Source organism: Rhyacophila brunnea, unplaced genomic scaffold (assembly GCF_057557595.1).
Source record: "Rhyacophila brunnea isolate RB1 unplaced genomic scaffold, BYU_Rbru_1.0 scaffold_14, whole genome shotgun sequence".
Lineage (NCBI taxonomy): Eukaryota > Metazoa > Arthropoda > Insecta > Trichoptera > Rhyacophilidae > Rhyacophila > Rhyacophila brunnea.
Window position 1 is genome coordinate 37,588,237 of NW_028232796.1, and position 576,716 is coordinate 38,164,952.

A 576,716-nucleotide genomic window follows, 5' to 3' on the forward strand; every position below is an offset into this window, starting at 1 on the left:
AAGGTGACTTTGGTCTGTGATCTAATTTATAGGAATGCTATTTGGGAAATACTGTAGGTAGGTAGTAACGTGAAATAATAAAATATAAGTAGGTAGGTATCTACCTATAACAGGAAAATAAAATAATATTACGTCAGTTTTTTTTAAGAAGGTATACTTGATCAAGAAAAATATAAAAATGTTGCCAATTTGTGATGACGGGTTGAGTGTTCTCAGTGCAATGACTAAAAACTGACGCATGCGCATTGCACAGACGCCATCTAAACTTCTGTACCTGTCCGCCGTCAAGTGAAAATCGGACTATCGAATTGTTTTCCTTTCGATGATGGAGTTTTATTTCGCAACCGGATGCGTAATAAAGTGTTTCATTTAGTGGTCTCGTAAGTACCCGCATCCTTATTCGTGCCGCATTCGATTTTTGTCAACGCAGTTTGCGAAGTTTATTTCGTACGTCCGAGAGCATTATCGCTCGCGGCAGCTAGCTGGCCGTCGCGCAGAGGACGCGACATTTCGCATTCTCGGATGTCACTTTCGCGCGGCCCCCTCGCCGGCGCGATCGCCTGAGGCTCGCCCGGCGCTCCCGCGGCCCCCGGTCGCCGAGGCCCGGCCCTCCGCTTTCGATCCGGGAATGTTTTTTTTCGTTATGGAGGGAAAGCGTTCCGAGCGATAGTCTTGTTTACGTTCGCCGTCCTCGTTTGTGACTGTTTACCTTTTTATTTTTAGATATCTCCCGCGATAGCCGTCCCGATCCGAGTCAGCGGAGGCCGACCGAGAGATGAGTTCGGCACTGAAGCCGGCGCTACCCCAGGGGGCGGGGGGCCAGCCGCCCCAGCAGAACAGTTCGCCGAAAGGCGGCGCGGCGGGTCAGCCCCTCGGCCACCACCCCTCGAATGCCTCCCCCGCGGGGCAGAACGCGGCGCACGTTCCTCAAAATATGGCACATATGCCCCAAAACATGAGCATTGCGGGCGGGATGCCCCAAAATATGAGTCACGTCGGCGGTAACTCTGCACATTTACCGGGAGGATTCTCCTTAAACCAGGCCAACAAGGGCGCGAATCGCTCGACTCCGCTGAGTCTTGTCCAGGAGAAACCGACCGGACAGGCGAATTCCTCCGCCCGGCCCCTCTCCCTCGCCAGAACTCCCGAAAAGAAAGAGAGCGAAGGCGCTCAACCTCACTCAAACGGCACCGGAGATTCTCCCAAAGCCGCCGTTTTGAACTCTATTGACGCGGGAAAGAGTCCGCAGCGGACCCCCACGCCTTCCGAATCCCCCGCGAAACCGGCCGCTGCTTCCGCAGCGTTGCCTGTTCCCGATGACAAACCCGCGTCGAGTGAACCCGAGGCGAAAGTTCCGCAGGTCGCTGATGCTCCTCCAGCGGCAGTCTTCGATGCCGCCGTGTCCAGAGAACCTGCAGCATCTGCCGCCCCAGATACGAGTCCGCCCCCCGCCGATCCCTCCGCTGCTGAACCGAGTAAAGTGCCGGAGACCCCCGAAAAATCTAATGACATTTCCGAATCAAACAAAATTGACATCCGGACTCCTGACAGAGCCGAGCCCAATTTAGATAAAAAAATTGAAATGACAACCGAATCGAAATCCTCAGACTGCCCCGTTCCTGCTCCTGTCTCACCCGCCGTGGGAGTGCCCAAAGACTCCGAAAACAAAGTCGACGAAGTCAAAACTGAAAAAGACAGCGAAGTTAAGGTGACAGCGGGGATTATCAATACTGAAAATAAACCTGATGAAGTTAAACCAGATAAACCGGCGGCGGAAGCGAGCACCCCTGAGCCGGCCGCCGCTAAACCCGCAACCGAAGTCCCCGTGGCCGATTCTCCCGCGAAAGTTACGCCGAGTGTTCCAAGCCCCATTGTGCCAGTTCAGAAAAAGACAGAAGTGAGACCCAAGTCCACGTTGAAGCTGGCCACCGTCACTCCCACTCTCTCCAGGAAGAGGAAGAAGGAAGTGAAGACTCCTTTAAAGTTGGTCGGAGATGGGGTCAGTCCTCCGAAGAAGCCCCGAGAGAAGCTGACTCCCTCCTATGCCGATTCGCTGGCTAAGGATGACGCTTCAGACGCCTCCGGGACCGCTGATGGTCGATTGAGCAAAAGGAATAGAACGAAGGTAAGGCTATTCTTTTATAATTCAGACTGCTTTCTTTTGAACTGTCGAACTAAACGAGGCCATTAGTTTCAAAGTTAGTAACCTCGATTTTTTAAAACTTTATATTTGTCGCGAATCTGATTCTGTAAGCTATTTTCCATTGTATGTAGGTATATTCAAAAAATATTAAATCCAGCTCCGATTGGCAGTTAAATAGAATTAAACCGGAGGTTGGTTGGAACGTCTTTTATTCATTCACCAGTCTCCATTTTTTTTATAGTACGACTAACTTTAAACATGATTCTTTATTAATTTCAATAACATTGAACATTTTTATTTTGCTATTCACTTTTTTTTTTTTTAATTGTTTTCAAAAAAAAGGTATTGGTGCCTAAGATGCCCGCATGAGCTTTTATAACTTTCTTTTTAGACCGGACCCAACCTAACCTAACCTAACCTACCTCAATCTAATATAACCTAACATAATCTTAGTGTGTGATAATCATGGCCCCCACAAGGGGGGGGGCTGACAGGGCTCTAATCTGGGGGCCCGGGCTCAGGAGGGGCCCGGCGAGGCGAGTCGACCAGATAAGTGAGATAAACACACATTACAAAGTTATGTGGTTGTACGATTCAATTTTTAATTGTGTATCAATACTCGACATCTCCATAATTCAAATGGATGTATTAAAATATACAATAAAACACTAAACATATGACGGCTAATGACGGCGGCCGGTGTTAGCATTTTTCGGTCGTAAGAGGTGTTATAATTAAGCAGGGCATCAAAATTTCTCGAATTCTCCGTTATGTTTATGTGACAAACAAAAAACTTTCATTTTCTACACGTCCTATAATTTTTGCCGAAATACTATAATGGCTTGGACCGCGTGCTATAATTCGATGACAAAAAGATAGCTAAAATTCAAAATGGCGACTGACAGATTATGATGACGGAGAACCAGTAAAAAGCACCCAAAACTGTTGATGAGGGTTCAAATCCTGTATCCGGTAAAAAGTCATGTTTATTTTTCATCTAATAGTAGTAATGGTAATTCTTCGTAAATAAAAAGTCTGTCGGTATAACCCCCAGCCAAAAACTGTAAATTTATTGGAATATATGGCGACTACATAAGTTACATCGTAGAGTGTGGTACGACCAAAGAATTGGGACTACTATTACGAAGCGATTGTGCATTGTTTTTAATGTGGTTGGATTGGTAGCCAATCTAAAATTAATACATGAAAGTGAAGCTGACAAAAAAAATATCAAAGTTAAAATTTATTCACTGTTATTTTTTGGTGGAACAATGTCAGGATGGTTAAAAAGAAAATAACACAATTTATGTGCCGTGAAAGTTAGAAAATAAAAAAAATAATGTTATGTCTTTTCAACCAGTTACTAATAGGGTGTTCATCCAAAATTTTCGAATGCGATTTTACGCCAGATATATAATACGCCCGTATAATTGCGTTCATCCAAATTTAGTACATAAGCATCTCGCCGAACCCGAACACCTAATGCCCCTCTACCATAAGTTTAGCGAACCGATTGCTAAATTCGGCATAGTCCATTTTTGACAGATCGCAACTGACAGTCCGCGTTTGTTGATAATTGTCATAGGTACTTGTTTTCTTCCGTATTTCATTATGATTCAGTGTATTATTTTGATTATTGTCTAATGGTACTATCTATTTTACAATTGATTCTATAATTGGTGCTTCATTTTATTCAATCATGAATGCTTTATTTATAGGTAGTAAACTTTGCTTTCGTAGATAAAGCTAATCTACAAATTTAAGAGTCTCGTTAGTAAATACACATCAGACGCAGATTCATGAAATCAAATAAATACAAGTAATATAATATTTTGAACAACTCAATTGACATGATTATGCTGGAATCGATTTATGCATAATAATTATATGGTAGGTAGGTATACTAGGTAACCATTTACTTTCATTTGTTTATATTGTAATGATTATTTAATTCAATAACGTTTATTCGGCATTCGGATTATCCGGCCATAATGTAGTATTAATCGAAAAATAAAAGAAATAATATGAAAGTAAATGTAATAGCGAGTTCAAAATATATGGACCACTAGGGATATCTAGCGGCAAAATGTGAGAAATTGTCATTTATTTGACAGTTAAGTGCCCATAGACATCAAAAACTGACCATAGAGAAAAAATATTTTTCTGTTTTAATATAAGGAATACTTGTTTCAAATAGACGCGCATGTACAAACACCGTTATTTGAATGGAGCATAATGGAACACGGCGGCGCTCGTATATACAAATCCGAAGATAAGTGGGTGAACACTCGACAAGTTTTATTACGGCAATAAACGGTTTCGGCGTAAGGTGAGACCGTCATAAACCATTCGGTTCGGCTTATTTCCATGGAAACCCTATAAAACTTGTGATTATATTATTAGCTGCAAGTCATTTCAAATTGTAGATTCATTTGTTCCCTTTATACTGCTATCGTATGTATTTGTTGAAAACCACAGGCATTTCAGCACAATTTTAGATTAATGTTGCTTTGGTAACCTGTGAAATTTGAATTTAGCTTGGATTGTATTGCCACATATTAAATTACTACATGCATTGATCATTTGGAGCCCTAAACATTGTCGACTTGTACTGTAACTAAAACATTCACACTATCCTGCAAATAGTAGTTGTATAATGCTTGAGACTTTCATGGCTTGTTAGGATTAGATATAGATTTTAGGGTACCCACCGCGTGTACTTCATTATTTAAAATATTTAGGTGACCAACTCAAAATTCTAGTTAAAATGAAAATGCTTCTGTCGTAGTCCATGTTTGCTCGTTAGTCGGGCTCTACGTGGCCTTTCCAAAAAATCCTGTGCTCGCCTTCTTGCATCTTCCCAGGTCATGTTAGCATCATGTAGCTCAACCCCATACACCCTGTGGATGGTATTTAGTGTCATTCCAGAATGCCGGAATCCGGTTCGCTCAAAGAAAATTGTACAATGTACGAAAATTGTACCAGTGTATGATGGTTCTGAACCTTCGTAAGGTTCTTTGACTCCACTGTAAACCAGCACTGTCAGAATGCAAGCTTAGAACAGGCGGTATTTGTTTTTATCCGAGAACAGCGGAAATAGAAAATTCTTCTATAACCATGTCCATCCCTTAGTTGGAGCATATGGACATGGTGCCTTGCAGAATCCTTGTCACTCGTCAGTCTTCTTGCATCTTCCCAGGTCACGCCATCATCCCGTTGCTCCACCGTATACACTCTTTAGATAGTACTTAGCAGCCTTCCAGGACGCCAGCATCCGGTTGGCTTGGTGAAATTCTCTTCAGGCGTCTGCAGCATGTGACCGAGCCAGGTCCAACGTCGTATCCACACTCAGTGAGATGAGAGGCAGCTTAGTCCGCTCTTTTATCTCTTTTAATTTTTTTCATTAATGATTTCTTCGAATGTCATACCACTGCACACTCAGTATCCATCACAAACATCTGTCTATAAGGTGCCATGTCTCACTATCTTAAAGCACCACCGTTAGAACAAAAGCGTCGATTGGAAGCGTTGAATAGGCAGCAAATCGAAAATTAAGTCAGATTTTATTTTTTTAGATTTACGAGGCTTACAAGATTAATACTGATGAATTAGTAAATCAATGATTATATCTTAGATTAGTAGAGATATAGAAATTATAATACTCTGGTCAATGGTTACAGCACTTATTATTATTTTTGTTGCTTTAATGATATTTGCATAATGTATTTAGAATCTATAAACATTTACCTACCTAATCTGTATATATTCGAGTTGTTATCTATTAATAGTGTAAAAAATGTGTGATCTGTATGCAACGATAAATGAATTATTGTATGATTGTTTCCAGGTCCAACCGTATCAAAGCCCGACCCCCGAGCTGGCCATCCTCACAAAGATGTCGGTGAATCAATCCACGCCGCCACCCTCCAAACAAAACGAAGACAAATTGATAGTATTTTATAAGTGAGTCACTTTGCTTCATAATGAAACCAAAAAAATCACTCTTGCTCATCTGGTGTCAAGCCAATTAACTAAGAGAACTTTTAGCTACTTAGTAGGCGCAGAAAAACTGCATCCTTCAGCCACGTTTTCCACAATGAAAAGTATGATTTACTTCATAATGCATGAGTGTAGGTAGTAGATTCTCCCGGCTACGAACGTTTAAGTGTCTTAACGTCCAAGACACATTGGGGATTTTATATCTCTGACTCAGGGTAGGGAGGCATACTGTAATTAGATCGCCAACCTACCAATCGATAGAAGACAGCACCAAAAGGAGAAGGGATACAGTGTTGTAGTAGTAGTGAAACTATTAGCAGTGATACAATCACAGAAATACCCAGCCTTTGAGTAAATCACCTCGATAGATATGTATTGTAATTTGTGAAGGCTCTGGGAATTGATAAGAAGCTAGCGCGTTATGCATTCATTATGCCGGGTCCACATTGGCAACATGTCGCGCGATAACCTCGTTAAATTTTACGGTAAGTATGATAATTATCGTAAAATTTAACGAGGTTGTCGCGCGACATGTTGCCAGTGTGGACCCGGCATTAGAGTTTAGAGACTATATTTTGTGTACTACCATATTAAAATTACTCATGTTTATTAATTTATTAGTAAGTTGACGCCTGCAATGTCTGCTTGTAAAATCTCGGGTTCAAAAACCGGGTTTGGCAGATGATTCCCATACTGTGTATCTGTTTGGACCCAGAACATCAGCAGGCGGTTAACATCCATTTCTCGTTAAAAAAAAACGCTGTTGGGTGATCCTTTCGTGAGACAGCCAAGATCCACATCGGATTGTCCGATAAAATGAGTATTGTAACGGAATAATGTGGCATCAAAGTCAATTTGGGTTTTCCTTGTTGGATTTATTATATTATGTAATCATTGAACAGTGAAATTAGGTTATACGGCAGAACCTCGATATAATGGATTAATGCCGTTAAAACTGAAAGTTAATTATATAAAAATACAAACCAAATCCTGTTTATTCATCTTCCCCCACTGTGAAGTAACATTAATGTTCGAAGTCAATGCGCCTGGTTTCGGCAATCCTGCTTTGAAGTTTTGTTTGCGCTTATGAAGTCTGCTGTTATTTTATAATCAGCTCTCTAAAATTTCAAGAATGCATGTAGTATAGTTGAATTTCGTTATCTGTTAAATATTATTAGATCGTCGAGATGCGATCTTATCACTGATAACTTTGTTTTTGGGCGTGATGTTTCTTCTTCCTCGCTATCTGCACTTCCATCCTCATTTTCCAAAATCATAACTTTATCTGCTATTTCACTTTCAGTTATGATACCCAGGGTCACCATCATTTACTTCTAATCATTGTAAACTTATTGAATTGAGTAATATATTCATTCACTCACTTCGGTAAGACAAATAGAACTGCCGTGCAGCTGTGTGAATTAGCGGCCAGTGTTGTAAACGTCAGTGTTATGTTCAGGACGGCATTATGACTTGAATTCGAGTGCGAGATGTGATAACCATTTACAAACGGTGGCACTTGGATTTAAACATGGATAACACTAACAGGATGTTATTAACAATCTTCACATTTGACCGGATATTATGTCCGTTATATCGAGGTTCTACTGTATTATTTTTTCTGTCATCTACTAACTAATTCACATAAAAAACTGTGGATTTAATGTCAGTATCTATGGTACTAATGTACCAACTGGTATAGGTAATAATAAACAATTTTGTCTTCAGAAATGAATTCCTGGCTGTGCGTAACGCGGAAGGAGGCTTCTACGTGTGTCAGACAATGCAGAACGTGTACAGAGCATCACGGAAGATAAAAATTCGTTGGCTCTCTCAGGACACCACAGCAGACCCCAAGGGCGAGATCTACAAACCGGATTTCTATGATACCACAGGTACACAAAGCTTACTTAGATGCTGAGGGGCGAAACATGTATGGGTTTTCTTTATTCGTATCCGCTTTAAGTGGAGAGATTGCTCACTAATCATCATGCACCTTCTCTAGTCGTGCCGGCATCGTGCAGCAAATTTAATAAGCCAAATGCCAGAATTTGGAAGCATGACTCTTACATGGTCCGCTCTCTTAACTCCTCGTTTCTGAAGAAAGTCATACCTGCAACCATTTTTTCAGGAACGTCGTCGTAATGAGTCATCGTAGGGTGATATAATTCGACGCATACTGTAAGCCGGCTCACACCCCTAAACTTGTTTCGTCTGCAACATGTCGAATACGTCGATGTGATATAGTTATTACACACATTACCTCCCTCCGCACATTAGTGGAATGCAGTGGCGAAGGGTGGAGGTAGGCTGTTAAGATCCGCCATAAATAGTGCACATTAAACTTTTTCATACATACATATTTGTTTTCATTGAAATAAGACTACAATTTACAGAAAGTGTTGGTTAGTTTTTAAAATTCAATTAAACCCTAAGAAACCAAGCCATAATAGATAATAGTCAAAAAATACATGTCTATCTATAAAATATCTAAAATTATGCAATTAAATCATACATAACTTTGAATATTTTATAGATAGAATAATATTTTTCATTTATTATAGTTTGGTTTAGGCAGGGCTTAATGCAATAAAAAAATGAACCAACAATATGTGTAATATGTACTTTTAATCCAACGAAAACAAATAACTATGAATGAAAAAGTGTGCACAATTTTGTCGTATCGCCCAAATTAGACCAAAACTATTATGGTTTCGTTTAGGCAGGGTTTAATTGATTTTTAAAAACTAACTAACACCATCTGTAAATTGTAGTCTTAGTTCAATAAAAACAAATACATATGACTAACAAAGTTTAGTGTGCACTATTTATAGCGAATCTTAACAGCCTACCTCCACCCTTCGCCACTGGTGGAATGCGACATTTTAGTTTGAAAAAAAAGCATGGTGTCCCTAGCAACAAATTTCACACGACTTGCTTTGCAGGTCGCTCGTCGTCCGTGTTGCAGTCGCGTATGTGCAAACTACTACGAGTCAGGCAATTTAATTCAAACGACACCGGTCGCCGCTCCGCTTCTACAAAAAGACAGATGAGCGCACCAATTACTTCATACAAGTGATTGAAATATATACATGCATATATGATTATACAAAGAGAGACCACCTTTTGCAAATTTCTGCGCTCAATACATATTAATCGCTATTTCGGCGTCTGATCATTTAATTTTTTTGATGACTGACATCTCGAGAGGTTGCGTTCGTCACTGTCGCTAAGCTCATATGTGCGCAGCTGGCTAATGCAATATGAATCTGACATTCTTACAAGATTTGATTTATGGCTGTGTCACAGACGGGACGAGTTTAGATGTGTGAGCCGGCTAAAGCAGCATCCTCAGAATGCAAGGCGGCATTCGGTTTTGATTGAGTTCAAATCAACAGCTCTGTTGCTCCGTGGATTATGACAAGGCCTTCTATGGATCGCACCGCCCTTCCTTCTGGAGGATGCTGCATGCATATGAGACCCCTTCCATGATTGTCACCATAGTGTATGATAGATGTTTTCTCTTCCATTATTATTAATTCACTACATTTGGGAAGATGGAATTGAATGTTTTACTTACTACGTCATGTTGTCAGTAAAAATTCACTTCTATTCGATATATCACTCGATATATCCAAACAATTCAATTAATAGCGTAGTCCGATTACCCAATTTTATTGCTTATAGCAGTAGTATTCAAATTGTGTGCCGCTGTGCTCCATGTCGCCGCAACCTGTTTAAAAATTTTAACAATTCCAGATAATCTTAAAACAGCGAATGCCGATGCACAGTTACACAAAGACACAATGATAAATCCCATCGCTGCATCTGACTTAAAGACCACTTTCTCTTCCCAGCAACTGGTTTTGAAAATACTTTCACGAAGTTCACATTGATTCAAGAAATGAGAGTAGTATTTAGACAAAAAAGGCGCTGTTAAATGAAAAATTTTGATAACTACTGGCTTATAACATAAAGCACAGTGCCTGAGTTGTAATGGAAGTGGATTCAGGTTTCATTAGGTATAAATAATTTTCTAAAAAATAAATTAATTTGTACCTATGTTTTTTTTATCATTTATGGCACTACAAACCCTTGACGGGTCTTGGTTTCCTTCAAAAATTTCCTACATCCTGGACGATCCAGTGCTCACTCTCCAGTTGCTTCAACCGGGTCGTCTCTTGCCCTCGGGGGTTGCGTACATAGCCCGTCTTGCTGGTATCTCCTCCGGCATTATAATATAATCGTAATATAATCAGTCTCTGTATTTTCATATGCCACGTGTCCTTTTCACCCCAATAGTGTATACAGCTCCTCATTATACCTTGACCTCTAAATATTATCTTGAACAGCTCCAAAGATTCCTCTCAATACCCTCCTCTCTAAGATATCCATATTCCTCTCATCCTGAGTTCTCAGCTTTTTGATCCATACATTAATATTGGAGGTGCAGGAGAGTTTAATGTATGTTTCTTTGCTATTCCAAATTATGTATGTTTATAGTAACATGCTGTGTGAATTTCAGATATGGAATGTGTGTTGACGACACTGTCGCTGCAGCGCGTGGGCGGGGCTGGTCTGCGGCTGGGTGCAGCGGAGCTGTCCCGCACGGAGTCTATCCTGGGAAGGGCACTGGCCCGAGACAGAGGAGAGACTCCACAACAGGCTGAAGGGTTCACAGAGGAGCACCCAGATGGGCGTGAGTTCTCAATTTCTCTATTCAGATGTCCATGTCGTAAGAAACTCACACTGCAGGCAGGGAACACATTTATATTTGTGCGCGTTTATGCAGTATTAGAATTGTATGTTCCCAGCTATCTTTGAATGGTTGATGTATGTAATAAATTATTGAATCTTTTGAACAAACAATTGTGTTGTGCTGAATCCGTCGTAAGCATAGCCTGTTTCTCATTTTCACTCATTGCTGAGTATCGTATTATGTGCCATTTTAAAACTATCAAGTTTCGGTAACTTCAATAGAAATCTGCAAATTTTACAACACTCTTAATTCTGAAAAATTCGAACAAGTTTTTGCTCATAAAAGTCAGTTATTACGTTTTTCTTAGCTCGTATTCTTATTTGTCCGGTGGTTCTTTGTCCGGTACAAATCTTGCAATCAATTTTTAACTATCTTCCCGACTAGGCTAGACATTTGAAACTTTTAGAATATATCAGAATACGATGCCAATGCATTTTTTTAATTCTTTTAGCCATCTTTAAGTAGCATTGAATTCATTTTCAGTTAATTCTGTTTTGAATGAAAAGTTATTTCGACACCATTATCAGTTGCTAGGGGTCTGGGGTCCTAGCAACTAAATTATCAATATATACGTGCGTTACTATGGAAATCAATATGACATGTCAAGTACAAATTTTTTTGATCGTTTAAGCTAGTCAAGTCAAGTTTATATGGTTCAACAGAAAATTTAAAAATGAATATAAAAAGTTCTTTTTATCTTTTAATTATTTTTGGATCAACCTACATGACAAACATTTTCAATAATTATGAATATCAATAAAAACTCTTTATGATCAAGCAATGAATATTTACAAGCAGTTCTCAACTGCTCAACAAGAATCTCAACTACAAAATTAACTTTACAAAATCTTGAAATATGTAAAACAGTTTCATTCTTCTCATTAAATTGTTGGCTATTAGAGAATCATTAATTTTTTTTATGTTGAAATTACCTTTTCATGATAATAAATAATGTATGTCTAAAAATAGTATTTTACTTGCGGCCCGCCGTTCATTTTATATTCCTAATGTGGCCCTTCATCCAAATAGTTTGACCAGAGTTCATTTCTTCAGCTTTATTTTCATATATTTAAGATCTGTCTCATAGAGAAGGTTTTCTTTGGATATAAGTGCTCAGATTTTGAATGTTTCATTTCAGTCGATCTCTCCCTGTACAAGGACGAATCGCAGCTTGACAAGAAGGCAAAGAAGAGTCCGTCTGGGACCCCCTCGCGGAAGAGAGCACACTCCAAATCCTCCCCCGCCTCGGCCAAATCGCAAAATCGGACGGACGAATCCGATGATGATGATGACGACGACGAAGAAGAGGAGGAGACGGAGAGTCCGAAACCGTCAGCCAGGAAGCGCCCCGCCCCCACCCCCAAGAGGGCGAAAGCCAAGCCGCCGCCCAAGGCCACGACGCCCGCCAAGGGAAAGACCCCCAAGGCTAAGACCCCCAAGCAAAGTAGTTCAAGTAGTCTGCCACCTATTAGTGCGCCAACCACTAACAAGGTAGGCATGATCCAACGGATTTATAGGAATGTACGTATCAAATCATTTTTCATATCATTTTCACTGCTGCTGCTTTAATGTTTTTTTTGCAATTTTGCGAACCTCATGGGGACGGATGCTAACTTGATAGATACCTAACTACAGTCGAACTTGGTTATTCGATCACGGACATAGCGAGATCTACGATGTAATGAGGAAACATTGACATTTTAGTTTATGATTTTCTCATACATTTATTCACTTTTATAACGAGCTACTTATCGGATATACCAAGCAAAAATATCATAAAAAAATTTCTTAAAACTATTAATGTGTCGATTGTTTAAAAACATTTTCGACCCTAAGCTAAGTTTTCGTCGACAATATTGATAAAGTATCCACGCATATGGTTGAAATTTCATGTAAAAAATCCAAGCTGAAGTCAGTAGGTACCTACCAGTGTAATTGTACCAATAAAATCTTATGTTGTAGTTTATGAATGCCGTGCTTGTTTCGGGGAAAGATTCTAATTGTGTATTTTTGTTTGAATTGTGACTTTTTGTGTTATGTGACCGCTCATTTAAAAATACCTATTCTCTGATATAATGAGTAATGCTTATAACGAGCAAATTCAGTCGGTCCCATCTTCCTCGTAATAACCAAGTTCGACTGTATATTGATGATAATCTTCCAATTTAAGAATTTCATGAGAGTCCGAAAGATTCTTGTATCCGTAGAGGCGTCACTGTTAAATTGACCTATCAGTCATAAGTAATGCCAACATTGAATAGTGGCAGACATGCGAGATTAATTTGGTTTTTAAAAATTGTCAAGCATATTGTACACTGAATTCTATTTTCCTTATTCATGTGCCTGCGATGGCTTAGTGGTAACGTGTCAGCTTATAAAGCCAATTCAGTGTCAGTTTTGAGCATGTAATTGTATGTAGAGTAAATGGCTTAGGCTAAGGCCACATGGGTAGGTGCTAGGTGTCATATCCTAGCAACCGGACGCACACTATACTATCGCAATGGCCAAACTGCACGCTACGCGCCTCGCTACGTGATTATTAGTGAGTCTCCCGACGAACAAATGTGTTGGTTAATTTTATTGTGTCACCTAGTGATTTTGCAAGATGGAGGATGTTCTTACACGTAAAATATATTTAATGTCATATAAGGGGTTATTATAGAGAATTTATGTCACTTTAAAGAAAATAACTGTAGAAAGTAGAGTTGTTAGAATATTTCTTCAGTATGACAAATGTTAAACACCGTATATTTTGTGGTTTTGAATAATGACGCATGGGCCGTAGTGTGCCCATAGATGAAAAAATATTGCGAGGCAGAGAGATGCTTTCGAAATTTTAAACTTAAATTCTCTTTGAGAAGTAGTTTTCTGGTTAGTTTTGAGAGTGACATCGTTGTTGACTTGGACGCTCCCAAATGTCAAATGAATTTGTACCTAAGCACGTAGCGTGCAATGTGGCAGTAGTGTTTTTAGTAGACAAGCATAGCATCTAGATAAGCACTAGCGAAGCACCTACCTATATGCCCGAAGCCCAACATCCATTTCTCATCAAAAAAATCTTTTGGCACACCTCTTCATATGGCAGCCAAGATTCACATCGAATTGTAGAGCCAAATTAAAGATAAAAAGTATATCACTTCATTTACCTGAACCATGTGTATGATATTCTTGATTATATTACAAGTGTCATCAATCCTGCCTCTATTTAATGGCAGTTAAGTACGACTGAGCATATGCCCCCAAAAACGTTTGTTGAGTCTGAACAGATTTGGGATTAATATAGCTGTCAGAAGTTCTAAACATATCCAAATCCAACAATGGCAACCTTGCACACTCTACCTCTCGCTATGCTAATGCGCGGAGGAGGTTGTATATTTACAATCATAGATAAGTGCCATGGTCGAATAATACTTGGAAAACTGTTAATATGAACAGACTTAATTTTCTAATATGTTCAAATAATTCATAATTCGTAATTCTTTTTATTTCCTTAATTAACTGCCAGCAGACGAATTCTGAGTTGCGTCAACTGTGCTATGCTCGCAGGACGAGTATTAAATGTAAATTGGAAGTAAAATTACGAATTATTCAATGCGTACCGTCCCCATTAGGATTTATTGTGTGCTTAATAAATACTCTTTCAGAATACAAATTATTGCAATCAAAATAACAATAATTTAAATGTCTAAATATAATATATCAATCATATACCGGAATGTTTTTTTAGTTATTCCTTTGATTGCAGTATTATTCTGAGTTTCTTTAGTAGAGATAATTTTTTTTTGTTATCCAGTTTTTGAATTGATATAAATGATTGGCTTTGATGATATCACATAGTATTGAAATACGATAATATGTTATTTTTCCAACAAGCACGAACTGTTCTAAATGAACTAAAAATTATTTTATATAATCAAAATTTGATGTTTGTTAGCGTAGAAACTTAAACGTGCAACCCACTTATTAATGTAATGTAGTGTTGAATAGTCAGTGATAATAAGTACTTATCCATTTATAGTTATGACTAAATTATTAATGTCATTAGTTTATATTTTAATAATTTTGGTCTGTCAATGTACAATGCATCATTAACTAATTCTTCTAGCTAAAAAATTAATTTAGTCCCGTACTTGTAGCTTATATAATAAAATAATTAATTGTTGTGGTAGTTCATTGGTATGTGTATATCAAGAGGATGAATGCAATCGTGTCCGGAAACTTGTACATATGCAGTTCGCCGTATTACACTTTACCGTGAAATGTTGATTCGGAAATATATGGCCGTATATTAAAGACAGACAACTTCTTTGAGTCGTATAGTACTGACATAAAATTCATCTATAAATAAGAAACGAATTTTTGCACACTTTACGGAAAGCCAGCAGCAAACAAATTTTGGAAATAGCTGATATACTAGATTATTTGTTAGGTTAGGTTTTTATTCTTGAATTCATGAATTTTGCCAAAATCAGCTATGAAAATTGAATTAATTTTCATATTGAATCTAATAAAATTGGAGACCGTATAGTATACGGTCATCTCTTTCCGATACGAAAGCTCACAGCGAATTGTGCCACGGTGAAATGTTTTACGTACAATTTACATGTAACCGAATGCAATATGAAGTACCGGACAAGATGTACGCATCTTAATCTGTATGTCGTGGGTTCGAATCCCGCTGGTCGATGATAACCAGTGTATTTGAATCTGAAGAATGAAATGAATGTCTGGACACTAGATTGTATAGTCAGTAAATCGAAAAGACACCTCTTGTAATTATGTCATGGTGTAGAAAAATGCATGAAATTAAGGCATAAAGCCCACCAAAAAAGCGCTTGGTGCGCTCACTACTGAGTAGGCTCCCTCCCACCCGCGCATTACCCTTCACCTATGTAATAAGGGGCTCAAGGAGCACAAAATAATTATTATTATCAGCGTCTCTCATAACAAAGCAATAAAAATATTATTAAATTTCTCGGGGCTTGTAATTAATATCGGACACACAATAACTAAACAAAGAGTTCACTGTTCTTAAATAATGGCTTCTCGCCCGTCTATCGACGACGCTTCGAGGAGCGTGATTTTGCTTGCCGTGTTCAATGAACGGACTACGTTGTATTTTCGTTAATTCGTATCGCTGAGAAGCCAAAAAACGGTGACTCATGGGGCAGGCGGGCACAATGTGTCGTCAAATCCAGTGTGCGCTGGTGTATTTTATTACGTTGTATTTTCGATGATTCACATAGAAAATTCGCGAGCGCCCTGCAAGCCTGCTTTAGTAGACTTTATGCCTAAAAGTCATTTCTTTACAATAAACAAATAATAATTGTAGTTTTATAATGATATCGAAGAGTAATGATTTGATTCTGGTGACCAGCATATTATTACAATACCCTCTAAGTCACTGTGAATTATAACCGTTTAATTCTCACCTTGTCCTATTAAAAAAAAACCACTGAACAGTATAGACAGGGACATGGCTGTCATTTGTGTATTCTATAGCGATAATTTTGCTATCATCGAGTCTTACTTGTCCTGACTACGACCGGCTGCCTGAAATAATACAAAATTTGTCTCTGACACTGTGACACGTGAGGTTCAGATTCTGCCTGATTGAGGACTCCGTATTGGTTTGCGATGTATCCACAGGTTTGGCTGTCAATTACTAAAACGCTTCTCGCTCTGTCTGGAGTGAATTTGTGCACTGTGTGTTGTCCCGCTTGATGTTATATTGTTTTGCAATTCGCTATCATTATCCACTCGCCGCATCGATCATATTTCGCTCCACCAGTTTTACATCACACCACAGCCAATTTTCGTGTATTGTTTTATATTACACTACATTCGATATCATGATATATCTACTTTTAGGTATAAATTACAACATCCGACGAGTTAAATGTTTATACTCCGTTTAGTGGGTTGTTATTATGTTTATTTGGATACTTGAATAAAATAAATATATAATCTTTTACAAGCTCTCATGTTCACGTTACCGATACTGTCAGTAGAATAACTCGAGCGAGTGTTGCTACAGTACCCCCCCCCCCCCCCCCGTAGTGAAGTGCTTTCACGATTAATATTTTTTTTTGCTGATAATGCTGTAGTATATTATACTGAGTTTGTTATTGTTTAGACAGTTGAAAACAATAATATTGTGTTCTGGCCCAATAGCAGTCGCCTCTTGATTTACCACAGTAGATGTCGACATCTATTTGCTGGATAATTGATATCTTGGCTTAATCCAAGGCATCAATAAAAATATTCAAAATTACGCATTATTATGGGTTGCAGACCTGAACTGCTCGTCTCCTGCTAACTGTTCGGTTTGATTTTGAAGTGTTACTTTGCTACGACAAAAATATCTGAATAATGCGATATGTCCCAACTTAATAAAAATATGCATATAGAAAATAAAAATTTGCTCCGCTCTTTAGTCGGAGCATATGGGCATCACGCGGCGCCTCCAAGAATCCCTGACGCTCACTAGTGTTATCAGTCTTCTTTCATCATCCAATATAAAATATAATCAAAAACTTGTTACTTATCTAAACACAATCTCCGTTAGTTTGCGGTGATAGTTGAAGTAAAAACACCTGTTATGAACGAATTACAACAAACGTGCCGTTGCGTGTACTTACTATTATTGCTACAATTGCTCATGACGATCAGCGTGAAATGAGTGTATTTAGAGCGTTATCTAATTTTACTGGACATATTGAATGTTTACAGATTATAATTGTGCTGGCAGGAAACGGGTCCATCTATACTATAATATGATGATAATAATAATGATTCACTTCGCATTTTTTTTCACTAGGCTACCACAGACACGAAATGTAATTATTATGCTTGTCAAGTATTTTTTCCATTATATAATGTGAACTTAATTGATTGAAGTGTGAATACAATGAGTACGTATGACCCCGGAAAATCGAGACTGTACTTAGTTTATTCCGGTTAGCGTTGTGGTTGGCTTGCTAACATGGCATACGTCCAATACTCATTTCCGAATATTTGCAGCAATTAAACTCTGTTCCCACAGCACCAAATGCTGACTAAAGGCTTGACTTCTAACTGAGGTGTGATTTATTTTTCTTAATGGTTCAATGTCAAATCAATGCATGTTTCTGGTAAAATTCTACCCTTCCGTAAATTAGATTTCCATATGGTATTTTTATCAACCACGAAAAACCCATTTTGGATTCGCACATGCGTACAATTAAATTGTAAACTCTCTAAATTTTTTTGGTTGCTTCATTAAAAGGCGTTCATTGCTTGATGTGAGACATTGAAATAATCTGAGTTTTAATTTATTGTGGGTGAGAAACAATCTTTGGTTAATTCTATGAGTTTTGAGTTATGGATGTTGACAGCTGTTCCTGACTATTACTGAATATTAATTATTGGTTATTATTGTTTTGTTTTGGTATTTCTTATTCGGAAAAATTGTTTTTGTTATGTATGTATGATGTGCAAAAATCAGTTGCGTGTTATATGAATTTGTCATTTGATTTAGATCATCTTATGTCAATACTTTCCATTGAAGTTATTATGTCAATCTCCTACCTCAGCTGCATAAGACAAGCTCCGCGATATTGACATGTGAGTTATAGCATTGCTTGCAGGGTTGAGACGTAGTCAGTACAGTAAAACTCCGTTAATTCGAAATTTTCCATAAATCGAATTATTCACTATAATTCATAAAATCTATTTATAGAGAGATTTCCAACTAATTCGATGTATGAACCATAATATTGATATTATTAATCTGAAAGACAAACAGAGCCAATGTTACAAAACATGAGTCTTATCGTCAAATAAAAGACTTCATTGACTGTCAGTATAACCAATATCACCTTTGTTGGTCTGAATGTAGCTTCATCTGACACTCAATCGATTGTTGCACAACTTCATACAGTTACATGATAATTTGTTATTTCTGACTGTTCTTATTTCTGTGGTGTGACCAAACAGGCCGCAACGGCTCCAGCGAAGTCAGTAGCAAGTCCCAAGGCGACGAAGAAAGCCACGCCTTCCAAGGCCGCCAAGAACGGCAGCTCAACGCCTGCCACTCCCAAGGGAAAGGTCACTCCCAAGACTACACCAGCTAAAGGTATTATCTCACACACTGAAATATAAGGAACAAAAATATTTGTATCCGGAAAATTGTACGTATAGTTGTCTAAATAAAATTAAAGAAATTTTAGAATTAAAAGGGAAACAAAAGGAAATAGGTAGGTAATTAAATTCATAAAAATAATGTCGTGGGTCCCAGGTTCGAATCCTGGGTCTGGCAAATATACCTATTGATTTTCAATTTGTATTTGAAGAGTATGGACCTAATAGGTTGAGCAAGCGGCTAACATGCATTTCTCGTAAAAACAAAAATCTGTCAATATAAACCTCTACTCTGTGGAGGGTCATATGATATTATCGGTATCGGACATGGTCAAAAAAAAGAAGAAAAAATTAGAAATACTATCATATTGTATATATTTATATGAAATTGATTTAATGTTGTGCCCCCCAAGATGGCCGAGCGGTTGCGGCATCGGCCTATAATATTGAGGATTCCGGGGCAAATTGTGTTTGGACTGGGAACATGGACCTAATAAGGTTGAGCAAGTGGCTAACATACATTTATGAATAATACACACAATGAAATCAATATAAGTCCTGTATTTTGTACTATTTATTTATAAAATTTATTGGATTGTTGTATGTGTAATTTTGTTAATGGGTGACTAATCTGAGTGACATCTTTTAAAGGTTATGAAACCCTGCTATAATATAAAGTCTGTATCATTCAACCTGAATCAAACAAACGAAATGGGACCGTTTGGTTTGGGACCGTTTGGTAAATGTCCACGGAAACGCTTTTCTGACGACTAATTAGTGTTGCCAGTACTTATAATTAATTCATAACATATTAGTCTCTAAAACAGAAACATATTTATTGAAACGTCAACTTGTTATGAAATTCTAACCTCCTATCGTTGTCTACAATAATACAAATTCGTATTCATTCATTTTAAATGTACAAAATATAAAGAATGCTTCGTGAATAGGTAGCCATTTAGTTAATTTATAAGATTTATAGGTATAAGTTTTTAAAAATTACTTTTGATGAGAACTTTTTATAATTGACCACTTGTTCATGTCGACAGTATGATTTTGTGACTTAGATGACAATCGAACATATTAAATTGATAAAATTCGTTAGGTAGGTAATATAATGATCATTCCGGGTTGATTTAACACAGTTTGTAGTTTAGAATCTCCGTTACAAAATATAAATAAAATGAAAATAAATTCTTGGTCTGACATAATAATTATAGTAATGATATTAACCCTTTTACTCCCACGGGGCCGATATTTCGGCCCACCATACCTATGCGAAAACTCCATCTGGGCCGATCCATCGGCCGAAAGTTTGAAACCAAATTTACGATTTATTCCAAATTTTTTCCCGTCATATTTCGTTCATGTAGATGAAGCATTATATTCACTGTGTGTGGGTGATGACTAACATTTATTTTAGTGTCGGCATTGTTTATAATTATGCCATACCCTAATAACTCACAAGTCATAATTGCTCTGCTGTCGAACTTGAGACCAAAGAGGGTCATAAAAATAATAAAACATTATTTTTATGACACATTTTAAATTCTGATATTTCTTTTAGTTGTTTTATGATTCATATATCACATTACAAAATGAAATTTGTAATTTTTGAACTAACAATGGATGCCACTGTATTTTTGGTAAGATGGTGAAAAAATACATGAATATAAATAATATTATAAATGATTTAGTGCTTTGAGACTTATTTTTTGAAATTACTTCATTCCATATCAGTTAGTCATCGATACTGTATCGAATTCTCTTGCGATTTCGTGAATTGAATAATATTCTTGAATACCTTGACACTATACGATTTTTTTTGATTACTTTATAAAAATTCTATTTCATAGAGAAATAATAATATGTTTATTTTTTTTTCTGTTACTACATAAGGATAGATTATATTATAAAATTTGATATATCAATTATAAATAAAAAAATGATGTCACACTTGTTTTGTTGTTCAAACATAGTTTTATCCGTTCATTTCTAAATAAATATTGATACATTATTTTTTTCTTTTGTTTTATTGATGTAAACTATCAATATTATTACTTATTATTGCTTTATACACCATTGAGAACACACAAAAAAAGTTTCAAATTTTTAAAACATGTGTAGAATTAGTGATTTAAAAAAAACTAAATCGACGATTTGTTGTCAAAAAACGCTTGGGAGTTTTCGCATATGCTAGGCTAAATCAGCTGGGAGTAAAAGAGTTAAATCAAACTCTTTGCATAGAAAATATGGCTGGATTTTGAGATAATAAGACCAAAAGCGGCGTCTTGTTCGCGTATGGTTACTTATGAATAATAGGTATTGATTATTAATCTATAATATACATAATTCTAGTAAACTTCTATGGTGTAAATGTCTAACATATTAATATGAACACCTCACGATATATAAATGCCGAATAATGCTTATCAACACTTTGACAGATTGCCATTAGTCTATGGATTGTCCGAATCGGTTTGACGTTTCATGTCAAACCATTTCTGATGATCCGAGAACGGTTTACCCGGATCCGGATACACTGAACCAAACGTCAAATCTCAAACCATTTCCGGTCAACTTTCTACTCATACAATTTGTACGTATATTTTCTATGGTTTAATTTGATTTGTTTCGTTCAGGTTGAAAGATACGAACCTATAGTTCAAAATTCTCAATTTATGTTGTGATTGTTTTCCAGCTGCGGCGGCAGCCAAGGCGGCTCAGCTAGCATCAACCCCCTCCACTTCCACGGGCAAGGCGACCAGAAGTCCCCGGAAACCTCCTTCCAAGAAGTAAAAGCACCCACGCTCACCGTACTTCCATCGCAGTGTCTCACGAGCCCCCCCTCCCCCTTGCGTTGTGGACAAGGGCACCCATCCATTTCTCCGGCAGTGCTGCGTCCTTTCCAAAAAATGATACTATAGCCGCTGACACAAAATCGAGCAAGCACAAAAAGTATCATTTCATTCGAAGCCCAGTTTCTTATAAAATGTCGCTGTTTGCGCTTGCTCGATTTTTTGCTGGTGTCTTCACAACACAATATAGTTAAAATCGTTCATGTTTCAATGAGATGTGAGTTGAAGAAAGATTTGTCAAGACATTTCAAACACTTCTTAAACTCCGGCTTTTATGTAATTTAAATTATTTCAATTCACAATAATTCTTCAATTTGTGTATTTGTTTATAAATTACTTAATTCACGTAATTTTAAAACAGTTGAGTATTATATACGAGACAGCCTTTGCTAGATTTCTTACAGATTTTACACCTTTACAGTTTTTTATATTTGTGAGTGAAGTTTCACATAAAAATCAAGGCAAACCAACCCGAAATAAACTGCAACGGTTAGACCGCATTAACGTACAGGCAGATTAGATCGATCTCCGTGTCAGCAGTGCGCATTTATTATCTGAGATGTCCAACGCATTGCCGATGCAAAGATCAATCTTGTCTGCTTCTTCATCAGAAGCGGTGTGACCATCAACCAGTTTGCCGCATGTTGTGCCTTGGGCTCTAAGATAATCGGGCTTATTGGTAGGAAACTATATCTGACAAACTGACAATGGTTTTAATAAGCATAGGGTGCTCGCAGATGATGCAATTAATGTATGAATTTGGTGCATAATCGTGTCGCCAGTAGCACTGATGTCGACCTAGTAAGTTTGACATTTTGTCACTGCCATTTATGGATAAATCCGTATTTGCAAAGGTCTGTTTTGACTACCATAAATGATATAATAAAATATACCTATGTACGGTCTTGTTTGCCTTCTGTGAAATTTCAAAATCATTACGAAGTATCAAAAATTATGAATGAATCCTATGGAAAATTAGTTGAAAGCGTATACTGTGTATTATATCACTGGTGTTTACTGTTCTAAAAAACTTAACCGCATTAAATATCATATATTGTTTTTCTTTTAAATTCAATTAGCATTAGTTTCATTTGGATTCTTTTGTGTTATATCTTACGACATTTCACGATTCTCTCTCATCCTATTGTAACTGAATTTGACAGTTGTGCTGTATCATTTTCCCGATTCGACGGATTCGGTTCCACTGCTTGGGAATCTTTCATACTACTGTCAATGTTTCCAGCGACAAAAAGAAAAAAACAAAAACAAAAAAAACACTTCACGTGTCCCCGCCGGAATGGCGCCGGGACGACAATCCAAGACTCTCGTTCCAACAAGCTGGGGACAAATTTAAAACAGTTTCGGTACAAATCATTAGAAAGGTGTAGATATAAGAAATACAGGTTCTTTATTAGTATGGCAATTTATTTTTGAAAGGTAAAAAAAATAATAGGATTCTATAATATTATTATTATTACAATAAGACGCTCATTGAAATGTTGCCGCATGTTGTTTGACGATCGATTGTCCGGGTACGTGAACTGTGTTTTAATAATCTATTAAAGGTGGACCAAGAATGAGGGACACCTGACTAGATATATTCTTTGAGGAATAATATGTATTCGCATCGTAAAACACTTTCTAGAAGTTTCAATCATGTCATTATTATTTCAACCATCGATAATTTAAATATGCTCCCACTATTACTAAAATATAATAAATTTAATCTACTAATGAATTCCCTGTTTTCTTTTTTTATTCTACCTCTGGCAGATTTGTTGCAGAGTCAATTGTAAAAACCGTGGATTCGAATCTCATTAGACTAAGTCAGCTCGCACATTTAAACTCATCTCATCTGCGACAGCCATAACGCGTACATATGAGCCGAACAATAGTGACGATAGCATCCTCTCGAAACGACGTCAAAAAATATGGAATGTCATTACACAAAAATGCTATCGGACGCCGACAGCGATTATTATGTATTGAGTACAGAAATGTTCTGAAGTGGTCTCCTTGTGCATGGATATTTTTCAATCTCTTGGTCGAAGTAAATATTGGTGTGCTCCTCTCGGAGATACGGCGACCGGTGAGTTTGACTTGACGTTTGAATTAAAATGGTCGACTCATAGCAGTTTGCGTATGCATAACTGCAATACAGACGATGAGCGACATAGGGTGTCAGTCACATGAAATTTGTTGCTAGTGACACAAGATGTTTTTTTATACTAAAATGTCGCATTCCAGTAGTGATTTGGTTACGTTTGTTTTGTGAATAACAACTATGTCACATTAACGTATTCAACATGTTGCAGACGAGATGTGTTTACATGTGCCAGCCTTACAATAATAATACAACACCCGTTGATCCATGACAATGGAAACAGTTAATATCAATAAATATATAACCGGTCAAAGTTTTGTAGTGACATAATTAAAATTAAATAATTTAGACAGACCAGCATTCTCCGTTGATTTTTTCCTATCTATAATCATTTACTATCTATCTCACAATAATTTTGTGTGAAAAGAAGAAGATAAGAATGGAGTCCTGCTACAAATTAGCCGGTAATATTAAATGCCTTATTTATTATATTTTAGTGATGGTAATCTTTTACTGCTAATAATAATTGTGAAATTAAATAGGGTAAAGAAAGGTAATTGGTACTTGTTAATTAAGCAGGCACCACCGGTTTGGTATCGTATTGTGTGGTCATTTGACGCGTATAAACAAACCAACACCTAATACAACTACTGACTTGATACTTATTATTCATAGGTTAGGTTGTGTTGAGTTATGGTTTGTTTTATGTTTCCTAATGACAAAATCGTTTTGGGTCGGTAAACCGGTGATACATGTTTTGATAAAATCTAATTTGAAAGATTCAAAATCAACATAAAGTTATGTATGTGTAGTAACTGAATTATTGTAAAAACTGGACATATGATATCTGTGCACTACAGTGGCGAAGGTAGGAGGTAGGCATTTAAGATCTGGAATAAATAGTGCACACTAAACTTTATCGGTAAAACGTATTTGTTTTCATTGAACTAAGACCAAAATGTGTAGGTAGTGTTGGTTTGTTTTTAAAATTCAATTAAACCCTGCCTAATCCAAGCCATAGTAGATAATATTCAAAAAATATTCGTTTATCTATAAAATATCTAAAAGTATGCCATTAAATCATACATAGTTTTAGATATTTTGTAGATAGAAAGATATTGTTTATCGATTATGGTTTGGCTTAGGCAGATCTTAACGAGTTTTTAAAAACTAACCATCTGTGTGAAATATGTTTCCTTACTTCAACGAAAACAAATAAGTGTGACTGAAACAATATGCACTATTTTTGTCGGATCGCCCATAGCATACCTAAACTATTATGGTTTGGTTTAGGCACGGTTTAATTGAATTTTAAAAACTAACCTTCATCATCTGCAAATTGTATCCTTAGTTCAATGAAAACAAATAAGTATGACTGACAAAAGTTTAGTGTGCACTATTTATGTCGAATCTTAACAGCCTACCTCCACCCTTCGCCACTGGTGCACTAATAAATGGACATAGAATCCAATGGAGTATAACATTTTAGATATTAAATTTCAAGACAAACGTCAACAGCACTTTGCTCCTATATCTCATTTTAAAGATTTAAATCTTGATAATAGAAATCAGTCAAGGATTCACTCAAGTTAATAAAATTTATCATTTATTATACTGTTTTTCGCTATGCATATTGTTCCTCCCATGTTGTTTGTTTGACATATCGAAAACACTCCGTTCACTGAAGGATTTGAAAAGCTCTGCGCGTTGATGCGACAGTGGTCTCTTGTAAGCATATGCCTTATGTTATATTTACGTAATCCTACGTGTTATTTGACAGGGAAAACATTTTTTTTGAAAAAAAATTTTTTTACCGTGTAACGATTATGGTTTTGACAATTTCTCACTCGAAAGTAAGGTATAATCATTGTTATTTTCAATTATAGATAGCCCATTAAGGTGTACAGGTGTCAAATAATCATGCATATGATTCCTTTCAAAGTTACAAGTCTAAAATAATAATTAAGATGATAAATTTAGACGGCCAAAACAAAAGTAATCGAACTCCAGTAATGTGAGACAATATTGATTAATATATAACATAACCTAACCTGCCCTAACATAACCAATATATGTAATGAAACAATGGTTTGTGTTTATGACTCTGAATATCATAATAGCTGTATGCAAGGTTAGGTTAGGTTATGTAATTGTCAACTTACAGTCTTATATGTGTAATGAGTCGTTTTGTCAATGCGTTAGGACCCTTGAGCTTTTAACTGACATTGACTGCAGACGAAATAGACAAGGAGGCGGAAACGGGAAGCCTATTTTACTTTCGATTATAAATACAGCCTCCAGAGATATTATATTCTGATAGAGTATAACTTATTGCTAGACAATCTGAAAGGCTCTGCTCGTGGACTTCTGGTTTAAAGCCGCGCCCATACAAACCAATATGTTAAGTATATTGAATGAGGTACGTTGCTTATTTGCATTCATTCTTCACATAATAATGTATATACCGACTTTAAAGTGTTTCCTTTGAATTGTCATCAGCCAGTGTGTTCAGATTCGTTGAGCTACGAGCACATTGAAACATGACATGACTATATCTATAATTATAAACTTGACACTTGTACACTTTGAGTGTGACGGACAATTATGATTTCTTTTTCGTATGTATATCACTATAGCGTGAATGAGGTCTGTATGATTTATAATACTATAAATAGACGTGTGAAGTTGTTATATTCAGATAACATTAAATTTAAACAAAAAAAAAACTTATTTAATAAGAATTTTACAAAACATGATGCACTCGTCAATAAAACAAGAGTTTATTTTAACAGTGCTGTGTTTAGTGACAGAAGTTAGTTCTTAGTACAGCCAGAACCAATATTAAATGCAAATAATTTTAAGAATATTTCTTATTAGATATTGAAAATCTCAAGCAGCTATTGTATTGATTTGGTAATTCAAGCGCTGCGTGGCGCATCTCTCCTGATTCCATTCCGTCGTAACTTGGTAATGATTGATTCCCGCCGTAAAACAATACGGAATTTTAACTCCCAAATGATTTTATGGCAATAATTACATAATACCCCATTTAAATGTGCATGGATTTACTGCTGACAGTACGTATTATCGCAGCCATAACAAGAAAATGTTCATATAAACATGTATTATCCTGCAGTAGAATGTTAGTGGCGAACCTGCCGGCAAAAAAATGAGACTCATTTTAAGGTTAACCGGTTTTTATGACCTGTCAAATATTACTATAAAATGACAACATCGCGTCTTGTTTACTCTTGAAGAATGAGATTGGAGAGACAGTCAGCACTTTTACGTGTAAACAGTTATTGTCACGATAGTTTAAAATACATTATTGCTGCCAGTAAATCTAGGCACGTGTACAGACGCTATAATGTTCAGTATTACTGTCCGACAAAATAATACACTAAACAACGGCATAAAACTAATGTGTATAATTATTTTAATAATACACTAATCAGATATATTATAATATATTGTCTCTCCAAATGTATTTAAAGTGCACAATGATAAAATTTTTTAAATATATCATAAACAACAAACACGCTGTGGCGTGTTGTCAAAAGCAAAATGTATATTGACAATGTTGTTTTAAAATTGATGAGGTCCGCAGCAAGTTAAAAAAAATACTGAATATAGTTGATGCCATAACCTCACTTCGGTGGTATAATTTCAACGTTGCTTCAGCACTTGTCGAACCTGTCAATAATATACATCAGTGACATTGCAGCTTGTAAGTGTTAGAATTGTTCCTCATTAATAACGATGACAATTTCTAAATCACTGAGAAAAATATCTAAACATTTTTATTTATGTGTTTCGAACAGTTGTCATTTAGTATTTATTGTGGAATCAATTGGTCCATTTATGTTGCTGTGACAATTAATTATTAATTTGTTATCTGCCGAAAGCGAACATATTCGCCGTAATTACACCAATTCTTACACGTTAATTAATACCAATTAACTAATTGCGGCATGTTAATAATGCTCTGGTGTGTACCTTGCCAAAGCGACAGGTTAAAGTCAATCATTGCCAGTTTTCTGCGGGACATTTCCACGAAACATGTAAAATATTGATAATTGTTTTTAGATTTATAAACGAACGGGGTTTGACATGTATAAGCATTTCAAAAAAAAAATAAACGAACATTTTAACAAATTATCAAAAAGTAATTAAGAGCACTAGTAATAAATGAATACAGAAAGGAAGATAAAGAAGTTGTGGTTGACATATTTTAGATCGTAATCAATTGAGTTAGGGTTAAGTAAATAAAATGAACGAGGTTAATTTAAAATGGTGTCGTTGATTTGATAGTAAATGAAAAATAAACTTGATACTGAATTTGCTTATTTTAAACGTTTATTCTTTCTACGATACACCTTCAATTTGGTCTTGATTATTGATTATTTTGACTCTAGGTAAATAAAGACTAGGATTTAATTATTAGCTCACTTAAAAAAAATATTTCATGACTGTGTGTTGAAGAATTGGTAATTAAAAAGAAAGAATTATACAAGTGAATCAAACATCCACAACCGAGTCGAAACGATGTAGTAATTATTGTGTAATTGTCATGTGTTGTTTTTTTCTAGTATCGTAAGAGGCATAAGGTATAATATATATTAGCGTTAGGTTCACACACTCTTCAGTTCACCGTTTTTTTTATAAAACGATTAAGTTCTGTACGTTTTGTTTCGTTTAAGCTAAATTTGCGGCATGCAAGTGATTAAAAGCAATGGATCGCACACGTTTAGAATGTTATTTTGGATTTTTATTGTGTAATTTGTATCAATTATTAATCCGGCTTCAGACCGTCGGGACTCATCAGTTTTTAATGCATTTAACATGACGTGAGTGCCTTCTGTGTATTGTCACACGCATCACAATCCGACGGGCGTCGAGGAATCGTCTGAAGCCGGTTTAAACATATCCCTAATATGTATAAACATGATGATGGTAATATCTTGAATTAAACATAATATTTACAAAATCAATACAGAAATGAGAGATGTACAATGCTGGAATCGGAATTGACTGCTTCGTCACAAAATACTGTTATTTACGAAGTAAGTGTAGATGCAGTATATCCATACAACGAAATCCAGATTTAATTGAGTTGCCGGGGATTTAGTGATATACAGTGAAACCCCGTTAATTTTAACAGGACCGAAAATCAAAAAAAAAATCTAAATGTATTCATTCTGATTAATATCAAAGGTGACTATTTTTTGATTCAGTCATCGAATTAGTAAAAATCGCTATAAATTTTATAAAATTTCAGCGAATATTTCAATTTACACCGAATTTCGAATTAGCTGTGTTCGTATTAACGGGGTTTTATTATATTATTAAAAGATTTCAAATATGCATTACTCATTTCTGTGTTGTATGTTGGTGAAGAATTGTTTTTTTCTTGCGTAATACGTTTATGTTGTAAAATTTTGCAGCTGTCCACGAAATTATAAATGTGTTCTTTATTCAATATGTCCAATAAAATGATTATTTTCAATGTGTGAATAGTTGATCGATCACCGATAAATATTTTATTATATGATTTCTTTATTTTATTTTTGTTTCGTATTAATGTTTGGAATAAATTTTTTTTATCATTTAATTTTTACGTACTGTACTCAGCGTTTATTTCGTATTTTTTAGTTGGTCTCACTGAAACATTAATTTGATTAATTAATTATTAGCAAAATAATATTGTGTATTGATAGAAATTATATTGTTTTATATGGCAACATTGATTTTCGCTTTTTTAATTAATTACATAATACAATTATTATAGTTGTTAACATTATTTTTTTTTGTTTCGATATAATATACCTTCTCTTCAATTATATTGATAATATTAATTTAAAGAGGGATGTACCTTTAGCTAATATGAAAGAGATGCATCGCAAAAAAAAAGTAAAACTGCATCAGTGAAACGGTGCAAAATTTACTCCTATTGTGGATTTAAGTTGATGTAGATCTCTTTATTTTACATAAAATGTTATTTTATAAGGAAACATGCACACTAAAATGGCAATTCCGAATATTTCCAGACTTATTTATATAAACACTGCAATGAATATTAATAGTTGATTTTTGTTAACTGGCAATTTTTTTTTTAAATAGGTGTGTTTGTTATTCAATACGTTGAGAGAAAATAATGTATCAATAGGATGCTGAAAACATACATAACCTAACTTAAAATTTCCAATGTTAGTGTTGTCACGAATAAAATTTTTTAATTATTGCCGTTGTATAATAAACATGACTTTAAAATATTCTCAATTCAAGAATTATGCTCATTTCATATTATACAGTTTTGACCGTACGGTAAAATCTGAATCGCCAACAAGTTTTCCCTTTTTTCTTACTATACGGTTTTTGCACAGTTTTTTCCGTCACAAGTTCAGTTTGTAGTGCTGTTTAGTTATAATGAATCGACTGACCGTACGATTTAAAACCGTCTAATATCGTACACCACTGAGTCATCGGTGACCGTTCAGCTGCCGTGCATATACAGTGGCGATGGACGGCTGCTATACGGCGCCATTTCTGTTTTTAACCGTCACCGTGTAATGTGAAATGGGCCATGCTCTTCTTCACGCCACTAAAAGAATGTCGCCGTTCGATTTTTTGGCGTACAGTCAAAACTGTGTAATGTGAAAGAAGCGTAACACAGCTTACATTCATATTTGCAATAATTATTATAATACATATCGCCACCGTTCAGGCAAAAGTCACCAACCCTAAAAACATAGTTTTGAGATATCGCAATTTGAAAGTTTGAAAATGCAGGAAAAATCAGATTTAAATGTTTTTAAGGTTTTATCTACATTACATTATTTTCTCATGTGTTCTTAATAATTTCTTTAAGGTAATTTTACTTTTTGATGCTAATTAAAACATCTAGAAGGTTTTGAAGGAGGTAAGGTAGCTCAATTATGGTTTGGTGACTTTTGCTTGTTAATAATCTGACCAAAGCGATCTTATTATAACAAGCTAAGGTCATCTATTCCTGTTTGGTTATTTTTGCGTATTTCAGACAAGTGTTAGAAGTTTTCAAATGACAAATTAGTAAAACTCACCATCCATAGTATAGTGACTTTTGCTTGTATATTTATAACGAAGGATTTATTTTTTTAGAGTCAATAATTTCTATTCACCTATAATGACTTTTGCTTGTTAAGATTTTATCGAAAGTCATTTAGTGGAAAACAAATAATTCGGATTTAAACAACATTTTACTAACTAATGTACCGTGGTGACTTTTGCATCTTAAAGAACATAATTTTACGCTTCGTGTGACATACTCAACTCAAAACTGCCATTTTCAGGGTTGGTGACTTTTGCCTGAACGGTGACGATATAAGAGTTTATCTTTATTTTTAAATTGATTTATTTTCATTGGTGAATGTAAATGCACCCTTATTTATAACAAACAGTTTTGCAATATGTATTTATAGTGCCTGCCTGTATTAATATTATATAATTGAATTTCAACAATACATCCCGTAATCTCAAAATAATTGTACCAAAATATATCCTCTTATTGTGTTCACTTCAATTAGTACTGTGACGATTTAATAATTTTTATACTATCCATAATTCATAGTTTTTTTTTTGTATTGTAAACTTGATCCATTCTGTACGTTGTTGTGTTTTTAGAGGTATCTTTTCTTCAGTACATATCACCATTATTGTATTTACATATTACTGAGGCTTGAAAGCAGTTTGATTGAAGAGAGATGTAATAAATAAAATTTTAAATCGTTTGGTTTATGATTTTCGTGCTCATTGATTTGATTGTGGGTTTATATTATAATATTACGATACAATATTGTGTTCAGTTGACATTTCTCAATGCTGTCACGGATCATTTCAGTATCTTAAAGATTTATTGGTCCATCAGGCTTTCTCAAGATACTATCTGTTGTGTTGTACACCGTGCCATGTTTCTTAATAAAAATACATTAAAAACAGATGCAATCTTTTATTCCTTGTTAACGCACTCCAAACTAATATATTATGGACCAATGGCGAAGAGTGGAGGTAGGTTGTGGTTCGAAAGTATCACTACAATAAGCCACTGTTTGGTAGTATTAACATTTTCTTAATTCGTTTCTTGAATGAAGACAAGCAGTCTTCGGCACTGGTATAGGCAGGTATGCATAACTCACAAATAGGGGAAAAAATTAAAGACCTTAGTTACATTGACAGTTTATTTTTTTTAGTCTTGTTGAATACAGATAGCTTACATTGTTTTAGGCTTGTATACATTTTTTTGATAAAACTGAATATTAATATTCGTTTCAGTACATTATTATAATCTACACAAATACAGTGATATCTATTTTTTTTAATATAATATAATAATTAATTATTTAACTTAAAATCAGTAGTGTTTGACTAAGAAAACTATTAAGATGTTACAATATGTATATTATTTAAATGTGGAGTTTGAACAAGGTTTTCAGTTGAGTAAAACCATAACCAATTTAATATTGTTTATCCTGATTGTCTTTGAAATTTCATTATGTTCCTTTTTTAAAAATTGGCATTTCTATAATACGGAATTAATAGAGCATAAAACTTTTGTTTTCCTCTGATATGTTACTTGATATAACTTAGGCGCGTTATAGGCCTTGTAAATATGTTCTTTTACAATGAAAAATAAAATAAAGACGTGAAATTGAATTTACTATATAATATTTTTATTGAAATATTTATAAATATATTTCATATTTAGTTTCAATTGAGCTTGTTGAAAAATATTAAAATGAAAACCTTCTAAATCCGTTTTCGGCCTATGTCCTTTCGCAATCGATAGAGACTCATGGCCAAACACCATCTACCCTTGATGTCGCTTGTTGTGATTATTGGCCTTTTCCCAACCTTAAAATCCCGCTAAAAAGGACTAGATTCGGGTCACAAGAAGGCATTATGCGGAATGCAACGGCTCAGCTGTACTCCATTCTCAATAAGGCATTCCAGGAATACCTCCAAAAATAGTGGGACCGCTATACGAAGTGTGCGCAAACCCAAGGACTATTTTGGAAGGGATTAGGGTTTCAGGCCTTCCTGCCTAATGGCCAGATACTTTTTAAACGGATTTCATAATATAAAGGAATTCAATCATACCAGATACAGTAGTTGACACTCGCTCTCTGGAAAGTTCAGTTATTTGGACATAGAAGGTTTAGAAAGTTCACTGATAATTTAAGAATATTTGGTGTATATGTATTTAGATAGATACTTAATATTTGAAAAGTAATCTGAAAACCAATGAATGTAGAACAATACAACTTTTAATAACAAAGTGTTCCCTTAAACATTTAATATCAGCTTTTTATATGATTAATGAAAAAAAACGACATTTTAAATGTCTATGCGTTTAATTTTATTGTAATTTTACTTGTACACAATATATTTTGGTCTCCTATAACAAGAAATTGACACTTGTAAGGTTACTACGTCACATTAAATCGCTAGCTATCAGATCAGTGTTTCTCAAAGCGTTGTCTCGATAAAGTTATCCCCGTGGGAGGCAGTTGAACAAGCTCTGGCAATTATAATGTTACTTGTCACCCTGAATGTATTTGCTTATATTGCGTTGATTATTTCTAAGAAACACTGTTTCAAATGACTTAGCAAAATTAATCTAGGCTCTAGTCCCGTGTATGTGCCTGATTATTAATTTCATACTTACTAAAATGAATGAAAAATGTATTTTGATGGAGGTAATAGGATACAATACTATTGTCAAAATGCTATTTAATGACAGATCAAACATTTGGACAAAGAATAGTTGGCAGGGTCTTGTAGTGATGAGTGGATGCTTTGTAGTTGCCGGTCGACATCTTGGAATCTGTTAACAAGGACAGACCATGTGATAAAGAATGATTACAGACGTGTATTAATTGAATTATTCGTTTAACTACAGATCGATCTATCGAAAGGGACACAAAACAAAACTTAAATGAAGCAACGTGTCTAATGGTAAAATGAATTGACCTCAGAGATAAATCATAAATATCATATTAATATATGATGGCCGAGCTGCTAACGTCGGCTTATAATGTCGTGGGCCCCAGGTTCGAATCTTGCGTCTGGCAAATACAAATAATTGTTTTTCAATGTGTGTACTAAAAAGTATAGACCTAACAGGTTGAGCAAGTGGCTGACATCTATTTCTCGTAAAAACAAAAATTTGTTAATAAAAACCTCTATTCTGTCGAGGCCCATATGATTTCTTAGGATTTGATAAGGTGAAAAAAATAAGTAGGTTTCATACAATTAGTCATCAGGAGATTATTATAACAGGAATTTTTGGTCTAAAACCGTTGATTTTATCAGAATTATAGTGTAGGTAGGTGAAATAAACTTATTTCAGTAGTTTTTTCACAAACCCCTAATTTGCAAAAATTCCCAAGGATTAAACGTGGCCACTCCAATACATGAATGAAATTTACTTTGGGTAAATTTTGATAAAAAAATCATTAATTTGAAAAAAGAGCATATCTGAATAAAAATTTTGCCTTTTGTACTTGAAATTGATACTTTAGAACAGTACAATTTGAAAAAAGAACATAAAAATAGAACATCTTGCCGAACAAAATTGAACAATTTTGACTTTCTGTTTGAAATTCAACATTTAAGAACAGCAAATTTTGGTATCGTTTCTCGATAATCATTAAATTTGTCACCTGTATAAAACAATTACTAGTATAAATTGAATATTAGGAAACAATAGAAATGACATACGAATAGACGGTGAAAAATGTTTGATGTTATGTTATGACGAATTGTGATGATTACATTAGCGAAGTGCAGTATTGTGCAAGTGCATTTAGTGTTGCCGTTATTTTAACATGTAGTATATAAATACATTTTCAGACCTACTAGTCCTCTACACACTTTTTTATATTGAAAAATTATACATTTTCTAAAATAATTTCTTAATTTTAATTCAATATAATAAATTTAAATTTCATTCTCGTATCATTTGATAACACTCCATATTTCAATTGTTATTAAATAAAATTTCTCTGATAAATTACTCTTTTCATAAATCTATAAGTTGTAATATTAAAATTAATTTACAGATATATTCCTTAATTTTTAAACATTTTTTTTCTTTTACAGAGGTGAGGTTTCAGGGAAGACAATAATTATATTTTACAAGGTACATACGTATTAACGTTGATAGTATCATATTCCTAAAATGAGCTGTATTCTTTCAAACTCAAAAATTATTATTTGTATACAGTTTTGGAGTTTTTACAATTCGGTGAATGTAATATTTGACCACATACTATCATAATTTTTACCCATATCTTTTCCAAGCGGAGCAAAACTGTGTATTTTTTCTTCTCCTACTTTCCGCAACGTTTCAGACATCTTGCAGATGTCATTCTCAAGAGATATTATCATTATAAAGTGTCCCCATTAATTGTGTTAAAGCGAACACTCCAAGATATAAGAAATATTATGTGTATTGAAAACTGTTAGTTATAAGCAAACGTTGCTCAGTATACCTAAGGGTGATTGGTGTCAGATCGAACATTAGATTTTGCTAGAAAACCCTGAATCCATGACGTTTTCAAAGACAAGCCATCTTACTACTACTATTGGTCTTCCAGTATATTTCATTCCTTTCCTTTATTTACCAAGCATCCTGTCCAGTATCTGTAGTGGTGTCTTGAGGAGGTACCCATAATATATCCGTCACAATGTGGAGATACCTATCAAAACGGACTTTGCAAGGATTAGTTGTTACCTGCTCATAATAATTCTCATAAGATGGGCTCGTGAAATTTAGAGAGAATTATGAGTAGGTATATTAGTTTCAAAGTTGGTTACTTCAATTTTTTTTTATATATTTGTCTTGATTCTGGTTCTCTAAGCTCTTTTCGTTGTATGTGTATTCAAATCCAGCTTCATTTGCAGGCAAATTAGTATTAAACCGGAGGAGGTTATACTCATCCGGTCATCATTTAGCTATTTCTAATCATTTTACAAAAAAATAAATATTCTATTTAAGTCTTAAATGTGCTGAACGGTTTTTTGCGATTATTTCAAAATTGCGGAATATGTAGTTAACTGATTTTTAAACTATTAACCCCAAAAGTATTTACATATTTGCTTCCGGAGAGTAATAATTGTTATGTTATTGTTCTCCTTTCACGTTGCATCCTCAGAATACAGCAAACAACCAATCTTGTAAGACGATTTGGTTAAGCTTAGGACGTTCGTATAGGGTGGTAAAATAAATGTTGTAAAACTTCCAAAACTTATACGCCAATATCTCATTGCCATCATAATGTTCACAATCAACCAATCATTTGGAGTAGAATGTTCTAAAATTCCATCTCGTTAAATCTATCAATAGAAAATTCAATGAAAAAGTGCAAAAATGTAGAAACGTTTTATGTAGGTATCCGGCTACCATATTTATCCACAGGACGGTAAATACGTTAAGGTTTATTCACACGGGCTTAGTACTAATCATTAGTAATCATCACTCGTACTTAGCCCGTGTAAAAAAGCCTTTAGGCAAATATCAAATTAATCAAAACGAACCTTGCTCTAAATTGTGGTCATTATAAACTGATATGCCTTGAGCTATAAAATTTTACTAATATAAACATCTTGGATTAGGTATATAGTAATTGATATATTGGTAATAGTTAACATTTAACGGTTATCAGACATTTATAATTTTTACTACACAGTCATGAGAAATTTCCTTGACATAAAATTACACAGTGTAATTAATATAAACCATAATTAATATGCGGCCTTTATACATATCAGCAATAGATTTCACTATAGTAGATTTTGTAGAAGAAAATACTTTATACTAAATTATCTTGCTTCAAACAAATACTGAAAATGAAAAATTATTGGATTCAGTAACTAGGTACAGAAAGTATTGTTTTTTGTACCATTAAAATTAAATATATTATGAACTCATGATAATATTTACACTAATTCGAAATCGAGAAAAATACGAATTATGTAATACAAAATGTATGTAACATTGTGTCCATTTTCGATACAATTTAATTCAGATTAATATCAGTTGTAATATGTACTAATATGGTTCATAATTAACTATTTCTTTTATTCAACGAATAATTCACAAGATTTTAAGAATGTATCATTCTAATTATTGAAAATACATAATTTTGAAAAACACTTTCTGAGAGAGTATATTATAACCAATAGAAAAAATATTTTTTGAAAAAGTAAGCCACCCCGACGGGGAATCGAACCCCGTATCTCTTGGGTATACGCCCCATCCATCGCAAACAAGAAAAAAAATTGTGTCCACACAAGAAAAAATCTGTACCGGACAAACAAGAATACGAGCTAATAAAAAGGTGGTAAAATACAATAGGCACAAACAAATTAATATTATATTTACAGTTGTAAAATTAATGTTTTTGTGCCACCCATAATTTTTTTATAATGTATATTTTCAGTATTTGTTTGACCAGTGTATTATAAATTTCTACTTTATCATCATTTAAATATTAAGCTATAGTATTTTCTAGACAATTTATTTTCTTATTCAGTTGGGTAATTTTTTTTGTTGTTATAAATACATGTAAAATAAAATCGATCACTCTAAAAATACTAATCACAATATTTTCAATAATAAATAAAAGTGTGTTACAATATTGTTGAAATATTACGAATATTAGCTATAATAAAAAAATCTACTGCCAAACTTCCCTAAAAAGTTAAAATTAAGACTATTATATTATTAAAACAAACAAAGTCAATGAAATCTCCATTTTCGTAAGTGTCAATGATAATAATTCATAATTCATAAAATTTGTCAATAATCGGTTTCAAATAATAATTATATCCACAGTAGAACCATGATTTTTTTTACAATATTTATAAGTATGACAATCTCTTTAATTCATAATAATATTATTTCATAATATAATTGTAGGTATGGCAAAATCTGCCTATATTTCTAAAAAATCTCAAAATAAATGCAAAATATTTTTAATTAGAAGCACCATTAATAATAATTACTACAATATTCTATTCGTTTTTTTTTATATAATATTATTAAAATATAATAGAAATATTAACTGAACTGCTCCATAATAATTTTTCAATCATGATTTTGATATATTTGTCAAGAAATTATTAATTTTGTTAATAATTTAATAAAAATGTTGAGATGTCAATGAATCAAAAAAAAATATTTAAAATAAATTCATTTAGCATCTGGGGCACCGGACAATATAAATGTCGTATTCAATCATTTAGTTTAAAGCTTATTCTATTTTTTTTTTCTATTTTTCCTTTCCATGCACTTTACTTAATCTTCTAATGATAAAGTGACAACAGTATTTAAAACCAAAAACCCAAAAAAATCATTAAGCAATTAATTGTCGATTATTATCTACAGTTGCGATATAAGACAGTTTGATGACTAAGGTCTATACTAATTTTGAGACCGGACAACACAAACACAGACCCCTCCAAACCGACCCGCCTAGCACTACACTTGATCATAATCGAGGGTATCACTAGGCGATATGTTTAGTTGTGAAGCATCAGCAGTTTGCCGCACTGGTAATGTCTCAAGTGAGCTTTGACTGAGTTTTCTGATTTTACTCTAATGCAAAGTGCCGTGGAAGAGAAAGGCACGGAGAATTAACAAAAAAGAAAAGGAATTTAATATATATGTACTTACTTATATATAATAAAAAAAACTTGAGATCAAACAATTATAATGGGCCATAAGTAGACAATATAATAATATATAGTGCAACTTTATATATAGATATGTTTTAAAATGTATGGCCGCCATTGTAGTTGGATTTTGGCTTACGTAGATGCTTACTTTTTGACCTAATTTACAATAAAATAGCATGTATTTTGACTTACATATCAGAAAGCACGAAATCAATCCATATTTTACTGATAAAAGAGTAGGTATATGTCAGCAGGATTTATCAAAATTTAATTTGAATGTTTCTGGTATGTTTGTCAAAGTACACATTCTTCATAATATATTACGTTATAGATGGCAAGCAACTACATAAATGAGGCTACCCATGTCGTTAAGGCTATAATACTTCAGTTGAGGCATAGTCTATAACGATCGTGACTACGCGACACGCAGTCATAAAAATTCAAAATGCGTCCATTTAACGTTATGTTTATTGTTATTTAAGTAATATATATTCATTGACATGTTTTGTTTTTCGAGTAAATACGTAACGTTTTTTAGTCATCTTTACATGATTTAAGAATTACGCTATCACAAAACAAATTGACGTGCGCACAGGTAGACTATCGCTCTCCGAATGGCAACGCGGGCGAAATTACGTCCCACCTATTGCTGAAATTATTTGCCGTTTCACTGAAGTATGCTCTTAACAATTATTATACCCGGCAACCGCAGGAAGCCACATTTTTGTGGTTGCTTGCGGTCCACGTGTGCTGAGTTAATTAAAACTACGACATTAACCTATTAATATATGTATATTTTTTATGAATCCTATATACTTTTTTACGTAATTTTCCGGTGCCAAATCAAGTGAAGTTATTGTAAGGTCGGCATATAAATACATTGGCCACTTTATCAGTAGAACATTATATGTATCACCTTACAATAAAAACTACAATACCAATCATAGTTCCACTCTAGATATATAAATTTACAGAATAGCCTTTTTGGTCGTCAATGATATTTTTATGTGGGGGCATCCCCGCGAATGTTTAGTGCACCCTGATGTCCCTCGCGTGCACGGGGGTAGTGTCCTCGGGGCTGGGGCTGTCATCCCTGTGCGGCTTGACCCTGACGACGGAGCGGCGGGTGGACGACGTCGGGTCATCGCACTGCGCCGCGAACTGTCCGGGGATGCTCAGGGATCCGACGGTGTACTGAGGACCTATCATGGCGCCGTCGCTCAGCCTCATCTTCTCCGGATCGTAGCTGGACGGCATCGACTGCTCGGCGAAGACCACTCCGACGTTCAGTTGGGGGATGTCGTAGAACACGGTCAGGGTCAGCATCATGAACGTCAGGCCCACCAACAGGTAGACTGGGAAATTCGAAAAAAAAATGTAATTTACGGATATTTTGACGCGGAATAAAATGTCATCCTTTCCATTTTTATTGTAAAATTATTACTTGCAATGTTGTGTATTGCATTGCCACCAATAATAGTCATCGATTGCCACATACTTCTGCAAAACTGATTTCACAATACACACACTCTCTACTGAAAATTTGAGGATCTCCTCGAAATCTACACTCAAATAGTAGTGATTTTAGTTACGTGAAAGTCTGTGGCACTGACTGGTTTGGAGGCACCCTTCTGACCCCTTCCTCTGTGATCTTTGTAGATATTAAAATATAACAATAATTACGTTGTTAAAAATTTTCGACCGAATTAGAAAAGTTGTAATATTTATATTCGTTTCTCCATTCGTCACTCTTTATTACGTGCCGCCCCTATGCAACGCACGGCCTGCTTACCCATACGGGACGTCCAGTGATGTCCCTAGGCAAAATGCCGCCCCTGGGCAGGGCCATAATGCCGCCCCATTTTTGTTTACAATATTTTTTATCAACCGTGTTCGTGTCGTTTCTGGTCACCAAGGACGTCGAAGGGCAACGGAAGTAAACTAGACATCGCGAACCCGACAAAAAAAAACAGTTAAACCTTTTATGTTAATTAATGCATTTTGTTTCTAACCAGTGACCTGATTTATTTAAAGGAAAGATATTTTCGTTATTAAGTACTCAGTTTAGGTAGATATTTCTATATATTCCAAATAATTCTCCTCGATTTGCCGCCCTTGGAGTAACTGCCGCCCCCATGCGACGCTCAATGTGCCTACCCCCACAGGACGTCACTGGGGACGTCACCGATAACAGTACATGTCGTAATCAATTGATCATACTCACAAGTGGTGGCCACTTTGTATAACGGGCGCAGGGGCTGGTCAGGAGTGTCTCCAGGGATATAGTCTCCCAGGCCGATGGTCGTCAGCGAGATGAAGCAATAGTACAAGGAGTCCAGATAGTCCCACTCCGGTTCTAGGACGCTGAACACGGACGCCGGTATTGCAACGAAGAATATCGCCAATATTGATACTGAGAAAATATATTATATTTAATTAGAAAAAGAATATTACGGCATTACAGCGATTGGCCAATGCGCCATAATACATAATAAATACAAAATTATAAAAATATCTTAATTACAAATAACAACTAATATAACAAGAACGTAGAAAAGACAGCATGTGTATATATATGTAAATATTAAAGAAACATGATAATACATACAATTATACATTTAACCTATTTAACACGTCCACAAATATTATATAGTTAATAAAAAATAAATCAACCTTTATGGTGCCATCAAATAAGTTAATTGCACGATACACAGCATCATGAAACATAACATAACATCTTCAGGAACGAGAGGCTCGTCACATGCGCTGACCACCGTGCAACCAATGTTAGATGGCACCAAATCAAGCGTCCGACCGAGACTATTTTTCACAGAAGAAAAATTGTACCAGCGGAATACAAATTAAAATCTCCCAAAATAATAAGTTTTTTGTTGGGCAGAACCAAATTTTCTATTATGTGAAAAAAGTCACTGTATGTAGTCGCTGAACTGCCGGGAGGGAAGTATACAGCGGCCAAGTAGTGAACAAAAATTAAAATTTACTTTCAGACGTTAAACATTCAATTTGAGTATGTTGTACCAAATGTTAAAGATATTCAGCATTTATTTCACTTGGTTGGAATTATTCACAGTAATTTATAAAACGAGTTGATCACTAGGTATCCACGATATATATAATGCATATCAGTGGCGAAGGGTGGAGGTAGGCTGTTAAGATCCGACATAAATAGTGCATATTAAACTTTGTCAGTCATTTTCATTGAACTACGACTACAGTTTATAGATGGTGTTGGTTAGTTTATAAAAATCAATTAAACCATGCCTAAACTAAACCATAATAGTTTTAGTATGTTATGGGCGATTCGAAAAAATAGTGCACACTTTTTCATTCATACTTATTTGTTTCCGTTGAATTAAGAATATATGTCAGGTATACGTCATGTTGTTGGTTAGTTTTTTAAAATTCATTAAGCCCTGCCGACCCAAACCGTAGTAGATAAAATATATTGTTATACCTATCTATCAAATGTCCAAAATTATATATGGTTTAATGGCATAATTTATAGATTATTTTTTCACTATTATCAATTATTATGGCTTGCTTTTCGCAGTGTTTAATTGAATTAAAAAAAAAACCAACCAGCATCATCTGTAAATTGTTGACTTATGAAAACAAATACGTATGACTGACAAAGTTTATTGTGGACTATTTATGTCGGATCTTAACAGCCTACCTCCACTTTCGCCACTGATACAATGATACATATAGTATATGGAGATAGGCTGTTAAGATCCTACATAAAAAGTGCACACTAAACTTCGTCAATCAAACTTATTTGTTTTCATTGAACTAAAACCACAATGTGTAAATAGTGTTTATTCGTTTTTAAAATTCAATTAAACCCTGCCTAATCCAAGCCATAGTAGATACACAATAGACAAAATATATTCGTTTATATATAAAACATCTAAAATTATGCCATTAACCTATAAGTATAAGGCGGCTCTCGTGGTGCAGTGGGTAAGGCGCTCGCCTTCCACCCGAGAGTTCCTGGGTTCGATTCCCGGTCATGACAAAAACATTTATGTGTTTTTCTCAAAGCCTGGGTGTTTGTGATTGTTCAAAATTACTAACAACCACCTTGTACGAAAAAGCAAGGACATGGTTATTAATAATTCTATAAAAAAAAAAAAAAAACCTATAAGTATATCATTATAGTTATTTTATGGAGGAAGAATATTTGAAGAATTGATTATAGTTTGGTTTGGGTAAGGCTTAATATTATGTATACTTAATTCAAAGAAAACAACTAAGTATGACTGAAAAAGTTTGCAGTATTGTTGTCTGATCACCCTTGGCACACTTAAACTATTAATTAGTATGGTTTGGCTTGGCAGAGTTTAATTGAATTTTAAAAATAACCAGCACTATCTGCATATTATGGTATTAGTTCAATGAAAACAAATAAGTATGACTGACAAATTATTGTTTATGTCGAATTCTAACAGCCTTTCTCCACCCCTCACCACTAGGGATTCCAATCCCGGGATCCCGAGCTATTTTCGATACCTATGAATCCCGGCATTGATAAACATAATCCCGAAACTTTCGGCATTGATTTTTTTTATCAATTTTTATGTAAAATAAAATAAAAACGAAAATATAATAGAAAGAATGCTTTTAATAACAAATAACTACATTATAAATAAACTGAATTTAATAAAGTTTGATTTATACCCATGTGTAAGTTGCCGATTAATTTTATTTTTTCACATAAATTAATAAAAATGAGAAAGATTGGAAAAAAACAATGCTTTAACAAAGTAATTCCACCATGATCTCATACGTTTTACGACAGTTTCATATTTGGCTGACTAATTAGATTAAAGCGGATAATTCACATTATTATTTATATTACAATATTATTTACTTACTCCATTAAATTTATGTATTTCCAAGATTGAACGTATACAATATCAACAATAAATGTCTTAAATAGTATAAATTATACTAGATTTATTTTTGACCGATTTTATCAATGTTATTTGTAAATATAAATTTTTTATATTAACAATGGAAAAAATATGCAAATCCCGGGATTGTCAAATTGTAATCCCAAAATCCCGGGATCAGAATTTTGGCTCGGGATTGGATTCCCTACTCACCACAGAAATATATATTAGTATCAAAGTACTTTTTTCTTCCGTATCTGTAAAAACCGCAATCAAAGACGTTTGCTATGGTACAAGCTGGCGTCATTTTCATGTGATTATGACTAATGGTATGTCGGGATCATTGACTTAAACAATATGACTAAAATGATTGATACCAGAATGATCGTTAAATGAATAATTTTAAATATATCAATATTATCTCATTGATATACACACATACCAATAATAAAGAGATGCAGGAGCCTGATGGTAAACGGCTGATAGAGATGGCCAAGTCTCGCGTTCAGAGACCGAAGAAGCGCCGTCGCAGGAGTGAGGAGCCTCTCCACCAGCGCCGCCAGAAGCACGAGGGTCAGAGGAATCCCTGCCGCGGCATACACCATACAGAAGATCTTGCCGGCGCGAGACAGTGGGGTCACGTGGCCATAACCTGAGAAAACAGATTTTATAATAAATATGTGGTGCATTGCCGACAGGTAGGTATATTGTCAAGGATTTGGCAACTATTAAACCATTTTAACCATTATTATAACCATGTAGGTATCTTTTTTTAATTTTGACTCTATGTGTTCCTTTCTCACATAGACACTTTTAATTTAAAGTCATGTAAATTCAGTCAAAGCACTACTGAGTGCAATCTTGGGTAACTGCTCCCAGTCAAAAAAATACTGATGCTTTACATACAAACGTAGGGTATCGCGATAGCCCGATTAAGACCGGGTATGGTTTGCGTGGGGCCTTTAATTTCAAAATAATCATTTAATTCTAAAAGTCTCACAATAATTACAATAAAATAATATATTCAGTAACACTACTTGGAGGTCGTAATTGAAGAAAATATTTATATACATAGTAGAACATTTTTTAAGCCTTATGCGCAGATGTGATTTCTTCTAGTGCGCAACAATTAGATAGGGTAAACGTGATTATATTATTATCCTCGCCTGGCACCAATAATTGTATGCAGCATATTGCATAGCGCTCTCTCTCTCAGCGCCGCTCCGAGAATGTCTTATTTTCTGCCAAAATTATGAAACCTCACGTTGCGATAGCACGGGTTCGAATCCCGAGTCTGAAAAATCACGTGTTGTTTTTTCAATGTCTGTTTGCATGGAGCTAATCGGCTGAGCAAGTGGATAACACCCGTTTCTCGTAAAACAAAAAACTGTTACGAAATCTCTTTGTGAGGTGGCCAAGATCAATTTAAAATAAATATGATTCCATAGTTCAATTCCTCCCCACAGTAATTTGATATAATAAATACTCAACAACAAAAACATTTGTTTTATTAGCGGTAGTTATTTATAATATTATGTAATTCATATTAATATTAAAATTCCATTACATATTTGTCTTCATTTATCTATCTGTCTGTAATGCTATGCATGAGATAAAACATATTATGTAAATGAATAGGTGAGAGCAAGACAGAACAAGACTTATTTATATAAGTAAACGCAAATTCCAAATTAACACTTACAAAAGTATTAAATGACATTGTAATTTCAAATAATGGTATCTTATAGGAAACACTGAAAACACTTGAAAATGTAATATCTTTGAAAATGTCAATTTCTATTAGCATATACTCGATTAAGATTTCGGTAGTGGACAAATCGAAGTGAAAGAGTTAAAAAATCAACAAATTGGCGTTTAGATAAGAAATCAGTGTGTTATCCAACACACAATCAATCAAAAAGCGAAACATTATGGATGAGGAAGAACCATCATCCAAGAGTCACTTGACATTCAGCGATGGCGTGCTCGGCACTAATCAATAGACTACAAAACCTACGCCAGGCTAATGCAGTAGCTCACAGATAAATAATTGAAAAAATAATGTTGGCAACTGGTATTTTTTTCTAACTAATAAGAACCTACATTCTTTTTATCTTTTTCATTGTATGTTAATAGAATTTAAGAACTATAAATTGAGGTTTCCTCAGTGGGATACAACTTGGTAGAATTAATTCAAATTATACTGCAATATTCAGATCTCAATGTTTGAGTCTCATTAAAAACATTCGCGCCAATTTCGTATAGTTGATGAAAAAAACAACGACCCGAGTATTCCAAGCGGGCAATGTGCAAAGTGAAAAAAAACCTCCCTCTTAATTTGCCTGGCCTGTAGCCTCGTAAAGAAAGTACTTATGGGGGCTGTTTATATTAGCGGGTGTGTATTTACTGCGAGGGGGTGGAAAAGTTCTCTCGACGGGGTGCAGTGGCAACCCAGATGGAAGTTGTAAGATATAATGGCGCGAATTGCGCATTTCCAAAAGTGCCTATGAAAAAATGTTATTAATGTGAGAACCAACATTTCACGAAAACATTGCAACATATTATTTTGTTTCTTTTTAACTAAGTAAGATCTATTTTTAAAAGTTCCCGAATAACAATAAAATACTAGTCGCCATTTTTGATGAGAAATTAAAACCCAACATAACTAGATAATATTATATAACTGTTAATTTAGGCAATATAATCTATTGGAAAACATATATAAAAGGGTAGCTACCTACCAGAAGTAAAACCACAGAACAGATAATAAATAGAATTCCGATAGATAAATAATTGAAAACAATACGCTACATTTTGATACAGGGTTTTGAATGTGTGTGTCCTACGAAAATGAACCAGGCATTATATACGTGAAATAGTGTGTGTAATACACCAAATATTAAATGAGCGTCAATACATAAATAGAGAATAGTTGTCACTGTTGTCAGTATTCGACGTATGACGTATTCTAGGCACGTGGTTCTTCCGCCGGATTCTTCCTTACTCGAGATCGGTTACCTGCTACTTCGTATCCGTTAGATATTTCAGTTCACATTATTACTTTAATAATAGGTAAATTGATGATTATGGAAGGTAAATATAGGTTAATAACAATGCACGTGAACAGTGGCGTCCATAGACAAAGTGCCGCCCTTAGGAAAGCTTAGAGTTCACCTCTTTTTCATATTTGGTCTCAAATTCTATGTAAATTTGTTAGATACCAACCAGGGAATTCAGAAATAATGGGAACAGAAATACCTAATGGGTGTGGAGAAGCAGGCAACCGATCTCGAGTGCGGAAGAATACGGGATAAACTTAAACACGTGTCAAGAATACGTCATACGTCGAATACTGACAAATGCTCTCAGTTTATGCAATGACGCTCATTCTGGTGTATTGAAGGTTGCAACACACACTATTGCACGTCTATAATGCGTGGTTTATTTTCGTAGGACACTCACACATTCAAAACCTTGCGTGAAAAGTGGCAAAAATTCTCGCATTTGTCAAATTCAGATGTTCATGACGTGTGGACATGACCTTGTGGACCGACTGTGCTGAAAGAAAGCCTCTTAAGATACCTCTTCGCGCACCAGATTGTCGAGTCAATGATGATGACAATGCTTTAATTAAAAAAGAAAAATACGCCATTGTTTTACTGGGAGACGAAATTTCAATGGATTTTACAGTAAAAATGCATATTTACATTAACATGTTGCATTGTAGCCATTTTAAATGCATAGAAGACAGTGCGAAAGGAGTGCCTAGAAATATGGTTTGACAGGCTTTTTTAAAGTTTCAACTTACGGGATTTTTACACACCACAATTTTATTATTGATTTTTAAATTATCTTAAAAAAACTTTTGTTCTAGGTTCAAATTTCGTTTAGAACGATCTAGTTTAATTAATTTTGATTACCTACCTATATTTATTGGGTTTTAGAGCGTCTTCAGAAAAGAAATTCTTCAACAACTTTATTTTAATGTATATAATTATTATACTTTTGACAGTTTCTCAAACGAGTATTTTCCGACTATCTTTCTTCAAGGTATCCTCCCCTTTCATATTTCTTATGCACCCGTCAATTACATGCGTGGTCGCATGACCTATTTTGGGTGAAAGCTGTTTCTTTTATTTTGTTAACTGTCAATTCATGGTGGAACTGCATTGGATTGTTGTTTTTATTTAATAAAACGCATTTTTTTTGTAGTACTTATTCCACTTTTATATAATAGATTAGGACCGGTTTCGTCCGCCTCAGAGGGACATTTTCAACCGGTCTAATCTATTATATAAAAGTGGAATAAGTACTACAAAAAATTGCTTTTTATTAAATAAAAACAACAATGAAAGCTGTTTCCTCGTGTCAGGCTCATCAGGCACCAATAGCGAGGGCTGTGCGGCTGGTCAATGCATTCCCTAGAGATGGAAACATTTTTAGCGATGCATTATGTATTCTGTTTTTAAAATTCTATTTTATTGTTTAATTTGTATTTTTTTTAAATACTGTTTTTTTTTTGTTTTATTTCTTTTCTATAAAATATTTTTTTCTTGTTTTTTCTCTTGTTGATTTACTTGTACCTTTTATTCTAAATGTCATGCTGTGCACGTCTTGAATTAATAATTTGTTATGTGTTTTTGTCAATGTGTCTTTTTTTAAATAAATAAATTACTTATCTAAAATGTGTGATTATTATGTGACTATTAATTTCATCCGATTGTCATAAACCTGCAATATTTTTTCATTTACTAGTAACCTTATCTTAGTTACTTACCATGTCAAAAGCGACAATTAACATATTTTAATATCTCCATGGCTACGACCCTTTTCACGCCGTCCGCCATTTTCTTATTGAAAATGCAAATGGCCACTGCAACGGCGGCGGTAAAACTGCATCTCGAATAATGTATGTATACCATAAAAGTAGATATCTACATTACCGACCCATCCATTGCAAACTTTCCTCATACAAAGTTATTTTAAGAAGTTTCCAAAGGCTTGCAAAATTCAGAGCGCCATACTTTTGTTACCGGAGTTTGTGCTGTAAGAAAATCAACACAACGATACTTTTGCGCCAAAAGTTCTTTGCCAAGAAATAAAGATAATGATTTTGGAAATGGCGTGGACGACTACGCCATAACGGAAAGTTGAACAATATTCTGAGATTGTCTAATTAGCTCTGCATTCAGGTTATGTGATGGATATAAGGACCCACATGCCCAACCAAGGTCAAAATGGAGCTTTTATGGTATTTTCAAAGCATTAGCCTGAATATTCCTTAAACGTTGTAAATAATCTATTTATATACTCGTAATTTTGAAGCCTTATTATCCTTTATATTTATTTTAAACATTTGATGACTGCATTAAGTATTTTTATTACATAAAATAGTATTCTTTTAAACCTCTCGATCTAATGTTTTAGAATATAGTCAGTACATCCATGTGCAGTGGTGTTACAATTTTTTAGGTTTATTAATTTTTAAACGCATTTATAAAACCATTAGTAAAATTTATGTTGACATTACTTACTGTAGTGAAATATTTACGATAAAAAATTATATTTATAATCTCTATGATCCCAAATTTGACAAGAATTAGGCATTTTATTATTAAGGATAATAAGGCTTCAAAATTATATAAATATATTATCTACAACGTTTAAGTAATGTCCAGGGTTATGTTCTGAAAATACCATAAAATCTCCATTTAGACTTTGGGCATGTGGGCCGTTAAGATTGGTCCCATTTCTCATTGACCCATGTTCCTAAATTTAATATTTATAGTGAGTCACACGTTCAATTGGTTTTCTGTTATTATGTACATATATATTACCTAAATACATTGATATTATCTCTAGTTCTATCGAGTAGGTACCATACTTAATTATGACCTACGTCCTAAGGCTTTTCTGCTAGTATAAAATGTAATTTCTACGTGAATAGAACTTACCGATCGTTGTGACAACGGTACTGGAGAAGAATAACGACTGTCCGAAGCTCCAATTTGGTTCTCCTGATGCATTCCTCGAAGCTGATACGCCTCGGTTACCAGCTCGTACCACCTCTTCGATCAAAGTCTCTAGAGATTCCTCTGTAAATAAAGAAACAATTGGTTGATTATTACGAAATTCATCGTCAATTTAGTGATAATTTTATATAAGGTTTACATATTTACAGGTCATTAATCTGTTCCATTTTTTTAACACGTGAAATATATATTTAATGAATTTAAATATGATAAGATATTGAAGCATTATTATGATATTTTAGCCCCGATGTGACACGGGCGAGTTAGAATAGTTCTGCATTCAGCTGTCGAATTATTATGGCAACTTTGAAGTCATTTCATTTTTCATCAGAATACCATAACAATCGTACTCAAAATAAAACAACAACAATATAATACACCAAGCGAAAGGTTAACAAGCAATTCTCGTCTCTTCTGGATGCTGCAGAGATACACGTCAGATGGTAGAGGCAACGTAAACAAAAACAATTACAAAACAACCGTTACCACTTAACTCTCCAAATTATGTACATAATAATATGTACTCCAAATAAAATGCCCTCTTTAAATTGTTTAAATTTTTTTTTAAACAAGACACTTGATTTATTATCATAAAAAAATCTGTGTGTGTACTTATGTACGCGCGTTAGAATTTATACTTCTTTGGCGTAACAAAACAAAAACAAAACTTGTGATAAACTAGATTCTTTGACTAGCTCTTAATTATCTTGTTAAATTACACACTCAAGAAAAAGGACCGCTTATTGGAACGCCGTTAATTTTCTATACACTTTAACTTATATTATCTACTAAATTATATAATGGTTTCTCGTTGTTCTTATTTTTAAAGTACCAACTGTCACTCTGACGTTTAATCGTTTGTTTACGCAAAGAAAAGCAAATGGCCGACAATAATAAATTCACTGCCTTGGCAACGGAACAATTCTAAACTATAATATTATACTGTTTAATCGTCATGATTGCAGTATCATACTGTGGCGTAAAGGTAGTGCGAATCGACCCCTGCAGCTCCTGGGATAAAAAATATTGGAGAAATCCACGACGTTGGTTAGTAATTAATAGGTATCTACTTTGATTTAATAAAACAAAAACCGATTGCCGAAGTAGCTTGATTTAGAAGAACGCTGATGAGTAGGTATTAAAAAGGCCAATAGTTAAAATGTGTCGCAATTATATTATGTATGTTCACTAATCTGTAAATGGTCAAAATCACGTTTTTGTATGTTTCCCGCATTACTCTTTAGAGCAATGCCCATGTTATATATATATATTTAGATTCATCATGGAAAATGCTATGTTACTTTGTAAAAAAAACTCATTTTACAAAAAGAAAATCGTGAAAAACTTGAGTTGTGACACTTTTATATAGAAGTTTTGGGAATATTTCAACAAAAAATATTCAATTCGAATTATGACAATATAGTCACTTTCCACTTTATGACTATAATAAATAATATAGTATCCCAAATTTTGAGATACTAAATACAATACGTGCACACACCGAGGCGGCGTAAAGTCAAAAATGACACTGTGAAAATGAACACGTTCAAATTAGTCTCAATTTATTACCGTCACAATTCACTATTTTTTAGCAGATAGAGTTATTTTTGTGAATATTTCTGTATACTTAACTCAAAATCGTGTTTTTTGACGTAGACTCTATTTTAACGGATGTGCGAATTGCATATTATTATTTTCGGTCTGATCATGTAATATATTGTCAAAACAGTATTTATGATTTTAGTGTGAAAATATTCACAAAAAATTCGAGAAACATATTATTGTTGAATTAATAAATTAGGGACAAATATTCATAAATTTATGCGTATTTTATTGAAACAATTTAAAGTACTTATTCCAAAAATATAATACCTAGAAAATTTTCTTGGCAATGAAAAGATTAATATTAAAACACCTGATGGAATTTATGAAAAGTTTTCAGTATTGTAGATTTGGCAACTAGAGTGGAATTGAAACATGGATGCGTATTCATCTAAATATCACGACACTGCTGAATCCGTAAACTTTCATAATACGTGAATAATTAACAATTAATTCTATATTGAGAAGCCATTTCACGATTCATCGTGTACCCAATCAGAATAGGATATCCTGTTTATCATTTTCAGTAATTGTCGTATAATGACATTTAAACTATGTATATTCGGCAACTTCATTAAGTACCTACGTGTAATAGTAATAAGCTATGTGATAGTGTATTATGACAACATGGATTTAGATGTAAAGAAACCTACCGAAATCTATTAGAAACTCGGTTTAAAAGAATTACAAGATAAAAAGAACTTTTTATATACTTACCACGTTTTTAAATTTTCTGTTGAATCATATAAACTTGACAATTCTATGTATTAATAAAAACTTTTTATTGTACTTGATAGAAATACTGAATAAATAGAGAATACTGAAATGTCATTTTGACATTTCATATTGATTTCCATAGTAACGCACGCATATATCTTAATAATTTAGTTGTTAGGACCCCCTTAGAAACTAGCAATAATAACATTTTCATACAAAACAGAATTAACTGAAAATGAATTCAATTCTGCTTAAAAATGGATAAAAGTATTAAAAGAATGCATTGTCGTCGTGTTCTGATATATTCTAAAAGTTTCAAATGTTTAGCTAGTCGGGAAGTTAGTTAAAAATCTTCAATCGTTTAATACAAATCTTGGACAAACAAGAAAAAAAATTAAAATCGTACCGGACAAACAAGAATACGAGCTAATAAAAACGTGGCAAAAAGATTGAGCTCGATTTAAAATGAAGTAATTTAGGGCCTATAGCGTCGTGGGTTCCAGGTTCGAATCATGGGTCTGGCAAGTACACATAATATTGTTTTTCAATTTCTGTTTGAGTCAGAGTATGGACCTATAAAGTTGAGCAAGTGGCTAAAATCCATTTCTCGTAAAAACAAAAATCGGTTAATACAAACCTCCATTCTGTGGAGTCCCATATCTTATTAGGATTGGACATGGTATACATATACAAGGGTTTGCGATGTAAAAGAGTTCGCTAAAAACCTCAAATGGAAATGGGCTGGACACATAGCTCGAAGAAAGGACAATCGTTGGTCAAATCTAGTCATCCAGTGGTACCTGAGAGATACAAAACGTCCGCAAAGTAGACCTAGAGCCGGCTGGATCGATGAAATGATAAAGTTCTGCGGAAGTACGTGGCAACGCAACGCACAGGACCGAGAGAAGTGGGAGAGGCCTTCATCCAGCGGTGGATATATTCAGGCCGATGATGATGATGATATATAATTTAGGGACTGCAAAAATCGAAGTGACAAAGCTATAAAATAAATCAACAGGCGTTTAAATAAGAAATTAGTGTTTTATCCAACATCGAATTAAATAAGGAATGCCAAATTTTTAAATATTGCGTATTATTCAATTGAAGTGTTTCAATCAATACAGCCCCATAGAATTGACACATTTTGTAGCACTGTTCGTCTGGAATAATTAAATGTTTGTGTAATGTATGATTGCTACAATATTGTGATGGCTACTTTACCTTAAAATTGCATAATGTTCTTAAATTCAGAGCTATTAGTAATTTTCAAACTATATTTATTCAGTACCTATCTATATAAATTTAATTTATTTTCCGGTGACACAAATACGGCTGCCATGGAAACAATTCGGCACCGTCTATATTTGTCTTTCTAGCAAGAATCAACACTTCGATTTTCCAAATAATATTTCTTTTGCACTCATGAAAAAATTCAAACGTTTAAATATGCAGATATTCTAAATGTTTGTGCGTATTTTTCTCTTTGTGGAAGATCTGTAGAAAGGTTTTCTGTTTCATTGAATATGTAAATTTTTCAAAATAATCAGCACGGTTCTTTACTTAAAGATGAAATATGATGACGGGGCATAATATAACAAACCGCCTTATAACAATTTACTATGTGCGTAGTACGTAGAAGGTTAATACTATGGAATTTGAATTAAAATTATAATTGATTTAAATTTTGTACTATGCGCACACCTAGGGAATCCAATCCCGAGCCAAAATATTGATCCTGGGATTTCGGGATTACAAATTGACGATCCCGGGATTGGCGTTTTTTTCGTAAGTTAATATTTTTTTTATTTATACAAATAGCACTGATAAAATCGGTTAAAAATGTCTAGTATAATTTATACTATTTATGTCATTATTTAATGTTAATATTGTGTACGTTCAATCTCGGAAATACATGGGTTTAATGGAGTAAATAATATTGTAATATAGATAATAATGTGAAAGTAAAAAAGTTATGTATAGTTAGTATTGTTTCATTTATTTATTAAAAGATAACATTGATTAAATTCGGCGTAGAAACAAGTGCCTGCCTGCACGTCTGTGGCACTGACGGTTAGATGCCGTTCGCGTGCCAGAACGTCAGTGGCGTCTAGCTGGTAAAATGAATGAATTTATTATTTTTCTGATGTTTTTACGATTGCGTATGACAACAAAAAATGGTTATTTATTATCCGTGAGCATCCGGCGATTACCCTTGTGACATATGCAGGTACATACAGGTACATACTAATTGATTATGATTGATAAAAAATCAATCCCGAAGGTTTCAGGATTATGTTTACCAATTCCGGGATTCATAGGTATCGAAAACTGTCCGGGATCCCGGGATTGGGTTCCCTAGCAATCACTAATGCAAACGGTCATCACTTAGGTGCATGTGCTTCGATTCCTTGATAAATCAAACAAAAAAAATATCTATGACAATAAAGATACTTCAATAAAAAAATTCTCATGAGATCGACGCTGTTTTATGGGAATAATTGTACGTATGCAGTAGACCGTATCACATTTCATCGTGAGCTGTTGTATCAGAAATAAATGGCCGTATAGCATTGAGATCAAATTCGTGATATTTAAAAAAAAGTAGTAAATGTGGAACGGTGTCAGATTCTTGTGGCAGTGCAGGCGACTCATTTAATCTTTCTTAGATCTTTTTAGATCATGCCTCAGCTGAGGTATAGTCTTAAGGGCCCACATGCGCAGCGTAGATCAAAATGGAGTTTTTATTGTATTTTTAGAGCATAACCCTGGACATTCCTCAAACGTTGTAGATAATCTATTTATATAATTTTCAAGCCTTATTTAGTATTTTTATTACATAAAATAGTATTCTTTTAAACCTCTCGCTCTGAACGTACTGAACTATGACTATATTCTAAAACATTAGAGCGAGAGGTTAAAAAAAGAATACTATTTTATGTAATAAAAATACTTTTTGCAGTCATCAAATATTTAAAATAAATATAAAGGATAATAAGGCTTCAAAATTATATAAATAGATTATCTACAACGTTTAAGGAATGTCCAGGGTTGTGCTCTGAAAATGCCATAAAAGCTTCATTTTGACCAGTGCTGAGCATGTGGGCCGTTTTAGGGCTTGCGCAGACAGAGAGCGGTCGGAGTTCTGCGTTCAACCGACCGTTGACCGCTAACGTTCAGGGACAGCAGACAGGTGGCGGTCAACAATAAGCGTTCCATTTGTTTACAAACGTTGTACTGACACAAGCGCTGCATAATGCGAGACCGCTATATTCCGACTGCGAGTGGAAGTGAGAAAGCACCGCTGTTGCGTACTCACTCCCCCGTGTGGTTTCGCTCTATGTTGTGTGACTGCTCAAATTCCTATGACGGGACTGGACGGGAGGTACGGCGTTCTTTGTAATTCCGGGCATAGAACTCCAGAACTCTAGCGTTCCAATTGACCGGCGCGGTCTGACCGCCGGCTGTGTACCCATACAGTATGAAGTCCATACAGTACAAAGAACGCCGAACTCCGAACGCGGAACGCAGACCGCCTGACCGCTCTCTGTCTGCGCAAGCCCTTAACGCAGTCAATGATTGCGATTATTATGTAAATATACCCCTTTATCCCCCACGTAGGCATACCGTACCGATTGGCTTCTACATTTTCGTGGTTCTAGTCGACACATACGTTATACACGGCAATGTACCTCTGAATAATAACAGTGTTAAAACTAAAGCGGCATATTAAAAAAGTAAAATATAATACGACCACTGGTGTTCTGCCACCGGCATAGTTCCACATACACTGAAGAAACAGCTGGATAAGCCAATGATTGCTCACCTCTATCGCGAGAAATGTTACAGTTGTGAAAAAAACAAAAAAATATATTGCCATCCCCTAACGGAGGTAGGTCACCATCGGGGTGATCTTTACTTCATAATCTGTTATCCTAAACAGCTCGGTAGAGCTGCACTCGTACTTAAGCCATGAAATGTGACGTCTTCCTCTGCTACGCTTACCGTTGATCTTTTCTTTGATGCGAAGTTTGATAATTGTGTGCTTTTGTCTTCTCATAACTGGGCCGAAGCACTTTAGTTTTCTGGTTTGATACTACGCAGAACATCTTGGATATCCCCCGGTCATTCCAAGGATTTTTGTGATATTTCATTTCAAGTGATAATAAAAAATAATACTTCGTAATACATAATTATAATTATATTGTTTTTAAAATTCAATTTTATCGTTTAATTTGTATTTTTCTTGATTTTTTGTTGTTTATATTTTATTTTATTTCTTTTGCTATAAAATTATTTTTTGGTTTGTTTTTTATCTCTACTAATTTGATTTACTTGTATTTTTTATTCTAAATGTCATGTTGTGAACGTCTTGAATAAATAATTTGCTATATTCTCAATGTATCTTTTTAAATAAATAAATAAAATATTCATCTTTTTTGTAGCGTCCTGACTCAAGACAGTACTTGGCAGTCCTCGGCACTATTAACAATACAATCACAAGTTGTCCCACGTTACGATGAGAATATTCGTAAATTTACAGTATAATAATTATATATTGTAATCAATCAAATAAACAAATATAAAAATTGTTCACACGTTGTTCAATAGTCATCCACACAAATCAATCCCACATTTTCTTCGGTCGCGAAACCAAAGTTATCACACTAATCTTGATCGGGGCTCAAAACAATTAAGAATCCCTGTTATATAATATATATATATATATATATATATATCTACATATAATATATATACGTACTTATGTGTAAATCCTTTAGCTTATCGTAGTCAAACACTCGTCTTGAGTGTGGTTATAAGACGAGCTCTTTTGTTCATCTACTTCATATTTGCATAATTGATTATGAGAGGAATTTCATAAATCGTAATAGTCATAGACAAGCGGAGAACTACGTTGTGTGTACGCTCTAATGACGTCTCGTTTTAGTTATCTATGGATGTGTGTTTAATGTGGAAGGGGTGTACCTACATACAAATGAATCAATAAATAAGTTGCTAATTACTTCAATGTTGTTCACTGTCTGCCTAGTTGTACAATAACGTGTCGGGAGTTTTGTACATTTGCAGTTGGACGTATCACAGTTCATCGTGAGCTGTTGTATCTGAAATAGATGGCCGTATAGTATTGAGATTAAATTATTGTCAAAGTAAAACATCTAAAAAATACTTTAATAAAACCACCGGAATATAAAAAAGAAATATGTATCTAAGTAAATTAGAAACACAGTCATATTGGATATATTTAAGTATAGCTTATATACACATAGCTCAAAGAAAGGGCAATCGTTGGAAAAGTTTAGTCATCCAGTGGTATCCAAGAGGTACAAAACGTCCGCAAGGTAGACCTACAGGCCGCTGGATCGATAAAATTATAAAGTTCTGCGGAAGTACATAGCAACGTACAGAAGAAGTGGAATCAGCTTGGAGATACCTTCATCCAGCAGTGGATAGATTTAGGCTGATGATGATATAAAATTAATTGTGAGGGATTCTAAAGTAGATTAGCAAGTATAGCAAGCAAATATCAAATCGTACTTATTAAATGCTCTTATTGTATCTCATAAAATCTTCCTGCAATGCTCCAAAAACAAAGCATATTTTTTTAATCAGCATGCCATACAATAATGTCTTTTCGGTACGACAGCTGACGATTAACTGTAATATGATGAAATGATGAAATGTAATATGACGTATAATTTACATGTAACCGTATAATATTAAAATAAACAAAAACGATTTCACGGAGACTGCTTGATTTATGACAGTTTCACAGAGTTAGCAGGGTCTTTATATGAATTCTCTTATATCTAACAGTTTAGTTGTTCTTCTGCATGACGCTACCTTACGCATTTTTCTAATATTCTTCGACTTGGTTCTTCTTTGTGTCATGTACATGAATGTAATTTCGGGAGACCATCAGATGGAGGTGCCTGGAGACCGTCATTCTACCATCAATGATGTGTCGCTCTTTGGTTTCGTCAGCACTTTCATCAAGTAAGTACCTTCTTGGTGTCTGACGACATGAATGAGCCTTTTTCGACACACTTAGACTGGCGTTTGCATTCATACACCTTAAGCGCGAAATACATTATGCTGCATGTCGCGTACTATCACGTGCCGTCACAGTAAGCTGCCGCTGCGGGAAAAAGTGTGTTATATCGTTTTTCTTGGTGTTTAGAATGTTATCAGACTGATGCTCCCATCCCGTAGCACATTTTGAACCTTTAAACGAACATTGTCAATAAAATCACCAGAGCAAGAATGAGGTCACCTCACGTTGTACTGCGCTGCATCGACACTTGCATAACTCAATTAACGTTTTTTTTACCATTTTCTACATGCCTACACATTTTCGAATCATGTCAAAATTGCGTGTTTTATTATTTTTTGCGCTATGTATTTGTATGTGTATTTTCTATAAGAATGTTGTCTATTATCTATGGTCTGCGGGTTAGGCTCTGTTCAAAATATTATTGAATTTACAGAGACCTATTACTAGGTTACTCAATCATTGATCGTGCTTGTTGTCGCCGTGACAGCGTAAAAGTACGCGACATGCATCTCAATATAATCACAACTTTACAGTACACTTTAATATATTATTATTATCTTCTGAGAATGGTCTGTACAAAAACCCTAAAACGTCGAGTAAAGAAAGAGGAAGAATAGGTACGCGATGACAACTCGAACATCTATTACGACATCAAACAACCATGAAAGTTTCAAACGGAAAACATACATGTATTTTCCATCAACTCATGCGGGCTTCAACTAAAAGTAGTGCTGAGAGAGTCCTATCACCAACGTACCAAGACATTTGCTGAAGTGCACTGGAGTGCGAGTGATCGATCTAATATATCATATATTACAGTCAATTTTCAACGAGACAAGACTTTCTTACTTGGCGTAAAATGCTGCAAACTTTTTGAAACCTGAGAATTTTCTCCTAATAGATATCAAGTCGCAATGGTTGTGACGCTTTCTTTGTTTCTTTCAACTGACTTATGAAGAAAGGAATAAAGAGTGCATTGGGATTTAAATTAATAATTAATGTAGACACTGAGATAATATGATTATTGATTAATTTAATAAAAACAAAAAAAAAAATTGTATTTATTTTACTTTTTTACTTGAAAACCGGTTCAAACAATAATACAATGCAGTTCACACATTGACTGCTGACTAGATAATTACTAATTAATTACCACATGTAAATAGCATGCTAATTATATCTAATGGTCACTTAATCGTTACGCGCTAGATGCGTCTTTAGCGTCCAATGTACACAATAAAAGAAAGAAAAAACACAATATGTTATTTTATGAGACAGCATATTATACATGGTTGCTTTTTTCAATGATTTTTTGACTGTATCTATAACCTTCTATATTATATTATATTTGTATACAAGAAATGAATGGTTAAAAATTAAACGGAACCTACAACAGGTATTCAAATTATAATGGATTTAAATTTTGTACTATTCCACTTGAGTCAAAGTTCAAAGTTCAAGTCAAAGTTCAAAACTTCAATTCATTAGAATTTAAATTCAAATTCCATCAAGTACCTTCGGTCGATTGTATTAATATTATTACAGGTATATTAACATTAGTTAGTTCACAACGATAATTATACATGAGTATATACCCCTTATATTATGTTTTTGTGTGGATCAAAGAGCTTAATTTTCATATTTCACAAATAAATTTCCATAAAAAAATAGTGAGTATTTTTATCATTCTACCCTGGCGCTATCGAACGTTTTTATTTATAGTTGTGTGTCATGGTAAAAGTTTGTCGTATGAAAAATCAGGTTGACAAGCTTTATAGAGAGCGAAAATAAAGCTCTTTCATAATGGCATTTTTTTATGCGCTAATTAAGTCTTCAACCAAATAAACACTAATGGAGCAGCAGTGAAGTGAATTAATTAATGTTGAAAAATGGTTCAATAGATTGTGCATGAATATTCATAGCTTATAAAATTAATGGAGAACTGACAGTAATTATTCTCGGGTGTATATTAATAAAAAATTAAAATAATTTTGATATAATATCACACTATGGCTGTGCGGCTTAAGCGTCGGCCTATAATGTCGTGGGTCCCATGTTCGAATTCTGGGTCTGGCAAGTAAACTTTTCAGACTTGTGGTCGCCTGGTCTTGCGATAATAATTGGGGATTGAGGTATGTGGGAAAAGCGACCATAATATGGCCCAGCCAATATATATTGTAGTGACGTGAGGATGAGTTTAGGTGGACGTTATTTTATAAATACATAAAATAGGGTTTACTTAGCTCATTCGGCATACTTCTGTATACTTTATTATTTTGTATTTAATATTTTACTAATATACCTTCTATTTCTTTGTTTTTTAAATACTGTTTTTATACAATTAGTTTATTTTTCATATCATGTTTCGTTATGAATGTTTTGAATTTGTAATTTGTAAAATTCACTAAATATTAATAAATAAATTTTAATTTAAATAAGAATACCTCCTTACACGATTCTAATGTGACTGCACATTTACTTGTCCAGGCGATTTTAGACTATATCTACCAAAGAAGTCTTAATAAATAACCAAATAAAACAAAAGCACTCATTAAAAAATGTTCCAAGAAATCGCTTTATGGCAAAAAATAAACTCGGATAGTTTACAGTTAACATAACTTACGTAGGTATATAAATAACATATAACTTTGTGAGTCGGTCCTTTTAAGAGATTTTTTTGAGGTCTCGTAGACCTCTACGCCGTAGAGGCCTAATTCTCGAGTCGTAAAAAGAATTCAGTATTTTGTCACTTTACGAGCGCAACGTGGATGATAAAAAGTGATTGCTTTTCGAGATAGATGATGAGATATTCGCAAAGAGGCTTGCCATATTACTCGATACTTGTTTGGCGAATGTTATCTCATATATAATTCAAAGTCCGTACATGTCAAGATATTCAGATTCGAAACGGCGTGGAAAACTGGAATTGGCATATTTGATGGATTTCACAATACACAAACGAATAAAAAATAAAAATACGAAATTATGTCTTTCTAGACTTCTCTGTGGCGAAGGGTGGAGGAAGGCTGTTCGACATAATTAGTGCACACTAAACTTTGTCAGTCATACTTATTCGTTTTCGTTGAACTAAGAATGCAATTTGCAGATGGTGCTGGTAAGTTTTTTATATTCAATTATATCCTGCCTAAAACAAACTATAATAGTTTAGGTATGTTACGGGCGATCCGACAAAGATAGTACATACTTTTCGTTGAATTAAGAATACATGGTACATATTGTGTCGATTAATTATTTTAAATTCATTAAGCCCTGGTCACTCCAAGCCGTAATTGATAACAAAATATTCTTCTATCTATAAAATATGTAAAATTATGTATGGTTTAATGGTATAATTTTACATATTTTAGATAGCTAGGTCACCGCACATAACATAATATATTTATAGATAATATACGCGAAGGTGTAATCTTTAGAAGCACGATTCATTTTTATAGTGATCCAGACAGTACAAAAATCTCAAGGACAAATCGTGTCAAACTACATAAAAAAACTTTGAATTATCCCAAGCCTTTGTTTGCGTGTGTAGTAGTTTTTTGTAGTAAAAAAGTTGATAGACTCAGATATAGTATATATTATGTGTATGTTGATTCTAAATTCAAATAAGTCATAATATTCTGATGGCTCTGTCGATATTTTTTTACTTTACTTTAAATACAGAATAATAATATGGAGTATTTTCTACTGATATTAGGTCAGGTTAGGTTAGGTTAAGTGGAATTAAAAGACAAGGAGTGTTAACATCGTTATAAAATGCAAATATGCAATGTTGAAACGAACTAGACGATTCAACACCTTTTCGGGATTTTAATATTTCTGTATTAATATTATCGCAATTGTGATCTACTACTAGCTAAGAACATGTTGGTTAAATCTTAAACCAATGAAAAAAATATTCATCAGACTGTATTTTACAAGTAATGCTCTTCAATTTGAAATACGACAGCACTTAAAAGTTTGGATTCTTTCACTGCAATAAAACGAACAAGTAATATAAAATCCATTGGAAGTTTGAAAACTTCTACGTAGAGATAAAATAGAGATGTCTATTAAAATATAACAAAATCGATTAAAGGAATTGACAGGTTATTTAATCGACTAGACGGTGGAGATATTTTTTTAGTTTTATCTTCATTTTATAAAAATAATATTGCCAGCATGACATACACTAAAAATAATAAAATAAAAGTGACTGCAATTTGAGGCGATCTGTAGTAGTCGTATGATAAACGAGTTTAGACTATACCCAGAGGAATTGCAGATTAATTATTAAATGTTGATCGATTAATCTTATATAATAATATGGTATCAGGTGTAATCAAAATGAGTTTTGACGCCTATGCGATTGGTGATAATTATTTGTATTCGAGGCTGAAGATACGGCTCTCGTAATTCAATACATAAGCAAAGTATTGGCTTCTCATCCGGGGATTCTGGATTCAATTCTCGATGAGGACACAATACGTTTATGTAATGTTATCAAAGCCTGCTTGTTATATGATTGCTACACTACTGCCATCGAGCCTCATGACCTGTTACATTGTTAATAAGGAAAAAATAAGAATATCATCATCAGCCTGAATCTATCCACTGCTGGATGAAGGCCTCTTTAAGCTGTTTCCACTTCTATCGGTCCTGTGCATTGCGTTGCCACATACTTCCACAGAACTTTATCATTTCATCGATCCAGCGGTCTCTAGGTCTACCTTGCGGATGTTTTGTACTTCTTGGATACCACTGGATGACTAGATTTGTCCAACGATTGTCTCTTCTTTGTGTCCAGCCCATCTTCATTTAAGACTTTTAATTAACTCTATTACATCGCAAACCCTTGTCTGCTTCCTTATCCACTCGTTCAATAAGAATTTAGTTTATTGAAAATACGTTAAACAAATATATTCTAACATGATACTTTTTTGATATATCTCATTAGTCATTAGTTAACTCCATTAAATTACCAGTATTGACGATTGATACCTCTTGAATGTAGTATTTATTAATTGTTATCTAATGATCTATTATTAGGGGGCTTGACGTTGTATACGCCTATTGATTGTATTATTAAGGGTAGGGGTTTTTTTACAAACACTTCAACTATTTCTTTTATTTTGTTAACTGTCAATTCATGGTAGAACTGCATTGTATTGTTGTTTTAATTTAATTAAACGTATTTTTTTTGTAGTACTTATAACAATACGTACATAAATGTTATATTATTTCGGTCGCTTTGGATCTTGTTTGATAAATATTGTTTTATAAAAAAAATGTATTCAGTTGAAAATATCCCTCTGAGGCGGACGAAACCGGTCCTAATTTATTGACTAAAAGTGGAATAAGTACTAACTGTAACTGTAAGTACTAAGTGTAACCATGCGGTATTCTGCGGTCAAATCGATGAAAAGCTATTAGTATTAGGTAGTTAGTGATACCTGCTAGATTGTGTTAGCCCTGCCCACTCTCGCCGCATTAAAATCAATAAAAATATATTATGAATAATTATAATTGAATATGAATATTAGGAGCTGTATTAACAATTATTGAAAGTGTCCCTTGAAAAGGGGTCTATATGAAGCAACCAAAATTTGACAGGAGAGGAAACACACTTCAATAAAATATAAATAACAAGAATTTCGGTGATGTATGATTTAATTTTTAATCATTGACATTAATTGCCTTTAAAATCATAGGGAGGTACTTAACTATAAATCACTGAAATTCTTGATATTTATTTTGTTTTAATTTCTCCTGTTAAATTAAAACAACAATACTTCAACTATTCATAATTTGTTGGTTATATTTTTATTGTGATCTTTGACTTAATAGGTAGGTGATAAAGTTTTTACCTACTTTATTATATTAATTTATTATATAAGTTATAATTAATTGTATTTGTTGTCAGTGCATATTTACCTTTTGGTGAGTGCACATAGTGCCTGAAGATGATGAAAGGCGAAACCCGGCTCGCAAAAAAATGACTCAAATGGAATAGTACAAAACTTAAATCCATTCGAATTTAAATTCATATTCCATCAAGTACGTTCGGTCGATTATAAAAAAATATTAGTTTGAATTTTGATTAAGGGTTTGTTGTGTTACAAATTACTCAGTAATTTTGTTACACGATGTACAGCACACTATATTATAAGCTCCATTAGTTTGTCATTTAAATCGATTTGCAGTACCAGCAAAATAACGATCGTCGATAACAGAGTTTCAATTATCACGGTCGTAAAAGCCTCGCTGCAAATGAGCTTTGAGTATTAGGTACCGACGACATAGTCTGCTGGCGGACGCCATGACTGTTTGTAGCGAGTTCACACAGTATAATTATTTCTTTAACAACACGTCAAATACGGTCTCATATTAAATTGATACAAAGTCGAAGCTAATTAAGTTAATTGGCAACATTTGTTGTGAAAAAAATGTGTGTGGCCTTCACGTGCAGTAGAAAGAAAGCTCAATAATAATGCGCCGAATGAGTGGTGGCGTAGATCTCGGTTGTAAGCTAGAGTCTAGTCTAGCAATTTACAAATTACTTGTCAATATCAGCAGCGAAGGGCGGAGGTAGGCTGTTAAGGCTATACCTCAGTTGAGGCTCGGTCTAAAAAGATCGTGACTAGGCGATGCGCGGATTGTGCAAATGACGCGTGCCGAACGAAATATAATTTGTCATATAAATCCAACATGCGTCCATTTAATGTTCTATTAGTAACAATAATAATATATTCATTGACATGTTTTTTTCTTTTTCAAGTAAATGGGTAACGTTTTTTAGTAATCTTTACACGATTTAAGAATTAATACCCCCGTCGCCATCATAAAACAAATTTACGTGTTCACAGCTCGACGTTCGCTCTCCGATTGCCAGCGAGTCCAAAATTTCGTCGCACCTATAGTTGAAAATTATTTTCCGTTTCACTGAAGTACCGTCTTAAGATTCGACATAAATAGTGCACACTAAACATTGGCAGGCATTTATGTATTATTTGTTTTCATTGAACTCTGAATACAAATTGCGAATAGTTTTGGTTATTTTATTAACTTCAATTAAGTCTTAATAGAAAATAGTCAAAAAAAAATAATCGTCAAATATCTAAAACTATGCCGTTAAAGTATACACGATTGTATATATTTTGTAGATAGAAAGATATATTTTAACTATTATGGTTTGACATTCGCAGGGTTTAATGAATTAAAAAAAACAACCAACACTATCACGTATTCTTAATTCAACGAAAACAAATAAGTATGACTGCAAAAGTGTGCCCTATTTCTATCGGATCGCCCATATCATACCGAAACTATTATGGTTTGGTTTAGGCAGGGTTAAATTGATTTTGAAAGCTAACCAGCACCATTTGCAATTTGTAGTCTTAGTTCAATGAAAACAAATAACTTACTATGTCTGACAAAATTCAGTGTGCATTATTTATGTCAGATCTTAACAGCATACCTCCACCCTTCGCCACTAGTCAATATGTGTAACTAGAACATGGACTTAAAGATCTTACCGACGTCTAGTGGGTATATATCTGAGGTGTTTTCAAGTTATGTATTTTCTATATATGGAATGTTATATTCTCAAAATCTTGTGAATTATTCATTGAATAAAAGAAATGGATTATTAAAAATTGTTAGCAAGTTCAAGTGGACATTATAACTAAAATATTTGGCGAGAGCCGGGTGTCGGTTAGTAATTAAGGTAATTAATATTCCTTGATTTAATACACAGAAACCTATAGTCAATAATCACGCAATTTGATAAGTATTTTCATGTATGATCTACTAGTTTAAATTGTTGTAATTAGATAGGAAGCTCATAGCACAATTGGTTAATGCACAGATTAGCGCAACACCAATGGTTATACGGTATCAAATCCCGTTAAGTTTCGTATTTTTTTCAAAAACTTTTTTTTCTTGTGGGTATATCTGAGGTGTTTTCTGGTTATGCATGTTCAATATTATGGAATGTCACATTCTCAATCTCTGTGAATTATTCATTGAATAAAAGAAATTGGTTATTTGAATAATTAATTAAAATAAGGACGTGTAAACTAAATTACTTGTATTTATTAATCACGGTTTATCTTATAGTGAACAATACAATCGTCGCCCCAAAAGCAAAACGGCACTTGTGCATAAATTGAGTTTTGAGAAAAACGCATTTTAAGTGTTTTTGGAGTGAAAAAAAATCGTGGAGAGGTAATTACTTAATATTTTGAAATGAAATTTGGAACACATGACCTAATTACTCAAAATTGAAATGCAATTTTTATTTTTTTTATAATTTGTCAATTTTTGATTTTTAAGAGGTTTTAAGTCACATGTTACCTTTTTCCTATATGCATTTATGAATAGCTATATCTTCATCTTTTGATTTGCGAGCGTCCACTTTACGTTTATTGTGATCTTCCAAAATATTTATTTGGGCCTCTTTGTCCGCTGCATTTTTTCACAAATTTCACAAGTGCCCTTTTTCTGCAACGAAATTATTTTTTTTTGTACAAAAGCCCTTACTCACTTTAAATAATTACACTTGTTACCTTTATCCTATAATATTTTTGTAAACATTTCACATAGTTAATAAAATCGTGTACATGTTACCTTTTTCCTATACATTAAATGAAGATCAGTTTACAAATACACAAGTAACCTTTATTTTCTTTGCTATTTTCATGGGTTTTGCTTCAGAAATGCCGTTTTGCCCATAATGTAGAGAAAAAAATTACCAATAAAACTGCATTCATAACTCAAAACCGTAAAAATTACACATGTGCCCTTTTGTTTTTGGGGCGACGACATATTGCTATTCCTAACACTGTCCGGAAAAGAGTACAAACAAGAAATCTCATTTCGCTACGGTACCGTAGAATCGTAGACCCAATACGTAGAGCGCTACGTTTGCCATATTTAACCGGAAACGGAAATGTAGGTCGCAGCGTGTAAATGTGAAGCCGGTTGCAAGTGCATTTCCGGTGCATCTAGTGACCTTATTGATTCTCGTGCAACCAGGATGAGTGACCCTCCACAGATGCTGTTTGACCCCATTTACCGATTACTCCATTGTTTTCTGTTTAGCACAATATTATTTTTTTTATGTAGAAGAATGCTGCAAAACACACAACGAATATTTAATGTATTAACATCAGATTTTATTTACTAGAGCTCGTATAATAGTCTTTCTGAAAGCGATTCCAAAACGATTTTAGTACGTTTGCATTGGTAATTATAAGAAAGTTTACATTGTTTGCATTGCAGCAATGTAAATGAAAATGACGGCGTCGTATTTTGACGTTTTGTTTTGGTTACTTACTTACGTAGGTACTATGATTTCTTAGTGTACTTGTCATTCGCGATTTTATGTAATTATTCATCTAATTAACGTTTGTTAATTCGATAAATATATTTTTTTTAAATTAACATAACTCATAATTTACAAATTAAACCAATTAAAAATGATCTTTATATTTCGCCAAAGTGAGCCGCTATTAACTCACATCTATACGAATGTTAGTTACGGTATCAAACGCAATAATTTCATAGTATATAAAAACGTCACTAGTATAAATCATGCTGTAATTTGATTACATGGAATAATAATATTAACTACTTCTCCTTGTAACTGATTGCCCTGTAGTTGACTCACGCGCATTCCAGGTACATGTGACCTCATTGAGCCGTCCACATGTAATCGGCGCATGTCACGTTTCGCGTGTGGTCGAGGTACATGTGACCCCATTTGGCTGTTCACATGCACTCGCGGCGTATCGCGGCGAGACACTCGTCATCTGGACAATCGCTCAGTATTATAATTAACTATTTTTTTATTCAACGAATAATTAACATGATTTGAGAATGTAACATTTTAATTATTGAACATACATAATTTTGAAAACAGTTCTGAAAACATATATTATAACCAGCATATATATATACACATATATATATAATTAGCAAGTTCAAGTAAGTTACAACAAAAAATCTTGTAGTGATCCGTGACATCGGTTAGTAATTAAAGTAATACCAACTTTTATTTAACATACAAAAACCGATCGCCAATAGTAGCTCAATTTGGAAAGCGCTTCAGTGAGTATCAAAAGCCATTAGTTAAAATTTGTCGCAATTAAGTATGACTCCTTTAACATAGTAGTCTATGTGCATGGGCGCGATACCCGAGAGAAGCAGGTTCGATTCCTGCGGGGTGGGTCTTACTTTTCTCAAAAAGAATTTTTCTATTGGTTATAATATATTTTCTCAGAAGTGTTTTCAAAATTATGTAAGTATGTTCTAAGTATTATATTTGGAAAATTCTCACTCGAATCTTCACCATCGATGTACTACGGATGCTTCACGCCCTTCTCACAAGAGCGATCTACGAGCTGTATGTTTTACATGGCGCAACGTTTTGCTTGTCTGCTGCTGAAGCGTTACAGAGTGAAGTAAGTAAGCTAGTAAATCTAATAGTAATATACGACGTACGTAATGTTGTTTTTGAAAGTAAATCGATTTCGAAAGTCGTGCAATATTTTAATAATAATAATAGGTCGCCCAAAAAAGCTATCGTACACCGAGTACGCTGCGAACTTTTTTCACTCGTCCAAAATGCGAAAGTTTCGCCAAACTTTTGTTCGATATTGTTTTTTAAACGATTTTCTTCGCACGGCGCCATACTGAAAGCATCTAGCTACACATATTACAATATATAATGTTATACAACAGTGTTATAGGTCAGTGCTTTTCTATCTTTTTCGTGTCACTGCACACTATTCGAATTATTCGTAACACACTGAAGAATATTTTAGTACATCCATAATAAACACTAGTTGGGCCAAACATGCTAGCCCTCGTTTTTTTCTTCCCACTTACTTCTAAATCCCTTATTTATTATTGTCACAAGACCAGACGATGGGTAATTACGAGTCATCAGACGACCGTGATTGTTCGTAGGGTGTTCATCCAAAATTTTCGAATGCGATTTTACGCCAGATATATAATACGCCCATATAATTGCGTTCATCCAAATTTAGTACATAAGCATCTCGCCGAACCCAAACACCTAATGCCCCTCTACCATAAGTTTAGCGAACCGATTGCTAAATTCGGCAGAGTCCATTTTTGACAGATCGCAACTGACAGCCCGCGTTTGTTGATAATTGTCATAGGTACTTGTTTTCTTCCGTATTTCATTATGATTCAGTGTATTATTTTGATTATTGTCTAATGGTACTATCTATTTTACAATTGATTCTATAATTGGTGCTTCATTTTATTCAATCATGAATGCTTTATTTATAGGTACTAAACTTTGCTTTCGTAGATAAAGCTAATCTACAATGCCGCAAATTTCGTAAAAGCGGCGACGCTTTCAAATTTAAGAGTCTCGTTAGTAAATACACATCAGACGCAGATTCATGAAATCAAATAAATACAAGTAATATAATATTTTGAACAACTCAATTCACATGATTATGCTGGAATCGATTTATGCATAATAATTATATGGTAGGTAGGTATACTATCACGATAACCATTTACTTTCATTTGTTTATATTGCAATGATTATTTATTCAATAACGTTTATTCGGCATTCGGATTATCCGGCCATAATGTAGTATTAATCGAAAAATAAAAGAAATAATATGAAAGTAAATGTAATAACGAGTTCAAAATATATGGACCACTAGGGATATCTAGCGGCAAAATGTGAAAAATTGTCATTTATTTGACAGTTAAGTGCCCATAGACATCAAAAACTGACCATAGAGAAAAAAATATTTTTCTGTTTTAATATAAGGAATACTTGTTTCAAATAGACGCGCATGTACAAACACCGTTATTTGAATGGAGCATAATGGAACACGGCGGCACCCGTATATACAAATCCGCAGATAAGTGGGTGAACACTCGACAAGTTTTATTACGGCAATAATCGGTTTCGGCGTAAGGTGAGACCGTCATAAACCATTCGGTTCGGCTTATTTCCATGGATACCTTGTAAATAACATTCAGTTATCTCAAGTGATATACAGCGTGACTCATACAAAACGTATCTGTTCTACCTTCGTTACACTAAATCTGTTACTGTTTGAGTCGCGTCTATATTATCCATCTTGAACTTATCACCATTATTCATCAACCTCATATAATATCATCCATCAAAAGATTACCGCCCGTTTACCAATGTGCGAGTGCATGGACACCGAGCCGGTCCCAGTGAGCACGCCAGCCCTCTCAACATAAAGGTCAGTGTCTGACATCCTGTGTAAATACCCCCCCCCCCCCTATATCCAAAATCCACCAATCCAGCGCTTCAAAGTTTTAGTCCACTGCTAAAAAGCGCAACCATACACTATGATCAGCATAGTAATGCAAGAGTGTATTATCATGACTTAATTAATTTCACAAAAAATATATTAGTTTAAAAATTTCATATTTTATCAAAAAACAAACTGGGCCCCTCAGATGATATCTCAGATGCGCGTCTATAGTTATTCTACGTCTATTTTTCGTAACGCTTTTGCGTCGGAGATCATGAGTAAAACATGTTACATGTTAAAAATTGTCTATTTCAGTGTTTCTTTCATAATATAAAATGGCTCCACCTTATTTTTTTTACATATGAGTAAAATAATAATTATTGATATGTACTAGTAAATTATATGACATACAAGCTTAAGGGGGGACATGCTCGTCGAAGGTCAAAATTGACTTTTTATTGTATTTTCAAACCATGATCCTGGACACTCCTTAAACGTTGTAGATAATCTATTTATATAATTTTGAAGCCTTATTATCCTTTATAGTTATTTTAAACATTTGATGACTGCATAAAGTATTTTTGTTACATAAAATAGTATTCTTTTAAACCTCTCGCTCTAATGTTTTAGAATATAGTCATATTTCGGTACATAACTGTGCAGTGGTGTTAAGATTTTTTACATTTATTAATTTTTAAACGCATTTATAAAACCATTAGCATAATTTATTACGAGATAATTTTTGTAAAATATTCACGATAAAAAATTATATTGATAATCTCTGTGATCCCAAATTTGACAAGAATTAGGCATTTTATTATTCAAAAAATCGGCAAGATTAACACATTTAAAGATGATTCTAAAGATACTTATTATAAGCTATGTATTTGACCATTCAAGTGTGATAAACATCTTATGAATAATGATTGCTTTATAATAATTATTGACCTAAGAATAAGGTAGTGTTTTTTTGAAATTCGCCATTTCTTTTGTCATTCCCCAGTGGTTAAGCTACAACATACGGCCGTAGCCATAAAATGACAAACTATAATTAAAGTAGGGAGTAAAATTATGTTAACGCGCGTGTTTGAACATGTACCTAACCGATTTTTTTTTAATTTTACCCTACCCTTCCCTACTTTAATTATAGTTTGTCATTTTATGGCTACGGCCGTATGTTGTAGCTTAACCACTAGGGAATGACAAAAGAAATGGCGTATTTCAAAAAAACACTACCTTATTCTTAGGTCAATAATTATTATAAAGCAATCATTATTCATAAGATTTTTATCACACTTGAATGGTCAATGACATAACTTATGATAAGTATCTTTAGAATCATCTTCAAATGTGTTAATCTTGCCGATTTTTTGAATAATAAAATGCCTAATTCTTGTCAAATTTGGGATCACAGAGATTATCAAAATAATTTTTTATCGTGAATATTTTACAAAAATTATCTCGTAATAAATTATACTCATGGTTTTATAAATGCGTTTAAAAATTAATAAATGTAAAAAATCTTAACACCACTGCACAGTTCTGTACCGAAATATGACTATATTCTAAAACATTAGAGCGAGAGGTTTAAAAGAATACTATTTTATGTAACAAAAATACTTTATGCAGTCATCAAATGTATAAAATAACTATAAGGGATAATAAGGCTCCAAATATATATAAATAGATTATCTACAACGTTTAAGGAGTGTCCAGGATCATGGTTTGAAAATACAATAAAAACTCAATTTTGACCTTCGACGAGCATGTCCCCCCTTAATAGCGATCGATACAACGTTGAAAGCTTTTTGATTGAATTATTTATTGGCACTAAACTAAACATTCACGAGCTTTTGCGGCGTTCATTGGGAATTTCAAGGTTTACAAACATTTTAAATGAGATACTTGTATGAACATAGTTTATATGAGTCATTTAATTACTTTGTATATTGAAAATTAGTTATAAAATACTGTCAAACGTATAGGGATGTCGTATTGTTACTGACATAATATGGTCTAATATCGCCTGTACACGTGCATGGATATACTTGCACCAATAGTGTGTATTTTAAACTATCGCGATAATAACTGTTTACACTTAAAAGTGCTGACTGTCTCTCCAATCTCATTCTTCAAGGTTAAGCGACACGCGTTGTTGTCATTTTATGGTGCTATTTGACTGGTTGTAACAAAATTTAAACATCAAAATGCTTTATGTGGTGTAGTTCATAAATATAATTTCCAACTGTCACGTGAAAATACAGAAGCTTCGAAACTTTTTCATCTATGTATGGAATCTTTCAACTTGCACTATAATACGTGTTTACATGTGCATTTTCTAGTTTTGACCGCGATAGTACGTACTGTCAGCATTAAATCCGTGCACGTGTAAACGAGAGATATCATTTTATAAAATAACCTCAAAATATTTTATTTGATTTTCGATGACAAGTAACGTTTCACGTTTATATTTTTAATATATAATAAAATAAAATATATTTTCGTACCATAAATTTCGAATTCGATAGATTCAGTTTTTGCAGTTGGTAATGTTTTGGATAGCTGACAACGTTGCCAACTCGTTGCTCGTCAATTCAATATTAGTCCTAACTAAGTCATGTCAGTTACGTTCGCAAATGGTATAGGTATTCAAACAAAATCCTTCCAATATACAAATACAAAGATTATCAATATGCATACTCTATCGAAAGAAAGGTTTCGAGAAAATATTGGTCAAGAAGTATTGATAATTATTATATTATTATTCAAGTATTCATACAATTCGATATCCACATGCCAGTAGAACCGCTCAGATGAACTGGTCAAAATGTTTATTTTAAAGAGATCTGTCTATATATTTCGAAAAAACATCGGCAATAATCTAACCCGATCTTCTGATTACTTTGGATCTTCTGCTAACCATGCTCGACATCACTTTCCTATGTACATTCCTAATGCACAAACACTCCGCGCTTTGATTCTAGCCAGCACTCGAAATGGACTGGAACGCACCGGAGCGCAGCTCCTGTTCGTGAAATCCTAGAGATTATCGCTCCGTCTCGTGGAAAAATGAAAAGTTGCACTACAATTCGTGAATTATTAAAAAGTAATATAATTATTTACATATAATTCTTAAAGTTTATATGAAACTTATCGGAATCATATAAAAAAATAATGTTTATGACGTGACGTAAACCTCAATAATTGTCATCTAGCTTGCCGATTATGCCCAAATCTCGCATGCCACAAAACTGGCCCATTAAACCGTATTATCTTGGTAGGTACCTATACAACAAAAAATCGAATACACACCTACACTATTTTTATATAATAATTTAATTATTACATAAATATGTTAATATTTTCGGAAAATTATCGAGTGCTCCGTTTCGTAAAATTGTCCATTTCGAACACTGATTCTAGCTATGAAAACCCGGCCTAAAACTATAAACGGTACCTGTGAGTCTGTTTACTGGAAGCCAGGCGGGAACAGCGGAAATTCAAGAATGATAATCTAACCTGACCAAATCTAACCTAAAAAATAGTTCAGTATATCGACTATTTTCAAAATTTGTTTGCCGCTGGTTTCCACTAATCAGACAAAAACTCTATAAACACTAAAATGATACTTGGTAAGCATTGCTTACATGTGGCTATGATGTCCATTTATGTCATACGCACCGCGTTTTTTAGATATGTCACATGACATTATTAAAAGTAAACATTTGTACTATTGAATTAAATTAATTTTAAAAACCTTGATCCTTGATTGATAACCCGATTATCCCCTGGATTTCCTGGATACTGGGTTGAAATAAAGCAAAAGCTTTCATTGTGATGTTCAAAATATTTAATTTTACCCTCACCTTTATGCTTTCATATTTCAAAGAGCTTTTACGTTGTAGAGTAGAAATTCTTCTCGCTCAAGATTTTTTATTATCATTTCATAAATATCAAATTTGCAAAGCTTTTAGATACGGCCGCGCCTTTTGCTTTTGCGCTAAATTAACGTTTGACACAAAATTGATGCAATCAATTTAAGTACAAAAAAATGGTTACACAATGAGAATTTTCATATAGATCTTTTTTCTCTGTTCTACCGTCTGACATTTTTAAGTCTTAATCAGATATTTTTGTATGTTTATTAAAAGATAAAAGGCTTATAAAACAACAACAAATTTGTAACGGTACTTTAACATCAATTGAAAAAAAGCTTTTGTCCTGATTGATCGTAATAATAATAATAATCGTTATAGAGGGAAATGAAAGAAAATTCGATTCTAAGCGAAGCATATGGGCATCCATTAAGTGTTAATGTTATAAAATCGATTTACTCAGCGGCGAGTTTATTTGACGCAGACGACGCAATCTATTGATTCATCAGAGGATTTTAAAAGAGGAATCAAAACACTTCAAACCACTAACACAATAATTATTGAATTACTAGATCTTGACGATGCGCTCAATCAACGCCATCTTTCGATTAATAAAGCTTGAGCATATCTTTTTGCACAAGCAACGAGTGGTCCACTGTTCAGTGTCAAAATCAGATCCCAGATTGCTTGACATATTGATTCGCCCTTTCTCATTTGAAATTGTTTTTTAAAAAATTCTCAAATCAAATATATTAGTAAATTATAAATAATATACATTCCTGTTATTCATCAGCTGTCAAAGTCAGACTAGTCCTTCACACAAAAACCGGTGGTAAATATAGATTTCCAAAAAATATGTAGCATTGATCTATGCATTGCATTTGTGGAAGGTGTGTTAATGCTAGTGTATTATTTATCATGTAAATTATCCCTGTGTGAACACGACAGACGCGTCAGTATGAGCACTTTATAGAAAAATGACAGGCAATGACAGGTCATCCTTGAATAACAATGGGAGGGGCGGAAAAAGTAGGACCAGTCGTTGTGAATGTATCGGCTTTCTACTTGAGTCGGAATGGCTCAATACATTCAATGTGTTCAATGAGCCAGACAGAGAGTGAAAGAGAGTTGTGCTGTCTTGCTCTGCATTACAGACAGATAAATCAAGACAAATATATAATGTAACATCAAAATGTAATTTTTATGCAATCCGGCAGTGCGTTGGGCCTTCTACGTCTCTGAATGCGCCATTATATTATTTACTTATACAAAAGATTGACGAAATATGGTATATACCAGCGGTGTACGGTCCATCGGTACTGTAGATGCAGAGCACCCCTATAAATAATCGATAAAGTAGTAATAACATTATGTAGGTATATATTCTGCAATTGGCTGGTAAATTTCACTGACTTTTACTTCTTCCAAAGGTTCTACATAATTAAAATAATGTAAATATTTTTACAACATATGGTAGCTACCAGCTATCAGTAGCGAATGGTGGAGGTAGGTTGTTAAGATCCACCATAAAAAGTGCACACTAAACTTTGTCAGTCATAGTCATATGTTTTCATTGAAATAAGACTATAATTTACATATTATGGTGTTGGTTAATTTTTAAAATTCAATTAAACCCTACGAAACCAAGCCATAATAGATAATAGTCAAAAAATACTCGTCTATTTATAAAATATCTAAAATTATTCAATTAAATCATACATAACTTTGAATATTTTATAAAAACTGAGAATAATATTTTTTAACTATTATACTTTGGTTTAGGCAGTGCTTAATGAATTTAAACATATGAACCAACAATAGGTGTAATACGTATTCTTAATCCAACGAAAACAAATAAGTATGAATGAAAAAGCATGCACAATTTTGTCGTATCGCCCAAAATATACCAAAACCACTATGGTTTGGTTAAGGTAGGGCTTAATTGATTTTTAAAAACTAACCAATACCATCTATAAATTATAGTCTTAGTTCAATAAAAATAAATACGTATGACTAACAATGTTTAATATGCACTATTTATGGCGGATCTTAATAGCCTACCTCCACATTTCGCTACTGCCGCCTATCAACAACTATGTGCAACACTACAGATTATATTACTTTATTGGTCACCATTGTCATCAATATTCAATTAGTCAAGGCCATACCTCAGTTGAGACACGGCCTAAAAAGATCGTCGCTGGGCTATGCGCGGATTGCGGGTCGCGGGTGCAAATGAGGCATGTCAAACCAAATATAATTTGTCTTATAAATCCAACATGTGTCGATTTAATGTTCTGTTTATTGTTTTATCAGTAACAATAATAATATTTTCATTGACATGTTTTCTTTTTAAAGTAAATGGGTAACGTTTTAAGTCATCTTTACACGATTTAAGAATTATTACGGCCGTCGCCATCACGAAGCAAAATGACGTGTTTCCAGCTCTACATTCTCTCTCCGAACGGGAGCGAGTGCAAAATTTCGTCGCGCCTATGGTTGAAAATTATTTGCTGTTTCACTGATGAATCACCTTAAGTACGGCCTCTAAGTAAATAGATAATATGTAGCAAATGTCTACAAGTAAAAGTCACCACACGCCACTGGTAAGAACTATAATTATATCTCAATACACTTATATGCATTTGATTCATATATTATGGACAACGAATGTTTAAGTAAATTTCCAGCAATTCGTAGCAGAAATAGCTGACATTTAATGGGTAAGAATTTACTGGATTGAAATCAGCTCCGACATAATATAAACAAGGGTAGTGTATAGCAAATAACGCTCTATTTTAGGAACCCGCCCGAGTATATTCGAGGGGGTTGATTGGGGGACCCAGACCCCTCGTTTACCTTATATAGGATAAGCCGCACATTATTGTGAAGGTTTGTTTTGCTTAGACTAATGTTGGTGTTCACCTACGTAAGAATTCTAAATTTATAACCCATAACAAGTGGATGAAATTTATTGAGTAGGCACCCATTTACAAATTTATTTTTTGCTAATATTCTAGTCTAAGCATTATTTGTAATAATTTATGTTTTATAGATCCACAAGTACAAGTTGTCCGCTGAGTGAGGGCGCCACATGCTAAAATCTGACATATCATTCAATATTTTTTTATACTGTGGGTCACTAGGTTCTAAATTCAAACACAGGACAATTTTATTTATGATGGTATATAATATATATTTAAATTTAAATTTATTTTTTAACATATTTTAGACATTACAAACTATACGTTTAAGACGTCACAATATGACATGAAACATTATTATAAAGAAAAAAACTAATAAAAACGATAAAAATGAAAATATAAAAAGAGAACATAATATAAACACACAAATGCAGTGAACATACAATTATACGTCTATAGAAATAGTGTTCTAATTTCAAAGTTAATAAAAAAACAAAATGTATTATCAATAGTTACATATTATTATGATACTCTAGAAACTGATTTGGTTTCAGCACTCCATCTCTGTTTATAGTAGCAAATGACAGGAAAAATAATTACAAGATAAAAAGAACTTTTTTATATGCAACGTTTTTAAATTTTCTGTTGAATCATATAAACTTGACTTGACTAGCTTAAACGATCAAAAAAAATTGTACTTGATAGAAATAATACTGAAATTTCATTTTGACACTCATATTGATTTCCATAGTAATGCACGTATATATTAATAATTTAGTTGTTAGGGCCCTAGCAACCAATAATAGTGGATTGAATTACGGATTTCTTCCGAAATAACTTTTCATACAAAACAGAATTAACTGAAAATGAATTAAATTCTACTTAAAGATGACTAAAAGTATTAAAAAATGCATTGGAATCGCGTTCTGATATATTCTAAAAGTTTCAAATGTCTAGCTAGTCGGGAAGCTATTTAAAAATCGATTGCAAGATTTGTACCGGACAAATAAGAATACGGCCTAATAAAAACGTTGTAAAATAGCGAAAATTATCTCTGACTTATATTTACTATGGATACAGTGTTGTTACTATGGATACAGAAAGTAGTACTGAAAAATAATTAAACTAAATTACATACCTAGGTGGTTCATGTGTAGTTTCGCATTTATATTCGTATCAAGTGATCATTTAAGTTATATTATGTTTTCGAGATATTTTAATCCCAATTCTTTAAGCTAGTGTTACTTTCCAGCTAGATAAAAGGTCAAGTCAAGCCTCTCTATTCTTGAATGCTGCAACCCTCCACTGTAGACCTGTCACATACAGCCTTTTTACTCGTAGAGTTAAAGCCTCTTATCTTTGCAACGTTAATAGGTTCCGTAAAAAGCTTCACGTTTTAAAACATCTGTTTCAGACACCAAAAGCTCGTGAGTATCTGATGGTATTAAAACGTTTGTTGGAACTTCACTCTATTATCGAGAAGGTAAACTCATTTATAATGCCAAGCACAGCATGTCGCAAAGAAAGTTTGCTGTCCCAATTGGAATGGAGGAAGCAGCATTCATCACGATGCGAAATATCTGTGACTCCCATTATTACGCGATTTGAACCATAATAATATGTTGACTGTTTATCACTTGCATTCTGTCGTGGTTTTATTATGGTAATAATTTGCAACCCCTTACTGAGATTAAAAAGCAGACATATTTATATGCTCAGGTTCGAGAATTGAGCGCCACACAGATGAATAAAATACACATTGTTATAATTTGAACCATAGACGAGTCTCTACTAAAGTATCTATCTCATAAAGCGAGGTCTGTGAATGTTGTAAATATGTGTGCTTTCACATTTCAATATTACAGTAAATCAATAATATTGCAATCTATATCAACAAACTTTCCATCGGAATAATATCGTCACCTCAAAACTTAGAAAAATTAAATTTAAACTTTTCCTGGTTAACATAAATCTAAGTTATAATTATTATTTAAAATAAAAATGGAAAATTGTGCTTGTCTAACTGGGAACAATTAAATAATGTTCAATTAAATGAATGCATTTATGGTTTTTAAATTATCTAATATTTTCAAACACAAAATTAACATAGTTCCCATTTACTTCTGTCTTATCTAGTTATATCATTTAGTGGAGAAGGAAAGGCATAATCATATTCAATAGTTATCTCAAAAATAGTGATAATGAAGTTATATAGTTGTAGTATTGAGGTGACGATATACAGTAGGTACCATAATACTACCATAATAATAATCTTTTAACCATAATAGCGCCTGTACAAGTGCATGGTTTTACTGGCACCAATAGTGTGTAAATTAAACAATCACGATAATAACCGGTTATACACAAAAGTGCTGACTGTTTCGCCAATCTCATTCTTCAAGCATAAGCGAGATACATTGTTGTCATTGTATGGTGATATTTGACAGGTTGTGCAAAATGGTAAACGTCAAAATGCTCTCCACGGTGTAGGCCGTATTTTTTTACAACAATTTTGGTTCTATCGTTCTAATGCAAGTGCGCATACGTCATGTACGTTGCAACTATCGCGTGAAAGTTCAGAAGCTACTAAACATTTTTGACCCATGCATGCAGTCTTGCAACATGCACGATAATACGTATTTACATTTTTTGCACTCTATCATTATAGCGCCTGTACACGTGCATGGATTTATTTGCACCAATAATGTATATTTTAAATTATCGTGATAATAACTGTTCACACGTTAAAGTGCTGACTGTCTCTCCAATCTCATATCTCAAGCGTAAGCGAGACCCTATGTTGTCATCGCATGGTGCTGTTTGACAATTTCGGACAAGTTTTTATATAATCGGTAAACGTCAAAATATTCTGTGCGGTGTAGTTCGTATTTCTTCCGGCAGGTTTACCACTATCGTTCTACTGCGCATGCGCACCACCATGTAAGTACAAATTATTGCGTGAAAATTCAGAAGCTTTTGAACTTTTTGATTCATGCATGCAATTTTGCAACTTGCATGATAATACGTGTTTGCGCGTGAATTTTCTTGTTATGGCCGCGTAATACGTACTGTCGGTAGTAAATACATGCAAGTGTAAACGGGGTATTACGGTCGTGACAATACTTACTGCCGCCAGTAAACCAACGCACGTGTAAATAGGTTATAAAATACGGTATAATACAATACAGAGAAAATCAGTCGTATAGAGTCTTGGATAATTCTTGGAGGCGCCGCGTGGTGTCCATATGCTCCAACTAAGGGGCGGATATGGCCGAAGAAGAAGAATAACAACAATGCAGCTTCAACTAACTGGCCCGAGAAGTAGATGATAAAGTGACTATCGGCTGCATCAGATGAGTGACCTTCGATAGGCTAGGTATAGTTCATCAACAAGAAGAAATAATCTTTTAGTTAAATCCAAAGAAACGATGTTATAATCTTTTTAAAATGCTTTAAAAGGCAAATTAATTATATTATGTACTAATAAAAACTACTAAGTTATTACATTATTATCCTTCCATTACAAGAATATTATGTATATGGAGCAGATTTAATGGGTGAACTATAGAGTTTATTTCACATGAAACCTCTCAAGGGGTATGAATTTGTTTTCGAAATGAAATTAGTTTTCAAATGAAATGAAATCCGACGTAGATAGTTAGTTGAGCAACTAATTTTATTGTCTCTGGGATTACGTTGAATTCTACTACGACGCATAGCTCGTTAATAGAGCGTTTTATAGTGATAATAATTTGTTGCATTTTAGTCAGAATAAAATTGCAACATTTTAATGGTGACTTATTTTCAACAACATAGTATTATTATTATATAAAATATATTATTCTAATCCGTTTCAAAGAAAAACGTTGAAGGAAACCGCAGACGAACATCAAATAATAATGTAAGATGGATGTTTAGTTAAAAATGGCATTTTGGATTGCAGATTCATTAGGTACACGTGCATGGTTTTTCTGGCAGCAATATTGCGTATTTTAAACTATCGTGAAAATAACTGTTTACTCGTAAAAGTGCTGACTGTATCTCCAATCTCATTTTTCAAGATTAAGCAAGACGCGATGTTGTCATTTTATGGTAGGTACTATTTGACAGGTACTAAAAATCGGTTAACCTCAAAATGAGTATAGTTCGTTTTTTTGCCGGCAGGTTTGCCACTATCGTTTTACTACGCAGGCGTAGATTGAATTGAGTTCTTGAGTTCTTTGCGACTTATTTGCAGGGTTTAATTGAATTTTAAAAACTAACCAATACCATCTGCAAATTGTATTCTTAGTTATATGAAAACAAATAAGTATGACTGACAAAGTTTAGTGTGCAATATGTATGTCAGATCTCTACAGCCTACCTTCACGTTACTATATTATTGTATATTGTAAACAAACCCATGAAAACATAAATAAAATAATTTATAAAATAGCCTCTCTAAGCATGTTTAGATGTTTATTTTATTTAGGGATCACCAATTTGTAGTTTTTTGGTTATTAAATTTATGTTTATAAAATAATGGAGTGAGAATTAATTAATTAATTCATACCTACACTGTTTAAATGGATGTTTATTGATTGACTTCTGTGACATGACTAACGTTACAATGTGATCTAACTTAGATCATCTAAGTAAGAGGCCATCCATGGACTGAAACCGTATGCGGTTTGGATACGTGTGCCATAGTAAACTTATTATTTTTGTTCACGAAAATATATTTTCACGTATGGTATAAACGGATACGATCAGATACCTATAATAATATACTTTGTGAAAATATATTTCCATGAACAGAAAAGATAAGCTTAGTATGGCACACGGTTCGCAACCGCATACGGTTTCAGTGCATGGATGGCCTATAAGTCTTTTCTGAGGAGTGCTGCATTATCGATTGAGAGCGTTGATTAGAGTTTTTGTTGATAGATGTCACTATGTAATATGTAGGCAAAGGCTAATAAATAAATTAATAATATAGTCCAGAAGAAACCCGATAGAAGTCGACGTGCTTTTTCAGGTAACAAATCTAGTGTTTGTATAACTTATATTGATTTCCTGTAGAATTCAATGTGTTATTTAATATTCTACGTTTTAAATTTTAGATACGCAATAAGCATTAATTCTCTAAACCAAAATGGCGACCAATTAAATTTGTAGGCTTCCCATATGCCATCCGATATCATATTATTGGCTTTGAATTACTAAAAGAGCTATTCCACTACCTGGAGATTATGTAATTTTAAATATATCCTGTTAACGATTTCATTCCGTGTTTATATATGTGATAGAAAATTTATATATGCTATGGATATAGACCAACGTTTCCCAATTAAATTTAGTAACGGTACCCTTTTTACTTCTTACAACGGAACCCTTAAAAATGGTGTAACTTATTGATGTATTACCTCATCGAAGCTATCGAAAAATTGACTTCGTTAAAATTATTCAAGTAAATACAGACATTCAAAATGACATAAGATACAATGGGAGGTCACTTTTGAAGATAATATTCATCACTGAAGATACTAATTTTATATTTAGCCCTTCACCAGGCCGCGTTAAACTGGAAATAGTAAAGCTATTCAAAATAGTGATTTGTACTTATGAAAGGCTTGGAAATAAAACATAGAACAAGTTTTTCAAAAATTTTATTGTTTTTATTGTAAAAAATGTGTGGAAAATATATGTCCCTATGCCCACATAGGTGCATATTCATGTGGGACGTAACAATCCCTATGCCTTTTTAGAACAAAAATACGGCATTAACAAAAATAAGTATAAAAACAAATAAACTTAAAAATGGTCAATTAAGAAATAAAACATAAAAGAAATAATAACATCAATTCACAAATTTATGGTTTGTGAAAATTTTCCATTATGTGTATAAATCTAGAGGTGGCACGTTATATGAAAATATGGTGAAGCAGGCAGGTTATATAAAAAAAAGTATGGTGAGGCAGGCTGGTAATATATTTGCCGCAAAATTAACGTTAACATTATTAATTATGGGTACGATATAATGACCAAAGTAAATCTTTCGTGATGGCCTGCATTTTTTTTATCGTGTCGCTATTATCTTATTCTAATTGTTGGCCTACTTCATTCAGTTGTATTAGAAAGCCAATTCCTTGCCCCTCTTTATATTTAATACCTCTATGATATAAACGTTGGAAATATTACAAAATACGTCAACAGGCTTAGGGAATATAATATCCCGCAGTTCAATAACACCATGTTATTGTCAAACAGGGGGTTATATATTTCCCACACATTTCGAATAATATTTTTGCTAAACTAGCACACTTATGATTCCGTTTAATGATAATCGTAAAAGACAAACTCAAAATCTACACGTCATAAATAATGCAAAACATTGTACTTAACGGACTCTTTGAAGGCATTATTAGCAGTTTTATGCAGCTGATATGGAATAACCCGTTGCCCTGAACACTCGCAAACTTCTGACGTGTGTCAAATAAAATCTTTTTGTTAAGTAGCGACATCTGTGTGCCAAAATGATTGACAATAATATATCATTGTATCAAAATGACAATAAGCGGGATTTTAAAAACCCATGGCCTGGTAGAAATCTAACAAAAGTCGCTTGGCAAGTATATATCCTCCAGCATGGTTAAGGGTTAAGTCGGTAATGTTTTTTTCGATAACTACGAAACTTTGTTAATCGAAATCTATGTTACAGGATAAATGCAAAATAAGTCAAATGCAAAAATGCAAAACCTAGTGTTGATTACACATATCTTCACAAATAATTTTAAACAACACAATAATATTAAACTATCAATATAGTTATCAAGTTTTTGATTCAGTTACTCTTATAGATACATTCTAAACACTTCCCATTTTCGTCAATGACACTAATTAATGGAGCACGGATGCATACTATTAATACCCACATAAAAACTTCGTTCGTTTAATTGTAATTATACCTAAGTGGAAAATTACAAAGACATGACTTAAAAACTATATAATTAACTATTTCTTTTATTCAACGAATAATTCACCAGATTTAAGAATGTACCATTCTAATTATTGAACACACATAATTTTGAAAAACACTTTCTGAGAAAATATATTTATAGAATTTCGAATTAACCATATTCGTATTAACGTGTTTTTCAAAATTATGTATGTTTAAAAACTATATGCTTGCAAATAAAAAAGAAAATATGTCAACTAATATTTTTTCTAGTACGAAAACAATAAAAAAAATAGCGATAATTTTTAATTTAGCATGCGAATAATTGAAATTATTGAGAAACCATAATATTATATTGTGCATTAGATGACTATATACGTTTTGGTCGTCGGCGGATTACAGAACATTTTGTAACTTGTGTATTTTTTTCCGACAATGTCCGATCCTAATATGATCATATGGGCCTCCACAGAGTAGAAGGTTTGTATTAAGAGATTTTGTTTTTACGAGAAATGGATGTCAGCCACTTGTTCAGCATATTAGGTCCATACTCTGTCTCATACACAAATTGAAAAAACAATGTGTGTACTTGCCAGACCCAGGATACGAACCTGGAACCTACGACGCTATAGGCCAACGCTTAAGAGCATACTTCAGTGAAACGGTAAATAATTTTCAACTATAGGTGCGACGAAATTTCGGACTGGCTGCCAATCGGAGAGCGAAAGTCTAGCTGTGAACACGTCAATTTGTTTTAGAATGGCGTCGGGGGAATTAATTCTTAAATCGTGTAAAGATGACTAAAAAACGTTATTCATTTACTTGAAAAAGAAAACATGACAATGAATATATTATTATTATTACAAATAGAACAATAAACATAACACTAAATGGACGCATGTTGAATTTTTATGACAAATTATGGTACTGTTCGGTTATGAGGAATACAGCGGAAAACACATTTTGAAAATACCCGATATACTGGATTATTTGCTAGTTTGAGTTAGTTTAGATTAGGTTAGGTTGGGTTAGGTTAGGTTAGGTTTAGTTAGGTTAACCTAACAAATAATCCAGTATATCGGCTAATTTAAAAATGTGTTTTCCTCTGTATTCCTCATAACCGAACAGTACCACATTATGTTTGTTCTGCACGCGTCGTTTGCACATTCTTCGCGTCGCATAGTCACGATCGTTTTAGACCGTGCCCCAGCTGAAGTATAGCCTTAAGCCGCGCTGTCATCACTAAATATGAATAAGTAAAATTGAATTTAAATTTAATGTAATACCTCCTGAATTGATGCCTTGCTTAAGGTGATTCATCAGTGAAACGGCAAATAATTTTCAACCATAAGCGCGACGAAATTTTGCACTCGCTCCCATTCGGAGAGAGAATGTAGAGCTGGAAACACGTCATTTTGCTTCGTGATGGCGACGGCCGTAATAATTCTTAAATCGTGTAAAGATGACTTAAAACGTTACCCATTTACCTTAAAAAGAAAACATGTCAATGAATATATTATTATTGTTACTGATAAAACAATAAACAGAACATTAAATCGACACATGTTGGATTTATAAGACAAATTATATTTGGTTTGACATGCCTCATTTGCACCCGCGACCCGCAATCCGCGCATCGCCCAGCGACGATCTTTTTAGACCGTGTCTCAACTGAGGTATGACCTTAAGCGCAAACAGGTAATTTATTAAAATATGAAAATTATATTCATTTTATTTTTGTATTAGTGACGCGTAAAAGATTGGGAATACTTGGTGAGGACCCAAAATAAATAGCCTAAACCCAGGAATGATGTTGTCCCACTGACGATTCTGGCGTATGTATTGATAAATAAACCTCCATCTATGTAAACCCCACGTTACTGAGATGTTGATCAAAAGCTCCGCTTAAAACAATATTAGGTAGAGAAATGTTTGCGATGAGCAAGTGTCTTTGATTTAGATTAAACCTCGATTGGACGACCAAAGAAGGGACTTGGTTCAGTTTCTCATACTCCAAAGCCAGCGCAGTGGCGAGGAAAAGGTAAACAGCAAAGAAAACCCTTGTTTCATCGCAATCTAAAAATATGTATGAAAGTTAAGCTGAAAATAAGGTCAAAGCATAACTAATAATTAAATTAGCAGCAAGAAATTCCTGATTTTACGAGTAGATTTAATTTTGAGAGCTACGCATCTATTTTATACACAAGGCTGCTATCGAGAGTAGTTTATCATATTTATGTATCGAGGCGGTTAATTGTTGCAATAAGTTAACTGTCAAAAAGTGGTATCTTTTAACAGCACCCCAATGACATTAATATGGACGAAGCATCTGGAAAAAAATGATATTCACTTTTTTGTCGGGTCTGCCGAATGGCATAATCTGATCTAACGTCATTACAATAAATGTGATATTGCTATAAATTTCCGATGATTTTTGTCGGGTCTGCCGATTGGTTCGGTTCGAACGGGTTCGCTCAAATGAACATTGACACTAGAAACACTGTTTTAAGGCCATTACGATAAAAGTCATATTGCTATAAATTCTCGATGTGTGATATCGCATAATCGAAATTGCGCGACGTCTACCTATACAAGTGCGAATGTCGCTATGCGCGAATTTACTTGCTAGCTACTGTATTGAGTGCGTTGTCCATTAATAATGCCATTGCAGCACCCTTAATGGCTGTATTAACTTATAGAGCGAGATAGACAGTTTTGACAGCTTAGACGGCTAAACTTATTGTAACAATTATAATACGAGGGTGGGTCAATAATTCCTTAGAAAAAAGCATTAAAACAGTTTTTATTTTTGTATTTTTTTTTTATTTCTCAACATAATCTCCTTGGAGCTCAATACACTTGGTTAGACGTTTCTCAATTTTTTTTAAACCGTCAGAAAAATAAGTTTTCGGAAGGTCCTCAAAATAAGCATTTGTCCGATCGATGACTTCTTCATTTGAAAAAAAACGTTGTCCACTTAGCCATTTTTTTAAGTTTGGGAAAAGGAAAAAGTCACTGGGGGCTAAATCTGGCGAATACGGTGGGTGGTCGACCAATTCGAACTTCAATTCTTCAATTTTAGCCATTGATCGTAAACATGTGTGAACACGGGCATTGTCCTGATGAAAGAGGATTTTTTTCCTGTTTAAATGAGGCCGTTTTTCTTCAATTTCGTTTTTTAGCTGGTCCAATAAAGATGCATAATAATCCCCTGTTATTGTTTTTCCTTTTTCCAAAAAGTCAACGAAAATAATTCCACGTGCATCCCAAAATACAGTAGCCATAACCTTACCAGCTGATTTTACGGTTTTCGCCTTCTTTGGACATGGTTCGCCTTTCGCAATCCACTGCTTTGACTGTTCTTTCGTCTCGGGAGTATAGTGGTGTATCCATGTTTCATCTACAGTCACAAAGCGACGAAAAAATTCATCCGGATTGCGTTGCATGAGCGACAACAGGGCTTTAGAGGCCACCACCCTATTGCGTTTATTGTCGACTGTGAGCAAACGCGGCACCCATCTTGCAGAAACTTTTTTCATGCCCAATTTGTCATGTAAAATAGAAATGACGCTACCTTTTGAGATCCCTGTAACCTCAATTATCTCACTCAACTTTAATCTTCGGTCACTTAACACCATATCGTGGATTTTATTGATCATTTCTGGTGTAGTCACCTCTACAGGACGTCCTGAGCGTGGTTCATCCTTTGTTGATGTACGACCACGTTTAAATTCATTTAACCAGTTATAAATAGTTGCAAGTGAAGGAGCAGATATGCCGTGAACTAAATCCAACTCATTTTTTATTTCCTTTGCTGTTAACCCTTTTATATTAAAATGTTTAATAACAGCTCTAAACTCAATTTTCTCCATTTTTGTAAACAAGAAATTTTTTTTTTTAAATGTACGAAAATAAAAAACAACAACCCGACCAATCTGATTGAAACTTCGCAGCATACTGAATCGGTAGTGCCGCTGAATGAAAACAAACCGCTTACAGTACTAGTCGCGCCACCTGTCGGCTTTTCTAAGGACTTATTGACCCACCCTCGTACCTTAATAAATAAATATGATAAACTTCTCTCGATAACCGCCTATAGCCGCCTTGTGTATAGAATAGACACACTGGATTGAAATAAAAACACCTTACATTAGTATGACAAACAAGGCGCTGGCTTTTCGTCTGAGGGTTTCGAATTCGATCCCGGTTGGATCACATTATACATACATAATTTTCTTGCTTGTGATTGTTTCACTTATATTTCTAGACTACTCTCATTGGGTCTCATGACCAATGCAGCAGGTCATGAGACTAAAAAATAAATGTGTATATAATATATGACGGGATTTGAACCCGTATAACCACTGTATGACCTACTAGTTTAAATTGTCGTAATTAGATGGAAGGCTCGTAGCATAATTGATTAATGCACAGTTGGCACGATACCAGTGGTTATACGGGTTCAAATCCCGTCGAGCATCGTACTTTTTTCAAATATGATTTTTTCCAGTGGGTATATACCTATCTGAGGTGTTTTCAAGTTATGTATGTTCAATATATAAAGCGCCTAGTTTCAAAAGCCCCTAAAACGATTTTAGGTAGTTCTGAGAAAAATGAGAAAAACGATTTTAGGTAGTTTTGAGAAAAATGAGAAAAAATCTTATCTATTAAATCTGTGAACTTTATTTATTTATTTTTTAATTCGTTACATTCTAAAAAGTATTTTGGCTTTCTATTTTAGCGGTATTTGAAAAGCACACCCAACCATTTTAGCGGGTTTTTAAATTTACCATAATTTTTGATTAGTTGTATTGGCTAATTCTGGCGTTTTTTAAAGTTCAATTTTTGGCCATCATACAGGTCACAAAAATATCCATCTAATTACATAAATTTAAGTTAAAAATTTTCAAAAACCGTTTTAGGGGCTTTTAAAACTAGGCGCTTCATATGGAATGTTACATTCTCAAAATCTAGTGAATTATCGTTGTATATAATATGGTTTATTATAAATCTTACAGTGTTGTTTAGACTGTTTAGAGTAACAGATTTCAAAGACAAAGTTAATTATCGAAGATATGGGCAATAATTAAATACAAATTTTTAACAAATTCTTCCATAAACAATAAATGAATGAAAGTAACCTAACTTTTAAGAAAATATTAGTGTAATGAAATTAATATTAATTATTTACAAATGCAAGGATTATAAAAGATTCGACCAAGCATCATGAATTATAATATAATAATAATTAAGGCAGATATCGTGGTGTAGTGCGTAAGGTGCTTGCCTTCCACCCAAGAGTTCCTGGGTTCGATCCCGGTCAGTAAACACAATATTTATGTGTTTTTATCAAAGCCTGGGTGTTTGTGATTTTTCAAAATTACTAACAAACCACCTTGTACGAAAAAGCAAGGACATGGTTATTAATAATAATTCATCCTTTCAATTGACAAATTAAACTAAGTAGGTTTATGCCGTTTTGGTAAAACTACTGTAATTATGTACTATACTATAATGTGTTTTATTTAATATAAATAATGCGAAAAACGAGATACTTATAGCAGTTCGTGACCAAATTAACATTGTATACAAAGTGTTTGATCATTTCTATCCGAACATTTGCCTACAGTAACGAATATTTAATATATTATTTTCATAAAAAATGTTCATGTATTTTATGCTTACAAATAAACGAGGCAAAAACTACATACATGCCTGTCTATGTCACACCACGAGAAGGCGCACCAAAGTTCGATATTGGTGCATACAAGTTTGATACGGTCGACAGTTTCATATACATTGGTTCTCTTGTAACTCGACATAATGATATTACAGAATAAATCAACAAGAGAATCATGTGTGCGAATAAATGCTACTTTGGCCTGTTAAGACTTTTAAGTCCCGCATACTATCTCGCCGAACTAAAAGCACTCTTTACAGCACACTTGTAAAGCTAGTGCTCACCTACGCATCGGAAACCTGGACATTAACTCTGCGAAATGAACGAGCCCTGAACATTTTTGAAAGAAAAATTCTCCGCCGTATATATGGACCGATCAGGGACGGCACCAATTGGAGAAGATATAATGCTGAGCGCTACGGGCTGTACGAAGATTGCAGCGCAGTTCAATCGATTAAGATTAGGAGACTGCGATTGCTAGGTCATGTGCACCATATGAATGACAATGAATCGGCAAAGAGAGTGATGTCCAGCAATCGAATAGGGCGTAGAAGAAGAGGCAGGCTAAAGATTCGCTGGTTGGATGGAGCTGCCAGTGACTGCCGTATTCTGGGGGTACCGAATTGGAAAGCGGCCACACTGGATAGGGATAAGTGGAGGGACCTGTTGGAGGAGGCCAAGACCCACACCGGGTTGTTGCGCCCCTGATGATGACGTATTTTATGCATCATTATTCATTTACGTCTTGACCAGACTTGAGTCATGCCACTGTTGTTTTATGGGACATTTTAACGTATAATATACGTAGAATATAAACACAAACATGTTTGATAAAAGGATCGGTTTAGTTGAAATTCTCCAACTGTTTTATACTTCTTTGTTTATTTGTTTGCTCTTTGATGTTATTCTAAACATTAAATTAGAGGTGGACATCCAAAAATAGTACACTCACACAATAGAATACACCCACATTGTAAACATCATGTACCTTCTATAAAATTGAATTTGCCAACTAAGGGTACGGGGAATTTAATAATGTGCCATGCTCGTAGGGGTTGCAATACCGAATGAAAATACCAATACCGGTATTTCCTATTGAATACCGGTATTCGTGAAATTTATTATGGAAAAAACAGAAATATCTACCATTAAATATAGATATAAAAATCTCTTTAAAATATGAATATTTTTTATTTTCAAAAATATTACTTATTACTTACTAAAAATATTACTTACATATTATTATTAGTACATAATATTATTAGGTAAAGGAAAGATATGCTAGAGATGCTGATGTTTGTCCTGTTAAACCTTTTATGTCAATTAACACATTTTGTTTCCACTTTCAATACAGAATATTGAAGCGCCTAGTTTCAAAAGCCCCTAAAACGATTATACGTAGTTCTGAGAAAAATGAGAAAAACAATTTTAGGTAGTTTTGAAAAAAATGAGAAAAAATCAAATCTATTAAATCTGTGAACTTTATGTATTTATTTTTTAATTCGTTACATTCTAAAGAGTATCTTGGCTTTCCATTTTAGGGGTATTTGAAAAGCACACCCGACCATTTTAGCGGGTTTTGAAATTTAACCTAATTTTTGATCATACGTATTGCCGGTTTTTGGCGCTTTTTAAAGTTCAATCTTCGGCCTTCATATAGGCAACAAAAATATCCATCTAAATACATAATATCTAACTCAAAAATTTTCAAAAACCGTTTTAGGGGCTTTTGAAACTAGGCGCTTCAATATCGGTATTATCTGATTTTTAAAACCGGTAGTTTGGTCTCGAAAAATACTGGGATACCGGTTTTAAAATACCGATATTACAATCCCTAACTCATGCTTAATATACGACATAAAATCAACTTAACTATTTATAATCATAAAGTATTAAAAATACCGGATTCGACATTATAGTGTTATAATAATTATTACGTGATAGGGTTTAGCTCATTATTGGTTATGGAAATCTTAAATATTAATTAAAACATCTTAAAAACATACGCGAGACATTCTAGAATCGAGATAATTATTTTTGCAATAATATATACAATGGTTGTATATAGGCGCAAGCCCCTCTACCCGTACCTCACCTCACAACACTACTCCAACGTTGCTATCGGACTACATTACCCAGTGCGTTTTATACTATAACTTCGGAATCTATTGAGATATACAGTGACGTTCCTAGTCCACGGTTTCAGATGCATTTAAAAATACATATAATTCAAATAAAATTCGTAAATCTGCACGTGTCATTACTGGTCATCAAGGACATGACCTCCAAGGACAACGGAAGTAAATTAGACATCGCGAACCCGACAAAAAGATACAGTCCTGTTAAACCTTTTATGTTAATTAATACATTTCCTTGCTTCCAACCAGTGAACTGATTTTTGTAATGGAAAGATATTTCCGATTTGACTAAGTTTAGGTAGCTATTTCTACATATACCTAACGATTCTCCTTGATTTGCCGCCCCCAAGCGAGGCTCAATCTGCCTACCCCCACGGGACGTCACTGGAGATATAAATATGAATTAAATGCTAATTATTAGTAACAACCGCGTCAAGATACATTACTCGTGTAAATTGGTGTCTGTGATTTTATTTCTGGGCGTGTTTCTCTCTGCACCTTGCCGCCATACGAAAAGATGGAAAAGGAGAAGATACATTCATACATATAATATTAATTATGATTTATGAAAGTATAAAATAGTTTCAATTAATTACTTATAATTAGTATTAGTAATTGACCGACATTGTTTTCTTGCTGTAACGTAAATATTCGATCCATTCAATACCCAATGGGACTTGGACAATATAATACAATACTAATAACTTCGGAAGCGAATATCCATTAGCAATAATAATAAATTCCTAGTTCATTTATTTTACGGAATAATGTTTTTTTGTTTCTTCGATAAATACTTCGATTTCCGATGCCAAGGGTACGTTTTATATACATTATGAAATTACTTATTTGCTTTCAGCCAAATTGGTTTCATCATAATGCTTTACGGTCGAGGAAAAATGTAATGAACAAATAATTACAGTTTTATTTACTTTTTTCATCGTGAAATTAGTGTATAAAACGTTTCGATATAATTCTTCAATTAATTTTATATTATTTATTTTCATTCTGTAACTATGTCTACAATCTACAACTCCACGTGATCGTAATTTTAGTGAGACAATATTGAAGCTAACCTCAAAAATGATTACAAGATAAAAATAACTTTTCATATACAACGTTTTTAAATTTTCTGTTCAATTATTATGCTCAATATGCTCAAACTTGTACTTGATATGAAGTAAATAAAAAAACAAACAAACAAACAAAATATAGAATACTGAAATGTCATTTTGATTTCCATAGTAACGCACGTATATATTAATAATTTAGTTGCTAGGACCCCAGATATTGGATTGGATTACGGATTTCTTCCGAAATAACTTTTCATACAAAACAGAATTAACTGAAAATGAATTCAATTCTGTTTAAAGATGGCCAAAAGTATTAAAAGAATGCATTGGCATCGTGTTCTGATATATTCTAAAAATTTCAAATGTCTAGCTAGTCGGGAAGTTAATTAAAAATAGATTGCAAGATTTGTACTGGACAAACAACCACCGGACAAACAAGAATACGAGCTAATAAAAACGTTGTAAAATGATTAAGCATTACTATCGTTTTTTGTCAGCGGATTTATTAAAGTCAGTATCCTAGCAACAATAAAATACTGTCTAAACATCGTCCCGTAGCCGCTGTTAAAAATTGCTCAATTTAATATTCTTATACACGTTATAAATTATTCATTTAAAACTTTTATAGCAGAAGATTTAGATTTTATTCAATTAAAAAGAAATAACAGACATATAATATAAAATATATTACTTTAATTTAAATGCTTTTTCAATAATATGTTTATCATAATCTCATGTTTGAGGCTTCCTCTGTTATTTATTATCGTAATAGATTTTTGGGTTGTCATCTTGTGTTCTTCCTCTTTTTTTTCTTGCCGCTTCAGGCTCATTGCAAAGCCTCCAGAGAACCTCCTCCTTCAAGTGCAGACACATGAATTTGTTTGTTTCCAAATATAAAGTGGCACATGGAGATTGACTCCAGACCATTGGACTTCTCAGTTCTTAACCGGACACAGTGGTTTTGCCTTCAAGCTCTGTCAGCTTGGTCTAATAGAATGCCGTCTTGCTTATGTGGTAATGTGAATTGCAGGGTGCCAACCACATCCTTTGGGATTACCCCCATATGTCGGTTGAAAGGGAAAATCTTCTGAGGTCGATCCGACCCTCAGTTGTATCGGTCGGCCATTGCGACTTGGTATCTACGGGGAAAAATTTCTCAGCTTTCAAAAAGTTTACTGCATTTTACGGCGAGTGAGACTGTCGTTTCTCATCGGGAATGGACCGTAATATGAATCATTTACACTCTAATGCACGCCAACCAAGGTCTTGGGAAAGTTGCTCCTGGGACACTCTCAGCGCAACTTTGAAGGGAGTCTAACGTTCGTTTAGCCACGGTATACACCTGCATAACGGGTGGTGGAGAAAAAAGCAAGTATAAAGAAAAGTTATGTCCGAAGAATCAATGTGAGCGTTTCATAAGCTTTCATATTACTAGAGGGATGTATATTTGATGAAACTATTCGCAGAGCAAAGCTGGCTGGAGTGCTTTTGGTTTTGAGTTGTCTTTGAGTGCCTGAGTAATGTCTTCAAAAGTGACCTCCCACTGTACCTGAAGCGCAAAGTGTTCAACCAGTGTGTGCTTCCCGTAATCACATATGCGTGTGAAACATGGACCCTACGTAAAAAAAGATATCTAGAAACTAGAAGAGAGGTAGCTAACTAGAAGAGTAGGTAAATAGAAGATCTAGAAAAATCACAACGTGGTATGGAGAGGTGCATGCTGGGCATAACGCGAAAGGACAAAAAGCGGAACGAGTGGATAAGGAAACAGACAAGGGTTTGCGATGTAATAGAGCTTGCTAAAAACCCAAAATGGAAATGGCCTGGACACATAGATCGAAGAATGGACAATCGCTGGACAAATCTAGTCATCCAGTGGTACCTGAGAGATACAAAACGTCCGCAAGGTAGACATAGAGGCCGCTGAATTGATGAAATGGTCAAGTTCTGCGGAAGTACGTGCAAACGCAACGCACAAGACCGAGAAAAGTGAAGTCAGCTTGGAGAGGCCTTCATCCAGCAGTGGACAGATTCAGACTAATGCTGATGATGATGAAATGCATTAAATAAATAAAATAATATATCTACAATATTTTTTTTTCATTCGATTGAACATTATTTAATTGTTCCCAATTAGACAAGCACAATTTTACATTTTTATTTTAAATAATAATTATAGCTTAGATTTATGTTAATCAAGTATAGTTTAAATTTCATTTTCCTGACAATGACCAAAATCAGAGGGAGACTACATAATAAAGACGCAATGAATTAATTATATTTCTTCGAATAACAAGTATGGCGGATTTGTGGGATAAGTATAGTTAGAATGGTGGGAGCAGATAAATCTCGGAAATCTATAAATATTAAATACTTATAATATTTGTGGTTAATCATATAAAATTCTCAGTAACATGAGCCAAGTACTTGTAAACAATTTTCGATCAGCAATGGCTTCGTTTAGTTATTTGGATTTCCAACACGTACTTACACAATATTCCATTGAAAATGCTGCGAATTGAATGTCGAAAAAAATATTTAATAACAAGGCCTCACATTTATATATATTTTATATTTTGGACACGTGTCTATGATACAAGAAAACACTTTTTTTTTAATATCACTTTCAACAACAAAAAAACAACTTCTGGTCGGGCCGTATTCATCGAATCGTTCAATTGAACTGAGAAAGTTCTTTCAGAAGAAAATATAATAAGATAGGTAGACTCATATTTCGTTATATAATTTACATCAGTGTACTAAACTTGCAATGGGCTGGTACACTTTTTTAGACACCTATAGATTTTTTTGTCGAATCACAGTCTTTTTTATATACCTATTTTGAGCAGTCAATTGAAAAGTTACCCTTCAAGTCTTCTGCCCTGCCAATCGAAAATTTTCCGTTTATCGTCTCGACGGATTAAATCGTGTTGACGTTTATTGTGTTTAGCTCATAATACAATATGTACTTACTACGAAATTGATTTTCAAAAAATCTTACAAATAAACACAAGAGCAAGCACTACATAAAATATCACAATAACACCGGCTAAAAACTAAAGAAATGGTTTAAGAATCAATTATTAATTAATTACAATTAATCTATACATGGAATACGCCGATAACGCTGTCCTGTTCGACAATTTAATCGATGGCATACAAGAGACAATCGACAGGTTGCATTACTACTGGTCTCGCGTTGGTTTAAAAATCAACGTAAAGAAAATCAACGTTTTGTACAATAGCACCTGTCCTGATTCAGATTTCCCTCTGATTAGCAACGGGAAAAACATCGAGAGCGTCGACAGCTTCAAATAGCTAGGGAGTGATCACGGGAGATGGCATTTTGCAGAGAGAGCCTGCTATCCGAATGGGAATGGCTCGAGTAACATTTAACTCGATGCAGAGAGTCTGGGACTCACGATTGTACTCGGTCAAAACCAAATGTCACCTATTCGACTGTGCTGCTTCTTTCTTTCTTTTTTTCGACCATGTCCGATCCTAATAGGATCATATGGGGCTCCACAGAGTAGAGGTTCGTATTGACAGATTTTGTTTTTTACGATTTTTAAGGCCGCTAAATACTATTACAGAGTGTATATGGGATGTTGGTATGACCTGGAACGATGCAAGAAGACTGATAGCGACATGCATTTTTGAAGACGTCCATATTTATCAACTAAGGAGAAGAAGAAGAAGAAGAATCGTTAAGAATGCAATTATATTCAATTTTGAATTTATCGAAAGCATAAATGCGTTGAATGTAATCATCTCGCAGGGAACTTTAGTTTTTGTCACACGCCGAAAGGAAGACAGCGTTGAGTCGCGACAACGCCGTATTGCTTTCGACCATTGGCTCTGTTCACACCAGTTCGAGTTAAACGTCATCGAGTCATCGCTATTTGCTGTTCCCGCTTTTAGGCTGTCAAACGTTAAAGTTGGTTATTGTTCTATCTACAGTTCATTTTTGATAGTAATAATATACTTATTACTATGTCTCGTGAAAGAATCGAATTAATCATGAGGCGTGCGAAGGAAATGTCTCAAAATAATACAGGTAAGTAAACGTCATAACATAACCTCGATATTATTGCAATCATTAAAGTGATGATAATTCTTTAAACCAACAATTTCAACGAATATTCCAATTTACTCAACAGTGCTGCACATATTATCATTAGCATTATTTTATAGTTTCAAATTACATTATCATCTTCCATTAGTACAGTCATAATGAATTGATTTTTGAAGTGATAGTATTACAAGGAAGGTTATTTTAGGTACCTATATTTATCTTTGTTTACTATTGATTATGTTTGTGTTATTGCAGTTACTAAATTGGCTACTAATTATAATATACTGAATGCTTCTCGGACCAGTAGTCTTACTGAAGAACAGTTGAAAGTAGCCCAAGAAATAGAAGCTACGATGCCATTTTCTGATTCAGGAGATAATAATTTAGCATTATTATATTGTTTTAAATTACAATATTATATTCCATTAGTAGTAAATGACATGCAATGGGTGAAAGGAATTGATTTTTTAAGTACCTGTGTAATAGTATTTCGAGGAAGAATGCTTTATATATCTTTATTTACATTGATTGTAAATTGCAGGTACAAAATTGGGTACTAATTATGATATTATAATGAATGCTTCTCGGAGAGAAGAACAGTGGAAAATAGCCCAAGAAATAGAAGCCATGATGCCATTTTCTGATTCAAAAGATAATAATGAAGGTAAATTTAATGGTATTAAACAACTATGCTATTTTAGAGAAATATCAAGACTACTCGAGGATTATTCAATTGTTTAAGTTGCGGAGATTTGTATTCACTATCAATAGATAAATGATTTCTTAGTACATCGACCAAAATACAAGCATTTCTACTTAATGAAAGTTTGAGAGACCGAGAGACTAGTACAATCTAGTTAAAAATTGTACGAAAAAAGATAATAATTTTGTAGTTAAAGTAATGTACAACGACATGTTTTTAGATTTTGCCTGCCTCTTGAAGGGTCCATCCAGCAGGTGAAGTGGTTTCAATTTTTTTTAAAAAAGTGCCGAGGCTAATAACATCCTCTTTAAAAATAGCCTGGATGATTTGCAACAATTCCAGTCAATATCTTTTAGTCGCCGAGGAAGGCATGTTATCATTGAACCTCCTAAATGTTACAGTGCTCCAGTGCAAATTAATAAGGAGAAGAAAAAAGATCTCAGTATTCTACATATTTAATCGATAAAGACTCATGAGTTTTGCTTGTCAATCCCAGATAAATGTACCATATATAAATCCGGATAATTTTCATGAAAGACTTGACAAGTAGTAGGTATTATGTTTAACTGTGTCAAATACGTAACTATAATTTACAATATAAAGTAAAAAATAATATAAAATCATATGTCCTAGTTATTATTTCTAACTGCTGTCAAATATGTAATGCCGCAAAAGAGTGCGACACTTCGTACCCTTGTGGCACAGCCTCAAGAGTTCCGTCGTCGTGGCCGGTCCTCCCTCACCCTGCAGCGGTGCTAGAACAGCGATCTACGCGCTGCAGGTCTGGAATGGCGGGAGGCGCAAGAGTTGGCGATGGATCGAGGGAAGTGGCGCGATCTTGTGCTTGCCTTATTCCCCAACGCTGGGTCGTGACAGGTTGAAAGAAGAAGAAGAAGATTTACTATGTAAATGTATTAAAATAAAATGATATGTCCTTTGGTTTTATTTTTAACTATCTATCAAATTTATACATATTGTTTCAAATATAAATGTATTAAAATAAAACTATTTTTTTATTAAATAATAACTTTAATCCAGCTACGTATATTCTATGAAAGTACTAAACTAGTACATCTTACACCTGCAATAATAAATGCCAGATTACATTATTGACATTATAATAATCCATATGCTCCGTCTGGAGGGGAAAAATAATTTAAATTGTCACTAAATGATAAAAAAATAATAAAATCACACCTTTTGTTCCTACATGTCAAAAGAGATAAGTTGTCAATTTATATTCTTTGTTAAAAAATACGAAAGGAAGAAAGGGATATGTCAAAAAAATATAGTAAAATCCATAACTATTGAAAATCTGATAAATTTATGCCATAGTATATCAATTTTAATAGACAAGTGCAAAAAAAAATTCCAAAAAAATTAATATTTTCGGTTTAATTACAATTTTAAGAATATTCTCAAAGACGCAAATTTTGTTTTGCCTCTCCTGAAAAGTACCGATTTTCGACTCATCGCCCTCTTCCTTTCGCACACAGATATAACCTTCAAGTGTAAATTTTAATATCAAATATATAAAGCTAAATTGTAATATTATATACCTAGTAGCGCAACGTGGCATAGAAAAATGCATGTTGGGCATAACGATCATAAAAGAAACCAATGGATATGGAAGCAGATAAGAGTAGGTAAGCGATGTGACAGATTTCGCTAAGCAGATTAAATGACAAAGGGCCGGACATGTCGCTAAACGGCCGCAGGGATGCCATAAAACCCGCTGGATAGACGAGCTCATAAAGTTCGGTGGATGTACGTGGCAGCAAAGAACTAGGGGATGCCTTCATCCAGCAGTGGATCGACTTCGGCTGATGATGATGATGAGTATCAATTACAAATAATAATATGTATTTACAAAATGTAATAACAGTGTAAATAAATCTCAACTGAGACTTCATAGCAGTAAAAAAAGAAGAAATAATTACAAGATAAAAAGAACTTTTTATATACCACGTTTTTAAATTTTCTGTTGAATCATATAAACTTGACAATTCTTTGTATTAATAAATACTTTATTTGTACTTGACAGAAATACTGAATAAATATAGAATATCTACTGAAATGTCATTTTGACATTTCATATTGATTTCCATAGTAACGCACGTATATAGGTAGTAATAATTTAGTTGCTAGGACTGGCCACACAAAAAAATGTGTACTGGAAAATAATAATACGAGCTAATAAAAACGTGGTAAAAAACATTATGTCATTCAATTACATATGAGATCGCCTTTTAGGTAGAGCTTTATTATTAAAATTCATAAATTCATTCCGGAAGGTAAAGGTCAGTACGGCTTGAACTTTTTGTAAAGGTTAAGTTTTTGTAAATAGAATTGTGCACTTCGCTAAAAAAGGATTTGGCAATAATTAAAAAAAAAAAAAAAATCCTCGCACGGCCAAGCGTATTAATTAAAACTTCCGTGAGATTATGCGTTTTCAGAGAAGTTATTTATTACCCCCTTTTTAATATGAAGGGTTGAAATTATGCGGAAACAATTGAGGAGCTGAAAATTTAACAGAAACAAGTGCAAAGGTAATAAATTAATAAATCCGCATCAAAGACAAATAATATGACGTGATTATAATCTTTATATAACTGTTTTCTACACTGTATTTATGATTTCTTAACTATTTTAAAAAAATATTTATATTTTTTTAATGTTTTAAACCCCCTTCACACATTCCACAAAAAACGCAGCCATTTAGTTTTAACGTATCTACTTACAATATTAATACTATCGACCGATGGTTCTTGATGGAATTTGAATTTAAATTCTAATAGATTTAAGTTTTGTACTATTCCATTTGAGTCGTTTTTGGCGACCCGGATTTCAGTTTTTTACTAACACTTCAACTATTCATAATTTGTTTGTTATTTTTTATTGTGACCCTTCACTTGATAGGTAGGTAATTGAGTTTTTATCTACTTTATTGTATTGATTGGTTATATAAGTTAGAGTTAATAGTATTCGTGGTCAGTATTTATGTGCCTTTTGGCGAGTGTACACAGTGCCCGAAGATGCCGAAAGTCGAAACCCAGATCGCCAAAAACGAATCAAATGGAATAGTACAAAACTTAAATTCATTAGAATGTATCTACATATACTTTTATTCGTGGTATAAATGTGTGTTCAATAGAGAATATTATTATATTATTCTCAAATCTTGTAAATTATTTGTTGAATAATAAGTTTAAAACTATACGTATACCGATTAGTTACCTAATGCAAAATACCTCTACGGAAGGAGATCGATTGCGAGCAATTTAAGCATCTTTACAGTATGTACATATTATACGTTATACGCATTAGCCTTGCACATGCGAGTATTACACTTAGCTAAGCAAACACGGGCGCTTTGCAAAAGCTCCTTTGGCTAAAACGCAATTCACGTCTGGAAGGTTTACGATAAATCAAGTCAGTTGCCGAGCGAGCTTTTTACGCGCAACGAAAGCTTAATCTGTCTATATCGCATTGGATAACGTATTTTGTAAATAAATAAATATATATATATATTGTAAGTTTAAGATAAACGTCTTAAAGACAAAAGTAATGGTAAACTGCTTTATGAACCAAAATAGATCCTCAACAATAGTACTCAAATCAAGCGTATCAACAACAATGTCTATAAATTCTAATGGATTTAAATTCAAATTCCATCAAGTACATTCGATCGATAGTATTAATAACTGTCTATGTCGGTTAACAAATGCTATTTGACTGTAATATGTATGATGAAATTACTAATAGTCTGTCTTTAATAGTAACCTTCCACTGTGACACAATCGAAAAGTGTTAAAGTATGGATCTTTAATGTAAGAGAAATCCAAAAAAAAATAGTATGTAGCAGCTTTAAAAATTGTGCAACGTTGCATGGGAACGTGCATGTTGGTCAAACGCGGAAAGACCACAAGAAAAACCAATGTATTTGGAGGCAGACAAGAGTACGTGGTGTGATAGAGGTCGTTAAATATATGCTCATGTGGACATGTCGTTCGGCGAGTGGACAACCATTGGATAAATTTCATCATATAGTGGTATCCCGACCATGTCCGATCCTAATAAGATCATATATAGGGCTCCACAGAGTGGAGGTTTGTATCAACAGATTTTGTTTTTAAGAGAAATGAATGTCAGCCACTTGCTCAATTGAATACACACATTGAAAAACAATATGTGTACTTGTCAGACCCACGATTCGAACCTGGGTTCCACTATGCTATTATAGGCCGACGCTTAAGCCACGCGGCCATCGTAGGTGGTAACACTCAAACATAGAATAAAAATAATAAATCACTAATATGATCATGTAATTTATACCATTTAAGACATTAAGCGTTAGACTATCATGCTGTGGGTCTCAGGTTAGAATCCTGGGTCTAGCAAGTACACATATTGTTTTTCAATTTGTGTGTGAGTCAGGGTATGGACCTAATAGGTTGAGCAAGTGGCTGACATCCATTTCTCGTAAAAAACAAAATCTGTTAATACAAACCTCTACTCTGTGGAGGCCCATATGATCCTATTAGGATCGGACATGGTCGAAAAAAAAGACATTTATAAGATGTTAATGTTTTGTACGTTCAATCTTGGAAATACATGGGTTTAATGCTGTAAATAATATTGTAATATAGATAATAATGTGAAAGTAAAACAGTTTTTGTCAGTGGCGTTTAGCTGGTTAAATGAACGAATTTATTATTTTTCTGATGTTCTAACGATTGCGTAATAATGACAATAAAAAATGGTTATTTATTATCCGTGAGCATCCGGTGATTTCCCCCTATAACATTTGCAGGTACACTTCACTAGCATAATTTTGTACACATACTAATTGATTGTGATTGATAAAAAAATCCATCCCGAAGGTTTCGGGATCATGTTAACTAATCCCGGGATTCATAAGTATCGAAAATTGTTCGGGATCCCTGGATTGGATTCCCTAATGGCCACCGTATAGCATGCTAATGAGTTCAGAAAATTGTAGTGACCGAATACCTACTTGGAAAGTGAAAAGTAGGAAGATCATAATATCATTACTGGACAATGACATTATTAATGGACAACGCACTCAGTACAGTAGCTAGCAAGTAAATTCGCGCATAGCGACATTCGCACATGTATAGATAGACGTCACGCAATTTCCATTATGCGATATCACGCATCGGGAATTTATAGCAATATCATCTTTATTATAATGGCGTTAGAACAGTTTTTCTAGTGTCAATGTTCATTTGAGCGAGCGATATTGATATTAAAATATGAATTATGCCATTCGGAAGACCCAACAAAAAGCATCGGGAATTTATAGCAATATCACCTTTATTGTAATTGCGTTAGAACAGATTATGCCATTCGGCAGACCCGACAAAAAAGTGAGTGTCATTTTTTCCTGATGCTTCATCTATATTAATGTCATTGTTACTGGAAGACGAGTAGGAGACTGCTGCAAAAAAATAAAAAAAGGAGAACAATCGAATAAATAAATGAACAATTTACTTTTGTGTTTCAAATCAAGCATCTTAAGAGCCATTTATAATCCCTGGTTATTCGAATTTTCTACCCCTAAATAATGGTTCCAAGAAATGTTTACTGTACTTCTCATTGCCGACTCAAGTAGGAAGCCGATACATTCACAACGACAGGTCCTACTTCTTCCGCCCCTCCCATTAAGGATGACCTGTCATTGCCTGTCATTTTTCTACAGAGTGCTCATACTGACGCCTCTGTCGTGTTCACACAGGGAATGGTTTGATTTGAATAGATAAGTTACATGATAAATAATACACTAGCATTAACACACATTCTATAAATGTAATGCATAGATCAATAATACATATTTTTTGGAAATCGATATTACCACTGGTGTTTGTGTGAAGGACTAGTCTGACTTTGACAGCTGGTGAATAACAGGAATGTATATTATTTATAATTTATTAATATATTTGATTTGAGAATTTTTTATAATTCAATTTGAAACGAGAAACGGCGAATCAATATGTCAAGCAATCTGGGATCTAATTTTGACAGCTGAACAGTGGACCACACGTTGCTTGTGCAAAAAGATATGCTCAGGTTTTATTAATCTAACGATGGCGCTGACTTCTATAAACAAAAAGACACCAGGCATAACGAGAACGTAGAATTAGAGTAGAAGTGGTTGATTAATTTTTTTTTAAATAAAAATCAAGATAATAGAAGATCAAGGAAATAATAATTATGAATGTAGATTGTTGTTGTTTTAAAAAATTACAAATCTTCCATCTCAAGATTAACATTCCAAATTTAAAAAGTATAAAAATAATTTTTCTCAGTATTTTAAAATCAAGGAATCATATCAAACGAAAAAATACTTGTCGAACAATCTCTTTCTAGTGAAAAAAACTCCGCTTAATTATTTCTCGAGAAAGTTTTTAAAAATACAATCAAAAACTAGATCTGCGGCTAATTTTCTTTGTAAACAACGACCACCTCCATTTTGTATATTTAACTAATTGGAATTTAAATTTTTAATTTAAAAATAGGCATTTATTTATTATTTTTACTTTTACCTTGGCCATGCATTTGAATCATTATTCATTTAAGATGCGTAAAGTTTATTTAACTAATCTAATCTTTGGTATTTTTTGTTAAATATATAAGAATATATTTTTGTTAAATATATTAAATATATAAGAATATAAAGAATAAATTATTATTTCATTAGGAAAACGCCAATAAAGTACCCCACGTTTAATGACTTAGACGCTAAATATGAAAGCAGCTGAAATGGTGGACGGCTTTAAGAGAATGATCGTGAGGCGGATATACGGACCCATGAATGATGGTGGGGAGTGGAGAATTAGGTACAACACGGCACTATACCGCTTATACCAAGATTCAAAACTCTCCACCTTCATAAAACTCCAGAGGCTAAACTGGGTAGGCCATGTCCAGCGCATGCCTGAGTCACGGATACCGAAGGAGATCCTCGAAGGAAATCCAGGGGGGAAAAATGGGGTTATAACATTATAAAAGATGCCAACCAGCTGCTAAAAATCAGGAACTGGAAAAGACGTGCGGAGGACCGTTCCGGCTGGAGGACGGCGGTGGAGGAGGCCAGGGCTCAACTTGAGCTGTAGCGCCATCGAAGAAGAAGAATATTTATACGAGTTTTGAACCTTGCCAAAGATCTTTAGCCCAATATTCATGGGTGGCATCTGGCGTCGTTGTTATAATCAAGAGCTCAACAAACTCGTTGATGAGCCTGACGTCGTTGGATTTATCAGAACTTAACGTCTGCGATAGTCGGATACGTGATACATATGGTTGAATAAGCACCAATAAAGTACCCCACGATTAATTTCTTAGAATTAAAAAAACGTACTACAGTGAAACAACGATGAATGGCAGGAAATCGCTCGTTTTGAAGGCCCTTAATCTACATTTTAATAAGTAAAATCGTTTTTTATAAATTTTTGTCAATCTACTGAATTTTTAAAAAAACACTCTACCACAAGCACATACTAATCTTAAATTAAAAGTAATGCCATGGCATTCCTTTTTTATATGGTCACGATGGCCAAGCGGTTACCGTGTTGGCTTCTACTGTCGTGAATCCCGGGCTTAAATCTCGAGCCTGGCAAAATTCACACGCTGTTTTTCAATGTATATTTTTTGGATCCATATTATAGATCTAATAGGTTGAGCCAATGTATGACATCAATTTCTCATAAAAAAAATAACCTCTGTGGTTGCCCATACCATCTTCTTAAGAGCATACATCAGTGAAACGGAAAATAATTTTCAACAGTAGGTGCGACGAAATTTCGCACTCGTCGCCAATCGGAGACCGATAGTCAATTTAATTTCAATTTCAATTTTAATTTATTTTACATATTGTGGACATTACAAATTATAAGTTTAAGACGTTCACAACATGACATTTAGAAACAAATAAATATTATTAAAAAAGTATTATGTAATATTGTAATTATGCAATATTAAGTTATTCTATAGTATAAATGTGTAAATACAAAAAATATGAAGTATATAGGTACAAGGAAGTACACCGGATGAGTTAAGCAGACCCTATTTTAAGAATTTATAAAATAACGTCCACCTATACTCATTCTCACGTAGATGGAATATATCAACATCCGAAGCAATTTGGTTGAACAGAGTTATTGCTCTACCAATTGGCATCACCAATGGCAGGTTAGTTCTGCTCCTCGGGAGAACAAACAACTGATACTCCCGATTTCTAAGATAGTTATCAGGGACACACAAGTCAATATTACCAAGAATGGCAGAGTTCTCATTCACACCACGTATTAGTCGAAAAAAATACGTGGCCAAATATTGATATCTTCTAGCACTTAAACTACAGTATGTAAGCATACCTAAGAGAAAGTCAGTTGGATAAAGCCACGGATAGTATCCATATAACCTCAAATAAAGGAGTCTCAAAAATTTCTTTTGAACTCGCTCCACCATAAGGTCATATTTCAACTGATGCGGGGCCCAAACAATCGACCCACTCTCAAGCCGGCTTCTCACTAAGGAATTATAAAGAATTTTTAATACAGTAACATCCGAAAAGACCCGGGAAGTACGCAAGACGAAGCCCAACATTTGTAGCGCCTTTTTACAAATGATAGCTATATGACCACTAAATGACAGCTTACTGTCAAACGTAATGCCAAGATCCCTTACAGATGGTATTCGCGAAAGAACTCTGCCATTCATCGAATATTGGAAAAATAATACTCGCGAGGCTCTGGTAAATGATAAAATATTGCATTTTTCAATATTGAAGTCCAGTTTGTTACGCCTGCCCCAATCTAATATATTGTCTATATCAAGTTGGAGTTGACGACAAGTCGAGGTGTGAGCACGTCAATTTGTTTTGTCATGGCGTCGAAGGAATATATTCTTAAATCGTCTTAAGATGACTAAAAAACTTTACGTATGCACTTGAAAAAGAAAACATGTCAATGAATATACTATTATTATTACTATTATAACAATAAACATAGCATTAAATGGACGCATGTTGAATTTTTATGACAAATTATATTTCGTTCGGCTCGCGTCATTTGTACAATCCGCGCATCGCCTAGTCACGATATTTTTAGACCATGCCTCAACTGAAGTATGGCTTTAAGGTTGAACATGGTAAAAATATACGTATTTTATAAAATATAGACTGAAAACATTTTATAAAATATTTTTCATAAAAAATGTTTGTCAAAGATTTTTAATAGCTATAGTTAACGGTCTTATATTGTTCGCGAATATACTAAAAATCTCAAAATTACTGCATACTAAAATTTTAACACGTTTTTTTAGATTTAGCACAATAATAAAAATATAAAAGATATCACCACTGACTGATATGACTAAACTTGGTAATTGCTGATTTTGTATTAAGAATATTATTATTATCATCAATAGTGAAATTATAAGTAAGTAATACATACAATTTTGTTAATTATTTTTGTCTCTTATCATCATTTTAAGAAAGTTGACCCAAATATTATTGTTGTTTTGATAACCTACGTTTTTTTTTATATTCATATTATCTCAAAACTAAACGAATGATAAAATATTAAAAATAAAACTACTTAAGTATATTTTTTTATTATTCTAGTCAAATTTGTAAGGCGGAAGATAATAAAAATATCCCCTTTGAAATGTTGAAGCCTTAACAAGAATGGACAATAAGAGGGTAATTTTTCCGGATTTTCCTTATAGGTTGTTTTACTTCGTTGTTTTTCTATTTTATTAAATATAATAGATGTTTTTTATCCTTTGATCAATTTATTTTAATTCGGATAAATCAGATCAACGCGAAAATAAGTACCTACATATTCTAAGCGAAGGTAAATAATAATTGTTTTCTTGACTTAAATTCTGGAATAGTTACCTATTACTATCTTTTGCTGTTTTTTTCAGATTTAATTCTTGTAAGGTACTAATTTGTTTGTAATATATATATATATGTTTTTGGGCTATTTCCAAATTATGTATATTCGATAAAGAATGTTACATTCCTAAACCTTGTAAATTATTTGCTGAATAAACAAAAATGGCAATTTTCTTTCATTTTGCCTGTAAAATGGCATCTGGCATGTGGCGTAAAATCTATCGTTTTGTCATATCGTGACAATCGTATAAGCTAGTTTTTTTGATAAATAAATTTGGTACAGTTCGGTTATGGGAAATACAGCGGAAAACACATTTTTAAAATACCCAATATACTGGATTATTTATTAGTTTGGGTTAGTTTAGGTTAGGTTAGATTAGGTTTGGTTAGTTTAACCTAACAAATTTAATAATCCAGTATATTGGCTATTTTCAAAATGTGTTTGCCGCTGTATTTCTCATAACCGAACTGTACCATAAATTTTTCTGTTATGCGTTTTCACTAATATTATAAACGTTTATAGTTAATTCAACTTACTGATTTTTTTAAAGTAAAATTTTGGAATTCACCGCAAAATTTCTCTCGAGAACATCTGAAACGGGGTCTCACCTTTTTTTACCTAGACGACAAACGATAACTGTTACATTTCTTTAGATTATCAGAAAATCTAGTCGTGCTTATTCCATATAGCAGGGATGGCGAACCTATGGCACGTGAGATGATTTTGCATGGCACGCGAATTTTTAATTTTGAAAAACGAGAACTATTTATATACCTATTTAAAAAAATGTTTTTTTTTATAAAAAAGTTTTACAAATAAATATATACTTACTTAAGTTGGTTCTTACTTATATATAATATTAAAAAATAATGACTACTTAGCCGTGCGTATTTTCTTAGGTTTTTTATATTATATTTACCTCAGGACAGATAATAAATAGAATACTGATAGGCCATATTCAATGCGCCGCATGGTGAAGCAGGATTTTGAATGTGTGAGTGTCCTACAAAAATGAAGCACGCACTATGCACGCGCAATGGTGTGTGTAATACACCAAAATTAAATGAGCGTAGATGCATAAACCGACAGCAGTTTTCAGTATTCGACGTAACATGTATTATTGACACGTGTGTAAGTTTAACCCGGATTCTTCCTTACTCGAGTCGGTTACCTGCTATCGCTTTACCCGTATGTATTTCAGTTCCCATTATTTCTGAGTTCGCTGATATTTACCAATCGATGCTCGAAAGAAAACGACGAAATTCATGCATAAATGGCAATAATCATTACGTTTAATGTAACTATACAATTGCACAGGTCGGTCCTTAGGATCGGACAATTGAAAATAAAAATATTCAATCAACAAACTTTATGAAATTAATTATCGGCAGTCATTCAAATAATAATAATAACTGCTTGTTATTTTGACTAAAACATAATCTCTAAAAATGGAAAACCGTTCAGTGATCGATTATATAATGTGAAAGAAGGGGTGGTTCAAATACTTACACGATCTCTTTGAGAATTTTGAAAACAAGACAAAAATATTCAAAAAATAAAGTATATGCCTTCGGCTAGAAATACGGTGAAAGATAGAATATCAAGAACTCAATTGTAATTTTTAAACTTTTTTAATGGAATTCTTAAAAACGTTTTTTTTAGAAAACTTTAAAAACTTTTTTTTTCGCCATGAAAAACTGCTTGGCACGTCAGACAGTCGAAAAATATTATTTGGGATATTTTGGCACGCGTTCGTAAAAAGGTTCGCTATCCCTGCCGTATAGTATATTGTGTAGGGTACCGCCTGATTCAGTCAGTTTCGGGACTCCGGACACAGCATATGCGCATTACACACTCACGCACACAAGTCAAAATTAGATCTTAATTTAATGAAAATCTCACGTGTGTTCTCACTGGCCACTCACCTACAACCATTCCCACGTTTATGTCGACGAGAGTTGACAAAACTACATTGGTCTTCCTAATGATAATGAGAATTAAATGAATTTTCCGACTAGACTAGACCCGAAGAGTGATTGTTCTTTTAAAGCATTTATTTTTACTTCTTCGTGGGTTCATTTATAATCCGTACCTATATATTGGCAAATATTAATTTTCTTATTCCCACCAATATCACTCGTAACTCTAAGTGGGCTCGCACATCAGAACTCTTACGACGAATTCGTCGATGTGACTTCATCGTAAACCAAGAAACAAACGTTATCAAATGGAGCTTCGCAGATTGGCCGATGCAACTGCGACTTTGCGACGCTGCGACATGCCTCGAGTTGCATTGGCCAAAGCCTGCATGTCGATGTCCGGCCAATATCGACTCCGCGCATGCACACAGCTGCAGAATCGGCCATTTCTCTCCAGACTGTCGCCGCGTTTGGCAGAGCTAGAGCTAGCAGCGCTGGGCAGATGTGCGAGGTTGTGATCATGCAACATTCGCCGGCAGTCTCGGAGGTTTTGATTTATGGCCGTCAGGCACACAAGGCGAGTTGTGATGTGCGAGCTGGCTAAGGTCTTCAAGATACCCCGTCGCAGGACGGATGTGATGTTTCATGATGCAGTGTATTGTGCGATTAACTTATTTGATGGCACCATAAAGGTTGATTTATTTTTTATTAACTATATCATATTTGTAGACGTGTTAAATAGGTTAAATTTATAATTGTTTATTATTTTACTTTAATATCTACATAAGCACATACTTTCTTGTTATATTGGTTATTATTTGTAATTAAGACATTTTTACAACTAGTATTTATTATGCATTATGGCGCATTGGCCAATCACTGTAATGCAATAATACTATTTTCTAAATAAATAAATAAGTTTGATTTACATAATTGAAGAGTTATATTAAAATTTATAGGTTGATAAGCAGTACTTATATCAAACGCTTAAATATAACATGCATATTAACCTTAGCTTGCAATATTCTTACAAGGTAGGTATTACTTCGGTAGCATGTTGCAGTATCTTCATTTTAATCAGCATACATACTGTTTGTGTTTAGTGACAACGTTAAGATTATAATATCAAACAGTCAAACTCATTAGATACGTATCGGAAAATCTTGGTTGTTAGAAACGGCTTAAAATTTAAATCGACTTAGTTTCCCACCTATTTCTTGTTGCAGTGTTTATGGTTTCGCTTTTAACTGGTATTGCCATTATTATAGGTACGTAAGTAAAAGAAATTTGTCTCATGTATTACTTGATTCATTTTGTTTTTAAAAAGCGTTAATCAAATATAATACGCTGAAACAAGAGATGTCACGGAGAGTTGACGCTTTTGAGGTCGGTTGTATAGACAGAGGCATCCTCGAAATTTCTTGTACTTACCCGGTGACAAATGGTGATAAATGAACTTATGACTGTGTTCTTGACAGTGGCCGAGGCCTGCCTGATATGGACTGGCCGGATGTTAACGTTGTCAATCAAATGGGAAAGGACCATGGAGTTATGTGTAGTATCCAAACCAGAAAACTACAGTACCTCGGCCATATTATGAGAGGACAAAAATACAGCATTCCCCACCTTGTCATCCAAGGAAAGACGACGGCGCATTTCGTGGATGAAGAACCTCCGCGATTGGTAGCAGATAATAAGGCAAAGATCACCCTTATGATGACCGACCTCCACTAGGGGTAGTACGATAAGGAGAAAAATCAATTATCCGAAAATCAAATTTTCCAATTTTTTTCACTTAATTATCGTGGGTTACATTTAATTTATTTATTATACATTTTAATGTACTAGAGATCAACATGTTGATTTAAAAATAAAATTATTATAATATTTTAATTATTTTTTTGAGCGATTGTAAGCTGTTTGCGGTGTCAAAAAATGTTAGATCTAATGCCATTCGCCGGATGTGTATTTTGCAAGCTTTGTGTATTTTCATCACAGAACAGATAATAAATAGAATTCCGATAGGCTATATACCAATACAGTAATTTGAATGTGTGAGTGTCCTACGATAATGAACCACGCATTATAGAAGTGCAATAGTGTGTGCAATACACCAATATTAAATGAGCGTCAATGCATAAACCGAGAGCAGCTCTCAGCATTCAACGCAAGGCCTGAATAAAAACGAACCATAAGTGCGAGTGAGTAAGCATTCGGCACGTTTATATAATATATTAGAGTAAGATAGAATTTCTACGGCTGAATTTAAAAAAATTGAAAACGTCACCGGAAAAAAATGATTTGGCTGATTACATGCATTTAAAAACTGCGAGCACGTATTGCTGAAAATTATTGTTTTTGTGTTAAAAAAGTTGGTGGTAATTATTTTTAGTTATTTTAATAGAACGTATGGTTAACTTACTATGTTGTGTTTAAATTTTGTAGACATACTGAGAAGCAACACGATGGTATAACGTTTCTTAGTTAAGTTTATAATAATAAAATCGTTGTTCTACTGTGCGTTATACGATAGAAACACGGCTTCATTTTGATGCAAAATAGGCCCTCTCTAATTCTCTATATATTATCATTACTCTGAGAGTGAGACGCTATATTGGCAACGTTACAATCTGTATTTGGTTCCAAGGAATTACTATGCTCCAGCCTTCTTGTCACACTAATAATTAATAGTTGTTATGGATACTCGATACAAAAGCTATTGTTTTCTGAAATATCCAATTAGATTAATCTATAATTAGGCTGTTCGATCGCCTATTAATTTCATATATCGGATTATCTGTCAACGAAAGCTATACAACGTAAGCTAGCTTAAATAATAATATAATAATTTAAATATAAAAAATAATATTACGTATTTTAAAAGTACATAATCAATATAATTCACGAACGCCTATTTATTTTCGAATTTCATTCGATTGCGTGGTGCCCAATTGTCCCGGCGCCGAATCGTCCTAGCCTCATAATATGTTACCAATAATGAGTAACATTTATCGTCATTTTATATTTAGCCACTGATAGGAATAATTAGCTACCCACTTAACTGATATCAAATAATATAAAAATATCATAACTCTCTATTCATAATGGATAAACGAATAAACATCAACATAAATAATAAAAATCAGCATAAAAATTGATCGTATTTTGATTCTCAATAACTTCCAGAGTATCATTTTTACATTAGCGCTAAGTGATGATAAGAATTGCGATAGCAATAAGTGATACCGTCAAGACCGATGCGTGATGATGACTGATGAGATAACACTGCATGCTGTAATGACTGTAATGCATGATAGGAAGTTGTTCACCATCTGGGGTTGATTCACTGCTGAATGAAGTTTTTATCTAACTCCTGCCACTTTTCTATCACTTTTAATCAGTATTACCAGTGGCGTCACGTGAGGGAAGGAAGATCATGCGTTGCATAGAACAGGCCTATTATAAAGAGTGACAAATTCCACCACAATGTTCCAGCTACGCGAGGATGAGTATAGGTGAGCATTGTTTTATAAATTCATAAAATTGGGTCTATTTTGTAGCCCACTCGGTGAATTTCAATCAGGGCTTCGAACCGAAAAAACGGTTATTTTTGTTTGAACGAAAACCGGAACCGATCCGGAAAAAAATATATCGGGTTTTTCGATTCGGTACATGTTCAAACACGCGAGTTAACATGATCTGATTCCACACTTCAGTTATCGTCAATATTATGCTGTTGCTTTTCACTATAAATAATAAATGTGTGTCAATTTCAATTTCAAAGAAATCATTTACGATCGTGTGACGCATATCGACATAATTTTTATAATATACTAGCTGAAGTACCCGGCTTCGCACAGGGTCGCTTCGTGATTATATTTATCTTAGATATTTAAAAAATAATAAGAGGTAATTATTTTTTTAATATTAAAATATCTGTGTTATATAATATGGCAATATGACAATAATTCTAATAGGAGTAAAGGTCAAACAAAAGACCACTAAATTAAAATCGAATCCAAAATATGCAAACGTTATTAATGTTATTCATATGTAGTAAAAAAAATCAAAATTGCATGGAACAAACAAACAGTAAACGTTGCATTTTATATAATACTAATTTAGAAACCTTCGCAGGTGTGCGCACAACAACTGACAAAAGTTTCATCGCAATCGGATGAATGTTATAGGAACGCATACGAATAGAAGAAGAAGATGATTTTCTAATTCAAAAATCTTCGTGGGCATGCGCACGACAACTCACCAAAGTTTCATTGCGAATAGAAGAAGATAAAATAGAAGAAGAAGGAGATGGTTATTCTAATTCAGAAACCTTTGCGGGTTTTGGCACAATTATTGACGAAGGTTTTATTGCAATCGGAAGGATTGGAATAGAAATGCATACGAATAGAAGAATATAAAATAAAAGAAGAAGATGGTTGTACTAATTCAGAAATCTTTGCGGGTGTTACCACAACAACTGACGAAGGTTTCATCGCAATCGGATGAATAGCGTGGGAACCATACGAATAAAAGAAGATATAATGAAGAATAAGAAGAAGAAGATGGTTGTACTAATTCAGAAACCTTCGCAGGTGTTGGCACAATCACTAACGAAAGTTTCATCGCAATCGTATGAATGGTATATGGATCATACAAATAAAAGAAGATAGAATGATGAAGAAGAAGAAGAAGAAGAAGAAGAAGATGGTTGTACTTATTCAGATTTCACGGAGATTCACGGAAGACATATTCTTTTTAAAAAATATGTCTTCCGTGTGGTACAGTATAATCGTTGGTTTCAGAGCGTATTGGAAAATGTACTAAATTATAGTAGAAAATAAATTTTGAATACAAATAAAAACATTTAAAAATTAATCAGTCGGAGCTAGAGTTGGGTATTTCCCGAGAAAATCTCAATCTCGAGATTCGGGATTTCCAGAACTCTTTCCTGGAAATCCCGAGATTCTCGAGAATTCTCGAGATATCAGGAAATTAAAAAAAAAACCTGTAAACATCCTAAAACCAGTGTTAATGCAGACAAATTCCAGATTGATTTTTTTATTTATGTAAGAAGACAAACAAAAAAAAGTAGGAAAATAAAAAAAAATCAAAAGATTACTTATTAAAATAGAATTTCAAAAAACACAGACCGTCAATCGCTGCGTCTGACAATCGCGTACGCTGTTGCGACACAAAATTCTCGACATTGGCTTGATTCTGTTAAATGCCCCGATTAGCCTTTGAACGTTTTATGTTTTCTGTTTACTTTTTTCATATAGAAAATCGTTTTTTCAATTAATATTTGAGAATAAAGAAATCCCGAATCCCGAGAAAAAATTCTCGAGATCCGGGATTTCCAGAAATGTTAAAAATTTCAATTCTCGAGATTCGGGATGGAAAATCTCGAAAATTTCTCGAGAATTCCCGTCGGGAGATTCCCGAAACTCAACTCTAGTCGGAGCTGAACCAAAAACCGCAAGCCGGAAAAATCGTTATTTTTTTCGGAACGAAAACCGAACCAATATAAATTATATACTTACATATTTTTTACTTAAACTGATAGATCCATCGTTCTACGAAAAAAATCATTTGATGAAGTGATGAAGCTAATTTTTGGTTAAATGGTTTCGCAAATAAGCACAATTGTCGCATTTCAAATAATGAACACCTACATGCTATTCTTGAAACAACTGCGCATCCACAAAATGTAACAGTTTAATATGGTTTATGGTCTGGAGGCGTAATTGGACCGTATTAAAAAAGAAATGGTAATGCAGTTACTATCAATGGAGAACGCTAGAGAATCATTATTAGTGATTTCTCTGGCATGAATTAAATGATTTTGATCTGGACGATATGTGGTACCAACAATATGCTACAACATATCATGCAGTTAGTAACACAATCAACTTATTGAGCGAAAAGCTCAGTGTATATATCTCTTATTTGATAACCCTATATTATGTCATGAAAAATACATTTTTTTTATAAATCCTACTGCTGGCTAAATGAATTATATGTATATGAAATTTGTTTTGTCAATCAGTGTTTAATACAAGTTTATGAACGTACTTGATTGACAGATAATAAATAAAATAAAACATTTTGCTGTACCTGATAAGATAACATAAACGTGCAAAGTCGCATGGAATATTATAATTATTATCTATTGCTCGTGCAGAAAAATAATTGTTTTATTAATAGTAGCCAATCAATTCGGATATACTGAGTGGTTTATTTTTTATTGAAAGATATCGATTCATTACCTTATGTACACATATAGTATTTACTGAAGTTATCATTTTTTTTACTCTAATGAAAAATTAACTGGGTCAGTTTGTTAACACATAATTATAAAATTAATATGTTTACCACTTGAGTATTTACCATCATGGCCCCCATAAGGGGGGGCTGACAGGGCTCTATCTTGGGGCCCGGTCTCAGGAAGAGCCCGGCGTGACGAGTCGACAGATAAGTGAGATAAACACAGATCACAAATTTGCTCTAATAGTAAAAAAGGCGCTATTTTACTTCAGTGATATTAATAATTCAGTATATTTGGTTGTACGATACAAATTTAATTATTTGCTGATACTCGACAACTCCATAATTCCAATGGATGTAGGTACATATTAAAAATACTAAAAAACGCTAAAAATACACCTTGGAAAACGCTAATGCCTCTCGCTAATTTTCTCATCGTACATGGGTATTGAGGGCAATGAAACGGTGGATGGTCCGGCAAAGGAAGCTGGCCAATTAGGGATGCCATTTTATCAGTGGGTACCAGAATGCCTAGATTAGAATGAGGCCATAAAGAAAATGGACTAAAGCTTGTGGATTGATTTTCACCACAGGGCATCCTTAGAAAAGGGGAAATGGAGTAAGTCCATTCTACCTTTCCCACGTTCGGTGCCCTGGTTCTTGGAGTTACCTTTGAAGATAAATGATCTTAAGATGATACCGAGGCTAAGAACAGGACACACAATGGGTGAACGATTTGATGTTCTCATGGGAAGAATGTGGTGTATTGGAGAAGTACATAATTATAGTGCAGTGCCCTAAATACAAACGACACAGAGTACCTACAGCTGCGAATTTCGGATATCTTCAAGAATGACGATGAATTGAAATGTGCTCTGGCGTTGGGTATAACAGAAGAGTTTGGTAGAATTGTAAAGTTCTTTAACAGAATTGGAGTGAGGGCCGAATCAGCGGATCTTCTTCCAGATGAGAAGATGCGATATGACAGCGAATAGCAGTCAAAGCCTTGGCAAAATCATAAAAAAGACATATTTTTCGGGTATTTAACGATTTATGAATACTATCACCCGTATGCTATGCACCATCAACACCCCCGTTTGGCGCGGTTATATTATATAATTCAGTGGCGTAGGGTAGAGGTCGGCTGTTAAGATCCGCCATAAATAGTGCACACTAAACTTTGTCATTCATACTTATTTGTTTTCACTGAAATAATATGGTGTTGGTTAGTTTTTAAAATTCGATTAAACGCTGCGAAACCCAAATAGAAAAGAGTCAAAAGATACTCGTCTGTCTATAAAATAACAAAAATTATGGCATTAAATCATACATAACTTTGGATATTTTATTGATAGTATAATATTATAGTTTGGTTTAAGCAGGGCTTATGAATTTAAAAAATGAACCAACAATATGTGTAGGTAATATGTATTCTTAATCCAACGAAAACAAATAAGTATAGATGAAAAAGTGTGCACAATTTTGCCGTATCGTCCAAAATATACCAAAACTATTATGGTTTGATTTAGGCTGGGTTTAAAAATGTATTAAAAACTAACTGACACCATCGATAAAAATAATGTAGTCTTAGTTCAATAAAGACAAAAACATATGAATAACAAAGTTTTATATGCACTATTTATGGGGGATCCTAACCGCCTACCTCCACCCTTCTCTACTGATCTATATATTATGTATGTATTATTTTCTGAATAAAGTTGTGGAATACTGATAGATATTATTGAACATTGCGTATTCTATACCTTCATATCGAAGGATAGCCATCCATTTAGGCGATTCAAATTTTTGTCAGGTCCCCGCCAAAAGACAACAGACATCATTTAAGAAAAAATGCCTTTTCGAGATTTAAGCATTTTTCCGACGACCGTTTGTGTGTGGGCGAGCCAGAACTCGCACGTGACATAACTCGGAAATTAAGTGGAAAACTTTGCGCCGTTTTTGGACTATCAAACACGACTGTGAACTGTGACTGAATCGCAATTCAAAAAGAGGCATATCTGCGCCATTTTGTTTTACCTGCGGCATCTAGGTCTTCGCAGTAAAAGGGGATGAGGAATTCTTATCAAAAATGTAGATGTTACTGTTTTATGATTATTTAATATTTTCACTTCTTACAAGAATTATAATATAATCTAACTATTTTATTTTGTATAAATATTATAAATTTTTTATTTTATAGAAATTATATTTTCAGTTTTGCACTGTGTTTTTTTTGGCTCTAAAATCCGATGTGGATCATGGCCGCCACCAAAAAAAAGTATATCCGAGTGAATCCGGTTGCTTTGGATACAAACACACATTGGAAAATAATATGTAAATTGGCCATATGCCGATTCAAATTAAATTTCAAAATGAATATCGAATTTATTTATTTACGTATGGCGATCTTTACAAACTATAAATTTAGGAGGTTCACAACAAAGAAATAGTTTTAAAACGGTATAAAAATTTATTAAAAAAAAAAAAAATGGAAGTATGTACACCGAATGAGCTAAGTAGCCTCTTTTTATGAATTTATAAAACAACGCCCACCTTTATGTAATACTCACCCTTATGTTGGTGGAATAATATCAACATCCGAGCGATTGGAAGCCGAAGGGATTCGAAACCGTGACCCATACCTTCAGAAACTGATACTCTACCACTCGCCCAACCTAGGCCCACTGACTCTCTGGCCTGCTTAAAATATTATCTATGGATGTCATGTCGCAAGTAATTTGAACACATGCAGACGTAGAAACTGTTAAAATTAATTGCATTAGCATGAATAATTATTAATAATTCAAATTACTAATACATTATTGTTGGCACTCTTCATCAGTGTCATTCTTCAGTGAATTTACAGAGATGGTGATCGTTCAAAATATTCTGCAAAATGAGGAAACCATAGACTGAAATTGTCGCCGCGACAGCACCTCAATTTATTTTGATTTGCGCTTAAGGGGGGACATGCTCGTCGAAGGTCAAAATTGAGTTTTTATTGTATTTTCAAACCATGATCCTGGACACTCCTAAAACGTTGTAGATAATCTATTTATATAATTTTGAAGCCTTATTATCCTTTATATTTATTTTAAACATTTGATGACTGCATAAAGTATTTTTGTTACATTAAATAGTATTCTTTTAAACCTCTCGCTCTAATGTTTTAGAATATAGTCATATTTCGGTACATAACTGTGCAGTGGTGTTAAGATTTTTTACATTTATTAATTTTTAAACGCATTTATAAAACCATTAGCATAATTTTTGTAAAATATTCACGATAAAAAATTATATTGATAGTCTCTGTGATCCCAAATTTTTAATTTTTAGTTTAAAAAAAAAATAAAAAAAATTCGGTTAGGTACATGTTCAAACACGCGCGTTAACATAATTTTACTCCCTACTTTAATTATAGTTTGTCAATTTATGGCTACGGCCGTATGTTTTAGCTTAACTACTAGGGAATGACAAAAGAAATGGCGTATTTCAAAAAAACATTACCTTATTCTTAGGTCAATAATTATTATAAAGCAATCATTATTCATAAGATGTTTATCACACTTGAATGGTCAATGACATAACTTATAATAAGTATCTTTAGAATCATCTTCAAATGTGTTAATCTTGCCGATTTTTTGAATAATAAAATGCCTAATTCTTGTCAAATTTGGGATCACAGAGATTATCAATATAATTTTTTATCGTGAATATTTTACAAAAATTATGCTAATGGTTTTATAAATGCGTTTAAAAATTAATAAATGTAAAAAATCTTAACACCACTGCACAGTTATGTACCGAAATATGACTATATTCTAAAACATTAGAGCGAGAGGTTTAAAAGAATACTATTTGATGTAACAAAAATACTTTATGCAGTCATCAAATGTTTAAAATAACTATAAAGGATAATAAGGCTTCAAAATTATATAAATAGATTATCTACAACGTTTAAGGAGTGTCCAGGATCATGGTTTGAAAATACAATAAAAACTCAATTTTGACCTTCGACGAGCATGTCCCCCCTTAACAGAAACACATTTTAGTTTTTAAAAAGTTATCATGTATATGAACTCAAGTTCAAAATGTAATCAGATTAAAAGCAAAGCACCACGTAATTACAAGTATAATGTTTATAACTTTTAGAATTTATAACTTCACGAAAGTACTTTACAGTCTTGAAGTTTTTTATTAAAGGTTCAAATAGACTATATGACGATCGGGCACATATATGCTAAGAGCGTTTTAGTGTCTATGATCAAATCTATGCCATTCCGAAATTTATACATACATATTGTATGACAGCTATGACATCGTATTTACACTCTGTGACACCCTGTGACGCAGGACGCCAACATAGGAAACGGGTTTTTCGACATATATATGACCGATCGTCATATAGTGTATTTGAAGCATTAGTACCTAATTCGAAAATAACATTGATATATTTTTTTACCGTCAACGTTTGGAAAGTTCTGCAGGAAATTAGCTTTCGCTCTCAGCATTCCTTGTCGAATTTCGTTTTCTTTTGGAGATTCAAGGGCGGCAAACACCAGTCCTCCAGTCACCAAATATAGTACATAAAATGCTACATATACCGTCAATAAACATGCACACCTGTTAACACCAAACAAACGTTTAATGCTGTCGTTTGATACTGTCAATGTTGAATGATTATTGTTTTCAGATTCCAACAATAGTTTTGTTGTATAAGAAGTCATCTGACTATGTATTCTCATGTTATCCTCACAACAGGAAGGCGAAGAAATGCTTCCGTATTGCGACGGCCATTTCGTTGCATTTTCGGATGCCGGTTTTACCGCGCTTTTTTCTGTCATTTTGATAGATTTAAAATAGATCAAGGCGATGATAATTATTATTTTTTATGTTCTTTTTTCAAATTTAAACCAAAGACAATTATTAAGTTTAATAGTCAATACTATAGACTAGTCAGTGTTATATAATAATTATTTATTAATAAGTGTTGATAAGATTAAAATGATTTATTATTATTTATGTGTCAGACAGTTTTAGATCAATGATAAATTTAATGACGTAGGTACATTTTATAAGCATTTACGTGTTTGTCATTGTAAATTAATAAGGTCTTATATTGATAGGTATATTTTATTAATTTGAAAATTAGCAGTTTTAAATGAAATAGTTTTTAAAAATTACGTATAAAAGTAGGTATTATTATTATGACATTGAACTTTTGTTTCTCAATTTTATTTCTTTAATATAAATAGTCCTTTAAACTTTTAATAATTGGCATGTAATTAACCATATTATTATTATTGTTATTATTATGTTATTTATTGTTATGTAAGTATATAGACAGTTAATATTACAATAAACCACACATACTTTAAAAGCACACTGAATTTAAGAACTATTATATTTATAATTCAATTATTTTATTGGTTAAATTAATATGTCAATAATTAAAAAAATATTCGTCAGCTCAGTTTAAAACACCACTTCAAATGTTCACTAACCACAAAATCGACTGCGACATTTGCCATATTATTGTTTTTAGAGCGATTGTTATTATTGAGCGCCAAACTCATTTTGATGCATTTTAAAGTGACGTTTTCGAAATCTTGTTATTGTTCTAAATTTGAACCGAAACGTCTTGCAATAAAAATGGCAGACGATTTGACAAGGAGATATAACACAGCCAACGGTCAACAGGACACTGACACCACCCAGCGGACTTATTATCGATGTATGTATGTATGCAGGTCTTCTATCATTACTATCTTCATTTTCGTAATGATATTATCATTTGTTTACGCATAAACACACTTTAATGCATATCTCATTGATACTGATAACGTGCGATAAGTGCATAATTCTCAGAAAGATAAATAAATATTACTATTTTATAGTTTAGTTAGGAGTAGCTAACTGAACTCGGCCCCCGTTTTGTTATATTGCAGAGATAGCAATAGATAATATGTTATATTTTTGAAATCAAGAATACTGCCCGTTTTGTATAAGTATATTATTATGATACAAATCGAGCTGTTAAAACATTCGATGTGACAATTTTGTCACATCGTTATCACAAGTTGTCTGTGCGGATAGGTTATTTCTTTTATATCATATATTCATTTATAATTTACTGGATAGATTAGATTGTTTAGAACAACTTCAATGTTTTATCTACGACTAACGCACTCCGGAGCTTGTACAAACACTCAATAATAACGAGCTCCTGCTGCCAGTTATTTAGATCAAATAATTCAGACTACCTTTGTGGAGGTTTAGTTTTACGATAATACGATAGCTACATAAATAAATCGGCCCTCGTAATCCAGTGTGTAAGGTGCTGGCCATTCATCCGAGAGCTTCGGATTCGATTCTCGGTAGGGTCACAATAATATATTTATGTGATTTTCTCAAAGCTTGTGCGTATGTGACTGTTTTTCTTCTATCACTAATTTAACTACTGTTTCACTACACTACTGTTATTAGGTCGCATTGCCTGTTGTACTGTTAAAAAGAATAATTAACGTTGACAACACGGCGCCAGTAGGGTCTTTTCCAGTATCCGAACTAGACTTGTTGAGAACATCGTGATATCCCCCCACCAATAAATCTCAACATAATATTATGATGGCAACAGTAGCAAAAGTTCCATGTCAGGGCCAATGAAACAGATTAACTAATATAAATGACACCTGCGTGAGTTTAATATATCATTGTAGTCACAAGCCATATACCGTCAACCAATTCTCTGATTCGGTAGCTCTACAGTTTTTTTTGTAGTGGTCATAATAACAGTTGAACTTGGTTATTACGAGAAAGATGGGACCGACTAAATTTCCTCGTTATAAGCGTTACTCATTATATCAGAGAATATGTATTTTTAAATGAGCGGTCATATAACACAAAAAGTCACAATTTGTATGTTACTTTGTTGTATGCAATATTATACTAAAAACTGTTTATTATTATTTTAATATTTTAATGGATTGCGCTCTTCTTGGAGGTAATGCAAGATATATTTTTCAATATTGTATAAATGTAGCAATCATAACATGTCAGCATTACTACAGGTGTGACCCACGCCGGTGTTTATGTTGTATTATCAAAACAAATCGAAGTTGCGATGGGCAGTTGTCAGCAGTTTTCTAAATCATAACCTAAATCAACAATGACTATTATGATTAATTAAATTGCAACGTAGATAAACAATGACTCTTATAGTGTATTGAATATTCAGTTGTATATAATTATAGCAAAGGATCATGATGGAAACAGTCAATCTTCACTCGTCACTCAGCACTCAATCATAAGCCGGCTCGCACATCGCAACTCGCCTTGTGTGCCTAGTGCGTCCATGCCTCCTGCATGCGACGAATTGCGTTTGCTAAAGCCTGCATGTCGATTTCGAAAAATGTCGACTCCGCGCATGCGCACCGCCGCACAATCGGCCATTTCTTTCTCTGTCTCTGTCTACACTGTCATTGCTCGCTCATCGCTGGTCACCGCGTTTGACGTTTGTTCATACAATCAACACAATAAAAATGGCAGACGAGAGACTTCTCCTTTTACGCGTTTGACGTTTGCCGCTAGGCAGGTGTGCGAGGTTGTAGCATGCAACATTCGGCGGCGGTCTCGGAAGTTTTGATTTATGGCCGTCAGGCACACAAGGCGAGTTGTGATGTGCGAGCCGGCTTAGCAAACGCAATTCGTCGCATGCAAGAGCGTCGCAGTGTCGCAGTTGCATCGGCCAATCTGTGAAGCTCCATTTAATAACGTTTGTTTCTTGGTTTACGATGACGTCACATCGACGAATTCGTCGTAAGACGCATGCGGCGAGTTCTGATGTGCGAGCTCTCAAACGTCTCGGTACATCGCAGTCCTTTCAATATAGTCAGTAATACCAGTATACCAGTCAGTATACCAGTAACCTCCATTATAACTTCGTCCTTGTCATTTTAACAATTGTATTATTTTATTATTGTGTCAGTAAATAAACTCTCTTCTCGATTTATCCCCTCACATATTAGGTACACTTGCTTTAATTTAACACGAAATATTTTTACATACATTGAAATTTATTGTATCTCAGTAGGTAAACCTGCATATAATTGTTACATTTTATAAAAGCATAATATAACTAGTTGTATGCACTTAAAAGCGCATTTGTTGAAGATATCAAATATCCACAACCCGCAGAGGAAACAGCAATGCTTACATACATATCCCTAATCAAGTGAAGCCATAAACAACTGACACGTTTTCAGTATCGCCAACATTAGATAATTAAATTCGTGGCCCACATAAAGCCGACAAAATTTTTTGAAGAATACACGACATTTAAAAATAATCGATTGATTTAACATTCTGAAATAAGTAAATATACTGCAAACAATATTTTCTAAAATGCACTTCAGTTTTTCAAATAAAACCAAAATAAAGCCTCAATGACATTGAGCTACTTTACAAGCTGCTTGTTGGCGAATTTAAAAGCGGGCGTGTCAGCTAGTGCGATTGTAATGATGACACACAAAACTTTCCACTCGCTCAGAAGCCAATAAGCTAGCGTGTTGAAACCGTCGCTTTTGGTACTATTTTGACATGACGTATTGAGTAGTTCGTTTTTTACCGGGAGGTCGCTCCTATTTATTAGTTCTACTGCGCAGACACAGTAGGCCCAGACCACACGCCAGCGTGTAGCGTGTAAAGTTGACCGGCTTTCAACTTTTCTCGGTATATTGTTTATAATCTGCTTGTTTGATGATGTCACTGGGCGAATTTACAAGCAGATTGTAAATTCGCCAACAAGCAGCTTTGTAAAGTAGCTCAATGTCATTGAGGCTTTACCTATGGATGGAATTATGTACATTATAAAAAATAAACGAGAAGATATTAAATGTTTTTTAAATTAACAAACATTGTAAAACGTGTGTCACTCTATTTGGTATAATATTATGTGACTCTAGTCTACTGGGTAGTCATGTCTCAAGAGTGAATGACGCATACATAACCACCAAAAAGATTTCTTTTAAATGAAATTTTTTGAAAACCTCCTTATATAGAGATAAAGTTTAAATGTATTAAATTGAAGCTAAAAAGGACCACTAGTCCACATATGAAATTAGCTACAAGTGACGTCGCATTGCTGGTTCATTTGCAGAGAACTTCACACTACTGCTAAGACATTTGTTTGCCAATTTGCAGGGCGTATAAAAAACAATCCCCCACGATTAGTATAATTATAAGCACTAAGCAGCCAGTAATACCTACTACACTTCAGCTTTATTATTTTGTTGAAAAATCGTATAAAATTTAGACTATACCTATATGAAGTATAAGGCTCTTCTATTTATAGTTAAATTCTTCAGCATATTATATAGTTAAAAAATCATGTATTGTTTGTGTAAAGCCGTTTATAACTTCACACGAGTAAGTAAGTAATTACAAAAATTTAAATTTCCGCCGTTGCGTAAGTACAAAAATCGGGACGGCAACTGAGCGATCTTAATATTTGTGGAGTATACCAACTTAACCATACTTCACACGCTTGCTAAATAATTTCAAATGGCTGTGGTTATAAATAGAATTCCGATAGGCTATATACCAAACGAACTAAGACCCGGCTCTATAAAACCGTCATACGCACAGTCGTTGCATACGGGTACGAGTCATGGACACTAAATATGAAAGCAGCTGAAATGGTGGACTGCTTTGAGAGAAAGATCCTGAGGCGGATATACGGACCCATGAATGATGGTGGGGAGTGGAGAATTAGGCACAACACGGAACTATACCGCTTATACCAAGATTCAAAACTCTCCACCTTCATAAAACTCCAGAGGCTAAACTTAGCAGGCCATGTCCAGCGCATGCCTGAGTCACGGATACCAAAGGAAACCTAGGGGGAAAAGGCCAGTGGGAAAGCCACACACACGATGGGGTGACAACATTACAAAAGATGCCAACCAGCTGCTAAAAATCATGAACTGGAAAGACGTGCGGAGGACCGTTCCGGCTGGAGAACGGAGGTAGAGGAGGCCAGCGCTTGACTTGAACTGTAGCGTCATCGAAGAAGACTATAACAATACAGTAAATTTTGACGCAGGGTTTTGAATGTGTGTGTTTCCTACGATAATGAACCACGCATTATATATGTGCAAAAGTGTGTGTAATACACCAATATTAAATGAGCGTCAATGCATAAACCGAGAGCAGTTGTCAGTATTCTACGTATGACGTATTATTGACACGTGTTTAAATTTATCCCGTATTCCTCCTTACTCGAGATCGGTTGCCTGCTTCTCCTTACCCGTTAGGTATTTCAGTTCCCATTATTTCTGGTCATAACAATAACATATAAGGCACCTTATATGTATAGTAAAAAATCTTTGATATTAACCTATAGATCGAGTTTTGGACCTTGATGACGTTAAAAGGTCTAAAATTAACACCTATTGTAACCCGGTCGTCTCATACGTGAAAATTAATGCGAATCTATTGAACAGACTATGTCTCAAAAATGGAAGATACATATCCACCAAAGAGACTACTCTACGATAGATTAAAAGGAAAAACACTATGTTGAAAGTTGCATACCTACTTATAATATAAGTTCATAATATTTAGTTTATACAATGACATTATCAATGGACGACGCACTCAATACAGAAGCTAGCAAGTAAATTCGCGCATTCGCATGTATAGGTAGACGTCACGCAATTTCCATTATGCGATATCACGCATCGGGAATTTATAGCAATATGACCTTTATTGTAATGGCGTTAGATCAGTGTTTCTAATGGCAATGTTCATTTGAGCGAACCCGTTCGAACCGAACCATTCAGCAGATCCAACAAAAAGCATCAGGAATTTATAGCAATATCACCTTTATTGTAATGGCGTTAGAACAGATTATGCCATTCGGCAGACCCGACAATAAAGTGAGTGTAATTTTCTTTTCCAGGTGATTCCTCCATATTAATGTCATTGAGTTTATATTATTTTCGATTTAGTTTACATTTTTATTCACCGTGTAGACAAAACTTATCGAGTATTATTTAACATTGGGAAATATTTGCCTAATAATTGTAGTTGTATTTTAATTGCACTGGATATCACAGGAAGTGACAATCGCCTAAAGTGCCCTGCCCTCTTAAGATAATGATAGGCGTGTGCTGAATTTCAAGTAAACTTTCAGATATTGTCTGCTTCTTGTTCATCAGGGTGGTATGGTTAAAACTCTCAAACGCAACCAAGGTTATCGATGGTACTAACATAAATTAAAAATTCAGTGATTTTACATGTAGGTATAATAATATTATTCATGGCTTTTAATATGCCCACGTTTATTTCAAGATATGCGTTATAAGGTATAAATGAAAAAATAACATTTCATATATTACAATGTCACTTGTTCTTTGTCTATGCTCAGCATGGCCCCACAAGAGGGGGGGGCTGATAGGGCCCTAGCCTAGGGGCCCGGGCTCAGGAAGGGCCCGGCGAGGCGAGTCGACCAGATAAGTTAGCTAAACACACTTCACAACTTTGCTTCACTAGTAAAAAAGTCGCCTGCGGCGCTATTTTCCTGCAATAATATTATTATTAAAATTTATGTGGTTATACGATACAATTTTTAATTGTGTATTCAATACTTGACAACCCCATTATTCTAATGGATGTATTAAACTATACAAAAAAACACTAAATATACACATTAATTTTACCGCGTACACCGTTTGGAAAACGCTACTGTAGAGCATCACAATCCCTTTATCCTTAGCGATAGGTAGGGGGCCCGCCAAAGATTCTAGCGTGGGGGCCCGCTTCAGGATGTGGGGGCCATGATGCTCAGCATGCATTTCTCCATACCACGCTGTGCTAGTCTAAATTTATCTGTTTGTATTTTACAGTAACTACTAATGGTCCATGTTTTGCATGCATATAACACTGCATTTTATACATAATCCGTGTACATTTTTGAAGACATTGCTTAGGCGCCCGTTAAATGACATCGTAAATAAGCACAATTGTCGCATTTAGAGTAATAACAACCCATATGCTATTCTTGATATACCTTTCCGACCATGTCCAATCCTAATAGGGTCATAATATGGGCTTCCACAGATTGGAGGTTTGTATTAACGGATTTTTTTTTTTACGAGAAATAGATGTTTGCCATATGCTCCACCTATTAGGTCCATAATCTGAGTCATACACAAATTGAAAAACAATATGTGTACTTGCCAGACCCAGGATTCTAACCTGGGAACCACGACCAGGGAAGGCGGATGCTTAAGCCGCGCTTTCTATCCATAAAAATGAACAGTTTGATGTGGTTTCAGGTCTGAAAATAGCAATGCAGCCCAACGGAGAACGTTACAGAAAAGTGATTACACTGATTACTAATTTTATCTGGCATGAATTAGATGATTTTGATCTGGACGATATGTGGTTTCATCAACATGGTGCAACATACTATACAGCTCGTGACACAAACTTATTGAAAAAAAAGTTCAGTGAATATATCTCTTATTAGATAACTCTCTATATAAAGGTTAATAGCTAATTAAAGAAACAGCTGCAATTAAGAGCATTGCGATAATAAATTGATACTAATAAATTATGTATTGTTATTTTATTCATTTCAAAACTACTTTGCTAATAAATAATTTTAAATCGTCCATAATGAACTAATGATATGTCAATTAATTATGATGACACCATTAGTATTTTTATTAGTTATAGATATTTAAATTTAAATAACAATATACCTACATCTGTTGTAATACAGTAGAAACATATACATATTATATTATAATATGTTATAATGTTACCATTAGTTATCTTTTAATAAGTTACAGACACACTCACTGAATGATATAACTAGACAATATCAGCATGACGTTTTTGAAGTTCGGGTAGGTTCGCAAGTTTTTGGTCAGTTACGAAAACGGCAGCCCGTATTACACGTAGGAAATCGTTATAATCACTTTCAATATATTTTATTAAATTACTAACAATATAAAACGTGCATTAATATGACATCTCATCTGATTCACTGTTCTGTTCTGAAAATAATAATCATGGCAGTCATCCGACTACGCACCAATGTTTATTATCAAGTTTGTCATAATGTGTGTATATTCCTAAATCACTTGCCCTATAAGAATCTTCGATTTTTGTATTGTGCTAACATTCCATTTATTCGGAGTGTAATTGAGGAATAACCGATCAAAAATTTTATGTTACGTCATATCTATCGACTTTTTTCCTTCCCGTATTACTCTCTGAATGGTGGTAAAAGGTACGCTAGTTGCTTCGTTTGCCAATTTAACAATATTATTTCAATGTATTATTTTTTTACGATATTGTGAAGAATATAAACAAAGAAATATAAAACAGTATTACATAAAAAAGACATAGATCAGTATATAAATTAGATAGGTACAAAGAAGTACACCGGATGAGTTAAACAGACCCTATTTTAAGAATTTATAAAACAACGTCCACCTAAACTCATTCTCACGTAGGTGGAATATATCAACACCCGAAGCAATTTCGTTGAACATAGTTATCGCCCTCCCAATTGGCATTACCAGTGGCAGGTTGGTTTTGCACCTTGGGAGGTTTATATTTCAAGTTGTACTGTTTTTTCACCACTTTTAAATATTCGGTCACATTAAAAACAATAATTTCTCGTGCTTGTCTTAGTAAAGGTTTGTGTAATACCCCGATTGAGATGGGGTATCCATTGTAAAACTGTAAAAATACTTTTGTATCGTGTAAAACAGACTATTCACACACTGAAGCAGCGTTTACACACCTACTCTATGCGCACGAAAGTAAGTGTGCTTCTGCGCAGGCCCGTGCTTAAGTTGTTTAGTTATAGCACAACAATTTCCAAAGAATATGCATCTTATATGTTATTTCAAAATTCGATAATATCGGCGACCATCTTTCGTTATTTATAATCGAGTCATAAAACTGAAAAATATTTAATTAAATCTCTACCATCAAAGACGTATGTATATATATATATTATCAATCCAATATAGCCCAACCTGACCTGTTCAATTTACAATAAATAGGCATCGAATGTAAATTGCACGTACAAATAACGAATATTTTATAGTGAAATATAAAAAATTGCAGGGTTTAGAGACACTTTTTGAATAACAAACTTCTACTGAATAAATCGACGAATAAACCTTTTGAGTTATATAAATATTTCTATAAGTATAAGTATACAAATCCCAATTTAATATACTAGACTAAACTCTAATATTTTAGGAATTGGAAGAAATAAAAGCCAGAATAACTGCTGCAAATAAATCGTACTTCTCATTGCTGCCCATATTCAAATGTCCACAGAAAAACTAAGACCCGGGTCTATAAAACCGTCATACGCACGGTCATTGCATACGGGTGCGAGTCATGGACACCAAATATGAAAGCAGCTGAAATGGTGGACTGCTTTGAGTGAAAGATCCTGAGGCGGATATACTGACCCATGAATGATGGTGGGGAGTGGAGAATTAGGTACAACACGGAACTATACCGCTTATACCAAGATTCAAAACTCTCCAGAGGCTAAACTGGGCAGGCCATGTCCAGCGCATGCCTGAGTCACGGATACCGAAGAAGATCCTCGAAGGAAACTCAGAGGGGGAAAGGCCAGTGGGAAAGCCACGCACACGATGGGGTGACAACATTACAAAAGATGCCAACCAACTGCTAAAAATCATGAACTGGAAAAGACTTGCGGAGGACCGTTCCGGCTGGAGGACAGCGGTGGAGGAGGCCACGGCTCGACTTGAGCTGTAGCGCCATCGAAGAAGAAGAAGAAACTCTAAAATTAATGTTATCCTGTTGCAAAAATGATGAACCTGTCAAACTTGTCTACATTATTAATGCATTAAAAATAAGTCGTAAATTGTATTGTGATAAAATAAGAAAGTACTTAAGTTAAAATGACAGGTGTGTTATTTTGAATCCTATCAGATTTATTTTTAAGTCAAGTTAATCCGTTAAGTTTATGACTGTCGCATCCTGCTAGAGATAATTTTCAGTGATTGCAAACAATATACAGTTAAACTTCGCCTGAAAATTGGCTATATATCAAAATGTCGTAACGTAATGTTACAAATCATTTATTTCATTAAAATTTTATTCAATATCCATAGAATCGGTTTCAATCTTAGACTATAGATATATCTAGACGCCACCCGTTGCATTGCTAAATAAAGCTGCATGCCGTGCGTTTGGTTTGTGGGCGAGCGAATGCATTCGTACACAAATATTTGAGACCATAGACCATTTCGCTAGTGCTCGCACTAGACGCTCAGAATTAAAATATAATTTTCTATTTTTGTACGTTATATAGTATTTTTAAGCGGTCAAAATGCAACCATTAAGTAAAGATATCCATAATTTAAGTTATTTTAAAGAAACACTAGGTCACTGATATTATAATATATAATAATATACAAATAAATTATCACGAACATGTATCAACTACCTATGAAACATAATACCATCTTCTTGCTTATCAGTACGGTTAGCCACATTTTAATACAACACACAGAAACATCTGTTCTACTTAATTAAGTAAAAATATTTACCACTGACTTTATGTTTAACACAAAAAATATAAATTTTAGCAACACGCGCTCGCAGATTATCGACGCTTAGTTAAGCAACAAACTAAGATTTGGCGGCGACACCACAGCAAATCATCTCACAAATCTGTAAACCTTTTATCTTACTCTAGCGCGTGTCGCAGAGATTATAAGGGTGCCGAATACTTTCTCACTCGCACTTATGCGTCGTTTTTGTTCAGGCCTTGGTTTCAATATATTATAATATAATATATCTCATAGTCAAAATTGCATTATATTTAAATAGGTAAGTATTTCAAATTTCTATATTTCCTTTAAGCGTCAATTACATTGAGATTCTTTACGAGCCGTTTGTTGGCAAATTTACAATCTGCCTGTAAAGTCGCCCAGTGTAATCATCGAACAAGCTAATAAGCAGGTTGTAAACACTCTACCGAGAAAAGTTGAAAGCCGGTCAACTTTACACGCTACACGCCGGCGTGTGGGCCTACTGCGTCTGCGCAGTAGAGCGCAGCAGCAACATCCCGGTAAAAAAAAACGAACTACGTTCTGTCAAAATAGTTGCTGGCTTGTGGCTTCTCAGCGAATGAAAAGTTTTGTGTGTAATCATCAAATCGCAGTAGCTGAATCGCCCGCTTTTAAATTCGCCAACAAACAGCTCGTAAAGAAGCTCAATGTAATTGACGCTTTAGAGAAATAAATGAGTTCTTTGTCGGAATTAATTTGAAGTAGGTATGATATTCATTTTGTTCAGTCCTTGTTCTAGATAAACGACAAGTTTTGATAAATCCTTCAACGTTAACAGGTGTCAGCAGAGTAATTATTGTCATGAGTCATTTGTCGAATTTTATGATGCACATATCATGAACTACACATTCGATCCAAATAGTTGTTATGTGTGTTGGTCTATAATTTGTATCATTTTTTTATACCTACAGGTATTATCTATATATGCCCGTATAGTGAGGAAGAAATGTATTTATAATATAAAACTTTAAAATAGTACAAGCCCTTTCGCAGTATAATGTGATATTATATATAGCAAAATGTCATCCCACATACCTAGGTACTAAGTTTTTCAGTCGATATTTATAATTTTAAAACATCTCATGCATATACACACTAGAAAAAATCATTTTGTAGAAAAAAATACGACACCCGATGGGACTTGAACCTGTATCCGCTGGATTCGCGCCAGTATGCTTTTCCAATTGAGCTACATAAATCTTATTAAATTACGACAATTTTAACTAGTACTTGTTACATGACATGCTTATCGAATTGTGTTATAATGTTGGTTATCGTTTTTAGTAGGTATATTAAATTAAGGTAGGTATCAATTAATCCCTAAATACTAACCGACGTCGCGGATCACTCCATTATTTAGTTTTTATAACGTACCTACTTATAATAAAATTGATAATAATTTTAATAAACTATTTCTTTTATTCAACGAATAAGATAAAAGATTTCAGAATGTAACATTATATATACTGAATATACTTAATTTGAAAACATCTCGTGCATTACACGCAATAAAAAATCATTTTGTAGAAATTTTCCACCTTGAAAATTGTATTATTAAGGAAAAAAAATGATTTTAATAATTGACATTAATTTTCATCAACACCATCCACAATAATCATTATTACTGGTTTATATGCCACTCATATTGTAAAATGTGAAGATAAATAAATAAAATGATTGTTAATTAACTTCTTACATTTGTTTTTCATTAGAATTGTCTACTTAGGTTATAATAGTAAAGTTATAAGTTTCAATGCTCTACACAAAAGGTTGATTTCCACTTTTATAGCAGTTCAATTAGCGACAAGATTAAAACGGATCCTGCCATTTCCGGCCCAGTTTCACTTAAGCTACTCCTCATTTCCGGCAATGGCCGCAGAGGTCCGGAAATACCCAGACCCGTGAAAACATGTGCTTTAAACTAATGCCGGCGTAAATTTCTCATGCAAAGCATAACCCTTAAATAATAATTATAACCACTATTGTGTTTACGATTTCTGACATGTGTTATTTTTATTGGACTATTTGTATTCCCTGTATCACCAACGATAGAGAAATGTCAAAGTTTCTATACCTGGTGCGTGTCCGGAAACTTGTACGTATGAAGTTCCCCGTATCACACTTTACAGCGAAATGTTGTATGGGAAATATATGGCCGTATATGAAAGACCGTCCAACCTCTTTAAGTCGTATAGTACTGATATCAAATTCATGTCTAAAGAAAACACGGTTCTTGTTGGTTTACACTTTAAAAGAAGCCAGCAGCAAACATATTTTTAAATAACCAATATACTGGATTATTTGTTAGGTTAGGTTAGGTTTTCATTCTTGAATTTTGCCAAAATCGGCTATGGAAATTGAATTAATGTTCATATTGAATCTAATAAAATTGGAGACTGTATAGTAAACGGTCATCTCTTTCCGATAAGAAAGCTCATGGCGAAATGTGCCACAGTGAAAAGTTGTACGTATAATTTACATGTAACCGTGTATTTGGGTACAGAGCGTGGACAACTGTTAAAACAACATCCACTCTGTGGAGACCCATATTCTTTACATAAAACCTAACATGGTAATATACTATTTTTATAATAAGTAGGTAATATAACAATGCATCTAGTAATAGTTATATTATTCCAATAAACCACATAATATAACATATAAATAAGGAAGACAATGAAGAAACACTTGCAATGCTCCCATGGAAATAAAACTTGGATCCGACTCATTGTGATACACGATAGGCCCGCTAGATACCAACCCCGGCAAACCTAATAAAAGATGGAAGCAACTTTACAAAATTTGAATAAAAACAATACTAACAATATATATATAATAATAATAAAAACGTAGAGATATAAACTTACAAATTAAATATGTATTTTCCATGGTGTCAAATTATAGCAAACTCGGTAATGAGCTGACCGCAATGATAAATAATATCCGATTTTCACTTAGTCAGTTATCCATTGACGCAAACGCCAGATAATAGCTGACTCGATTATTTCAATAAAAGAATATTATTTTGACTGTATAAATAGCGAATAATGTTTCATCAAAAATGTCATTCGAATATAAGTTCCCGGGCTATTAGAATCTCATTTTCCGTATAGTCCCGCACAACATCCCATTGTACCGAGATGCGGACTTCGGACCCGTATCGTAAGTATTGTAACATAACTACTGTAACATACTCTTGTACCGACTGTTTACGCCGCAAATAAAACAATAAAACTCGCTCCTGCATCCATCTTCGACTTCTTCATCATCATCCTCAACACCATAACCTGCGACACATCGACGACACCCCCAGTGGTAACTCACAATCAAACCCCACAAAACTATAATATGAAGCTACTACAAGTAAATTCGTCGAATGTACGCATCAGCGGCGGTTTTAGGCAGTTTTTTTTGTGTTTTCTATGTCTATTCCATATTTTAGAAGGAATGAGACATAACTTCATCTAAAGATGAAAACGTAATTTAAAAATAAGCTACATTGAAATTGCTGTAAGTCCCGGAGTATTGGTTTCAAAGTCTACAGTCGAACGCAAAGCCAGCAATCATTTCATAAAACGATAAAATCAGTGAGTAAAAAAGTTGATAATTTCACGTAGAAGTTGTTAATAATATTTTTTACGTTAGAAAAATACTAAGAAAAATAGAGAGTTTCTGGGAAGTAGTAAGGTGGGATATTTGCATGTAATAGTTCTAGCGAGAAAGACTAATGTAAGAAACTCTGTTGGGTGCATGCTGGGTATAAAGCGTATTAACAAAGAACGTAATAATTGGATAAGGCAATAAACAGGAGTATGTAAAGTAATAAAGTTTGCTAAAATGCAAACTCCCACGATGGCTGCGCGGTTTCATCGTCATATAGCGTCGTGGGTATCTGGTTTGAATCCTGGTTCTGGCTAGTACACATATTGTTTTTTTAATTTTTGTATGAGTCAGAGTATGGACCTAATAGGTTGAGCAAGTAGACAACGTCAATTTTTCGTAAACACAAAATCTGCTAATACGAACCTCTTATTAGGATTGGACATGGTTGAAAAAAATGCTAATGCCATATTACTTGAAAAAAAAATACACTCTATGCATAAATCTGTACCGAAGATTTAAAAAACGAGATATCTTCTCTATCTAAACCATCGATTTCCAAACTGGGAGGCGCGGAAAGTTTAACACAAATGTAGCCACAGATTTTCAGTTTGAAAATGCATAGTTTACAAAACGGCCGCTAGTTATAAACTGCTTAAAAAGTCCTATAACATGTTATTTGCAAACCTGTCTGAAGATACGGAGACTAATTTTATAATACCTCAGTTCTATACTATTGTGAAGCGCGCTGGATATCTCGTGAAAAAATGAAATAAAAAGGTCAAATAATAATATTGAAATTTGAGGCAATTTTGTTTAGGAACGATAACATTTAATATAAATAGTAAAATCTTGTTTATTTTTATATTTTTTTTTCTTTTTATATTAGTACATTTTTGACTATTTAAAAAGGTGTCTGTATTACTGGGTGTGCAGTGGTATGACTTTAGGAGCAACGAGGAGATAAGAGAACACACCAAGCAGCCTCTCATCACGCTGAAAGTGAAGAGGCGACGTTGGACCTGGCTCGGCCACGTGCTGCGGATGCCAGAAGAGAACTTTAACCTGGCTTGCCTGTTCTTCAAGCCGACCGGATTCCGGCGTTCTGGAAGGCCGCTAAATACAATCTACAGAGTGTATACGGCAGAACTACGGGATGCTGGTTAGAGCTGGAACGAAGCAAGAAGACTGGCGAGCGACAGGGATTCTTGGAGGCGCCGCGTGGTGTCCATTTGCTCCAGTTAAGGGGCGGATATGGCAAAAGAAGAAAAGAAGATTATTAGTTCATGAAATAAAGGGGGGGAGTCGCCAGGATTAGATTTTTTTAAAGGGAGGCGTAGAACATAACGTTTGGAAACCACTGATCTAAGCCATATCCTATATTGGATGTAAAATTTCGGCGATATTTTTCACTTAAACCAGTTTCTACGATTCTTAAACATGAATATTCTTCTTCTGATAGAGGGTTTGTCCCCGTCTCGATTTGAACTAGAGGTCGCTGCATCAATGAACTAGGTATATGTAAATACATAGGAAAGCAACGCATATTATCGAGTGAAATGAAACCAGCTTATAAAAACTACTTTAAACATATTATAGTACTACTATTAGGGTTTCCAACAGTCCCGGATTTACCAGGAAATCCTGTAATGCATTTCCTTGTATATGATTTTTGTTGGATTGCAGACGGGATACCAAATGTCACAGATTTTTAGAGGAAGCCACTGACCATTATCACCACATGCTATAAAAGAGTTATGTCTATTTGACACAAGTCTTCAGATCCTGCCATATTTAAATGGAGGAAGAATTGATGTCAAGTCAGATTAAATATTATTGTCCCACGAACAGAATATACATTTTTTTTAAAATATAGATTCATTTGGAAATTTGAGCTCAGCAAAAAGCTAGAAGAAAAATTATAATAATCACCTTCTAAAAATATATTATGCTCCTTTAAAAATATTTTCCAAATGTACGGAAACGAGTGTTTGTTTTCAAATTTATATATACGTTGTGTTGTTTACCCCTAGGATATACAGATACTAGAGGATCAGTTATTTTTGAGAGACTTTATGCCCCGGAGTTGTGGTAATATTGTCATTTGTGAGAGTGGATCCATTTTGTTCTCTTGCCTCTTTCAAGTTAAGTTGCTCCAAAATTCACGACTGTATCTTGCCAGTCTTTTCTAGATGTATGTTTTTCTGTATTTTTTTTTCTATTTTCCTTATGGTTACAACTAATGTATTTTTTTGCCTTTTTAACCATTTTTAATAACTCTCCAATTATATTCTTTACAGCTGTATCTAATATTTGATATAATTTAATTTGATTTATTATCCTTTTTGTGTCAGCCCGATATTGGGTTGATTGGTCCAATTGGCTGACCTAAATAATAATAATAATAATAATGAAAAAATAGTCTTGGCAACCCTAATACTTAATGAAAATAAGGCTTGACTTAGGCAAATTTATTCAAACTCGCAATAATAATATAATGAAATATGAGATAGTTGTAAATATGCAAGAATTAGCACAAGCAATTTAAGACAAAATAGATTATTAAGGGAATAATTGCTCCTGAAATAACATTCCGAGGTAGAGTCGTCTGGAAAAACCAATTTAACTTAACGCAGGGGTATCCAAATCGCAATCTGCGGGCTTAACAAGACCCCCGACAAGTTTGAGTGGTCTCCGGGGCATTGCGTACTGCCTGAGGCAACATAAGATATTATACGAATTCTGTAATACAGTCGAAACTAGAATTTTAGAAATTTTAACTACCTACTAACTAACTTTGTATTTTGACTCTTTCAAAATTAAAATCATAAAATATTTTATCAAAAACGTATTTTTTATATTTTTCCCTACCTTTTCTTTTAACTGAGACCTTGTGAGGTTTGAGAGGCAGACCTCGATTTCCTGATTTATTATATTATTTTCTAGGGCTGAGTCTTGTGAGTATATTAGTGTCCTTTCCCATAATATGTAATCTAGCTAAGTATTGAGCTGTTGAATTTACATTTACCTTAACTTTTCATACAATTCTTTCAAGGGAATATTGCCTTATGGGTCCAACTATCAAAAAAATCATCCTTTAACGGGATATTCATCTTGAAGTTATGATCTTATATGAATCATTTTATAGCACCAAAGATATCCACCCAGTTCTAAGGGGGTACGCCCCGTTTCCTAGTTTCTACAAGTTTAACTCTTACCTAGGCTCTGAGTCTCATTCTGATGTACATTCTAAAGTTACCTAGTTTAACTCTTAGAGCTTCCAAAAATTCTTTTACTTTCATCTCTAAACCCTGTAATGAATCCTGCAAGGTCAGTGTACTTCCGGCCGCATCCGTTGTGGAAGAAGTACCTGTAACTGTGTGGGGAGGGGGTGGATCATCATCGTAGTATATTCTTGGGGTTTCACCGTGTCTCCTTCTTCCTTCTTTACTCGACGTTTCGGACTCGTTACAGAGGCCATTATCAAGAGATATGTTTTATGATGAAATGTAGTGTAGGTGTGTGAATGTAAACGTTGCTCTAAGAATGTCAAAAGGAATCCGATTATCTAAGAGCAAACGTTGCGCAGAGTAATCTGTCAATCATTACGACCGGGGATACCGGCTCGAAAACCCAAGAATATACTACGATAAAAAACAACCGTGAAAGCCTCAAACATTATGTGGATCATCATGATTTAGAGAGTCGTGGGATATCATCTTGTGACGGAGCCTACGCTTGTAATGTAAAGTGTTGTATTTTGTAGACTGAAATATCCGTTATAAATGTACGCCAGTGTAGAGATAATATCTTCATAGAGTTTACGTAGGTTTCTTTTTAGTCATTTATTAGAAATTCTCCGTAAAATTCTCCTGCATCAAATATTTCCTAATGTATAGATCGAAATGCTGGATACAGCAAACAGGATGATAGAATGATGGTTTGAATATAGATATATAATGAAGAGTAATAATTATTTACTTATGTGTCTGAAAACTTTTACGTATACAGTTCGCTGTATCACACTTCATCGTGAATTTTTTCATCGGGAATATATGGCCGTTTATCAACAAAGGCCATCCAACCTATTTGCGTCATTCATGTCTAAATAGAACACGGTCCTTGTCGATTTACACTATATATGAAGCCAGCTGCAAACATTTTTTTTTTAAAAAGCCGATACACCTAATCGATTATTTGTTAGGCAAGGTTCGGATAGGTTAGGTTAGGTTAGGGTTTCATTATTGAATTCATGAATTTTGCCAAAATCACCTATGAAAATTGAATTAATGTTCATATTGAATCTAATAAAATTGGAGACCGTATAATATACGGTCATCTCTTTCCAATAAGAAAGCTCAAGGCGAACTGTGCCACGGTGAATTTTTTTACGTACAATTTACATGTAATCATTTACTTACGGTGAAAAAAATATCACGTGTTATATAAAATTCAAATGCCGGAACTTTGCTGAATCCAACTATATCACTATATAGTATATAATAAAAGAAAATAACTATAAAACAAATCTGACAGCCCCAAATAAAATCTCTTGAACGAAGCTGTTTTAAATCAGCAAAAAGGCCGTGGCCCACAATAAATAAAACATCCTCTCTGCCTTATTGCTGCTCTGCTCTAAGCCAGAAAGCAATTCTCGCTCTCTCTGCCTTCCTCAAAAATATTTGTTTGATAAATTTATTGTTTTTCAAAATTACAAAGCGCTTGATTTTCTAAGTGGCAGGAGAAATAATTTTTAAAATTGTGTAAAATTCTAAAATAGTAAAGCAGCTAAATATGATTATGTTTTTTTAATTGTTTTTAACTTATAACGAATCATTGGAGACGCTTTTATTTCTCTATATTTAATTAGACTCAGAAAAGAATCTTTCCAATTCAGCTAAGGTTAATAGACATCAGTGGTAAAAAGTGGAGGTAGGCTGTTAAGATTCGATATAAATAGTGCACACTTAACTTTATCACTCATGCTAATTTGTGTTCACTGAATTAAGAATACAATTTGCAAATGGTGCTGGTTAGTTTTTCAAATTCAATTAAACCATAACTAAATCAAACCAAAATAGTGTAGTTGCGCTATGGGCAATCCAACAAAAAATTGCACACTTTTTCAGTCATACTTATTTGTTTGTGTTTATTGGGTTCACTTAGGTGTTTATTGGTTTATTTTTTTAATTTATTAACCCCTGCCTAAACCAAACCATAATCGATAAAAATATTCTTCTATGTATAAAATACCTAAAATTATGTAAGTTTTAATGGCATAATTTTAGGTATTTTTACTATTATTTAATATATCTTGGATTAGGCAGGGTTTAATTGAATTTTAAAAACTAACAAACACCATCTACACATTGTAATCTTAGTTCAATGGAAACAAATACGTTTGACTGACAAAGTTTAGTATTAACTATTTACGTCAGATCTTAACAGCCTACCTCCACCTTTCGCCACTGATAGACATGCTCTTAACCAACTATCTGTAATTAAAAAGTGTGCCGGTTCCTATGACTGTCAGTGTAAACGTTGAATTGATTGTATGCATCAGTTGGAGTACGGCTTTATGGTGGAAAGGATTCAGAACAATTATAATTGTTTGAGATTGCATTGCTTTATTTTAGACTGTATGGATATTGGATACTATCCATGGGTCTATCCGACTGACTTTTTCTCAAGTTTGTGACAGTTATGAAATCAAATTTGGAACATTAAGTAATCAATGTAAATTGCCAGTGTCAAATATTTTTAGTAACTTACCCAATTAAAAATTAATGAAACAATTTATGAACAGGCATTTAGAAATATTGTTTAAATACTCAAATTTAGAATATTATGTAGTCTATGGAAACAGGTGTTATCTAGTATGCATAGGTACATAATATTGTAGTTTAAAGCGCGAATCAAATTGAAGTGCATGTCGCTTACTGTCACGCTGTCGCAGTCACAAATTTAGTCTATGGTTTCGTCATATTTGCAGAATATTTTGAACGATTACCATCTCTGTAAATTCACTGAAGAATGACACTGATGAAGAGTGCCTACTATAATGTATTAGTAATTTAAATTATTATTAATTATTCATGCTAATTTTAATCAATTTTAACAGTTTCTATGTGTCTGTACGTTAAAATACTTGCGGCATGACATCCATAGATAATATTTTGAACAGAACCCAACTTGCAGACCATATATAATAGACAATATTCTACAATACATAGTGACAACCGCTAAAAACAAAAAAACCTGATTTTGACATGACATTCGAAAAGTGTAGGCATGTGGAATATGATAAAAACGTTCAAAACGTCATGCAGGTGTCAATGCAGTGCAGTTCAACGTGAGGTGACCTCATTGTTTTTTTAGTGATTTCGGCAGATTTTGCCAACTGACAATGTTCGTTTAGCGGTTCAAAATGTGCTACGGGAATGGAGCATCAGTCTGATAACATTTTAAACGCCAGAAACAACGATATTACACACTTTTTTTTTCCCATAGCGGCAGCTTACTGTGACGTCACATGATAGTCCGCGACATGCACCTCAATTTGGGTAGCGCTTTACCCAATCAAAAATGATCAAAACAATGTGTGAACAGCCATATAGAAATATTTTTTTAAATAATCAAATTTGGAATGTTATGTAGTCTATGGAAGCCGGCGTTATCTAGTATACTTCGGTGTATAATAGTGTAGTTTAACGGGTTATAAAAATCTATGTTTAGGGAAAATTTTCTTTCTGCTTGTACATAATATAAATTATTCAAATTCTATCATTCGTCGTTGTATTGATTCGCGTGTTCCTGATAATTATCTTAGACATCGGAACCATTCGTTGTTTGTTCTCCCAAGACGCAGAACAAATCTGCCATTGATAATGACATTGGGAGGAAAATAAAATATGTTCAATCAAATTGCTCCGGATGTTGATATATTTTATATTGAGATTGAGTTTATATGAACATTAATTTAAATGTTTTTAAGATAGGGTCTACTTAATTGTTCACTCGGTGTGCTTTCATGTAGTACTTTGTTACTCATATTACCGTATATTTTATTTAAATATTGTTATCACTAATCTTCTTTGTTTTTTATGTCATGTTGTAAACGCGTTCAATTTTTTATTTGTAGTTTTTAAAACGAAGAAGAGAAAAAAGAACAAAGATGCTGGACTGATCAATTCAATACTGCGTGAAGATCTCCATTGGTGTTTTTTGCCAAATCGCTGAGGAATAACTGAAGAAGAATCGTTTTCCGAATAATAACTACTCACAAATACTTAACCATCTCATCTTCATCATGTATATCTTTATAATTCTTTGCGGGTTTGACCTACTCAAAAAAAAATCCATCCTGGACAATCCAGTGCCAACGCTGTCCAGTTGCTTTGGCCGAGAATTCTTAAACCTCCCGGTATTGCAGTAGTATTCAGTTGACAAAGTACCGACCGCCAGAACAAAAGTAATGACTCGTAGCCCTTCGCATCTTCTCTACCCTTTCGACCACTCCATCAGGTTAGGTTTGGTTTAAGCAGGGTTTAATTGAATTTTAAAAATAATCAGCACCATCTGCAAATTGTATTATTAGTTCAATGAAAACAAATACGTGCTTAAGTATGACAGACAAAGAGTATGCACTATGTATGTCGAATCTTAACAGCCTACCTCCACCACTCGCCACTGCCATCAACCTCCACTTACGCATCCGACCTACTATCTGCTACCCATTGTCGATGTAGGGCAGACCAATTCCTCCACAATTAAATATAAGAACATAATATTATATAACATACATAATTTTGAAAACACTTCTGAGAAAATATATTATAACCAAAACAAAAAATCTTTTCGCACCTCCATCTCTCGGGTATCGCGCCCACGCACATAGTCCATTATGCTAAAGGAGTCATACTTAATTACGACACATTTTAACTATTGGCCTTTTAATACTCACTGAAGTGCTTCCCAAATTGAGCTACTATTTAGCGATCGGCTTTTGTATTTTAAATCAAAGTAGGTATTACTTTAATTACTAACCGACGCCAAAATTATGTATGTTCAATAATTACAATGTTACATTCTTAAATCGTTAAATAGTTTATTATATTATATAGTTTTAAAGTGTTTGGAAATTTATAAGTGTTTTAATAAGCCCTCAGTCCTGGGATTAAAAGCAATGTCATCGTTTTACATTTCATCAATACATCGATATTTCCAGTCGATGAATCCAAAGCAATGAATGAATATTTCTCATTTGCGCAACATTCAAACTAATGCCCCGCCACCAGCAACATTCCATACAAAATAATTACACCAAGATAAAATAAATAAATAAATAAAATATGTATAGGTTTATTTGTATCATATAGGTATACATTAAATAAAATAAATCTGGTATTAGTGTCCGTTGCCAATAAAACGAGGTCACCTTCACCGCGTCCGCAAATAAAATAAAATAGATTGGTACCAAAAATAATTATGAATGTTTTTTACAAATTTATAATATTAAATGTTTAATAAAAACATACATAAAATTAAATATCAAAAACAGGTACAAGGTAGATAACCTCTTACAATACTCGATGCGACCGCGTTACAAACACTCGAGTTCGAGAGTGGACATAATAGCACTCGGTGATTGAGGTCATGGCCCCCTACAGGGGGGGGTGACAGGGCTCTAGACTGGGGGCCCGGGCTCATGGAGGGCCCGGCGTGGCGAGTCGACTAAATAAGTGAGGTAAACACACAACACACAAATTTGCTCTAATAGTAAAAAAATCGAATTGTGTCATTACGTGATATTAACTCCATAATTCAAGTGGATGTAAGTATTAAAAATACTCTAAATACCCTAGATTTTACCGTGAACGCCATTTGGAAAACGCTACTGTAGAGCGTCACACTGCTTTTAATATTGGCGATAGGTTTGGGATGCTTCAGGATGTGTGGGCCATGATTGAGGTAATCACGAAGAGACGCTTCATGTGACTGGGACATGTGCCTCAAGGGTTCCGTCACCGTTTCCAGCATATAAATGACAATACATAGAATTCTGATAGGCTATATTCAATACGTTAAATATTGATACAGGGTTTTGAATGTGTGAGTGCCCTACGAAAATGAAACACGCATTATGCACGTGCAATAGTGTGTGTAATACGCCAATATTAAATGAGCGTCAATGCATAAACCGAGAGCAGTTGTCAGTATTCGACGTATGACGTATTCTTGACACGTGTTTAAGTTTATCCCGGTTTCTTCCTTACTCGAGATCGGTTACCTGCTACTACTTACCCGTTAGGTATTTAAGTTTTGAGAGCTCAAAAGGCCAGCCTTCCCCCACCCTGCAGCGGTACTACAAAAGTGATTTTGCTGCAGTTCTGGCATAACGGGAGGCGCGAGAGTTGGCGATGGACCGAGGGAAGTGGCGCAACCTTGTGCTTGCCATATGCTTCAATGCTGGGGCGTGACAGGGTGAAAGAAGAAAACCATGAAGTTGCATGGGTAAAAGTACGGTTGCATATGCTCCCTTGCCGTAGCACATTTTGAACCTTTAAACGAACATTGTCAGCACTGCATCAACATACACATGACTCAATTAACGTTTTTTATCATTTTATACATGCCTACACATTTTCGACTCATGTCAAAATCGTGCGTTTTTTGTTTTTAGCGATTGGCACAATTTATTTTCTATGAGAATGTAGTCTATTATCTATGGTCTACAGGTTGGGTTCTGTTAATTATCTGTTATCTATAAATGCAATACCGCAAGTAATTTTAACGTACGCACAAGTAGAAACTGTTAAAATTAATTTAAATTAGCATTTATAATGAATAATAATTCTAAATACTGATACATTAGAGTTGGCACTCTCCTCAAAATATTCTGCAAAATGACGAAACCATATACTAAACTTGTCGCCATGACAGCGTGACAGTACGCGACGTGCATCATAATGTAATTGAGCATGATTAGTCTCGGATTCGTTAGGTTGAGTTTCAAATTATATTTTAACCCATACCATTAACTTAATACGTTGAATAAATGAATAACATCAATTTCTCTTAAAAAATCTTCTAATATACTTCTTCGTGAGGTAGTCCACACAGGATTGTAGAAGCAATGAAAAAATATTGTTATTATTTGAAGGTTTTTATTTTGTATCATCATCCGCCTGAATCTATCAACTGTTGGATGAAGGCCTCTTCAAGCTGCTTCCACTTCTCTCGGTCCTGTGCGTTGCGTTGCCACTAGTGAATCCGATCCCGAGCCAAAGTCTTGATCCCGGGATTTCGTGATTACGATTTGACGATCCCGGGATTGGCATTTTTTTCAATAGTTAATATAAAATTTCTATATATACATATAACGTTGATAAAATCGCTCAAAAATAAATTTAGTATTGTTTATACTATTTAAGACATTTATTGTGAATATTGTGTACGTTCAATCTTGGAAATACATAAGTTTAATGGAGTAAATAATATTGTTATATGTATAAATAGCAATGTGAAAGTAAAACAGTTTTATTTATTTATAAAAAGATAACAAGTTCAATAAAAATTAAAAATAAATGACAAATGCATTAAAAAACATGGTGGAATCACTTTGTTATAAGTGCGAAGCATTGTTTTTCCAATCTTTCTCATTTTTATTAATTTATGTGAAAAAATAAAATGAATTGGCAACACATGAGTAATAAAACAAACTTCATTCAAACTCACTTTATTTCTAATGTATTTGTATGTTATCAAAAGTATTTTTTCTGTTATATTTTCGTTTTTATTTTATTTTCCATAAAAATTGATGAAAAAACTCAATCCCGAAAGTTTCGGGATTCTGTTTACCAATCCCGGGATTCGTAGGTATCGAAAATAGTTCGGGAGGGTCTAGGACGATTTGGCACCGCGAACTGGCCTCCGCCGATTGGCCTCCGGTTATTGGCCGCCGGTACAATCGGACACCGACCCAATTGGCCTCCGGGACGATCGGACGCCGGTACAATCGGGCGCCGGCCCAATTTGACACCGGCCCAACTGGCCGCCGGGAGATTGGACGCCGCACCGCTGAATAAAATGCGCAAAGGAAAAGACCTACGTAACGACTTCGTAGAGAAAGTAGACACAACACTTTAATAAATTCTTCTATCTACTTAGTGGTTGTACCTAATACATTTTGCGCTTAATATATTTTTATTATGATAGATAATAATTATTATTCATGCTTTATGCTGTTTATAAAAGAAAAGAATTCTTTTCTCGCCAGAACTTGAAGATGTGCATAATTAAGTAATTTTTGTGTATACCTAACTATTCATATTAAAAACATCAAATATTAATAATGAATTAATTAGTTAAAATATTGTCTTTCGGCGTTTTCTCGATTTCATGTTATTATTATTGAACTTTATATGTGCACCTATATCACCCGTAAATAATTATTTTGAAGATTATGAAATTACAAACAATATAAGTAGGTAAACTACTTGAAAGGTATATACATATTACATTAGATATTATGTTGACAAAGCGAATTTGTAACTTTATTGGAAGTTTTAGTCATTTTTATTTAAGTATAGTATACATATGATGTTTATAAAAATAATGGAATTCTTTCCTCGTCTTTTAAAGATGTGCACAATTAAATTTACGTATTTTTATTTATATTTACAAATCTGTAGGTGTCCCTATAAAGGGGATAATTAAGTATATGTTATGCGAAACTCAAAGCGAGGAAAAACACCAAATAAAAACAGTAACCAAAATATATGTATTCGTATATGGTATTTTTTTTTAGTTTATTAAATGTATATGATTTAAAATACAACCATAAAACACTAAAGCTATTGTTATTTATTTCGTCGTGTGTTTTTTATTTTTTTGCCTGTTTCTAGTTTATTAGTTAAATTGAGCCAGTTTGAATGAAAATAATATTCTTTCAGACTTTTCTTAAATTAAAATAATACATTTTAAAGTGTGTTTTAGGGTAAATAAAAATATCTTTAAATATTTAAGAAAATAATCTGCTGTAAATATTTCAGTAGGTTGATGGGTAAATATGTAAAGTAACCTTATAGTAATTAATAATATTCACTAAGTCATATTTTTATAATAATACTTACATATGAATTTCTTTAACGGTATTAACTCACAGTAAAGCCTTGATGAAAAGACAGTACCTATATTAAATAATAAAATAAAATAAAACACAATATTATGCAGTGCTAAGCAAAATTGATAAATAAAACGACAATTATATTAATACATTTATTTTCAATGACAACCTATTTTAGACAATACATTTTAATAATATAAAAACAAAATGCAGTTCATAAATACACGTCGTATGGGTATTTTATAATCCTACTTATGATATTTAAATAACATAATATACGTACATATTCATCTCAAAAAACCTCATAACAAAATAACATACGAAAACTACACAAAATATTTATTACTTTCCATAAAAATAAAGGAATAAATGGAGGAACCTAATAATACAATATTAGGTACCTTCCTACCTATCTACCTAAAACTTGTAATGTAAATACACTTTTAATATATTCTACCTAACCGAATATTTTACTACTTTTTTTAATAACCTCTCAAAAATTCAACATACCTATATATTTGAATGTAAGTAAACTAAACGAATAAATTTTAATGGATTGAAGTTTTGTACTTTTCCATTTGAGTCGTTTTTTGCGACCCGAGTTTCGCCTTTCGGCACCTTCGGGCACTATGTGCATTTACCAAAAGGTAAATACACACTGTCGATGAATACAGTTAATAATTCTAACTTATATAATAAAGTAATACAATAAATTAGGTGAAACTTTATCACCTACCATTAAGTTCACAATAAAAATATAACAAACAAATTATGAATAGTTGAGGTGTTTGTAAAAAAAACCCTACCTTCTCACTAATAATACATTCGATATGAGTATTAATCGTCAAAACATAATAATAGATCATTGGTAAATGTATCAATAAAAATACTTACTACACTCAAGAGGTGTAAAATGGTCAATTCTGGGAACATAGCAACGTATTGGGAATTTAACGGAGGTTACTGATGAGATACCTATAGCAATGATATCAATCTTGTGAAACAAATATTCGATATTATTCTTACATGCTACTTTTTTCCACTTCACTTCAAATACTTCAACTAATCATAATTTATTTGTTAATTTTTTATTATTATTTATTGTTATATTTTTTATTGTGATCATTGACTTAATAGGTAGGTGATAAAGTTTTTACCTACTTTATTGTATGAATTTGTTATATAAGTTAAAATTGACTGCATTCGTTGTCAGTGTGTGTGTCACACTCTAACTTTCCATGCCCGCGTTCGCTCATAATCTGCCCTTCCATTGCGAATATGGTATTTGTCACTAATTATTGTCACTTGAGTTTATTTTGAAATTTTGGCCCACGTACGTAAAAAGGTTTGCCAACCCTGATCGAAATAATACTATTAAACCTATTTTTTCTCAAAAAAAGGGGTTTTCAAACTGTGTTCACTCGTATAATTCTGTTTAATATAATATTTCTTTTATTAATTAAGTTAACTGTAAATTCATGGTGGAAATGAATTCTATTATTGATTTAATTTAATAAAACGTAATTTTTATCGTACTTACTAGACTAGCCTCTGGGTGGACGAAACCGGTTGCAGTTAAAAACGTTCATGTGATTGGGTCATCGATATATTTAATAATATGTTTACTGTTCAATTCTACTTATTAAGTCATAATTTGTGTTATACTAATTATTTAATTTATAAATACGTACTGCAATATAATCAGTCAATGTCGATTTAATGATTTATTTTCTTCCAAACTCAATAATTACCCAGTATTATTAAATTTAACCTAACTAAAAAAATACGACATCCAACAGGATTCGCGCCCAGATGCGTGCTCTGGCCACTAAGCTATACGAGTTCTATCTACTTGTATCGAAGTGAGCTAATGCTTTTATAATTCTCTCTGAAGCACTTTCTAAATTGCGTTACTTATTGGCAATCGGCTTTTGTATTTTAAATCAAAGTAGGTATTGAATTATCGATTTCAGCATCACTCCAATGTTTTATATTATATTTTGCTGATATTTTTGGACGAATTCACTGGACAGCCGGCTCTTAGACTGTTAGCCGATGAGTTAGACATTTTTCGAAATTCTTGTCCTATTAAAAATATTTTTAACGCTATTATAATATTTTGTATAATTCTCATGACAAAAGCCAATCATTTTTTAACCCCTGATCGAGCTAATGAGGTAGTTAGATCAGATTATTTTTAAATATCTGGGGCTTTCCCACGTACCCAGGTATTTCCACAGATAAATTAAAAATAATTCCCTATTACAAACATCGGCTTCCTAGTGATTAATATAATAGGTATTATATATTTCGACGTAGTTACACAAAACAATACAACTCATAAAATATAAATCCATGCTTGGTGAAATGTTTCACCAGTCAATATAATTTTTTTTCCTAGATTATTTATTTTCTTATTATCTTCCCAAGTCATGTCACCATTCTGTATCCACCATATTATATATAATGTGTGGATGGTTTTTAGTAGCCTTGGTCAGGTGACAGGTGGTGGTATTGACTTTTGTTGTCAAAGAGGATATATAATTATTAAGTTTACACTGCTACTTATTACTATTTTGTTTTACTGTTTTTGTTATATTATACGTATTCATATTCCAACAGTGAATTTTCCATTTGTGAGATTTTCTTCAGAAATAAATATTTATCTTCTTCTTCTTATTGTGCCATCCCCTAGTGGAGGTTGGACACCATCAAGGCAATATTAGCTTTGTCGTCTGCTACCTGGAATAGTTCAGTGGAGATGCACTCGTACTAATCACGGAGGTTTTTAAGCCACGATATGCGGCGCCGTCCTCTGCTACGCTTACCTTTGATCTTTCCTTGAATGATAAGTTGGGGAATACTGTACTTTTGTCCTCTCATAATGTAGCCGAGGTACTGTAGTTTCCTGGTTTTAATACTACGTAGAACTTATTGGTCCTTTCCCATTCGATTGAGAATTTCAACATTTGTCACTCTGTCAGTTCAAGAAATTTTGAGGATGCATCTATACAGCCACATCTCGAAAGCTTCAAGTCTCCGTAACATCTCTTGGTTTAGCGTCCATAATAATGTTTATAATAATGTATTAATGTTAGCCATACTATTTATCTTTCAACAAAAATATGTGTACACATTTTAAATTAAAGGTGAAATTTTTAACATATGAACATTTCGACTTTTAAATTAATATCTAGTACACTCTACTCCAGTTATTTTAAAAATATTGTAAAAAAATATACCACACTATGAAAAAATATTCATTTACCTATGCACCGTGCTGAATTTTTTGAGTCAACTTTTCTTGAAATTTATCTAATGTGAGTTAGCGCGTTTTTTATAAAATGCGTTTAGTAATAAAAATAGAATAAGCAATTTTAGGCCAAAGATACCTAACACCTATTTCAAACGATAGTCTATTGACAATAATATGCACCTACATACAAATTCGCTTTGTCAACATAATATATAATAATGTAGGTACAGAATACATGTAGGTACTGAATACGGTATAGTTTGTTAATTATTATAGACTTATTTTATTTATTACGTAAACGCCTTGATTAATATAAATTGTACCTAATTATTAAAGATCGATTGACCAACACATTTCAAACAATAATATAATATATAATGTAATATGTAGGTACCTTTCAAGTATTTTACCTACTTATATTGTTTGTTATTTCATAAACTTCAAAATACTTATTTACGGATGATGAATAAATATAAAGTTCAATTATAATAACATGAAATCGAGAAAACGCCGAAAAATATTATTTTCACTATTAATATATATATTTCATTATTAATATATATATTTTTTTAATATGAATAGGTAGGTATACACAATAAATTACTTACTTAATTATGCACATCTTCAAGTTCTGACGAGGAAAGAATTCTTCTCTTTTTATAAACAGCATAAAGCATAAGTAATAATTATTATCAATCATAAGCGAAAAATGTATAAGGTACAATCACTAAGTAGATAGAAGCATATTAAAGTGTCGTGTCTACTTTCTCTACCAAGTCGTTACGTAGGTCTTTTCCTTTGCGCGTTTAATTCAGCCGTGCGGCGTCCAATCTCCCGTCGGCCAGTTGGGCCGGTGTCCAATTGGGTCGGCGCCCGACTGTACCGGCGTCCGATCGTCCCGGAGGCCAATTGGGTCGGTGTCCGATTGTACCGGCGGCCAATAACCGGAGGCCAATCGGCGGAGGCCAGTTCGCGGTGTCAAATCGTCCCATTCCCCCCCAGCCTAGCTTTACTCTGCGAACAATTTCATAAAATATACATCCATCTATAGACACACAAGGACACATAAATCCAATTTATAATACCGCATTCTTTATTCAAAAATGTATTCCATCGATAAATTTCATTCCTCAGTATAATAATTCTCAAACATTTTTTTATTCTATACGTAGATATTTTATAAATTTTATTAAGGTTACTATAATTAGATTACAGAAAAACGCCAACACACAAAATATTCCGCGAGCTGTAATAATATTATTGTTTTTCCCTTTGTGTAAAGAAAAAAAAATTTCTGATTACGAATTATTTCAGTTGTCTAAGAAAATAGCGAAAAAGTTTTCATTCATTTTTCTGTGAATTTTTATTATGTAAAACAAACATTTTTTCTGAAGAACAAGAAAAATAATTTGCCTAAAAATATACTAAAATGTTTATTGATGATTGAAACGTATACAATGAGTGGGAGAGATAAATCATTACATTTGTCTTGATTTATCTGCCTTTCTGTCTATCTATATTACAGCACACACATACACTATGCTTACATACTGTAGCTTAAGGTTTAGAAGGGATCTTTATTTAGCTAGGTACATATTATATTTTCCGACGGCATAAATGGAAACTATGCCATTCTTGGTGGTATTGGCTTGTGTGTCTAATAATCTAGGAATCAAGGACATCCGTTGTTTGTTCTTCCAAGGTGCAGAACTAATCTGCCATTAGTAATGCCAATTGGGAGGGCAATAACTATGTTTATTCAAATCACTTCAGATGTTAATGTATTCGACTTATAACATTTAGGTGGATGTTGTTTTATAAACGTTGTAATATAAATTTCGTGAAAGCTTTGAATTTATAATTATTTGTCATGTTCATTATATGTAAAATAAATATATTTGAATTTTAATTTTCACTATCTCGGTCTGCCAAAGGCAACAATAAACTGTCTCTCTTTGACACATACATACATTTGCATGCGAAAGAGTTGGCGTCTTTGTTGCACGATCGAATAAATGGAACACACACATATCATCTTTCCCATGCGCGCTGCACTTCTTTGCTTAGTCACGTATATGCATTTTTGACACTTCTTAAACAATTCACTGTATTGTGTTAAAGTTTCGTTATTTTTATAAATAAAAAAAAATGTTTTAAGACAGTAAAATGACACTCACTTCAAAGACACTGGCCTTATCGAAATAGATACCTATCAATATCTGTTGGTATTCAAATCGACGCGTTCTTTAGCTATGATTATTGTTACTCTATACTGTTTTGCTTATCATATGAAAATAGTATTATTGGGCATATCGACGAGAATGATGACAGGTGACACTGCTACCTGGCTATTTTTCTAGTATTTTCATAGTATGCTATGTTGTTAATATTATTCTGATATTCAAATACTAGCTTTGTCTGTTGAATAAAAATAGTTTCAACAAAAAATGAAGCATATAAATCATTGGTATTACAACGTTTGATAGAGATTCTAAAAAACGGCCTAGTGTTGAATTATGTTCACTGTGTCACATGTGTACTGTTTTTATCTTAATGTTCGGGGTTTGATTCCCGGTGAGGTCACAACACATTTATGTGATTTTCGCAACGTACACCTTAAATATATATAAAACCACTTACCAGATACACATGGATTCTTCATCAGGAAGGTGTGCCTGGCTCTGCGAACATCTAAGACCAACTGCTCCTCTTGAGGACCTTCAATGGCTGAAAACACCGACGCTCCAAGCACCATGTAGCAGATGTAGAAGCCAATATAGGCCACCATGCGCACGGATGGATTGCTGAAGATATTTACCCCGTACATCTGAAGACAAAGAGACATATTAATTAGATCATCTTTAAAGCTTTTGAAGGAACAGAGAAAGAATTATAAGCGTTTTTTTGTTTCGTTGAGTTGGTAGGCATACATAAACAAATTAATATTATGTTGGTACATTGCAACATCGCGGCAATTTTGAAGTTCGGGTATGCTGCATGTTTGACCAACTGCAGATGCTACAAAACTTAATTGTCATACCATGAAAATAATGTAAAAACTTCACAATTTAAATTAAATAATAATAAATTAATAGTATAGACTTCAAATAATTTAATAGTTAATTCATCAGTATTGCAATTGTAAATGTATTGATAGTAATTAAAGTAGTCAACTATTTCAAATATAATTGCTTTTCATTTTAGAAGTGGCATAAAATTGTGTTCGATTAATCTATATAATATCATTTTTCAAATCCACCAACCACCAATAATTATTGCAAATATTGTTGTTGTTGTAATAACTGGTATGTAAAGCGTCAATGACATTGAGCTACTTTACGAGCTGCTTGTTGGCGAATTTACAATCTGTCTGTAAAGTCGCCCAGAGTCATCATCGAACAAGCTAACAAGCAGATTGTAAATAATCTAAAATAAGTAATAATCGAAAAGTTGAAAGCCGGTCAACTTTACACGCTACACGCCGGGGTGTGGGCATACTGCGTCTGCGCAGTAGAGCGTAGTAGGGGAGGTCTCTAGGTCGGAAGGTAAAAAACGAACTACGTTCTGTCAAAATAGTCGCTAGCTTGTTGGCTTCTCAGCGAATGGAAAGTTTTGTGTGTATCATCACAATCGCAGTAGCTGAATCGCCCGCTTTTAAATTCGCCAACAAACAGCTTGTATAGTGGCTCAGTGTCATTGACGCTTAAGCAATAATAAAGGTATTTATTACTGGTAATAGTCTAACGCAGGGGTACCCAACCTTTTTGTACCCTAGAGTACATTGAAAAATATCGGTATAGCGGCGGGCATCACCAATTTTTTCAAATCAAATTTATAATTAGACATAGGTAATATAATATTAAAATATACAAAATATTGTTTATATTCTGTAAAATGAATACGCCACATTTTTATTATATATTATTATATTTTAGTATACGTTATATAAGAATTTTAATATCAATCTCAAAGCCAGTTCGATCTTTGGCATTACATCTAATTGGCCAGTGCCTCATAATAATCAGGAGAGTATCATGATATTCCTGTTAGTAAACAATCATAGAGATGCTCATCGATGAGTCGAGATCTATATTTTGATTCTATTTAAGTCATGTTTGAAAACAATGATTTGCAAAGGTATGTCGAATACATGCGCCTGTCAATTACCTACGTGGTCGCAGCCATGATTTATTCTGGATCGGAACCGTTTCCTCGTGTCAAGCCTATCAGGCACCATTAGCGAGAGGTGCAAGACTATTCAATGCGCTCCCCAAAGACGACGTAGATATTTTCGATGACGTGCTATGCATTTTGTATTCAACATTTTATTTTTCTGTATAAAATTGTACTTGAGTATATTTTTATCTTACAACGTTTTTCTTATCTCGAATTCTTATTTGTCCGGTGGTTCTTTGTCCGGTACAAATCTCGCAATCGATCTTTAACTAACTTCCCGACTAACTAGACATTTGAAATTTATAGAATATATCAGAACACGATGCCAATGCATTTTTTAATACTTTTAGCCATCTTTAAGTAGAATTGAATTCATTTTCAGTTAATACTGTTTTGTATGAAAAGTTATTTCGACACTATTATTGGTTGCTAGGGGTCTAAGGTCCTAGCAACTAAATTATTAATATATACGTGCGTTAATATGGAGATCAATATGACACGTCAATTACAATTTTTTTTGATCGTTTAAGCTAGCCAAGTCAAGTTTATATGGTTCAACAGAATTTAAAAACGTTGTATATAAAAAGTTCTTTTTATCTTGTAATTATTTATTATTACATATTATTATTTTATATATTCTCTTCTTCTCTCTTGTGAGGATAATATTTTACGTACGTTTTGAATTTCGATTTGTTATGTCCACAACGTTTTGTTCCTTAAATAAATAAATGAATTTATCTTAGAATGGAAAAAAAATCTGCCCACTGTATTCCAGAAGTCCTCATCTGATATTGAAGATTTTAGCATAATATCATTCCGAAAGACCAAAAATTCTAGCTCTAATTCTTCAAGCGAGTTTGATTTTATATCATCATCATCATTACCATCAGCCGGGGTCAATCCACTGCTGAATGAAGGCCTCCCCAAGCTTTCTCCAACTCTCTCGGTCCTGTGTCGTTCGCTGCCACGTATTTCCGCCGAACTTTACCAGTTCGTCAATCCAGCGGCTTTTAGGGCGACCCTGTGGCCGTTTCGTACCCCTTGGGTACCATTGGATGACGGAATTTGTCCAGCGGCCGTCCTTTCGGCAAGCAATGTGCCCCGCTCATCTCCATTTCAGCTGTTTGGCAACGTCTATTACATCGCGTACTCTTGTCTGCTTCCTAACCCATTCGTTTCTCTTACGGTCCTTTCGCTTGATGCCCAACACGCACCTCTCCATGCCTCGCTGTGTGACTCTTAGCCTTTGGACATCTCTCGTGTTGAGGGTCCACGTTTCGCAGCCATACGTGAGCACGGGTAGCACACATTGGTTGAAAACCCTACGCTTAAGACATAATGGTAGGTCACTCTTGAAGATACTATTCAGACGTCCGAAAGCACTCCATCCCAACTTTGTTCTTCGAGCAATTTCATCGTGCATGCTTCCGTCTATGGACACCTGCTGTCCGAGATAGACGTAGCTGCTGACTTGGTCGAGTTGGGTGCCAGAAATACAGATAATCGCAGGGTCCGAAAAACAGTTCCTCATCACTTTTGTCTTTGAGACATTTATCTTTAGACCGACCGTTTGACTGACATCCGCGAGTTCTTGCATTCTACCTTGGAGGTCTTTCGGGTCTTGTGAATTTTATATATTTATTAAATAATTATTTATGAAACTCGTCAAAATAAAATTGAACTTTAATAAAATTTGTCGCCGTCGAACAGAGGCGGGCACGCACGGATCCCAGATCTCACGCATATTGCAGAGAATATACGTGTGCTGAACGCTTTCTCAATCGCACGTATAGTGTTACAGGCCATCCATAGACTGAGACCGAATATGGGTTTGACCCGTGTGCCATACTAAACTTATGATTTCTGTTCATGAAAATATATTTTCACTAAGTATATTATAAGCATCTCATCGTATCCTTTTATACCAAACACTTACACTTAGTGAAAATATATTTTCATGAACAGAAATCATAAGTTTAGTGTGGCACACGTAAACCGCATACGGTTTCAGTCTATGGATGGCCTCAGGCTTTGAATTAAGCCGACTTATTTAAATGAGTTCTATTGTGCATACGCCCCCTATCCATAGCTTATACAATTGAGGCCCAAGATATAATAACAGACAAGATAATAAGCATCGGTTAAACTAAAGCTCACTTCTAAAACAATGTATTTGATGAATAATATATGACCTCTGGATAAACCTTCGATTGCTCATTTCCTCTCAATCATTATTCATTTCTTCCCCAAAGTTTTGCTCGGGTCCCTCTCTAGGGAAAACGCATTTATTTCGCCTTGTATTTACTCCATTTTAAGGAAAAATAAACAAATTTCGAAATAAAACATCGATTTTCGCAGCACACAAACATTGTGAATAATTATATTATATTTTTCTCATTAGTTAATGTAATCGAGCCCAAAATGTCGTTTTTAAAACAAACGCCTTCCAAAATAAAGCCAATTGAGACGTAATTTACATAAAATGTGGATTTACGAATAACTCTATGTATTTCGATTGTACTTTGTAAATACATTGGATTCTATATGAAGCGTCTTATAATGTATTTTTAGTGCGTATGGATAAGATTTAAAAAAGCTTATAGACTTTGCATATGCGGTAACACTTAGAACAGGTTGCCAGCTCTGATGTGTGACAGTACCTACCATATTTTAGTCAAACTTTCACTTTGTTTTCTCCAATCCCGAATCTAGGATTCTACGATTCAAAAGTATTGATATGTTTTTAATTGGAGCATGAATGTGAAGTGGAAAGTATTTGATTTTCTTAATGATATTTGTTCATTTTTCGCCTTTAAATTTAATAGCTATAATATCAAATTTTGTAAATAATATGTCGATCAATAAATAAACCGTTTTATAATTAATAATTTTACGGTTGTTTTTGTCGATATGTCAAAAACATACAAACCTCAAAGTGTGATCAACAAAACAACTTTTCATAATGCATAAAGAAATAATAATATTATTTCTTTATGCATTATGAAAAGCTAGGAATCTGCAAAAGCTTGTTTTTTCAGACGATAGAGCGTGACATAATTTACCAAATTGCATTATTAGGTCAAAACGGTCAATTTTCGACATAAAGTCATTTGCCAGTATACGGACGATATATACAGCGGAATAGGGTGGAGTTGAACCAATGTCATTGACAAAACTTTTGTGTCAAATTAATATCTTAAATTCTAATGGATTTAAGTCTTGCACTCTTCCATTTGAGTCGTTTCTGCGACCTTTTTCCTTTCGGCATCTTCAGGCACTCTGCGCACTCACCATTTGTAAATACATACTGACAACGACTACAGTGAATTGAATTCTAACTTATATGATAAATTAAAACAATAAATTAGGTAAAAACTTTATCAACTACCTATTAAGTCAAAGATCACAATAAAAATATAACAAACGAATTATGAATTGTTGAAGTGTTCGTAAAACACCCTACCTAATAGATTATTGGATACCTACTAGTAATACATTAAATAGGCGTATAAATAGTCAAAACCCTACATAATAGATCATTAGATAACCAATCACTAATAATAGATTCAATGGGCGTACAAATCGTCCATTACTGGGAAAACAATTAATAACACTGAGTAACGTATTGGGAATTTAATAGAGTTAAAAACGACTTAACCCTTTACTGCATGATTTTTTTTTTTTGAAAAATTTTATTTTTTCTTGGTGTCAAAATGCCTTGTGAATGAAGGAAAAATAATAAAAAAAATATTTTTTTAAAATTTCATTAAATTTTGTATGTTACTGCGTGGTGTCGCAGATTTACGACATTTTGAAAACTTACATTTTAGTATGACAAAATACAAAACCAAATGAAAACAATTATAAAAAACTAATGTACACACCTTATTTGATGTGTAGATATTTTTATTCAACCAATTTCGATCTTCCGTATATTTTTTTTTATTTATTTACAAATGCGGATTTTCGCGTACATACGAATTCGTCAACTGTCAAAGCAGAAATGCAGAGACTATAATGCAGAAATGCTTTATTTCTTGAAATGTCCAAACAAAATCGGTAAAGTAGTATGTTTATGGTAAAACAGTTTTCTAGGCATCGAAAAAGGATATTATTTGATAATTTACACAGATGGCATTGGCTATATCAAAATAGTTTGAAATGTCGCAAATTTGCGACACTATGCAGTAAAGGGTTAAATGGAATAATACAAAACTTAAATCCATTAGAATTTAAATTACAATTCCATCCTCGTTTATCCTCGTTCGATAGTATTAATAATATTTTAAAATTTTTAAAAATGTTCAATAACCATCTTACATGATTAAATAAATTTAGTTTTATACTATGATTATTGTATTAGGTAAAAAAAATTTATTCCTACCCTTTTTCTAGCATATCAGACTCGTTGCAATGGCCATTCTCAAAATAGATAATGTATTGAAGTACCTACGTTGAATGAATGAGATTGACCGCCGTGCTGATAAAGGGTCTGTGTAACTGACAGCAAATGTTGCTCAGAGTAAAAAAAAGTGGGTGCTAGCCAATGACATTATTAATGGACAACGCATTCAATACAGTAGCTAGTAAGTAAATTCACGCACAGTAACATTCGCACATGTATAGGTAGACGTCACGCAATTTCCATTATGCGATATCACGCATCGGGAATTTATAGCAATATCACCTTTATTGAAATGGCGTTAGAACAGTGTTTCGAGTGTCAATGTTCATTTGAACGAACCCGTTCAAACCGAACCGTTCGGCAGACCCAACAAAAAGCATCGGGAATTTATAGCAATATCACCTTTATTTTAATGGCGTTAGAACAGATTATGCCATTCGGCAGACCCGACAAAAAAGTGAGTGTCATTTTTATTCCCAGATGCTTCGTCCATATTAATGTCATTGGTGCTAGCGTACAAAACATAATTACATTTTTAAAAAATAAGCTACGACGTTTCAGCTGAGGCTTATTTAAATGTATATCTATACATAGTTGTGACATTCTATTTATACAGAATTATTAATGATTATACCATATTAAATATATATATATATATATTAAAATGGTAGGTACATGATATTGTATATTTTCTTCACTCATGTGGCGTTATAATTTAAACATAAAGGATTCTTTCTCTCACAAATATTTGGATACACAAAAACGCTTTGATGTTTGGCTGAGTTATAAACATTTCAAGATTAAAAGGTGATTGATAATTTTGATTTCTTAAAAGTAGTCTTGTCAAAAAACGTTGCTTGGTCATTGATATTTAGGATCATTATTGTTATATCTAAGTGAGTTAGGGATGCTGCAATATTATACTGATCAGATCTGCAGTGATTAATTGTTAAATTGTTTCACTATCAAACATCCACGATAGCCGATCGGTTTAAGCGTCGGCCTATAACGTCGTGGGTCCTAGGTTAGAATCCAGGGTCTGGAAAATACACATATTTGTGTTTGAGTCAGAGGTAGGTTGAGCAAGTGGCTAACATCCATTTCTCGGAAAAACAAAAATTTGTTAATACAAAACCTACACTCCGTGGAGGCTCATGTGATTCTTATTAGGATCGGACATGGTTAAAAAAATCAGGCATTGTATTGGGTACCTAAATTTAATTAATTTACTACTGTAACGATTAAAAATAGGTACATGTTACCCTTTGCTATACCCTGTTCCAGTATTAGGTATTTTCTTAAATAATTTAAAAGTCTTTGTACAGTATAAGGAGCTTATCTAGGCTCCTCTCAAAAGTTGCTATTTTTACTAAGCCATCTGTTTCCTCCTTTCTTTGAATACCAATGTATGAAGGAATCCAATAGAATGTAATGAAGCTATTGTTTGATGTTTACATAAACATATTTTAAATCTTTTCTATCTCTAATAATAAACTTTTTGTAATATTTAATTAAAATATGCTGACATTTTTCTTTCGTTATTAATAATAATCCAGTTATTTCTAGATGGAAAAAAATACTAAACCCGTTATTCTAGGTTTGAAAATTCTGGGTAAATTGCAATTCATAGCATATTGTAGGCATGGTGGAATCGTGTAAAAAAAACCAAACAATTTATCAAAAGATGATTCCCATAATATTATACTTCAGAACTAGCAGTGTATATTATACATGGTTAGCTGTGGCTCTTCAAAGTTTTTACGGCCAAGCCTCCAGGGATCGCGTAGCTCAAGTCCTGTGGTCCCAATATAGATTATTTCCATCCCTGACTCATCAGATAGAGTGGTAAATTGTTAATGCCGCCTCACCACGCACGCTAGAGATTAAACGCCACAATGTGGCCACATTGTCAATTATTCACCACGCCAAAATTGACGAGGCACCTTATTGTTAGGGCTATACAGAATTACTTATGCTAACTCGTGTAGTGCATTATTTAGGTGTGGCTAATTTCGAGAACGCGGTAGAAATATTGTATGCAATATTTTGTGTTTTTCTGAATTTGATTTTTATATATTATTTGAATATACTAAGTAATATAATATGTACGATGGCCATACATCCTTTTACTTTAGCTGAGGAATGGTCTAAAAAGATCGTGACTACGCGACGCGCAGATTGTGCAAACAACGCGTGTAGAACAAAACATAATTTGTCATAAAAATTTTAGATGCGTCCATTTAATGTTATGTTTATTGCTATATTAGTAGTAATAATAATAATATATTCATTTACATGTTTTCTTTTTTGAGTAAATGCGTAACGTTTTTAGTTACCTTTACACGATTTAAGAATATATTCCTCCAACGCCATCACAAAACAAATTCACGTGCTCACAGCTCGACTATCGCTCTCCGATTGGCAACGAGTCCAAAATTGCGTTCCACCTATTGTTGAAAATTATTTGCCGTTTCACTGATGTATGCTCTTAACTAACACATACTGATTCAGTTTTAGGACATGTGCAGTAAATAGTTACTAATTTCCTAAACTAGTCCTAAATATCAGGACTGCTTTCGTCTACTTCAAATGGACATTGGGACAAAGAAAAGGCACACAATATTATATTATCATGACGTATCTTTAATTGTATGTTTAGTGGATGACGGAGTATAAGTCAGTCAAATACATTTAAAATAGATACGCGAAATATCATGAAAATAATACAATATTTTAAATATAGTTCTTTCAATGATTTATTTCCAATATATAGTAATGTTAATCTTTCAATGTGATTTATGAAGGAACTCTAATAAGAATTGGCACCAGTATCGTCAACGGAGACGTGCAGACAACATCAATAGGTTACACAAAGAGGTGTGTTAGGCCATCCTCCCACGGCGCAACTGAAATCTGATGGAACTGGTTTGTGAAGGAACTCATAAACTGACCAATGTGATGCTTCGCACACGGCGCTACTGAAACCCAGTTGAAATAATAATCACATAACCTCAAACTGTCAAACTCAACTATCAACCGTGTTATACAAACACTGACAACACGCGCGCTGCAGCGTTTACATAAGATTATTTTGATTTTCCAATTAATATTTAACCAATTTTGGTAAGAAAATATGATTTTTCACCGAAATCTAATGATGTTGGTACCACTGTTTTACGGTGACTGGAAACATCAGAGACCGCGCGACTAGCATGTCGCATCTCTTCGCGACCGTTTTGAAGCTGAGAGATTCCAGTCTCGCCGTCAGCGAGCCGCCATTGAAATACATTAGCTAGATACTGGCTGGAATTTTAGTTTCAGTTCCGACGGACATAAGTTGCGCCGTGGTCTCCCGGTCTCTCAAATTCCAGTCCCCCGTAAAACAGTGTTGCCAATATCAGCAGATTCGATGATATTTTCTTACCAAAATTGGTATCACTGAACGACTGAACAAGCAATAACAAGTCAATGCGTCAAAAGTTAAAGGTGTGCGAACCGATTTTTAATTTAAAATTTGTGACAGAAGTTGAGATATACCCATGCCTGTATAACAGGCTGCCAGAATATTCTCGTAAAGATATTACGGAAAAAAGCTTGGAATGAAGTAGCTGATGATCCAGTTTGACAGTTTGAGGTTATGAGATTATTATTTCAAGTGGGTTTTAGTAGAGCCGTATGCGAATCATCAGTCATTGGCCAGTTTATGAGTTCCATCAGCAACCAGTTCGTCGGATTTTAGTTGCTCAATGAGGGAAAGGCCTGATTGACTATACAGATAGATATATCTTGGAATAGAGTTGCATGTAGGTCGATTTTGTAGTTGATTATGAACAACAATGGTAGGTATGTTATGTAGCGCCAGTTTGAGTAAGTAATACTAACATACGTTAGAATTTAAATGTTCTTATTACTCAGTTATAATTATTTTTCACTTATAAATAAGTTTGTAATGCGATTCATATAACTAATTTAATATTTAAATTGTCATAATATTCTATTATCAAATATTTTGTGCAGGGTTTCCCGCATATTTTATCACCTGTGGACGTCATAGTAGTAGCCAGATGTCACGCAGTATTTAAGGTTTGATGAGCCATGAATCAAACTCAGTAATTGGAGAAACTTAAGTAAATTTATTCTTGCCATAACAAAATGTTTTTCATAAAAAGCGACACGACAAATGGTCATTTCGGTTAAGCATAATACACAAATAAATTTAATATTGGTATCCCGGCATGATTACATAATATTATACCGTTAACTGTATATGTAATTATTATAATAATATCACAATTTTGTTGCCGTGATGGTCTCACAATTTATCGAGGTCATAATCATCATAGATACCTCATTTATTATTATGTATATAAACGTTTACTTTAAGCTACTTGTAGATAAAATACTTTTAATATATAACTTGTATAAAAATGAAAATGTATAATTAACTTTTTTTTCACCCCGCTGCGGGGGTGTCTTACTTTTTCAAAAAGATTTTTTCTATAGGTTATAATATATAACACTAAGTGTTTTCAAAATTATGTATGTTCAATAATAAGAATATTACATTCTAAAATCTTGTGAATTATTTTCGTTGAATAAAAAAAATAGTTAATTAAAAATTATTAGCAAGTTTTAGTAATAAATTACAATAAGACAGTGATCCGTGACGTCGGTTAGTAATTAAAGTAATACCTAGTAACCTAGTAACGAATCTTTGTAAATTCATTAAAATTTTGAACACTACCCAACCCGCAGACCATAGACAATAGACAACATTCTTATAGAATATACAGTGCCAACCGCTAAAAAACAAAAAACACGTGGTTTTGACATGATTCAAAAATGTGTAGGCATGTAGAAAATGATAAAAAACGTTCATTGAGTCATACAATTGTTGATACAATGCGGTACGCGTGAGTACAGTTTACAGTATGTAGGTACAATACATGAATTATTGGTAACCCTAAAATTTTCTACGATAACAAACAACAGTGAAAGACTAAAAAAATAGTTTAGTTTTAAAGTACAGATGATAACTAGCACTACGATCGAAATTCACAAAATAGTGGGCCTTTGCTATAGATATATAAATGGTAGAATATAATTATTATACTTACTTAAAGTTATAGTAATTAAAACTGTAATAATATGACAAAGCCGAAAAAATATAAATGCAAATAGTATGTTGGTATATATATTAATATCTGACATTAATAACAATGGTACAAACCTCAGTATAAAAAAAGGACCTCTGACATTATATTTTTGCCCTACAAATATGGCCACCGACACTCTCATGAATATTGAAATAAACAGAGCAACATAAATATAGCCGGAATAAAAATTGTACTTTTAGTTTGTTACTGCTGTGTGTCGTCTTCAACTTTCAAGGTGTTGGAGCCTCGTAGAAACGTAGAGGCGTAGAGCCCGTAGCTAAGTTTTTACGAGTAGATCATTAAGCTCACTGTGGTATAAATACATACATTCTACTTTTGTTGTATCAGTAAGAAATACGCTCCTAAACGTATGCCTATTGATATGGTCACGTCATTGCATTCTAATATGTCTCTGAATGCCACTGGATGCCCAGAGGATAGCCAAAATGTCGTGTCATAATCCCGGCCACGAGATCCCGATAAAGAAGAACATTAATGAAGCTAACATATTATAATAAGTGCATACTTAACACACATTATCGCATCTATTCTATATATAATACTGCTATAAGCCGCTTTTTTTGTATCGAAGTAATAGCACTTATTGTAACAATTACATACAATAAGTTAGCCGTCTAAACAGTTAAAACTGTAAAATATCTCGCTCTAAAATTTAACACATTCAAGAGAGGTGCTGTTAAGGCTATACCTCAGCTGAGGCATGGTCTAAAAAGATCGTAACTATGCGACGCGCGGATTGTACTAATGACGCGTGCCGAACGGAACATAATTTGTCATAAAAATTCAACATGCATTTAGTGTTATGTTTATTGTTATATTAGTAATAATAATAATATATTCTTTGACATGTTTTCTTTTTCGAGTACAGGCATAACGTTTTTAAGTCATCTTTACACGATATAAGAATATATTCTTACGACGCCATCACCAAAAAAAAAATCAACGTGGTCCCACCTCGAACGCCGCTCGGCGATTGGTGACAAATGCGAAATTTGGTCCCACCTATTGTTGAAAATTATTTGCCGTTTCACTTATGTATGCTGTTAAAACATAGCACTTATTGTAACAATAACAACAAAATTATTGTGCTAATACTTCGATACAAACCTACCCTAGATAGCTGCCGTAGCGGCCAAAAGCGGTCTTGTGTATAGAATAGATGCGCAGTAGTCGAAATACGTATATCATAATAATATTATGGATATGAAGTTAGCAGATCACGAGTTGGATTCACGACCAATTCCATAACTGGTACTATACCTTTTCGTATTTTCGTATATACGCTTGTTAGACATCGATAACGGACAATTTGAAACATCTTTCACGTGTTCGATTGCAATATTTTAATAGTAAAATTATATAAACGTCACTTGAAAACATGCACTAAAAAAGAAAGTATTTCAATAAATATTTCCACACCATTTATCAACTACGTCACTGTAAGTAAGCTGGAAGAATAAGAGTTATATGTGTAAACATTGTGCATAAAGTCGCATATTTTGTGTTGTAAAAAGTTATATTTCACTTTTACGCTTACCCCGTCATTTTTCTTGGCAAACAACATTGCGCCGACCATGTAAAATCGGCTATTATTAATTCAACCATAGGCTTATAACTTTTTTTTGTAACGTTACGACAAAATGAATCGTTATAGCATTATTTTTCTTTGAGGGATAACACTCACTTTGAGTAGGTATAACGTCTCTGTAGTCATGATATTATTACAAGTGTTGCCATACAAAATGATTTCATGACTTATTCCCTATATACCTACTTTAAATAATAACAGGATTCTTTTTCAATTGGAAGCAGTAGAATTTTTGGACTGAATGGGTCTTGTTAATTTCAGTACATTATAAGAGAACAAAAGTACAGTATTCTCCAATTTATTTTCCAAGAAAATATCACTAGTAAACGAAACATAAAACGACGTCGCATTTTTTTGGCTTAAAAACCTCTGTGATTGGTACGAGAGCAGCTCTACCGATCTGTTCCGAGTAACAGATGATAGAGCCAAGATCGCCCTGCCCTTATGGTGGCTAATAAGAAGAAGAATGGGTTTTAAACCCACATCCATTGCAACAGTGACGTCCCGTGGGGGTAGGCAGATTGAGCGTTGCTTGGGGGCGGCAGTTACTCAAAGGGCGACAAATCGAGGAGAATCATTAGGTATATATAAAAATAGCTACATAACATTCGTAATATCGGAAATATCTTTCCATTAAAAAAATCAGCTCACTGGTTAGAAACAAATTAATGTATTAACTAGGTACTATACAAGTTTTAACAGGACATTTTTTTTGTCGGATTTGCGATGTCTAGTTTACTTCCGTTGTCTTTGGACGTCACGTTCTTGGTGAACAGCAATGACACGTGCATACCTAATTTAAAAAAATATCCAAATATGTTTGTAAGTCTCTCGCGAGTTTTGGAAGCTGTCAGGTGTATTTTTAAATGTACCTATCTGAAACCGTAGACTCACAATATTGTATATTGAAGCAGAGATGGCATTTAAATTAGATTTTTAGTGGTATATATCTTGTTAGTGGTAATGTATCCATACAACACATTTCTTAGATATTTGAGTCATGAAAGGATGATAAAAAGTACTGTATAAAAAATGTGGCGGCATTTTGGCACTGCCTAGGAGCGGCATTTTGTCTAGGGACGTCACTGCATTGCAATCAATTAAACTACCAGCTTAATTACTTATTTTCTAATAAGTACGCATTTTGAGTATATTTCATTCTATAAATAATTGCGAATCATCACCGCCTTGCGCTACAAAGAATTTTCCAGGGTTTTTGCAAGGCGGTGTCATATGCCCTGGCCGAATTCAAATTAGCAATACTCGATGCGGGTAGAAAAATAGTTTTCAATAAGGCATATTCTCTCAGGCGGCACAAGGCTGAGTTTTTCTGAGAGTTTGAGAGCTGAGGTTTTCATTTGACTAGCATCAAGTAGACTAGTTTGCGTGCCAAAGTCCTGAAAGAAACTTAGATAGTAAAAACGAGGTATCAATAAAGGAATCTAGAAAAAAAACCATCTTTAGCTCATAGATGGCGTCTAATTTACATTATCATTTAGTTATGACATCTCCACAATTTTTGATTGATTAATGATTTTTCTAAAAGGGATGCTGATATTTAATTTGTAATATTCACTATGAAAATGAATGACATTTAAACGAAAATAATAGCTGACATATTATTTTAATGACTATTCAAATCACAGTGCTTGAATCGTTAATGAAATATTGCCAGATGCAAATTCAACGATTATTCAGACCATAGAAATAGAATAAAGCGGGAACCACATTGAGGTGCATGTCGCGGACTATTACGTGAACTCACGGTGATAAAAATGTATATGGTTTCGTCATTTTGCAGAATATTTTGAACGTGCACCATCTCGTAAATTCACTGAAGAATGACACTGGTGAATTTGAATTATTATTAATTAGTCATGCTAATTTAATTTAATTTTAACAGTTTCTACGTGTGCGTACGTTAAAATTACGTTTGATATGACATACATAAATAATATTTTTATAGAACCCAACTACCCAACTTGCAGACCATATATAATAGACAACATTCTCATAGAAAATACATAGTGCCACCGCTAAAGAAAATCGTGATTTTGACATGACATTCGAAAAGTGCAGGCGTGTGGAATAATATGATAAAAACGTTCAAAACATCATGCAGATGCCGATGCAATCCAGTTCAACGTGAAATGACCTCATTGTTGTTTTAGTGATTACGGCAGATTTTGCCAACTGACAGTATTCGTTTAAATGTTCAAAATGTGCTACGGGATGGGCGCATCAGTCTGATAACATTTTAAACACCAAAAAAAACAGCATAGCACACTTTTCCCGTAGCGGCAGCTTACTGTGACGTCACGTGATAGTAGACGATATGCAGCTCAATTTGATCAGAACTTTATCCGACTTAACTGACAATGTTCGTTTAAAGGTTCAAAATGTGCTACGGGATGGTACAATCCATCTGATAACATTTTAAACACCAAAAAAAACAGCATAGCACACTTTTCCCGTAGCGGCAGCTTACTGTGACGTCACGTGATAGTAGACGATATGCAGCTCAATTTGATCAGAACTTTATCCGACTTAACTGACAATGTTCGTTTAAAGGTTCAAAATGTGCTACGGGATGGTACAATCCATCTGATAACATTTTAAACACCAAGAACAACGATATTACACACTTTTTTCCTGTAACGGCAGACCGTGACAGTAGGCGACAAGCACCATGACATGCACCACAATATGGGTCGCGCTTAATGTTCATATTAAAAGCGTTTTCCCAATAATTAATAAATCGGCAATACAAATAGGTAAATCGCATATAGGTAGGTATAAACATGAAAGATGCAATAAATATCGTTGATTTGATAGCATAGCTCTTTGCTACGAACATTTCGTTTTAATTCATGTCAAAAGCAATTTGAATTTGGAACAGCAGCCGACGACACGTTCTGTGAAACATTTGACGATCAATAAAACAAATATTCAATTAGCACTGAAACGTCAAAGCGTATTTATTTTATTTGGCCGTGTGTGCATTGATACAATATGGTTTTATTGAAATAATAATTAAGTCACTTTGCTATGGAGAGTTCTGTTTTGTCGTAGTTTCAATTATTCAATTTATGGTAGTTTGTGTAAATATGTCGCAACCGAGAGGAATATTGATTCAGAGCAATTTTCTTTATCACGTACGACATAGGCAGATAATATTGCATTGGTTCTCGAATCGGGCTATAATGAAGTTTATTGAATTGGTAAGAACACTTATTTATTACTAAATGTGTACGTAATTTTAGTATTAGTAGCATTTTTGAAAGCCTTTCATAGCTGCAGAATAACCTAACATCTTTCCATAAACAACAAATCAATAAGAAAGACAATATAAATATTTGATTATTGAAAAGATCAGTACAATTAATGATATGTTTATAAATATAACCTATAATTTGTATTTATGTACACTGTAATTAAATAACTAATAGTGGTTGTTTTAATTGGTATTTACAAACGTCAAATTATGACGACATAAGTATATATTGAAAGAAAGCTTTTGCATAATGATATTATGCAAAAATTTAAGACGATTCTTGATAAACAAGGCTTTGAGATAAACAAAAATCATTACTAATACTGAATAATAAAAAAGTAAAAGTAAAAAAATATATTTATAAATATAATCATTATACAATTTTAAGGAACAAAGGTTGAATCATAATAATAGATTTAGATGTTGGAGATTTTTAAATTTATATTTAAACTTCAATATTGTAATATCATAATATCTAATAATTTTAATTGTTATTTTAATAATTTTGTAGGTACAACTATTAATATGAAAATTAACGTTACTATGAAAGTGTTTTTGTAAGGAATAAGTAGTTTACCAAGCAGTTAAATGAACCAATATTATACAAATAATATATTAACATATTTTGATCACGTCTGAGTGGAACTTGGTGGGTGTTTTCTTGACTGTTTTAATTTCTCTAAACTCGATAATTCCCGAAATCAAGAATATTTGTTTTCTCGGAAATTATCTAGATTCTAAAGGTATTGGATAAATTCCGTTCAGAATGAAAGTTTAGAGCTAAGTTATTACTTGGCCAGCTTAGCTTAGTGACAACTTCTTGGGAATCTCATTGATGATTTTTCGAGAGATATGAGAATTATCTAATTGTCGTAAAAAAATGATTCGAGATTGGCCTTTTTCTGATTATAACTCGAGAATTCTTGAGACCAGATTGGTCGATTACAACCTACATCTACGTCTGAGTTATTTCTAAGCATAAACTTAGAATTACACAACTACTACTCTAACAGTGCTTCTCAAACTTTTTCATAACACGGCCCCCAAAATCAAAAATCCAAAGTCCCCCTCCCCAATAATTTCGTGTTTAATGACCAACAGTACTTTATTTACCATTTATTATTATTATAGCCAGGTATATTTTTATTAAAAATAATAGAACATTTCATTTACATGCATGTAAAGCAAAAATTAAAAAAAAATAACTTTAAATTTATTACAGCTACGGCCTACAAAAACAATTTAATGAGAGGGGTTTGATTGCATATTTTTACATAATAAATCAATATCCAGTACAATGTTTGAAGTATTAATTTGCAGAGTTTGCTTCCAAGTCTCCACTGAAAGACACGAAATGTGTTAATTTTTTATTACCAGTAATGATAAAAATGCTTTTGACGGATATTTTTGCTGTCGCCTTATACAAAATTCTGCAAGACTTTCATTAAATTTGGCTTCAAGGGAATTATCTGGTTTAATATCAATCAATTCTTCTTGACCTGCCCACGTAATATGATCATATTGTAAGGATTTAGCAAATGGTGTTCTTATCAAATTGTGCTTTTGGTCTTCATTTAAGTTTGGGAAATATTTGTTGAAATACTGAATACACCTCCAGTTTGAGAAGTACTGCTCTAAGTGACACAAAATAATGACTGTTTATGGGGTGGCTTTGATCTTGCCGCTATATCTATTTTATTAGATGTATTATATCCACGATTTTACTGTAGGTATATGATTCCGGTTGTTTGGATACTTTGCCATATCAATGTGTGGCAGGTGCACATACAGAAAAATGAAATAGGGGGATCCATTGCCAAAAAAAATCCATAATAATTTGCGGAGGAGAGTTATAAAAATCTTGCAGGTGCCACTAATTTCACCCCCATAAATATTCCGGATTCATTCCTCATATCTAGATATTCTTCACTTTGAGCGTTGAATACCTGACCTGCAGCTATAACTACGGGTACTCACATACGGATTATTGCGACATGTCGCATCTGCGAGTGGTTTTCGAATGCGCGTGGCCTAATTATCATAATTATTAGGATTTTTAGTGTCAGTTTGTATAGTACCCTCCAAATAACTTTGAAATTGCACACAGTGGCAAGATTTGTGTGTAATACGCACTCCGTATGATTGTATTAGTAAATTCCAGGCACCTGTTTGATTTAATTCACGTTTTAGTATTCAAAATAATTCAATATAATTTTAAAAAATCTATTCCAAATTATAAGGTTACGTGACAGGTACTCTATCATCTGCGCTGTTTTTCCTTTTACACATGTCGTGTCAGAATATTAAACCAAACATTTGATGCCTGAGATGGTTGCACCTATTCATAGAATCCACTAAGACAAGCAACCTATTGAGAAGGCTGTTCGACAGCAAAATCATCCGGGTTACGATCTTCAGTCAAGAGGTCCTGACAAAATAGAATATAAAGTAATATTCCATTCACCTAAATAATTTGTTTTCCATTCCATCTATCTGTGTCCTCGTTTCATATGCGGGTATTATTTATTTAACATCATTTTTTTATTAGACACCCGTCAATTCCGTATGCCATTGACATCGCGCGCTTCCCGGACTAATCCTGTAAAATACGCCATTTTTTCAATCAACCATACTTGCCATTAAAATTAACATTTTCGTTGCGTATACTAATCCTTGTGAGATTTACCGCCGTGAATTTAGCATCGCATCAACTTCGCAGCAAATCAAATCATCTCTACTTCCGGCGAGACGTAAATCTTACGGTTCATCCCGCCATCTTTGTAAACAGCACGTAACGTAATTTCTCGAGATATCAAAATATTGCCGTTACAGATATAGATACATATTATATAGGTTTAGTTACCGAGGTGACACTGTATGTGTTCAATTGCGTATTGGTTTGACATTGAAAATATCTCATAGGAGCAGTCAGTCAACCAGAATTGTCGCATTACGCATAGCGTTGCTTTTGAATCAGTAATCATTCATCACTATTAACCGGGGTTGATCTACTGATGGGTGCTTAGTGCAAAGCATAAACGAATCTAAAACTAAAACCATGATAATAAATCGATTTAGTAAGTTCTTCTATAACGACGAGCTTCAAAGTCTAAATATGGTTGACGATTTTATTTATCCTAGCTCTTGTTTTTTTTTCTGGTAGTTTCGCAAAAGAGATTAATAAAGGATAAGCATTACAAAATACAACAATTATGGGCTTCAAACATGTGGAAACGTAATGCCATGTTAAAGTAGATCAAATTTTACCTGGCCAAAACTCTAGTACTCATATTTATAGTGTTGATAATTGGATCATAAAAAAAATAATGACAAACATGACGTGTTTGAGGTGCATGCTAAGCATTCCATTGAAGTTGATGGCCAAAACAAATCACACCCACCCAGTCTTAATCCGGCGAATCACGGAATCCTGCGTATGAATGTAAAGCAGCAGTATTTTTTTATGTCTCAGGAACAGTTACTCAAGACTGAGGTAGCCATACAGTTGAGTGTTGTTTGACTGAATGTACATGGTTTTAACTTAATTGTGCCCATGGGAAAAAGGAGCACGTAGAGGCAAAATAAAAAACACTTACAATTTACAAACGAACAATCGAAGAGATGTTGACGTTGGAAGTCTAATTTAAATAAAATTTACGTTTTTGGTACCACGTCGGACGGTTCAACGAGCCCAACAGCTGGTTGGACTGACTTGAGGAGCTTTTTCCTTTCCGTACACATTTTATGACATTCCTAGTGGATGTGGTTTGCATCCTTTACCTATTTCTCTGTCACGTCATGGACATATTGAACAAAACCAAACTCATATAGCATGCCAACGAAGTCATCATGATAGCAAACAAGACGAATATCTCCGTTTTTGAAGAAATAAATGTGAAAGACCAGCTACCTTTTCATATCCTGAAGCGAAAACAATAATTTGTTAAGACTCATCTTCAGATAAAATTTTGAGGGAAGACGTAAAAGGACGGGGTTGTCTACACGATTGTTTGACCAAGTAAAGAACGCTATACGTATCTCAACACATGCAGTTATGTGAACAACAGTATGTGGAGATCGCTAAAGATTCATAACTAGGGCATTGGAAAGATGTCACGATTCGCAACAGTGGGGTACATGAAAGTGAAGAAAGTTCTTTCCTGTCACGTACTTCCGACACACCTGATCAATTTTATTCGTCGATGCAACGGGTTTTAGATTGTCTGTAGTTGTTTAATGCCCTTTGAGTGACAGGAAAATATTTCTCAGATATTCTTCGATGTCAATAATAAAATAACGTTTGCAGTAAATAATGACAATTTATTATCAAATAGATTCAGTTCATTTTCTCACTATTTACTATACAAACTCGTAGTTTTTTCATTATCTAGTTTGAAGTAGTATATACGATTCGTTTGTACACAAACCAACAAATAAGTCAAACATTGTATGTATACATACTGTATTTGCTTTTTCGATAGCTCGTAAAAATGATTACAATATGTTCTCTCCCAATTTGTTTTATTTGCATAAACTTTTGTAATAAAGTATTTTTAAAACTCACAATGCGAGATAAAGCTGTATTAATTATTTTTTTATTAGATTCTATTGAAAACCTTCCACAGATCTTCTTCTTTCTTGGCGCTACTTTCCAGTTTCAGTTTCAGGCCTTCAAATCCTCTTCAAGTTTTTCTTATCGCAAGCACTCCATTTAATTCTTATCCTCCGTCGCTTTCAATGGAGTATCCATCTGGTCAGGATCTTTTGAAAATTGGAGCATCAGGCATTCTTTCATTGTGACCTATCAGTCTACGCGCTATACAGAATTTGACAATGGTTCGGTGGTCGATTAGGATTTTAGTCATCTAGCCTCACTTTCTAGTTATTTTAATATTTTTATTTCAAAAATATACTGGTGGTTTATTTTATTATGTCTGGGTTAGGCACAATGTTTTATTCAATAGATTTCAATCTATGTTAGGCAAATATTTTCATTTCATATTTTCTGTTATTATTACGACATTATCAGGCTCGGTTTGGCTTTATATCATATGTGGGGTCAACAACCCCAGGCCGTGCCAGAAAACGGATCAACGGATTACCTAATTATCGCATATCATATATGGTCAGAACATTCTACAAGTGTGATATACGTCAGTCAACAACCCCAAGCCTTGTCGGCGAAACGTTCCGTGGTTGCAGCAATGCGACAGACAGCATATTCCTCAATTATGACATAAATCAATAATAGCTTACCGCAATTTATCGAATTCATTTCAATAAATAACGTATTACTATTGATGGAAAGAGACTCTCTATCGACGCGCCTCGGACGAAGCACTCTCTATCATAAAGTCTCGGACTGAGCATATCTCACCGCGTATTACCTTGCACTGTTAACTTCTCACCTGTCATTGTACTTCTTTATTCGGTAAATAAACTCTCTCTTCAATTATTTCGAGCAACATCCAACATGTCTCTCATTCATCACACCAACGCATCTATTCTATACACAAGACTGCTTTCGGCCTTTGCGGCAGCTAACTAAGATAGAGAAGTATCGAAAAATTGACACTTATTGTAACAATTACAATAAGTTAGACTGTCAAAACTGTCTATCTCACTCTAAAATTTATCACAGCCAAGAAAAGTGCTGTTAAAACATAGCACTTATTGTAACAATTACAACTAACTTATTTTAATTGTTACAATAAATGCTAATACTTTGATACTTTCCTACCTCAGATAGTGGTCGAAAGCAGTCTTATGTATATATAATAGATGCGCATTACCCCCAAACATTATAATCGTGAGTGCCTAGAATTTTGCAACATATTTTCCTGCCATGGGCTAAAATGATAAATAAATACTTTTTTTTTAGATTGTAGCAACCATCACCCTGGTGGTCTCAATCAAGAACCGGCAGTATTCCTACGAATTCGAGTTCCTGGTCTTCAGCTATACCACATGCCATTTTTTGATCCACCTCATCCTGTACGGGGCGCACTTCTTCGAGTGCCCAGCGCCACCGTACGTGGACCTCGCCTTCACGGTCGTCGCCATTGTCATCGGGTGTATCTGCTTTATATCCGAGTTGCTTGATAGGCTCGCCATCGCGATTACTTTGGAGGGCCTACTGGCTCTTGGCGTGACGACGCACATGATTGACTTGGCTTGCTATATATGGATGCGACACCACAAGAACTTCATTTACAAGTTAGTATTTGATCGATTCCATTATATACTTCTTTTTAATGCCATAATCAGGGGATACAGAATTAATGTGAACTGAAATATCTAACGGATGTGAAGTAACCGGCAACCGATCTCGCAGTGACGTAGGGTGGAGGTAGGCTTTTAAGATCAGCCATAGACAGTGCATACTAAACTTATTCAGTAATACGTATTTGTTTTCATTGAAATAAGACTAAAATTTACAGACGGTGTTGGTTAGTTTTTAAAATTCAATGCGAAACCAAGCCATAATAAATAACAGTCAAAAAATACTCGTCTATCTTTGGATATATTATACATAGAATGATATTTTGTAGCTATTATAGTTTTTTTGTAGTCTTATTTCAATGAAAACAAATATGTATGACTGACAAAGTTTAATGTGCACTATTTATGGCGGATATTAACAGCCTACCTCCACCCTTCGCTACTGCGATCTCGAGTGTGGAATAATATGGGATAAACTTAAGAACATGTCTATAATATGTCATTCTAAGCTTGTCCTTCGTTCTGCCAACTGCTTTCGGCTTATGCACTGGCGCTCATTCAACATTGGTTTATTTCAAGGTTGCAACACACCCAATTGCATGTTTATAATATTATGTGCTTAATTTTCGTAGGACACTCACACATTCAAAACCCAAAATGTAGTGTATTGGGGCAGTGGCACACTCAGTATTTAATATTGGGGGGGGTCCAAGGAGGAGAATGTAAATTGGTCCCATAGGCTCTTTTTCTTATTCATATAATTATTTTTACATATTTTCACAATACACGGCGGTATATTTGTACAATTTCTCCGAGTTTTTATTAAATTTGAGGCATAGTGGCGGTAACCGTTGAGCGTGTCATCAGCGACTGGTGGATTGGAAGTGACTAACAGCGATCATGCTGGACATGTGCACCTAGTATGCTAAAACATTACTCAAATAATATCGGCTGTGCTACCCGCTTGGTCTAGAGCAGTGTTTCCCAAAGCGTGGTACGCGTACCCCCTAGGGTACGGAAAGAGTTTGGTGGGGGTACGAGCTGCACCGGGCTATGGCTACGCCTGGTGCAACAAGCATTAATACAACATCCATGCTTGAAGGTTTATCGCATGCGGAAGAAGAGCAATTGTTGGAATTAGCTTCAGACGGATTCTTGCAAAAAAATATATAAGGAGTGGACTTTAACATCATTCAGGATGCAAATGCAACATTTCTATCCTGTTTTAACAGAAAAATTCCTGAAATACATCTTGCCTTTTCCAACCTCATATCTATGTGAAGTTTCTTTTTCAGCATTTGTAGACATTAACCTAAAAAAGGAACAGCCTTTTGGGTGTGGAGCCGCATCTCAGATTAAAATTACTAACCAGGGAACCAAATTACGATGATCTGTCATTTCAACATAAACAATTTCATCCTTCTCATTGATTATAATGAATGTTATTTTTTATAATATAACTTTTATTTATCTTTTATTCTGAATGAATTTTATTTTTCGTTTATTATTATTTTGTTTATGTACTACAAAAGGAAAATATAAATATATTTTGAATGTTATTAAAGTACTTATATGCATTTTTTTTGACGAGGGGTACTCAGTGTTACGAAAATTATAGAAGGGGTACACAGATGTCGAAAGTTTGGGAAATACTGATCTAGAGAGCTAAAATATGTATGCCGAATTCCACTGAAAAAAAAAATGTTCTTTTGATTTATACCACCACCGACTGTAGTGGGTGTAGTCGTTCTGTTCGCCGAATGTTTATCGTCGATCTTTGGTTTTTTAATATTGAGGTTCCAAAATATTAATTGAAAATGGACAAAAAAAAGTATTATTGCATTTAACTTATACACATACTCAACAAAATACAGCCTAATTTCTCGTTTATCGGTGTTTTGTCTATTGCACTCAGTGTACCTACACCATGCCCCTCACATCCTGAAACGGGCCCCCAGGCTAGGATATTTGGCGGCCCCCCCTACATACCGCTTAGATTAAAGGTTAAAACTACACGTTTTTCAAATTGTGTTTTGGTTCAAATTGAGGGTACTTAACAGTGAATTATTGGCAATTTTCAATACATCTACTTTGATAATGAAGCTGTCGAGTATCGTCACATAATAATCAGAAAATATATTGCACAATTATATAATTTAAAATGTTCATGGTCATGAAGTATAATAGCGCCGCAGGCGACTTCTTTACTATTAAAACTAATCTATGATGTGTGTTCATCTCACTTATCTGGTCAACCCGACACGCTGGGCCTCCAGGCTAGAGCCCTATCAACCCTCCCCAGCCTACACTACTCCGGAATTCGGGTGGACATCGAGAATTTTTTGACAGTTCAATTGGGAACGGGTTTCTAAAAAAACCCGACATCGGTGTTTCGAAATTTTTGTGTTAGAAATTAAAATCTAAGAAATTTTACTAAAAAGGGTGCAGGAGAATTACAAATCATTTTTTTGCCGTGTTATTTGTCTAAGCCCAAGGTATAGTTTATTGGCTTTCAATTTCAATGTGTAAAATCATTCTAATAATTTTCATGTTTGGGGGATGCCAGGGCCCTTCCCCCCTCCCTCCCCATGGGTGCGCCACTGTATTGTGGTAGGTATAGCTTACCTAAATTAATCTGTTCTGTGGCCATAACAGAGCAGATAGTCGTGGTAAAGAGGGGGGTAAACGCTTGATACACATTTTTTTTGACCATGTCCGATCCTAATAAGATCATAATATGGGCTGCAAAATATTTTTCTATCTATTATGCAATCAAATCATAGATACATAACTTTAGATATTTTATAGATAGAATTTTTTTATCTATTATGGTTTGATAAGGGTTTAATTGAATTTTAAAAACTAACCTACACCATCTGCAATTAATTTGATAAACGAATTTTAGTGTGCACTTTTTATGACGAATCTTCATAGCCTAACTTCACTTTTCACTACTGGAAACTGCTCTATATGCGGCGCTAAAAAATTTTATGTATTTTTAGTAAAATAAATATTTAGAAAACTTATGGCAATTATAGTATGGTAAATAAATTCTCGTATGCAATTCCATTATTTTTTAGTATTTCCTGGCAAACGGGAAATAATCATTTAGTGACGAGTCTACCTAACCTGCAGATGGCCATTTAACAAGGTAGTCATGTTTATATATTTTTTTACAGATGTTTAAGAAAAAGGAGACGGCCGATCAGTGGTGATTTAAGCCCAAGGGATTTGAGGAAGCCTGGAGTGTCGTTCTCGTCAGCGCCGATTTCGTACCGTGAACCATCCGAGGAGTCGGACAGCGAGGAGTTAGACGACGACGAGTACTTCTACAAGCACGGGCATACGAAAGAAGAGGAAGAAAAGCCGTATATACCCGTGAATTTTTGAATAATCTGCAAAACACTATCACGCAAAATGCTGGATTGCTGAGCCACTCGGTACGATCGGATTGGTGTTGTTTTATTTCAAACGTGGGTTATATTATGATTTCGAAGATGTACATACAAAAAGTGATTCGATAACAATTCCACATCTCAACTAAAGAACTTGGATTTTGACAATGTTGAGAATGAATTTTTAACTTACAGTGGATTGAATAATTAGTTCTTAGGTTATATTTTACCATGACAATATTCAATTCACTCCCCGATGTACGCGTGTAATGTAACATGTAAAGTATCGCGAATTGTATGGACGGCACACGATCTCGACGCAATCCTGCTGTTGTTCGATTGCCTTTCGATCGAGCGCCTTTGTGGTTGTGTTAAAAACCGACAGCCGATGGATCAGTGCGAACGTCGTTACGAGCGTTGCATGTAAGAATCGTAACTACGTCCATACGACAAATTTGCGTTACATTATACGTCACATTACATGCGTCTGGACGCGGCTTTACAGTCTTGTCAACTTGCTAAAAGCGTATCTGTGGCATTTGATAAATTTACGATAAGCACAAAACTCATATAAACACTTCAAAGCCACCTCAGATATAATAATTATTTACTATAAAAAATCTTCTTGAAAAAAATACGACGCCAAGCGGATTTTGAACCCACATCCGCTGGATTCGCGCCAACGTGCTTTACCAAGTGAGCGGTGTTTGTCCTATCTACTAGCAATAGTTATTTTTTTGAAGCGCTTCACAAATTGTGTTAACGTTAGTAGTCGGATTCTGTATTTAAATCAAAATATTAATAATATTAATTACTAACTGGCGTAGGTCACTTGCTAATATTTTCATAAACTATTTGTTTGTATTTAAAAAAAATAATTCACAAAGTTTATCAATGTCACATCCTTAAACTTTGTGAATTGTTCGTTAATTTTTCCCTTTATGCGTAGATGACATTGAGCTACTTTACAGGCTGCTAGTCGGCGGGTTTAAAAGCGGACGAGTCAGCTAGTGCGATTGTGATGATGACACACAAAACTTTCCACTCGCTCAGAAGCCAACAAGCTAGCGAGTTTAAACCGTCATTTTTGGTACTATTTTGACAGGACGTATTGAGTAGTTCGTTTTTTACCGGGAGGTCGCCACTATCCGAGGCAACGGGTAAAGTAGCCCGGCTTTCAACTTTGTTGATTGTTTACAATCTGCCTGCTAGCTAGTTCGATGAATCGCGCTGGCTTGTAGCTTGTAAAGCAACTCAATGTCATCGACGCATTAGACCGATAAGAGGTGGTAAATTACATTTAGCTGACAATTAAACACTACTACTATTTTAATGATTCTTACTAGTCGTGTAATGACTCGTAATACGCAGTCGGCCCAAAAAACATATGTAATAATTATTTCTGAAGTCTTCATGGTATACCAAATCTAAAATAAACGTACTAGTGTATCATTAATTCTGTGCTAGCATAACTAATTATTTAATTTTCTAGTGCAGTTTTCCAGTGATATTTTTTAAACCATTACACAATAATTCTGTGACGTTTTCTGATTTGTTTCCTCTTAATTTTTCGATTGACAAAATAGAAGCTTTCAAAAAAGTTAGTAAAACTATATTGAAATTGCTATCTTTAAGCTTATCATAATTTGACCTAACACCACAGATATATTTTTTCAAGTAATATTAATTCAAAATGGATATTTTAATTATTGTTTATTACTATAGTAAACATGCTATGGATTTAAGTTGTATTTTTAATTATCCACTATTGTTGTAATAAAAACTAAGTCCCTTCTGTCTTTCACTCCTAGTTTTGATTGGTAATGAATGTCTATAAAATATAATGTTTTTTATGAAGTAAATAACCTGAAATATAAATGAACAAAATGTTACTGTTAGGTAACCAAGATGGGAATGGGAGAACTGGGCGCCAGGACAATTGGGCGCCGCATTGCTGAATGAAATTAATAGACGTTCGTTACGATTTTATCCAAGATATCTGATTTTAATAAAAACATTAGTCATCTCATCACATATGTAGATAATCAGAATGGTAATAAAAGATGACGGGGAGACATAATGCAATTACATTTGCATAAAATAGACTCCTAAGTAAAGAATAAGATTTGAGAGATGGAGTATTAAACGAGTGTAAGTTATATACAAATAAACAAAATGGAATAAACACAGCTTTCACATCACCGCAGTATAATTTTAATGCGCCGCGTAGGTCATAATGGAGATTTTATTATATTTTCAAAGCATGATCCTGGACATTCCTTAAACGTTGTAGATAATCTATTTATATAATTTTGATGCCTTATTATCATTTATATTTATTTTAAACATTTGATGACTGCATATTACATAAAATAGTATTCTTTTAAACCTCTCGATCTAATGTTTTAAAATATAATCAAATCAAATCAAATTTATTTATTTTACATATAATGAATATAACAAATTATAAATTCAAAGCGTTCACGACATGATATAAAATAAGTGTTATTAATTTAAATAAAAATACAGAGAATAAGTAATAAAATAATAAAATAAATAAAATAAGTAACAAAATAAAATTAGATGGAAGCACACAGAGTGAACTTTGATAGACCATATCTTAAAAACTTATAAAACAACGTCCACCTAAATTCACCCTCACGTAAGTGGTATATATCAATATCCGAAGCGATTTCATTAAACATGGTTACTGCCCTCCCAATTGGCATTACTAATGGCAGAATAGTTCTGCACCGTGGGAGAACAAACAACGGATGCCCTCGATTCCTAAGGTAATTATCAGAGACACACAAGCCAACACCACCAAGAATGGCAGAGTTTACATTTACGCCGCATATAAGTCTGAAAAAATGTGTAGCTAAATAAAGATCCCTTCTAAATTTTAAGCTACAGTATGTAAGCATCCCTAAGAGAAAATCAGTCGGATAGAGCCACGGATAATATCCATACAGCCGAAAGTAAAGGAGTCTTAAAAATTTCTTTTGGACTCTCTCCACCATAAGGCCGTACTTCAACTGATGCGGAGCCCAAACGACAAACCTACTCTCTTTCGACGCCATTCATCGAGTACTGGAAAAACAACACTCGTGAGGCTTTAGTAAACGATAAAACATTGCATTTATCAATATTGAAGTCCAATTTGTTACGCCTGCCCCAATCTAATATATTATCTATATCAAGTTGGAGTTGACGACAATCGTCCAAGGTGACAACTTCCATGAAGAGTTTCAAGTCGTCAGCAAACAACAAAAACATAGCATTTTTAATTACCAATGCTATGTCATTTATAAAAATCGTGAACAGCAATGGTCCTAAGTTTGAGCCCTGGGGGACACCAGAAAATGTGTAAAAGGTCTGCGACTGATAAAGGCCGTACGAAACGTATTGTTGACGGTTCCTAAAATAACCCCGAATAGCTTCAAAAATCGATCCGACAATCCAATAAGTTGGAGTTTTTCCATTAGAATATCGTGATCGACTCTGTCAAATGCCTTTGAGAAATCATTGTAAGAACAGTCAACCTGGCCGCCTCTATCTAGTACTGACGACACATAATCAGTGAATACCATCAGGTTGGTTTCCGTTGATCGGCCTGCTCTTAATCCATGCTGTTCATTCATTATAAATGACTCAATTTTTGGAGAAATCATGCTGTGCATGATCGTCTCCAGAACTTTTGCTGGGGCAGAGAGAACAGCTACCGGCCTGTAGTTTTCTACTGACGACTATGTACCACTCTTATGAATTGGAGTCACCTTCGACATCTTCCATATTTCTGGAAAGATACCTGTCTCCATTGTAAGATTATATATATATGCAAGTGGGCCTTTGACAAAATCAACACACCCCTTTAAAAAAAATGTAGGGACGTTATCCGGTCCCAAAGAGCGAGTATTCTTAAGTTTTTTAATAAATCTAAACACGTCGCCTTCATCAATTGGGAAGATGTCAACGGATTGGGCACCGCACGATCGTTTTCTTGACGTTGAGGCGACATCCAGATTCGGAATACTACTTGCGTAGACGGACCTGAAATTACCAGCAAATGCTTCTGCCATTCTATGCCCAGTCACCTCTTCGCCCTTCCAAGTCATCGAATTGGCAAATCCACCATCCTTTCTTAATGATTTTTTATAATCCCAAAACAATTTAGGATTTTCGCGAATGCAATCCTTTACCGATTCCATATATGTTCGATAGGCCAGCCGAACAGCTTGTCTCATACGATAAAGGCCAAACATTTCATAGTCATGCTGACCATGCTTAGCCTTCCAGGCTGTATGATAGTAGTGCTTGACTCTAATGTCTCTAATAATCTCCCGAGAAAACCACTTCGGATATCGTCTTCCACCTCGACATAGTGACTTCCTTGAAAAACATTTATTAAACACATTATATACAACATTATAAAAGTATTGTACCGCCTCATTCACATCAAAAATCTCACGCAACTCACTCCAATCTACTTCACTCATTAAAGAGTAAATCAGCTTGAAATTTCCACCATCAAACTTCCATCCCCCACACCAATTAGCTCCGTGTGAGGGAATTTCTGTTCGCAGCGGGCGAATCGCATGAAATACGTGTAAAAAAAAACCAATGTAGGGTGGTACACATCCTCTCGTATCAAAGGTAATGTACATCGAGAAATTGATAAAATAGCGTTACTGAAAATCCTATCCAGAAGTCCAACTTTAGAGTTAAGAATATCATTGTACTGGGAAAATCCAAAAACAGCACACAGAAATTCCAGTTCACTCTTGACCCTTCACCGCTGCGCGCTGAGTTTAGGTTAAAATCTCCCATCATGATAACCCTCTTATCCCCAAATACGACGATACTAGATAACATTTTTTCAACAAAAAGTTTATACGCGTCCATTTCACTTGCTGGAAGAAAATACACGACACAAACGTAGACAGTTTCTCCGTTACAGGTTAGGCTAACCCAAAGGTCCTCGTTAGAAGTCTCCAAAATACGAAAACGTTCGGCCTGCAACCTTTCCATATTTCTAACTCCCAGGAAGCAGCCTCCTCCCTGCCTGAGGCCTGTTCCGGAGTCTCGATCCCTTCTAAAGACAGCATAATCACCACCAAAATATTCACGACTGAAAACACTGTCATTAAACCACGTTTCAGTTAACGCTATGACGTCATAGTCGTCAGCTAATACGCCGTTCAAGAATTCCACAGATTTTGTCTTCAAGCCGCGAACATTCTGATAGTAAAAAAACAGTTTATCTGAACGGTGACTGTTCCGAAGTCAGCTAACCGGCAACCGTGGAGTTTCCACTCTCGACACCCATTCTTTTATTAATGAGTGACGTGGCCAGTTATCCGCCCTCAAAACAGTGTCCGTGACATCAGAAGGGATACCTACCTTGAAGGATGCGTAGTCCCCCCTTGATTTAATTTTCACGACTGTGAAATCAGCGGTACATAACTTATTTAAATAGGTTAAAACATCAGCCGTTGTTGTATCTCTGTGAAACGGGCAGATGTGATACTGCTTCACAACAGTTTTCGCTCGTCCAGCGAGGTTTTCCCGAACCGCGACACGTCGATTCCGTGCAACGGTGGCCCATCCATCAACAATCCTAGGCGTAGGTAAATCTTCAGCTGGTTTCGGTTGTGAGGCCTCGGGTGACGATGAGGAGTCCTCTTCTGGGGCGACTGCTGGGATAACCCCGAGTGCAGGATAATTTTCCTTTCCAGGACGCAATCGTTCTAACGCTGCATTTTTTGAATTTGCATCGATTTGTTGTTTTGTCGATGCTCGGCGCTTACTTTGCGCTCGCTTTTCAACAGTCGTTTTTGAACTTGCTGTGCTAATTGGTTTTACCGTATTATCACTAAGTACGGCGGACTTAATTACTGGCGAAGTACACACTATATTTCAGTACATCCATGGGCAGTGGTGTTAAGATTTTTTAGATTTATTAATGTTAAAAGCATTTATAAGACCATTAGTAAAATTTATGTTGTGTGAAATATTTACGATAAAGAAATATATTGATAATCTCTGTGATCCCAAATTTGACAAGAAGTAGGCATTTTATTATTCAAAAAATGGGCAAGATTAACACATTTGAAGATAATTCTAAAGATACTAATTATAAGCTATGTCTTTGACCATTTAAATGTGACAAATATTCTACGAATAATGTTTGCTTTATAATAATTATTGACCTAAGAATAAGATGTTATTTTTTTGAAATACGCCATTTCTATTGGCATTTCCCAGTGGCTAAGCTACAACATACGGCATAAATAAATTGACAAACGATAAATGAAGTAGGGAGTAAGATTATGGTAACGCTCGTTTTTGAACATGTACCGTTTAAAAAAAAATCGGTTATGTAAAATTTATGTATATTATGTTACCTTTACGTAGTAATTTAGTAGTATTTAGGACCTCAAACAGTAATAAAATATTGTTTTCTTTCTATATAAACCGCTTGAAATTTTTGAAAAAGTTGAATGTGACATTGTTATTCTAATTACGCTATCGAAGGAAATTGCTTTTACAAAACATTTTTTTTTTGTCATTGTAATAATGGTAGGGTAAAGTTTTACAAGCCGCCCGTTTTGAAATTTGATATACTTCTGTAACAAAATCTTATTTACATAGTTAAGTCAAGGTAGGAACCCATCTATTAAGTGTTTGACAAAGTTAATATTATTCATAAGGAATCCTTTCCTTATAAATATAATATTTAGCTAAAATAAACTAAAGAAAGTTTGGTATCTAACCGTGGGAGTGTATTTTTTTTTTAAATAATTAAAAAAAAAAGGTGTATTAGCATTTTTTCTAATTAGAAGACAATTTAGGCGTCTTCAAAACTGGAGATTTGTTGTGAGGAATGGATTATAATCGTTTACTCAACCTATTAAACTTTCGCTCTTGATTACACATAGAAGATAATATAATTTTTAGTAAAAACGAAATTCAAACCTACCCCTACGGTTTCAAAAGCGGGCTTTCTACTAACTATTTTACAGTGAAGTTTTTGTAATGGTATCTACGAGATGAAAAACTGATAGACATTTAATAAAATATAATAATTACAAGATAAAAAGAATTTTCATATAAAACGTTTTTAAATTTTCCGTTGAATTATTATGTTCAATATGCTCAAACTTGTACTTGATATGAAGTAAATAAAAAACAAACAAACAAACAAATATAGAATACTGAAATGTCATGTAGTAACGCACGTATATATTAATAATTTTGTTGCTAGGACCACCCACTTAGCAACCAATAATAGTGGATTGGATTACGGATTTCTCCGAAATAACTTTTTTACGAAACAGAATTTACTGAAAATGAATTCAATTCCACTTAAAGATGGCTAAAAGTATTAAAATAATGCATTGGCATCGTGTTCTGATATATTCTAAAAGTTTCAAATGTCTAGCTAGTCGGGAAGTTAGTTAAAATCGATTGCAAGATTTGTACCGGACAAACAACCACCGGACAAATAAGAATACGAGCTAATAAAAACGTTGTAAAAAGTACTCGTTTTGACAATGTCGCGTACTTACTCGTGTTTAGATCACTCACATAAAGCCAAGTTTTACTTAGGTACCCTTACTTATAATAAGTTCAAACGTGCTCTCGATATGTAAATATAATTATGTTACAATAAATAAACTGTAATATAATTTTCTTCATTATTCGTGTATTTAGGGATATAAATTAGATTATTCACTAAATTCTTAATTTATCAAAAATATACTTACCTAATTGTATATCATAATAGTTAAAGATTGAGCTAATAAACAGTCATCATTTTAACTAAATATAGTCTATACATTGGGTAATATATTCTAATATGTTAATTATCGTTTTGATTACATAATATATAGACCAGTGGCGAAGGGTGGAGTTAGGCTGTTAAGATCTGCCATAAATAGTGCACACTAAACTTTGTCAATCATACGTATTTGTTTTCATTGAAATAAGACCATAATTTACAGATGGCATTGGTTAGTTTTTAAAATTCAATTAAACCCCGCGAAAACCGAGCCATAATAGATAATAGTCAAAAAAACTCGCCTATCTATAAAATATCTAAAATTACGCGATTAAATCATACATAACTTTGGATATTTTTTATATAAAATAATATTATGAATTTAAAAAAAAAACAACAATATATTGTGTAATATGTATTCTTAATCATACGAAAACATATAAGAATGAATTAAAAAGTGTGCAAAATGTTGTCCTATCACCCAAAATATACCAAACTAGTGTGGTTTGGCTGGAGCAGGGCTTAATTGATTTTTAAAAACTAACCAATACCATCTGTAAAGTGTAGTCTTAGTTCAATAAAAACAAATACCAACGACTAACAAAGTTTAATGTGCACTATTTATCGCGGATCTTAACATCCTACCTCCACCCATGGCTACTGATATAGACAGATCTACCATATTATCTAAGAAACGTTAATTGTTTTTTTTATTATTTATTCTATTAATTTTTGTATTCATATTATTTATAAAAATAATAACAGATATTTTGGATAAAGTGTTGAACGAGACGTGTTTCTGATTTTATCATATTATTCTGATAATAATAATAATAATAACAAAATTATATAACTTGGTCCGTAATCCGAAATCTTTAAATAAATTAATAAACAACCTTATATTTTATATTAATCTCGCCAGATACACAAAATGAAACTCATAAAAGAAATTTTAAAATTATAAAAGGTCTTTCACATGATCGATTATAGTTACGAAATTCAACAAAAGCTATTGTGTATTTTTGCATTTTCGTGAATTTCAATATGAAAAGAAAATATTCTACGCTACTTATCCCTTGTTATTTTCATTTTAAATACCTCGTTTAAATAATAAAGGCTCGCTCCTGGTTACAGACCCACGTTGGTAAATATCTCCGAGAGCATTTGTCAAGTGGTTTCTGGGAAGGCATCGTGGCTTAAGTATAATCAATAAAGTCCACTTCTGCTTGAGCCACATGTACTTCCAGCGCCATTAAAGGAGATAAATTGTGTTAGAATAAGGCGGGTTAAGGTAAATTTTTAACACGTTGAAGAATATAGTATCGTCTGTTTTATACAGCGATTTACTTTTACGAAGATGACGAAATCATTTCGTTAGAAGGTTTAAGAAAGGGCCTCTAAATATTTCATACCGGTCACACAATTATTAGTTATTTTAATGTGATCAGTCAATGAATCGAGTCTCCGAGTCACTAAACGCACCACTGGTTTTATAACACTACACTTAGTGTAGGTAGCAGAGGCGAAGAGTGGAGGTAGGCTGTTAAGATCCGACATAAATAGTCCACAATAAACTTTATCAGTCATGCGTATTTATTTTGTTTTCATTGAACTAAATCCATAATTTGTCTATAGTTTTTTAAAATTCAATAAAACACTGTGAAAACCAAGCCATGTCTAAAATATCTAAAATGATGCCATTAAACCATACATTATTTTGGATATTTTACAGATTGAATAATATTTGATATCTACTATGGTTTGGTTTAGACAGCACATGTAATATATTATATTCTTAATCCAACGAAAACAAGTAAATATGAATGAAAAAGTGTGCATAATTTTGTCGTATCACCCAAAATATACTAAAATTATTATGGTTTGGTTAGGTAGGGTTTAATTGATATTTTAAAACTAATTAATAATGTGTGAATTGTAAAAGGCTTGGTTCAATAAAACAAATACGTCCACTTTTATGGCGGATCTTAACAGACTACCTCTACCCTTCGCTACTGGTAGGTAGTCTAAATGATATTCATTGCAATAAATAAGATAACTAAAAATAGGACAGTTTTGAATTTGCAGCATTCTAAGTGAAAACTAGTTATGTAATTATTAGCAGGAGATGAAACCAAACATACATACACGAGAACACAAGGATCCAAGAGTGTTATGTTAAGTAAATTGACTTCAAATACAAATATGCAATTGTAAATTTTAAACAACTACTTTAAAACTTCTGTCAATATGGTCGCGACGTCATGAAGATAAAGATTTTTGTTTTTTTAATAATTGTGTTTTTATTTAAATGGCAACGTGCGAATTCCATATCTGGCAGTGGCAAAATATGGAGGTAGACTTTTGAGATCCAACGTAAATAGAGCACCACTTTGTCAATCATACTTATTTATTTTCATTGAACTAAGAATACAGCATGAAGATGGTATTGGCTAGTTTTTAAAATTCAATTAAACACTGCCTAGATCAAATTATAAAACTAAACGAAGACACAATAGAGCTATGGAACCACATATACACAACATCCCCCACAGGATCAATAACGCAGAAATTTATTCCAAACATAAACTCTGCCATCACTCTTGCCAGGAACATAAAAATATCACACGAACTCACACAGATACTAACAAGCCACGGAGCGGTGCGAGCTTATCTAAAAAGATTTAAATTGAGGGGTGATGGCTGTTGTCCATGTGACGGCAACACATCTCAAACTGCGTGGCATGTCGTCAACGACTGCCCTATACTAGAAAGGGAGCGATGGACTCTCAGGACTCGATGTAGACAGCATACACATGAAATTGACCTCCAAAAGCCTCACGAAGTACTAAGCAATTGAACAATACAAGAACAAACACTACACAAAATATTTAATCCTGGCCATAAAGAAAATTAAAGATATAAATGGAGGAACCTAATTAGCCCCACATCAATGCAACTAACCCACCCAACCACCTTGTACGAAAAAGCAAGGGCATGGTTATAAATAATAATAATAATAAAGTATAGGTAGGCTGTAGAGATCTGATATAAATAGTGCACATTAAACTTTATCAGTCATACTTGTTTATTTTCGTTTCAGATGGCGTTTGTGAGATTTTAAAGTTTAATTAAACCCTGCTTCAACCAATCCATAATAGATAGAAGAATATTTTTTTATCGAATATCTATCATGTTTTGCTTTAGTTTAATAGAACTTTAAAAACTTCAACACCAATATCATGTGCAATTTATATCTTTAGTTCAACAAAAACAATTAAATATAACTGATAAAGCTTAGTATGCACTATTTATATTAGAACTAAATACGCTACCTCCACCTTTCACCACAGATATCTGGAATATTCAAAATAATTAGTATTTCAATGTGTGAATCCAGAGTATAGACCTAATGGAAAGCGAATAGTTAACTTGTCAAATAATTTTATATCTATCTGAAATTTGACGCAATCACTTGCATATTGCAAAGTGTAATTTAAAAATTATACCAACGTTGCTATGATTAATAAGTAGTTACAGACCTACACAGTTGTTGGGTCACTCTAGTGTGGTGTTCGGTGTGTAGGTAGAGGATGATGATAATGACGAAGTCTACGATGTAGCAGGGTGAGATTTATTAGCAGCGTATCGGTACAATAGTATATTATACATGATAGTTACTAGCTAAGTACTCTGATTCGAGTGACATTGAGATAAATTGTTCTTCGTTATTTATACAATAAAAGGTAGTACATTAACATTAAATTCTGTTACATAATCATATTAAACTAAATATAGAGTCAGCGTTTTAAATTGAGTGGCGAAATGAAATATTATTTGTTATTGCAGTTGTAAGAAAATACTATGAAAAATGATTATTCAGCTAATACACCGTAATGGTATAAATATGCTGTGATATGATGTAATAATACACCGTCTCTAATTTCGCCAATCGACTTGCTGGTCTAGCTGAATTGTTTACTGGAAATGGATTCGCTGAGAATATATTACTGCAAAGTAATTTGATATTTTTATAAACAATAGATATTCGATCGCTTATCTGAAGAATGGGATGGGGGAGCCACTGTCAAAAACTACCCAATCAAGACTCGTAACTGGACAAAATCTGACATTCGAATGACATTTTCAAAATGGCGTCCTATGGTAGTTCGTAGTTCCATTTTTTGCCATTTTATTAGTTTGCGTTATATCAGGCAAAAAGTTTGTATAATTATTTTTATAGTACCTACATCTAAAGTCAATTCATTGATGCATATTCTACCATCATTAAATAAGTCAAGGATTTTGTTTGTTTGACTGTTTTCAAAAGGTGCGGACAACATTAAAAAAGATGAAATTCACATTGGAAATGGATGGTTTCACAAAAATGATTGACAACCAACTGTCTAAATGTAGATTTTCATTAAAGAAAGAAATAGTTATATCTTGTCAATAGATTATTGTAACACTTTAAAATAAATAAGCGTAGCGACGGAAAATATATTTTGCTCTTCTTTGTAGTTAAATTTATTAAAAGAATATTTTAACATGAGTATACTTAATAATATTGTACATACATATTATATTCAGATGTAATAGTAGGTACGTATACCGAGTTGTGGAAATTAATTTTTAAATGTGAAAACGTTATTATTTTATAAATGTTTTAATATGTCATATTGATGTTAATTTTGACTAACGTGATGTGTGATTAATTCCCACCCTTAATAATATTCTGATTGAGGCCTTCTTTGTGTCGTTGTAGAATTATTATTATAGCAAAAATTCTTATACAATTACATTAATTATTATCAGCAAATATGTTCCTGAATAGAGTTTTGTATTGTTGACACGCTATTTGTAAATGATTCTACAAATAGTTGAAAAGAGACCCAAAAATAATCTTTATATACTTACTAAACACGCGTATACAATTCTCAAAGCAAGTAATAGTTTTAGGTCGAATTCAAAAGACACCTCATCGTATATTTCTATGCGACCAAGATCGCGTTTCACTCCTATATTCAGCCAAGTTCCTGCCTGCAGAAGTGAAAAACACAATGGAAACTTTCTAAGAAAAACTCCATTGAAATTTCAATGAGCAGTAACCTTCGAATATTCCGTGATGTGGATACAGAATGAGATAATACTATAATAGCCATTTAGGTGAATACCCACCAAAAATGAACGGTTTCGTTTTCATCACAACAGCATAAAACTACATATCATCGGCATCTTTAACCTATGCAATAAAGTAAAATACCATTTTAAGTACACCGACTTATAAAAAATTATTTGGTACTGTTCGGTTATCAGGAATACAGCGGAAAACACATTTTGAAAATAGCCGATAAACTGGATTATTTTTTAGGTTAACCTAACCAAACCTAACCTAACCCAACTTAACCTAACCTGAACTAACCCAAACTAACAAATAATCCAGTGTATCGGGTATTTTCAAAATGTGTTTTCCGCTGTATTCCTGATAACCGAACAGTACCAAATATTTATTTATACACGTTTTGTCTTTGGTTCTTCTAAAGGAATTCTATATTAATTAGTAAACACATATTTAATACTAGAATGGAACCACGATGGTCGAGCGGTTACCTCGTATAATTTTGTGGGTCTCAGCGCATCTATTACACACACGACTGCTTTCGGCCACTACGGCAGCTATCTAGGGTCGGTTTGTATCGAAGTATTAGTACTTATTGTAACAATTACAATAAGTTAGCAGTTTTAACAGTCAAAACTGTCTTCTTGCTTTAAAATATAGCATAGCCAAGAGAGGTGCTGTTAAAACATAGCACTTATTGTGACAATTACAACTAAATTATTGTAATTGTTACAATAAGTGCTAATACTTTGATACAAACCTACCCTTGATAACTGCCATAGCGGTCGAAAGCAGTCTTGTGTCTAGAATAGATGCGCAGGTCTGGAAAACTAACATGATGCTTTTCAATGTGTATTTGGATCAGAGTATGGACCTAATAGTTTGAGCCAATAGCTAATATCTATTTCTCGTAAAAATAAAAATCTGTTAATACAACATCCATCCTATGATGTCCCATAATATGATCTTCTTAGAATCGGACATGGCTTAAAAATATTCTAATAAATCACCAGGTGGCAGTGCCACCTATTAACATACCTATTTCTTTCTTCGACCATTCCGATTCTAATAGGATCATATGGGCCTCCACAGAGTAGAGGTTTGTATTAACAGATTTCGTTTTTACGAGAAATGGATGTTAGCCACTTGCTCAACCTATTAGGTCCATACCCCCGACCCACACACATATTGAAAAACAAAATGTGTACTTGCAAGACCCAGGATTCGAACCTGGGACCCACGGTATATAGTCCAACGCTTATGCCGCGCGGCCACCGTGGGCGTACATACCTATTTAACTAACAATAATATCAAAAGCAAAACAATAGAAGGTAATAATATTCATAGAACGCGTCGATTTGAATACCGATATAGATCGGTAGATATATATTTCATAAATCCAGTGTATGATAATGGGTTAAAAAGTGTGTGAGCGAAATAAATATATGTGACTATGCGACTAAGTGCATCGCGCATGAGAGGGATGCAACGTGGGTGTTATTTATGTATTTATACGATTACGCAACAAAGACGCAAACTCTTTCGTATCCAAATTTATGTGCGTCAAAGAACGACAGCTCTTGAATTTCAGACAGACAGGTAAATCAAGAAAATTTTACGTTTTCTAAATTTTTAAGTCTCAACCAATATTATCTTCAGTGAAAATTTATAAAACAACATTGCATCAAACAAAATTGATCTTGTTCATTTTAGCTTCTTGTTTGATTAGAAAGTATTTTATTAAGTATGGTTTGTAGAGTCTCATTTGAAGAGAAATGAGCTTAAGCTGATTCTGAGGCTAAGAACAGGACACACAATGGGGAAAAGATTTGATGTCCGCGATGAATGTGATTTTTCGGAGGACATTGTACATATAGCAGTACCATCCCCTAAATATGAACGACACAGAGTACAGCTGTAAATTGTGGATATCTTTGGGAATGTCGACGAATCGAAAGGTGTCCTGGCGGTGGGTAGGACGGAAGAGCTTGGCAGAATTGTAAAGTTCTTTAACAGAATTGGAGTGAAGGCCTGATCGGTGATCCTCTTCTAGATGAGAAGAAGTGATATGACAGCGAGTCGCAGTCAAAGCCTTGGTAAGAATAAACAAAGTATTTGGATACTATTTTATTTTCGACAGTAACTTTTAATTATTAAAAATAATTTACACTGAATTTTAACATTATTATATTTTTCCATATTAATCACAATAACAACTCGAGTTAACTTTGTTTATAAAACTGCCAGAAGTTCCACTTAAAACACTGGCTACAGTTACGGGAGACTTCAAATTTACTGGTTCAGGAGAAAACCAGCCTTCATTTACTACTGCTTTCACAGGAGTGACTGTACCGATTGGTGTTGTTATATTCGCACAATTGTCAACTATTTTTGCAGGTATTGGTTTACTTCTTCTTGAACCGCTACATGGTGACATGCATGGATTCCAACGTGGTTTTTCTCCACTCACTACCTTAGGTTTCTTCTTTTTTATTGTATCTTTGGGTTGACTTTCTGTTTTGTGTACTTTTACAATGTTTGACTCATCTTTTATTTTAGGCAGATTTTTTATCTTTTTTGGATGGTCTTCTTTTTTCTCCTCTTTAACTGGTACTACTTTTTTCTCATTTGGCTTTTTTTTTAGAATTTTTATATTCATACTGGATGGTGTTTCAGTGACTTTAAACCTACCGCTAATATGCACAGGAACATTTAAAGTATTCCACTCCTCTGAAATGGAATTTTCATCTGAATTTACAGTCGTATAATTGTTAGATTCTGACGGGTAAGAAATTGGCTGTGATTTTAATGGAGTAAATTTATCATTTTCATTTGACTCTACTCCTAAATGTGTATCATCATTACTCAAACTTTTAGAGTCTAAACTTCCTTCTCCACCAATTTTTATTATCCTTTGTTGTAGCCATTGACTACTGTCAATATATATAGTTTTTCGACGGGCCTGATTATTCTCCATCATACCTCTTTGTGAATTTCTAATCTTTATACTTGATCTCGATAAATCGTCTTCAATATACGTCATACTGTCAGAATATGATATTGGTATACCACTATCAACTTTTTGGGATTCTCCGGAAGACATATTTGACGTCATTGCTTCCACTTGTGGATTACTAACAGTGACTATGACGTGTACGATTACCTATTTACCAGTATAAACGAATTGACAGAATTTTTAGCGTATCATAATTCATCACAACATTTTCACCAAACTAATTATCTTTCAGCCTATTATAAGAAAGCTAATAACAATAAATTTAATTCACGTTTTCTGGAATGTCAAAAAATATGTTATTATATACTTATATTTTTAATCAACGTTTGCTTGTTATTTTTTAAATTTGGAAGATGCATTTTATGAACTGTTGCAAGATATCAAAAATATGTAAACATATTATTCAAATAATATCGCATTGCTTTTCATTGTATATTTATTTATTTATTAAAAAAAAGACACGTTGAGTACATAACAAATTATTAATTCAGGACGTTCACAACATGACATTTCGAATAAAATTTACAAGTAATCAGTTAGAGAAAAAACAAGGTAGAGAAGAAAAAAACCAAGCAAAATAGTTTTATACAAAAAAAAATTTAAAAAAAAACAATAGTAATTCAAAAAACAAATACAATTTAAACAATAAAATAGAATTTAAAAAACAGAATATACAATGGATCGCCAAAAATATCTACATCTCTAGGGAATGCATTGACCAGCCGCACAGCCCTCGCTATTGGTGCCTGGTGAGCCTGACATGAGGAAACAGCTTTCACCCAAAATAGGTCATGGGCTGCGACCACGCATGTAATTGACGGGTGCGTAAAAATTAGAATTTTCTAGAATATCGGATTGAAAACTATACCACGTGAGAGCAGGGAAAAATGCTTTAAGAGCAGAAGTGATCTACGAGCTTCAAGAGAATGAAAGGCAAGCATGCTTTGAAGAAAGTTAATCGGAAAATACTCGTTTGAGAAGGTGTCAAAAGGAAAATAGTTATAAACTTTAAAATAAAGATGACGAAGATTTTTTTTCTGAACACGAACAAGCTTATATGAACCCTCATAAAGACTCCAGATAATATATATATTAATAATCCAATTTTCAAATACTCATATGTTACATACTGGTGAGTTACATCTTAAACGTTTTAATTACTATATTTAAAAAAAATGCCTGTTTAAATTTTGACATAGATTTTGATGGTCGAAGGTAGAGAGAAGATCACACCGTCTGAGGAAAATGGTGATGGAGGCCAACGCTCGTTTATCTTTATTGCTATCTGAAGAAGAAGAAGTACCTGTGAATTTCGACAAATTTAAGGTTCAAATATATTATATTATTATGATGTATGTCGCGTACTATCACGTGATATCACAGTAAGCTGCCGCTACAGGGGAAAAGTATTTAATGTCGTTTTACTTGGTGTTTAAAATGTTATCAAACTGATGCTCCCATCCCGTAGCAAATTTTAAACTTTTAAACGAACATTTTCAGTTAGCAAAATCTGTCAAAATCACCAGAACAACAATGAGGTCACTTCACACGTACCGCACTGCATCGACACCCGTATGACTCAATAAACGTTATTTATCATTTTCTACTGCCTACACATTTTTGACTCATAAAATCGCATGTTGTTTGTGTTTAGCGGTTGGGACTATATATTTTCTATTATCTATGGTCTGCAGATGGTATTATGTTCAAAATATTATCTATGGATGCAATATCGCAAGTAAATTTAACGTACGCACACGTAGAAAATATTAAAATTAATTGAAATTAGCATAATTAATGAATAATAATTCAAAATACTAATACATCAGAGTTGGCACTCTCCATCATTGAATTTACAGAGATAGTAATCGTTCAACAGTACGCGACGTGCATCATAATGTATATCAAGCATTAGAGTGGCAGTATACTTCAATACATTTTTTTAAATATAAAATCTCATTGACCGAAGAAAAAATCAGAAAGCACATTATCGGGACGTGGCTGCTAATTATAATGCCAATATAATAATAATTGCCAGTTATGAAGTTAGATGCAACTGAAGTTTCTAGAGATTGTTTTAATTAAAGCAAGTCATTGCGCTGTGCTGTGCTGTACCGCTGTGAACTGTGCGTTTGACATTTCTTCGATCAAAGAGATTCCATACTGTATACATAAATAACAAGCAATTAAAATGTCGTAACAAACAGTGTTGCTCTGTGAACTTTTACTCAACCCTTTGCATACTTTCATAAAAGGAATAGAACGTTTTTGAAAAGGCAACATAAGGATTTTTAACCTTTTTGAACTGTGACCTAAATTTTGGCTTGGTAACCTAAGAAAATAAGAAATAAAATAACAAAAATATAGGTATTATTTACTTATTTCGGAAAAAATATAATTTTATTTTAATGGTTCTCATTAAGGCTATACCTCAGTTGAGGCATGGTCTAAAAAGATCGTGGGTAGGCGATGCGCGGATTGTGCAAATGACGCGTGCCGAACGAAATACAATTTGTATTATAAATCAAACATGCGTCCATTTAATATTATGTTTATTGTTCTATTAGTAACAATAATAATATATTCATTGACATGTTTTCTTTTTCAAGTAAATGGGTAACGTTTTTTAGTCATCTTTACACGATTTAAGAATTAATACCCCCGTCGCCTTCACGAAACAAATTGACGTGTTCACAGCTCGACGTCGCTCTCCGATTGCCAGCGAGTCCAAAATTTCGTCGCACCTATAGTTGAAAATTATTTGCCGTTTCACTGAAGTACCGTCTTAACGTAAAACTTATTTTAGAATAAATTATTTTCAGTCTACAGTACATTTCAAATTATAATTATTTAGTTATAATTGTGTTGAAATATACGCCACACTCGCACCATGAGTATTGTAGTGTATTAACTCAAAAAGTATAGTTTTGAGATATCAGCGTTTGAAGTTACAAATCAATTTTGTACTGTAATATTGTGGTATGTTTAACAACTTTGTATGAGCTTAATACGTTTGTATATCAAATCAAAATAATAACCTAATGCACCAAAAACATACATCACATTGATGCATTACCATAGTATATCTTAATATATATATATATATAGTAAAGCAGTCAACTTCTTAAAATATTTTGAAAATACTTTAGTGAAGTAACTCAATTACAACGCATTTCATATTTTGTTTGAGTTACTACGTTAAAGCAAAAAAAAATCTGAATAAAGCTGCATTTAATCTAACAATCAATATAAAACAATCATTCATTTTCACAGAAGAATAGAAGAATTTATAATTATTTTTTTTATTGGAACTAAGTATATTGAAATTGTCACTATAATTCTTCTTCTTCTTCTTCATCTTCGATGGCGCTACAGCTCAAGTCGAGCCCTGGCCTCCTCCACCGCTGTCCTCTAGCCAGAACGGTCCTCCGCACGTCTTTTCCAGTTCCTGATTTTTAGCAGCTGGTTGACATATTTTGTAACATTATCACCCCATCGTGTGCGTGACTTTCCCACTGGCCTTTTCCCTCCTGGGTTTCCTTCGAGGATCTTCTTCGGTATCCGTGACTCAGGCATGCGCTGTACATGGCCTGCCCAGTTTAACCTCTGGAGTTTTATGAAGTTGGAGAGTTTTGAATCTTGGTATAAGCGGTATAGTTCCGTGTTGTACCTAACTCCACTCCCCACCATAATTCATGGGTCCGTATATCCGCCTAAGGATCTTTCTCTCAAAGCAATCCACCATTTCAGCTGCTTTCACATTTAGCCTTCATGACTCGCAACGACTGTGCGTATGACGGTTTTATAGAGCCGCGTCTTAGTTTTTCTGTGGACATTTCTGGATTTTTTTTTAATTTTAACTAAGTATATTGAAATTGTCACTATAATTATTTTTCATAATCCTACGTTATGACATGATGTAATAGATGCTTAAAAATAATTAATTTAGGATCTCGTCTAAAGTGTATAATATGATTGAAATTATATGAGTGGCAACACCAATACTTCCTGTCGGAGATCAATAATAGTAATGAAGAGAGAAAATGTAATATCCGGTCTGCTGAATAACGACATTTCACTTCCGCTATGAACATTAAATTTATATTTAGCATATTGTTTAGAAATCCGTTTCAACATTCTCAGAGTAGTGATTTGAGATAGATATCATATTTTCTGTGGTCTATTATTTCACAATAATACATATTATTTTGTTATTGAACAAGAATATCCTAGAAAAAGATACTAATTCCTTTCATTTCATATCAAGTTTCTTTGACATCGGTGATATATTCGGTGAAGGTAAGCAAATATGTTGATAAAAACCGCATTACATAATAATATATGAAATCCTTTATAGTCCTACGTATAAGGCACTGATTTCTCATCTAAGCCTACTCGTCTGATTCCCGGTGCGGTCATAATGCATATATGTGATATTCTCAAAGCCTGCATGTTTATGTGATTTTTTTAATTTTACTACTGCACTGCTGTTATTGGACCTCTTGGTCTGTTGTAGTGACGTGTGGTCTATAGATGCTGAATAATATGCGAAACATACCCAGAAGTAATCGATCAAGATATATACAAATTGGTTAATTTTGGTTTACTATATTTCGTCTAAAGGTCGCACAGTTACTACTCCAGATTACTTATACAATACCTACTTATTTTATCAACCTAATCCCTAAAAGTAAAAGTCACACCACGTCACTGATATGTATGCTGCAAATACCATGGTATTTTACGCTAAAACTGCAATTATATGACGTGATCATAATATGATCACGTCACGTGCTGTCACGTGTTTGCACCGCGACAAATTTAGTGTATGGTTTCGTCATTCCGCTGAATATTTTGAATGATCACTATCTCTATGAATTCAATTATGCCGAAATTCCAACTCTAATTTATTTGTATGTTGAATCATTATTATGATAATTTCAATTAATCTACGTGTGCGTACGACAAAATTACTTGCGATATTGCATCCATAGATAATTTTTTGAACAAAACCCAACCAGTCGACCATAGATAATAGACATAAACACCAGACATAATAATTAATAATAGATAATAATAATAAATAGATAATAATTTAATAGAAAATCTATAGAGAAAAAAATAAAAATAAAGATTACGCATTTTGACGTGAGTCGAAAATTTGTAGGCATGCAGAACATAATAAAAAAAAGTTCATCGAGTCATGCGGTTGCCGGTGTAGCGCGATACGCGTGAGGTGTCCGCATTGTTATTCTGGACACTTCGGCAGATTTCGTTAACTGACAGTGTTTGTTTAAAGTTCAAAATGTACTACGGGATAGGAGCGTCAGTCTGATAACATTTTAAATACCAAGAAAAACGATATTGCACATTTTTTTCCCGTTACGGCAGCTTTCTGTGATAGCACATGACAGCACATAACGTTATGAAAATGTATTCGAATCTTAAGAATTAATTACCTACTTTCAGTCAATTAAAATCTTAATATGTAGCAAATAGTATGTATTATTATGTATTTTAACAGCAATCCCACAAACAATGTGAAAATATAAGTAGCTCATTTTAAATAATGAAATTATATCAATTGAACGTAGTCATTTTAATAATATTAAATTTCAAATTCATTATAACAAAATCTCATTTCACAATTCGTTGTTATTTACGAGTTCTGTTGACATGGGAATATTCACTGCGATTGCCAGCAAACAAAAATAAATATGAATCATTGATAAGTTTACTGTTTTTTAACGAGCAATTATTATTTCTGCGAAGTAAAATAAAAAATATTGAAAACAGAGCGACATTGTACGCTTTTTAAATGCGAGACGCTATAAGGAGGTTTTATGTTTATTTCTTATAAAGCTTTCACGATCGGAGAAAATGCATTTTCCAAGTCAATAAATACTGGAATGTCAACGAGATTTTTATTGAATCTAATTGAATATACATCTACATAATGTTTTAACTGAATTAATATAAATGTGTACTGAAGGCAAGTGAGATACATTTTTTTTAATAAATTGTTTATTTATTTATTTAAGAAAACAAAACATTGTGGACATAACAAATCTAAATACAAGACATGCACAACATGAGATTTACATTATAACAAATATTAATTACCCTCACAAGACAGAAGAAGAGAATATTATATAAAATAATAATAATAATAATAAATAAAATAAAAACATACTTTATACAGAAAAATAAAATTTCGAATACAAAATACATAGCACGTCAGCAAAAGAAATTTCTTTTGGATATTTCTTGTTGCCATTTAATATAACTATTATTTAAAATATGTTAAAACTGTTACATTTTCCAATTCTGTCGTCTTTGCATTTTCTTTATATAAAATTTAATAAACTCAAATATTTGATGAAAGCGACATTTTGTATTTTATTATTATAATTGTTTACAAGCAAGCTGTCAATATGCTAACACACGCAATAGGAAATAAAATCTTCAAGGACAATAAATATTTTTCTATGTCGATAGATACGACTTAAATTATTATAGTAGTAACGAAAATTGTTTGCATTGATTTTTGTAAACTAAGTTCGGGTCCTCCATCAATCATATTTTTTTAAACATCCACACTGTGCATCATTGGCGTACAAAACGAATATCACAAAATAAATTGTCTATGGAGCTATGTTTTTTTTTAAATTTAACCCTAGTAATATTGGCGAAAATATAATTTGCAATCGCCCGACAACAGCGAGGAATGCGAAACCCGCGTGTCCAAATCTCGGTTTGTCCATAATAATTGTAGCCATATTGTTATATATTATAATATAACAGTGTCAAACACTCCCTACTAGGTAGGTACCTAATTATTTAAAGCTTACGTTCTTAATAAAAATAGATTTCAATTACATAAAGACATTTCAAAAGTAAAAAATGCCAACAGAGGCATTCATCGGTAAGTGGGTCTATATTATAACTTAATTTAATTTAGGATTCACCTACATATTATAGATGGACTGATTCCAGGGCTATATACTATTCTACAAATACACGCAACCAAAGGCTTGTGATAATCCATTTTTTTGTGTGTGTAGTTTGACACGATTTATCCTTATGGTTGTTTCACTGTATGAAACAAATCGTGCTTCTATAGTATATGCCTTTGCGTATATTATCAATAACTATGTTATTTTACACGCAGTATTGGATAAGAAGCTCAACTAATGTACCCAACCTAATCTAACACAGCCTAACCTAATATCAGTAGTATATTCTCCATAAAAGGCCATTACTTGGAGCTTACCTTCTTAATACATATAGATTTTAATCACCTAAATACATTTTAAAAGTAAAAAAAATACTAACAGAGCCATATTTATCTAAGTATAATAACTTAATTGAATTTAAGATTTACTTATGCATTAATGGAATGTTTCCGAGTCTGTAGAATCTTCTACAAATATATGCAAACAAAGGCTTGGGATAATCCAAAGTTTTTTTTGTATATAGCTTGACACAAATTGTCTACGCCTTTGCGTATATTATCTATGACTATGCTATTTTTCTCTGCCCTAGTGGTATATTGGATAATAAGTTCAACTAATGAGGCCGTAGAATTTTTAGCCCAAGTTCGATGCGGTGAGGCATGAATTCTTTTTAGTAAACTATCCATTATAGTGCATGTTGTATTTGCTAATGGAATATCTATTATAAGAAAGTAAAATGTAATATTTTATATCCAATACATTTTTATCAGTAAAATACTGAAGTTCAAATAAAATTCAATTCAAGCTCCGTAAATCAGGCTGCATTAGGACTTTTTCAGTTACCTAATACATACAGCCCTTGCAGCTGATATAAATACAATTTAATATATTGTATGTTTCTAATATTCCAGCATTCCACCAATGGCTACTTTACACCCACAGCGTACTAGTTGGTAGAGCGCCCGTTGTGTATGAATGTGTGTTTGATCAAACCTAAAGACCCAATGGGTTGAGATGACTAAAAAACCATTCCTCGTAAAAAAAAGATGTCTGTTAATATCAAAGATGTTGAGCGTAACCTTCTTTAACATAATGTAGAGCCTAAACATGTAGGTACAAGTGAATCAAAAAAGAACCAAAGGTCCACTATTTTTTATACAAACTCTGAAAACAGAAGTAGCAACTCATTGCTTATTACACAGAAAAAAAAGGCATTGAAAAACTGGAACTTCCTTCAGCGATTCGTATTGGGAAAACCACAGAATTCTCCATCTTGTATTTACAATATATTTGATTAATATAATCTAAGTTAAGTAGTATGTTTATTCTCCCAAGGTGCAGAACCAACCTGCCACTAGTGATGCCCTAGTGAGGGCGATAATTATGTTCAACCAAATTGCTTCGAGTGTTGATATATTCCACTTGCGTGAGGGTGAGTTTAGGTAGGCGCTATTTTATAAATTCTTAAAATAGGGTCTCCTTAGCAAACCCCGTGTACTTTTTTGAACTTCTGTAGATGTATAATTGTATTTTCACTGCTTTTATGTTTATATTATGTCCTCTTTTTATATTTTCATTTTTATCGTTTTTATTACGTTTTTTTATAATAATGTTTCATGTCATATCTTCAAAAATAAATTGAAATTGAAATTATATGGAGGCCCAAATTCTCTGCTTAGGATTAAAATAAATTTACGCTTTATGCTTGTGAAGTAGGTACTAGGTAGGTATAATTTATATTTTTAAATATATAAATTTATAGGTACATAGTCATTAGTATAATCGTATGTCAAGGAAATACATATTATGATATTTAAACTAAGTAAAAACATGGTTCATACGTTGCAAGAATATTAAGGGTATAAAAAAAATAATCATTCTTCGTGAAGAGTTTTGATGCTAAACTTTGGCGTTAATGAATCCTTAGTAAGTTTCCCAGACTAAATATTCTTAATATTGCGTGTTGCGTGCAAGACCCTTTTTAGCACACTGGCATGTCACTGTCTGTGATTCTCTGGCAAGGGGTGTAAAAAATATAACCTCGCGGATAATCGATCGGAAAAAGTGTCATTAATCATTAAAAACTGAAGTAAAATGTCGATGTTCTATTTTTAAACGATGTTTCCAGTGGAGAAAAAAACTATTTTCCTTTTTTACAACAACGCAGTTTATCCGGGAGTAAAAACATTATGTTGGGAAGTGTTTACATATAATAAAGAAAAATTGTAATTTGTTTATTTTTAATTTTATATTTCTAAACAGAAAATATAATAAACATAATTCATTATCTAATAATCAAAAATGCTGGAAAAATTAGGCATTATGGGTAAATAAACCATTTCTTTTATTCATACAATAATTGACAAGATTTTTAGAATGTAACAATCCATATATTGTATGCAATTGTAATACAATTGTATGTTTAATAATTTGGGTAAAGCAATCGAATGATAAAAGGCTACGAATTCACCATTACATATGCATAAGATGGCGTATAACGTGAACGGATAACGTGTCGGTCTGTAATGTCAAGGGCCTGGCGAAAAAATCACATGCTATTTTTCAATGCGTGTTTGAACTCAGAGTATGGACTTTAGGTTGAGCAAGTGGCTGATATCTATTTCTTGTGAAAACAAAAAAAAGTTGTTAATACAACCACTCTGTTGAGGCCCATATGATCGGACATGGTTATGCATAAAATGTTCATTGGATATGTATATAACAAACCTTTTCAATTTCAATTCAACGAATAATTCACAAGATTTGAAAATGTAACATTACATATATTGAACATACATAACTTGAAAACACCTTTATGGAATCGTAGTATATTCTTGGGTTTTCACCGTGTCTTCTTCTTCCTTCTTTACTCGACGTTTCGGGCTCGTTGCAGAGGCCATTATCAAGAGATATGTTTTATGATGAAATTTAGTGTAGGTATGTGAATGTAAACGTTGCTCTTAGAATGTCAAAAGGAATCCGATTATCTAAGAGCAAACGTTGCTCAGAGTAATCTGTCAATCATTACGACCGGGGATACCGGCTCGAATATTAGATTTTGCTGATAGTGCCGTTTACATTCACATATCTACACTAAATTTCATCATAAAACATATCTCTTGATAATGGCCTCTGCAACGAGCCCGAAACGTCGAGTAAAGAAGGAAGAAGGAGACACGGTGAAAACCCAAGAATATACTACGATAAAAAACAACCGTGAAAGCCTCAAACATTATATACCTTTATGGAATGTTACATTCTCTAAAATCTTGTGAATTATTCGTTGAATAAAAGAAATGGTTTATTAAAAATTATAAGCATTTATATCATAAAAACATCAGTTTTACAATATATTTTAAATTACAATATCGTTATTTACAAAACAATTTCTATAAATAATCTGCAGTATTTACCGCAAATAATAAATTTAATACCTCGTTCAAAGAGTGAATATTTCTGAGATTCTACCTCAGACATTCTCAGCGAGCATTTTACTTAGGTCTTATTCTTCAAAATAGGTTTTGCTGAAACAAAGATAAGGGGGAAAAAATACATTTCAACTTACAAATGACGGGGAATCCCAAACAAAAGCTATCTACTTAGAAAGAGCAAGCAGGAAGCCCGCATCTCACACACATTTTGTGGGATACACGCAAAGGAAGTGAACTACTTAACACACCTTACGCAAAGCACCTGTATAATATTATTATGTTAATTGGTTGTTAATTTCCTTCCTTCCTACATATGTACATATTCTTAAGATACCGCTATGATGCATAACAGCGAAACCTGTTTAATTTAACCTAAGTTATATAGCGTTGTTTGAAAGATCATCTTAGATACTCGTAGCATTTTTGCGCATAAAAATTATACGACGTGATCACCGTATGAGGCATTCGATTTTTCAGCAAGTTCAAATAACTCTAATATTTATTTTTCACATTCTGAGATTGTTGAGTCAAAAAAAACTTGTAGAACTTTATTAATGTATTTTTAATGTTCAGAGTGACTTATCGTATAGATTACATTTTTAAATCACCACTCAAAACTTTGGGATACAATGATCTAGCCCAAAAAATCGGCAATGTTTTGCCCTCGGACAATCACCAACAAAAATATGCCAGACATAAAAATGCAAAATTCATATATTTTATTATACAGTAAAAAAAATTTTTGATGAGAGATTTTCCTTGATACCCCTCCATTCTTCTCGATCTCTAGTTCTTCGCTGCTACATCGAATTTAATGAATTAGTCGATATAGTGCATCCCTGTGGTCGCTTAATATCCCATGGATACTTGGATTCGACACCAGCGATATTCAACTAGCCGAGAGACATATTATCCGATCCATTGCCATTTCATTAACTTGGCGTCCTCTATCACATCGGGTACTTTTGTCTCCCATCTGTCCCATTCAATTGTTTCATTATATTATACAGTTTAAAGAAATACATTCACGATTATACATAATTTATATTAGTTCGAAATCGATCAATATACACGTATGCACCCTTGGCTATTTTAAAATGTTGCATTGTGCCCTCCATAAGGAAAGGTTGCGGCCTCTGGTTTAGCCGATTAATGAATCTCTCCATTTTAATTGGTCATGTCATATTTTTATTTTATCTCTTTATTGAAGTTTCAATGCATTTTGCATCTTGGTAACAGACGTTTTATTGTAAACTAATTCAAATTATTAAATGATGTATTATTTCAAAATAAAAGGTATCCATTACTAGGTATATAAGTGAGATAAACACACATCACAAATTTGCTTAACTAGTAAAAAAATTCGCTTACGGCGCTATTTTTCTTCAATAATATTATTGTTTTAAATTATGTGGTTGTACAATACAATTTTTAATTGTGTATCAATACTCAACAACCCCATAATTCGAATGGATGTATTAAATTATACAAAAAACATTAATTTTACCGCGTACCTTCATAATTTGGAAAATGCTACCGAAGAGCATCACACTGCCTTTATATTTAGAGGTAGGTAGGGGGACCCGCTTAAGGATGTGGGGGGCATGGTCACCACCCTGATAGTTGAAGCCCGAAGTCTTGACATGTCAAAATCCCGACAAAGGTGTGAAACCATCTGGTTGGTTCGGCCAATAAATCGATTAAAATGTCATTCCTAGTGGTTTAAAAATAGAACAAACTTCAACTTTGCGTTCTTCACTAACTAAATATTAAAATGTTACACACACAAGTGTTATAATATTATAACTTGGCATACTACAATACACATTTTGCACACACTAAATAATTCATCGTGGGACGAAAGCTTTGCAGATAAAATTCCTACTTGAATTGTTTTGGTAAAATTTTCACAAAAACAAACCTTTTGTGCGGTTTTTTAACATTGCCCTTGCGTTATTTTTCATTGAAACGTAAGTATCTTACAAACGGAAGTGCACATACCAACCTGATAATATTAAGGAAATACATTTTTGTTAAATCAAAAAAATATTATTTTCAAATGATTATAATATTATGAAGGTATTTTAAATGCAAAATTAATTGTTGAAATATGTTTATTTAAATTAAATAATTGTAATATGTCCGGTTGTTTTTAAGGGAAAGTTTTTCAAAACAGCTCTTACATAAACAAGAATGGAGTTTTGTGTTTTATATATTTTGTAGAATTTTCATTAAAAGTAAGGTTCAATAATTTGTGTAGAAAACAAGAAAGAGTGAACGCCGAGCAAGACAATATTAAGGCGTGATCTAAAAGGCTATTATATGTTCGTCTATAGCTAACCCAACCAAAGAGGCTGTTGTGTAAAGGTGGTTTGATGTTGTCAGTTCAGTAAAACGCATAGAAGTATGGTTTTTATTTTAATTCAAAAGATGAAATTAATTTTATTCAATATCAGAGTGAGCGGGTAATAGTTTTTTTTAATAAGTATTTGAATCTATCTACATCTGGATACGATGTACGAGTTGTGATGCTCACAACAAAACAGTTTGTTGTTTTGTTTATATAAATTTGCTAACTGGCATGTTAAATCTGTTTATAGATTATTGTCGGTTCATTTTGAGAAGAAACTTAAAGTTAAGAAAGTGTATTTATAATCATAAACGAAGAAAATAAATTTCACTACCTACCCAGTTATCGTTTAAATTCAGTAAATTTTCCCCCTTTGGCGAAAATATAATACCCTCTCGCTGGCAACCCCAAGTTTCAAATTCGAAAATGGAATGGAATATTTTGGTGGATTAATAAAAGTTTGAAGTATGTCTGAGAGCTATTTCAAAAAAGGAATAATATTTTCATTTCGTTCGAACCGCGCATTGGAAGATACGTAACCTACAATTTGTTTTTTTTTCTTCTCTTTGAATAAAATAATTCGTATGCCTTTCTGTCTATGGTAGGTACGGATAAGTTCTTTTTCATTTGGTTAAGTTTTTTTTTTAACTTTAGAACAGAAATGAAAATATTTCAATAAACAACACCTATATAATGTAGGATATTAATTTAATAACATTGTACATTTTTTGTGTAAGCTATTATAATACAACATGGCGATTAGCTAATTCGTATATATAACTTTAGAGTATATATTTTGAGGGGAGGTTATATTAACATACATATATTGCAAATACATATATATTTGACTTAAATTATCTGTAACACGTGAAAGAAAACATATGTAAATATGTAAGAGAGCGAAACAGAGAAATACGCAAATTTTAAATTTGAAAAATCGAAGGAATCGTTTATTTTAATCCGGGCGTGAAATAAAACAAAAATGATACTCTCACAATAGTTTGACGGATGCTTACAGCATATCGGGAGATTAAAGTCTCTAAAAAATAGTGTTTCCTCCAAGAGATTTAAAGGTAATTATAATAGAGATAGAGTGGTATAGCAATTAAAAAATAGACACATTACGGATCAGGAAGAACCGTCAGCTAAGCATCGCCACTTGATAAATGAACGAGCTCAGCGATGGCGTGCTCTTCCAATTCAGGAGACTCTACAAAGACTCATCCAGACTGATGCAGCAACTCACAAACAAATAATTGAGTCTGAAATACTGAAACAATGACAGTAAGACAGACCATACGCGTGAACGAATGAGAAATAGGGAGGCAGGGAGAATACGTATAATAATGTTGACAGGTGGTATTGTCACCTGGTAATATTTGCTAATTATAAATAATGACAAGTTGAGCGCCACCACAAGAAAGTATTTTTTTTTATTTAACGAAAAATTCACAAGATTTGATCTTATATTTTTTTTCAAAATACGTAGTAAAAATAGCTGGTGTCAATGTTTATTGCGATCAAATTAGTAATGTCATTTACCTTATTTGATCACAAAGCAAATTGCTTTCTCATTAGTGAATTTTAAAACACTCAGCTAAAACATTGTTATAAGAAAAAACCGCATGCATCATAGACTGGTCGATAGCTTAGAAATGAAAGCACTCACCTGGAAAGTGATAGAAGTGAGTTTAAGTCCCACTGAGTTCAAGTGATTCTTATGTATGAGTATGTTATCAAGAATCTGAAATTCTTAAACCGTATGTATATTCAGTATTGAATAAGAAATAATAATTTTGAATTATTATGCATGTAGTATATAATATTAGATATAAAGATAGATATATAGATATATAGAGATTATTATATTAATGAACTGAGAAACTTACTTTGAGTGGAATAATGTATGTACTATGTCGAGTGAAGAACTCGTGACAATAGTAGTACGTCTCGTGACGGACTCGATAAATTGAGTTAGGATTCATAGATTCTCCTTCTTAATTATACTAATGCAATCATTTATTTTATTGTGTTAACTGCCAATTCATGGTGGAGCTGCATTGTAATATTGGTTAATTAAATAAAACGCAACATTTTTTAGTACTTATTCCAATTTTATTATTTTAATAAATTAAATAAATTTTAATAAATTTGAAACCGGTCCAAATTTATTAAAATAATAATAGTGGAACAATTACTAAAAGATGTTGCGTTTTATTTAAGTAATCAATAATACTAATGCAATACATATATTACAAGAGAAATTGTTTATATTTACCAATCGCAACTCTCGAAGATCGAAGACTCTATTGATCTAGTTAAGATTGAGGAAACGCCGACAATTATTATTACTCTACTGTTTTGTTTTAACATCAAAACCTACATATTAAAGTGTGTCTCTCATTGAATGCTGAGTTGTTTGATTGCTACATGTAAAATAAATCGATACATAAGGAAATTGTTGGTACGATTAAGTATATATATCGCATAATAAAAGGCATGAGAATGATATCGACCATAAAGTTATGGGAGAATTTCAAATTATCTCTGACCTTTTGCGACAGACGGCCGAGCAATAATATGTAACGATTTATTATTTCGCCACTGTTTACATTAGGCTTCAGTCAAATCGTTCATCGGCCATCACTTTATCGGTCTATAAAATCTGTATTACGGAAGCTTTATGGCTGTTATGTGAATTACCAAATATGTCGGCCGCAAGAGCCATGACTTATTTATTTTTAATACAATATTGGTAGTTATATAATAGGTGACATGGCAATCAGTAGCAATGACCTATTATTATTTGGGAAATATATATTCGCACAGTAAAATAGACTGTTTTCACAATGTGACGACAACGTTGAAAACAATTAAATTCACACCGGAAATGGACGGTTTTACAATGCTCGACAACTGTCAAATGCGACAACTGTCAGATGTGAGTGTTTACAAAAAGTTTGCAGTATAGAAAAGAGGATATATACAAAATACCTGTATTACAAAATATGACATATCAATGTTAATAAGATTAAATTGATAAATACATCAAAGTTAATATTCTCCACGTTGGAGTCTGTGCTCAATGGCTTCTTTTTTTAACCTCGCCAATGTGAATTGGAAATACTGGTGAAGACAAATACAAAAATATTCTCCGAGTGCAACATGCTTCGTTATAGGTTGCTCCGCAGTCACACATAGACGATTGATTCAATCTCTACGTATACATGCTAAATGCATATTTAGTATATTCGATTCCACGGCATATTCAGTTTATGGTATTCGGGGAATATATTACATTATAGAAGAAGAAAAATTTATATAGGACATAGTATGAAAACACTTAGGAATTGTGTTTTTCCTCTAATTCGATTTTTTACTTTCATTGAGTTTCAGTCACTTATAAACAGATTCTGGCACTGGTAATACAACGTGTTAGTTATTATAATAATATTATCAAATGTCAATAAATAAATTGAATTAAATACTTCCTGTTTTAACGAATTTTAAAAAAATACAAACATCTATAATGAGGTTTCTAGTATTTTATAACGGTCGCATGGGGGTGGTTCCACCCCTGCTCTTCAGTATGTACTTAAGCATAGACTCAAAGACACGGTGTAAACACAATTCAAGCCCCACAGGAAAAAAAAAACACTTATTTACAAACTTGTAAAACATGAATTACAACTAATCAACCATAGAGTAAAAAGACGCAATAAATTACCGCCTTTTCAAGTCGTTTTCACTCAAAGTAAAAATGCCTGAATTTTCTCAACAAGTTTCCGAGAATTTTCTCCGAGTGAAGTAAAGATATCAGAGTTTCTCTTGGTTAACCAGATTATCGCATTATATGTACAAATGGATTACTCCGCGGGATATAAGACCACAGAGTATATTGTTTATATAGAATAATTCTCTCGCTTCTGACGTACGTACATACTTACATCTTTAAAGAAATAATATTATTACATTTCTTCTTATTATAATATAATATATAAAACTTTTAAGGCGTACGAGGGTAGTTTGAAAAGTATGCTAAAAATGAAGTAAAACACAATTTTTTTGGAACAAACAAATTTTATTTGTCTACATTTCTAGCCCTCTTTAAACAAATTCAACAAATAGTTTTTAATTTAAACCAATTCAAAGGTCCTCCTCGGTTATTTTCTAAGAATTGGTACATAATAAATATGAGATCTTTTAAAATTACGTATATAAACATCATTTTCATTGCGTAATCCTCACTTAAAACAGTATTGCTTGACATATTATATTATCGGTATTGGTGGCGAGGGGTTGGAGGTAGGCTATGGAAGTCCCACATACACAGTAGACAGTATACTTTGCCAGATATATTTTTTTGATTTCATAGAGCTAAGAATACTAAATTGCATAATATTATGGTATTGGTTAGTTTTTAGTGTACAGGCGCTATTATAATAAAAAGAAGGATGATCTTGAAACATGATAAATATAAAAGCATTACTAAACTCTTGTTACAGTTCTACAAACTTATCTGAAGAACCGTCAAAAATGGAACTACGGACTACCATACGGACGCCATTTTGAAAACGTCATTCAAATGTCAGATTCTGTCCAGTTGCGAGTCTTGGGTAGTTTTCAACTGTGGCTCTCCCATCGATTCTTCAGATAAGTTTGTTGGTCTGTACAAGTTAGACAACTTAATAATAATAATATATCATTCCTCCCACCATAATAGAATTCAGTGTGACCAGGATACAGATAAGACCGAATATCCACAGACTAGAGACTGGATCTATATGTAATTTACATGTCACATCGTGATAGTATACCTATATAGGTGTTTAAATTATATTCTATGATCCATTTTCAACTGTCTTCCCAATTAGGTCTTTATTACCTTTATAATAAGCTTCATTATAATATATTTATAATTTAATTATAACATCGGATTATGTTTTTGGATGTTCACAAAAGGATTAATTATAAATTTCCGTTTATTAGCGCAAGGCATTCATCATAATACCTTATTATAGGAAATCTAATTTTAAACAGATTAAATCTAAATTTCTAATCCATCTTCATTCGTAATTTAGTATTACGAAACGTTGTTTGTAATATTTATTATTTATTCTAACAAACCGCGTTTTGATTAGTATAATATGTACAATAATGCGAATTCGAATACATTGAAAACAAAACACTATGAATAGCCATATGAGTATTTTTGACTTGACATTATAATAAAAAAAGGTGCTTCGCGTGGCTCGGACACATTGTGCTGCAAGAGAGTGCGACACTCCGTACACGTGTAGCACAACCTCAAACGTTCCGTCGCAGCGGTGCTACAAAAGCGATCTACGCACTGCAGGTATTTCATCGCGGGAGACGCGACAGTTAGCGATAGACCGAGGGAGGTGGCGCGAACTTGTGCTTTCCAATACTGAGGCGTAACGGGGTGGAGTAGTAGTAACAAACGTTTAGATTTGTGATTGTAAAATTCTTTATTGAAGATAAACAAGTTGAAGACAATCGAACGGAGTCCATCGGATTCCGTTCAATGTGATTGTGATTCCTAATTACGACGAAATTAAGCATTAGTCATGCTACTGAAAAAACGCTGCCTGGCAAATTCATATGTTGGTTTTGTGAATCTGCGTTTGAACCGAGAGTATCGGCCTGATAGATTGAGCAAGTGGCTAAATAAAAAAAATCCTGTTAATAGGTCCTTATAATCCTCTCAGAGGTTTCCAAACTGTGGGGCGCGAAAAGTTTTTAATTTAGGTGGTTTTCACTACAAGTAGCACTTTCATCGATAACACCACGATTTGATTGACTTTATGCTGATAAACAAACTAATCCATTGCATTGAAAAAAAATGCATTTCACGTCTAGTAAATCTTCTTGTTATTATGATGTGAATTTCGTATTTTTACCATTTAAAAATATGCCTGTACTATTTTGTGAAATAGGGGGGGCCAAGATTGGATTTTTAAATTGAGAGCGTAGTCACATAAAGTTTGGAAACCACTGCAGTAATGATCTAACATGGCGATGTAGTTGCAGTGTAATTAATAATCTGAAAAATAACGCAATCAATTTAATCACGTATTTACGGTTTTCTGAGTTGTAAAATATACTATTGTTTTTATAAAACATATATGACGTACTCTTCTAAATTTTAGCGCCCCTTAAGGGGGGACATGCTCGTCGTAGGTCAAAATTGAGTTTTTATTGTAGTTTCAAACCATGATCCTGGACACTCCTTAAACGTTGTAGATAATTTATTTATATAATTTTGAAGCCTTATTATTCTTTATATTTATTTTAAACATTTGATGACTGCATAAAGTATTTTTATTACATAAAATAGTATTCTTTTAAACCTCTCGCTCGAATGTTTTAGAATATAGTCATATTTCAGTACATACATGTGCAGTGGTGTTAAAATTTTTTACATTTATTAATTTTTAAACGCATTTATAAAATCATCAGTATAATTTATGTCGACATTATTATAGTGAAATATTTACGATAAAAAATTATATTGATAATATCTGTGATCCCAAATTTGACAATAATTAGGCATTTTATTATTCGAAAAATGGGCAAGATTAACACATTTGAAGATAATTCTAAAGATACTAATTATAAGCTATGTCTTTGACCATTCAAGGGTGATAAACATCCTACGAATAATGATTTTTTTTATAATAATTATTGACCTAAGAATAAGGTAGTGTTTTTTTTTGAAATACGCCATTTCTTTTGGCATTCCCCAGTGGTTAAGCTACAACATACGGCCGTAGCCATATATTGTCAAACTAAAACTGACGTAGGGAGTAAGATCATGTTAACGCGCGTGTTTGAACATGTACCTAACCGATTTTTTTTTAAACGGTCTTAAGCCTTAAGCCTAGCTCTCCCTCCCTACGAGGCAACCCTGATCGACACCGGCGTAATGATCTAATTGATCTAATGACATTCCTATATACATTAACATTATTAGGAAACCTTAATAATGAAAACAATTCATCGCCAGCCATGAAACATTATAAAAGCAATTATTCAACTACCCAAAGGTTCAAACTCATCCAACTGACAGTACGTTTCTTTGAAGAAATTATACGTGCAAGATGAGTGGGTTTCTTCTGCCGGCTTGTTTATTTTATATAATTTAAAGTTGAAAAGTAATGAATGAATATTTCTGAAGTCAGAAAACAGTATTTAATTTTATATAATATTTCCTAAAACGTACGACTTTAATAATTTTAACGAGTGGGAAGAAACGAAAAAAGAACACCATTTTCATTATATTAGATGTATTATAAAATGTATTATTTATTAGAAGCTCAAATATTAAAAGCTTTTAAAAATAACTCTAATTTATTTCTCATCTCTTCTTCGGGGGGTGTTTGGAGATGTCAACTAACCCCCGTTAATATATTATATTCAGACGGTTTCGTTTGGATGTGTGATGTGATTTTATGAGTCTCCATTAATAAGGAAACACGCGTGGGTATATTTATATCGTTTTGTATTTTGTATAAAGCACAATTTACACTGGTGATATTACACAGCAGGATAATACGAAAGTATATTATTTATACGTGCAGGTTTATAATGAGACTTTTAACTTGGATATTTTAAGAAAAAGACGAGTGTCTCGTACGTCTACATTTTTGAAGCACTCTTTGATAACTGTCTTGTTTCCGTCTCGTTATTGTATATGCTCTAAAAATGAGCATATACGATAATATGTCAGTTGTAGAGGTGGGTAAAACCTCTTCAGGTCGTTCGCTCATTGTTGAAGATCTTCATCATTCTGAAATGCAATCATCTTTTGTGCGATTAATGCTATGAACGCCACGTGTCCTCAGGGTAAGCTAACTCCACGGGAAAAAGTGTCCAATATCGTTTTACTTGGTATTTAAAATTTTATCAGACAGGTGTTTCCATCCCGAAGCACATATTTTAAAGAAAATGTCAATTCAAAATCTGCCAAAATATATCAGAATCACTAAAGTCACCTCACACTATCACGCCATACCACCATGTCATGTGATAATAACTTTTTTTTAAAATTTCCAGCACAATTTTTAAGATACGTGATTTCTTTTTGTATTATTTCTATTAATAACGAGATCGTATTTACGACTATCTTCATCAACCCGGTGAAGCAAGTCTGTAAGTTCACTTTCATCTCCAGCGATTAGTGAAGAATCATTTTTTTTATATAACTTAAAAACCGAATTAAACTTAAAGGTTAAAATTCGTCTAGCTTATTTTGATGGATAAATAGCGTTGAATGACCTTATTATACCGTCATGGGCTCAGTAGTAGGGTGTTGTAGCGGTCAATGACTTTGGAACCTGTCAGCATTATTTCGACAGTATAAAAAAGTCATTTAAACTATCGCACACTCGTCGCATCTACTATCAGCATATTCCACACGCGTGATATTCTTCATGAGGTCGAAACACTCGAAGTACAATAATGCGGCGCCCAGTCGATTTCCCAATTGCAAACTTCATCAGCGATGACTCGCAATTAACCCAATATTCATTTATATCAATATTGTCATAGTTGATGAGTTAGTCAGTCTAAATCTTAGTATCAATCTTTATCTCAGTCCTATCAGTAATCTTCGTATCAGTCGCTCCGCACAGCATTCTCTTCTACCGAGCCTCGGACCTCGGCACAATATCTTAACTTTGTTCTGTTATTAAACCATTGTACCTACTTATTTACTCATCAGCAATAAATTCGCTCCTCCGTGCATCGAAGCAACCTCCAAACTCGACTTTCATCACTACACCATCTCTCCAAAAATACCATATTAGGAATACCTACGCTGTATTTATATATATATATATATATCTACATTAACATTATCTGTTTCGATGTAGCACTTTGTATTCAGTTCACCATATATTAAAGCATTTCTATACGATACGTGTTTCAATTACATAGTTTATTGTTTATCATTGACAGCCAAGAGTGTGTATGATCTAGTTCCGTGTTCCCACACGACATTAAAAAAAATGGTCCATTACAAGTGGAGTCTAATAAATAAAACTTTAATACACATTCTGCAAGTATGTATCTTTGTTAATGGTCCATTCATATACATGTTTTGTACCTCTGTATATAAACTCACATAATGTAGTACAAATTGTTTTTTTTATTATCAATTGTAAATGTTATTTTTACTTAAATATTTTACGACTAATCAACTTGGCGAGACATTCATCCAATAGTGATTTTTTGTTAAAGAATTATTAATAACCATATCTTTGCTTTTTTGTACATGGTAGTTGTTAGTAATTTTGAACAATCACAAACTCCCAGGCTTTCAAAAAACTAATAAATATTGTGTCTTCACCGGTAATCGAACCCAGAACTCTCGCGTGGAAGGAAGAATTATTGTTGATGATATTTTATTGATTTTAATGCTAGCTTTATAAATAATTATTTTTATTCGTCCTATCTCAAGAGAGCCATCTTTGAATACAAGATAACTTTATATTGATTGATGATAATTTGAAAAAAACTAAATCGGGCCGTATTTTGCTGAATGTCACTTCACCGTCTGAAACTGTCAAAATGTGCCCATTTCGATAAGGTAAACAGCGATATTTATATGTCAAAAGTGACACAACTCCGAAGTGTCCCCGTTTCAATTGGGCGAATTAAAATTCGCCTAAGTAGAACTACTACCCTAGAAGGCATCTGACTGTCATGTCGCGCTGTCAGGGCGGATTACTTTCTTTGCAAAATAATAGCGGCATTTTGACAATTTTATAGGTGTGATGCCGTAAGGACTGAATTGGGGAAAAGTAAGAACATAATAAAAAGGTATTTGACAACACATAAAATGTTCTTTGTTTAAGATAAGTAGAACTCAAAACAAATTAATTTTTTTCTTTAACCCTTCTTTCACTAAAACAGCTAAAACATTTTCAAAATTTTTGCAAAAATATCCCAAATATTCAACTTGTCAGTGTGATATTTTACGTGAAATTTTATTGAATTATAATTTTTCTAATATCGATTTTTGTTTCATATGTCATATTGAAAACGTCTTGAATTAGTAATTTATAATTTTAACCCTTAACCATGTTCGTTCCTAAAAAGATCATAATATGGGCGAGGAGGTTTGTTAACAGATTTTTGTTTTTACATTCAAAACACACTAAAAAACAATATGTATTTCTTTCCAGATTCGAGATTCGAACCCTGGTCATAGGATATTATAGGCCGCAGTAGCGAAGGGTGGAGATAGGCTGTTATGATCCGCCATATATAGTGTACATTAAACCTACTTAGTCATACGTATTTGTTTTTATTGAACTAAGACTAGAACTTACAGATGGTATTGGTTAATTTTTAAAAATCAATTAAACCCGATTTAAACCAAGCCATAATAATTTTAGTATATTTTGGGCGATACAGCAAAATTGTGCACACTTTTTCATTCATATTTATTTGTTTTCGTTTGATTAAGAAGACATATTGCACAAATTGTTGGTTAATTTTTTAAATTCATTAAGCCCTGCCTAGACCAAACTATAATAGAAAAAAATATTATTCTATCTATAAAATATTCAAATGTATGTATGATTTAATTGCATAATTTTAGAGAATTTATAGATAGTATTTTTGACAATAATTTATGGCTTAGCTTTCGCTGGATTTAATTGAATTTTAAAAACCAACACCATCTGTAAATTGTAGACTTATTTCAATGAAAACAAATACGTATGACTGACAAAGTTTGGTGTGCACTATTAATGGCGGATCTTAACCGCCTACTTCCACCCTTCGCCACTGATAGGCCGACACATTACTGATCGGCCATTAAATAGTAACTAAATTTTAAATTACTTAATTTTGATTTTAATTAAGAATGTGTTTTAAAATAATGAATAATAAAAAAATGTTGAAACATTATTTATTGCCGTTAAGTAAAATTATCAAATCCCCAATTATGACGGGGAAATTCACTAGTACAATATTTATAATTCAGGTAACACCCAAAACGGATTGACATAGAAGCGCTATAACAAATGCCCCATTGATCCTTGCTATGTCGCTTTTTCCACGGTTCCAATAATAATAATAATATATAAGCTCTTGTCAAAATCTGACAGCGTATTGGAAAGCTGCCTTTGAAATACAACGTGAATAGATCGAGTTGTTTTCTTTGAGTTGATTTGGTAGTGACATTTTATTGAGAACTGTTTAAAAAAAATACAATGGAATTTTAAATTAAGAATTTTTTGACAAAGACAAATAAAATCACTCGAAATTTAAATATAGAATTTACTAATCGAGTTAGCAACTTCAACATAGAATTCCATTTAACAAAAAGACGAGGACGTTGTCCATCAGGTGGCCATTAGATATAATTAGCATGTCATTTAAATGTGGTAATTAAATATTTATTAAGAGGTCCGCAGCGAATGGGTTTAAGTCTACATAAATTATGTTATTAATCTTGATAATAGTGTGACAACCGAAATATCTAATGGTGAAGTACATTGGCTTGGGTCCGATGGGCTTAGGTTTAAGTCCTGCCGAGCACTGTATAATATATATTAATATGTATGTTTTTGAGGTGTTGACTCTTGTGAAATATTCGTTGAATAAAAATGAAGTTCATTAAATTATTACCAAGTGCAAGTAGTTGTATGTATATTAACGAATTTTATCATAATTAGTTAAAGTATAGGTACTCACTTGCACTCTACCCAATGTGGTAAGTAATTTTGGTAATTTGGGAACCAAAAGTGCTTGACTTTCTGCTCACCTTTAACTAGAGGTTAGTGCCCGGGGTTGCCAAGTTACACTACCCATCCAAATAACCATAAATTACAGTCCACTTAAATAATACTATATATAAGATTGACCATGACTTTGCTTCTCTAAAGGCAGAGTAAATGTTGCTCCTGGTCACCTTCGTCACTTAGTCGCTCCCTGGAAGCCACCCAAAACTACTAGTCTCTCCATATTCCCAGTCTACGCTGAACAATATGTCCAAAAAACTGCAGAACGTGTTTCAGACATATTGTCGAGAGCCATTCCTTTATCTGCAGTCTCTGGATGATTGACTGTTTGTCATGTGCTCTGTCCAAGAAATACGACGCATTCGGCGCCAACACCACATCTCGAAGGCATCATTTGCCTTCCACTCCCTCGCCTTCAGGGTCTATCACTCAACACAAAAAAAAATCGGTGTGTGTAATTAAGTACGCGCGTTAGAAGTTATACTTCTTTGGCGTAACAAAACAAAAACAAAACTTGTGATAACCTAGATTCTTCGACTAGCTCTTAATTATCTTGTTAAATTACACACTTAAGAAAAAGGACCGCTTATTGAAGCGCCGTTGGTTTATTTCTATTCACCTATATTACTAAATTATATAATTATTTATCGTTGTTTTTATTTTTAAAGTAACAACTGCCACTGTGACGCTTAATAGTTTGTTTACGTAAGGAATTTAAAATGGCCAACAATAATAAATTTGCTGCCTAGGCAACAGAACAATTCTAAAGTATATTATTATACTGTATAATAAATTCGCTGCCTGGGCAACAGAAAAATTCTAAACTATAATATTATACTGTATGATCGTCACGATTGGAGTATCATACTGCGGCGTAATGGTAGTGCGTTCGATTGATAACCGAACAATCGGTGGTTCGAATCCAATCGAGTGCGTTTATTTTTGTGTGAAAAATTAAATTATGGGTTACATGTCACACGCCAAAAATACACTCTGATCTGATTTCCAAACGCGCCTAAAAAGTATAACTTCAAAAATATTTTGATTTCGGAACACGGCGTTGCGTCACATACTCACTACATTTGCATCTGTTATTCTCTTTTGATCTACGTATAGCATTTTCATACTACTTCAATTTAATATAAATCCACATCTCGGCTTGTCATATTGTAAGAAATTACATTACACTAATAAATTCGTCTACAAATTTATTTCTCAACTTATTACAAAATGAATACCTTGTAATCTTACAAATTAGCAATTGCCCATTCCTCTTTCACCCTGAATTTAGAGCTTTACAGCGTTTTTGGGTTGGAGATATTTCGATAATAATTATATTAAAAGTAGTCCTATTACTAAGAACAAAGGTGAAACTGTCATAAGCTCATATTTTAGCGTGTCCCGTACCCCTCGTATTTTAAAGCGCTTCGCCGCCCCTGTCGGATTTATGACGTCATTACATCTCATATCAGGGATAGTCATAGATAAAACGTAATTGTAATATAAAATTTTGCGTTGTTCATGAAAACTATATAATACATAAGTAGGTACACAATAATAATAACGAAAGAATAGCGAGTAAAGATGTGTAAATGATATACTAAACCATTTATTTTATTCAACGAATAATTCATATGATTTGAGAATGTAACATTCTATAATATTATTGAATATAAATAATTTGAAAACATCTCATGTATAATTATATACCCAGTAAAAAAAATCTTTTTTGAAAAAAATACAACACCCAATGTTACCCTTGAACATGTAAACGTAAACACTATATTCGCGGCAATGTGCTTTTCCAATTAAATTACGGGCATCCTACTTAATTACGACGAATTTAACTAGTACTTCTTACATGAAATGCTTATCAAATTATGTAATGTAGTCGGTTTGTGTATATTAAATAATTAATGTAGCTATCAATTAAATGCTTTAATTACTTACTGACGTCCGGATCACTCCAAATTTTAAATTTTTAACGTTCTTGCACTTGCTAATAATTTAATAAAGTATTTATTTTACTATGTTTTCTAAACTGTGTTTAATATGAACTAATATTTATAAAACTGTTGATATCCTTGGTACTCATATAAAATATCTCATCCAGTCCCTCGGATACTTCAAGAGTACCCAAAAATATTAACTGAATTACCTCTTTGGATATCTATGCTTATTCGCTGTCTATGATACTCAGTTGAACGGCACTCACCTATTTTATCAGTCAAGAGACGACTGATCTGTCAATCACCATCAAAAACCCAAAACTGTCAACTAACTATGAACTATGGCGGGGCGAACTAAAAAAAATGTGTTGAATTGGAGATTTTCTGACGACAAGCTAGGCATGAAACATCTATTTTCATGGAAGAAATGTAATTTCAATGAGCTCCTAAAATGTTGGCAATTGGTATTGCCTTGAATAATATCCTGTAGCCATTGAAAACCCAGCACAGCGGAGAAGAACGTAGAAGTTTACTCAGTTGGGTCCTTTTAATCCCTAGGTTCTCAATTATTGCATTATCAGTCATATTCAGCAAAAAAATACATATGTTAAAAAAAGCACATTCACAATCTCTGTCTTGCGTCTTTATCCCTTTCGAAAGTTTTTATGAATATATTTTTTTTCTTTCTGCCCTAAATCACTCGCACAACTCTGTGGTTTTTTAAGTAATGGCTGTAGAAAAAAACCAAAAACTGTTATTAAAAAAAAACTATGTACGCGCGTACTTTATTTTTATCTCTGGCTTTAAAGATAATGTCTGAAACAGTTTTCGAAAATTCTCACGTACATTTGAAATTAACATATTATGTACGAAGATATATCATAAATTCAAGAAACCTCATCTTCTTTGGGGCTCAACAATCGTGACCTAACCGTCTGTCTGAGACCAGTTGATGCTTAAGTGTAAAATATATTATGATGCACGTCGCGTGCTGTCACGTGACGTCACAGTAAGCTGCCTCTACGGGAAAAAGTGTGCAATGTCGTTTTTCTTGGTGTTTAAAATGTTATCAGGCTGATGCTCCAGTCCCTTAACGGCCCACGTGCTCGTCGTAGGTCAAAATTGAGTTTTTATTGTATTTTCAAACCATGATCCTGGACACTCCTTAAACGTTGTAGATAATCTATTTATATAATTTTAAAGCCTTATTATCCTTTATAGTTATTTTAAACATTTGATGACTGCATAAAGTATTTTTGTTACATAAAATAGTATTCTTTTAAACCTCTCGCTCTAATGTTTTAGAATATAGTCATATTTCGGTACATAACTGTGCAGTGGTGTTAAGATTTTTTACATTTATTAATTTTTAAACGCATTTATAAAACCATTAGTATAATTTATTACGAGATAATTTTTGTAAAATATTCACGATAAAAAATTATATTGATAATCTCTGTTAAATTCTAAAAGAATACTATTTTATGTTACAAAAATACTTTATGCAGTCATCAAATGTTTAAAATAACTATAAAAGATAATAAAGCTTCAAAATTATATAAATATATTATCTACAACGTTTAAGGAGTGTCCAGGATCATGGTTTGAAAATACAATAAAAACTCAATTTTGACCTTCGATTAGCATGTCCCCCCTTAACACATTTCGAACCTTTAAATGAACATTGTCAGTTACCAAAATCTGCCGAAATCACCAGAACAACAATGAGGTCACCTCACGCGTACCACACTGAATCGACACCCGCATGACTCAATGGACGTTTTTTATCATTTTCTACATGCCTACACACACGGAACAGATAATAAATAGAATACCGATAGGCTATATTCAATTCGCCGCATATTGATGCAGGATTTTTGAATGTGTTAGTGTCCTACAAAAATGAAGCACGCACTATGCACGTGCAATAGTGTGTGTAATACACCAACATTAAATGAGCGAAAATGCATAAACCGAGAGCAGTTTTCAGTATTCGACGTACAACGCATTCTTGACACGTGTGTAAGTTTAACCTTGATTCTTCCTTACTCGAGTCGGTTACCTGCTTTCGCCTTACCCGTTAGATATTTTAGTTCCCATTATTTCTGAGTTCCCTGCCTACACATTTTCGACTCATGTCAAAATCGCGTGTTTTTTGTTTTTAGTGGTTGGCATCATGTATTTTCTATAAGAATTTTGTCTATTATCTATGGTCTGCAGGTTGGGTTCTTGGGATTTTAACGTACGCACACGTAGAAACTGTTAAAATGTTGTTGGGATTTAGGCTTTCGGGATTTCGTCCGGCATCCATTACTCCGACTCATTCAGAAGAAGGAAGAGAGCAAGAGAGCTGGTAGAAAGATATTTTTTGCTACACAACCTCCGTAAGTGACTCAATGTCCAAGACGTTAGGAGTATGATACGACTGGTCAAGAATAAAAAGGGATACCGCAAGTTGGTCGCCAAACTTCGATAGAATCTTCAATTATAAGTCTCACAAAATATGCCACCAGAGTTTCTTCTTCTTTTTCGGCCATATCCGTCCCTTAATTGGATCATATGGATACCACGCGGCGCCTCCATGAATCCTTGTCACTCGCCAGTCTTCTCGCTTCATTCTAGGTCAAACCAGCATCCCGTAGATCCGCCGTATACACTCTATAGATAGTATTTAGCGGCCTTCCAGGACGCCGTTGCCGACAATCCGGTTGGCCTGAAGAACAAGCAAGCCAGGTTGAGGTTCTCTTCTGGCATCCGCAGCACGTGGCCGAGCCAGGTCCAACGACGTCTTTTCACTATCAGTGTGATGAGAGGCTGCTTGGTGCGTTCTTTTATCCTCTTTTTACTCATAAAGTCATATCACCACATACCCAGTATCCATCGCAAGCATCTGTTCTCGAAGCTCAGTTAACGGTTGCCTCTTCACTCTCAGCATGATGAGAGGCTGATTGGTGCGTTTCCAGAGTTTCACCTAAGTACCTATTTATTGTAAATGTTAATTTTACCTGCTCTTTTTTATTTATGTCTGTAAATATGAAACCTAAGCTGAGTTTCTAATAATAAGACTTAACTCTTTGTATAAACTATAATTCAAACGTTGAATGTTTCGTTCTCTAAGCCTATTTCTTGCGTCGATTCAGTTCGATCGTAAATAATCTCAACGATATATTGAAATACGTCCACGGAAATTTTCCAGGCGATATTATTTAACAGTTTAGTAAATGGCACAATAGCTATTGGGAGGTTATGTCTACAGATGTGCTCCTCAATATTTGATCCCCTAACATGTCTAATAATTTTGAATATCTTCAGCTATTCATATTGAAAAATATTCGAAAAATAATTACAAGATAAAAATAACTTTTTATATACAACGTTTTTAAATTTTCTGTTAAATCATATAAACTTGACTTGACTATTTTATAAACGATCAAAAAAAATGTACTTGATAGAAATAATACTACGCACGTATATATTAATAATTTAGTTGCTAGGACCCCAGACCCCTAGCAACCAATAATGGTGTCGAAATAACTTTTCATACAAAACAGAATTAACTGAAAATGAATTCAATTCTACTAAAATATGGCTAAAAGTATTAAAAGAATGCATTGGCATCGTGTTCTGATATATTCTAAAAGTTTCAAATGTCTAGCTAGTCGAGAAGTTAGTTAAAAATCGATTGCAAGATTTTTACCGGACAAAGAACTGCCGGAAAAATAAGAATATGAGCTAACAAAAACGTTGTAATAAAGACAACCGACAATTAATAACGACCAACAATATTTCATGTTAATTCAACAGTAAAATCAAAATAATTATTAAGTTACTTCACTGAACCTATGATAGATTGCGCCCTTTCTGTGATCAATCGACAGTAATTGATTCGATGATTGAAGGAAATAACAAAATAAAAACTTTATTCGTAACCTAGGTTACTTCCTAAAATACTTTGTCAGTAACCATGAGTTTGTTTACAGGTTTAATTAACTATTTTTTTATTCAACGAATAATTCACAAGATTTATGAATGTAACATTCTAATTATTTAACATACATAATTTTGAACATACTGAGAAAATATATTATATTGTCTTCCTTTTTAAAAAAGATTTTTTCTATTGGTTAAAATATATTTTTTCAGAAGTGTTTTTTCAATTATGTATGTAGATTTAATTTTTATTAAAAATGCTTGTTTTGAATTCGTGTACAAATTCAAATTTATTTACAAGCATGTCATGGCATTCGAATATTACAAATTATAAGGTTAACAAATTCATAACATTACGATAATAAATTCAAAAAATGGTTATATTTTTAAGATAGGTACAATCATAATTTTGAAACGTTTTCTACCCTACCACGTACACAAATTCGATTAAGTTCGATAATAAGACGCTGATTGGCTACTTAGCCAATTTTATATAAAAGATAAAAGTAATTTTCTTAATATTTAAATTTACACGATAGTCGAGCAATTTACCCGGTTTGCCGGCTGGCTTTAAATCAAATTAATCCCCCTCGTTCACCTTGGCAAGTCCTTGTGTGTACTAAGTATTCTATAAAATATTTACATTTTTCCAATTGCGAATTACGATGATAGTAGGTACTAGTTATTGATTATCTTCGAATACAATGCGGTAACCTGTTTAAAATAAATGAAAATTTTTCATTTCATATTTCGTTAAAATTATTACCATTTATTTATTTCATAATCCAACAATAATTACCATTTTCGAAAACAATAGTTTACTTAAATGCATTCGAAGTACGAGCAATAATGAGCACCACCATCGAAGTTTACAGTTTTGTGTCACGGCTTGACTATAATAGTGGGCCTTAATTTACCATGGCCTCAGTCAGAAGTTCTTTTTATTGTGGACGTATATTTTTAATTTTTCAATTTTCGAATCTGCCATGGCGATTTGTCATTGGCCTGATTCATTTATAATTTATATCAACAAAATAAGTGTAAAAAAATCGGTGCGTGTACTTGTGTACGCGCGTTAGAAGGTATACTTATTTGGCGTGACAAAACAAAAACAAAACTTGTGATAAACTAGATTCTTCGACTAGCTCTTAAGTATCTTGATAAATTACACATTCAAGAAAAAGGGCCGCTTATTGGAGCGCCGTTGGTTTATTTCTATACACTTTAACTTATATTACCAAATTATATAATTATTTCTCGTTGTTTTTATTTTCGTTTGTTTACCTAAGGAATTTCAAATGGCCGACAATAATATTTTTTTGCCTAGGCAATGGAACAATATTCTACTATCAAACTTGCGTTTGTATACAGCTGACTGATTCGCAGCTTCATACTGTCTCGCACTTGTGTGCGCGCGCAGCTCTCAATTTCACTCTCTACCAAACGCCCCAAAAGAAGTATAACTTCAAAAAGTTTTACTTAGGTACATTCAAATTTTAAAGGAGATAGTATCAAAATTGTCGTGAATACTTTTTAAAGTTTGCGAAATACTGCCATTTTCCATTGTGTAAATATAAATTTAACAGTTTTGCGGTAATTTGTTGACCTTTTATATCTGTTGCTGGGAAGAGTCGAATCGGAAAATGTTGTTGTCATTTCCCACGCCCTGTGAGAAGACAATGCGAAAACTGTTTGCATAGAATAATGTAGCCTTTTAAATCGGAATACTGAATGAGGCAACATCAGACGAATTATTTATGACTCTGAATTTTATAAATTACTATTATCAATACAACTTTTTGCGTCGATAAATAACTTGACGAAATTATCGGTACCATCTCGACGAGTTCATATATCTGGGATCACGCATTACCCCTCGAAACGATCAGCCAAGAAGTTAGTAGAAGGATTATTCTGGCAAACAAATCTTACTGTGGTTTAGAGACACTTCAGATCAAGACTCCTCTCAAAGAAAACTAAGATAAAGTTATACAAAACCCTCATCAGACCCATATTAACCTATGGGTCGGAATGCTGGGCTTAATCAAAAAAAGATGAGAGGAAGCTGGGAAAATATCTTTGAAAGAAAGATATTAAGAATAGTCTTCGGAGCTGTATGTGAGGAGGATGGCACGTGGCGAGGAAGGAACAACCATGAACTATATGCGTTGTATGAAGATCCCCCTGTAGTGTCACACGTGAAAGTGGGGCGACTTCGTTGGGCAGGCCATGTCTCAAGGATCACAACCACCAAAGAGGCTTCTCTTCAACAGACCAGAAGGGAAAAGGGGGGTCGGGAGACGTAGACTGCGGTGGCCGGACTGTATAGAAAAAGACACAGCATCTCTGACAGTGCTCGAAATGGAAAATTTCACGAACAGGAACGCTCTATAATTTTCCGAAAAAACGGTATGCTTAATTTTTTTCTTTACATACGTACGTACGTTGGATGTATAAATGCAACAATACACTTTGAACTTCTTACGTGGATGTATATTGAGCAAGTGGGCAAGGATTGTCAGCGCCGCAGGCGAAAGAACCTCGTCTCAACAAAGTATACCGTCAAGAATTGTATTATTCTTTACTCTTACTTTATCTACCACCCATAATCAGCAGGCATGTTACTTCTACCACCACTCGTCACTGCTTATAACTTATATTACTGTCTCATTTGGGATAGTTCAGTTTGTTAATTAATTAAACTTAAAAAACAACATATCCACATACCTACCATAAAGATTCAAATTAAAAATTAATTTACATATAACAAATTTTACAGATTATAGATTCAAGACGAGCACAGAATATTTAAAAAAAATCAAAGAAATAGTATTAAAATAGTGTTTAAAAATAAAGAAATAGATGCAGCAACTATTAGAAAAAATAGTAAGTACCTATACAGAGACGAGTAAATACAAAATTTATACAGTACATATCTGTACACCGATAGAGCTAACTACGCCATTTAATTATATAAGAAGTTATAAAACAAATAATTTATAAATCGTTCACATAAACTCGTTCTCACGCAGGAGGAATATACCAATATACGAAGCAATTTGGTTGAACACAGTGTGTAAGCGTTCTTAAGATAAATCAATCGGATAAAGCCATGGATGGCATCCACACAGCTTCAAACAAAGGATCCTCAAAGATTTCTTTTGAACCTTCTCCACCATAAGGGCCATTAGGCCATACCTACTTCTAAGAAAAGCTTCAAACCATCATCACCAAACTACGTAATTATAGCATTTTAAATTACCAATGGTGTATCATTAATTATCGGCTTTTGAGCTTTGAGAATCGATGTCTCCGCCGAATCTTAGGGGTACATTGGTACGACCGCGTTACAAATACCCGAGTTCGTGAGCACAGTAGCCTTCGGTGTTTGAAGTTATCACGAAGAGACGATTTACGTGGCAGGGACACGTATTCCGGATGCCGCCAAAGAGTGCGGCACTTCGTACCCTTGTGGCACAGCCTCAAGGGTTCCATAGCCGTGGCCGCCTTTCCCTCGCCCTGCAGCGGTGCGACAAAAGCGACCTATTTGCTGCAGGTCTGACATGGCGGGAGGCGCATGGCGATGGACCGAGGGAAGTGGCGCCAATGCTTGCCCCATGCCCCAATATTAGGACATGACAGGGTAGAAGAAGAAGTATCATTAATTATATGAGATAAAACATGACGGAAGGTGTAACTCGAGTTGCTAAACACGATTCCTATAGAATAATATAAAATTGTCATTAATCAGTAGGTACCTACCTATATTCAACATTATAAGGACTAATATTGTAGTGTATGTATATACCTATACCATAGGCCCCACATCGTGAAGCTGGCCCCCAGGCTAGGATCTTTGGTGGGGCCCCCTTCTTATCGCTAAGAATAAAGGCAGTATGTACGGGGTAACAATAATCTGTATATTTAGTGTTTTATTGTATATTTTAAAACATCCATACGAATTATGGAGATGTCGAGTATTGATAAACAATTAAGAATTGTTTCGTATAACCACATAACTATAAATAATAGTATTGTAAGAAAATTCTTTTTTTTACTATTAAAGCAAATTTATGATGTGTGTTTATCTCATTTATCTGGTCGATTCGCCTCGCCGGGCTCCTCCTGAGCACGGGCTCCCAGGCTAGAGCCCTCTCAGCCCCTCGTTGTGGAGACCATGACCTATATGTTACAATGATGATGCTTTGGTTACCATTATTGTAATATACGTACACTTACCACCTCAGATTAAAGAACTTACCACCGTATTTATTTAATCTATGACTACCATCTAAAATTATTTATTGTCCGCACTGAACACGTACCTACCTAATTTGTGAGTGTATTTTAAACTAAACGATTCAATTTGTGATGTTTGTCCTTACCTAGTCTCATTATAGTCATTATTATTGCCACGGTGATGAATAATGATAATACAGAACAATAATTTATTATTATGATAGTAATAAAATTTTATTGGAGGATATTTCTTTTTTTTTTAAACAAATTTACAAACAAAAATTAACTAAAAGTTCTCTACATAGTAGGTATCTATTATTTCTATTATTTTAAAGTAGCAAGTTACAACGTATGTAATTATAACACAATAGAAACGTCCCTTAAAAATAAACTAATTACGGTAGGCTATTCAATAGTTTCATACCAAAAACATTTTTGTAGGAAAATGGCATAATGGTGCATTTATTTATTATTCATTGTAAAAATAAGGGTTTACGACACGTCATACATATTTTTTAACACGTCGAGTCAATTGTCGAAATGACATTGAATCAGAAAACCCTGTTTCAACTGTATTGTCGATCTTAAATGCTTATCGGAGTGAATTCTTAATGTTTTAGCAGATTTACACGAAGTACCTACTACTTAATTAAACCTTCATAAAATTTATAAATATCCACTCATATTTATCATTTTCAAAACGAAAAAATTCTGCTTGTGGCCACTGGTCAACAGCATTATATGTTAAATCAGTTTGGATACCAACGACAAAAAATATACTTATATGTAATATATAGAAAGGTATCGCCTGCTGAGATGTTTAACCAAATTTTAAGAGAACAAATTTAAATAATACAAAATGTTTTAAAAAACAAGCGATTATCACTAATAAGTAGATTTTAGCGGAATTGTACGATTTAAATTACCAAACTTTATCATATTAATTTTACCACCGAAAATTTTGCCCGCAAAAATAGACGTGGGTATAAAATTAACACGGCGATTAGATGGCGATGAAAATAAATAAGTTTTATCACTCACAATAAAATATAAGTAATAAATTAGTAGGTAAGTAAATTCGCAATGCATACCAGTCAAAGGTAAAAGCGAGACTGTACTGAGATGTTTCATACTTTAGAAATTATTATACAAATATGTAGGTGCCAACTTTATTTTTTATTGAATTTAAGTTATTTAAGTACAAAAGGTTTTCAAACAATGTCAGCAAAGGCACAATTCTTTTGTAGCTTGCAGCTGTAGTTACTTTTTTATGTAAGTATGCAATTATTTGGAGTGTTTAGACAATGCATTTAGACACGGATGTATCGACACAAAAAAGAAAATTGAAAGAAATTTAGGGATGTCATAAATTTTATTTTTAACCCTTGCACGCCCGGCATGACATAACTTCGTTAATTTTTAATTTTGAGAAAAACTTTAAAAGATACATTCACACATAAATATCTCAATCTAACGAACCGCAACGCAATTTTAAATGAATCCACGAGCCGGAACGGTATATTTTGGAATTCCACGAACCACAACGGCGCTCCGGTGCGTTCCTGTCCATTTCGAGCGCTGATCTCTGAGACTAAGGCGGTGGAAGGAGCCTCCGGCATGGATCTAGTAATTACTTAAGTGCTCTCTTGAGAACTAGCAATTGCCCACATGAAATAAGAAAATTAAAAATACACGTATGAATGATAAAAGAAGTTGAATTGGTTTGACTTTTTTTCGAGTCAATAAGATCGTATCTCATCACACAATATACCACTGATCTTTGACTACTCTTAATGGGGGGGGTTACCAATTCGTCATTTGACAACGTTTGAATGTAGATTCCCCTCTTTACCCACACCTCATCTCATCACTCCATTACCATTTAGAATCTTTTAAATTGGTACCAAAAAAATATTCTACAAGCTGTAGGTACTTGAATATGTATCTCGACCATGTCGGATCCTAATAAGATGATATGGGCCTTCACGGAGTGGAAGTTTGTATTAACAGATTTTTATTTTTATGAGAAATGGATGTTAGCCACTTGCTCAACCCATTAGGTCGATACTCTGACTCATACACAATATATGTGTACTTGTCAGACCCAGAATTCGAACCCGGGACCTACGACGCTATAAGCGGACGCTTAAGCCATCGTATAAATAAATCAATCCGTGTCTGCACATTGATCGGTGATATTAAATAACTAAACGCAATTATAAATTACTTAACATCCATTTTCCATAGTGTCCAATTATGGTAAACTCAGTAAATAGCTGACTGCAATGATAACTTCCGCATATCTGTTTTTCCACATAGTCGGCTATATCCAATGACGCAAACTCCATATAAAATAGCTGACTCAATTATAATAGTTATTTCCTAAATATATTATTTTGATTGTGAGTACGTCGATAAATAGCGCGTCACAATTGATTGGCAGGTATTTCGATTATAAATTTCCGATAGAAACATATCGCACCGTATTGTCATTGTATTTATTACATTGTACCGATTGTATCCCTGTACTTATGTAACAGTATATTTAATAAACTCTCGCTTCTCCATCACCACGAACAACCACCACCGTCTTTCATCTGCATCACCTATCCACCACCAAAGTAGATCTAGATACCTACATGTATCATCAATATTTAGATATGAATGTATAAGCACATCTTCAACATAGACCTTTACAATAACCATTAACCTCGCTTTGCCATAATGTGTAGATACTTTACATTAGACTTGCCTGTTTGCTTGCTCACAACCAAGATGACGGAACAGTAACCAGTTGTTTAAAATTTCATAGGTCCCGGGTGCAAATCACAAGTCTATAAAATGCACATTTTATTTGTCAATGTGTGTTTAGACCAATGACATTAATATGGACGAAGCATCTGGGAATAAAAATGACACTCACTTTTTTGTCGGGTCTGCCGAATGGCATAATCTGTTCTTACGCCATTACAATAAAGGTGATATTGCTATAAATTCCCGATGCTTTTTGTTGGGTCTGCCGAATGGTTCGGTTCGAACGGGTTCGTTCAAATGAACATTGACACTCGAAACACTTTTCTAACGCCATTACAATAAAGGTGATGTTGCTATAAATTCCCGATGCGTGATATCGCATAATGGAAATTGCGTGACGTCTACCTATACATGTGCGAATGTTACTGTGCGTGAATTTACTTACTAGCTACTGTATTGAATGCGTTGTCCATTAATAATGTCATTGGTTTAGACCCAAGAGGTTTATTAAGTAGCAAATATCAATTTATATAAATAAAAAAAAACTGTTAATTCAATCTCCCACTCTGTGAACGCCCACACGATCCTCTTAGAATCAAACATGGTGATGAAATGTCTAATATCGTAATGTACGTATATTTTTCACGTATTTCATTTATCTGTGCGGCGCCCAGTAAGGCCTCAGACACAAAACGTATGATATCATGATACAATCACTTTATTAAAACCACGAAGCATTGTTTTTTTCCAATCTTTCTCATTTTTATTAATTTATGCGAAAAAATAAAATGAATTGGCAGCACATGGGTAATAAATCAAACTTCATTCAAACTCAGTTTATTTCTTATGTAGTTATATGTTATTAAATGCATTTTTTCTGTTATACTTTCGTTTTTTTATATTTTGTTTTCCATAAAAATGTATAAAAAATCAATCCCGAAAGTTTCGGGATTATGTTTACCAATCCCGGGATTCATAGGTATCGAAAATAGTTCGGGATCCCGGGATTGGAATCCCTACGGTCGACATGCGTAGACGTGTGACGACTGACGGCGCATGTCTTATTTAATTCCAATTGCATCCGATTACAATCACCAATTGGTTTTTTTTTTTTTTTTAGAATTATTAATAACCTTGTCCCTGCTTTTTCGTACAAGGTGGTTGTTAGTAATTTTGAACAATCATAAACACCCAGGCTTTGAGAAAAACACATAAATGTTGTGTCCTCACAGGGAATCGAACCCAGAACTCTCGGGTGGAAGGCAAGCACCTTACGCACTGCACCACCAACTGGTGATTCTAATCGAATCCAATTAGAATCAAATAATGCGTCGACGCACGTCTACGCATGTCCACTGCAATGCCGTGTGTCTGAAGCCTAAGTTGTCCAGTAATCCAGTTCTCCTCACGTTCAGTCAAAGGCGCCGATTTGTTATATTCCATCTATCATTCAACTTCTGTTATCCATCAATAATCTTATTAGTGTCATAGAAATTTATAACCATTGTGCTTTTCTCTTCCTGGCACTTTGTATTAAAATGAACTCATTAAACTCAGTCAGTGCTCACTTTCTTCAGCTTTTTTTCAGCGTAGCAACGTAAGTCTTGGGCATCTTCTCCCAGGACACTACCAGTCCAATTATTTCAGATGCTTCACATCATCAATAGTAGGGTGTCGCGGGGCGGGTTTCGGTGGAGGGCGCCAAACTTCAATGTCAGATTTGACAACCGTTGAATATTGAAACACGTGACACTTGCATTCTATCCCTTGTACAACTATAATAATATTTTATCGATATCTATAACTCACGCACGAGTGAAAATTCTACAGTATAAACAAACAAATAAAGGAAAAGCAATAAGGGTACACAAAGGCATGAAAACGTGGAAAACTCCGAACCGCCCCACCTCTTCTTCTCAGTTTCCAACAATGGATGAAGCCGAGTGGAAAGCACCCCCTCCGGCGATTTAATATGCCGCGTCGGTAAATGACAGAGGTGGCCAAATATTGTCGGCCCCCGGAGGCCGCTCGAGAGATACACGAAATATGTTTATATTTTTGTTTTGTCGACGCGAAATTTTTGACGTCTTTTATTGAAAGGAATAAAGATAACTAAATTTTCGGCTTTCGTACATCGTATATTTTTGATATTCGTATACCTATATCAATGTTCGGAATTTGAATAACTTATTTATCCGTGGGATTAAGTTAAATAAGAACATATTTAACCAATAAAAACAAAATGTAATTAAATTTGATTATTCTCCGTTTAAAAAATAACATTGCTTTACGATGACCCAGGATAACCGTTTATAAATTGTAATTGTTAATCACTTGCCGTCGGGGTCACCATTTGTAGTTGTTAATAATTAATGACATCCAACTACTAAGTTTCATTTTATATGTATACATATTATTTAATTTACACAAAATTGTTTCTCTGATTAGTTTATTGCATACACTTGTACACTGTATTACATTTTGAGGATGTATATATTTACATAAAATAATTTAGTTATCTATGTGAATTTAGTATTTAATAGTTTTACGTCATTGTCGAAAGAACACAGTATGGTATAAAAGTATAAACGATTAATCAATGTAACTGCTTGATTGAAACGTTTGATATCGACTACTCATTATATTAACCCTTTACTGCATGATTTTTTTTTTGAAAATTTCTATTTTTTCTTGGTGTCAAAATACCTTGTGAATGAAGGAAAAATAATAAAAAAAATATTTTTCGAAAATTTAATTAAATTTTGTATGTTAATGTGTGGTGTCGCAGATTTACGACATTTGGAAATCTTACATTTTAGTATGACAAAATAGAAAACCAAATGAAAACAATTATAAAAAACTAATGTACACACCTTATTTGATGTGTAGATATTTTTATTCAACCAATTTCAATCTTCTGTATATTTTTTTTTATTTATTTACAAATGCGGATTTTCGCGTACATACGAATTCGTCAACTGTCAAAGCAGAAATGCAGAGACTATAATGCAGAAATGCTTTATTTTTTGAAATGTCCAAACAAAATCGGTAAAGTAGGATGTTTATGGTAAAACAGTTTTCTAGGCATCGAAAAAGGATATTATTTGATAATTTACACAGATGGCATTGGCTATATCGAAATAGTTTGAAATGTCGCAAATTTGCGACACTATGCAGTAAAGGGTTAATTAATACAATATGATAAGTTCGAGTCACGAGTATGTACTTCATTATCGTCTGAGATCATCAGTTCTATTTTATGTTGATAGATGTTGCTATAAGGTATACTGAGCTTTGAAAACAGTTGGGTGGATATTGAATGTCACATTATAAATGAAGAAATGATGTTAAATATGGGCATTGCTGATTTCAGTGACATAATGATAATTAATTAATTATTTAAGTATGACTATTACTCAGGGCGAGGGGAGGTAGGCTATTCAAAGTAGTGCACACTAAACTTTGTCAGTCATTCGTATTTGTTTTCATTGAACTAACAGCACTAATTTTTTGCAGATTTTTTTAAATTATATTAAACCCTGCCTTAGCCAAATTATAATAATTTTGATATACTATGGACGATCCGACAAAATAGTGGACACAAAACTTTGTCAGTCATACTTATTTGTTTTCATTGAATTAGTCGTATTATTACATGTAGTGTTGGTAAGTTTTTTTTAAATTCATTAACCCCTGTTTAATTAATCAGAATCAATAAAAATATTTACATGTAAACTAAAATTTTTGGAGTATTATCTACTATGGCTTGGATGAGGCAAAGTTTAATTGAATTTTAAAAACTAACAAACACGATCTCTACATTGTGCCTTAGTTCAATGAAAATAAATACGTTTGGTAGATAAAGATTAGTATGCACCATTTATGTCGGACCTTAGCAGCCTACCTCCACCTTTCGCCATTGTAGTAGAACTATATAGTATCAGCAATCATGTGCAAATATCTTTTAAAAATAATCTCAAAAAAACGATTATGTTTACGAGAAACTTAAGAATATTTTAGCGTCTAAATAATATTTCGCGTATCATTTGTTGGCGACCACTGGTTTTTTTTTCAAATAACTGCATTCCATGCCAGACAGTGCATTCAACATTTAAATTTTCATTCAAACGACCGGGTTTATTAAAATTTTCAGAAAATCTTTCCATTATTTTCATCGTGCACTTTTGTTTCCAGCCAGTGTTTGGTTATCTATTTGAATGGAATTTTCATTTATATTCATAGAAATAATTTTATACGTACGTAAAAAAAATAAGTCAGTTATTATCTTCAATACAACTATTACCTGTTCATAATTATTCAGACAGAAAACATAGAGTTCTATTAGAGGAAGCAAACTCGTATGGGTAGAGAAAGGATAGACTCTACTGGTATTGTGGCAACGTCGAAATCACTTTGGAACGGTATTAAGTTGTGACTATATTGAGATGCACGTCGCGTACTATCACGTGACGTCACACTAAGCTGCCTCTACAGGAAAACAGTATGTAATGTCGTTTTTCTTGGTGTTTAAAATGAGAATTAAAATCAGACTAATGCTCCCATCGCGTAGTATATTTTGAACATTGTCAACTAGCGTAATCTGCCAAAATCACCAGAACAACAATGAGGTCACCTCACGCGTACCGCACTTCATCGACACCTGCATGACTCAATGAACGTTTTTTTTATAATTTTCTGCAAACCTACACATTTTCAAATCATGTCAAAATCGCATGTTTTATTATTTTTAGCAGTTGGCACTATGAATCTTTTAAAATAATGTTGTCTATTATCTACGATCTGCGGGTTGAGTTATCTTCAAAATATTATAGAATTTACAGAAACTCGTTACTAGGTTACTCCATCATTGATTTTACTGAAATCATGTTCGTTCAAAATATTCTGCAAAATGACGAAACCATAGACTAAATTTGTCATCATGACAGCGTGACAGTACGCGACGTGCATCTCAATATAATCACAACTTTAGTGTCATTTGAAAGTAACCATACCAACACCTCAATTTATCGTCTGCACTGCCACACAAATCCGTCACCATTCTACCTAACCGATAAGAAGAGTCCACATCTGTAAAACCATCTAAATCCCTTGGTTTCAAAAAGATTATTAAAATCAATACTAATATTATAAAATCATTAACATAATTAACGTTTGATCACGTTTGCAGTTAAGGTAGATCCTATATGCAAACGGAGAACCTAGCGGAAAAATACGAAGCTTGCAATTTGAGACTTTTTTTGATAATTTACAGTTTCAACTGTATTAATTTAATTTTTATTGAAAAGGATTTCATTTAATTTTTTTATAAAAATCGATGTTTTCTTAAATAAATATTAAAAATATTAAAACGATGAATTAGTCAAAAATCTAAACGTTAGATAATTGAAAACTTAATAAACTAAATTTTAATAATAAAAATGACCATAAAATACAATGTAATAATAAGATGTGACCCTGCAAAAAATTCACATTTTATTACATTTTTTTTACAATAATTATTGAAAGTTTATCTTTGACTTAAAAAAAGAATCTTTTTAATGTTTTCAGATACACATTTATTAATTAATATAGTTGAAATTGTAAATTATCAAAAAAAATCTCAAATTGCAAACTTCGTATTTTTCCGCTAGGTTCTCTGTCGGCATAACGATCCCCCTAAAGTAGTAAGTTTTTAGTGTTTTGCTTGTTCCGTTGGCAATATTATAATTATTTTAGTGTTGCCATTGGTTGTTAAAATCCTAACGACAGATATCGCCATAATTGCTAATGTATGTTAGAGTATGCAGTTTTGTTTCTATACATTATTAGTGAATACATAAATAAGAAGACTACCATTTATGTATTACAAATTATAATATAATGTCACTCGTTTATCATGCCAAAAATATCCATTTACTTAACTTTATTATTATTATTATAAAATAAAATGCGAAACATAGTTGCCAGTTTATTGACTTTTGATTAAAGGTTCGCGTGACACAACAAAACAATGTCTTAACGGTGTCTCGAACGTCAATTTTTTTATGCGGGCAACACGTAACAAAGTGATTTTAATTAAAAAATATTTCGTTACAAGACAATCTCCGAACGTCAGATTGATGTTTTTATAACACGTGACTAAAATGGCCGCCATATATTTAATGGTTTTTTTACAAGAGAAGCTGGCTGTAGAGTGTAGGGTAAAAGATTTATGTCTTTATGTCTGTTGCATTTTATTAGACACTATGGTTGGTTTTATAGTTAATGTTTTTATTTTAGAACGAGGATAGATTCGCGTAGTCATTGATGTACGAGTATTATACAGACAAAGAATGTGAAAAATAAAATGACACCAAATTGATCAAGCCAGTTTCATTTGGGTCTACCAGAATCGTACATATACAAATGTTGTGGGTCTGAGCTTCGAATCCTGGGTCTGATAAATACCTACATCTATTATTTTTTAACGTATATTTGGAGTCAGAGTATGGACCTAATAAGCTGAGCAAGTGGCTAACATCCATTTCTTATGAAAACAAAAATGAGATACAACCAAACCTCTAATCTGTGGAGGCCCATATGATCTTCTTAAGATCGGACATGACCAAAACAAATAAAAGTATCTGTCTTTATGTATGAATGTGAGATAAAAACGAACTACATGTGCATTATTATGGGGATCAAATCCCAAACTGCATTAATTTGTCCCTATCTGTGGACTCGATCTCGGTGATGTCACAATACATTTATGTGTCTTTTTTAAGTGGATGTTTATGTGATTCTTTTACTTCTACTACAATAATACAGTAATACACTAGTGTCACAGGGCCATATGGCCTATTGTAGTGTTATAAAAAGGAATATGTAATATAATAATTTAAATATTTATAAAGAATTTAAATAAAAAGCCATTTTTGTAATACTTATTCCAATTTTAATATTAATACTATCGACCGAAGGTACTTGATGGAGTTTTAATTTAAATTCTAATGGATTTAAGTTTTGTACTAAGATTCCATTTGAGTTTCCTTGAATTTCCTTGAGATTCTTCAAATAGATTAGTACAAACTTAAATCCATTAGAAATTGAATTCCACTTGTGTTAAATATTAATCTGGACCGGTTTCGTCCATTCAGAGGGACATCTACTCGATATTTAATAAAAGTCGAATTAGTACATTAAAATTGCGTATTATTTAAATTAATAATACAGTCCATTTCCACCATGAACTGACAGTTAACAACATAAAAGAAAAGAAAACATTTAAAAACAACATTTTTTCCCATCACATCATACCATTTATATGCATTTATATAATTAAAATTTGAATATTGACTGAACGTAAATATGCGTAACTAATTTATTGAAATATTTTTTGTAAATACTTTTTTGTTTCATTTTATTTTATTATGTGTTTCATTAATTTTTAGAATAGTTGGTGCAGTTTCCTTAATGGTATACGTACCTATCAAGAATTATAAATATCGAATTGCTGTAATTGTATTTTAAAGACTATTGATTATTTTGGACGTTCGTTGCAATGTATTGATAGGTATTTTGTCGCTCTTATGATTTGTTTGATAAATGCCTGTTTTAAGTTTATTATTTAGTTAATAATGTCCCTTTGAAGAGGACGAAACCGGTACAAAATTTAATTAATAAAGTGGAATAAGTTAGGAATTAAACAAATAATTAATCCAATATACCATTTATATGCGTAAAATTTATATCTAAAGCGCTACCCTTACGATACACTTAAAGATATTGCATAACCAAAACAAACATTCATCCCCTAAACAACAAAAGCACGTATACGACGTTTCATTCACAAGTGGCTCGGGTCTCGCCCTATATAATATGTAGACTGTAGGCACAGTCGGTCCAACGTATAGCAGCGCAGGGCACTGTGCCAAATCGATTTTTTCGGCCAATGTATTAAGCATTGCGTTTCTTCTCCCTCCCCCTGCCCCAACGGTTCGCGGGGTCTACACTCTGCTCGCCCCACGTCGCTTTCTGAATGACGTCACGAGTATACAGCGGTCGGCGTAGCAGTGGCGTAGCAAATGTGTAGACGCAGCGTAGACCTACGTTCTACGTCATAAAAGGGATACTTCACACAACTGTGATATAGAGATATACTTAGCCAAAAAACATTAGTGAAAAATCGTATCTTCATATAATAGCAATTAAAGAAAAGTCAAAACGTATTATATTCTATGCAATTTGTGTGTGTCAGGGTATGGACCTAATAGGTTGAGCAAGTGGCTGACATCCATTTCTCGTATAAAAAAAAAAATTGTCAATACAAAACCTCCACTCTGTAGAGGCTCATATGATCCTATCAGGATCGGACCGGGAAAACTAATCGGTATACGTATAGTTTTAAAGATTTTTTTATTCAACAAATAATTTACAAGATTTGAGAATATAATAATATTCTCTATTGAACACACATTTATACCACGAATACAAGTATATGTAGATACATTCTAATGGATTTAAGTTTTGTTCTATTCCAATTGAGTCGTTTTTTGCGACCCTGGTTTCGCCTTTCGGCATCTTCAGGCACTGTGTACACTCGCCAAAAGGCAAATAAACACTGACCACGAATACTATTAACTCTAACTTATATATCTTATCAATACAATAAAGTAGGTAAAAACTCTATTACCTACCTATCAAGTCTAGGGTCACAATAAAAAAAATATAAAATAAGAAACCCGGGTAGCAAAAAACGACTCAAATGGAATAGCACAAAACTTAAATTCAAATGCTATCAAGTAGCAGACTAATTTAAAGACTATTCTATATAGTCTTTAAGCCCGTTCATACATACAAAAGCATATTGAGTCCAACACTTCGAATTTGTCAATTGTCGTGTATAATTTTGGTATAAAAAAAACATCTGCTTGTCGCATGTAACAAATTTCACTCGACATGGGCAACAGGTAGCATGCGGCTAGTTGCGTTACATCACTGTCTCGGTATAGTATCGCCTGTGCGGATGAAAGAGAGTTGCAACATTACCAGCGTTTTTGATGTATGATTTTTTATGCGACCGTGTCTAGATTTGTGGGTCAGGAACAAAGAATTTTAACTATAAATATAGTGAGCCTTATACGATATTTTAAACTATTTAGAAAACGCAGAATAGTAGCTCAATTTAGAAAGCACTTCAGTGAATATTACAAAGCCAATAGTTAAAATTTGTCGTAATTAAGTATGACTCCTTTAGCATAGTGGACTATGTGCGTGGGCGCGATACCTGGTTCGATTCCTGGGTGTCTTACTTTTTTCAAAAAGATTTTTTCATTGGTTATAATATTTTTTCTCAGAAGTGTTTTCATGTATGTTCAATTATTAGAATGTTACATTCTTAAGTCTTGTGAATTATTCGTTGAATAAAAAAAATCGGTGTGTGTACTTATGTAAGCGCGTTAGAAGTTATATTTCTTTGGTGTAACAAAACAAAAACAAAACTTGTGATAATTAGACTAGTTCTTAATTATTTTGTTAAATTACACACTCAAGAAAAAGGGCCGCTTATTGGAACGCCGTTGGTTTATTTCTATACACTTTAACTTATATTACTAAATTATATAATTATTTATCGTTGTTTTTATTTTTAAAGTAACAACTGTCACTCTGACGTTTAATCGTTTGTTTACGTAAGGAATTGCAAATGGACGACAATAATAAATGCACTGCCTAGGCAACGGAACAATTCTAAACTATAATATTATACTGTCAGTATCATACTACGGCGTAAAGGTAGTGCGTTCGGCTGATAACCGAACAATCGGTGGTTCGAATCCAATCGAGTGTGTTTTTTTTCGTGTGAAAAAATAAATTATGCGTTACATGTCACACGCCAAAAATACACTCTGATCTGGGTCTATTCTATACTTATCGAACACTAAATTGATAAATAGTATCAAACTTAGGGTAGGTTTGTATCAAAATATTAGCACTTATTGTAACAATTACACGAAGCCGGTTTTTATTGTTGCAATAAGTGCGATATTTTAACAGCAGCAAGATAGGTGCTGTTAAAATATAGCACTTATTGCAACAATAAAAACCGGCTTCGTGTAATTGTTACAATAAGTGCTAATATTTTGATACAAACCTACCCTAAGTTTGATAATATTTTTCACTTTATCACTTTAGCGGTCGATAAGCATAGAATAGACCCACTGATTTCCCAAACGCGCCAAAAGAAGTATGACTTAAAAACTAGACAATTGATATATATTGAATTATTTATGAATGGGATTCTACCGTTACCTAACTGAAGATTTATTTTAAGATGAATTTTTAATCTAATAACGTTCTTTTAGAACAAATAAAATTACAATAAATTATCCGCCCCTGTAACGTAGATATATACGTTCATATACACGGCACTTTATACCTACGTGGCAGGTAAAGATCGCTTCGCCCGAGGATTCCACTAATTTATACATTCTGGGCATACTTTCTGATACCAAATAATATTTATTATATTATCATAATGCTTATTGTAACTGTAAATGAGTCAAGGCTAGACCAGGGTGCACTCACAGAGAAACAAACAAAAGGAAAGTTACTGTTATCTGTTTTCTGGGCGGACGAAGGATCGAGAATAGGTACGCTACGGGCAGTTAGTAACCTACCCTTGAACCTTAAACGTCGCCTCTAAATACAATAATTTGCCACCTTTCAGGCCAAAGCGTGCGTTTGTAAAATAATGTTGCTAATAATTAATTGTTACTTGTTAAGCGAAATATACTGACGTAATACTAATTAATGTCCCTGAATCAGTGTTTTTAATAAGTGGAAAGTGTAAATCAACACCCTACGTAAACCCATACCTATCACTTCATACTGCAGATTTATTTTGGAATAGATTTTTATCTAATGTGTGAGGCTTTCACGGTTGTTTTGTATCGTAGTATATTCTTGGGTTTTCTCCTTCTTCCTTCTTTACTCGACGTTTCGGGCTCGTTGCAGAGGCCATTATCAAGAGATATGTTTTATGATGAAATGTAGTGTATTTATGTGAATGTAAACGTTGCTCTAAGAATGTAAAAATGAATCCGATTATCTAAGAGCAAACGTTGCTCAGAGTAATCTGTCAATCATTGCGACCGGGGATACCGGCTCGAATATTAGATTTTGCTGATAGTGCCGGAAGCCATGACGTTTTTAACCGTAATCCATCATCCCTATTGATATTTCCAGGGTTTCTGTGGATTTCTACTTAGAGCAACGTTTATAGGGTCTCCTTAGCAAACTCGGTGTACTTATTCGAACTTCGATAGATGTATAATTGTATTTTCACTGCTTTTGTATGTTTATATTAGGTTCTCCTTTTATATTTTCATTCTCTATCACTTTTATTACTTTTCTTCTTTATAATAATGTTTCATGTCGTGTTGTGAGCGTCTTAAACATATTATTTGTAATATCCACAATATCTTTAAAAAATAATTAAATGTTTTTCGGAACGCAGTATGGTGATATTTTTTCAAAGAAATCTTTCCCTAATTTTTAAAAATTATCATTTCAAAACAGTTCATTCATTCATGCAACATTATTTTTTTTTAGAAAAATAATACAATAATAAATAAAATAAAAAATTCTTATAATTCGATTTATGTAACCCCGGCGATCGACGTTGAATAAAGAATTCTACCATTTTGCCAACAACGTACCGTTTTACACTATGAATATTTAGGTATGTTTATATTACAATTTTAATTAATATACTGTATTCTAATTGTCAAAAACTTGTTTGCCTATTTTCCGTATATCTAGACACTTTGGATGAATTCTGAATTAATTTTAATAAAATTATCTTCATATTATGTTTAATCGAACCTACAAATGCGGCATACGTGAAGAAAAGTCCGCATCTATGACAGTGACGTGTTTAAAAATGATTTATATTAGAATATATCTTAAATCTTTATTCAATGTATTCCATGATCATGTTTGTACATATTGATTCTATGGAAAATAGTAACTTTTAGATCAAAATCATTAATATATTCTGATGGCTTGATCACTTCTTGTATATGGTTAGTGTTTTAAATAATTGAAAATAATTTTAGATTCGCTTTTCCAACTAAGCTACGGGCATCCTACTTAATTATGACGATTTTTACAAGTAGTACTTACATGAAATGCTTATCAAATTGCGTTATAATGCTGGCTATCGGTTTTTGTATATTAAATCAAGGCAGGTGAATAAAATAAATGTTTTTTTGAATAATTGTTTTTTTTATATAGTCTGCGTGAGCTCATATCAGTTGCGATTTTGTATAATATAGTTTTGTTCATTTGAACTTAAATTAACACATTATAATAATAAAACCTTCTTAGACAGAATTTTTGACCAGAATAACTCCATGAAACAGAGCCTATGTAAGGTTCTGTATTCTAGATTATACTCGTAATATATATTCCAGTAACTTGGTTCTTAGCGATATGCGTTTCGCAGCTCCGTCGCGTCGTGGGAATTTAAAACTTCAAAGCGGATTAATAAATAAATACAATATAGTTCGTATGATGTTAACATGGATTACACTTTAATCTTTCATCCAGAAGATTACAAAAGATTAATTGAATTTATTTGCTTCATTATTGTAATCATTAAATGTGGTTACAGTCTCACATATTAGATGTTGGATTATCAATAAAAGTCTGATATTATTTTCTGATATTCGAACAAACGATTCACACGTTACAATCGTGAAATCAGCGTTATTCATACATTGTTAGGGGAACCTAACGTAATCCAAACTATCAAAATTTCTTGACTAAAATGGGCTAGTCATTTCCAATACAGACGCAGGTATACTATTTCTAAAAGTTCGTGATACAAATTCGTCTGGGCATTTGTGTTGATAGTAGTGGCGAAGGGTGGAGGTAGGCTGTTAAGATCCAACATAAATCGTGCACACTTTGTCAGTCATACGTATTTGTTTTCATTGAAATAAGGCTACAATTTACAAATGGTGTTGGTTAGTTTTTAAAATTCAATTAAACCATGCGAAAACCGAGCCATAATAGATAAAAGTCAAAAATAGTCTATCCATAAAATATCTAAAATCATGTAATTAAATCATACATAACTTTCAATATTTTATGGATAGAATAATATCTATTATAGTTTGGGTTAGGCAGGGCTTCATGAATTTAAAAAAAAAACAACAATATGTGTAATATGTATTCTTAATCCAACGAAAACAAGTAAGTATGAATGAAAAAGTGTGCAATGTGTGTGTGGTTTATAGAGGGTTTAATTGATTTTTAAAATACCATCTGTAATTATAGTATTAGTTCAATAAAAACAAATACGTATGACTAACAATGTTTAATATACACTATTTATGGCGGATCTTAACAGCCTACCTCCTCCCTACGCTACTTGTTGATAAACTCGAACAGTGGTGATTAGATGTTATAGTCTAGGATGCGCTATCGATTGGAATTCCGGATTGGAGGATAGACCATACTTGGATAATGGATAATTCAATATGGATCTGTAGATGAATTTTGAGAGTATCGTAGACGGTCGAAGGGGCAAATTAAAAGTTTATAAAACAAACTAAACATTCGCAGAAAACTCTGATTGGATCGCCTGCAAAACATTTTCCTTGATGTTCACAGAATAAATGAGAAAATTTTAGTAAATTATTATGTGGAAAGTCCTGGATTGACACGATTATTCTAGCAGTATTCTGCTACCTCAGGTTTCCGTGTGTCGTGTATTTGAACGCTGATGTTGTTAACCAACCCCTGTCATGAGATCTCGACAAAGAAGATTATAGTTACTAAAACCGCAATCTTTCAGCAAAAATAAAAACATAATATATTAATTTAGCATCACAACAATTGATAATAACTGGTTGCGCCGATTGCGGTGGCCGTCATCCTTATTCCCCACCTACTCAAATTCCTTATTTATTATTGTCGCAAGACCAAGTGACCGACGGTTACGGGTCATAAATCGACCGTAATTGCGAATAACATTCAGTCAGCTCAAGTGATATCCAGAAAGCGGACGTGGGCAAGTTTGTTATAGTTTACCGTCGCTACCTACCTAGAGCGTGACTCATACAAAACGTATCGATTCGACATGTGTTGCACTAAATATGTTACGGTTTGAGTGAACGTCGCGTCTATATCATCCATCCTGAACTTAGCATCATCATTCATCAACCTCATAATAATTTATCTATCAAAAAACCTCTACAGTGTACCGTGAACACCGAAGCGGCTCCAGCACGCACCAGCCCTCTCAACATAAAGGTCAGTAGCTGGCATCCTGTATAACCACACCGCCCTCCCCCTAGATCCGTAATCCACCATCCACCATCACCTTCAAATTACAGTTCACTGCTAAAAGCGTCGCCAATAACTATCATGTCGATGCAAAAGTGAAGCAAAATCATTGTGAAAGCATTGACAGAATTGAGAGTCGTATAGTATCAAAAGTAGATCTGTGCGTTATTCATCATTTCAAGAAAATGACGAAAAACGTTTTGTTGGGTTTTTTGTGTTAAAATAGCATGAAATATGTTTGTACATTTAGAAAATAGAAATTCAATTCAAATTCAACAGTTCTACTTTTGTTTCCAAAGTATTGAACAGTTCTAATTCTGATACCAAGCCCTATTTTCCATCGCAATTTTATACCACACAGATATGATTTTGATTCGAATATTATATTGCTAGTCGTACATTATGGTCAGAAAAATAATTTGGCATACTTAGTTATATTTGCGACAGTTCTACTTTTGATACTATACGACTCGATATATTATTTTTAAATTAGCTATCGTTACTAAACAAATCGTATTTTTATTTTGTGAAAATATTAAAATTTTATAATGACATTTGTCACAGTTAGCTGTAACAAGTTTTTGGATTGAATTCTTTTCCAGGGCTTAATAATTACTCTGGGGATGCCTTTTCAAACTGAAAAAATCTTCTCTTTTCGTTTTCTGGGTTTTCCGTCGCCCACCTTAATGAGAAAGGAAAACATTTTCATTTATTCACGAGATGTTCTAACTTCTAACACCATTTCTTTTGAACATACACGTACATATATATGACTTGCTTTCTTTTGCCGTTATATTTTTTGTATATCTTCCACTGGAAGGTAGTATATATATAAAACAGTATACGAAACAATGCTATTACAGTTTTTTTTATATTTCTGACAGACAAAAAACAATGAAAAGTAATGGTGATCTTTTTAACCTTCTAACTAGTATTCTTTTGAAACATAAAACTTTGTAGCTTTGACGTTTTAATCTAAGTTTTTTTTTATGTTTCATATCTTTATGGTGCGACGGACAAGTGGTAGAATATTCACTTCTGAAGCTATGTGTCGCTAGTTCGAATACCACGTCATGCAATTATGAATAGTCTTCAACCTGCACAGCTGTATCACTTCTAGTTCTAGATTTAAACTATATCTTTATACTCACTGTTTAGCAAGGTAGGACGACAAATTACTCAGTAATAATATTTAAAAATTTATAAGAGTGTATGTTTTATAACTTTACACTTTTTACTACATTGGTACTCCTCTTTGCCTGATTACTTCGCATACAAATAGATCAAATGATATTCACGTGTATTAATATATGTAGTAATAAGAAAATAAATAGTTAATATATGTAAAAAAAATATTTTTAGAATATGTTACATCATTTTCATTCTAGAGCCGAAGTGCAAAGTTATGAAACATAATATACTCTACATTAGAAATACTTATAACTTTGAAGAAATAAACATTGCAAATAAAAATGTATACGAATGTGGGGACAAAAGAGTCCTCTGACATTTAAGTTAATGACTTAACCGAACCACATCGCCCTGCACCGCACCCGCTCTTAATCGGGCATATTAGAGGACCCTACGTTTGATATGAAGCATCAGTATTTTTTATGACTGGGAATATCTCAGAAGCAGTTTTCCAATACTGAGGTTACCATGAAAGCAAGTGTGCTTTAACTAAATTTACGTGACATGAAGATTAGGCCAAGGGAAAACAGGCATCGATAACTACGTTCAGACCGTCATTTTATGAGCATAACGCTGAGATGTCAACCGTTTTGGGCGTTTGCGCTATATTTTCTAAACTATTCATTCATACATAAACAAAAAAAAACAATCCTGCCAACCATGGTGACTTCGCAGCCAAGTTGCACGGTTTTCATTTGATAGGACATTAGCCGGAATGCACTTGCGACCGACCGAGCAGAGCTGTTTACCAGGGACCGTCCACATACGGGCCCAATTGGTCACGCCGACTTGATATCAACCAAGGCTAACTTTGAGGCATTTGAAAAGTTTGCAGCGTCACGTGGAGGACAGAATAATTACGATCCTTCCTTAGATTCATAACTTTCAACTCCTGGCTCCTCTGTTTCGGCAGAGTTTCAGTACACGGGTACAGAGGACATGTCACTAAAGATAAATGACGACAGAGCAAGTCAAGATTCTTTTTTTTATTTTAAAAACTCTTTCTTTAATTACCAAGATGTATGGTTTGCTATATCAGACATATTTAGCTTTGTACGTGTATATGTCATGAAAGGCTGCCGTGCAATAATCTTTTCTACATATACATGACGGGTGGAGATGGGGTAACTCAAAACATATCATGTCACTATGAATCTGATGAGTGTTTTATATAACTTTAATGAATATGTCTCTATAGTCTACACCAAAAGATTTTGCTGCAGCAACCAGCGCTTTACTGAATAATATTTCAAAAATGCATTAATAAAATTATGAAATTGGTTGATTCCACATGACTTACAAATATCGAAGCCAGTTGACAGATGTAAATTTATGCGGCTCGCATTGGAAAAAAAGAGTATTGAGGAATTTCTATTTGCATTATTTTTAAATAAATAAGTAGATCAGTTGTTCCGTGTGATCGACGACAGTAGGACGTCTCCAATAACGAGATAGCGAGTGTTTACAAATTAATAATAACCAGTTGTGCGTGCGGCGTAACAATAAATTATTGTTACAAAGTTGTTTACATTTAAGTGTCTCTGACTACAGGGGCGCTTATTAAAAATCAAAAAAATACAACGTTGCCAGCAATGGATTACCAAAAAGAAACCCAACAAACAATGTCATATGCATCAGTTGCTCAAAAAATGCAGTTTCCGAAGAAGGAGCAAGCCATCGTTCTAGATGCTATCGATGGCATCTCTATACGAGAATACACGCTATCGATCGGGAATAAGGTAGGTCCATGTAATATAAGATATGTATCTAGGATTTCCCAGGGAAGAATATGTATATACTTGAGTAGTGAAGAACAAGCAGACAAATTAACAGAAAATAAAGAAACAGTTAAAATTGGAAACCACATACTAGAAATCAGGCCGCTGATCACCAAATCAAAGAGGATAATAATATCAAACGTATGTCCTATAATCCCACACAGCGTTTTGGAATCAAAACTCAATGACTTAAAGATAAAAACTACCTCACGTATCACAAGCATCAGAGCTGGTATTAACGAACCGGGTTATGCACATATTTTAAGTTTCCGGAGACAGGTTTATGTAAACCCAGAAGACACCATAAAACTGCCAGAGTCAATGCAAATAAATTTTGATAATACCCTGTACTGTATTTACTTCTCCACCAAAAAATTGACATGCTTTATTTGCAAAGAAGAGGGCCATCTGGCCAAATATTGTAAAACGACTGGAAATAATGAACCTCACACTGTACAATTGCCTGAATCTCTCAATGTACCAAAAGTGTTAACCTCTCTTTCGTTAGAGAGAGAAAATACACTCCAGGAGGATGAACTAGCCGCAGATATAGAGTCGGACAACTCTATTATCAACAAGGATACGCCAATCGGTTCAAAAAGGCCGTTGACCAGTCCAACTGATATCAGCAGTGTAGAATTTGAATTTGAAGATACAGTGAAAATGAATGCAATCACACGCATTCCTGCACTCCAACAGACACCAAAAAAATCGAAAAAAGTATCCACTGAGGATACAAATGAACTTTTGTTACCTGCCAAGGAACATGTTGAAAGTAATCGTCATAGATTTCCCATCGATTATGAAACATTACTCAGTTTCCTTGTGAAAACACATGGAAATCCCAATACCGAAATGATTGCTGATGAATTTACTACTGATATAGAAGCTCTTAATAACATGCTAACAGAAATCTATAGTCATTTAAAAGAACGTAGCATTAAAATTCGCATAACAAGGATCAAGAAAAGACTCAGTAATCCACAATTAAAAGTTTCCAGTGAAGATATTAGTTCGTTGGAAGGACAAGAGGAACAATAACATAATGCATAATTCCAGCAACAAAGTTAACCAATTTATTCAATCTGATATACGTATTGTTTTCTGGAATACAAGAAGCATTCTTAATAGACTAGAGGAGCTTAGAGTGATGCTAGATGAAATTGATATTTTTATAGGCGTGGAAACATGGTTAAACGACACTATTTCTCACATAGTTATTAGCTTCCCAGGTTTTATGGTGCTTCGGCGAGACAGGACGTACGCCAGAGGAGGAGAAAATCTTGGAAAAGAAAAAGGAACACACTACTATCAAAACTTTTATAGTAGATCTCCTAAAACTTGGTTTAGTAAACATTGTAAAATAAAGCGAGATGTAATAGTGACAATAGCTAGAAGCAGGACAGGGCATTACAGTCTCAACGAATCATTGTACAAAATTAAAGTGGTAGATAGCCCTCAGTGTCAGTGTGGACATCCCACTCAAGATCTTAACCACATTGTCTGGCAATGTGATGCCTATGACCTGGAGAGAGAAGTGTTATTGAATAAGTTGGGAAAATGCAGGTTTAACCCTCCTTTTACGATTAATTCGTTCCTGGCAAAACCAAATATTTCAGTTATGAAAATTGTACATGAATTTCTCCAAAAATGTAACGTAAATGTCTAGTGTATAATGTAACAAAAATGTAATTCTGTATCATTAATAATGTAACTATTTATTCCTGTCGTTAAAAAAATGTATGTATACTTTTGTAAACCATTGTAAAGCAGAATAGCCTTCCATTCAGAGAAGAGCTCATTTGCTTCCAAATAAAGAAAAAAAAAAAAAAAAATAAGTAGATGATAATAATAATATGTGTATTATTAAAACTGCATAATTGTTTAAATTAAAATCAATTGTTTATAATTTACGAAACGAATCATGCATTGCACAATAAACCTCATAAGCATGATTATCAAAAATATTCAAGTAGTTGATAGCAGCATTTTCTATTGTATCGAATCAGTATAAAACACTCAGTAGAAAAAAGCAACATCGTCATTCAGTTATCAAAGATTGAACCATAAGGTTATCGTTCATCATAAGGCTTCGCCCGATCGAACCCGTAATACATCAGAACGCTTAGTCGTGATTTTACTCATCTAAATTATAATCTGTAAACTTACCTGTAATAATTAAATCAATATTTATATGGAAAGAGATAATAAAACCAGGGTTCGTTTAATGCACGCATCAACCTTCTTATTATTGGAGTCAAACCAACCTACCCTCCGGTTCCCTACCTCATCTCCTAACCAAATATGTATCTACTAAAATGTCCAACAAGTCTTTTATTAAATGGAATAAATTGATCCAGTTTTTTTAGTAAATCAAATTTAGCTTTAATTTTTTCAATCACAACAAAAGTGACATTTGGTGCGGCCACAAGACGTTTCCATAGAACTGACAATGTTAATTGTGTGGCCAAAATTAAATTTCACGTGAGAACCACTGATCTATACCATAAAGGCATATTGTGGAAAATACTCAAAATCACACAATAGTACAATATATTAATTAAAATACTTGGTACTGTTCGGTTAAAGCGGATACAGCGGAAAACGCATTTTGAAAATAGCCGATAAACTGGATTATTTGTTAGGTTAACCTAACCAAACCTAACCTAACCTAACCTAACTTAACCCAACCTAACCTAACCTAAACTAACCCAAACTAACAAATAATCCAGTTTATCGGCTATTTTCAAAATGCGTTTTCCGCTGTATCTGCTTTAACCGAACAGTACCAAATACTTCTTATATACAAGCAAACTACAGCAATGTACATATTTTTTTCAAATACCAGTTTTATTTGGTCGCTCTTATTTTTATTGAATGGCATTTCTGTCTGTCTCAGAAGAAGTATATTTCGAGCCTTTTCTTTATTTTCTTCCCTTTGATTTATGTGAGAGTGTCCTGTCGATTTATTTGAGCCGTCTTTAGTGCCCAATCCCGATGCCGACCCGCCGTGACAGGGCCGGACTGAGGTCCGCAGAAAACACGTAAAGTTTTTTATTTTATTTTATTTCTTCCGATCAAGATGTTCTACTTTTAATTGGATCCATTTCTCAGATAGTATCGCAGAAGGGTGCGACGTGAATCGCGCGTTAAGTCACTCGAAGATTTCTTATTTTAGAGTTAAGTTAGTTTTGGGCTTAAGATTACTTTTATAAAAGTTTTGATTTTTCGTTAAGATTCCATACTTACTTTAAAACTTTGCATAAATTCTTATCTGTAAAATACGTCTACATTAGTATTTTTGGTAAAATTCATAGTCAGCTAATCAATTAATCACGATGCCTAATTACACTTTCTAATCTTTTAGCTTTACTCAGGCTCTATAATAGTCTATACTCTATATAATAATATATTAATGTTTTTTTTCGAATTATTAATAACCATGTCCTTGCTTTTTCGTATAAGGTGGTTGTTAGTAATTTTGAACAATCACAAACACCCAGGCTTCGAGAAAAACACATTAATATTGTGTGTCCTGACCGGGAATCGAATCCAGGAATTATCGGGTGGAAGGCAAGCGCCTTACGCATTGCACCACGAGAGCCGCCTAATATATTAATGGTTAAGGGTGGACGTAGGCTATTAAGATTCGACATACATTGAGCACAATAAACTTTGTCAGTCATACGTAATTGTTTTCATTGTATTAATAATGCAACTTGCAGATAGTATTGATTAATTTTTTAAATTCAATAAAACCCTGCGTAAATTAAGCCATAATATAGTAGTCAAATATAATATAATAACACTATTTACACAATTATGCCATTAAATCATACATAATTTTAGATTTTTTATAGATAGAATAATATTTTTAACCTATTATAGATTGTAATTAACTATTTCTTTTATTCAATGAATAATTCACAAGATTTAAGAATGTACCATTCTGATTATTGAACATACATAATTTTGAAAAACACTTTCTGAGAAAATATGTTATAACCAATAGAAAAAATCTTTTTGAAAAAAGTAAGCCAAAGTAAGAACGCTGATAAGTAGGTATTAAAAAGGCAAATAGTTAAAATTTGTCGCAATTAGTACGTCGCCTTATAGCATAGAGGTAAATGCAACGAACGGGGCGTAAACCCAGGAGATACAGGGTTCGATTCCCTGCCGGGGTGGCTTACATTTTTCAAAAAGATTTTTTCTATTGGTTATAATATATTTTCTCAGAAAGTGTTTTTCAAAATTATGTATATTATAGATTGATTTAGGATAGGGATTAATAATTAAAAATATGTATACTTAATTCAACGAAAATAAATTAGTATAACTGAAAACGTATGCACTATTTTTGTCGGATCGCCCATAGTATACCTAAACTATTGTGGTTTGGTCTAAGCAGGGTTTAATTGCATTTTAAAAACTAACCAGCACCATCAGCAATTTGTATTATTAGTTCAATGAAAACAAAAAAGTATGACTGACGAAGTTTATTGTGCACTATTATCGGATCTTAACAGACTAGAACCTCCACCACACGCTACTGATGTGTAGAATATTCACACACACATATATACAATACAAAACGTAGTTCTAAATATCAAGCGCCAATAAAGATATAAATTACGTTGCTTAGCAACATCTACTTTATGATGGTCAAAGACGACGGCTCCTTGAAAATTTAAGAAGTCAACATTATCCCGAGAGACGCAGGTTCAATCCAGCTGGGTGTCGTATTATTTTTCAAAAAAGATTTTTCTATTGGCTATATATTTTTTTTACCGAGGCTTTGACTGCTACTCGCTGTCATATCGCCTCTTCTCTTCTAGAAGGGGATCCGTCGATCAGGTCCTCACTCCTATTCTCTTAAATAACTTTACAATTTTGCCTAGCTCTTCCGTCTTACCCACCGCCAGAACACCTTTCAATTCGTCGACATTCTCATAGATATCCGCATTTCGCAGCTGTACTCTGTGAAGTTCATATTTAGGGCATTGTAGTGCTATACAATGTCCTCTAAAACATGACATTCATCGCAGAGCTGCGATTCGCTTCTTCCCATGAGGATATCAAATCTTTTGCCCATTGTGTGCCCTGTTCTTAGCCTCAGTATCAACTTAAGCTCATTCCTCGTCAAAGGAGACTCTACAAACCAGGGCACCTCTGGTGGTGATGGTAGAATAGACTTACTCCATTTCTCCTTTTCTAATGATGCCCTATGGTGAAAATCTATCCACATACCTTGGCCCATTTTCTTTATAGCCTCATTCCAGTCCAGCTTTTCTGGTATCCACTGATATGGTACCCCTGAATGGCCAGCTTCTTTTGCCAGATCATCCGCCCTTTCATTTCCCTCAATGCCCATGTGCGATGGGAGAATGTTACATTCTTAAATCTTGTGAATTATTCGTTGAATAAAAAAATATGTAGTCAGTTTTGAATAAAAAAAATCTTACTAAATAGTCGACATTTCTTTCGTTTCTGTAGGAATTTTAAGCTCAATATCCTCTTACACAATATCATGAACCAATATAATATAAACAAAAAAGAGTAGAAAATGTCTGGCCCCCTTCCATTAGGACGTCACTGGTAACAGTGCAAAAGTCTGGTTAGCCTCCCTGTTTTAAAATGGTTAGCAATTAAGATCGCGTGTCGATTCATTTAAAAGTTTTTAACTCGTTGCAGAGTTTTCTTGTCATAAAGAAAACTGGTCTGGGGCGGGGCACTGCGTTTTCGGTCGACAAAAGATTTTGAAAAAGAAAAATCTGGAACACAATAGAGCGATGGGTCCATTCAAAGTCGCAACAAAAGATGGGTATTTTCGTTTCTAAAGAGTTTCTGACAGCTACAAGTGAACGTACTGTGAGGGACACTTATTATAATTATTATAGATTTTTTTTATCATTATTATATTTTCTTTTATTTATTAAGGAAACAAACGTTTACATATTGATTACAAAAATTTAAAATATAATAAGGAAAAGTTATTCCAACCAGCAAAGTTTCCATGTATGCATTATAATATAGTTAAGCCTAACAAGATAGAGAGTAAGAATAACATAAATATAAAGAAATTACGTGAGAAAAATGAGGAAGAATAATGAATAATTAAATTATATACAAAAAAAAAAATTATATAAAAATATATATAAGTATATATATGTATATTTATACAAAATTTTGGAGATAGCGCGTTTAAATGAAACAGGTGAATTATTAAAAGGATCAACGGTGGAGAAATACATATAATAATTTAAACAAGAGCGCCGAATAAAAGAGTTTTGTGCATAATTAGAACTGATATGGTACAAAGTTTGGTTTCGCGTAAATCTTGATGGACAATGGAAACCCACCCTTTCGAGTAGGTTTGGCGAGTCAACAAAACCATTGATAATTTTAAATTATTTTATGAGATAATTTTGATCAGATATAGAACGTCGACTTTATCTACTCCTTACTATTATCATTTTTTTGAATACTACAATAGACGGGCACCAATTATACTAGTAAAATACAGATCGTTGAAGCAGATCTCGGAGCAGGAGCACGGAGCAGTGGAGCAACGGGGTTTTACCCGGAGCAGGAGCGGAGCCGGAGCACCGAAAATTTGTAGTACTCCACTGCTCCGGATGTTTTTTTTTATTATTAAATTTTTGTTCTAAAATCCAATTAAAATATTATATTTGACACGTTATGGAATTGTTTAAAATACGGTAACACTGCCAAATGATAAATAACCTCACTTTTTCATAGAAGAGGCAGATAATGAGAAACGATTTGCTGCCGGAAATTTTGTTTAATAGAATTATTAATAATGGAAAGTGCGAATAGGTACTTATTTACTTATTGACTTCTTTCAAAACAACTTATTTTTTAATTTTTTAACATCTATCTACATTTATAATACCTATTAAAACTTTTTACCCGGAGCGGAGCAAACCCTGGAGCAGAGCTAGAGGAAGTATTAGGCCCCGGGGTGGAGCTGGAGCGGAGCAACTCAAAAAAGGGTCCGCGCCAACCCTCTGGTAAAATAATCACAGAAAATGTAACATAACTGTATTGTGATCTCACTGGAAATCGAACCTTAAATTCTAGATGTCAAAAGTCACCGCCCCTCAGATTGAAATACAAGGGTCGCCAAATTACTGCCATTGGGTGATTTATTGCTAGATGAGCTCCTTGCCTTACTCAATTTCATCCGTTATTACGCAGCTAAACTTAACCTATTCAAATGCATCCAAGAAAATTAAATGATTTATAAAAAAATCAATAATCCTAATAGTGTTATCAAGACCGCACGATATAAGGCATTACGCATCACCACATCTATCCTGCGATTGATTATCTTGACGACTGCGATATTCCGAGTGACGTTCGTGGAAAATTAATACTTTCGAATAGGCATATAAGGACTACAAAATAATCCAAGAAATATAAGAATTCACGGATAATATGGCATGAATTATTGGTGAATTAGCTGTATTTATCTGACCCTGACATCGGGGAACAAGGGTAGGGTATATTACCTCAAATGGGGTAAAAGTGAAAGTTTTAGGGAAATTAAGGCTCAAATAATATACAAATAAATAATTACAAGATAAAAAGAACTTTTTATATACAACGTTTTTAAATTTTCTGTTGAATCATATAAACTTGACTTGACTAGCTTAAACGATCAAAAAAAATTGTACTTGATAATGATGAAATAATACTGAACTGTCATTTTGACATTCATATTGATTTCCATAGTAACACACGTATATATTAATAATTTAGTAGCTAGGACCCCAGACCTAGCAAGCAATAATAGTGGATTGGATTACGGATTTCTTCTGAAATAACTTTTCATACAAAACAGAATTAACTGAAAATGAATTGAGTTCTACTTACAGATGACTAAAAGAATTTAAAAAAATGCATTGGCATCGTGTTCTGATATACTCTAAAACTTGCAAATGTCTAGCTAGTCGGGAAGTTAGTTAAAAATCGATTGCAAGATTTGTACCGCATAAACAACCACCGGACAAATAAGAATACGACTTAATAAAAACGTTATAAAATCTACGTATCCAAACTATAAAATAAGTATTTACCAATAGATCTATTGCTAGCGGGTAAACCGTAGCGTTTTATTTACTCTTATTTATGACCCTAAAATGGAAATGTTTTCAATGAAATGAGTCAATTTTTCAATCATTTTCTTTTGTATATGCGATATTCTTATAACAATATGAGTGGTTTTAAAAATATTTTTAGTAATTATTGACCTTAAGAAGAATGTATTCTTTATTTTAAGTGCTTCTTTTTGTTTAGTTTTGTAGCGATCAATTACCTCGGGACTTATTTCAACAACGTAAGAATTAGCAAATCGAATAATCGTAGCATCTACAGTCAACATATTCTACATGTGTGACATTCTTCGATGGAACCGTTCGAAGTTGCAATAATGCAGAGGCCTGTAGATTTCCCCATTGCAAACTTCACCAACAGTGACTCACAATTTAGCGAATATTAATGTATATAAATAGCGGGTCATAGTTGATGAATTATTTTTAGTATCAGTCATAATTCCAGTCCGATCAGTAATCTTTGTGTAAGTTGCTCCGCACAGCATCTTTTCTACCGAGCATCGGACTAGCGCACTCACTCGTCACATCTCGTCCTGAAGCATCCTAATACCGTGCACCGGACCAGTAACATAACTCTTGTACCGACTGTTTACGCTGCAATAAAGGCTCGCTCCTCCATTCCTCTCGTCAATTTACAACGAAACCTGCTAAAGTTTGAATTCCAAAGAAAAATTGCTACCATCCAAATAATCTGACTAACCTAACCACCTAACTACCTAACCGAAAAAAAATATTTTTTTAAAAACGGTACATGTTCAAACACCCGCGTTAACGTGATCTTACTCCTTACTTCATTTATCGTATGTCAATTTATGGCTACAGCCATATGTTGTAGCTTAACCATTGGTAAATACCAATAAAATGGCGTATTTCAAAAAAATACTACCTTATTCTTAGGTCGATAATTATTATAAAGCAATCATTATTCGTGCTTTATGATTTGATTTGATTTGGTTTATGTGATGTCAGTGCTAGTGCACGTAGTTCCATCACTAATGAATTTCTGTTCAACAGTATGTCAGTGTTGTCAAGTGAATGATTCCCCGAATAATGTGTGATATTAAATTATACTATAATTTTGAAGGATTCAATACGAAAAATGTTCTGTGTAAGTAGGTAGGTACTATAGTTTTTTCAAAATACTATATTTTTCAACGCCCACGGTGGCCGCGCGGCTTAAGCGTTGGATTATAACGCCGTGGGTCCCAGGTTCAAATCCTCGGTCTGGCAAGTACACATATTGTTTTTCAATTTGTATGTGTCAGGGTATGGACCTAATAGGTTGAGCAAGTGGCTGACATCCATTTCTCGTAAAAAACAAAATCTTTCAATACAAACCTCTACTCTGTGGAGGCCCATATGATCCTATTAGGATCGGACATGGTTGAAGGAAAAAAAAAGAATCATTATTCGTAGGATAGGATGTTTATCACATTTGAATGGTCAAAGACATAGTTTATGATCAGTATCTTTAGAATTATCTTCAAATGTGTTAATCGTGCCCATTTTTTAAATAATAAAATGCCTAATTCTTGTATAATTTGGGATCACAAAGATTATAAAATATATTTTTTTATCGTAAATATGTCATTATATAATGTTAACATTAATTTTACTAATGGTTTTGTAAATGCGTTTAAAAATTAATAATTCTAAAAAATCTTAACACCACTGCACATGGACGTACTGAAATATGACTATATTCTAAAACATTAGAGCGAGAGGTTTAAAAGAATACTATTTTATGTAATAAAAATACTTTATGCAGTCATTAAATGTTTAAAATGAATATAAATGATAATAAGGCTTCAAAATTATATAAATAGATTTTATACAACGTTTAAGGAATGTCCAGGGTTATGCTCTGAAAATACCATAAAATCACCATTTTGACCTACGCTGAGCATGTGGGCCCTTAAGCAGATTATTAAATAAGTCATGCTAGCTACTAAATTATGTTGATTATTTACTAAATTATTAAATCTTGTGTTATTATAATTAATATCACATTGCTTAATAATTTACTACAATCCAACTGAGGGTTTAATTTAACCCAGACCTGTTGAGTTCACTTTTAAAGATTTTTAATATGAAAGCATGGGCGATACAGAAGTACTTTGTAGTAACGAGTATAAAAATTATTTAAAATCATAAACCAGATTGAAAAAACCTTTATTAACGAGGTATCGTGTTCCAGATTAATTAGCGAGCAAAGTTAATACTTACCACGCCATAGTTTTGCAAAAACTTTTCATAGATACAAAGTTCTTACAAAATACTGGTAGGCTGAAAAATGTACACCCTCTAATACATAAGTATTAGCCGATGTCAATTTATTATTGTTAACGATAATTTAATCGTGTATTAGACTCTAAACTTTCATTCACTTTTGACAGTTGTAGGAATTTATTTTCTTTTGCATTTTTTATGGAAATGGATAGTTCTAATGGATTCAAGCTCTGTACTATTCCATTTAAGTCGTTTTTAGCGACCCGGGTTTCGCCTTTCGGCATCTTCAGGCGTCGTGTACACTCACCAAAGGCAAATACACACTGACAACGAACACCCTTAACTCTAACTTATATAGTAAATCAATACAATAAAGTAGGTAAAAACTCCATTACCTACCTATTTAGTCAGAAATTACAACAAAAAATACAATAAACAAATTATGAATAACTGAAGTAAAAAACCTAATTAGTAAAAACCCTCTCTTATTAATAACAATACACTGGACAGCATATTATTATAATAAATCGTCAAACCTAATAATAGGTCAAAAGTATTTTTATTGTTATAAAGAATTTTGACCTATTATTAGGTTTGACGATTTATTATAATAATATGCTGTCCAGTGTATTGTTATTAATAAGAGAGGGTTTTTACTAATTAGGTTTTTTACTTCAGTTATTCATAATTTGTTTATTGTATTTTTTGTTGTAATTTCTGACTAAATAGGTAGGTAATGGAGTTTTTACCTACTCTATTGTATTGATTTACTATATAAGTTAGAGTTAAGGGTGTTCGTTGTCAGTGTGTATTTGCCTTTGGTGAGTGTACATGACGCCTGAAGATGCCGAAAGGCGAAATCCGGGTCGCAAAAAACGACTTAAATGGAATAGTACAGAGCTTGAATCCATTAGAATTTAAATTCAAATTCCATCAGTACCTTCGGTCGAAAGTATTAATGTTTGAAATGGATAGTATTTAGCAGCAAATTGTGATTAAATATGTTTTTCAACGTTATACACCGAAACAAAAATTTTAAAGTACATTGTAAATATTGTTGAAAACTGCTCCGTTATATATAATGGTTGAAAGGTGTGCAGTTTAGTTTAAGCTGGAACGGCAAAATGTTTAAAATTACTCTCGCTGTTTGCAAGAAAGTTTTAGAAAACATCAACAAAGTCTTGGACTTGCTTTTCAAAATCACATACGATAGCAAACCTCGGAGTTATGATATATAGAGATACATATCTACTAAAATAACTAAAACTAATTACCACTAACTGTATATTTAACAAAAAATTTCAGCAACATGTGCTCGCAGTTTTTAAATGAATGTAATCAGTCAAATCCATATTTAGCGGCTACGTTTTCAGAAAATATTTAATTCAGTCGTAGAAATTCTATCTTACTCTAACTCATAGAGCGGCGATATAAGCGTGCCGAATGCTTACTCACTCGCACTTATGGTTCACTTTTGTTCAGGCTTTGTGGCAAACGCTTAAGATCAAATGTGAATAAGCAACTTAACTTCAAAATCACATTTATTGCATTTTTCTTCGTAATGAATACCAAAGCACGTATATTTGGCTAAATTTTGGTATGATTGTCGATCCACCATTATCAACCGGAGGCCAAACAATAATGTAAATCGTAGAAGCATAGTAATTCACCACTTCCAAAGAAGACCAAGTATGTTTTGTCAGCTCTCAAGACAAAGGCATCAGTTTTCTTGTCTTGTAAGTAATATAATATTATACTTGAATAAAACTTGGATAACGGCTTTAAAGTATCATTAGAGAAAGTTCATTTAGCTTTAACGAAAGTATGTACCTGCAAATAAAAAAAATCGACTACACTCGAGCATATTTGTTTCAATTCTGCGAACTTTTTAGCCTGCCTTCATAGTTATATTATATTACATATGTATTACCATAATTATTCCGGCTTCGAGTGCTATTATTTCTAATTGCGCCAATTATGAAATTAAGTCAAATTTGTAAAAGTAAATAAAAATCTGGTACGATGTGCATAATAAAAATATGAATTAAGCTTATATTAACTTGACTTAGGCTATATATATCTAACATATTTTTGTGTATTTTTCTTATAGATAGAATTTTTTTATATATAACCCAAAATTATAACACTAAAAGGATACTTTAGTGAAACACAAAAAAAACCATGATTTCGAGGCACTATTTTTCATAACAAACATACTATTATTATGAGGAGTACAAAATATGATTTTGTCGGAAGATATAATATATATTTCTGTAAATATTAAGTAAAAAAAATATAGGCATGGTGAACAAAATAACAAAACTTTGTATCAAAATATCGATGTAATAGACGCAAAAATACCACCATGGTGGAATAAGCTGACAAGATGTATTGTTTTAATTTTATTTTTTTGTAAATGTCTTAATATTATCTAAAATAATAATTAATTGAAATCGATAAATCATGCTGTCACAAAAAAGGATGACTGATTGAATTAAACACACGTACCACACTGCAATATTTTCCAAGAAAACCTTAATGATGCTTGTCAGACGGCGAAATAATCTGAATCATGATCCTCAATCATGAAATCAAAACGAAGATTAAGAAATAGTAAAAAAAAATCTTGTTATTTACCACTCCCAAATTTCCACAATAATATAATAACTAAATGATGTGTTATAGCACCTGTCCTGATCCAGATTTCCCTCTGATTAGCGACGGACAAAACATCGAGAGCGTCGACAGCTTCAAGTACCTGGGGGTACACATCACGGGAGATAGCATTTTGCAGAAAGAGCTCGCTATCCGAATGGGAATGGCTGGAGCAACATTCAACTCGATGCGGAAGGTCTGGGATTCACGATTATACTCGGTCAAAACCAAATGCCGCCTATTATTCGTCGCTTGCATTCTGACAGTGCTGCTTTACGGTAGCGAATCATGGCACCTTACGAAGGCTCAAAGCAACCGTATACTGAGCTTCGAAAACAGATGTTTGCGACGGATACTGGGTGTGCGGTGGTATAACTTTAGGAGAAACGAGGAGATAAGAGAACGCACCAAACAGCCTCTCATCAGGCTGAGAGTGAAGAGGCGACGTTGGGCCTGGCTCGGCCACGTGCTGCGGCTGCCAGAAGAGAACCTCAACCTGGCTTGCCTGTTCTTCAAGCTGACCGGATTCCGGCGTCCTGGAAGGCCTCTAAATACTATCTACAGAGTGTATACGGCGGAGCTACGGGATGCTGGTTTGACCTTTAACGAAGCAAGAAGACTGGCGAGCAATAGGGATTCTTGGAGGCGCCGCGTGGTGTCCATATGCTCCAATTAAAGGGCGGATATGGCCAAAGAAGAATGATTTTAGATATTATTTATATATAAAATATAAGATAGAATTTTCAGGTAAACCATATTTATATAACTAACATAAAAGACTATTTTTAGAGCTTAGGAGCTTTTCAATCTGCTTTGATTACCTGAAATATAACGTCTATTCCTTTCAATAAAATTCATATTTTTATATATCATATACACGTGCTGGTCTAGGAATGAATACATAGCATGTCCACAAAATTATTCTGTATACAACATAAAAGAACAAGTTTCATAAAATGCTTTCAAAAATAATCTCCCTAAAAGGTCTGCCACTATCTCAAAAGAAAATTCCTTTTCATCTCTGTGTAGTTACAACTCACGGCACAGGTTGGCCGGTAGTTTTTCGTAAGCGATGCAGAATTTTGTTATTCTTTTTCATTTTCTTTTCCATTTAATGATTAATTCGAAAAGCATATGTGAAAAGCAGTGGAGTGCGTATAAAGGATTATATGGTCGGCTACGTATTTATTTTGGTTATTTCGTTCATTTTAAATTTCTCATTGCTCAATTTTATTCAATAAAATATTATATTTTCCATATCTTTCACGTTTCCACTAGTAGTTGTATTGGTTGTTTTACATTTTGACATCATTAATTCCCATCAACGGGACCTTTTCATAAATCATCATTTATATTTTCTCTAGAAATAAACATTGCCAAATATATCACTTTTTTAAAATTGGGTTTTCTATGCAACTTTAAAATTTAAAAATCGAAATCATGTTGAAGCAACGTCCTATGATTTAATAATACCTATATAATATCTAGTAAACTATTCGGCAGAAAAATTAAAAAAGCTCGACACATTTTTTTTTCTGATAAGTGTATTTATCAACAATATAATATATACTAGCTGACTGAAACAACTCCCTACGGGAGCAAATATGGTGCGATGTGAAATTTATAATTTGCGAATGAAAAATAAAATTGTTATAGTGAAAATTTCGAGCTTATTTTTAATATTTTAGTACAATATAAAAGAGAAAAATATATTGTTAAATGTTAAAAATAAATTGGAACTAATTTAATTACGTTTAGCTTGCCCACTCCACACGCATGTTTGTTAGACGGTAATTCTTAGATTTATTCTGATCAATAAACTGAATACAAATATATCATACGTCGACAGAGAAAAAACATTTCAAAAATTCGAGGGCACACAAGTTAATTTGGCTGAACCATTCCATCACATCACATGCCTGCAGGTAGGACCAATCACTTCAATATTATTGAATATTTTATTTGGAGCTGCTTGTTTATCTTTCCCACTCCACATTAATTTTTGTCACAATATAAGCAATCATTTTTAGATCTAAATAAGCTCGTAAAAAAATAATAAAAATATATCATAAGAAGATGTGATATTCATTGTTGTTTAATTTAATAAAACGCATTTTTTGTAGTACTTATTCCACTTTTAATCAATAAATTAGGACCGGTTTCGTCCGCCTCAGAGGGACCTTTTCAACTGAAATTTATTGAATAGGAGTGGAATAAGTACTACAAAAAAATGCGTTTTATTAAATTAAACAACAATACAATGCAGTTCCACCATGAATTGGCAGTTAACAAAATAAAAGGAAAAAAAGTGATATTCATTGTTTTTTAATCTTGTTTAAAATCAGTGGATATCAGAATAGTAGTTACATAATATAAACATGCATTTGAAAATACCTCACGAATTTAATATATTAGATGTATATTTTAATTATTTACTACGTCATATTGGCATTTCTGTGTTTGACACATTAAGACCCTCTGTTTGACAGTTGCTACGAGGACATTTTATTGTTCATTAAAAAACATGAATTCTGGTTAAATTACTACCATAAAAAATGTTTTATACAATTTTTAAAATTATTTTTTGATTAATATTAATGACAGAAACATGTAAATCAAGTCGATTTGGGTGAAGCGGCCTTAATCATACCATGCCAATCTTATGACGAAAAATTCGTTTAATACGTAAAATCGTATGATCATATTATTAAGCCAACTACATAATAAATTATCTACATAAATCTTTACGCAAGCAAATTATAACAATATAATTGTTTTTAAACTTGAATACCTACATAAATGTCCGTACACAAACGTTTGTTTAAAACTCAACGCATGACAAAAATTACGAACATTGCTTTCAAAAATTTGCACGCTTTAATCAAAACAGCCCTCAAACAAAAAGTATGTTTTCCCTTAAACATGTCAATACTTACTTAGAAGTACATTTACACATGTTTACTGTCTGCAACGGAATATAAAAAATAATATGAATATTTGATTTGTTTATATAGGTACTTAATTTGACACCTCTAATAGAAAAATCACCCTGCAGGACTCGAACCCGCATCCACTGAATTCATCCGCTGAAGCGCCAATATGCTTTACCAAAACCAATTGTTTTAAATTAATATGGTTTCCATGTAAGTAGGTATTATGCTTGAATGGTCACAGGGTGAGTTTTATACTTAAGCGTAGACAAGCAATTTATTTTTGTAGTCTTGATAATGCTTGTGTAACCGAAATAACTATCGATTTTTTTAAACATGTATTAATCTAATTTATATTATCATCTTGTAATATTCTGTTTCTTCATATCAGGCTCACCAGGCATCAATAGCGAGGACTGTGCGGCTGGTCAATGCACTCCCTAGAGATGTAGACATTTTTAGCGATGCAAGATGTATTTTGTTTCTTAAATTAAATTTTATTGTTTAATTTGTGTTTTTCTAAAATTATTGTTGTTGTTTTTTACTTTATTTTTTTTGATATAAAATTATTTTTTGGTTTGTTTTTCTCGCTATCAAATTGATTTACCTGTCTTTTTTATTTTAAATTTTATGTTGTGAACGTCTTGAATTAATAATAGTAATTGTGTCTTTTATTATGCATAATAATATAGGTACACTTAAATGTGTTTCAAAAGCAGTTAACCGTGAAATTTTCCTGGAAAATAATATGTGGTATTAGCGTGTGGGATGAGTATAAGGTTCCAAAAATAGCAATTTCTTAAAATAAACGCCTTCGCATGTTGCGTGTTTTTTTCGTAAACACGTTATTTAACTTTTCTTTAAATTTCTTGACTTATATTACCATGTTAGTTATTTTTAACTAAATTCAAAAGAATAACTACAGATTTAAATATAACTTTTTATCTGAGCCGCTGAACTGAACCAATTCAAAAAAGGAATGTTAAATTATTTTATCAAACAACTGTATAAGGATTTATTATGTTCTCTCAATCTTTTCCTATGGTATGGACGTTACACCAGGAAATATCACGAAAAATTGAAGCTTTCAAGTTATGACTGTATAGACGCATCCTCAAAACTATTTTAACTAACCGGGTGACAAATATTGATGCTCTTTATAGAATGGAAAAGAACCAAGAATTTCTCAAGTTGTCATCAACGAAATGCTAAAGCAAAGTTTGTCCTGATAGTGCCTGAACTCCGTTAGGGGATGACAAGGTAAAATGATAATAATTGTATATAATAATTTAATATAACTCTGCAATTCTTGGTAGTATTTACCTGTGTGTCCTTGATAACTATCTTAGAAATCAGGAGCATCAGTAAAGTTGTTTATTCTCCCAAGATGCAGAACTAACCTGCCATCGGAGGGCAATAAAGCAACAATAAATGAGTTCAGCCAAATCACTTCGGATATCGACATATTCCACCTGCGCGATGATGAGTATAATAGGTGGGCATTGTTTTATAAATTCTTAAAATAGGGTCTGCCTAGCTCATTCCGTGTACTTACTTATATCTAATTTATATTATTTCTTTTGTATTTACACTTTTCTACGGTTTAATAACTTTAACAATATTTCTTTTTTTCCTCAATGTCATGTTGTGAACGTCTTAAATTAATAATTTGTAATTGAAAGTAAAGTTTGAATTTGAATACAATTCGTTTCCAAACCAGACTTTGAAACCAACGGAGCACATGATTTGGCTGTTTGTCAACGCTCTCTACATGAAAATAATATAAAATAGTTTTCTGTTGTGTGAGTGCAGAGAAAGCAAAACCTGAGAATGACTCATACACCTGCATCTTATATGTGTGGATTGAGGCTCCAATGGAGTGTCTCTAGTTCTAGATAGAGTTATTCTGCTAATAATACTGTATTTTAGTTATTAGTCAGTTTATTTCAAAATTAAGGCTTACCAAGTGCAAGACACATTGGGTCCATGCTCTTTATATAAATATACAATATACTCTTGATTGATATAGAAACAGGTACTTTACCCAACGGATTTAAATCTCCAATCATTGAATCAAGAGATGAAAGTTCTAGTCATTGCTTCACGGACCAGTGACGTCCCGTGGGGGTAGGCAGATTGAGCGTCGCTTAGGGGCAGCAGTTAATCGAAGGGCGAAATCGAAGAGAATCATTAGGTGTATATAGAAATAGGTACCTATCTAAACTTATTAGTAACGGAAATATATTTCCATTAAAAGATTGACGTCACTGGTTGGAAACAAAATATTATATTAATTAACATAAAAGGTTTAACAGGCCTGATCTTTTTTGTCGGGTTCGCGATGTCTAGTTTACTTCCGTTGTAGCAATGACACATGCATATTTGCGAATTATATTTGAATTATAGGTAGGTACACACTGAACTAATTAATATATCCAAATATTTTTTCCAGTCATTCGCGAGTTTTAAAAGTTGTCAGTTGTAGGTATATTTAAATGTATCTGAAACCGTGGACACGCAATATTGTCTATTGAAGTATGGCATTTAAATTAGATGTACTATAGTGGTATATATTTTCTTAGTAATGTATTTATGGTACGTTTACATCTGACACTTATACCGTTATACTTATTTTATGTGTCTGACATAAAAATTCACTTACTGTTTACACCTGCATGGATCTGACATAAAATGCTCGTATACTTCTCGTTGAAATAAAGTCTCGACACTTTATTCAATGGCAACATTTGGAATAAATATATGCGGTGTTTACATATGGTATTGTAACTTATTCGGACACTTATTTCGTATACTTCTCAAAAACGTTATGTCAGTTGTCAATATGGGAATGTTAAAAATGAAAGCAGCGAGTGTTATTATTTTCTATCTTTCTATAAGTCTTTTGGCAACAAAAAGGAGGAAAAAATGGTCTAGATGGATGCGGGAATGGATTCAGCGACGAGAAGAACTAGGTGCCTTCCGTTTAATGTCAGAGTTTAAAATCGAAGATCCAACTCAATTTGTGAACTTTAGTTTGCAAGATTGGACCTTTTGCCAAAAAACAAGACACACAATTCAGAAATGCGTAGAAGAACGATTAACAGTAACATTGCGATATCTAGCACTTGATCGTCATTGCATATTCAATATAATATTATCGTACCTAATACGAGTGCAGGTGTGGGCCAAAATGAATTAGGTAATACCATTTGAAGCGCATTTTTTCTTCACAGAGTGCATCAGAATTAATCGTATGTGCCGAGAACAAGCGATATTTTATTTTCGAACAAAATCCATAGAACACGGCACATCCGATTTATTTCTCATTGTCTATGATTTTTGACAGATCGCTACAGTACATTTATTAACGTAAACGTTGGGCATACATTCATGGTGTACCTATGATAATTGATTGTCCGTTGTTTTAGAAATATACATATGCAATTCACTAGGTACCTGTCAAACTACGAATAATGTGTCAGGTACTTGACATAAAAGTAGACGGTGGTCCAACTTCGGTGATATATCGCTCCAAGTTCGAACTTGTCGAATACGCGGTGTTTACATTTGCGTATATAAGTAGATTGAATAAGTGGCAGGTGAGAGTCGACACACGCAAAATAAGTGGCAGATACAAATATACTTACTGTTTACACTTAAGTGAATATGGTGTCATACATAAATATGACGATATTAGTGTCAAATGTAAACGTACCATTAGATATTGGAGTCATGAAAGAATGATAAAAAATACTGTATAAAAATGGGGCGGCATTTTGTCTAGGGATGTCACTGACACGGACACTCTACTCAACTACTATTTACAAAATTTGGAACAAATCATGTTATATAATACACAATAAATAATAATATAAAATAGATCATTTGGAAGATTTTTTTTTTATAAAAAAAATCGCTTTATGTAAATTGTGCCGAATACATAATCCTGTATGTCATTATTTGTAGGTTGAAAATAAGGTGTCTTTGAATTGGTCCCCAGCTTCAAATGAAATGTAAATGGAAAAAAAGGTTTATATTATACATCCCTCGATATAAAATTTATTTTGAATAATTTTGGATAAGTAGCCTTTCGTTCGACGTAATATTTTTTTCAAAAAGGTATTCTCTGCCTACTTGATTTTCTATTATTTCGTATTTGCTGGAGTATCGGTCTAGAGAGGATTTACACTAAAAGATATTTCAGTACCTGTTACCCAGCGTATCGCATGTTTAACAAGGACACTTTCGGCAAATAGTCCAGTCAAATTAGACCGAAAAATACGTTATGGTTGCAAAAGGTCGGGTAAAAGATTTTTTTTCTATTTGTATATAATGGTAATGAGTGACAAGAAAACTTGTTTTGCCAATTCGGATGACTTCGGCACAACTTTTGGCGGGCAAAAAACCGCAAAATTTTGGGTGTTTTTTTTTGGTTTTTTGGTTATATCTCAAAAACGGTTGGCCGTAGCAAAAATATTGTGATATACTAAATTAAAGCTTATTAGATTTCCTAAAATGTTTACATAATACGTTTTTTTCTATCTCTGACTATTTATGAGATACTTGCTGTTGAAAACAGTATATCGTCGCTCTAGGATTATATTGTCCAAAGCGACAATATGTGAAATGTTCAGGAGACGAAAAACAAAGTTTTTTACCTTATATTTCAATATTATTATTTTATTTTTACATTTAATAAATAGGTTGGATAGGTAATGGTGGGTTTATTACATTCATGGAATTTGGGCCACAGGTAATGGAGTGACTAGTTAGATAAAGTCCATTAATTTCGCTGGGGTTTTTCAGTTAATATGCTATTGATATTAAATATTTTGTTATTGTTATTTGAAATTATCTTATAATTACCTTTTATTGGTTTAAGAATATCTTTCTGATTCAAAATATGGTCAGTAATATTAAAATTGTTAAGAATTGAAATTATTAGGGTACCTACTTATATAATAATAAAAGATTAGTTACCTATTAAAAAAAATATTTGGGGTTTATTAATTAGTTAATTAGTCTGGGCTTACAAACAAGACTTTATTGTCAATTGGCGCAATGTTCCATCCAATGCTTTGATGACATTGCGAAGATGTATTCAGATTATTTGACAAAACATTATAAGTTACTAATTGAAGTTGTATTTGACGGATATCCATCCAATGCTGCATCCAGTGGGACAAAGTTTGTAGAAAGATTACGCCGTATAAATTTAAAACCATGCCCTGAAATTATGTTTCAAGGAAACACTGTCAATCAGGTGGACCAGGAACTTTTTTTGAGCAACGGAAGTAATAAAAATCGCTTGATAACACTACTTAAAACACATTTCTCATGGGTTGGCATAGAAGTGAACCAGGCAGAAGAGGATGCCGATGTTTTAATTGTAATTACTGCCATTTCAAAAGCAAATGAATTTAAAAGGGTAGTAATAATAGGTGAAGATATTGACCTTCTTGTACTGATGTCGGCAAGAGGACAATTCTTGGACAACTTATTCTTTCGAAAACCTGGAAAGGGAAGTAAACCAGATGTGTTGTTCTCGAAAAAATCGTTTAAATATGACGCACGTACCATTCTTTTCACACACGCGTTCAGTGGGTGTGATACAACATCCTCTCTATTTGGCCATGGAAAGATTAAATTGTGTGGTATTTTGGAGAAGAATATTCAGTTGAAGGAAGTGGTCACAGTATTCAACAATCCAGATGCTAGAACTGATGAAATAGCTGTAGCAGGAGAACAGGTACTTATGAGGTTGTACAGTGAAGCCTGTAGACCTGAGGAAACACTGGACACTGCGTTATCGGCTATTCGTGAAATTGGCCAAACAGATTAAATTTAATCTATCAAGACTACCACCAACTCGAGACGCAGAGCGACACCATTCGCTGAGATCCTACTACCAATACAAACTTGGCTTGGCAATGTTAAAAAACCAGAAGATTGGGGGTGGCAGCGAACCAGCAATGGCCTAATACCCGTGGATATCATTAAAGATCCAGCGCCTGAAAAAATACTGAAAGTACTTTCTTGTGCATGCTTAAGGGGTGCAGTAAAGCATGTACCTGTCGAAAATCAGGGATGAACTGTTCGTCAATTTGCAAGAACTGCAGTGGAGTAAATTGTGAAAATGTATCAGATATTTCTGGATTGGAGGAAGAGGACGCCGAAGAAGATGACTTTTATACTCAAGCAGAACTTCCCAGTAATGAACAGGTAATGGATGATATGAAATTAATATATATATATATAATATCTCTCCATTCTTTTCAAATTAATGGAATATATATAGTTTTGTAGGATAATGATCCCGACGTGGGAGCTGCATTGCAAGACTTTGACGACGTACAACCTTTGCCTACTCCACCTCACCAAAGCGGCAGAAACGGTTAAAAAATTAAGATGTTTGGTGAATATTATTATTCTGTATATATTGACATTTGTTTTGCAATCATTACTAAAACTATGAATATACTTTATTTGTAAGATCTTAAGTTTAGATTGGTGTTTCTTCTCATTAAAGTTTGATTTTTAGTAAAACGCGTGTTTTCAACAGCAAATATCTCATAAACGGTTGAAGATAAAAAAAACATGTCATCTAAATATTTTTAGGAAATTTAATAAGCTTGTAAGCTGTGTCAAATAATATTTTTCTACGACCAACCGTTTTTGAGATATAAGCAAAAAACCAAAAAAACACCCAAAATTTTGCGGTTTTTTGCCCGCCAAAAGTTGTGCCGAAGTCATCCGAATTGGCAAAATTCGTTTTCTTGTCACTCATTACCATATATAAAAATAAAAAAAATCAAATCTTCTACCCGACCTTTTGCAACCATAAAGTACAGATTGACTGGACTAAAAACTAAATTTAAGATTTTCAGCCACTTCGTGTCTATAGACTTTCAGCTCTTTGGTTTTATAAATTCCGGGACCCTGTTAAAAATAAACTGATAAAGTGAAACTTATTTTTAGCAAAATCGTACGAACAACATAGTCCATAAAATTGTACGTATGCAGTTCGCGTGAAATGTTGTATCGGAAATATATGGCCGTTTATTAAAGACCGTCCAACCTATTTGGGTCGTATAGTACTGACATAAAATCCATGTCTAAATAAAACATGGTCCTTGTCGGTTTACACTTTACAGGAAGCCAGCAGCAAGAAAATTTTGAAAATAGCCGATATACTGGGTTTTGATTGTATAGGTTAGGTTTTCCTTCTTGAATTCATTAATTTTGCCAAAATCACCTATGAAAATTGAATTAATGTTGATATTATTATTATTGAATGTAATAAAATTGGAGACTATATGGCATGGCCTCACACGGGGGGGCTGACAGGGCTCTATCCTGGGGGGCCGGGCTCAGGAGGGGCCCGGCGAGGCCAGTCGACCAGATAAGTGAGATAAATACACAGCACAAATTTGCCTTAATAGTTAAAAAAAAAGTCGCCTGCAGCTCTATTTTCCTTCAATAATGTTATTATCTAAAATTATATGGTTGTACGATAAAATTTTTAATTGTGTATCGACACTCGACGACTCCTTAATTCAAATTAATAATATTAAATACGAGATAAATGACATAATGTGTTTTTTTTTTTAATTAAAAAAACGGTAATACTTTTTATTAGTAGGTAGTTAAAATACAGAGTGATAATAAACAAGCAGTAACTGCAATTAATAGGTTCAATGACTGCCTTTTTGTTAAGAAATGTGTATCATTTTAGCAGATGTCCATTTTTTCATTAATGATTAAAAACTGTATTTTAGTAATAATACTGATTTTAAATTGAACAGAATATGTTATAGCTTTCAAAATTACCTAATGGATTGGCATTCATAACACAATTTCACAAATTTTGCTAGTTACTGTCTTCTTCCTTGTAAAGGCAGAGTAGTCATAAAATAGATTAAAACAAAATCTTAATTACTTACTGATAACAGCAAATATATAGCAATGAAACTAAAATAATAAGTATTTAACACGTCCACACATATTAAATAGTTATATATATATATCAACCGTCATGTAGCCATCAAATAGATTAATCGCACGATACACCGCATCATGAAACATCACATACCTCCTGCGTTGGGGTAGTATGCAGTTGACAGAGTTCCCATGGGTATTAGTGGGAACATAAAAATTAATACTTCCCAGTATTGACGGATTTTAAATGAACCCACGAATAAGTGAGAAAAAATGCTTGAAAAGAACAATTGAAGCGCCTAGTTTCAAAAGCCCCTAAAATGGTTTTTGAACCTTTTTTAGTTAGATATGTAGTTAGATGGATATTTTTGTGACCCATATGATGGCCAAAGATTGAAATTTAAAAAACGCCAAAATTTGTCAATACGTATGATCAAAAATTAAGGTAAATTTCAGAACCCGCTAAAATGGTTGGGTGTTCTTTTCAAATACCGCTAAAATGAAAAGCCAAAATACTCCATAGAATGTAACAAATTAAAAAATAAATACATAAAGTTCACAGATTTAATAGATACGATTTTTTCTCATTTTTCTCAAAACTACCTAAAATCATTTTTCTCATTTTTCTCAGTACTACATAAAATCGTTTTAGGGGCTTTTGAAACTAGGCGCTTCAATTATCCAGAATAAAACGACAGAATAAACTTTCCGATTTATAGGTCACTGTTAAAAATATGTTTTTATTCTTATTGTGTTAATAAAGTCTACATTAAAATCGTATCCCACAAAATTTACTCGTAGTTAAATAATATTATGACTTTATTATTATATAGCAACTACTAATAACACGTCGTCACCAAAACATCAAAATATACTTAGTAAAAATTAGCATATTACACATTTAAATTATACAAAAAGACTCGTCGCTCTTTTATTTCCTGCCATAAACAAAACAATGCAAAACATTTGAAACTCATTAGCAACTCAACTTGACTCGGACATGATATTGTCAACGTTCCATATTCCTAGTAATTAGCAGAGGAAAACTTTTATATAACATTGTGAGCAGTAATGTATTGTGTATTGTGAGGAAACGACAAAGTATTATTAGTTGAAAGCACATGCTATCAAATAGTCCGCACGAAAGCTCATCGGGTGGTCAATTATATACATTACGCTTTTCATCTTGCGTCGTTACAAAGTTTGTCAGAGCTTTTGCTACGTCATGGAGCTTTGCAAGACGGAGCGGTGTTTCTCAAAGTTCGAAAGGCCCATTTTTACCGACAAAGTTATCAACGTGGACCGCCATAGAATGTTTTTATTAATACTGGCGAAATATACGAATATGGCATATAGCAAGTAAAGTAAAACCACAAAACTATAAACACGTGTAACACTAAAGTTTATTTAATTCCCGAAATAACTAGCTTGTGACGCACTCGTATCATAATCACATAAGTATTAATATTCTAATACATTTGAATTAATATGACGTGCATAAATTTCTAACTGATATAGCTACATAGCTTGTAGACGTAAATAAATATATAATTGCGTATTTTTGTAAAAATCGGAAAAAAAAAGCGCTATATTATACTGAAACATTAGAATTGTTGAAAGAGGCTGTTATGTTCAAATATGCATAACTAACTTCAGTCTGCAGGCTAGAAAGTGGCAACACTTTTTAGCTTCATACCCCGTTTACACGTGCATAGATGTACTGTGCACCGTAAGAAAATGTATGGGGAAACATGTATTATCCTGCAGTTGGCAAAATTGCGTGCATAAATCAAACAAGATTGGAAAATTCCGAATTGTGATGATTTATTGCGCGCAAGTAAGATTATTTTCGATCTGCGCCTGCGCAGTAGAGCGATAGGGGCGAACATGCCGGTAAAGAAATGAACTACTTATTTTGAGCTCCGATTTTCAATACGACCTGTCAGATAGTATAGTATAAAATGACAACATCGCACCTCGCTTACTTTTGAAGAATGAGATTGGAGAGACAGTCAGCACTTTTACGTGTAAATAGTTATTGTCATGACAGTTTAAAATAAGCACAATTGCCGACAGTAATTCCATGCATGTGTACAGGCTCTATTATGGTAGGCAGGCAGGCAACGTGAGTGGAAGGGGAATAAGTTTGAATTTCCAGCGCGGTGAAGAGCCGTTGGATTTTGGAGAAAGAAGCTCGTTTAGTTCCGACGTGACACTCGGTATGCGGGTACACAAAGCGCTAACGTTAGCGGACAGCAGAGCCAGTCAAAAAAAAAGAAAAAAAAATCTTTCTTAACTTTATTTTTTAAGCACTACGGTGCGTGGCTGCAGCATCAGTCCCGTGCGGCTCCGTCTCGGGACGGAATGAACACTTAAAATCACTTCTTTCAGACACGTTTAAAGCGTCATAGAAAGCGGCCGTGCATATCCACGGCTGTGCATATATGACGGGTAGTGGTGGGAACCTTAACGTAGCCACCCGAGACAGTGGTGCACCCAGGATTTAATATTGGGGGGGCCCAAGGAGGAGAATGTAAATTAGTCTCATAGGCTCTTTTTCTTCTTCACAGCCTAATTTCTTGTTTATAGGTATTTTGTCTATTGCACTCGGTGTGCCTACACCATGGTCCCCACATCCTAAAACGGGCCCTCAGGCTAGGATATTTGGCGGGCCCCCTACCTACCGCTAAGACTAAAGGCAGTGTGAAACACTACATAAACGTTTTTCAAATTGTGTTTTAGTTCAAATTAAGGGTACTTATACAGTGAATTATTGGCGATTTTTAATACATCCACTTTAATAATGGAGCTATCGAGTATGGACACATAATAATCAAAAAATATATTGCGCAATTATATAAGTAATTGAAAATGTTCATGGACATGAAGTATAATAGCGCCGCAGGCGACTTTTTTACTATTAAAGCTAATTTATGATGTGTGTTTATCTCACTTATCTAGTCAGCCCGACACGCCAGGCCCGCCACAGCCCGGGCCCCCAGGCTAGAGCCCTGTCAGCCCTCCCCAGCCATGACCTACACCACTCCGGAATTCGGGTGGACACTGAGAATTTTTTGACAGTTCCATTAGGGATTTGGTTTCTAAAAAAACCTGACATTAGTGTTTCGAAATTTTTGTGTTAGAAATTAAAATCTAGTAAATTGTTCTAAAAAGGGTGCTGGAGAATTACAAATCATGTTTTTGCCAGTGTTTTTATTTGTCTAAGCCCAAATGTATAGTTTATTGGCTTTCAATTTCAATTTTTAAAATCATTCTGATAATTTTCATGTTTGGGGGGTGCCAGGGCCCCTTGGCCTCCCCCCTGGGTGCGCCACTGACCCGATATGTACGTCTCCAGCAGCTCCTAGTCCTGACTGCCGCACGAGAAGGACGTTCCTTGACTCTGGAGCCTCCGCCCTTCGGCTGCCGGAGGCAACAAGTCGTATTAATATTTTTCTTATATAAATTTAGTACAGGTCCACTGAACTCGAGCTCAATTCTTTTATTAATTGTAAATTCGTAGAATCATGTATAATATTTAATAATTTCGTTATCTTTACAGTTCGTTAAATTTTGTTCTTTTCATCTCGTATGTGTTTCCTTTTTTTATATACGAATACTGACGGATTTAACTATACAATTAGATGGTATCTTACTAAAAGTGAGTCGTCTGCAGAAATGTTTGAGATGCGCTGAAATAAAGCCTCCTTGTTGGGTGTAATATTCATGTGGCAAAAACTGAATTAACTATAATAATTATGTTTCTGGGTCAGTGGGTGTACTTTCGTCAAGTCATGCTTGGTCGTGGAATGGGATAATGAATGTTACAAAAGGAATGAGTTTAGGACAGATCTCATTCAACTTATATTATAACAATATATAACATACGTATATACGTATTATTTTATACACAATGAAAATACGAAGAAACCATTTTCCTTCAACGATAATTTTACAGTATTAAAATCTACACTAATAAAAAAATTAGATATATATCTGTAATTTTTAAATGTTTGCTTTTTGATTAGTGTTTAGACTGTTTACATCAGTGACGAACAAGTGTCCACCTAGTAAAAATTGGATGGCAGTGAAAAGGTATTTGTTTTTATTTAACCAAGACTACACTAATTTACAGATGGTATTGGTTAGTTTTTAAAAATCAATTAAACCCTGCCTAACCAAACCATAGTAGTTTTGGTATATTTTGAGCGAGATGATAATTGTGCATACTTTTTCATGCATACTTATTTGTTTTCGTTGGATTGAATGCATGTCATATTGTTGATTCATTTTTTTTAATTCATTAAGCCCTGCCTAAACCAAACTATAATAGATAAAAAAATATCAATATGCCTATAAAATATTGAAAGTTATGTATGATTTAATTGCATAATTTAAATAGATAGACGAGTATTTTTTGACTATTATCTATTATGGCTTGGTTTCGCAGGGTTTAATTAAGTTTTAAAAAACTTACTAACGCCATCTGTAAATTGTAGTCTTATTTCAATGAAAACAAATACGTATGACCAATGACATTATTAATGGTCGACCCACTCAATACAGTAGCTAGCAAGTAAATTCGCATGTATAGGTAGACGTCACGCAATTTCCATTATGCGATATCACGCATCGGGAATTTTTAGTAATATGACCTTTATTGTAATGGCGTTAGAGCAGTGTTTCTAATGTCAATGTTCATTTGAACGAACCCGTTCGAACCGAACCATTCGGCAGACCCAACAAAAAGCATCAGGAATTTATAGCAATTTCACCTTTATTGTAATGGCGTTAGAACAGATTGTGCCATTCGGCAGACCCGACAATAAAGTGAGTGTCATTTTCTTTTCCAGATGATTCGTCAATATTAATGTCATTGCGTATGACTGACAAAGTTTAGTGTGCACGATTTATGGCCGATCTTAACAGCCTACCTCCACCCTTCGCCACTGCTTTCTAGTGTGTATATGCATGAGATGTTTTCAAATTATGTTTCTTAAAAATAATAATTACGTGGATAAAATACATTAAAATTGAATCAGTCTATTCCGTAATTATGTATATCAGATTTAGTTATATATTTCATGCAGACGAAGTAAGCTAATATAATCGCTAATACCTATAATCATTTCTAGATAAATATATATATTAGATTATTTTTTTATAAGATACCTCTCACATTGTTGGAATTCTTATATTATATCTACCATGATAACGGTGATTTATATATTCGAAATATTTTAAACCTTCCCATACATATTGTCATTCGTGATTTGGTTCTCGTGGTTCGACCCTTTCAGTATATTATGCAAATACCTGTGGCGAAGACTCCTTACTGAGCAATTATGTTCTGCTTACCTTACAAAAATACCAGTGCTGAATACTCAAGAGCAAACTGTAATTTAAAATGATTACTTTTACTTGTGAAACAATGTTTTAAGCTTTGCCGCACTAAAATATTTTACCTCACGCAGAAAATAAAATACTTAGTGTAATTCGAGAAATATCATTGAGAAACATTTGAAACTGAACTGGAAATGAAGATCGAAGAACTGTCACACATAATCCAGAACAAAGATGCTTTCACTAGGTCCATGCATATGAAATATGAATTGCACAGGTTACATGTAAATTGTACGTAAAACATTTCACTGTGAGCTTTCTATCGGAAAGAGATAACCGTATACTAATACAGTCTCCAATTTTATTAGATACAATATGAACATTAATTCAATTTTCATAGCTGATTTTGGCAAAATTCATGAATTTATTCAAGAATGAAAACCTAACCTAACCTAACAAATAATCTAATTTATCGGCTATTTTCAAAATTTGCTTTAAAGTGTAGACTGAGAAGAACCGTGTTTTATTTAGACGTGAATTTTATGTCAGTACAGTTAGGCTGTCTTTAATATACGGCCATATACTACCGATACAACATTTCACGGTGAAGTATGATAAGGCGAACTGCATAAGTATAAGTTTCCGGACACGCATTGCACAAGGGTGACCGAATATAGACCTGTTCTGTCACTCTTCACATATCCTTTCAGTTAAACAAAAATTTGACATATGAATTTTTAATTTTAATATTTTTATTAAATTGGAGTAAATTGACTTATATATAGATCATATATATACATAAATAGTTCAAACTAAACATTGTAAGTCACACGTATTTATTTTCATTGAACTAAGTCTATGTGTGGATAGTGTTTGTTAATTTTTAAAGTGCAATTAAACCCTGCCTAATCCAAGTCATAGTAGACAATAGACAAAAAATATTCGTTTACCTAATATCTAAAATTATACCATTAAACCATACAATATTTTAGATATTTTATAGATAGAAGAATATTTTTTATCGATTGTGGTTTGTTTTAGTCAGGGCTTAAAGAATTTAAAAAGAAAACTATCCAACACCATCTGTAATAATATGTATTCTTAATTCAACGAAAACAAATAAGTATGAGGGAAAAGTGAGTACCATAGACTATAGATACATCTAGACACCACCCGTTGCATTGCTAAATGAAGCCGCGTGCCCTGCGTTTGGTTTGTGGGCGAGCGAACGCATTCGTCTACAAATGTTCGAGACCATAGACCATTTCGCTAGTGCTCGCCCAAAGTGCTCGCACTAGACGCTCAGAATTACAATATAATTTTCTATTTTTTTACGTTATATAGTATTTTTAAGCGGTCAAAATGCAACCATTAGGTAAAGATATCCATAATTTAGGTTATTTTAAAGAAAAACTAGGTCACTGATATTAAAATATATAATAATATACAAATAAATTATCACGAACATGTATCAACTTACCTATGAAACGTAATACCATCTTCTTGCTTATCAGTACGGCTACCATATTTTTTTACAACACACAGAACATCTTTTTTACTTAATTAACTAAAAATATTTACCACTGACTTTATGTTTAACACAAAAAATAGCAATCTTAGCAACACGGTATCGACGCTTAGTTATGCAATAAGCTAAGATTTGCCGGCTACATCGTAGCAAACCATCTCCCAGATCTGTAAACCTTTTATCTTACTCTAGCGCGTATCGCAGAGATTATAAGGGTACCGAATACTTTCTCACTCGCACTTATGCATCGTTTTTATTCAGGCCTTGGTGAGTACCATTTTGACGGATCGCCCATAGCATACCAAACCTATTATGGTGTGGTTTAGGCAAGGCTTAATTGATTTTTAAAAACTAACCAACACCATCTGTAAATTGTAGTCTTAGCTCAATAAAAACAAATGACTAACAAACTTTAATGTGCACTATTTATGACGGATCTTAACAGCTTACCTCCACCATTCGCTACTGGTATGTGTTGATGTATGATTTTTAATTTTTGTGATGGAGATGTGTACCTAATTACATGAGTGAGTGAAAATAATAGTAATTAATAAATTTAATAAAACTAACAAACAATATGTGTTCTTAATTCAACGAAAACAAATAAGTATGATTAAAAAAGTGTGCACTATTTTGACGGATCACCCATAGCATACCTAAACTATTATGGTTTGGTTTAGGCAAGGTTTAATTGAATTTTAAAAACTAACCAGCACCATCTGCAAATTATATTATTAGTTCAATTAAAAACAAATAAATTTGACTGACAAAATTTAGAGTCCACTATTTATGTCGGATCTAAATAGCCTACATTCACCCCTCCTCACTGCTATAGATATTATATTATTATGGTAAATACTATATTATTTCAATTGCAAACTCAAGTGAAAAGTTTACTGAATATATTTGACGATATAAAGTAAGATAATAAATAAATTAAATATATAATTCACGTGTTAACATATAAAATATATTAAAAGTTGCTATAATTAATGACATTTCAAGTAGGTACAATCGTCTTATTTTATCTGTTTTATAATCATAAATTGTTTATTTCTATTTATATGAGAAAAGTTCGAGCATCATAATGACATTAAATTACAAAATCTATTTCTCAAGCTTACCCCCTAAAGATCCCCCCCCCCCAATTTTAGCGTAATTTTGTCAACGTATGTAACCACACTATTAAATTTAAATACTGCCTAGCTTTCCAGACCTGCTCAAAAGCCGTATATCTACACAATAAAATAAGCCTAAAGGCCTATTATAATGTATTTATGTAGGTAAATTATCCCATAAATTAGATTCAACGGTCCTTATAAAGTGGAATTAAAGTGCTGCTTCGTTGAAGCAATTCTGGCGTTTGAGTTGAGATGGGAACTCTATGGGGACTAATTTTTGTTTGTCTGCGCAGAATAATTTGCACAATTTCGTCTACAGTAATATCAGCAATGCCATTTAACTGGTTCGCACGTTAAGACTTGTTCTTTTTTTGAATCTGATCTTAACGTGTTCATCTGAAACAAAACTATTGGCGAGGGATAATACAAAATAATAACATTGTAAGTTTTTAACTAACTATTTCTTTTATTCAACCAATAATTCACAAGATTTAAGAATGTGCCATTCTAATTATTGAACATACATAATTCTAAAAACACTCGAAAATATAGCCAATATAAAAAATATTTTTCGAAAAAAATAAGACACCCGGCAGGAATCGAACCTACGTCTCTTGGGTTTCGCGCCCTGTGCATTACCACTATGCTACGACTGCCATGCGTAATTGCGACCAATTTTAACTATTTTATTAGCTTCATTCGAGTGGGCATGACTTGGTTACTACAATAATTATTTATCATTCAGTATTATTTTGTTCTCGCAAGACACTGTTCAAAAGTATGATGTATATTTTTATGTAAATTGTAGTTCCTAGACATTTTTTTAATTTTACGAAAATCTAGCTTTTTTACCCTATCTGGAATATTTTTATCAATTATTGCAGTTGGCAATACTCAACATTACCAAGAATGTTGAAGAATTTTGAAGAATTCCTTTACATGACGTGAAGTAGGTAAGTACATATCTACTAATTTAACAATCGTTGTTGGATTGCTATCCAAATAATATGTTTAATATTGTTGAAAATTTTTGGCTGAAACTCCTGAAAAACGTGTAGAAAACTTTTAAACCGTGCACCTTCTGGAAGTTTCCATTGTGAAAGCCGACGAGAGAGAAATAATTCTGAAATATGTAGGTACGTCATCTCTGCGTACATAGAGAGAAAATAAATATTTACACGTAGCCTATTGTGGATTCCGGTCTGTTTTTCTAGCGGGCCTTGAATTTTCAGTATTAAAACAATAATGTTTGCTTACACAATAATTAATTAAAGGGAGTGTTGACTGTGTCGGCCGCCGTACCGCTGTGGTAGTGAGTTTCATTTATGTAACGTCTTCTAGACCAGCGGTAAACTAGTTTGCTTCATGGCGCTCTTAAAAATCTTATACGCAGTTTCTCAGATCATGAAATCAAACTAGATACAGCAAGTTGAGTTTTGAACAGTATCTGATTCAAAAATGTAATCAGGCCATCCCCTAGCGGAGGTCGGCCACGATTAAGGGCCCACATGCCCCACGTAGGTCAGAATGGAGGTTTTATGATATTTTCAGAGCATAATCCTGGACATTCCTTAAACGTTGTAGATAATCTATGTATATAATTTTAAAGCCTTATTATCCTTTAGATTTATTTTAAACATTTGATGACTGCATAAAGTATTTTTATTACATAAAATAGTATTCTTTTAAACCTCTCGATCTAATGTTTTAGAAATAGTCATATTTCAGTACATCCATGTGCAGTGGTGTTGAGATTTTTTAGATTTATTAATTTTTAAACGCATTTATAAAACCATCAGTAAAATTTATGTTGACATTATTATATTGAAATATTTAAGATAAAAAAAATATATTTTATAATCTCTGTGATCCCAAATTTGACATGAATTAGGCATTTTATAATTCAAAAAATGGGCAAGATTACCACATTTGAAGATAATTCTAAAGATACTCATTATAAGCTATGTCTTTGAACATTCAAATGTAATAAACATACGACGAATAATGATTGTTTTATAATAATAAATTATTGACCTAAGAATAAGGTAGTATTTTTTTACCATACATATTTTACATTTTTCGCCTACACAGCTAGTCGGTGAAATACATGAGTAGTGTAGTGGACTTTTCTAAATACAAACGAGGTGACACGTGGTCATCCATACATAATGACGTTATTTATTTATTTATTTATTTTTAACAATATAAAACATAGTGGACATAACAAATCTAAATTCAAGACGTACACAACATGAGATTTACATTATAAGTCAAACATTACCCTCACAAGAGAGAAGAAGAGAATAATTATAGAAAAAAATATATAATAAAAATAATAATAATAACAAATAAAATCAAAACATACTTAAATACAATTTAATACAGAAAAATATAATTTTTGAAAATAAAAAAACATACGATTGTATACAAAAAAATGCAAAGTACATCATTGAAAATGTCCATCTCTTTAGGGAGTGCATTTACTAATCTTGCACCCGTCGCTAATGGTGCCTGATAGGCTTGACACGAGGAAACGGTTCCAATACAGAAAAAATCATGGCTGCGACCACGTAGGTAATTGACAGGCGCATGTAAATTCAAATTCATTAGGACACCAGAATTGGAAACCATCCCTCGCGATAACAGGCAAAAGTGTTTCAAGAGCAGAAGAGACCGACGAGATTCAAGAGAGTGAAAAGTAAGCATGCCTTGTATAAAGGCAGTCGGAAAATAATCATCTGACGAATTATCGAAAGGAAAACAGTTAAATGTCTTAAAATATAGACATCGAAGAAATTTCTTATGTCCTAATATATGTAATTATCTGTCACAAAGGGGACAGGTGACAGGGAATAGGGGTATAAAATGTTACTTCACAAAACAACAACATATAAACATTTTTTTGAAAATAAAAAAAGCCCATAATTATTAACATTATCCATACGGGAATTGAAATATGTGACTTTCGAATTAATGAGAATATTTTCGACAACGGTGTAAAATGAATTTATCACGAAGTTTGACGATTGGGGTAGGGGGGTCAATAAATACGTATATTATATATATACATTATATATGTGTGTGTCATATGAATACATACAGTATCTTGATTCAGTCGTCATATTGATATATACCTATCTGGAGTTATATTCTATTTACTCATTCAGTCTCTGAAAACTAGGCTACAAATTGATTCTCGTGAGGGTTCTGTTGAAACTAATCCATATTGAACCCATCAGTCATAACATGCCCGGAGAGGATAATAATATTAAAAGTTTAATCCCAAGGAGAGAAAAAACTTTCACGTTGTCATGTTTTTGTTTTGCGAAAACATTTATATTCTATACCACACAGCATTTCCCAAATGGGGTTCCGCAACGGTTGCTGGTTTTTGGAAGATATTTTGACGGCGAAAAAAACTACCTAAAAAAATCCAATCACACTTACACTGTGTAAAGCCTCAATGACATTGAGCTACTTTACAAGCTGCTTGTTGGCGAATTTAAAAGCGGGCGAGTCAACTGGTGCGATTGTGATGATGACACACGAAACTTTCCACTCGCTCAGAAGCCAACAAGCTAGCGAGTTGAAACCGTCATTTTTTATACTATTTTGATAGGACGTATTGAGTAGTTCATTTTTTTTTACCGGGAGGTCGCTACTATCGCTCTACTTCGCAGACGCAGTAGCCCACACGCCAGCGTGTAGCGTGTAAAGTTGACCGGCTTTCAACTTTTCTCGGTAGACTGTTTATAATCTCCTGCTTTTTAGCTTCTTCGATGATGACACTTGGCGAGTTTACAAGCTGATTGTAAATTTGCCAACAAGCAGCTTTTAAAGTAGCTCAATGTCATTGAGGCTTTAGACAAAGCAGTCTAGATTATTATTAGTTTTATTAAAATTCCAACACTACAGTCACAATAATTTAAAATTATATTTTTAAAATTTGGGCCCTTCTTTTGCATTCAGAAATGTGATGTTATCACGAAATAAATTTCTCGTTAAAATGTTTTAATTGGATATTGGATTTTGGATTTTAATTTTGCAGTTATACAAAATTGTATTTATTTATATCTTACTGACATATTTACAAAACTGAATGACGTATGTTTAAGTATCCACTCTGGGGGAGGGTGGAAACGTTACTCTTGATTAAAAAAAACATCACTGTCTAGTAAGTTATAATTTTGGATATCAGCAGTACACAGTTAAAGTATACACAAATAATACACTACATTCTTAATATTCAAAAGTCCATTATAAAAGACTTAAGGCCATTGGACCCGTTTTTTCCTGTCTTCTCAAAATCGTGGAAATGGCAAGGACGTTTAACACGAATTGACACATAATAAACACTTTATTTATTTAAAATCTAATAAATAATATTCAAATAACACTTTTTGTGTCATTAAAATTTTCTGATTCGCTTTACTTTTTAAAATAAATGACAAATAGTCGGTCCTGTTTTCGAAATTGGCCAAAACGACTGTCACGCCACAGTAAATTTTTGAACTTAATAATAGTTTTGCAGGTATATATTGTATGAAAGAAATGGGTAAAACAATACATTTCATTGATTAACTTACGTACTTTTTTTAATTTCAGAAAAATAAAGATTTTAAAGCCATTTTAGTTTGAGTATACATCAGCCAATTTTGAATGATTTTTTCTCACAAAATAATATATACTGCACAATAAAAATATTTTTTTATTATAATATAACATTTCCGTAATACTATAAATAATAATTAACAATGAAAAATAAATAAAACCCTATAAATTCGGTACAATTAGTGACGCTATATTACCAAAACACGTCGTACGTTTTCGTGTATTTATCCTATTTTCAGACAATTTAGATATATAATTATTTTGCAAAATTAACAAAAAGAGACCATTTGATCGATTAATCCATATAGTTTTTCTAATTTCTCATTTCTAACCTTAGTGGGCTTCTAAATTTCAACGGGTGAGGACGTCTTTTTTTTCCAAATTTTTATCCGTCGCGAACAGTATTTTAACTCATAGAAAAATGACCTTTACTCGCATTGCAGTAACAATCAAATTGGCAAGACCACATGACGTAGACCAGGTGTTATAATTTGTGTTGACAAATCAAACATCATAAAATACCAGTGAATGTCAAACTGAGAAAAATGTAGTTATATTATATTATTTATTATCTTGTAATACAAATGGTTGCAGCATGTGAGATATTGTAAGATAATTGAATCTTATAACCACGATGGCTACAAAGAAGTCCTAAAGGTATTCGTTCGGTGCAACATTTATAAAAAAAAATATTTTGGACTTGAGCAGTTTAGATAAAATATAGGTGGACTTTAATTATTTTGATAAATACCTACTTGGTTGGGCTTTAAACGATTTGAAAAACTTTGCATGTACTTAATACAGTTTTTATGTACCTGGGTCGCCATGTTTTGTTATTTTCAAAGGGACGTATCCAGGAGTATGTTTATTGGCATTATCAATAGAAACAAAATAATATTATTTTTCAAGGTCTATTTATTATCGATCTTAAGTGGTTTATGTCACAAATAGTAAATTTGTAGAAAATTTAAAGTAAAATACGTTTTCGAATGCTGTCATAGTAATGGCCACTGAAACATGTGTCATAATTTTCCTAATCGTCAAAATAATAATAAAATAAGTGTTTTGGGGCACAAAATCACGTATATGTTTTATGATGTATGTATTTTTCAGATGGTTTGTGGTAAAATCTTTTTTTTCATACTGCCACAATTCAACTATTCATAATTAATTGTTTGTTAAATTTTTCATTGTGCACTTTGACTTAATAGGTAGGTGATAAAGTTTTTACCTTACTTTATTGTATTAATTTATTGTTAAGTGAGAATTAGCTGCTTTCGTTGTCAGTGTGTATTTGATGAGTGCGCATAGTGCCTGACGATGTCGAAAGGCGAAACCAGGATCGCATAAAACGACTCAAATGAAATAGTACAAAACTTAAATCCATTAGAATTTAATATATTTAATGCCGAGTTGAATTGAATGGAATCACCTTAGGCATTTATTAGTAATTATTTAACACAAGTAAAAAATATATTGAGGTAAGAACCTAGTTCATTGAATAATAAAAACAATATTACTCTTTACATCACAACTGACAAGATTTTGCCTGAACTCATTGATCCTAGACTAACACGGTCGATGGATATAAGAAACCCTCAATATCATAATTATATTAGATGCTATCAATAGAAAAGAAAAAAAAATAAAAAATAATAATTTATAATAGTTATTCTAATACATTACATACCGTTAAGCCTGTACACTAATTAAAGAACCAATTATTAATTTTCTATACACACTAATGTTCCGAAATCCTCCGCGGCGACCAAAACGTACTGCCGTCAAATACACGTTATTATAATAATGGTTTCTTAAATCTTGATTGTTGCGTAATAAATTTAAAAAAATTGTACCTCGACAAATATTCATTGAATTGCTTTCTTTTATGAGTCATGTTTTTATAATTCAATAAAAACGCAATAATAACAGAAATCTTTTATGCATCTTGTGAATGTTTTAAACTTATAATTTGTAATGTGAGCTCATGAAAAAATGAATAACTTTTGTATTCATACACACCGATATATACAAATAATATACCAATTTGAAACACCTCAGAAACATACATAAGTATTAGATTTTTTTTTGAAAAATATTTGAATTTGAACCCACAATATGATAGGTTCAAGAAAAGGTGTCACTTCACAAATTCAGCATATCAATAATATGAGGTTCTTATTTGGAGGTCTACTATTTTTATTCTTATAATTTATTCTACCTACCACAAAAATGTTTATAAAATTTGTTAGGAAAAAAAATATTATTAATTCAACACTTTTAAAACCTCTGATTTCGTATCTACTCCCAGAGACGCCGAGCGAAGCGTTTTTGTTTTTTTATGCGCGCTCCGCATATTGCTATTTTGTTGTGGCGCTTACGTCAAATTTGATTCTTACGAATGAACCCATAGGCCTTAAAATAACGGGAAACGCAGTTTTAGAATTATGCTGAAAAACTGTTGCCATGTGAAGTGAAGTGAAATAATTTAAAAGTATTTCACTTTGCGGCTCCAGACAAAATATATTGGCCTTCACAATTTTATTTACAAATATTTTTTTTATAAACATTAGTTTTTAGCAAAATTGATAAAAAAAATATTGCATATTTTGAAAGTGAAACTGGAAATGGTTTATTAATAATAATTATTGTGTCAGCCTCTTCGCATCGCAGTTTATAACGAAACTCAGGATTAATATATAATAAAAAAGTCTTTTCATGTTAATAATAAATCAAAGCAAAACATTAAATCAGGCCCCTATTTTGATTTTATTTACAGAATGTTGCTAACCAGGAGAATATTACCTTTTTTTTAGTAATGTTACCATACTAAAATCGTTCAAATGTAAAAAAAAAATAATACAAAAGTTCATTTATAATTACCTATATAGCGGTGACGATCAACCAGCGGCCCGCGGGCCACATTCGGCCCGGGGTGGATTTATTTCATAATGGTAGATATGTCAAAGAGTAAATAATATTTTAAATATATAAATGCACCGCCTAAAAAGTTTTTCGTATTTAATTTGTCCCTCGTTAATAGAAAGAAATGTCAGATTCACATAATTACTTAATTACAAACATATTATGAAGATATCGTTAAATAAGCCTTGAATACGCAAATTCAAATAATCAAATAGTGCATAAAATCTTTTGAATATAAAATTGAGTTATAAAAAATATTCCTTCGTCATTTTATGTAGACATCCAAATAAACAGTAATCATTATTTTTTAAATGAATAATCACGTAAAACACACAGAAATACGTACGTAGGTTATGTACTTAAACAAAGCAACATACTTCAAACCATATAGTGAGTCGCCATTTTGTGTATGGGGCTGCCAATAGAAGAAAAAAATTATAAACTTGTTACCAACACAATCGCACGAATAATCATTCGATTCTAAGTTCGAACCGCCTTCAAAAATTCAAATACGGAAAGCGTATAAAACACGTTCTATCTAGAATTCAAAAAAATATTAGGTTGATACGCATTCATTCAAACAGTAGGTTACCTAAATTTATGTAGGGGTAGTAATAATAGCAATGAGTTACTAATTACAATACAAAATTAAATGTTTAATGTACACATACACATTGATTGAATATGCAGTCAATAATTTAGGAATTCAATAATAGAATAATATCTGTCAGCATGACATGCTAATACTTGGGGCTAAGGAAGTAAGGGGTACTGATTCATACTTTTATATTGGTGAATGATAATTTTTTTAACTGACCTTCACTCTACAATACGATCGGCAGAAGGAGAGATTTGACGCAGTAATTGGGTCAGTTGAAGAATTCAATTATTGTGATGAGGTCACATTCCTCCGACGTGAAGAATTCTAATCTCGTTTATATGACAAATTAAAACAAAAAAAGAACGCGACAACATTATCAATCAAATAAAGAATCAAATATAAACGATAATTATTGTAGACGCGATAATTACCTGACTGTATTCTGTGTATTTGCCATTGATGAGTGCGCGAAGTGCCTGAAGATGCCGAAAGGCGAAACCCGGGTAGCAAAAAAAAATATTCAAATGGAATAGTACAAAACTTAAATAAATTAGAATTTATATTATTTTTAGTTGGATATATTTAATTGATATAATACTTCTATAGTTTATCATGTCAGTATGTCTATTCTATATACAATGCGTCTATGGTAGTTTATCATATTTATGTATTACAATAAGTTAGCCGTCTAATCTCTAAACTGTAAAAAATCCTCAGTTTTAACAGCCCCGTTCTTGACTGTGTTAACTTTTAGCGCTAGATAGACAGTTTTTACAGTTTATACGGCTAATTTATTATCATAATACCTCAATACTAAATATGATAAACTACCGTCGATAGCCGCCGATAGCCACCTTGTGTATAGAATAGACCCACGAGTCTGTATTATTGCATTACAAATGATTGCAGTGCATTCAACTTCAACATGAAACAGAATAATCCATGTGTCTTTGATAGAGTTTTGAATTTAATATTAAGTACGTGGAGTATACACGTAAAAAATATTTAATTAATAATACGTGTTTAACTACTTACTGTTGCCAGTGTATTTCTAAGTAGACGAAACGTATCCTGATCAGGATAATTTAATTATGTGGAATAAATACTAGGTACATATTGTATTTTATTTAAATAAATAATTAATTAATATATTATGTTCCTTCATAATTGTATGTACAGAAAATATATAAGCATTTTTATTCGGAACTTCTCAGAAACATACCTGTTCAACAAAGAATACTACACTCACAAAATGTTTAATATAAAGAAATATGTTTATAACGTTAGATATTTGTGTCTCAATCACCTTAAAATACGCAATCTATGTTTATTTTAGACCTCTGAATTAGTGTAAATAATTTAAGTATATTAAGTATTTTATAACCGTTTAAAATATAACAATAATCTTGAATATTGTTTTGGGTTGGTTAGATAAAGCTATCCTTACTGTGTCTTATAAATAAATATCAGTATAACTAAAAGCAGAAAACATTATGATATTTATAATAATAACAATTGTGACGATGATGTAAAATTAAATCTATAATGTATGAGCGAGTATGTATGTATTTAAATTATTTTATGATTGTTTTACGGGATAGTAATATAATAGACGCCATGGATAATAGAAAATTAATGTTTTTATAGTTCATAATATGCTCCATCATTAAAGTCCTTAATCTACGTGATATATAATTAATAAGTAATAATTGATGAACTTCATGCGCAATAAAACTTATTTCTATTCCCACTACTCCGGATAGTTTTTTCTTATAAAACACAACTTTTTATACACTTACCTTTGTTGTTTTCTTTTACGCCTCGCAGCCGAAATAATGGCACAATCACTTTTTAAATAATTTTACGTTATTTACCAAACATTATTAAAAATACAATTTATGACAAAGATTTAAAAATTCATTTGAATAAACTGTTATAATTTGTTGTAGACCGGACTCAATGCTATTACCGAGCGGAGGTGTTAGCTGTGCGCCTGCCAAAGAGGATATAGGCAACTTATTTTACATCAATGGAACTTGGTTTGCTTGGCCGAACGTAGCAGGCGTGCGCAGAACAAACTAGGGAAAAACACATACATACCATCTGCGTAGAGGTTCAATTTTCATATAACAATACATATAAATTAGTTTTGTTTGCGCATATATATTCCGTACACCCTCTATAGAGGTGGATGTATGAATGAATGAATTCTTTTGTTTATGTTAGGGGTATTGGGGTGCATTATATTGTTGACGGTATTAATTTCCTTTGTTTCACTGTTGCACTGCTTTGATAACGTGTTGCATAAGCGGGCATAGCTCATACATAGATAATCATAAAATGAATTAAAATATATATTTTAATAAATTAATCAATAATCGAGTGTTTACGCGTCAACCTAACCTCACAACAGTCGCAGCATAATGTTATGGAGTATTTTCAAAAGAACTTTTTCTAATTCTGTTTTATGGTAGTTTTGTAGTACAATATGTTAGCATTTCGGTAAGAACATAGGTTAAAAATATTGAAATCTTATATATGTACTTACATAGCAATTCGTGTTGATTTTCAACTAACTTATTGTGCCATAGCAACTGTCCATATTCAGATTTACGTCTGATTAGCTGAGAGAAAAACATGTCGACAGATTCAAATACCTGGGGGTAGAAAACAGAGAAAATGGCATTTTCTGTGTTAATTTTCATTTTCAAGCTCGTTATCTAAAATAGGAATGGCTGGAGAAACATTCAACTCGAGTGTTTGGGACTCACTCTGTTAAAACATTGCATTCTGACGGTGTTGCTTTGCGGTAGCGAATCATGACACCTTATGAAGGTTCAGAGCAACTTTATACTGAGCTTCGAGAATACTGGGTGTGCGGTAGTATGACTTTAAGAGTAACGAGGAGATAAGAGAACAAACCAAGCAGCATCTCATCATGCTATGAGTCAAGAAGCGACGGCTGACGTTGTGAGTGTCAGAAGATAACTTCAACCTGGCTTATCTGTTCTTCAATCAAACGGTATTCTAGCGTCCTAGTCGATAAATACTATCTATACAGTCTATGGTATGACCTAGAATTACGCAAGAAGACAGGCAGATGATAGGGATTCTTGAAGACGCCGTGTGTTGTAAATATTCTCCAGCTGAGGGACATAACCGATGAAGAAAGAAGAAGAATGTTTTGAACATGAGCACATCATTCACCAGGATTTTAAGGACGCGGAGGCCCGAGCCCCTGACTGATTTTTATTCCCCATCCAATATAAAAAATAAAATAAAAACTAAAAACTACTAACGTACGCATTGAAAATCTCTATGTACTTATCTCTTTTTTAGAATCACATCCTGCAACTAAAAATAAATGATATTTAAAATGACAGTGATGACAGTTAATCATATTATTAATGATTTATTTACTGTGTACAAATACGTATTTCTGTTTGAGTGGACATAACAATTGTTATAAGCATAGTGGTTTTTTTATGCTTTGGATAATATCTTATTGTGGTATTTATAGGTACCCAATTTGTGAGAAATACATATCTTTTTATAATTTGGTATAATTAATTGTGTGATTGGTTTTAACTGTTTCGAGGCCCCTTTTAAATTTTCTGGCGAATCGATTGCGTCATCTGCGTCAAATAAAATCGCCGCTAACATCATTGATAATCAATTAAGTGCTTATTTTATAGGGAAGGAAGACTATACCGATCATAGTTTTTTTTATAAACAATGGTTGCTTTTTGCTTAGTTATATAAGAAAATATATTATTTTTATTAAAGATTTTCTTACATATATATTTATATAATTCTTCTTCTTCATCTTTCGACCACGTCCGATCCTAATAGGGTCATATGGGCCTCCACATAGTGGAGGTTTGTATTAACAGATTTTGTTTTTACGAGAAATGGATGTCAGCCACTTGCTCAACCTATTAGGTACATACTCTGACTCAGAATACACAAATTGATAAACAATTTCTGATTCTTGATTCTGACTTATATAATTATATAACTTAAAATATTTTTATTTTTGCGAAAAAAAATTGTTCCTAGTAATGGATTTTTTCCACAACTGCCTTTAAATCCCTTAAAATTTCTAAAATAATCAACCATATAAAACTCAAAAGAAGATTTAGATTTAGATTCAGGTAATAATTTAATTACGATTTTAGAAAAAAATATGTAATAATAATCTTTGCAATAAATTCCTTTATAATAATATATAGTATTGTGGCTCATAGCTCATATTATCTCAATAGCTCGTCCTACTTTTTTTGGTTTAATCTAATGAAAATAATTTCGCGATGAAAGATAAATCACAGGTATTAAATCCTAACCAGAGATTTGAATTTCTCACAAATTTTGTGAATTTTAAAGAAACTTCTTTATAAAACCATTACTCTATCTAGCCTTATGAAACTCGAACCGATCAATTAGCATAAATAATTCTTTTTTGAAGAGATTAGATTTTCGATCTTAAACTCAATTATTAGCTTAGCTTTTCTTATTGTTTTCGAAAATAATGAATGGAATATAATTTTTCAATTTCGTCTATAAAACAATTTTCCAAAATAATTGTTTATCAAACTTAATTTTACATACTTTTTTCTATATTGTTATATTTAATTATTGTTCCTGATCATTAATACGCTACATCTGTTCTTCTTCTTAATGTGCCATCCCCTAGCGGAGGTCGGCCACCATCAAGGCGATCTTATCTTTGTCGTCTGCTACCCGGAACAGTTCAGTGAAGCTGCACTCGTACCAATCACGGAGGTTCTTAAGCCACGAAATGCGGCATCGTCCTATGCTACGCTTACCTTAAATGACAAGTTGGGGAATGCTGTACTTTTGTCCTCTCATAATGTGGCCGAGGTACTGTAGTTTCCTGGTTTTGATACTACTTAGAACTTCTCGGCCCTTCCCCATTCGATTGAGAACTTCAACATTTTGTCACCCGGTCAGTCCAAGGAATTTTAAGGATGCGTCTATACAGCCACATCTCGAAAGCTTCAAGTCTCCGTGATATCTCTTGGTTTAGCGTCCATACTTCCATACCATAGAAAAGAATTGAGAGAACATAACAACGTACCATACGCAGTCTCAGACTTAGCTTAAGGTCTCGATTGCTAAGGAGGCGTCTCATTTTGAGAAAGGCGCTCCTTGCAATCTCAATTCTAGTTTTTATTTCCTGAGACTGGTCCCATTTCTCATTGGCCCATGTACTTAAATATTTATAATAGGTCACACGTTCGATCGGTTCGCTGTTAATGATAAAATTTGTGTTGGTGTCTGGTGTCGCTATTTTTGATACTAGTAATAGTTTTGTTTTCTTGAGGTTCATTTTTAAACCATAAGAATTACTGACCTCATTTTCTTTTTTCTACCAGTTAATGTTTTCAGATATTAATATTTCAGATAACCAGATATTTCTATACGGAGTTGTGGACCCTGAAGGCAAGAGAACGGAAGGCAATTGATGCCTTTGAGATGTGGTGTTGGCGCCGAATACTTCGCATTTCTTGGACGGAGCACAAGACGAACCAGTCAATCATCCAGAGACTGAAGATAAAGGAACGGCTACTCGACGATATGTCTGAGAAGAATTCTGCAGTTTTTTTGGACATATTGTCAGGCGCGGACCAGACAACCTGGAGAGACTGGTAGTTTTCGGTAGCCTCCAGGGAAGGCGAAGGAGAGGAAGAGCGTCTGCGCGATGGAGCTGAAAGAGCTGACTGGGGGGCATCATCCATTCTGCCCTGATAGAAGTGGAAGATCGAGAAGGATGGAAAGTCTTGGTCGCTCAAAGGATGGTGAAATTTAAATGTGGTCACGATCCTCAGCCATGAGTGCACAACCAAGAAGAGAGAATATAAGCAAAATAAATTTAATGAGATCCTTGTGCTTGTTTCGAAGAACATAATTTTTTGAAATTTGGTTTAAAAGATGTGAAATTTAAAAGTGCACTCCAAAAATACGATATTGATTGTTGGATTTTCGATCATGTATATTATTAATTAAAATTATGAATTATAGAAAAATACAATAGTTAAAATGTTATTTTTATGACTGATTTTTTTTCAAAATGTTATGTCCGCCATTACTGATTATTTTTCGCGTACCACCACGCTATCCACTCGCGTACCACCGGTGGAACGCGTACCACAGGTTGGGAACCACTACTATAAGACAATAAAATTCATAAAAGATATCTGAAACTTTTAAAACCGAAAAGCTCACAGATATCAAACTAGTGTAAAATCGTAAAATTTTGTTTTGCCGGAAGGGTTATTTTTTGACATAAGATACACTGTCTCTCAGTTCTGTCATCGTTAACATTTTTATTCACTTTACCTATTAGGTGTGGTTAGTGTTAAACATTAGACTCTTTCTAGTCTCTTAAAAAATAATGTTTATATGTCTATCTGTTTAATCTGTACTTGTTTCTTAACATCGTAATCTTCCGTGAATTTCAAGCATCGACTCACTGATCTGTGTAAAGCAAAAGTCGATAAACCCCAATCTACACTTTTGTTGGTTATATCGTACATCGTTTAAACATAAATCATTTTAAAAAAAGTATTCTTCAAATAATATACCACAGAAATTTCTTTATCCTACGCTCAAGCAGACAAAAGATCACAATACACCGTCAGTTATATTTGGACAGTCATTCAATATGAACTGAAACTTGAGTTGTATAACCTACAACAGTTGTCACCAACCATTTAAATATTAGGGTTATATTGACCATTTATTTAAGAAGAGTGATTTTCAAAATGGGACAATTATTGCTTCCCTAATGGAGTCACTCTGATAGGTTGCTCTGAAGGGACATAATATTATAAACTGATACCATTAAATTTTACCAGTATGTGCCATTTTATGTAGATTTAAATGGCGATACGTTTATTAAAATGTAATTTTCAATACTATATCATAATTGTGAAAAGAGATTGGCATTATTTTTATTGAAATCTAACGATTATCCGTCACTTCGTCCGCGTGCGACTTGGATATAAAAAGTAGACAGATATAGCTGATGAAATATGAAAATATCTTCAGTTACGTATGTTTGTATTATAAATCATAATAATAATAAAAAAGTACGAAAGTTGTGTGTTAGAATTATTCCACTTGGCGTACGATTGGAGGTTGTGATCGAGAAATCTCGTCTCGAGAATTCTCGATAAAGAATCGTAAAATGCCAATCTCATTTCTCGAGAAGTCATTCACCAGATTCTCGATAAATCAAGAAATTGACGCGAGGCTAAGCTGCCGAACGCAACCGGAATTTAAAGAAAAAAGAATGAAAATTCTGAATAGAATTTGTAAAAGGTTTCAACTCGACTCGACTGAAAATTTTTGGCCAAAGAGCTAAAATCTTACATTCTGAACAGATTTTTTTGGCGTAAGATTTAAAAAATTAAAAAAATCGGCAATAAAAGTTAATTTCGTAATATAAAATATGAGAATTCTTGAGAGAGAAAAAAATCTTGACTTTGAGAATTCTAGAAAAATGTCGAGAAATCTATGTACCATAGTGATTCTACTATTTTCTGATTGGCAAGGGTCTGAGGCTGTGCCAAGTAATGCATTGTTAGGACGCCTCCAGTGTGCCCGCAAGCCACCGATAGTCCACGACTGACCTATAATATACAATGTCAGTGGGCGTTGGCTCTTCAAAAGATTTAATATGCCATATTAAAGTGCTTGTATGAATGGAACATGTGCAAGTTACGTGAGATACTACAACATTCTTTCAAAATTATAGTTTTACATCGTTTCAATATATTTTTTAGTTATAACAATATGATAAAACTCTATTAAAAATGATAAATATTTTTTAAATTTATATTCGCAATGTAATACAATCTAAATCAGGGTTTTTCAACCTTTAAACACCCGCAGCCCGGTGAACATAGGAGAAATATTTCGCGGACCGGTACTCGCCAGAAATAATAACCATATAGAATTTTATTTATTATTCTTATGTTTTAAAATTACAACTTTTGGTTAGTGCTACATCTGCTGCTGCTTCTTTGTAAACAAATTTGATATGTTTCTGAGAGACGAAGTGCTGCATTCACATCCATTCTATTTGTTCGGTTTTTATTACTGACATAGATGAAAAAGTCTTTTCACATAATAGGAAGTATACAAAATTACCAATAATCTGATCTTTATAACTCAGAGATAGATATTCTTTATCAATGGATATCCAAAATTGAGACAATGATTACATTTTATGGCTGGACAGTGGACACCTGAGTGACATCAGAAGATAACTCGATCGGCTTTTCTTTCTCACAAGGATCAAGTCCGCATGATTTAATATTTCAGCTAACGCTTTTAAGTGTTGGCTTATGATGTTGAATATCACTTTTTGGTTAATATCAGTAGTATTCAAAAATTCTTCCAGCATTTCATCTAGTGCGAATTCCCCGAATCGTGTAGCGATATAGTCAGTTGATAGCATGGTGAAAGCTTTCGCGGACAGGCAGTAAATTCCTGCGGACCACCGGTTGAAGAACACTGGTCTAAATGAATCATTTCGTATTCAAAACCTTACTAAATTTTAAATCTGTTTACATTAAAAACAAAAGAATATCTCGACAGATTTCGTTTTATAAAACGTACCCAGGTTAGTATATTTTTTTTGTAATTTATAAGCGATTAGGTAAGGGGTTGTTTTTTGTTTGAAAAGGTGCTCATTTAATCTGGGTGTGTTTTAGAATAAATCGTTATCTCTATATTGTAGAGTGTAGATTGTTATTCTTCCTCCCTCGTTATCTCGAGAGAATTTTCAAGCGCTGTTGTGTTTGCTTGTTTTTAAAAGGGACGATTATGCACAAACACACAACAGAATGATTGGATAGAGTTTTTTGAGGTAGACATTTAAAAATATATTTATTTAAGACTCTGTTTAACTTAAAACGAAGTCGGTTAAAAGAGCTGGAAGTATTATAATGCGTGGAAAAGTGTTTGAAAGTAATCCAACCTTCAAGTACTTAGGTGCGAACATCACTGATAACAATGATATTTCCAATATTAATACTACGGATTTAAATTCTAGAGACCGACAAGTTTAGCGTGAGGCTCCCCGGCAACGCGGCAGATATGAGCTAATGGATTTAAGTTTTGAACTATTCGATTTGAGTCGTTTTTTTGCGACCTGGGTTTCAACTTTTGGCATCTTCAGGCACTATGTACACTCATCAAAAGGCAAATACACACTGACATCGAATACAATTAACGGTACAAGTCGGTTATGGGGAAGCCAGGCGGGAACCGCGCTAATTGTCTTGGCCGATTTTGGCAAAATCCACGAATTTCAAGAATGAAAACCTAACTTAACCTAACCTAACTTAACCCAACTTAACAAATAATCCAGTATATCGGCCATTTTCAAAATGTGTTTACCGCTGGCTTCCACATAACCGACTTGTACCCAATTAACTCTAACTCATATAACCAATCAATACAATAAAGTAAGTAAAAACTGTATGACCTACCTACCTATCAAGTCAAGGATCTCAATAAAAAAAGTATAACATACAAATTATGAATATTTGAAGTGTTCCTAAAAAACCCCTTACCTCATCAATAATAATACACTCGATAAGTGTATATAAATCGTCAAAACCTAATAATAGATCATCAGTAATAAAATTATAAACAATAAAAATACTACACCTAAGAGGTGTAAATTCGTCCATTCTGGGAACAATGGTAACGTATTGGAAATTAATGGAGTTAACTAATGAAATAATATATCTATGATATCAGTCTTTAAAAGTTGTTAGTTAAACAATTAATATTCTTACATGATACCTACTTTTTTTAAATATTATTTTTTTAAATATAATAAATCTACAAATAAACCCACCTAATATATAATATGTATATATATACACGTTACATACCTACAACCACATACATACATATTATAAATGTTGTATATCAATACCATTACACCATAGTCTTGCATATAATGTTACATACAAAAAAAATAAAAAATAAACAAGCCGATTGCCAATAGTAACTCAATTTGGAAAGCGCTTCAGAGAGTATAAGAGCCAGTAGCTAAAATTTGTCGCAATTAAATATTATGATGCCTATACCATAGTGTTATATGTGGATGGACGCGAAACCCAAGGGATGCAGGTTCGATTCCTGCTGGGTGTCATATTTTTTTTCAAAAAAGATTTTTTCTATTGGTTCTAATTGCTATTATGTAAGTATGTATACATCTCTCTCCGACCATGTCCGATCCTAATAATATGACAATATGGGCCTCCACAGAGTAGAGGTTTGTATTAACAGATTTTGTTTTTTTTACGAGAAATGGATGTCAGCCACTTGCTCAACCTATTAGGTCCATACCCTGACTCACACACAAATTGACAAACAATATGTGTACTTACCAGACCCAAGATTCGAACCTGGGACCCACGGCCTTGTAGTCCAACGCTTAAGCCGCGCGGCCACCGTGGGAATACGTGGCTATACATACATATAGGTTTATTGACATTGATATAGATAGGTCATTCTTACTACCGTTTTCAATAATACTATATTGAAAAGTAAATACGAGTACCTAGTCAGTGTCTTTGTCGTTGTATGAGGATTACTAGTCTTTGAACTGTATAATATTAGTACTAAGAAGATATTATTATTACAAATTATAACAGATGATCATAGTTATAAGCTTAAAATGAGATTTTCAGAAAGCTCCTGCTTAACCAGATATCAATTATTACGTGGCAAAGTTATGAGCAAAGTTTTCATTATGTAAATGGGTCATATTTTCTCACCTACTGTGGTGTAAGACTAAACTATGGACCAGTTATCGCCAACATCTGACACGCGTCTTTACGTAATTGAAGATTATTTGAAGTTTTATAATATTATATCAATATCTGGAAATGATTGAAAATATACAGTGGTATCCCGTGGGGTAGGTAGCCAATGCGTTGCATAAAGGCGGATCATTATAGTGGGGTGTTATTCATTCATAACTACCCTCTCGATGATATTTCCCCAATGACAATAAATTATATTTTGTTTAATTCCTTGATACCCTACGTAACTAATTAAGTAGGTACCTACATATTGTAAAGAATTTTCTATCGGTGTGATTTCGACTATTGCAATGTACCTACTCAATATTATATTTGGTTGGGCCAAATGATAGCCTTTCTTCCCACTTACCCTCGAATCCTTGTTTATTATTATCACAAGACCAGGGTGACTAGCAGTTGCGGGTCATGAGACGGCCGTGATTGCAATTTACATTCAGTGACTTCAAGACAGCCGTCGCGCGTGAATCAGCTCAAGAGAACGAACGGGTGAGTGTTGCCGCACAGCGTTAACTACCGAGTGATTCAAAACATATCTGTTTGACCTTCGTTGCACTAAATCTGTTACGGTTTGAGTGAACATCGCGTCTATATCATCCATCCTCAACTTATCATCATCATTCATCAGCCTCATCATGAGTTGTATATATTATTGATCAACCCCAATTTCTCCACCATATCTAGCTGTGTTACTACACACATAATATAAATCCTTATACATGAACTAAGCGCCACTAATAGTACCTACTTAATTTTTCATATTTATACAATTGTAAATGATTATAATATCATTCAACTCGTTCAAACTTAACTCGGCTCTTCGAGTTGTTTCACTGCATATCGACCTCTCCTGAGTTCTTTCTCTTGTATTTACATCATGTAACTTTACTATACTTTGAGATTAATTGACGAATAAAGATCGCTGAAGATTAACATCCGCCAAGCCTTATTATTGGCATACACCTTCCACTGGAGACCACGTGAAGGATCAGGGCCCGCTGGTAAGGATTTCCATTGCCAAACACATAACAGGGCGACGAATGAAGTAATGAACACAAATATATAAACTTTTGAGAGCAGTGACGGTTTTCCATGAAGCCAACGATACTGTTGCTTCATTACAAAATATGAACATTTTAGTTTAAAAAATAATCGAAGCATTTATAATATTTTGACGACATAACTATTATTGTAGTGTAATACAATATAATGTATGTAATATGGGCTGGACACATAGCTCAAAGAAGGGACAATCGTTGGATTCACTGGACAAATCTAGTAATCCAGTGGTATCCAAGATGTTTAAAAAATCAGCAAAGAAGACCTAAAGGCCGCTGGATCGATGAAATCGTTATTAGGTTCTGCAGTTCTGCATTAGTACGTGGCAACGCAATGCATAGGACCAAAAGAAGTGGAATCAGCTTGGAGTGGCCTTCATTCAGCAATGGATAGATTCAGGCGGATGATGATTACAGTAATAGTGGTTTATCGCACAGCAAGTTTTTCACAAGGGCGTCTCCAAATTCGTTAGCACCACACGTAGATTTATATGCACTGTTTACTACAAGCCTCTTTGCCTGATTACCTCGCATAAAATTAGATCAAATAATATTCACTTGTATTCATATATGTAGTAATTAATAAATTAATAGAAAGATAATAGATGTAAAAATATATTTTTAGAATATATAATTTTCATCTTAGAGCCGGAGTGCAAACTTATGAAGCGTATACTCCACCTTTAACCACCACTGAGGAGACTTCGTAAAAATTCTCTGATTCTCAGTAGATTGTGTGTATGTCAATTTAGAGATGTTTGGTATATGTTACAACGATTTTTCTTAGTTCGTTTTCTTATTTGACCGGTACAAATCTTGCAATCAATTTTTAACTAATTTCCCGACTAGCTAGATATTTGAAACTTTTAGAATGTATCAGAACACGATGCCAATGCATTATTTTAAAACTTTTAGCCATCTTTAAGTAGAATTGAATTCATTTTCAGCTAATTCTGGTTTGTATGAAAAGTTATTTCGACACCATTATTGGTTACTAGGGGAGCAACTAAATTATTAATATATCCGTGCGTTACTATGGAAATCAAAATGACATGTCAAGTACCTACAATTTTTTTTGATCGTTTAAGATAGTCAAGTCAAGTTTATATGGTTCAACAGAATTTAAAAAGGTTGTATATAAAAAGTTCTTTTTATCTTGTAATTATTTCTGTTTAAAATAGTAAGTAGGTACGAATGTGTAGACAATTTGAATCTAAAAATCAAAGGGGTCGGCATTTTAAGTTTGCTTGGGGGTGGCATTTTACCTAGACACGTCACTGAAAATACAACACAGGCCAATCGTCAAGTACCTTTTCAAAATAGAATAATTCATGAAATTCATCATATCGTGTGCAGATATCTATTTTATTTAGACACCGCCAGGCGCGTACACAACAGGGGGAGGATTTCGTGTGGGTGATGGCGCAAATATTGGAAATTATTTATTTTCGCAACACGTTTCTCAGAGCTCCGAGATAACGGATATATTGATGAAACTCTCATCCAGTGTGTGTTTCTAACGGATTAATGTGTAGGTTATGAATTAAATGCCGCTGTATGAAAAGGTCTCAAAGGCAAAAGTAATGATAAACTGCTTCGCTAAGCCAACAGCGATTCTCGTCAATGGAGTCAAATCGAGCGGGTCAACAACTACGTCTATCATGAACAACAAATGTCAATTGACAATGATATGTATAACGAGATTACTCGAAGAACCAAACTGTCATGTCATGGAGTGCATTCGGGCGCCTGAATAGTATCTTCAAAAGTGACGTCTTAAACGTAAAGTGTTCTACCAATACGTGATAACGCTCACGTCGGATGCGTTTGAAATATGAACTCTTGATGTAATAGAAATCCAAACATGCTGAGTAGCTATAACGCGTAAAGATCACAAAAGAAACCAATCGATAAAGAAACATACAAGAGTACGTGAAGTGATAGAGCTCGCTAATAGTCGACAATCACTTGACAAATATGCCGTCATACAGTGATACCCAATGGGCACTAAACACCAAATCCGCTGGATAGACGAACTCGTAAAGCTCGGTGGATGTACATGGCAGCGAAAAACTAGGGACAAAGAACAGTGAAGGGAGCTAGGGGGGGCCTTCATCTATCAGTGGATCGACCCTGGCTGATAATGATGGTGAAATGCCGCTGGATTGATGAAAATCACACATGGTACGTTACCGTTCGCGGACTTTACAGTATTAAAAACGGAAATAAATTTAAATTTGAAAAATATTTATATCAATCGTTAGACGTAGGAAACTGAAATACCTGATGGGTATAGCAGGTAACCGATCACGAGTAAAGAATAATCTGGGATAAACTTAAACACGTGTCAAGAATACGTCATACGTCGAATACTGACAACTGCTCTCGGTTTATGCATTGACGCTCATTTAATATTGGTGTATTACACATACTATTGTACGTGCAAAATGCGTGTTTCATTTTCGTAGGACACTCACACATGCAAAACCCTGCATCAAAATGCAGTGTATTGAATATTGCCTATCGGAATTCTATTTATTATTTATTCTGCACGGCAACGCCCCACTTTGTATACAGTATTTTTTATCATCCGTGCACGTGTCGTTTCTGGTCATCATGGACGTCAAAGGGCAGCGGAAGTAAACTAGAAATCGCGAACCCGACAAAACATTACAGTCCTGTTTAACCTTCTATGCTAATTAATACATTTGGTTTCCCAACTAGTGAGTGGATTTTTTTATGGAAAGATATTTTCGTTATTAGGTACAAAGTTTCGGTAGCTATTTCTATATATACCTAATGATTCTCCTCGATATGCCACTCTACGGGTAACTGCCGCCCCCAAGTGACGCTCAATCTGCCTACCTAGCGCCATCTTTAGATTGATAAAGCCTGAGCATATCTTTTTGCACAAGCAACGAGTGGTCCACTGTTCAGCTGTCAAAATCAGATCCCAGATTGCTTGAAATATTGATTCGCCCTTTCTCGTTTCAAATTGTATTATGAAAGATTCTCAAATCAAATATATGAACTATCAGTGTTATTTATAAATAATATACATTCCTGTTGTTCATCAGCTGTCAACGTCAGACTAGTCCTGCACACAAAAAGCGGTGGTAATATCGATTTCCAAAAAATATGTAGCATGTGTGTTAATGCTAGTGTATTATTTATCATGTAACTCATCTATCCAAATCAAACCATTCCCTGTGTGAACACGACAGACGCGTCAGTATGAGCACTCTATAGAACAATGACAGGTCATCCATAGACAACAACGGGGCGGCCGGAAAAATTAGGACCACTAGTAGTGAATGTATCGGCTTTCCACTTGAGTCGGCAATGGCCTACCCCTCTCTGGTTGCATGGTTAGACGTTTAAAGTTATAGCTGTATTTTAGTAATATTTCACACAATTCTAAAAAAGGTTGATAACTACTTCCAGGGCAAAATTATTTCAAAACAGAATAATTTAAGCCTGAAAATTATTACGCAAGCATGATCAGCAATGCATAATATTTGCAAACCGCTAATGTGTCAATTAATTATTTCTAACGAAATTAGTAAATATAATAAATTACCTTATTGTATACATTAGATTTAAACTTTTTATTATTACCACGTTTTTATTAGCTCGTATGCTTGTTTGTCCGGTATAGATTTTTTCTTGTGCAGTACAAATTTTTTCTTGTTTGTCCAAGATTTTTAACTAACTTCCCGACGAGCTAGACATTTGAAACTTTTAGAATATATCAGAACACGACGACAATGCATTCTTTTAATACTTATGGCCATCTTTAAGCATTTAAGCAGTTAATTCTGTTTTGTATGTTTCGGAAAAAAATCGTTAAAAGTAATATTTACTACTCACTATTATTGGTTGCTAAGGGGGTCCTAGCAACTAAATTATTAATATATACGTGCGTTACTATGGAAATCAATATTAAATGTCAAAATGTTAATTCTCTATTCTATAATATTTATTCAGTATTTCTATCAATAAATATAAACAGTTTTTATTAATACATATAATTGTCAAGTTTATATGATTCAACAGAAAATTTAAAAACAAGGTATATAAAAAGTTCTTTTTATCTTGTTATTATTTTATCTAATAGCGGTCAACTTCTCTAACTGAATAATTACATCATGGCCCCCACAAGGGGGGGGCTGACAAGGTTCTAGCCTTGAGGCCCGGCGTGGTGAGTCGATCAGTTAAATAAGATAACCATACACCACAAATTTGCTGTAATATTGAAAAAAGTCGCCTGCGGGCTATTTTATTTAAAGAATATTAACATTTAAAATGACTGTGTGATGCAATTGCGTGTAATATAATGATTGATATAATTCAATGACAATTTAAGTGTAAAAAATTATTTTATAGTTATTTTTAGTGTAATTCCTGACTTATGACAATGACTATTATTTTATCCAATATGATGAACGTTTGCAATTTACTAGACTACAACGAAAAGGGGTCGTGATCAGTGCTTCATAATATTATGATGCCAAGTGCAGACGACCCAATAATTCTAGATTTATTTAAAAATACAAAGTATCGCTAAAAATATACGAAATACCCCTAATTTTACCTCGTGGAACCTTGGAGCTCCACAGAATACCAGTTGGGGAACACTACTGTAGAACATCACACTGCCCTTAACCTTTCGCCGATAAATGTTTAAATATTAGCAAATCAAGTAATAAATTAAAAGCAGCTTTTACGATTAAATAAACAAATAATTTACTCTACAAGTACTTACGAGTATAACGTAATACCCAGTGCCCTTTTATGTCAAAGAGTAACAAGATAAACGTGATATTTTTGTCTCTGTTAATTTCATTTCGGTTCCGGTTTAATCAAATTAATATGTCGTGTCCGGACTGCTCATATTCCATATACACCTTCATAATTTGTTGCGCATAAAACATAATAACATTTGAGGACCGGTGCTTTAGTCTGCTCAGTGGCGTTCTCGATTAGAGTGGAAATGATAAATTATAATATTTAAAAAAAATTACGTACTGTGTTCCTTTCGAAACTGGATGTTAATCGTGCAGTAATGAACACGTGGTGTCTTACAGCTATGATGAGAAAGTAGCACAGAACATATTGTAATAAATAGAATTCCGAAAGGTTATATTATTGGTTCTTCGGTAAAGATATTAATAATGAATACGTGTATTAATTAAGACTCTAAGTACCAAAAAGTAGTAGCCTGTGGTTACAAAATACTGAGTCATTGCAGTAAAATTGCATGAAGCATTTGAAAATGTGTTTTCACAGTGTGAAGCAATGTCGGCAGCTTCCATAATTTTAGGAATTAAGAACTCGCGAGTGTCAACACATCGTCGTCAGCCATTTTATATTGAATGCCGTTGACCACTGCAGTGGTACTTACGCCATTATAAATAAAACACGCCAACGGACTTACAATGTCGCCAGATTTAAATATCTTGCTGTATTTTTTTGACTTGCTTGAGGCACTTAAACCATAGTTGACATTATTGGCGATGGTATGTAGAACATTTTTCTATAAAAATGTCAGTTTTTATTTTTTTGGTACTTAGCGCCTTAATACACGTATTCTTATAATCTATAACCTTTCCACAACTTTGAAATTAAAATAGGAGTCTGGATAATTAATGATGATCCACTTAAAAGCTGTTTAACACTTTTTAAAAATAATTTTCTTTTCACCTTTGTTGCAAAATAACAATATCACGCCATTTGGCGTAGGCGCTTGTGGGATGTGCGTGGGAGCGCAGAACCTTTGAAAATATTTAGGCATGCGAGCCAAAGCGCCAAATCCCCGGAGGCGGATTTCCATTTTATTACGTACTTGTCACACGTACGCTGGCCGCTGGTCGCCATGGCAACAAAAAATAAATAAAAACCCCACTTACTTCCCGCTCGAAATGAACTCGGACACATTCAAAACATAAATATGGCGCCATTATTACCGCCGACAGCTGAGGACAACACTGGGAACTTTGTACGGAGTGTAATTTTATTACGTTTTTCAACCAGGTCAGCGAACCCCTCGCGGGAACCACTATTTTAATAGACAAGAGAGGTCCATTGGTATATATTTTTACCCATGCAAAAATTATCGTTCCCGCTTGTTCATGTACATAATTGTCTCCGAGACCACCTCTTCCATCATTTCTACATAAAACCATGTCAATTCAATTACATTATAATATAATAATTCGTCAAACGATTACTTTCCGACTGCCTTTCTACAAGGCATGCTCACTTTTCACTCTCTTGAATCTCGTAGGTCACTTCTGCTCTGGAAACATTTTTGCCTGTTATCACGAGGGATGGTTTCTAATCCTGGCGTCCTAAAGAATTTAAATTTATATGCACCTGTCAATTACCTACGTGATCGCAGCCATGACCTATTCTGGGTCAGAACTGTTTCTTCGAGTCAAGCCTATCAGGCACCGTTAGCGAGGGGTGCAAGATTAGTAAATGCGCTCCCTATAGACATGGATATTTTCAATGATGTACTTTGCATTTTGGTTTTGAAACTTTACTTTATTGTATAAAATTGATGTTTTTTATTATTATTCTCTTCTCTCCTGTGAGAGTAATATTTGTTATAATGTAAATCTCGTGTTCTGAACGTCCTGAATTTTGATTCGTTATGTCCACTATGTTTTGTTTTTTTAAATAAACAAAAATAAATTAATTAATTATAGTTACCTAAGTATTTGAAGAATTGCCCTCGAACAGGCTTCAGTAGTTATAATATAATATGGAATAATATGCAGCTCTACCGCTAATTTAGTCAATTTTCGTGTCTACATCGATTTAACCATTGGCAACCACATTTAACGTCACCCATATAGACTACAGTGCCAAACCCTACATATCAGTAAATGTTGTTAGTAGATCTAGTACATCGCAGCAGCCATAGAGGTATTAAATTAAAAGAGGGGCAAGGAATCGGCTTTCTCATACAGCTGAATGAAGCAGGCCAACAATAGCCGATAACTTACGAAAAATAGTGACGCGATTAAAAAAATTCACGGCATCACAGAGGATTTACTTTGGTCATTATAACGTACCTATATAATATAATGTTAACGTTCAAATTTTGCCACAAATTGATTACCAGCCCGCCCCACCATACTTTTTCGCCATACTAGCCGGCTTCATCATACTTTCATATAACCTGCCGCCCCTAGGCAGCAGCCTTTGAAACGAACGTTTCCACGTTCCCATAGAATGTAATGCCAAATCTTACTGATACGCATCAGAGCAAAACGAAATAATATTTATATTGGTTTTTATTATATATTTTTTTAAATTACTGGATAATTTTTCAGTGGTTTGGGGGCGGAGGGGGGTTTATGAAATCTAGCAGGTGTCGCATTTACTCCATCTACCACTTCTGGGTACAATCTCCATACCCAGACACTACACACTATGAGTCTAGCAATACTCACCGTATCTGCATGTATAACTAATGGTGTTCTCCTGTGAATAATTAATTGCTAGTTTTCACGAGTGGTTATCGAATGCGCTTGGCCAACGGGTCGTAAATATTAGGAATATTCCATTCACCTAAATACATTGTACTTCCGTTCCTGCGTGGAACAATTAGTACATTTCCCGAACAGTCCCATGATTTTTCAAAAAATGCGGTTTCCATAATAAAAATACATAAATTTTCCAGAAAATATATGAGGAGCAAATATTCAAAAAGTGATTTCTCACAGGGATGCATAGCTTGGAAAATTATGAAAAACATGTGCTCGTGTAAAATCATGTTGACACATTTGTTTGAATGTATCAACTAATTCATTTTTTTTCTATAGTAAAAACATTTTTTGTGAACTAAAACTGTGGTTTCATCATATGGATTGCACTATGAACTATCGTAATAGATTTTAAATTGACATTTTCATAATGTGTAAGAAATTACGTTTGGAATGTTTGCTCGTCACAATTATATATCTTATAGAATGATAGAAATTATATTTCATAGTAAAAACATTTTAGTGTACTTTTCCAGAAAGAATTTATGCACTATTATTGATTTTCAAACATTCTACGAAAATAGAAAATGCCATGTATATTTCCAAACCACTCACATGTATAACAAAAATTGATATATAAATGGCGTATTGAGCAGGATACATTTGTCTTTTTTATATTCTGTACTCGTTCTGCTATAAAACATTTCCATTTACATAATGATGTATTTTCATAAAACTATTCTATTTTCGAATATAAATTGTCTATGATATACATAACTACATAAAATGGATACCTATTGTCACGCAATAAATTTAACACAACCCTATAATAACGGTACAAATAAATTTATTGTTATGGCAATGAACAAGAATACTTTGTCCAAAAATGGTGGCTGCAACTGACATTTCCATATTAATCAAAACGAATATAACTATATACAATTTCCCTGTTTTGTTCAGCTGACAAAACATACACTTGGAGCTTTTGATTTGGTCACGTTTCCATTTTCGACAGAAATGACAGCTAGAAAATAATTGCAATTACATAACACCGTTTCTTTATTTGACAATTATTAAATAATTATATAAAGCTTTTCGTTAGAAGTTTTAATAATAATTAAATTTCGATTTAATTAATTAATTTAATTAAGATTTCAATTATGTTTTAAAAAAAATAAATAAACAAAGCATTCAAAAACGACCATAAATATCTTAAAAATGTTGCCATGCTTTTTTTATATTGAATAAATATTTATAGGTACCTACGCTACTAACTATACCTATAGTGAAAACATCGATTTGACTCATCATCATCCGCCTGAATCTATCCACTGCTGGATGAAGGCCTCTCCAAGCTGATTCCACTTCTCTCAGTGATGTGCGTTGCTTTGCCACGTACTTCCGCAGAACTTTATCATTACATCGATACAGCGGCCTCTAGGTCTACCTTGCGGACGTTTTGTACCTCTTGGGTACCACTAGATGACTAGAGTGGTCCAAAGATTGTCCCTTCTTTGAGCTACGTGTCCAACCCATTTCCATTTGAGGCCTTTAGCGAACTCTATTACATCGCAAAGCCTTGTCTGTTTCCTTATCCACCCATTCCTCTTTTTGTCCTTTCTCGTTATGCCTAAATGCCTAAATGTCTTTAACTTGACATTATTTTGACTTACTTATACCAAATCAAGCTTCTATATTATGACTATAATAAAATAATTAGATTCGTACTGAGTAGGTATATAATAATAATATTATGTACTGACTCACAATATAATATTATTTATATGGTTTTCGCAAAGCTTGTGTGTTTATATGATCGTTTCGCTTATACTACTGCACTATTATTTCACTACTCTACTTTCATTAGGCCTCATGGTCTGTTATAGTGTTAAAAAGAATATTATTTTCCTGTTATTCCGACCAGGTCCGATCCTAATAGGATCATATGGGCCTCCACAGAGTAGAGGTTTTGTATTAACAGATTTTGTTTTTTTTACGAGAAATGGATGTCAGCCACTTGCTCAACCTATTAGGTCCATATTGTAAAACAATATGTGTACTTGCCAGACCCAGGATTCGAACCTGAGACCCATGGCGTGATAGTCCAACGCTTATGCAGCGCGGCCACCGTGGGCGAAAAAAGAATATATTATTTGTTTATTATATTTTTTTTCTTTATTCCATTCTAAATCTAGGTGTGAAAATAGTACTATAATAGCACAAATTGTTTAATTAGCAAAGCACATTGGTTAAATTCCGAAATAAACAAATGTTCAAAGATTTTTTAATATATAGGAATATTTGTAAGGTGTTCTATATGTGAAATATATTTTTTTCTTGTCATATGAATAATGCGTCGTTTGATAATCATACCACATGTTCAGAATTTTGTAGGCAAGTACAATTTTTAATCCTGTATTTATTTATCTTAGAAATCAATTTATTTTACTCAAATGTACTTAGATCTTTTCAAGCCTCATGTCATTAATTAAAAATCCAGACATTACAACCAAAAGGCAATTGACTCGAGCTGCTTCAGCAATCGTAAAGAAACCATTTATACTCATGTGTAAAATTTGTAGATTAATAAACCTGACAGGTCTGTGGAGAAAACTCGCAATTTTGACCACAACGCTATGAAACCCTCGATTTTAATGATTCATTCTGAATGTGGGGATAATACAAAGCTCCGACGGTCAAAAAATTGAGTTTTTTGACTAATTGCTTTTGGTTATGAATATAAATCAGTACCTACACTGGTGAACTGATTTTGAAAAAGGTTTTTTTTATTTATATATGCATATTAATGAATATTTTTATTAGAAAATAGGCAACATTAAACTTTCAAATTCTTTTAATGCATGTTGGAAAGGCATGACAGTTTCATCAAAAACTCGTTTACAAAAAAATATTTGCAATCTAATTTTTAATCGTATTTCTTTCTTAGTACCGACCCAAAAAGTTTAATGTTATAAATAAAGGGTGTTTTTTAAGCCTTGTAAAACTAGAAAGTGTAAAAAATATTACAAAAAATAACTTTCATATATTAATTTTTTAGATCACTATAAATGATATTAACATTTTAAAATTCAAGATTTCGGCCACCGCGGCTGTTCTTGACGAAGCGCATTCTGAACGTCCAATTTTAGGTCACTTTGTGAAGCACCGCTTGCCATATATCACGAATAACACTGTAACAGTCAATGATTTCAGGCCTTGTCAGCATTATTTTTCGACAATGTAAGAATTAGCAAGCCATTTAATTATCGTATGATCGGCCCATCTACAGTCAACATATTCAACACGCGTGACATTCTTTGATGGAGTTCGACTGCCTCAGGCTTGGTCATCAAAACGCTCGAAGTTGCAATAATGCAGAGGCCAGCAGATTTCCCAATTGCAAACTATATCAACTATGACTCTCGCAAGTTATCAAATATTCATGTTTATAAATAGCGAAATATAGTTGAATCAATCTTAATGTCAGTCCGGTCAGTAATCTTCGTGTCAGTCAGATCTCAGTCGCCGTATCACTCCGAACAGCATCTCTTCCACCGAGCCTGGGTCATATCTCGTCCTGAAGCATTATCTCATTGTGCCTGGGACTACAGCATCACTTCCACCGAGCCTCGAGCCAGTAACATAACTCTTTTTACATAACCATTGCCCTGACTGCAATAAAAATTTGCTCCTCCATTCATCGGAGCAACATCAATCCGACTTTCATCTCAACTCCTACAGCGGTCCCTCTACAGCGAGATTGCTAAAACACCAACAATTTAGACTTCCATGGCGGCAATTCTTGCTGGTTTATTAGCACAAATCAGTAACTTCAACAAATATATTATTAGAAACATAATATTTTAAACAAAAAAACGTATATGTCAAGGTATCTCTAGTACTTTGGTGAGTAGATGTATAAAATACACACTATTACACGAAGATTAACAATATACTACTCTAAATTATAGCTTTCGTATATATCTGCATATATATAAATACATCCCATACAGCAATAAGGGTGCACACCATAGACTATAGATACATCTAGACGCCACCCGTTGCATTAAATGAAGTCGCGTGCCGTGCGTTTGGTTCGTCTACAAATGTTCGAGACCATAGACCATTTCGCTAGTGCTCGCCCAAAGTGCTCGCAGTAGACGCTCAGAATTAAAATATTATTTTTTATTTTTTTAAGTTATATAGTATTTTTATGCGGTCAAAATGCAACCATTAGGTAAAGATATCCATAATTTAAGTTATTTTAATAAAACACTTGGTCACTGATATTAAAATATATAATAATATACAAATAACATGTATCAACTTACCTATGAAACGTAATACCATCTTCTTGTTTATCAGTACGGCTACCATATTTTAATACAACACACAGAACCATCTTTTCTACTTAATTAACTAAAAATATTTACCACTGACTTTATGTTTAACACAAAAAATAGCAATTTCAGCAACACGGTTATCGACGCTTAGTTATGCAATAAGCTAAGATTTGCCGGCTTCATCGTAGCAAACCATCTCCCAGATCTGTAAACCTTTTATCTTACTCTAGCGCGTGTCGCAGAGATTATAAGGGTGCCGAATACTTTCTCACTCGCACTTATGCATCGTTTTTGTTCAGGCTTTGGTGCACACAAACCGAAACTAATCTGATCGTCAAACAATCCATAAAAATAATAATTCTACTCGATCCCGCTGCTTTCCGCATCCCGCGTTTGATAGCCAGCGCTGCAAGTTAAATTATATCGTCACCCCTTTTAGCCATTGATTTCCAAAATGTGGCTCATGACAATGACGAATATTGACATATCTTATGATGCCAGAAACAGTATCCAGAAAGAGTGCTAAGTAAAAAGACAGTGCTTTTGGTTTTAGTGAAATGAGAACGCAAGCTTTAAGCTTTCTTTTCTCTTATATTATGTAAAATTATTGGACGAGTCACGCATGACAAAGAAACTGACATTCGGCAAACCGGAATGCAAACGAAGATCTGATCTACCTCGTACAAGATGGGGGGGGGGACATGGTGTGTAAAACTCCCACCTCCGCTCCCGTTATGTATATGCAGCCACGTCATACGCGGCCGCCTAACATAACCCTTACGTGTGCCAGATCAAAGAATTTAAGCCCTCATTTTGTCCCGAGCAGAGCCGCATGGGACTGGTGATGCAACCTTGCACCGAAGTGCGAATGCATGATGTTAATTTATATGGCAACTATCAGAGTGACTTTAATTTGAAGAGTCGCAAGGGGAGTCGAGAGTGTTCCGCTCCCCGTACGCTCTGGCGAATTTAGTAAAGGCCGCAAAGTTGGCCTCGGTTGCCACCATGTCCGCGTATCCTATTGGGCCCGAATGGGGTCGGACCCGGGCGAAAACAACTCGGGGGGACAGTGTCGAGTTGAATGTGTCCTAAACTGGAGAGAAACGGCTTTGGACAGACTATTTTGGATTGTATGTCATTATCATCTCCATCAGCCGGGGTAGATCCACTGCCGGATGAAGGCCTCCCCTAACTCCCTCCACTATTCTCGGTCCCTAGTTCTTTGCTGCTACATACATCCACCGAACTTTTGTATGTAGAGATGGATTATGGAGATGAAACGGTCATAATAATATTTAAGGTTAGTAAAAATCACCTTTCATCCTGCGCATATCTATTCTATACACAAAGTTGGTATCGGCGACTATTGAGAGTAATTTAGTATTATGTATGTATAAGTTAGCAGTCTAAGCTGTATATCCCCTCTATTTGCTATTCATACGTTTTATGAAAAATTTTGTTTTATTGTGTCTATTGCCAATCTATTTCATTCATAAATATTTCAACTCGACAACAAACTACTCATTAGTTCTATTCTATACACAAGGCGGCCATCAACGGTAGTTTATCATAAGTATGTATTGAGGTATTATAATTGTTAACACAGCCAAGAGAGGTTCTGTTAAAATATAGTACTTTTTGACAGTTCAGAAGGTTAACTTATTGTAACAATTATAATATTTCAATACATAAATATGATAAACTACCCTCGATAGCCGCCGATAGCCGTCGATAACAGCCGTGTGTATACAATGCGATATAGAGTGTGAATAGATGCGCTGAAGTATGTTATTATTCAAGTCATATGCAGTATACATACAACTGTTTATTTTTACAACGTTTTTATTGGGTCGTATTCTTATTTGTCCGGTGGTTGTATATCCAGTACAATCTTGCAATCGATTTTTAACTAACTTCCCGACTAACTAGACATTTGAAACTTTTAGAATATATCAGAACACGATGCCAATGCATTTTTTTAATACTTTTAGGCATATTTAAGTAGAATTGAATTCATTTTCAGTTAATTCTGTTTTGTATGAAAAGTTATTTGGGAAGAAATCCGTAATCCAATCCACTATTATTGGTTGCTAGTGGTCTGGGGTACTAGCAACTATATTATTAATATATACGTGCGTTACTATGGAATCAATATGACATGTCAAAATGACATTTCAGTATTATTTCTATCAAGTACAATTTTTTTTTATTGTTTAATCTAGTCAAGTCAAGTTTATATGATTCAACAGAAAATTTAAAAACGTTGTAGGTATATAAAAAGTTATTTTTATCTTGTAATTATTATCCAATAGTGCTTGCTTTTTTGTCGATGTTTGAGAATCGCGTGTTTAATTTAATGACGGGATACCACCCGATCTGTTAGCAGCCTCCGCCACCCCCAATCAGGCGTGAATTGAGAGATTAAACCGCCCAGGGCCAAGGATAATAAAATTTATCATGTTATACTGTTTAAATAAAATATTTAAATTGAATGTTTGATGACGTATACATATTTAATTAAGTACGTACATAAGTCGAACTTGGTTATTACGAGGAAAATGGGACCGACTGAATTTGCTCGTTATAAGCATTGCTCGTTATATTAGATCATATGTATTTTTAAATGAGCGGTCACATAACACAAAAAGTCAATTCAAACAAAAATACACAATTAGAATATTTACCCGAAACAAGCATGGCATTCATAAACTTCAAAAGAAGTTGTTTATTGTAATGAACGCTGGTAGGTGCCTACTGACTTCAGCTTGGAATTTTTACATGAAATTTCAACCATATGCGTGGGTATTTTTTCAATGTTGTCGGCGAAAACATCAATTAAGTACTTAGACACTTAACTAGTGTCATAAACGTATCGGCATCGCCCTACGGTCGGATTTTATTGCTTAGGGTCGAAAATGTTTTTAAACGATTGACACATTAACAGTTTTAAGAAAAAAAATTGATGATATTTTGCTCGGTATATCCGATAAGTTGCTCGTTATAAAAGTAAATTAATGTTTGGAGAAAATCATAAACTAAAATGTAAACGAATGTTTCCTCATTACATCCGAGATCTCGCTATGTTCGTGCTCGTAATAATCGAGTTCGACAGATGTATATATAAGTTATTGAAAGTCTGCAGAGATTAATTTCTTATTTAGTGTTTGGTAGTGATAGTAACATCAGAGTCTACTATCACGGTGAATATGCATTCCCATAGAATGATTATAAATCGCGGCCACATGTAATGTTATGTACAAAAACCATTGATATACTACTAGATGAGCAGTTCCCATACAAGTGTCATTTTAAAAATGTACCACAAAAGATATAACAAATATAGTCTTATAATACTCGTATTTCCTTGTAGGTATAATGCGTTAAGACCGTTAACATGGATTCCCGAATTTCACCCGTATTGCCCTGGCTGTAAAACTAAATTTGCGTTCTTGGAATAGTGAACCTAAGGGTGGCTGCAACGCAAAACAGACAGAGCAAGTCGTCATGCGCTGACTATTAGTTATAGTAAGATGCAAGCTAGACCGGGCTTACTCAGTAAGTTTTAACAAAGGCCGACTCGCTGAAAATCGGGCGTCATTTTAAGAAGCATATGATTCATCCAGTAGTATATCAATGACAAAAACACTTGTATGTAGGAAAGTCGGCAAATTTTTATTGAAAGATAAATATGTAATAATCTACCAAGGCCGACTATAAAGACCGTGGCACTGAATTGCCAATTACAATGTTAGTGCTAGTTAACGATTATCTTCGAACTCAATATGGTAACCTATTCGCAATAAATGAAGATCTTCGATTGTATATTTCGTTCAATAAGTAATTACCATAATATGCAATAATCATCATTTTCTACAAACAGTTTACCTCGGCTATATACTTCAGCTGAGGCATGGTCTAAAAAGATCGTAACTACGCGACGCGCAGATTGTACAAGCGACGCGTGACGAACGAAACATAATTTCTCATAAAAATTCAACATGCGTCCTATTTAATGTTATTTTTATTGTTATATTAGTAATAATAATATATTCAATGACATGTTTTCTTTTTCGAGTAAATGCTAACGTTTTTTAGTCATCTTTACACGATTTAACAATATATTCCTCCTAAGCCATCACAAAACAAATTGACGTGCTCACAGCTCGATTTGCAACAAGTGTGAAATTACGTGCCACCTATTGTTGAAAATTATTTTCCGTTTCACTGATGTAAGCTCATAAGCAATAACTAGAGCACTACTAGTTTCCTGTTACGGTCTGACTATAGTGGACCTTGGTATCTATCTACCCACCATAATTGTTATCAGATTTTGTTACGAATTAATTTACAATATACATAACTTGAAAACACCTACGATATATACCCACTAGAAAAATCATATTTGAAAAAAATACGATGCTCGACGGGATTTGAACCCGTATAACCACTGGTATCACGCCACTGTGCATTAACCAATTATGCTACGAGCCTCCTATCTAATTACGACAATTTAAACTAGTAGGTCATACATGATATGCTTATCAAATTGCGTTATTGGTTAATGCACATTTGGCGCGATACAAGTGGTTATACGGGTTCGAACCCGACAAGCATCGTATTTTTTTTTTATAATTTACAATACTTTATTTTAAAATTAAATGCTGTAAAAATAAGAAATAAAAAATCGGATATTTTTTTTTTAGTTTAGTTTAGTTTAGTTTTTTACGAGAATTAATGAAGAATACTGTCATTCTTAACTTTTTTGTACATACCTATATTGATATAAGATTGGATGCTCTACAATGAAGGATGACAAAGTTGAATGTATACCGTAAATGCCGTAAATTATCCAAAGTTAATTTAGAAGTCGCTCTCTAGTCCAGAGACATAAAAAATCTAAAAGACATACTTAATATAAAATTGGTATGGATTTTTTTTTCGACCATGTCCGATCCTAATAGGATCATATGGGCCTCCACAGAGTAGAGGTTTGTATTGACAGATTTTGTTTTTTACGTGAAATGGATGTCAGCCACTTGCTCAACCTATTAGGTCCTTGTGTTATAGTGCGTTATAGTCCAACGCTTAAGCCGCGCGGCCACCGTGGGCGTATGATAATTTAATAATGGAATAACACAAAAAAACGTTATAACGTTTTTAATTGACTATTTCTTTTATTCAACGAATAATTCACAATATTTTAAGAATGTACCATTCTTGTATGTTTAACTTTGTTTGTACTGAATCAGTTGGATTATTTATTATTAATAATTAGTTAATTTCACACGAAAACATTGAAATTATCATACAAAGTTGTTCAAAATGTTCTTCTTTTGGAATAGTAGCTGAAAAATTAATGTGTTTTGTACCTACGTCACTTTTGGCGCATTCTGGTGTATATTTTCAAGTTTGTCTTTATCTAATTATTATATTACTAAGGCTTACTGAGTAGTTACCTACCAACCAAAACCCTTATTCCAATTCCGTGAAGATATATACCCCCATTCCAATTTTCAACAAAAAATCCTGTCTTCAGCATTAAAACGAGATAAATCCAATGCCAACGATGTTGAATATATTATAATGTAGCCAGACCAGTGTTGCCAACCGTACTATAATTATAGTACAATACTATAATTTGCAATCCGTGAAAAATGTAAAATACTATAATTTTATGCAAATATGTCAAAAATACTATAATTTTGAAGGATTCCAGATGAAAAATGTTCCCGTACTATAGTTTTTTTTTTTAATCCTATAATTTTTACCCTTTTGTACTATAATCAACATATAAAAAGATGGCAACACTGAGCCCGATATAACATGGCTCGTTAATCTGTTAATTGATACATAATGTTCGCCGAAAATCCTGAAAATACTAAACGCAATGACTGGCACACAAAATAATCAGCTGGTACAATGGACACTCTGCCCAAATAGTCTGAACCAGTGCAGTGGATGGGCCGCATATGAATAAAATGATTGTAGAAGTTGAGTAGCACAAAAAATTTACTTTTAATAAAAATAAAAAATATTCGAAAGATCAATGGCATTAACATTTGAAAATAATTTCGGACATATCGCCATCGCGGCTGTTCTTGACGAAGCAAATACCTGGACTATGGGTCACTTTTTCGATTTTCGACTGTATTTTAAATCAAAGTATTAATTGATAACTATTAATGCCCACGGTGGCCGCGTGGCTTAAGCGTTGGACTATCACGCCGTGGGTCCCAGGTTTGAATCCTGGGTCTGACAAATACACATATTGTTTTTAAATTTGTCCGTGAGTCAGGGTATGGACCTAATAGGTTGGGTTTATAATAGTGGCTGACATCCATTTCTCGTAAAAAACAAAATCTGTTAATACAAACCTCTACTCTGTAGAGGCCCATATGATCCTATTAGGATCGGACATGGTCGAAAAAAAAAATAATTGAACATACATCTTGAAAACACCTCAGACTCCCACTATAAAAATTCACATTTTAAAAAAATACGACGCCTTACGAGATTTGAGCCCGTATATCCACTGGTATCGCGCCAATATCCTTTAACCAATTATGCAACATGCCTCCTACCTAATTACGATCATTTAAACTAGTAAGTCCTAGTCCTACATGAAATGCTTATCAAATTGCATTATTATTTGACTTTGGGTTTTTGTGTTTTAAATTATGGAATATTAATTGCCTTAATTACTAACGGATGCCCTATTTTTTTTCTAGTGGGAATATATTATCTGAGGTGTTTTCAAGTTATGTAGGTATGTTCAATGTATGGAATGTTACATTCTCAAATCTTGTGAATTATTCGATGACGAAAAAAGAAATGGTTTATTACAAAGTATTAATAATTTGATTTAATTTTTTTTCTTTTATTTTATTATTTTCTATATTTGTTATAATGTAAATCTCATGTTGTGTACGTCTTGAATTTAGATTTGTTATGTCCACAATGTTTTGTATTCTTAAATAAATAAATGGATACCTCAATAATTAATAACCGCTGTCAGGATTTTCGAAAATGTTTATTATAACGTTCACACAGCGAGGCATGGAGAGGTGTATGTTGGGCATCACGCGAAAGGACCGTAAGAGAAACGAATGGGTTAGGAAGCAGACAGGAGTACGCGATGTAATAGACATTGCCAAACAGCTGAAATGGAGATGGGCGGGGCACATTGCTCGCCGTAAGGACGGCCGCTGGACAAATGCCGTCATCCAGTGGTACCCAAGAGGCATGAAACGGCCACAGGGCCGCCCTAAAACGAATACGAACTGGTAAAGTTCGGCGGAAATACGTGGCAGCGAACGACACAGGACCGAGAGAGTTGGAGAAAGCTTGGGGAGGCCTTCATCCAGCAATGGATTGACCCCGGCTGATGATGATGATGACATGCACTTGCCAATTAGCGAAATGGGCGCGGGTTTGAATCCCGCTGGGTGTCGTATTTAAAAAAATATCTAGTGGTTAAATATTTCTCTGAGGTGTTTTCAAGTTATGTATGAAACTCATTTTTTTTTAAATTTATTATTTTGGTATTTATTGAATAATTTATCAATCGGTTTCGTTTTTAAGAATTTGTCTAAATCTAAATATTTCTGTATTTTTTTCATCTTCACTTATATATATTTAAGACACCGTCTTCTAAAAGATGTTTTCTTCGACGCCTTTGGTTAAAATAGATTAAACATACATAACTTGAAAACACCTCAGATATATATACCCACTAAAAAAAATAATTTTAGAAAAAAATACTAACCTCGACGGGATTTGAACCCGTATAACCATTGGTGTCGCGCCAATCTGTGCATTAACCAATTTCGCTATGAGACTTATTCTAATTACGATAATTGAAGCTAGTAGGTCATACATGGTTATACGGGTTCAAATCCCGTCGAAGTTCGTATTTTTTTCTAATATTATTTTTTCTAGTGGGTATATAATATATTATGAAGTGTTTTCAAGTTATGTATGTTCAATATATGGAATGTTACATTCTCAAAATCTTGTGAATTATTCGTTGAATAAAAGATATATATTTTATTAAAATAGATTAGAACGTCACTGGTGTATAGCTAAATTGATTAGCACTGTCGGATTAATGGAATGTCGACATACACTTTTAACCGGGGGGAAATTAATTTTTGACGACAGGAATATTTCATTTACGTTTATTAGCCACGGTTTTATCGGATAATCCTAATCCGTTGGTTTTTTGAGAGGATTAAATGAAAACCTTTCATGTTACTTTCAATTTAAAATCATATTCACCGCACGCGAATTGATTTAGTTTTAATAGCGATTCGTATGTTATTAAATTCGTCATATAGTACTCCGTATCAAATTTTCGAAACTTATTCGTGCGCCCCAGTACGTGAAACATGAGTTCGTGTAACATTAATTTAATCATTTCACCGTGGAGTATATTTGTACGTATGCTACAACATGTGGTGCTAGTTTGCTGTTCCAATTAGATTCAATACGAATTTTATGAGATGTCTTTACTAGGTTAGGTTAGGATTAATATAATTGGAACAGTACTATTTGCAAACTATCGCCGCATTTTTTAATATACGTACAAAAATGTATTCCACGGTGAAATGTTCAATTTGAAAAAATGTCATACGAACTCATGTTTCACGTACTGCGGCGCACGAATAAGTGTCCCACGATGAACTGCATACGTACAACTTACGTGTAACCCTAGTACTTAGTACTAATCCCATACAGTTAAATATCATTATTTATTTATTACAAAAGAATATTATGGTATTACAGTTATTTGTCAATACATGCGATAATACATCATAAAATACAGTGGCGATTGGTGGAGGTAGGCTGTTAAGATCAGCCATAAATAGTACACACTAAACTTTGTAAGTCATACGTATTTGTTTCCATTGAAATAATACTACAGAAACCAACCAATAACAAAATACTAGTCAAAAAAATACTAGTTGTTTATCTATAAAATATCTAAAATTATACAAAAAATAGAGTGTTTATCATTTTAGATATTTCATAGATAAAATGATATTTTTTATCTATGGTTTAGACAGGCTTAATGAATTTTAAAAAATGAACCAACAATATGTGTAATAATATGTATTCTTAATCCAACGAAAACAGATAAGTATGAATGGAAAAGTGTGCACAATTTTGTCGTATCGCCCAAAATATACCAAACTCATTATGGTTTGGTTCAGGCAGGGTTTAATTGATTTTTAAAAACTAACCAACACCATATGTAAATTGTAGTCTTAGTTCAATAAAAACAAATACGTATGACTAACAAAGTTTAATATGCACTATTTATGAGGAGTCAGCCTACCTCCACCCTTCGCTACTGATAAAATATGTACAATACAGTACAATACAATACAAAGAAAAAGTAAGTTCTTAAGTATATTAATATTAAAATAAAATAATAAAAACTGTTATAAATTGTACTCACACTTTACACACAATTCCACAAAGATTAATTATATAGTTATAAAAAAATAATCAACCTTTATGGTGCTATCAAATAGGTTAATCGCACGATACACAGCATTATGAAACATCACATCCATCCTGCGACGGGGTATCAATAAGCGTATCCGGAAATTATCAAAAAATATCTCAAATTGCAAGCTTCGTATTTTTCCGCTAGGTGCCTCTGGTAAGTAAAGACATCGCCTTACGTAAAAACCATTTTTCTACTTCTTCGATGGCGGTACAGCTCAAGTCGAGCCCTGGCCTCCTCCACCGCCGTCCTCCAGCCGGAACGGTCCTCCGCACGTCTTTACCAGTTCCTGATTTTTAGCAGCTGGTTGGCATCTTTTGTAATGTTATCACCCCATCGTGTGCGTGGCTTTCCCACTGGCCTTTTCCCCCTGGGTTTCCTTCGAGGATCTTCTTCGGTATCCGTGACTCAGGCATGCGCTGAACATAGACTGCCCAGTGTAGCCTCTGGAGTTTTATGAAGGTGGAGAGTTTTGAATCTTGGTATAAGCGGAATAGTTCCGAGTTGTACCTAATTCTCCACTTCCCACCATCATTCATGGGTCCGTATATCCGCCACAGGATCTTTCTCTCAAAGCAGTCCACCATTTCAGCTGCTTTCATATTTAGCGTCCATGACTCGCACCCGTATGCGACGACTGTGTGTATGACGGTTTTATAGAGCCGGATCTTAGTTTTTCTGTGGACATTTCTTGATTTGAATTTTAATCAAGTAAAATTAAGCGAATTTGAATGAAGTAAAAACCAATAATTTGTTTATATTATATTTTTGTATTATGAATTACAAAGGACGAGGAAAATTGTAAGTACGTAAATAAATATAATTTATATATAATATAGATATATATATATATATACAATTCTGAGTTACGATATAGGGCAGTGTAATTATTTTAACCCACCACCACCCGTTGCGACATCGCACTCTTGCCAGAGATAATATCCTGCGGAGAAACAACGTGACGCGAGCCTCGATGGGTTGTGAGAAGTGTATCAAGAAAATTGCTTCAAAACATGGCAGACTGTTGTATATTGTTGTTATTAAAGATAACTACACAATATGTACTTAAATCGAGCGGGTCAAAACTACGTATAAGTATAATATAAGAAGATAGTATAATACCCCGTTAACATGTGCATGGATTTACTGCTGACATTACGTATTATCTCGGCCATAACAAAAAAATGCAAAATCCAAGATTGCATGCATGAATCAAAAAAGTTCACAAGCTTCTGAATTTTCACGCGACAATTAGATCGTGCAATATCTGCGCCTGCTCAGTAGAACGATAGTAGCGAACCTGTTGGTAAAAAAATGAACTACACAGCGCAGAGACTTGTTTTGAGGTTAACCGATTTTCACGACTTGTCAAATAGTACCAAACAATGATATCACCGCGACTTACTTACTCTTGAAAAATTAGATTGGCGAGACAGTCAGCATTTTTACGTGTAAACAGTTATTATCGTGATAGTTTAAAATACATATTATTGGTGCAAATAAATCCATGCATGTGTACAGGCGCTATTGTATGTTATGAGATTGCTCGCAGAATCAAACTGGCATTCGGAAAACTGAATGTGCATGTTGGGTATAGAGTAGAAATAATACGTAATAAACCAACGAATTAGGAAGCTTCCAAATGTAAGCAACGTGAAAAAGTTTCTGAACTTGATCAAATCATGTCCGGAAACTTATACGTATGCTGTTCGCCGTATCACACTTCACGGTGAAACGTTGTATTGTAAATATATGACCGTATATTAAAGACCGTCCAACCGAAGTCCAACCTCTTTGGGTCGTAGTATAGTACTGACATATAATTCATGTCTAAATAAAACACGGTTCTTGTTGGTTTACACTTTACAGGAAGCTAGCAGCAAACAAATTTTTAAAATAGCCGACATACTGGATTATTTGTTAGGTTAGATTTCATTCTTGAATTCATGAATTTTGCCAAAATCAGCTATGAAAATTGAATTAATGTTCATGATGCACTAGATCGATGAATTGTCAAGTTCGGCGGAACTAAATAACAGCGAATAGTGAGAGGAGGCTTTCATCCAGCAGTGGATTGACCCTGGCTGATGATGTTGATCACATAAATTAATATCGACAATTCAGTCGACAGTATTTATTTTTTTAACATACCTACTAAGTGGTGCTAAACATTGTAAAAAAAATATCAAATTCATCCCATAAATTGCCGCAAATGAATCCATCGCATTTAAAAAAGCTGCATGCCTTCCAAAGTGAAATTTAAACTTTCAGTTTTGGATTATTCTCAATTGAAATACATTGATAAACTTTATCATCCCTTAAGCGGAATTGCGATCGGGGATGAGTAGTTTGCATGCACACCCCACGGCATGGCTTATCCCCTGGCGATAGGTAAAACAAATATGTAGGTAGGTATACCTATTATAAAATAGTATTTGATATGCATGTATTATTATAGGTCCGCGGGATCGATATTTCGCGCCTGCGCAAGTAATCCAGGGATGGTAAATGCATTTTGAAAAGGACCTCTAATCGAAGCTTTTTTTTCAAATTACTTTGTATATAAGTAGTTTAAATTATTTATTCCTGTGTGTTTTTAGTGCGTCTCGCGCAGAGCAGTAAATATAATATATTGTTTAAATAATTAGATAAAAAATATATACATATTATATAACAAATATGTCAGTGGTAATGAATTATTGTAGAACAGTAGAAATTATTGATTTAAGGCTTTCGCAAATCACATTTAGATAATAGTACCTGTACATGTCCATGGATTTACTGGCACCAATCGCGTGTAAATTAAACTATCACAATAATAACTGTTTACTCGTAAAAGTGCTGACTGTCTCGCAAATTTGTCATTTTGTGGTGTTATTTGACTGGTTGTGTAAATTGGTAAACGTCAAAAATATTATGCGCTGTGTAGTTCGTATATCTTCCGGTAGGTTCGCCACTATCGTTCTGTGAAGGCGCAGATATCTGACAAGTTTTAACTGTCGCGTGAAAATTCAGAACCTACTGATTTTTTTTTGAGCTATTCATGCAATCTTGCAGCTTGCACGATAATACTTATTTACACTTTAATTTTCTTGTTATGGCCGTGATAATACCTACCATCAGTAGTAAATCCATGCAGCTTAAACGGGGTATAAGGTTAACTCAACTCAATTGAAACTTGTTCAGTTATGAGAGTAATTGTGATGGGTAAAATCGGCTGGTCATCTTCAATGGATATAGATCTAGGCCCGGAAAGGTTTTGGTGTATAGCCGTCTGACCAGAGGAGTGTTAGGAGACACAAATTGCCGTGGTTAGATGAATGTGCGAACGAGCAGAATCCTTGATTGGAGGCGGAGTATGGACGATAGACTGGATTAGGGTAGATGACTTGAGGAAGCCAGGAGCCATGTAATATATAACTACAACTAGTAGAGAGACCACAAAAGTGAGAAGTCTATCTAGGATTTAAACAAATACTGTTAAATAAATAAAATTTACATAATGTAAATAGGATAAAAATAATGAAAAAATATATTATGTATTAGTAAATGGCACGAATCCAGTGAAAAAAAGATTTTTTCTAGTGGGTATATACCTACATTAGACCTTTTCAAATGTAAAAACAGGAATAGATATCGACTGAGTTTTACAAATATTATAAACAGTGTTTAATTATTGTGAAATTTAATTCTCAAAACTACTAATAAAATATACTCTTTTTGATTGTTGATGGACAATTATTATTCTTGTTGAATAATTCTAGTAATAATTTTATTCGTAAGCATTTCTCACCCCTCTAAAAGACTATCAATACAATTTTCAACCCCTGCCTTTGTCCAAAACTCCCCCTGCATGCAGCCCTACACCCCTCCCCAGCCCGAAAACCAAACCTCTGTACGCGAAGTGTCAAGTTAAATATTTTCGCATCCATTTTTGTTGTGCAGAATTTCTATTTATAAATTAAGGTGAGTTATTGTGATCAGTTGGTGTCTGTATTCCCACATTCTCTTTGCGTTCAATTTATTATGTCTAATATCTACAGTTTAAAGTGTCTATCTGGAAGATAAGTCTATGGAAATTGCGACAAGATATACAAGAGAAATATCACAATATATTATTGTCATACAGCATAGTGCACTTGTATGAATATCCCTTAGCACTAATAAAAACGTAAACATAACATTTGGTTAGATCTATTAATATAAATAAACATCAGTTATTTCAACTAATTCTTAATTCAAATTATATGAAATAGCTTTTAATTTAACTTTATGGCTAATTACACACTATAATGTTTTCTTCAGATATATCGATGTTATGTTATAAGTGTAATTCATTTTTATATAGTATATACCTTTTGCAATTAATTGCATGACGTCCATTAATAATATATAACTTATTTTATATTGATGAATCAGAAAAACGGGGATTTACTAAAAATCAGGAAATTCTTGGATATTAACAAACTTAAACATAATATTTACAATGTATATGATATGTATATATATCTACCTATGTACAGGTAGCACAACCAGAGTTGAGGCGACCAGAATACTCACACAAACGCATTGTTTACACCCTGTGTGTAAATTTCAAATTTTTAAATCGACTTTTAAAAAAGGAGATTCTTTGTTTTGATTTAGGAAAAACATCGTACTAATCAAAAAAAGAACAGCCCGTAAAAGAATATTGTATTCTTCAAAAATACACCAATACACACAATCTTTCGTCTCTGTGATCGCCTCAACTTTCGGTAACAGACGTATCTATAACTAAACCATTAAATTAAAAACAATAACTAATTAATACTTACTCTAAAATATTGATTTATTTGTTAGGAATGTATAATTTTACCATAGAAACAATTTTAGAAATAATTTTACCATAGAAACATTTAGTATGTAGTCTTTTCATTTATGATAACTTACTAAATTATTTATTTATTTAAAGATTAATACATATGCTTATACAATATATTTTTGTTTGTAAGTATCACATGTTAGACTATAATACGATATATTACTATATATTAGGTATTATCAATTATTGAATCTAATTAAAATCGAAATATTACGAAATGGCCAAAATACATGTCCCTATAGTTAACATATTAAGTTTAGTTAACTGATTTTCATTGTATTAATTTTCAACTCCTAGCTACTCATATCACACCATGGGCTGCGCGGGAGAATGCTGGGACCTCGGTCCTCCACCAGACAGCATCTTGAGGATGCCACCTCCTCCTCTTCCAGCCTTCCTCCAGCTCGCCATGAGAGGATCGGCGCTTACTCCCAACCTCACCGGAGCACCTTGCAGACCAGCTGGACTATGCGATCCGGCTGGCATCTTACCGGCGCCGGCAGATAAGCTTTTCCCTGGAGTCGAATACGTAGAACTTCCACGACATGGTAACCATATTATTAGAATCATGTTTGTCTGTATTTCAGTCAGTAGCAACGAGAAACATTCTAGCGTGTAACTTTGAAAACAACTTATCCAGTAGTAATATATTATTAAATGATCAATATTAAAAGGTTGCAATGCTATTGTGAAAATATTTCTATAACATGTTCCATGAAAATGAAGAAGATAGAATATACCGATATATCCGGTTTATTATTTAATTTTACTGGCAACATAACATAATTTATTTTAAAAAAAAAAATGCAACTAATAAGTATTTTAAAACTTGTTAACGTTGGATTATTCTGAGGACGAGTTTATGTCTTGCAACAGACATATTAAAAACTGTAGTATTAAGGGAAACTTTGTTTCAGAAAAAATATAATTAAGTTCTACCACGTAAACGCCAGTTCAAAATTGATTAGTTAATAATTATTATATTTGAAAATATTTGTCTATAACTTTATTTATTTATAAATTTAATAAACTATTTCTTTTATTCAACAAATAAGATACAATATTTGAGAATGTAACTTTCTATATAATATGGAACATACATAATTTGAAAACATCTCATGCATAATATACACACTAGAAAAAATGTTTTTGTATAAAAAACTCGACACCCGACGCTGCATTCGCGTCAGTGTGCTTTTCCAATTAAGCTTCGGGCATCCTACTTGATTACGACGATTTTAATTAGTAATTCTTACATGAAATGCTTATCGTTTTTTTTTCTACTAGTATGTATAAATATGCATGAGATGTTTCAAATTATGTATGTTTAATTGTAAATACCTAGCTGAAGATATTGAAAAACTAGACACATTAAAATTACCAGAAATACAAGTACATAATAAATTAAGCTTTTTAGCAGTAATATATTTTAGAACTAGGATGTCTTTGCTAAAAGCTTCGATATATAATTCAGTTGCACTAAAAAAAATATTACTTTACTATTTGTTTTGCAGTGTCCGACAAGCATAAAACAGAAGTCTGCATTTTTCAATTCAAACACTAATTCTGTAAATATTTACCAGATTCTTCATCAGCCGACGACACGTGGTTTCTGGTGCTGATCACCTCGTGCGTCGCAGTGCTTTTCCTCGGTGCCATGTTGGCACTGTTTTTGCTCAAATGTCGAGAGTACGTCTGTTCTCTACCTCTGTATGTTTTTATTTCACATTTATTTAGACTTGCACATTACTTCATTTCATTTTTTAAGCATGACACTGTGTATTGTAATATTTTGTTATTTAAATAATATAAAGATGAACGCACCATTCATATACCTACATTTATAATATATAGGTTATTCTGTGTTATTCTGTTCCTCATTGGGAAAGACAATTCAGTTTGACATTTTTAAATAAATTCCTAAAGTCAATCTTTAACTTAGTCATAAAATCTCTATTAAACTAAATATATTTTTATGTGAAAATTGGTTAGGTACTGGATTTTACATAAAATACAGATTTTATAGACTGTAGACATAAACATGATTCAGTGCTTTTTTATACTATGACGAGCTTAGTTCTTAATTCGAATAGTGGAAGATTTACATCTATATAATATATTAGTAAAAACAAATTTTATTAACTAGAAATCTCTTTTAATATAAAAGTGTCTAATTAAATTATACTTTAGAATCAATTTTTAACTGATACTAAATTATTGACAATTAATATTATTATTTACACAATTCGGGTTTCTTCAGAAGATCTTTAATGTCCTTAGTTTCCATTCATTCAAACTCATTATTTTATCTTTTTTTATAAGGACTTATTAGAGGAATAATTACTAATTTAATATAGAAATGAAATCCTACAATTAATTAGTAATTATTTGTATAACATTAAATAATATTATATTACTCATTAATATTGTTTTACTGTACAGAATACACCAATACATCGCTATATTATTTTTGGATGAATTAATAATAATTTAATACTATGCATGTGTTATAGCACTAAATCTGTCCACGGTTGCGTTGGTAACCATGTTAAATGTTTTATGTTTACAAAATGTATTCTTCGTTTAAAAAAGAATGATCCGTTATTATTTCATGGTGTGTATTATTTATTTTGTTGCATGACTAAATGTCCGTAAACATTTGTGTGTGTTTCTTAAAGGACATACACATTCCATTTCAGTGAGAGCAGCGGCAACAAGCAGGGCCCCCTTGCGACAGACCTGGCTGGACCTTTGCAGACAAAAGCGAGACCATCAGCACCCACCGGAACACTTTACCCTCAGGGACCTACTCCGCCAGATAACAGAGCTCTTTGGGCTGCTCTGACTCCGCGTGGAACACAACACTTCATCGCTGATATTTACCCACAAGATTGCGTATCTTCAGATCTATATCCAGAAGACAACCATTACGAGACAGTGGAAGCAATGAATTACAAAGCTGCAATGCATGATAAGTTTCCGTATCCTATGCAGATTGGACAATTCGAAAAGAAAATTCCTGACAAATCCAGCTTTGACAATTCAGGCTTTGTCGATTATGATTACGAAGATCCCGCGCCTCTGATTGAAAGCTATCAGATGGACGATATGGAGACATGTTATCAAGAGCCTGATATCAATCCGTATTGCATCGTCAATCAACTTCCTCTCGAAGCGCTTGGGACACTGAAGAGAGGCACGTCTCGTCCCATGGTTTCTTCTCCAACACGAATTGAACATCCCAATCTTCCTCCATTGAACCTGTACCCTCATAGAGGAGGTGGTACCCTCAGAAAACCATCTCATTCACGACGTGTCAGTGATAGCAATAGCTACAACGGTAATATAAACATCTGAATAAAAGTTAAAGATAGCTGTTTTAGGGTTGTAGATGGAGCAGGGTAAAATAATTTTGCATTGATTCTGTTGTCGTGTTTTAAATGTCTACAATATTAATATCTACCTATGCGCTGCTTTTAAATGAATAAAAACATTCCGCCTTCTTACAAATAACTTGAAAATGAATGATAAATAAATGAAGATGACTAAAAAGTAGAGTCTCTGTTGAAATTCATCATAATACGTAGATACTTTAAATATTGCAGTCGTGGTTCTCTGAAAAAACTATATGAAATTATAATCAACTAGTTGAAATACCTACCTGACTTCATAAGAGGTCACTTCATTGATCGACATACATTTATCTCACTAATATTACAAATTAATAATAATTACCTACATTTTCAATATCAAAATAACTGTTTAATCTTTGAATACAGTGCGTCAAAATAAAAATAATTCTTCAGTAGTAAAAAGTAAACAAAAGAACACCAAATTTAAATCGAATCCAAAATAAAATGCTAACGAATGAGATATTTAATGTTTTTTTGCAATGCACAAGCCAATTGAATGAAATAAAATAAACATTGCAATGAAAAGAGAGGTTGCCAGTATAAGTAATATTAATTTATAAAAAATAATTACTCAACTACCTACCTACTAATACCTAATAAATTATCGTATGCTTATACCCACAACATTTCCTCTAAAAGACTTTATAGGCTAAATTTTAATTTAAGGAAGAGATTTTTTAATATACTATGTAATTTAATTTATTTATTAACACTTTATGTGCAATATTACAAGTTTAGTGTATTATTTTGCTTTATTTAGATATATTATGTATAATTTAAAGAGACAAATAAAACTTAGATTTACGAACGTGTATGTTTTACATAATAAATAAATGTTTACTTATATTTGTAGTGTTTTAATCATTATTTCCCCTGTAACCTAAATATATTTCCAAAAATGTTTAGTAATGTATTATTTATGTTTAAAAAATCAAACAAACAAAATCATTATCAAACCATAATGCCATTTATTAATTTAGCGTAGATCGAATCCCTACTGAATATTTTGAATTGCCGCCTTTTATTCGGATATTTATGCCGGACGTCTCATGCGTCGAGTATCTTGATCGAGTAGTAGTAATAGTACCTAAATCTAATATATATATAGTACATAATATGCATATATTATATGCTGCATAAACGACTAAAAGATTCAATTAACATTATTTAACTCGAATTTATTAGTACAATTTAAAGTAATTCAAGAGAATATTGCAGTTTATTAAATTAGAAAGTAATATTTTTTTCATAGATTAATAATATTATGGTTCTCTCGTATGTGGCAATAAATATCGACGCCATATTTGTTAACATTGAATATGCATTGAATCTATCAAACTGACGTCTACGAAATAAAGCGCTAATTTTTATTTCAATTCACAAAATGACTGATGATGTCCAGCGCCATTCGGTCCACACTCTGGTCTTCCGATCTCTCAAGAGGTCCCATGATATGTTTCTTTCAAACCAAAGCATGTTGGCGCCGATCGACGAAAAAGCGTACATAACCTCTTACAGTGTTCGTATTTCTTGAATTATTTATTTCCTACTCAACGTGACTATTAATATTGTGCGTTTTTATTACAGGGAAAACGTAAAGAAAGCTATAAAAGCTCGTGATTCTTTTTCTTTAGTATTTGACCGCGTTAAAAAAGCACAGGCGATAAAACATAGAGAAGCAATTGATGCATCCAATAATCCACCTCCTCCCGGCACTCTGTTAGGTGAGTAATCTGTAATATATAGATAATCGAACACTATAAGAAAGTTTCTTCCAAAAAAAAACCTAAAGAGACATCCTACTTCTTGATATCTTGTTAAATTCGTTTTATGCAATACAACATAACGTGAACAACAAAGCATATTCCTTGGCAAGATACAGTAAGAGCGGTTTCACACGGAGGATTCACGTATCCGATACGATACAGGTATAACTGATACCGAACCTTATAGCGGCGTGACTTAAAAAAGAGACCCATTGACTGGACGCCGCAAGCGCTATGTAGACAGATTAGGATTTAACTCTATGTGTAGTGGCGTGACTTCGAAAATACACCCATAGATGGCGCTGCCCATTTACTAGACGCCGCAAGCGATATGTAGACAGATTAGGATATAACTCTATGTTGACTCCGTAATTAATTGATATTTCTCACAGTCTACAGCCAGTCAGCTTAGTCTGATTAGCTCTGACCCTTTTGATCATATAGGTCCTCTATCTTGAAACTAAGCATCTTACACAATCGAGATTCGTTTCTAGTGATAAGTGTGATTTTAGTTGTCAAATATTACCTGAACTGAACTAATCCTTTGGCAATTTCATCTGGTTATTTGGTCGAGTGATTCATCTTATCTTGTTAATAGCTATGGGAAATGAGTCACTTAATGAGGACTCCGACCGAATAGGTTAATTACGGATAGTGATTTGTTCGGACAGATTAGGTCAATTGTGTCTTTTGTAGCTGTAATAAAATGTATAGTACTAGCGCGTACGAATTACGGAATCTCGTCGCCACCCCACACGTTTCTTCCAATACTGCGCGCGCACTCTAGTTCAACAGAACGAAATATTCAGTTCGCCTGGCAGCGTGTCCTTCGCACCCACGTTTCTTCCTATACTGCGCGCGCACTCTCGCGAATCTCGTTCGCCCCTAACGACATAATCCGTTCGCCGGGCAGCGTATCCTTCGCACCCACGTTTCTTCCTATACTGCGCGCGCACTCTCGCGAATCTCGTTCGCCTCGAACGACAAAAGCGCCAGGTGACACGGGACCGATTTGTTCGCTGGCTAAAGATTAGTTTTAAAAGATTCGTTCGTTCGAGAACGACGCATGTCTACTTGTTAATCTATTTTCGTGTACCGTTTGAGTATTCTCTGTTACTATTGATTAAATCTGTGAACACTGAATAAATTCTAAACCGGAAGTGTTTCTATTTTATAAATACTATAACATACTATAACTGGCGACCGACGTGGGCCCAATGTGTTTCTATGTTATAAATAAATAAAACCATCCTATAACTTAAATTAAAACAAATGGAGCTTTTCACACGGAGATATATTACACACACAAAATTTAAGTCACCTACAAACCTCTGCCGCCCGACATTCGGATAAATGCGATCAACCAAATACAACAGGATCACTGCTCACACTGAAACTACTATAAATATAAGACATGTCGGTCGTTGTACACACACAAAAAAATCTCATTATCTCAATTCTCTTGTTCACTCACAATTATTGATTTCAGTCTATAAAAATATATTTATAGATTAATTTTATGACTTTAATTGAGTATTTTTACTACAGTCACAAGTTGAAAAAGCTTGCCGACTTCTGCTTTAGACGATATATTGGATTTCATTTATTTTCAGAGCTTGGTGATGCAGCGTCTTTAGGTTCAGAAGGTGCAATGGTGCCATACTCTTCAAACGCCTTAGTAGGAGGCACCACTGCATCAGGACCAGGCGGTTCAGCAGCCCTCATCCCAAGACGTGCTCCCACCATGCCCAAACCTCGCTGGCACCCTCCTTGGAAGCTTTACAGAGTTATATCTGGCCATCTCGGATGGGTCAGATGTGTCACCGTTGAGCCTGGAAATGAGTGGTTTGCGACGGGTAAGAAATCAAGCATTCCTGCTATAGCTTATAATTCTTAAAACATGTTAATATGCATCCAATTGCTTCATGGTAATATACAAATGGCAAAATAGCCACATGTTTTAATGCGCCAACTTTCAAAATAATAATTTATCTGTAAAACTCGATATAACCACGCTTAAAACCTGCCAAAATTACCAATAACTGCTGTAACTTCTAAGTGGCACGCTGCAAAAAGCCATACGCTGCGTCCACTTTAAGTATTATGTTGTATGAAAGTATAGTCACCACACTGAGAAAAACAAAAATGGTATAATCCTTCATTGGTGTACGATACAGTATATTCTTGAGACGGCAAACCTCAATTTTATTATGCTGTATTATTTTTTCCACTAACTATATTCGTATCTTGAGTATTTTCTACTATTTAACAATTAATATAACTAAGTAATTGAGGTTCTAATATTTGTAGTAATTTTAGTCATATTAACATGCACAGAAGTTGGCCGCTATAGCTGGACAATGTAATGTCTCTTTAGTATTCTTGCTCTAAGGTTTCTATTAATTTACAGGTGCTGCTGACCGGGTGATAAAAATATGGGACTTGGCAAGTGGAAAATTGAAGGTTTCGCTCACTGGACACGTCAGCACCGTCAGAGGTAGAATTATCTTTCTAAAACTCAAACTGAAATTAACCAATTTGTTTTCATTAATACTAGTATAATAATTGAGGCCTTCTCCGGAAAAGAGCGTTATCACTAGTTTTCAGTAAATCAGTTCAAATGATAGGCCAAACATTTGTCTGTGTATCAGCCAAAAATCATTACAGTGAAACCCCGATTCTACGGTTTTCAAGGGACCCTGAAAAGAAACCGATAAATGCGGAATATATAAAAAAAAATTATGAGGAAGCCAGCGGCAAACACACTTTGAAAATACGCAATATACTGGATTATTTGTTAGGTTGGGTTAGTTTAGGTTAGTTAGGTTAGGTTTTCATTCTTGAATTCATGAATTTCAACTATGCCAATTAGCGCGGTTCCCACTTGGCTTCCCCATAACCACCTTGTACCAAGAAAATTTAAAAAAAACTCATTTTTCTCCTGCATTTTTTTCGACATCTTGAATTATTTTTAGTTTCTTAGCTAGAGTTCTAGTTTTCTTCAAGGAGGCATTTTAGATGCGACTTATAAAAATTCGTGATTCACCTGAGCGCCGACCGACCTGTGCAAAGAAAGCGATGCAACTGACAGGTCTGTATGTATCATAAACAATTCTACGAAAGCGAAATGAAAATATTCAACAAAAACGGTCAATCGGAATAATATTTATGACGGGACCATAATATTTAAACGATAGATCGAGGAAAACGATAAATCGGGGAACGGTTAATGCGGGATTATTTAACATTGTTCTTATGGGTGTTTAGCGGGACTTTCATAAATGAACTTGCGGGAAAACGATTTATGCGAGAACAGTCGATTGGGGTTCCACTGTATTTAATCCTAACAAAAGATGGCACTACAAGAACTGTAGTGGGGACACTCAACACGTATCATAGGAGATTCGAAGTAGCATTAACTTTTAATCATTAACGATACTTTTTCGAAGAGGCTCATCATGAAGGTTTTTAATTTATCATGAATGCATTCGTAATATAACAGACCTTGCAGAAACTTGTGACATTAATACTTTGGACGCGGAAGACGCACACGGTGCGTAATGACCAGGCGGCCGATCGATGTAATTAACGTGCATTTTAAAGGGGGCAATTAAAATCTCATTATCTATTCAGCAGCGAAAGCGTTAAGAGTGGCATTCTAGACATCGAACCAAATTTAAACACATTCTACGGATATATCAGAATGGCTTGAACCTTTTATGTCCTTTCTTCTAAGCTAGGAGCATTCTGACACTTTAAAATGCAGCTAAATGTTATGCACAGTATGTATTCTCTGGAGTTCTATAAATTCCATAGATTTGAATGTTAATAAGAAAACTGCCAAGTGAGGCAACGTTCCCTCTAAGTAAAAATATGTCCGGTCAAATGTTTCTAACCTCTGTAAATCGAAATGGTGTAGAAAGTAGTATGCAATACCAAATTAATGGGATAAAGTACCAAAATCGGATAAAAAAGTTATGCAATTTACATCAAAATAATTACTCCCTTGTAAGGTACTCATCATAAGTTAACACAATGGCAAAATTATGAACTAGCTACCCCCTCTAATTTCACGACACACTGTTTCTGCTTTTAAATGTCAGCGCCCACAATTTATTTCCACAAAGTTTTAAATTTTTCCCCGCAATCTGGTAAGTACAGTTGAGTAGATTTTGTCACTCATCAAGAGAAGTATAGGTGAATCATTCTACAGTGGCGCCATAGGCGTTTCGCGTATGTATTGGAACTGTTTGCTGCAATGCCTGATTCAATGCTAACAAACAATACCACTACAACTGCAAGTCGCTTTTCCGTACCCATGGTGCCACTGTAGAATGATTTACATGTACAGTAAAATGGCTGAATTAGTAACATTACCCGAAGACGCTTTTAAGACCATAGCACTAGAAGAATGGAAGAAACAATGTCAGCATATGATCCACCTGCTCATCTATTCTATACACAAGGCACTATTTATGGTAGTTTATCATATTTATGTATTGCAGTGTTATATAAGTTACAATTAGTTAGCCGTCTAAACTGTATGTAGAATAGAGCGCTGGAAGAAGATTGATGCATTAATACCTTTTTTGATGAGATTTGATAATAGTATGTTCCAACTTACATGTACTTCCTTTCAAACCTAAGTTCATTATTGTTGTAATCAGGAGTGGTTACATAAGAAGAAAAAATAAACCACAGTAAATTGACATTGCCTAGGCCTACAATCATAAAATCACATCTTTTCCAGGTACATAATATTATAATATATACAATTCTTTAAATTAAAATTCATTTTACAGGTCTTGAAGTATCCACGAAGCATCCATACCTATTCAGTTGTGGCGAAGACAGACAGGTGAAATGCTGGGATCTGGAATACAACAAAGTCATCCGCCATTACCACGGTCATCTGTCGGCCGTATACGCAATGGCCCTCCACCCGTCAATTGATGTCCTCGTCACAGCCGGTCGAGATTCCACAGCTCGGGTGTGGGACATGAGGACTAAAGCGAACGTACACACTCTCACTGGACACACCAATACAGTAGCGTCTGTTGTCTGCCAGACTGCCAACCCACAGGTAAAAATTTAATAATAAGAATATCTTCATAATTTTGTACCCTCCCGGGTCGAAGATGTTTTCCAGAAATTTTCCAATAGGTATGTGGCATTTCAAAATTATGCATTTTGAATAAAAATATAGCTACATACATACATAATTTTGAAACACCTCAGAAATATACAACCACTAGAAAAAACCTTTTTGAAAACACCTAACGGTATACAAACACGCGCCCCCTGGGATTCTCGCCCATGCCTTCTAACTACTAAACCATGTGTGACCTATTTAATTGCGACGAAGTTAATCAGTAGATTTTACAATTCTCATTAAAGAGCTTTCTAAATTTCATTATTTGTTAGTCAATTTTTGTATTTTTAATAAGTGTTAATAATTTCCTTAAGGCTAATACCTCAGTTGAGGCATGGTCCAAAAAGATCGTGGCTAGGCGATGCGCGGATTCGCGGTTCGCGGGTGCAAATGACGCATGCCGAACGAAATATAATTTGTCATATAAATCCAACATGCGTCCATTTAATGTTCTGTTTATTGTTCTATTAGTAACAATAATAATATATTCATTGACATATTTTCTTTTTCGAGTAAATGGGTAACGTTTTTAGTCATCTTTACACGATTTAAGAATTAATACCCCCGTCGCCACCACGAAACAAATTGACGTATTCACACCTCGACGTTCGCTCTCCGATTGCCAGCGAATCCAAAATTTCATCGCGCCTATAGTTAAAAATTATTTGCTGTTTCACTGATGTGTCGTCTTAATTACTAACCGGTGTTAGGATCTTTCCAAATTTTTGTTATAACGTACTTGCACTCGCTAATAATTTATAGCTACATAAATTTATTAGTCATGGGTTCGTACATTCAATGTTATATAAAATTATTATAAATACATATTATTTTTGTATTTCGCCTTTCTTATTTCCCTAGCAATGTTAGTTATTTCCAAACTAACTTTAGTTAGGATTACAGTCCAATAATTTCACACTAAATATAGATGTCACTAGCTTTCCAGTAAGTAATGACATGTCTTACGGATGGAATATGTACAATCATTTTGCACTGTCAGTATTTATTATAACACATCTTTACTTTCAGATTATAACCGGTTCTCACGACTCTACGATCCGCTTATGGGATCTGGCTGCCGGAAAATCAGTCTGCACGCTTACCAACCACAAGAAATCGGTACGAGCGCTTGCAATCCACCCAACCCTCTACACATTCGCCTCCGCTTCGCCAGACAACATCAAGCAGTGGAAGTGTCCCGAAGGAAGGTTCATTCAGAATCTGTCAGGGCACAACGCCATCGTTAACTGCCTAGCTGTCAATCCGAGTGGAGTACTGGTCAGCGGAGGTGACAATGGCACTCTCTACCTGTGGGATTGGAGAACGGGATATAACTTCCAGAAACTACAGGTTTGTAATTCAGTACTATATTTTATATACTGAAGTAAAGGTTTAAAAACTAGCCTCTTTGCTACAAATATATTATCTTTTAGCTATTTTCATTACCCTCTGTAGGTAATAGGTACAGTAAAACCTCGTTAGTAAGAACACTGATAATTCGAAATTTTCCCGAAAAAAAAGTCCCTTGAACATTATTTTCATAAAAAACCAAACCTTTAATTCGAATTTCGTAATTCGAAATGATTTGGCATACAAAAATATTCAATAAATCGTAAGAAAGTACACTATTTCATGAGCCAGTCATTGAAAATTGTGACAGACTTTTCTTAAAAAATCAAAAATTACTTATTTTAAGAAGGTAATAAAAATAATCCTGACATTTTATGACCCAATTCGGTAGGCACATCTATAATCGGAAACGAAATTAATGAAAATCAAAAAAAAAAAAAAAAATCTAAATTTTTATATTTTACCCATACATTTCATAATTTGTAATTCGAATTTTTTTTCGATTTTCGGTCCCATGGAATTCGTATTAACGAGGTTTTACTGTACATACTGTATTCACTCCTAAGCAAAGGATATGGGCCTCCACAGAGTGAGGTTTTACAGCCTTTTTTTACGAGGAATGATTGTTAACTGTTCACTGAACGCATTAGGAGCTTACACAATATCATACATGTATTGAAAAAACAACAGACATTTTTACCAGCTGTGGAATCAAGCCCGCAACCCACAGTATCAGAGTAGTAACCCTTTTTTTCAACTTCATATACTTGGGCTCCCATTTCTTTGGATATTTCTATCTTTTGCCGTCAGTGTTCTAATACAAGGCTGTAATAATTACAGGCTGCAGTTCAACCCGGGTCAATGGACTCGGAAGCGGGTATATTCGCCATGACATACGATCACTCCGGAACTCGCCTCATCACAACAGAAGCAGACAAGACAATCAAAATCTATCGAGAGGACGATACAGCATCTGAAGAAAGTCATCCTATCAACTGGAAGCCTGACATTATTAAGAGAAGAAAGTTTTAGTTTGATAATCATCATGAAAATAATTTGACGAAGCATTATTGTTCTGACACTAGCTCATATTATGTAAGTAATATGAAATTTTACTTTAGGTACCGAGGGTAATTAAGTTAACATTAAAAAACACAATATATATAACATATAATATATTGCCGTACACAGCATTGACGCAACGTTGTTCGTTAGAAAGACAGCCGTTGGTACATGTAACAAAGTTGGAAGGTGCTCAGCATTTATGTCGCTGAAGTTCACAAAGTCACCACCACTACGCGCATTGAATCCATGTTATCCATAGTGCATGTGTCTTTAGTTCAAGCGGCAGCTACACCAATATGTCATCTCGCAGAGCACGAAAATGACAACAGATGACAATCATAATGATAAAATGAAATCTTAAGTTAAGATAATATATCCTTCAAACAATTGAAACACTGCATCGGTATATTTCTAATAATTGATGAATATACCCAATATTTTCTCTTACCTAACTTGAGCTCCAGTTTCTTCATCTGTTGTACAATGGTGTACCCGCTTGAATATTTTGCCAGTTGAGTTTTTTGATGTTTTTACTCAATGGATTAAGTCATGTCGTTATACATGGTGGTGTATTATACAGCATTGTTGATAATTTTGAGTTTGGATAATGTTGGTATCGACTCAAATATTGAGGGTGCCAAAAAATTTTGACAACCAAGAAACTAGAGGTAATCGTATTAACTTGATGGTGATTTCAAAATGTTTTATTATGGTTGAATTGATAGCTATAGAAAAATGGTGGTATGTCAGTAACGTAGGCATAAACTTGTGTCAGAACAGCAGTGACATATACCTACTTGTAAGATTTTTTTGTAATTATAATAAATAAATTAATTATTCATACCTCAAGACTAATTTCTAATTATTTCTCACCCTCATACAGAATACAAGGTTATTGTTAAACAGTCAGGATTATGACTAATTGAATATTATCTTTTTGCAAACACGCAAGTCATTAAAATTATTAAAAATCTTTAAATTTTGGTAGATTAATATAAAACAAAGGCTGATGAATATAACTGACTTTACAATTTATATCCGGCATAATACTATTTTACTCATAGTCAAGGTGGAGAGTAGACTTGAGTGTGCATATTATGAGGATCGCAGTTTCTTTTGTGATTTGTCTTCCTGTGATGATAATGTACACGAAAAACAATGCTGCCGGCACCGAAAGTGGTCGTGGCTCCCACTCCTCACCTATGTAAATTGTTTACTTCAAGTGCACGCCTTAGTTTTATATGGATAATATGAGATTCATTTCCTTGTGTAATTCATCTAGCTGAAATGATACTATACACGAGACATGGCATGTACCAACCCAGGATTCACTGAAACTGGCCCTAACACAGTACTCGTCTGATATCCAACAGACGGTGAACGAAATACATGCCCAGGTGTAACTGTGTGCATTTAAATAATTACAAGATAAAAAGAACTTTTTATAATCGTGGGGTGGGTATTCTGCGAATAAGCATTAAGTCAAAAATACTAGTTTTGAGATAATCGAGTTTGAAAGTGTGGACGGTCTTAACTTGTTTTATATACGAGGGTGGGTCAATAATTCCTTAGAAAAAAGCATTAAAACAGTTTTTATTTTTGTATTTTTTTTTTATTTCTCAACATAATCTCCTTGGAGCTCAATACATTTGGTTAGACGTTTCTCAATTTTTTTTAAACCGTCAGAAAAATAAGTTTTCGGAAGGTCCTCAAAATAAGCATTTGTCCGATCGATGACTTCTTCATTTGAAAAAAAACGTTGTCCACTTAGCCATTTTTTTAAGTTTGGGAAAAGGAAAAAGTCACTGGGGGCTAAATCTGGCGAATACGTTGGGTGGTCGACCAATTCGAACTTCAATTCTTCAATTTTAGCCATTGATCGTAAACATGTGTGAACACGGGCATTGTCCTGATGAAAGAGGATTTTTTTCCTGTTTAAATGAGACCGTTTTTCTTCAATTTTGTTTTTTAGCTGGTCCAATAAAGATGCATAATAATCCCCTGTTATTGTTTTTCCTTTTTCCAAATAGTCAACGAAAATAATTCCACGTGCATCCCAAAATACAGTAGCCATAACCTTACCAGCTGATTTTACGGTTTTCGCCTTCTTTGGACATGGTTCGCCTTTCGCAATCCACTGCTTTGACTGTTCTTTCGTCTCGGGAGTATAGTGAAGTATCCATGTTTCATCTACAGTCACAAAGCGACGAAAAAATTCATCCGGATTGCGTTGCATGAGCGACAACAGGGCTTTAGAGGCCACCACCCTATTGCGTTTATTGTCGACTGTGTCGACCCATCTTGCAGAAATTTTTTTCATGCCCAATTTGTCATGTAAAATAGAAATGACGCTACCTTTTGAGATCCCTGTAACCTCAATTATCTCACTCAACTTTAATCTTCGGTCACTTAACACCATATCGTGGATTTTATTGATCATTTCTGGTGTAGTCACCTCTACAGGACGTCCTGAGCGTGGTTCATCCTTTGTTGATGTACGACCACGTTTAAATTCATTTAACCAGTTATAAATAGTTGCAAGTGAAGGAGCAGATATGCCGTGAACTAAATCCAACTCATTTTTTATTTCCTTTGCTGTTAACCCTTTTATATTAAAATGTTTAATAACAGCTGTAAACTCAATTTTCTCCATTTTCCATTTTCCACAAGCAAATTTTTTTTTAAATGTACGAGAAACACGCAACAACCCGACCAATCTGATTGAAACTTCGCAGCATACTGAATCGGTAGTGCCGCTGCATGAAAACAAACCGCTTACAGTACTAGTCGCGCCACCTGTCGGCTTTTCTAAGGACTTATTGACCCACCCTCGTATTTAAAAGGCAAATTCCTTTCTGCGATATTGCTTTGAGTATGACTTAGTGCAGTTTCGCACGCAGAATTTTGTGGATATAGCCTGAGAATGAGAGAAGCAAATGCACTAAGTCCCTTTAGTGCCTTTTCTCTGAATTGATGTGTCTTTTTGACTTATAACATAAATTATCTTCGCCAGTTTTATAGATATGACTGTGTGTGTTTTTGTAGACTATAGAGCGTACTCTTAATAAGATTACCTCATCATTAAGTCAAAACAGCAAAATTTTGACTTAGTGCTTTTTTGCAGAATACCCACGAATACAACATTTTTAAATTTTCTGTTGAATCATATAAACTTGACTTGACTAGCTTAAACGATCAAAAAAATTTGTATTTGATAGAAATAATACTAAAATGTCATTTTGACATTCATATTGATTTCCATAGTAACGCATGTCTATATTAAAAATTTAGTTGCTAGGATCCCAGACCCTAGAACCAATAATAGTGGATTGGATTATGGATTTCTTCCGAAATAACTTTTCATACAAAACAGAATTAACTGAAAATGAATTCAATTCTACTTAAAGATGGCTAAAATATTAAAAAAATGCATTGGCATTGTGTTCTGATATATTCTAAAAGTTTCAAATGTCTAGCTAGGTCGGGAAGTTAGTTAAAAATCGATTGCAAGTTTTGTCCCGGATAAACAACCACCAGACAAATAAGAATACGACCTAATAAAAACGTTGTAAAATGCATATCAATTCATAACAAAGATTTTAGATTTTGTGGAAGCGACTATCATTTGCTATTATTTTTACCATAAGCTCAAGTCAAATATAATACATTTGTTTAAATTGAAGATTGACAATGGTTAAGTGTGGTGAACAATGACATTATTAATGGACAACGCACTCAGTACAGTAGCTAGCAAGTAAATTCGCACATGTATAGGTAGACGTCACGCAATTTCCATTATGCGATATCACGCATCGGGAATTTATAGCAATATCACCTTTATTGTAATGGCGTTAGAACAGTGTTTCTAGTGTCAATGTTAATTTGAGCGAACCCATTCGAACCGAACCATTCTGCAGACCTGACAAAAAGCATCGGGAACTTATAGCAATATCACCTTTATTGTAATGGTGTTAGAACAGATTATGCCATTCGGCAGACCCGACAAAAAAGTGTCATTTTTTTTTTCAAAGATGCTTCGCCCATATTAATGTCATTGGTGGTAGATCACTGCGAGTTTGAATGGTAGATCACCACATACTTGAAGTTGGATATGCATGTTATTATAGATCATTATAATACAGTATAACCCCTATTTTACGTTTTTTAAGGGACTGAAAAAAAAACCTAATTGGAGGGAAAATGTAAAAGGGGGTATTGAAAAAAACAACATTCAAATTAAATTTTTATTGAAAATTTTTTAATTTTTATTAAAAAAATCATGTATATTTGTTGCATTTTTGTTTTTTTGTTATGTAATTCTCTTTCAAGACTATATAAACATTTAAAAATGTCATCTTGAATATCACCAAAGCTTGTAAAGTAGGTTTTTAAACCCTCGGTGAACCTCATTGCTTCTTCTTTTGTTGGAATATCAACCTCTTCTTCATCAGAATGGCAGGCGCCGAACTCGGGCCAATCACAGCGTCGCTCACCAACCAATCACCGTGCGCCGTTCTAAAGACACGGAGTTTTCCCTCCAAACACCTTACACCGTTCGAATGTCATGACCCAATCATTGTCAAGCGCACGTAACTCGCATATTTTCAATATTTCCGACGTAAATCGCGGGAAAGAAAAACGTAAATGCGGGTATTAAATGTACTGAAATACATCAGAACTGAAAAAATTACACGCAATTGCTGGGAAAACGTGAATTCCGGGCACATAAAAACGAGGTTATACTGTATATTATTGTGTTAAATTACATACATAACATTGAATATGCACGTATAGTTTATTAGATTTTGACTATCGGTTTTTGAAAATTAACACCTCTCTGCTCTGCCCCACCAGCTCTGAACATGAATAAGGTGGCCCACCCAATGGTGGTACGCATGTAAAATGGTGTCAGATTCTTGTGACAGTGCAGGCAACTCATTAATTATTGATATCATTGTGGCTGCAATGCCAGAATAAAATTTGTCCTTCCTCTTATCATTGGTCTAGATTAGGATAACCGCACATGCCGAACTACACGTCGCAGTCACTTTCCACACTCTGTACACTGTGCAACACACAGTCCACCATATTGCTACTAAAATCGTTACAACGGAAAGGTTATCCCGCCCATACGCCTGCTCATCTTTCTACCATAGTCACTGTAGGAGCAATATTGTGGATTGTGTTGAAAGGTGTACAGAGGGGGGAAAGTGACTGCGACATGTGGTTCATCGCCATGGGCGGGCATTCTAAGCTAGACCAATGATGAAGGAAGAACAGATCTTTCTTGCATTGCGACCAAGACGAAATCATTTTGTAATGGCGTCAATGTGATTTGAAAGTAACGATACCAACATGTAAAATGGGTCACCTGCATTCTGCACGCAAACCACCATATTATATGAGATGTGTACACATACACTGGTAGAAGTGCTCAAGTTCATAAACAGACGTGTCAGATATAATCACTAAGAATCGCTTGACATGGTTAGAACATGTCTAACTACCCAAAAGTGCATATGAAAAAACTACCATTTTATAAGGATGGAGAGGAGTTTCAGGAAATAATAAAACATTTTTTGATACTTTGAATAAAAATTTCTTATTGACCTCATTATACAATGGTAATAATATAATATTGTTAGAACACAGGAATGTGCAGAGATAAAAAATTAGTATAATTATTTCACTAGCGTTATTCGCGAAACAGCCAATATTTTTTTTTTTTTTTTAATAAACTGGAATAAATTTATTATTAGAAATAAATAATACAGTGGCAATTTTATTGTGTTAACTACCTCAAAATTAGTATGAATAATGTAAGAATATTCCTTTATATGGTAATATCATGTTCAACTACAAGCAATATACTAAATTAATTTGGTACGATTGTGCAGTTTATTTTATTCTTTTAGGCGGACGGAAAAATAATATCTCGTTTCTCTCGTTCAAAACTCTTGGTTTGCGATGGTGCTGAATAAATTTTTAATTAACAGTAATAACTGGGCGCGATTTTATTGTATTGTAAGTGTACAATCAATTTGTAAAAACAGAAACGAATTCAACGAAATAATTATTAATTTTCTACAATTTAAAAATAAAATTATAATTAATTTGTATTTTTGCTATCGTGATACCTATAAGGATAATATTTTACAAATTTACAGCGGATATGTATTTTCATGCGGGCATTAAAAATAAATAACATAATAAGACTATGGAAATAATATGATAATACAATTAATATATTTGGAAATCTATCTTTGCATATGCGGCAATACTTTCAGTCCCCTTTCCACAAAGATTAACAGGTTAACCAACATAAACACCTTTACATCTCTTGTGACATTATTTGTTTGAAAATAATTAAAATTGGACTAACCTACAATGTGTGACCACAAATAAATACAGATAATATAAATACCATTCTACAGTATGAGAAATAAATTAGATATACGATTATTCTAGATTACATACAAATAATAATAGCGACACTTTGACAAGGTTCTAGTGAGTATCCGCATTCGCTCAACCCATTGGCTCCTTGCTCTGGACAATTGTAATGTTATTTATACCAGATATGGGATCAGAACCCACACGCACGGCTTCAGAAACATGCCAACTACTCCACCGTGATTTAGGTGTTAATATTGCTCTGATAAAATACTACTTCACCATGTTTGATCCTCAAAGGATCATAATATGGGCCTACATAGAGTGGAGGTTGTATCATTGTAACAGATTTTGTTTTTACAAGAAATGGATGTTAGCCATTTGGTCAACCTATTAGGTCCATATATCCAGATATATTAGGTCCAGATATGTGTATTTCACAGACCCAGGATTCGAACCTGGGACCCACGACATTACAAGCTGATGCTTAAGCCACTCGGCCATCGAGGGATAGAAGATAAAACAGAAACAAAAATAGAGCCCAAACCTGCATGAAATTATTGTTATTTTGTTCTGTTGTAAAACCTCTATAAGTTGGAAAAATTACTAAAGTAAAAGTACCGTCAATACAAACACGATTAATTCGAAATTCGCCTTCAATCGAAATATTCACTAAAATTCATAAAATTTATTTATAGCAAGATTTCATAATAGTCACTACTGATATTAATTTGAAAGAAATTATATCGGAAACGGAACCAACGTTATAAAATCGCAACAAAAAAAATTTTTGAATTCAAGTTTTATTGTTTTTTTGCCATAAATTTTATATTTCATAATTCAATTTTCAGTCCAGTCGATTTCGAATTAACGGGATTTTACTGTACATAGTTATTACAATTAGTCAACCTTATAAATATTTTTACACAGTACAACATGCACTATATGAGTTGAGGTTCAAACAAAACTCGTTAACGGCGGCAATTGTTATTAAATGATACATTTAAACCTTCTTCCAATAAAGGCACCAAAATTATGTCACTATTATTGTGTCGAATGGATTCACCAGATCACTATAAATATCCATAAGATTGTAAATGTGACAAAATATTACATAACAGTGGAAAGGAAATACTGACTGCCCCACAAAACAAAGGTACAATAATAAAATATAATATAATAAAATCAGTTAAAATTTTGAGTTTCATAATAAATTTGTCGAACATATCACTAGGTTATCAATATAACCATACAGTATTGCCAATGACGGGTAGTATAGGGGTAACTAAAATTTAATAAACATGACAATATTCTACTGAATTAGAAAGGCACAGGTGTGAAAGGAGTTCATGGCTGGAAAACCTTACAGAGTGGTTCAGAAGTTTCCGAGAAGAAGTCTTCTTTCTTTTACATGATATGGTTTGTCGTAGATCACGTATAAAAATAAAAAGATTTAATGCTTATACCAATATGTCTAATGAGCTGAAAATCCTGCTTCCTCATAAGGAGATATTAGCTAGCATAAATATTCAAGTGAGACTTGTCACAACTGGATTTACAAATTACAAGAATTCAAAAATAAATATTAACGTACAGCACATTGTAATTAATGGCTGCGGATAATGGTTTAACCATAACTTCTTGTTTCATGAGTCAACATTTAACCAAAAAATTTACTTTTTGTTAGTGTCCAACAACGGAATATTACATTATAGTGGAAATGGTAATTTTTCTTTTAACTGAAAGCGAAACATTGTAAAACTCAAAACAACGACATGACCCTTTCCTTTCGTATCAAGAACATCACAGGTTTTAATTCTACACCTTATAGTGAAGCATCGAAGGATTTTGGAGCTCGGTGATTATGCCATATTCACTAAACTTCAGTTACCGAATAATATTTAACCATCGTTGGAGTTACCATAATTAAAAATCAGTCTATTTCTTTCGAACCCGCCGGCGGAGATCACAACGAAATGAAGAGAAGAAGGCGAACCGAACCGCACACTAACTGATGATGAAGCGTTAACTGATTAAATGAAAAGCAATGCCGCGTTTTGTGTGGGCGCTCTGACATCATATCTCGTCTTCCAGATCAAAGTCTTCCACCGGGAAGTCTCCCACGGTGATGAATACTGGTTTTACGAAGCCTCCATACTTCGGCGGGCAGGTGAAATATCTCTTACTGTCGATACTAAAAGTGCAAATGTCACAATTTTACAGTCAAAAGCAGATAAGAACATACGACAAACAGCAAGATAATTAATTATTATCATGATTAGTACAACTTACGATCCATCATTCTTTCCTAGAGGTTCATCGTATTTGACACCGATCCAAATGCCGCCCCTATTGTTTCCTTCTAAAGTTCCATTGTACATCACCGTTGCCCTCCTGCACGGCTGCTTCGGGACACGCACCTCGCAACGAGAGTCCACAGGAATTGTTGAAGCCAATCTGACAAATTAATAATTGAGTAAAACGACCAGTGGACATAGATCAATGTTCCTTTATAATTTTATGTTGCAAAAAATTCTGAATACCCACTGTAAACAGTAAAGTTGTTAATATGAATGGAAATCGCACGGGGTTACTAAATACATGAAAATTTTCTAAATATGGTCACTTATAGCATAATGTTTATTTAGGTTTTTAACTCGAACCTACATGCGACAATCAACTTCTAATATCAACTGTAGAAAGGAAAAAGGACGTGACCCTCAGCTTTTTCAAAATAGGTTTTATTGGATAATAATGTGTCCAAAGGATGTAAGCTGCAAATGCCAATTTATTATGTAAATTTAGCACAGAGTTTAAAAAAAAAAAAGCAGGAAGTGGTGTAGTGGGAAAAACGACTCAACCATCAATTTTGTTTGTTTTACTTTAATTAACTCAATAATTAATACCACATTAGGAATATATAAACAAAATTATTAACTATAATGCACTTCAAAGTTAATATGTCTATTTTACCACGTTTTTATTAGCTCGTATTCTTGTTTGTCCGGTACAGATTTTTTCTTGTGTGTCCAGTATAAATTTTTTTTGTTTATCCAAGATTTGTATTGGACGATTGAAGATTTTTAACTAACTTCCTGACTAGCTAGACATTTGAAACTTTTAGAATATATCAGAACACAACGACAATGCATTCTTTTAATACTTTTAGCCATTTTTAAGCAGAATTGAATTCATTTTCAGTTAATTCTGTTTTGTATGGAAAGTTAATATTGTTGGTTGCTAAGGGGTCCTAGCAACTAAATTATTAATATATATGTGCGTTACTATGGAATCGATATGAAATGTCAAAATAACATTTCAGTATTCTATTTTTATTCAGTACAATAAAAAGTTTTTATTAACACATAACATTGTCAAGTTTATATGATTCAACAGAAAATTTAAAAACAAGGTATATAAAAAGTTCTTTTTATCTTGTAATTATTGTATTTTAACCTTGACCGAAAGCCATAACAAAAACGTTTTTGTGCCACCTGTAAAATTTGATTATTTATATCGATGGTGCAGATCACAAACTTTCTATGTCAAATTTTATGATTTTGACTTTATGATCTGTTTCATCAAATCTGTTTTTTCTTTCTAAAGTCGATATTAAAAAAAGAAGTAAAATGAAATGCAAAATATATAATAAAGCTTGCAAATAACCTCATCTCTTGTCTGGTTTCTTCCTCCTGTTGCTCCTTGAGCTGTTTCATTTCCTCTTCATTATATTTCCCCAACTTATTCTTTTGAAGGAAAGATCTTACGGTGTCTGATTTTTTGTTGTACTCGTCCTCCGATAGGGTGAACTTTTCAATGTTTGACGTATCAGTGAACTCGTACAGCATTAAAAACTTGTCGATCACGTGGACACGCATGCCGTCATCGATGGGATACGAACCGAGAAGTGCATCGTTGTCTGACAGTTCGCAGACGAGTTTGTTTTGCTCGTCATACAACTCCAGCTTCATCGTGGACGCAGAGCCGCCTGTTACCAATTCTAGTTTCATCTGTAAAGAAAATAACAATGCAATTAGCAAACGACTGAAAATAAAAACAAACGAAAAAAAAAACCTTCTATACAATTCTGCATTCGAATATATTATTGTATATTATACAGTACCTAAGTACTTAAAAATCACTACCAATTTGAATTACTCCTGATGGCATCTATATATCAAGTTAGTAATGTCGTTACCTTGATTTGAATTACAAAGATTGTAGCCATTTCCAGGTAAACATTAAAAATCTTGAACATGGGTTTTAGGAAATATTCAATGGCTTAATTGGCAAGCGAAAAATGTGTGTTCCAATCGCAAACACAAAATTATTACTAATAGGTACGGCCTTGACGCTTTTAAAAGATCTATAAATACAACAATTTCTATGAAACAGCTCTCATAATTAAGTACGTAACTAATTTCGATACCTGCCAAAACATATTTTTTTTAAATCGGTGTATACGCGCGTTAGAAGTTATACTTCTTTGGCGTAACAAAAACTTGTGATAAGTTAGATTCTTGGACTAGCTCTTAATTATCTTGTTAAAATACACACTCAAGAAAAAGGACCGCTTATTGGAACGCCGTTGGTTTATTTCTATACACTTTAACTTATATTACTAAATCATATAATTATTTATCATTTTTTTTATTTTTAAAGTAACAACTACCACTATGATGTTTAATAGTTTGTTTACATAAGGAATTGCAAATGGCCGACAATAATAAATTCGCTGCCTAGGCAACGGAACAATTCTAAACTATAATATTATACTGTATAATCGTCACGATTGCAGTATCATACTGTGGCGTAATGGTGGTGCGTTCGGCTGATAACCGAACAATCGGTGGTTCGAATCCAATCGAGTGCGTTTATTTTTGTGCAAAAAATAAATTATGTGTTACATGTCACACGCCAAAAATACACTCTGATCTGATTTTCCAAACGCGCCTATAGAAGTATAACTTCAAAAATAAGATAATTTTCTCAAAGAAATTAAGTACTTATGCCTATTTGATCAAACATATTGACTAAAAATCAATACAATTGAACTCATAAAATTTTGTAATCACTCCATTACTACGAATAATAATAGTGACTGTCACAAACATTAAAGTGCTGGGTATCAATGAATCACTGATTTCAAATATTAATTTTTACAAATAATTATTAAGCACATGCTTTGTAAAACGAGTGTAACTATTATCGCACGGCTTGTACAACACTCTATTTATCGATATTTGCACAACGTAAATTACATTTAATTCTCGAAAAAAATATTGATTATCCGGTAAAATAAATGAAAAATATTCTAACCTTAAAATCCAAAATCGTAAGTGATTTTTGGAATCTCCTTTCGCTACATACTGCGTCAGGCTTGCTAGAATTTGAAATATTAATATTCACAAAATCCCCTGTTTTCACTGTTATATCCATCGTTGTATAACTTTTCTTCAAACTGTCTACCGGAGAAAACACTTTCAAAACGCCTAGCCTGAAGAAAAACAACAGAAAATGTGGTTTTTCGGCTGCCAAGAAAACGTCAAATAAAATGTTGCCAGTGTGATAAATTTAGTTTTCTAATAAATAAAAAATTCTACATATCCTCTGTTCCCAGCCGTTCTAATATTCAAAACAAATTTGTAAAATGATTATTAAATTACATTTTTATAATTATAAATGCTTTAAATAATGCTTTTGTTCTTCAATATACTTACTACCATTCAATTGGTCTATCTTCATTCAAACAGATCAACAACATAAAATAGCGATGGTAAAGATATTTATTTTCTGCTTGCTTTACTCACCATGTACCCACTTTATCAAGTCGAAATTAATAATATCATATCTAGCTTTTTTCAAATTCTAAGATAAGTACTCACCTATTACAACTTCTCGCCAAGCCATGTAAATAAAATGAATTGGTGTGATAATGCTTAGTCCATACCAAGATTCATCTGTGCATGAACAAATTATTAGATAAATAATGATCTGTAAATATCTGTCCCATCACAAATTAATTTTCATACAGTCCACTGTTTTGAAACTTGACACGTCCATCCACAAACATTGCTAAGAAATTAAATATAGTTTCGACAGTAAAAATTTGAGTGCTATATACCATGAGACCGCTACTTCTAATGAAACCAAAAACTTTCCACCACTCTTGCTTGTCAGTATTTTACTCATGTTTTCCATTTGGGGCAGAATAAAAAAAGTATGAAGATTGATTTCCTTTTCTATCCTTCACAAATATTTATTTTCTTAACAGTTTTTATGCAATGTTGATTTCTTCCACATACATCTTACCCTGGATTAGGCATTACAGTACAGCAATACAATGATGCATCGCAAATATTGGATACTGAATAATGTATAGTAATGTTTATACAAGATCTCTGTTCGAACAAATTTGGCAGTCACCCTTCTTATATTTTCTGGTAATTTGATTATCTCACCATGTAGTCCAATACACTGCTTCCCACCTGGGGGCTCCGGGTTCAGTCCCAGTGAGATCACAATACAACTACATCATTTGCTAACGTTTCAGGCTCATTAGACTTGACAGAAATCGGCCAAGTTTTGTAATGAAAATTATAATATACATGCCTTGATGTTGCAGACTTCGATTCAATGGAGTTAGATTTAGCGAACAAAATTTCTGGTCAGTATTCCGCCAAAAACAATGTTTCTTACATGATTACACAGCATTGTGTGTGGCAAATCAGTTCTGTTGTCATGTGACATCAGTTTCAGCAGCAGTTTTAACGCATACCAATGTTCTTAATTGTTATTAATAATTTTTGTATTTAGTTGTATTTTTAAGAACATTGTTTAAGTATTTGTTTAATTAAATAAATATAATCCAGCCAAGAGTTAAACCTGAATCCATCAAATAAAACTAACCAATACTACCTGCAATTCGTATTCTTAGTTAAGGGGGTACATGCTCAGCGTAGGTCAAAATGGAACTTTTGTTCTATTTTCAAAGCATGATCCTGGACATACCTTAAACATTGTAGATAATCTATTTATATAATTTTGAAGCCTTATTATCCTTTATATTTAGTTTAAACATTTGATGACTGCATAAAGTATTTTTATTACATAAAATAGTATTCTTTTAAACCTCTCGCTCTAATGTTTTAGAATATCGTCATGTTTCAGTACATAAATGTGCAGTGGTGTTAAGATTTTTTACTTTTATTAATTTTTAAACGCATTTATAAAACCATCAGTATAATTTATATCGACATTATTATAGTGAAATATTTACGATAAAAAATTATATTGATAATCTCTGTGCTCCCAAATTTGACAAGAATTGGGCATTTTATTATTCAAAAAATGGGCAAGATTAACACATTTGAAGATAATTCTAAAGACACTCATTATAAGCTATGTCTTTGTCCATTCAAGTGTGATAAACATCCTACGAATAATGATTGCTTTATAATAATTATTGACCTAAGAATAAGGTAGTGTTTTTTGGAAATACGCCATTTCTTTTGGCATTTTTTTTTTTAAGCGGTACATGTTCAAACACGCGCGTTAACATCATTTTACTCCCTACTTCCATTATAGTTTGTCAATTTATGGCTACGGCCGTATGTTGTAGCTTAACCACTGGGGAATGCCAAAAAAATGGCGTATTTCCAAAAAACACTACCTTATTCTTAGGTCAATAATTATTATAAAGCAATCACTATTCGTAGGATGTTTATCACACTTGAATGTGCACGCGGCATAAGCGTTGGACTATCATGCCGTGGGTCTCAGGTTCGAATCCTGGGCCTGGCAAGTACACATATTGTTTTTCAATTTGTGTGTGAGTCAGGGTATGGACCTAATAGGTTGAGCAAGTGGCTGACATCCATTTCTCGTAAAAAAAACAAAATCTGTTAATACAAACCTCTACTCTGTGGAGGCCCATATGATCCTATTAGGATCGGACATGGTCGAAAAAAAAAAAAAATTATTATCTATTAGTTCTGTTTATCGTTTAAATTGAACAAAATAAAAAAAACACATCTGGCAAACCTGATTTATGTATTATTTTATTATTTATTTACTATAGACAAGGTTCATAATAAGATATTTCACGTTATATAAAAAAAAACTCGCATCAATCTATCAAAATAATGGAAGATGTTACTCATATTCATATAATGATAATAATTGGAAACTTGCATTTCTTACAATATGTATCTAATCTGACATTTTCAACTATATTTTATTATATAGGTATTAATTATATAAACGGTATGAAGAAATGTTACAGATATTAAGAAAAATTTGATCATAATCAATGCAAAAGCGTTGTAGAAAGCTAACGCATTGTGAACCACTCAAATACAATGAAACTATAAAAAAATTATACTAATTATAATTAAATAATAAAATTACTAACATTCTGCAAAATGTATTGATATATTAAATTTTAATTGACTATGAATCCAAATCTCAATAATTTTGCAAGTAACTATTCTAGTTTAGTTTAGCTACCTACAATATAATGTCTATTACAATATCCGCACCAAATGGCCATTTTATATTTGGTTTTTGTTTAAATTTGTAAACGTACATGTTAAACAGTCCAACACAATGCTGAGTGACTTAAAGTGAACCGATCTAATGTGTTGACATTGATAATTGACAAGATGTTATTTAATTTTTGCACCACCCAATCATTTGTGAGATAAAAACAAACCAAAACATGACATTAACTACTTTAATCTAGGAATAAACACCTACTTAAAAGGATGTTAGGTTTTGACTTGTTTTTAGATTTCATAGTTCAGATATTTCAAAGTGACATGACAGATCATTTACACTATGTACGTAACTCACTTTTGGGGTCCCATCCATAAATAATGTCACACGATTTTCGGTATCTTTTGAACCCCATCGTCTTGCTTTTGTCACAAAATATTTTACACCCATATCTAAATTGTCTTATTTTTGAATTCCTTCAAATATTCATTAAAAAACCAATTTGTTGAAAATGATCTATTTCAGTAGGTATGTATCATTCTCATAAAATATATCCGTGTATAGCGTGAATATATTGATAAATCTAAACACATCAATTCTCAGGGCAGCTATTTGTACGTTTGGCTTTCTGTGGTAAGTCAGATTATGTTTTTGGATGTTTTTAAATTTTAGTAAAATGTTTGTAAATTCCCAATAAACTAAAATTTTTAAATATTTCTGATTAATGCCAAACCTACAAACAGCTGCCTTGAGAATTGATGTTTTTAGACTTATCAACATATTCACGCCATACAGATATTCTTATAAAAAAAAATTAGTATACTTTGATCATATTTTCTACAATCTAACCTCTTCTTCTTCTCCAAGGGTGTGACATCATAGATATAGGGATGGCCCCTTAGTATGAGACGAGTCAGTAATGTGTATTTTTAATGGTTTAAACTTCAAATGCATTGGACTATTTCGAGGGCTTAGTGTCAAACAACACTATCTACAAAAGTGCAACTTTACAGGAGCCAAAAATCGTTATTTTAGATTCTTGTAACTCAACAAGGGAAATGTTTATTTAAAACCTAATGTTAATATTTTATAATTTATTGTGTATTGTACATTTATCTTGCTTATGATGATGTTAAAATTTATAGGGATAGTTTTTAAAAAATATGAAAACAAGGGTAACTTATGTAGTTAACGTTAAACTTTACTGACGATTTAATAAGAAATTAGAAAAGATTGACATAACGTTGTTTGACTATCATGTAGCCGTAAATGTAAAATAACGTTACCTCAAAAAAAAAAACACTTTTTTGTAGATAACGTTGTCGGACTTTAAGCACTCGATTTAACAAATACCATTGGAATAACTAATACTCCTGAGTAGTTTTTTGTTTGAATTGAAATATTTATGAATGAAATAGATTGGCAATAGACACAATGAAAAAAACTTTTTCGTATGACGTATGAATAGCAGATATTGGAAATAGACAATAGAATTCATAGATTATAATATTATTTTAGTGAAGTTTAAAATCACGATATACAAATTCTTTGAACCAAAATAACATACAAATCGTCTGCATTATCCCAATTCGATGGCAAAATAGATCAACAAATAATAATTGTAATATTATATATTACTTAATTCCTTCATAAATTATCTGATTGACTTGATAGAATATTTTTACAAAGATAGTTGTGATTTTGTTATAAAGTTATCTAATGGTATAACACTATTAATAAAAAATACATAAAAAATAATTTGTTCTTGCCCACTGATATAATTTTATATATGGAATAGTAAAAATACAATTTTCTCGATTATAAGACAAATATTTATTTATTGACTTGCTTAACTTCCTTTAATTCGAAGACAGTGAGTTCTCGACTTATGACAAATGAAAAAATCGTGTCATATGGGAAAGCAGTGTCACTTGTCACAGGAACTTAAATTATACCTAAGATTTGAAGAAAAGGAGGGTGACATCCGTAACCAAAATTTTTAATGCAAGCCCAAGCTATCATGTAATTCTTTAAACAGACAGTTCTATGCCTTCAGCGACTTATCTCTATTAACAGGCCGCATATACAAATTTCGCGAGTTATCTCGTCTGACTTTAAACTCAATTAGCCACGGTCGATTGATTTGCATTATCAAAAAAATTAAACACACAGTGACATCTGTTTGAATGTTTATAAAATACTAAGCCACAAATAATCAGTATTAGCGATTGTAGTATGAGATTCGCTCTACATTCAACGTGTCGTTAAAAATCTGTGACAGTAATATCATGAGGCATAGAAAAGTTAATAAGTGCCACAAAAGATTGACTGTTCATGTCACAAGTGATTCTATTGTCTGCCCGACTATATTCCCTTTAAAATTCAATCAATAACTGCGACAAGTTTTTTTACTTTGTTGATCTAACAGGTGAAAGCATTTTAGTATCTTTCCTTTAACCAATAAAAATGGGATAATGCATGCATTTGGTAACCTATACGCATAATATGGTTAACTGTATAAACAAAATCAAAATTATATTTATATATCGCGATGTGACCAAACCGGTAACATGATTGACATTTAGATTCTCTATATTGATATGTGCCCGAGTAAATTTCCAATTCATACACATGTATAGATGACCCCCATATATCCAACAGAACGCATGCCATTAGACCACCTCATGAAATAACACACCATGCCAAAACAAAGGGTTTCATACTTATTAAGTCTATACATAAGTAATGAAATGAACCGTAACCCACCGGCGGCCCTAACATATGGCTGTGAAATGCACGTAATAATTAATGTACTAAATCTTAAATTATGGCTGTTTTTAATCATTATTTTCGCACTGGAACAAACACTCACCTGAATAGAAGCAGTTTTTGTAATTGAAAAAACAATGCATGAAAAATTTGATGCGGACAGACGTCCAGCGTCTGTTTCTTCAGAAGTCACTGATAAATATGGGCGGAGCACGTTTGAATTGTACGCACAGAAAATTACAATCTAATTTCAAAATGAATCACAACATGATATTACAATATAATTAATACAGTGAAAAACCGATTTTATGATTTTGAAGAGCCTGACAAAAGAAAAAGTATTCAAAGTAAAATCACACAATTTGGTTCCAAACATAAATTATGTTTTTTCACCTTTCCGAGAATGTTTCTCTCAAACTGACAATGTTTCTCTTTGCCAAGATATTATTTGAACAGATACTAGCAAAAAAAACAACAAAAAAACTTATAGAATCACATTGTGTATGTAACCTTGGTCATGATCGTGTCCGGAAATTTGTATGTATGCAGTTCACCGTATTACACTTCACCATGAAATGTTGTATCAGAAATATATAGTCATATATTAAAGACCGTCCAACCTCTTTGGGTCGTATAGTACCGAGATAAAATTCATGTCTAAATAAAACATGGTGCTTGTCAGTTTACAGGAAGCCACTGCAAACAAATTTTGTACAATAGCCGATATACTGGATTATTTGTTAGGTTAGGTTTTCATTCTTAAATTCATGAATTTTGCCAAAATCAGAAATGACCGTATACTATACGGTCATCTCTTTCCAATAAGAAAGCTCACGGTGAAATGTGCTATGGTGAAATGTAATACGTACAATTTACATGTAACCGGTCATGGTCACTACAAACATGTCTTCAACTAGAAATGTACACATGCATCTGTAATTCATTTCAATGACTGCCAAGCATTGATTTGAATGTGTTCAAACAGTTAAATTTTTAATTTTCAATACGTAATTTTAATTGAATTTTGAATAATTAAGAAGTAAAATGTAAAACTGCGAATTAAATGCACAATGTGAATTCCAGGCATGTAAAATCGGTGTAACACTGTAGTTCAAATATGAGATTCATGAGCAAATTGAGTTTCTATTAAAATGATTTGTTATTTAAATTGTTACTATAAATTTAAAGACTTTAGTAAGCATGTTATTCCATGACGGAGTCAATGTCTCTGCGTTATTGGCTTATTAACACTACACGTTGCACAGATAAATAATATGTGCAGTGAATACTGCCTCTCGTATCGTTTCCACATGCTAATACGACGGCGCATTCCGCCTGGAAAACTTAAAGGCGACCCTTCATGATGTAAAAATGCTATACATGAAATGACATCCAGATGTGTGCAAAACTCATCTGGAAAAAAGAACACAGCAACATTACAAAATCCTCACGACGCGTTGTATATTTTATGATGATATCTCGTGCAGATCGGGATAAAATATATTTACAATTAAAATAATTTTAAAACAGTTCATATTTGATCCAAGCATGTTCCGACTGGTTTTAAATCGATAATAAATCGATTTCAAAAGCTCATTAATCGCATTGATTCTGGTGAGAAGGAAAAAAAATTGTACACTTATGTGAATACGCCAAGATTGACATTCTGATTCTGCATTATTGCGATTTTTTTTTTTTTATTCACATCGATTTAAGACTAACCTACAGTCCATAACGATAAAATAATTACTACAATTACTAAGCTGAAACCCGAAATAAAATGCCCAATAATAAGATGCGTACGTACGCGCCGCGTTAGTGAACTTTTTCTTAAATTTTAATGTTTCAAAAAAAAAAGATTATTAAAACGAGACTATCTTTACATAATATTAGTTTCTAAAAAGATTGTTTTATGTAAATATTGCGGGTGCTATCATAACAGTACAAAAATTGGTGTCTCAACGAATGCTTTTAATATGTTAATAACATTCTAACTGGTGGTTCGTTTGCCAAACATTTATATTATATTATCAATAAACAAATTTTTTTGATGAAATGTTGATAAAGATAAACAAAAAAAAAATAACAGTTTGACTAATTACAATAATCCACACTGAGCATTGCCAGAATCACGCCGAAATAAAAACACGCCTTTAATAAAATTAATGAAAGGAATATAAGAAAGTTGTCATATATTTCATTTCAGTAATAATTTTATTATTGAGTGACATTAATTCATTTGGATTCTGGAAAAATGACACAATTTTTAGCCAACCTCTCCACGTGTCCCACGGAAAAATCTCACCTATAACAGAGAAAGAATTAAAATTAAAACAGACGTGTATCGCCGTGTTCACCACTAACCGAGTCTGAATCATATAAAATGAGTGTTTTTGAATTAAGTTTAATATTTAAACGATAAATTAAATGGTGAATCGGTGGTCAACACATCGAAAAACGCTCCCTGTGTTTTAAGATTTGTCTTCAAACGTATAGGTAAAATATTTCCATTAAACAATAAATCAGTCGACGCAACATTGCTGACATTTCTGTAACGAACGGATTATTAGAAAATTAAAAATCAACGAAATTATTGCCAGAAACATGTATCTATAAAAAGACAGTTTTAAAATAATTTTAACGCTTAATTTTACAGTTTAACAGTTACAAATTGTACAGTAATTTTTAATAATAATTTGCAATGTAAAAGTAAACGATTTTTGATTATTTTCAATCCGTATTTTTATAGATACATTTTATAGTGAAAAAACTAAACACACAAAATATAGTATGACAATCGAATTTTCAGTGTGACTACAACAAAAATTATAATAGATAAAAATCAATGCAATATTCATAATGTTTATCCTAGGGAATATATCTATATAATATAATGAAAAAAAAAAGGTACACATCCAAGTAAAATATGACATTTACTAATCCTAACGATAATATTACTATAAAAACAAGAGTGGAGAAAAATTAAGACATATTGAAATCACACAAAAATTGTTAATAAAAATGAAATTTTACCTGCACCATTTATTTTTGCTAACGTTGGTAACCCACACGATACAGTACGAACAAATTTGTCACTCGGCGGTGGCACTAGCGTGGCCGTTTTGACCACAATGAAGTTTGCACACATCTGAATGTAACAGAATGAATAAAGAGCGGAGATATGCTCCACCTTGCGAGCTCCGTGTTTCGACGGAATCGTTCACTTTGTGATAACAATATTTTGCGCATTTGCACGGGTGTTTCGTATACAGTGGACAATTTTTTAATGTTTTATCGGCAGTGTTTAATTAATAAGTTTCGAAAAATAGTTTATTTTCAAAATTACCTCATTCTTAATGAAGTCAATTGAAAAACTGTTTTCTTACAAATATATGCAATAAAAATAATGTGTAACATTTACAAGAAAATTTAATATGAAGAATCTTGGTGACAATATGGTTGTCTCTATTTCTTGAGAAGATAATAGATAAAAATGTTTTAATAGATAATTGAGATGCTGAGGAGGATACATGCACCGATGACTAAATTGATTTTAAATTATACATAACCATTTTCAATATTATATAAATAATCTACTATTACTATTCCAAGAAAAAACTTTAATCTCGATCAATGTTTTTTTAGTGTTTGAAAGGACCAGTCAGGCCAAATCATTCAGATTATATTACATTGCTATGAAAGTAATAAAAATATTTTATACACCATGTACATGGTGTGGTGAGGAATAAAAGGATTATTACTTCTCATTCAAAGCAATTACACATTTAAATCTCTTTTACGCATTTTATATCGGTAAGTACACTGAAATCATTCTATAGTTTACACAATAGGTACAATAAAAGCAACTGACAGTTGTTTACTAGTCACTTGTACTCAATTACAATATAAGCTATTTTTCGGGACCAATTTTTCAAAATGGCCACCATAAAACAAAAAATCCACTGTATACAAACATATCATTAAAAACAGTACAAACGTGCCACACTTCATGTCAATATCACAAGGCGGACGACTCTGGAGGAGTGACAAGGTGAAGTAATATGCTGAATTAAAAGTGGACAGTACCTTGCACGAGTCGCTCGACTTGAGCGCTCGGGCGGGTCTCCGCGGGACGCCGGGGCGGCGGTGATCGCGCAACACAGGATACTATTGAACCTAACATAACACCTACCTTGCGAATCCCACACCTCGCTACATTTTTCACCACTGCAATTACCAATATTCAATATGCCGCATATACACAATACATTAACAGGTGCAATTATATGCAATAGGAAAAAACTGCGAAAAAAAAACCCGTGCTACAGTGTCGTCTATATGTTGGCCGATACGTTATAGAGCAGTGTGTAAGAAAGGACGGAAACGTGGACAAGGGGTCGTAGGAATGTACGTGAAAAAGCGGTGGGTAGTTTTCATTCATTATGTGGCCGCTATGACATGTCAGCTGGAATATAGAAGTCGAAACTGCATGTTTGTTTTACTTTAGTATATCGCCATTCAAAATCATCATACTATGAGATTTGCTTGTATTAATAAATGACAATTCAGTCATAAAAAAACCTAATTTCACAGTTCAGCTGTCAAATAATAGTTGATTTCCTATAGCATAACTCCACCCGATTAGTCCTATAATATACGATGGAAATGTTCAAATTATTCAAAAATTGGTTATTTTACGTTCCGTACTGCGATTCTTAAACAAGTTCTGATAATAATATATTATATGTTTTTAAAAAGTAAATTCTAATAAAATATCTAAATAATAGAAAAGTATGTACTGCAGTTGGATCACTGCTTGGCATATTAAAATATTGATGTATTGCTTTCGTGGTGGTATAATTTGATTGTACTTTTGTAGATATTCAAAATATTTGTGTTGCAAGTAAAGTGACAAAAATTGCCAGCGTGAAAAATATCATATCATTTGTAGAAAAAATTCATTGGATTTAAATTGATTTTACTGTGTTATTTTATTTAGGCCAATGGACATTCAGAGAAATTCAAATAAATGAAAAACTATTTATAAATTCGATTTGTCGCATATAAAACACACGACAAGGCACTGACTTTATTGGTTTAAAAAATATAAAAATTCATAAAAAATCAACAAATATCTTTGGTATATCAAGTACGGATTCGAAAGCGTCTTAATTATTTATATTATCAATCGATGGTGCGTTCGGGGAGAACTTTATCGCGACAATAGTACATTTAGAATAGTGTTTATTTGAACTTGTAAATTTTTAGCTATCCTGTGTATACCCCGCAATCGCAGCCCTATCGCACCGTTCTGTTTCACTTGAAACAATAATTATATAATTCATATTCTATTTACACGTGAATTCACACTCCGAGAGGGAGGGGTGGGCCAATTCTTTTTTAAATAACATTAATAAATAAATAACGGCTACGGCTGTCTTCTTCGATTCGATTGTCGTCCTTTTTAAATTGTGACGTCTTATTGCCTTTTCAAATTACATACCGTCAAATAACGGCATTAAGAAAAAAAAACTATCTTTGAAAATATATATAATATCGTCTTTGTTCTGGCAGAACACACTAACTGGAAAATACTAGTTTTGAGTAATTTGACTTTGAAGTTGTTAAAATGTTTGAAATGGTCTATCATGTGAGTTTATTAAGTAATCGTAAAAAGGATGACTATAAAATAGAGACTGTTTATTTATTAAGAAGGTTTCCAGATGGTAAAGTTTGAAATAAGGGACATTTTGGTATAACTTACTCAACATGTCATTTTTCGAATTAGTGTCTTCTGCCAGAACAGTGACGATATATACCTTAGAAAAACTTCAGCAACTCAACTAATTGAAAAAATACTTGATTTAATAAATATTTCATCTCAGAAGTATTTGATTTGCAGCATTGCTCAATATTGGACCTATCATCTTAGTATATCAAGACTAAACCATACTGATATTATTTTATTGGTAGCAAAAGTATTCAACACAAACTTTCTACGATCGTATGACCTAACTTACACTCTAAATTTACACTTGACATTATTATTTTTAAATATTGGTCTCCGATAAATTGTAAAATAAATTACTAGTTTGCTTTCACGTGTTAAATTTTGCTAATCAAATTGCGGAAACATTTAAAATAAGGATTATTTAAATTATCTATTTCAGTATCATTGATAAGTGACATAATTAATATATATACCGATATGAAAACAAAAAGACTTGGCAACAACAAAAGATAAACGCAATGAAATCTAAAAGAAGACATCGTAAATGGTTGTAAAATTCACTATTAAAATCTATATATGATTAATAATTGAGATGTACGAAACGTAGAGCGTCGCCTCAATTATTCATCTGTTTTGTTCGTCTGTCAGGCGGCTGGGACGGTGCCAACGTTAGCAGAAGTAAGAGTGCAGCGACAGGAGAGGCGGCAGACTGACGGCCTGTCAGGGAGAGGACGTCGAAGACACTTCGCCACTCAGATTCTTATCGCCGCTGCTCGATTCCGCTTCGGCAGATGTGGAACCGCCGATGTTTCCCGCCATTTCGTCCCTGCAGGGAGTGCCTCTGCCGCCTTCGCTGATACCTTCTATGCTCTCTAATAATCCTACGTGCGGTAATTTTATTTCGTCTTTCTTTTCGGTCTCCGTGTCATTATTAGAAAATCCTACATCACTCACAAGTCTATCGTCAATATTTGGAAAGGTTTCCTTATCTGTAAAGGACTCCATGATTGGAAACAATGTATCAGATGTGTTTATGTTATCACAGTTCTTCTCATTAGAGAAATCCTGTTTTTCGGGAGACTGCTGAACATTAGAAAATTCATTATCGTATAAACTTTCTTTATCCTTAAAAGTTTCCGGTGCATCGGTAAAATCGTCGGGCTTAGAGTAATCTGGCTCAACCGCGACCGATTCTTGATCATTTTTAACTTCTCTATCGATAGGACCTTCAGAGAATTCTTCTTTACTGGAAGAATCGAAATAACTTGTACATTCCGGATTGTTTGACATTTCTCTGTTGTCAGGAATATCTTCTTTATTAAAATGATTATCGAATGAATCTTGATTATTTGAAAACTCTTGGTCGGGTGAAGTTTTCTGCTCATCAGAAAACACTTTATCAAATGAGTAGTCTTGGTTATTTGAAAATTCTTTGATTTCTGTGGACTCCTGTTTCTCGGGAGCATCATTTTTTTTAATAGTACTTTCCTTGTCAACATGTTTTTCTTCGTCGTTGGAGAACATGTCGAAATTTGAAGACGATTCTACATTGGATGGTTTATCTTTATCGCCATCACTGCTGGAAGGTTCTTGGGCGTGGGACTCTTTTGTGATATCTGATATCACATCTTGTTGTACGTCTATACTTTCTTTAATAGAATCCTGAGTCTCCAGCGCTTTCGGTTCACTAGGAATGACATCATCATCTTGACAATCGGATTTATCGAGATCAATCACATTATCTTCGTCGTAAAGTTTAGGCGCATCCCGTTTAGGTGAATCTTTGTTCTGTTTGGTTTTGTTAGCGCTCCTATCGGGGCTCTCGTTGCCAGCCCACCGGGAGTTGCGCGGCCTTCCTTCTCTTTCTCCATCCCGATCCCCGCGGCTTCTCCTCGCGTCGGTGGAGGCGCGCAGGCCTCGCGGTCCTCTCGGAGGTCCCGATCTATCGAAGAAAGCGTCAGGCGGGCCGTCGAAAGGCGGTCGATCGAATTGCGGTCCGTCAAAAGCCGGGCGATCGAATTGTCTGTCGAATGGCGGGCCGTCATATTGCCTGTCGAAGGGAGTACCATCGAAAGGTGGGCCCTCGTCAAAGTTGGGTCGGTCGAAGGGCGGTCCGTCGAAAGGCGGCCGGTCGAACGGCGGTCCGCCGTTGAAGCGAGGGCCAAATGGCGCCGGTCCATCAGTCCACATTCCTGAAATTAATTTCAATCGATTGTCTTCATGTTGTTCCGGTAAAGATGGTCTCAATAAAACTCAACCGAATGTATTCATTTAGTGTTTACGAACAAAATTAGTGTTTAATACAAAATCAAATTTCATTGGCATTTTTTATACTAGTCGACATATCGTCACATCCACACCAAACTTGCTGTTCGAGATTTTTGCCATGTGAACAAACAGTTTAAAATAAATGAAATTCTTGATAAAAACTATATAATATAACTTGATGTAGAATACAAGCAAGAATTAATTTTAAGTTATCTCAATTTTACGGTTTTGCTATGGATGCGACGATACGAGTATTACGTCCATCATTGTAATGAATTATGAAACTACACGTCGATTAAGTCAATAGCCATTTCGGTTATCAACTGCATTCTGTTCACAGCAGAGGTGGACACAACACCCTCCTCAAAATCCAAGATTCGTGGGTTCAAATTGTGTAACTGTATAAAATTCACACGTTTCTTCGATGCATAATCGATCCAAAACAAAGATACTATGTTGTGAGCATCTAAATTAATAAACGATTTGTCACTGCTCTAGTACCTGTCGTAAAGAACAAACTCATAGAATCCAATAGTACTTATAAGTTATTTAATGTTTTAGCGTAATAGATTGACAGTTAAAAAAAATATACTGAAATGAAATCCAAAAAAAGTTTACAAACGTGTACACACGGCCTGTAATCAAAATTAACATACATAAATATAAGTTTACAGGTATAAGATCCACCGGTATAAATTGTCCGCTGAGTGAGGGCGCCACATGCTAACATTGGACATATCATTCGATACTTTTTATACATTGATGAGCTTAGTTCTAAATTCAAACACCGGACAATTTATGATGGTATATCATACATATTAACTGTATACATAATAATCGTTTTGTGGGACATACCTGGTCTCATTGGTCCCATAGGTGGTCCGCCGCGAGGTCCTGCGCCTCTCATTCGTATTTCTGAAAATTGTTGGAAAACTATGTTATACTCAATGAAGCTACGTTCTACCAATATATATGGAAAATATACCATCGCATTTGATGGTGAACTGACCTTGGTGGCGAGAGCCTTATACATAATATCAGATATCTCAGTTAAACCGAATATAAATATTATTTTTCTCAAAACCAAACAAACACCCAAAAGGGTTATATATTATCACTTAAATATTTTGTTTTCTAGACTAAATTGAAATCTTATTTTCGCTCTCCTCAACATTCTGGAAATTGACAGTGGGCCCTTCTGCCACAGAAATATAAGTTTACATTTTTTTGACGAATGCCAATCATTAAACTTGGTTGTACTGGCATAAGTTTCATACCATTCAGGGCAGTGTTTAGATGCATGTTGAATGTACTTAATAATATTTTAATACAGTCCATAAATGTCATTCTCTGAAGTAAGGCAAGTGAAATAGGTCATAAAGTATACTAAAACATTCATCTAGTTTCTATTTTGTCGTTTTTGAGTTAAATATACCAAGTGATTCTAAAGGCATTAATCTATATAAAGAAAAATAGTTAGAAAAATCAAGTCACTACCATTTGAAAATCGTTTTCAATGAATAATGTAAGGTCTGTCATCAAGACTTTTCTAACCAATCAGGGGGCTATATTTCTCATAGTGTGATGTTTGTCTGAGGCCTCAGGAGTATTATATATATTTTTAAAAAATAATCTAAATCGACTCCTCAATAATATTCAAGAGAGTTCAATACATTTCTTCTAATTACAAAAAACAGTGCTCTGGTGGTTTTTTGTGATTACAGTATAACCTCGTTTTTACGTGCCCGGAATTCACGTTTTCCCGACAATTGCGTGTAATTTTTTCAGTCCCCGATGTATTTCAGTACATTTAATACCCGCATTTACGTTTTTCTTTCCCGCGATTTGCGTCGGAAATATTCAAAGTATGCGAGTTACGCGCGCTTCTGAACAACTTTCTGATGAAGAAGAGGTTGATATTCCAACAAAAGAAGAAGCAGTGAGGTTCACCGAGGGTTTAAAAACCTACTTTACAAGCTTTGCTGATATTCAAGATGACACTTTTAAATGTTTATATAGTCTTCAAAGAGAATTACATAAATATATCAAAAATCCAACAAAATATACATGATTTTTTCAATAAAAATTTTAATTGAATGTTGTTTTTTAATAAAACGTTATTTTTTTAGAAACATAAAATTTAAATATTATTTTTTCAATACCCCCCTTTTACATTTACCCTCCAATTAGGTTTTTTTTTCCAGTCCCTTAAAAAACGTAAAATAGGGGTTATACTGTATGTATCTCAAAACTCGATTTTTGGAATATGTGAGTATGACTCTTCGTCGCTATAGGATTAGTTTATCGAATATCCGTTTTTGTCGAAATCGACCTTTGAATGCAGAATGATTTTTTGTATCTAAATGGACCAGAACCATCTTTTTCTTTAAATTGCTTCGTAATGAAAACAGCATTCATATGCTGTAAAAACAACAATTTAAATACCTTCATGTATTATATAGGATAATCAAATTTGTTTTTTGCCTCCTGAACATTTGACATTTGGTCTATTCGACAAACCAATCCTACAGCGACGTCTTGGCAACTCAAATAGTCATTCCCTCCAGGAATATACTTAAATCTTGAATGTTTTTGTTCTATTCCAGTACCTGTATTGACAAATTGATTATTGTCAAAATGTGTTTAAATATCGTTTTGTAAAAAGGGCGAATTAACCAAAATGCTATTTTACAGGAGGAGGATTTTTAACTTTTGACATTTATTTGTTTATTACCTGTGGATGATTATAAATATCCAACAAGTTTATAATAAAGCTTAGAAAGAATATTGTCATTATAATAGGCATTATTATATAATATTTTAAAAGGCCTAATATGTCACATTCGCTTTTTATTCGTAATTTTAATTAATTTAATTTTTGTCGAATATCATTTTTTAAGTACTTTCCTGTGGAGATACAAATTCGCCATTTTTACACAACAAAACTAGTGGGGTACATATTGTATTTTTATTAAAATCTCAATTTCGCCAAAATGGTTGATTCGCCCTTTTTACAAAACACCGACGATATATAAGTGGTTGAAATGTTATTTAATTTTAAATTTTGCGATCGAAAAATGCTGATTTTTATTTTACTTTGCGTTACTTTGGCGTCAGGTAAAGTGTCAACATTGTATTTTGAAGGTACGAAATTTATGCATCACTGACTAATACTGCACCATACACAAATATATGATACGTATGGCTTCAAAACTTTTGGTACTATTCATATGCTAGTCGATTTTTTAAATACAAAACCTCAAAAAAGAAATTTTAGAAATATGGAAACCGTATTTGACATAATATACACCGTATAATAATACGATAGCTGGAAAACATACATCCAAATAAATTGCAATAATCAAATTGACATGAATCAAAGATTATAGTATACACATAATATGTCCATGCATCATCAGTAAGCGAAGAGACTCACCGTCTCTGCCTCCTATCCGGAAGGGAGCCATGGGCGCCAGGGGTGATCTGCCCATTCCCATACCCTGGCTCATCTGGTCGTCGCCGGACGGGCCCTTCCGCCGCTCCATCTCCTGGGGACCGTCCCCGAGGAGGCCGTCTGCGGAGGGATCTACGATGGACACAAATAATTAGTAACTGGGCAAGCCATAGTCAATACAGCAATAAATTTGTCACTATCACAAATTTTACAAACTTTACACCCCGTTTACACGTGCACAGATTTACTGCTGACAGTAAGTGTCATCGTGGCCATAACAAGATAATGCATGTGTAAACACGTATTATCTGTGCAAATTGCAAGATTGCATGCATAGATCAACAAAGTTCAGAAGCTTCTGAATTTTCATGCAATAATTGGTACTTGCATGGCTGTGAGCATGCTCAGTAGAACGATAGTGGCGAACCTGCCGGAAAAAATACGAATTACACCGCACAGAACATTTTGGTGTTTACCGATTATCTTCAAACCTGTCAGAACCTGTCAAAATAGCACCATACAGTGACAACATCACGTCTCGCTTAAGCTTAAAGAATGAGATTAGAGAGACAGTCAGCACTTTTACGCATAAACAGTTATTATGGCGATAGTTTAAAAGACACACCGCTATTGGTGCAAGTAAAGTACAGTTTTAGTAAGGTTGAATTGATAAAAGAGCTTCTTTACATTGGCATGCATTGTTTGTAAATAATAATATAAAATGGTGACTTGCTCAGACTATTTACTTACGTATTGTTAGCCACAATTTTACATGATTGTTCAGCTAAATAACGACAGATACTTATATGTCCAGGTATAATGGGGACCGGGTGGTGTGTATATTATATAGGGTAAACTGGAGCTTATTCCGTGATACTAAGGTTTTATAGGGTTTTCAATAGAAATAATGTACTTTTTTGTAAATCTTTGATTACACTGAAATTTCAAATGTCTATAGCAAAAGTATTATTGATATATGAAAATAGCCATAAATATTGAGCTTACTCCATGATATGAGCTAACTCTTTGATAGTATGGTCCTAACTGCGGAATTTGTATGAGTTTTCACACAAAAAGTAAAAAAAAAAAAAAAAATTAATAACAATATTAAAACATCGAAACTCTAATGATGAAAATTATGCTAATTATATTATTTTTGATTCCGAGAAAAAAATCAATGAAAATTTTTTTTTTTTTTTGATTTTTTATAAAAATCTCACTATTTTCGGTTTTCTATGAATTATTTTGATTTCAATTTATTAATTAAGCAATAATATTATCCACCGCAGTATATTCTAAAATTAATATATCGATTAATTAATTTAATAGTTTTTCTACTATCCATTATAGAAAAATAAATAAATTTTATAATTTTTATTTTAAAACTAGGTATTTTTATATTATTGTATAGACAAAAGCTCATAAAAATATTTGTTTAATTGATAATAATATTATACAAAAAAATATAGTGGTCAACCTAACCCCGTGATACCAAAATTACGAAGTAACATAAAATTGCTAAGAAACTTGTCACTGTAGCTAAGCTTCTGCAGATAAATCAGTATTTTTTGTTTAAATATACACTATACAATTACTTGACTTCATTTGAGAATAAATTTTATGGCCCTCCAATTAAAAATAATAAAAATGTCAATAAATTAACACAAGACGAAATGTTTATGTATAGGAATTTGGTGAGGGCAGCGAAAATATTTTTAAACATTCAATTGTAAAAATATCGCATGATGTAAGACTTAAAATATTGTACCATTAATAAGATTATTTATTTCTGTAACGGATTCTTTAAAAAAAATATTGTAACTTCCATCATTATGCTTTTATAGTAAAAAATCCAACTATCACGAAGTAAGGAACTATCACGGAGAAAGCTCAGTTTACCCTAGTAGTAATATTAATAAAAGAGATTTATCTCAGTGCAGGTCTGGTAATTAAATCTCAAAGTATGAATGTTGCTACAAATGAATCTGCAATGCAAAACGACCTACAGCTAAATTAATTATTTACATATCCGCGGACATGACGTCTATAAACGTCCTGTACTGTGGAGCGGAATACGACATCTTTATAGAAATCGTATTTTGGATTAAAACAATATGTTCCCTGCTACTCATCGTCGCTATAGGACTGGTTTGTCGAACTCGACTTTTTAATGCAGAATGATTTTTTTTATCTAAATGGACCAGAACCATCCTTTTCTTTAAATTGCTTTGTAATGAAAACAGCATTCATATGCTGTAAAAACAACAATTTACATACCTCCATGTATTTAAATATAGGATAATTAAATTTGTTTTTCGTTTCCTGAACATTTGACATTTGGTCTATTCGACAAACCAACCCTACAGCGACGTTGTCACGGTGTGAACATATTCCCATTATATAGTGTCGTATCTTTAACTCATTTCTTTACATCTAACTCGAAAATTTTAAAAATAAAAATTTTAATATGTGTCATATCACAAACATGTATTAGCTAACATGTGTCCGCGAATGTGTTAACCTTAGTAATGTTTTTTTAGCTTTACTATATTATTAAAGTTCAATCCGCATAGAAATTTTTTCTTCAACATCTTTGGTATTTTCAAAACATAAACCTTTCCGTTTATGTATTTAGGCGATAAAGTTATGTTTGATATAATGTGATAAAAATGATATTATGAAGATCACAGTCATTTGAATTCAGTCTCTAGCATTGTGTACTTTTTTTACGGAGACACCAAGTAATCAAATATTTGAAGACATGATTATAATTAAATAAGTTTTAACGCTTCACCTCCGCTAACGTGGGAAGCATTACAAACCACACAACACACATTGGCGTGTTTAGACACACGCAACTTGCCATACAAAACATATTCAATGTGAGATTTTTGTGTTCAAGATTTATTTATCACAGACTCGAAATTTGAATTCACAATAAAAAAAAATATATGTTAGTCATATTTTCATAGTTTTATTTGGTTTTACTACATTTTATATAATAGCTACATATTTTTACTGATGTGTCACTTGAAAGTGGCCACGAGGTCAAAGTGGAAAGAAAATTGTCATTTAAATAACACAAATAATGTTTTATTTTATTATGATCTTTTTAAAGATGAGGAAAACTTATGCTGTAAATCACTCATACTAAATGGTGATTTTTTGTTTAAGATAGAACTTACGAAAAGGTCAACTGTCAAACCGAGCTGTGATACTGTGCTCAATTTTTGACATTTATGATCAGAATAGTCTAGAAAATCATCATGAATAGTCACGCTTGAACAGATTCAGATTTTTCAAATTTACTTTGAAAATCAGTTGTCGATTCACGCAACCAATAGACAACTTCATGATCTTCATGACGCATTTCAATGGGTGATTAACACAAAAACGAATAATACGAAAATGTGTTTTTTAGTTGAGTATGCAGAAGTGTTCACTATAATCGGTTCTATCTGTAACACAAAGACGTATCTCCATATATACTATGAGTAAAGCGTCGATGACATTGAGCTACTTTACAAGCTACAAGCTGGCGAATTTACTGGTAACACAAAAACGTAAGTGGGTCAACTTTTTCTCCAACAGTATTTTTTTTAATATAGATCGTCCAAATGACATTTTGTTTTTTAATTTATTTAAAAGACAAATGATTATACTCTAAGAAGTTCAAAATTTCATCTTTCTATCATTCTTAATTTTGTTAAATAAACCTCTTGAAACAAAAAAAAGTTTGTTTTGCTTCTCCTGAAAAATTGACTTTTTGTAGATAGGTTTTTGTGAATCACACATTGGTTTAATCGTCCATCTGAGCAAGTCATTCGTCAAACTGTGGATAGATTTCGTACCAAATACTCTCTAAAGTCTAAATCAGTGCTTCTCAAACTTTTTTGTACCACGGCCCCATAAATCAGAAAAAAAAATTCAAGGCTACCCCCCCCATATACATTTTAGTCTTTAGTGACCAACAGTACTTTATTCACCATTAATTAATATTATAGGTACATTTTTATTAAAAATAATAATAGAACATTTCATTTACTTGCTTGTAAAGCAAAAATTTAAAAAAAAAACAATTTAAAAAAAGACAAGACCTATGTTTATTTTTATTATCAGTAATGATGAAAATGCTGTTTCGCATATGTATGTTGTTGCAAAAGGAATTATGATTGACAATGCTGCTTTTGCGATTGACAGATATCCTTGCTGTCGCCTTATCCAAAATTCTGCAAGACTTCTTTCATTAAATTCGACTTCAAGGAACTTCATTCGACTGATCTAACATCTATCAATTATTCTACTTCAGCTGCCCACGTAATATGATCATATTTTAAGGATTTAGCAAATGGTATTCTTATCCAATTGTACTTTTGGTCTCCATTTAAGTTTGGGAAATATTTGTTGAAAAATTGTTGTGATTCGGCAATGTGATCAAGTATAACACTTTTACTTGAAGTCGAGAGTGATATTTCATTAGTGGTAAGAAACTCATTGAAGTATGAAAACAAGTCTTTGCATCCTTTATCAATACAGTTTGAGCACGAAGAAAAGTATTTTTTGGAAAGTTTGGTATTCAGAATTAAAATGTTGTTATCTTTTCCCTGAAGATAAAGATTCAATTCATTTACAAAATCTAAAAAATCTGCCAATTATGAAGTAAAACACATCCATTTTCATCACTAAAGTGGGAAGATCTCATTTTTTATCATGAAGAAAGAGGCGAAGTTCATTACTAAGTTCTACAATTCTTATCCATATCGGATAAAGTATTGTGATTGAAGATTTGTGAAAATTAGACCTCGATATTTTGATAGATATCAGGTATCGTCCAGTGATCACGTTTATGTCATTTTTATTCAAATACTGAAATATTTCACGGCACCCTGGCAGAAGCTTCAGGGACGCCTTGGTTTGAGAAATACTGGTCTAAGTGATGCAACAATACTAACACTATAATAGATTAAAATAAAATATTTTATAGATGGAAGAATATTTATTATCTCTTATGGCTTGGTTTTTTTTTTTGGCCATGTCCGATCCTAATAATATCATATGGGCCTCCAGAGTGGAGTTTGTATTAACGGATTTTTGTTTTTACTGGATATTAGCTTGCTTAAGGGGGGACATGCTCGTCGAAGGTCAAAATTGAGTTTTTATTGTATTTTCAAACCATGATCCTGGACACTCCTTAAACGTTGTAGATAATCTATTTATATAATTTTGAAGCCTTATTATCCTTTATAGTTATTTTAAACATTTGATGACTGCATAAAGTATTTTTGATACATAAAATAGTATCTTTTAAACCTCTCGCTCTAATGTTTTAGAATATAGTCATATTTCGGTACATAACTGTGCAGTGGTGTTAAGATTTTTTACGTTTATTAATTTTTAAACGCATTTATGAAACCATTAGTATAATTTATTACGAGATAATTTTTGTAAAATATTCACGATAAAAAATTATATTGATAATCTCTGTGATCCCAAATTTGACAAGAATTAGGCATTTTATTATTCAAAAAATTGGCAAGATTAACACATTTGATGATGATTCTAAAGATACTTATTATAAGCTATGTCTTTGACCATTCAAGTGTGATAAACATCTTATGAATAATGATTGCTTTATAATAATTATTGACCTAAGAATAAGGTAGTGTTTTTTTGAAATACGCCATTTTTTTTGTCATTCCTCAGTGGTTAAGCTACAACATACGGCCGTAGCCATAAATTGACAAACTATAATTAAAGTAGGGAGTAAAATTATGTTAACGCGCGTGTTTGAACATGTACCTAACCGATTTTTTTTTAAACAGTACATGCACAAGGCACACAACTAGGGAACACAGAATTAATAGGAACTGAAATACCTAATGGGTGTGGAGTAACAGGCAAACGATCTTGAGTGTGGAAGAATATGGGATAAACATGTAATCGCTGTAGGATTTGTTTGTCGAATAGACCAAAAGTCAAATGTTCAGGAGACGAAAAACAAATTTCATTATCATATATTTAAATACATGGACGTATTTAAATTGTTGTTTTTACAGCATATGAATGCTGTATTCATTACAAAGCAATTTAAAGAAAAGGATGGCTTTGGTCCATTTAGATACAAAAAATCATTCTGCATTAAAAGGTCGATTTCGACAAACCAATCCTATACGGACGATGTGTCAAGAATACGTCATTCTAAGCTTGTTCTTAGTTCTGACAACTGCTCTAGGTTTATGCACTGACGCCAGTGGCAAAGGCTCCATACTAAGCGATTATTTAAAGCTCACCTTCTATTTTCAAGTATTTAATTTAAATAAATAAATATCTATATTGTCTTTTTTTTTTTTCCGACCATGTCCGATCCTATTAGGATCATATGGGCCTCCACAGAGTAGAGGTTTGTATTAACAGATTTTTTTTATGAGAAATGGATGTCAGCCACTTGCTCAACCTATTTGGTCCATACCTTGACTCACAATATGTGTACTTGCCAGACCCAGGATTCGGACCTGGGACCCCCGGCATGATAATCCAACGCTTATGCCGCGCGGTCACCGTAGGCGTGAAATATTGTCTAGGACTAGGTAATATAATAAAAATATTGATTCGTCATCTATCATCGGTATTTAGAAGTAGAGCGTTTAATTTAGTCAAGTTTCGAATCAAAAATAAATGACGGAACGTCACAACGTGAGTGCTATTTTTAGAATTATGTCGATCATAATCCAAGCCGAATTTTCTACCGCAATTCAGTTGCCAACTTCATACACGTGTTTTTGTTCCAGACTTGGAAGCGTTACAAGACAAGCTTACGCGCTATCTTGATTTGTTTATTGTCGATGATTATCTTTTTAAGCAAATAATACTAAACTAATTGTGTTCGATCACATATAATTTATAAATTGTTATTAAAAATAAATATTGTATTAATTCATGATTATTATTTAGGTTACTTCCGTCATAGACAAACATAACATGCTATTCACAGTTCATGTCATATTGACATTTCAAAGCGGTGATAAAGTTTTATTTTATAATACAAAATTCAGTGTATTATTAAATTGTCTGGTGTCCCGTTCGAAGATGTGCGAACGATTGCATTTAAAAAAAATCATTCCTGAGTTTGACGTTTCTTCAAAAATTTTAAATTATCAAAGCTTGACCTTCCAAGGGTTCATTTAGATTTGAATACAGCAAAAAAACTTATATTAGACATTTTCACAACAATTTATATGATAAATATTTGTTTTTAACTGGCAGTTATACATTAAACAAACTTGTTTGGTGGCGATGCGTATTGTTTGCTAAAGAAAAGTCTGTGTGGAATTCTACTGCCATAAGTGATTTAAATAATTTGACAAATTCAGCGGTGAAACATATGACCAGTGTGTCGTCATTAGTGTGCACCTATTCATCAGTAGTAATATTGTAAGTATTATCTTCTTATTTCCCGTAAGTTACCTGACAAGTGTGCTCTTTTTCTCTGATCTCCACAGCTTACCTCTTTCCAAAAGTCACCCTTCGCCACTGACTGACGCTCATTCAATATTGGTGTATTTGAAGGTTACAATACACACTATTGCACGTCTATAATATGTTTCATTTTTGTAGGATACTCACACATTTAAAATGCTGCTTCAAAATATAGTGTATTGGGGTATATCCTCGTAATAACACTACCGATACCATTTCCAGGATAATGAGGAAACACAAGATCGAAACAATATACTCAACATCGACAAAGGTCCGGAATTTGTTAAAACCAATATAGGACTCGCAGCCTTTGGACTCAGCAGGTGCGTACCAGTTAAACTGTCGCGGATGTCCGAAAAAGTATATAGGCCAAACTTCTTGAACGGTAAAGAAGCGTGTGAGTGAACACGAGAAGGCATACCGACATAAACACTACACAATGTCAGCTATTGCCGAGCACTTGATGGATACAGGCCATAAATTTGACTTCTAAACCAAGATACTGGGTCGGAATAAGTGATATTTCTCACGATTGGTAAAGGAGGCCATCGAAATCCATAGAAACCCTGAAAATATTAATAGGGATAATGGTTTACGTTTAAAAACGTCATAGCTTCCGACACTGTCAGCAACATCCAATATTCGATCTAGTATGTCTGGTCGTAATGAGTGACACATTACTCTCGAGTAGCATTTGCTCTTAGCTAATCGGATTCCTTTTGGCATTCTTAGAGCAACGTTTGCATTCATACATCTACACTACACTTCATCAAAACACATATCTCTTGATAATGGCATCTGCAACAAGCCTGAAACGTCGAGGAAAGGAAGAAGTACACGCAGCGAAAACCCAAGAATCTATTACGATAAAAAACAACAGTGAAAGTCTCAAACATTACATGGGGTATATCCTATCTGAACTCTATTTACTAATCTGTTCTGTGCACACCCCCAATAGAGCCGTGCCCACAGACGACTAGTGTTCATGGTAAATAAAAAGTATGATACTCTCAATTTCAAGTTAACTTTTTATAATGTCTATGTTGTTAGAATAGAATATGTGTAATTAACGTAGGAATATTTGATATTCTTCAATTGTCTAATACTACATATCTTATCATTTTTCCGTCCTATCACACAATGCCCACGATGGCCGAGCAGCTTATAATGTTGTGGGTCCCAGGTTCAAATCCTGGGTCTGGCAAATACACATATAGTTTTTCAATCTGTATCTGTAGTCAGAGTATGGACCTAATAGGTTGAGCAAGTGGCTAACATCCATTTCTCGTAAAACCAAAAAATCTGTTCAATTCACTCTGTGGATGCCCATAAGATCTTAATAGGATCGGACATGGTCAAAATAATCCCACATTAGAAACGACCAAACTAATGGTAATCGAATCCTAGACCCCCGTTTGATAAATACAATGCGCTAATCTGTGGCTGAGACATCAGGTAAACAAGTATTCAAAAGAAGGAATAACAGAACTATTACATATGAAGCGCCTAGTTTCAAATCCCACTAAAACAGTTTTTGAAAAATTTTGCGTTAGATATGTATTTAGATGGATGTTTTTGTTACCTATATGATGACCAAAGATTGAATTTTAAAAAACGCCAAAAACCGTCAATACGCATGATCAAAAATTAGGGTAAATTTCAAAACCCGCTAAAATGGTTGGGTGTGCTTTTCAAATACCCCTAAAATGGATAAGCCAGAATACACTTTAGAATGTACGAATTAAATAATAAATGCGTAAAGTTCACATATTTAATAGATATGAGTTTTTCTCATTATTCTCAAAACTACCTAAAATCGTTTTAGGGGGTTTTGATACTAGGCACTTCATATGTTAAATAAGAACACAATTATAATTGCAGATGGTATGGGTTTAAAAAAAAATTAAAACTATCTTCAATTTGCATTCTCAGTTCAATTAAAACAAATATGTAAGTATGACTGACAAAGCGTGCATTACTTTTGTCGGATCTCCACAACCTACCACTATTATTATGGTTTGGTCTAGACAGGGTTTAATTGAATTTTAAAATCTAACCAATACCATCTGCAAGTTGTATTCTTAGTTCAATGAAAACAAATAAGTATGACTGACAAAGTTTAGTGTGCACTATTTATATTGGATCTCAACAGCCTACGTCCCTCTTCATCACTGTTATCAGCTGGGGTCGATCCGCTGTTGGATAAGGGCCTCCCATAACTCCTTTCACTCTTCTCGATCCCTAATTCCTCGCTGTAATGTACACACAGCAAACTCTATGAGTTTGTCTATGCAACTGATACGGCATACCTGTGTCCACTTGCCGAGCAACATGCCAGCCCATTACCATTTCATCTGCTAGGCACTTCATGGACAGAGCCTCCTAATCAATTGATTTCTTTTGTGGTCTTTCTACGTTACGCCCAACATCCACCTATTCATCCTACGTTGTGCTACTCGTTAATTTTTGGATTTCTCTTAATAAAGCACTGATTGCACACGTTGGCTGAATATATTACAAGCACACGTTGAAGACACAATGGGAGGTAACTTTTGAAGATACTATTCAGGCGCCCAAATGCGGTCCATAATTGTCTCGGACAACTGTTAATTAACGGTGGAATGTGTGACGAGATAACTCGCAGAACGAAAATTCTAGTATAATCTATCATTTTACATGTTTCGCAGAATCAAAATTATAGTACGGTCAGCAACACTGCATAAGAATGACAATCCATAGAACTCACCATCTTTGGAGGAAGACTGTCTGTCGTTGCGGGAGTGTCGGGTGGGGCTGGCATCTCGGGGGTGCGGCCTCTTACCGGGACCGTTAGCCATCTCCCAAAGGCGATCCTGAAGACTACCAGAATTGCTGAGACCGCCTCCCCTCTCTCCCTGGCGACCAAGACCGCCTGGCGATCTCTCACGGCTGCTGGCCCTATCACATAAATTCAAAACATGTATTAATTACTTTTTTGACAGTACCCTAGAATCAAATGCAAAAAAAATTGCATCACTCACATCTTGGAAAGTAAAGCAGCGACATTTAGTCATTGTTGGCAATAACTGAGTGTTCAGCAATGTTCAACTTCGGTAAAAGAGCGAGGCATAAAAAAATACACAAATCAAATTGACTTACATACAATAAATATAGTTTCCTAATATATTTAAAAGTATGTCCCATTAACACCACATAACTCTCACTTCACCAGGCACTTGCTATATAGAATTGAAAAATTATTCTAGAAAATGCTCTCACTCCCATTAAGACCCACTATAGTCAGGCCGTGACACGAAACTGTAAACTTCGGTGGAGGTGTTAGTTATTCCTCATACTTCGAATGCAACATGGTTGTAAAAAATGACGAGTGTCGCATATTCAAATAAATGGTAATAATTTGAACGAAATATGCAATTGAAAATCTTCATTTATTACAAACATATTACCGTATTACATTTGACTAGAATCAATAACTTGCACTACCATCGTAAATCACAATTCAATACCACAGTCTGAATACAGTCGGCCTTGGGTTCCACCATATGAAAAGGTTGGGAATCACTGGACTAGGCTAGGATAATGACGTTTGATATATTCACATTCTCATTTCAATTTAAAAACCTTAATAATTATTTATTTAGTCCAATAAGAGAATTTAGAATGCCCAATGAAATTTTACATTGTGATTCCCGTATGGAATTGAATTGATGATTAATCCCAGAAAAGGTTATTCATTTTATGACACATTCAAGAAATTGTTTTTTACTGAATTATATAGAGTAGATCTTTCCGATTGAATGGCTTCATTAACTTAAAATCTCTAAATTGTAATTTGTTTCCATAATAGAACTAGGGTATGTATTGAGATCCGGATATACAAATATATTTTAATATGAAAATTAAGATTCAATTTCATCTATTTAGGCTCGGTTTTCTTCAATATGTTTAAACTGAACTTTTATCTTTCATACTGTTAAACCCTTTCGACGCAAGCCATTTTCGCGGGAATTTATTTTCAGTCAACTGATCTGTTAAAACGGTCACTATAGCTAAAACAGATTGATTTTAAAATTAAAGATTAACTATATATCAGTTATTCCAAATACAACAAGAAATAAACTATATTCGTGACATTCTCACTAAAATAAATCGAAGAAAATGAAGACGCTAAAAAATATCCAAGCTTTGGCCGCGCAGTCAATATGGCGCCGTCCAATATCACATACACGATTTTTAACACATACTAGCGAGCGCTCCGCCGCGTTTGTATTTATAATACACAGGGTTGAGTACATGCTGCCAGAGTTGGTTACGGTCTATGACAGATATATTACTAAATCACACTTGTGGAATGAATAATCAGTGGGTTATCGCATTTAGTAAGTCGTAAACTCAAATTTTATTACCGCTTCAAATTCTGAACCTATATTTATTTTCGTCGCCATAAAATAATCTTCGTCATCGTGACACTTACACATTAGGATGTCTTGGAGAATAAAACACTAAAAATAATTATATAATTTATGAGGCGCCGTCGGCTTTTTCATTGTACAAAGGGCCTGTCGAATGATCGCCAGGCATAATAATATGACGATGTGAACAGAGCTAACACAGTTACGTGGCACATAAAAAATAAAAATTATTACCCCTTATAATAATGAAAATATCAAATATGGAACAATGAACAAAGCCATACAAAATTACTGGAAAGCTGTGCGTCGATAAAATATTTTCCAGCATGATTTCTTCGATAATATTATGTGGTAGTGACATTTTGGCGGGTGAAATAATTATTTCACATATATTTATAATGACAAAAAATACTAAAAACAAATCGTCAAAATGTTTCTATCGAGATCACAAATCACTAAGAAAAAATACATAACACTAACGTAATCGTAATAATTAATTAAAAGGTAAATAAAAATATTATCGATGCACACTTTTCGATGCATGACCAATGTTTTGTTTTGATACCCTGGTGACGCATCGAGTACTGGCGGGCGATTCAAATGACTGAATAACGAGTGTTCTTTTCAAAAATATATTTCCTAGTAAAATAGTTTTACTTGACATTTTTATGATCTGTTGCCTGATATGTCTACATAAAGGTTTAACTAATTTTTAAAGCATATTATCCACAAGTGTCTCTTCTAGTTTGGTCAAAAATACGAGATAAAGTCTATGGCATGTTTACATGCCATACGCAGTGTACGGGTTAAAATTTAAGATAAAATCCGCCATATATGCCAGGAAGTATTAGTATAACAGTGTTTATAATATATGAAAAAATTTATTAGTACTGCAATATTATTTATTACCTGTGTTCCCTTCCGCCCCAGCGATTGCCTCGTTCTCTTCCGGCCCGGTCCCTTTCTCTATCTCTCTCTCTGTCTTTGTCTGGACCTCTCTCCCTCTCTTTGTCAATTTTCTCCCTGTCACCGACGGCAACGGGTCCTCTATCTCTGTCCCCAGGAGCTGCGATACCTCTGTCCCGTTCTCTCTCTTTGTCTCGATCGCCGCGTTCCCGGTCGCGTTCACCACCCCTCTCTCGGTCCCGATCCCTGTCTCTGTCTCTGTCGTGCCTATATGAAATTCAAAACAATACATAATTAGATCTCAAGTCAAAAAAAACTATCCAAGATACATAGATTTATTTGTGAAACCAATAATTGGGCATGATAAAACTCTAGATATATTATAGAAACCCAACAGGCAAATATGTCAGCAGACATAGTACAGGTGGATGAATAATTTGTTTATGCAATAACAATAATATACCCTAATTGAATGCAGATGTCATATTCTGTTCATTGTTATTAAAAAATTCACATGTTATTTGAGCAAGTGGCGAACATCCACTTCTCGTAAAAACAAAAATCTGTTAATACAACCTCCACTCTATGGAGGCCCTTATTATGATCTTTGCCGGATCAGACATGGTTACAGTCCTGTACAGCCTAGTCCAAACCAATATGTCTGGCAGTGACCAAACTATACAATTGTTCGTGAACACAAATATTTGTTTGAAACTCTACAAATTTCAGTAAACATTGTTATCAAAATGTAGTTTGGGCAATCCGCATCGTAAACATTTGCGTACTTTAACCAAAACAACACGACAATATGATATGATATAATATGAAAGAATAGAATCTATTCTTTCATATTATATCACATATTATATTTTATTATATTATATTTTATTATTATTATATTATATTATATTTTATTATATTATATTTTATTATATTATATTTTATTATTATTATATTTATATTATATTTCATATTATATTACATCTGATGTAGGTAGGCTGTATGTACTAGGCTTAATTAATGACTTGAAGTTTCAATTAAAACGACTAATATTTCACTACTATTGTGCATGTTCCGCACATAATTTTATATTTTTGAAGATTATATCATTGAAGAAACTATCGTGGACACAAACTCACCTATCTCTCGTCCTGTCTCTGTCTCTGTCCCTCCGGTCTCTATCCCGTCTCCCATCCCTGTCTCTCTTGTCCCTATCCTTATCTCCAGTATTAGCATTCTGCCCATCAGGTGCACTCGCATTGGCACCAACACCGCTAACAGGAGGCGGCGGCAAAGATGTATTGGTGTGGTTTCCAATCGGAGGGGGCTGTCCCAGAAGGGATTTGTTCGTGGGCGGGAGAGCAGGAGGAGGAATGGAGAAGGAGGGAGGCGGGTTGGAAAGCATTGCCTTCAGCTGTTCGGAGAGTGGAATACCACGAGTGGGGTCATCTGACGTCTGCTTAGCAGGCTCCAAAGTGATGGAAGGCAGCATGTCTTCAGCGGGATCCAGTTCCATGGCGTCGTCTTGCCGAGTTTCCAGTAACGGCAATGATGGCTGTGAGGATAAGAAAGCATTAGATATGACTTAAATAATCCATCTTGTTGGCAACATAATCATTAGACGAAACGCATAGAATATTGAAATAATATCAAAAGCAAAACATATATAGACAGCTGCAAAAATTTTAATTATGTAGCTACGCAATATCGTGTTCCGTAATCCTGTTTATTTACCATTTTTTTAATACCAATTTATTATTTTACATACAGTGGTAAACGTATGAAAACTGCACAATATAAATAAACAGTTAATCTATATATATAAAAGAAAGTCGGGTTAGTTACACCATTTATAACTCGAGAACGGCTGGACTGATTTTTATGATCTTTGATTTGTTGGATTTGTCTCAGCCCCGAATAGCAGAATAACTATTAAAACATCGGAAAATTCACCGAAAAGAAAATTATGAACAAAATTTATTTTCTCATACACTTTTGGATGGAACGGCTTTTGACTGATATCGATGAATTTAAATGAGTATTCGAAAAGTAAGAAAATCACAAAAAAATTAAATCCGTATAGAACGCCATCTCTGATACATTACATAAACAATAAACAAGAAACAAACAAACAAAAGAAAGAATGATAGTCTAAATGTCTAATTGTCAATGATGTAGTGTGCCCAACATTTCGTGCTTCATGTCAACTGCTCAATTTGCTTGAAAACGATACTCATTGGGATATGACAATCGCTGAAGCAATTATTTCTGCATCTCCAAGTCAGATACGCACATTATTTGCTACCATTATTTCGACATGCTTCCCATCGAATCCACCTGAACTGTGGAACAAGTACAAGTATGACATGTCAGAAGACATTTTACATTGAATTCGTGTCAGTTCAGCGAATTCCGATCTCAAGGTGAATGAGGAGATACATAACCAGGCTTTGCTTTTGATCGAATACATGTGTTACCTCAAATGCGGCAGTTTTTTAGTCAAGTTATTAATGCCAGTGCCACATCATGAAATGGACGACGCTTTCAATCGAGAATTGGAACGTAAACGTGAATATGATCGAGATGCATTGAACCAATCAGTTCGAACGAATGTACTACTGTTGAACCTCCAACAGAAAGAAGTGTACGATACGTTAATGAAGGCAATTGATGATGGAAATGGTGGCTTATTTTTCCTCGACGCGCCCGGTGGAACTGGGAAGACATTCCTCATGTCATTGATTTTGGCTACTGTTCGTGCGAGATCCGAAAATGATGTAGCAGTTGCTTCTTCTGTGATAACGGCCACGTTGCTATAAGGATGCCAAACGTCTCATTCAACGTTGAAATTGCCCTTAAACCTTCAAACGACTGAAAAACCAACATGCAACATTGCGAAACATTCAGCAATGGCCAAAGTTTTGGTAGCAAGTAAAATCATCACCTGGGATGAATGCACAATGGTGCACAAACGCGCATTTAAAGCACTCAATCGAACAATGAAAAATCTGCGCAATGACTCAAAAAGTTTTGGAGGTGCAATGATTCTACTATCTGGCGATTTCCGCCAAACACTACCAGTCATTCCAAGATCGACCGCTGCCGATGAAATAAATGCTTGCCTCAAATCATCGACTCTGTGGCGCTATGTGAACAAACTTCAGCTGACGACAAACATGCGAGTTGCATTGCTGAACGATGCATCAGTTTTTTTGCTGAGAAGATTTCTCCAAGCAATTTTTGACTATCAGTAACGGCCGTGTTCCTGTCGATGAATCGAACGGATTGATTTCGTTTCCGCTGAATTTTCGCAATTTCGTCTCAGCTAAGGACGAACTCATCAACAAAGTGTTCCCGAACATCATTGCTAACCACAAAAATCACAATTGGTTGAGTGAATGAGCATTCTTACGGCAAAGAACAAAGATGTGGATCACTTAAACTTCACAATTCAAAATCAAATCGTTGGTCCACTGCATTCCTTCAAATCTATCGACTGTGTAACAAATGAAGACGAAGCAACCAACTATCCAACTGAATTTTTAAAGTCATTAGATCTGCCTGGCTTGCCACCGCACAATTTACAACTGAAGATTGGCTCGTTAGTCATCATGCTTTGAAATCTGAACCAACCAAAACTATGTAACGGAACACGTTTGGTGGTGAGAAAACTCATGGGCAATGTGATTCACGCGACGATAATCAAAGGAATGTTCAAAGGTGAGGAAGTTCCCATTCCGAGGATTTCGATGATCCCAACCGATATGCCATTCGAGTTTAAACAAATTCAATTTCCAATTCGTCTTGCATTTGGCATGACGATCAACAAATTACAAGGCCAATCCTTGAATGTTTGTGGCCTGAATCCATAGAATGAATGTTTCTCTCATGGTCAATTATTTGTATGTAGCATGTTCATGTGTCGGCAAACCATCTGCTTTGTTCGTTTTCGCACCTGACAACAAAACGAAAAATGTCGTATATCACAAGATGCTTCAATGAAGGGAATCGACCCGAGCGCAACCCATCCAGAAAATAGTTTAACAGAAAGTAGTGCAACAATGCTACGCGAATCATTTCGATTCGCTTCAATAAAGCAAATACCTTGCTGTCACGTGAATTACATTTTTTTTTTTTCTTTTGACCATGTCCGATCCTAATAAGATCATATGGGCCTGCACAGAGTGGAGGTTTGTATTAACAGATTTTATTTTTACGAGAAATGGATGTCAGCCACTTGCTCAACCTATTAGGATCATACTCTGACTTTACTAACTTTCCAGACCCATGATTCGAACCTGGGACCCTCGACACTATAGACCAGCGCTTAATCCACGCGGTCATCGTGGGTGTACAGTGTGTACAGTTCAATGTAATTAAAATACTTTTCATTTCGATTTGATTTTTGCATATTTATTGAACTTATTCATTTTGAGTATTCATTTTAACTTAATAAAAAACTGAATTTAATTCAGCTAATAAGTTAACACAAGATTATTGATTCTGAGGCGGTACGAAGTTCGCCGGGTCAGCTAGTACAATCATAAAACAATTTAAGGGTCACCAACATTATCAGTGCGCGAGTGAAGAACTACAAGATTATAAGTGTTTATTATTGAAGAAACAAATGTAACAATGAGGCAGCTTAAAGTAGTATTTTAAGTTGCCATTGTTAGGTTTGTTTTGTCAAAAATAAAAACTTAGAACCTTGTAGTATTATAGCGCCTGTACACATGCATGGATTTACTGGCAGTAATAGTGTGTATTATCAAACTATCGTGACAATAACTGTTAACACGCAAAAGTGCTGACTGTCTCTACATTCTTATTCTTCAAGAGTAAACTTAGAGTGAGCACGCATGCAATCTTGCAACTTGCAAGACAATACGTGTTTACACGTGCATTTTCTTGTTATGGCTGCGATATGCTGACAGATATATAAGATGAAATGAGGCTTACCGGCATAGTGAGCGGGTGTGGCAGGGGCAAGTGTGGCGTGTGGGCGAGGTGTGGGGGCATGCGGGGCGGCGGAGGCCCCAAAAGGATCTGGTGGGCCAACTGCTGCTGCTGTTGTTGCTGATGATGCTGGTGAGCCAATACCGCCTGCAGGTGGAGCGCTTGCTGAAGACCTGTACAATATAAATTGACGCAGTTGAGAAAAACATATTTCAAGTCATAATGTAGTGCAGGGGTCGGCAAATAAAATTTACTGTAAATATGGCTGTCCTAGGCACCGTTCGCCACTGCTATCTGACTTCCTGCAGCGGATAGCCTACAGTAACTTATTTTTCAGGTTTACTTTCATAATTTATTTATGTTCCGTATATTTTCTTCAGAATATACAGATGAGTGTTGTCTTTGCGAATTACCTAGAAGATCTTCTGAACAGGATACAGGAGCTTGCAAATGAAAACCACAAAGTGCGTTTTAAGATTAAGTTTTTCGAAGACAAAGCAAAAGTAATGATAAACTACTTTGCTGAATCAAAATCGGTTCTCATCAATGGCACTCAAATCGAGTGATATTGTAAATTTAATTTATAAGACACATAATATGTATGCAAGTATGAAACAAACCTGGCTGCGCTGTAGGCTTGAATCCCAGGAGAGGCATTGTCAGTGGTAGAGCGGGGTGGCCAGGGAAACCCAGAGATCCCAACGGCGGGGGTAAACAGGTTGTATCCACTCCCATTGTGCTGATAAAACAGGAAAAAATTTATATAGCAACTTGAAAAAGGCAAATAATGATAACTCACTTTTTCTGGCTGAAATTGAAACACTTCAATTTGGAAAACATATAGTTTCAATAGGATGGCGCCACATGCTATGCAACACTGGCTTTATTGCGTGTAAAAAACAAATTCGTACTAGAACATAGATAACCCTTTACCTATAATTTTTAACACTAGCAATACAGCCTACATTAGATACCACAAGCGTCGAGACGATTCAATTAGTACCTGAATCGCTCCTATTAATTAAAGGTTGACAATTGATTACAACAATTCGGGCGTCTAATTCCAAAAAGCAATAAGTCCACATTTGGTCAAAATCGGAAAAAAAAATACGCACGTATTCTTTGTCTAATTTTACACAATATGTATTATGAATCTATGAATTCCAAAACGCGACATAACCCTACGAAAAAAAATATTTTAAGCCTCGATTTATTACAAAGAGCGCCAAGTCCGTGTTTCATATAATTTAAAGCTTGGTTGATTTCGCGCGTCTTGATGAACCAATAAGGGAACGTTCAATATTGAAAAGGGCGTCTCCCATGCTGTAGCATCTGGTAAACTCATGACAGTGCCATGGTAATATGTGCCTTATGCGGAGTAAATTAAAAAGTGAGGTACAAATAGCGCTACGTCCAATTTTATTTTGCCTATATTTATTACATTTAGGAATTTATCGGCTGAAACAAAATGCCATTTGGTTCTAATTTCGACATAGAATACAACGGAAAAAATAATCTCACGTTAAAACAAATAATTGAAGCTTGAAACATAAAAACGTAGCATATTTCGCGTGTTTATATTCATGCGGTAATCGAATGGTTATCTTACTTCTGAGGTGGAGGCATCGGTGACATGACCATCATTCCTGGGGGATGAGGTCCTGGTGCCAGCATTCCAGGAGGTAATGTTGTCAGTTCGGGTAGGACCTTCGGTCTACTGTCCAACAGTGTACCCTGCAAATTAACAAGATTATTGATCAGTATTGCGCCGAATAGTCTATAAATATTTATATAAATATTATAAGAATTAAATATGAAAAATGTACCTACACTACAGCGTATTCAGAATTACTATAATCTTTACCCACTTCACGTAAAGTGTATTAGTCTATAAATTTTAAGAATTAAATATGAAAAATGTACCTACACTACAGCATATTCAGAATTACTATAATCTTTACCCACTTCACGTAAAGTGTATTATAAATATTATTATGAAAATGAGAGGGCGGCATTTGTTGCAGCCATAGACTAAATACGAATGTCAAAGTGACAAAAGACAGAATGTTCCATGTTCAACCTAGTACACATGTTTACATATTATATTACTACCTACAGACCACTTTCATTCATTTCTTTCTCAATTTAATCTTTTTTACGAATATTGTTATAATCCCTGTCTGACAAATCGTAGTATGTATTATGATTACGAACTAACTCCATAAGCGTCTCAGTCGTCGCCATTTTTATTCGCATTTCGATATTTGTGCGCAGCAAAGAAGACGTAATCGACTGTTATCAAAATTTGCAGCGAATGGTTCGTTGTAAATTCGCACACTGGGCTAAAAGTTCTTAGAGCTTACTTTAAGTATAATTCAAACTCTTTAGAAAATCTCAATTTTCTATAAATACATCGCCCAATAGCAGTGTTATGTATTCTTTTCACAAACCATCTTATATTATAGTCCATGCCCTGAATTGTTTTTACTTTCGGGTAAAATGAGTGAACGAACCTTTCTTTGCAACCATGGGGGCACTGTTTCCTCGTCAAGTACACCCCCTTCTTCAAGCGAATCGAGTACTGCAAGCCCCTCTGTTTGCTGGGTGGAGGAAGGCAGGCGCACCCAGGGGACGTAGCACGCCCCCGCATCAGCCTCCCAGAAGTCTTTCCACTCGCGACCCTTCACTCCTTTGCCAGGGGCCCACGCCACCTAGAACAACACAAAGACGTTGAAAGGGTACACAAATACACGGGGCAATAGTGTGTCTCACCAGGAATTTACGAAAGTATTCAAAAGTCACGAACAGATGACGAGTCATTACACATCAGCCAGTTTTACTCTACTAAAAATTTTACTGTATTGCCTTCAATAAAATGCTAGATGAATGCTCACCGTGATAGCCTTGCTGTGCATCTTATGCTTGTTGAGCTTTGAGATGGCTCGCGCCGCGTCACTCCGCCGATTCATAACGATGAAGGCACAGCCGCGTGGTGGCACCAAGTCAATGGAGATCACATCTCCGATGGCGCCAAACGAGTCCGACAGCTCCTCGGCCTGCACCAGCTTGGACAGATGCCCCACCCAAAGAGTCGTGCTGCACACTGAAATACATTACGTCATAATCACATACTAAACAATGTTTAGAGATTATGTCATAATCTCACTGATTTGACTCTCGATTTACCGGGATAAATGGGAGAATCTATTCCACAGATCAGACTTTTCAAAATTTCTGGTTTCGCAACTGGCTGAAACATATTGAGATAACTAAACATGAGTTATTTATGGGGTTAGAATATTCAACATCCCAAGAGTGCGTGAGCAAGAGTAACTTTATATATTGATTGATTGCTTTTACGAGGGAATTATGTATTTAGTTTCAACAAAGAACTAATCGTAGAATAGTGAAAATTAGGTTTTATAGAATAGCAGTCCATATCGACTGTAAAAAGGAAAAAGGGCGTAATCCACACAAAGCAAATTTTACAGGAGGAGCAAAAAACATTTTTTCAATGATTTTCTGTCAAAATCAAAATAAAAAATATACACAGACTTAAAGTGCATAATGATTAATAATTTGGTGTATTATTTTCCCAATCTGAGATTAATTACGTAAGTTATTAGAGAAAAACCGATAAAAATGATGGTAACATCCTTTTTCCTTACCAATTTCAAATGTCGTATTCATAAAATACAGTGGACTTACGCAGCAAATAGCCTTTTTTCACACTTATTTTTAATTAAATTCTTGGGAATGTATTTCTTTATAGTGTTTCACTAGGTGTTTATTTAATATTTTTTCATTTCCTATGGTTTAATTATATTAAGTTTACAATTAGAACAATCATAATTTATTATTTTCAGAAAAAAAGTATTTTATTAAACCATAAATGACACATAATCATTACATAATAGTAATAATGATAATAGTAAATATAGCAAATATTTTATTATATATAGATAGACATAGTATATTGATTCAAGCTAATCTTAGTTATTTACAATAATTATAACAAATAACCAATATTTGCGGATGTATTTGGTTCTTGACAATCACTTGTCACTTTGATCTGTGGCTATTGACAACAAATTAAAACAAAACACATTTTACTCGAAATTTATGTTATAACTATAAATAATACGGTGCATAATTATAATTTTTGTCCATTACAACGATTTTAATCGTAAATATAAGCGTACATAGGACCAAGTTCAGTTTAAAATTGTGTTTGACATGTCACATAACCTATAAACCGCACGGCGGTGTTTGAAGTAAATATAGCAAATATTTTATTAATTTTTATCATCTAATATGAACAAGAGATCATTAAGGTGACGCATCAGTGAAACGCCAAATAATTTTCAACTGTACGCGCGACGAAATTTTGGACTCGCTGCCATTCAGTGAGAGAATGTCGAGCCAGAAGCACGTCACTTTGCTGCGTGATGGTGACGGGTCAATTAATTCTAAAATCGTATAAAGATGACTAAAAACGTTACCCATTTACTTTAAAAAGAAAACATGTCAATGAATATATTATTATTGTTACTAATAGAACAACAAACAGAACATAAAATGGACGTATGTTGGATTTATATGACAAATAATATTTCGTTTGACAGGCGTCATTTGCACCCGCGACCCGCAATCCGCGCATCGCCTAGCAACGATCTTTTTAGACCGTGCCTCAACTAATGCATGGCCTTAACCAATGATTAAGACACAATATAAGTTGTAACATAATGTTTTATAACAATTTACAGAGAATTAACGATGACGCTTCACTTGTGCGGCATAAAAATTTCAAGGCGTAATTTTAAGGTCTTACCATTTTTCTTTGTGTTGTGTATTCCATCCATGTTAACACCACACATTTTAAGAATATTTTAATTTCTTTCTATTGCCATTTTCACTGGATTAGTATACTTTAAATGAATTTTAATGGAGAGAGTGTCGAAAAACGTGTTGGACTGTCAAACGAGCGAGCGAAACTATTAGGTGGCTTAATCTTCATTATGGTTCATACCTGAGCCAGCCGGCGGTCAGCGTTTAGTAAAACTGCCATTATCCTCATACATTTACGGATTAAGTTGCTTACCGCCCTTTTCCTTACCACAAAAGATTGCTTAAACGACTTATAATGTCATTGACGTGGTTTGAGCCCCTTTTCCTGGACGTAAAATTCACACGCCCTTCATTTCTAAAAACTAAAAGCTAAATTTTCATAATAATTCGTCATTTGCAGCTTAAATCCTTTGGGCATACCATGTATTGAGTTGAATACTTTGCTAATAACAAATAAAACCCACTTTGCAAAAACTGAGGCTTACGCCCCTTTTCCTTTCCACAGTCGATATGTATTTTCCATGGAAACAGAAATGTTTGATTACCTATGTTTTTATTATGTGGGCAATGTAATTGTCATCTCGAAGCAAAAGCCGATAAGATTTCTCGCATTTTACCGTTAGTTATAGTGAAATTTTGAATGCCAAAATTTTCACATTTCCTGTACCTACAGAATGTTCTTATTTTGTGTTACTGATTTTGTTTTGAAAGAAATTGTATAAAAACATTGATTATTAAAAAAATATTTCGATAATACAGTAGGCGCTCGGTAATCCGGCACCCATATTTTGTCACCTATGCCGGATCGTCGGATATGCCGGATTATTGGATTTCTATAAGAAATAATTCCATCACACATTTGCACAGTAAAAATCGTGCACCGAACTGCTGAGCGACCGGCTCTCCGGTCTGTAATCCGGCAGTTTAATGTGAAACCTTGGAAACCTGGATTACCGAGCGCCTACTGTAATAATAATTTTGTCATTATATATTTCTTTCAAGAAATAGCACAAATTTAATTCAAAAGAAGACTAACCGCTCAAATTATCCTTCTTAATATTAGGCAGTCCTTTTTTCCGCCTCTCCTTCTCTTTCTCCTTCTCCTTTTCTCGTTCCTTTTCTTTCTCCTTATCCTTTTCTCTATCCCTGGGTTTCTCCCGAACGGCCTTCTCGCGGGACCTATCTCGGGGGGAGACTCTCCTCCTCCTGTCTCTGTCCCTGTCTCGGTCTCGGGATCGGGATTTTGTTCCACGGCGTGACCGCGATCGGGATCGCCGTGTTCGGCCTCGCGATCTACTGCGACGTCTTCTACTGCTCTTAGGGGAAGGACTCCTTAAAAATAACGATTCAACAATTCACTTTCAACTAAACAAGTGTGTTAAAATCCCATTCAGTACATTGTCGTACAGAATTCAAATCACCTACGAACCCCGGCCAATTGGCTGTATCCAGGCATCTGACCCACAGCATGCAATAGATATGAAATGGTTTATTTTCCATTCATGCCGGCTATTAAGCAATAAGCCTACTTATTTGTGCGGTGAAAAATTTTCAAAACGCTGTAATATTAATTTTTAGAATAAAAATAGAACTAATTCTTTTGATGAAATAATATTCTCATCTCAATGATAACAAAAGTCTTTCTCTTGGTGAAATACTATGTCACAATTCGTGCCATTCTTCATAATTGCAGTGTGCATATTGTTCATTAGCTCTTCAAATGGCATGCAAAAATAATCGATATGTATCTCATACACGTATTCCTGTGTAAAGACACATTAGTAAACTCGGTATCCATCATACCGGTATCAGATAATGTGATTATCTTTGTGAAACCGCTCTTAACCTCAAGAATGTGTATATTTCTATAAGTCCAACCACCAGTCTGCATCTTCTGACCCTCTTTTTGACTTCTGGTCCGTTGAAAACGGGTGTCTTTAGTAGTTGGGCATCTACCATCCATGGGCTGCATGCGTGCTCAACGGAAAAGTCCCACCAGTTTGCTATACGAAAAGTACTCTCGCGATTAATTGTGTTTGTGCTGTAGCTTACTCTGAATTATCCACACACCTTGAATCGTTGCCGTCAATTTCTATAACAGGAGGTCCAGCATCGTCAACGAACTCGATGTCGGATTCATTGTTCACTTCATCCATCAGAGGACTCGTCCCGCCTGTCACTTCTTCAGCCTGCAACCACAAATATAATCTATTATAACAATAATAGCATTTAGATATCACATGGTAGAATGATGAATTTAATGTTTACAGATCATGATAGCAAAACATCTGATTGTTATTGAATGGTTTTGATTACTCGCTTAATGTAAACACAAAGATCAAATGATGAAAGATAAGTAGCCCTTACATCAAAATGGGTCATGTTGTTATAGAAGAAATGTTTTCATAACACGAGACATCAACAAAAATTCATATAACTTAGATGTCAGATGAAACGGTCCATCTACTCACCATTACTTAATTCTATACTATAAAACACAAAGTTTGTCCGAATGGGTAGAAAACCCATAACTTAAGCCTCGATACGCAGTAGTTCCCTCACCGCCCGCCACACTTATTATATGGATGTGTACCTACCTTCTAAGTTGTGATGAATGTCCTAAAAACATTCAATAAAATAAAGTGTGCATAATTCTTATTTCGTTTAATCTACCACAGTCAAACCTTGATCAGAAGAGACCTTCTCGCTCAACTTAAGACACCGCAAACTCTTTTAAAGCTGAGAAATTTTCCCTCGTAGAAGCCAATAGCTGACAGGTCCAACTGAGGATCAGATCGACTTGATGAAGTTCTTCATTTTTAATTGACAAATGGGAACACTTCCAGAGAGGCAATTCTATTAACCCAAACTGACAGAGCTCGGAGACAACCACTGTGTCTCCAAACTCATTGACATGGGTCATGATATTGTGATATCATCGACCTAGCGAGAGCACTCTAGGAGACAACGCATCGGAAGAAGTGGTCCTATAAGCCCTAGTGACAACCAATAATGCCGAGAAGTTTTCCAGATGCTGAACAGCTTGCATCTAGGGTACCACATGCATCTCTATCGCCGCTGCCATTTCGCACTACAAATAATGTGACGTTTAGGCCGAAATATAAAAGAATTTCATAAGTTCCTTACCTTATTATGGATTGCAGGCGGAGGTTGCGATGTGTCCACATAATTCATGTCTTGCCCCAAGTTCATATTTAAATTCATACCCTAGAAATAGAAACATAACTTAAGACACTGAAAACGCATTATTTTGAAAAACCTCAGAAAGAAATATTAGAAAATGAATCCTAAAAAAAATTTGGTTTGAGCAGGATTGAAACCCCGAATGAATGCTCTCATCCTTTGAGCTAACAATCTGCCTATGACCTAAGTTACGCCAAGGAACACCATCCAGCTTACTGATTAAATCAAGGCAAGATGTAGTATTATTAACAAGATTAATATAATAGATTCTTGGGTTTCCACCGCGTGTACTTCTTCCTTCTTTCCTTGACGTTTCGGGCTCATTGCAGAGGCCATTATCAAGAGATATGTGTTATAATGAAGTGTAGTGTATGTGTATAAATGCTTCCGGCACTGTCAGCAAAATCCAATATTCCTCTGGTCGTAACGAATGACACTAGCTCTTAGCTAATAGGATTCCTTTTGGCATTCTTAGAGCGACGTTTGCGTTCATACACTTACACTACACTTCATCATAACACATATCTCTTGATAATGGCCTCTGCAACGAATCCGAAACTTCGAGGGAATAAGTATATGGGGTGGAAACCCAAGAATCTATTACGTTAAAAAACAACCGTCTCAAACATTATATGATTAATATATGGTATCAGGTCAGGTGTTGAACCATATTTATGACGTCTTGCACTTATGAATACTTACAGTTATATTATTATTTTTTATTCAATATTTAAGAATGTTAGATTCTTATTATATTATTGTTGGACATAATGTTCATATTATAGTAAGTATTGATAACATGTATTGGTATTAAATCATTATTTACCTGCATTGGAAAATTAGCGACCATCATTTGCGCCTGTATGCTCTGGAGCTGTCTTAATATTTCAGGGTTTGTAAGTATACTGAAAGAATTAAAAAAGGACAAATACAATGGCCACTCCAGTTATACTGTTTATCGTCGTGGTAAGGTAATAATGAATAAATTTTCACTCAAAATTAACAGTAGAGATTGATCAAACAGTAAAGAGGTATCTGAATAGGCATTTATTAATGAGGATTGAATGTCTAACACTTACTCAACCATTAGAATCATGCCCCAAATTTGACCCATCTATAGGACTGACTCACATATTATGTATTATTTTACGCTTGAGATATAAAAAAGAGAACAAAGTTCTTTGACAATTTAAGGAATGATTGACGTAGACTCGAGTGTAGATAATAATAGTTACCTTCCGAGGGCATCCTGCGGGTGCATGTAGGAAGGCTGCATGGGCGGCTGGTGTTGATGCGGAGCGTGATGCATCTGGGGCGGGGGACTATTGTCGGCGGCCGCACCCTCCTCCTCGCTATCATACTCAAAGTCGACGTTGAGCAAACGCCGATTGAAGTTGACAGGCTGTGCCACGGGCTGCGGCCCAGACGGAGGAGCCCCACCGCCAGCGGTTCCGGGTTCCACCTCCCGGAATAAGCTTTGAATCTGACGGATCTGCGCTAGTATTCCAGCGTCCAATTTATTACTCTAGAAATGAGAAAGCAAGTATTATAATATTGATTGTGCCACATTGAAGTAACATAATATGGAGCATTGTGTATATGATATAATTATGGATTGTACACAGTATACAAATCTTACTTCTGTCAAAGGCAGCTCATAGACAAAAGTAATGATAACCCGCTTGCCTGACCCAAAAGTGGTCCTCATTGATATTACTCAAGATGAGCAGGTCAACAACTATATCTATCTCGGACAACAAATGTCTGTAGATGAAGAAAACTATGACGAGATTGCTAGTAGAACCAACCTGACACGGAGCGCATTCGGCAGCCAAATAGTATCGTCAAAGGTGACCGAATCTTCGTAAAATGTTCAACGTGTGCTGCCAGTGCTAACATAATATGAGGCGTCTAATTCCAAAAAGCGATAAGCGATAAGATAACATGGACAAAGAGACAGGGGCTATGTGATGCGATGTAATGGCAATGGGCCAGACATGTCTTTCGGCAAGTGAACTGCTGGTTTTTTGTCATTTCAATAAAGGTTCATTTTGAGTCACAAGACACTTCTGCGACTAGTTGTTGCACATGTATGCATTGCTTTATTGTGGAGAGAAGTTTTGATGCAAACCTGATCAGGATTGGGAGTAACGGTGGGTGTGTGCTGCGACGCCATGGCAGGAGAATTCTTCGCATCAGCGTTGTTGCCCGATGCCATCGATCCTGGAAAAATAATTATTGAATAAATGACTCACTATTCTACAACCAACATAACATGGCTGCGATTTCATAGCATAGTATAATATAATAAAAAGGATATTGATACATAATATTAAGTGAAAAAGTGTGGGTTTTGTATTTCCACAGAACACCACTAAGACGTCCACAGCCATGGTACAATGATAAGGCTATAATATTATTTATTTTCATCTTATCTTACCAAAAAAAAAAAAAAAACCAACTTTATCCATCGATTGGTATTTAATAAGACATGTGTTTCGCTCGCATAGTAAAATCTACCAAGTATAAGTACCAAAAAAATCTACATATTATTATGAATATATAAAAGTAATATAATAATAGATAATTAAGTGCGAAGAGAGCTAAAAACAGATAGGGATACATAGATACATTTGTCTCATTGAATCGCAAATAACAGTACGTAAGAAACTAAACCAAGTAGGCCAACAATCCAGAGAATATTTGTTTTTCTCTAATTACCAATTCACCCACTACAAATGTTCTGGAATCGCGATCAAGTGTAGTAACACAAAAAGTTTATATTACACCCACTATCATAGTTGTTCAATATCTTTGGTCTCAAGACATCTTTGATCTGAACGGCAAGACAATGGTGCAGATGGTAATAATAACAAACTTCCACGCCGAGAGAAATTCGAAATAATTGTTCTATTTGGTAAGGAACATTGCGTATTATGTAGTGGCATCACGTAATAATTAAGGCGCGCGATCCGATTTCATGAAATAGGTAACCATAAATATTTGGAACATGAAAAAGGTAACCAAAAATAGGTAACCCCACCCCACCTAATGTTTTGTCTATGGTTGCTATCAGACAGTGTTTAGATTGCGCACGTTGTCATCTAGTTTCGCTCACATACATGTCCAAATAATCATACTTTACTTGTGTAACATGGTACATTAATAGTATACTAACCGTTAGGGTGGTTGGATATTTGCTGCGACAGAAGCTCTTGGTGAATGGGGTGGTTTGGATCGACCATGTCAAACAGCGGCTGAATCACCTCGGGAGTAAACACGCTGTTCTTCTGCCACAAATTCAACACTCGGATAACGTTCCTCTAAAAGAATGAAACACAAAATTTGCAAAACATTAATTTTGCGTGTTATCGTTTTCTGTAAAAGAGCAATTAAGCAATCATTTAGCAAAAAAGAAAATACAGTCGAACTTGGTTATTACGAGGAAGATGGGACCGACTGAATTTGCTCATTATAAGCATTACTCGTTATATCAGAGAATAGGTATTTTTAAATGAGCGGTCACATAACACAAAAAGTCGCAATTCAAACAAAAATACATATACAATTAGAATTTTTCCCCGAAACAAGCATAGCGTTCATAAACTACAAAAGAAGTTGTTTATTGTAATGAACGCTGGTAGGTATATACTGACTTCAGCTTAGATATTTTACATGAAATTTCAACCACATGCGTGGATACTTTTTCAATGTCGGCGAAAACACCAATTAGGTACTTAGACACGTAAATAGTGTCATAAACGTAATACGATCCCAGCGGCATCGGTCTACGGTTGGATTTTATTGCTTAGGGTCGTAAATGTTTTTAAACAAAGAAAATTTTTGACAATATTTTTGTACGGTATATCCGAGAAGTAGCTCGTTATAAAAGTGAATAAATGTATGGAGAAAATCATAAACTAAAATGTCAACGAATGTTTCCTCATTACATCCGAGATCTCGCTATGTCCATGATCGTAATAACCGAGTTCGACTGTATTACGGTTTTATTTCAATGAATAATGTCTTGACGAATTAATATGCAAATTGATCAAAAAAGCTACATATATAAATAGTTAAATATTACTATGATAAAATGAATATAAAAAAAGGTAAATGAATATCGTACTTAATTACTTAAGTGTTGAAATCAAAATCAACTTATGTGAGACGAATTTATGCAATGTAAGACAATAATTAATATTATTGGATTTCATGAATATGTAATAATACCAGATTCCACCAGAATTACACAATGGTCAATCACTATTTTCAACCTACTGAATTTTATCATTCTGACAACACTGCAAAATACTCTTAAGCATAAACTAATCTTTGATGAAAGGTAATGTCATGCTATCACCTTTAATTAAAGATGTTTTATGAAAGACTTACACCATAAAGGATTATACAAAACATTTTCAATATGAAACGATATTTGTTAAAGATAGTTTAGGACTTCGGTTAAACTTTAAGTAATAAAAAGCAAATACATTTTTGGAATAACAAATGAGATTCCATCAGTCGATAACAGAAGCAACTGCAGCAAAGACTGGCGGCAATAGACGGATTTCAATTAATTCCGAACCATATCTATGGTACTGATAATCTTCGAGACCTGAAAACAAGCCAAATCCTAACACAACCTAAGTAGGTTTTGTTAGATTTCGTGTCAGAAAATTTGTACATAATGCAGTTCGCCGTATCACACTTCACCGTGAAATGTTGTATCGGAAATATACGGTCGTATATTAAAGACAGTCCAACGTCTTTGAGTCGTATAGCACTGAGATAAAATTCATGTCTAAATAAAACACGGTTTTTGTCGGTTTACTGAAATAGTCGTAATACTGGATTATGTATTAGGTTAGGTTAGGTTTTCATTCTCAAATTCATGAATTTTGCCAAAATCGGTTATGAAAATTGGCATGGTTCCATCTAATAAAATTGGAACATGAATGCTCCACGAAGAATACATATTTTTTTCATCTTGGTGCTATAGAGATGATCATTATAGTATACGGTCATCTCTTTCCGATAAGAAAGCTCACGGCGAACTATGCTATGGTGAAATGTAATATGTACAATTTACATGTAACTGTTAGATTTTGGTTTGTTTGTACATGTACAACAAATGGCAGCCGCCATTGTTGCATTTGCATCTACCACCGATGGGTCAAATAAAATAGTGTTTATTATTCGTATTGAAATAAAATTTTTAATTTTATTAGATACATTGCATAAATTTGTCCAATGTACTATTTTGTTTGACATGGCATTGGAAAAACTTGTAAACATTCGATAAGTAACTGAAAAATCGAAAAAATGGTACAGTTCGGTTATGAGGAATACAGCGGAAAACACATTTTGAAAATACCCGATATACTGGATTATTTGTTAGTTTGGGTTAGTTTAGTTTAGGTTAGGTTGGGTTAGGTTAGGTTTGGTTAGGTTAACCTAACAAATAATCCAGTATATCGGCTATTTTCAAAATGTGTTTGCCGCTGTATTCTTCATAACCGAACTGTACCGAAAAAATATCTTTTTTCTTTCAAATTATATTTTCTTTATTCATTCGACGCTTGCTATGCAAAAATTGTCTCGAAACTGCAAATTCCGCTGAAGAGATGAAAGACATTATTTTAGTTATTTTAATGTTTTATGTATTATTTTAGTTATATGTAACATATAGGTATATTATATATAATATATATGTTATATATATATATATATGTTATATGTAAAAGATTTATCATTAAATTCCACGCGAATTATCTGATTTGATTTTGATTAATTATTCTTCTTAAGCCACCCACGTAATATGATAGTATTTTAAGGATTTATAATGCGCGTTCTTATCCAATAAAATTGTACTTTTGATGATCATTTGAGTTTGGTAAATATTTTTCCAGGATACTGAAACATGTCGCGACCATCCGCAGAAGCCCTATGGCCCCCCGAGGAGCCGCGACCCATGAATTTGGAGCACTGCATTTTACTATAAAATTACCAAACCTACTTATAAAACACGTAATTTAGGTAGGCCACCTATTTAGCTAGAGAAGTTTCTCTATTCTCGATGATATAGTAGTAATAGATTACAGGGATATATAATTATAATTATGTCTTTGCTCTGCTGTGATTAGAATTCTAGGTTAGAAAGACTTTGCTTACTTTATCTTCCGGTGGACACCGCAATAGGTTTATGAAAGTTTGCTGCATGTTCTTAGCAAACCGCGGAGCAAAAAAGTCTTTGTCAGGCCCGAATTGATGTCTGGATTGCCGCACAATCGAGTCAATGACGTAAAGACCTGGTATTTTGTACTCCGGTTTGCACTTCAAGATAAACTTTTCTACACTGTGTACGACGTGCTTGTAAAACTTGATGGCTTTTATCGCGCCTCTCGTTATTGCGCTCATTTTAGCCTTCGAGATCGGCGGCTTGTTGTCGTACAACGCAGATAGCTGCAAAGGAAAAAGAAATTTATTTAGACGTACACCAAGGAAATATTATCGACATTTGAGAGGTCGAGGCAAGGTCCCTACCTCTGCGTTGAACGCCTTCACCTCCGCCATATCCATGGTAAATTATTGGGATTACTTAATAAACAAAAAATGCACTTCTGTAGTCTCTCTACATAACGATGTTTCGTATTTTTCTTGCCAAATATTCATTCCGTTGACTTGACGAAAATCCCTACATGCTTACAGAATGCAAATGGCGTAGATACCAAAGACAATACTACATAAGAGATGAGAAAGACTATTGAAGTATCGATACACTTTACCGATACCACGGTACTTAGGATAGATATATAAAATAAAAAAAATCATTTGTGCCTCATAATAATTATTATACCCATATATTATTATAATAGAATAGACAACACCATTTTACTCGCATTTTAGTTTAATTTAAACTTTTTAATTCAACTAATTTGAATAATTTATTTCTGACTATGAATGTGTATCCTTGCGTAAAGGATTTTTCAACTGAATTATTCGTTTTCATGTTTGGACTTGGAAAATTGTTGTGTAGATCAGTGCTCCGAAACCTTTTCTCAGCCACGGCACACTACAGGTCTTCCCAGAATTCCGCGGCACACCATACGTAAAACAATTTATGCACCAAAACATTGACCCCAGGCCAGAATATTCGGCGCCCCTCCCTACCTATCGCTAGGGTTAAAGGCAGTATGATACTTTAAAATAGCATTTTTTTCAAATGATATTAGATGTAAGGCATAAAGCCCACCAAAGCGGCGCTCGGTGCGCTCACTACGAAGTAGGCCCCCTCCCACCCGCGCATTACCCTTCACCTATGTAATAAGGGGCCCAAGAAGCACAAAATAATTATTATTATCATATTATATCATATTATTATATCTCATAACAAAGCAATAAAAATATTATTAAATTTCTCGGGGCTTGTAATTAATATTCATGATGACATTATTCTACCAGCGAAATACCGGACACGCAATAACTAAACAATGAGTTCACTGTTATTAAATAATGCCTTCTCGTCCGTCTATCGACGACGCTTCCAGAAGCGTGATTTTGCTTGCCGTGTTCAATGAATGGACTACGTTGTATTTTCGTTAATTCGTCCCGCTGATAAGCCACACAACGGTGAATCATAGGATGGGCGGGCACAATGCGTCGTCAAATCCAGTGTGCGCTGGCGTATTTGATTACGTTGTATTTTCGATGATTTACGCGCCACTTGTGAAATTTTGCGCGAGTGCTCCACTCGCTGCGTTAAGTGGGTTTTACGCCTAAATTAATCGTATTGATTCTATCTTTAGCGACTTTGTGTATTTATTAATAGTACATCCACTTCATTACGGTTAGTTGTGGTTTTAAAAATAATTATATTTTGAGTATTGACACAATAATAATAAATTGTAGGTATCTACAATCGTATGTGCTAAAATAGTAACGTTAGCGAAGTAAAGCCGCGCCTAAAACTTTTTTTGCTATTAGAGCAAACATGTAATTTGTGTTTATCTCACTTATCTGCTTGGCCTGCCACGCCGCCCTCCCATGAGCTTGGGCCCCACAATACCTACATATTCCCATGTATTTGTATTAGCAATAGATTAACTAATTAATATGATACCTGAGTTTGTTTCAATGAACGTAAAAGTTTTTAGCCTTACTTACTTAGTTTGGTAGCCTTGTCAAAAATACGAGGATATTCTTTATTGACAGAAATCCAGAAAAAAGCATTAGCGCTTCTATAGAATTTTCAGCATTGGTTGCAAAAGGGTTTCGAATCCAGTTGTATTGATTGGATGAAAGTAATGATGAAATATATTTTGAAGCAAAGTTAAATGTTTTGGAGACGGATCCAAAATTAATTGCTTGTTTTCATTGGTGGTCTGGTAGGTCCTTTGGTGCATTTGTAGAGATTCTTGTCTTAAATCCTTCTAATTTGTCAGATCACGTCAATATATTTTCATTCTGACCTAGCATTGTTTCATTAAGTTTATGCAGGTGCTTAAATTTATTTATTACCAGCCATGTACGCAATTTTGGCTATCAAGTAATTATTGTATAATATACAAAATCATTTGTGTTTTTTAAGCAATGTTCCGCGGCACACCGGTTGCGGAGCACTGGTGTAGATGGAAGAAAGGACAGAGATTTTGAAAATTATATCAGTTGTATGTACCTTCAAAATTAATTGTATGATTAGTGACGACTGAATGTTGAAGTTATATTTGAAACTATTCTTATTTTATATTCATAAGACGGCGCATTTATGCCAAACTATACTTTCCATTAAAAACATGTATTCTAGTCGATCGAGAATCGCTTAACCATAAAAATATGCAGATACAAAATTTCTTCTCGTGCATAAGAAGTACGGAAAAATACCAGTATGGGTAATTTTGTGTATAATTTCTTTTGCAGGTTTTTGTTAATATAACACATGTCGTATCACATCGTTTTGCCTTGCCACTTCCTCATTATCGTGTTTCCAGCAAAAAAAATAAACAGATCTTGAAGAACATTAAATTTATAATAGGCAATAAAGTAACGTCTCTAGGATAATGCAGTCCCTTTCCACTGAGCTGCGAGCCGTCGAGTGAAGGGACACTTAAGGCTATTCCTCAGCTGAGGCATGGTCTAAAAAGATCGTGACGAGGCGATGCGCGGATTCCGGGTCGCGGGTGCAAATGACGCGAACTGAACGAAATATAATTTGTCATAAATATTCAACATGCGTCCTTTTTGTGTTTTGTTTATTATTATATTCGTAATAATAATAGTATATTCATTGACATGTTTTCTTTTTCAAGCACATGCGGAACGTTTTTAAGTCATCTTTACACGATTTAAGAATATATTCATCCGACTCCATCACAAAAGAAATTGACTGGCAACGCGCCTCAACGCGGCCGAAATTTCGTTCCATAAAGTGTTGAAAATTATTTGCCCTTTCACTTATGAGCTTGACAATTTTTGTAAAATTTCTTAAAAAAGTCTTAGTAGTTTTTTAGTTGTTCTAAAAAATATTGTACTTATCTATAACTTGTGTATATTTAAATAAAAATTCATAGATATAATGTATAACAAATCAGTATAATAAAAAAAAATATAATATACCTATATAAATCAACACAGACAATCTCTATAATTGAACACAAAATCTAAAGAATGAACATGTAAAAAACCATTAAATACTGAACTAAGCATATTAAGCCTTTGTTATTTTAGAATTTACAACAATAGGTGGTACCTACAGTAAACTGTGTATATTTTACAATTAGCTATGTTATTACTAATTGTATGCCAACAGGACAATTATTCGTATGAGCTAGGTACTTTTTAAAAGAAGATTTTTATTTTATATCATTTATAAAATTTAAAACAAAGTTCAGAAATCGCTTGCATCCGAGTTATCTTGACATTAGATTATCAATAATAAAACACAATTATTCCAAAATCCGAAGTGTAGATATTTTCATTCAATTTATTCATCGTGTATTTTTGCTGTTCTTATGTCTCTTTTACAAGTTTAGTACTTATTTTTTTTAATTCTTGCGAGAAACTTTATTTTATGGGCTTCTTTTTTATTGATTTCAAAAGAATTTTCGGATTTAAACAATGTTCTCCGATCCCTGGCTTATTGACTCATGCATGCATAGAGTTTATGAGCCATAAATATGTAAATTATATTTCATACTTTTGATGGTAGTACACCGAAGTTAGTGTCAATACTAACATATGAATCTATGGACATCCCTATAAATAATGTCTATAGACTAAATTTAAAATAAATATTATTTTTGTCCCAATTATATTTAAAAAGTTTGGTACATACCTATTACCTACAGAAGAATAACCTTTTTGTAACCTAATTTTCTCATATTGAATCTACCAGCGGTTTGATAAAACTTAGAATTCGAGCCCAAAAATGTACCTGTGATTTACTACCTATAATACCTGTACTAAGTAGGTACCTGCTGTATAGAGGTAAAAACCAGTTATATTAAAATAATGAAATTAAAACAAGTTCATCTCAATATTTAGGCCTAGTATTAGAAAACATTTCCAATTCAATTTTAGATGGCAATCAGTGTTGTACCTATATTTTTACAAAAATATTCAATCACCTTGTGAATTATCATATATTTTTTAATGTTAAAAAAATCTCAAATATCAATTAAATCAAATGGTTCATTAAATTCTTCAGTGTAAATAGAGATTATATTATTTACTTCTGAAATTATGTCGACTGGTGTCAGATTCTTGTGGCAGTGCAGGCAACTCCTTTAAGTGTCGGTAACGTTACTTTGAAATGACACAAACACCATTCAAAAGTGATTTCATTGTGGCCGCAATGCCGTAAAAATCCATCTTTCATCGACCAAACCAGTCATCAATTTAATCTTAAATTTTCTGAAAGAAGGCAATCAAACAATAATAAAAAAGGATAAGACATATTTCTTTATTTAAAATTAAATTATAAATCATGACAAAAATACAGTAAACAATTTTAATGGTGGATATTTAATCATTCATTGTTTCAAACCCCCAGGGATCTCTGTTACTTTCCAATACAACAAGAGAAGATTCACCAATCTTATGTAAAACTTCTCTAAGCTTATGTTTAGAGAACAATTTATACAATTGGTGTGATTCAGAAGACAAAATTTCCGACAACCGAATCGCCTCTATGTGGGCGTTAATATCTCCACTCTGCAGAACCTTAACCAACAGGAGTACTATTTCTGGAATGCAAAGTTTCCTCAGTGCCAACAATTGCTTTTCTCTGTCCAGCCATTCTTCCCGGTCATCGACACTCTCTTCGTCATTGGATATCACATCGTCGACCAACCAACCGCTGGGAAAAAGTAATACATTGTACAATAACTCTTTAGTGTGACGAGCTTGATGAAGGCTGGCAGCGTTCCATCTTTCTTGCTGCATTGAAGCTTGAGCTTTAATTTGTTCATAATGCACTTTATCAGTGAAAGAAAAGTTAACAGGTAACGGTTCTGGACTTCTCGGTCTTCCGCCGATATGGTGTCTGTACCATGTAGCGTATCCATTGATGGCTTCCAGATAGGCTTTCAGACACAAGTGCTCTCTCAACCCGTTGGATGTTGAAGGTAACCTTTGAGAAATTAAACCTGAAGGACAAAATTGAGTAAGACGGCTAAGAACCCCAGTTGCCGAATCTACGTCACCTTTAAAAACAAGATTTCTTATAATGGCGTTGCTCATCATTACGGCTTCTGGTAATTGTGTAGGGAAAAAAGAGAACCATTCTAAGCTTCCAGATACTCGTTGAATGATCAACTGGCTATTGTCATTCATTTCTCGCATTATTGACATATTATTGTTTGACATAATCGGTTGTTGTTCTTTTAATTGTTTAATAGCGTTCTTGACAGTTTCACGTGCCGCGGCCTGAACATCAAGGCCAGCCTGTGTACCGGCTTCCATCACACGGCTCCTATCGTCCTTGGCTTCCACCAGCCACATCAACTGGGAGTATTTCTCAATTTGATATTTTGGCGGGAGAGTAGATGTATAGTGAGCGATTAATTCAGGTGATATGGATGCACCGTCTAATTGTTCGATTAACTTTCCGACATACATTTTTAAAATGTCATCTCCGACGTTGCGCAGTGTGTCTCTACCCATCTGCCGTAAAACGAGGACGAGATGAGCCAGAAAACGGACTAAATCAAAGTTTGCCGTCTCTATCCAAATAGATGCTTGATACAACATCGAGTCAATTTGCTCCAGAATAAGATTGCGCTGAATCTCTTGATAGGGTGATTCAGATTTATTCTTGTGCATAGCATTAACGCAGCCAAATATCTGATGAAGAGTATATTCAGAAGGTTGTTCAAACTGCTCCAAAAGCTCTTGAACTTCGCTGTCGCTTGTCGAAGCCAAGGTGGCTGAATGATGTTCTTTCAAATACTGATCCACCCGCAATTCAATTTGTATTCTTAAATGAGCCCAAAGTAAATCTTCCCAGATATCTCCACAGAGCGGTAACACTGAAGGTAAATGTCCGCAGAGAACAGCGATGGCCGCTTTAAAGTGAGCGTTTTCTTCGGTGTTGGTGAGTAAACCCATACAGCATAATTTCCATAAATCTCTCGATGGATTACCTTCAATAGGAAATTTCGATTCCTGCTGTGGCAAGTCAGGATAATGTAACAGTCTATGGCCTTGAAGTATCAATCCTCTCCACATCTGTCCTGAATTCACACAAAGAGACACTGCTTCCTCAAAATGACCGCACCTTAGTTCTTTAAATAACCTCTGACATAAATTCACATCGTCTTGTTGATCCAACGAATGAATATTCTTCTTTTGTCTTGTCGGAGCGTCAGGGTCTAGCTCGGTGACAAGCGTGGAGCTTCCTTTAGTATCGAACAAACTCATCCCATTCTCGAGATGGTGGAGGGTATTTTCCCAGTGCAATGTACTCCCGGCGCGATTCACAGGAGGTATGGCATTATCTTGATAAGCGGAGCAATTCTCCAGCCAGTCCACAATCAACTGCATCAATCTTATATCGTTATCAGTCCTAAATAAAACACTGACCAACTTTTTCTGCGATAGAGCTTCATATTCTTTCAAAACCTCGGGGATCTCCTTTTCTTGGACGTTATTTAAATATAAACAATACAGTAACCTCCAAGAGTTTGCTTCGTCCGCTAACCAGGCGTTCTGTGGAACAAATCTATCCCACGGGTTAATCTTTTCCAATGAATCACAACATGCCTGAATGAATCTTCCGATTGTATCCAGAACGTCTGCCGGATTGGTCGTCTGAGATACTTCATAGAAAACTTCTGTGAGTTCTTCGGTAATTTTTGATTTGACACTGGATCCTGCGATCGTCGTTTCGTCCAACGCACGGCGCAAAGTTGTGTCATTTAAAGTTTTGAAATGCGTCAGTGCTGTGAGTTCGTGAGGCGCCAAAGTTATCGATAAATCTAAATCACGATTAGCCGGAGCGGTCAAACCACGATAAGAATTGTTGACAGACTTCGGAGAATCAGGCTCAAATTGAAATCGTCGAAGCGAATTATTTAATGCCATTCTGTGTGATATTGTACTATTTATTTTTGCGGAACTTTAACATGCCGGTTACTCGCAGTCAGATCTTTTATAATGTTACCCATAAGAAAATATATTAGTCTATGGTATACGATTAAATTCTACGAATCTAGGGATGCCAAGCTATGGAATATTAATTTATGCAAGCCTCTATACATCGAAATTTCATAAATTATATTATTGAATTCAGTAATCGTTATTTGAACATGCGAGCACTCCTAAATGTTTAAACCCGTGAATAAATTTATCTTTGCATTCAAACAGATTATTGTTCACCATGATAATATCCAGACTTTTTTTTACGTTCGATCGAATTTCTAACAGCATAGTTTTAGATCCAGCATGGATCCAACTTTGTGAGTGGTGAAGCTGAATAGAAATTCTATGTAAATTTATCTAAAATGTACAAAGAAAATATTTTAAGCAACGAATAATATACCTACCTGCCTATAATATTATAAAGAATCTTAAGAATTCAAAGAGATTAGACTGTGGCGTCCAATCTTTTTGGAAGAATTGAATTTATCGATAAAAAGTTGCCAGCATAAAACTTTTAGTGGTCCTATAAGATTTTTTTGGGGGATAAAATTCTCCAATTTGATTCTACATTTTTACTTTTTACCCAATTATTTTATTAGGGACCTCACAGTTAGTATACATACCTACCAGTAATTAGATTAACTTAATGTAGGTAATTCAGCATTCTTTATCAATGGTATCTTCTGCGTTAGTTTGTATTGAAAATGGATTGTTATGGTTGTTTTCTTGAGTTTAATAAGAACATGGTAATAAGTTTGACACCCATGGTGGCCGTGGGGCTTAAGTGTGAGTGAGTTTTGTGTGTGAGTCAGGGTATGGAGTATGGACCTAATAGGTTGAGCAAGTGGCTGACATCCATTTCTCGTAAAAAACAAAATTTGTTAATGCAAACCTTTACCTTGTGGAGGCCCATATTATGATCCTATTAGGATCGGACATGGTAAGTACCTAGTAAGGAATAATTATTATGCGCAAATGACATTATTTCATTAGGTACCTAATTAATTTATTTGTACTCAATATATTGAAGTTGGTATGTACCTACCCAATGACATTGTACCTACCCAATTGGAATCAAATATTATACAAATAGGTATAGGTACCTTTTATATAAACAATTCTTCGAGGTATGCAGATGATTTATAAGGTAGGTATATATATAAAATAAAATCGATGCCTGTAGGTATGTACGTAGCTACATTGTTTATAAAAGTTGAGTAAAAATATATATTTGACACTATGAATGAAGAAATAGGTAAATTTCAATTTTAATGATCTATATTCTATAGGTACCGAATTGATAGAATGTTTTTTTTATACAAACGAATAAATTCATTCATGGATACCTATAAATTATGTACCTACCTATATTATACGTAGATCGATGTAAAATCATTTATGGGCAATATTTCATTTTGACGAATTTCGGTATTAATTTGATAGATAGGTATCTATTGAGATACTATTGTGAAAAAATAATGCGAATTAATTGAATTATGACTATAATAATTCACTATTGAATTATCTAATATTAAAAAAAATATATTTTGAACCCCTCGAAAATATTTTTCCAATCAAGTTTGGTTTAGTGTGTCATTAACGTCAAGATATCCGCGGCGTAAACTGTGGAGGCAAAATCTTTTGAATTTCTTTTTGCTATTAACAATAAAAGAAAATTTGTTTAATTTTTCCAAATTCTTAATGTTATTCGATATTACGTTTTCTATTTTGGAAAATGGAAACTGTCAGTCAAAGTGTAGAAGTCGTCCAACTCTTCATCTTGTCACTGCTGCAGCGTTTGATTGGTACCCACTACCTACTTCATAATATCACAAAATGTAATAAATTTATTTAGCGTTTTGTTGTTTTTAATTCAACAATAACTTGAACTTGCCGCAATTGCCATTGTTATGTTATAATCATTTATTTACTCTAATGTCATTTTTCTTTCCATTAACTAATGTACACTTTTACTTCAATTGACTTTTGCAATTTACAGATATGGGATTCGCAAGGTCTAGGAGTAGACGTCAGTGGAGCTTTGAGGTGATTAAAAGTTCGTGTACAATGAATATTAACGGGATCCTTCGCATTTCAGGTGAATAAATTCTTTATAAATCGTGTATAATTCAAATAATAACTTTTTACAATAATGTCAAGTTACTGTCAAATTCTAATATTGGTACATACAAATCCACAATAGAAATTGATAATTTCGTGCCTGCATTTAATTTATATATTTTATTCTAGTCCAAAGACACTTATACATTGAATAATACAATACAAATATTATAATCATTCTATTACCATTTACTGGAAACATTTAAAGCGCTTAGTTTATACAATGTATGTTTAAGAAGTATTTTCTTCATTATTAGGTACAGTTATTTTGTTAATTATATGAATAATAAAAGTTGATGCTTTATTATCCATGTATAATGTAGGTACTTATCTCACATTGCACAATTTTGGTTACATTTTGAAATTTGTTGATTATATTATCAATTCCTATCCTTTTGTCAATACCTATCATTGCAATTTTTTTATAAATGTACTTAGTATTTGGTAGTAAATCTATTTCATGAATTTACAATCTTCAACTAGGTAGGTAGGCTTAGTACTCTGTTGTCTGTATAAGTATTGCATTACAAAAATACCAACAATTCATAATATTATATTTGTCAAAATCTCTTATAAACATTATCACATCACATTCTGTCACTGAATAAAATAAACTCAATCTGACAGTTCTTGCAATATATTATTATAGAAAGAGGTTATTGTGTAATTTTGGTTAAAAGTTTATATTATTTATAATCTTATTGTTGGAACGATTCAGATGGAGCACATGGTAATCGTATTGTCATCATCGAAGTATCTTAGTATTTTGACAGCATATCTTTATCAGACATTTATATTGTCTTCAAAGTTAGTAATAGTAGAAATTGAAATAATTAAATACAAAGTATCATTAAAAACAATGGTTCCATATTTTTTTTTTTAACTCATTGTACTTATCCACATAATTTTAATAAAAATTAGAACCGGTTTCTTCTGCTTAGACTTGGAGATGTCTTGTCAGTGGGTCTTTTCTATACAAAAGGCGGCTTTCGACGGCAGTTTATCATATTTATGCATTGAAGCGGTTAATTGTTATAATAAGTTAACCGTCTAAACTTTCAAAAAATACTATGTTGTAACAGCCCCTCTCTTGGCTGTGTTAACTTTTAGAGCGAGATAGACAGTTTTGACAGTTAAGACAGCTAACTTATTATAATACCTCAATACATGAATACGATAAACTACCGTCGATAACCGCTTTGTGTATAGAATAGACCCACTGAAGCACTAATCATAGACTAACTACATCAGCCAATGTCAGTTTATTATCTCATTGTAATAATATACCTATTATACTATTTGTAGCATCCTTGTGGATAAGTCGGTGGCATGGCTTCGGGCAGCAGTTTAGAAAGTTAACATCCAGACTTCAAATCTGGACAACCATTTCCAACGTTAATATTTTAATAGTCATGCGTTTTAGCATCGTAGTCATGGGGTTAATTAAAATAAAACATAATATAATTACCACTGGTTTCAACCACTCAGGAACATTGTCAGAAAATCATTTCAAGTCATGGGTGTTTGTGGTATTCACTCTTACCCTCTCGGATCCAACTTTGGGGAGGTTTGGATGAAACGCTTTCAACTGTTCGTCGTCCAAAATCTTTTAATTTACCTCAAATTTGGTAAAACGTTAACAAAGATAAAAAATAACTGTACAATTACTAGAGGTACTACCAACCTACATATCAATGGCTCGGCTTTGGACTATCACATTATGTACGTATGCCTTAGTAAGAAATGGGCATCAGTTAATTTTTGAGATTAATTAAAATGACGCTCGTCAAAATCTTATTTTTAAATGACCAACCATGTTCGACTGATCAATTATATAGTAAAAGCTTCAGTAAGTAACCTTAGTTTAATCGTTTGTATTTGTATGTATAGTGTAACTTATATTATATAGACCAATTTTTAATTCAATGCATTCATGACGTCGTCTCGTAGATACCTACTTGAATTATTGTAGAATATTTTCACAAAACTTATATGCTGCGTCACCATTAGAACGTCTGGCCATTTTGTTTTGATCTAACCCCAGTCCAAATACACCTCACACCCAGAAAGTGTGGGAGACAATCGCAGGAGATCTGTATGGGGCATAAAGGTGTCAAAATGCAACGTCTTGTGATTGTGCCGTGTTTGCTTTCAACATACTTCTATCTATTCTATGTCTGTCTTAGAAATATTGTAGTTGTGGGTCTTTTTTTTCAATTTTCAATGTTTTATGAAGTATGAAATGCCAGTTGGTATTAGATTTATGTTTGAACAGAGAGTATTGTAAAAACCATTAGTTAAAATTTATCGCAATTAGATAAGATACCTATAGCATACATAGTGGTCAGTGCATTTGAGGGGGTCGTAGGTTTGAATCCCGTTGGGTGTCTTTATTTTTTTTAAAGATTTTTTCTAGTGGTCATAATATTATATTTCTCACAAGTGTTTTCAAATTATGTATGTTCAATAAAAGAATGCTAGATTCTTAAATCTAGTGAATTATTCGTTGAGTAAAAAAAATAGTTTATCAAAATATAACTTTGACAATATTATAACCTAAATTTAAACGTCAATTTGATTTGCCGGATTTCATATTTGGCGCAGTTTATCATATTGACAGTCCGCATGCGCATTCGAAACTGCTGTTGTGACGTAAGCGTCCATATTGAATCTACTGTTCATATTGCCGACACCACGCCCTAACTTATAGATACGTGTTGTTTCCCATCACGGTAAAAATGATGTAATTCTCTGAAATAACTGCATTATTTTAATAAATACTTTTGATTTTTTCTTTCTATATACATCGCTTCGGTTAAATATATCTCACCGTGTTTGAAAAAAGTTTTTTTCTTGGTTTTTTTGGGTGTGAAATTCAAATATAATCCGTTGTCAGGGCCGCGTACGTTCGCATGCAGCGTTAACTTCGCGTCAAATGAGATACTATTTTGAAAAATAATACCGCCAATTTATTTTTCGCGTCTACAACGAAAAGATAATTAATTTATATATTGAAAAACAATTTTTGAACCGATATCCGATAGTTGTTTTTAAAGTTTTCATTATTTTCTTTTGTTCAATTTATAAATTTATTAAGTAAGCAGGAAGCAAAACAAATTCCTTCCTGATATACTTCAATATTTTTTATCCTGAGATGGATTGCTTTTAAATGACGCTGTAGCTTATTAATTTTTAAAATTACGATTAATCACATTACATTCATAATTAGATACGATAAATTTAAATGCAATAATTTTGTAAGTGCTTACTTTGAACCGACAAAATACGTATTGGCAATATATTTCTGTCTCAGTCGTTCGCCTAGAGTTGACGGAAGAAGTCTCCGCGTCTGTAGCCGTGAAGTTATTCGTTACTTTGGCGCAAGTGTTTTACTAACATCTATTCCGCCATTACTGGATGTAATTTCAACAAATTTTGTGAGTGTATCAATTTGAAGCGCATTGTAGGCATTTAAATATCTAACGAATCGGCGGTCCCGCGGAAGATATTCGAACAAACGTGGTGAACGTGTTTTTTGTTATTCGGACCGAATCGCTTGTGTATCGACGGGTGCAGTTCCTTCTATTATCACGTGGGTTAATAATTCGATAGTATGTTTTTATACCGGGCGTCGTTTTATGCCGCTCCGGCTATGCGGGCCGGTTCTCATTTACCTATTATGTAGCATTTCAGTCGCGATATAGTGTATGTTTTCCGTATGTCGATACACGATTAATTGCGTTTACAGTTTCAGGAGAGCGGAGTGATCTTTCGCCGCTCGCGCCATGGAACCGGCGGGAGACTGACGACGAATCTCATCTGCCGTCTGTCCGCCCCCGGGAAGAAAGTTTATTGTGCAATTACCGTGGTATTCCGTGACATAATTGACGATCGATCAGCCGTCCGAGCGCTCCGGATCGCCGCCACCGGCGAAAATGCGCCGCGCGCTATCGCCGCGGACGCCGGTGGCGATGAGCGTGTCGGAATAGCCGGCCGGTGAGGCCCGACATGGCACCGGCCCTCTCGGAGCCCAACCGCAAACCGAGCTACGCCGACGGGGGCTCGTCCCGCAGGGGGAAGGGATCCTTTCGCAGAGCCGCAGAAGACATAATCCCACATATGGAGGACCACAATATGGGCCTCCAGAACGTAGACAACTTCATGAAGGACTCGCAGGAGATGGACCAGATTCTCGGAGAGCTGGGCGGAGGGGGCGAGGTGGACATCTTGCAGGTGATCAAGACGATGGAGGGCGCGGGCGGCGGGCTGGCGATGGACGGTTCGCTCATGCCCTCCTGCGAGGCCGACGCCATGTTCCCGCTGGCGACGTTCGAGAGAGACTTCCTCTCGGACGTTCAGGACGTCATGAACATGTGCTCCGACGACAACAGCGCGGGGACCGCCGCGAAGGAGGCGGCCGCCAGGGAACGGATCAAAGACCTGCAGGCCAAGCTCGACAAACGGTGCCAGTTCATGCGGAGGAGACTCCGCATCCAGCAGGCCCGCGGGATGGGCAAGCACGTCGGCGAAGAGGTCGCCGGCCTGTTCGAGCAGGCGTATCGCGCCTGCAAGCGAGGAGTCCAGCCGGAGTCGACCTCCGCTGACGTCAAAGTGGAGAAGCCGAAAGGTCTCTCGCGCAGTTCTGTAAAATCGTTCGTGAAAAGACTGGAGAGCGCGTCAGTGTCTCCGAAGAAAGTGAGTGCACCCCCGACCCTCGAAGGGGAGGGCGTAGCCAGTGGTTCGATGAAAATTCCTGGGGGCTTGACCTTCGCAGCTGGTGCGTTGCGATCGCAGCTGGCCGTCGTTGAACGTCAGCTGGACTCTGACGCTACTATTTCGTCTTCAGGAGCTGAAAGTGCCGATGAGACGGTGCCCTACAATAACCCTACGCAGGAAACTATGCCTTTGTAAGTACTTATACAAAATGTAATTTTTTTTACCTTCCGCCCTTTTAACTATTGTTTAAAATATGGTACCTTCCACATTTTAACCCTAAATAGGTATGTACTTGGGAGACTCTTGACTCTTAGGGCACGGTTCGTCTGGTATTAATTAAAATCATCTAATAATATAATCGCTAATTAAAATCATCTAATCCCCTGTGTTGTGATTTTCAATGTATTTTTTATTACAAAAACAACAAAAATAATATCTAATATTAGGAACTACACAACACAACTACGTTATTGATGTGCCCTTGACCCCTTCTGACATTTCTGGTTTAATTTTTTTTTTACTTGTATGTAATACAATGTCTTGTGTTTGGCCAAATCAATCAAACTATTCAAATCCACGTAGGTACTTACCTTACATAGAGTAGGTATTCATGACATACCAAATTCCACATTTTATTTATTTATTTATTATAATCAGCTGGTAACATTATTTATTATTCTGACTCGCCAGTCTGGCAACGCTGTGAGAGAAATAATACACGGCCACGTTCTACTAAAATTATATTAGGTATAAATAATGTTCAGAAATGGCAAAATATATTAACTAGGTTCATACAGTATTAATAATTTATTTCTTCAATTACGTCACAAAAATAGGGTGAAGCAAATAACATGAACTGGCGAATGCGTCAGTCTGGGATCGCCGCTTATATTTTTTCTAACCGAATCGAAATGATATTTCGCGCCTTTTTGTATCTGACGTCACAGTGTCTTATATAAAAAAAAACACGTCGAAGTGAGCAGTGAACGCGATGCATCTTGCGATTTGCTCGGATTATTATAGAATTTATTTCATTATAAAATGCACGATCTTTTTCGGCTATTTATATCAGCTGACTAATATAATAGGTACATATTATTATTGACGAGTGTTTCGAGTTAGAAAACAGGTATATTTATTTAATTTTTTTCCTCTTACCGTTTTCGTAGATGTATTTATTTTCATACGGACTATTAATATTTTGATAACCCTCAGCACAGTTTTCCATGCGAATTATTATAGTACGAAGATGTAAAAAATATCTAGTATTCTGAAAACAAAACTATAGCAAACGTACGAAACATAACATTTTTTACTTTGAAATTTTAAATAGTTTTGGCACATTTGCAGTAAAATTATATTTGTAACTTATAGTGGAATAACTTAAACTTGAAATTGCGCATATTGCGATTTATTTTACTGCGCACGAATTCGATGGGGGTTATTTATTTATTGTTACCGTTACTATTTCTGACGGCTCTTTCACGAAGCATTTATCAACTATTTTCTGTCAAAACTATCTAACTTCACGCATATGTGGTGACCTAACATATGTTTATATTATTTCACATTTTTCGCAGAATATAAATTTCCATATTGTACGGTAGGCAACACCGCATTTCAAATGTTTCTTCTAATTTTATATCGCATGTGTGCAAAATGTGCACTGTAAACAAATAGTGTACAGTACTAGATGTTAGACATCTAGAGGTAGACAAACATGAACAAAACATGAATTGAAATTTCATCGAGTTAGTTGGATAGATGAAAACTTTCTACTAGAGTCAGCATTAAAACCTATTAGTAGTCAGGCTCGGAGCATAGGACGATTAATAAAGCATTAGAAAAAATGAAAACAGGTAGTACAATTATTATTATTAGTTCAATATCGTCGAATTTCCCTGACAAATTAGTGTTTCTATAATATGGAAACACTCACATGTATTTGCTTATTATATTGAAGTAGGTATGTCTGTAGTTTTTCGTGTACCGATTTATATTAAATTTTGATTTATATGAAATATTGATGTTATGTTTACTTATGTGCGGGGTACCTAATCAATTCCTCGTGTGCGCTCCCTTCTTGCCGCAACTTTGTGCGCGCGCGCATAAGCGCACTGCTTGGACTTGTAACTGGACTGTAAATAATAATGGTGGGGTGGGGTTATCCAACGGAAGTACCTAAAATATTAAGTACATATAAACACATTTTAACCTGTATGCACTTACATGACGTATACAATGTACTGTGTAAAGTGCAATGAAATCCAGACAGCTTCCAACAATTTTTCCAATGGGATGATTAAAATTATCGTATGTATTAAATGGTGCAGTTCTTCGATCCCCTGTGTTAATCTTGCCCGTCTATTACCTCTTCTCTTTATAGTTTGTATCTATGGCTTTGTAGTCATTTTATGATTTATTGATAGATTCTTCATTTTGAGAGCATTTTTTAAATTTCCAAGTAATGGCAATCGTAATCAGTAATAATGGCTGATATTTATGTAGTGTGGTGGATACGCGAGAGATTGCGGATTTTTTTAGTTCACTAGGTTGCCGTTCTGACGTGTGGACAACAATATCGAAGTCGTACTGTTGTTTTTAATTTAATTTTTTTTTTTTTAATTATAGCGTCCTATCCTACTGCGGACGTGGAGATCTCTTCACATAAAATGATCGTCAGTTATTGTCTCAATATTATATATTATTTTAATTTTGTTGTTAGTTTATCCTATTTCTCCCATGGTCATTTTTTAATTATTAAAATCAATGTAAACTCAGTCAAAGCACACTTGGCGACCTCAGTCTTGGGTAATTAACTACTGATGCTTCTCGCCCAAACCTAGGGCTTCGTGATACGCTCGATTAATACTGAGTGCGGTGCGGGGCGGTTGGTTTGGTGGGTCTTACGTGGTCTTGTATTCAAGTTGTACAGCTGTGTTCTCTTAAAAACAGATTATTTTACCATCTCCTGGGCGGACGTTACTATGACTGCCACATTTAAATTTTGTAGACATACCTACATGGCCATGTAAAGTATTAATAACGTAGGGTTTTGTTTTACATATCCATTGGCGCCGATTACTAATTAAGTCTCGTTTATTACTATCCATAAGTGTAGTGGGTAAGTTTAAATCCTTGTTGAAAAAATAATGCCATTATGTATTTACTTACGGGGGGGGGGGGTAATCAGAGGATCTACAGAACAGATTGTAGGTATTTATAGATATAACCGCGTGGTTGTCGGGAGATTTCACCATCATTTCATCACTTGCGAATCTTTGTCGTCAATAGAAACGCTCCCTCCTCCCGGCTCCCGTACATGCTGTTGTCGTTGTGCAACTTTTGAACTGTCGTGTTTTGTATTTTCGTGGACACTTTCGTCAATATTAGGAATATTTTTACGTACTAGTCAGTGGCGCATCCAGGATTTAATATAGGGGGGGGGGGGGGGGGCAATGAGGAAAATGTAAATTAGTCCCATAGGCTCTTTTTCTTCATATAATTATTTTAACATATTTTCACAATACACGGCGGTATATTTGTACAGTTTCTCCTAGTTTTTATTAAATTTGAGGTATAACGGCGGTAACCGTTAAGCGTGTCATCAGCGACTAGCGGATTGGAAGTGACTAACAGCGACCATGCTGGACATGTGGGCCTAGTATGCTAAAACATTATTCAAATATTTATCGGCTGTGCTACCCGCTTGGTCTAGAGAGCTACAATATTTATGCCGAATTCCACTGAAAAAAAATGTTCTTTTGACTTACACTACCACCGACTAAGTGGGTGTAGTCGTTATTTTCGCCGAATGTTTATCGTCGATTTTTGGTTTTTTAATATTGAGGTTCCAAAATATTAATTGAAATGGACAAAATAAGTATTAGTGCATCGAACTTATACTAAAGCCTACTCAACACAACACAGCCTAATTTCTCGTTTATCGGTCTTTTGTCTATTGCACTCGGTGTACCTACACCATGGCCCCCACATCCTGAAACGGACCCTCATGGTAGAATATTTGGCGGGGCCCTTACCTACCGCTAAGATTAAAGGCAGTGTGAGCCCTGTCAGCCCCCCCAGCCATGACCTACACCACTCCGGAATTCGGGTGGACACCGAGATATTTTTGACGGTTCCATTAAGGATTGGGTTTCTAAAAAACCCGACATTAGTGTTTCGAAATTTTTATGTTAGAAATGAAAATCATTTTTTGTCGTGTTTTTATTTGTCTAAGCACGTATAGTTTATTGGCTTTTAATTTCAATGTTTAAAATCATTCTGATAATTTTCATGTTTGGGGGGTGACAGGGGCCCTTGCGCCACTGGTACTACTACTAAGATTTTACCGTTGTAATATTATTTTTATATTTACTAAAACGGAATAAACGAGTTATGTACCTACTTTCAAAGTTCAATATTCTTTTTGCCACTAGATTATATCGTCACCGTTCAGGCAAAAGTCACCAACCCTAAAAACATAGTTTTGAGATATAGCAATTTGAAAGTTTGAAAATGCAGGAAAAATCAGATTTTAATGTTTTTAAGGTTTTATCTACATTAAATTATTTTCTCATGTCTTCTTAATAATTTCTTTAAGGTACTTTTACTTTTTGATGCTAATTAAAACATCTGGAAGGTTTTAAAGGAGGCAAGGTAGCTCAAATTATGGTTTGCTTGTTAATAATCTGAACAATGTTAGCCAAAAGAAGCATCAGTAAAACTCACCATCCATAGTATAGTGACTTTTGCTTGTATATTTATCACGAAGGATTTTTTTTTTATAGAGTCAATAATGTCTATTCACCTATAATGACTTTTGCTTGTTAAGATTTTATCGAAAGTCATTTAGTGAAAAACAAATAATTCGGATTTAAGCAAAATTTTACTAACTAATGTACCGAGGTGAGTTTTGCATCCTAAAGAACATAATTTTACGCTTCGGGTGACATACTCAACTCAAAACTGTCATTTTCAGGGTTGGTGACTTTTGCCTGAACGGTGACGATATATACTTACGATACTTACGAAATACTGAAATATCTATGGCCCATGCCCGTCATATGGACTGTCAATTGGGTTTTCAAACTTAGAAGTAAAGGCCATCCGTTCTATTTATTGTCTATGGTCGCCAAATATTTTTTTATAATTAATTGCAATGCATGTCCAAATATTCAGAGAACGTGGTCTGCAATAATTCCAAAGATTTTAAAGAAAACCTGTAGAGATGGACAGTGATTTATAAAAAATCTATCACATTAATCTTATCAAATTTAATAATATCTACAGGTAACATAGATTATTATTATAATTTTTTGTTAAATATATTACTATGTAAGTGACAAATAAGATGTAGTAATTATTTTTCTATATTTCTGTGATTTATATATATATAGTATTGTCTAGAAAACACCATATTTGTTTATATCAAATGTTAATAGGCAGGTTTCATTTATGGGACTGCTTCGCTCTTATGTGTATTTGCTTCCTGTAACTTCTCTGTAAAAAAATGACACTTTACATTATTAATGACGGTTTCGTCTACAAGATGCTTGTAAGTAAATAACCAGAGCAAGGCGTCAACGGTACGATCGCTTTTTTGTATTTCCACACAAAAGCTACCAACATTATTACTTGTTGTTATTACCAATTCAACCACACTAACCTTCTGGATATATATTGATACTTGAATCAGGGACATTAATTTGATCATTGATAATAATGAAAATTAATATTGCTAGGTGAAAAACACAAAACAATTTGGAGGGGGGGGGGGTGGTCAGTTTTGAAAAAAATACCCACAATAATTTATGATTGGCGGGGAGGGTGCGTTAACAAAATCTAACAGGTATGACCTCGTGGACCCTACGCACTTTTCCGAATATATACCCTATACCCGGACACTAGGCACTTTGATTCTAGTGATGAACACCTGGCCTGCAGCTATAACTAACTACTGGTGCTCTATGAGTTATTGCCATCTGTCGCAACCAGTGGCTCCCGGTGGTCTTCAGAATAGCATTTTCTGGTAGTGCGCAATGGTTTACCTTCTATAAAGAGAAGATCTTCTTCTTTCACCCTGTCACGACTCAGCATTGGAGCATAGGGCAAGCACAAGTTCGCGCCACTTCCCTTGGTCCATCGCCAACTCTTGCGCCTCCCGCCACGTCAGTCCTGCATCACGTAGCTCGCTTTTGTGGCACCGCTGGAGGGTGAGTGAGGGCCGGCCATGGGCTGTGCCATAAGGGTACGACGTGTCACACTTTTTGGTGGCATCCGGAGCACGTGTCCTAGCCATGTAAGGTCGTAAAGCGTCTTTTCATGATTACGTCAATCACCGAAGGCTACCGACTTATCAAATTAAATATGTCTTTGTTTATTTATACTATTTCTCAAAAAAGATTTGAACAGCAAGAATGATTTCATATCAATAAAGAAATATAAATGTCACAGTTTATGGCTTACGCTCGGAGTGAACAATGCTTTAGCGCGTTAGCCAAATAAATAACCGCTGATGTGTTTTTTAGTATTTTGAATGAATTTGAGTGGTTCAGAAACAAACGCGGCAGGTTTGTATTTTCGTAGAATGTTGGCGATTCATTAAATAAATGTTAACTGTAAAAATATTAAAAATGAACTCTCCAACATTGTTATAAAACAGAGACTGGCGTTTTTGTTTCTAGAGTCCTTCGTTTCGTGCGCCGATCTAAAAGTGTGTAAAAAATTCTATACAAAACGCCATTTCAGGAACATTCGGCCACCGTTTAAGCAGTATACAATGACCTTATTGTAATCCTGTGCAAACTGAAAATCTATTTGGACGCAATCGCTTTGCGCTCATGAAAGGAGAATTGTTAATAATACTGCTACATGTTCTATTACGCGAAGTGAGTGATACACGTATGAATAACAATGAAAAGTTGAACGATGTCTTCAAAAATGCAGGCAGTGCGTTGCACTTGCATGGTATTAGAGGAGCCGCCGCTGGTCGCAACCACAGGTGGTTATCGAATGCTCATGTCCATTACCGACTCAAGTAAAGATGGCGCTGGCATGGCTCATCGGTTATAATTATTAAGATCATTAGTGTCTGTTTGTGTCGTCCGCGATGACTTGTATTTTAGATATGCTGCGTCAGAATAATACAGGAAACATTGGATGCTCCCAATTCCTGAATTGCAGGGGTCTTTCACAGACATGGGTATTGCGTGGCATAGAATGGCGTGAGTAGTGGGCAGCACAACCCTTTGAGAAGGCTGACAGCCAAATCATTGGGGATCATTCATGAAGTCCTGAGTAGTGGGCAGCACAACCCTTTGAGAAGGCTGACAGCCAAATCATTGGGGATCATTCATGAAGTCCTGACGAAGAAAGGAGTATTGTTCCATTAATTTAAATTGTTTTTTTTGTCACTCCTGGAGGGGGTCCAGACCCAATAACCACCACCCCTGTACGCACCTGTGGGTGGGGTACCGTTGTGAGCTGTGCAAAAACAGCCGCAAGATCTTCCTGGCGACGCCGCAGTTGAATATTATTCATTTGCAGATAATATTACGTTTGTAGAATCAATCACATTTGGAGATATTTCCGATACCATATTATTATTGTGAGGTATTTATGAATTGTCTTTTGTTTATTCAAGTATACACAAAAACAGTGTTTTCAACCACAGTATGTTGCTTTTATTTAATAGACAACACTTCCATGTTCATATCACACAATCAATACCTCAATTTCAAAATCATTCATGATATTAATGATTTTTTAAATAAACTTTTTGTTGAACAATTTTTTTATTTTACTAGTGTTGACAAACTCATTCTCAGAATGGTCTAACTTTAACAGTAACAAACAAAGTTAGATTCACTCCTGTAGGACGTTCGAGCCGCGAGTTAATACAGGCTCACTGTTTGGATGTCATTAGAGTCATGGCCCAAAACGGATTTTAAAATAACTATAATAGAGTAAGTTCTACTACGTATAATTCATGTACTGTAGAATAATGTTGTTAGAATAATGTTGTAGAACATTATTGTAAAATAATGTGATTATCTTTCCAGTCATCATTAAGTATCATTCTTGGCTTTACAAACCTTGGTGGGTCTTGGTGGACTTCTCCCTAAACTTACTTCTTCAAACTTGCTGCGGCTCAATCTCGGCCGTCCAAGTCCTCATTATTTCCTAGTTCATCATTAGGGGACGTGTATAATATGAGCCTCCGCCCATTATGACAGTTAGTCGTTGCAACTCGATTGTCAACGTCGTGCTTTTCAACTTACTGTCGAATGTGAGGAAGACTTTCGGCCTTGTCAGTATATAAACGAAACGGAGCGACATAATGATTTGTGTTTATATCACTAATCTGGTCGACTCACTACGCCGGGCCTGAGCCCGGGCCCCCAGGCTAGAGCCCTATCAGACCCCCCTTGTGGGGGCCATAATATATATGTACCTATTGGTTTCTCAAAATTCCATTAGATCTAATATTACAAAAATATTTTCCGATCGGTTCCTGATTTTCCATCATATATATATTTTGTATTCGCAATCAGACTGTCGTGCCTGTTATGATATACGGTTTAAAAACTTAATAAACAAAAAACTATGAATAATAGTTTTTTTATTTATTTGTTGGCGGTCCGCGATGTATGTATTACTCTTATTTTAACCGGTCCGCAAGTATCATAAAAATTTCATTCGTTTCGATGTTTAAATTAATGTAGTTACAATTTCATTCAATTTACTTAATTAAAAAGAAAATACGAATGATTATTACAATGCATACATAACTCAAATCCAATTACCTGCCTTCCTTTATTTTATTCTTCTCACTAACACCAGATCAATCAATCGATTTAGGCAAACTCAAAGGCATCCCAATGAGCGAGCGATGTATTATTATTGAATGTATTTATTTCATTGTTATGATCGGATGGTACCAAACCAATCAAAGACCACCATCATGCCTAATTTATAAGTAAGTAGATACGAAGTCGTAACCAGTTTGTTTGATCTCATGTGTCTCGTAGATACGTAATGCCAATTTCATGCGATACCTGTTTTTAGTTGGTCGGTCGCCACTAGTTCTCTCTACTTGTGTTCATACGTCACGGCACTCACGAATCATAATATTGTTATCAAGGTCAATCTTTTGATTGATAGATAACTCACTCGGCTGCTGTTGGAGATCTATCTGTAGGGACCACACCCCCGTGCTTGTAATTTCCGCTGTTACATTCGGCAAACTGCCGTCGCTGGTTAGTAACTAGTCTTATTTGTTTTAAAATCACGTTAGGATTGTATACTATATTATTATCTCAGTGGCGAAGGGTGGAGGTAGGCTGTTAAGATCCATCATAAATAGTTCACACTAAACTTTGTCAGTCATTCGTATTTGTTTTCATTGAAATAAGACTACTATTTACAGATGTATTTGTTATTTTTTTTTAATTTCTATTAAATCCTGCGAAAACTAAGCCTTAATAGTCGAAAAGTACTCGTTTATCTATAAAATATCTAAAATTATGCAATTAAATCATACATAACTTTGAATATTTTATAGATAGCATAATATTTTTTATCTAGTTTGGTTTATGCAGGCCTTAATGTATATAAAAAATGAACCAACAATATGTTTAATATTATGTATTCTTAAGCCAACTAAAACAAGTAAGTATGGATAGAAAAGTGTGCACAATTTTGTCGTATCGCCCAAAATATTTCTAAACTATTATGGTTTGGTTTTTAGGCAGGGATTAATTGATTTTGAAAAACTAACCAATACCATCTGTAAATTGTAGTCTAAGATCAATAAAAACGAATACGTATAACTAACACCGTTTAATGTGCACTATTTATGGCGGATCTTAACAGCCTACCTCCACCCTTCGCTACTGAATTATGTTCACTAACTATTTATTTACGCGTGTGTTCGGGTGAATGACAAAAATCCAAAGTATGCGCAGGTGGTTTAACGATGTAGAAAATGACATCCAGGCTCTTACTAGGAGTAGCCAGGGCACACCCCAGACACGATATTCGTCATTGCACAACTTAACCCACAAGTCAACCATAATATGCTAATCTAATTTTACAATAATAATTCCATCTGATGTGGCTTATAAATGAATAGCTAAAATTGTTATCAATAATTATTATCGTCGCGTATTTTACAAATTCGATATCTACACCGCATATTTCGATGAAAATAGTAACCACACTGTACCGAACTAAACGTATTTAATCTTAAGTCAGTCGTAAATTGAAATGTAATTTTATTTGAAAGAGGGGGGACATATTTATACTGTGATACCAGACTTAGGATATCAAAAATGTCACTTCGTGTATGTAAAAGTAAATGTAAATGGTCGATATTTTTTTGAAGATACATATTGGACGCGTACCTATTTGATGTTTGAATTTCTGTTTCCTGAAAAGTTGCCATGCGAATTAAACGCGTGGCGGATATGAATAATTTGCTGGAACTGTTCTTTCTTCGTATTGTGGGATTCTACGGACATGCCGTTCGGCGAGGCCCACAAAGCCTCAGAAGGTAAATTTATTGTTTGGACAGTGTGCCTGGTGAAGGGGGCAGGGGGTGAACTCTGGTAGGTGTATTAATTCACTAGAAACCCCGATAGCACCCGCCACAATTTTCGGCGATTCGGCGACGAAATATCAGTTTAACATATAAATATGTGTATATGAGGAGTTTCTGATTTATATATAACCACATCCTCGAATTTGTCGATAACTGAGTGATTACGATAATAATACATAATCGGTCGCTATCTCGTGGCATATTAATTTATAAATAGTATTTCTGAAAAATCGTTGTTGATTAGTTCATTGAATCGCAGGTACACAGGTATGACCGTTGTCTCCTTAAATGTACGTTCGTTTAGGTTGCATAGATTGGAAAAAAATACCTGTAACATCCGTTCAATCGTGTCAACGGATGCTGCACACCTGACGCATGCATAGGGCACATGCCATACCATTCTGAATAGCGTGTCCCATACTTAACTTAGTGTTTTTTTTACCTGATAATTCCACTGAAAGGCATGTCCGTTGAGGTTTATTTACTTTATAATACAATCTACCTGTAAGCTGTAGGTACGTAAAATTATATTTTTCGTATGTTTTTGTGTTGACTGAAATATGCATATTATGATAATATAATATTATAATGATAGAAATCCTTAAATGCTTTTTTTCTGCGTATAATATTGTTTATCGTATTTATTATTACGTATTTTTAGACACTGATACCAAAATGATAAGTAATATTCAGAATTATCCAGTTTATGGCCTCTACTTAGATAATTGCCGCTGTTCTATTCAGATATTTTTTTTTATTTAAATGTTGGTACTACTTACGTAGCAACGCTATGGTGTGGTATGTCTTCATAAACAAAATGCTATACAGTATAAACAAGAATTAATTATACGAACATATTATCACCACGCAAGATTCATACATATTGTTTATTTAATGACATTTATTTTTAATAGCTGACCATAGTCCATAGGTATGTAATATTTTGAGAAAGTTTCTCGTAGTATGTACGAAACTTATTAGGTCACTATCGTAAAAGCAGGGGGTCATATCACCACCGCTGGACCAATGTCTCCCTGAATTCATTTCACTCCTGTCTGTCCAATTCAGTGTTACCATTCACAAAATAAGCCAGATGGCAGGAAAAAATGCTATATTTTCTCAAAACTCAGTGTCTAGAAACTAGCATTTCAAAAAAAAAAAACACATGAATTTTATTAACCTTTGACTTAGATACATCATATTAACCTTTTTTTTTTTACAAGAACAACTCATAATTATTTTATTTGTCATATTCCTAAGATACAAAATACCAGCATGTTGATTTTAGCTATTTAGGATATTCTAGCTTTATTATGAGAAGTTTTAAGATGTTTGAGGTATCGAAAACACTAGATTTAACGCCATACGCCAGGTTCAATATTTGCAAACTAGATTCCTATTAAAAATGCAATATCTAGCAAGAAAAACGCCTAGTTGGCAACGATAACGACCCTATTGCCGTTGAGTGCCTCTTGGTTTCCACTGAATAATGATATTGGTCAAGCGACCATCTAACATTCTAACATTTATCCGTCTTTTTGCCTTGGCGACATTACTAATACATTATTTTTACGTAGTTATTTTGCGTTATATGCAACAAGCACGTTGGGTTATTCCAAACACGTATTCCGTATTTTGGGCCCATAATTTATATTTGCCTAACTGACATTTTCCATTGGAATAGTTTAAATCATCAATATCTCATTGCAAACAGAGAAAAGGTATCTGACAGTACCATGGCCCCCACATCCTGAAGCGGGCCCCTAGGCTAGGATTTTTGGCGGGCCCCTCCTACCTATCGTTAAAAATAAAGGCAGTGTGATGCTCTACAGTAGCGTTTTCCAAATGGTGTACGCGTTAAAATTAATGTGTATATTTAGTGTTTTTTTTGTATAAGTACATATTTTAATACATCCATTTGAATTATGGAATTGTCGAGTATCGATACACAATTAAAAATTATATCGTACAACCAAATAATTTTAAATGATAACATTATTGAAGAAAAATAGTGACTTTTTTACTATTAGAGAGAATTTGTGATGTGTGTTTATATCACTTATCTGGTCGACTCGCCACGCCGGGCCCTTCCTGAGCCCGGGCCCCCAGGCTATAGCCCTGTCAGCCCCCCGTTTGTGGGGGCCATGGACAGTACAGTTTATAAAATTATTGATTATGATTAAGCTGGTGCTACAGACTATTAAGGTCCATGACCGACTGCACAGCCGTCCTCCTGGTATCGCTATCCCGAACTCTCTCTTTCCAGTCTGTCACATTAAGCCCATCTACATTCATCTTGCCATTATCAGCACATATCCATGGAGTGAGTGCCTACAGGGATTCCTTCATTAACAGTGTGCACTATTTATATCGAATCTTAACAGCCTACCTCCACCCCTCGCCAAAGATGTGATGTGATAGGGGTTTTGGTGATCATTGATAATGCATGACAAGAAAGGAAATCAAGAGTATACCAGTATGATTAATCCATTGTATGTATAATTCCAAGGTGGCTGCTAAATTTTGGTTATTGAAATACTTCGTATTGAAGTTAGCCAAAACCACGGCAAATTCTGTGAGCAGTTGAAGAAAATGTAATATTGTCTTCTTCTGTGATTATTCGGCAAGCCATCTCTGCATAGTGAATTAAGTTTGTAATACGTACAGACGTATTAGCATGCAGCTGAAACCGGTCTCCGGTCTTGAAATGATGATTCCTTACATGAGCGAGTGTTAATGTTTATATTATCACGGCTTTGGTTTATATGGGCGAAATTGAATAAATGAAATTTCCTTCGATCTGCCGAATGCTCGGCTGCTGACTCAGCTGTTTCATACGTCATGCGCAAATGGTAGGTATGCATTTTAATAAGGCTTTATTTAGTGGTTAGTATGTAGTAGTTATCCGTGTCATGTGATTCTGTATTTTGTCTTTCCTCGTTCACAGCATAACGGGAGCACAAATACTGTGTTGCCTTCTGGGTGATGATGCTGAAACAAGATTAAATTCTTCAGTGTGGACATTAAAGGATGAACTGATAAAGTCGTGTTATACGTCTTAATAATATGCATTAAAGTTTGCCACGTTAACGAAACACGCATTCAATATCAGTAAAATGTGAGGACATTCCTTGGACTTGTATGTTTGGATTTTATGAGGTGACCTGTCATTAAACAGCAAATCTTGCTTGAAATTTTTGTTCTATGACGACTGGTGTATTTATATTTTTTATTAATCAGTTCTGTAGTCGCATAGCTAAGGGATTTTTTTATAAACCTGGTAGGGAATGGGTATTATAATGTTGTATTGATACTAAATAAGTAACCTGTTTTTGTTTTTTTTTTGCATCGCGACAAGTCTTGCGCCGGCATTTGAAGATAATATTCGACGCTCTTTTTACCTTATCCTAGATCAGTGATGCACAACCTTTTTATCAGCAAAGTCAATTTATCGTTGTTTTTTTTTTAAATTTTTTAGTAGTATCTACATACCTGAATTTTGCCATTTTTTACTCCAATAAGCAAAATGAAATTGGTTTTCAAGCAATGTCAATAGCGGAAAAGAAGTGAAAAGGTGTGTTATTTTATACACATTCATGGTTAATGCGCGGCGCAAAAAGCTATATGCAGCGCCATATTGTAACTACACTATAATGAATGTCGATGAACTACAAAATTAACGGACGATGACATTTTAGCACGTTTCACTGAAAAATGGTCAAAATAACTATTGAGGTAGGATACGAAGTTTTATTGTATATTTTAGGTAGTCGATGACTACACTCATTAGATAATCCTTGAAAAAATCTAAACGTCGTCCCACTTCATACGGTTCAGAGACCGCGAACATTTAATTTTTTTTTGAATATGTATTTTATTATAATTAATTCTTATTAAGGGGGAGACGCATGCCAGCAGAGAACCTAGCGGAATATACGAAGCTTGCAATTTGTGATTTTTTTTTTGATAATTTACAATTTAAACTGTATTAATTAATAAATATGTATCCGAAAACATTAAAAAGATTTTTTATTTTTTTTTTAACATAAAGATAAACTTACAATTGTAAAAAAATGTGATAAAATGTGAATTCGTTGCAGGGTCAAATCTTATTATTGCATTATATTTTATGGTCATAATTATCATTAAAATTTAGTTTATTAAGTTTTAGATTTTCTGTCGTTTAGATTTTTGACTAATTCATCGTTTTAATATTTTTTATATTTATTTTTAAAAACATCGATTTTCATAAAAATATAAATGTGTATAACTTGAAATCCTTTTTATTTATATCAACTCGAGCTTCAATATTGTGACCATGCCTAAAATAAAATTTGATATAAATAAAAAGGATTTCAAGTTATACACATTTATATTTTTATAAAAATCGATGTTTTTTAAAATATATATAAAAAATATTAAAACGATGAATTAGTCAAAAATCTAAACGACAAAAAATCTAAAACTTAATAAACTAAATTTTAATAATAAATATGGCCATAAAATATAATGTAATAATAAGATTTGACCCTGCAACGAATTCACATTGTATTATATTTTTTTACAATTGCCAGTTTATCCTTAAATTAAAAAAAAATCTTTTTAGTGTTTTCAGATACATATTTATTAATTACTACAGTTGAAATTGTAAATTATCAAAAAAAAAATCTCAAATTGCAAGCTTCGTATTTTTCCGTTAGGTGCCTCTATTCGCCTCTGATAGTATAAGCATCCCCCTTAAATAATATTACATCCATGATGGCCGATGGCATCATGAAATGTATATATGTGTCGCTACATTTCAAAACCAGCCATGTCCATAATGGATGAAAAGGAGAAAAACGGCTTTTTTTGTTTCCTTGTGTACACGGTCATAAAGATGAAAGTTTATATTATTGCGATTATAGAATGCTTAAAACTAATAAGTTCCACATTATTAGTTTTCATGTAATTTTCATAGATTCTTCAAAAAATGGATTTTTTATATGGACATGGCTTAGTTTGTCACAAAATCAACCATGTCCATGCGGACTTGGCTTATTTTGATATTTCCGTGGCAGCCATTTTATTAGATATAATGGTGTCATTCTTCTGGGCTGGACTTAGGAAATGGAAAATGGCGAAATAATAAATAAATGATGATAACATAAATTTATTTTCAAAAAATTTTCTATATATATTAATATTATTAATTTAGACAAACAATTAGGAAAATGTGATTACGACGGAAAAAATATGGTTACTAATTTTAAAACATAAAAATTCGATATAAAAGTGACTTCATGCTCGGCAACACAAAAACCTAAAAAAATCCTTCAAGAATTGTTATAATTATAGCTTTATATTAAAAATAAAATTTTACAAATGGTCCAAATGGATAATAATTAATATAAATGGTTGAAGCCCTCAGCTGGATACAATTCTAGGAAATGCGTTGGTTTTAATAATAATTAAATGCCAATTATATCTTAGGGTATGGATATTCAATAATTCTGACAATTTTATTTTGTTCAGTTTAGTCAGTCACTATCACAATTTGAAATGTTTTAAATAGTGGTAGGTACACATTTTTCTATTTGATACCTACAACTTGGCAATCATAAAATAATTATAAAATGTATTCTTAATAGGATGTATATTACCTATTTAATTCAGTAAAGCATGTACGAATAATTATTATTAAAATCTTTAAATTAATTAAGGAGTAGGTACGGTGTATGTTTTTTTAAGAACTGCAAAGGGTTCTGTCTCGTAAATTAGAATTCTGTAAAACCAAATTTATATTCTCAGTACTATGACTAAAATGTCAAATGCGACCCTGCTTGACACCGGATGCTTTTTAGGATGCAGGTTAAGCAGAATAAAACTTACCGATTTTCCTTATCTTTGGCGCGTTTTGTCGATTCTGCCTTAATTATTCGTTTTCTCGCCTTATCGGGGGTCACTTCTGATATTTAAAACCTTATTTTTATTAATTATTTCTATTAAAAAATGTTTAAAAAGACACTTTGACAGTCACTCACTCAACGGTTCGTAAACAACTGACGGCCATGTTGTTGTAATCGCCTTCAGTGGATATGGGTGAGTCTGAAAAAACTGGTCATCTTTGACTTCCATTTACTTATTATACAGGCGGATTTGGATGGTTTTGATAATACAGAAATGTTAGAAAGCATTAGTTCTTCAGCAATTCACAAAAAAGTCAAAAATACCTAAAGGTGGACTTGGCTGCTTTTGAAATGTAGCGACACATATTATTTAGTTTCGGTCATTTAGTAAACATTATCAAGATATTAGAGTACCAACATTTAACGCGAGAGTTTATCTACTATTATAATTAACGCCCACCGTGGCCGAGCAGGGTGATCGTTGGTTGTTGGTGATATCTGGTTAAAATTCACACATTTTTCAATGTGTGTTTGGAATCAGAGTATGGAATAGAATGACTAAGTGGTTAACATCCATTTATCGTAAAAACAAACATCTTTTCATATAATATTTACTTTATTGACCTAGGTATACTTATGATCTGAGAATCGAATACCCACGTTGACCGCGCAGCTTAAAGCCCGTTTCAGACGGGTCACCGGTGTCGCGCTCGATATAATATAGGAGGCCTTTGTATTCGAATAAAGGGCCTTTGTATTATGTTTATGAACGTCCCAGTGCTAATGAGTCAACCCGTGTCCGGGACACTTCTCCGTTGGCCGCTACATTCTTAAGCCGCTGATACACTTGTTTTTATTACCGCAGCCACTTTTATGTCCTAATTTATAACGCGAGATTGTGTATTGACTCATTAGCTCTAGGGCGTTCATAAAAACAATACAAAGGCCCCTTTATTCGAATACAAAGGCCTCCTATATTATATCGAGCGCGACACCGGTGTCCCGTCTGAAACAGGGCTAAGTGTCGGCCTATAGCGTCGTGCGTCCCAGGTTCGAATCCTGGGTCTGACAAGTACACATATTGTTTTTCAATTTGTGTATGAGTCAAGAGTATGGACCTTATAGGTTCAGCAAGTGGCTGACATCCATTTCTCGTAAGAACAAAATCTGTTAATACAAACCTCCACAGATGATCTTATTAGGATCGGACATTGTCGAAGAAGAAGAAAAAAATATATAATATAAATATAGGTATTATTTGAAATTTTGTGTGGCGGTGGCAATGTATGTTTTGTTATTGCAGATATAATTTGGAATTATTGGGAAAAAATATATCAATAGGCTGCATACTGATTCCTGTTCTTAATATTATTATTAGGTACCTACTTACTTATCAGGACTATTAATTTATAACTACGATTTTAACATATTATGTTCCACCCCCTAACAAATAGGGCTTCAATTTTTTTTCTCAAATTTTCTGTTTTTTTGTGGGAAACAAAGAACCTATACATTTTCAACCGATTGCGTACTATTTCCTTGGACCGTGTACTATTGTACTACATCTATATAATTCAGTGACAAAAAATGGCAACACTGTAAACAAGTTGATGTAGGTACATTTGGTGGATATTCATACAAATATACATACTTACCTGGTAGGTAGGTAGCCTGTAATTAATAATGATATAGCGGTATAACCTGTGCGGCTCAATGCAATTAGTTTTAATGAAGGCATCGTATCGAATCTATTGACTACGTTCTCGATACACGAGTATGAAATTGATATGACATTCCATACCTGACCCTGCTATTATATTTGGTGACTTTCTATTGATTATGTTTGATCGCAATCACGCTGGCATAGAGCTAGGTCGCTTAAAAGGTCTGGCCTATAGTAAAAGATCAGGCGCGTACACAAAAAATAGAAAGGGGATCCATTTTGAAAAAAAAATCCATAATGTTTTTAAGATTTTTATGGCGGCTGGAGTGAGTGGGGTTAAGAAAATCTGGGAGGTGCCACTGACTTCCACATTTACCCCGCCAACCGCGGAATGACACACTTTTCCGGGTATTTTTCGCACTTTTGAGTCAGCACTTTAAATATCTGGCATATACGTTTTAACTAAGGCTGTTCAATTTGGGGGTTGCGAGCTCTTACACCCAGAAGTGGTCATTATAATTATTAGCATCATTAGTATCCGTTTCTGTCGTCCGCACTATATTATCTTTAAGATATGCTGCATCGGTATATATTCCATTTACCTAAATGACCTGTTACCCCCCTCCCCCTCCTTGTGTGCGCACCTGTAGAAGATGGTATGATCAATACAATATGTCCCTCAGTCCTTTCAATAAATGCATGAAATATATTTTTCGCCACTTGTAGGTTTGTTGATGGATTTGTTCACGCTACTATTATGGCATCTACGTCATATTATTTTCACTTCGGGGTTTCTTCTGGCCTCGCTGCCCGATCGGATTATGCTTGGAAGCGTGAATTGCTTCCAGATTTCTGAATACTGCCAACCATCGGTCAAGGTGACGATAGACATATTATGTCAAAACCAAGAGTTATCTTTGTCGTGATGTCAATGCTGCAACACACCTATTATAAATGAATAAATTTATCATTTTTTGCACATTTAACATTGACCGTGCGTGCAGTGTTATCGACCGTATTATAGTTTTAGTCCGAGCACTATATAAAAAAATATATATTAGGTATGCCATAAATACTATAAGTCATTTAGTTTATCAAATTGATTGATTGGAACCTAGGAACACCTAAACACTGAAATATGAATTAAATCCACATGTCTGTCCGGTTTCACACGATCTGACATGTAGGATTCGTGAAAGAAAAAAAATTATCCCGCCGCCATGTGTAATGTGTACTTAAGTTTTTAGCAAAAATGTTCTAAAATAATTGCATTATGGAAAAAATGCAATACTGTAGCCAACTCATACTTTTAATTACACGTTCCAGCTAGGAATTTTAAACTGTTTTGGTTTGACGCATGCGAAAAATATTAATCTGGCATTGATGTATACGTCTTGAATATAGCATTACCTTTCTACTACATAGCTACACATACACATCTTAGCCGGTAGCAGAATAGGTTTAAAGACAAATTGGCATCTCTTCTTGGTCGTGCACTCATGGCTGAGGATCGTGGAGAAGGGTACTTTACTCCACGTCTATACTAGGGTTTTTGATCCCGGGATCCCGCTTGATTTTTTTAATCACTCATTTTTTAACCTCTACACCTTCGGACCACTGAAAATAGGAGAAACGTTTTGTGGACCACTGACACAAAAATAAAAATATATTATTTATATAGGTAGCAACGTTTAGTAACGTCTGATCGCGGTAAAACATAATGCACTAATACTCACAGGTGCACGGGTTTTGAAGATGTTCATTGATGTCTCGTGGGGGTAGGCAGATTGACCGTCGCTTGGGGACGGCAGTTACACAAAAGGCGGCAAATCGAGGAGAATTATTGGGCATATAGAAATAACCAAGTGGCTAAACTTAGTAATAACGGAAACTTTCCATTAATAAATATTCAATTAACTGGTTGGAAACACAATGTATTAATTAGGTACTATAAAAGTTTTAAAAGGACTATAATTTTTTGTCGGGTTCGCGATGACTAGTTTACTTCCGGTGTCTTTGGACGTCACGTCCTTGGTGAACAGCAATGGCACATGCAGATTTGCGAATTATATTTGAATTGTAGGTAGGTAATACTTCATTTTGTCTAAAATGTTTGCCAGTCATGTGTTTTGGAAGTTGTCAGGTGTTTGTTTTTTTTTTATAAATGTAACTGAAACCGTGAACTCACAATATTGTCTATTAAAGCAGGGATGACATTTAAATTATATTTAGTGCTATAATAGGTATCGTGTATTAGTAATGTATCCATAAAACACATTTCTTAGATATCGGAGTCATGAAAAGATGATTAAAAAAACTGAATAAATAAAATGTGGCGGCATTTTGTCTAGGGACGTCACTGAAGATGATATTGGATTTTTTAGCACATGCGTAGGTATTTGGACGCCAGAAATTCGCAGACCACCCGAAAAATTCTGTGGACCACCGGTTGAGAAACACTGGTTTAAATCTCGACTTTTTGCGTGCTTTGTACAAAAAAATGCAAATTTTGTGATCCTGCTGTATACATTTTCAAGAAAATTATATTATAGGGAAAAGGGTTTGTTAACATACAGTGAATTTAATTTTGTAGTCATATACAATAGAACGATATTATTGTAATCAACTCACGGTTATGCGACTGTCAGCAGCCGGTTCAGGCCTCGTCCTCGAAAGAGGGTAAATTTTTCTCCGTTATTACGGCATTAGCATTTATTTTACATACATACGTTACAACATGGGTATTAATAACAAAAAATGTCACTATTGCTTACTGTTACAGAAATATAAGAAAAATTGTCTTGTCCCGAGATTGCAATCCCTAGTTCACCATACGTGTAACGTTGATCCATTCGTCTCAAGATTAGCTTCACTCGCGACTCATGCTCTGCCACGGCGATAAAAAATAATTATAAAACGTTTCTTACGACAAAGCATTGTTTGCACAGCTGATACGATAATGCCTCGATGATTCAAGACTACACTGCTACAGCGAAATGCGTAACTCGTCTGATGTAACGCTAATAGTGATTAAATATTCGTTCGTGAATATTTTCACACAATAATGACAGATTTCTTTTCCTCTTCGACGATAGTGCGGTGAACTTTAGCGACGGGTCAACGGAGCTCCTCTATGAACCGGCAGTTCGCTTGTGGCTTTGATATCTCTACGTACGAACGTATACTACATCTGTCTGTAGTTTGCCGATACTTATTACGACCACGTCATTATTTTCATAGTATACATACTTTCAGCTGCTGTCTTGTCTCAGCGCAGACCATTCACTACTGTCTTGAGTTAATTGTATTATGGCGAATTGAGTTCGGTACGCCGACGCAAATTTTACACTGATTTCTTAAAACTCTTTTCCGTGGGCTTTCGGTAAATAATGACACGCGAGAAGTCGGTATTTTCTAAACAAGTACATATGGATGCCTCACAATAATAAAATTAATAATAAATAATAATATTATCAAACTAGATCCGGAGACATTTGGACCTTAAGTTAAAATTCCTTTTGTAAAATTCACGAATGTCTTCATTGTAGTACATACCTATAATACTTACCGTTTTTTGATAATACATGGATCAATTTAAATAAATAGTCGAAACATGAAGTATATTCAGGCTTTATTAATATTAGCAAATACTTCTTTATACGGCTGAATGAACCTGTCAAAATGGACATGATTCACATTCGATTTGATGTCTTATCAATACTAGTATTGCCATTTATGCGGAAAATTGTAGAGCTACGATTGTGATATTAACACACAATATTATAGAATCTGTATTCTATAAGCTGGCGTTCACGTCACGTCGTTTGCGGACGGAAAGTATTGTGCCATCGCGTTCGACTGTTGAAAGTTTTCAATGGAAATTTAGAAGACAGACTCTAGAAATCTGTTTTTTCTAGCCACTGAAACAAAAAAAAAATCGAATTTTATGAAAATTGGACTTGATCCATAATTATTGTGAACCACCATTGCCGACTCAAGTAGAAAGCTGATACATTCACAACGACTGGTCCTACTTTTTCCGCACCCTCCCGTTGCTGTCTATGGATGACCTGTCATTGTTCTATAGAGTGCTCATACTGACGCGTCTGTCGTGTTCACACAGGGAATGGTTTGATTAGGATAGATGAGTTAGAAGATAAATAATACACTAGCATTAACACACCTTCTACAAATGTGATGCATAGATCTATGCAACATGTTTTTTGGAAATCGATATTACCACCGGTTTTTGTGTGAAGGACTAGTCTGACTTTGACAGCTGATGAATACCATGAATGTATATTTTCATAATTCAATTTGAAACGAGAAAGGGCGAATCAATATGTCAAGCAATCTGGGATCTGATTTTGATAGCTGAACAGTGGACCACTCGTTGCTTGGGCTCAGGCTTTATTAATCTAAAGAGGCGCTGGAACCACCCAACATAGTTTTATAAAGTTTTTTGAGATCTTCCATTTGGTCGATCCACGCTGTTGATCCACTAATTAACCTTAAATCTTTTAATGATAAATAAATAGTTTTGTATAGATAGGAGATAGGAAATAAAATCCAATATACTTCTGGAATCCGATGGCATTGCAGCTCAACTCGAGCTTTTGGTCTTCATCTCTCTTCCATCCACCGCGATTTTCTTCGACTCTTCTTCCGTCACTCCTTCGTCGCCTCTTGACTTCTCCTTCCTCCTGGGTTCCAAATGAGGACAATTTTTGATAATTATGTGCCTCTAAGCATGCATGCGTGTTTTGAATCTCATGCCGGTACAGATCGATTTTATATCCGTTGAGTGCAGCTGTAGAGGCTGCGTAATATAACCGATAATTCAGTTAAATGTATCCTTTTTCATCGTTATAATATTATCTCTGTTGAATGACAATGTCATATTGTGATATTAGACATTTCACCGTAGGATGGTGTTATCAGTTTTGGATATCTTTAAGTTACCCACTTTTGACAATATTCACTGAAGCATTTTAATAAATGTGTCACCGATAAGATTAGAATACGTATTTTTTGATAGATAACAATGTAAGCCGGGAAAACTACTATTCTATGATATTATATTATGCATGCTTCAATTTGTTTCACTTATAGTTAATTCTTAGGTAGGTATTACGTATTACAATTAATAGCAAACCAGACAATGAATAATCATTGTGATTCAATAATTATCAAATCGACTGTGTGTTTATACATCAATGCTTTGTGTAGCTATGTTATTAATATATTAATAAATAGGCAAAGCAGTATTACCCAATATCTCGACTGATGCGTATGGTGATGAGAATTAAACGAATAGAAGTGATGTACTCAATTAAAAAAAATGAGTTAAAGGCTATTTTCACATCGCCACATCTAGGTATAATATTTATCCGTGAAACGTATTTACACTTTTTTACTGTTTAATGCTCATCTATTTCTTTTTATAAATACCGTTTTATTAATATTTCTTTTCTTCTAAATGTCATGTTGTGAACGTCTTAAATTATTAATTTGTAATGTCAATAAATACAATTTGAAATTTTAACTGCTTTGGGGTCTTTTTACTGGTTCTCCGCCACCGGCCGCTGTCATCTGTCAGTGAGCGCAGTGTTGCCAACCGAACTATAATTATAGTACATTTTGCGCGTACTATTCGAAAAGTTACATTTTCGTCCGCGTACTATTAAAAAAGTATAGTACGTCAAAAATACCACAATTAAAAAAATGCTATTTTTTTATAGTACTTATTCCACTTTAATTAATATATTAGGACCGGTTTCGTCCGCCTCAGTGGGACATTTTCAACGTTGAAAATGTCCCACTGAGGCGGACGAAACCGGTCCTAATATATTAATTAAAGTGGAATAAGTACTATAAAAAATAGCATAAATAAGATCTCAGTGTGCGATTTTAGTCAATGGACGTGGTTTTGCGTTGTATACCTACTCTAAAAAACTAACGTGACAGTTAATGACGGCGGCCGGTGTTAGCATTTTTCGGTCGTAAGAGGTGTTATAATTAAGTAGGACATCGGAATTTCTCGAATTCTCCGTTATGTTTGTGACAAACAAAAAACTTTCATTTTCTCTACACGTACTATAATTTTTGCCGAAATACTATAATGGCTTGGACCGCGTACTATAATTCGATGACAAAAATATAGCTAAAATTCAAAATGGCGACTGACAGATTACGATGACGGAGAACCAGTAAAAAGCACCCTGCTTTGTATTGATTAAATAAGAAGTATTCTATCGATTTTTTTTCGATCAAAATTAAATTTTATTCGAATAGAATTAAATTTATAAATAAGCATATTAATAATAAAATTGTCTCGTTATGAATGATATTGTAATATCATGAATTATGATGAACTGGATAATTTAGCGGTGTGAGTGGTTTGACCAAACCATACTACGTGTAGTCTTATTGACATTACTTATATTGTTATATTATAGTATATTTCGTTTGAAAAAACCTCTGACTCACATTGTCAACCGTGTTTACCGCTCGCCATCATTTTAATTTCGTTTGGAAAACTATTTTTATGCCATAAGCCAAGCATTCAACATTAGCTCAATCTGACTGTATAATTTCAATAATCTCCTATATATTATTATCCTACAGCTGTGCCCGTTTTTGCGAGCGATTGTGTGACTTATTCGTCATGTCCAATAGGTTTAAATGAAAAATTCAGTAGAGAAACGTTCTTTATTCAAGTATAAAAGTATGGAATTTGATAAATTTCGTTGTCTTTTAGGGTTTTTTAGGGTTATTTTGACTGTTTTACAATAGATTTTCGATCGGCACGTGACTTTTTTTACAACACATATTAATTAGGGAATTTATTTTTTCGATGTGTTTGCAACACTGAAAATATTATATTTCAAAATGGCGGCTACTCCGTCAATCGTAATGACAATATGATAAATAATGCCTTTGTATTAGAAACAAGAGATGTTTATTTAGGTTTTGGTGACTTTTCGAAACGAATACTACTCTCAATCAAGTGATTTGGCGAATTGTTTATGTTTTAGTGAATTTTTAATCCGGATATTATTCTCAATCAAGCGATTTGGTGCGATCTTAATTAACATAATATTACCCTTTCAGTAGAGGTTAAATAAAACTACCTAATACATGTGTACCTATATTATATTAAAACACTATACTTATCCTAATAATACATTCAATCGTTTGAAGTTGTTATTAGATAATATAAGATTATAATATTAGATTCATATTACCGGCGAAGTATACCATGTCACATCAATCTGACAGCTGCTGTATGTTTATTATGTGTCACCGTCACCATTCTAATTTAAGTTGTGAAGCAAATACCTATTGTGTATCTACTGTTGATGAAGTTATACGCCAGGTAAGTGCATATGCTCCTGGTTTAAAACATCATTCTGCTTTTCATTATGACATTATTTTAGTGCAACACTTGACGTATATTATTTACGGTCACATTCATAACTGATATTATATTTTTAGACCGTGAAAAACAATATATGTATTTGTCAGGTCCACGACATTATAAGCCGACATGTTAGCCACTCAGTCATTGTGGGTTTCAAAAACCTGAATCAATCCAAACCTTCATCAAACTGTTCAAGCAAAGTAATTCCATTCCTTTCGTTCACAAATTATGTTATCAAATTTGTGATAATATTTACCTAGGTACCTATTCAATTCATTATTATTATCACCATCATCCTCGATCAATCTACTGTTAGATGAAGTTCTCTCCAACCTAATTCTATTTATCTGGTAATATAGTAATTACGGTGAGTACGTAGATATGTATATATTAATGTATAACGATGGTATTTGAATTTAAATTGTAATGGATTTAATATATAACATATTTTGTGATAGGTACGTTGTCTTGACTTTCAAATTATTAAGTTATTTAAAATAATAATATTATGCACTATTCTGCTCACGTTTTTCAATTATGGTTGATAGTACCGATCAGTGTTACATTTTTCAAACTGTTTGAAATTGGACCCACTGAAGTAAATTTATTTATTATAAGTATTGAGATCAATTATTCTCTTTCCCCAATTATGAAATGTGGTGATAAAACTAACTATTTTCACTCTCCAGGTTAGGTTTGGTTTGGTCTAAAAAGAAAGTTGTAAAATCTCATGTCCACCTCTGCGGCACATTTACTACAGATTTTTTTATGTTTACGATAAATGGATGTTAGCCACTCGGTTAACCTATTATGTCCATACTGGTACAGTTCGGTTATGAGGAATACAGCGAAAAACACATTTTGAAAATAGCTGAGATACTGGATTATTTGTTAGGTTAACCTAACCAAACCTAACATATCGGCTATTTTCAAAATGTGTTTTCCGCTGAATACCTCATAACAGAACTGTACCGCAGAATCTTATTAATTGCATTTTTCGACATTTATCCGACTGTCATTTATTTTATCAGCTTCACAATAATTCACAATAACAAACATAGACTAAAATATTTTTATTCGAACTTTTATATTCAAAGACAACGTAAACATAATTATTTTTAGGGAGGTAAATTATTAAAAATGACATTTACTATAGGTAATTATTACACAACGTATATAATATTATTTCATTTTATATTGTAAATATTTTATTACATAATATAAGTAAAATGCATGCTTGCGTATAAGCAAATAAAATAGTGAATTATGATAATTTCATACCCTAATCACACTATGAGTCGTCTACGTCGTATTATCCATTATTTCCATTCGCGTGGTTATATAGAAGAATTAATATGTATCACTATGCTTATTCGCATTCCACTACTGGATGAAGGTTTTATCAATAATCCTATTGGTCATATGAACTGCTATATCTATTAAAATTGGTGATATTAAAATTTACCTACCCATTTATATCGTCATTATTATCATGAACCAGGATCAATCCACTGCTCGATGAAGGCCTCTCAAAACTAATTCCATTCCTGTTTCATATATACATTGCTGCATTTATCAAATATTTCAATATAATATATTCATTTCATCGTTATCATCATTAGACCAGGTCAATCCACTGCTGGATGAAGGCTTCTCTAAGCCGATTCTACTCTTTTTGGTCCTATGAATAATCGCTATATAATATACATAATCTACCTATTTATAATGCCATTATCATAATCAGTTTATATCAATACACTGCTGGACGAATTCTTTTCCAACCTAATAATTACTTCCTCTCAGATCTATATGTTTCTTCTTTTATCAACATTTGTTTCGATATGAACGTCCCGCAGCGTGAAACATATTATCGCTAAAATTTTAATTCAAATTTTAATTTTTTTAAATATTATTCTATGGCTGCAAGCATTTTTTTAGACAATGAAACAAAACAACTTAATAGTTTAAATTTATTTTTTATATGGCTAACCTTCTTCTATTACATTATATTCAATCGCAATCAAATTGTCAGGTATTATGCTAGGTCTAGCAGCCTGGGATGGTATCAGATGACATCCTGAAGGCCAAAATCCATAATAGACTATACATATGACGCTAAATTTATATCGACAGTAACGACTTGCAAATTGTAAAAGTAACAAATCAGCGACATGCCAAACGGCGCCGTCTCTGCATACTTCACAATTTTATTAAAATCCAATATCATTTCATTAGGACGCCAAGCTGTCTGCAAGACCTAGCGAGACAGACTGGCGAGAGCCAGCTGGCTCAGCTAGTAATTATTATTGGTAAAAGTTGTTAAACAGAAATTATTAGAAAATTTATTATTAGCTGTTTATGACTCGCTTAGTCTTAAGAATTGACACAGGAATAATCATTGGTTCTGAAACATGGTAAAAATATTATTCAAACAAAATAATATTCAGCGCTCACTTATTGGTTACCTTCAATACGCGAATGTAGTAAGTAAAAATAATAATAATCTACGTGCACGTGTGTCAGAGCGAGACGGGGCATCCACTCCGACCAGCTGACTGAATGTAGCGCAAATCAAAATGTTGATAAATCCATTCCTTCCGCCGCTTTTAACCCCCCTCTCATCTAACTAAACCCCCTCCCAGCCGTCTTACCTCCCCCTCACTTCGTATTTTCTTATTTTATTTCGGACCGTCACTCTTTCAGCTGTTTCCTGATTCAATTGTTGTATATTATAATAGCGTCGATAATTATGAATTATTTATTTAATTCGCGATTTTAAATTGGCCAAATAGGTATATTAGAAATGATTTATTTTTTCAGATTTTTTTTACTACGCGAGAAGAATGTGGGTACATGCTTTATGTATTTGCCAATAAAAGTTTTAAATCAATTCTTATATCGTCTTTGCAATTTAACAACAGCATTTAATTTCGTTATGATCATATCATTGTAGTTGGATTTGATATAAAAAGAATGGATTTCATGTTATGCACATTTTTTAAAATATAAAAATCATCTTTTTCAAAATATGTATATTATGTAAATACAAATCAGCCTGAATCAATCCACTGCTGAACGAAGGTCTCTCCAAGCTGATTCTACTTCTCTCGGTCTTGTGCGTTGCGTTGCCACGTATAGGTAAATCATTCTACAGTGGCACCATAGGCGATTCGCGCGTGTATTGAATTGCTTGCGACAATGCCTGTTTCAATGCTAGCAAACAATACCACTACAACTGCAAGCCGCATTTGCCGTACCCATGGTGCCACTGTAAAACGATTTACCTATACTTCCGTAGAACTTATCATTATATCGATCCAGCGGCCTCTAGGTCTACCTTGCCGATGTTTTGTGCCTCTTGGGCACCACTGGATGACTAAATTTGTCCAATGATTGTCCCTTCTTCGAGCTATGTGCCAACCCGCTTCCATTTGAGGTTTTTAGTGAACTCTATTACATCGTAAACCCTCGTATGTTTCCTTATCCACTCATTCCTCATTTTGTCCTTTCGCTTTATGCCCAGCATGCACCTCTCCATACCACGTTGTGCTACTCTTATGTTTCTGGATCTCTCTTACTTAGGGTCCATGTTGAAATAAATATATTATACAAAAACATTACTACAAAATAACGTGTAATGGTAAGATGGGATCCTTTAACTTTTAACGAATCCGTATTTCGTAACGTTTTTTTTTTTTTAATTTAAAGGCATTATAAAAATAAAAAAATATATTTTGTAATGCCTTTAAATACGTAAGAAGTTATTTATTAATTAAACACTTTAAAATGTAAAGTAGATTATCAAAAAAACGTCTCAAATTGCAAACTTCGCATTTTTCCGCTGGGTGCCTCTGGTAGGTGGACTATTCGCCTTAACTTGTACACATACCAGCTATTTACTTTAAACTGTATGGCACAGTGTTCTTAGTTACATTTTGTAAGTAAGTAATACATAACGTGAACGACCTATTCAATATTCATTATGGCTTTGCTATTTTGCCTACTAAAACAGCGGGGGCAATGGAGTTGTTACACGGAATGACTTTGCTCATCATCATCCATCGGTTATGCTAAGCATATATAGTTGTTATTATCATTAGCATTACATTACTAAATAATTCATTGGCCGATGGGGGCACTATGGATCCAATTATTAATTAGTCAATGAATGTCCGATTTGTGTATATTGTCGTGTATGCATCATTATGTGTATTATCATTATTTCAGTTTCGATTCACCAAACTTTGTCTCATCTCAAAACATTATAAAATGGCACATATTTCGACAACGATTTTGCACTCATAATTAAATTGACCACATATCTGCAACTTCTAAATTAAAAATCTATCTAAATGTCATTAACACGTTAATTAAAATTTTATGGTTAATCCATTCTTGTGGACGAATGGCTAGTTAGTGGCCGCATTTGATGACCACTGGTCTTGCAACTAATCTTATCATTTGTTTACTCCTTTTAACTAGGTATTTGAGAATTTAATAATAGTGAGTTTTCAATAAAAATAGTTTGAGAATGACAACTGGAATCACTTGACGACACAAAGTCCAGTAGTAGGCTTAATTCTCGGCGTCGAATGATAAAAGTTCAAATATTTAGTGTGGACGTCCATTTTACGAATTATGAAATTTCGTAAGTATACCTACCCTCATCAATCTTTTTAATGTCAGTTGACGGTGTTCAACGCCAATTATTTGAATGGAAGACATTGTATTAATTTCATTGCATATAAATAACAATATTATAATGTAGTACTTAATCCACATACCTAATTTAATTCAGATGAAGATCGGTTTCGTCTGGTTGCATTAATTAACCTTAGGAATGCTGTGCTTTTTCAACTGTATAACCAACCCCTGCAGGCTTGGTTCTCCCGGCTCTCTTTTCTCTTCTGGTGCATCGAAGACAGCCCTCTTGGGATGTTTATATATCCCCTCTGAGACACGACTTACATAGCTAGAATTACTCCACTTTCACAATATATTAGAAGAGTATTATAGGGATCATTGTAAAACATGCAATTATTGTTTTTTTAATTAATATAATATATAACATTAACTCATGATAAATGATTTATTACAAGTAAATTCTTATGCTGTGGTAAATACACCTATTTGCATTTTTTGTTCAATTAGGGACCTCGTATAATATTAGTTTTAAACAAAATCATTTTCTTTTACTGCTGTGATTTATTTCTACCGCGAAAATGTCAGTCCGATAAAGAAATGCTCGGAATTATTTAAATCACCCATAACACTACGCTCATTAACTTCCGCGAGTATGCATACGATATCTGGTGTCATCCGACAAGCAGTTTTTCATACAATTTCGTCACAATCTAGATTCTAGTCAGTCATCACGGCCGGCTAAGTCATGCGTAACAAACAACATAGATAATTAAATATTATATAGTACGCAGCGGGACTGCCTCGGTATGCCAAAATGTTTACTTTGTCTCACCTAATTAAAACAATAACTTAACAACATACTATTTATACATAATTAAATCACGTTAATATAATATGTGGGGGATAATTTAAATTGGTATTTAATATAGGAGATTCGAACGTATATCTTATATAAATAATTTTACTCGTTGTTAATCTTCACTTCGTATTTTTTTGCGTCTTTTGTGTCAGTCGTATCGAGCACTGTGGTACGATGTACATTATTATTATGCCTCCAAAAACGTGCCTATTTATTGCGCAACATTTTAGGGAATTTAGTGTCCGCTCTGATGTTGTGGGCATGCGCCGTTGGTTCGAATCTGCGAGAGTGGAGAAATTCAATTTGTGCGTAGGTATTTTATTCTCTTTTTTATAAAATGTGTGGGGTAACGTCACGTGACTTTTTGCTGGTAATGAGATTACATAAATAATATGGCGCTAAATTCGCAGTGATTTAACAGTTAATTTACGCAGGTAAAGACGTAATATTATAATTGATTATTGAAGAGCTGGGAATTAAGTGGGAATTGGTACACAATAAAGATGGGTGAATCGGCTTCAAAGTTAAATACCTGCATAATGGTAAATTCTACATGCTGTTTTCAACATTTTGCGAATGAGGTCTTGTTCTCAAATGATCACTATTCATATACCTAGGCACGATGTAAACTTATTGATATTTATTTATGTTTACTAGTGTATGAAGGGGTATAAGTCGAGCAAAACATGCAGATTGGATACGATACGTTAATGTATTGATATTCGCTAGTCGCTACACGGGTCACGATGTACTGATCCACTGTTGGGAATAAAATGTTTTTAATTTTTCATACAAAGCAGTTGGATGTTATAAATTATTATTAGGACATGAATCAATAAGTAAATTTATGGTTGACGGGATTTCCACAGTATTGTGTTATATCGTAAAATATAGCAGGGGATGTTTGAAATAAATAAATAAGGGATGCCTTTTAGATTAAGCACTGATTATAGACTAGATTTACTGTGTAATTTTAAGAACTAGCTACGTTCCCACAGTGTTGTGGAGGGTGTAATAATATAAATTGTGATGTTCGCACAAGTACGATAACTCTATCCAGTATCCAAACTATATATTAAGCATGTAACCAGTATAACAGGGACTCTTGTTTCAGACTTCATATTGTTAATTTATGTATGTTAAATAATAAATGTTTTTTTACGAGAAATGGATGTCAGCCACTTGCTCAACCTATTAGGTCCATACCCTGACTCACACACAAATTGAAAAACAATATGTGTACTTGCCAGACCCAGGATTCGAACCTAGGACCCACGGCGTGATAGTCCAACGCTTAAGCCATGCGGCCACCGTGGGCAAAAATCTGTTAATACAAACTCTGTGGAGGCCCATATGATCATATTAGGATAGGACATGGTCGGAGAGAAATAATAAATGAATCCAATAAAGTAATTTAATAAGATAAAATCGTTAGTTACTAATTTTGAACTAATTATAGCAACCTGGTCAAACCGTGCTATAACAATGTGTGTTATATGTAGGTATTTACGTTTACGTTTTTTGTACTCCTTATTTACTCAGACGCTCAATTATGTCGTATAGTACCTACTACTAATTAAAATTCAGTGCATATGCGAGCGACATCATATCCGTATTGGTCGTATTGGTATACGGAGTCGAAACCTGAACGTTCAACTGACCATTTGAAGATTAGAAGCTTTTAAGATGTGGCTCTAAGGCAATGATACTCAACCTTTTTTTTCTTCGGGCCAAATACATATATTTGTAAAGTAACGCGGGCCGCATCACTACTGGTGTGACGAAAAAAATCATGAAACCTTTTTTACAAAACATTTTTGAGATTTTAAAAATTATGCGTGTTTTTTAAATTAATCGTGTGCTGTTGTGCACTGTCTGTGCGTCAAAGTCTAAACGAATCTCAAGATATACGAAATTCCTGATAATAAATGTGTTTCGGGCCGCACATAAAAGCTTAAAGGGCCGCAGGTTGAGTATCGCTGCTCTAAGGTAACGGTGTAAGTCAAGGATTTATTTTCTGTGCTGGTCAGCTTATCAATAAGGGTGAAGTTTTAAGACAGCCACTTAAATCAACTGAGCTGCCTACTTCGCTATGGTAACTCATGGGTCACATTGCAGGGAAAGAATGGTGTAGGTAGGATGAGGTTCCCGTAGGTTCACAACCTCCGTAAGTGGTTCGACGCTTAAGGTGACGCATCAGTGAAACGCCAAATAATTTCCAACTGTAGGCGCGACGAAATTTTGGACTCGCTGCCATTCACTGAGAGAATCTCGAGCCAGAAGCACGTCACTTTGCTGCGTGATGGCGACGGGTCAATTAATTCTACAATCGTGTAAAGATGACTAAAAACGTTACCCATTTACTTTAAAAAGAAAACATGTCAATGAATATATTATTATTGTTACTAATAGAACAATAAACAGAACATAAAATGAACGTATGTTGGATTTATATGAAAAATAATATTTCGTTTGACAGGTGTCATTTGCACCCGCGACCCGCAGTCCGCGCATCGCCTAGCAACGATCTTTTTAGACCGTGCCTCAACTAATGCATGGCCTTAAGGCGTGTGTGATTTGATATTATAATCAGGATAGGCAGAGACATGCTGCACTTTGGTCGCCAACCTTTGATAGAAGATTAATAATCAAAACATTGGCAATCCGCATAGTTGAAATCCAATAAGTCCTACGGACATTACGGTATATTGTATTGAAAAAGAAGAGATTATAATTTTTATGTACCGGTACTTATGCCTTATTTGGTACAATTTAGTCGCGGGGTTGCCACTAAACTTTGGGCCGTGGTGCCATTTTCGTAATTACTAAAAAAATCCATCGACAAGATAGGTGCATTGTTTTAGATTTTTTAACTCGAGCCAAGTAATATAATTTACGTATACCTCTATTCTACCATATCTTCAAAATAAGGTGAACGCCACTCAATTATATATTTATACCAACTTCAAATTCACGATAAAACTCTATGTAAGAATGTGATTAATTCCTATATGCGTGTTGCGAACATTGCCTCGGTATATACAGTACATATTATTTATACATATCTGTCGCTCACTGTGATTTTATTGTCCATGCCATGATTTATGCACATTACACGCGGCATGTGGATTCGAGCCTGTGATTCACTCGCATATCGGAAGTAAAATGCAGTAACCTCTGCTCCACGGTGACCGCCTAAAAATGCTAATAAACTATTTGGGACGATTTATAAAATGTATCCTTGGTATTCACCACACCATGTTAATATAAAAAAAAAACTGCTGTTCACTCCTCGCGATGTAAACCATTAAAATGTACACCCCTCTACGCCATGCAATTACAATGCGCTTTGGATATTGATATATTCCACTTGCGTGAGTGACGTAATATGATTTTTTTTAAATAACTTAGCTCATTCGGTGTCTTCTGTTTAAATATTGTTAAGACTTGATATCTTTGTTTTTGAATGCCTTAAATTTGTAATTTGTCATGTTCAACATATTCAAATGAATTTAAATAATTCTGTATTGGGAATTCGGGAATAGACTACAATTATAATCATGGCCTCGATATCCTGAAACGGGCCCCCTTACCTATCGCTAAGGTTAAAGGCAGTACGACGCTCAACAGTAGCGTTTTCCCAATGCTGTTCGAGGTAAAATTAAGGGTATTTAGTGTATTTTTAGCGGTTTATTAGGGATTTTTTTTTGTATTATTTTTTAATACATCCACTTGAATTGTAGAGCAATCGAGTATCATCGATACAGAATAATAACAAATTGTTTCGCACAATTTCGAAATGATAATATTCTTGATGTAAAATACAGCCGCAGTTACCATTAGACCGAATTTGTGATGTGTGTTTATCTCTCTTATCTGGTTGACCCACCACGACGCCCCTCCCCCCCTTGTAGAAGTCATAATTATAATAGTATATGAACTGTCCCCCTAAATGATGATACTGCTTACTATGTGAGCGAAACCAGGTATTTAAATTATCATAACTAAATAAGCTCTGAATCTCTCAAATTTGAATGTTTCAAATTTTAAATACCTAAGTATTCAACGTTTAGGGATTTCAGGCGCTTGTCACAACTTGAAGCAAGAACTAAGGACTGTCTAGAAACCCTTGCGTTTTGTAATGGGGGAAACGTTTATACCAGGGGTGGCGAACATATGGCACGCGAGATGAATTTGCACGGCACGCGAACGAAAACCAATAAAAATTTTCAAAAATGTTTTACAAATAAATATTATACTTACCTACGTATAAAACAATAATGACGGCATAGGCATGCGCTTTTCCTTCGGTTTTTAATATTATTTTACCAATTGACACGTAGATCGCATTCTGCAAAAAATAGCAGGCAAAAAACTAGCCGACTGAAAAATTGTGCAACCTGCGCCCCGCAGCGAAAATATTTTCCTAAATAAAACGAGCCGACTGTTTGGCAGGACAGTCGTAAAACATTAGGGAAATTTTGGCACGCGTATGTAAAAAGGTTCGCCAGCCCTGTTTTATACGATCAAGCTAATAATTACATTCGCACATATTGTGTAAATGTGTGTAGAGAAAAACTATTTTAAAGGAAGACTATTATTTTGTTGTGTGTTGTGCTCTTTTGATTTTCCTTAAGCATAAAGCCCACCAAAAGCGTCGGATCGGGACGATCACTGCGAAGTAGGAAGCGTAAATACAACCAAAATGATACTCCTCCCACCCGCGCATTACCCTTCACATATGTAATAAGAGGCACGAGAAGCAGTGTTGCCATATTTTTCTATGCTGATTATAGTACAAAGGCGTAAAAATTATAGTATTTCTGAAAAATATATAGTACACGAAAATAATGGACGCCCCCCCGTCTATCGACAACGCGTCCAGAAGCGGATAAAATAAAACAGCGCGCGCCCCTTTTGCTTGCCGTGTTCAATGGGCTTTGCCATATTTAACAACGTATTATTTTCGTTAATTCGTCCCGCTGAGGAGCCAAACAACGAGTGAATCATGGGGCGAGCGGACACAGTGCTTCGTCAAAACCAGTGTGCTCTGCCATATTTGATTACGTTGTATTTTCGATGATTCACATTGAATATGCGCGAGCGCCCCGCGCGCTCGATTGTATGTGCACGGCGCCTTAGAATTACATGGGAGAAAGAAATACTATGCGAACTGTGTGCATATCAAAAACCTTGTATGAAATTGTTCGACATTGGCTGGGAGTATCATTTTATTGTTCGTTGCTGTATGTTTTTCGAATCTATGACTTGGTAATCATGCCTTCGTATGAACTACTTCTATGAATTTAATTAAGTAAAATGATATCATTTCCGGAACAGATGTTTGTTTAGAAACAATGTAAAGAAATATAAACATTTGTAGAATTATGTTTTCGCTGTAAATGTAAATCTTGCACCATTAAGTTCTTAGTAAGCGCCTGTTATGTAAATCAGTGGTACGCAACCCGCAGCCCGTCATGCCGTTTATTATCGACCAAATGGAATACTCCATTGAGTTATCGATTGAAAATATCGGAAAAGCGATCTATAGACTTATTAACATGTGTTTAAATAGCTAAACCCGTGCATCGGCTTCTTTTTTTTTCGAGATTTAATTGGGTAGCCAAGCCGAGTTGCTGGTTTTATGATGTTGCCATCTTATGTGTGGTTGTGTAGTCCCAAAGAAGGCTACGTTGTGTGGATGTATTTTCGGGAGAAAGCAAGCACTTTCCTCAATGAAACGCGGAAACCTGTGAACGTTATGCCTTGTCCACACCGAAAACAAGTCGCGCGACAACTCGTTAAATTTTACGATAAGCATGGTAATTATCGTAAATTTTTTTAAGCAATTATGATAATTATCGTAAAATTTAACGAGTTGTCGCGCGACTTGTTTTCGGTGTGGACCAGGCATTATACACTATCTTAGGGCGCGCCTGATGGTAGCATGCAATCTCGGCCACCTGACCAGCGCTGACAATGGATTATACATCGTAAATATGCCTTAAGCTTAAGGTTATACCTCAGTTGAGGCATGGTCTAAAAAAATCGTGGCTAAGCGATGCGCGGATTGCGCGCCGCGGGTGCAAATGACGCATGCCGAACCAAATATAATTTGCCATATTAATCCAACATGCGTCCATTTAATGTTGTTTATTGTTCAATAATATATTCATTGACATGTTTTCTTTTTCAAGTAAATCGGTAACGTTTTTAGTCATCTTTACACGATTTAAGAATTAATACCCCCGTCGCCGCCACGAAACAAATTGACGTATTCACACCTCGACGTTCGCTCTCCGAATGCCAGCGAGTCCAAAATTTCGTCGCGCCCATAGAAGAAAATTATTTGCCCTTTCACTGATGTATCGGCCTAATAGAGTGGAAGTGACAGGAGTAACTGGTATTTTCCTATTTGACTGCCTACCGACGATGAACCCTCTGCTCGGCTTCCGCCATGTAAAATCCATGAATCCCCCCGCGTACACATGGCTCGCCGACTGCCCTCTACATTTACAGCATATGCTGCGTCTGTGGTTTTTATCGTCGGCGGGCAGTCTAAATTAAAAATAGTATATTGTCTTGATTAGGGAGAGGATTATATTATTTTATTATCATTTGCGACATTTCTAGCCTGTGCAAGAATTACAATAAATAAATCGGATAAAAAGGTTTTGCATCGCTAATTTAAATATTAATTTTGTCAATACGTTGTGCAGAGTCACAGCTATTATACTGATGTATCCATGTATTGTTAACTTGTGTAGTTTTAGCGATGGTGCCCACAGAACGCGTCGGGCGCCGCACTCGCGCAAAATTTCTACAAGTGGCGCATAAATCATTGAAAATACAACGTAATCAAATACGCCAGCGCCCACTGGATATGGCGACGCATTATACGCGCGCGCCGCATGAATCATCGTTTTTTCGCGAATCACCGCTTCTCGGCGATACGAATGAAAGAAAATACAATGGAGTCCATTCATTGAACACAGTGAGCAAAAACACGCTGCGCGAGGCATCGTCGATCGACGGGCGGAAAGCAATTATTTAATTACAGAGAAGTCATTGTTTTATTTTATTGCGTGTTCAGTTTATCGCTGGTTGAATAATGTCGTCGTAAATTTTAATTACAAGCCCCGAAATAATATAATATTTTTATTGCTTTGTTATGAGAGGCGCTGTAATAATATTTATTTTGTGCTGTTTGGGCCGCTTACTACATAGGTGAAGGGTAATGCGCGGCGAGAGACGTGTGATTATGGTTATGAATAAACACTGCATACGCGGACTTCGCGCGCCCGACGCGTTCTGTGGGCACCATCGCTTAGTCATACTTGTGAGACAACATTGCTTCATGTGATCAATACATAATTAGGGTTACAGAATTTCGTTCTTTATAACGAAACGGGTAAAGCTGCATTAGAATGAGTGTACTTTTCAGTCGAGTCAAAAGAAGATTCAGTTTTGTGCAACGGAAACTATTCAAAATGTTTGTTCTGTGTGAAATTTACTAATTCAGATGCGATTTTTCAATGTAAGATCTTTCTCCCCTTTCTTTAGGAGGAAAAATTATTTCATGTGCAAGTCGATGAGTAGGTACGTCACGTTTATGACCGTGACTGTACGCTGTATTTCTGTTTTGCGTAGATTTGGAGAAAATATTCGTGACCCATTTACAGCAATAGGTATTTTATTGTGTAGACCCCTTTAATATGTGACCATTTTTATGATACGCACATTTCTGTTGGAATAGCGTGCTTGAATCCGGTTTCAAAGTATTTCATTCGCATAAGTTAGTATAATATACACTTCTTACTGAAGGCTGACGGTCACTGACCTCTTTACAGATTAATCTTATCACTGTTATCACATTGTAATTGACCTACTTAGTTGTGAGTTATTTCATTAATAGGTATATCACTATAACATAACCTGGCAATACATTGGTTGTCTTCAATTTACCTAACGTTTTTGTATTACCTAGAAGTCGTATGTGTTGATAGGAATTTTATTAGAAACGTAAAATATTGTAAAATAATATTGTCAGTTTTCCATGTAAACAAAATATTAATCTTGTAGGCCAGTTAACGAAATATTTTAGTCATATTTACAAAATAGTAGGTTGAAATTTTTGGCACACTTTTCGAGGTTCTTTTCTGGTGTCGCGGCAGGGCTTCTCAAACTTCTCATTTTTTTTAATCTTTAGTTTTCATTTTCATATTTATTTCGAATGTATTGGTCATTCGCAGTATTGTAAAACCTGCACGGTTATTAATGTATTTAGTACGTAGTGCCATGCAAACTATATTTAATAAAATATGACACTGGTATAAGTTAGTCTATCAATCTTTGTGCACACATGGTATGCATCGATATAACATTATTTGCAGAAAAGTTAATATAACATGTCAGTACGCCATATTAAGATAGGAATTTTAATTGAAGGACAATTTTAAATGTCAGCTTGGTATCACTATATTATCATGTGCTGTTAATGTTAATGTATTGTTTCCTAGCACAATAATGTAACTCGATGCTTCCCAACCATTTACGCATTACAGGACACCACTTCATCTTATAAGTACCCCAGATCCAATTCTTTGTTTTGTAGCTAAGTTTTTATTGATTATTGCATATTATTTAAAATGTGTAATAATCAATAAAAACTTAGCAGGTTATAGTCAAAGTTAAAGAGATTTTTGGTTTATGATTTAATGGCGGTCAGGCAAGAAATATAATGCCTTGAATGTCCTCAAATATATTACCATTACTGAATGCTTTACATGACGAAACTATAATAAATAATCTATTATAATACAGACATACATACTGATAATAACATTTTATACTTCAGCACCCGTTTTTATTACTTATTTATCTACACTTAAGAATAATTGTACCTTTCAATCACACGCAGAAAATAACCCACAATACCCCTATTTTTGTGTTCCCTGGGTGAAATCTAGCCAACGATAGAAGCATACCATATCAAGCATTTTATTTTGTAAATTAAAAAATTACGAGTTTTTTTCATTGGTTCAGAGTGGATTTGATTTTGAAGAAGTTTCTTAAGACTATACTTCAGCTTAGGCATGGTCAAAAAAGATCGTGACTACGCGACGCGCAGATTGTGCAAACGACGCGTGCCGAACAAAACATAATTTGTAATGTAATTGTATATATAATATTAATAATTGTAATTGTAATAATAATAATATATTCATTGACATGTTTTCTTTTGCGAGTACATAGGTGACGTTTTTTAGTCATCTTCGATTTAAGAATATATTCCTCAGACACCGTACATAGGTGACGTTTTTTAGTCATCTTCGATTTAAGAATATATTCCTCAGACACCATCACAAAACAAATTGACTTGCCCACATCTCGCTACCTCTCTCCGATCGGCAGCGAGTGTGATATTTCGTTCCACCTATTGTTGAAAATTATTTGCCGTTTCACTGATGTATGCTCTTAATGAGAAATGAATATCCATTCACTCAATAAATTTGATCCATGCTTTGAATATAAACATACCTCATCATTTATGGTGCTACAACCTTTGTCAGGTTTTGGCTTCCTTCAAAAGCTTACTCCATCTTGGATGATCAAGCACTGACATTATCCATTTGCTTTTACCGCCCATTCTTAAATCTCTTGGGGCACAGGCAAGCCTCCTCAGTTTCGTTTTATCTTGCCCTTATGGGTTGCGTCAATTTAACTAAATATGACTATGTAATTAAAAAAATAAGGTAGGAATGGTTTTCACATGCCCACATACCTATGTCATACCAACCTATTAATGCGTGAAACAAGACTCAAATATGTAACCGTTTTATGTGAAAACACTTAAGTATTATATTGCCAACATTGGATTACACTCCGTGGACTTCTGTGTACAAAATGGTGTAAATACTAAAAACATTATTAAACAAAAATATATCAATATTTTTTCTTAGAATAGTAGTAAGTAATGGATCAGAACAAGACCCCATTTACAGAATGTTACAAACAGTTAAGTAGAATTTCCAATCGCATGCATATTTTATGTCACTGGTGTATTTGTTCCACCCTCAGAACCCAATTCATGAAAATATATGTTTTTTAAATGGACTGGGGGTCTGTTATTTCTTCTTTTTTCTATGAGCGCTTATTTATTTGTGACAAATGGGGTCATGAGTGATTTTTGTATGTATCACTAGTTGATATTCACCACCTCATTCATATATTAAACTTTACCATCGATTTTACTAAAGCATTTTCACTTTAGTTATATAATTGAGCTGATGTTTAAAGGAATGAAATCATATAGGCAACGATTTTTGGGTTTACACCGAGTGTACTTAATTCTTTTCTCAATGTTTCGGGCTCATCGCTGAGCCCATTATCATGAGAGATGTATTATGATGAAGTGTAGTGTAGGTGTATGAATGCAAACGTAGAAACGTTAAGGAAAGAAGAAAATACATGTGGTGGAAACCCAAAGAGTTAATAATTATAAATCCTACATAATGTACATATCGTTTTCAATATTTTGTAAATGGACCTGGTTCTCAAATGACACATTATTTCTATGCCTAAAAATATTGATGTTAAACAAGTTAAGCCAATTTAAATTAGATATATACTATGAAAATAATAACATTTGTACACATAAATGAATTCATGGAATGTGAAACTGGTCCTATATTATTATTTTTTAAACTTTATGTTACTTGTACCCGCTTTAATCCTCGGCGTCTTATTATTGTTAATGCTATGGGCGGGAGGGGGAGAAAATGAGCTACTTAATGTGAGTAATAGCGCCTGTTGTACATGTGCATGGATTTCTGGCAGCAATAGTGCTTATTTTAAACTATCGTGATAATAACTGTTTACACATAAAAGTCCTGACTGTCTCACTAATCTCATTCGTCAAGAGCAAGCGAGGCGCGATGTTGTCATTTTATGATACTATTTGACAGATATTGAAAATCGGTTAACCTCAAAATGAGCATAGTTAGGTTTATGCCGGCAGGTTTGCCACTATCGTTCAACTGCGCCGACGCAGATCGAAACGATCCCTACTGTCAGATGAAATTTCAGAAGCTTCCAAACTTTTTTGATTCATGTATGCAAGCTTGCAACTGCAGGATAATAAATGTTAACCCATACATTCTCTTGTTATGGCCGCATTAATTATTACTGTCAACAGTAAAACCATGCACGTGTAAATGGGGTATAAGGCACAATAATTGTCCCAACAATTGATATATCTGCAAATTAGGTAGATATTTTAAAATAATATGAATGTAACTAGTAAACGTTTTGAATAGATATTTTTAGTAATCCTAAAATATTATGTCTTCATTGATTTTGGTTAATTTTATTATTTATTTGTTTCAGGTCGAAAAGAGCACTGTGGAGGTGGTCACAGGAGCGGGCGTCGATAGCATCGCGGTGGACATGGCTGCAGGGCCAGATCCAAGTGCTGGAGTACAAGATCAGAGCCCTCACCGACCTGCAGCGCCAGATGAGGGCATCAAAACGCTCCCCCTCCTTCCTCCTTCAGCCGGAGCCCAGCGGCTACAGTGGCACCCTGCCTGGAAACCAGACCAGCAAGGAGGAGGGTGACGCCGACGCAGTCTGCGCCAGGGTTAGACCGTATAAGAGGCACGCCGGCTTCAAGGTTCTGCCTATGAAGCAGATGTACAACTTGCATACGGCTACCGAGAAAGTTGCCAGACCCTCGGATGTTAGGTAAATTGATATTTCACTTTTATTTGAGGGCATTTTTCGTAGATTTTCAATGGCCGTCTTATTTTTCATATAAGATTTAATATTTTTTCCAAATGCTAGAAAATTATCATGAGGTATTTATTATGAATGGAATAGTGAGTAAAGTTCTCAAATTTGGCAGTAGTATCCCACACTGCCTTGTAAATTTGATTGATTATGGTCTAAACATCAGAAAAGATAAAATTCTGTGATTTTTTCTATTTTTGTCCACCAAGATCATATTAGCCATATGGTTTTTATTCTACATTAATCTCTTACATTAATAAAATATGGCTGCTTTATGTTAGTGGCAGAGTAATCACTTTTTTTTTTAATTATCCCATCACTTCTTCAATTTAAATTATGTACTATCCAGCTTTATGCAATGTCATCCTTGTTTAAATATTCAACTACAGTCGAACTTGGTTATTACGAGGAAGTTGGGACCGATTGAATTTACTCGTTATAAACATTATTCGTTATATCGTTATATAACATTTTTCGCGCCACGTTCTGTTTAAGTATAGAACATAAAAAATCTGAAAACCATAAAAATCCCCGAAACAAGCATGGCATTCATAAACTACGAAAGAAGTTGTTTATTGTAATGAAGTGCTGAGCCGCCGGCGCTGGTAGGTACCGACTGACGCAAAGCTTGGATTTTTTACATGTAATTTCAACCATATGCTAGGATACTTTTTCAATGTTGTCGGCGAAAACACCAATGTACTTAGACACTTAACTAGTGTCATAAACGTAATCCGATCCCGGCGGCATTCGTCGGGTCGGATTTTATTGCTTACGGTTAAAAATGTTGTTTTTAAACAATCGACACATTAACAGTTTTGCTCAGTATACCCGAGAAGTAGTTTGTTATAAGAGTGAATAAATGTATGGAGAAAATCATAAACTAAAATGTCAATGAATGTGTCAGTCGGAAGCCAACAGCGGTGGAGTGAGGTTGTACAACTTCGCTTGCGTATTCGGGTCGCTATTCGCCTGGATACTCGCGAACGGTTATAAATACGGGATACAACAAAAATAATATTGTTTGTAAATGAATTTGACAATAAACTCAACATGTGTGGTCCCATGTGATTTTGACAATCAGTGCCAGTGCTTGAGAAAAAGTGAAAAATATTTATTGTTGCACGGATAGTGCACTTTGTGCGGGGAGTGCGTCAAACGCTGTGAAGCGAGGGGTTGTCCACACTGTTTTTTGTTCACACTGTTGCGCGAATTCCAAGACCGCGTGAACGGCAAAAGCAATAAAATGGAAAACACCACGATGGAAGTGAATGAAACCAAAAAAACGAAGAAGAAAAGAAACGATGATGAAGAAGAAGTGGTTGGAGAAAAAGAAGAAGAATGGCAGACGGTGACCTCTGGAAAAAAACCCAGAAGAGACTCTGGGGTCACTCCAAAGGGAAACCAAAACATTGTCATGATAGCGACGGGAAGTAAAATTCCATTAAAATTGAAAATAGCGCAGATGCTGCATAAGGCAGGAGTAAAAGTACAGAAAATTTACAATAAAAATTTAAAGACGTACATCCAAGTAGAAGACGAAAAAGAAGCAGATAAAGTGAAACAAGCTGGAGAACTCAAAGATCTCGGTTTTGTGACCAAAGAGAATGACTCCTGCTCTTATGGAGTAATAAGAAAAGTCGATATTGATATGGACCTCCAAGAACTGCAAATGGAAATCAAAAGTGATGCAAAAGTAATCAACCTTAAGAGGTTGACAAGAAAAGGTGATACAGGAGAGCTGACAAAGACCTCGTCAGTCAGTATTAAATTTGGGGAGAAAATGTTGCCGAGAACAATTTACATATATGGAGTCTCTTTTGCTGTAGAACCGTATGTATTCAGGGTTATGCAATGCTACAAATGCTGGCGATATGGGCATATCGCGAACAATTGCGGACGTACAGTAGAAACGTTCCCTAAGTGTGGTGAAAACCACAAAACCTGCGAAAAAAATGAGGAAATTACGTGCATCAATTGCAAAGGTAACCACGCGGCAAACAGCCAAAAATGCCCAAAGTGGCAAGAGGAAAAGAATTGCAAAGAAGCAATGAAAAAAATGAATATACCTTTCAAGGAAGCATAAAAAAATATGTTAAATAATAGCTATGCTGACATATTAAAACAAAAAAAAATCGTAGGAAGAGATGAAAGCGAAACAATTCAAAAAACTAAGGAAAACAAAAAGAAAGAAGAATCGGTGGTAGAAGCTTCAGGCTCAACAATAATATCTACAGGTAGTAGCGTAAAGCCTACAAAAAATAAGAAAAATTCAAAGGGGAAGACAGAGGTTAACGCGATGGGAGAAATTATGAAAGTCTTGCTGAAAGGGGGAGACTGGCAGCAGATCATTAAACAACTAATAATTAAAGCAGTGGACTGGGTATGCAAACAATTCAAAGAAGGACACTTAAAGGAAATTCTAGGGGAGGTTCTGGAGCAAAATGGATAATAAAAAACAAATTAGGATTTTACAATGGAATGCCAGAAGTATGAAGCAAAAAAAGGATGATATAGAACTCTACTTAATAAGACAAAAAATTTCAATAGCATTAATCTCAGAGACTTGGCTGAGGTCTGAATTAGACTATCTGAAATTCAATGATTACACGATGTATCGAAAATACAGAAGGGATGGATACGGAGGAGAGCGATTCTGGTGCATAAAACACTGGCGTCTAAAGAAGAAAGAAAGAAAGACGGAAGAGCTAGACAAAATAATTATAAAGCCATTTAACAGAATAGGAGTGAGGACCTGATCGAAGGATCCCCTTCTAGAAGAGAAGAGGCGATATGACAGCGAGTCGCAGTCAAAGCCTCGGTAAAATCACAAAAAAAAAAAAAAAAATGAATGTGTCCTCATTACATCTGAGATCTCGCTATTTCCATGATCGTAATAACCAAGTTGACTGTATTCATGTGTCTAATGGTACATTTACATTTATGAATGGTTGAAAAATCTTTACCATGAGATGAGGGCATTTCAAGAGTTTTCATTTAAATCTGTCGGAAGTGTTTACAAATGTTTTGACTATTCAAAGATACGCTACTTTCTGCTGTGCGGAAGGATCTCAATGCACTCACTTTTTATTTAGACTGACAGTATTAATTTGAACTTTGTGTTGCATAAAAAGACATTGTAGTAACCTTCAGTGTATTGAACACTGCCGTGGACACAGAGGCTTGTTCTTATGGGTTTTACACTGTATCTGATATAAATTCTAGTGTGGTGTAGGTTTTCGCCGGTCTCAACTTCAACACGTCGAATATGTCGATGCCATTTTGTGTAGTATTCACAATGATGTTGTAATTTAATGTACCTCTGCACACAGCTTCGCTTGAATGTGACATTATAGTTTTGAAGAAAAAAAACAGCTGCTATCACAAGCAAGAAATTTCACTTGAATAATAATCAAATATCACATCGGCACATGTGCAGGAGCTGCTTGGCTACGTAATGTCACTGTCCCAGCATGGCCATGGCCTTGCTAATGCGCATGGAAGACAGTTGTAACATTGGGTCCAGTTTTGATTTGTGATTATATCCCAGTGGTGACGAACTGTGTATTTGAAGTCCTGAGTTTGGACCCAAGAGGTTGAGCAAGTGGCTTAACATCCATGTCTCAAAAACAAAAATATGTTTATGCAAATCTCATAAAAAAAAATATTCAATATTGCACATGTAAGGATTTTATTTTTATCCTTTGCTTGTGGGAATAAGTTCACAAATACTTATTGAATCCACAGCTCTGAACGTTGTACTCTCTCAGTAATCCGCCACCCCAAAAACCAGACAAGTGTCCTAGTGAAAGCGGCGGTTATAGTGCATACATACAAAATATGGTAAAAATTAAAACAGGTATTTCATAAAAAAAAATTTGAGAAAATTGTACTAGCAAATTACGGTGTTATTCATAATCAAAATTAAGTATTTACTAAATTATACATATTTATATATTACAAGTTTATTAACTAAATATTAAACAGTAAATCACTTGACACAGATATTCTTGAATGACTTAGGATTCCTGGCTTTCCCTATGACCTAAAGCTTCAGTTTGTGTGTCCCGGTTGCATTGGAGCACGGCATAATTATTGTGATGCGGTCCTTGGGCACTTTCCTCCCTGGTATATTACTTTCTTCGCGATGAACATGCGTTTTCTGAAGGAGAAGTTTCCAAAATAAACCCGTCTGATCTGCGTTGTATACTTGTACGCGCCGGACTACTGAATTTGACAATCAAATACCAGCGAATTATATTTATTATATTGGTATTTGATTTTTAATCTAATCAATGCTTTCATTTAATTACAGATGTATCTGCCAGTGGCCTGTAGCGGGGTGCGCGGTGTGCACGGGCAGAGCCATGCCCATGCATCCACTACCACCAAACTCTACCCTCTCTAAGAAGGAGAGGATCGCCCTCGTGGATCCCGCTTTCCATCCTGTGCTCTCTACCATCAAGGGTTACTATTATTTGCTTTTCATTATTCCATACATAATTTATTCAATTAAATATATGCCAGCCGTCATAACTAGAACCAGCTTTTATACTGTCATCCATAATTCGTAGTCACTGAAAGCAATGTATTATTTTAATCATTTAGTTAATATGCCAGGGCACTCTTATGATTTATAAATCACACAATTTTCACACCGGGTGGGTGGTGGTTCTGATGCAAATGTTATGTCAAGCTTAGATGATGTAGTGTCGTGTATGGTAGATGGAATGGATTGAAATTCACTGAAAATATTTGAAAACCAGTTGGCCATTATTGATAAGCTAAGCTATCTTGTAGAAACTGATTGGTTTCTATATTGTGCTTGTTTCGGAGGCTTGAATTGCTCTGAGGTAATGCTTGGAACGTTGCCAATCATCCATTGGAGAGTGCGATCAAAAACAATTTTCATAGCGTTACAAAGTTCTAGTTGGTAACATTATTACAGTATCAGCAGACTCACATCAAATGCAGAGCGTTAACAAACATGTGAAACCCAAAGTCTCTTGACGGAGAATGGCGACTTTAAACGAGAAAACAAAGAAAAAACTTCCAGGGTTTACATATATGAAGACATCTAGCATAATCCAAGACATTCTTTTATTGGCAATGATCTTCATTATAGGATTGCTTTGCATATTATTGAATGGATTTTGTGTTTACTATTTCAATTAATAGTAAGATGGTGTTTTGGTACAAATTGGTTTCATTCAAATGGATCATGTGATTTTCTATTATTTTACATGTACATATTATACCTTAATAATTGTGTATTTACATGTCGTGGAAAAATTAGGAAAACGTTAATCTGAAATAAAATTAAAATTCCGACTAAAGCATACATTCTTGTTTAATTAATCAATATTATAATAACAATATCATATGCTGTCAAGTGGTTACATTTAAATTGTATACAAAACACTTCACCGTGGAACAGTTCGCCGTGAGCTTTCTTATCGGAAAGAGATGAGCTTATACTATACGGTCTCCAATTTTATTAGATTCAATATGAAAATTAATTCAATTTTCATAGCTGATTTTGGCAAAATTCATGAATTCAACAATGAAAACCTAACCTAACAAATAATCCAGTTTATTGACTATTTTCAAAATTTGTTTGCTGCTGGCTTCCCGTAAAGTGTAAACCGACAAGAATCGTGTTTTATTTAGACATGAATTTTATGTCAGCACTATACGACCCAAAGAGGTCGGACGGTCTTTAATATACTGCTATATATTTCCGATCCAACATTTCACTGTCAAGTGTGATACGGCAAACTGAATAATTACAAGTTTCTGGACATGCTGTCAAGTGTCATTGGTATGTTTTGAATGGGATAACTTCATAATATGATTGTATGGAGAAAGTTGCAATTTTTAATGACAATTTTTTATTAACACTGGTTTTCGTGTCAAGAAATTATCTCTTCAATAACTTCACCTAACATTCTGAAAAGTAGTATTCTACTGATAGGCTTGATTCTTTGTGTGCACATCTCCCTCCTAGAGAATGTCCGTAGTTTTCTTGGATAAGGCAGTGTTATTTATTGAATATTTTTCTGTTTGTAGATGTGTCGCCTTCTGTGCATTACCTATCGATGATGAAGGATCCAAACTGGCAACAGAAGTGTTCGCGGGGCTCCATTAAGTCTTGGAAGGGACTGGCCGTCAAGCAGACCATGCCCGCTAAGATACTACCCATACCTAAACTGCAACCTAAGAAGAAAAAACACAGGAGTCAGTATATTTGAATCATTGTTATGTTATGATAGGCTCGCGTCTTATCTAAAGCTCCCCTAAATTAATCTTAGTTTTTTGTGAAAATGAGTTTATATTGGATTAAACAGATACACAAATTTTACACCTGCATACATGTAGAAATGCATATGTTTATTGATGAAGCGTTTTCCTCAATCATTGTATCAGCTTCAAACGACTATGGTATAAAATGGTGGTTTTTTCATATATTCATAATTAAATACGATGAAACACCAATTTTACATTATTAAAAGGAGAGTGGATTGAAAAATTAAGAAAACTGAATTAAAATAACGTCTTCAAAATGCAACACCGGATCGACATTCTAGGTTTGATTTATGGCTGTGCGGCAGACGAGGCGAGTATAGATGTGAGAGCCGGCTCAGTATTGTCAACAATAAGTATATAACAAATAATAATATTCTAGCCGAAATACAGAATGAACACCGGACATGTTAAAAAATTCTCTTTTTCTTGACCATGTTCAATCCTAATAGGATCATGTGGGCCCCCAGAGTGGAGGTTTGTATTAACAGATTTTTGTTTTTACAATTGGATGTTGGCCACTTGATCAACCTATTCGGTCCATTCACTAAACACAAATTGAAAAACAATATGTGTATTTACCAGACCCAGGGTTCGATCCTGGGAACCGTGACATTATAAGCCGACGCGTAAGCTGCTCGGCCATCGTGGGCGGTTGAAAAGTAACTTCTATAGAGATGGGGGCTTTAATGTGTGGAGTTAAAGCAAAAATAGGATTAAGTAGATTCATTTGAAGAGAACTTCACATTTCTTCTGTTGCATTCCACGATCATTTCCAATTCACCCAATTAGTTACAATTACATACATTCAGGATTCTATGCGAAGATATTGCCAAAATAAGCCTTGAATATCCGGACTCATCAGATTGGATAGTAGGATAATAGTATTTCACCTTTTACGCATCTCATCACATATTGCCATATCAAAGCAGACTTTGAATATAAAATTTAGATATAAATACCTGTGGTAAGATACTTCCTCATTGATTTTATGTAGGCAGCCAAGCAATACATTGACAATTATGTTTAAGACAGTACTTCAGTGAAACAGCAAATAGTTTTCAATTATAGGTGCGATGAAATTTTGGACTCGCTGGCAATTGGAGGAAGTATTAATTCTTAAATCGTGTAAAGATGACTTAAAAAACGTTACCCATTTACTTGAAAAAGAAAACATGTCAATCAATATATTATTATTGTTACTAATAGAACAATAAACAGAACATTTAATGGACGCATGCATGTTGGATTTATATGACATATTATATTTCGTTCGGCACGCGTCGTTTGCACAATCCGCTTGTCACGCATGATTTTGAAGTGTGTTTATATTTTTTATTGGTCTCGCTTGCGCAGGGGCGTCTCGTATAGTTTACAGTTTTATATTTGAATAGACTGTTTTTGATGACAATACTTACTAGGATATTATGCCGATTCGGAACCTTACAAATATAATGTGAAATACTCTAATGAGTCAAATGAAAATTATTACGTATCGATTTATTATTTTTTGAGAAATCTTTTGATAATGTGTACCGCACTGGGAATGAGTTGTTATGAGCCCGAAACTAATTTAGGAAATTTACGAGACGGCCGCTTATATTACAAGTGTATTTGAAGTCAATTCATTTGGATCATATTTACAGTCATAACTATATGTATAGACGATTTACACTTTATAGCCACTTCTCTAAATACTGCTATTTCATTACGATTCTGTGATAAGCCAGGATTACATATTGGAGATTGCTTTGTGAAATACCACACAATGAAGAATTATAAATAAACTAAAAATAAGTACAGTGTATTAATTATAAATCTATTTTACAGAAATAATAAAAAAAAAAAAATATTTTTACATTTTTTTCACCAATTAAATGTTTTATATTGAAATTATGCTTTTTACGGAAAAAAGTCTCGAGTGGGTGGTATGTACCTATAAAAAAAAAATCGAGTGGAAAAGGTTAACATTGGTCAATTTCTGTCTCATGCCTAATCCAGACCGAGATACATCTTGGCGATAAATGTGTCCACCTGTTAAAACTGTGAACTAACAATCCCCTCCAGTGCAACTAATCCCACTTCCATTTTCCGCCCCTGAATTTATCATTTCATTTTTTACACCCGTGGTGGACGGATCTGTCAATTTACGTAATTTGAAGCTTTTTATGATAAAAATATATGTTTGTGACGATCAGGAGTGATCTTAGAATTTTTAATAGTATACTTTTGGTTTATTGTGAAGAAGAACAGGAGTCACACGCCTCTAGCACGCGTTACCGCCATGACAGGTACATCACTAGAAGTCTTCTATATGCGACTAACTTCGCTGATTTCTTGTTGTCGGACAATACAAGAACATTTAAAATGTCTTGAAGTAATACAAAAGTCAATGTTTTTCATATTCCACTGAAGATTAAAATCATTGTTGAGGTACAGATATTGTTGGATACAGCATTTAGTTTCATAAAAAATATTATTGTTAAAACTGCGGTGTAATCAATTTTATTTGGAAATGCTTTGCACAACTAAAATAAACCTATTATTGTAAATTTTCATTCATCATTTTAGTTACTTATAATATTAATGTAATATAACACCTCAATGAGAGACATATTATTTAACTGCGAAAATTCCAAATATGTTGCACAATGTAATAAATTAATCATACCATTGTCATGCTAAAAACTGTCTCATAGACTAATTTGTTCTTTCAAACCAATCGGTAACGTGAGCCAGGTATGTAATGTCTTTAAAAGTAAAATATAAGTCATCGAAATGGGTACGTGGCATTGTATAATTATATGTAATTCTCTATGAAATGTACCCTGTAGCTCGATATTCACCTCACATAAGAAAAATATGGTATAATGTGGCTCACGTGGCTGGGCTTTACCATATTGTATGAGTATCTAAATTTATACTATAATAAATTATTATAGGTAAAATTGTAATTTTAAATGAAACTTATGTCAGGACATTATATTATGATCTCGTACAAAATCTCAACTTTAAAGTGGACACGTTAGCAGAATAAGTCAAATATGTGACTGCAAATTTGTAATTTTATTTCTAACTACCTACATGCAAATGCGTTTCGTGTGTAGTTGGCAATATTCATGCTTACACGTGCAGTCGCTGTAGACGTTAATGCTGTAAAGACATGAATGAATGCATATTAACAATAATGACTGTTATTGCAATGTAGGTGGAGTTAATTTTTCAATCACATTTAGCTGCATATATCTGTTTGCGAAAGAATTCAATAAGTATAAGACCGAAATGTCTAAAAGCAGACTCGTTTATACATGTTACATTCATTGATCTAATTTTCATATTCATAAGCTCCACTTCTTTGACAGCTTTGCATGAATGTAATATCTGATTGCTGATTTATTTGTTTTGCTGCAGGGTTGAAGAGAGGCAGGCCGTCGGCGTCGTCTTCGATAGCGGCGGACATGGTCCGGGCGGCTCGCAGGCGATCCTCTCTGCTGGAGGATGGCACGGGGATGGGAGACGACCTCCAGATGCCCACGCCCAGCGGTGGCAGCAGTCCTGTGCCTTCACCTTCTGACCATCACAGGTGACTTAACGATTATTACCTTCGTCTTATGATGATCACTTCCATTATACCAGCTGGTGACATTAGTATCGAAATGTAATACCCTAGTTCATTTTTGAAACAACTAAAGACTCCATGGTAATGGTGTATGGTATTGTGGTAATTCTCCTTTCAATAAATAGTCTGCTTCAGATTATTTTTTTTGCCATGTCCGATCCTAAGAAGATCATATGGACCTCAACAGGGTGGAGGTTGTATTAACAAATTTTTGTTGTTATGAGAATGGATGCCCCAAATAGGACAGTTTTTCTTACTAACATACATTGCCCATTTAGGTTAAAATGTGCTTCATCAACGAAGATGATCTTCCTCGTCATCATCAGTTACCTCTTCCACGATGTAGTCCGTTCCCTTTAGTTATTGCGTGAACTGGATCTTATACCGTGAAGAAACAGGCCGCTGTGGTTGACTTACAAAATATTAATTTTCCCATACTTAAAAGATGTTCCTGAAATGCCAGAAAATGCTTGCACAGTAGACTGCCGATTATCCGGGCTAATGGTGGGGAGAGGCTGCACTGATAAACGAAAAACACATAATCCGAAATGGTTTTTTCTTTTTAAAATACAACATAATTATTATACATTTCTAAAGCAGACAATTATTTTAACATGATTAATCTTCTTCGACCATGTACGATCCTAATAGGTTCATATGGGCCTCCACAGAGTGGAGGTTTGTATTGACAGATTTTGTTTTTACGAGAAATGAATGTCAGCCACTTGCTCAACCTATTAGGTCCATACTCTCACTCATACACAAATTGTAAAACAATATGTGTACTTGCCAGACCCAAGATTCGAACTTGGGACCCACGGGGAATTTAATGAGATGTTTAATTTTGTTTGCAGGAATCTTTTAATAATTTTCTAATATCAGTTCGAATTTTCCTAAAGGTTATTTTATATTGTTGTATGCACCTTGTCGTGCACGGATAATCGGGAGTTTACTGTATGTACATAACACTAAAATTTCATAATGCTCCCTCTAATAGTCTAATATTATTACAGTCCGAGCTATGTTAGTAACTCTTGATTGAATTTTGTTTCAGATATCGAGTGAGAGAAAGAATGAGGTTAAATTCAGCGTACGACATTGACAATATTGTGATCCCCCACAGTATGGCGTCCAACAGCAAAGTTGAGATATTGCAGTACAAGGAGATACTTACACCAAAGTGAGAATATATGCTGGTTTTTATTTGACGTTATTAAAGTTGTTTTTACTTTTTTCTTAATGTTTTTTTTTTACATTACAAAGTGTTCAGGACGTTCACAAGATAACATAACATTTTTAGACTTAATGTATGATGGCTGCATGGGATAGAGATAAAGAACATACATTTTTTTTATTTACCATGCTCGATCCTAAGAATATTGTCGATCTCCACAGAGTGGATGTTATATTAAACATATCTTTTTTACTCAAGCTAATTTGGGCGAGGAGATGTATGCCATAAGCGCACAATTTTGTGCGTGCTAGGCCAGCCATAGATAATGAGCGTGTATACACGCAGTACTTTACACTCATTGTATGTACTAGCTCTGGTCAATTGTCCTAAATAATTTAATATATTGTACACACACTGCTATCTGTTGGTATCAAGGTGGAATACTTCACCGAAATACGAGTCTTCATGGTATCGATACACCAGTTCAAGGGAACAAGTCAGAATAAGTGATATTGAGATATTCACGTTTTAAAGTTTCGAATGAGTGGGAAAAATAGTAATGATACTTTTTTTTATATTTATATATTATAAAGCTGTCATAAGGATTAAATTAAAAATATAAATTTTAATTTTATCAAAAAAAATCTCTGGTAGATATTTACCAATTTATGAGTCGTTCCTGTCTTGAACTCAGTGAGTGTTTTGATAAGGTGTATGATTTTGAGTTGTTGCTAATGGATACATAAATGAAATCATTTTATTAAATAAAAATAATTTGATTAAAATACATTTTTTATAAAAATAAATATATTTATTGCGTTAAAACATAAAAATATTTTTTTATAAATGGCATGTAATATTTTGTACCTACTAATTATTATTAAAACTAAAACAATTATTTTGCATATTGATTGTATTTGCTCTGACACTTTTGATAACAAATATTATTTCATTCAGTGTCTTCATGCGAAGCATGTTGAATGTTATTGCTATTGGCATTAAGATTGTGAAAAAAGTCCCAATAATGTTCTGGTATGGCATTTGCTTCACACAACGAAATTAAGTCTCTTTTCTTCTCCATTGAAATTTTTGGTGAGTACTGTAAGCCCTTTTCTGTTTTTCCTTCTTCGTCTTCTTCTTTTTCATCCTACCTTCTTGGGTTGGAAAAATCCTATGTTGTACTCAGTATTAAATATTTGTGCATACATACTGTGTTTTGCAATAGGCCTGCTTTTTGAATTACACCATTCTTTATACAGCCTATACATAACGGTTATATTCAAACTACCACCATCAACATATTTTTTTCCCGTTTGAGCTCTACAATAATGTGATTCAATAGTTTCAAATGATTCAATATGTTGCTTTATTCCAGCCTTTGTTTCATCATCAACAGCTCTTCCAAAGTTACCATGGTTACCTCTACCATCTTCAAGAATGACCCCTTCATTATTCTTTTTATTCGTGGCAGTAAATATTATTTTATTGCAAACATCCAAAGTATTTTTAAAAACGGTTTTACAAACTTTAATTCGGTTGCATTCTATTTCAAAATATTAACCATAATTAAAGCTTCTGCTACTTCCTATAACTGTCGGCTTGTATTTTGGAATAAATGGCACCATGCGTTGTAATAAAAAATCTCTGACGATTAATATCACCAATATTCCAATGGATTCATGGATTTTTTGTCTATTTTCTTCACTTATTTTGTCAGTACATTTTATTCTGCAGTTATTATTGCAAGGCGGACGTACACGCCTCGCAGAAATCATTTTTCCGGATGTACTAACTAATGTACGACAAACCTGTATTTCTTTTCTTTTTACGTATGTTTTTAGCCCAAGCACCTGAATTGCGTTGGCGTTTTCAAGATTTTTTGGTCACTGTCGTTACTATGTTGTGAGATGGTGCAGTATTTTCTGTTATTTCATCATGAGATGGTGCAGTATTTTTGGTTATTACGTCCTGATATGGTACAGAAATTTCTGATGCAATCTCTGGCACATTATTGGAACCCATGAAGCTGTTCGTCATAGGTTCTATTTGAATGTCAACATCACAGGTGTGCAATAAATCAGTATTAAATGCTGAACGAGAAAGTGAAATCTCTGGTTCATAATCAGGGTCCATAACACTGTCATCACTGTCTTCTGTGACTTCTATATCTAAGGTTTGCTGAACCACGTTGCTAATGTCAGGTGGAACATCGCTTAAATCTTGAACCGCGGACAAATTAGTGTTTGTCTTATTGCTATCATCCGCGATGTTACAAACTGCAGTAGTTTCCTCATTCTGTAACAAATAAAAAATTGACAAATTAGTATATCTGTTGAATTATATGTTTGTAAACAACATTCTTTAAAACAAAAACAACATTAAAATTTTATAAAAACAAAAAAATATGCTATTGACACGCCAGAACATCGGCTGGCATGTATTAAAACTGCTCCAGAAAGTTGTGTGACAATATAATACTTGTTAATCGTTCACCAAACAATGTTTACGAGTAGTGACTGAATCCATTAGTCTGAAAATCGATGTTTTACTGTATACACATCGGTAATGAGTCACTGTTATTATAAAAGGAAAATTTATTCATGTGTTTGGACTACCATTGTGTGTTCTTCCTTCGACGTTTTGGACTTGTTGCGGATTATGAAAGGGTGACAGTGTCAGTTGCGACCTGAGGTTGAATTTTGCTGAAAGAGGCTCTCTTACTCTTTGACTAATGTCCGCTGTTGGCTAAATTGAACACTTTGGGCGTGGCGACACACCGGAATATGTAAATGTCACACATATTAAGTTTTGATAGGAATATTTAATATGTTCAACTGTAACTAATTATGTTGTATTAATTCTTATGAAAATTGTTTCATTTTAGATGGAGAATTGTGGAGTCTAAAGAACCTACTCCGAATAACGGATTAGTGAAAAAATATCCTGTACAGTTAGAAGATAATAGCAAAGATAAAGAAAGTGATGTGAGTAATAAGAAAATAATCTCTTCCTGGCTAATTTCTTTATGATGTGATGGTTTATTAAAAATCATCGTTTCTAATAAATAGCAAGGAGTAGGTGATCATTGCCATGGTCATTTCATGTATCAGTAGTGCCTATTTTTCTTTCATTTTATTTATTTGGCGGTAGTTCTTATTACCTTTTTCACACTCTGACTGGTGTAATAGAGATAATGTCTCACACTAAAATTTCAAGCGAATTTAATTACATTTCATGAATCAATCTGGATATATCTTATAACGAGGAATAGCTGGATGTACCGTCCAACTAGAAGATTTAGACACAAGCCGACTAAATAGGAGGAGCCTGTTAGTTTATAATGGAATTGTGGTTAACACTGTTATAACGAGCAACTTATCGGATATACCGAGCTAAAATACTGTTCAAGGGTCGATCGTTTAAAAATATTTCGACCCTAAGCAATAAAATCCGATCGGACAGGATGCCGCCGGGGGACGGATTAAGTTGACACTGTCTAGTTAAGTGTCTAATTGTTGTTTTCGCCGACAATAATGAAAAAGTATCTACCTTACAATAAACAACTTCTTTTGTAGTTTATGAAGGCCATGCTTGGCTTGGGGATTTTTACGATGGTTTTCAGATTTTTTATTTTCAACTTTTTTTGTTATGTGACCGACCGCTCATTTAAAAATACCTATTCTCAGATATAACGAGAAAATTCAGTCGGCCCCATCTTCCTCGTAATAACCAAGTTCGACTGTATACATTGCAAACAGAAGGTCGTATTCCATTACGAACGAAAGAGATAGATATAAAATTATGTGCGACAAAGACAGACATCTTACTCAATTGTGAGAAAGAGATATGAAAGTAAGGGGTGATTCAAGATAGTATTATGAATTGTAAGCTGTAAAAATGATCCTTTTTTGATTATTTTATACATAAAACAAATGGCAAATAATGATGATGAAACCTTTATGTTGCCAAAGTAAACATTTTCATTTTACCTACTGCAATATTATCTCCTACGATCACCCAAGGTGACATCACCGAATCAGATGGATTTTGTTGGTATCGTAAAAGTGAGGTTAAAAGGTTAAAATTCATATTAGTGACATGTGTTGACGACGTGTTGTATATGATTCAAATGATAATGAACTCTTGTCTTTCAGATTGAAGATGTATGCGATGCGACCGTGATGATGAGGCATGATCGGTGCGAGGCGCACGAGAGGGGAAAGTACTTGAAGAAGAGAAAGAATTCTCGGCGACAACATTCGAGATCGACCGCCATCTCCACGCCTTCGCACACGCCTCCACACACTCCCGCTGCTATGGTAAATATAAACTCATCAAAGGTTTTGAAGAAAGGCTTTCTGAAGATTAAGTCATTATAATATGAAGGTGGAACTGAACCAAGTTTACTATAGCACCATTTATAAATTATGTTAGTATGACCATTGAATCAATTTAATCATGTAGTTGTTCGCTTTACGTTCGTGAAATTTGTTACACTTCTGACTGTTTAAATATTAGATTTAATTCGCGTGATCCATAGGCGGACCGATGGCTCAAAGGATAAGAGCACTCACCCATACAATGGAAGGTGTGAAGTCTGCTTACCAATTGGTCAACATTTTTTCTGTTAAGTTTATGTATTTTCAATATTGTGTATAATACCTATAATTTTCTTTGGTCAACTTTGCATAATCTACTCTTAATTCATGGAAGCATAGGAATAATTTTACAGTAAAAACCCCCCCATTAATTCGAAATCGATGGGACTACATTGAAAAAAAATATGAAATACAAAATATATGGCAAAAAACGGTTGCAATTTTCTAACATTGCTTCCGATACAATTTCTTTCAGATTAATATCGCCGGTGACCGGAAATCGCTATAAATGAATTTTATGAATTTTAGCAGATATTTCGATTTACAGCGAATTTTGAATTACAGTAAATCCTCGTTAATACGAATTCTACGGGACCGAAAATCGAAAAAAAATTCGAATTACGAATTATGAAATGTATGAGGGAAAAATTGATAATACTAAAATTTTGAAAAAAAAAAATTTTTCATTCATTTTGTTTCCGATCATAGATGTCCCAGCCAAATTTCCGATTCAATTATCTCAAATTAAAATCTGTGCTAAATACCAAGCGTCATTAATCCAATGGAATTGGACCAAAAGAATATATTAACCCATCGCGCCCTATCGGCGCCAATTTGGCGCCGGTGTTACAAGATGCAGGACATGATGAAAATAAAAAAAATTTAATCATATTTTGATTTTTTTTAAAGTTGAAATTACTTATTTATATATGTAGCTATCATTTTATGATGTTAGTTATATACGGTCCGATATATTTTTTAAGAAATATTTGATTTATAAAATCTATTTTTATTTAAATTTGTCAAAATAATGATCAGTTCGGTAGGTATGAGGTGTTTGAGACAGTAATAAACATAAAATGGCCCTCCATCTTCTAAATATCTTGAAGTGTATTATATTTAGCTCCAGTTTTAGTTTATCTTCCTTTTATTATTTACTTCTATCATAGACTTTTTATCTATGTCATTTTGTATAAAAAAAGGCTAAAAAAAACCAAAAAACTATATTTGACATGTTTTTTTCATTCCACTTATACACAAAGATTACTTAAAATGTAAATACTTAATAGAAAAATTCAAAACCTATAAATATTTCAAAGATTTATTTGAATTGAATGAATAATACATGAGTTATATCAATTTTAGTAATCAGTTTGCCTTTTTAAATGATCCTGAAAAATTAAATCTGTCTGCAATGGGTTAAGTTAATGTAGGTAGGTATTTATTAACTTATTTTGAGCTAGAATTGTAAAAATTCCGTAAGAAAAAAGGTTAAATGATGTTCTAAATAGAAAAATAATATGGCTTTTTGGTTTAAGACACCAAAAACATTATTGCCTTCATAACAAGAAAGCTAAGATATATTTATTACACGTTTCTGTTAGGTACTTACCTACAATTCCTTTTTAATTCTCAATAAAGAAATATGTTCATTAAACATATAAAATAAGTTTCATTAACCCGGCACCTGCCTCAAAAATCGTATGACGCACCATAACTACGCATGAATTTCATTATCGTCTTTGTTCTATACTAAAAAAAGCAATAAAAAATATGTCACAGCTCCAGTCGAGAACCCAAAGCCATTAAGATAATTTCGACACACTAAAAAACCGTAATAAATCAGTTATAATATCAGAAACACTCGAACAAACGAATGCTATCCAAATTTGAAAGAACTTACCGCAAGTCGCCATTTTGTAGCAACTAGTTAGAGCTCTGCGCGGTGTGTAATATTTCGACACTTGTGCATACGTTCCCACGAATCGAGCGTTACTAATTTTCAAGTGCATATCGATAAATCACATATTAATGTCTTCGGGTTGAGTCGTAAACAAATATAAAGGGGACCCTTTTAATATATTTAAACTACACAAACACTTCACTTATTGAATATTATTGATAAATTAACACGAACTCACATATTTAAAAAAAAAAACAAATACAATAATAAACCTATTTTAAAATTCTTTAGATGTGTGATATATTTTAAAGCAAGGTGACAGACATAACGCAACATCACACGTTGGGCACATATAGCGAGAGAGTTTTGTTTTTTTTGGATTTTTTTTAGAATTCCCGCATACGAAACATCTTCTTCTAGGCTTATCGGTATTTTGTGTCGGTAAAATGTATTCTGGCAAATGTCCCGTTGCACTTTTGGGCAATAATCGTACGGGATTATCGCTAGTTGACGCTGTCGGCTTAGGCAGGGGTGCATTTGAAATTCTCACACAATATTTGTCCACTAGTTGTTTTATTACACAGAGTTGAAAATCGCCCAATGTTTTTTTGTCAGATTTAATAAATTTATATAAATAAAAAGCATTTAATAAATATAAGTCGATCATGTGGAATGCGACCTTTTTATACCACTTGATCGATTTTCTCATACACGACAAGTTGCTAAGCATCATGTCGGACTTATCTACCGTACCCATATTTTTGTTATAATCTATAACACATTTTGGTTTTTCAATGTTTTCGCCAGTTCTATAGTTCACTTTTCCCGTTGGTCCAAATGATGCATCGTGGAGGGTGGATAGCATGTGAACATCCCTCCTATCGTGCCATTTCAGAGCCAAAAGTGGACTATTGTACTTAGCCTCGGTATCTCCCTTTTTCAGTTTGCTGAACTCTGGCATATCTTTACGATTTTTTCTCACTGTACCGCAAGCATTCGTTTTGTGAGAGTGAAGGTATTTAAAGAGCGCCGGACTGGAATACCAGTTATCACACCATAAGGTGTGACCTTTCCCGATATAGTCTTTCATTAGCGTTGTCACTACCGCACCGGAAATACCGAGATTTTCATTGTCTTGTATGTCAGTCCCTTCCCCACAATAAATTATAAAGTCAATAATATATCCTGTCATTACGTCACACATCACAAACATTTTTATTCCAAATCGATGTCTTTTGGAAGGAATGAATTGTTTAAAAATTAATCTACCCTTAAACACGATTATGCTCTCATCTATGCAAAGATTCTGATACGGTATCATCGTTTCCCTAAAAATTGTTCTTGTGTGTTCTAACAGTAATCTAATTTTAGCTAGTCTATCATTTGAGGCGGTCACACTAGGATCAGAAAAATGAAGCATTTGTAAAATAAGCTGGTATCGATTTCTAGCCATTATTTTCCCAAAAATGTCTGCATGCAGGTAAGGATCGGTACTCCAATGTTCCTCTATCGACGTGTGCTTATTTCGAGTCATCAGCATTGATACGGCAAAAAATGTATACAACTCCGGCACTGACGTGTCTGTCCAATTGTGTGACCGCGATTTCGGTCCGAGGTCTCCCGCACTGTACGAATGGTTAAAAAATGTATTCGTTTGGTTCACTATTTCCGACATTATATTTTTATTCAAAAAATGTTCAAAGAAAAGACATTCGGGAGAGGATTCGTCCAAGTCGTTCGATGTCACGCCAGATCGACAATCATTGAATTCGTGAACTATTGGAATATACGGACCAGTTCTCCATGACCGCAAAAATTCAATTGGCTCGTCAGAGTCCGTATCGTCAACATCATGATCAGTCTCATGTTGTTCCAATTCCTCTTCCGACATGTCATAATCTGAGTCCAATTCCTCATTAGTACGCACATTTTCTTCCTCCATATTTACGCACTATAAAACTATGAAATGTTTTTAAAATGTTTAACTACAGTATTAAGAAACGCCAAATCACAGAAACCATTAAACTCACACACCATAGTTATTGATATCAGTATTAATTTTCACATTCACTAAAATGGGACACGGTAGACAGTACAAAAAGTATTTTAAAAATCGCGATAAAATAAAATCATACGTTCAATAGTTAATCATGCCAGTTTTAATGTGATAAGTACACCAGACAGCAAAAAAAGTATTTATCAACGATTGCGGTAAATATTCAACTTGTATGCGATAAATACAATCCCGCGCAATGGCCCGCTCGGTTGAAAGTCTGTCGTATACTGCGCAGACGCGGCGCGCAGTTCAAACTGATTTCTGTCGACCGGCAAAACTTGGCCGTACGAATTGGTTCGAAACTTTGGTGATTATTTTATATTTAGAACCAATGCTTTTAAAATATGTCATAGGTGGCAGGAGAAGGACAAATCAGGCCAAATTTACGTGAAAAAATCAGTCCCGTATGATAAATATGGACGCGGTGGCATCGATTTATACACATGCGCATTGCGAATTTGGCCGATTTGTACAAGGTGTGTGACATCGGCGCCGGCCGGGTTAATGTTATTCAACCATTATCATTTATTGTTTCTGAGAAAGTAAATAATTCATTTCTAAAATGGTTTAAAAACATCACGGAAAAATTCTCTACTAAGCTTTAGAGGGCTCGCACATCAGAACTCGCCGCATGCGTCTTACGACGTATTCGTCGATGTGACGTCATCGTAAACCAAGAAACAAACGTTATCAAATGGAGCTTCGCAGATTGGCCGATGCAACTGCAACTCTGCGACCCTGCGACATTCGTCTAGTTGCATTGGCCAAAGCCTGCATGTCGATGTCCGGCCAATATCGACTCCGCGCATGCACACAACTGCAGAATCGGGCGAATCGGCCATTTCTCTCCAGACTGTCGCTGCGTTTGGTAGAGCTAGAGCTAGCAGCGCTAGGCAGATGTGCGAGGTTGTGATCGTGCAACATTCGTGCATTTAATTTATGGCCGTCAGGCACACAAGGCGAGTTGTGATGTGCGAGCCAGCTTATTCGATTTTGAATTTTGGCGCCAACTGCCATGATGTCATAGTTTCGTATTTTTTATATTATAAAAAATACGAAACTGTTCTGCAAAAGCATTTATTTGTCTGTATGTAGGTAACAAAAAAAATAAACAAAATAAAAGTAGGTATGTGAATACAATGAACAATGAATTATTGTTTTGAATGAGTGATGTTGGCAATGAGGGTTGTTAAAAATCAGCTTATTTTTATGACAACCCTACCCTCATCAATAAGTAAGTTAATGATGTTTTAAATGCTGTCATATTATCGACTCATTTCATTCTATTTGCATACATAATATGAGGCTCTAATTACAAAAAGCGACAAGTCCACAATTCAATATTTTCTGGAAACAACGTTTTTATGTTTCTAGCTTCAATTATTTGTTTTAAGGCGATGTCTTTGGCCTAAATTTCACATATAATGTGACTTTCACGCCATCTATTTATATTTACAGGCATCTACCATGAATTTCTAAAAATCTGTTACTAAAAACTTTGGTCGATTCCAACCAGATGGCAGTAAGTTACCATAATAAGTTAATAATGAAATTGCCAGATGAAAAAAAACGCTAGACAAAAATTCATTTACATATTATAAGAATATAATATATTCTACTTACTATAATATTATTATATATATATACTTATTCAAATAATTATTATTTTTTTTAAATAAGTACAATATTTTATTATATCGTATTGACATTTTTATGATAGTATATTATAATATATTGTAGGTATATAATTTGATCAAATTCAATTACACAAAAAACGTTGTTTATGGAATTACCTTCACTTATTATAATATAAAAAAGTTCTACTAGTTATTTTGTAATATGTGACAATCTAATTCACTGTGAATTGACACATATAATTTTAAATCGTCTGCCAAGAGTAAAAACTGGATTCCATTGATAACATTGACAATGTCACAAGATTTGATATAATACACGTGATATGATATAAGAAAATAAAATATAATCGCTAAGACACTTCGCTTTCTTCCATTTTTTGTGATGCAAGTGCTTTAATCGTATGTCCAATCACGAGAGTCCTTTTTGCTGTACGGCGTGGGTACGGGGAATTTGAAAAAGAAAGTTAGTAAGCGTCCTTTGTAAACCATGTACGGACCTGTGTAACTAATTGTAAAAACAAAATATGTAATGGACTATAAAGTAACGTTGTCCAACCAAATATTAAAATATATAACGCTAAGACCGCACGAGAAAGACTTAGTGTTTTATTTAATTTTACCAACATATATAAATCCTTTTTTTATCTTTTTTTTGTGAATCCGGGGTTCGATGGACACCTGAGCTAGCCTGGAACCCCGGGTATCTCAATTTCTTATCTCTGAAAACTGCTTGAGATTCATACAGGATAAAAAATGAGATGAATACAAATTGAAATCACCAATGATGGTTATACAATTATCAACTGGCAAGTTTTCAAAGTATGAAAAGAACGAATTATATGCATCGCGAGACGATCGCGGTGGAAAATACACGCAACAGTGAAAAATGACCCATTTCACCGTAATCGAATAATAACGACGTCAATAGCTGCAGCAAAGTGACAGTCAACAACAGATATACTATCTGGTCGGTCGGAGCGTACAGCAATGAGAACGCCACCACCTCTCTGCCCAAAATAAAAATTGCATTATAGTGAATTTTTTTTTAGCTTTATAAGCTGGCGACCCCACAGAAAACCCGTCGCGTTCCGAGGTTGGGAACCCTTGGTCTAAACAGTCATCTCGCTCGAAAGTTTAGCTTTGCCAAGAAAAGTGCTGTTAAAACATAGCACTTATTGTAACAATTACAACAATTGGATACAAACCTTCCTTAGATAGCAGCGGGAAGCGTCTTGCGTACATAGTCTAAGGAATAGACACGCTGGATCCAAACACATGTTTGTGAAAAATTGTTTAGGTTTAGGAATCAGGTTATAGAAAGTATTGAGAATACTAGACGTGTTGAAAATAAATCTTGGTGAATATCTTCACCTTGGAAGTGAATAGAGGTAATCCACACAAAATTCAAAAACGTTTTTATTTGACCAAACAATTTTTGAAATACTTATTGGTTATAATTATTATTATGGTGAAGAAAAATAACTGATTTTTTTACAGGAACATGTATTTCCATCAAATTTGCTAAACAATCTAATACACAAATGACATCCGTGAAGCTCTATTCACTTCCAAGGCGACGATATCAGGAAAACATGTATAATAAATAGTAAAACGCATGCGTAGATTAGAAATGCTTTTTATTATCGCTCAAGTCCGACAATTCTAGGAATATATTCTGGAAGAATTGCCAAAGAAACCAAAATAACCACTAAATAAACTAACTATATATGGTATATAATTATATAAAAAAGTTCCACTAGTTATTTTCATTAAAACATTTTAGAATATAAATCATTGGTTACATTGTATAGCATTGTAAATTAATAATAATTATGAGATATCGTTATAAGCATAGAACACGAAAAATCTGAAAACCATCGTGAAAATCCACGAAACAAGCATGGCATGCATAAACAGCTACAAAAGAAGTTGTTTATTCTAATGAAGTATATATAATAAGCAATATTATTGAAGTTAACCCACGAGCCATCACGTGGCCCTACATTGGTTGATGTGAAGCATCTAGTTCAGTTTTAGGCTGGGAATGCCCTAGGAAAAGATACCCAGGACTAAGGTTGCTACGCTCAAAGTGAGCTCTGACTGAGTTTAAAGAAGTTACTTTCTAATGCAAAGTTCCGGGGAAAGAAGAGCGCAAGGAAATTATTAAAATAAAAATAATTCTATTGTTTATATAAAAAAATAATGAAGCTAATCATACGAACAGCAAAAATTACGTGTAGAGATCTTCACGCCCGCAGTAAGACGCCGCAAATTTTTTAAATGCAGGATAATTGGCCTTAGTAGCAACCAAGTCGGACGGCCCGATGGGCCCAACAGCTAGTTGGACCGACCTGAGCATCTCCTCCCGTTCGGGAGCACATTCTAAGACATTCCCAGAGGATGTGGTTGGCATCCTGAATTACCCCTCCGCATGGACATGTCGGACGGCTTACAAGTCCAAGCTCAAAGAGCTTGCCAGCGAACCCACCGTGTCCAATCACAAATTGATCGGTGTGATGGTCAGGAGTCAGATATTTGGTTATCTCCAATCGCCATTTAATGTCTGGAAAAAATTAAAATGTGTGCCGGCCCTTGGTTGATTCATTCCACCGTCACTGCCAGGTCTTCTATGCCGCGTCAAGCGTCAATAGACGTATAGTCAGGTTACTTTTTCAGCAACAAGGTATTCAGGGCAAGGTGAAAGTCACCAACAACGGCCTCCTCACCTTTGAGGAGCTTCGTTGACGGACCGCTGACCTGTATGTGCAGGTCAAGTGGAAGAATGCGGCCAGGACCGGAAGCGCGTCCGTTGAAGTTGATCGGTAGGCCTTTGTGATTTCTAAGAGCGCACTACGTAGTCTATCAGTTTTATGGATACGCGAAATTCCATGTCCAAATGTCAAGGAAAACTATGACATATTGCGAGAATTATATCAGAAGTCAACATAAATTACTTTTTTATTTTCTTCGCTTTAGTTTGCAAATTATTTAATATAAACTCAGGTTCGCGAATTCTCATACCCCGTTGGATACGGCTATCAGCTAATTCTGGAAGAAGGCAATCATTATAAAAACTTATCAAACGCGGTAGAACACGTGTCTCAAACTGTGGATCTGGCAAAAGTCGTATGATTTCGATTCCACTGTCGGCATATACAATTAAATCACAGTATTCCTTCTTCGCAATGTACAACTGTCCCTGTATTTGAAACCAATAATTATGTGATTCTTTTAAGTGAAGTACGGAGTTCACAATAGTTAAACATAATATATTGTTTTGTAATGCTGCCTCTAAAATTGGTTTGGAACCGATGGACGGAAGACATTTAACTTCTATCAACCCATTTTCCCCAATTAAACCGTCGGGGCTTGCTCCTAAAAATGGGAATTCCGTTCTTACAAAAAGACCACAAGGCATAACAGTGACTTTGTTTTTTGCTTCATATAAGGCAATAGCAGTGCGTTCATTCTTCCTGCCATACATTATATCCTTTGTCACAATATCACTTGGGAAAAGCATATTTTTAACAGTATTATGCCGTGGTGTCGTATTTCTCATTTTGAAAATATTCCCAAACTTAGATGCTGTCAAACGTTTATGCCTGGCATCAATCCACAAATAATTTTCACTTTGCCCTACTGTCGCCAACTGCAATTGCTTACAATCTGTATCGCAAGAAACCCCAGCCTGTAAAGATTCCATAATTTCTTTCATTTTCTCCTGTAAGTCCAACTGTGGAATATCTGAATCGGCAGCATGCGGGCCATATTCACAGTCAGCTTGGTTGCTTACAGGGACAGTTGGTTTTTTATACCTGGAAGTTAAATCTAAACGTCTCGCCTTAAGACGATTTTGACGATTTAGCCGACTAATAACAACACTTTTAATTATTCGACTAGGAGACATACCGGTTATATTTTTATGCATACCTAAAATATGTGCTGACCCCAGCGAATGAGCTAGTCCAGCACCATAACATCTACCCTTATAACTACTGCCTCTGGAGAAATCAACTCTTTTTCCACCTGTCAATTTGCTCACCAATGACATATAATTTTCTGCCGAGTTTGTGGTAACATTCGTTACCAGTCTATCAGCTTTTTGAATTATTCCGTCTAGATGGAGGCGTATACCTTTCATCATCAAAGATTTTTCCAAATATGGTACATTGTTTATATCAGGATGTGTCTTCTTGCAGTAATCTGCACGGCACTCAGAGTGTTCGCCAAATACATGATTGGGTCCATTTTTCAAATCCAACTTTAACTGAGTGATATTGCCTTCGCATCGTTTTATAGCGCATCGTGCAGCACTTTTGAGACGTTTAATCTCCTTCCGCAATAAACTTCGGCTTTTCGTATCGTATTTTACGTTATTAACCATCGTATAAAGTTTGCTAGTGTAGCATTTGACCATGTGATTCGCGCATTCCATTTTTTTAATTTTATACCCAAACGGTGCTCTCTCACGCACCCTAGCAAATACACTTGAATCACCATCCCCTATTAAAAATTTTACCCATAATTGATGTTTGTCAAAAATATAATTTAGTCCCTCAACTACAATGGTTTGCTCCATGCCTGTCGATGGTCCAGAAAAAGATATATTACACTCATGTTTCTTAGCTGGTTTTTTTTCATTGGCTGCGATGGTACAAATGTGGCAATATTTGTTCTTAACACCTAGGTAAAGAAGTTTTCCTGTTCGTTTTCCGATGATGCATGCCACTCCGGATTTGGCAGAAAAACTATGGCCATAACTCCTTCTTGACCAACCTCCGTCAACAATGACCGTTATATAGGGGTGTTTTTCATCAATTTCATTATTTTCTATAGCCAACTGTTTCTCGATCTCTATATCCTTCGACATTTGATCACACAAATGAGTTTTCCATGACTGGCCAACTTTTTTTTCATGCCTTTGGAACGTTCCCGAAGACATGAATGGAATTCCCACAATACCGCATAATTCCTGTGCCTGACTGTAACCAATCCCGATATTTAAAGATCCCCAAACAAATGATGTATTAATCGTAGACGTTTGGGGTTCAGTTAATACTGACGCTGTTTTCTCACAACACCTGCATTCAAAATGCAATGTTGACTTAATACCGTCTCTTGTTTCTCTTTTTAGGACCATTTTTCCTCCAGTGCATTTTAACGGATGACTAAAGACTTGTTCCATCTGTTTAAACAGGTATCCAATGTCGACGATGCGTCTGCCAGAAGGCATAGAGCTCTGGATGTCTTCGTCGACACAATTGTACTCAACGACTAAAGGTGGTAGATTGTCCGAATCATCTGTGATGGTTATATCCAAATCATTATATATTACCGGAACAGGTTCGATAACCGATGGTTTAGGTCCAGTCGTTTTCGAATACGTTTTCAATTTTTTCGGCCAACAGCTCTGAATGTCTTCACAACTCTCAAGTCTTACACAATAATTGTGCTCATCTGTCAATACTGGAAGATTGTCTGGGTCATCCGAGATGGATACATCACTATTTATCACCGGAATTGGTTCACAAGCAACGGCTGTGTTGGGTGATACTAACTTCCGTTTCCTAAAGTATTCATCACGACTTTCCATCAATATTTTGGTGGTTTTAGATAGTTTTGTATTTTTTCTAGTGTAGGACTTATATTTTTTAACACTTACACATGGCACATCCATAATTATTAATAAAATATAGGTACTAGATCAATATGTAACAAAGATTTATATTCACTTATCACACACCTCTGGTATTCACTATTTAATTAAACTACACTGAATATGAGATGTAATTTAAACACTCACAATATAATTTATCACAACAATATCACGTAATTTGCACTGAGTAACATAAATTATATAAAAATGCATAAAACAAGAATAACAACACGCCAAACGTCAGTAGCTACAACATAACCTAATAAAATAATTTTGGTTGCAGAAAATCATACAATGTGTGATTTCTTCACCAAAAATCAATCAATAATCACACGACCTACTTAGTAACGAAAATGTTACTGATTAGTCAATTAATTTATAATTAATTACAATTATTACAATTAATTAATAAAAAGAAAAAATTGATTGGCGGTTGGCGAAAACGCGTGGTGATTATTGATGGTGCTGCCATGTCAAAATGCGAGATTTGTTTATTTTTATCATAAATAATGGTATAAAATAGTTGTAATTTAAGCAAATACTAATTGAAAATAATTTTCAGTATCAAATTTTGAATATAGGCAGGTTCCTACGTATATTAAGTAAATATTGTAATTTTAATTTGTTAAGTTATTTTTATTCATATGGCAATTTCGCATAGAAGTTTAACACAAACTGATTTTTGCAAATCTTCAGAGAAAAATGTTACCTTTTGTCTTGTCTATGTGTGAGTTTCATTTTCAACGTCATGTTATGGTTGTGTGTGTATTTTGTATGAAGGTATTTTGTTTCCAAATAATTCCACGACGGCAGCACTATACGGCCAAGCGTCGGCTAAGTGTTGTCAGCATGTTGCCAATTCGAGCAATTATTATGGTTTCGATTTCTATCGATTCGTTAATATACAAAAATACAAGATTAAATTTAAATAACTGCCGTAAAAATTAATAAATAATATTTTTAATAGAAACGCTAAGCGTTATTCGCGATAAATTGCGTGTAAGCCGAGATTTTTCGATTTTAATTGCGTGCTTTCTAACCTCTAAATCGATGTTTTTTAAATTTGAAAAAAGAGATATAAGGATATAATAAATTCCAATTTTCGCTTAGCGTTTCCCTGGGTAATAGATTTACGTACATTTTTATCGTAATTTTGATAATAAATCTTATGTCATTCATTCTTACCACCCGATAGAAATGTACCGAATTTGACACTTATTTTTGGTATATAGAACTCCATGATACTTCTTAATTTTTTATTTTATTTTTCTCATTACTTTTGAATATATATTTACCGATTAATAAACTTTTCTAGCTATTTTTCGATAACAACTTTACCTAGAGACATCACCTTAACACGAGATTTTTTTTTCTGTTGTATTCTTTGTCGAAATTAGACCCAAATGGCAATTTGTTTCAGCTGATAAACTCTTAAATGTAATAAATATAGGCAAAATAAAATTGGACTTAGCGCTACTTGTACTTCACTTTTTAATTTATCACGCATAAGGCACATATTTCCGTGGCACTGTCATAAGTTTACCAGATGCTACAGCATGGGAGATGCCCTTTTCAATATTGAACGGTCCCTTATTGGTTGACTTAAACACGCGCGAAATCAACCAAGCTTTAAATAATATGAAAAACGGACTTGGCGCTTTTTGTAATAAATCGAGACTCAAATATTTTTGTAACTTTTGAAAGTATTTCTCCATGCTCACGAAAAGTTGTAATTGCAATTTCTAATGATCACAGTTGCATGTTTCATTATATAATAAACGATCACATATTACTTTGAGGCATTTGTACATGTTATCTAAAAATAAAACGGAAAAAAACGAAGTATAAAACAAATAAGTTCACACAATACCCTAAATTCGGCCCATCATACTTCACTGCACATACCATTTAAGGTGGGGCTGTGCTTATATTGCTAAAGGCTTAATTACATTGGCAGACGCGCAGACCCAACCCGATCCAAAAACCGTCGTGGACAACGTTTTAACACTATTTGCAATTACACGCAACGATTCAATCGCGTTGTCCTTGCTTTTGATTGGTTTAAAATAAACATAGTGTTGCTATTATTAAAAATATAGGTTGACCGCAAACTAGATATTTCTTAGATTGGTGGCTACACTGAACGCATTCCCGCGCAATTTTACGTCAAAAAAACTGAGCTGTCAAACCTAGCGAGCATCTGTTAAAATTTACGCGGCTGTTTGACATTTATAAAAAGTTTTATATACTCATTGTTAATTTACATAATTAATGAATAACTGGGCGAGCTTGAATCTCCAAACCAATCGATTAAGACTAATTTTAGCGAGTATGGCTATATTTCAACTGGCTCAGGCGGTCAGGACTCGCCGTAAACGAAAACACTGGGTCAAAAGTTGGCTAACTGAAGAACAGCGTGATCGCCATTGAATATAGCGGGTTTTATACGTTCCACACTATATCTTTGGCGTGTATTAATTCGATGAGGACTGTGTCCTCGGTGCTACTCCATATATTTTTTTGAGTTTTCGCCATCTTGTAGTTGTTCAGTTGTTGAAATCCTCAAATCGACCAGTAGAATGAAATGAACGACCGTTTGCATGACTCGCGAGCAGGCGCTTATTCGGCTATTTTCGTACGCTTTCGGCAATCTTCGCTTGATAATGAATGGATCGCATGACGGAATAATAGAAAATTTTCCACTTCTGCCCCGATCGCTCACGATCCTTGAAAACCATAGAGAATAGAGTTTGACAGTCGTGGCAGACTTTGAGCTTAAGCTAGCGGTTTCCAACCTTTATGCTACTACGCCTCCCCGAAGAAATTTTTTTTTTCCGCGCCACCCTTACCTTTTATTGTTTTAATAGATTAAATAATATAGAATCGTTTTAAATAATAAAAACTTTATTATAAAAAAAAACTGAAAACTACAATTAACAGAATAATAACAAGGTTTAACTATAACATACACATACGTGTAGATTTATTTTTTATAAAAAAATATTTTTAAACATTTAAACCAACTACATCTATCGCATAAAAATTAAATTCAAAGAAAAAATTCTATGGGCTTATCAACATATTCAGAATGTAGAGTTTCATGGTGCCGTTTTAATTTGACTGGTCTCATACTATCTGAAGCCAAAACTTTCGAACACAACAAACACATTGGTTTTTCCAAGCCATCTATACTAACACTAGTGAATCCTAATGATAAATAGGATGAACTGTATTGTCTTTTCTTGGGAGCTTTACTTCCTTGTTCTATTTCGGTTTTATTCCCACTAGTATCAGCATCTTTTCTCTTACAACCACTCAAAAATGTATCCATTCCACTAAAAAATATTTTATTATTATATTATATTAAAGAAATCACGTCAAAAACAATTTAAAAAAACAATATCACACCCTGCCTACACGCTTCAGTTGACACTTTAGCTACGAGTGACATTTAAATTTGAGGTTATTGTTTTCATGCAACCAGCGGTCGTTTTGTGCATTACCGAAACAGAGCGTTTGCAAAAGCGCCATTTTTAAATTTCTCCGCTCCAAATATTTTTTAATAGGATTTAAATATATGAGGCGCCGAGTGCCAAAGGAGCTCAAGCGCCAACTTTACGATTTTTGACATTTGAATGTAGGTTTTTTCTATAAATCGATATGTATCATGCCACAAAGTCTTATCGCTTAAATAATTATAGATATTTTACAATAGAGATTTATTTTCTGTGGCATAATTGTTTTGGTCGTTATGTCGGCACGCCACAGAAGCTTATCCGCCATTATACTATGGAGAGCGCGAGACCAAAACAGCTGTCAGATTTGTCTTATTGAATATACGTTCTCAACAGTGAAAAAAACTAAAAATGAGCTCAAGAAGGATTAGAAAAATAGTTTCGATGTGTGTTAAACCTGTAAACGAGGAAAATTGCGGTAAATTTAACATATTTTATCCGTTTTTCTTTCACATACGCTGTTGTTTAAAATATTTTAGATTACTTTTGAAATATGGTTATTAACGTCATTTTAGTAATTATGTCTACTAAACTTTTACTTCCACGAAGGAAAATAACTCTTATTTCTAATTACATCTTGTTTTATATCTAATTACGATTGATATACACTTAAAAAAGTATTTAAAAAATCACCCGAATCCTTGAGAAAAAATGATGGTGTTAAATTTGAATAATGATTTTGTTATTTTGGAGTAACGATTTGATTTAGTATTATTAATAATATTGGGTATATAGACGGTTATTACAAAAAAAACAATCCAAAGGTTTTCAAATCATTGCTGTAATCGCAAAAACGTATTTAATATTATAAGGCAAATTTTATGCCAAACAAACTCATGTAACAATCATAACAAATTTGACCATTTTTTCAGTGTTTATTTGGCATAATAAAATTTATTTATATCAAAATGTTTTTTTATTGCTATCCAAACCCTTACATTAAAACATTTTTTTAAATGATTTATTTTTTTAAATTAATGCCGTTATTTGAATTTGAAAATGTTTATGCCACAGAAGCTTATGCAGCAAAAAAAAGTATTAAGTGCCACCTTTTTTCATTTTTCTATTTGCCAAAGAGGCTCAAACACCATTTTTTTTGGAATCCAATACATATTTTTCATTAAATATTATTGCAAATAATACTTCGATTTTTTTAAATTTGCTTTGCTTAAAAAATAATTGTCCATTTCAACAATCAAGTTTAAAATTTAAAAAATAAATTCACTGAAAACTTGTCGGCCATTTTGTAGCACTTTTGTTAAATGGTGCTTGAGCTCCTTTGGCGCTCGGCGCCTCATATGTATTATGTATTATATATTAAAATAAACATTCATGCACTGAATTTTCACTGTTACGTTAAGATATGAAGTTTTATTTATTTGTAGATATTATGGTATAAAAATTAATTTATTAAAAAAATTTGGCGCCTCCCCTGGCAATAGATCGCGCCTCCCAGGTTGGAAACCGCTGGCTTAAGCAATAAATCATCTACCATATGTCAAACAAAGCTGGAGTTCTGAAATGTAGCAGACTTTTTCCAATAATAAATATGATTTTTTCAATTTGTGGAATGATGTTGCATTGTCGTCTGGGTCAAAAACCATTTCATATTACGAATTTCGAATTATCAGTATGGTTTTATATGAAAATAATATTCAGGGGACTTTTTTTTCGTGATATTTTCGAATTATGAAGAATTTCGAATTATCTGTGTTCATATAAACAGGGTTTTACTGTAGTTTTATTGTGATCTTTATTATAACTGTATAATATTTTAATGACTGACATTTAGAAACCATAATAAAAAGTGCTATCACCTGTAAGGTGTTATTTCTTAATCTACCAAGGTGTTTATTCAAAATATGAAACCTTGATAATTTTGTCTGCCAGTGGGAGTCCAATGCATACTGAATAGGATTCTCATGTTTGTCACCTGCTGTCCTTTAAAGTTTTTATTAAAATACACCATTTGAAGTGCACTTGTAGTGATGCCAACCGTACTATAATTATAGTATTTGTGCTATAATTTTGGCCCGCGTACTATGTACGACAGTGGTTTCCAAACTCAATAAGGATGTGAGCTACTTTCAGAAATTGAAATTGTCTGGCGAGCTACTTTTACATAATCCTCCTTTATAATTTTTTATCATCGTCCGTTATCGTACCATACATAATATTATATTACTTAAAATAAATTAGGATATCGAACTTCCAATAAAACATAAAATGCGTACTGTAATTATCTTAATTAGTATATTATATTAATAGTGTATTATAGTTAATATTTATAATTAATTAATAGCGTATTATAATTATACCAGTAGCTCGCGAGCGACCGTTTGCCGATCGATCACTGATGTACGAAATAGAAGTCCGAAAATACTATAATTTTGAAAATTCTGAAAATAACCTCGCTATAGAATTTATCTAAAAAAGCCCTTGTTAATTACAAGATGTGTAATTTTTGTCTAAAAAAGTCTCTTTAATCACCATAGGTGTAAAAACAGAATTACTTACTTGATTTTGTCAGTAGGAATTTATCTAAAAAAAGCTCACGTTAATTATTGTTTAAAAAAAGGTCTCATTAATCCCTCTACGTATAATTTTTTGAAAAATGCAGAAAAGTATTGGTCATTCAACGAGTACTATATTTTTTGCTGAAATACTATGATTTTGAAGGCCCTGTACTTTAATTCCAATTTGAAAATATGGCAACATTGGTGCTCTTGAATATTTGCATTGGGCTTTTGGTTTTAGTTCAGTTCTTCAATGTTACCTCGACTGTTGTGGCGCTCTAAGTGCTTTACCCATGCAACCATTTCAACAGCCGATAATGCGTAGCCGTATGTTATATACATTATGTCGTTTATTGCGGGGTATTGTGATTTTTTTTACATCCATGATTTTGTCCATTGCATTTTGATTAATTCGCTGCATCACAATCATGGTCATTATTTAAATACAGATTTAGCTTTTGCGTTTAGTGTCATGATAATTTACAAAATTGGTTATTATTATTCTCCACATATTATATACAGTATACACAGTACTCTCTCAGTAATCTGCCACCCCAAAAACCAGACAAGTGTCAAATTAGTGAAAGAGGCGGATTATAGTGCATACATTCAAAATAGGGTAAAAATTAAAACAGGTATTTTGTAAATATTTGTTTTTTTTTTGAGAAATTTGTACTAGCAAATTACAGTGTTATTTATAATCAAAATCAAGTATTTACTAAATTATACATATTTATAAACTTAAGTTTATTAACTAAATATTAAACAATAAATCACTTGACACAACCAGTTGATCAGTGAGGCAGATATTCTTGAATGGCTTAGGATTCCTGGCTTTCCCTATGACCACAAGCTTCAGTTTGTGTGTCCCGGTTGCATTGGAGCACGGCATAATTGTGATGCGGTCCTTGTGAGAAGTTTCCAAAATAAACCCGTCTCATCTGCGTTGTATACTTGTACGCGGCAGACTACTGAATTTGACAATCAAATACCGGCTAACTATAGAGCTTGATTTTCTGCTTTCAACTAGTAAAGAAACCGGCGGATTATAGTAGTTGTCGGATAATCGAGCTACGGATTACTGAGATTGTATTTGTATATTTAAAATAATCGATTTACGTTAGTAAAATCCCATTTAAAGCAATATTATAAGTACGTCCAAAGATGTAATTTTTTTATGAGAGACGTTCTGTTCCAGTTAAAAAAAAAAGTTGCACTTTTGTAACATTGTTTCTGATACAATTTCTTTCAGATTAATATCGGTGGTCACTATAATGGTTCATTCATGGAAATTAGTGGAAATCGCTATAAATATATTTCATGAATTTTAACAGATATTTCGATTTACACCGAATTTTGAATTAATCATTTAAGTATTACCTGGTTTCACTGTACTTTTTTCAATGGAATTCAAAGCTTTTTAATAAATATCTCACAATGACACATGTATAATTTTTGCATGTAGTTTTATTGTCCTTTTGATTATAATTGTACAATATTTTAATGACATTGACATAAAAAGTGCCATCACCTGTATGGTGTTAATTCTTAATCCACCAAGGTGTGTATTCGAAATATGAAACCTTAATAGTTATGTCTGCCGGCTCATTAAAGTTTTCATTAAAATATACCATTTGAAGTGCTTTTGAATATTTGCATTAGGCTTTTGGTTTTAGTTCATTTCTTTGTGTTACCTGGACTGTTGTGACGCTCTAACTAATTTACGCTTTGAAGATTGTGTGTAACCATTTCAACAGTCGATAATGCATGTATTATATAAATTATATCATTTATTTCTGGATATTGTGATTTTTATTGCATTATTGATTTTGTCCACTGCATCTGGATTAATTCGCTGCATCACAGTAATGATCATTAGGTATACAGATTCAGTTTTTGCTTTTGGTGTCATGATAATTTACAAAATTGGTTGTCTTATTATTCTCTGCAGTTTTTCACTCACATAATGTTTTTTTTGGTACAAGTATGGGGAAGCCAGCGGCAAACACATTTTGAAAATAGCCGATATGCTGGATTATTTGTTAGGTTGGGTTAGTTTATGTTAGATTAAGTTAGGTTAGGTTAGGTTTGGTTTGGTTTTCATTCTTGAATTCATGAATTTTGCCAAAATCGGCTCTGACAATTAGCGTGGTTCCCGCCTGCTTCCCCATAACCGACTTGTACCTAGAAATAATTATTTTTTAAGTGGTCTAGTCATTTATATATTATATTATATGCCCTTGAAAAAAATTCTACGCCATAAGCATTAGAGAAAACCTCTACTAGACTGTAAGCTCAGCTTGTAAAATATATGAAGATTTTTAACTGAAATTCTAAATTCCATAGATTATTATAATTGCCCGTGAATGTTTTTGATTTTGGAGAATTTGCCGATGCTATTTGTCAAATGGCTTCCCCATATGGAATTGAATTGTAATTATTTACGTGTTGGTGGATTCTGCAGAACGTATTGCACATATTGTGAAGATATTTAGTGAATATTTAGATTGACAATCACAAATATAACACATAATATATTGTTCACATCGAAAAGTTAAAAAGCTGCAAAGAAGCACTTACATAATATGAATATGTGTACTAATTAAGGCGCTAAGTACCAAAAAGTAGTATTGCCTGTGGTTACATAATACTGAGTCAAAAATTGCACTTTATTCATTGACATGTTTTGATACTTTTTTAATGCTTTTTTTTTATATTCTCAAACTTTGATCCACTCATGTGTTTCTTCGTGTAGTTTTACTATCATCACTGATTATTGTAGATACAATTTAATGAAATATTCTTCTTTACAGATGGACGAGACTTCGATGACCAGCGAGAGTGGAACGCATCCTCAAACTCCCATCTTCCCTCTCTCTCCGCAGTCAGTCCCTCTCCCCCCCACATCTGCACAGCAATCGCCAACTGCTATCCTCCCCAATCTCGCGCCTTCGACGTCATTGTCCTCCCCCCTTTCGCCACGGTCTCCGGTTAGCATGGCTGTCGATAGCATTACGGTGGTCAGCAATGCGGCTACTACCTCGGCTGTCAATTCTATTGTTAACGTCGCAAGCGCGGGGGCGTCTTCATCTGTTGGCGGTGTGGAAGAGGGTTCTACCGCTACTGTAGGTCAGGCGCCTCCTCTGCTGAGTGCAGTTCCAGCGAGTAAACGTCGTGCCACTGATGAAATATTTGAGGTATGTCGTATAAATTCGTATAGTTCTGCTGTACTCTGTAGAGGCCTATACGTGTGTGGAAATTTGTACGTATTGCAGTTGGCCGTATCTCACTTCACCGTTAGATGTTGTATCGGAAATATAGGGTCGTATACATAGTATTAACATCAAGTTCATGTCTAAATAAATCTTGCAAAATATGTAAAAAAAAAAACACTGGAATACAATGGAAAGTAAATTAGAAATAAAATCATTGTATAATTTATGTGCCTGCAATGCTTCAAAAACAATGTGATTTTTAAAAATCTCAATGGTATACTGCCATCTCTTTCATGTAAAACAGCTCACGGTAAACTGTGCTATGTCAAAATGTATTACGTACAATTTAATAATGTAACCAGACCCATATACTTCTTTTCTATTAGAAGTGAACATAGGAATGTACTTTATATTTTATAGTTACGTTCTGCTGTAACAGAGCATTTGAAGTTCGAATTCATCGATTGAATTTCTTTCATGCTAGATTGTATTATAATCATATTGGGAGATTTTTAGAAAAGTAGTTTTTGCACACAACATTGGAGCATTTAGAAGCCATGTCATCAAACATGTATTTCACGGTGTTTTAAATAGTTATTTTTTTCTACGATAATCTCAATATGTAGTTTAAATTTTATTTAAAAATGTCACAAAAAGGATTAATTAAGGATTGATTTCGAAGTCCACAAAATGGACCCGCAGACCCAGCAATCTGCATTTTTAAATCGTCATGTTTTTCTTCACTTCAACAGATAGTGGCGCCATTCTCTCCGCGCATGTTCCCGCTAAATGATGAAGTGTACAATCGAATGCTGACAGAGATGCCCGAGGACCATCCGCTGTCTCTGGCCGACACGGATGCGCGCCGCCATCCCTCCCCCGCCCACTCCCCCGCCCACTCCCCTGCCCGCTCTCCCGCGAACTCCCACTCGGGAACACATGTATCCGACAGCGAGAGCAACAGCGGCCATGCCTTCCTGCCCCCCCCGGTCCGCCTCGTAGACGCCAATAACTCCAGCTACGAAGACGACTCGTGCTCCATTCCGCCCGAAGAGGATCCAAACGATCCCGAGTGGAATGCGGCCGCCGGCTCTGAGAAGCTGCACCACAGATAAAAAGATCTGCGGCTGATTATCAACGTTCCACCTCGCTTGCTAACCGTATAGTCTCATTTAGTAATTTATTATTGTAAGAGTTTAAACTAATCGATTAAACAGTTAATTGTTCTAATCGGTGCAAATAATAAGTAATGTCTGATATTTTCTATGTTATCTCTCTTTCAAACACTAATATCATCTACTGCTGGAGAAGAACTCTCCAAAATGATTCTACTCCTTTCAGTTCCATGTGCATTACGTTGCCACGTATTTGTACAGAACTCAATTCTTTTAATATTCTACTCTTGGTGCTGTCCTAAATATTGAAGGTTGGCGACCGAATTGCAGTACATCACCTTATCACTGGCCAGTAGTAGAGGTTGCATACCCAAAAATATCTCTCATATCTTTCCCTGTATTGTGGAAAAAATGGCGTGATGCAGCTTTTCAGAGTTTGACGGTAGCTTTCATTTTTCTTGATTCGTCTCTATTCAAATAATGAAGACAAATGATTGTTTTCTTTACACAAATAATTATAATGTAATCAGCAATTCGGTAAAGGAATGGTTTGTTGGTAATATGTACGATACATGTTCCAATTGAGTTATTGTCGCTTATGCATTATTTAATTTCCATTATATTATGTATATGACTACAAGTGTTTGGAATTAAATATATATAATATCAAAAGAAACATTGCTTTTATTACCGGAAACCAAACTCGAGAGAACATTAAATTTTATTTTGTCACGGTGACATTTGGAAGTTTTAAATTTGAATGTCCTTTCAATTTACTATCCCTGTATCCACACTATAAATATTTTGAATAATTGGTGAAAGACAAGAAACTAATTTAATAAATTAAGAAAGTTTTTTTTTATTCGGCAATCTCAACTATTGTCTATTGAATCAAGCGAGGTAGAATTAATTACTACATATAGTTGTTTTTGATATATCTTTTATGTATGTACATATAAAATATAACTGTTTAAATGTATAATATGCCTTGAATAAAAATTCAGGACTGTTAAGAAATATTAATGTGCTTATTTGATTTCTTTAATATGGACAAAGCATGTCTGTGTTTCTATCGAGATAACGAAATTCCTTTACTGACTTTCATACTTATTAAGGGACTGCCAAGATGTCAATAATATCAAAACATGAAATGAGTTGGTAGTTGAAAATTATAAAACTTAAATTATTGAATAAATTTTAACATTATGAAATTAACCGTCGTGTTCTGTCATGGAAACTTTACAAATACAAATCTTTCTTCAGACGACAGTACAAACTGTTGAAATTTTAGTTTTATATGTATGGTTGAAATTCAAAACATGAAAACAAAGGACAAACCCTCTACAAATTGGCTAATATTTGGGAGTTTTATAGATTCTTTATTGCATAGACATGATTTAGAAAATATTTGAGGATTAATTTTTACAGATGCAAAAATCTTATACAGAGGTATTCAATACAAATCTAATTTTTGGTCTTTTGAGTCTTTTTAACATAAACTGACTAAATGATTGTGATGTTTTGATATTTTAGACTCATTGCTGAAGCCGTTCTCAAAAAATAAGTGTACTGTTGGGGTTTCGACTGCAAACGGTGCTCCATGGCCACAAATTTTACTTCGAGATCAAGATACTGTGCCGGAACAAGCTGTAGTTTTTGCGCTTGGTGAAGGTCATCGAAATACACCGGAACCATGACACGTTATGTTTCAAAGATCCAATATCTGATCTGGTATCTCTGGCCACAGCTAAAGCCGCATTTAGACCAATCAAGCGAATGTTTGTTCTTGCCCGACTTCAGCGAAATTCTTATGCTCACTCAACAAAAAGCGTTCAATCAATTGAATTTCGCTGGAGTGGGGGAAGAACAAACATTCGCTTGCTTGGTCTAAATGCGGCTTAACACAGTAAACAGACATTATTTTACTCTTAGTAATGCGCTGTCAGCTACACTGAATACATTTTGACAGACTTCAGTTTTCACTTTACTATATTATGTCTTGAGGATGGTCTCTGCAGTGAGCTTGAACTATCAGAGAAAACACATGGTGACGACTTTAAAATCAAATTCAATAACAACCAATCATGAAAGTCTCAAACAATGTATGATTGTATAGGTCTCTCAGCCAGAATTGGTGCGAACACAGATACGAATGATTGTGTGTATTGGTGCATTTCTGAGGCAACGGGCATTGCACAACGTCTGCGAGAAACATCTGTTTGTCTTGCTTACACTTAATTATTGCGCTTATAGCGAAAAGAGGACAACATGCTATCGATTTAAAAATTTGATACATCCTTTTTGTAAACAATGCGTCTGTGTGAGTATTGCTTCGCCTCAACTCTAGTTATAGTTAACACATCTATAATGTTGTCAATCGTCATTTTGACATATTATTACATGTATTGGCATAATTTTCACAGTTTGCCACACTCATTCTCATGTGAACCGTGTATTCTAAAGTTGGTAGCCACGATAAGTATGAAGGCAGTATCTCGACGCATGACCGGATAAAAAAAATTCACTTACTATATATATTAGGTTCCGATGATTGATGATTTAGCGGAGTTGGTAATATTCATAAATCGTAAGTGGCTTATATATGTTGTTCTGTTGTCGTAATTTATGTAAGATTACGAAACGTTACGATAAGTTACGAAACAAAAAAAAAGTATATATTATATTCATTATTACGACAAAGGTCAGTAGCGTATATTTAGAATTAAGCAAAGATGGATCAGCACATATTTCCATGTATCGGTTTAAAGTAACGTATGATTAATTTAGCCTCAAGATGGGTTATTAAAAAGTTAGGCATAACATATTTTCTTTGTCATATAAATGTCTTAAGAAGAAAAAAAAACTACATTTTTATCAATGTTTATTTTTAAAAATGTTGGAAAAAAATAATGTCATTTATTACTTCTGTTGTAATATTTAACTATTCTATAACCAACATGATGTCATGACTCCGATTTCATAGAACTGTATGTAGTGTGAAGGACGGAAGTCAGGGTTGGGACATAAATATGTAGGCTATGAGTACATACATACAAATTTAATGCAATCACAACTCGTTGGTTTCATCAAAGTTGAAATCCACGAATCTCATGTCACACACGGCATATTATTACATTTTCTTATTCAAAAAATTGTTTGATCCTTTCAAAATTCAATTGTTGCAACCATAGAATAACAAAAGTAGATAATGGCTTGATGTGTATTCCTTTATGAGACTTGTGAAACCTGTTCTTTTTGTACACACACATGCAGAGAGGTGGTGTATACCCACAGCTGTTTTTCTGATAGATGTTTTATAACAATAGAAATCAAGGTTAACCCGTACACCATGTAAATGTACCCAAACGAATTATGTCTATGTTGTGATAATTAATTACATTAAATTTTACCGCGGTTAATAAATTTGAAAATAATTAGTGCTCATCAAATGAATTAATAGACTCCAGTGTTACCCAAAGCTGTGTGCCTTTTAATAGTTATATTAAATAAGGGCTTAGACGCATTTAAGTGAATACTAGGTCAGTTTGGTTCTGCTAGATGTGCTTGCATTGTCTATGCAATCAGCCGATCTAGTATCCGCGGCAAGCGCCTTTTGTCTTGGCCGTTAAAAGATTGTAACATATTAGTATTTTCAGTATAGAGCCATATAGAAACAGTAATAGTTTTGGTGTGTTTTCCTCTTATGCCATCTCAATGTCTTACATTTTTAATGTCTACACAATAAATTTTTGCAGTGTACATCCAGGTTTAAGAAATACACTTGATACATAAAAAAATTCCATTATAATGTAAAATTAGAGGAAAGATTGCTTATAACCCACTGACTGTACTATCGAATATCTTCACAACCACACCCAATAATTATCTTTCTATCATTTTGATATTCAATATTTCAGCTATTAAAATTGCCACTGTCAGGGTCGTTCAGTTATCATTTGTATCTTGTGATGTATTAATGATCTTATAAGACTTATCATGAGAAAATTAACATGTTTTGTACATTGGTACATATTGATATGAATGTCCAACTTTCTCGTCATTGGAAACATTTCGCATACGGGTCATTGTCACAAGTCACAAGCACATTTGCTGTTAGGTATTTTGAAATGTATAAAAGATTACAGATTATTACAATTCTGAGTTGATGTTTGCGTTGAATGGGTATTATGAAATAAAAAAAAATATTTTTATCAGTTATAAAAATTCTGGGATTCATCATACTAAATCGTCTCGACTGCGACATGGCCATGAATCAAAACTACCAGCAATATTGCAACTCTTCCATACACAAAGGTTGGACCATGTCCGTCTAGCCGAAACGAATGGTTGACCGTGAAAAGCAGCATCGCGCATGCAACATTTTATTATTCTACTGCATATGACCCGTGTCGAGTAAAATATGTTGCATGCGACAGTCAATATAGAGTTTGAATGTGCGACCGTGGTTACAATAAATAATTTTGTGTCACTTGTATTGGAATTGAATTGAATTGTATTGTTTCATGCTAATGCATACATTTTTTATATCATATGACATGCGTCAAGCTCATTCTTGGAGTATCCTATATTACGTATTAATCTCTAAAATTTAATGTCCCAGCTTCAGTTTTATTTTATAGGTACTTCATACCGCATTGTTTTAATTTGATGTTATGTTGAAAGCGTTTTATTTTACTCGAATCAGGTTACAATAATTTTAACATGTATATTTATTATACATATGTAATTCTAGGGCATTTTTTTTACTTATTGTTAAAATGATTTAGTTGTCTATGGTTTAAAACTAGCATTTTATCTACTTGTGTATTTTATTCACAATGCAATAAGCATAATACATAGTGCAATTTTTATATTGTGACTATCACGTCAGCAGTTGTAGAGTTGTACGTGAAGTAACGTAGAGTAAATAAACTTTTTAATGGCTGCTTTTACGTGTTGGTCACAATATAGAATCCACACTGTAGTTTAGTATTTTATCATGTATTCACATAATTTCCACATCAATAATGGACCTAAAACATTGCTATAGAGGTCCAGTCCAGAAGAAACAAAATGATAATTTGTTTCTCCGCATGTAAATGTTTCCGGACCAAAACAATATTTCAGATTGGTTTTTACCCAATTCTTATTATTATTGCATTATTGAAATTCTAGTGTTTATTTACAATTTTAACTTTCCAATATCTCTGAAATATTAAATGAAAAATATACTAATTAGTTTACCGATATTATTTTTTCAATGCTAAAATTTAACAAGTCCAAGTGTCGGACTTGTTGAATAAACTCATATTTTTTTGGATATATGTGCTCTTCCCTACAACTTAATACTTTGAGAATGTAATGCCACTACATACATACTATATTATTTTGTAAAATTAATAATCGTATAAAATTTGATCTACATTTTAACCAATTGGAGGCAATCGGTGCCAATTTGGCGACGCTGTTACTGGATGCAGGACATGGTAAAAATCACACATTGAAATTACTTGATGGTAGATGTAGCTATCATTTTATGGTGTTAGTTTTATATAGAGATATTTTTAAAGAATTATAAAATCTATTTTTTATATAAATTTGTTAAAATAATTATCAGTTCATTACGTATGAGGTATTTGAGAGAGTAAAAAACATATTATAATGGCCATCTATCTTTTTTTATCATTTACTTCTATCATAGACTTTTTACCTTTGTCAATTTGTATAAAAAAAAAGAAAAACTATATTTGACATTTTTCCATTGATTCCACTGATCCACAAAATTACCTTAAAATCTAAATAAACAATAGAAAAATTCAATACATATAAATATTTAAGGAATTTGTTTGAATTAAATGAGTTATATCAATGTCTTTTTAGCGATCCTGCAAAATCTACCTTGTCTCCAATTGGTTAATTACATGCTGAAAATATTCAGGTGATGATTTTTTTGTGGAATGGGCGTCGTAGCATTTAACCATTCAGAACCTAGACAATATGTTATTATTACTACATACACGATAACGTATTCATTTGGGAATATTAAAATTTAAGTTAGTTCGATTTCTAACACAGTTCAGTATTTTTAAGATAAATTTTACATAATATAATTAACATTCATATTTTGTACCACCCCACAGTTGATTGAAAATTAATTATATTACAAGTACATTGTTGATGTATTATTATTATATATTATAATATAAATATAGTAATTTTGTTTGTTATTATATAATATTATTTTGTAAGCGAAAAGTTTGGTATATTTTCCTCATTAAAAGTTACGAACAGCTTGTGAGAATCATATTTAAGCCAAAGTTTAATTTTTATGTAGTAAAGATAAAAAAAAATGTATTGTTATAATCTTCTGTAAATAGTGTTCTTTTATAACCTGTCGCGGAGATGCGTGTAGTTTTTTTTTTTTTTGTTCGTTTGAGCGATGATAGTATGAAGTGTTTCATTGTTTATTGCGGGCAATTAGTGAGTCTTTCAAATTTAAACTCGCGTCTCCAAAAACACATATTTGCGAATTGTTCTGTACATTTGAATACTGTCACTGTTCTGAAAAAAAAATGTTTTTACATACAAACGCATTTCTGTATTAATTGTAATCATTAATTATGTACAGTTTTATTAAGAGATGTAACATTTTGTACAGTAAATCATATGATACTATCATTATTATGACGTTAAGTGTATTTTGATTTGGCTGCCGATTTTATGCCTTCAAAATCAACAAAACTGGAATTGCGAGAACATACTGAACAGATTTTGATTAATTTGGATGTAATGGGTAGAATTTTTTCTTACATATTGCCATACTGGGATTCAGAACCGTTGTGTTCGGTTTTTAAGCATGAATTTTTTTTATACAACAATTTAGAGTGACATAATAGCGTAGATAAATGTAAAAAATGTGTTGTAACGTCAATATAAACTTTGTAACTGAACAGTGACAATATTTACAATTTTTGGTGTATTAATTGAATTGGGGGATTGAAATAAGCAATTTTCTTGATACAATTAACTTGTGTTATATTTAAAAAGCCATTATTATGGTGAGAAAACATTTTTTTGTTAATTTACTACAGTCAATACGGAAACTGTTGAATTAACAAATAATTTTCTATTATCATTCATTGATGGGATTTTTTTGGTTTCTGAATATTTTTAGTTATGGGCTGTTGACGGAACGTATTCTATTGTGTTTGAAATTGAAAGACTCTCTGTGTGCGAGCGAAGTGTGAAATGTTTGACAGAGTAAAAACAATGTAGCAACATTTTTAGTCAAAAGATGGCAGTGTTACAGCAGCGTGAATGTTCGACTTTTTCAATAAACACATTTCAGTTTTATGAAATCACATTAGCTTTTGATCTAAGCAACTTTGAAAAAAATAGCATGTATGATTTAATATTGACGGGTGAAACTGACGGCACCCGGATACTATAATTGTTTGAAAAAAAGAGAATTTTGGACGTGGTTCTAATTATTATAATGGAAAATGAGATATGTTTGTTATGAACATGAATAAAATAAATAAGACAGTTGATGTAGTGTTTTATTGTTTGTTTACCTACCCATTATGTGTACCTTATAGCAGTGGGTCGCAACCGGAATCGGAAACCTTGATTCTGAATTTTGAGAGCCTCAAACTGAAATCCGTTAAAAATGTTGGGGTTTCAGAAGTTCCCATGTTTTTTTTAAAGAAAAATCAATATGTAATATTTTTACACTATTAATTTTGGTCATCGTGTCATTGGAACTAATTATTGAAAAAAAAATACTAGAGTGAAAATTATAACTTAAAGTGTAGTGGCGCCGTGATATGTTATGAAAGGATTGCCAGTATTAAGAGACTTTTTTTGTTAAGGCCATACCTCAGTTGAGACATGGTCTAAAAAGATCATCGCTGGGCGATGCGCAGATTGCGGGTCGCGGGTGCTAATGAGGCATGTCAAACCAAATATAATTTGTCTTATAAATCCAACATGTGTCCATTTAATGTTCTGTTTATTGTTTTATCAGTAACAATAATAATATATTCATTGACATGTTTTCTTTTTAAAGTAAATGGGTAACGTTTTAAGTCATCTTTACACGATTTAAGAATTATTACGGCCGTCGCCATCACAAAGCAAAATGGCGTGTTTCCAGCTCTACATTCTCTCTCCGAATGGGAGCGAGTGTAAAATTTCGTCGCGCCTATGGTTGAAAATTATTTGCCGTTTCACTGATGAATCACCTTAATAACCGAAATATCGAATACAATACCGGACAACAATATTTTCCCAATCTGTACGGATATTTTTTGTTATATGGTAACACTGAAATGTCAAAGAATCTTTACCTCTCATTGGAGTGACTATCATCGACCTTATTTATAGGCCAGTGAGCTCATATTGTTTTTTTTCTTCACAGCAGGTTATAACACGACTCATAATCATCCTGCTACCCTTTTCAACACTGCATTGCACACAAACTTACAGCACGCGCAAATGATTGCATGGTGAGGGCAACGGAGAGGAAAAGGCTAGGGAGGGTTGTAGTTCTCGAAGCGGCCACGCTTCAAGTCATACTTGCCGCAGTCTTTCTGGAACTAAAACCCTCACACCCATAATTCGGTGTGTTTGATATTGTGTGGAGTTTATTAACATTAAAATGCCTAAACCTATGCGGAAGCAGACGAGAAGCATCATTTCGAATGTAGTGAGAAATATAATAAGCTTTTAATTCATCTCAGTAGGCTATGACAATAGTATCAGCATGCAAAAACCACGTGACAACAGTGTCAATGTATGCAGCGATGTGACGTAGATAATATAGAAGTTGGTCTATAATTAATATCATCAGCCGGGGTCAATCCACTGCTGGATGAAGGCTTCCCCAAACTTTCTCCAACTCTCTCGGTCCTGTGTCGTTCGCTGCCACGTATTTCCGCCGAACTTTACCAGTTCGTCAATCCAGCGGCTTTTAGGGCGACCCTGTGGCCGTTTTGTGCCCCTTGGGTACCACTGGATGACGGCATTTGTCCAGCGGCCGTCCTTTCAGCGAGCAATGTGCCCCGCCCATCTCCATTTCAGCTGTTTGGCAACGTCTATTACATCGCGTACTCTTGTCTGCTTCCTGACCCATTCGTTTCTTTCACGGTCCTTTCGCGTGATGCCCAACATATACCTCTCCATGCCTCGCTGTGTGACTCTTAGCCTTTGGACATCTCTTGTATTGAGGGTCCACGTCTCGCAGCCATACGTCAGCACGGGTAGCACACCCTTGGCTTGAACTTGGCTTGGGTTGAACACCCTACGCTTAAGACATAATGGTAGGTCACTCTTGAAGATACTATTCAGACGTCCGAAAGCACTCCATCCCAGCTTTGTTCTTCGAGCAATTTCATCGTGCATGCTTCCGTCTATGGACACCTGCTGTCCGAGATAGACGTAGCTGCTGACTTGCTCGAGTTGGGTGCCAGAAATACAGATAATCGCAGGGTCCGAAAAACAGTTCCTCATCACTTTTGTCTTTGAGACATTTATCTTTCGACCGACCGTTTGACATCTGCGAGTTCTTGCATTCTACCTTGGAGGTCTTTCGGGTCTTGTGAGAGTATAACAATATCATCTGCAAAGCGCAGGTGACAGGTGTTCCCCATTAATTGGAACACCTTTTTCCTCCCAATCAAGTTTCCTAAATAAGTCCTCAAGAGTAGCGGTGAATAGTTTAGGTGAAATGGTATCACCTTGCCGGACACCTTTGTTAATGGGGAATTTACACAACCGTTTGTGTGGAGTTTCACGCATGCTGTGGCATCACTGTATATACTGTTCAATATGTTTATGTAGCATATGGAAATTCCTTGGTTGCTAAGGGCGTCTATAATTGAGAATTTTTTGATGGAATCAAACGCCTTTTCATAGTCTATAAAACCAAGATACGAGGGTGGGTCAATAAGTCCTTAGAAAAGCCGACAGGTGGCGCGACTAGTACTGTAAGCGGTTTGTTTTCATGCAGCGGCACTACCGATTCAGTATGCTGCGAAGTTTCAATCAGATTGGTCGGGTTGTTGTGTGTTTCTCGTACATTTAAAAAAAAAATTTGCTTGTTTACAAAAATGGAGAAAATTGAGTTTAGAGCTGTTATTAAACATTTTAATATAAAAGGGTTAACAGCAAAGGAAATAAAAAATGAGTTGGATTTAGTTCACGGCACATCTGCTCCTTCACTTGCAACTATTTATAACTGGTTAAATGAATTTAAACGTGGTCGTACATCAACAAAGGATGAACCACGCTCAGGACGTCCTGTAGAGGTGACTACACCAGAAATGATCAATAAAATCCACGATATGGTGTTAAGTGACCGAAGATTAAAGTTGAGTGAGATAATTGAGGTTACAGGGATCTCAAAAGGTAGCGTCATTTCTATTTTACATGACAAATTGGGCATGAAAAAAATTTCTGCAAGATGGGTGCCGCGTTTGCTCACAGTCGACAATAAACGCAATAGGGTGGTGGCCTCTAAAGCCCTGTTGTCGCTCATGCAACGCAATCCGGATGAATTTTTTCGTCGCTTTGTGACTGTAGATGAAACATGGATACACCACTATACTCCCGAGACGAAAGAACAGTCAAAGCAGTGGATTGCGAAAGGCGAACCATGTCCAAAGAAGGCGAAAACCGTAAAATCAGCTGGTAAGGTTATGGCTACTCTATTTTGGGATGCACGTGGAATTATTTTCTATGACTATTTGGAAAAAGGAAAAACAATAACGGGATTATTATGCATCTTTATTAGACCAGCTAAAAAACAAAATTGAAGAAAAACGGCCTCATTTAAACAGGAAAAAAATCCTCTTTCATCAGGACAATGCCCGTGTTCACACATGTTTACGATCAATGGCTAAAATTGAAGAATTGAAGTTCGAATTGGTCGACCACCCACCGTATTCGCCAGATTTAGCCCCCAGTGACTTTTTCCTTTTCCCAAACTTAAAAAATGGCTAAGTGGACAACGTTTTTTTTCAAATGAAGAAGTCATCGATCGGACAAATGCTTATTTTGAGGACCTTCCGAAAACTTATTTTTCTGACGGTTTAAAAAAAATTGAGAAACGTCTAACCAAGTGTATTGAGCTCCAAGGAGATTATGTTGAGAAATAAAAAAAAATACAAAAATAAAAACTGTTTTAATGCTTTTTTCTAAGGAATTATTGACCCACCCTCGTATAATGGCAGTTTGTACTCCTGGTAGCGCTCTATGATTTCCCTGACGACCTGTATATGATCCATAGTACTGTAGCCTCTTCTGAATCCGGCTTGCTCTCTTGGTTGGTTCTCGTCTAAAACTGTTTCGAGACGGTTTGAGAGTATTTTCGTGAAAACCTTATACAGAATTGTCAGTAGACTAATTGGTCGATAGTTTTTCAGATCTTCAGTGTCTCCTTTCTTATGGAGAATAATAATGGAGGCATTTTTCCATGACTCTGGGATGTTCTCTACGTGCAGACAAGACGTGAACAGACATGCGAGCACATCGCTCACCGTCCTCCCGGCCCGTTTGAGAACATCGATAGTCAGCCCATCTTCTCCCAGGGCTTTCCCACTCTTCATGCACATTATAGCATATTCCACCTCTGTGGTAGTAACCTCGGGAAGAGGATCTCCATATTCTCCGTTCACCGGAGGATCTGAATTGATGTCTGTCATCTTTGTATAGAGCGCTGTAAAACTCTACAACAGTGTCCAGTAGATGATCCTAGTTACGCACGATACTTCCATCTTGCGCTTTTAGTGTCGTGATCTGCCGTCTCCCTATTGACAGATGCTGCTTGTTCTTATGTAAGCTCCTTCCTGACGCAACAATTGATTCTACAAGGTTCGTATAGAACTTACGAAGATCTTCTCGTATGTTTTTACGTAGAGTTTTGCACAGCGTGGAGTACTCAAGATCATTTGCAACTTGTTGCTCGCTTTTCGTACTCCTACGCAGCTTCATAAGATCCAACGTTTCCTTTGAAAGTTTGCTTACTCGTTCAACCACAGCAGCATCTGTCTCTTCGGAAGATTCTACAATGATTTTTGTTATTGCCTCGGTGTTTTGTAGGGAGATGGGGTCATTTTCAGCCTGGAAAGCCGCTAGCCTGTTCTCCAGCTTTTGTTAGAATTCGACTCTGCTTCTCAAGCCTCTGCGGACTCTGGGCTTCTGCATCAGTTTGGATCTCTCACGTTTGATGTTAAATCGTACTTTACACCTTACCATTCGGTGGTCGCTGCCAGTATTAAATCTGTTAATGACTGTGCAGTCTAGAAAAATATCCTTCTTGTCGGTGAGGATGTAGTCGATTTCGCTGGTTCGTTTTGCTGGGCTTCGCCATGTCCATTTTCGGGAAGGCTTCTTTTTGAAGAATGAGTTCATGATGTAGAGATTGTGGTTTTCCGCAAACTCCACTAACATGTCTCCTCGGCCATCCCTGGTGCCATTGGTGCCATGTCCGAAGTGCCCGACCGCTACATCATCCTGGTGTTGGGATCCGATTCGTGCATTAACCCTTTATAGGGCAAAGCATTTTTTTCTTCATTTCAAACCGATCTCTATCAGTTTGCATCAGATATTTAATATCGTAAGACAATCTCTATATATATAAAAATCTCGTGTCACGATGTTTGTGGTCAAACTCCTCCGAAATGGCTCGACCGATTTTATGAATTTTTTTATGTATATTTGTTAGGTATGAGAATAGGTCAACAAGTATATTTCATACCGCTGGGTAATTAGGGTATCTCTATCCAGAAAAATTTTCTTTTATTTTTTTGACAATTTTTTTTTGTATTTTTTTTATTATTTGACATAAAAAAATACCTATAACCTCAAATTTTCACTTTCCTACCCCCATCCTCCCATTTTTAATCGCGATTTTATTATTTTTGTATGAACAAATTTAACCGTCGTTCGTATTTCAAACAGAACGAAATTATTTATGTTGTTGAATGACAGATGGCTCTACGTCCAAGAAGAATTCAAGAGAAGCGTCGCGTCATTTTGACATTTCATTCGGCAAATCACAACGCAGTGCGTGCAAAATTTTGTACGATTTATTTTAATTTATCTATTTTTATGTGCGTGCATTACAGTGCACAATGCCAGCAAGACGCAAGGGGGGCCATTTGGGCCGTCGAACGAATAAAGCAACAAACACGCAAAATAGTAGAGTAGAAAGAACAGACGAACAAATCCAACAAGATAACAAAAACGTGCGTGTAAGCATGTCGCAATTGCGTGCATCTCAATCACAAGAGGCACGAGCTGAACGAAATCAACAACGACAATTGGAACGGAGCCAAGCGCGCCGGTTTGTAGTTAACATACGCAGAGCAAATGACCGACAACGCCAACAAGTACATCGAACATTTACATCCGCTTCGTTCCTTCGTCTCGCATTCGAGTACGAGCCAGATATTGAATATTCCGCTCATCCGAAAGTGCTGATTGGTGCTATGGACAAAGAATGTCCCCATTGTCATGCGCTCAAATTCAAACATGAGTCAGCCGGGATGTGTTGCGTATCAGTAAAAGTGCAACTACCAGAAATTGAGATACCACCAGAACCATTGAACAGCTTGCTCATTGGCACGGTTCCAGATTCAAACCTGTTCCTGAAGTCCATTCGCACATTCAATTCATGCTTCCAAATGACTTCGTCCGGAGCAACAGAAATAGTTCACAATACTGCGGCAAATGGTCAACAATTCCATTCTACGTTCAAAATCAAAGGTCAAGTATACCACAAAGTAGGCTTATTGCTGCTAATGCCAAACGAACCACATACATTTTTACAAATCTACTTCATGGGCGCGGCGGTGAGGACATCAATCATGTGGATGCACGTTGCGGCTACAATAGCCTCAATTCACCTAATGCCAGGCGCATCGTCGGCGAACTGGACGCCCTGTTGAATGAGCACAATGAATTATTAAAATTCTTCAAAGCACACATGCACGAATTGCAGTGACAATCACGCTATTGTCATCAATCCTGATAAAACACCAGCTGGAGAGCACGTATGTCGATTCAATGCGACTGTTGTTGACGACATTGCTGGAATCATGGTTGGCGACCGCACATCGACGCGAGAAATCGTGATTCGAAGAAGAAACAATAATCTGGAGTTCATCGCTGACACACACCGTTCATACGACGCTCTCCAATATCCGCTAATTTTCTGGAAGGGACAAGACGGATATTGCATAAACATTAAACAATGAGATCCTGTCACAGGTAATTCATTCATTATGAACATCATTACTCATTTTGAATTGAGAAAATGAATGGTTGATGTTTTTTTGTTTTTATCGGCGGTCATCGTCTACAGTGCTCTATTCCTCTTTCTGTCATAGATCCCATCCCCACATCTATCATAAGAAATGTTAAAATTATTTTTGTTATTTTTTTACACTCATTTGCGTAATACTTTTCAAAACATAGTATGCAAAGCGGTACGTTACATTGCTTACAAAAATAAGATATGCGTTTTGGCTCTCTAGCCATACTAAAATAAGCACATCGACAGCTCTTTTTCTTAGATTTACTCATGAACTGAAACAAAAATAAAACATATTATCGTAACAGTACCTACCGACCTACAACATTACGAAATGACCGAGAAAAGTGGAGTATGATAGGGGAGGCCTTCATCCAGCAGTGGAGAGACCCCAGCTGATGACGATGTTACTTCTACAGTCAAATATAATACAATACAAACCCATGAAAGTTGCGATATTGATAGTAATTTCGTACTTTAGCATTCAATTGATGTCACAACTAACAAAAAAACACCATTTCTTTGCGGATATTTTGAAAACTTTTCCGATCCCAAATATTTTGAGTAAAACTAAAACATATCTATGATAGTATTGAGAAACCCGGGGTTCCAGCGGCTAGCTCAGCTGTCCATCGAACCCCGGATTCACAAAAAAAAAGGTACGATATATTTGAGGGTGGAATTAAATAAAACCACGTCTGTCTCGTGTAACTTGGTATTAGCTTATATTTTACACTTTCTTTACATGTTTAGGTTTTTACAATTAGTTACGCAGGTCCGTATATGTCGGAAAGGGGACGCTTACTAACTTTTTTTTTTTTTTTTTAAACTTCGCGTACCCACGCCATTCTACAAAAAGGACTCTCGTGATTGGCCAAATTTTATCGCGTAATCCTTTCGATTTGACGAATCACGAGGACCACCTCGGCGCAGGCGCGCGGAGACTTCAACGTTGCCGGCAAAATTTATTAGATTTGAATAAGTACTTATATTTAGTCTTAAAATTATCGCTTTCATCCATCATCATTTATACTTTTTAAATTAAATTAAATATATCTTAATTACACCTCCGCCCAATATGTGATTTTCACACACCAGACGAAGGCCTTTACTTATGAATAAAAAAATACTTACGTGGTTGAGCAAGGAATCAGATTAGATGTTTTACGAAGCCGTTTCTAGAGGTCAGGGTTACGTTTCGACTTGATAGCTACTAAATGATTATTTTACACCGGGAGAAGCCCGCCTGTAACAGGGGTGTATCAATTCGCCCCATCTGGATTAAAGTCGAAAGGTACGCCCTGATCTCATCGGCCACCCATCCAATTCCTTGTTCATCCGTTAAGTACATGGCATGATAAACAATTTATAAAAGAATTCAACTACAATCTAACTATTCTAACATAAAACTCTATACTTTAGCTCTATTTTTATTATTTTCTATATTTATTTTGGATTATTATTTTCAGCTCAAAGCAATGCTTTCGCGATACTTCTGAATAGGTCAGAGTTTGATTTAATTTCAGTGTAGTACATTTATTTTGTGTTACTTTGTTTTCATTATGTTTTCTTGTTATTTTATTCGTTTTTATTAGTCAGCGGAGGGGTCGCGAAGCTGCAGTCTTTGACTCTCGCGCTTTCCAATCTTTCTTTTGTATTCCTAGGGGCTATATTCGTAGACGTTTGGCCCTCGTTCGGAATTATTATTTCGTGTTACGTTTTTCTTCTTCTGGTGCAATAGGAGCGTACCTCGTTTGGCGTCGTCTGCCTTTGCAACCAGGGCGTGGTAGTGGCGTTACTATTGAGCCAGGCTCGTTCCGAGCAGCGGATATCTTTCTGTGGAAAGTTTTCCACTGATCTGCTGGTCTCTGGAGTATCACCTCATAGATGGACAGGTACTGTGTCTCCATCTGTTCCTATTACTGCGGGCAAGGCATCGTATAGCGGTACAACAGCCAGGCTCGTTGACGGCGGCACGGCTTTCTCACAGGTACTAGGATGGTTTTTCACAATAAGTATCCATTTCCATTTCTTCTTCTTTCTTTTCTTTGTAGATGGTTACAGTTCGGAGGTACCTCTTGTTGTTTCACGATATCTTTCAGGCGTCACGTCCCTAGTCTTCTCATGAACCTGCGACGAGAAAGGAGAGTGCGCACTCTCCACACCATCAAGCTTTGGTATCATGAATTTTTCGGCTACGCTGCCTTCGGATGCGCTTACTTCGAGAGGTGGCTCTCTTTGTGCTTCCAAATTGTCTTCATCTGTGTTTATTCTTTTACTTTCTTTAGTGATTTATTCGTTCATTAGACTTCATTGTACTTTAAATTTAGTCGAATTTACATTATTAATTACTCCTACCCCATACATTAAATAGCTACTAATTTTATATAAAATCTTCCCATTGTACTTATGGCACTTACTATCACATTTAATATTTTACCCTAATACCCATAAATATTTTGCAACATTGTATTGACTGTATAAATAACATTGATATTAAAAATTGAAATATTCCACCCTCTCATTATATTTATTTACTGAATCAGTAAACTTAAAACTGTGTAATTAACTTTATTTTTAGTGAAACCCGTTTTATTCAAAAAAAAAAATTGTTGTTTCGTTTTACGCGCCCGATCCCGGCGTTATCGCGTTAAGTCTCATGTCATCCGATTCCAAAGGCGCGCCGATTTGCGGTGCCTCTCACGTTTTATTATTAACATTTTTTTTTTTTTTTTTTATCACAAGCATACAATCTCTACTTTCATCCTCTTATACCTAATTTTAACTTATTATTAAAATTTCACTTATCAACTATTATATACACTTCGTCGAGTGATGCCGTATTATTCCCGTTCCGTTTTCGCTGTGTTAAATTTACGATTGGTAATTTGTAAAGAAATAATAGTGACGGTCGTATACTATTTTCTTCGTTTCTCTTTGGATTCAAATTATTAACACGGCGTAACTTTGAAACAGGTTTCGCGCTACTGTAGAATATCCTTTCTTTCCCGTTTATAAAATTGTTTGCGATTTTCAATGTTAATGTTTTCGAATTCATTCATATTTACTTTATTTGAACGGAAAGAATTGGCGTCACTTTGCGAAGTGTTATTTTTAAAACTAGAATGTACATTTTTCGTACTAATGAACTTAAGATTACAAGGCTCAGAAAGTTTGTCCTTAATTAACTTTATATCCGTAATTAGAAGAATTTCCGGATGTTTTATTCGTATAATCTACACATTTCACTTCTAACAGCAACTCGGCGTTCACCCTTGACTCGAGGGTTGGCGACTGGTCCTGCTTCATCTCCTCGTGGTCGAGCCTGCGCCCGCACAGCTTCGATTCATCTCAGCTTGCGCGCCTTTTCAGCCCTCTTGTGAGGCTCCCTGGCCTCGCGTTTCCTTTTTCTCTCCTCACGGAACATCCCGTGGTCGACTAGGGTACACGACATGTTAGTGATACCCTAGGAAAATCGGCATTTTGCTCGCCGTTTTTCGTCGCGAGTGGGCCGTGGCCTCTACGAGCCCTCCTCGCTGGATACCGTCGATAATATGTCATGGTCTCCATAGGTGGGATTTGTGCAGCCATTCGTCGTACTGGAGACGCGCTGGTGCTACGGTCTCCAGCACGACGCTAGGCGCGGTCAGCTCCGTATGTGGACTGTCTTCGAACACCAGAGGGCACTCCCGGTTTGATGTTGGAGACAGCACTTCTTCTTCGATAAGGGTCACATCGGAGTCCGCTTTTTAGTTAACCATTTCATGGTTGTTCCGGCTCCTGGATCATAAACTTTTATTTAGCGTTCGCGGGCGTAAATTTTATTTCGCGGGTTCGGAAGAATTAATGCGATTCTTCACGCCTCATGTTGCCAGGGCGCCATTGAGATACCCGGGGTTCCGGCGGCTAGTTCAGCTGTCCATCGAACCCCGGATTCACAAAAAAAAAGGTACGATATATTTGAGGGTGGAATTAAATAAAACCACGTCTGTCTCGTGTAACTTGGTATTAGCTTATATTTTACACTTTCTTTACATGTTTAGGTTTTTACAATTAGTTACGCAGGTCCGTATATGTCGGAAAGGGGACGCTTACTAACTTTTTTTTTTTTTTTTTAAACTTCGCGTACCCACGCCATTCTACAAAAAGGACTCTCGTGATTGGCCAAATTTTATCGCGTAATCCTTTCGATTTGACGAATCACGAGGACCACCTCGGCGCAGGCGCGCGGAGACTTCAACGTTGCCGGCAAAATTTATTAGATTTGAATAAGTACTTATATTTAGTCTTAAAATTATCGCTTTCATCCATCATCATTTATACTTTTTAAATTAAATTAAATATATCTTAATTACACCTCCGCCCAATATGTGATTTTCACACACCGGACGAAGGCCTTTACTTATGAATAAAAAAATACTTACGTGGTTGAGCAAGGAATCAGATTAGATGTTTTACGAAGCCGTTTCTAGAGGTCAGGGTTACGTTTCGACTTGATAGCTACTAAATGATTATTTTACACCGGGAGAAGCCCGCCTGTAACAGGGGTGTATCAGTATACTATATTCACAATAAAACATAACTATACACAGCTGCCTAAGCCACTTTTTTATTTTTTAAATAATTCTAGAAGTCAGCCGTGCGAATTGCAAATTTGAGGTTATGTACTTTCCGCTTGGCAATAGAATGATGAAACAAGTACATTATCACAATATATTTGTAAAAAATATAATGTAAATCGATAAATAAATGCACATTAAATACTTATGTACATACCGTTTTTCACAACACATAATATAAATGGGAACAAAATGACTTGCAAAGTCAAGTGTCACTCGCGAATTCGTCGAGTCGCGACCGCAAACGCGCAATGGCTGATACATCGACCAATCGTCGAAATAGTGTTTTGCGAGCGATTGACGTACACTTCATATTAGATGGTTTATTTCATAGCCAGAGAACGTTCTCGACAACGTCTTGACGCACTAAGGTTGATATTTCCATATTTAGTGTATGACTTATAGCTCATAAATGAGGTGGTCGATAAGTAAACCGTTTTCGGCCTTTGCCCTATAAAGGGTTAAAGTCCCCCATGATGATAGTGAAGTGACATTTCCGTTTATTTTTCAACGTACTGATTTCTTCATATAGCTCCTCCACTTCTTCATCAGGTGAGTTTTGAGTGGGCGCATAAACTTGCAAAAGTAGAATCTGGTATCTTTTGCTGAGCTGAAGTGTTAAACTTGCTACTCTATCTTGAGGAGAAATCAAATTCAACTATGCGATCTTTCCCGAGTCTGTGGATTAAAAATCCGACACCGCTTAGGCTGCGCGCACACGGCAAAGCGAAGTTTCGGATTCATCCGCCAAACGACGTTTGCGTTTTATTTGCGTTTTATTTGCGAGCCGATTGCGTTTTAAATGCGTGTCAAATGCGTCAATATTTCGACAATGCTGTCCAAGAGAAAACACGGTTTTCAAGGGGATTCATAAACGCCTTTTTTTGAAACTGCACCCTGCTGCGAGAGTATTTATCTTTCATTACAGTGGCGTACAAGGGTAAATAAATCAATATAAAATCAGTACGTAATATTGCATTATACCTACATTTATTTACCCACTATTGCTTCTTTTGGAGCTGGACTGTTTTATATCGAAAGCGTTTTGAAAATTACCTATTGTTGAGCCTATTATATACCATCATCATCAATACTATCGACCGAGGGTACTTGATGGAGTTTGAATTTAAATTCTAATTGATTTAAGTTTTGTACTATTATTATTTATTAATACAATAAAAAAAGATTATAAGTTAATACACGAAGAAAGGGTAAAAACCTTATTACCTAGATACCTACTAAGTAAAGGATTAAGTACAAAAACATAATATTTTGAATAATTTGAATATTTGCAGTATTCTAAAAACCTGTTGTAAATACTATTAATACATTCGGTAGGTAAGCAGTTTTACAAAATATAATAAAAAGTTGTGACACAGCACAGCTATGAGAAGAAGTATTTCACGAGAAGAAAGGCTCGCCATATCTATACGGTAAACTAAACTATTATTATTTATTTTGTAGTATGTACTTATTTAATTAATTTTTTTATTAGTTGACACTGTCATCTTCTATAGATACACTAAAATGGAAACGGGTACTAATAATAATATATTGAAGTGAGAATAATGAATACCCACCTACTACTATTGATAGGTATGTGCTTGTGTACTTGTATCGGTACAAGTATATTTATATTAATTATTGTTTTTTTGTTATAATATATTAGTTGCGATTAATTGACAATAAAATTTTGATAATTTGTCTATTTAGCCGCTACAGTACCATATTATTCAATTACATATTCAAAAAAAGTTGGTAGTTATGAATTCAAAACACCTTTCATAAAAAATAGATTGAAATATTAGTAGGTATACCATCATCAATACTATCAACCGAGGGTACTTGATGGAATTTGAATTTAAATTCTAATTGATTTAAGTTTTGTACTATTATTATTTATTAATACAATAAAAAAAGATTATAAGTTAATACACGAAGAAAGGGTAAAAACCTTATTACCTAGATACCTACTAAGTAAATGATGAAGTATAAAAACATAATATTTTGAATAATTTGAATATTTGCAGTGTTTCTAAAAAAACCCGTTGTAAATACGATTAATACATTCGGTAGGTAAGCGTATTAAAATGTCATTTCTCGTAAACAATAGTTTTCTCGTTGTGCAATATGTTGGGAGTTTAATAATATTAACTAATGAGAGATGTCACCAACTGTAACTACTCACTAAATAAAAAAAAAACGAATAAACAATGTTAAGGTATAGTTCGTAATATGCAAATTTAAATAATTTTTGATGAATACCTATATACCTATACCGAAAATATTTATATAAGTACCTATAGATACGTATTGAATTACCCACCTACCTATTCATATTATATGAAATACATATTTAAAATAACACCATTCTTTTGGGAAGAATACAAGTAGGTATGCATTTGGTTATATTCGATATTAAATAAGTATGTATCTTTAATAGAATCATGCCTCCTTTTTAGTAGTAGAATCTTTATGTAGGTATCGAATCTATAAAATATTTTTATTAAATTTAATCTGTTTTTAAGCGTGAAGGCTCGCCATAACTATAAGGTAAACTAAACCATTATTATTTATTTTGTAGTAAGTATGTACTTCTTTAATTTTTTTTTTTATTAGTTGACACTTTTATCTTCTATAGATACACTAAAATGGAAACGGGTGCCAATAATAACATATTGAAGTGAGAATAATGAATACCTTCCTACTACTATCGATAGGTATGTTCCTACTACAATACGTGCCATGAATATACTACCTACCACATGTTCTTTTAAATCTTCCCATTTAGGCCAGGACCGAACTTTTGAAAGCTGAAATTTATGGGGGCGCGTATTAAGAAATATTACTGATTAACCACATAATTATGTTCAGAAAGGCCTAATAAATTTTATTTACCAATGACAAACTCATGACCGGATGAGTGGGTATTTTTCATTAAAAACTTGGGTATAATGTAAAGGTTTAAGCCTACGCAATCTGCACCTAGCACATTGTCATATATAATAATATGAAGAATGTTAAATCTCAGTCGGTTCCATGACAAAACAGGACAGTGACAAAACAGAACATGACAAAACAGAACACCTGGAGAAAACCTGGCTGTTCTGTTTTATCATGTTCTGTATTGTTATTGTTGTCGAAGTCATGATGAATTGTTTGCAACCAGAAAGATTCACTTGAATGATTAATGCTTATTTGGACTATGTCTGCATTTGCGTATAGCTAACAAAAATCCGCATGAAAGTCATTAAAAATAATTTCTACACTATGAAAATATCATCAAATTAAAAAACGCTTTCGATATAATATAACAGAATTCTATTCCAAATCAAGCAATAGTGGAAAAAATAAATATAGGTAAAATGGTAAAAAAGAAATACTTAATAATTATGTAGGTAATGTTTACATATTATATTTTTATATTTTATTTATCTTAGTTCGCCACTGGCGACAAAAAAAAGGTTTTTTTTAATTCTTCGGATAGTGCAATAAATAAATTCTTACATAATAACACTAACGGTGAAAACAAAAAGTACTAATATCCATAATAGCTATAAGTTGGCGAACACAATAAGGCACATATTGTATGACATAATTTATTACTTTAGTCCGAAAAAATTAAAAAAATCTTCCTTCTTTCTTAATTAGTGTCATCAAGAATTTCACAGTGGCGTTAATGCAATGGGGAAAACAGATATAATTTAATTAAAATATTTTATAGGTTTTTTGTATATAATTTGTTAGAACAATGTAATATATTATTATACCTATTGTATCTTTTATTAAATAAACATTTAAAACATATTATTCATAAACATTTGAAATATCTCCCCTTAAAATCTGTTCATATTTCCAATATAATATTATTGCTTAGAATTCAATAGCTACATATTAAAAAGATAGCTATTGTAATGAGACTATATCAGGTAATTTCGTGTTAGTGTACCTACTAATATTTCAATCTATTTTTTATGAAAGGTGTTTTGAATTCATAACTACCAACTTTTTTTGAATATGTAATTGAATAATATGGTACTGTAGCGGCTAAATAGACAAATTATCAAAATTTTATTGTCAATTAATCGCAACTAATATATTATAACAAAAAAACAATAATTAATATAAATATACTTGTACCGATACAAGTACACAAGCACATACCTATCAATAGTAGTAGGTGGGTATTCATTATTCTCACTTCAATATATTATTATTAGTACCCGTTTCCATTTTAGTGTATCTATAGAAGATGACAGTGTCAACTAATAAAAAAATTAATTAAATAAGTACATACTACAAAATAAATAATAATAGTTTAGTTTACCGTATAGATATGGCGAGCCTTTCTTCTCGTGAAATACTTCTTCTCATAGCTGTGCTGTGTCACAACTTTTTATTATATTTTGTAAAACTGCTTACCTACCGAATGTATTAATAGTATTTACAACAGGTTTTTAGAATACTGCAAATATTCAAATTATTCAAAATATTATGTTTTTGTACTTAATCCTTTACTTAGTAGGTATCTAGGTAATAAGGTTTTTACCCTTTCTTCGTGTATTAACTTATAATCTTTTTTTATTGTATTAATAAATAATAATAGTACAAAACTTAAATCAATTAGAATTTAAATTCAAACTCCATCAAGTACCCTCGGTCGATAGTATTGATGATGATGGTATATAATAGGCTCAACAATAGGTAATTTTCAAAACGCTTTCGATATAAAACAGTCCAGCTCCAAAAGAAGCAATAGTGGGAAAATAAATGTAGGTATAATGCAATATTACGTACTGATTTTATATTGATTTATTTACCCTTGTACGCCACTGTAATGAAAGATAAATACTCTCGCAGCAGGGTGCAGTTTCAAAAAAAGGCGTTTATGAATCCCCTTGAAAACCGTGTTTTCTCTTGGACAGCATTGTCGAAATATTGACGCATTTGACACGCATTTAAAACGCAATCGGCTCGCAAATAAAACGCAAATAAAACGCAAACGTCGTTTGGCGGATGAATCCGAAACTTCGCTTTGCCGTGTGCGCGCAGCCTTATGCGTCCGGTATTAGTCCCATTATAACAAAGTACATGTCCGCTGTGAAGATTGACGATATCGTCTCCTCGTCGTCTTACCTCGCTGAGCCCGACAACATCCCAATGGATTTTTTTGAGTTCTTCTTCGAGCTCTAGAAGTTTGGCGTTGCTGGATAATGTTCTCGCGTTATATGTGGCAATGGTCATCGGTAGGCAGCCGTTACCGTCTTTCCGGGGATTCTTAGCACCCTCTGCCTTCCCTTGCTGATTGCTGCCGTGATCAGTGTCAGGTTGGCCTCCGGAGAATAAGGGCTGAGATTTTTGTTTTTGTTCCATGGGGGTATTTGGACATAACACACCACACTGTCCAAACGGGTTGGTATGTGGTTTTCTGTCTGGGTTTTCCTTCCCGTAGCCAAGGGGTCTCTCGTTTTAAGGCGCCAGAGTTTCGCCTCAAGACACACCACATCTGCATTGCCCAGGGGACGCCGCGTGGAGGCTAGAGATAGGATTTGTTGGCCATCTGTAGAGTAGCGTCTCAACACTTTATAGAAATGTACCTATTGGCATTAGTGCATTTCATTGAGGCCCTAGCCAACCATTTGCCCACCCTATAATTAATATATTAAATTCTAATTGATAAATCCGAATCCCTTCAACGTCAATATCAATAAAGATTACATATTGCTTTAAATTTTAATTATCTTAATTTCTTTTTAAATTATTTGATACTGGTTCCCTTAAGCACCTTTGTTTTTCAAATTGGAGCATGGACATAGTAGGTCAAGCAAGTGGCTAACATCCATTTCTCACAAAAAAAGACTTCTCGTCTATACCAAACTTCTTCGTGAGACAGTCAGGATCCACATGTGATTATAGAGCCGATGCAAGTTAAGTAAAAGTGAGTATTTTTCTATCATGTGTATTCAGAATCTATTATATCCAGCACCGTAATAGAATAGTATTAAACCTGGGATTGACTGCTAGATTGGATATATTAAATTTCGCCCTTTCCTAATGATTCAATAACACATTACCAGAAGAAAAATATTGTTTTTGCAGTCCTAAATGTGTATGATGGTTTGTATCTCAAAATGACAGATTATGGAAGTAAATGACTGAAACCAATAGCCTCATGCCATGTTATACAGTACACTGGAATGTGTGAGGTCTTATACCTCGTTTACACGTGCATGGATTTACTGCTGACAGTAAGTTATTGCGACATAATAAGAAAATACGTGTATAATCGAGTTGCAAGATTGCATGCAACAAAAAAGTTTAGAAGCTTCTGAATTTTCACGCAATAGTTGGTACTTACATGGCGTTTCGCATGCGCAGTAGAACGATAGTGGCGAACCTGCCGGAAGAAATACGAGCTACACCGCATAGAATATTTTGACGTTAACTGATTATCTACGAACTTGTCTGAATCTATCAAATCGCAGCATACGATGACAATATCGCATCTCGCTTACGCTTGAAGAATGAGATTGGAGAGACAGTCAGCACTTTTACATGTAAACAGTTATTATCGCGATAGTTTAAAATACACACTAGTGGTGCAAGTAAATCCATGCACGTGTACAGGCGCAATTATGGTGAAATCAAAATGAAGCCATAAATCAACTAAACACTGATTACCTACTGATTATCTTGATGATAGATTATCTACTGTTACCCAAGGAGACTGATTGTGTGAGGATTGCAAGCAGCCTTTGAAGAATTTGTATCATATTATCAGAATCTAACCCACACATGCCAATAGTAAGTATTTATCAATTATGCATAGGCTCTCAAACGGAAATTCTCACTTGGAGTAGTAATTTTTCGTGTCACTCCACGTAGGGATGTCACCAGAAGAAAAAGTATTGGTATAACTATCAGTATTGAATGAGAGATGTATTAGGTCCACCCACCAAGATAAAACCGCAAAAGGTGAAAAGAAAGTATCCTATCAAAAGAAAAAATATTGGTACATATTTTTTTTAAATCAATACTTGTTTATATCCCTACCTTTAGCATAACTATTGAAAAGATTTTAGATGAGATACCTATGAAGAATATTAAACTGCACACAAAAATGCAAATAATGTGTTTGAGTGGTCAAAAAAATCACCAAGATGTCTAGTGTTTAGATATTTCAGTGAAACGGCAAATAATTTTCAGCAATAGGTGGGACGTAATTTCGCACGCATTGCCAATCGGAGAGCGATGGATGTCGACCTGTGAGCACGTCAATTCGTTTTGTGATGGCGTCGGAGGAATTAATTCTTAAATAGTGTAAAGATGACAAAAAAAACGTTATGTATTTACTCGAAAAACAAAACATGTCAATGAATATATGAAGCGCCTAGTTTCAAAAGCCTCTAAAACGATTTTAGGTAGTTCTGAGAAAAATGATAAAAACGATTTTAGGTAGTTTTGAGAAAAATGAGAAAAAATCATATCTATTAAATCTGTGAACTTTATGTATTTATTTTTTTATTTGTTATATTCTAAAGAGTATTTTGGCTTTCCATTTTAGGGGTATTTGAAAACACACCCAACCATTTTCAATCTTTGGCAATCATATAGGTAACAAAAATATCCATCTGAATACATAGCTAACTCTAACCGTTTAGGGGCTTTTGAAACTAGGCACTTCATATTATTATTATTACTTAAATAAAAATAAACATAACATTAAATGGACGCATGTAAAATTTTTATGACAAATTATGTTTTGTTTCTCATTCGTCGTTTTCACAATCTGTGCGTCGCGTAGTCACGATCATTTTACACCATGCCTCTGCTGAAGTATAGCCTTAATAATTAAAGGGGTAGCCAATCGACAGGTAAGCAATCCTCAAAAGGTATGTATACTGCCACTAGAAATTAACGGACATAGGTAATGTGAATAATAATTATGCTGAATAAATAAAAAAAACAGGATTGTATTGAAGAATTTTAATAAAACATAAATTATACAGATCCTATCTGTAGCTGAAAATATATACAAAATTACTCTATGAACAACACGCAAGACTCTATATTACATAGATACAAAGGACCAGATGCTTAGTCATACTTAACATTAGGTGGCCTAAATCGGCTGTTTAGTGAGTGGCATTAAATAAACTTACATAAGTGGAAAACTTGAGAAATGCAAGTGACACCTGTCAGAATAAATAAGGCTTTTGTACATGGAATTCAGGAAACTATGTCGTATTTCGTTTGATTGTTCCATCTTGCATAATATGAATAAACAATATACAATGTTAATTATTAGAGACCGGATTATTTAGCCCTTTCTCACCGGTTATTGCATATTTTACCTAAAATCTAGTGGTGATGCATATTTTCGCTATATTTTATATTTCGAAGCCAACAAAAGTGTAGTAAATAACTTCGATAGTGCAGAAGCTATAGCAGTTTGTCAGTCCAAGGAAGCATTTAACGATTCTAGTATAAAAAAAAACATAGCTGTGAGTAGCACTTATTTAAAGCTTGAAACTCAAGGTTTGGCGTTGACTGAATCTATTCAGTCAACTCATTCACTGCAGACCTGTTAATTACTATTTAATTAACATGTTAATAGTATCTAATGTTCAACTAATTGGGGACGCACCTGTTGCGTATGAACTCCGCATTGCCAGAGGTATTCCTGCGTAAACTTACGAGATAAGTTTGAAAACATTTTGAACAATGGCTTTGAACCTTTGTCAAATTGATAGTTTTATTAATGGGACGGGTGAACTTTTGCCAGAAACAATAAGTGTCAACATAGCACCAAAATTCAAATACTGCCCAGTTACCTCAGTGGAAGTGGAACGGTCCTTTTCCACTTATAAAAATATTTTGAGTGATCGAAGACACAATCTTACTACCGAACATTTGGAACAGTAAGTACCTGATTGTTAACGCTTACAAGAGTAATAAAACGTTAAATAATTGTTAATTAATAATTATCGTCTTTTTGATTTTGAAATAAAAAAACTAAAAATTAGTATCTTTTTATTATTTAATGTTGCATTTTTTTACACTTTTCATATATATTTTAACCATTTTTCATGCATATCGTCATGCATGTTTCAAGCTTTATATGTTGTATATAATCCGGTCTCTATTAATTATATTTGAATTCTGTCTGTGATAATCTATTTTGGCAGATTGCCACCTGCATTTCCCAAGTTTGCCACTTAAGTTAATTGGATTAATTTAATGCAGACATCTCTGTACCAAAGATTTTTGATTCTACAAAACGAACTGATTCATTGGATCTTCATCTCTTCTCCGCTTCATGTAATAGGCCTCCACCTCTTCATCAGTGGGTTTAGCAACTTCAGTCATGCTGTTGTAAGGTCGTTTCCGTTCATCCGTGCTCAGCAAGATGTCTGCTTTTTTCTGGGATCTTACTTCCGCCTTCAAAGCCTGAAAACAAGTGAGAGGTAAATATGACAATAGACAAACATTATTTTTTGTAGTAAGTTAACATGCCAGTTTTCTTCAATGCGATGTAATACTTTTAGCCCTGTAGCAAGACAATACATTGAAAATGTAAAGAATATGAGGGCTCACTAAATGGATTTTAGAATTTTTAATATGATTTAAGTAATTGATACCGATAGAAATTAATATCATCTGGATTGGCAGCATTTCTATGCATTGTTTGTGAATAAAAATGACGGCCTGTTGTTGATGTCGTGTTTTGATTACAAAATAATTTTATGTGATTTTTCATCGACATCAGGGATTACAAGACTCAATATAGACAGGCCGCAGCACGAAACCGTGAATTTTGATCGTAGTGGTAGTTATTGCTCATACTTCGAGTGCAATATGGTAAACTGTTTATAGAAGATGATGATTATTTTATATTGAAATAAATGGTAGTAATATGTTAATTAATTTGAACGAAATACGCGATTGAAAATAATGAATACCTAGAACTACCACCATAACTCGCAATGCAGTGCTACGGCTTAACTATAAGATGGCCTTGGAGTATTACTCAAAATCTATTTGTATTTAGCGATATTACCTATCAACACCAGACTTCAAAATTAACGAAAACAACATGAAAACAAGATGGTTTTAAAATGAAGAATAAATTTCTCTAAAGACCAATAAGCGCATTTACAGAACTGCAGAATTTCATTCGAAACATCTCCATTTCAGGTATTGCAAAAATTGTGTGGTTTCATTTTTAATAAAATAACATAGGTTTTTTTTAATGTTAGAACAACTTGGATGCTGTCTTCTCGAGATCCAAGCGATATCTGTCTGATTGTCTGTAAATTTATAAGCGCAAAAATCCTTGTTCAAAAACATGGATTCAAATATTCACTTACGATAGCCAATTTTTCTTTCTCGCTGAGATCTTTCGTCTTCTTCTTATTCTTTGCCTTTTTGCTCTTTTTGTCTTTCTTCTTCTTCTTTTTGCTGCTAGTCTTCTCGGTCTTGGATCGCACGTCGACAGCAGTCACTTCGGCCTCTGAGCTGGAGCTGCCACTTTCCGATTCACTCTTCACTGTCTCTTTGAGGGCGGTCTCGGAGACGGGTGCCCTCGATACGCCCTGATTACTTGAGCCCGGTGTCGGAATGTAGTCTGTTTCCATAACCACTGATTTGCCAGCTTCACCCACGCAGTATGACATCTGGAAAATTTCACTTAGTTTAAGAAAAAGTTGAATCTAATGCTTTTTCATAGTTATCGGTCGTTTGAATACTGTATTTAAAAGTGACCTATTATGCCTGAACTAAAAGGACAAAAAGTGAAATATTTGGATAAGAGAACAATCAACGGCATGCGATATGTGTTTGGAAAGAAATTTAATTGAAAATGGTCATGACACAGCTCGCGGAAGAGATAAGCGGTGGACAAATCTAATGATATAAGAGATAGAAAACGTTTGAAAGGTAGACATAGAAGGCTACTTGATTTACGAGATTGTCAAGGTGGATGACCGAGAGGAATGGAATCAACTTGAAGAGGCCTTTATCCAGCAGTAAATTGGTCCAGGCTGTTGACACAGAACGAAATAATATACATACCTTGATAAATGAATGGCAACATTTGTAGGCCCACTTTCCCGCCTTCCAATACGATCCCCAAGCACAGGTGTGATTGTTGATCAACACGTCTTCTTCATATTTACTTCTGCAAATAACAAAAAATAAAAATAACGGTTAATCAATAATCAATAACTCGTAAAGAATATTCTTGATTCGCAGAAAATAATGAATACTCAAAGAACTGGAGAAGACTGGTCATATATATCGTAATAGATTTGTGGGTTTCCACTGCATGTACTTCTTCCTTCTTTCCTCGACGTTTCGGGCTCGTTGCAGAGGCCATTATCAAGAGAGAAACGTTGAGGAAAGAAGGAAGAAGTACACGCGGTGGAAACCCAAAAATCTATTATGATAAAAAACAACCGTTTAAGTCTTATATAACTATAATATATATATATTATAAAATATTATATAACTGGTGTTCGAATTCATATTCTACATCAGCAGGGCAGGGCCTATTCTAACATATCATTAAACTCCAAAATCAATAAAAAAAAAAAAAATGTTGTATTCAGGCAGTTAATAATACTGGGAAGTTAACTTCAACCCCATATGATCCTATTAGGATCGGACATGGTCGAAAGAAAGAAGAAGAGACTTGATTTTAATCGGATACATTTGGAATCAAGTAAGTAGCAATTATTGTAGACAACCACCGTGTTGGAATTGAATGGAATTGCTCCGAGTGATATCTGTGTTATTTTGGAGCAACAAAAATAACGGAAACGTGTTGCCGTGTTAACCATTTAGAATAGCCCTGTAGGAGGAAAAAATGTATAATTGAGCCGTGATCTGGAAAAAGGGCATTATCACGATAACGTTAGTTTTCGGTAAATCAGTTCAAATGACAAAACATAGGTCTATGTTCTAGCCAAAATTCATTTCTTTGAACTAGCGCGTTGTGTTTAATCCTCATTATCTCAAAACAACGATTTCAAGATCACGCTACTTTTTCAGAGAGGACATTTTCAATCTTCCTCACATAATTACATCATGTTTTTTTGGTAAAAATAATGGTTTTTATCAAGAATTTTGGATATGTTTATGTTCCTATGACAAAAATCTTGGTAAGAAGTTTTGACGTGAACACAATACAGTAGAACCTCATTAATAAGAACACGAATAATTCGAAATTCGCCGTAATTCGAAATTTTTTCGAAAAAAAAGTCCCTTGAACATTATTTTCATATATTTAGTTTTATTTAGTCCTATTTATTTATCCTAGTTTATTTTTTAGTCCTGGCATATAAAAATATTCAATAAATCGTAATAAAATACACTATTTCATGAGCCAGTCATTGAAAATTGTGACAGACTTTTCTTAAAACATCATTAATATGATGTTGATAGAAAGAGTAAAATTGAAAATAAAATAAAATCAAACCTTGCGACTTGTTTCTCCTGCCCTTGTATGAGTGTACCGTCTCTGTTGTACTGCATGAATACTTCTGTTTGAGCAAGTAGAAGGGCCTTTGGTGGAACTTGAAGATGTTCAGCTCCGCCATACCGATCGAGTACTGATTCTTTTACCTATTTCAAACAATACAATATTATGATATCGGTATTTCAAGCAATGCATAAAAGATGTTCGACCCAACTCGATGACTAGGGTTCATGATTACCAAGAACGACCGAAAATATCTGAAGGTGCATTCCGCCCCTAGTCCCGCACTGTCAATGCTGTTATATTGACCTTTGCCGGCATGACAAGACTTCATTCATCATTTGAACAGACAATAATAATACGAAACAAAAATATGCTTACACATAGTAAATTCAATTCGCAACTATTTCTTGTGGAAACATAACCTCCAACAGTTTGTGGCAACATTTGTCAGAAGAAACGAGGTAAGACTTTTAATGTAGCCACAACGTTGACTTTTTGTTCACAAATTTTTTGGTCCATTTATATTTTTTTACAAGTAGCAAAGTGAATTGTGTGAACCAAACCCAACAAGCATCGCGACAGTCCAATCCTGAATCGTTATGACAAGTCATAAAAGTTACAGATATCGATAATTATTTACCTAGTCAAACACTATTACAAGTCTAAACTAGTTAAATTTATGATACTATGTAATGTGCATGATAGGTTATCACAGAATCAAGAGTTTAATTTTTGACTGACATTTCAAAAATACTAGTAAAAGTACATTTTCTGTATGGTTTTAATATACAATATACAAATAGTGATAACAAAATCGGTTTAGTACCTACATAAGATTTTTTAATTTATCTAGTTCAGAGAGTTTGCGATGTTGAATCCAATTATCTCAGAATGCTATTTTTTGACTTGTCATAGTCTAAAACTAGGAGTGCGATTACTCATGATGATCGACATTAGTCTGCGAGTCTGCTCATAATTATAGTTAGAGCATTATACAAAATGGCATTGACATATGATTATCATAATTTAAATAGATTCTATCCATACCTGACTCTTAAACTGTTCTTTCTTCTTGTCATATTCCTTCTGCAACACTTCGAGTTTCGTTGGCTCAGCGAGCAAATGAACATCCACTCCTTTCTCGTGCGCCTCCCATGCAAAAAGTTGTGCCACCGCATGTTTTTGAGTGTCACCAGAAAACCTTATGAAGTTTTCACCGGCATAGTCGCTTCTGAAATAATGTTTTACTCGGTTACAAGATGGAAAAAAGATAATTAAAATCAGAGGTTAAGAGTATAGAGTGGAATGCAGAAACATTTGTCATAACTAAAATTTCCTTAGCAGAAAACACTATGCAGAAACATTGTCCTTAGTTAAGATCATTTCTATTGAAAATAATACCATATTTAAAAATTCTCTTTCCTATAGTTTAGGTAAATTATTTTATAATTGTTAAACGATGATAAAAATATCGTCTCTGTTCTGGCAGAACACACTAACTGGAGAATACTAGTTTTGAGTAATTTGACTTTGAAGTTGTTAAAATGTTTGAAATAATGGTCTATCATGTGAGTTTATTAAGTAGTCGTAAAAAGGATGACTTTAAAATAAAGACTGTTTATTTATTAAGAAGGTTTCCAGACGGTAAAGTTTGAAATAAGGAACATTTTGGTACTAACTCAATATGTCAATTTTTCGAATCAGTGTCTTCTGCCAGAACAGTGACGATATGACAACTGCATTTTATAAATGCAATAACGTGATTCCACAGGCACCGCAAGATATTTTTTTAACATGGTAACACTAGCGTCAAGTGTCATTCTTCACCTGGCATTTTGTGTTTCTGGGGGCTGGCGTATAAAAGTAAAATAATATTCTGCAAGTACATGCCAAATGAATTAACACTATCAATATCCATATTGAGATACATTGTCAAATGAATTTGAGTGTATGGACTGTTTTATAGACATGCGAATTTATTTTGACAGCAGCTGTTAGTGGTAAATGGTAATACAGAAGGGGGCGTGTTCATAACAAAAGTAGTATATGGTTAAGGATTCCTTAACTCTATACTCAGGATTGTCTATAGTTAAGTCATGCTTTTCGGCGACTTATCCTTAGGATCGAAATCTTAGATTGCGCATTCCGCTCATAGACTATAACGCAGTGGTAAATGATGGAGGTAGGCTCTTACGATATAAATAGTGTACACTAAACTTTTTCAGTCTTACGTATTTGTATTCATTGATCGAGAGGAAGGTGCTACGTATATGTATGAACCCATACTAGAAGGAGAAGAATGACATATTCGACATAACCTGGAGCTCTACAACATCATCCAATAATGTATCTGCACATTCGTTAAACTTGGCAGACTCCAATGGGCGAGCCATGTAGCAAGAATGGACAGTCTTCAACTGCCGAGGGGAATCGTGGATACCAGACCGGTTAGTCGGAGGTCGATTGACAGGTCTAGACACTGGCAGTCTGGATGGTGTCGACAAAGATGCTAGATCACCACGCGCAGACACCTGGAGGACTGGCCCAGGATAGGGATAGCCACTTATGATGATGTTGGTAAATGGAAAATGCATGGTTTTTTTTCAGTGTACAGGTGGCCCTCGACTTTAAAACATTCCACTTTCGCACAATTCGCTATTTCATACATTTCTTAAAATTTAGATTTTTGTTGATAATGCAAAAACTTTGCGCTTCCATGCAGTTGCTACTCTCTCCTCTGCTCCCTGTCAACTTCTCAAATACGTAAAAGGGTAGTATTCAACTCTTGATAATCTCTTGACAAGTTTATAAAGAAAACATCTGATTGTAAATATGCCTCGTTAACTTTATTCCCATTGAAAAATAATTATTTTAAAGTACACTTTATGATATTTTTTTTTACATCCCTCTACTGTTGAACATTCAACATTCGAACACATTTTCAGGAACCAATTACGTGCAAAAGCCGAGGGCCACCTGTATATTTGATCCAGTGCAAGGACCCAATGGGTTGTTGTGGTGGAACAACTTAACCTTGAAATCGCACAGATTGCGATGGGAAATTTAATTATTGTTACCCTAATTATTTCCGACAGCTCTTACACGAAGCCTATTGCATCGTTTTCTCTCGCTCGGCGTCGCTCTAAGTATGTTATATTTTCTGACAAAACTATCGAACTACACGCTTACGTGTTATGTTTATACAACCTCCACTATGTGGAGCCCCATATGCTCCAATTACCATCAAACATGATAATTTACTTTCTTTTACTTTTTATCCTTATTTTCAATTTCATATAATTAGACCCTGTGCATATTGAGAATGTTTATTTCAACATCTACATAAATAGTATACTATTTTTACTAATATAAATATTTAGAAGTTTGAAGAGTGTGAAGAAGCTCTTGTACAATATAACGGAATATATAAAAGGCGTGTATTTTACGAAGTATACGGTACAGTATATCAGCTATTTTCAAAATGTGTTTGCCGCTGTATCCAGGATGAGCATATAGAACAAAAGTTAGTGAAGTGGAAGTTTGTCGAGGCTGTTTTGATCGGGTTAATTTGTCTTTGAATAATACTGTGACTAGAAATTTTAACAATTCTTATTATTTTTAACATTGTATATTGTTCATAATTTTCGCGACTACCACGTAAATAGACGAATTTTATTTACTTATATGCTCGTATGCTTTCTTTATATTATTATGAAACTATATGTATTTAAAAATCGCTTTATAAAAGGTAGGTACGGCAAAACAGTAATAAATATCTGAAATAATTACACAACACTATGTCAAAAAGTGGAGGTTGATATATGTAGTCCATTGCCTATCGTCGATATCGCAAACAGAAAATAATATTATTGACACGAGAGCTTGGCTTTGAAAATGTCATTCGTCATACGTCTTATCTATGTGTGAGTGTGCTTTTATTTTCAATGTATGTGTGTGTGTATTTTGTATGTAGGTATTGTTTCGAAATAATTCCACGAAGGGCAGCACCGGACGGCCAAGCATCGGCTAAGTGTTGTCAATTTGGGCAATTATTATTTCTATCGATTCTATTGATTCGTTAATATACAAAAATACAAGATTAAATTTAAATAACTCCCGTAAAAATTAATAAATAATATTTTTAATAGAAACGCTAAACGTTTTTCGTGATTAATTGCGTCTAAACCGAGATTTTTCGATTTTAATTACATGCTTTCTAACCTCTAAATCGATGTTTTTTTAAATTAAAAAAAAAAGATAGGGTAACTGCATTAGTCCCCGGACAGCTTCAGTATACGGACAGTTTTGTACAAATATAACGAAAATAAGCAAAGTATGAGAGTTTCATATGAAGGATGACTCACATATTGTGCCTGTATTGTTCCTTGACCAATAAAATTATATTTGTCACGCACAAATGAATTTATTCTATAGTATTACATTAGTAGTGGTGCACATGTTGACTCAACAAAAAAAATATTCGATTTCTTAAAAAATAATTAGTGAACGAAGGATACAAAAAGTACGTTAAAACTATGATTATTTCATTTATTCGCTTCAAAGATGTTTCATATTATTCAGTAATATGTTCTTGTATATTATTCAATGATAAAAATAATGTATTTTGTTAAAGTTAGTTAAATATTTGGTGTCCGGCAACTAAAGTGCAAAATTTTATCTTTTTTTAGTTGTCGGACGCAGTGTCCGGGCACTGAATTTATAAGAGACATTGAGTATTTGTGTGTGTACAGTATCACATCGAGGCTTGCTTGGTTTCATACAAGTTAGAAAAGGACAAACATAGAATTGTAAATATTTTTAGTTTTCGGACACGATTTTATAATTTTGATCCTGCTGTCCGGCGACTAAAATTCAATATTGAATGACCGGACAAAGCTATTTTCTAATTAATTATTATGTATTTACACAATTATCTCCCATAGCTGGTACGAGTACGTCAAATGCAAGCACCAGTTCATCAAGTGTGAGCAATTTAACATTAAAATCTCATCTTTTTTACCCCAAACCTACTCAATTTGGGAGTAAAAATAGAATAATAAGACACTGTCAAAGCAACAAGCGCCATTTCTTCGGAAGCGTGGAGGAAGATCATAGAAGAAAAAGTGAAGGATGACAAAAGTACAGCAATTCATAAAAGATGAAAGGTCTTCCTTAGAAAAGAGAAGACAAATAAAAAAAAGGAAAGCGAAAAAGGCGATTTGCCAAAATTGTTCTGATGAATTTGAGTGATGTTGAGGATGGTTTATTAAAGTACATTGGCTGTGATGGATGTGTTCGTTGGTTTCACCGTAAATGCACGACAATGTCTATGTTATCTTATAGTGAAGCATCACTAAAAGATTTTGTATGTAATTTTTGTTTAAACTTAGACCTAAATGAATATGTTTATCACCCATATAATAGGTGTTTAGACATTAAGTCACATATCCAGGCTATTGGGTTGGGGGTATAGCACTGAAGCATTTTCTGTAAAACTACTGAAGAGTGCTTGATTCAAGCATGGATTTTTTACACTTAGTTCTCTTTTATATTTATGATTGAAAATAGCACTTGAAAACATTTATTTTTCGTCAGAGAAGGGATTAGGATTAGTATTGAAATTTATTTTAGTGTGTTTGGAAATATAATTATGGTGACTGAAGTGTTGAACCTTTTTAAAATTATCAATGGCAATAATTTAGTTGCCAGCAGTTCTCAAGTATGTTTTTTTTTGTAAGCCTGATTTGCATATTATAGAACACAAACAAAAGTTACACAGTTTGAGATTTTTTGGATGTAATAAAAATTAATTTCAAAATTTGGTCAACTCACTTGAGATGTTTATTAGTTTTACCATTTGATTTATGAAGTTCAGTTTTTTATTTCATTTTGCTTTGCTCAATTTGCACTCAAAATTACTTCGACAGAACTATATGAAAGAAACACATTGAATAAATAAAAATATGTTTTTTTTTTCAAGTTAGCAGTTGCTTGAGTGCTCATTGTGAACTATTTCTGCTTTTATTGCATCACTGTATTAACTAAAATTGTTTAAACGTGAAAAAATATTTTTTTAACACCAAAACTTGTCTTATTTTCTATACGAAATAATCTGTCCGACCACTAAAAATAGTACGTCCGGAAACTAAGATTGTGTGTCCGGAGACTAAAAAAACCAACCATTTTTCTTAACATGAGAAATATGATAGTAATTTACCTAAATATAGATTTTTAAAATATTTATAAACCAAAAGAATATATATGTAAACATTTATAAATCATAACATATTTTGTTTTCTTCTAAAAATGGAAAAGATAATCGAAAATAAGGTGAGAAAATAGTTAACTGTCCGGATACCAGTGCATTTACCCTATAAGGATATAATAAATTCCAATTTCCGTTTAGCGTTTCCCTAGGTAATAGATTTACGTACATTTTTATCGTAATTTTGATAATAAAATTTACGTTATTCATTCTTGCCACATATAAATAAAATAATAATAAATATAAAATATATAATAAATAATAAATATAATATATATAAATATAAATGTACCGAATTTGACACGTATTTTTGGTATATAGAACTCCACGATACTTTATAATTTTTTATTTTATTTTTCTCATTACTTTTGAATATATATTTACCGATTAATAAACTTTTCTAGCTATTTTTCGATAACAACTTTACCTAGAGACATCACCTTAAGAAATCTGCTCAGAAGATTAATGCATCGTGGAGCCATTTTTTGGATGTATTTATAAAATAGAAAAAAAAAATACTATTCTAGATTTCTCGTGGTGAGGAAGTCAACTGTCATCTATCAAAGTAAAATGTAACCATACATATACTAAACATATGATATTATAACTTAGTAAATTGGTTTATGGTACAACTAACTTGTTTATTAGTCTATGGTATAACTCTGGTTGGAGTGACAGAGAAGAATACTATCCTACAAAATTTTTAAAAGCGGCCAACTAAATTATTTCTGCCCAAATTTTAATCTATTCTGACACACAAATATGTATACTTGCCATTGTGGATTTTAATAATTCCCTGTGCTTATTTAAATACTTTTACCAATGAGCATTTTTTACTTGCTGTTGATTTTAAATTATTACCAACATTTAATAAACTACTTTTATTAAGATACTTCCTATTTTTGCGTATTTACACTTACCAAATAATTAGAAGCCTATATAAAATATAAACCCCAATTGGGAAACGCTGATGTAATTAATATAATACTCACTCTCTTTCCTTGTGGTTGGGATTATCCCTCATGGACCTGGTCTTGGGATCATAGTAAGCAGAGTTTGGATCCAGATTCCTCAAATATTTTGCCGTGTCTTCTCGAATACGCAGATTACGCACGGTAATACGTTGTTTGGAATCGACCTGGAAATTAATCACAATAAATATTAGCTACATATTTGTACACAATTCGAAAATACGTGTTCAACAGTGACAAAGACTGCCTGTTGAACGTAGCAGTTGTAATATTATCAAGAAGTAGTCGAGAAAATGAAATTTATTTGTCTTACCTTTGTACCCGGCATGTCGACTCCGTCCACATATTTGTCTTCATCTTCTTCTGCGTCTTCCTCTTCTAAGGCGTCATCTATTGCGGAAGGATCTAAACAGAATACCCAAGACAGATAATTAAATAATATTTGAAGATAAAATAATGAAAACAGTTAACATAAGTTAGCTACACTATGAGGGAGTCAAGTTAAGAAAGATCTAATAATAGCATAATATTTTGTGTCAAATTCAACAAATTTTAAAATGATGTCAGTCAGAAGTTAGCCATGTGGTCAGTGAATCGACGCAAGGTGAATGTAAATTGATCAATTTGGGTAAAGCACTCGAATGATAAAAGGCTACAAAATAGCCCATTACGACTTGTACGCCATGGATAACGGATAACGTGTCCGCCTGTAATGTCAAGAAAAAAATCACACATTGTCTTTCAATATGTGTTTGGGTTGAGCAAGTCGGTGATATCCATTTCTCATAAAAACAAAAAAAAAATCTGTTAATACAACCATTCTGTGGAGGCCCAGATGATAGGATCGGACAAAGTTATGCATAAAATTTTCATTGTATATGTATATATTATGTGAATTGTAGATGTCTTCACACATTTAAAATAAATTATATTTCAATGTTCAATTGATATTGTGTGTAAAATTAAAATATTTAGGGTCGTCAATAATTGTCGGTGTCGAAAAAAAATCGCAGAGCCCCCATTTCACTAAACCAATCGATATAAATCAATGGTTTATAAAGACAACATAATATGAATGCTCTATGTACCTTGCTCCAATTTCTGGGCCCTCATCTCACGTTTGGCATCTTCAATCTTTTGGTACTCCTCGATAATGGCTTTGTGCTCCGATGGATCGTACCCGTTCCACCGATCTCTTTTGCCGTCAAATCCCAGGGTCAGTTTGGGTTGGACGAATTCATCCGGAGCTATCTTGGCATTTGTGAACTTGGCTCCGGTCTGTGAATAATATGTAATGTTATTAAATACAGTTGACTCTCCGATTTATCAGGGGACAGATCGTTGTTTTTGCACTTTATATACAAACAATTATATACACAGTTTATGTAGGGAAAAATACTTTATAATATGCATTTGAATTCAATTTTATGTTTGTGGCAGCCATCCTAAGAAGTGCGTAGTGGTCCACTATTATTATTATGTTTTTACGAATGACACATTTTCTGTTGGCGTGGTTATAATCAACGTGTCCGGAAATTTGTACGTATGCAGTTTGGTGTATCAAAATTCACCGTGAAATGTTATATCGGAAATTTATCAAGGGTATACTGACAGAACGCATTAACTGAGTTTTTGCTGTTTTTTGTTTTAAATGCCAAAATTAATACAATTTTACGCTCTACGTCCTGGTAAAACGCACAAAGGCATAGGATATAATGGTGAGAAAATAGAAACATTATTAAATCATATTGTTATTTTTTTATTCTGATAAAAAGCATGATAATGACCTAATGCGTTCTGCGTATACAAAATACAGGACTTGTAACATGTCGTATATTGTATTTGCCATAAAGGATAGTTTTTATAATGTAGAAAAAATGTTTTTAAATTATAAAAAAATCTACGTGGGAGTTGAACGCTTTGAAAAAAAAATTAAAGTCCTTTTTGCGATTATCTCAGAACTTGTTTTAATGAGTTAATGCTTTCTGTCAGTATAACCTCGAGAACGTCGTATATTAAAGACCGTCCAACCTCTTTGGGTCGTATAGTACTGAGATAAAATTTATGTCTAAATAAAACACGATTCTTGTCGCTTTACAGGAAGCCAGTGACAAACAAATTTTGAAAATAGCTAATATACTGGATTATTTGTTAGGTTAGGTTAGGTTTTCATTCTAGAATTTATGAATTTTGCCAAAATCGGCTATGAAAATAGAGATGACCTATAGTATACGGTCATTTCTTTCCGATAAGAAAGCTCACGGCAAACTGTGCTACGGTGAAATGTGAATGTACAAATTGTAACCTGTAATTGGTAAATGTTTAAAATTGAGTGTGGACCAGCAGTGCAGTGCTAAATAAAAAGTTCCCGGAGTGTTAATTGATTATAATATATTAGTCCCTCCCCGACCTTAAATATTCATTTCAACTTTTCAATAATAATCAGACCAAGTACTTACTTACTGAAAATTTTCTGATATCTTAGAGATGAACGGAGTCGAAAAAAATACTATCGTGCAAAATTATCTATGTCATTCACAGTACTAAGTGTGTACCGCCTGTAAATTACCATGTTTATCAGGTATCAACACATTCAACATATGCAGTGAAATAGATAAGAAATTATATGTAATATTTTCAATGATGTTTTGGATTCACCGACAAATATATTACTTGATGAATAGATTTTCCCATCTGCCCTTTTAAATCGAGAGTCAACAGTGTTGATTAGGATAATATTTGGAAGAATATCAATACCACTGATGAATGATATCATTGCATGTTAATTCAGAAATGTTTTGAAATAAGGATGGCCATTTACTCAGTGTTCATTGTGTTAAGATATCTCTGATTAGAGCATACATTACTATTTTTATTTGATTGCTAATTTTGGATTTCTCTTTTATTAAATTGTCGAATTATGTATGACCAACCTTTCTTGGCCGCTCCAGACAATCTTTCTTTTTATGTGTAATGGCGCCACAATTCTCGCACGCTCCTTTGCGAAATTTGATAGAAACGGAATTCTGCAAAACAAGAAAATATAGGATGGTTTTATTTATTTATAACAAAGAAACACTTTGGGCCCACGTTGGTCGCCAGTCGCAGTATGTTATAGTATTTATAAAATAGAAACACTTCCAGTTTTATTATTTGTTCAAAGTTCTAAGGATTATTTCAGTTCAGGTAGGTATCGCATTTGACAACTAGAAACCATACTTATCACTAGAAATAAATCTCAATAGAGTAAGGTGCAAAATAGAGGACCTGTATGATCAAAAGGGTCAGAGCTAATCAGACTGGCTGTAAGACTGTGAGAGATATAAATTACGGAGTCAACATAGAGTTAAATCCTAATCCGTCTACATAGTGTTTGCGGCATCCAGTCAATGGGCAGTGCCATCTATGAGTCTTTTTTCAAAGTCACGGCGCTATAAAAATAAAATTAAGTTATGAATCTTAGGAATTCACTTTCGTGAAAGTAAAGCTGAAAAAAGATTTTGCACCGAGATAACTGCCGTCTGGCTAGTAATTATTTAATTCTTCTGGCATCTAGACGGCGCTGCCAAATCATCCTAGATCTAGTTCGAGGAGGCCTTCAGGACCAACCTGGACGATGAAAATAATCATTTACTTTCAAGACTACATGCTTTTCCTTTATCCAACTTGTACATTGAAAACATTGTAGTACTTACTGTGTCTACTCCTTTTTTATAGAACTCATCAAGATGTGAGTAGCCCTTTTCTTTCTCTTCTTGTGGTCTCTGATGTTTAAGGGTTGGACCGGCTGTGCCGTAGTACCACGGTGCTGACGATATATACTGCGGGATGTGAGGGTTTATGTCCTTGCCTGAAATGAGAGCAATTCAATAATATTGAGATAATTTACAAAGTACTTAAAAATTAAAACCAAATGTTGTTAAGTACTCAAAAATACATTTAATCCTTTCCACGCGGACAGCACACCTGTTGTACACTAATTAATCGGCCATTTGATATAATTAGCATGTTATTTAAATGCGGTAATTAAATAGTAATTAAATGCTCCGCGGTCAACAAATTAATAAATTTTTACCATTTTCGTTAAAAAGTGAAGTGTATCAATATTCATAATTATTAGAACCTACCCTAAGCCAGCTAGCACATCAAAACTCGTCTCGTCTGCAACGTGTTGAATATGGCGATGTGACGTCATCGTTATTCACAAAACACACGTTGCCAAATGAGCTCCGCAGATTGGTCGAATGCGATTTTTTAGTTTGAAAAAAAAAACATGTAGTGCTGCTATCAACAAATCGCATACGTCTCGGGCTGCGAGTTGAAGACGCCAGAATGCATACGCTCACCTACGAATTTGTCGTTATCTATTTTTTTTAAATGTGCAGTTAGTCACCGTTTGTGTGCACTTGTGGATGGTGGTTTATTCACGATCATCAAAGGTACGCCGCCTCATTCAGCAAACACTTGTCTGTTATAATGAAATTCGACTTACGACCTAGGTGGCGGAACAGAGCCCCGTCGTGAGTCGAAAACTCACTGTACAACATTTTGAAGTTTTTCAAGTTTATTTTTGACGATATGGAGTACTGTATGTTTACCTAATATATTTTTAACGTTTTCAATTGGCAATACAGATTAGCGGGTCCCGGGACATTTGCATAAATGATAACTGAAAGCAAGCAATGATCTGGTGCAATCTGTTTTCAGTTAAGGAATAATAATTGTATTCCATCCCAAAGTAGGGCTCAGTGATTAGCAAGAGAGACAAGTAAAGTAGATATTTATGATAATTGGTTCGTCAATCTAAAGTCTTTTGCGTCACGCTACATTTGGAGTTCAATTACAACTATAGTTAAAATACGTTTTTGGTCGATATTGTACATAGTTTATAAATCTTTGGTTTTAAAATAAAAATGGTGTATATTTGAACTTGTGGATCAATCACCTTCTTCATCAACAGCTGCAGGGGCTGTACCAGCTTTACGAGCCTCCTCTAATTCCTTCGCTTTACGCCAGTCCTCGCGAGATTTTTTCTTTGGTTCCTCATCGGTGTGTTCTTCGCCACCTTCGTCTTTATTGCGGAGAATCTGGGAAACGGCAGTACGCGATGTTGCTGCCATATTATTAAGTTAACCAATGAAATATACAGTTATATAAACCTATATATTATACAAATTCTCAGATTATATATAATTATTTGGATATATTTGTCGAACGAATCTTATCCATATCTTATTCGTGACAGAAACGTCAAAAACATGTTCATAGACTATCAATAATATAAAACCCAATTGAAAAATCACCATTCCTTATTGTCTATTAAAAAATTTTTTTTTTTTTATTTGAATTTGACGCCCTTGAGATAGGGTTTGCTCTTTCTTCTTCGCGTAAGGTTATATTCTACTAATTTATTTTCCTTTTTCTTGTCGTTGGTCATTCCTCCGTTTTTATTTACTGGTCATACCCGCGCGTCCATTTTTTATGTATGGAGTTTGGGATCCCTTTGTCTTCTACATTCTGGATCTGACTTTCTTATTGTTTACATGTTGCGTCTGACAGTTCATTCTAACTATCAAAAAAAAATATCATGGACGAACGTTAAGTGATAGTTAAGTGAACGTTAAGTGATTAGTGATTATGGCGCAACATCTGAATGACCGTGAGGAGGATATTCTAAAAGCAATGGACACCAGACGGCGTAGCAGAACTGCTACAGGAGGAAAAGTTCAACGTACGAGCGTTGATTAAGATGCTGATGTTTGAGGTATCCTCGTTACGTATCTTATTTCAGCAGGGGACCCGGCAAGGAGTGGCACAACGCCCAAAAAACAATTCTTGGCGGCCCCTACGGTCGTAGAGTTAGGTTTAAATGACAAGTTGCGTCGGTGCGACCACTCGTCATCAGCTAACCATCTGACGGAGAAGACCATCGCGGCCCTCCAGAATGCGATGTTTTCCCAACGGGACAGCTTCTGAAAGGGTATGCAAGGGTTAGTGGATTGGGCAACCAATCCTCAAAACATCATTACAGCGATGAGCCTGTACCAAAAAATCGAAGAGGGTTTTGGGGACAACGCATAATAAAATTTGCGAGAACATGACTCAGATCCTTACCGGAAGGATACCTTCACTCGGGAGGCACTATCAAGGATTCCTCCGAGCTGAGAGTCTCGGAAGGCCCTCGAACTCACATTATGGCCGGGGTACTCCCAAGGGGCGACGTCCTGTGGGAAGGGAGTTCTCCATCGGAGGTACGGGCTCCACCAGGAATCCGTATTCTAAGCGAAGGTGACCGCATCTGGACGACCAACAACATTAGGGGCCGCCTAAGAGACTTTCGGGGAGTCTGGATGGCGTAATGTACCCCCCCCAACATTGGTAAAAATAATAGCCGTAGCCCGCATACCTTTTGTGCGGACACCACCATTGGTAAGTCCTTCTTTACTTTTACGGAAAGAATTTCAAACGCAACAATCAGCAGAGGTCACTCTCGAGGTCGAGGACTTAAAGAACTCAGGGGTTCTAGAAGAAGCGGGTCAAACCCCCAGTTTTTCTCTCAACCCTGTTTCTGACCAAGAAAGAAGATGGGACCCTATGCCCTGTTTCCAACCAAAAGCGTTTGAATGCGTTCTTACAGCCGAAGCCATTCAAACTAATTCACCATTACGAGGCTCCAGCCGTCTTACAAACAGAAGACTGGTTAGTAATAATAGATCAAAGCCAGGCGTACCTCCAGGTACCAATGGCTTCTCAACATCGTCGATTCGTTCGACTAGCCTACCAAGGGGCGCTCCTACAATTCACGTGTCTCCCGTTCGTGCTGCCAGCCGCTCCGATTATGTTGGCATCCCTAACCAATTGGGTCGCCGAACGCCTACGAAAGAATGGCTGAGAATATTCACTTACCTAGACGACTTCTTAGTAACCAACCAATCCGAGAAACAGTCTCGGTTCAGGTGGAATACAGGATAACCTTCCTACAGTCTTTATGGTGGTTATAAATATTAAAAGATCCTGTCTGAACCCAAGCCAACAATGAGGGTCCCTGGACATTACGTAGGACACACACAACAAGCGGAGGTTTCTGTCGCCGGAGAAGTGTGTAGCACTCCGTCACCATCTGCTAATGCAGGTACAAAAAGGCAGTTGGTCCCTCAGACAGGCACATATCCAATCCCTTCTAGGGCGACTCAACTTCACATCCTACCTCCACGAGGAAGGTTGCATTGCCGACGGCTACAACGCTCCAGTCATCAATATGGCCGAGGTCCCATCCTCGCCAATTGATGACAATCCCACCACAGGCCCAACAGGACATCATGTGGTGGCTCTAGGTGATAGGATCCTCAGAGTTGACACAACGCAGGTACAAAAAGGCAGTTGGTCCCTCAGACAGGCACATATCCAATCCCTTCTGGGGCGACTCAACTTCACATCCTACCTCAAATCCTACCATCCTACCTACCCAACAAAACAGTGGTGTCATACATCAACAACGAGGGCGGCACAAAATCTGTCGACTCAAATCTATGCCGACAGATACCAGTATTTACCAGTCGAGCCAACATCACGTTTACTGCACAATACTTCCGCAGAAATTACAGCTGCGTGGCAGATCATCTCTCCCGCAGACAACTCATTCCCGAATGGCACCGCATATAATACCGCAACCACCCCCTGTTTCAAAGATGGGGTGTTCCCGAGGTGGATTTATTCGCAAGCAAAACAGCACATGTCATTGCAACGTATGTGTCACGAGACGTTACAGACAGTGGCGCGCTGTTTCACGACGCCTTCAGCCGAGTGAGGGACTTCAGACTGGCGTGGATATTTCCCCCACCAAACATACTTTCACGAGTCCTAGCGCACCTGAACTAAGCAAAAGGGAAGTACTTACTAGTGGCACCGAGCTGGACACAATGCTTTTGGGGAGTGGACTTACGAAAAAGGGCGATAGTATCTCCTTATACAATGCCTCACCTCCATACGACACACGTAGGTATGGAGACCAACCGTCCACCTCCAAGGACCCAGGACCTGTCCCTTTAACTATGGATAATTACGGGTACTTACTTATCGTGTCCGGGATCACACCGCTCCTTTCCAAAACGTTGCAGCGGAGACCGCCCTGTCATTGGCCTTCAACAGGTCCTCCTCAACACACTCAATCCCAATTCGAGGGCAAATCAACATATGCTTCGCATCCTGCACCTCCCCACACTCGCATGAGACATCCTCGCCGGTTAAGACACCCAACTTCTTGAGGTTTGTCTTGCATCTTTTGACACCGACTCTTAGTATGTTCAGTGCCTTCCAGACTCCTCTGACTTCCTCTGTTGGCTCTATGCAAGGATTGCAGAGTCTTTCTTTCCATTTCTGGATACCACTCTCTTCTGGGAGGCAATCCACTTCCGTTGTCCTTTTAAGGAAGCTTTTTCTGGACTTGAGCCTTGAGGTCTGTGCTTGATGTCCATGGAGTGGGTGTCTGGGATCATGCGTCTGCTTCCTTCTCTTCGTATATCGGGAGGAGCTATGCCTATGATGGGGTATATTTTATCAACGAGGGTCGGTCGCAGGCATCCCGATATGATGCGACCTGTCTTTTTGATTGATACATCCACATGTTTGGCATGCACAAATGCGCTCCATACTGGTGCCGCATATTCTGCGGCTGAGAAGCATAGGCTTAAGGCAGACGTGTGCAGGGTATGTAGTTGCGCTCCCCAAGATGACCCGGTTAGTTTCTTTATAATATTGTTCCTCGCGCACACTTTGAGTTTTGTAGTAATGCAGTGTTGCTTGAACGTCAGTGTGCAGTCGAAGAGTACACCCAGGTATCTCGGCGTTGGGCAGTGGTCGAGTTTATCGCCTCTCCACGTAACACGTAGTTCTCTTTTGGCCTCTTTGTTCCGAAGATGAAATGCACATACTTGTGTTTTCCGTGGGTTCGGTTTGAGGTGGTTGCTCTCGTAGTACACTGAGAGTTTCTCCAGCGTGAAGGATAGTTCATTTTCAACATCTTCGAAAGTCTTGCCTTGAGCTGCTACGGCCGTATCATCCACGTAAATAAACTGCCTTGTACTCGATGGTGTTGACTGGTCGTTTATATAAATATTATATAGGGCTGGAGCCAGCACACTTCCTTGAGGCAGGCCATTTTTTTTGGATCGCCATCGGCTATTTTTACCATGTAATGTTACGAACAAACGTCTATTTTGCAGAAATGTCTCTATGAGCGTCGTTAAGTTGAGATCGCCGGTAAGTTCATAAAGTTTTCTCAATAACTTATTAACAATAATTACGGGTGGGGATGAAATAACATCAAATTGAATGGTGGAAGAAAGGGCACTCCTTACTTCCAGATGGCGGCCTTCGACTCTAAAAACTTACAAACCAGCTTGGAACAAATGGAAGACAATGACATGGGTAACATGAACCTAATGGATCATAATAGCCCTCAACCAATGGAATTGGCCAGATACCTAGGCTACATGCACAACATGGAGGGTTTGTCGTACAACACCATCCTGGTGCATAAGTCAGCCATAGCCACATTTTGCAAACCGATTATCATTGTAGATATCAGCATCAACGTGGTAGTACAACACAATATGTTACAGGCAATTTCGGTACACAAATAGAAACCCGTCAAACCACCGGTTTGGGATCCAGGACGAGTGGTAGATCATCTTAGGAAAACAACACCGGTGAGTACAACCTATTCGAAACATCTCGCAGGACAGCTACTGACATAATATCTGCGGGGTGTCGGGTAGCTCAGGTGGTAGTTTTATCACCCCTCGATAGTACAAAAAAAAAATTGATGTATAATTTTTTTCTTCTTTATTTTTTGTTTAGTATATTGTTGCTTATCAACATTTCGACACCTCCTACGTATAATATTGTAATTAACAAAAATACATTTTTTACTTTTATTCATTTTTTGTATCCATAGTATGTATTACATATGATGCCATTTACAGAATTTCAAAATTCGTATTATAAGTGCGATTTTCAAGCATTGCATATTATTGTATCTCAAATTTCTTGAATTTTTTTTTGCGTGAAGTATGGTACCGTATTTAGCGACACTATACGCGGGAAACGCACGAAGATTTTGCCGCGCGGGTGTATTGTTACTGCTAAATTACGATACTTCACTTCGGACGGAAGGCGACACGCCGCTACAACCACAATAAAATTAACGCGCGACAAGTGTGCAAAATGGCTGCGTTTTATTTATATTTCTTTTTCTCGGAGACAACATACGTGGTGTCTCTTCGAACGGCAATTTATAAGTGTTTTGTGTTTTATTTAAAATAAAGGGGAGGTCTCTTAACTTGCAGCGGCCATTGCAAAGTTGTGATTGGTCGATTACCCAAAATGGCCGCCACAGAGTCCATGTGTTTACAAAATGCTGACCGGTTTTGTCCACTTTATTCGGCGATCAGACAGTTTCAAAGACTGTTTTTTTTGTTTTCCTTCATATAAGTGGGTGTACTTGATTCCAAAAAAAAATTCCGGAAAATGTTCATTTTTTTTTTTTTTTGAAAATTTCCTACCCCACCTGTACCTGTCAGATGGACATTCCGAAAAAAATGAACCTCCTCGGAACCAGCTCGTTGAGGTGTCAAAAGATAGATGATTTTAATCCAGAAGAAATTGCGTTTACAGATATCAAGAAAATTACGAGCTCTCAGAATTACGATTGATTTAAAAATCGTTTCTATTTTTTTGTAACCCGACTTATACGGTACATTCCTAGTCTAATCTTACATATTATTAAATCGCATATTGGTAAATTACAATTTCACTATTCCTAATTCTTAATATCTAATTATTTGCTTCCGCTCATCCCTTACACCAGCAGAATCCCGCAAAATAACCAACTTGTACGGTCATAAGTATTCCACTCCGCTAATTGACTTAGGAGGTCAAAGATGGGAAGTCCATGGGCATGTCACTACCTACTCGGCTGCTTCTCGCATCGGGACGAAGGGTTCATGACCTCACACTACTCAGTAATAGTAGACAATGGATTAGTGGATAAAAGTGACCACATAATTGCCAATGTTTGGCGCAAATACAGATACCGCCAAGCATCGTCAATCGGAATGGAAGCTAAGCGCTTCCACGTGTCAAAACATCGACTCAGTATTCTGGTTACAGAAACTCGTCTGCATGTCAAACCCATGGAGAGGGGAAGGTGGGGATATTTCGGAATTATTTATATCTTCAAGAGGATCACCAAAACCAGCCACCAGGACAGTTATAGGGAATTAGATAATGTCAGAACTGTTGGAAGCAAGGGTACAAGAACCACCAGGCAGTGTCCGCTCAGTGGTGGCTTCCTTAAACTGTAAATATACCCAATATATGATATCTTAAAGAGAGGTAACTGGCGTAGTTAGTCGAACGATGGACACACCACTATCAGAAGGAGAAAAGAACCCATTAACTTCTCTATTCAACCATATACATTGAAAGTCACGATGGTCTATACCTCGTCAATGAATCATTGTCACATACAGGAATTTGGCATACCCAACACCAGGTGATAACAAACAGGTATCTCAAGGACTTCAAAGTCAAATTCGAATAATGAAAGGAGTTTTACCTACCAATAAAACTCTTATTATTCATGTTGACTTTGAAGTCCAGGTAACTTCTACCTGGTTCCTTGAGTCATATCATAATGAAGACAAAGGGATCCCAAACTCCATACATAAAAAAATGGACGCGCGGATATGACCAGTAAATAAAAACGGAGGAATGACCAACTACAAGAAAAAGGAAAGAAACATAGTATAATATAACCTCACGCGAAGAAGAAAGAGCAAACCCTATCTCAAGGACTTCAAAGTCAACATGAATAATAAGAATTTTATTGGTAGGTAAAACTCCTTTCATTATTAAGTTGATTCTACTATTAATTGCCGTACTATAGCCGGTAATTTAATTAAATTTGTTGAAGTAGTTTTTTTTTAGAGAGCACTGATTTTTTTTTTTTTTTTATATAGAATTATTAATAACCATGTCCTTGCTTTTTCGTACAAGGTGGTTGTTAGTAATTTTGAACAATCACAAACACCCAGGCTTTGAGAAAAACACATAAATGTTTTTTGTCATGACCGGGAATCGAACCCAGGAACTCTCGGGTGGAAGGCGAGTGCCTTACCCACTGCACCACGAGAGCCGCCAGAGAGCACTGATCAAAGACATTGCACGCAGAGTCTAATCTCCTTGGCACTGATTAAACGTCTCTGATTTTGTCCCTTTACAAAAAATAAGGCGGCTGAATTATTGAATTTCAAAGAGATTGACACCGTCACCGAACACCGCCTTTAGGCCTCATAGGCCTAATAGCCTCTAGGACAGGGGGGGGCAAACTGCGGCCCGCGGGCCGCATGTGGCCCGCCGGGTATTTTTTTGCGGCCCACCATCATTAATTGTACTTCCTATTACAAATATTTTTTTTATATTTGTTTAAAAAATATTGACAGATTAAAATTTGAAGAATTTGTCGTTTCGTAAATGTACTATCTCAGTACGTCTTCCTTGCGTCTCGTCTCACACTATGTAACCACTATTTTCTACGTTGAACATTGATTTTAATAGATATTGATAGTGTGCCGACAGAGCTACAACTTGAGATTATTGATCTGCAGTGTGACACTGATTTAAGAGAATTGCATCGTCGTGAAGAAATCTCCAAATTTTACAATGCCTCTAATTCAGACAAATTTGACCAACTTAAAGATTATGCAAGAAAAATATTCGTTATTTTTGGATCAACCTATATATTGTGAACAATCATTTTTGATCATGAACCTCAATAAAAATCTTTAAGTTCAAATATCTCCGATGCCCATTTACAAGCAGTTTTGAGAATATCAACTACAAAATTAACACCTGAATTTAAAAAAAAATGTTAAAAAATGTATAAACAGTTTAATTTTTCTCATTATTTTTTTTGTAATGTTTATTTTTCGTGATAATAAATAGTGTATATCTAAAAATAGTATTTTACTTGCGGCCCGCCGCTCATTTTGAATTCTTGAATTTGGCCCTCCATCCAAAAAGTTTGCCCGCCCCTGCTCTAGGAAAAACCGGAGGGTCCATTTTCCTAAATGCGAGAGATATTTTTAAATTTTAAATTATTATTTGTGTAGTGGTAACAAAATTCCATTTGTGTTTGGGTGTTGTCATTAATAAAAATTCGATCCGTCAGTCATGTTTGTTATACATGTTTTGGTTGATATTGTCCGATGTCTATTTTGAGCATTGAATGTTGAATTATTTCTGTTAAAATGTTTACATAAACATTTCGGCTGTTCTGGATTACTGTCCACAGTAGTATAATTTCACACAATGTGATAATTTACGTTCGAAATCGCGTTGTAAAACCGAAATGACTTCCCAGCACATCGTAAGGAAGCTTTGTTTATATTGAGTAATGTCGATCGTCCGAATCGTTTTAAGATAATGGTCCCTGGATGAAATAAGCACATCAAAAATGATGTCGAAATTTAGTCCTAGTGTTTTGTTTATCTTATTTATGTCCCTTCGCCAACAAGTATTGGCCGATTCTTCATACTGTCCATCACTGTGTCAATGCAAGAGCACGAAATCTCCTGGTATTTTAAGCTCGGAAGAAGAAACGACCGATTGGATTAAGCTGAAATGTGGAAGCTCTGACAATCCAATAACAGAGCTAAAGGAAATCGATCTGTCTAAAGTTTCACAGCTGGTTGTTACCTTGTAAGTTCATCAACATACTTTGTTGCTTAATGTTACTTTGATAGCTACCTTTTACCTTAATTACTAAAAACCCTTTGAAAATCAAAGAATGAACTAAAAATTCGCTTTGTCACATGGATAACCATTTATTTATTTGCTAAGAAATATATAAAACCCAATGGCAGACAACTATTTAGCATATAGAATAGCTTTTCAACTTTAATTAAGTAAATCAATAATTAACACTCACATGTTTATTATTGTTTTATCTAATCTGTATTCGATTTTTGAAAATTAATTAGGTACATTGCCTGAAGATTATTGCTAGGGTACCAGAATAATATGGAAATGTTATTAATAAAACTCGATAACCTTACTATAGCGTCAATGACATTGAGCTACTTTACAAGCTGCTAGTCAGCTGGTGCGATTGTGATGATGACACACAAAACTTTCCACTCGCTCGGAAGCCAATAAGCTAGCAAGTTAAAACCGTCATTTTTGGTACTATTTGACAGGAGATATTGAACTTCAATTTTTTTAACGCAGACGCAGACACATATCGGCCCACACGCCAGCAAGTAGCGAATAAAGTAGCCCGGCTTTCAACTTTTCTCAGTAGATTGTTTACAATCTGCTTGTTAGCTAGTTCGATGACGGCACTGGGCGAGTTTACGAGCAGATTACAAATTCACCGGCTTGTAGCTTGGAAAGCAGCTCAATGTCATCGACGCTTACTGCATAGTATAGTCCGATCAAGATATATATCTGCCCGTAAATGAATAAACATTATATATTAAAATATTTTATATAAATGTTCTTGGTATTCCGAAGATGTACAAATGTATTTTTAAACAAACGTCTTTCCATTTGCAGGAAAATTTAAACTGTTTCATCGGACATAGCTGGACATGCCTATCTATTCTATACACAAGGCTCCTATCGGCGGCTATTGATGATAGTTTATCATATTTATGTATTGAGGTATTATAATTGTTACAATAAGTTAGTCGTCAAAACTGTCTTATCTCGCTCTAAAAATTAACACAGCCATGAGAGTTGCTGTTAAAACATAATTAAACACTTTTTGACAGTTCAGACGGTTAACTTATTGTAACAATACATAGATATGATACACTACCCTCAATAGCCGCCGATAGCAGCCTTGTATATAGAAAAGATGTGCTGATTTTTTTAGAATGTTTAGATTAAAGTGCACAAATTTGTATGGTGTAGACGTGCGTTGCGTTTCAAACTAATGATTGTGTAACAGCAAAAGTGTAGGTACAAAGGTATAATCTGTACCTGAAAACCAGTACATGTACCATATTATTTATTAAAAGAATATTTCTTTCAGGTTTTTCAGTCATTTGATGTCTATGGTTTTTCAGTTTTTCGTTTAAAATTTTTTGGTTCCTGTTATGAATAAATTCGAAAGGTGAAATGGCTCTGAAAAATATGATAATTTAAGACCAAAATCTGTACTAAACTCTTTTTCTGCACAATTGTTCATACAATGGTTCTGAAGTACTTACATATTTGTTTACGGACAAATGCATCTTTATCTGATCTATGTCATCCACTTTGAAATTGAAACGATTTTAAAAATTTCAGAAACTTATCTGGGAACAGCATTTCTACTTTGTCCCGTGACCTGAACCTTCCTGCTCTTGAAAAATTGTAAGTTCTTAATATCTCCATTTTACCCAAACATGTTGAAGAAACCTTATTCTATAGAGATGGAGCCTAAACATTATTCGAAAGAGTAGCGAAAAAGAGACCACGAGTCTACTAATTTTCATACAAACTCTGAATAGAGAAGCAGAATCTCTTTGCTCGTTGCGACAGCAAAATTGCACTTACGACAAACATGAATTTGCTTTAGCGGTTTTGATAGGGAAATCACAGAAGGCTCCATTTTCTGTTTCTGTTTTATCATTGTATTTATGCAATCATTTTTTGTTTTAATGTAGGTACTGTGTACAGAGCCCCATTAGTAATCTTCTAATTTTTGTTTTACATAGAAGTTCGTAATTGAAAAAATGAAAACAAAGTACAAACTTTATCAAGTACAAAATGATAATGATTCCTGGTATTTAGGAGGTTTCCATATTCCACATTTTTCTGTTGTATGGACACAATTTAGAAGGTTTTTGTGGGAATGATTGGACATGAAAAATCTCATATGAGGTTGAGAAAAAACCTTTCAACAATTGAAACACCGCAACGCTATAACCTAATATTTCAGCCTATTATTTAATGCCAATACAAAATCACAGTATCTTTATCTGATGACATAATATTTTTGTTCACGCATGTCGGGAATGCAATTTTGTTGGTTTTTCTGTGTATGGTGACTAATGCGTAATGTTCCTGTTTCTAGGGATCTGAGCAGCAACCAGATATCTCTGATCGAGTCCGACGCCTTCTACAACTTGAGTGGGCTACAAAGGTTGGACCTGTCCAACAATGCCATTCAGTCAATCTATAAGGAGATCTTTAAAGGGCTAGTGAATTTGGAGCGTGTTATCCTTAGTCAAAATCAAATATCTGTACTTTCATCCGACACGTTTCATTATCTACTCGGACTAAAGCAAATGTAAGTTTTTTTCCTTGTTCTTATATAGTGTAACCGATTGACTTCAGGTCACTTCATCAATGCTTCCTTCTCCATTGTCTCAGAAAAAGGTTCTCCTTCAGGTAGATAGTCTTGCGGCCAGTTCCGTCGCCCGGGCTACTGGGAACACTTCCATTCAGAGTCGGATTTACACTTGAAGAGCCCCTGTGTTAAAACGTATTGGGGGCCCCAAAAATGCAACTGAAACTGATCAAAATGATTTTTAAAAAAAAGGTGCTCAAAGTGACCCTATTAATTTAGGGGTCTGGACTATAGCTCTTTCTGGCTCTGCATCTATTGGTATTTTTACAAATTTTCTCCCAAAAGCGCAGGAATTTTGAAATAAATAAAATTAAACCTAGTCCTATAACCAATTATCTCAACCATAATGCATCTGAATAACACAGTAAGTTATAATAGGTTACGGAAATTGAAAAAAACAGTTGATAATTAGATTGTTGATATTAAAAACTATGTTCTTCTTATTCTAGTGACATATCAGCGAATCCATTGCTCTGCGACTGCGATCTGCTGTGGATTGGCAATTGGTCCCGTAGTGCCAATGTCAAGCTGATCGGCAATCCAAAATGTTCACAGCCTGAGGGTTACAGTGGGACCAGCATCAAGAAGCTGAGGATCGACAAATGCAGTCTGATAACTAACCCCATTGAGGCAGCTCTTATTTTGAAACCACAGAACGGACAAGTGAGTAATTGATTGTCTTTCATAGCTGATTAAATGTAAAAGGACAGACTGTTATTAAATACATCGAAACATCATTATTCAGCATTATTAAATGAACAATCAGAGAAAATCCAATACCATCTGCAATTTATATTCTTAGAACCTGATCTGTGCCGGGAGGTTTTGTATAGCGGCAAGTGAGAGGCCACAAATTTTTTAGCAAAAATAAACATTTTTTTTTTTTAATATATTGAAAGTTTATCATAAACACTTACCAGTCATATGCTAAATGTCTCATTATTGGACCAGTATTCTTCCGAATTTTAAATTATTCAAAACAAACGCCTGAGACTGGCATTCTGTCTTCAAAGACAGGCGAATAAGTTCGCGTTTTATGTATGGCTGGCACTGTACCATATCCGCGAACATGTTCGACAATGAATGAATGTCTGACAAAGTTTAATGTTCACTATTTATCTTGGATCTCCACAGCCTAGCTTCATCTTTTGCCACTGGTATGGAATGGTGTATCCCATAGATATATCAATGGCTTTAAACCTATGCAAACTTATCTAAAAGCCTATCCTATGTGATAAATCAATGATCTGCAATCTACCTATTCAATTCTCAGGAGAGAATAATATAATATATTTTTCTGTCACACTTGTACCTGAGCAATAATAATTAGAAAAGGGATAAATTATCGACCCTATTGATAAAAAGGTTGTGTACGAGGGTGGGTCAATAATTCCTTAGAAAAAAGCATTAAAACAGGTTTTATTTTTGTATTTTTTTTTTATTTCTCAACATAATTTCCTTGGAGCTCAATACACTTGGTTAGACGTTTCTCAATTTTTTTTAAACCGTCAGAAAATAAGTTTTCGGAAGGTCCTCAAAATAAGCATTTGTCCGATCGATGACTTCTTCATTTGAAAAAAAACGTTGTCCACTTAGCCATTTTTTTAAGTTTGGGAAAAGGAAAAAGTCACTGGGGGCTAAATCTGGCGAATACGGTGGGTGGTCGACCAATTCGAACTTCAATTCTTCAATTTTAGCCATTGATCGTAAACATGTGTGAACACGGGCATTGTCCTGATGGAAGAGGATTTTTTTCTTGTTTAAATGAGGCCGTTTTTCTTCAATTTTGTTTTTTAGCTGGTCCAATAAAGATGCATAATAATCCCCTGTTATTGTTTTTCCTTTTTCCAAATAGTCAACGAAAATAATTTCACGTGCATCCCAAAATACAGTAGCCATAACCTTACCAGCTGATTTTACGGTTTTCGCCTTCTTTGGACATGGTTTGCCTTCGAAATCCACTGCTTTGACTGTTCTTTCGTCTCGGGAGTATAGTGGTGTATCCATGTTTCATCTACAGTCACAAAGCGACGAAAAAATTCATCCGGATTGCATTGCATGAGCGACAACAGGGCTTTAGAGGCCACCACCCTACTGCGTTTATTGTCGACTGTGAGCAAACGCGGCACCCATCTTGCAGAAATATTTTTCATGCCCAATTTGTCATGTAAAATAGAAATGACGCTACCTTTTGAGATCCTTGTAACCTCAATTATCTCACTCAACTTTAATCTTCGGTCACTTAACACCATATTGTGGATTTTATTGATCATTTCTGGTGTAGTCACCTCTACAGGACGTCCTGAGCGTGGTTCATCCTTTGTTGATGTACGACCACGTTTAAATTCATTTAACCAGTTATAAATAGTTGCAAGTGAAGGAGCAGATATGCCGTGAACTAAATCCAACTCATTTTTTATTTCCTTTGCTGTTAACCCTTTTATATTAAAATGTTTAATAACAACTCTAAACTCAATTTTCTCCATTTTCCACAAGCAAATTTTTTTTTTAAATGTACGAAAAACACACAACAACCCGACCAATCTGATTGAAACTTCGCAGCATACTGAATCGGTAGTGCCGCTGCATGAAAACAAACCGCTTGCAGTACTAGTCGCGCCACCTGTCGGCTTTTCTAAGGATTTATTGACCCACCCTCGTATCACCGTTTGAGAGTAAGCCGTTTAATTTATGATTTTTTCCTAATTTACGCAGGTGGTGTTTGAAGGAGACTCTCTGATTTTGACGTGCAGAGCTCCATTCTCGGCAATCAAAACAATTTACAATCTAACATGGACCCCGCCGGTTATATTTGCTGATGATAATTTTCGGTATGTATGACTAACGCATTTGACTGTGGCCTCCAACTGTTTCTCCGATCTTTCGATTACATAATGCTCTTCTGATTTCAGGATCGAGAATGTGGACATATTGGAGAAAGGGCAGGCCGAGACGATATTGTCCATTTCGAAGATAATGAGCAACCACACCGGAAAATATAAATGCACCTACTCAAAAGATAACTCAACGGATCTCTCGGAATATGTCGATGTTGTTGTCATTTCTAACTTCACTCGGTATTGCCCAATTGCAGGTTAGTTCAATATAATAATGATTGCCAGCGTGTAATACATTCTGCAGTTTTTGTCGTTGAAAGAAAGGAGGTTTTTTTCTTCTATAAAAACAGTATAAATATATGAATATTAAGCTAAAAACAGTGGTTACTAAGGAAGGCTATTGATTAAATTAGATACCATCAGGTGCACACGCAAACGGGGGGTTGTCGGGTCCCGATCCTCCCTAGGAATGAAATAAAAAACAAATTATTTACTTTATTTATTAAATTAGTTACTTTTATTCTTGTGATTTTGCTGTCGAACACCCTTCTCAATGGATCTCACTATTATAGCTTATATTTAATACCAAAATACAATCAAAATTACTCGTCAATTAAAGCTTCATTAATATTCATATCACATTCATTTTATACGTGGATTTCTTTTTTGGCTAGTTATTTCTTATATAATTAATATAAACACCATATTCTTCAAGAGAGCTAATATAGATACATCAGATTATAAGTAAGGTTTAGTCGGGTAATATAAAATATGTGGAAGAGGTGGCGAGCTGATACTATATGTATGTGAATTTATCACAGAAGGGATTCAAACCTTTGACACATGGTTCCAGAAGCGGATATGTTACAACTCTTCCGATACATGCATAATACAAATTAGCTCCGCCTACTTTGAGATATGACCAGAATGTGCTTGGTTACGTAATTAACATCTTGTTCAATGTTAATTGTAGGTATTTTATTATTCTTTTTAGTAACCTCCAATAACAAAGGCGTATACACTTGGCCCGGTAGTATAAGAGGTCACGCCGTAATGCAGCCATGCTACAACAAAGATGGTGCCCTCGCCTTTTACGACTGTGGAGACGATGGGAAATGGTCACACCTCAACACCTCCGCATGTCCATACGCCAGCGAAACCACTAAGGTATTTTTTTTTTAATTCGTCTGCTTTGTGAGAAATGAGTTATGCCCAAGTTATACTAGTAGACTCAATAACTCTTACCGATCGTCTGGCCCAATCGAGAAATGACACTTTGGATGTTTTTGAGTTGAGCCATTGCCGACTCAAGTAGAAAGCCAATACATTCGCAACGACTGGTCCTACCTTTTCCGCCCCTCCCGTTGTTGTCTATGGATGACCTGTTATTAATTGCCTGTCATTGTTCTATAGAGTGCTCATACTGACGCGTTTGTCGTGTTCACACAGGGAATGGTTTGATTTGGATAGATGAGTTTAATGATAAATAATACACTAGCATTAACACACCTACAAATGTAATGCATAGATCAATGCTACATATTTTTTGGAAATCGATATTACCACCGGTTTTGTGTGAAGGTCTGACTTTGACAGCTGAGGAATAACAGGAATGTGTACCACTGAACCAGTGGAACACTCGTTGCTTGTGCAAAAAGATATGCTCAGGCTTTATTAGTCTAAAGATGGCGCTGGTTGAGCGAAAGATAAACAGTTTTGTTTATAACGTAATCCAACTCGAAGATTGAAGGGAAAGATTGGTTCAAAGGCATAGGTCATGCCTGTGGCCGCAATGTATATAATCACGAATAATAACCTGACTAACCAAAGTCCTCACGCAACATGTGTTGCATACTTATTTATGTAGATATATTATACTTCCTGAGAATGTAACAAGGAATAAAGAATATCCACTCTCCATGTACATTGGATACCCACGATGGGTGAGCGACTTACGTGTCGGCTTATAATGTCGTGGGTCCCAGGTTTGAATCCTGGGTCTAGCAAACACATAATTATTGTTTTTCAATTTGTTTGGAGTCACAGTATGGACTCAATAGGTTGAGCAAGTGGCTAACAACCATTTCTCGTAAAAACATAAATATGTTAACCTTTTCCACTCGAAATTTTTTTTATAGGTACATACCACCCACTCGAGACTTTTTTCCGTAAAAAGCATAATTTCAATATAAAACATTTAATTGGTGAAAAAAATGTAAAAAAAACTTTTTTTTTTTGTAAAATAGATTTATAATGAATATACTGTACTTATTTTTAGTTTATTTATAATTCTTCATTGTGTGGTATTTCACAAAGCAATCTCCAATATGTAATCCTGGCTTATTGATGCAGGTCTCGCAAAATAGTCGTGTTTCCGATCTACCACCTTATTTGTAAGTCAGTCTTCTGTAGGAACAGTTGAAGTGCGCCTTCGAGATCCACCTTGCCGAAAATCTCCTACTAATTGGTCAACCAATAATTTTACAAACTTCAAATGTGTCATTGGTTTTTCATTTTTCTCTTCCTTGGAAACTTTATATAGTATGTAAGAGTTTATCACACATACCATTCCCCAAAACAATAGTTTTCTCCACCACTTAAGTGATTTGCGCAAAAAGCAATACGATGATGCATAATGATCGGCCCGATCTACTCCGCCCATACTTTTCGTATAATTTATTGCAACTTGTGGTTTTTCGATATTGACTGTCGAACCACCACGCACTTTTCTCTGGACTGTTTTTAATTCTGCTGTGTCACATGTGCTTAAAAATGTAACCACCCTCTTATCCTTCCAAGCGAGAAGCAAAATATTGCGATTTTTATACGCCACTGTATTTCTGTTTCTGGTAAATTTGGGCATTTTTATCCCTGGAGGCAATCCTTTTCTATTTGGCATTATGGTTCCAGTTAAATGACATTTCAACTTCATCAATTCTTCAGCAAGAGGAATACTGGTGATATATCTATCAGTGAAAATGTGGTATCCTTCCGCACCTGGGGTTTTGTATAATATTTTTTTGTATAAATGAATGGGTATTCTACAGGTAACAGGTAATTCTGGTGAAGGTAAATTGACCGATGTAATACTGCCATAATATGTCAAAATGGAGCAAATATACCCGGTCTCGGCATCTGCCAAAACATAAATTCGTATACCCCATTTCGTAGGTTTGTTTGGATTATAGGTAATAAAAACAATTTTACCCTTGAACTTAACAATAGATACTGACAAATGAATGATCGTATGATCCATATGTATTTTCACAGAATTGTAATGAAATAGCGGTATGTAGAGAAGTGGCTATAAAGTGTAAATCGTCCATACATATAGTTATGACTGTAAATATGATCCAAATGAATTGCCTTTATTAGTCTTATTACTTATTATTATTACACTTGTAATATAAGCGGCCGTCTCGTAAATTTTCTAAATTAGTTTCGGGCTCATAACAACTCATTCCCAGTGCGGTACACATTATCAAAAGATTTCTCAAAAAATAATAAATCGATACGTAATAATTTTTATTTGACTCATTAGAGTATTTCACATTATATTTGTAATTTTCTGAATCGGCATAATATACTAGTAAGTATTGTCATCAAAAACAGTCTATTCAAATATAAAACTGTAAACTATACGACACGCCCCTGCGCAAGCGAGAACCAATAAAAAATATAAACACACTTCAAAATCATGCATGACAAACACTTCAGTTCACTCTAGTCTGGGAACGTTCAATAAATAAAATTTATGTGACAAAAAAACATTGCTTGCAAGCGACATACGAATAAAAAAAGAGAAGATTCCGATAAAAATACTATGTTGAAATTACGCACGCAGTATTCTTTTGCCGACTTCTTTCTCAGATAAATGTAATAACCTATTATTATTCATTCTAACTTGATTGAAATCGCATTATAAAAATTGCTGAAAATATTACAAAAAATGACTTTATTGGCGTGCCGCTGCTACGGCGGCACTTGAGTAATACGGGAAACTTCTAATGCCGCCGATATGGCGGCACTCGAGTGTTAAGAGCTAATACAAAGCTCCACTCTGTGGCGGTCCATTTGATCATTTTAGGATCGGATAAAATCTACATTGTCATGATGTTTTTTATGTTCACAGATGCTGGAACAGTTTGCGTTAGTGAATCTGACAGTGTTCAAAGGCAGCGTGATGGCGGCGTGCCAGAGGCTTCACAACCTGTTGCTTCAAAACGCGCCCCCCGCCACACCCCTGCAGGATCCCGATGAAATCAACTTCATTGCCCTCGCCATCGACAACTACATGAAGTTTATTGAGACAGAGAAAGATCTAGGTGATGATCATTTTTATTTTTTTAATGATTGTTTCATTAATTTTCAAATAATTAAATAAAAATAGGGCAGAATTTAACCATGCTTTCTTTATGTATGTCGGCAACACTAAATGTCTGGCTATAATATTGGCGGTAACATTACTGACCGCACTAATATTAAATTTGATTGAGTTCCTACCTCAGAGTAATAATATAAAGAGAATGGCTATTTTTCGACAAAATGAAGCCGTGTTTCTCGCATATAACGCACCGTAGATCCTCAATTTTATTATTATTAACATAACTATGAAACGTTATACATATCATGTTGCTTCTCAGTACGGCTACCAAATTTAAACAAAGCATTGTTAAATATATTTTTTACTAAATCAACTAAAAATAACTTTATATTTAACACAAAAACAATAAATTTCAGCAACACATGCTCGTAGTTTTTAAATGATTGTAATCAGTAGAAATGATGTAGAAATTCTATCTTACTCTAAAGCATCTTGCGGATATAAGCATGCCGAATGCTTTCTCACTCGCACTTATGCTTTGTTTTTGTTGAGGCCTTGGTTCCTACATATTTTGTTAAATAAATCTATTTTTAATTCTAGTCCTTAGTCAAGTTTATTTTATTAATATACCTACTGTCCAACAAGAAGATTTAGGCAAAAGCCGGAAGGCGCTGTCGTCGACTAAATAGGAGGGGTTTGTTAGTTTATAATGGAAGTGCGGTTAAAAATGGCAGGAACTTGTTAGTTCACAGTTTTAACACATAGCCAAGAAGAACTTGGACTATACCTATAAATTTTTTGCATGCAGAATTTTCTCATTTCACAAACAACTAATTTTAGAGCTTGCCTTATGGAAATATAGTAATATTTTGTCATCAAAAGCCTAACATTCGTTCCGATGCACTTACGTATGTAAATTGTTTTTTTCCGTTAGGTTCTGTTCTACTGGACGTAGTAAACATAATGATGACTCTTCCGATGCCAGTGCTCCGAGCCGCCGAAAACTTGTATCATTCGTGCTCCAACGTCGTGGCAGCAATTGAGACTATTTCCCAGTACGCATCAAACATACAAGGGCATAAGGTCTGTATTTTAATAATTATTCATAAGTATAAAGACATTCTAATTAAATTTCCGCCATCTATGAGTCGTGTCACTATCCATACTTTGGATCCAAATACACAATAAATACTGACTGTGTTAATATGCGATGATAATCATGTCACGCCTCCCCTTCCCATGTCTAAATTATATTACATTTCTCTTTTGTTAATCCCCCCATTCGTTAAAACATAAATTCATTTAAAATGCACTTTATATATAGATGGTTTCTGAAAATCTTCCCTTGTTCACTAAACTTTTTTCTAATTGCAGACTAACTTGGCGGTGGAGAGGTTCTCGATAAAGAGGGAGAGCTTCACGGGAATGACCTGTGTGTGGTACTCGACTCCGGGAGTTGCTGCCGACACGGGATCCGGTGACGGCCGTATGCTTCACTGTTCCACCACCAACCGAACAATCACTCCGCTCTTCACTGTCAGAGACAAGAGACAGGTTATAGAGGCTACCATTCAGGTGAATAACTTCTCATCCGAAGACGTTGAAGAAAACCTGCTCTACTTGACCACCCTAAATATATGACAATTTATTTCATATTGTGGATTCAGTTAGAGCAATCCTGTTGTATACATCTGTCGAGCACTGCAAGTATTTCAGCCAAATTTCAATGCAATTTTAGATTCACCGAAACAGTCAATTGCATGAATCGTTATTCTTCCGTTATTTTTTAGTTTAAATGGCATGATATGGCCAATCCCAGGCTGTTCTGAAATGATTGCCTAAGTGTAAGGCCTGAGTAGACGGCGTTCGGCGGAGCATCAGCGGCGTGCGCAACTCAAACATATAACCCTTCGTGAAATGCCTACAAAAAGTCATTGTCTACGAACATTTTCACACACGGTGATATGTTTGAGTTGCGCACGGCGCTGAAGCTCCGCCAAACATCGTCCACTCAGGCTATACACTAAGAGAATTCTATTCACCTATTTATTAGGTTCTCGAATTGAGCAGAATATTGGGGTGACATTGCCAAGATATTCAGAGAATATTTAGATAAACAATTACAAAATAATATGTCAAATGCGTATATCGTTCATATTGAAAAATAAACACAAAGATTGTGTCGATAAACAAAGCTGCCATATTATTTTGATTCCAATCTGTCAACTACCACACTAAAAACCTACCAATGGCATAATGTGTTTATAAATATTAAAATGTTATCAATCCCTCTTGTATAGTAAAACTCTTTGGTTCTACAGGTGCCAGCAACACTGCTGTACAGACTAGATCACCAGGAGTTCACCATCCACCAGACGTATGGCCTCATAGTCTCCATGTATGAGAGTGCAGCTCTGTTCCCGCGCCTGCCAACCCCTAAGCCTTCCAATCTGACCATCACTTCCAGCCGGATGTGGGATTTCTACGGCGGCCGGATTCAGAACCCTGGTGGAGTGTTGGCCATTACTACGCCGATCGTTGGAGTGAATCTCGGTGAGGGCTTTATTTATAAGCAATCAGTAGCAAAGACTGCCTGTTGGAGGAAGAGAAAGGAAGGGTAGAAGAATAGTACAGATGTAGACAGCCATAGTCTACAAGTCTGAGTTTGATGTGTTACCGATATTAATGTCATTTTGATATTTGTAAATACCAAAGATGTTGAAAAACGCTTTCTTCTATAGAGCTGGAGCTTAATTTATGAAATTGAAGCAAAAAAAAAGGACCTCTGGTCTACTGATTGGGTTAGCTACAGGTAACTTTGCATTGCAGGTTCATTCGAAGAGAACTTCACATTTCTATGACATTCCACTATAATGTCAGACTTACCCAATTAGTTAATTACATACATGCCTCTATGTGCAGATAATGCCAAAGTAAGCCTAAAAAAATATTAAATTCATAGGATTGGATAGTATATAATTAAATTTGACATTTCACGGATCTTATATATTGCTGTATCAAAGTAGACATTTTAATATAAAATTTAATGTTCACAGCCAAAAGCAATATCATTATTTTTAAGATGAATAATCAATTATGTAACAGCCAGAAATGCAAACATAGGTTATCTAAACAAAGCAAGACTTCAAACCAGAACATGAGCCGCCATTTTATTTTTAGGACTGCCAATAGAAGAGAACAAATGAACTCATTACCAATACAATCACACGTATAATCATTCGATTCGCAAACGAACTGCCTTCAAAACACTTAATACAAAATGCCTATAAGACTCCTTTTATTGACATGACGTTTTGAATTACACAATTCAGCAACATGCTTTCAATTGTGTTTCTTGCGTCAACAGATTTTTTTCCAACCTACAACGTTGCATCAAGGGTTTGTGCAACAATTCAATTAAGTGGATGTCAACAAAATCACATCGACAAATTCGTTTCAGTCGTGTCGAGTTTGCATGTGTGACCCACCTGACAACATTTTTTTTGATTGTCGTTTGATTAACTGAAAAGAAAGAAATGTTTATTAGATATTTTTATTAATCTCCCGGTAACTTGAGTTTTTTATATGTTGAATTTATTTTTACCAAAATATTTTGTTGTATTGCAGTGAACATCAGCCTGTCGAGTAAGCTGGTGGAACCCGTGCACATCATGGTGCGAGATTCAGGAATCACTTCTGGTATCGGAGGACGAGCTGTCCTGTGGGACGAGGAAAACAAAATCTGGTCTGATTCTCCTGAAGGTAAGAGAAACTTTAACCCTTTCTAAGCGTTACGAATCCCGACTTAGTACAACAGTGCGCGTTGTTATTTCAAGCATCAATAAATCGTAATAAATGTCAGTCAAACATACACAAATAGAGTAGTAAAAAATCGGAGTCAAGTTCAAAAATGATTATGACAGAACCTAATATTTGATGTGACTCTAAAAATAAACATTCGTCGCCTAAAACTGATAAGAAATCACGAACAAGATTTCTTCATTGAAAAAATGCCGGCTTACTCGAGCGGCGCCATGACACTTACGAAATGGTGCTGGACTAATGCGTCGATGACAGATTAACAAGTGTAAGAACAGTTCAGTATTATAGTCTACGGCTACGATTTCGACAAATATGTCATACACATAATGAATAATAATATGGTTTATGACTTTTATGAGCATTTTTGTTGAGTGTGTTAAAAAAATATCAGTCATAAATAGCTCATTTTTATAGCATCCAGGACATCTCAAACTGTGTAACTTTTATTTGAACTCCCATACACATTGCAGCACTGCAGGTCGAGTATAAATAAATCATCCTTGAGAACTACTGGCTATTTGAGAGTAATGTACTTACCACCAGTGCCTGGTTTGTACCTACCATTGACTCCGAACTGAATGGAATCGAATGACACATAGTTTATAACAAAACGGTTTATTTTTCGAATACCTATTAGGCTATTACAATTCGTAAAATATTAAATTTCAAACACTTTTTGCACTTCTAAATGCTTTATAGTCACCACAATTTTATTTTCAAGTTCATTTGTTTTTTTTTTTATTATATTACTTCAATAACCTGTGGGTCTATTCTATACTTATCGAACACTAAAGTGATAAATAGTATCAAACTTAGGGTAGGTTTGTATCAAAATATTAGCACTTATTGTAACAATTACACGAAGTTGGTTTTTATTGTTGCAATAAGTGCGATATTTCAACAGCAGCAAGATAGGTGCTGTTAAAATATAGCACTTATTGCAACAATAAAAACCAACTTCGTGTAATTGTTACAATAAGTGCTAACATTTTGATACAAACCTACCCTAAGTATGATAATATTTATTACTTTATCACTTTAGCGGTCGATAAGTATAGAATAGACCCACTGGTACTAGAATAGGTAATCTCTTATTTTATTATAATGACATGATAGTAAGTAACTCGAGTTATTTTCGACTATAAATATAAGAAGAATTCTCCATAAAAAAAAATAGTAGTCATGAATCAAACCCTTTTGAATAGTGTTACGAAAAAAATAATTCTCAAGTGTCTGTCTCACACCAGCAGACGATGATTTGCCGCGCAGTGTATAAAAATTCAGTAGCGCGGGACCTGGTGTAGCGTAATACGACAATTTCCGCATTTATGCGGGAACGGGCATCTGATTGTTCGTGTCTTTTCTTTATAAATGGCTGATAACTAGGGTAAATAAATAATTTTTGTCTGTTTCACCTAATTCTATAACCAGAAAATAGTATTTAAAAATGTTAATCAATGATAAACAAAGAGACATATTGAATCGCGGACTCCTAGGTATATTTAAATGACACCTTGTTCAAATTATTTTCCGAAACTATTTACTCGCGGATAATATAATAGCAGATAGGCGAATGAATGCAATCTCCAAAAGCATTCCTTTTGTAAAAATATTTTGTAAATTCACTTTGATCAATGTAAATTTCGAATATTCTATTTAACAGTTTACGCACCAAATAGTTTTTCAATCATTAAAAAACAATATAACTTATTATATCGCAAACTCGTATCGTTACAAACACGTCAGTCAAATGTCTTCGACGCACATGCACTAAGAAGCGATAAGACACTATATACGCGGCAAATTTGAATTGGCCCGATGACTGATATTTTTTTATTCAAGACACGCTCCCGAAAAATATTTATTTAAATTAGATAGAACAAAAGTTTAGGCTATCCATTGACAGATGTCAAGAGAAGGATGATTTCTGAATAAATTAAATCAATGTTCGAATTATTCGCGCCTGGCCGAAAGGAGTACTAGGCAAACGAAAATCGAAATGACTTTAGTCAGCTGACGCGCGGATGACTCGCGCGTATAGGCTGACTAAAGTCAGTTGCCGCGTTAGAAAGGTTAAGGAAAAGCAATTAATCCAAATAATATTTGTGCTCAAGGGGCCCTGTATACATAGTTAGGTCATGGCATAAAATTGGAAATACCGCTTGTAGTGCTGGCTAGAGTAGCTACATTTAGTCCTGGCTGGCATTTGCGAGGTTGTATCCTCGGGTAAGTGGGACGTTAGGAAATCTTGAATCAATACTCGAATCATTCTGTCTCACTTTTATTAGCCACATGTCACATTTTATAGCTACACCCTCACTATAATGTATCTTAATACTTGATAATTCTTGATATAGGTATACGATGTTTGATATGACGTATCTATATGAATGTTTTGGCTTCACTCGTTTCCTTACAAACACTGAAAAACACGGAGAAATATCAGTATATTTTCTTGACATCCGAAGAATGTATCATTTGAGAACCATACATTTAGTTTTTTGATTTACTCAACATAGTTATTATACCATGGGGAAACATTAGGTATATAGTGGCACCATGGGTATGACAAAAGTGATTTTCAGTTGTATTGGTATTGTTTCTTCTTCTTCTTTGGCCATATCCGCCCCTTAATTGAAGCATATGGATACCACGCGGCGCCTCCAAGAATCCCTGTTGCTGCTCGCCAGTCTTCTTGTTCGCTCATTCGCCAGTCGGTCCAGGTCAAACCAGCATCCCGTAGCTCCGCCGTATACACTCTGTAGATAGTATTTAGCGGCCTTCCAGGACGCTGGAATCCGCTCGGCTTGAAGAACAGGCAAGCCAGGTTGAGGTTCTCTTCTGGCATCCGCAGCACGTGGCCAAGCCAGGTCCAACGTCACCTCTTCACTATTGTTTGCTAGCATTAAAACAGACATTGTGAATTGCTTTTACTGTACCCATGGTGCCACTGTAGAACGATACCAGTATACCTATTGTTACCAATTTTACCATCATAATTAAGTAAAACATGTGAATCAATGTATTGTAATCGTAATTAATTGATCAAAGCAGTCAGTCTGATTTCTGTTTGAAATTCGCGCCATTTCGCAAGGCACTCTACGGTCCAGTGAAAGGGTCTAACATAGGCACTTTCGCATTCTTATATCTGAGAAGGGATCAGTCATCTTTCAATCAGGTTAGCAAGCATCCAATTCAAAATGTAACTTCCTCAGCATCTTTTATTGATAACGTTTGCAAATTTTCCACTGAATAAAACATATCCCATCTGGAGATATGACTTCCCAAAGGTATTTAATTACTATACATATATATACTATGCTTCCCCCGTGTTGCGTAACTCACTTTTTATTTTTGTCTTATTTTTGTGTTTCGTCGAATGTGTAAATAAATATGTATGTTTGGTCAGATTCGACCGTAAACGAAATCACTGTCAATTACTATGTGTCCGGAAACTTGTACGTATGCAGTTCGCCGTATCACACTACTTCACCGTGAAATGTTGTATCGGAAATATATCGTCCAACCTCTTTGGGTCGTATAGTACTGACATAAAATTCATGTCTAAATAAAACACGGTTCTTGTCGGTTTACACTTAACAGGAAGCCAGCAGCAAAACAAATTTTGAAAATAGCCGATATACTGGATTATTTGTTAGGTTAGGTTAGGTTTTCATTCTTGAATTCATGAATTTTGCCAAAATCAGCTATGAAAATTGAATTAATGTTGACATATTGAATCTAATAAAGTTGGAGACTGTATAGTATACGGTCATCTCTTTCTGATAAGAAAGCTCATGGTGATCTGTGCCGCGGTGAAATTTAATGTTTTACATACAATTTACATGTGACTCAATTACTTACCACTCCAAACCTCTAATCGAAATCATCGAAGTGTCTGCCGTTTACCGTAAAGTACCTACCATAAGTCCTAGTGTGACACTACGAACTTGGATTCCTTTAATCCTCAGCTCCTCGATGATAACATGTTTAGTTGCTCATCAATTCGTGCTTTTATTTCAGGTTGCAGTGTTGAGAGGATTATAACGAATATTGTGGTGATCAAGTGCTACAAGTTGGGTTACGTTGGACTTCTTCAGAATGTGGAGACAGGCATCTACGGTGGCAGGTTAGTTGTCCCATGTAAAGCTGAAAGTACTAGCTAGTACTAACTTAGCTTAGTTTCGCTCACATAGGAAAGGGTCTTTATCATAGTTTCGCCTTGACCATGAACGAAGAGAGCTAAGCAACGTCTAAGCTAGTCTTCACCTTCAAACACCCCGCACTCTGCTGCTATCCTGTCTAAATGTAGTGTAGTTTCTTCATTCGGAAGCAACGGTCATTGAGCAATATATTGATGTAGTTCATCAATTTCCACGTTTATGTAAAACAGAGTTAAAAGACTACTGAGATACGGAAATATGCTATGGTCGCTTGTTGAACCCTTTTCTGGTGGAGATTATAGCTTATTACAGGCTTAGCACTTAGGTTGCTCTCCTAAGCTCATCTCATTTAGCTCATGTCTCTTCGTTCACGGTGGAGATCCGGCTTAAAGAATATTGAATGATATACACGCAGTGGACTGTATAATTTGAAGGATGATGAGGATTCCGGATCTAGGGGTGGAGGCGATTTTACAGAATGCCAGACACTGATCTTTATGATGATTTTGATGATGGCTCCGTGGTCTGGTCGCTCGGGCGGTACACTCTTTACGGATGATATTATTTGGGGTTGATGAATGAGGATGATTGGTGATATGAATGATGAGAGCCGGTATCACGGCTTGGCAGGTATTCAGAAGTATCCGACAGTCACACTATACCAAGCTGACGAACTACTGTGCGGCAAGTTTAACGTGAAGCGTGGTCATTTTGAGAACTACAATATTAACATAGATCTAGACATAGATAGACTCTTGCATTTACGCTCGAATTATGACCGTAACTCCGCACTTGCCTGGTCTTGTGACAATACCAAGGAATTTGGAGGTGGGAGGGGAAATAAGGATGGAATGTGAATATAATACCCTATCTATGGAATAAGCCAAACCGAATCGTTTATTACCCTCCAAACTTACGCTGTTTCCATTTACAACCATTTACTAACTAGTCGAGTGTTCATGGAAGTTCCGTTATGCTTCACTCAAATCATAGTGTTCGGGTATGCTCGCATATTTGGATCAAGTATTCATTCTACCAAAATCAGAAGAATATCTTTCTCTGTGGTCACTTTTTAACAAGTTTGATGTCTATATACGCTTAAACGTCAAACAAAAATGACACAGGACGTAATTTTTGCATTTTGCCGCGAGATACCTCTAGTAGTAATACAATGCCAATATTGAAAATGAAAGATGTTAAAATCGCTACATCATTTACATACTCATTATTTCTTATATTAATTTATTGATTTATATTACATTATGGCCGGATAATCCGAATGCCGAATAAACGTTATTGAATAAATATAATCATTATATCATCATCATAATCAAATATAATACTCAAGTATGAGAAGTAAGTACATGATTACTATCGCGGAAGGTAGGTACCTATCTAAACAAATAAAAGTAAATGCTGATGGTGATATTATACCATGTATTATGCATAAATCGTTTCCAGCACAATTATAATATGAATTGAGTTTTTAAAAAATATATATATATATATAATATTAATTAGATTTTCATTCATCTGCGTCTGATATGTATTTACTAACGAAACTTTTGAATCCGAAAGCATTTGCAATCGCTTTTACGAAATTTACGGGCGTTGTAGATTAGTTTCAACCACGAAAGCAAAGTTTAGTAATAAAGAAAGCAATCATGATTGAATAAAATGAAGCACCAATTATAGGATCAATTGTAAAATAGATAATACCATTAGACAATAATCAAAATAATTCACTGAATCATAATGAAATACGGAAGAAAATAAGTACGTATGACAATTATTATTATCAACAAACGCGGGCTGTCTGTTGCAATCTGTCAAACATCGACTCTGCCATATTTAGCAATCGGTTCGCTAAACTTATGGTAGAGGGGCATTCTGTGTACGGATTCGGCGAGATGCTTATATACAAAATCTGAATGAATGCAATTATACGTTTTGCACGCCATCTGGCATAAAATCGCATTCGAAAATATTGGATAAAGGCCCCTAAATGGCCCAACCAGTTAGCATGTATTATATTAGTGCACTCACTCAGTGGACAACTTGTATTGTTAGATTTATAGTTTATACAGTATAATGTTTGAAAAAATTTTGATCAGTTTTATTTTGAATTCCAGAAGTGGCGGTGCCCGATTCAAATTCTCCCATCCTGCCATTTACGTGGGCAGCATCATCCTCCTTGTCTGTCTCCTGGTAGCTATTCTATCGTACACACTGTGTAACTCCGCCATCCACATGAGCGCCCGGGCCAAGCACTCCTCCGTCAACACTTGGCTAGCCCTCAGCCTTCTCTGCTTCATGTACACGCTGGGAATCTACCAAACGGAAGACGTGCAACTCTGTCAGGCTATCGGTTTACTGCTACACTATCTGTCACTGTCGTCACTGCTGTGGATGACCGTATCCGTCAGCCAGCTCTACAAATTCCTGTCAAAGAACCACAATCAACCACTGCACACCCCGGAAGACGAAATACCGCCTGACGTTCCTGTACAGAAGCCCATCTTGGGTATTTACCTCGTCGGATGGGGTATCGCTTTGATCATCTGCGGCATATCGGGGGCTGTTAACATGAGAGAGTACGCCTCATATTCTCAGTGTTTTCTCAGTACCGCCCCCGCTTTAAGTGCTGTCTTCGTTCCCGCCGGTATTATAATTGTCTTCATATCGATACTGTTCTTATTGATTAGGTGTACTGTGAGAAATGTCAATGGACAGTTGTCGGAAGGAACTCAGGCGACGGAAAATGTCGACTTGGAAATGTGGGAACCGGGTTTACTTGTCAATAATAACACGACGGATGCTCAAAGCGTCCGAAGTGCCACTGAAAGCGAAATGGAAGACACTGAACACACTCCGATGGTACAATTAAGGGCTCATGTTATTGTGTTGTGCGTTTATCTTGCTGTTTGGAGTTGCGGCACAATAGCAATCTATCATCCGTTTCCTTTGTATATGCAGTACCAAGAAGACATCTTCAGTATATTATATGCCCTTTGTGCCACCGTTTTGGGGACTTTCATTCTGTTCTTTTACGGCATTGCTAGGAGTGATGTAAGGTCTCAATGGCTGCTGATGCATTGTTATTTGAAGAAGCGGAAACAGTGCTGTCGAACTCGAAGCGTTTTCGATGCTAACGCACAAAATCATCAGGCTTTAGCGCCAATTTCTAACGTGGCTGCGGCTCAAGCCAGATCCAGGTCCAATAGTCAGAATTCCAACAGGACAAACAGCAAGTCGAATAACAGCAATATATTAAAAGCCGCCGCCGAATTGAACGGACACACCATGACTGATTCTTTGCCGAACGGTAATAAAATATCTAATATGAATTTAATGGTCTTGCATCGACAGCAATACCGTTCTAATAACTCTGTCACGACATATCCTGAAGTCGGACCGGACGGCGCGGAAATATTTTACAACGCCAATCAGAGTAACGTCGCTAGAAAGTTTTTTAAGAAACAACGAAAGCATGTCAGACGGAACTGTCTCGATATACCGAGACGGCGCAACTACGATTCCGATTCACAGATTTCTACGCCACATTTACCGCCTGTTGAAAATATGGATGGGGTTTCAAGTATATTTACGTCAGGCTCGAAAGTTAATAATACAAATATACATATTGAACGAGGACAGATTTCGGATAAAGGAGTTAAAGAATTGCGCCATCAGATGAATCCAAATATACTGTCCGAACTTGACGAGAACAATTGCGAAAAGCCACAGCTGAAGCGGTTCGTGCTAGAAAAGGAAGGCATACCGAACAAGCGAGATAAAATGCAAGACATGAAGTCTTTCAATCAGTCGCCGATAGTGATGAATATCTACACGAATGTTCCGGAGACTCACGTGCCTCAGCACCAGATAGTTTCGTCCGTTGATAGAAAATCTGATGATAAGGACCATGAAATGCATTCGGGACAGTCTTCGAATATGCTGGCCGATTGTATGAATTCTGATATGCCGACGATGAGGACCGTCTCTCAGCAGTGTAGCTTGGAGTATAGTTCAACTTCTGAAGTGGCAACTCCGCTGAATCAACTCGGTTCAGACAAAACTCTCAATACACATTCGGAAATGACTTCTTTGCAAGAAACGCACAGCGCGTTGTGCTCTGCACATGATATAAGTGACACAGAAGAAGCACTAAGTTTTGCAAAATACACAGACTTCAAAAACGCTTCCAAAAAAGGTATCGAGAACTCGAAACAGCACACGAGTTGTTCCAAGTTGCAGAATGATAAGTTTAAATATGACACGCCGCCGAATAAAGGTTTGAATCGATCATTGCAAGAAATCAACTCGAGGAGTACCGAACAGTTGAATAATTATGACGAAGAATTATCCACTCCATTGAACGAATCTCAATTGGTAAATGAGAAGTCTGACGCTTGCGAGTCTGATAATCTCGTACTAAGCGAAACAGTGAAAAATAACGTCTCGAAGAACAACGCAAAGGCTAACGGAAAGAACAAGTATTACGAAGATAATACTGACGACAAACGTAACGTTACAGCGGGGGAACAGACGTTTGAAAACGAAAGCGATATTTATTTCCCGAACTACCAGATGTCTGAAGTTAGTATAAGAAGTCACGGTTTATACGCGCCGCCTCCTCCCGCAATATGCGCCAACGATTTAAATCTGACTTTTAGCAACGGAGAATTATCTCGGACGCAGCAAGACGACGACTGTTACGAGAATCAATATGTAAATTATAATCCGGCATGGCGTCGTGTCAAAGAAGGCTTACACGGTTCGAATTCTAGATTCTACCACAGTCCCGCGGTTAGCTGTCCAGATGTGAATAGAGCCGATAACGACAGCCCCGTTTCACTGGTCAGCGAGATTGATGAGTTGTACAAACAGATTACAAGCAGGGATAGACTGTCGCAGCGGCCGCACGGAGCAGGGCATGGTGGATACAACCCGAGGACTCGCGGTGATAGTGGTTTGAGACACTGCGAAAGTGACAGTTGTATCAGTGAATCACACTCCGATATCTTGGATTCTGAGCACAAAGCGGAGACACGTGTTTGAATCTATTGTTTATCGGGTGTTTTTTATAGAGGCTATCGATTTGATTAGTTTAATGTTATTGTAGTACTAAGGACAGATGGAATATCTGCATGTTGTAGGTAAAGCTATAAGTCAGCAGTTGGGCCCTTATCCAGAAAAACAACACTAGTTTTCAGTAAATCAGTTCAAACATTAATTTTTAATAAAATATTTAAAAAATGATGTTCTTATACAAGCAGAACATATTGCCACTTAAAAAGATTTAAAAAGATACACTGGTGAAATATCATTCAAATACTACGATTCAATCAGATGGTCTCCCAAGGTGGTTAATTGCCTCCACTTTAGGAATCACTGATGTAGATCCATTCATTAATCCAAACAACCACTGAATCTAGATTTCTCTTACTTAAATTTAATATCATTGTAATGATGATGCATATTATATGCTTCCACGAATTCTCTACATAGCAATCAATCTAGACTCAGAGTCTCTACTTATTGACATGCGAATACTCTATTTCTTCTTAGTTAATTCAGTGTAGATTTATTTACATACATATATAAATTCTTGCCGTTTGTGTACATTGTGATTGCCTGAACGAATCTATATCTATCGTGATAGTTTTTATTATTTATTGTTGTATATTAATCATTGGAATATATCGAGTATTATTATAATAATTAATTTACGAATTGGAATTGAGAATTATATATTTCGTGCGTATTCAATCAATTTTCATATTACTATTGAATGAGGTTACTTGATGGAAATTGAATTTAAATTCTAATTGACGAGAGTTTTTTACGACCCGGTGGGGATCCTGGCTTCCTCTAACAACTCTCCACCTGTCCCTATCAATTGTCCGACAACAATAAATTGGCGAAAACAGGAAGTTGCTGTAATCGCATATAGAAGACTTTAGTGACATACCTGTCATGGCGGCAACACGTGTTAGAGGCGGGTTTAAATAATGTATCGGCTCGCTTTTTCTTACAATAAACCATGTTTACTAATAATAATTCTAACATCACTCCTAATCGTTTAAGACTTATAAAAAGCTTTGAATTATCTTCATTGATAGATCCATACACCACCGGAGGGTAAAATGAAATGGTAAATTTGGGGCCGTTCCTCATTTGAAAACGAAAGTGTGATTAGCTGCACTGGAGGGGATTGTTAGTTCACAGTTTTATCACGTAGACAAAAAGTTCTTGTTTGACAATATAGTGGCCGTTTTCCAATTTATTAACTAAAGTATACGGCAGTTCGCTAGCTGTATCATCCATATAATAATAATATAGTAAGTTCAAACGGAAATTGGTTTAAAGTATAGGTAACAAAGCATGAAGATGTTGAAAGGAAAAACCGCTTCCAAAAGTACAAAACTCTTCTCAATTAGAATTTCAATCAATTTTATAGAAGTAAATTTATAAAGCCCGATTCTGATATTATGTGTACTTGAAAGGGTTATTATATTCTCATGAATATAATTTAAAACGCATAATATTATGTAATATTATTTATACAATGTTTTAGTTTTATAAAAAAAAAATTGCACTCGCACAATGAAAACTACAATTAAAAATGGCACCAAAAATAAGGCAAAACGGATTGTAAAAAAGTAGTTACTAGATTTTCATTGTATGCACAAACTGGTTTGTGGTTTTTACACCATTGCAAGCATACTTAACCTGTAAATCATTGCATATAACACAATCTTTTCAATAGATTCAGTATTTTATAGGATTTCATTGATATTGTCAAATTATTGATAAATACAGTAAAACCTCATTAATACGAATTCCACGGGACCGAAAATTGAAAAAAAATTCGAATTATGAATTATGTATGGGGAAAAAAACAATTAAGATTTAAAAAAAAAATGATTTTCATCAATATCGTTTACGATCATAGATGTGCCTACCAAATTTCCGGTTCCGTGTGTGTTAATGAGTCATTAAATGTCAGGATTATTTTTATTACCTTAAAATAAGTAATTTATGTTTTACGAAAAGTCTGTCACAGTTTTCAATGACTGGCTCATGAAATAGTGTACTTTTTTACGATTTATTGAATATTTCTATATGCCAGGACTCTGAAATAATGTCGGATTACGAAATTCGAATTAAAGGTATGGTTTTATATGAAAATAATGTTCAAGGGACTTTTTTCGCGAAAATTTAGAATTAATGCGAATTTCGAATTATCCGTGTTCTTATTAACGAGGTTCTACTGTATTTCTTATATTATTTAACCATTCCTATGGTGTCTAATTTAAATCTGGCTTAAAGTTAATAGCCATTTCCTTTAATTAATTTGTACATCTTTTATAAATGACAGCAATCAGTGCAGTGTTTTATTATTTTGATATGTATCTAATTAGATCTGTAATATTTTATAATATTTATAAAGATAGAATCATTAAACCGGCCTTAGTATTACATTGTCAATTCAAATATTATTAAATTTTTCATTGTGCATACGTAATAATAAAATTATTGACTATGTATGTTTTAGTAATGGCAATACCTTTTAAAAAGCAAAATACGTATTGCACTATGGTCGTGTTTTTTTTTTTTTTTTTAAAATAATTATGTGGCCATTATGTGTAGGTGTAAATTTATAATATTGTTAAGGTGCAATGTATTATTATGCAGCATGCACGCTTACTGAATGTATTAATAGCATAAAGGATTTTTTGAGAAGTAATACAGAATCTCTTTATAAATTAACAAAGAGTTAAATGGTTGACACGACAGAATGGTGTCCACTTTAATTAGCTAGGAATATATTACTATTGTCGGCGGGAAAGATGTTTGGGACATTACACGAACTGAATAGTTTTAACTCAGTCAAGATTCGATCCGTGCAAGACTTACATACAATAAATGTGCTCAAACTTTTTTGTAATTTATTAAACGTCGATGCCATTAATGCACATCGAATTTTTTATACAATATTAAATAAATTTGAAATAAATTGTAGGTAATTATAAATTGATTAGCATTGCCTGTGTACATAATAATGATATGCCTTATAAATGTAAAAAAAAAAAACAAATTTTAGTGTAGAAGTGAAATATGTTAAATTATGTAAAAATTAAATAGATTAGGTATTATCTATTGCTTCCCAGTTGGTATTTAATAATATATAATATTGATAATATTGAAGATCAACAAGACGTGTTCAAAAAATTATATATTTTAATGTAGAAGTGTTCCCTTTGTTATGAGTATTCATTTATTTCTGATTATTCAATAAAAAAAAAACCCATATCTTCCACTGTTTCTTTTTAAGAAACAATCTTGAATATTTCAATCTTGCATCAGTATCAAATTATAAACTAGATACACAAGTCGAATAGCATAATAAAACATAAATGGTCGAGTGGATTTTTTAGCAGTCACGTAAACCTGCATTTAGATCAAGCGAGTGAATGTGTGTTCTTCCTCCACTCCAGTGAAATTCTCTTGATGTAAACGCTTTTTGTTGAGCGAGTATAAGAATTTTGCTGGAGTGGGGGAAGAACAAACCTTCGCTCGCTTGGCTTAAAGCGGCAGTAAAGCATTAATCGATGACCCGTGTATGGTTACTATTATAGATACTATCACCTAGAACTCACTGCTTTAATTTTACTCTGCAACCTTGATGACCAATATTCATTCAATTATTGAATATCACATCTACTAGTCGCATTCCTTAAATAGAAACAATGTGACATTTAAAGACTAGATTTGTTGATATAAATGTTATGTTATGCTATTCAGGTCATGTATATCTGGGCTATAGATATCTACTACATAATATCTATCAGTGGCGAGGGGTGGAGATAGGCTGTTAAGATTCATCATAAATAGTGCCCACTAAACTGTCAGTCATACTTATTTATTTTCATTGAACTAAAAATACAATTTTCAGATGGTGCTGGTTAGTATTTAAAGTTCAATTAAACCCTGCCTAAACCAAACCATAATAGTTAAGGTATGCTATGGGTGATCCGATAAAAATACTACACACTTTTTCAGTCATACTTGTTTTTGTTGAATTAAGAATGCATATTACAGATGGTGTTGGTTAGTTTTTTAAAATTCATTAAGCCCTGCCTGGACCAAATCATAATTGATAAAAAATATTCTTCTATCTACAAAACATGCTATTATACATAATTTTGTTGATAGATGAATATTTTTTGACTATTTTTTACTATGGCTTGGATTTTGACAGGGTTTGATTGACTTTTAAAAACCAACAAACACTATCTTTTATAGATATACCATCATATATTGTCCGGTGTTCGAATTTACAACTAAGCTCATCACAGAATACAAAGTATTGATTGATATGTCAAATGTTAGCATGTATCGCCCTCACTCAGCGGACAACCTATATTGGTGGATCTTGTATGTCTTGTATTGGATTGTAGTCTTAGTTCAATGAAAAGAAATATGTTTTACTGACAATTTTGTGTGCACTATGTATGTCGGATCTTAACAGCCTTCCTCCACCCATCTTCACCGATATCTATACTGATGGCCCGAATTAACAACGAATTAAAAGTCATCTTTCGCATTGATTTATTGAAATACGTGTAGCTTTTGTGAACACATTGTTCAAGTATGCTTTCATTGTCAATTTATAATATACAAAATGATCTTTTTAATAAGCCATATATAGTCTAAATTAATTAATATTATGTCTTATTGGATAACGCCTTCGCCTGATGTGCCACTTGTAATGAAAATGTTGATTGTCATGTTTTGTGCAATGTAATGCATTCAGTGTCAACTGCATAATAATTGTATTTGGATTGCCAATTCACATCACTAATGTATTTATTACACAACTTCAATGTTGCCTGTAGAAAAAAAATTGGTTAAGCACGAAACCTTCTTATGCGGTAATATAGACAAACATAATAAAAGCAATAATTTTACTCACCATAGATCGACAGAATAAACAGAAGGCAAAATAGTCATTCATACTTAAATGTATGTGTGCCTTGTGCTGACAGTAGACATTTTTACTATTATAGCAAGCTATCCCATTTTGCATTTTAGTATACTTTACCTTATATGTTTACATTTACCAACTGTCACAAGACTGACTGAACATAAGCAGTGTTGCCAACTCTATATATGCCTACAAAAGGTAGCAAAGTGAATTCCTAGATGGACGAAAACTTTCTAGACTTTCAATCATATGTAAAATTCAAATTTGGAAAGACCCTTGATTTAAATTGCATAAGATGGTCGGTCGCCATGCCATTATTGAAAGATTTTTAATATACCTCAGATGCATAGATAAAAATTTTCTGCACTTATAGTATATTGGTCACCAGCTTAATTTAACAGTCGCAAAATTTTTTTAAAATTTTTTTCTAATAGGCATATTTCTGAGGCTATTCCAAATTATGTGTAGCGATTAATGTTTATCCGGTAAACAATTTCACATATATGCTCCTTTAAAAGCTAGTGAGTATGTAACTTCATTTGACAGGTAGAGACTGTTTTGTAACAATATTTTGTTACAATAAATAACTTTATACACAAAATTTAAGCTAATATGTAAATATTAGTTCTGTTTCTAATAACATAGTTATGGTACTCAAATTGTGCCTGTCTTAAATACAACTTATATAATTATTTCTACAATTTATTGTGAAATTGATTTGATCGTTAACAGAAAAAAAAAACAAAATTAGTGATGTGAAGATGCGGCCATATGGTAATGTATCATTGATCTCTTTTAAAGGAATATTAACGTAAGATTATAATATCTGGTAAAGCAATTTATCATGCAAGATTAAGTTTTGAGCTTTAAATTTTATATAGAAACTATAATCTAGAAAAGGTATGTGCCATTTATTGTGCATTTCAGTGTTTGATGTTGCAAAATTTCTCTATTTGTGTATTAGGTAATGCTTACTTGAAATGAATTCAAAAGAAATGGCAGGATTAGTATTA

The 576,716-nt window shown here is 34.3% G+C and overlaps 11 protein-coding genes and 1 long non-coding RNA gene across 23 annotated transcripts; 7 read left to right on the top strand and 5 right to left on the bottom strand.

Moving 5' to 3' along the window:
* Window positions 1-204: 204 nt before the first annotated feature.
* On the top strand, window positions 205-23,313 carry LOC147075935 (uncharacterized). Of its 4 annotated transcripts, none has more exons than XR_015069985.1 (9): window positions 205-380; window positions 724-2,125; window positions 5,991-6,106; window positions 7,871-8,037; window positions 10,668-10,841; window positions 12,040-12,422; window positions 18,879-19,017; window positions 21,724-22,423; window positions 22,564-23,127. XR_015069985.1 is itself a non-coding variant. In XM_085942258.1 (8 exons), the coding sequence occupies exons 2-8, from the start codon at window positions 776-778 to the stop codon at window positions 21,819-21,821; spliced, it is 2,397 nt and encodes a 798-aa protein (XP_085798384.1). In that variant the 5' UTR covers window positions 205-380; window positions 724-775; the 3' UTR covers window positions 21,822-23,313. The 4 variants fall into 4 exon arrangements, 2 of the variants coding, with proteins under 2 accessions (XP_085798384.1, XP_085798383.1); XR_015069986.1 differs by having other exon boundaries at window positions 12,040-12,392; XM_085942258.1 differs by having other exon boundaries at window positions 12,040-12,392; window positions 21,724-23,313.
* Window positions 23,314-39,212: 15,899 nt separating this feature from the next.
* LOC147075936 (potassium channel subfamily K member 6-like) lies at window positions 39,213-291,304 on the bottom strand. 2 transcript variants are annotated; one of them, XM_085942264.1, is made up of 6 exons: window positions 291,091-291,304; window positions 153,084-153,270; window positions 49,567-49,707; window positions 44,055-44,264; window positions 40,924-41,112; window positions 39,213-40,054 (listed from the first exon to the last, which is right to left on the bottom strand). In XM_085942264.1, the coding sequence occupies exons 2-6, from the start codon at window positions 153,268-153,270 to the stop codon at window positions 39,729-39,731; spliced, it is 1,053 nt and encodes a 350-aa protein (XP_085798390.1). In that variant the 5' UTR covers window positions 291,091-291,304; the 3' UTR covers window positions 39,213-39,728. The 2 variants fall into 2 exon arrangements, with proteins under 2 accessions (XP_085798390.1, XP_085798388.1); XM_085942262.1 differs by lacking the exons at window positions 153,084-153,270; window positions 291,091-291,304 and adding an exon at window positions 120,282-120,672 and having other exon boundaries at window positions 39,623-40,054.
* Window positions 168,993-178,820, top strand: LOC147075937 (uncharacterized). The gene is made up of 3 exons (XM_085941814.1): window positions 168,993-169,010; window positions 174,945-175,279; window positions 178,465-178,820. The coding sequence occupies exons 1-3, from the start codon at window positions 168,993-168,995 to the stop codon at window positions 178,673-178,675; spliced, it is 564 nt and encodes a 187-aa protein (XP_085797940.1). The 3' UTR covers window positions 178,676-178,820.
* A 35,089-nt stretch (window positions 291,305-326,393) lies between the features above and the next one.
* Window positions 326,394-331,210, top strand: LOC147075938 (uncharacterized). 4 transcript variants are annotated; one of them, XM_085941849.1, is made up of 4 exons: window positions 326,394-326,530; window positions 327,723-327,973; window positions 329,009-329,114; window positions 330,125-331,210. In XM_085941849.1, the coding sequence occupies exons 2-4, from the start codon at window positions 327,739-327,741 to the stop codon at window positions 330,780-330,782; spliced, it is 999 nt and encodes a 332-aa protein (XP_085797975.1). In that variant the 5' UTR covers window positions 326,394-326,530; window positions 327,723-327,738; the 3' UTR covers window positions 330,783-331,210. The 4 variants fall into 4 exon arrangements, with proteins under 4 accessions (XP_085797975.1, XP_085797972.1, XP_085797971.1 ...); XM_085941846.1 differs by having other exon boundaries at window positions 326,440-326,530; window positions 329,009-329,135; XM_085941845.1 differs by having other exon boundaries at window positions 326,451-326,530; window positions 329,009-329,135; window positions 330,104-331,210.
* Window positions 331,211-332,135: 925 nt separating this feature from the next.
* On the top strand, window positions 332,136-341,019 carry Tango4 (transport and golgi organization 4). Its single transcript, XM_085942268.1, has 7 exons — window positions 332,136-332,338; window positions 332,426-332,562; window positions 334,218-334,460; window positions 335,015-335,101; window positions 337,407-337,687; window positions 338,786-339,106; window positions 339,947-341,019. Exons 1-7 carry the CDS (start codon window positions 332,223-332,225, stop codon window positions 340,136-340,138), a joined length of 1,377 nt encoding a protein of 458 aa, XP_085798394.1. The 5' UTR covers window positions 332,136-332,222; the 3' UTR covers window positions 340,139-341,019.
* Window positions 341,020-346,952: 5,933 nt separating this feature from the next.
* Tbcb (tubulin-binding cofactor B) lies at window positions 346,953-352,105 on the bottom strand. Its single transcript, XM_085942269.1, has 4 exons — window positions 351,884-352,105; window positions 350,231-350,574; window positions 348,857-349,021; window positions 346,953-348,758 (listed from the first exon to the last, which is right to left on the bottom strand). Exons 1-4 carry the CDS (start codon window positions 352,001-352,003, stop codon window positions 348,641-348,643), a joined length of 747 nt encoding a protein of 248 aa, XP_085798395.1. The 5' UTR covers window positions 352,004-352,105; the 3' UTR covers window positions 346,953-348,640.
* A 10,764-nt stretch (window positions 352,106-362,869) lies between these two features.
* Window positions 362,870-401,816, bottom strand: Isha (Insulator su(Hw) mRNA adaptor). 2 transcript variants are annotated; one of them, XM_085942260.1, is made up of 20 exons: window positions 401,631-401,816; window positions 401,259-401,549; window positions 398,263-398,407; window positions 397,216-397,307; window positions 396,320-396,609; window positions 395,911-395,989; window positions 395,028-395,108; window positions 393,951-394,069; window positions 392,917-393,212; window positions 389,927-390,135; window positions 389,546-389,743; window positions 388,642-388,766; window positions 387,653-387,771; window positions 387,036-387,205; window positions 383,216-383,631; window positions 382,080-382,343; window positions 379,505-379,695; window positions 369,265-369,414; window positions 366,684-366,743; window positions 362,870-365,752 (listed from the first exon to the last, which is right to left on the bottom strand). In XM_085942260.1, exons 1-20 carry the CDS (start codon window positions 401,664-401,666, stop codon window positions 364,281-364,283), a joined length of 4,803 nt encoding a protein of 1,600 aa, XP_085798386.1. In that variant the 5' UTR covers window positions 401,667-401,816; the 3' UTR covers window positions 362,870-364,280. The 2 variants fall into 2 exon arrangements, with proteins under 2 accessions (XP_085798386.1, XP_085798385.1); XM_085942259.1 differs by having other exon boundaries at window positions 393,933-394,069.
* A 4,211-nt stretch (window positions 401,817-406,027) lies between these two features.
* On the bottom strand, window positions 406,028-408,767 carry Nup107 (nuclear pore complex protein Nup107). Its single transcript, XM_085942261.1, has one exon. It carries the CDS (start codon window positions 408,663-408,665, stop codon window positions 406,107-406,109), a length of 2,559 nt encoding a protein of 852 aa, XP_085798387.1. The 5' UTR covers window positions 408,666-408,767; the 3' UTR covers window positions 406,028-406,106.
* Window positions 408,768-410,271: 1,504 nt separating this feature from the next.
* On the top strand, window positions 410,272-498,356 carry nsl1 (non-specific lethal 1). 3 transcript variants are annotated; one of them, XM_085942266.1, is made up of 12 exons: window positions 410,272-410,560; window positions 410,722-410,820; window positions 414,592-415,750; window positions 458,028-458,381; window positions 462,742-462,893; window positions 464,496-464,663; window positions 468,141-468,312; window positions 469,403-469,528; window positions 472,407-472,506; window positions 473,677-473,841; window positions 493,998-494,381; window positions 495,152-498,356. In XM_085942266.1, the coding sequence occupies exons 3-12, from the start codon at window positions 414,852-414,854 to the stop codon at window positions 495,512-495,514; spliced, it is 2,883 nt and encodes a 960-aa protein (XP_085798392.1). In that variant the 5' UTR covers window positions 410,272-410,560; window positions 410,722-410,820; window positions 414,592-414,851; the 3' UTR covers window positions 495,515-498,356. The 3 variants fall into 3 exon arrangements, with proteins under 3 accessions (XP_085798392.1, XP_085798393.1, XP_085798391.1); XM_085942267.1 differs by lacking the exons at window positions 410,272-410,560; window positions 410,722-410,820 and adding an exon at window positions 414,153-414,280; XM_085942265.1 differs by lacking the exons at window positions 410,272-410,560; window positions 410,722-410,820 and adding an exon at window positions 414,155-414,435.
* LOC147075944 (uncharacterized) lies at window positions 433,541-437,636 on the top strand. The gene is made up of 3 exons (XR_015069987.1): window positions 433,541-435,591; window positions 435,659-437,504; window positions 437,600-437,636. It is a non-coding gene; the product is annotated as an uncharacterized LOC147075944 (long non-coding RNA).
* A 24,063-nt stretch (window positions 498,357-522,419) lies between the features above and the next one.
* Window positions 522,420-539,424, bottom strand: Slu7 (Pre-mRNA-splicing factor Slu7). 2 transcript variants are annotated; one of them, XR_015069988.1, is made up of 12 exons: window positions 539,110-539,424; window positions 537,860-538,014; window positions 537,098-537,190; window positions 535,253-535,442; window positions 534,478-534,569; window positions 534,186-534,331; window positions 527,976-528,159; window positions 526,926-527,071; window positions 525,521-525,626; window positions 524,818-525,123; window positions 523,666-523,897; window positions 522,421-522,621 (listed from the first exon to the last, which is right to left on the bottom strand). XR_015069988.1 is itself a non-coding variant. In XM_085942270.1 (11 exons), the coding sequence occupies exons 1-11, from the start codon at window positions 539,282-539,284 to the stop codon at window positions 523,721-523,723; spliced, it is 1,770 nt and encodes a 589-aa protein (XP_085798396.1). In that variant the 5' UTR covers window positions 539,285-539,424; the 3' UTR covers window positions 522,420-523,720. The 2 variants fall into 2 exon arrangements, 1 of the variants encoding a protein (XP_085798396.1); XM_085942270.1 differs by having other exon boundaries at window positions 522,420-523,897.
* A 7,964-nt stretch (window positions 539,425-547,388) lies between these two features.
* Remo (Remoulade) lies at window positions 547,389-574,003 on the top strand. The gene is made up of 14 exons (XM_085942282.1): window positions 547,389-547,925; window positions 549,519-549,584; window positions 550,288-550,503; window positions 551,013-551,226; window positions 553,279-553,394; window positions 553,476-553,657; window positions 554,395-554,567; window positions 557,533-557,725; window positions 558,659-558,807; window positions 559,099-559,299; window positions 560,046-560,277; window positions 561,352-561,486; window positions 565,570-565,675; window positions 567,842-574,003. Exons 1-14 carry the CDS (start codon window positions 547,681-547,683, stop codon window positions 570,768-570,770), a joined length of 5,157 nt encoding a protein of 1,718 aa, XP_085798408.1. The 5' UTR covers window positions 547,389-547,680; the 3' UTR covers window positions 570,771-574,003.
* Window positions 574,004-576,716: the final 2,713 nt, after the last annotated feature.

Coding starts and splice junctions, on each gene's coding strand:
- LOC147075935 (XM_085942257.1), top strand. CDS start 776: ATGAGTTCGGCACTGAAGCCGGCGCTACCCCAGGGGGCGGGGGGCCAG. Junction 6,107..7,870: donor AAATTGATAGTATTTTATAA/GTGAGTCACTTT, acceptor TTTTGTCTTCAG/AAATGAATTCCTGGCTGTGC. Junction 10,842..12,039: donor AGAGGAGCACCCAGATGGGC/GTGAGTTCTCAA, acceptor GTTTCATTTCAG/TCGATCTCTCCCTGTACAAG.
- LOC147075936 (XM_085942262.1), bottom strand. CDS start 120,663: ATGACAGAAAAAAGCGCGGTAAAACCGGCATCCGAAAATGCAACGAAA. Junction 44,265..49,566: donor TACCGTTGTCACAACGATCG/GTAAGTTCTATT, acceptor CTGTTTTCTCAG/GTTATGGCCACGTGACCCCA. Junction 40,055..40,923: donor ATACAAAGTGGCCACCACTT/GTGAGTATGATC, acceptor CGAATTTCCCAG/TCTACCTGTTGGTGGGCCTG.
- LOC147075937 (XM_085941814.1), top strand. Junction 175,280..178,464: donor CACAAGAACTTCATTTACAA/GTTAGTATTTGA, acceptor ATTTTTTTACAG/ATGTTTAAGAAAAAGGAGAC.
- LOC147075938 (XM_085941845.1), top strand. CDS start 327,739: ATGGGCTGCGCGGGAGAATGCTGGGACCTCGGTCCTCCACCAGACAGC. Junction 327,974..329,008: donor CGTAGAACTTCCACGACATG/GTAACCATATTA, acceptor AATATTTACCAG/ATTCTTCATCAGCCGACGAC. Junction 329,136..330,103: donor TACGTCTGTTCTCTACCTCT/GTATGTTTTTAT, acceptor TGTTTCTTAAAG/GACATACACATTCCATTTCA.
- Tango4 (XM_085942268.1), top strand. CDS start 332,223: ATGACTGATGATGTCCAGCGCCATTCGGTCCACACTCTGGTCTTCCGA. Junction 332,339..332,425: donor GCGCCGATCGACGAAAAAGC/GTACATAACCTC, acceptor TTTTTATTACAG/GGAAAACGTAAAGAAAGCTA. Junction 335,102..337,406: donor ACACGTCAGCACCGTCAGAG/GTAGAATTATCT, acceptor TTCATTTTACAG/GTCTTGAAGTATCCACGAAG.
- Tbcb (XM_085942269.1), bottom strand. CDS start 352,003: ATGGATATAACAGTGAAAACAGGGGATTTTGTGAATATTAATATTTCA. Junction 350,575..351,883: donor TTACGATTTTGGATTTTAAG/GTTAGAATATTT, acceptor TTTTCTTTACAG/ATGAAACTAGAATTGGTAAC. Junction 348,759..348,856: donor CTAGGAAAGAATGATGGATC/GTAAGTTGTACT, acceptor TTGCACTTTTAG/TATCGACAGTAAGAGATATT.
- Isha (XM_085942259.1), bottom strand. CDS start 401,666: ATGGATATGGCGGAGGTGAAGGCGTTCAACGCAGAG. Junction 396,610..397,215: donor TTACTCCCAATCCTGATCAG/GTTTGCATCAAA, acceptor TCTCATTTCTAG/AGTAATAAATTGGACGCTGG. Junction 394,070..395,027: donor CGCCTGCAATCCATAATAAG/GTAAGGAACTTA, acceptor TTGTGGTTGCAG/GCTGAAGAAGTGACAGGCGG.
- Nup107 (XM_085942261.1), bottom strand. CDS start 408,665: ATGGCATTAAATAATTCGCTTCGACGATTTCAATTTGAGCCTGATTCT.
- nsl1 (XM_085942266.1), top strand. CDS start 414,852: ATGGCACCGGCCCTCTCGGAGCCCAACCGCAAACCGAGCTACGCCGAC. Junction 469,529..472,406: donor AAGGAGATACTTACACCAAA/GTGAGAATATAT, acceptor GTTTCATTTTAG/ATGGAGAATTGTGGAGTCTA. Junction 472,507..473,676: donor GCAAAGATAAAGAAAGTGAT/GTGAGTAATAAG, acceptor CTTGTCTTTCAG/ATTGAAGATGTATGCGATGC.
- Slu7 (XM_085942270.1), bottom strand. CDS start 539,284: ATGGCAGCAACATCGCGTACTGCCGTTTCCCAGATTCTCCGCAATAAA. Junction 534,570..535,252: donor GGCCCAGAAATTGGAGCAAG/GTACATAGAGCA, acceptor TATTCTGTTTAG/ATCCTTCCGCAATAGATGAC. Junction 527,072..527,975: donor AAGAACAGTTTAAGAGTCAG/GTATGGATAGAA, acceptor TGTTTGAAATAG/GTAAAAGAATCAGTACTCGA.
- Remo (XM_085942282.1), top strand. CDS start 547,681: ATGATGTCGAAATTTAGTCCTAGTGTTTTGTTTATCTTATTTATGTCC. Junction 549,585..550,287: donor CTTCCTGCTCTTGAAAAATT/GTAAGTTCTTAA, acceptor TCCTGTTTCTAG/GGATCTGAGCAGCAACCAGA. Junction 561,487..565,569: donor CTGGTCTGATTCTCCTGAAG/GTAAGAGAAACT, acceptor CTTTTATTTCAG/GTTGCAGTGTTGAGAGGATT.